General features: G+C 42.6%; 2 protein-coding genes across 22 annotated transcripts in view; one reads left to right on the top strand and one right to left on the bottom strand.

The window, feature by feature from the left end:
• Positions 1-34,828: 34,828 nt before the first annotated feature.
• On the top strand, positions 34,829-486,802 carry PITPNM2 (phosphatidylinositol transfer protein membrane associated 2). 21 transcript variants are annotated; one of them, XM_077461881.1, is made up of 30 exons: positions 34,835-35,150; positions 86,418-86,531; positions 105,818-105,898; positions 172,388-172,493; positions 237,575-237,751; positions 290,962-291,176; positions 291,772-291,893; positions 314,655-314,888; positions 338,729-339,058; positions 344,675-344,770; positions 347,240-347,344; positions 350,651-350,718; positions 367,703-367,795; positions 390,526-390,770; positions 406,931-407,120; positions 411,284-411,403; positions 419,643-419,854; positions 423,020-423,195; positions 424,993-425,163; positions 436,380-436,529; positions 445,054-445,218; positions 449,565-449,768; positions 453,563-453,711; positions 461,559-461,675; positions 465,852-465,968; positions 468,270-468,418; positions 480,565-480,714; positions 480,796-480,979; positions 482,427-482,555; positions 483,110-486,802. In XM_077461881.1, the coding sequence occupies exons 5-30, from the start codon at positions 237,674-237,676 to the stop codon at positions 483,446-483,448; spliced, it is 4,308 nt and encodes a 1,435-aa protein (XP_077318007.1). In that variant the 5' UTR covers positions 34,835-35,150; positions 86,418-86,531; positions 105,818-105,898; positions 172,388-172,493; positions 237,575-237,673; the 3' UTR covers positions 483,449-486,802. The 21 variants fall into 21 exon arrangements, with proteins under 21 accessions (XP_077318024.1, XP_077318013.1, XP_077318015.1 ...); XM_077461877.1 differs by lacking the exon at positions 86,418-86,531; XM_077461878.1 differs by lacking the exon at positions 172,388-172,493.
• Positions 486,803-499,772: 12,970 nt separating this feature from the next.
• Positions 499,773-516,727, bottom strand: part of ARL6IP4 (ARF like GTPase 6 interacting protein 4) — a 25,397-nt gene continuing 8,442 nt past the window's right edge. Inside the window, exons 4-6 of the mRNA XM_077461875.1 lie at positions 515,175-515,292; positions 500,963-501,032; positions 499,773-500,046 (exon numbers count right to left, since the gene is read on the bottom strand). Of these exons, the coding sequence (XP_077318001.1) occupies positions 499,987-500,046; positions 500,963-501,032; positions 515,175-515,292 (248 nt within the window). The 3' untranslated portion in view covers positions 499,773-499,986. The remainder of the gene's footprint in view (positions 500,047-500,962; positions 501,033-515,174; positions 515,293-516,727) is intronic.

Below are 516,727 nucleotides of genomic sequence, written 5' to 3'. Positions count from 1 at the left end.
CATAGACCTGCATGGAGCGTCCGTTCAGGTCCGCCTAAATAACTGACAGGTGGACCTAAACAGCTCGCCCATGTGAAAGGGGCCTAAAGCAGTTGTTTGACAGAAAAAATACTTTTACCAAAGAAGCTCTTCCTTCTAGCAATTTTTTTTAAAGTATAATTTCACCTGCACAACCAGGTCATTAATTTACAGGGATCTATGAATGAATAAACTACAAGTTCAGTCTGTCCCTACAGCTTATGGCTTGCAGTTCTCAATGGACTAATAGTGCACTGATCAGTGCACTTGTAGTTCACGGAATTTTACTCTCTTTGTAACCGAAAGCTCGTATGGGCAGAAAGCTGGAGGGAGAGTGTGCAGGAGCCTGTCACTGCACCCGCAATACACTGATCGTGCGTGCAATACTTTGCAGGTAAAAAAAAGTGTGCTTTTTTTTTTTTTTGCACAGGAGCCTGCAAAGAGTCTGTATACATTTATTAATTTTTACTTTGTTAATCTTGGCATTTAAAGTGGAAGTCTACCCTAACTCCTAAATTCTCCCCTGCAATCATAAACATGAGCCAAGTTCAGCCTTATGCCTCAAAATAAAAAAATCACAGTTTTTCTACCTTTTTTATTTAGCAGAACCCAGTGCTGTCACGTGACTTTGAATCGACTTCGTTCTTCGTTCTGAGACTAAAAGCAGCCAGTGGGTGAGGTTACTGAAGCTAGCGACATCACCAGGGAGGGACACTGTTCCTGTGTAGCAAGTGAGTGTATAGAGGATGAGAAGGGATAGGTTCCTGCCTAGTGTTGGGGGGACTGGCAGTGCTCTGGGATCTCAGCTCAGTCTACAATGATCCTAGTACAGGCAACCACATTAAGGCTCTGTTTCCACTAGCGCAACTTGTCATGTGACTTTTGACACAAAGTCGCATGACAAGTCACAGCCCATTGATTTTAATGGCAACCGTTCCTATCTGTGACTTTGAAAATCAGTGGCTTTGAAAAGGTACCTGCAATGCTTTTATGCAACTTTGATCCTGTGAGTGTAAAGTTGCATCAAAGTCGCACTGTGCAACTTTGGAGTTGCAATAGTGGAAACGTAGACTAAGGCTCAGTTTCCACTAGTATGAATTGTCATGTGACTTTGAACACAAAGTCGCATGACAAGTCACAGCTCATTGATTTCAGTGGCACCCGTTCCCATCTTGACTTTGAAAAGGTACCTGCAATGATTTGTTGTGATTTTGATCCAGAGAATGTAAAATTGGATCAAAGCTGCATTCAAAGTTGCATCAAAGTCACACGCTAAAGTCTCACATTAGCCTTAGGCTATAGTTCCACTAGCACGACGCCAAAGCTGTGTGACTGAGTGCAGCTTTGATCCAACGTTATACTCTCTGGATCAAAGTCACATCAAAAATTGCATCAAAGTTGCTGATTTTCAAAGGCTCATAGATGGGAACATTTGCTTTTGAAACCAATGGGCTGTATCCAAAGTCGCACTAGTGGAAATGGAGCCTTAAACTCATTACTCACATGTAGCTCCCTCAGCTGGGCGTGTGCCAATCACAGCGCCATGCAGAAACAACCATGTGGTTGTACACTGTAGAAAATCTGCAGCATGTTGAATTGCAATCTAACAAACAGAACATACTTCCAAAGCCTGCCCTCCGCCTCCCCCTGTCTTAGGAGAAACTGCTAGCCAAAATGAGGCTATGAAGACAGGAGGAGATCTGAGAAGGAGGGACAGGATGGGGACGGGGCTGGGCAGGTCTAGGCATGTCTGTCTAAAAAGGAGAGGAGGCATGGGGGCGGGGCTGGGCTGGGCTGGGCAAGACAGGGGCTGTTAGAATGAACAGTAGGCATCCTGTTTAGAGGAGGACAACGTTTTTGAGAAGTGAGAGGCCAGCATGCAGAATTCAGGAAATTAGGAATTAAGCTTGTCCCTGAAGAACAGGAAGAAGCTGGTTGTCTGGCTTTGATTAGACTTTCTAAGCTTGCCAATCGGCTTTAAAAAAAAAAAAAGAATAATGTCAAAAATAAAGAGATTTTACATATAATTAAATTAAAAGATTTTCATTTTGGACTGGACTTCCACTTTAACTGACATTTTTTAATTGTGGATAGATTTTTTTTTTTTTTGTATTGCCTTTTGTGTCCCCATTACAGATATTGCTTTACTACCCATTCTAGTAACACCCAAATATTCGGTCAGGATAGAAACTAGTAAGAAATCATGCACTGGTTGGTCACTGTATAGCAATATAATTTTATATAAACACGCGTAGAAAATAGCTTTACCGCATATCTGTTTTACATACCTTTGCTTAGATATCAGAAGGGGACTCCCTTCATCTGCTGTTTCCCTTCAGGATCCCACTTGCCTAGTTCAGTTATCCAAACTGATTAACATTGATCAAATGATTTTATAATACTTGGTGAGGAGGGTGAGGACTTTGGTTATTGGGTAGCTGCACTGCATAAAATGGGGCTTCCTATTTGCTCTCTATTGTTGGAACTATGCGAACACTAAAAAAGTTTTGCTTTAAAGCTTATAGCTTGTAGGCATAAAGGCTTCCGCCTTTCAAATCATACATTGCAGAGGTTCCAAAACATGTCCTCGGGAAGATCTTGAAGATCAGTTTGGGAATTTCTGAGGAAATGCTTTATTTACGTTTTTTATGTCACACTTGGCACTTTTTACCTCAAATACATATTTTTCTTACATTAGATGAAGCGTGAACTGTATATTTTATACTTTAATATCAGGCCAAAATTTTTGCAGCATTTTGCTGCTGTGTAAGCATACATGTATCGGACAACCTGTATTGCCCTGGCATTATTCCAGTTTACTGTCTGGCTGATTTTATCACAAGTGTAAAATGTCACAGGGCTTCCAGGGGACAGTTCCATTAAACAGCCAGCTTGGGAAACATTTTTACATATGAAGTTTTCGGGTACCATGCATATCCGTTTTGTCTGTTATAAAGACCTTCAACGCTTTGCTGGGCAATGCATTGCAGGCGCAACCTTTGTTCGTTCAGTTTGATAAGTGCTTTGTAAAATTAAGTGTGTATATATTATATATATTCCAGTAATGTGACACTTTGAAGAAAAGCACAGTACAGCAATAAATATTTTTGAAGTGTTAATTTCTGTGTATTGGTTCTCCATTTGATATGTATTGTACATGTTGAGGTTTGAAAATTAAATGTGGACATTTTCCATAAGATATATTTGGCATATTTCAAACGTGCATATTAAATATGAACATTTACCTAAGAACTAAGGTTTATTTTAAAAAGTGGATCTTGTCCACATGGTCTGCTCAGCGCACTCAAAGCGGACTGTGCAGTAATATGCTTGATCCTCCTAATACAGGGGTGTCCAAACTACGGCCCTCCAGCTGTTGCAGAACTACACATCCCATGAGGCATTGTAAAACTCTGACATTCAAAGACATGACTAGGCATGATGGGGATTGTAGTTCCTGAACAACTGGAGGGCCGTAGTTTGGACACCCCTGTCCTAATATATCAGGATCCCTCCCCCTTAGCTGCTCTAAATAGAAAGAAAAAAAAAAAACCTCTAGGGAAAAAAGTCAGTACCTATACCTTCCCTCAACTATGTTATGCTGTGGATTTCACCATCCCTCTGACGAGATGCGGGGTAGTGCTGAAAACTTTTAGATTTCACTCTAGCACAGAAAAACAGTGTGTTCTGACAGAGTCTGGGTCACTCAGTATCCCCCCGGATCTTGCCAGGAGGAGCGTGATGTCACCCTTGCATAGGTGCGGGAAGTGGAAGCCAGAGAGAAGGGGAGTAAAGTATATTTAATGCATTTTCTCCCAATAGTTGAAAAAAATAAATTGAAACCGCTATTTGTAATGGGTGAGACGCCCTGATAAGTTAAATGGACCTAGCTTTTTTTGCTGCAAGGTCATTTTAATGACTTAAATGAATTACTTTCAGTAAAAAAAATTGGAAATTTCCTCGACTTTTCCCACCCCATGTGAACTAGGGAGAGCAGAAGAACAGTACATAATACCGCAAAAAAGCTGAGCAGTCACATTTTTGCATCAGCATATAAAGATCTGAGGTTCAAAAAAAAGATATATTTCTTATGGTCCATATTTATCCTAACCAGGACCAGGAAGGTCAATAGCTCAATTGGAATCTGTGCTTGTCGTTTGTCTGGCTGTCCAGAATGGAAAATATGTCTAAACCACAAGACTCTATAGCATTGCAAAACCTTTGGCAGGTAAAACAGTAAATATGTCAATATGTATATGTCAATATGTATTTTCCTGCATGCTTAGCCTGGGCAATTTTTTATTTCCTACCATGCTGTGGGGCTGTGCCTGCACTGCATGGGTTAACTGCTCGATTTGGTCTAGGGCAGGGGTCTCAAACTGGTGGCCCTCCAGCTGTTGCGGAACTATCATACCTCTGCCTGTGGGAGTCATGCTTGTAACTGTCATCCCTTGCAATGCCTCTTGGGACTTGTAGTTCTGCAATAGCAGGAGGGCAGCCTGTTTGAGACCCCTGGTCGAGGGGTATGGAGAGCCGTGATTTACTCGCCTAATCCTCCCAGTACAAGACCAGACCCTTTGGTTCCTGCCTTTCCCACCCCCATCCCCTGCGGTACAGCGATCTTGTGCGGTGGACTGTTCCTAGCCTCATCACACCCATAGACCAGCACAGGACATGAAGACCTCAGGATCAGTCCACCCTGGACATGGGGAGCACCATTTTCTGGAGGCTCTATGGATCAGGTGAGTATAGATGTTGTGTTCACCCTTAGAGGAAACGAGCAGTTAGCTCATGCAGTGCGGGCACAGCCCCACTGCACAGGAAAAAAACTTTGCCCAGAGTTGGGCTTTAACCGCATGCCGACCAGCCACTGCAGTTATACTGCGGCAGCATGGCTCAGCTGCACAAATTGCTGTTATGTTACGTCGGTAACATAAATGGCCACTAGGGGACATGGGCGGCCCCCGCTCGCTCCCCAAGCCGATGCGGGTGCCCGGCGGTCTTGATCGCTGCCGGGCTCCCGCGATCGCTTGGGGCACACGAAGAATTGGCAGCTGTGTGTGTAAACACACAGTTTCCAGTTCTCTGAGCAGGGAACTGTCAGATCGTCTGTACATATAGAGTACGGACAGCGATCTGTTAGTTTCCCTGCACAGTCCCATCCCCCTTCAGTTAGAACACAAAATAGGATACACATTAACCCCTCCCCTGCCCCCTAGTGTTAACCACTTCACTGCCAGTGACATTTTTACAGTAATCAATGCAATTTTAATCGCACTGATCGCTGTATTAATACCAATGGTCCCAAAAATGTGTCAAAATTGTCAGTGTCTGCCATAATGTCGCAGTCACGATAAAAATCACTGATCGCTGCACTTACTAGTAAAAAAATATAATTAATAAAAATGCCATAAATCTATCCCCTATTTTGTAGACGCTATAACTTTTGCGCAAACCAATCAATAAACTCTTTTCTCTTATATTCACCGACCGACACAGCTCCTCTCTAACTAACTAAATGGGGTTGTTAGCCTGCCCCTAGGAGAACTAGGCAAAATTGTAACACAATACACAGAATTGTCAGTACGGCCCGGGCAGACCCTGGGCTAACAACCCTCCCTGCTGCCCCAGCAGCTTAAGTTTTAATTTGCCTAGTGAAGGAGAATGACCTAGGAACCCTGTGGGCCCTTCGGTCCATTTTTTTGATGCAGGACTTATGCTTTTGCGCAAGATGAATGATCCTGTGATCTTCTATCAACTGCCGGCTGGGGGACAGGCTGATTAAGTTATCCTTGTAGTCCTCCCAGTCCAGCCATCGAGCGTGTGCAAGTCGCAGCTACGGCTCGGCAGGCCACTACATACCACAGCTCCAGAGGTGGTTGGTGAGCTTTAATGCTCCGGGGTATACATATGACCGGGTTACTGATGTCTGGATCACAGAATACTGAGGCCAGCAGCCACCCTGTAACTGCGCAGGAGTGGGTCTGTGATGGAATGTCTCCCAGCTCTTCAGGACTCTTCATGTACATCTCTCCCTGCTTCGGGGGGTTGAGCAGCTGGGCATTCCCTGGGAGGTCGATTCGGGGGCCACCTCACCACCTTCTCTTCTTTCCCACGTCCCTACCTTCCCTCCTTCCCCCCTCCGGGGGAGGGGGGGGCGGCTGCATGTGTCTGCTGTGCGGTGTGTGTGTGTACAGAGGGTCGCTGGGTCTCTCACCTGTATGGGGTCTGTGCGGTTAGCGATGGGCCTGGTTCCGGTGTGAGGGGTCTCAAAAAGGTGCCTGTGGAGATATTTTGCTGGTTGGAGGCAGTACTGTTCTGTGATGTGCCCGTGAACACTCTGACGGTGGTCCTTAACTCATTTGTTGCTAAAATAGAGGCGGTGCGTGGACGGAAAGGTGCGCTAAAAAGGCCCCCCCCTGTCCTCTGGGGAGAGCTCTGATGCAGACTCTGCCCCTGCTATGGCTGGTGACCCCTGCTCTGACCTATCAGTCGAAGCTGACCAGGACCATTCGGACAGTGAGGATGATTCCCTGACCGGGTCTGGGCGCGACAAGGCGCTGGTTGGAGCACTTATCACAGCTGTGTGTGATACCCTGAAGATCCAGGAGCCAGCGGATCCCTCTGCTGAGGTATCGGTCCCCTTTGGGTCCCACAAGCCAGCACGTTCACCTAAGGTGTTCCCGTATTTGACTTATTTTGACAAGTTCATCTGCAGGGAATGGGGTCAGCCACAAAAGACCTTTTCGGTCCCCAAAAACATGGCGGTGCGTTACCCCTTTGAGGAAAGCCTTCTCAAGAAATGGTCGGCTCCTCCGGTCGTGGACCCCCCAGTATCCAGGTTAAATAAAGTAACCACGATCCCGGTAGAGGGGACTCCTGCATTCACGGATCCCGCGGACAGGAGGGCCGAGGCAGTGGCTCGCTCCTTGTTTATGGTTGTGGGGTCCGCCATACGACCAGTACTGGCATCTGCACTGGTGTCACAGACACTGAGTGGGCAAAACTTTTGCACTGCGTAATGGGAGATCAAAAGGCTTCGCCTGTCTGTGTAAAATTGGCGGACCAATTAGTGCAATGCCTCAAGTACGTTTGTGACGCGTCCCTGGATACCCTCCCTTTGTTATCCAGGGCTTCAGTGTCAGCTGTGTTGCTGCGGCGCCTGATTTGGTTAAAATGCTGGTCTGCTGACCAGGCATCTAAGAAAGCCTTGACAGATATTCCCTTCCTTGGCGACCGGCTCTTTGGAGCCTCATTGGATGACGTTATTAAAAATGCCACCGGTAGTAAGAGTACCTTACTCCCACAAGCCAGGAAGCCTAAAGAGCTACGCCACAGGCAAGGGCTCTTTTTCCGCTCACAAGCGGCTTTTTCGTCCGACCAGGGCTTCGGTGAAGCGTCCCTAGCCCGACAGGGTGGCCACGGACGGACAAAAGCGTCCCTGGCATCGCAAGCCTGTGAGAAAAAGTGCTACTGCATGAAGGTTTGCCCCCACCCATGTCTCGGGTGGGGGGTCGCCTTCGGGAGTTTGCAGCTCAGTGGTCCTCCCGATTATCTGACCAATGGGTCTGCGATCTGATTTCCACGGGCTACAAGATAGAATTTCTCTCTTGGCCGCCAAACAGATTCTTCCCCTCCAGCATACCAGTGTCCCCGGTTCGCCGGGAGGCTCTGTTGGGGGGGGGGCAAGGGACTTGCTGAGTCGAGGGGTGATTGTACCAGTTCCGGGAATCGGAACGTTTCCAGGGATTCTGCTCAAATTTGTTTGTGGTTCCCAAGAAGGAAGGGGTACGTCCGATCTTGGACTTAAAAGCCCTCAATCACTTTGTAAAAGTGCAGAGGTTCAGAATGGAATCAGTTCGTTCAATAGTCGCTGCACTCCATCAAGGGGACTCCCTGGCGTCCTTGGACATCCACGATGCGTACCTGCACATACCCATATGTCTGCGGCATCAAAAGTTTCTGCAATTTTCAGTTCGGGAAGCCCACTATCAGTTTGTGGCTCTACCATTTGGCCTGGCATCAGCCCCCCGAGTCTTTACCAAGGTATTGGCTCCAGTTTTGGCATTGCTGCGACAACGTGGGATCGTGATTGTGGGATATCTAGACGATCTCCTCCTGAGAGCATCTTCTGCCTCAGAGTTGGAAGAGGATGTTGTGATCACCATGCAGACTTTGCAAGAATTTGGGTGGCTGTTGAACCTAAAGAAGTCAGTTGTACTGACCCAGCATCTGAAGTACCTAGGCTTGCTGCTGGACTCCAAGGAAGCGAGAGTCTTTCTCTCTTCAGACAAAGTGCAGACCCTCAGAGCCGCGATAAAACTACTGTGGAATCACGAGCGGTCATCACTTCGCTTTTGCATGCAACTCATGGTGGCCGCCTTCGAGGCCGTGCTGTATGCCCAGTTCCACACCAGGGTCTTGCAGAAAGAGATTTTGTCAAAATGGGACAAATCTCCGTTGTCCCTGGATTGCTCAATCCAGGTGAGCCAGTCAGTCAGAGACTCCCTGCTATGGTGGCTGAGATCCTCGGTGATTCAGTCAGGAAAGTCGTTCTTACCTCTCCAATGGACGGTGATCACAACGGACGCCAGCCTATCTGGCTGGGGTGGAGTGATGGGCGGTCAGTCGGCTCAGGGCCTCTGGTCGACGGAAGAATCCAAGTTGCCGATCAATCTGCTCGAATTGAGAACAATCCACACATGGTCGTTGAGTCTTCAAGGGCGTCCGATCAGGGTACAGTCTAACAACGCCACCGCTGTGGCATACATAAATCACCAAGGGGGAACAAGGAGCTCAGCCGCTGCTCGGGCGGTCGCTCACATACTTCGGTGGGCAGAGCGACGTGTACCGGCCCTGTCGGCCATTTAGATCCCAGGGGTGGAAAATTGGCAGGCGGACTATCTGAGTCGACAGATGCTGGACCCAGGAGAATGGGAGAATTGGATCCGGAGATATTCAGGCTGCTGTGCCTGAAGTGGGGCACACCAGATGTGGATCTATTGGCCTCCCGTCTCAATCGGAAGGTGCCAAGATTCGTGTCCAGGACAAGAGATCCGTGGGCAGACGCACTGGTGGCTCCATGGGATCAGTACCAGCTGATCTACACCTTTTCCTCCACTGAAGCTGTTGCCACGTCGGCTTCGCAGAGTGAAAGCCAAGGGGATTCCAGTAATCCTGGTTGCCCCAGATTGGCCTCAGCTGCCCTGGTGCGTCTGGTGGCAGACGTTCCCTGGTGACTGCCTCTGGGAGAGGACCTTCTATCTCGAGGTCCAATCTTTCACCCTGCTTTACCGTCTCCGGCTTTAACGGCATGGCTATTGAGAGCCAGGTGCTGAGGAACCGGGGTCTGTCGGACTCTGTGATTCCAACTATGTTGAGGGTGCGGAAATCTTCACAGAAGATATACCATCGTACCTGGAAGGCCTACATCTCCATGTGTGAGGAGAAAGGGTGGCATCCGCGCTCCTTTTCTATATCCAGGATCCTGCTGTTTCTTCAGCAAGGAGTAGACCAGAAATTGGCGTTGAGCACCATTAAGGGGCAAATTTTCACTCATTAGTGAGTACCTTTGTGCAGAGGGTACGACATGTAGTCCCTCCGGTGTGTCCACTGTTACCCCCATGGGATTTGAACCTGGTGTTGTCGGCACTTCAAAAGCCGCCATTTGAAAAGATCAGGGAGATTCCCCTGTTGACGCTTTCACAGAAAGTGGTCTTTCTAGTGGCCATCACATTGGCCAGGAGGGTTTCGGAATTGGCAGCCTTGTCCTGCAAGTCTCCTTATCTGGTCATCCACGGGGATAAGGTGGTGTTGCGTCCGCAACCGTCCTTCCTGCCGAAGGTGTTCTCTGCTTTTCATATCAATGAGGACATTGTATTACCATCGTTGTGTCCTAAGCCGAAGCACCCCAGTGGCCCTTCACGCTCTCGACGTGGTTAGGGCTCTAAAAGTGTATTTGTCTACCATGGCTCCCTTTCGGAAGTCAGACTCGCTGTTTGTTTCGGTGGCTGGTCCAAAGAAGGGTATGGCGGTCTCGTCTGCCACCATTTCCAGGTGGATCAGACAGATTGTAGTACAAGCCTACGCCTTGAAGGGGCAGGTGCCTCCCTTTCCGGTCACGGCCCACTCTACAAGGGCAATCGGAACGTCTTGGGTCTTCTGAAACCAAGCGTCGGTCACTCAGGTGTGTAAGGCGGCGACCTGGTCGTCTGTCCATACGTTTACCAAGTTCTACAAGGTAGACGTCAGTGCATCGGCTGATGCCTGTTTTGGCCGCAAAGTTTTGCAGGCAGCCGTTTAGTTGCAATTGAGATTTTTTCCTGGTTTTTCGATAAAAACGCAGCACTGTTTTATTAATGCATTGTTGCATAACCTCCGCAAATAGTTGCGGTGTTGGGGATCTCTCCTGTTGAGAATACCCGGTTATGTGGTGGTGGTGTTTCTGTACACTGCTGTTTTTTTGTGGGTTTAGTTTCATTAGTTCCCACTTGCCATGGTGGATGAAGTTTTAATGCTGTTTTTTCCCACCCCTCGTTTGGCACTGCTTGGGGATGTCCCATTTAGTTACAGAGAGGAGCTGTGTCGGTCGGTGAATATAAAAGAAAATAGGATTTTTGCACTTACCGTAAAGTCCTTTTCTCTGTAATTCACCGAACCGACACAGCACCCACCCCTCCTTTTCTCTACGTTATACTGCTTGTTGACATACTGAAGCTGCGGGGGCAGCAGGGAGGGATGTTGGCACAGGGTCCGCCCCCTAGGCGGTACTGACAATTCTGTGTATTGTGTTACAATTTTGCCTAGTTCTCCTAGTGGCAGGCTAACAAACCCATTTAGTTACAGAGGGGAGCTGTGTTGGTCGGTGAATTACAGATAAAAGTATTTTATGGTGAGTACAAAAATCCTATTATTGCGATTATTCATTTTTTTTATTTTTTTTTAACAAAATATGTAGAAGATGAAGAAAAAACATTTTTTTGATATATTTTCGGGGGATATTTATTATAGGAAAAAGTTAAAAATCATGCGTTTTTTTCATAATTGGTGCTTATTTTTTGTTTTGTGCAAAAAATAAAAACCGCAGAGGTGATCAAATACCAGCAAAAGAAAGCTCTATTTGTGGGGGAAAAAAGGACGTCCATTTGGTTGGGAGCCACGTCGTACAACCGCGCAATTGTCAGTTAAAGCGACGCAGTGCAGAATCACAGAAAGTGGTCTGGTCTTCGGCCAGCCAAATGGTCTGGGGCTTAAAGAGGGATTCCACCAAAAAAAAAAATATTAAAAGCTAGCAGCTATAAATACTACAGCTGTTGACTTAATAAATGGACACTCACCTGTCCCGGGTTCCAGCGATGCCGGCAGCCAAGGCCGATCAATCGCTCGGCTCTCGGCTGCTGCCGCCACCATTCTAGGTGAGGGAATCAGGAAGTGAAGCCAATCGGCTTCACTTCCCGGTTCCCTACTGCGCATGCGCGAGTCGCGCCGCGCAATAGGAAATCTCCGCGCTGTCACTGGGACCCGTGTGTGTCCCAGCAGACAGCGCAGCAGAGCAGGAAATGGCGTAGACTCCCACTCCCACCCCCCTCCCCCCTGAAAGGTGTCAATTGTGACACCGGAGGGGGGGAGGGATCCGATCAGCGGAGGTTCCACTTTAGGGTGGAATCCCGCTTTAAGTAGTTAAACCTACATTTACACAGCAGTTTAGCAGTGGATCGTTTGCTGCATTCATAGGCAAATGAACCATTGCCTCTGAGCGCAGCAACACTCTATGATATGGCCGCACACAAACTGACTGATTAGCTGTGGTCAGTTTGTGTGTGGCCAAAACTACACAGAAACAATGGCCCTGGATGCACACTGTCTGCATTAAGGGTCAACTGGGGGCTAGATTCGCCAGTAACCGTTCAGATGATCAGTTACATGTGAACAACAGCAGCACCAGCCATTTGTTTGTAGAGTACAAATCTGACAGCAGCTGTTTGCGCACTGTGTGTGCAGGCACTGTTTACAACTGCTGAAGGAAAACCACTGAATCGTTTCCACCGACTGCCCCTGAATGCTGCTAAACTGCTGCGTGAATATAGCCATAAATTAAATAAAGATATATACATTTGCTTTTATGAAAACTTGTTACAGAAGAAACGCAGTGGCTGCCATTTCTGAGCACTTCTGAAAATGTTACTTGCCTGGCTGTTTTGACCCTCTGTACATTCTGACGTTCCTGACCTGGAGCAAATATGCAAAGCAGGAACGTGCTAATGTTCTTATCTGCATACCTGTTCTGAGCTGGTTACTCAAAGTATTGAAGCTGCAGAGGGTCATCGTGACATCCAGTCACAACAAGTCATATAAAAATGTATTTAAGGTGAACAAAATGTGCTTACTAAAAATAAACCATTTCTTGTGGACTTTAATTGTTCTTGTAGAAGAAAATAGTCCTGCGGCATTGCTATTTAAGCCTCATACAGTGCAGTGGCCTCTAAAATTCAGTCAGTCCATGCATATTGAAAATTTTGTAATTCTAAAGCCTGGTACACTCTATCCGTTTTTTGTTTTTTTTTGGTCAATTAATGGGCTGAACAAAAAAAGCGCTCAGGTGGAGCTGCTGTACGAATTATCCGATGTTAGTACAGCAATCTCCCCTGCTGACCTATTGTGTTCTGATAGGGGGACATCTTTTTCTGTCATGCCCCTTCAACAGAAGGCGACCGAACAGCTGGCTCCTGTCAAACTGGCTGCCGTACACACAGGTCGAATGTTGGCCAGTTTCTATTGTACTGGCCAATGCCCCCTGATTTTTGGGGCTGTGTGTATGGCCCTTAAGGTTACATTCACACAAGTGGCCAGGGGCAGATAGTTTGATGTGTTCAGAGGCGGCTAAATGCAGCAACACACTGCTATAAACCTAAACCAACTCCACTCTGGCATATGTCCCCAATTTGGTGTATTCCACTGAGGGTGCAGCACAGGATAGGAGTCCGCCTTTAATCCATGAAATCCACAGAACAAATAGAGAAAAATCTCAGCCAACGCACACCATACAAGCCCAGCGTGTAGTAAGTGATAGCCGCCTCATCCTAACTCCATCCAGACCACGCCCCCTGGCATGTTTTGCCCCACCCACAGGGCTTAGTCCTGAAGGTGGGTGGGTAGAGTGAAACACGTCAAGGGGCGTGGCCTGGATGGAGTTAGGCTGAGGCTGCTATCACTTATTACACACTGGGCTTGTATGGTGTGCGGTCTGTGGAACACACTGCTTTGACCACATACAAACTGGCAGATTAGCTGTGACCAGTTTGTGTGCGGCCAAAACGACCGAAACAACAACCATGGATGCACATTAGCTGTGTCTAGGGTCGGTCGGAGGCTCTTTTCAAATGTAACCATTGAGATGAATGGGTGCAGGCAAACATCGATGGCACTGGCTATTCATTTTTACAGAATATAAATCTTGACAGCCACCGCTGACTGCTGCTGCTGCTGGTCACGTACAGCAAATTCGGGCAACATTTTGTGCTGCCGCCGGCGCCTTCCTGAACCACCTCTATGCCCTGTGTGAACTTTTTTTTACATTTCTAAATAATGTGAAATGGTTAATATTTCTGTAAAGATTGTCTTTTTCCTCTCACTTGTGAGTGAGGGGTATCCTCTCAAAACAGGGACATGACAGGAATACAAAAGCCCCATACACACTATCAGTTTTTCTGCTGATGTTTTCCTTCAGATTTACCAAAACCATATAATATGAGGTCAAACCTTAGGCGTTTCAATTTGTATGCAATCAGGCAGGCCCTTGCACTACATGGTTTTGGTAAATCTGAAGGAAAAAATCTGCAGAAAATCTGATAGTGTATGGGGCTAAACACTTTTTCCTGGTGCCTCCATGGCAGCATACCTGTGACAAGCTCCACCTTGGCTCCTCCCTCAGGGCTAGTGAATATTGTAAAAGAAATGGTTAGCGCAGCCCCAGCATTCTCCTTTTTTTTTTTCCTCGTACCTCATGGCAGTGAATTCTGGTCAAGCGTCCGTACCTTCTGCATTCGGCAGCTTCCGTCCGGGTTCAAGCCTCTCCCGGACGCAGTTCCTTCTCTTGGGCAGCTAAACACACTTATAAGGTTGGAAGGTCTGTAGGATCTTTTGGGACAAGCAGTTTCTCTCTTAAGTAAGAGCTTTATCTGCAAATTGGTCATTTAGGCATTAGCTCACTTATGGTTACAGAGGCAGCAGCTATTTCTGCATTCCTTTTTTTTTTTTTTTTTCCTTCTCTCTCTCCCTCCTTTCTCTTTCCTCTTCTCTCTCTCTCTCTTTTCCTCTCCCCAACTTTCCATTTTTTTCTCTTGGTCTCTCTTTTTTTTTTTTTCTCTTCGTTCCTTGTCAAAGAAAACCCCCCTCCTAGCCCCTGCTGCCCTCCAGGCTCCCTAGGAGCCGTGCTCGCTCAGCGCCGGCTTTTTCTACAGCGTTCTCCGCCGTGTTCTGCGCATGCGCCATTTTGGTTGAGGGCAGAGCCCTCAAAGCATCAGGGACAGTGTAGAGGCGTGTCCCACCTCTCCTGTTCTTATTTATCTCCCTGTCAGCCTCAGTGGGACGCCTGTGGCTGCAGGGAGAACTGCAGGCAAGGAAATACCCATTCACTTCAGGTAAGGAAAATAAATAAATAAAAAATGTAATTAAATAATATAAAATAAATAAAATATATATTCAATTATTAATATAAATAAAATTAATAATTTAAATAAATGTTTATTTGGGGTCCTGGGGGGGGGGGGGAGGGGAAGAGAGACAACCCTTTATTTTTAGAGGTAATCCCTTTTTTTCAAGTCGGGACATGGCCAGTTGATCCTTCTCCTCTGACTCTTTTTTCTTAGCTGCTGCCTCTGCCCAGCATGAGCCATTCGCCGCCCGCACAAGATCCTACTCTACTCCCAAGGTAAGGTGCACTGAGGCTGGTACTTTTATGTATTTCAGTCCTGTACGCCAAAAGACATCTAAGAGGACCTCAAGGCGTCATGAAGACGACAATGACTCTAGTCACAGCAGAGACAGGTCGTCCAGGCATGGGGATTATAGAAGTGGCAGGAAAGCATCGGGCAAAAAGCACCGTCATTCGCGCTCCCCGAAACCTAGATCTCCAAGATGTCAGGCCTGTGGAGCTACCCCAGACAAACTGATCTGTCGAAATTGCCTCAAGGACTATGCAGCGGACTGAGAATCTGAAGGTCTGCAAGTGGCGGACCTACTCAAAAAAGCAGTAAAAGATTCACTTGCGGAATCGGTAGCCACAATGCCGACGCAACAACCAGCATCCCCTCCTCAGGAGCAAACGGCTGAGGCTTCCATTCCCGGGCTGTCCACAAGTGGAATTTTTAGTCTGACGCCTGCACCTTCCTCTAAACATCAAGAAGAGAATGCCATCTCAGAGGAATCACCTGATGACCTAGATGCCTCTGGCTTTACTTTCGCCATGGCCCAGCCTTATGTACAGGCAGTTAAACAAGCGATCGGCTGGGAAGAGACCAACACAGAGGTTAAGGAGCCTAAATCATACTTCCCCTTTCTCAAACGCCAGATCTCCTTTTTCCCTCTCATGGACGAGATCAGGGATGTGATTGAGGAAGAGTGCAAAAAGACATAGAAAAGATTCTCCATTAATCGCTTGGGAAAGTTATACCCTCTCTCAGAAGCTGATTCCGGAATGCTGGAGGGTTCTCCAGTGGTCGATGCAGCAGTGGTAAGGTTGGCAAAGAATGTCACGTTGCCCCTGGAAGATTCAACTTCTTTTAAGGATCCACTGGACAGAAGGATGGATCTCGATCTCAAGAAGGCTTACAAGATGGCAGGCAACGCCTGTAAGCCTGCGATAGCCCTGACATCAGTGTCCAATGCACTACGCGTCTGGACGGATAATATAGAGTCGGCAATCCAACAGGACATCCCAAAGGAGGATATAATCAAGGCCTTGGATGAGCTGAAGCTCTCAGCAGACTTTATTGGTGAAGTCGCCATTGATTTAATTCGTTGATCCGCAAGGGCAATGCTCCACACAGTGATGGCCAAACGGGCCCTTTGGCCGAAACCGCGGGCAGCGGATATTGCCTCAAAACAAAACTGGTGCAAGATACCTTTTGACGGCAAAGCCTTGTTTGGGGAAAAACTGGACAAGGCCATCTCTCGAGTCACTGGCAGAAAATCAGGCCTACTACCCCAAGACAGGCGATCCAGACGCTCCAGGACATTCGCACCCAGATTCCAATACTCCAAGAATAAGGATTACCGACAGTCCAGGCAAGGGAAAGGTTTCAGGCATAATTGGAAAAGCACACAGTCCAAGTTCCTCAAGACCCGAAGACAGAGACCAGTGCCTACCCCACAGGATTCCACTAAATCCTTTTGATGCCAGGCCAGCCCAAGCGATCCCTGTAGGGGCCAGGTTAAAACACTTCTCAAAGATCTGGGAACAAAAGTGCAGGGATCCTTGGGTAGTCTCCACAGTCAAATATGGCCATTTCTGGTCGTTCCTAGACAAATCTCCCAAGGACTTCTTCTCCCCGACAAGGGTGTCAAGGTCCCCCCAAAAAGCGTAAGCGCTACAGTGATTTCTTCTCTCCTTGCAGGAACAGCAAGCAGTAGTCCCAGTGCCTCCATCAGAAAGATTTTCGGGTTTTTACTACATCCTGTTTCTAGTCCCCAAAAGAAACGGAGGGTGGAGACCCGTGATAGACCTAAAAAGACTAAATCGCTATATCTTCCTGGAAAAATTCAAGATGGAGTCACTACAGACGATTATTCGTGTAGTCCAACCAGGGGACTAGGTGTTGTCAATAGACTTGCAGAACGCTTACCTGCATATACCCATACTCCCTCCATTCCAGAAGTATCTGAGATTCGCAGTGGGGCAGGTACATCTCCAATTCCAAAGCCTTCCATTTGGCCTCTGCACGTCGCCAAGAGTCTTCACAAAGACCCTGATTGCCATCATAGCCCCTCTGAGAGAATTGGGGCTTCAGGTATTCCACTACTTGGACGACCTACTCCTGGCGAAGGATCCAGCCCAGTTAGTGGAACACAGGAACATTCTTTTGACGACTCGAACAGAATTCGTATGGAAGATAAACCAGGAGAAAAGTCACCTTTCTCTAACCCAGGAGATGGTTTATTTGGGCGCTCTGTTCAACACAAGGAACAGAACAGTGGCTCTCCCACCTCAGAAGGCGACATCCATTATTCAACAAATGAAGAAAGTGAGTACGAGATCCTACCTGGCAGCCTCAAACTGTTTGAGCCTGATAGGCCGGATGTCGTCATGTATCCCTATGGTCCCCTGGGCCCATTGGCATTTGAGACATTTCCAGCTGGAGTTCCTGAGACTGTGGAACAGACGGTATCTATCACAACCCATACACTTGACGACCTTGATGCTCTGGAGTCTACATTGGTGGATGAAGAAACAGACACTTCTGAAATCACGCCCGCTAGGGCATGTCGACTGGATCACAATTACTACTGATGCCAGTGCAGCAGGTTGGGGAGCACACTGCAACCAGATCTCAGTGCAGGGAAGATGGTTCTTCCATACAGCAGGCGTGGTGTCAAATGTCCTGGGGTCAGAGCGGCCTACCTTGCATTACTAGCCCTAGAGTTCGAGATTACGGGGAAACCAGTTCTCCTCAGAATGGACAACAGGGCTATGGTATCTTATGTACACCGACAAGGGGGGACACGTAGCAGGTCCCTCCTGAAGGAGGTGGAACCCATAATCCTCTGGGCAGAAAGGAATCTAAAAGACCTGAGGGCAGTCTATCTGCCTGGTCATCTCAACTCGAGGGCCGACGGCCTTTCTCGCAAGTTCGTGGATACCAACGGATGGTCTCTACACCTGGAGATTTTCAACTGGATAGTGAAACAGTGGGGTCCCCTCAAGCTAGACTTATTTGCAACAACATTCAATACCAAACTCCCAAGGTTCATCTCAAGGCTTCCTTACCCCCAAGCGGAGGCAATAGATGTCCTCTCAGCCCCCTGGGCATGCAATAGGGCCTATGTCTTCCCTCCACGGCCTCTCATTCCAAGATTCTTGTCAAGACTTATGAGGGAAACCACGGCGGTGATAGCGGTCCTACTGTATTGGCCAAGACGTCCTTGGTTCCCCAGAGCAATGTATCTGAGTACCCGGCCTACAGTCAAGGTTCCAATAATACCTCTTCTCCTGTCGCAAGGATGTCACACCCATCCATATCCCCGCAGGCTGGATCTTCACATCTGGCAGCTGAAAGGGAAAGGTTCCAATCCCTAGGGTGTTCCAACAAAGTGATCGCAACCCTGCTCAAAGCAAGAAAACCGTCCTCAAACGGTATACACAATAAGTTGTGGAACAAGTTCAGGGCCTTCATGATTGGCAGAAGCTGTGATCCAGATTCCCCATCATCCTCTCAAATTCTTGGGTTTTTGCAGGCAGGCCTAGACCTAGGTCTTGCACTAGGTACACTAAAGGTACAGGTATCAGCAATTTCAGTGTCATCCAGTAGAAGATGGGCCGAGGATCCATTGATAATCCAGTTCTTCAAAGCTGTCAGAAAGATCTGTCTGCCAACTAAACAATCTTTTCCCACTTGGGACCTTGCTATCATCCTAGAGTCCTTAGCCAACCCACCTTTTGCCCCTTTGGAGTCGGCATCGCTCTGGAATCTAACCTTGAAGCTAGCCTTCCTGATGGCTATAACCTCTGGCAGACAGGTTTCAGAGCTCCAAGCTTTAAGAGCAGATCATAATCATATCATATTCTATCCGGACAGAGTAGAACTCAGAACAGTGTGAGGATTTATTCCCAAGGTCGCATCATCCTTGAACATGTCAGAACCTTGGGCACTCCCAACATTTTCGGAACAGGACTCTGGTTCTCTTCATGAGCTAGACATTGCCTCCACTTTGAAATGCTATCTGCAGGCCACAGCATCATTCAGGGGTTCCATCAGGCTGTTTATAATTCCCTGGGGTAAAAACAAAGGCAAGGAGGCGTCAGCAAGAACGATTGCCTCATGGATCGTTAAACTCATCCACAAGGTGTACAGGACAAATGGACTGGAACCCCCTTCGGCGGTCAGGGCGCACTCCACCAGAGCGGTTTCTGCCTCTTGGGCAGCAAGAGCGAATGTGTCAATTGAAATATTTGTCGGGCAGCGACTTGGTCGTCCCAACATACGTTTCTGAAACATTACAGGGTGGACCCAGGAGCTCTCTCATCGGTGGAGTTTGGCAGACAGGCAGTCACATCAGCCTACGCTTTTTCTAAATAATAATTTCTTTAAAATAAACTTCTAAGCATCATCCCACCCGTCTCAGCTAGTTATTTGTCACAGGTATGCTGCCATGGAGGCACCAGGAAAACAGAAAATTGTACCATACTTACCGTAATTTTCTTTTCCTGGTGCCTATCCATGGCCGCATACAATTCCACCCTCTGTATTCTATATTACGGAGAATGCTGGGGCTGCGCTAACCATTTCTTTTATAATATTCACTAGTCCTGAGGGAGGAGCCAAGGCGGAGCTTGTCACAGGTATGCTGCCATGGATAGGCACCAGGAAAAGAAAATTACGGTAAGTATGGTACAATTTTCATTTTTTTTTGTGTGTTTGCAGGGGGAATTGCGTTTTCCTGTGCCTGTGTACTTTTTAAGGAGACTTCCCCTCATTTCCTTTCCTCGTGACAGTTGTCATTTAAGCAGGAAGTAAGCGAAAGTCTCTGCACCTAGACAGCAATAACTATCTTACAAATATAGAAAGAAGCACCAGAGAAAAAAAAAAGGATGAAGGCGTTCATGGCGATTTTAATTGGTGGTAAATAGATGTAAACATCCAATGCATTTTGGGGGTCAAATCACTCTCCCATCAAAGAAAACTGGGAACACAGATCTATAATAGGATCGGAAATACTCTCCTTGCCAGTTAATATCATAATAGATGCTGAGCAGCAATAGAGGAGATTCTTCTATTAAAGTCCATTCAAGTTATATCCTATACTGAGCCCTGATGAATGGTGAGTGGTTTGACACCCAAAATGTGTTAGCTGTTTATATATGCCCTATTTCCAACAATTATATTTACCCTGTATTCTTTTATCTCTCTTTTCGGCTGACCCTCATTTCCATATTTATTTTATTTTTTAGTCATTTCATTTTTTTATTGTGTGCATTTTAAACCTTTATATACATACAAAGTATACGGGAACACCAGCTAAAATCAAGGTACAGATACAGAGGGGGATTTACTAAAAGTTAGAAGCGGATTGGCTAGCATGGACAGCTGCACCAGATTTTGCGCACTCTAGTTTTAATATATCTACCTCAAAGACTTGTAAACAGATTACAAATTCAGGGGAGGTAAACCAGGGATTAAAGAGGGAACAAAGCTGATTACCTTGCTTCCACCTTTAATAGCAATGGTGGTTATAGTCTGTTTGGTACAGTACTTAGCGTAGCTTCACTTTTGTTTAACAAATTTTGTTGCAGATTCCTACCTTTTTTGTTATTCTGAAGAAATCCCTGTGTTGGTTTCAAAATTATCAGTCAGCTGCTCCACCTGCAGGGTATTAATGAGGAAAGTGTCAGTGTCTGCATCTGCATCCCTTTAGACATGATTTCCTATTGGAAATATCTGATCAAAAATGACATTTATGTTGCAGGAGATCCCTGCTATCTGATTTTGTATCTTAGTGCAGAATTCTGGGAAAATCAGTGAGACAATCACACAAGCAGGAAATTATGTTTCTGGGGGGCAGACTGTACACATTCTGTGTACAGAACACCTCTAGGTAGCCATATTGCATTGCATTTTTGCAGAAAATTACAGAGCTGTGGATCGAAAAGGAAAGGTAATTTTTATTAACATTCAATTACAGTATGACTCGATTCGCAATTGTATATGCTAGATTATTTTTATTTTTGTTTGCTTTTTTTTCCCCCCACAAAAGTGGAGTTAACCTATAAATTTCATTCTTTCAACCCATTTAGATGCAGAGGGCCTCTACAGAATCTGTCAAAAAAAATAAGAATAAATCTCTCTGACCCTAGGCTTTCTGTATTACTATGGTTTGAGTTTTGTATCTATTGAGGAAGCCTTGCCTTTTGAGAGCTGTCTTCTTGGAGCTATTAACCACTTCAGCCCCGGAAGAATTTACCCCCTTCCCGACTAGAGCACTTTTTTGCGATTTGGCATTGCGTTGATTTAACTGACCATTGCACGGTCGTGCGATGTGGCTCCCAAACAAAATTGACGTCCTTTTTTTCTTCCCACAAATAGAGCTTTCTTTTGGTAGTATTTGATCACCTCTGTGGTTTTGTATTTTTTGCGCTATAAACAAAAAATAGCATACATTTTGAAAAAAAACGAATTTTTATTACTTTTTGCTATAATAAATATCCCCAAAAATATTTAAAAAAACAATTGTTTTCCTCAGTTTAGGCCGATACGTATTCTTCTACAAATTTTTGTAAAAAAAAAATTGCAATAAGCGATTGGTTTGCGCAAACCTTATAGCATCTACAAAATAGGGGATAGTTTTATGACATTTTTATTGATAATTTTTTTTTTTTTTTTTACTAGTAATGGTGGCGATCAGTGATTTTTATAATGACTGCGACATTATGGCAGACACATTGGACAATTTTGACACATTTTTGGGACCATAATACAGCAATCAATGCTAAAAAAAATTGCATTAATTACTGTAAAAATATCACTGGCAGTGAGAGGTTAACCACTAGGGTTGTGTGTTCTAGGGAGTGATTCCCTAGGACACACACTGCGTGTGACACGTCACTGATCACCGCCCCCGGTTACAGGGAGAGCTGATCAGTGTCACTTGGCAGAATGGGCAGATGCTTGTTTACATTAGCATCTCCTCGTTCTTCCTCACCGTGAGACGATCGCAGGTATCCCCACGGACATCATGTCAGTGAGACCCGCGGTCATGGAGCTCCCGGCGGGTGCACGCCTGCAAGCTGACTCTTAAAGGGCAATGTACAGGTACATTAATCTGCCTGTACGTGCCCTTCTTCCGACTTATAGCGGTGTGAGGCAGTTGGGAAGCTGTTAAACCTTTTTATTTATTTTTTTTCTTCAACTGGCTGCACATACAGGTTTGAAATTTTCTAGTGTATTCTTAAGGGCCCATTTACACTGATGTGTTTTAACACATACATTCAGATGTGCTAAAATGTATGTGTTGTAAATCTTCACTATGAAAATAAGAAAATGCATTAAAGTCTTAATGACACTTTTCTGTTAGTATGGCCCTTTAAAATGGCTTGCTGCCTGTTTTAGTAGCTTTACTGACGTTCAGCAGATTCACTTCAAAGTGGTGCTATTACTGCAACCAATTCAAAATTAAATACCACCAGTTCATAGAAAAGGTAATTAAAGTAGAACTATAGGCAAAACTTTTTTTCTCTTTTGTTCAGACTGACAGAGCTTCAGTAATCTTGACCGTAGGGTTATTACGCCACCTTCAGGAGAGGACTAGGCAGAATATGTAATACATGTGAAAAAACAGAATTTTACAGTTCCGCCCAGGGGGCGGTCCCTCTGGTAATCACCCCTCAGCCTGCTTCCTGCAGCTCGGTTTTTTTCTGCCTAGTGAAGGAGATGGACCTAGGCTCCCTGTGGGACCATCGGTCCTGGGATTTTGTTTTCTTTTTTTTTTGCTGATTGTTTGCCCTTTGCGCAAGATTTTAAGATCCTGTGATCTATCAACAGCCGGCTGGGTGACAGGCTGGATATTCTAGATCTTTGTAGTCTCCCCAGCCTGACCATCAAGCATGTGCAGCCCCTAGAAATGTGCTGGGTTGGCCACGACATGCCCCTCAGGCTCCAGGGGCGGCCGGTGAGTGCAGCGCTCCAGGGCACACATATGACCGGACTACCGATGTCTTTGTCGCAGTGTGCCGTGGCCAGCAGCCACCCCGTACTGCTCAGAGAGTGGGTCTGTGATGGGATGTCCCCAGCGTGTCCGGATGGTAAGTACAACTCTCCCTGCCTCGGCAGGATTGAGCAGCTGGGCATTCCCTGGAAGGTCGATTAGGGGTCCCTCTCTTCTCTTCCTGTCCCTATTTTCCCTCCCCCTCCTGTGGGGGATGCTGTATGATGGGCTGCTGAGTGGTGTGTGTACCTGTAGCCAGGGGGCCCTTACCTTAGATTGGGGGCTGCGCTGGGTGTCTGTGTCCCTTGGTGTCTGTGGTCTCCCCGCTGGGTGTCTGGAGGTCTGCATGTGCTGATCGCCATAGCGCTGTTCTGCCGCCATTTTCTCTGTCCTTTTACTGGGTACAGTTGTTTGTCGGCCATTTTTGATGTGCCTCAGTGGAAAGCATGGTCAGGGGCCATTTTTCTGTATATTTTTTTTGATTATGTCCTTTATACAGCATGGCCGGCGGGCATTTTGTTGTAGCCCAGCGTGGTTTTTATCCTCAGCGCTGGTCCCCGCTGCTCAGAACACCTGGGAGCTGATGCAGTGCCTTTGGAGGGCGGTCCTTGAAACATTCGTTGCCAGGGTGGAGGCGGTGTGCGGGCACAAAGGTGGTAAAAAGTGGTCCCTGACCCCCCCCCCCCCCCCGTCTTCCGGGGAGAGCTCTGACGCAGACTAGGGCCCCGCTGAGACTGGCGGCCCCTGCTCTGTTGCTTCAGATGATGCTGACAAGGACTGATCATTAAGTGAGGTACCGGTACGCCCATTTGCCTGTTCGTGCCATTCTGCCGACGTACATCGGCGTGCGCCGGTCGGCAAGTGGTTAACCACTTCAGCCTCTGAAGAATTTCCCTCCTTCCTGACCAGAGCACTTTTCACACTGCGTCGCTTTAACTAACAATTGTGCGGTTGTGCGACGTTGTACCCTAACAAAATTGACGCCCTTTTTTCCCCACAAATAGGGCTTTCTTTTGGTGATATTTAATCGCAATTTTTTACTTTTTGCTATGATAAATATCCCCCAAAACTATTTAAAAAATATTTTTTTTTTCCTCAGTTTAGGCCGATATATATACGTCTACGTATTTTTGGTAAAAAAAAATCGTGTATATTGATTGGTTTGTGCAAAAGTTATAGCCTCTACAAAATAGGGGATAGATTTATAGCATTTTTATTATTATTATTTATTTATTTATTTATGTTTTTTACTTGTAATGGTGGCGATCTGTGATTTTTATCGTGACTGCGACATTAAAGCGGGAGTCCACCGGGACTCCACGTTTTTTTTTTTTTTTTTTTTTTAAAAGCCAGCAGCTACAAATACTGCAGCTGCTGACTTTTAAAATAGTGACACTTACCTGTCCAGCGCGCCCGCGATGTCGGCACCCGAAGCCGATCTGTAGATCGTTTCTCGGGTCCTGCCGCCGCCATCTTGGGTATGGGAATCAGGAAATGGAGCCTTTCGGCTTCATTTCCCGGTTCCCTACTGCGCATGCGCGAATCGCGCTGCGCAATAAGGACGCTCCCCGCTGCCTCTGGGATCTGTGTGTTTCCCAGCAGGCAGCGGGGCACTTGCGGGAAGAGGCGGGCACTTGCGGAAAGGGGCGTAAGTTAAGCCCCTTTCCGCAGAGAGCTATCCCGGAAGTGGGTGCAGTTACCTGGATTATCCAGGTAACTGCACCCCCTCCCCCCCGAAAGGTGCCGATTGTGGCACCGGAGGGGGGGAGGGTTCCGATGAGCGGAAGGTCCACTTTAGGGTGGACCTCCGCTTTAAGGCGGACACGTCGGAAATTTTGACACATTTTTGGGACCATTGCCATTAATACAGCGATCAATGCTATAAAATCCCATTGATTACTGTAAAAATTTCACTGGCAGTGAAGGGGTTAACGCTAGGGGCGATCAAGGGGTTAACTGTGTTCCCTGGGAGGTGATTCTAACTGAAGGGGGAGGGGACTGACTGTAGGAAGTGACGGATCGTGGTTCCTAGCTAATAGGAACACACGATCTGTCACTCCTTTCAGAACAGAACAGGGAAGTGTGTGTTTACACACACTCGTCCCTGTTCTGACTCTCCTACTCACGATCGCTCGTGGCCGGACGGTCATCACGACCATCCGCCATGAGCACCGGCACCCCTGCTGTGCAGCGGGTGCGCGTGCCCCTGCTATCCCGAGCCGAGGTACAGCTACGACGGCTCCCACAGGGGAGACAACTTGCCGCAGTATAACTGCGGCAGTTGGTCTGGAAGTGATTAAAAACCACATCTCTTCAGGGAAGCCTATCTCCCCTCCAACAAAAAAAAAAAAACACAAAAAAACAAACCTGTACTTGTACTTTATCCATCAGCTCACCTCTCAATGTTTTTAGCTTTTGTATCACCTGACCCTCCCTTTTAGATAGTAAGCTCTTGGGAACAGAGCCCTCCAAACTCTTTTGTCTTCAATTGTATTGTAATACTACACAATACTACACAATAGGTATATTGTAATACCTACACACATGCATCAATCTAATGCTGGCTATACATTTATAAAATTTTCTTGCACAATTTTCCTTTGGATTTATCAAAACCATATAATATGAGGTCAAATCTAAACACTTTCAGTTTGTATGCAATCAGGCAGGCCCCTTCACTACATAGTTGAAGGTAAATCTAAAGGAAATTGAATACGAAAATTGTATATTGTAGGGCTGAAACAACTAATCGATTAATTGACAACTAATCGATTATGAAATTAATCGATTACTATTTTCATAATTGATTTATTTAGCCAGTAACATAATGGGGTTAAAGAAACTAAAATGAGCCCTTTATAGTACAAAAAAGAGCAAATAATGGCTACTGTAAATATTACTTTCACCCTACAGTAGAAAAATTAACCCCTTACAGTAGTGATTATCTGCTTTTTTTTTTTTTGTGTACTATAAAGGGCTAATTTTAGTTTTTTTAACCCCATTATGTTAAACGTCTTAGACCTGGTTCACATCTATGTGTTGTTTTTTTGGTGCTTTTTGCAGAAAAGCACTACAGTTCATTTACATGGTTTCCTCACGTTCACATCTGTTTGTTTTTTTTCAGCCGCTGCATATTTGGAAAGGATCAGGGACTTTTTTTTTTTTTATGTAAAACTGTCCTTTTTTGGTTCCATGGAGACGCCGCAGAAACGCATGTAATGTGTTTTTGCAGCAATTTGTGTTTTTTAATCTGCCCAACAACAAATTGGCCAAAAAAAAGGCAAAAATGCAAATCGCAGCAAAATCATGTGCACAAAAATCTAAACTCACAGCAAGAAGAACTGCAGAAACAGATCAAAAGCAAACTGCATAGGTGTGTACCGAGCCTTATGCTGGCCACACGGATCCATTTTCAGACGAAAAATCTTTCTACATTCGCTGAATAAAAGAATGTTGTTTGAAATTTTCACTTGTTTTTAACATTCTGTTTTTCAAATTAATGTAATTTCTGAATGAAAACCACATACACTGTCTGAAAATTCCTTTGACCAAGAAGTTTTCCATTTCCAAATTTTCCCATCACTGTGGTTGAAAATGAACATTCTTAAAATTATTATTTTTTTTTTTTTTAAGGAAGACAATGTTTTTTAAATAAAATAAAAAAATTGATCTAATGATATTTACCAGATTCACCCTTTAATAGTATATACAGTATATTTCTCCTCTTAGCTCTTGTACACACGGTCGGAGATTCCGACGGAATGTGTCCTATCGGACCGTTTTGTTGGATATTCCAACTGTGTGTGGTCTGCATCGGACTGTTTCCGTCTGAATATCCGACGGACCAAGTTTTCCAACTTGCTGGTAAAATTTTCCGACAAAATGCTCCTATCGGACATACTCCGATCATGTGTAGCCTACTCTGACGGACAAAGTGCCACGCATGCTCAGATCAAATTCCTAGACCAAAGCTATTGGCTACTAGCCTGAACGTAGTACCGTCGTAACGAAATAACATCATCACGTTATGTACAATCGGATTTTCCGACAACTTAGTCCGACCGTTTGTATGCAACATCACTTCCGGACCTCTTCCGGAATTAATCCGTCGGAATTACACCGACGGATTTGGTTGTCGGAATCTTCGACCGTGTGTACGGGGGCTAATAGTATATACAGTATTTCTCTCCTCTAATAATATATACAGTATTTCTCTCTTCTAACAGTATATATTTCCTCTAATAGTATATACAGCATATTTCTTCTAATAGTATATACAGTATATCTCTTCTGTCTGTTATTCTCAGAGTGGAGTAGATATTTTGCTCCCTAACCATATAGTTTGTTATTTATATTTACCACTGCATAGTGATATATTTAAGTATAAATTGCCTTTTTTTTTTTTACATGTTAACTAAATTATACGCCACAATTTTTTTAAAGTTTATTAATCGAAACAATAATCGGCCAACTAATTGATTATGAAAATAATCGTTAGTTGCATCCCTAGTATATTGTATTGCCACCCAAAGTCTAAATTCACATGGGCGTTTAGCCACAGTGTGAATGGCAGCAGCAGCAATCTGCTGGTACCTATCGCTGTTTTTGACAGGTGTGATCACTGCTGGATGAACTTTGTGCAGCTATTCATGGTTGTCTGCACAGCCAGCGATCACTGTAGGTAATTGCTAACTGTGCAGACAGCCACAAATAACTACGGCCACTAGAGATGAGCCCAACCTTCGACTTGAACATTGGGGCGCTCGCAGGAATGTTCACTCGCTGACGAGCGCCCCCATAATGCACTGTGAGATCTGCTGATTGGCCAAAGCATGCACCTGACCCATATGCTTTGGCCAATCACAGTGCAATGTACAGTGAGAGCCATGATTGGCCAAAGGCAGGGTGCCTTTGGCCAATCATGGCTCAGGGGCAAAGTCCACGCCCCACACTATATAAGGCTGCTTCTAAGGGCGACCGTGTATAGTATGCAGATTAGGGAGGGAAGTTAGTGAGTTAGGTATTAGGCAGGGTAGTTAGTGGCTTGAGCGTTCAGTCTGTGTAGTGTATATAGTGCAGTGTATTAAAGTGGTTAGGGGGAACCCTATAGCCGCGTACACACGTAGCCGTCTGTCCGACGTACTTAGTCTGGCGGAATTTCCGAACGGGCTACTTGCCCACACACGGCACTTTTTCAGCGGACTAATACGATGTACTAAGTCCGCCATACTTTCGAAATGAACGGACTCGCCCACACACGCGGAGGAAAGTCCGCTCATTTCGAGCGCGTCTCCAGGTAGGCGGGGCCCGCGAAGGAGACGTCGCTGGCCCCGCCGCCTGGTATGGACTTAAAGGGGAACCCCCAACGCCGAAAAAAAACGGCGTGGGGGTCCCCCCCAAGTCCACAACAGACCCTTGTCCGAGCACGCTACCCGGCCGGCCAGGAAAGGGGGGCGAGCGAGCGCCCCCCCTCCTGAGCCGTACCAGGCCGCGTGCCCTCAACATGGGGGGTGCCTTGGGGAAGGGGGGGCCGCGCGGCCCCCCCACCCCACAGCAACTTGTCCCCATGTTGATGAGGACAAGGGCCTCTTCCCGACAACCCTGGCCGTTGATTGTCGGGGTCTGCGGGAGGGGGGCTTATCGGAATCCGGGAGCCCCCTTTAATAAGGGGGCCCCCAGATACCGGCCCCCCACCCTATGTGAATGAGTATGGGGTACAATGTACCCCTACCCATTCACCTGTAAAATAAAAGTACAAAAAAAAACACAACACACAAGATAAAATACTTTATTGCACAGCTCCGGGGGTCTTTCGTCTTCGGGGGTCTTCTCGCCGGATTCCTCCGCTATCTTCTTGTAGCTCTTTTGCTAGCGGAGGAGTCCGGCTTTCTTCCTCGCCGCCGGCCTCTTCTTCCGACTTCGGGGGTCTTGTCCCTCTCTCCGGTCTTCTGTCGCCGCCGCCGCCTTCCGTTCTTCTTCTTCTTCTTCTTCTCCAGGAGATGTTGACTCAACGATCTCTCCGGCCGCAATGCCAGGGACGCCATGCACTGCCACTTATATAGGGACAAGGGGCGGTGTCACATGGCTTTATGTCACATGGGTTGGTCACATGGGTTGATGTCACATGGGGACTGTGACATCGTAAGGGCGCAGGGTCACCATGTGACACCAACCCATGTGACATAAAGCCATGTGACACCGCCCCTTGTCCCTATATAAGTGGCCGCGCAGCGCGTCCCTGGCATTGTGGCCGGAGAGAGCGTTGAGTCAACATCTCCAGGAGAAGAAGGAGAAGAAGAAGAAGAAGAACGGAAGGCGGCGGCGACAGAAGACCGGGCCACCGCCTGTAAAAGAGCTATAAGAAGGCGCGGTGGCCCGGCAGAAGAACCAAAGAGAGGGACAAGACCCCCGAAGTCGGGAGAAGAGGCCGGCGGCGAGGAAGAAAGCCGGACTCCTCCGCTAGCAAAAGAGCTACAAGAAGATAGCGGAGGAGTCAGGCGAGAAGACCCCCGAAGACGGAAGACCCCCGGAGCTGTGCAATAAATTATTTTATCTCGTGTGTTGTGTTTTTTTTTTGTACTTTATTTGACAGGTGAATGGGTAGGGGTACATTGTACCCCATACTCATTCACATAGGGTGGGGGGCCGGTATCCGGGGGCCCCCTTATTAATGGGGGCTCCTGGATTCCGATAAGCCCCCCGCCCGCAGACCCCGACAACCAACGGCCAGGGTTGTCGGGAAGAGGCCGCGAAGAGGCCGCGCGGCCCCCCTTCCCCAAGGCACCCCCCCATGTTGAGGGCACGCCGCCCCCCTTTCCTGGCCGGCCGGGTAGCGTGCTTGGACAAGGGTCTGTTGTGGACTTTGGGGGACCCCCACGCCGATTTTTTTCAGCGTTGGGGTTCCCCTTTAAGTCCATACCAGGCGGCGGGGCCAGCAACGTCTCCTTCGCGGGCCCGCCTACCTGGAGACCCGCTCGAAATGAGCGGACTTTTCTCCGGGCGGGAAAAGTCCGCTCATTTCAAAAGTACGGCGGACTGGCACACACATGGCCGGATTGCCTGCCGAAATGCGAGTACGGCGGGCAGATTGGTGTGCAACACGGCATTCTAAGTCCGCCGTACTTTCGGGTCAAAAAAGTATGCCGGAGGCTCTACACACGGGGGGATTGTTTGGCGGACTTGAGTTTGCCGGACTTTTCCACCGGATTGTTTGATCGTGTGTACGCGGCATAAGACAGAATTAAGAAAAACAAACAAGCATGTGGGTTCCCCCCAAAATCTATACCAGGCTCTTTGGGTCTGGTATAGATTTTAAGGGGAATTCTACGCCAAAAAAAATAAAAATTAAATAATGATGTCGTGGGGTCCCCCCCCGAAATCCATACCAGGCCATTATCTGAGCATGCAGCCTGGCAGGCCAAGAAAGGGGGAGGGCAAGTGAGCGGGCCCCTCTCCTCAACCATACCAGGCTGCTTGCCCTCTACCATGTTGATGCGGACAAGGGCCTCTTCCTGACAACCCTGGGCTGTGGTTGTTGGGGTCTGCGGACAGGAGGCTTATTGGAAACCAGATCCCCCCCCCCCCCCCCATGTGAATGGGTATCGGGTACACCATACCCCTACCTATTCACCAAAAAAGTCAAAACTACAAGAAACTGTTTTTGACAAATACTTTAATTAAAAAAGAAAAATTGTAAAAAAGTGTCCTGCGATGTAAATCCACCATCAATCACGCCACCTGATGGACCAGAAGACCAGAAAAATAACAAAAAAAAGGAAAATGCTCTGCATCCGTGGGACTGCTCTCGCCTCGCTTTGACAGCTCTTATACGGGCAAGGGCGGGGCCACCTGGTGATCCCGTCCCCATATGACCCTGAAGTTTCTTTTCATTTTTTTTTTTTAAATCTTTATTGCTGGGACCCTGCAATACAGTCATGAGCAAATTTAAATCACATTTTTTCCTTTAGAAATGTAATTATTGCTGCTGCATGTTCTATACATTATACAGATGCACCACTTTACAGGCAGACTAAGGCCCCTTTCACACTGGGGCGGTTTTCAGGAGCTAAAGCGCTAAAAATAGCACCTGTGTAGCGCCTGAAAAAAAACAGCCCCTTTCACTCCAGTGTGACAGCCGGAGGCCTTTCACACTGGAGCGGTGCGCTAGAAGGACGGTGAAAAAAGTCCTGCTAGCTGCATTTTTGGAGCGGTGTATTCACCGCTCCTACCCTTTGAAATCAATGGGGCAGCGCAGCTATACCGTTGGCAAAGCGGCGCTTTGCAGGCAGTTTTAACTCCTTTTTCGGCCACTAGCGGGGGTTAAAACTGCCCTGCTAGCGGCCGATTGGGGGCTGTTGGGGATAGGCCAAACACCCCCCGGATTTAGTTCACACCAGAACAGCTGGAGCAGGCAAAAAGTTATAGCGAACATGCAAATTCTATTAAAGTCTATGGGATACGAACATGAAAAATCAAGAATTCTAATTTTAAAGGCCTATATGCAAGTTATTATCATGAAAAATGTTTGGGGACTCGGGTACTGCTGTGGGGGACACATCAATGAAAAAATAAGTTTTTAAAAAGATCGTTTTTTTTTTAAAGGAGCAGTGACTTTAATGATGCTTAAGGTTAAACAATAAAAAGGAAATGTGTAGAATGAAAAGGTTATGGCGCTAAACCCTATCAGTGATGTGATAAGTTAACCTATCAAAACCTGGTGTTTAATTTTTTATATAGAAAGAAAAGACTGTTGACAGTAGCGTGCAAAGATTTCCTAAAATAATTTTATCCTAATTAAAAAATGTGTGTGATCAATGTGGATTCAACATTCGTGTTCCATCATAATTGTAATCAAAGTGGATATTAAGTTATCTTATACGTATCAGCCTACTATGGGTGGATACTAAAAACATGTAAACATTCATTTAGGTATGCAACATGGTGAAAATGTTGTTTGTATTCAACAATGTGCTAGTTCAGAAAAGACTGTGCAAACATGTGCAAAATATGTGTAAAAAACAACTAAGGATCAGAACAACCAGGGATCAGAAATATATTCAACCAATAATCGCATGAAGACGCAAAATATGTGCAAAAAAGCAACTAAGGATCAGAACAACCAGGGATCAGAAATATATTCAACCAATAATCGCATGAAGACGCATCTATGTCCCATGTAAGTCCAAAATTAATATTTGGCTTAATGATACTGCCTTTTCAGATTATTGTTGTAATTGATGCATAAAGTCAATAGGGAATATTTGATTCACTCGTGCAAACAGTGCGGGTTTTCAATTAGAGAACTTCATCCCCGGTGCGCCACTCATTGCTATAGTATGTGAATGCTCTCACCAGAGTTAATGCCCCTTATGGGGCTGGATGGACCTTCACAATGTAAGCCACTGTGCCGCTCTCTGGCTGCTGCTGGTGCGCTGGGTGAAGCTTCGTTATTCCGTCCGTATGGTATCCAACGTTAATTATATATGAGGAAAGACATATCCATAGTGTAATACATTCTTAACCAGATCGTTCGTTTATTAGTATTAAAAACTACTCACATTTGACATTAAAAGCATATGCGTATACGCATATGCTTTTAATGTCAAATGTGAGTAGTTTTTAATACTAATAAACGAACGATCTGGTTAAGAATGTATTACACTATGGATATGTCTTTCCTCATATATAATTAACGTTGGATACCATACGGACGGAATAACGAAGCTTCACCCAGCGCACCAGCAGCAGCCAGAGAGCGGCACAGTGGCTTACATTGTGAAGGTCCATCCAGCCCCATAAGGGGCATTAACTCTGGTGAGAGCATTCACATACTATAGCACTGAGTGGCGCACCGGGGATGAAGTTCTCTAATTGAAAACCCGCACTATTTGCACGAGTGAATCAAATATTCCCTATTGACTTTATGCATCAATTACAACAATAATCTGAAAAGGCAGTATCATTAAGCCAAATATTAATTTTGGACTTACATGGGACATAGATGCGTCTTCATGCGATTATTGGTTGAATATATTTCTGATCCCTGGTTGTTCTGATCCTTAGTTGCTTTTTTGCACATATTTTGCGTCTTCATGCGATTATTGGTTGAATATATTTCTGATCCCTGGTTGTTCTGATCCTTAGTTGTTTTTTACACATATTTTGCACATGTTTGCACAGTCTGTTCTGAACTAGCACATTGTTGAATACAAACAACATTTTCACCATGTTGCATACCTAAATGAATGTTTACATGTTTTTAGTATCCACCCATAGTAGGCTGATACGTATAAGATAACTTAATATCCACTTTGATTACAATTATGATGGAACACGAATGTTGAATCCACATTGATCACACACATTTTTTAATTAGGATAAAATTATTTTAGGAAATCTTTGCACGCTACTGCCAACAGTCTTTTCTTTCTATATAAAAAATTAAACACCAGGTTTTGATAGGTTAACTTATCACATCACTGATAGGGTTTAGCGCCATAACCTTTTCATTCTACACTTTTCATTTCCCTCTCCTCCTTATTCAAGGAAGTGAGGGCTTCAGGCACAGGCAGCTCTAACCCAGTATATTTTATTTTCTTCTTTTTTTCTTCACTTTTTATTTATTTACTTTTTTATATTTCTATTACATTGGAGATCTAGTTTTGTTTTGGTTTTTCCATAGCGCGACTTTATTTATTTATTTATCAATAAAAAGGAAATATCCCTTTAAATATCATGCCTTGTGGGTCTCCTTAGGCCCCATTCACACTGGGGTGTCGGCAGTAAAGCGCTCCAGTGTGAATGGGTTCTAAGGCACGATATTTAAAGGGATATTTCCTTTTTATTGTTTAACCTTAAGCATCATTAAAGTCACTGCTCCTTTAAAAAAAAAAAGCGATCTTTTTAAAAACTTATTTTTTCATTGATGTGTCCCCCACAGCAGTACCCGAGTCCCCAACCACTTTTCATGATAATAACTTGCATATAGGCCTTTAAAATGAGAACTCTTGATTTTTCATGTTCGTATCACATAGAATTTGCATGTTCCCTATAACTTTTTGCCTGCTCCAGCTGTTCTGGTGTAAACCGACCCGCGGGGTGTTTGGCCTAACAGCCCCCAACAACGTATCATTGAAGTGTATAGGCTTGGTGGCTGCATCCTAGTCGCTCAGCCATGCCATTTACTGCACTGTGGCTAAATGCCTGTGCAAATGCAGCCTAAGGCTCTGTTCACGCGGTACCCGCTACCAGCTGCAGTCAAATCATGCTGCTCTCATGAGATGCCCGGGGCTGTCATTCATTCTGAATGGTACCCCCACGCATCTCAGCCCACAGAGCGTCTGCAGGTACTACAGGGAAATTGCGTGGTCAAAAAGACCATGCGGTTTCCTCGCAGCCGCATTTTTAAAAAGGTGGGTGTACCCTTTTCCTGTGGGAAATGCGAAATCAAATGAATGGGTTGTTGAGCCCAAGCATACATGGCCCGCAATAGTGTGAACCGAGCCTGACTGGGCCCTGGATATGAGATCATTGGAGGAATTTACTTAAGTAACATAGTAAGCAAAAGCATTACTATTACATAGTAAGCAATAACATTACTATTACATAGTAAGCAATAAGCTTCTAGCTCAGGCTTGTTCAGTCATGCTTTCAAAATGAAAGCTAGAAGCTGATTGGTGACCATGCACAGCTGCTCCATTCTTGTATGTCACCGATGCGCCTGATCGCACAGATCCTGGAGATGACCTCATACAGGTAAGGCTGCCTCAGCCTCCAGGCGACAAGGAGGTGAGAGCGCCACCTACACCTTGCACTAGCGGAGTACATGCAGTAGATGGCGGTGTCCCCCCGCGGTGAGCCATGTGCGGTCACCCCCTCCCCGGGCTGAGTGAGGGAATGTGATGCAGACTCGGTGTCAGCGCTGTGGGCCAGGCTTCCTATTCATACCGAAGCTGTCAAACCAGTCCCCCCCCCCACCCCCACCGTATCCGATATACCGCGTTTCCTCACCGTGCCCGGGGACAGCAAGCCCGATACCCTGCCGAGGTTCTGCAATGCCAGTCCCCGGCAGCAGGAAGGAGTGTGCGCTGCTCCAGGCCGGCCCCGTCTAGTCTGTCCTCCTTGGGATGGGGATGTGGGATCTCCAGGGGCTTTGCATGCCGTGTGTCCGTACATACATCTCTACCGCCTAGGCCCGGCTGTCATCGGAGAGATCAGAGGTAGGTGCATCCGTCACCCTTCATATACAAGGCACGTACACTGTATACCTACCGCACCCCCCTCCATCTACATCATCCTCATATGTAAACATCATCACCTCCTGTGTGTACATCGTGCAGCACCCATGTCACCGGACCTACATCACTGTCATCATCTACAGACACCTCTCCATCTCACATCATCCTTGTCACCCGGGCACCAATGTGTGTCCGAGGAGATGGCAGTGCTGGACATTCCCCACAGGAGATGGCAGTGCTGGATATTCCCCATAGGAGATGGCAGTGCTGGACATTCCCCATAGGAGATGGCAGTGCTGGATATTCCCCATAGGAGATGGCAGTGCTGGACATTCCCCATAGGAGATGGCAGTGCTGGACATTCCTTAGAGGAGATGGCAGTGCTGGACATTCCCCATAGGAGATGGCAGTGCTGGACATTCCTTAGAGGAGATGGCAGTGCTGGACATTCCCCATAGGAGATGGCAGTGCTGGACATTCCTTAGAGGAGATGGCAGTACTGGACATTCCTTAGAGGAGATGGCAGTGCTGGACATTCCCCATAGGAGATGGCAGTACTGGACATTCCTTAGAGGAGATGGCAGTGCTGGACATTCCCCATAGGAGATGGCAGTGCTGGACATTCCTTAGAGGAGATGGCAGTGCTGGACATTCCCCATAGGAGATGGCAGTGCTGGACATTCCCCATGGGAGATGGCAGTGCTGGACATTCCCCACAGGAGATGGCAGTGCTGGATATTCCCCATAGGAGATGGCAGTGCTGGATATTCCCCATAGGAGATGGCAGTGCTGGACATTCCCCATAGGAGATGGCAGTGCTGGACATTCCTTAGAGGAGATGGCAGTGCTGGACATTCCCCATAGGAGATGGCAGTGCTGGACATTCCTTAGAGGAGATGGCAGTGCTGGACATTCCCCATAGGAGATGGCAGTGCTGGACATTCCTTAGAGGAGATGGCAGTACTGGACATTCCTTAGAGGAGATGGCAGTGCTGGACATTCCCCATAGGAGATGGCAGTACTGGACATTCCTTAGAGGAGATGGCAGTGCTGGACATTCCCCATAGGAGATGGCAGTGCTGGACATTCCTTAGAGGAGATGGCAGTGCTGGACATTCCCCATAGGAGATGGCAGTGCTGGACATTCCTTAGAGGAGATGGCAGTACTGGACATTCCTTAGAGGAGATGGCAGTGCTGGACATTCCCCATAGGAGATGGCAGTGCTGGACATTCCTTAGAGGAGACAACAGTGCTGGATTTTCTCTATAGGAGATGGCAGTGCTGGACATTCCCCATGGGAGATGGCAGTGCTGGACATTCCCCATGGGAGATGGCAGTGCTGGACATTCCCCATGGGAGATGGCAGTGCTGGACATTCCTTAGAGGAGATGGCAGTGCTGGACATTCCTTAGAGGAGATGGCAGTGCTGGACATTCCCCATAGGAGATGGCAGTGCTGGACATTCCTTAGAGGAGATAACAGTGCTGGATTTTCTCTATAGGAGATGGCAGCGCTGGACATTCCTTAGAGGAGATAACAGTGCTGTATTTTCTCTATAGGAGATGGCAGTGCTGGACATTCCTTAGAGGAGATGGCAGTGCTGGACATTCCCCATGGGAGATGGCAGTGCTGGACATTCCTTAGAGGAGACAACAGTGCTGGATTTTCTACATAGGAGATGGCGGTGCTGGACATTCTCCATAGGGGACACTAGTGCTGGACATTCCCCATAGGCGATGCCAGTGCTGGACATTCTCCATAGAAGACACCATTGCTGGACATTCTGTATAGGTGGTGTGAGGGCTGGACATTCTCCATAGGAGACACCAGTGCCAGGCGATGCCAGTGCTGAACATTCTCCATAGGGGATGCAGGTGCTGGACATTCTGTATAGTTGGTGTGAGTGCTGGGCATTCCTTTTAGCAGACGCCAGTGTTGAACATATAGGTGATGTGAGTGCTTGACATTCCCCATAGGAGATGCAGTTACTGGCCATTCTGTATATGTGGTGCAAGTGCTGGACATTCTCCATAGGAGATGTTGATGCTGGACATTCTGTACAGGTGACATGAGTGCTGCATATTCTCTTTGGGGGATGCTGGACATTCTCTATAGATGTCAGTGCTGGACATTCTGTATAGGGGATGCAAATGCTAGAGTTCTCTTTAGGGGATGCTGGACATTCTGTGTAGGTGGTGTGAGTGCTGGACATTCCTTATAGGGGATGCTGGACATTCTGTATGGGTGGTGTGAGTGCTGGATATTCCCTATAGGGGATGCTGGACATTCTGTATAGGTGGTGTGAGTGCTGGATATTCCCTATAGGAGATGCCAGTGCTGGATATTCTCTTCAGGGGATGCTAGACATTCTGTCGGAGGTGTCAGTGCTGAACATGCCGTATAGGGGACACCAGTGCTGCAATATCTTTTTAAGGGATGCTCAACATTCTGTGTAGGTGTGAGTTCTAGACATTCTCTATAGGAGACGTCAGCACTGGACATTCCCTATAGGGGATGCTAGACATTTTATATAGATGTAAAAACCTGGATACACACTTTACAAAGCCGCCCCCTTAGTGTATCATCACAGCGCTCAACAAACCCTCCCTCCAGCTGCTACTTAAAAGTGTAAATATATAAATCGGAAGGTGAATACAAAAATACAATGAATAATCAGAGAAATCAAAAATAATCACCTTGTAGCGCTACAAGGTGATTATTTTTGATTTCTCTGATTATTCATTGTATTTTTGTATTCACCTTCCGATTTATATATTTTATATAGATGGTTTTAGTACTGGACATTCTCTTTAAGCGATGCTGGAAATTTTCTGTTGGAGGTGTGAGTGCTGGACATTTCCATAAAGGGAACATCAGTGCTGGATATTCTCTGTGGATGATGCATGTAAGCCGCAAGCAACAGATGTGGAGCTGTGACGTGTCCCAGTACACACTGGAGGAAAGCATCATGCCGATGTATGCATGTCACTGGTCACCAATGGCTGCTGACATCTACAGTGATTCTAAATGGCATTATGATGAAATGAGGACTTTAAATAATCCATCCTACTTCCATGTTGTGTAGATAATTGCAGATCCAGAATTGCTTGTTATTTTCCCTCTGACTTTGGCTAGTATTCCAACCCAGTTGAGGTTTTCATTAGTGGCTGGATTTCAGTTTCTTAGCTTGTGAGTGAATACTGGAGGGGCTCCTAGGAATCACACACATGTTGCAGCAATGTAGTACACTAAGCTTGTGTTAGATGTGTCCTATTTTGTACTGTGGTTTCAGAATGCTAGTAAATGAGAACCTAAAAAAGGAAACGGTACCAGAGGAGATGTAGGAGTGAGAGATGTGGCCCTCGATTACTCACTGGTGTAGGATGGACAGGATAGCATTGTTATTCTTCCTGTGCTGAATGTCTTTTACTGAAGGAGAGCCTAACGGCACCTAGGCTCCTTCATAGGGCACCAGTTTATTGGGTTAGTGCGTGTTTTTTTAATTTTTTTTTTTTCCTTTTTGACACAAAGATTAGGTAAAAGCTTGATCTGTCAGTGAATACTTGTGTGTAAAAAGTAGAGCTGTATAAGTTAATCTGCATGGTTTGATATAACACAGGCAGGATTGCTGGAACGCTTCATTACAACAGGTACAGCATCTTGTCCACCCATGATTTCGATTGTTGATTGCTGTGGGCATCCATTTATGTTTTATTATTTACTTAATAGAGGCATTTAGATAGCTCTGACAGTTTTACAGAGGGTATTACATACAGTCTATTCACATCGGTCCTTGCGCTCAATGAGCTTACACTCTAAGGTCCCTAACTCGCATCCATACATAGTCCCACATGGGGCAATTTGGAATGGAGGTAATTACCCTACCTGTATGTCTCTGGAGTGTGGGATGAAACAAGTGTACCCAGAGCAAACACATACAAGCACGAGGAGAACGTGCAAACTGTGCGCAGATAGCGCTTTGACTAGGATACAAACTGGACCCCATTGCTGTAAGGCCAAAGTGCTGATCACTGAACCACTGCACTGTCCATACTTGGATGTTGGAGATCATGTGGTATGCAGGTTGTTGTTTTTTGATTGTTTTGTAATTTTTTTTTGTTTGTTTTTGTGGGGTTTTTTTTGTTTGTTTTTTTTTTTAACCAGTGTGTCAATCAACAGTTTACTTTTCCATAAGCTACAGGGGACAGTAAAATCAGATGGCTAAGCTGGAATTTTGCCACACCCAACTACCCAAACAAGGGCATGCAGCCAATCGGGGCTGTGCACATGCTATATCCCCGATTCCTTGCGTTGTGGTGGGCATTAAGGGCATTTGACTGGCAGAAAGTAAGTTATATGTCCCCTCCTTACCTTCTGTTTTAACTCCCACCATTATGTCACAACTGCACACTGCAGTTCTGCCAGGTGAAAAATGGCAAGCTGTTTAATTTTTGCCATGGCATATGTACAGCCCTTAGTCGCAAGAGTGAACAAGCTCCTACCAAGTTGATTTAAAGTAAATGCAATGGGGTGTGTACTTTTTGATAAAGGTTTCCTTTTTTTCCCAAGATTTGGAGGCATCCAGTTACAGTTGTAAAGCCGCGTACACATGGGTGGACTGTATGGCCTACTTAGTCCGCCGAAACACATTTCAGCGGACAGTCCGCTCGTGTGTGTGCTTCAGCAGACTTTTTCAGCGTGCAGTCTGGCGTACTAAGTATTTCGGATTTTTCGAAATTCTGTCCGTCGTACTTTGGTTTCAGCGGACAATCCGCTCGTCAGTATGCTAGTTCGACGGACTAAGAATGGCGCATGCTCAGAAAGGATTTACACGGCGGAAGGGTGCTTTGCTGTGTATTGGACTTCCTATTTCTAGTCCCGTCGTACGTGCTGTACACGTCATCGCGCAAGCTTTCGACTGACTGTTTGTGCATCCGTGTGTGGTCAAGTCCGTTCAGTGGAAAGTATGACGGACTGTCCATCGGATTGTATGACGGACTAAGTACGCCATAAATCCGCTCGTGTGTACGCGGCATTACACAGACTATGGCCAGGCTACACATATCCAAGGTTCTACCCTTTTGTGTTATGCAGAATGAAAGTGGGTGTACCACTGTCCTATCTTATTTCTGTTGCCCTGATACAGTAGGGTGAATTATCATGCTGAGACTCGGGGAGGATTTGATTTAAATCAAGTCACTTTAAATCATGATTTAAATCACTAGTAAAAAGGCTTGATTTAAATCGTCATTTTTAAAGAGCAACTGTCACCTCTGTCCCGCAGCGGCTCCTCCTTTGACCCGCTTTTGACTCACCAACCGTCCCATCACTTCAATGTGGGGCAGATGAGAAAAGGGGTACATTGATGGGGCAGATGAGCAGGGGGGTTACAGTGGTAGGACAGAAGAGCAAGGGGGTACAGTAGTGGGGCAGATGTGCAGGCGGTACATTTGTGAAAAGCAGGGGGTTAAAGTGGTGGGACAGATGAGAAGGGGGGTTCAGTGTTGGGGCAGAGGAGAAAGGAGGTACATTGGTGGGACAGCTGAGCAGAGGGTTACAGCAGTGGGACAAAGCAGCAGGGGGTACAGAGGTGGGGCAGATGTGAAGAGGAGAAAGGAGGTACATCAGTGGAACGCATGAGCAGGGGGTTACAATGGTGAGGCAGAAGAGCAGGGGGAACAGAGGTGGGACAGATGTGCAGGAGGTACAGTCGTGGGGCAGATGAGAAAGGGATTTACAGTGATGGGGCAGAAGAGCAAAAAAGCTCAGTGTTAGGACAGATGAAAAGATGGTTCAGCAGTGGAGTAGAGGTGCATGGAGGTACAGTGGTGGAGCAGATAAGAAAGGGGGAACATTGGTGGGGCAGATGAGCAGGGGGGTACAGAGGTCAGGCAGATATGCAGGGTAGTACAGTGGTGGGGCAGATGTGCAGGGGGGTACAGTGGCAGGGCAGATCTACGGGGGGTTACAGTAGTGGGGCAGATGAGCAGGGTGGTTACAGTGGTGGAGCAGATGAGCAGGGGGTGGAACAGTAGTGGGGCAGATGTGCAGGGGGTTACAGTGGCAGGGCAGATGAGCGGGGGGGACAGTGGTGGGGCAGATGTTCAGGGTAGTACAGTGGTGGGGCAGATGTTCAGGGTAGTACAGTGGTGGGGCAGATGTGCAGGGTAGTACAGTGGTGGGGCAGATGTGCGGGGGGGGTGGGTACAGTGGTGGGGCAGATTTGCAGGGGGCGTACAGTGGTGGGACAGATTTGCAGGGGGCGTACAGTGGTGGGGCAGATGTGCGGGGGGGTACAGTGGTGAAAGATTTGCAGGGGGGACAGTGATCTGAGGTGTGAAGGTGCATGAATTGGGGCCGATCTGAGGCGTGAGAGTGCAGGATGTTAATTTATCATTACTAAAGTAGTTTACAGCATTTACTTTATAAAAAATCCTTTTAGTGATTGAAAGTGTGAAGTTGGCATTTTTTGTTATAAAATCGTCACTCTCAATTTCTTTGAAAACATTTTTCAGTACACTGTGCTCAAAAGGTTGCCTACTCGTTTACATGGATTTATACTACAAAAGCATTTTATTAAAATAAATTTGGTAAAAATCAAGAACATATATTTAAATAAAACATTCTGAATTAAATAAAATATATATATAACCCCTTATTAACCCTTAATTACTCTAATCAGCCTTAACTCCCTATTCTCCTCCATTTAATTATTATTTTCCTGCTTTATTGATTTTTTTTTTTTTACATCTATTTTATAAACAATTAAAACTTTGTTTTTTGTTTGCTTTGTTAGTGAATATTTTGACAGATATATATTATCATATATTTACACATTTCACATTAAAAAAGCACAATATTAAAAAACAAAATCAATTAATTTCATTTGTAAATGACTTTTCAATGCTTTGTACCATTTCTGACAGCTGAAGTGTAAACCAAACAGTTGCGATAGGTATCGGTAATTGGTATCGGCGAGTACTAAAAATAAAGTATCAGTACTCGTCGTAGAAAAAATTGTATAATGGTATCGGTACATCCCTATTACGGATCTCCATATTGATACATCCGATGTTATTGTGGCGATCTCCCCCACTGGGCTGTTGTGTTCTGACAGGGGGACTCCCCCCCAGTACACGGTGATCAGATGATCGGATGCTGCTTTTCCAGCTTGCTCATTCGACAGAAGCCAGTCATGAGACCAGCTTCTGTTGGATGAGGAGCTGTGTACACACAGGCCAAAAAGTGTCCGGTTCCTGCCGAACCAACCATTTTCAGCCAATTTTCATCCCTCGTGTACTCGATTTAATACTAACTATTATTACTATACAAGATTTATATAAAGCCAACAGTTTATGCAGCGCTTTACAATATAAAGGGGGACAGTACAATTTCAATACAGAAGTCAATGCAGCTGGCAATAGACATTTGGTGTATGCAGCATGGCATCAAACAGGGCCGGTGGAGACAGCGCTCAATAGTCTGGAAAGACGGGCACAGATAAACCATTAGAAGTGAATCAGGATGTAGGCAAAAAAGGTGATCTTTATTCACAATACATTATGAACAATGAACACTGTTTTACCTACATCCTGGTTCACTTCTAATGAATTATCTGTCCCTGGGCTATCCAGGCTATTGAGCGCTGTCTACCTTCTGTGAATAAGTGAGTTTTCAAGGATCGCCTAAAGGTGGTCAGGGTAGGAGCTGACCTGACATACTAGGGCAGGGAGTTCCAGAAGATGAGGGAGGCTCTGGAGAAGTACTGGCGGTGAGCATAGTGTTAGGATTTTCTTCCACTTTAAAAAATAACGAAGTGTAAAACTTTTTTAAAATTTTGGATAGAGTGGGGAGGGATTAGAAAGGCTATCAGTGTTTATTGCCACCTGTGTCCCCGTTAAGGAAATTTGCCCTCTCTGTTAGTCCTGCTTACTGTTATCACCAAAAGTAAAAGAAAATCCAAATTTTTGAATTGCCACCAGAACTGGAATAGAGGGGAAATCTTCCAATGAAGACATTATTTTTGGCGCCAACCAGAGATTCCTTAACTCTGGAGGGATTTTCTCTCGCTTCCCGTTTTGATTTTTTTGACGGGAAGTGAAGGGAAATTTCCCCAATGAGACAAAGATGAGCAAATAAAAAAAAAACTGGCAGGAGTTATAACCCTCCCTTACTCTAGCCCAAGAAAAGCAAAAATGTTTGCCTTTACTTTTTTGCTTTAAAGGGTTCATTATACAGTAGGCAGACACTAGATGGAAATTTTTAAATGTAAAATGTCATAATCAGATAAAAAGTAATGAATCGTCTTAATGCCTTGCACATTTTTTTTTTACTGATTTGAATATACATAAACAGAAATGAATGAAATCCAGGAATATCATAGATCTGTGATATGCAGATTTATCAATAAATGAATTGTTGATTTTCATGATCTGGTAATCGGTGGTAGGTAATGTTCTCTGTGCTGCGTGCACTGTGTCTGCGCAGTGATGACGTCATACAAGAAGGTAGCAGGCTGTCTGACCAGGAAAAGAATTTTATGTGAAAGTAAATCGTACATGACTGTGAGAGTTGTGCTAATGCTGGTTTCCTCTGTTTATAAAACTGCTTTCAGTTTGTTGTCACTGGCAGGGAGAATAAACACAGCTGAACTCTACCTGGGATCAATATTCATAGTTAAGGGTAGCCAATAGATATACTGAATACTTATCAAAATAATCTCATATTAAACACAATTTACAACCTAAATTTACATGATTTATTATTATTTTTTATTTTGTTCCTAACACGTTGGTGAAAAATGTCAACCATCCCTTAGAGGCCAATTTTACATTTCCTGTTCCTGCCTTGCTAGAGGCTCGAGGTTCACTTCACACTAACACGGGCAGTTGTGGTTGTTTGCTACGAGAGGTTTAAAATGCACATATAGCCAAAACCTTATTTTTAGTTTTGGATCGAGTGAGGAAGGGTTAGAAGATCTGTCAGGTTTTTTTATGGCCATCTGTGTCCCTGGGGATTCTCCCTCTCTGTGTCCTGATGACCATTGATGGCAAAGGCAAAATGTTATGCCCCATACACAGTCGGACATTCCGACTACAAAATCCATCAGATTATTTCCCAAACTTGTGTTGCATACACACTGTCGCACGAAGTTATTGGAAAATCCAATCGTTCTGAACAAGGTGACGTCAAACATGTACGTTGGGACTATAAACGGGCCAGTAGCCAATAGCTTCTTAGTTTATTCTGAACCTGCGTAGAACTTTGTCCGTCGGAATTGTCTACACACGATCGGAATTTATACGATCGGATTTTGTTGTCGGAAAATTTTAGATCCTGCTCTCAAACTTTGTACATTGGAAAATCCGACGGAAAAAGTCTAGTGGAGCCCACACACGGTCGGATTTTCCAACAACATGATCCGATCGCACATTTTTCGTCAGAAAATCCGACCGTGTGTATGGGGCATTACAATTGCCATCGAAATAAGGCGAATAAAAAACCTTTTTAAAGGGGATGCGTGTTCTGGTGACAACGGTCTTAGCGCAGGTTCACATCTCTTCAGGTGGGGAACACGTGTGAAATTGTGCATGTTTCTGACCTGCAGAGAAACGCAATGTACTTTAGCAGGCTTGTAGGTCTGCAATTATAGTGATTGTAAGGCTTCAGATTTTATTTTTTTAAATAAAATGTTCTATTGATGCCGCATACAGACAATTGGAATTTCTGACAACAAATCTTCAATGTGAGCTTGTTGTCGGAAACTCCGCCTGTGTGTATGCTCCATCGGACATTTGCTGTCGGAATTTCCGACAACTGTTTGCGAGCAGGTTCTCAAATTTTCCGACAACAAGACTTGTTGGAAGTTCTGAGTGTGTGTAGACAATTCTGAAGCAGAAAAGTCCACACATGCTCGGAATCAAGCAGAAGAGCTGCACTGGCTATTGAACTTCATTTTTCCCCAATCGTCTTTCAGGACAGCCACCTTAGAGAGACACCGGCTCCTCCCCTCTGAGGAAACACCGCCTTCAATTTCATAATTTAAGCCTCCTCCTCCCTTCGTTCCTCAGTTATGGTGTTTCCTCCGGCGGGGAGACATCGCCAAGGAACCTTAAGGCTAAATTCGGTTGGTGAAACTGAAGCCATCCGAGCGGAGCCCTGGCCCCGTTCGGCTATCCGACCGGTCATCGGTCGGTCCAGGACAGTCCTATCAGCGGGGAGCTGAAGTGTTCGTACTGTCCATATACCCTAAACTCCGCTTGGGGAAAGCGGGAAGTTTATGGGGTCGTCCGTTCGTTCACCCGCGGGGGTTTCAACGGAACAAACAGTCCAGTCGGCTGGGGAAGCTGAATACTTGACTGACCTTTATACGCACTCCAATCTTCGCTTGGGGAAAGCAGGAAGTCTTTGGAGAGGTTCATCCTTGCGTTTCGCCCAGTGGGGTGCTGAACGAAGGCGTCCAGGGCCCCCCTGTGTACGCAGCCGGCTGGGAGCTGGAAGCCGGACCGGTAGGCGGGCGACGTCAGTTCCGGTGGGGGCGGACCCCTTCGTTCGATCCGCGTCTTCCGGTTCCGGACGCGGCACGTGAAAGGGAACCTAGCGTTCGGCTGGTGCAGCCTCTCTTTTCACAGTTGCACAGGTAGCTGTTAGAGGCGCGTTCGTACCACGCTTCCTCAACGGGAGAATGTCCGAGGCAGAGGCTTCAAAAACTCCTGGAGATAGTAGCACCAGCCACTTGAAGGTAAGAGGAAACCTGGGGAGGTGTTCCCTTACTTGTATCCAGTAGCTCCACTGGTGTTCCTCCTTGGTGGTCGGGGGGAAGGGTAGTGTGTCTGGGATCCTGGTGATGGTTGATCCTAGGGGGGGCACTCCCGGTGGTCCTCTATGTAGCGCTGGTGTTGCTGTTTTTTAGGCTCATGCTGCCCCTTCCTGTGTTTTGTGTCTTTCAGAAAGCCACGAGCAAGTCCCCCCATGGTTCTAAGAAGAAGTGCCCTTCATGTAGAACGTCTATGGGAGACTCTTGGTCTAAAGCTATTTGCAAACAATGTATTGAGGATTTACTTAAGGAACAGGCAGTAGAGCAGGGTGCAGATCTGGTAGCTTCTATGAAGGAACTCTCTGGTACCTTTCAGTCCTTCCAAAACTTTTTTTCCAGTTTTCAGTGGCCCCAGCCTCCGAGCACTCCTACACCAGCGCAGCAGAGTGTACCATCCAGCCCTGTGGATGTTCCTCCTGCAAGGGGAGAGAATTCAGAGGGTCCCAGGGAGGAAGCTGAGGAGGAAATTGACAGTGTCGTTTCAGACTCCCAGGGGGAGTCTGACGCAGAGATGTTGGATGGGGAATCCAGCAGAATCTCGCGGTATAAGCTTTCCCTGGAGGATGTGGATGAGCTCTTGGGAGCGATTCATACCACTTTAGGCATTCAAGAAGAAACTAAGACATTGTCACTCCATGATCGGATGTACAAGGGCATGGGGGAACAAAAGAAGCGGGTGTTCCCAGTGCATAACGTCTTGATCGATACCATCAAGAAGGAATGGCGGGATCCCGAAAGGAAACCTTTCTTTTCTGGGGCATTAAGACGTAGGTTTCCTTTTTCGGAGGAAGAGACTCTCGTCTGGAATAAATCTCCCAGACTAGACGCTGCTTTTTCCCAGGTGTCCAGACACACTGATCTATCCTTTGAGGATATGGGGGTACTGTCTAACCCTATGGATCGAAGAATGGATTACCTTCTTAAGAAGGCCTGGGATTCGTCACAGGGAAATCTTAAGCCAGCCATGGCAACCACGGTGGTGGCCCGCAACATGGAGTATTGGCTCACCCAGATTAGCGCACACATTGAAGCAGGGACAGCAAAGGAGACTATTCTATCCTCCTTTCCCATGCTTCTTAAAGGGATAGCCTACATAGCGGACGCTTCGGCGGAATCCGTGAGGATGTCGGCAAGGTCCTTGGCCCTGACCAACTCTGCCAGGAGAGCCTTATGGTTGAAGACCTGGCCTGGAGACAATGCATCCAAACTTAAACTTTGTGGAATCCCCTTTACAGGAGATCTACTGTTTGGACCAGGTCTTGAAACAGTGCTAGATCGCACAGCAGACAAAAGAAAGGCCTTTCCTGTTAAAAGGAAATTTGGGGAACAAGCCAAAAGAAAGACTCGTCCCCAGAAAAGGGTTGTACCACCCCGTACGGTTCAGCAGAAGAAAAGTTGGGGACTCAAAAGCAAGGGCCCCGGGGGAGCAATTTTTCGCCCTCCTGAACAGCCCAAAAAATCTCAGTGACAGGGTCACGGTGGGAGGAAGATTGGGGGCCTTCCTCCCACAGTGGGAATTGATTTCCTCCAATCAGTTTGTCTTGGGGATCGTCAGAAGAGGTTACCATTTGGAGTTTTCGGAACTCCCTCCTCTGAGGTTCCTTGTCACCGAGCTGCCAAAATGCGCAGAAAAATCATCTGCCCTTCTTTCCTCTCTTCAGGAGTTGGAAGAACAGGAGGTGGTAGTACGGGTTCCAGTAGGAGAGACAAGCAGAGGCTTCTACTCTCACGTCTTCGTGATTCGCAAGCCTTCGGGAAAGTTCAGGCTCATCCTGAACCTGAAGCCCCTGAATGTCTCAGTTACCTACAGAAGGTTTCGGATGGATTCGGTTTACTCAGTAAAAGCACTCCTACCTCCGAACTGCTTCATGGCATCAATAGATCTGAAAGATGCATACCTGCATATTCCAATCGCAGAGTCCCACCAGCGTTTTCTCAGACTGGCAGTGAGAACTCCAATGGAAGTACTACACCTTCAGTTCAGAGCGCTTCCTTTCGGACTATCCTCTTCCCCCCGAATCTTCACCAAAGTGATGGCAGAAGTTCTGGCATTTCTGCGTCTCAGGGGAATCTCGGTGATCGCATATCTCGACGATCTCCTTCTGTTTGCCCCTTCCCCAGCACAATTAATTCAGGATTTACAGGTCACAAGAAACCTGTTAGTAAGCCTGGGTTGGCTCCTGAACCTGGAGAAATCCAACTTAATCCCTTCCCAGAGGGTCACTTTCCTAGGGTACGAGTTGGACTCAACAGTACAAAGGGTCTTTCTTCCTTTGGAAAAAATTCAAAAGATAGACAGGGCTCTGTTGTTTCTTCAGGGCAACCACCAGATCTCCATAAGGAAGATCATGTCAGCGCTAGGGTTGCTGACATCCGCTCTTCCAGCGGTTCAGTGGGCAGGGTTACATTACCGCCCTCTACAATTATTTGTGCTGAAGGTTTGGGATCACAGCCAGGAATCTTTGGATTCTCTGGTTTCGATTCCAGATCAGGTAAAGAGGTCCCTCTGGTGGTGGAGGAAGGGAGCAAATTTGTCCCAAGGTCTAGAGTGGGTCATGCCAACCTCCAGGGTGGTCACGACCGATGCAAGCAGCTCAGGTTGGGGGGCACACCTAGACTCCCAATTAATACAGGGTATTTGGGAAAAGAGGGACTCGAGGAGATCCTCGAATTGGAGGGAGCTGAGGGCAGTAGACCTAGCTCTCAGAACCTTTCAGAAGGAGCTCCGGGGGAATCACGTAAGGGTAAGGTCGGACAACTCCTCGGTGGTAGCTTACATCAACAGACAGGGGGGCACCAGGAGCAAGTCCTTATGGGCCCTAGCGGAAGCCATCCTCAGATGGGCCGAAGCAAATATCCTGTCCCTTTCAGCAATCCACTTGAAGGGAGAACAAAATCAGGTGGCAGATTTTCTCAGCAGGAGAACTCTGAGAGAAGGCAATTGGGTTCTCAAGCAGGAAATATTCGAAATGATCACCCGGAGATGGGGGATTCCTGCAATAGATCTCTTTGCCGCAAGGGAAAACGCGAAGGTAGCAACGTTCTTCTCCATAAACAGGGGGGACGGGGCATTGGCGGTGGACGCACTAGCACAGAGTTGGGGGTTCTCCAGGTGCTATGCTTTCCCCCCTCCAGTGCTCATTCCAGCAGTATTAAGGAAGTTTCAAGTGGAGAATACTACCCTCATTCTAATTGCACCTCACTGGCCCAGGAGGCCGTGGTTCTCGATCTTGAAAGGCCTGTCTGTAGAACCCCCCTGGATTCTCCCAGTGCAGGAGGATCTCCTGTCTCAAGGTCCGGTGTTCTGCCCTCAGGTAGGACGATGGAACCTGGCAGCGTGGCTTCTGAGGAAGAATTGCTAAAAGCCAAGGGCTTCTCAGACCGGTTGGTAGCCACTCTTCTAAACTGTAGGAAAAAGGAAACCCAGTCCATTTACTTAAAGGTATGGAAACGGTTTAACAGCTGGTGTTCAGAGGGTTCCTTCAACGTGCATAGCCCTATAGCCGTTCTAGAGTTCCTACAGGCAGGGGCGGATAAGGGGTTAGCGCTTGGAACACTAAAAGCTCAGGTTTCCGCTTTGAGCGTGTTTTTAGAGAAACATCTAGCGTCAGATCCTTGGGTCGTAAGGTTCTTCAGGGCCCTAGGTAGGCAAAGACCAGCTTCAAGCTCCCCCTTCCCGGTTTGGGATCTTTCTTTAGTTTTACAGGTTCTCACAGGGGAACCTTTTGAGCCGTTAGAATCTTGCTCATTAAAGCTGATCACTCTCAAAACTGTGTTTTTGGTGGCGATCACTACAGCAAGAAGAGTAAGTGAACTCGAAGCCCTTTCTGTCAGGGCTCCCTTTTTTCAGGTTTTTCCGGATCGTCTGGTTTTGAAGATAGATCCTGCCTTTTTGCCTAAGGTAGCCTCTAGTTTCCACAGGATGCAGGAGATTGTGCTACCTACATTTTGTTCAAATCCAGTTAGAGAACAGGAACACATGTTTCACAGACTAGATGTTAGAAGATGTGTTCTTTATTATTTAGACTGCACAAGTCAGTTCAGAAAGACAAATTCACTTTTTGTTTTATTTTCAGGGGCCAGGAAGGGTTCCAAAGCCTCTAGACGTACCATAGCTAGATGGTTAAGGTTAGCCATTGGGCAGGCATACGTGGCAGGGGGATTAGATCCTCCAGCTGGCATTAGAGCACACTCAACCAGGGCCGTGGCAACTTCTCAGGCAGAGTGGGCTGGTGCGTCTCCCGAACAGATCTGTAGAGCTGCAACGTGGTCCAGTTTTTCTACGTTTGTGAGACACTATAGACTGGATCTTCTGTCAGCCAAAGACCAAGCCTTTGGTCGTAAGGTGCTACAGGCAGTAGTCCCACCCTAAGGTAATATACTCGCTTATCCTCTCTAAGGTGGCTGTCCTGAAAGACGATTGGGGAAAAATGGAATTACGTACCGGTAATGTCCTTTTCCAGGAGTCTTTCAGGACAGCACCGGTTCCCACCCAAATTGTTGCAGATCATCGGGAACTCATTACATGAGATCGTCAGGTAAGACTTAAAAAGTTTATTTGTTTGACGTGTTCTTGTGTCTCCCCAGTTTGGCCGGAGGTACTCTGGAAGAACTGAGGAACGAAGGGAGGAGGAGGCTTAAATTATGAAATTGAAGGCGGTGTTTCCTCAGAGGGGAGGAGCCGGTGTCTCTCTAAGGTGGCTGTCCTGAAAGACTCCTGGAAAAGGACATTACCGGTACGTAATTCCATTTTTCTTGGCTCGTCGTACATGTTACACGTCACCGTGTTCTTGACGTTTGGAATTTCCAACAACATTTGTGTAACCGTTTGTATGCAAGACAAGTTTGAGCCAACATCCACCAGAGAAAAATCCACAGTTTGGTTGTCAGAAATTCCAATCGTGTGTTGCACAAAGCAGCCCCGATCAATGGGGGTCCCCCGCTGGTGCTCCTGCCCCCCCCATAATGAGTGCCCACAATAGCAAGCCCCTGGGGGCTCTCGTGTTTTCTCACTCATGAGCTGGCTCTGTATGTCTGCTGACACATATTGGAACACACAAAATGTAGTGCATGCACTACTTTTAAAAAACGTGCTACACCAAATCACATGGTACTTTAGTACTGTGTGATCTTGTGACCGCAAATGATCTGCATTTGGGGTTCTGTTTAACAATGTTTTTCCACTCAGCAGATCCCAAAGGCAGTGTGTTTTGGAAAGTATAAGAAAAAAGTACTTTTTTGCACCCCTGTAAAACTGCGCTACCTCGTGCTCTGGCAGTGGACTGTCACTCAGAGTGCTCCTGTTAATTGTAGGGCTATGGACCCTGCCTCGGTCTTGATGACATCAGAGACCCTTAGAACGCTGAAATGCCGGGGAGAAGGGGCTGCAGGAATTAGTCTAGTCGTATCAGCAAGCCTGCTGGGAGAGGATCAGGTAAGTAAAATTTCTTTAGCCAGTCCCCCTAGCCATACATGAGCAGGACTTTTACAGTTCCTGGAGTTAAGCTTTAAGACACATGTTTAGTCCATAATCTTCCTTTGCGCAGTAAAGGCTATTGAGGATTGCCAGTAGGTTTGCCCATGTTTTGTGTAGCAGTATTGGGTATTTTCCAAATATTGTTAGTTTAAGTCCATTTATTAGGGCTGAATTTAATTATTCTTTGCTTGTTGAATGGGACTATTGACTCCAGTAAGTCGTACGTTCCCGATTTTAAGACGTGAAAAGCAGATGAGTGACATGAACACTCCCTCTAATTCATGCAGTATATTCCTCCTCTTTTATCTTGAATATGTGTTTTTCCTGGCTACAATCTTAAACCATATCTCATGGTGATGGTCTGGTTTTATTACCTGTTGACCAGGTTAGAAAGTAAAGCTAGCTATACACATATAGTTTCCTTCATCCATGCTAAACAGTGTGGATGAAGGAATCTCCTCTGCCGGTTATTATATTCTGATAGGCCAGCCATTACCAATGGCTGCCAGAATACCTGAAAAGTGACTGCTTCTGATTGAATGCAGTCACTGTTAAGCCAACAGGTTTCCACCTGGCTCCTTTGGCAAATGTTGTTTGGAAAATCACAGGAATCTAGCAAAATTCGAGCAGTCTATCCCTTACAGGTTATCTTTCCACTGGGGATACAGATAATAATTAAACAGACGGAATGAGGTTTTGACTATCCCTCCACTCCATCCAAAACAAAATCCAAGTCTTCTGGGGCACCCTGGGAGCCCTCAAATTCAAGAGGCTCTTAAAAGTTTGCCTCTCTAATGCTTGTGGCTCTGTGTGGGTAATGAAGCCAACTCTAATGATAAACCAAAAAGCAGGGACAGAAGCCAACATGAAAATTTGCCTACCAGAGTGCCCCATAATTAGAAGCACCCACAGAGGGTGTTATGATTGAAAGTATACCAGTGTGTCAGGTGAGCATAAATGATTTATATGTGAAATTTGCTTTGAATCCTGGATTCCCCCCCCCCCAAGCCATGGACTTTTAGCACTCTTTGAGTCCCTTCTGCTGTTACTCGTTATTCATAGCCTTAGCTCTGATTACCGATAGTCTCTGACTGCCTTTTTATTATCTCCAATTCAACCAATAAAAGGCTGGGGGCAGCCAATCGGAGGCTCCGGCTGTGAATAGCAAGGAGATGGAGCCCTTACTAAACCATTGCAACAAAATGGCCAGCTGCCAGCCCCCGTGGAGAGGGGGATGCAGCCAGGTGGAGGGGAGGAAGGAGCCAGGTGAACAAAGGAGAGGGTTAGACAGAGCCAGGTGGACAGAGGAGATGGGGGATGCAGCCAGGTTTAGGGGAGGACGGAGTCAGGTGGACAGGGGAGACGAGGGGATGCAGCTAGGTGGATGGAGCCAGATGCACAAAGGAGAGGAGGGGATGCAGCCAAGGGAAGGGGTGGACGGAGCCAGATGCACAAAGGAGAGGAGAGGATGCAGCCAGGTGGACAGAGGAGAGCATGGGATGCAGTCAGGTGGAGAGGGGAGGAGATACATCCAGGTGGACCGTGGAGGGGAGAACAGAGCCAGGTGGACAGGAGAGGGGGGATGCAGCCAGGTGGACAGGAGAGGGGGGATGCAGCCAGGTGGACAGAGGAGAGGGACGATGCAGCCAGGTGGACATAGGAGAGGGAGGATGCAGCCAGGTGGACAGAGGAGAGGGAAGATGCAGCCAGGTGGACAGGAGAGGGGGGATGCAGCCAGGTGGACAGAGGAGAGGGAGGATGCAGCCAGGTGGACAGGGGAGGAGAGGATGCAGCCAGGTAGACCGAGGACGGGGAGGCAGCCAGGTGGACAGGAGAGGGGGGATGCCGCTAGGTGAAGGGCATGCAGTCAATGCAAGGAATGATAGGCTAATGCTCAGAGTGATCGCACAGCACACTCTGGATTTGGCAGGCGCTGAACAGTTAATGGGCTGACAAAAGTCCTGGGGCCAGGGCGTCATTTCTAGTCACCAAGGCGACCTGGTGCCTGGAATTTGCCCCAACCCCTCTGTGGGTGATGAGCTGTCAGTGCTCACTCCGCCAGTGTAGTGGTTCAGGGATTTGTAATCTCCCCTCTTCTCCCGCTTCTTTCTGCTGTGCTTCTGGGGAGGGTCAGATTGATACTTTGTGCCAGTGCTGACCAATCAGAATTACTCTGGTCTGACCTAGAAGCACTTCAGAAAGACGAGGGAGAAGAGCGGGAATTACAAATATCTGAACCGCTGCATCGGCTGCATGGACATGAGGAAAGTACAGGGGGGTAAGGTGGGGAGGGTATACGCTGCTCACCTTTTAAATTTTTTTTTCTGAAAAGGTGAATTTACAACTTAATTTCAAATAGTGTTGAAATTTAAAGTTCAGTAAATATATTAACACTAGTTGGTTAATCCCGAGTTAGAGAAATTTATTGTGTGAAATGTTCTTGGACCCCTTTCACACTGGGGGCACTTTTCGGGTGTTTTATCGCTAAAAATAGCACCTGAAAAGCTCCTCTCAGGCCTTCCCAGTGCGAAAGCCCGAGTGCTTTCACATTGCGGTGGTGTGCTTGCATGACGGGAAAAAGTCCTGCAAGCAGAATCCCAGAATGCCCTGTCCATTGAACACGGACGTTTTTAACCCTTTCTTCAGCCGCTAGCGGGGTTAAAAGCGCCCTGCAATCGGCCGAAAAGCACCGCCATAATAACGGCACTTTGACGCCGGCACTGCCCCAGTGTGAAAGTAAGCTCATCTCAATCTTCACATCCTTAGCCTGAAAATGTCTAAAATATATGGTCTTCTGTTGCCCAGCAAACTGCCCAGAAATTATAGTGAAAAAAATCAAGTTTCTATGCAGAAACTACCACGTTTTTTTATTTAAAAATGTATAGATGATTCAATTCAGTATAAAGGTTATACAGTATATTTAAAGAAGAAATAGTTTTCGCTAGAAGTCGTTCACACTGTGAGATGACTGCCATTTTTCTGCACCCGATCAATGCCAATCACTGCAAGGGCACATAGAAAACAATCGTTTTATGGTTACACCACAATGGTGGTGTAATGTGTGGAAAAATGCAGAAGGCATTTTTCTCGCTCTCTGTTACTATCTTATGGCTGATGTAGTAACATACATTCTACTGGACAAACAGACAAGTGTGGACAGATCCTTGAAGGGAAGCTATTATTTTTTTTATTGTTTCTAGATTTACGGTGTATGTGATTGTGAGCAGCTTCATGTAAACTGTTTTAAATGCCTTGTTTCTGTGTACATCTAGTAGAATTGCGTGTTTTGTTTGCACCTTGTTTTAACTAGAGCCATATGACTGGATTTGTGAAACTACTAGGATAAAGGGTGTCAGGGTAGCATGGTAAAGCTACACGGAGTGCATTTCCTCCTTCCTAATCAATTGGCCGAAATTCACAGTGCGTTCAACTGCTTCCCACCAGACATCCCTTGATTGAAAAAAGGAAGGAACCAAGCAGAAAATTGTCAGCTGAACAGCACCTGATCTATTCAGATCAGGGGTGGGCAATTACTTCTCCCAAGGGGGGCCCCATGAGAAACTAGGACTGCTGTGGAGGGCTGAACTTAATTCTGCTCAGTATTAAACCCTTGGCTCCAGCTGCCGCCAGCCCTTTAAGGGGTTTGCTATGCTGGGGGCGGGGCTTATGTCTATGTGACTGCTGTGATTGGCTGTCACATGATCTGAAAACTCCCGATCGCAAGCAGCGACCAGAAATGTTTCCGTGAGCCGCAGTTCACTGTGCCGGGAGCGCGCAGGGCATGCGCTATCGGCACAGCACTGTTGGTGTTATTGCATGCAAATATGCGGCTTCTCAACGCCAAGACCCAGCGGCCGAGAGGCCACGTGTTTGCTTGTGCTCGGCACCAAGAGTTTAATTTTGGATGTATTGTGTATGTAAACATATATAAAACAAACATCTGGCACTAGAAATAATAGGTACAACTGCTCATGAAATGAGTCTCTTTTTCAGATAGGAGGTCGGGGGGTAATTAACAGATGGCTGCAGTTTTACCAGGCCCCCCCATTACCATCCCCCCAACCACTCATCCAAACTGTAAAATAACAGCTGGATAAGGCTGTAGACATGCTACAGCTATGATGCTTTGCAGCCATAGCATTTTTAACTAGGGCTGCAGAGTTTGGCCAGTAGCACTGCTTGTCATACCCCCCTCCGTGAAGTTTAATGGGACAGTGCAGTAACCGCGTACAATGCATGGGATTGTAGTGAAGTATTATAGGGTTAAATCAGGCGATGAAGAGGCAATATAACAACTCCTCTGTCTGTCAAATGCCCTCTGAAAAGCACTGCGACTGGAAGGAGAGAGCCTGAGATCATTACAGCGGAGACCTGGAGAGAAATACAGGCACAGGACTCCTGGGATTTGCAATGTAATTTGCATTTATAGCCACTTGATCACTGGCTGTGGTGAGATGAACCGCCCTTCGTTCATTTTCTGAATGAATGCAAAGCATTCTCTGATTGGAAGAGATGGAGAGTGTGGCCGCTCATTCCTCCTTGGGCTACTTTTCTTAAAGCGGACCTTCCTCCTTGGGCTACTTTTCTTAAAGCGGACCTTCACCCTCTATAGTAACTTCCCCCCGTCTCCACCCCACCGTCAGAAACCGTCAGGGTTTGTTTGCTTTTTATTTATTTTTTTATTAATGAAACAGCCTGCCCCCATCCCTCAATGCACGTCATTCGTCTAGACCAGGGATCTCCAAACTCTTCTCAAAAAGGATATCAAAAATGCATGCCACAGCAGAACACAGGACAGAAGAACTGACGCGTTTCACACTATCAAACAGTGCTTAATCATAGCTAACCAGTGAAGCCTCTCCTCGTGTCGGGTCTCCTCGAGCCCCTCCCCCTGCACTGTACTGGCTGTCAGCTCATCAGCTGACTTCTTCAGTGAAGGGAAGGGGGCTTTAGCCACCATGCAGGCTCTGCCTCTGTTTCTCCCTGAGAGGCAGAGCGCTGGGCGGATCGACAGATGACGTCATCAACAATCGATTTGGCTGACTCGCAGTATTGCGAGCATCTGAATCGTGATGCACCGATTATATTCAACACTCCTAAACAACAGGTCAAGTTTTTAGGATTTTCCTCAGATGAAAAGGCTATGGTAATTACTAAGTGAAACTGATCAAATCACCTGTGCAAAATAATGGAAAGCCTGAAAACATGACCTGTTGGGGGTACTTGAGGACTTGAGTTGAGGAACATTGGTCTAGTCTAGACCAATGATGTACATGGTGCTCGCTAGGCCTCCTGTGATATGCACATCACACACCCCAGGAAGATTTTACTCATTCATTCAGAACTAGGCAGGGGGTGGGCCTAGTGTCATGTCATTGTGAAGTCCTCCTGGCTGAACCCAGAACAGCTAGCGGGGTTTGCAATGACTTCACAAGCAAAATGGCAGCACGGGACCCAGCTGTGTCTGTTGACAGAAGGATGTGGCTGGGCGAGTATCTGAACTGTGCCTAGAACACCACTAGGTAAGTGGGGGCAGAAAAAATAAATATGGTGTGTGGGGTTGGCAGGTTCTCTTACATTTTTAATTAGCTATTTTATCTCCATAATCCATAGGCCAGTGCACTTTTTATATTTCCTTGGTCTGCATATATCACATTGCTGTACCCTTGCTTGAGCCTTGGATCTTTTACATCTGTTGAGTTGATGATTTTGGTGAAGACTTGTACATGGAATATTTTGATTTTGATTTGAAGTGTTGTTCACATATCCAAATCTGTTTTGACATTTTGCACGTGGCGTATCCAGAGTATGGCAGCTATGGCACATGCCCTGGGTTCCACTTAAAGGGGTACTCAGTCTGGGTATCTCGTTCTCTTTCTCTACTTCTAAGTCTTTCGCTCTGCCAGGCAGCTCTGTAGTTTCCAGTACAGCCAGATTCTTCTCTCATGTAAAAACTTGCCTCTGCTAGCAAATATTGGAATGTTGTATCCTCTATAATTAGCACATCTTCCTCCAGTGACGGACAAAGCTCATACTTTCCCCTTCTATACAACTTACTCATTCTTTTACTAAGGCAGCCCACAAATGAGTTGTCAGCGCTGATCAGCGCGGAAAGCCTATAGAATAGTTGTACAGAAGTTGATCAGTAGAATTCATCCAGCCGAATTTCCAAATCCATGTATGGCTGACTTAAGTGTTTCAATCCTTTCCCCTCTAGGTTGGAAGCTAGCATGGTTATTGCTCTGTCATGTGGCGTCATGTGGCGTCATGTTTCTATTTATTTAAAGAATATGTAAATCCAACATTTCAGATTCCTGGAATGTGCCTGCTGTACCATGTATATCAAAGTATCCTCTTCTCTTTGTGTTGCTTCCTATGGGTGAAATCCCTGGTGTTCCTGCCAGTCCCTCTGGCTTCTTATAAAAAAAAACTGACCATACGAGGCAGGAGAACACAGCATGGTCAATTTTCTGGCTGCACTGAGAACTGCTCTCCTCCAATGATTAGACTCGCGCTGAAAAGCTATTTGCTGGGAAGATTCATGTACTACTGTTTTTCCTCCCCCACCTCTCTAAAATCCTTATGCAGCTGAGGACAGAGGTTATGTGATCACTTCTAAAAATAAAGAAGGGGAGGGGGTGGAATTATAATGTCTATAAATAACATATGCATGTTTTGCCTTTCATTTTATTTTAAATTGAATGGGTTGTTTTACAAGGTGGGTGGAGTTACATGTACTTTAAATATTTATGGTATTGACGACTTTTTTTTTTTACTGTATTATTTGAATGGGTTACCGATGTATGTACTGTATCTCTTACTTTGTGAATTGCCACCAGACATGCCATGTATCATTATAATACACACAGTTTTTTTAGGTGTATGCCATTAAAACAAAGGCAGAATGCTTCTCTAATACATTTACATCTCCCCATGTCTTAGATATTTACATTCCTTGCAAAATATCTGTTGACCTGCCAGAAATCCCCAATGCACTGCCACACTGAAATATCACGCAGTGGGATCAGCCATATCTACTTCCCTTTGTAAATTGCATAAAAATCCCCCATCCCCCCAGGAGGTATTCATTATTGAGTAGCCCAGGGTGACAATGCTACTCCATTTATAGATTTAGTACAGTGAGCATTGTTACCATAGGACAGAACGTGTGTTATTGGCAGGATCACCAGGATTAAATAAGCTGGGGAAAAGCCTTAAAAAAGGAGAACTAATGCAGTCACCTCATCTAAGGACAGGTAAGCTGCAATATCCACTTGCCATTCAGAAGATTTAACCCCTTCAGGACCAGGCCATTTTTTGCTTTTTTGGCACTGCGTTACTTTAAAGCGGGAGTCCGCCGGGACTCCGCGTTTTTTTTTTTTTTTAAAAGCCAGCAGCTACAAATTCTGCAGCTGCTGACTTTTAAAATAGTGACACTTATCTGTCCAGCGCGCCCGCGATGTCGGCACCCGAAGCCGATCTCTAGATCGTCTCTCGGGTGCTGCCGCCGTCATCTTGGGTATGGGAATCAGGAAATGGAGCCTTTCGGCTTCATTTCCCGGTTCCCTACTGCGCATGCCTCTGGGATCTGTGTGTTTCCCTGTGTGTGGGATCTGTGTGTTTCCCAGCAGGCAGCGGGGCACTTGCGGAAAGGGGCGTAATCTACGCCCCTTTCCGCAGAGAGCTATCCCGGAAGTGGGTGCAGATACCTGTACTGTACAGGTATCTGCACCCCCCTCCCCCCTGAAAGGTGCCAATTGTGGCGCCGGAGGGGGGGAGGGTTCCGATGAGCGGAAGGTCCACTTTAGGGTGGACCTCCGCTTTAACTGACAATTGTGCAGCCATGCAATGCTGTACATTACATTTATGTCATTTTTCCCACAAATCAAGCTTCCTTTTGGTGGTATTTGATCACCACGGGATTTTTTTATTGTTGTGTTATAAACAAAAAAGCCTTCAATTTTGAAAAAAAATAAAGAAATAGTAAAAATCTAATTTCTTCATAAATTTAGGCCAATATGTATTCTGCTATATATTTTTGGTTAAAAAAAATCCCAATAAGCGTATATTGATTGGTTTGCGCAAAAGTTAGTTTCTGAAAACTATGGGATATATACTGGAATTTTTTTTTTTTTATAATAGTAATGGTGGCGATCACCGACTTATAGTGGAACTGTGATATTGAAGAGGACAATCTGACTCTAACGGACACTTTTGACACTTTGTGGGAAACAGTGACACTTATACAGTGATCCGTGCTAAAAATATGCATTGTCACTGTACCAATGACACTGGCTGGGAAGGGGTTCAACATCTAGGGTAATCAAAGGGTTAAATATGTGCCTATGCTTAACCAGTGTTTGTGTGTGCCATTTTTACTAAGGGATGTAGTGGATATTATACCTTGCTTTGAAGAGGAGTTCAGTTAAACTCATTCCTGCATTTCAGTCCTGAGTCCTGACTTCGGGGGTGATTTTAGAGACATATGTGCGGGTTTTTGCACAGATGTTGATGGAAATCGCACCCCCGAAATTGCCAAAAATAGTACAGAAACTACTTTTGGAAATCGGTACGGCTTCACACCGACTCAGTTCCCGCTGATTTGGCATGCGATTTTACATGTCAAGTCGCATGCCAAATCACATCAATTTGAACCATGGCTTAAAGTGGTTGTAAACCCTTTACAACCACTTTAACCTACAGGTAAGCCTAGATTAAGGCTTACCTGTAGGTGCTTGAATTATCTCCCAGACCTGCACGGTCTAAGAGATATTTGCAAATTGCCGTACGGCGATTTCTTCTGTGCATGTGCCGTTTCTAGCTCAGGTCATGCCGTTAAAGGCAGCTCCCACGTGCATACGTGGGAGTGACATCATGCTACTCCGGCCAGTCACAGAGCAGGGGTTCGCGGCCCCTGAAGGAAGAGCGGTGAAGAATGGGCGCTCGCTACTAGCGAGGAAGACGGGGACATCGCAGGCTTCTCCTGCAGGTAAGTGCCACATAATGGGCTATTATGCGATGGCCACATAATGGGCTATTATGCGATGCATAGTAGCCCATTATGCTTTACCTTTGCAGGGAAACAAAGAGGAAGTAACACCCATCAGGGTTTACTTCCTCTTTAAAGTGTAAAAACAAATTTCTCTTAGGCAGGTCATAGTTTTATACCTTTTTTTTTTTTCAACCAATAGATTAAACGAAGAAAGAAAAAATCACTTACTGTGCTATTGTGTTCTGACAGCAGGGAGCCACCTCCTCCATCAGAACACAATGATCAGTGTTGCTGGCTTTAGCTGTTGGCATTGATTGCTCTGAAAAAACCCTACAGGGTGGTTGTAGACAAGACAATCTATTGATAGACTCCTGTACAAACAGGGTGCCCATACATGGATCAAAATTTGGCTGATCCTTGTTGAACTGAATTACCAGTAAAAGTAAAGGAAGAAAAAAAGACTTTAATCTACATCTAAAGAGCTGCAATACATTCAGTTTTTTTGTGTTGGGTTTAGATACTTTAAGTACAGACCTACCAAAACTGATACCCTAGTGTTGGATAGATATCAGTGGTTTCACCTGATGGCTTCTTGTATCTCTGGAAGACTTGTGTTCTGAGATATACTCGTCATTGGTTCAAACTCCTTCCCACATTCCCACCACTGAGTTGATTTCAAGGGCTCTGCATTCTTGATTTTGGGTTCTGTAGTATATAATATATTTTTTTAAATGAATTCTTTATTCGGCGATAGAAAAAATATATACTATTTAAACAGCATACAATCACAGATCGTATTTATTTATTTGACCTTATAGGAAAATCAGCAGAAGGAGTGTGACACCCAATTTTATGTGGGTGGCTGGGAGGTTAGGGAGGATTGCCTTCTTTTTATTTTTTTTTCTAAATCTCTGACGTATATAATAAAGCAAACAAGACTAGGTGTGACAGTCTACCCAAAATGTATTGATTCCCTATGGGAAAATTTGATTTGATTTACTTCTCCAGCATCAACTAAAATACATTTCGGTTTTAGCGTGCACTTAGGCTTTCTGATAAAAATCTGCATTTTAAATGAGTGCTATGGCTTATATAGTTGAGTAAAACTAAGTATTTTGTCTTGTGTTCACTGGTAACAGATTCTTCTCTTTGGATCAGGTGAAAGTGAATCATTTTTTTCTGGAAAGGGTTGGGATTTATGACAGTTCAATGGCTTGTTTACACCGGCAGTTGGAGGGCAGTATAGATGTGCGGTTGAGCTGTATATGTACTGCATTTATACCACCCCCACCCCAAACTGCTTCCCCTTAAAGTAGTTGCAAACCCTCACATATACCCAGTGAAATAAACAGCCTTAGGTGATGCACAATGATGAAACAAATCACCCTATATAAGTTTTACTTGTTTATCTGCAGTCTTTCCCTCTCTTTAGCCTTTCAAAAGTGCAGATCATGTTAAAAAAAATCTTTCTTTGTCTGTCAGCAGCACAGAGGAGGGGGTGGAGCAACTGCAGTTACATTGTGTGAGAGCTGATTGGAGGAAGGGAACACACCCCCTCCACTCAGCAGAAGAACTGTGCTCTTAATTGACAAACTGTCTGCTGAGCTCTCCACCCCCCTTTGACACAAATGTATCTTCTGTCAGAAAACTTCTGCTGATCACAGAGAAAGGAAACACCAGCGAGAAAGGACACTTAAAGATTTGGAGAGAGATTAGGAAACCCTGACAGATTCCATTACAGCCACTTTTGCATTTGTTGGGCAGTACCGCTGCGGAATACGACCCATGAAACTGTGACCTATTCAATGGGTGGTAAAGAAACACCATAATGGATCAAAGAAGGCGTTGCTAGTGTAAACTAGCTTTTAGGTAACAGCTTACATTTTATTAGTGAGGTACCAATGCAGTCAATGAGACATTTAAATGCTTTTTTTTTTTTTTTTTGTATTTTTTATTTTAAAGTGTTAACCTTTTCAGAAACAATGAAAAGGTGAACTAACACTGCATCCACTCCATGGTCCTTGCTGTACTTGCATTGGTGAGTGGTGAGTTTCCAATGCAATGACCCCAGATTTGAAACCCCCACCTTTCTCCCTCTTTTTTGTCTGCAGCATTCCTGGGATGGATCAGAGCAATTCTGATTGGTCAGGATCGGCACAGAGCAATTGTTCTGATCCATCCCAGAAGTTCTGCAGAAAGAAGAGGGAGAAGGGGAGTTCAAATCCCTGGACCCTGTGTGGACAATGACGGCTGATTATCCACCTACCATTTTCCTCTTCAGCAATTTTTAAGTGTGTATTTTGACAATGTAAAAGCAGAGATTTGATTTAAAGGACTTTTCTATACCGCCGATTTTTTTGCATGCATATCCTTTTTTTGTACGAGAGTCTTTTCTATGCAGGTAGATAGTGAATAAATTGCTCTTTGGATGATATACTGTGGATGGCACAGCAAAGCTATGTTATATCCCAGGGCTATGCAAATGGAGTTCAACATGCTTATACAAAGCCATACTTAAATCATACTCGAAGAAGCAAAATATTTGAACGTTACATTAAAATAAAATATGCAACTATGTATGGGATACTGAATAACTCATGGACAGAAAATCTTTGTTACCTGATATGTGGAAAACTGTGCATATAACTGCGTACGGTGCTCATTACAGCTATGTAAAGTCTTCTTTTTACATACCTGTACATGTAATAACAATCACCTGGCCAGGAATCAGACCTCATTATAGTTATAAAACAAATTTCTTTGGCATTTGGTCTGATATGCTTTGTTATACTGATTTGTATTGCAAAGAATGCCCCTTTTTTCTGAAAAATAATGCAAAAATCAACTGTTGTCATTTATTAAAAATGGCCAAGTTGATAATTGGTTACAACCTTTGACAACTGCGGCTCTAGTTTTTGGCTTCATTGACATGGTATACTAAAGTGTAAATCCATGGGAAAGACTGCCCACATGGAATGCACTGGTAGTCCATGCATCCCTGTGCAGGCAGTCCCATTCATGCCAGTTTGAATGCAGCCGCTGCTCCAAATTTTTAACAGCCTTCTGGGTATAGGGCCCTGAACGCAGACCATGTAAGTTCAGGGACATACAGATTTCAGATTGGGAGCAGTTGCGGTGTCCATGCAGCTGCTGCACCATATTTGACATGAATGAGACTGCCTGCATGTGGATGTCCCCTGTAATGGACAAAGCATAGACACTTCATTGTTTGGTGTTGCACCCGTATATTGAGGGGTACAGGCATCAAATCTATTCCCCTCAGTTAGGCTTCTGATTGTTGGGGAGGCTTTATTGTTGGATACAAATTCTCTTATGTGTCCTGGGTAGTGTTAATGGGGAGAGCTCATTGTTGGATGGAATTTTCTTATGTGTCATGGGCACTTTATTTTCCCACAGAAAGGAAAAAAAAATGTAGCAGGAAATGTAAGCTTTGACAGGCAATAAAAATCATGAAACATGATTTGATTTTTTCCCCCAAATTTCCTGCCTGTAGTTTTTAATTGTTCCATGTTTCTGGGCATAAAAGCATGTCTTCCAGATACCGTGCTGCCAGGTTTATTGGTCATTATATCAAAAACTAAGTACCCTGCCCATTTCCTAGGAGGAGGCACATCTGTGTGTGGTTGATGGGTACCCTTTAATATTGATGAAATAATGCTTCCATCACTCTTTGTCATCAGAATTGCCTTGTGCAATCACTACTGAGTAAAAGCGAGCCTTACATGTGCCAAGGATCCTCCGCTCTCCACGTCTATTGCAGTTTCTTTAATACACCCTGGATATTGTCCCATGTGAAGGATTTTGCAATCATTCTGGATAACATTTGCTCCAGCCAACACTACTCTGGCAAGGATTTGTCACAGCAAGATTAGCAAATATATCAAGGCAATTTGGCTGAATTGTGCACACACTGGCAGCCATTGCATTATATGTTATAAAACAGGATTCACAAGCCGCCGGACTATAATCAGGAAACCTATAAATACTGCACATTTGATGCATGAACAATAGAGGACTCCATCATCAACTCACGGTTGATTCACCCAGTGAGTACTACTGTTAGTGAGTATAAGTAAGCAAAAAATGTAAAAAGTACAAAGGTATTACCATTTGTAATGTTTGTAAATTAATAATTTGCATTGATTTTCTAATACCGCTGTACAAAATACATTATGGAAAGAGTTGGGAATATGCAAACAATAATAAAATGAAACATTTCCAGTGAATAAGACATAACTGTATAGCTAAAACATATACTGCAATATACCAAGAGAGCGGAGGATCCAAAACATATACAATCATATGCACTATAGCATCAAGGAACCCTATTCACTATTTGCTTTTTACAAGGGACCTGTCAAGATACAAATAGTGGAGATCCCAAGTCTGACCTATTTTAACTGCTTGTCCACTGGGGCAATTTTGACGTTTTTTACATTCATGTTAAAATCAACATTTTTATTTTTATTTTTTGGGCTAGAAAATTGCTTAGAACCCATAAACATTATATATTCTCTGAAAGCAGAGGCCCTGTAAAATAAAATGGTGGCTGTTGCTTTTTTCTGTGCCGCACGATAGTGGGCAGCCATTTATCAAACTCAATATTTCAGGAAAAAAATACACCTAAATTAATTTTATTACATAGAAACACTATATAATACCTAGTTTTTCAGTAAAATGTAAATATGTTGCATTGAGTAAATAGATACAAATCCTCGCGTGTGTGGTGCAAATTACCATTTATATATGCATGCCAGACCTGCATTTTTTGCATGCAGGCACATATTCAGTGCAAGCATACATTCAATGTACAAACAGGTATTATCAGCGAAGGCACTAATAGGTGTCCTGGTGGAATTTTTCACATACAATAATTAATAGAGATGCCTTTAGATAAACGTTGCAACAAAGTCTAGTAGCGGGAGCCCCTGAGGATAATGCATTCTCTGTCTTTATATCAGAGTCCTAAATGATCTGCAGTCATGGCGGAACCCTCCAACTGTTATCCAACCAGCTTGGAACGCAGCTTCTCACCATCAGGAACTGTGGAGTGGAATTCAGAGTCAGCCTATCTATTCCAAGCTTGCCACCGAATCTCTAAGCTAACAATCCCAAAATGGCCACCGGAAGCCTAACCTGGCTGTATCCTATGGTGGTTATCGAGCCATATGCTAAAATGACAGGGTTACCTAGAATAACAGGAGCGAAATATAAGCTCTATTGCAATAAATAGCTTCACCTACTTGTACACTGGAAGGTGACCACTACACACATACAATAGCACAGACCTAGCTATCTGGCACTGTGCATATGAAATAATAGCAAGGACAGGGAAGAGGTGTTCCTGTCTGGCATAAGGATTTGGATCAGGACTGCTGTTAGAAATCACAGGGCCCTGATATTAATGAAAAAAATACACTGAAATGATTGTTAGCAGACACAATCACAACATAACTTACAAAATTCTTGCTAAATCTAAAATATACAACTGTATTGAGTTAATAAAGCTCTGTGACTGAATGAGGCCTTGGGGCTCATTCACATGGGTGATGTCGCCTGTACAGTGTGAATCTGCGTTTTGTATTATGTGCCTGGATCTGTTTGTAAGCAGCCTACATTACCCTATGGGGATGCAGCAGCTGTACAAACTCAGTTGGTCATAATTTGTGAGGCATGTTGGTGCAGGTGTATGGCCCTGAACACAGTGTGCATGCAGGGCCAGGATACTCCCCAGTACCTGCATACCTGTCAAATTAGGACCTGCAGCTGTGTCCCAATAGAGAAACAGGCAGATTCAGCCACATAAACCGTTAATTCACACTGTATGAACCAGAGGACCCGTGTGACTGAGCCCTTAATGTAAAGAAAATATTACTTACAATTTATTTTTTTCACAACACTGTTGGGTGGGGTCTTTGGTGAAATATAAGGGGTCTAAACAGATCCCTGATATCTCTCTGTTGAGGCAGAGAAAGGCATTGAGGACATAGATCCCCCAATCCTTTCTCTGTGTCCTTTGCTGCAATGAGACTCCTGTTCATTCAGAAACTAAAAGCATAGTAAACAAAGTTTTTTTTTTTTGTTTTTTTTTTTAAGCATATTTTAGTTATGAATGAACATAGTGAGTGATTGGTACTTATCATTCACTGTGTTCATTCAGGGAAGGAAGAGGTTGGTAAATATGACATTGCTTTCTCTCCCTGTGCAACAGGAAGCACATAGATAATATATTTACATGCATTTACAAATTCAGACAGTGGAGAGCAGCAGATTCCTACACCTCGGGGGGACCTTTTAGAAAGCTAGTGTATAGCCCAACCTACTTGCACTCAGCAAAGACAGACATATTAATGTTAGGTCAATGTTGCCTTTCTCAACCATGGTTCCTCCAGAGATTGTCTGGAGTTCCTTGAGCTGTAAGCTGTGACAGTTTGATCTCCCACCTACAATGCCCACCAATGTAAACGGGCAGCTGCTTCTGACATCCAATGGTAGGAGTCACTTCTACACCAATGTAAAGACTTTTCTGCACTGACCACCAATGGTAGGGGGCATTTTTTCATTTGCCACCATGTAGTGGGACACTTTTCCAGAAAACTAGTCTAGGGGAACACTTTTTTTTCATTTTTTAAAGTTTGTGCTTCTTTTCTGACCATTATCCTTTGTGTCACTTAATTATTATTTCCATATTAAAGCGGAGGTCCACCCTAAAGTGGACCTCCGCTCATCGGAACCCTCCCCCCCTCCGGCGCCACAATTGGCACCTTTCAGGGGGGAGGGGGGTGCAGATACCTGTACAGTACAGGTATTCTGCACCCACTTCCGGGATAGCTCTCTGCGGAAAGGGGCGTAGATTATGCCCCTTTCCGCAAGTGCCCGCCCCTTTCCGCAAGTGCCCCGCTGCCTGCTGGGAAACACACAGATCCCAGAGGCAGCGGGGACCATCCTTATTGCGCAGCGCGATTTGCGCATGCGCAGTAGGGAACCGGGAAATGAAGCCGAAAGGCTCCATTTCCTGATTCCCATACCCAAGATGGCGGCGGCAGCACCCGACAAGACGATCTAGAGATCGGCTTCGGGTGCCGACATCGCGGGCGCGCTGGACAGGTAAGTGTCACTATTTTAAAAGTCAGCAGCTGCAGTATTTGTAGCTGCTGGCTTTTAAAAAAAAAAAAAACGCGGAGTCCCGGCGGACTCCCGCTTTAAGGAAGGAAGTATTGAAAAGTAACCTGCTTTAGGTGTCAAATGGTTATGCCTTGTTCTTCTATTAGTTTCGTCATGCTAATGTACCACAACCTGTAGTTGTAATCATTTTTTAGCAGAGGTTCCCGACACCTTAAAATTATTTCAAGGATTCCTCTGGGGTAAAAAAAAAGTTGAGAGAGGGGTGGGTTAATGCGTACTCCATATTTGAAATGGGCGCTCCAACCTCCAACACAGACACTTGGTCTAACCAAGCTAGCCCAGGGTTTATTTTGAAATGCAGATGAGTTTCTTCGACACCTACAGCTGTTTTGCGGTGTGGCGATCATTTGTGCTGCCTGTTTATGTAGATCATAATAGTAATTGTATAATTAAAGATAATTTTCATTTTATTGTGTGGATCGTTTTCCAAGCTAGGCTCAAGCATACATAAACCCTCTCTACATATGCCAGCAGTTTCTATGTATGACACATTGCAGTACATAGATTTGCCACTCCACCCATATTTAGTTTCAATAGCACAAAGTAAATGTTTAATTTTTACATTTCTTCTTTCTAGCTTATCTGCCCTGTTTATTAAGACTTTTAGCAGCATGTGATAACCCAGCGCAGCCACGGATTGCTGTAGGGTTATAATCCTTGGTGTAGTTTACTGAATAACCTAAGAAGATTGGGAGTATTGAGTGGTGCACTCAATAAAGAACAGTAAATGATAAAAACCAATTGATTTTCAGATTTAATGCAATCAGTCAGGTGAGTTAATTTGTTTGTTGCCCATTTTACATAAAAGTGGACGTTCACGCTAGAAGTACACAAGGAACATTAAACCGCCATAAAACATGTAACATGAGGGGGGCTGAATGACACCGTGCGTTGCATGGTGTCACAGGTTACAGATGGTTTCCCAATGTTAATTGCTGGACAACCAGAGTGCGGACAGAAGTCCAATATGGTAGTATGCATTTATCAAGTTGCACATGTTCTATGGCTGTTTAATGTATAACTAAAGGCAAAACTTTTTTTTCAGTTTTGGATAGACTGGAGAGGTATTAGTTCCCCTGTCAGTTTTTGCTGTCTGTGTCCCCATGAGGCTTGATTCACAGCTATTTATTTTTATTGCATTTTGCAGATTTGCTCTACAGAACGTGTTCTGTAGAAAACCATGCTAAATGGGATGTAGTGCAAAGCACCAAAAAAATGCATAGGTGTGAATCAAGCCTTAGGGAGATTCACTCTCTATTTGGCCTGTTTACCATTATCATTTAAAAGTGAAAGTAAAACAAAATCCCAACTTTTGGGTTGTTCCCGGAAAAGTGGGGAAATCCTCCAATGAGGAGACTAATTCTAATGACTTGGGGGTCCCCAAGAAATTCCTTCAATTTGCTGTGATTTCCTCTCGCTTTCTGTTTGGCTGTGGGACAGGAAGTAAAGGGAGATCTCCCCAATGGGACACAGCTGGCGGAAAAAAATCTGACAGGGGTTATAACCCTCCTTTAGAGCTGCACGAGTCTGACCAAAATGAGAATCACAATTTTTATGCTTAGAAAAAAAAATAATTCTCGCGACGCAAAATCTTTCATATTATACAAAAAAATGGGCTAACTTTACTGGTTAGTTATATATATTTTTTTAATTCATTAAAGTAATTTTTTCCCAAAAAATTGCATTCGAAAGACTGCTGCACAAATACAGTGTGACATAAAATATTGCAACAACCACCATTTTATTCTCTAGGGTGTCTACTAAAAAAATATATATAATCTTTTGGGGTTCTAAGTAATTTTAACTTGAAACCAACAAATGTCAGAAAAAGGTTTAGCATTGAAAGGGTTGTAAAGGTTCATGTTTTTTCACCTTACTGCATCCTACATCCTATGCAGTAAGGTGAAAAAACATCTTACGTTCACTGGCCCCCAGCCCCCCCTCCCCCCCCCCCGTTTTTCTTACCTGAGTCCTGGAAAGTCCTGCATCCTGAACGCGCTCTTCCTTTGCTCGCTCTTCTCGGCTCTTCATTGGATATATTGATAGTAGCACAGCCATTGGCTCATGCTGCTGTCAATCAACTCCAATGACGCAAGGGCAACTCCTGTAGTCGGTGGCTATGGACACCGAATACAGGACTCAGGAGTGCGCCCACAAAGTAACCCCCTTGGGAGAGCGCTTGGGAGAGAAGTGGGGAGGAGCTTAGACAACCGCTGAGGGACTCTAGAAGACGTGGATCGGGGCCACTCTGTGCAAAACGAGCTGCACAGTGGAGGTAAGTATGACATAGTTTGTTATTTCAAAAAAACCTTTAGTGTCACTTTAAGTCAGGGGTGTCCAAACTTTTTTCAAAGTGGGCCGGATTTGATGAAGTGAACATGCGTGAGGGCCGACCATTTTGCCTGACATTCTTTGAACCATTGAAAATTCGGTCTAAGTGTGTCCATCCGAGCACCAATACACGGCCCAACAAGAATTCTCCCGCCTTTGTCGCGCTCGTTCCCAACACACAGACGAATGCTCTGCACTTTAGGGGGCACCGCTAATTCTTAATGGTACCCCACACATCGGAAAATGTAGGGTGCTTTTGGTGCAGTGCAATAAAAAAAAAAAAACACGCACACACACATACAGACACGTGCACACACACACACACACGCACACACACATACAGACACGTGCACACACACACACACACGCACACACACATACAGACACGTGCACACACACACACACGCACACACACATACAGACACATGTGCACACACACACACACATGTACACACACACACATACAGACACATGTGCGCACACACACACACATGTACACACACACACATACAGACACATGTGCGCACACACACACACACATGTGCACACACACACACAGACACATGTGCACACACACAGACACATGTGCACACACACACATACAGACACATGTGCACACACACACATACAGACACATGTGCACACACACACATACAGACACATGTGCACACACACAGACACATGTGCACACACACACATACAGACACATGTGCACACACACACATACAGACACATGTGCACACACACACACACACATACAGACACATGTGCACACACACATGTGCACTCACACACATACAGACACATGTGCACTCACACACATACAGACACATGTGCACATACACACACACATACAGACATACATGCACACAAATACAGACGCATGCATACACATACATACATACACACACATGAATAAAGGCCTTTTTAACACGAATCTAGCTTATAGTACAGTACCTCTTGCAGCTTCCTCATTCAGCCGGGTACTGCACTGTAGGGGGAAGCAGAGAGCACAGCACAATCCTCTGCACTTTACTTTCACTTTTAAAGCTCACGGAGCTTCTCACAGTGCCGGGGATCAGCTGATCTGACAGCCCTGATCCCGCAGCACAATAAATTGAGAAAGAGCAGGCGGGCCGTTCAAAACCGGACCGCGGGCCGCAACTGGCCCGCGGGCCGGACTTTGGACATGCCTGCTTTAAGTGGTTACAATTTTTTCACTTACACACAGTCTTTTCCATTGACAAATTGTTACAATGTTTATACTTAAAGAGGAAGTAAACCCTGATGAGTTTACTTCCTCTTTCATTCCCTGCAAAGGTAAAGCATAATGGACTACTATGCATCGCATAGTAGTCCATTATGTGTCACTTACCTGACACGAGCCAGCGATGTCACCGCTGTCCCCTGTAGTCTGGCGCATCCATCTTCTCGGTGGGTCTCGCTGCTCCGCCGCTGTCATTTGGCGAAGCCGCGATGATGTCACTCCCGCGCATGCGCACGGGAGCCACCACGCGCGCCATATCGCCGTTGACGGGTGCCGCGGTCAGTGCGCCTGCGCGCCGCTGTCTACGGCGCATGCGCTGCAGACAGCGGTGCCTGTCTTTCGGCAAATATCTCCTAAACCATGTAGGTTTAGGAGATATTTATTGGACCTACAGGTAAGCCTTAATCTAGGCTTACCTGTAGGTCAAAGTGTGTTGTATGGGTTTACAACCACCTTAAGTTCAACTGATAAAGAATGTTATGAGTCTTGGCAGACTGGCCAGTTTTTCTCTTCCTTTCTTTTGAGGGCTGTGGCTTCAGAAGAGCAGAGAGAATTCTTTGCATAGCAAGAATCGTGAAACACTTTAGTCAAGATCGCAAAGGGGAAAAAAATTGCGATAACGATTCTTGACGATTAATCGTGCAGCTCTGCTCTCCCTTGCTGTATCCAAAAATCAAAAAAAAGTTTTGCCTATAGTTCTACTGTAATGTTAATGGAGGACTTTGAAGGTGGAATTCAATTTTTAATAATCCAGCTTGTGATCTACCAGATTTTTTTTTTTCAGCCAGCTTTTTCAGCCAAGTTGCTGGTCTAATATTGCACTGGTTACACATCTAGGTAATAGGCAGATGTCTGGGACTTCCAGTTAGATTACTGCAATTTAGTCAGTCACATGATAGGAAAAACAATATAAGTTTATGGTTACAATATAAAATCAATAATTTTTTTTTTTTTTCAAAATGAAATCTGGTTTACTCAACTGCATTTACCATGGTGACCCTTGCAAGTCTGGCTTACTCAATTGTACATTTACCATGATAACCCCTGCTGAGATTTGGCTTTCCACCTAAAGTTACAAGTCAAAAGTGAACAAAAGCTGAACTCTAGCCTCACCTATACCTTCAGTTTCGCTGACCTGTAATGAAATTTCTGTGCACGTTGGTGATCTTTTCGCCTCATTTATTGGCTATAGGAATTCACAGCTGTGGTGGTCATATTTCATATCATAGGGGGCTTCAGGTGCAACCACTGTCAACAACAAAAGGTAACATAATAATAACCTGTGAATGCAATGTTACAAAAGCTATCAAAATCCATAGACCTACAAAAGAGATGGTCAGATAGATTTGCCACCTCATCCCTTTAAACCCAAACACCTTTGAATTATTCTGAGGCTAATTAAATGCAGATAAGTCACCAAGTGAGTTTAATTACCACCTTAATCAGCCACAGAACCTGTGTAATTCAAAGGTGTTTGGGTTTATAGGGATGAGGTGGCAACCATATGGTCAGAGTATGGGCATGCTGCAAGACCTGATCAGAAACTACAGACCTGTTGGAGATGGTCAGAGACTGATATAGAGGTTGTTGGAGACTGGAGGCATGCTCCAGGGGACATTCATAAATTGGAGATACATTACATGAGACTGCTAAAGATCCCCACTGTTAGTCGTTCCACAAATCACTGCTTCCACATTTGTATTCCTTACACCACCCACCCTAAAAGATACATATGTGGCATATTTAATATTTCTCCGTATAAGTGTTTCTCAACCTTTTTTCAGTCAATGCACCCTTTAATATTATGCACCCCATTCTAAAATGTAAAAGAAACGAATGGTTTTATATAATGCAGCCAGATCGACACACGTAGGACACCCAACATTTTATACATCTTTGTAAACTGGCACTGACTAGTATTCCAGTGTTTCTCCTCTCCCTCAGTCTCCCTCCCTCATTCAGCTAATGTGACCCCAGCGCAGAAGGAGAAGGGCAAACATGGACATCCTCAGGTGCTCCATGTCTTCCTTATCAATTTATGACATCATCATTTATTAGAATCCCAGCAGCTGGCTTGCACGGTGTCCAAGGTTGTAATGCTGCACAAATTGTGTAACAAAATAAATGCAGGCAAGATCCACCTGGCAGCTCTGTAATCAGCGAGTCTATGAGACTCGCCTGATCATGGATCGGAGCAAGGGGTCGATCCCGACCCCTTACCGCGTGATCAGCTGTCAGCCAATGACAGCTGAGCATGTGACACAACAGAGCCGGTAATCGGCTATTTTTCCTCCTCGCGCTGACAGCGCGAGGAGAAAAAAAAAAGCTGATCACCGGCGGCCGTGATCGGGACATCAGTCCCGATCACGGCCAGCTTATCAGTGCCCACCTGCCCCCTGCCAGTGCCACCTAGATAATAAAAAAGTGCCCCCCATCAGTGCCACCCATCAGTGCCCACAGTGCCACCTATCAGTGCCCATAATCTGCCTCAACAACAGTACTGCACCCCAGTGCCACAAATCCGTGCCCATCAGTGTCATCTACCAGTGTCCATCAGTGCCGCCCATCAGTGCCGCCTTATCTGTGCCCATCAGTGCCGCCTTATCTGTGCCCATCAGTACTGCCTTATCTGTGCCTATCGGTGCCACCTTATTTGTGCCTATTAGTGTCACCTTAACTGCCTATCAGTGCCCACCAGTGCAGCCTATCAGTGCCCACAAGTGCCACCTCATCAGCGCATTTCAATGAAGGAGAAAAATTACCTGTTTGCAAAACTATGAAACATGATTTTTTTTTTTTTGCATCTTTTTTTGTTTGTTTAGCAAAAAATAAAACTCCCAGCTGTAATTAAATACCACCAAAAGAAAGCTCTATTTGTGGGGAAAAAAATGATAAAAATTTCATTTGGGTACAGTATTGTATGGCCAATTGTCATTCAAAGTGCATCAGCGCTGAAAGCTGAAATTGGTCTGGGCAGGAGGGGGGGGGGGGGGTTTAAGTGCCCAGTAAGCAAGTGGTTAAGAGATAGGCAGGAAGCTATGTACAGCTATGTACAGAGAAGGATCTGAGGGTTTTGGTAGATCATAAGCTCAATAATAGCATGCAGTGCCAAGCTGAGGTTTCCAAAGCAAGCAAAGTCCTTTGTTGTATTAGGAGAGGTATTATTTTGCCCCTGTACAAAGCATTAGTAAGACCTCATCTGGAATATGCAGTTCAGTTTTGGGCACCAGTTCTCAAAAAAGATATGGGGGAACTGGAGAAAGTGCAGAGAAGGGCAACCAAACTGATAAGTGTCATGCAGGAGAGCTATTCATACAAGGCATGATGCTTGTTTCTCATTTACAAAAAGCCAGTTTCTCAGGGCTACCCATCAGATTTGGACCTACCCAGAAAGTTGGATAGTGATTGGTGAAACGCAAAAGAGAATGAGGGAGAGGATGCAGGGAATTGTGCTGTATACTTCTAGAGCCTGTGAAGTGTTGTCAGGGTTCTGTCTGAAAGGATTACAGAGAAATCCGATGAAGTTAAACTGGGTGAACAGTCTGAGTCTGGTTTTAGCAGTCGTAGTGTTACCTGCATAGGCTTGGTATTGAATTGTTTGGATCGGTACTTCCCTGGACCCTGGAATGGCTCCTCAGGTGAACCTGGCCTAGCCTCAAAAGTGCCTGCAGTAACCATACTGGAAGAACCTATGTTATTTAGATTTATCCCTATGGGGGGGTCTCTTGGATACTAGGTCTAGGTCAGGGGTAGGCAACCTCAGCCCTCCAGCTGTGATGAAACTACAAATCCCATCATGCCTCTGCCTCTAGGAGTCATGCCTGTGATTGTCAGGGTCTCATGGGACTTGTAGTTTTAAAACAACTGGAGGGCCAAGGTTGCCTAACCCTGGTCTAGGCTGTAAACCGGACCTTGACGTTATTGTAATCCACACTCTCCTGGCAGTAAGGGCTAATTCACACTACTTCAGTTAAAGTAATTGTAAACCTCAGACATGAAATATGAACAAAGCACATCCCTCTATAGTGTGTGCTTGGTGACACGGGAGGGAACATCAGCTGATTGACAGCCTCAGCACTGGTGCTGTGTGAAGTTTCTTTCAATCAGCTCTCAAAGCTCTCCTCACTGAGCTCTGCAGAGTGTAACTTCAGCTCTCCGCCCCCTTTTTTTCTGAACTCTCGGAAAAGCTTTAAAATTCAGCACTTTGAATGGATGTGGCGCAGAGAAGACTACACATGGACAGGTACAGCGTATGTAGGTGGATTTGTTTCATCGCTGTGTATCACCCTGAGGCCAGTCACTTCACTGGGTATATGAAAGGGTTTACAACCACTTTAACCACTTGCCGACCGCCGCACGACGATATACGTCGGCAGAATGGCACGGGCAGGCATATGGGCGTATATATAAGTCCCTGCCTGCCCGCGGGTGGGGGGCCCGATCGGTCGGCATTCCTTCGAGAGCGATCCGGGATGAGGGGGCGGCCATTCATTCATGGCCACCCCCTCGCGATCGCTCTCGACGAATGGAAATCCTCCGTGACATCACTTCCTCTCCTGTAATGTAAACACAGGAGAGGAAGTGATGTATTCTCTCCTCCGTGTCAGTATTTTTCGTTCCGGCACCGAGGAGAGAGGTTCGGTGAGTTGCACCAACACACCACACATACAGTAGAACATGCCAGGCACACTCACACCCCCCCTTTACCCCCCGATCACCCCCCCAATTACCCCTGCCCCCCCAGTCACAGTGACACCAATTGCTTTTTTTTTTTTTTTTTTTTGCATTGGTGTCATTTGTGACTGTAATAACTGTTAGGGCAGTTAGGGTTAGCCCCCTTTAGTTCTAAGGTACCCCCCTAACCCCCCCAATAAAGGTTTAACCCCGTGATCACCCCCCGTTGCCAGTGTCACTAAGGCTGGGTTCACATTGCAGCGGTTTGAGAACGGATGTGATTCGCACCGCACTGCAGTGCAAATCACATCCGATCTCTGTGCGATTCGAGTTCAGCCATACAGATAGTATGGCTGAATTCGTGTCGCACCCACCGCACCCGCCGCAAACTCGCACGGGACCCTTTTTTTGGTCCGCAGCAGAATCGGATCGCATGGGTGTTCACACCATGCGATCCGAGTTTGCAGATCGCACTGCGATATGCGAACTGATCTGGGGGTGTCATTAACATTTCACTGACACTCCCAGCAGTTCACATAGGGCAGTGTGAACTGCCGCCGGGAGGCATGCGATGCGGGAACCCGCCGCGGATTCGTGGCGTTCCCGCATCGCTCCAGTGTGAACCCAGCCTAATAAGTGATCATTTTTCTGATCGCTGTATTAGTGTCACAGGTGACGCTAGTTAGGCAGGTAGGTATTTAGGTTCGCCGCAACTTTTTATAGCGCCAGGGACCCCTATATACTACCGCATAAAGCCCCCTGATTGCCCCCTAGTTAACCCTTTCACCAGTGATCACCATATAACTGTTACAGGTGACGCTGGTTGGTTAGTTATTTTTTTATAGTTTCAGGGCACCCGCCATTTATTACCTAATAAAGGTTTAACCCCCTGATCACCCGGCGGGTGTCATTTGTGACTGTAATAACTGTTAGGGCAGTTAGGGTTAGCCCCCTTTAGTTCTAAGGTACCCCCCTAACCCCCCCAATAAAGGTTTAACCCCGTGATCACCCCCCGTCGCCAGTGTCACTAAGGCTGGGTTCACATTGCAGCGGTTTATGAGAACGGATGTGATTCGCACCGCACTGCAGTGCAAATCACATCTGATCTCTGTGCGATTCGAGTTCAGCCATACAGATAGTATGGCTGAATTCGTGTCGCACCCACCGCAAACTCGCACGGGACCCTTTTTTTGGTCCGCAGCAGAATCGGATCGCATGGGTGTTCACACCATGCGATCCGAGTTTGCAGATCGCACTGCGATATGCGAACTGATCTGGGGGTGTCATTAACATTTCACTGACACTCCCAGAAGTTCGCATAGGGCAGTGTGAACTGCCGCCGGGAGGCATGTGATGCGGGAACCCGCCGCGCATTCGTGGCGTTCCCGCATCGCTCCAGTGTGAACCAAGCCTAATAAGCGATCGTTTTTCTGATCACTGTATTAGTGTCACAGGTGACGCTAGTTAGGCAGGTAGGTATTTAGGTTCGCCGCAGCTTTTTATAGCGCCAGGGACCCCCATATACTACCGCATAAAGCCCCCTGATTGCCCCCTAGTTAACCCTTTCACCAGTGATCACCATATAACTGTTACAGGTGACGCTGGTTGGTTAGTTATTTTTTTTATAGTTTCAGGGCACCCGCCATTTATTACCTAGTCTCACTAGTGTACCCCTAAATTTAGGGGTGTCTATTTTCCAAAATGGGGTCATTTGGGGGGGGTTTGTGCCATCTTGGCATTTTATGGCCTTCAAAACTGTAACGCCCTTAGAAAGCCTGAAGGCGGTGCTTGGTTTTCGGGGCCCCGTACGCGGCTAGGCTCCCAAAAAGTCCCACATATGTGGTATCCCCGTACTCAGGAAAAGCAGCAGAATTTATTTTGGGGTGTCATTTCACATATGCCCATGGCATGCGTGAGCAATATATCATTTAGTGACAACTTTGTGAAAAAAAAAAAAAAAAAAAAAAGTTTGTAATTTTCCCGCAACTTGTGGCAAAATATAAAATATTCCATGGACTCAACATGCCTCTCAGCAAATAGCTTGGGGTGTCTACTTTCTAAAATGGGGTCATTTGTGGGGTTTTTGTGCCATCTTGGCATTTTATGGCCTTCAAAACTGTAATACCGTATATACTCGAGTATAGGCCGACCCGAGTATAAGCCGAGGCCCCCAATTTACCCCCAAAAAACTGGGAAACCTATTGACTCGTGTATAAGCCGAGGGTGAGATATGCCTGTCCATCCCTGTGTGTGTGTCCATCCATCCATCCATCCCTGTGTGTGTGTGTGTCCATCCATCCCTGTGTGTGTGTGTGTCCATCCATCCATCCATCCCTGTGTGTGTGTCCATCCATCCATCCATCCCTGTGTGTGTGTCCATCCATCCATCCATCCCTGTGTGTGTGTGTGTCCATCCATCCATCCATCCCTGTGTGTGTGTCCATCCATCCATCCATCCCTGTGTGTGTGTGTGTGTCCATCCGTGTGTGTGTGTGTGTGTGTGTGTGTGTGTGTGTGTGTGTGTGGCCTTGTGTGTCCAGCCTACCTGTGTCCCGAGCCTCCGTCCCGTCCCGAGCCTCCGTCCGGTCCGGTCCCGTCCCGTCCCGAGCCTCCGTCCGGTCCCGTCCCGTCCCGAGACTCCGTCCGGTCCCGTCCCGTCCCGAGCCGAGCCTCCGTCCGGTCCCGTCCCAGGATCACCGCTCTTCGTCGGCGCCCATTCCCCTGTTCAAATGCCGCGCCTCCCTGTCTGTGATAGGCGGAACACAATTTCCCAGCAGCCTGTGTTCCGCCTATCACGGACATCGTCTCATCCTCGTCCGTAGTACGAGGATGAGACGATGTCCGTGATAGGCGGAACACAGGCTGCTGGGAAATTCAGTGTTCCGCCTATCACAGGCGAAGGCGGAGCCGGAGGCGCGGCTTTTGAATTATAGAATGGCCGCTGTCTGTCTGTTCGACACGCTGATCGAGCAGGCAGACAGCGATGACTCGAGTATAAGCCGAGGGGGGCACTTTCAGCCTCAAAAAAGAGGCTGAAAATCTCGGCTTATACTCGAGTATATACGGTAGGTAGTGAGGAGTGAAGTCAAATATTTACGCCCTTAGAAAACCTGAAGGCGGTGCTTGGTTTTCGGGGCCCCGTACGTGGCTAGGCTCCCAAAAATTCCCACATATGTGGTATCCCCGTACTCAGGAGAAGCAGCAGAATTTTTTTGGTGGTGTCATTTCACATATGCCCATAGCATGTGTGAGCAATATATCATTTAGTGACAACTTTGTGAAAAAAAAAAAAAAAAAAATTAAAGTTTGTAATTTTCCCGCAACTTGTGGCAAAATATAAAATATTCCATGGACTCAAAATGCCTCTCAGCAAATAGCTTGGGGTGTCTACTTTCTAAAATGGGGTCATTTGTGGGGGTTTTGTGCCATCTTGGCATTTTATGGCCTTCAAAACTGTAATAGGTAGTGAGGAGTGAAGTCAAATATTTACGCCCTTAGAAAACCTGAAGGCGGTTCTTGGCTTTCGGGGCCCCGTACGCGGCTAGGCTCCCAAAAAATCCCACACGTGTGGTATCCCCGTACTCAGGAGAAGCAGCAGAATTTATTTTGGGGTGTCATTTCACATATGCCCATAGCATGTGTGAGCAATATATCATTTAGTGACAACTTTGTGTAAAAAAAAAAAAAAAAATTATTTTTTTGTCATTATTCAATCGCTTGAGGCAAAAAAATTAAATATTCGATGGGCTCAACATGCCACTTATCAATTTCCTTAGGGGGTCTACTTTCCAAAATGGGGTCATTTGGGGGGGTTTTGTACTGCCCTGCCATTTTAGCACCTCAAGAACTGAGATAGGCAGTCATAAACTAAAAGCTGCGTAAATTCCAGAAAACGTACCTTAGTTTGTAGATGTGACAACGTTTGCGCAAACCAATAAATATACAGTTATTGACTTTTTTTTTTACCAAAGACATGTGGCTGAATACATTTTGGCCTAAATGTATGACTAAAATTGAATTTATTGGATTTTTCTAATAACAAAAAGTAGAAAATATCATTTTTTTTCAAAATTTGCGGTCTTTTTCCATTTATATCGCAAAAAATAAAAATCGCAGAGGCAATCAAATACCATCAAAAGAAAGCTCTATTTGTGGGAAGAAAAGGACGCAAATTTTGTTTGGGTACAACATTGCATGACCGCGCAATTACCAGTTAAAGCAGCGCAGTGCCAAATTGTAAAAAGACCTCTGGTCATTTACCAGCAAAATGGTCCGGTCTGAAAGTGGTTAAGCTGCATAAAAATAGAAAACAGTTTTTTTCCCTATTTGAGTTGTTCATACCAGCACACTGCCTTGAGGTGGGGAGAATGCCGTTGTGTTAAAATGCAGACATACTACATTTTTTACACAATGTACAACACCCCCACCTTAGGTCAGCCCCTGGCCCTGCGATGCAGCTTAGTTGCGATGCATAGAAACATCATTTGGGGACATTTTCAGAATAGTAAAAAAAGGAGGGGGAGGGGATTAAATAGTTGTTTGCGCTGTAATAGTTACAGGCACCATCCTACACAAGGAATACCAGCCTGTTTGTGCTGGTTGATGTGAACGAGCCCTAAACCTAGTCATTCAACTGTCAAATGCTTGAGCTGTTACTGCCCACTTGACTTCTTGCGTTTGACAGTTGAATGTCAGGGGTGGGGCTTTTATTGACTGAGCAAAGTTGACAACCCGTGTTGATGACCAGTGAGGGTCCACATTGTCAACCTAAACGCATTTTTTAGGTTAGCTAAGGTCTACTTTAAGAAATAAAATCTATAGAGCAGTGGCTCTCAACCACTGGGCCCTGGCCTCCTTCCTGCTCGGTTGCAGCTTGTTGTCTCAAGCTTGGACAGATCCACCAGAGGTTTCCTTGCTGGGCATTCGTTTCCTAAACTCATAAAGCCGTCTTTAAAGGCTTAGTTCACTTATATAAAAAAAACTGCCTATGCAGGAAGGAGGTGTTTGTACCTAAAAAAAACAATCTTTGCAGCTATGACTAAAGCTGAAAAATGCATTTGCTATAGGTATAGGCCATTTACATACCTTCTGAAGCTTGACTGGAATACTCCCAGGATGTTGCTAGGACGTTGTTAACCACTTACAGACCGGACCATTTTGCTGTTCAAAGACCAGACCACTTTTTGCAATTCGGCACTGCGTCGCTTTAACTGACAATTGCGCGGTCGTGTGACGTGGCTCCCAAACAAAATTGACGTCCTTTTTTCCCCACAAATAGAGCTTTCTTTTGGTGGTATTTGATCACCCCTGCGGTTTTTATTTTTTGCGCTATAAACAAAACTAGAGCGACAATTTTGGAAAAAACGCATTATTTTTTACTTTTTGTTATAATAAATATCCCCCAAAAATATATAAAAAAACATTTTTTTCCCTAAGTTTAGGCCGATACGTAAAAAAAATCGCAATAAGCGATTATTGATTGGTTTGCGCAAAAGTTATATCGTTTACAAAATAGGGATAGTTTTATGGCATTTTTATTAATAATTTTTTTTTTTATTGTGACTGCGACATTGTGGCAGACACATCGGACATTTTTGACACATTTTTGGGACCATTGTCAGTTATACAGCAATCACTGCTATATAAATGCAGTGATTCCTGTGTAAATGGCAGTGAAGGGGTTAACCAGTGGGTGGCAGTGTAGGGGTTCACATGGTTCACAATCACATGGAGCAGAGATCAGCGTCACTAGTTGCTAGGCAGAATGGAGAAATGCTGTTTACAACGGCATTTCTCCATGCAGCCATCCCGTGAGACGATCGCGGGTATGCCCGCGGCGATCGAGTCCACGGGACCCACGACCAGACTCACGGGGGTCCCGACCGGTACGCGAGCGATGGTAGGGCAGCATTGAAGATTGGACGTACCTGTACGCCAATATGCTGCCCGTGCCATTCTGCCGACGTACATCAGCGTGCGCTGGTCGGGAACCGGTTAAGTGAGGCCTAGTTGTTACTGTTCTCTTCCATCACAGGAGTGAGATTTCAATCACTGAGCTCAGAGTTACTGCATTGGGGGGAGAGTAACCCAGGGTGGTTTAAATCGCAGGTGATAAAGGCAGGGGTGAGCAGTAACAATTAGGCATCACTTAGAAACATCCTGGGAGTATTCCAGTCAGGCTTCAGGAGGTGTGTAAATAGCCTACACTTATAAGAAGGGCATTATTCGGCTTAAGTCAGAGCTGCCCATTTTGTTTTTATTTACAGACACATCCTACCTGCATAGGCAGTTTGTTTTGTAAAGGCGAATTAACCCTTTAAGTGACTACTTGCCACCAGCCTCCTTCTTTTTGGGCATCAGTAGCAGTCTGCTGCTAGTAAAGCCCAATCACATCTTCCCCAATGCTGCTGGGCTGTGTGGCCTCCTTGCATGGCTGATGCTGGATGGTCTGTAAAGTGTAATGCCTTGTACACATGATCAGACTTTCCCGACAACAAAACCGTGGAATTTTGTTTAAAGGATGTTGGCTCCAACTTGTCTTGCATACACACGGTCACACAAATGTTGGCCAACAATTACGAACGTAGTGACATACAACATGGATTTTCAGCTCTTTAGCGCCACACTTTGGGCTCCTTCTGGTGATTTTGTGTTAGTAGAAGTCTGGTAAGTGTTAAGTCATGCTTTTCAGTTCATTTCCGAACAGTCGTTTGTCAACCAGACATGTTGCGGAATCGGAGGAGATAACGTGTTATTTATTATTGGCCCTGGAGTTATTGCTTTAACATTATTTCTTTAGTTGAATATTGATTTTGATTTGGTATATATTTGGATGCATAGAATGCACTTCTTGTTAAGTTCTATTGGCAGATAGCATGTCTAATTTTATTTTTCTTTATTTTTTTAATGCACAATAAAAAAATTGTGGAGAATAATAATTGGCCATGTATTTTACTTCAGATGATAGTTTGGGAGTAGGCAGTTACATTTTAAAAAATACAATATAAAATCGACAAGGGACACCAACACAGTTGTATCTTTGATCTTAAAAAGAACAAACTACGGGATAATGGTGTTGTGGTAACTTGCACAAATAAAAAATAAATAAATAAATAATATTATTCTTGATATCACTAGAAAAAAAAACCTTTGAAAATTTGTTTGCAATAACTCCATCAGTATCACCAGCAAAGCAGCTTCATTATTATCCCATTAAAGAAGAAGAGAATTGAGCACTGCATTTGGAGATCATAATTTGCCATGAATGTTAATTCTCCATTACAAATGCTAGTTTACAAGACCGACTGCTTCTGGCTCATCCTTGCTTCCGAGCATGTGTGTTTGTACTTTGGACTTTTGTCCGACGGACGTGTGTACACATGATCGGAAAGTCCGACAACACACATTTGTTGGCGGAAAATTTGAGAGCAAGCTAGCTAACATTTGTTGGCAGAAAGTCCGACACCAAAAGTCCAATGGAGCATACACACGGTCGGACTTACCGCCAACAAGCTCACATCCAACATTTTCCATTGGAAAATCAGTTTGTGTGTATGCGGCATTAGAATAGGCTGACTACTGTACGTGTGTGCATGTGTTGGAGTGCTGTAGTGGCGTTCTTTGGGTATCACAGCACTTGGATTTCATGCACATTGCTGTATGTTTCAACCTATTGCCATTTTTGACTGAATATTCTCTGTTTAATTAAATTTTTAAATACAACACTTATTTTGCATTCCTGTAATTAATGCATCGGTAGAACCCTTTTCCCCGTTTTTTTTAATTTTTATTACTGTTGGGGCATGGAAGGTGTTGGTCTTACTAAAGTTGAGAACCACTGATATCTGATATGGGAAATAAAACCGCAAAAAAATACATTTTGGATTTGAATGAAGACATACCAGATCCTGCTTATGTATGGTAATGAGAATGCATCAGCTGTTTTCTTCTTTTCATGGAGCTTGACTTTATTTTTTTGCCTTATTTGTGAGTCAAATAAGTATTTGCTGGTTAATGTTTTACAATAAGACGTGTGTTGGACAGTGTGGTGCATTATAAAGTTTTATGTTCAAAATGATAAGTGTAAGAAGCAATACGATGGCTATCTTATCATGTATAATTGTCATCGTATTGCTTCTGTAGTGTGCAGTGTCTGATCTGAGCCATCCAGTAATATATTTCCCTCAGGGATGGAACATTTTGTGAATCATTATCTTTGTTTCAGAATGATTCCTTCCCCTACTAGTAAAAAAAGGTTAGCCATACATGGTATAACAGTTATGCACTGCAATGAACAGAATGCTGGTTTTAGTGTCAAGAGTGTAGGTTTTGGCACTGAAACCCAATGTCTCCCTAATTACCACTAAGCTAAAAAGTGTCTCTAAAGGTAAAGTACCCGCTGTGACTTGGACTTTAGATCTTCAGGTAGTGGAAAGTTTAATTTCCTTTTAAAGAACTCCTCCACCACCATCACCACCCCTTTTCCACACAGCGTAATCCACATGGGTAAATACCATTTTAGCATTGCTTTTGAGCTTTGTCCCTGTATGGCCAAACCCATCAATGCATAATAAAAAAAGGGGGGAAAAAAGGCCCGCCTGGACCTTGAGCCTGGACCTTGAGCCTGGACCTTGAGCCTGGACCTTGAGCCTGGACCATGAGCCTGCTACGCATGTGCATCGTGGCCTTTGTTCATTCCCTGGATCTTTAGGTTTGTACATGGTATAGTAAAGAGGGTAAAATAAGTATTGAACACGTCACAATTTTTCAAGGTAAATATATTTCTAAAGGTACTATTGACATGAAAATTTCACCACATGTCAGTAACAACCCATGCAATCCATACATACAAACAACAAAACAAATAAGTTCAGAAATTGGGTTATGTGTAATAAAATGGAATGACACAGGGAAAAAGTAGTGAACACGTTAACTGAAATTTGTTTAATACTTTGTACACAATCCTTTTGTTGGTAATGACAGCTTCAAGGGGCCTCCTGTATGGAGATACTAGTCGCATGCGTTACTCAGGTGTGATTTTGGCCCATTCTTCCACACAGTCTTCAGATTTTGAATGTTCCGTGGGGCCTCTTCTATGAACTCTGATCTTTAGTTCTTTCCATAGATTTTCTACTGGATTCAAGTCAGGTGATTGGCTGGGCCATTTTAGCAGTTTTATTTTCTCTCTATGAAAACAATGGAGTTTCCTTGGTGTTTGGGATCATTGTTTTGCGTAAACGTCCACCCTCATTTCATCTTCATCATCCTGGTAGATGGTGGCAGATTTTTATCAAGCATGTCTTGGTACATTTTTCCATTAATCCTTTCTTCAATAATATGACGTTTGCCAGGACCGTATGCTTAAAAACAGCCCCACACCATGATATTCCCACCTCCAAACTTCACTGTTGGTATGGGGGTGTTTTTGGGGTGATGTGCAGTGCCATTTGACCTCCAAACATGGTGTGTATTACGGCATCCAAAGAGTTAAATTTTGGTCTCATCTGACCAGACTATACAGTGGGAAAAATAATTATTTGATCCCTTGCAGATTGTGTAAGTTTTTCCTTCAGATTTACCAAAACCATATAATATGAGGTCAAACCTTAAGAGTTTCAATTTGTATGCAATCAGGCAGGCCCTTCTACTACATGATTTTGGTGAACATGAAGGAAAAACTCAGCAGAAAAACTGATACTGTGTATAGGGCTTTGGATTGTTTTGGATTAATTGTTATCATAGGTGTATTTTAAAAATCAAGAAAAAAAACACATGACATAAATGCAGTAAAATATCTTTACCTAGAAAGTAATTTTTTACACTGAAACCCATTGTCTCCCTACTGGTCACTAAAGTGTCCCTAATGGCAAAGTACTGGGGCTACAATTTGATCCGAGGTAAGTTTCACATAATGTGCTAGTATGCGATGACATTGTCTTGCAGGTTTAAAGAAAAAAAAACAGCCGTTTTACTACCGCTTTAAAGAGGAAGTAAACCCTCCTGCAAAAATAAAAAAATAAAAACACACCCTGCAAGATAAAGGCATAATGAGCTAGTATGCATAGCATACTAGCTCATTATGAATTACTTATCCGAGAACAAATCCCCTGCAGCCATCCTCATCTCCCGCTCAGGCTGTCGACATGTTGCCTGGGGCTCTCTTCCGGGTATCACAGCTCCGGCGTTGTGATTGGCTGGAGCCGCAATGACGTCACTCCCGCGCATGCACGCGGGAGCTGCCGCAAACGGCACAGTACAACTGAAGCAACAGCACGTACTGCCATTGCTTCAGTTGGCTTAAGTGCGCATGTGCCGCATGAGGTCGGCACATGCAAATACAGGGATATCTCCTAAACCGTGCAGGTTTAGGAGATATCCAGTGCAGCTACAGGTAAGCCTAATTATAGGCTTGCCTGTAGTTTAAAGTGGTTGTAAAGGGTTTACCACCACTTTAACTTGCAGATGGACTTTTTTTTTTTCTTTACAGACTTTGTTTTAAGGCAAGTCTTTCACACCCTTCGACTGAAAAATCGAAAGAGCACAGTGGAAAATTGTCATCGGAACGGCGTCTGCTTCTAAACAGATGAACACAATTTGGGAGGTTCGTTCGTTTGCACTGTTCAGCATGGATGGGAAAATCTGTGAGATCTTTTTGTCAGCTTCCAGGCCAGCTTTAGTCATCTTCAGTTAGAGGCAGCGTATATAGTAAAATGCATATGAAGGGCTCAGCAACAAATGCCTCCTTAGCATTTTGTTGGTAAGGTTTTAAAGGCAGCGGTAGAGGCCCTTATGTAAAGTAATGGCATTGTTATTTTTTTCAGAGGTGTGGAGTAAATCGTGTGTCTCTTATACCGATTCTACATGTAACTCCAAGCATGTTTCCTTCTGTATGTGCTGTAGTTGTATTACTCCTTTTAAGGTATTTCATATAAACTGCATTGCCCTCGTGCCAAGACTATGAACTTTACAGAGCGCTTTTCCTCTTAGTGGAATTAGTCTGGCCTGAGGACGATAGTGGAGGTAATGCCCAGAGCAGTCAATCTTCTTCTTTTTGCTGTCTGCTTGTTGGTTGAAATGAGCAACAATTCCAGATTATTATTAGTATTTTTTTAGGAGTTGCTTAAGGCTCGGTTCACACAGGGGCGACTTGTCCAGGCGACTTCGCCGCCTGACAAGTCGCACTCCGTTCTATACTACGGAACCGTTCTAATAGGAGCGACTCAAGTCGCTCCGACTTAGAAAAAAGGTTCCTGTACTACTTTTGCGGCGACTTCGGGCGACTTGCATTGACTTCTATACAGAAGTCGTTTTGCAAGTCGCCGCTGATCGTGTGCAGGTCGCGGCAGGTCGCGGCGCTGCAAGTCGTGCCGCCTGCTGTGTGAACCGAGCCTTAATTTCAGGTACTTCTTTTTTTTAATTTGTTTATTAAAGTGTTGCTAAACTCACAACAGTAAAATCAGTCTGTATATGCAGTAAAGTATGCTTATACTCACTGTGCAACTTAAGGAGTTAATCCTCTGCATTGTGTAAAAAGGCTGTTTGATCCTGTCTTCTCTGATCCTCCTCTTGATAAGACCAAGCCTTTGGAGTCACGCTGCGCATGCTCAGTTCTATGTGTATTGCTAGAGCGTTTTCTTTTTTTTTCCTTGGAAGGGTGCATGTGATCGGCACAGGGCGAATCGTCCCTGTCCAGACAGAGGGGCAGGGGTCCTGCAGCCTCAAATGACAAGAGTGGAATGAAAGCTCCTCCTATACATTTTAACCAGACACTGATAGAAGTCACAAGACTGTTATTTACTGGTGATAAGAAAAGGTATTTAGCAGTTTATATTTACTAAAATAATTGTATTTCCATGTTCTGTGTACTGTGGAAGACCAGATATAGTGAATGCAGGGTCCTGGGTTTAGTAACACTTTAAATATGCTTTTGTGCAAACATTAGAGGGAGAGTGCATGTTATTTTTATTTTTTTGTGATGTTAACACTGTGTACTATGTGCACAAGAGATATTTATATAGGAATGTGTTCCTTTCATGTTGCTCTTAGCTGTTAGGACATAGCTCTATTGCAGTAATGGCCATTAGTTTACTACATCTCAGGATGGATATTCTATACCAAGTTTCCTGTTTGGTCAGACATTTGTTTCTGGCCCTATTTAAATTACAGCAATTTTCCAGGTGCCTGGGGAGCTTTATCATGAGCCATTTGTTGACTGGTTTTAATCTATGTCCAGGAAATAGCATTTTATGGTATTCAGAAAAGGCCACTTGTAAATCAATGCAATACAGATATCATGGAAAAAAACAGCAAAGGAAGGTTCTTATTACAGGTCCTTTAAAGGATAAGTTCACCTTTCGTAACTTACACTCCTCAAATTCAGAGTCTAATGCCACGTACACACGACCGGACTTTCCGGCAGAAAAGGTTCCGACTGAATCATTTCATCGTATATTCCGATCAGGTGTGGGCTTTAGCTGACTTTTTTTATTTTTTTTTATTTTGACGTACCTAGAAATAGAACATGTTTTAAATCTTTCCAACTGAATCAATTCCTATCGGGAAAACTGCTCGTCTGTGTGCTGGTCCGACGGACCAAATACGACGCAAGGGCAGCTATTGGCTACTGGCTATTGAACTTCCTTTTTCTAGTCCCGCAGACTTTGGTGTGATCGTTGCTAGGCAAGTCCATTTCAGTGGAACTCCATCGGAAAGACCGTCAGAGTTTATTCTGACGGAAATCCAGTCATTTGTATGCGGCATAACATGTTACAAATGGACTAGCCTCCGATCCCCAGCTCTGACAGCTAGCGGGGATACACTGACAGGTCTGCAGGAGACTGCTTTAGGAGGTGCAATGCTTTACAAGCCCCAGAAACAAAAAAATAATAAATGCATGTTTTTTTACCTGCAAAATAATGTGCATTATTATTTTTTGTTAAAAGGTGAACTTATCCTTTAACTACTTCTAGTCTGGGCCTTTTCTGGCACTTTTTGTTCACATGTAATCCATATTTTTTGCTAGAAAATTACATAGAACCCACAAACATTATATATTTTTTTTACAGCAGAGGCCCTAGAGATAAACTGGTGGGTTTTGCAATGTTTTGTCACAGTATTTGTGCAGTGGTTTTTCAAATGCAATTTTTTAGTTTAAAATAAACTTTTTTGAATATAATGCAAAAAAAGCACAATACAACCCGTTTTTTTTATTTTTTATAAAATATAAAAGATGAAGTTACGCAAAGTAAAGAAATACCAAACATGTCACGCTTTAAAATTGCGCACAACGTGCAACAGCAACAAACAACATAAATTTTACTATCCATGTGCGACACTTTAAAAGCCTTTACAGGTTACCACTTTAGATTCACAGAAGAGGTCTAGTGTTAGAATTATTGCCCATGATATGATACTTCACATGTGGAATGATCACTGTGTGCGTGCAGGAGCAAAGTGTGCGTTTACCTTTGCACACAAGCACGGGAAGACGGGGGCACTTTAAAAAAAATGTGTTTTTTTTGTTTTTTTACATTGTTGCTTTCATTTTTATTTATTTATCACTTTATTGCTGTCACAAGGGATGTACACATCCTTGTGACAGAAATAAGTATGTGACATGTCCTCTTTATGGAGAGACCTGGGTTCTAGAAGACCCCAAATCCCTCCTCTGCACTTAAAAGCATTCAAAAACACCAAGATCTGTGTTTCTAAATGCTTTTGATTTTCAAAAATGGCGCCAATGGTTTCTGAGTAAATCGAAAGTGATGTCATCGCTTCCAGGTTACTATTACGAACAGCCTATCAAAGCTGATCCTGCCATTGCTCGGCTGTCTGGCCAGCTGGCAGACACGCCAACTGGGCACTTGGGTCTCCCAGTGGGAACGGAAAGCCCGAAAGAGCTGCGGGGGGGGGGGGGGGGGATGAGTCTCTCTGATTGTTATTACAAATGAGCCAACTGCCAGCGCTAAAAAAAATGATACCGGGGTGAGGCATCATCCCATTATAACCACCAAGTCCAGCGACATACGGGTATGGACGGAAAGGTTAAAGAGGTTATTCCATGAAAATAATGATTTTTTTTTTTTTTCTTTTTTTTTTTATTTGCAAACCCGTGGTTGCAGGAAACAAAATCGTTCTGTCTATTGCTTAAGTTTATTGGCCGATCCATTAAAAGCACTGCACTTCCTGTGTGATTAATATCTTATCCCAGCAGCTGTTAAAACATCAGGGGTGCCAAGGTTCACCATCACTGGTGTAGGCCTTTCATGTACCTCCCGAATCCTGGCAGACAAAACTCCAAAAGATGACTTTGTTGCTGGGACATTGCTATGGTACAGTCAAATTTGGGGAAAATGTCAGTTTTTGACTTTTTAAGAAAAAAAGCAAATAAAAAGTAAGGTAATTTAATTTTTTTAAGGTATGCTATCAGAATGAAAATAAAGTAGGTGTTCTCCCAATTTGTCTGCTAAAGTAGAAATTAGTTTTAAAGTGAACCTGTCCTCAGATCATGCACACTATGGTATTTGATTTCTGAAAAAAACAACAAAAACTTTTTTAAACACTTTTGAAAAGAAGCCCTTGATCACCCCTGTATCTGTTGGCATTGTGGAGAAATTCTCAGCTAGTTTTATGAGAACAGATCTTGACATCCTGCCAGTCCTCTTACATACACAGTCTTTGTTGTGATTTTTTCAGCATTTTCAAGAGATGGAAGGAAGACTTTTTTTTTTTATTTTTATTTTTTTATGATGTTTAACTGCTTTTTGAGAATATATAAAATATTTATATGTCCATAATCTGGAAACACTTAAAAACGTCAGTTGTCTGGCACAGCCCACTTCTTCTGCCCTCACTACTATTCTTCCTTCTTTCTTATTTTCTTCCTCTTTTGCCCATCTTCTGCTTTTAGCATTTCTTCACGCATGATTTGTAAGTCAACGTATTGCTTTTTTTTTTTTCATTATTCTCAAGCCAACCAAACCAAAATTAGAAACGTAAAGCAAAATTTGGTTATCATGTGTGTTGGTAAGCTGTACTTCTGATTATGTGATGACTGAGACCCCTTTTATGCTAAAAAAAGCATCTGAGAAGCTCACGAAAACCTATTTTCATTAAAATCAATGAGTGCTTTCACACTGGGGCAGTGCGCTGGCAGGGTGGTGAAAAAACACTCCCTCTCCATTGAAATGAATGGAAAGCGCTTTAAAAGCACCTGAAAAGCTCTTCTAAAGTGCCTGAAAAGCTCTTCAAAAGTGCTCAGTGTTTTACTGGCAGTTTCCAAGCCCCTTAGTGTGAAAAGGGCCTCAATGATGCATTTTGTTTCACCTTTTTACATGTTAGGCTACTTTCACATTGAAGCATTGCGGGCGCTGGCGGTAAAGCTGCGCTATTCGGCCGTTAGTGGGGCTGTTTAACCCCGCTAGTGGGTGAAAAGGGGCTAAACCGCCCACAAAGCACCGCTGCAGCGACGCTTTGCAGGCAGGTTTGCAGTGCTGTCCCATTGTTTTCAATGGGAAGGGGCGCTTTAGGACGCTTTAATACACCGGTCCTACAGTGCTCCAAGGATGCAGCTTGCAGGACTTTTTTTGAACGTCCTGCAAACACACCGCTCCAGTGTGAAAACCCTCAGGCTTTCACACTGGAGACACAGCAAAGGCTGTTTCAGGGTGCTTTGCAGGCGCTATTTTTAGCGCTGTAGCACCTGCAAAGCAACCCAGGTTGAAACGTATTTGGCCGCTAGCGGGGTGCTTTTAACCCCCGCTAGCAGCCGAAAAAGGTTTAAAACCACTCGCAAATCACTGCTGCAGCAGCGCTTTGCCGGCGGTATAGCCGCGCTGCCCCATTGATTTCAATAAGCAGGAGCGGTATACACACCGCTCCTTCGCGCTCCAAAGATACTGCTAGCAGGACTTTTTTTTACCGTCCTGCCAGCGCACCTCTCCCTCTGGCTTTCACACTGGAGTGAATGGAGTGGCTCTTTCAGGGCCTTTGCGCTTTGCGATAAAAAAAAATTGATGAAACTGCTAAAAAAATTTAGTTTAGTAGCAGTAACAAACTTTAGAGCACTGTGAAATAATTGCTCAATGTCCCAATTTATAATTGAATTGTAATTAAAAAGAACCAAAGGCAGAAATAATCCGAATGTTGCTTCCAATGGATGTGTCCAGTATACTGTATGGGTATAGTACGGTATGTATGTGTGCATATGTGTGGGTGTGTGTGTTTTATTTATATATATGTGTGTGTGTGGTTATTTAATTTAATTTAATTTGTATTTTTTATATATATATTATGGTATTATTATCCTGGATATATTAAAGTGTATACAAAAAATTTAAATTCAGTCTGCGCCCTCAGCATCAACACATTCTTTGACATCATTGAGGGCCGAGGCAATACGTCTGTCTGCCCACAGCAAAAAGATAGATTTTTCTTCAGGCCCACACAGAGCGCAATAAAAGCACATGCCAAGATTGTGCAGCAGCCAAAAATGGAATTTGGATGCCTAACAATCATAGGATACACTTCAGATCACTAAAAACAAAGTAATTTTGAAGAAGGATACTTGCAGAAAGAAATATGATCATTTATTAAGCATACTATTTGTCAGAAGACAGAACTGGAATAAGTCCATGTTGGATACAAAGAGCTGAACATGAAACAAAACATTTTTTTTTTCCTTTCCTCTAAAATCAGACATTAAATTTGTTAAACAATGTCCCCCCCACGCCCTCTTTTTTTTGTTTGTTTCTTGATGTCCACACCTATGCATCCTTCCAGTCAATTTTTTTTCCTTGTTAGGCCGCTTTCGCACCAGCAGACGGATCAGGTCCACCTGTCAGTTTTTCAGGCAGACCCGATCGAACCACCCATTCTCTGTGGGGCAGCCTTATAGAGAGCAGATCCCCGCTGAGCAGGCAGATCTCCTTGGGCGGATCCGCTTCGTTTAAGCCCTTGTACACGCGGTCGGACATTCCGACGGAAAATGTCCGATCGGACCGTGTTGTCGGATAATCCGACCATGTGTGGGCTCCATCGGACTGTTTCCGTCAGAATATCGGACCGACAAAGTTTTAGAGCTGGGCTATAAAATTTTCCGACAACATGATCCGATCAGACTTTGTCCGATCATTTGTAGAGAATTCCGATCGGACAAAGTGCCACGCATGCTTAGATCAAATTTCTAGACCAAAGCTATTGGCTACTAGCTTGAACATAGTCCCGACAACTTTGTCCGACCGTGTGTATGCAACACCAGTTTCGGACAAAATTCGTCGGACAAAATCCGACGGATTTTGTTGTCGGAATGTCCGACCGTGTGTACAAGAGCTAAAAGGGGCTAAAAGGGGTCTTAGCAGTGGTAACGATCTGCAGGCCTGTCAATCCCCTTTATCATTGCCAGGTCTAAAGCTGGGTATACATGTATCAAAAAGAACCGGTCAAATTTTGCTCTATGTTTAGCCCTGTCTGTTTAACAAAAATCAATAATTAAACTGGCTTCTGGCGCTGATCAGAGTTTTCCATGTTGTCAGAATACAATAGAGCAGCAAGGTAGATCCCTGCCATTCACATTATGTGTGTAGATTCAGGACTCTGAAGACTCTGACTCTTAGTCTATACCCAGCTTATTATTCCCCACCTGCCTCCCAGTAGTCAAATGCACAACTGGCTAGCTGGGGCAAGCATGATCGTTTGAGTGACAGCGGCTGCGGGAAAGACTGGCAGCAGAATTTGAGGATCTAGTAAGAAAATAGGAAAATCTAACTGCAGACAATCTTGGAAAAAATTCAGGCTACATTATTTATTACAAGTTAAAAACTTTATCTGTGGCTGATCAATAATTTTATTGTGTAGCATGATAAGTAAAGTTTGGTCCCACCCACTGCCCCACCCCTGCAGAGCTGAGAATGAACAAGGGATCATGTGACCTGGTAGAAAAACAAAATGAGATGCTTTTTTCTATACAGTGCTCACTAATTTGATTAGTAAGACAGTTCTCCACCTAGATTTAAGGAAACCACTTTTTGGGTTTACAGCCGCTTTAAAATTCAGTTTTAAATTTCAAAACTGTTTGACTTTCAGAGATCCTTTTCCTATAACATTATATGGGATTTCTTTTGAGGTGTTATTATTGGAAAAACGTGTTTTGTGTTGAAGTTGCTATAGGGATCTCATACTGTTCATAGGTTGTGTACATGACCTCATGCATTTAAGATAACAACTCTGTGAGTGTAAAGATAAGTAAATGCTATTTTATGTCACTCCAAAGTAGACGGTGCCGAAAATAGTCATTGTTTATTTTGGTTAGGGAGGAATTCCTTTAACGTGCTATAATACGAGTCTGTCTTCTGCTTGATTTTAAACAGATCATTCCACTCACAGCAGACCACTCCTAAACCGGATGCAGCTATGTTATTACACATTCTTTACAGCAAGCGAGCATTTACGGTGTATGTGCTGGGCCATCACATTCATTGATTAGGAATGCATGGCACGGAATAAAATCAATAGAGTTGGACAAATCCCAGGACTCACCTAAAGACGTTTCCATGCTTGAATTTTGCAATACAGTTTACCATTTTTTTCTCAGAGAATAGGTGTAGGCATTGCCCCTGTTCCCCTCCTCCCCACCCGTGTCATCCTTGTCTCTACTCCATCACCCACCTCCAAGCACCGCCTCTTTTCTCTGCTCCCTTAAACTCCAAGTAATGCCTCTTTTAGAGAATACAAAATCAAGTATTTTGTGGTGCTAAGTAATTTGTATAGAATTTCTTAATGATAACAAGAAAGGCAGTAAAATAGATTCCCTGCAGCCAGAAACAATGGACCCGGACTCTTGTACTACAAAGCCATGTTGTTGTTATAGGGGCAATGTGCGGCTTAGCATTGTTCGGCTTGTTAGCAGCACTCAGTTAAAAAACCTGCATCTCTGATGGTATGGGGGTGCATTAGTGTATATTGAACTGGCAGCGTGCACATCTGCAAGGGCACCATCAATGCTGAAAGATATATCCTGGTTTTAGAGCAGTATATGCTCCCATCCAGATGATGTCTTTTTAAGGGAAGGCCTTGCATAGTTCAGCAGGGCACTATGAAACTACATACTGTATCCATGACACCACCATGGCTTCATAGAACAGTGCGGGTGCTTAACTGGCCTGTCTGCAGTCCAGACCTTTCACCAATTGAATATATTTAAAGCATCTTGAAGCGAAAAATATAAAAAAGACCCAGGGCTGTTGAGCAGTTAGAATTCTATATCAGATATTCAGAAATTGTTGTTAAAAGAAGAGGGGATGCTACACCATTTTAAACATGGCCCTGTTCCAACTTTTTTGAGACATGTTTCTGCCTTCAATTTTAAAATGCCTGTATTTTTTTCTTACAATGGAAATTATTCTCAGTTTAACCACTTCAGCCCCGGAAGAATTTACCCCCTCACTGACCAGAGCACTTTTTGCAATTCGGCACTGCGTCGCTTTAACTGACAATTGTGCGGTCATGTGACGCAGTTCCAAAACAAAATTGACTTCCTTTTTTTCCTACAAATAGAGCTTTCTTTTTGTGGTATTTGATCACCCCTGCGTTTTTTATTTTTTGCGCTATAAACAAATTTTTTTTTGAAAACTCATTTTTTACTTTTTGCTACAATAAATATCCCCCAAAAATATATAAAAAACAATTTTTTTCCTCACTTTAGGCTGATACGTATTCTTCTACATATTTTTGTTAAAAAAATTGCAATAAGCGGTTATTGATTGGTTTTGGCAAAGGTTATAGCGTTTACAAAATAGGGGATAGTTTTATAGCATTTTAATTTTTATTAATATTTTTTTTTTTAAATGGCGGCGATCAGCGATTTTTATCATGACTGCAACATTATGGCAGACACATCAGATATTTTTGCCACATTTTTTTGGACCATTGTCATTTATACAGCAATCAGTGCCATACAAATGCACTAATTCCTGTGTAAATGACACTGACAGTGAAGGGGTTAACCACTAGGTGGCAGTGTAGGGGTTAATTGTGTCCTAGGGGCGTGTTGCTAACTGTGGGGGGCATGGCTGTGTTTTACAGATCACTGATCTCTGCTTCAATCACAGGGAGCAGAGATCAGTGTCACTGTTGCTAGGCAGAACAGGGAGATGCTTGTTTACTTTAGCATTTCCCCATGAGGCGATCGTGGGTATCCCCGCGGCGATCGAGTCCACGGGACCCGCGATCAGACTCACGGAGCTTCCTGTGGGCGCGCGAGCGTGTCCCTGCCGCCTCTTAAAGAGCAACGTACAGGTACGTGATTCTGCCTGTACGTGCCCTTCTGCCGATGTATATCGACGTGAGGGGTCGGGAAGCGGACAAAAAAAATGATGTGTTTTCTATTGTGAATAAAATATGGGTTTATGTGATTTGCAAATACTTGCATTCTGTTTTTGTATGTAGACCTTGACACAGCCTCCCAGCTTTTTTGGAATCGGGGGTTGTAGATTAACGGTATAATTTTAGCGTCAGTTTTTGGCCTCATTATTTTTAATAGTATGGTTCAGATCTATGTGGTTACATGCTGTGTGCTGTGACAATGTACTTCCAAGATCCTACAAGCAGTGGTTTGGGTGTTCTTTATGTAGGCTGTAGTTATAGAGGTCCTAAATAAACTGTTATATGAACTGCATGAAAGAACTGGAACTTTGATTTATTTTCTAAATCCTTCAGCTGCATCTGCTGTTCTTCTGCTTGTTATGATATTGAACAAGGCATGAAAACTAACTTAGGCCTCTTTCACACTGACGTGCTGTTCAGGCCCGCCTGTCAGTTTTTCAGGCGGACCTGAACGGGTGCTCCATAGAGCTCTATGGAGCGTCGGATGTCAGCGGTGACATGTCCGCTGACATCCGACCCGCTCCGATCCGAAAAAGTGTGACGGAGGAAAAAGCTATTTTTCCATCCGTCTGCGGATCGGATCGGGTGACGACGGGCACTGCGGTCCGTCGTCACCCGATCTTCCATAGGGGAGAGCGGCGCTGTGACAGGTCCGTCCCTGCGCAGTGTGCAGAGACGGAGCTGTCATTTCCCTGCTCAGCGGGGATCGGCGGAGTGATCCCCGCTGAGCAAACGGATATCCACGGGGCGGATCAGAACTGATCCGCCCCGTGTGAAAGGACCCTTAAAGTAAGGCTGTGTCAGAAACCATGAAATCAGGCTGAGACATAAGTACAGTTAAATCACATTGGTTTAATAATTAAAGTAAAAAGAACAAACATAGTAAAAACATAGCCAAAGTTCAGTAACCGGAATGGATAGTCAGCCAAGCCAGAAGTCAGGGATCAAAGTAGTGGAACAGCAAGCAGGATCTGGAGCCAGAAGGGATGTCAGCAAACAGGAAAACATGAGACGTTTCTTGTGATGTGACCAATGCGAAGGCAGAGCTCCTCTGGACTGGATGGCTTAAGTAGGCAGGACTGACGAGTAGGATCATCAACAGCTGTGGAGAGAGATGGGAGCTGACAATTAGCCGACAGCTGAGCGGCCAGCTCAGAGAAGGAAGGGCTGAGCCCAGGCCTGAAAGGCTGGCCATACATTATACAATTTTTCCTTTTAGATTTGCCAAAACCATATAATAAGAGGTCAAACCTAAACACTTTTAATTTGTGTGCAATCAGGTAGGTCCTTGCACTTCATAGTTGAAGGTAAATATAAAGGAAATTGAATAAGAAAAGTGTATGGTCAGCTTAAATCTTCATTTTCTACACCACTGTGTATGTCAAACAACCCACCATTTTATTCCCTATAATACTCATTTAGATATTTTGTTCATTGCTGCTGACTTCCACCAGCTACTTTTTGTGTGCAGTACATGGAGTCGCTCCGGTGTTGGCTGCACATCATTGTTCTGGACTGGCTAAAGCTGGCCATACATTTAGACCCCTTTCACACTGGGTCGCTTTGCAGGCGCTATTGCGCTAAAAATAGCACCTGCAAACCGACCTGAAACAGCCGTTGCTGTATCTCCAATGTGAAAGCCCCGAGGGCTTTCACACTGGAGCGGAGCGCTAGCAGGACGGTAAGAAAAGTCCTGCTAGCAGCATCTTTGGAGCGGTGAAAGAGCAATGTATACACCGCTCCTTCACAGCTCCTGCCCATTGAAATCAATGGGGCAGCACGGCTATACCACCGGCAAAGAGCTTCTGCAGAGGTGCTTTGCAGTAGTTTTTAACCCTTTCTTGGTCACTAGCAGGGGGTAAAACCGCCCCGCTAGTGGCTGAATAGTGCCACAAATCCGACGATAAAGGGCCGCTAAAAATAGCGATGCTTAACCGCCGACACACCTCCTGCCCCAGTGTGAAAGGGGCCTTATTGAATTTTCTTGTTCAATTTCCTTTAGATTTACCTTCAATTATGTAGTACAAGGGCTTGCCAACTGCATACAAATTGGAAATGTTTAGATTTGAACTCATGTTATATGGTTTTGGTAAATCTAAAGGAAAATTGTACAAGAAAATTGTATAACGTATGGCCAGCCTTACTGATGCTAATGAACTATGCATGGCCATGCGTAGTCTCAAGCAGAGGTGCCTGTGACAGGGTGACAACCATTGAACATCCATAATGGGAAGTTTTGCACAAGCAGGTATTTTTTTTTTTTTTTAAACAGCATATTTTAAAGAATTAGAATCAACTTTTGAAATTGCATGAACATGTTAAAGCTTAAATGAAATTTTGGTCATTGGGGTTCGATCTACTTTAACATGTACCTGAGTTCAGTGTATTTAGTGCTATTTGTTGAAGGAAAGCCTGAACGTGTAGTGCCTTTCAGTGAAGCTTTCTGGTCATCAAATGTTTTCGGAAACTGTAGATTTGAATTCCAAATGTTGATTCCCACCATACTTACAATGGGCCCGAAGGATGGAACAGTTGAGCTGCTTTGTGACAGATATAAAAGCCATTGATGGAATAATAAGGAATGAAGTGAATATTCGAGCAGTGTGCAGATGTATGACATGGCCTCCAGCTGTGGATTAAGTAGAAAATGATTGTGGAATAAAAGGGCAGTGTATTATAGAGGCCATCTTGTCGTCTCTGAGGCATATTCCGTTTTTTTCTGGGAAAAAATACAAAAATAAGGAAAATGCATAACTATGCTAGTATTGTTGTAGTGAGAATAAAGTAATTGTAAATGCAATTGGACCAAAAGAACGCCTTGAATTCTCTCATGGCATATATAGTACAATCATTGGATTTACAGATGTATAAAAAAAAAAAAAAATTTCTTTTACGTTTGTGGTAATATAAATGCTAATTGGTATGCTCATTATGCATATTTGTTTACTAGGTTGTTTCTTTGTAGACCATTCTGTGACAGTCACCTAAAACAGCATGGTTTTGCATATAATGTTTCACTGGCCGATTTGTCATAGCGGAAGGAGGAGGTTCAGTACAATACATTATCTTAATGCTACAGTATATAGTACTTATTAATAAATAGGACTGTCAGTAATAATATGGTCACTATTCTGTACAACAGAAATGACATTCTGCATTGAAGTCTTAAAGTAACATTTGTATTCATGAGCGTCCACATAACTTTTTTCAGGGGGGGGCATAATTTTAGGGTCACCCATGCGCCACCCCTTTTCGACATTATCATGATCAGAGACTGCAGACGTAGTACAATCCCTAGGATAAGTAATGGATAATGGCCAACAGGTCCTCTTACAAGACCCAGCGAAACTACAGCAGTGATCCCTTCGGCTGGATGATCGCTCACTCTGGGTTCCCCGGTGACGATTCTGGTCAGTAGTGTAGCATGTCTGTACCCTGGCAGTGGCTCAGTCTTTCTTTCTCTGGCAGTGCTGGGCAGCGTGGCTCTCTCTGGTGGCGCTGGACAGCATTGCTCTCCCTGGCAGCGTGGGGCAGTGTAGCTCTCTCTCTGGGGGTGCTGGGCAGCGTGGCTCTCTCTCTGATGGCGCTGGGCAGTGTGGCTCTTTCTCTGGTGGCGCTGGGCAGCGTGGCTCTCTCTCTGGTGGCGCTGGGCAGCATGGCTCTCTCTCTCTTTGGCTTCTGCCCAGCACACAGCTCATTCTTTTTCCTGTAGCACTCTCTCCCTCAGGTTTTTTCCAGACTGCGGTCTCTCAATCTCTCTCTTGATCGAGCTGTAGCCTCCTCCCTGTGGAAAATGGGGCTGCCAGTCTTTGGGACTACATGTCCCATGATGCTCTCCTCTCCTAGTTTCCTTTGATTGGCCCTCAGTTATGGCCAATAGGGAAGGAACGGTGCGGGCAGGAAGCTGGACGAGGAACCTGGAACCGTTGTCTCTTCACCCTGACAGGAGAAGGGGGGGGGGGGGGTGACCAGGGGAAACCTGATAGCCCACAGCTCGCCTTTCTCCTGTCATAGCACCGCCGAGTTCTCTGCTGGACTGAGCAAGGAAAAGAGCCCACAGTCACACTACACTGATAGGGGGGCTTGACAAAACCTCGATGGTGTCACCCCACTGGCGGGTTGCACAGAGTGTGGGCTGCCCGCACCCCCATAGTGATGGAACTGTTTCACATTAATTAAGAGAGTCATAAGAGGATCAATGAGGGCTGCAGAGCTGGAGGTGTGCCACTGTGTAAATCCAGGAAGTGAACAGCCAGCAGCTTCAGCTGCCCACAGTGAAAATGGCTGCAGCCAGACTCAGTGGAGGGAGATTTCTGCAGCATATTTAGCAAGTACAGAATCAAAGTATATATGAAACCATATGCAAAGTGGTTGGAGGGAAGCTTCAAAATGACAAAGATGTTTTTATAACAAATTATGTGAGCAGACTGCAGTTCCTCTTTAATCAGGGTTGGGCTTTCATAACTCAGTCAGTTGTAATACAGTAGTTCATTGGTTTCCACATCCATCTACAAATCAGTAGGCAGTAGATAGTGAAATAATAAAAAATATATAAATAGACATCACTAAAGAAACATGGACATATATAGTATACTTGCATATGGACAACAGAGAGAGACCTAAAGCTGGCCATACACTAGTAACATTTTGTACAAGCACTTGTAAGAAAATCCTTTCTTCCAACGTTTTTACTTGCCATCATCGAGTAAGCTAATTTTTTTGTTTGAAATCTCTTAAAATTTCATCTAGGTCTACTATCCAATCCCAGATGTGTTAAAAGGGTTTTTACTGGGAGGCCCCTTGACTGCATAGAGCAGGGATATGCAATTAGTGGACCTCCAGCTGTTGCAGAACTACAAATCCCATGAAGCATAGCAAGACTCTGACAGCCACAAGCATGAAACCCAGAGGCAGAGGCATGATGGGACTTGTAGTTTTGTAACAGCTGGAGGTCCGCTAATTGCATATCCCTGGCATAGAGTCACACTATTTTCTGGAGAAGGTGAACATAGCCTTTAAAGTCTCTTCCACCAAAAACTCTCTCAGATGTGGTATCATTTTTTTTTCTTTTTAACTTTAGTTCATCTTGATCTAGTATATCTTAAGTAAATAAAAAAAAATATATATATATCACTGTCAGATTTTAATTTCTGTCTTTGTCACTGCTGGGGAGATTGACCCTTTGGTGACCACTGTCCCGGGAATGAGAATCAGAGGAAATCTACATTTTTGATTTGTCACCAGAAAGGAATTGAGGGGTAATCTTGCGGTGTGGACACTTGTTCTAATGATAACTGTCTTTGAGGGGACTTACAGTGCCAAGTGTTAGCTGTGTTAAGTGGGGTACACATTATAAGAAAACCAGGCAAGCGATTGTCCAATTTTCCTTGTTTCACAGCAAGTCGGAACCAAGGAAGGAAATAATGTACGAAACTTCTCGTACGACAAAGGCTTTTCTTTTTTTTACTGTTTATTGTTTTTGATTATGCGCCGTCTTTCGTCTTCTGATTTTTCTCGTATGAAAACAGTACACATTAAACAAAAGTCGTTCTTACTGTTCCCGTATGAGAAACATTTTGGAGTTTGCCCCTTCGGAAATTTTCATTCGGAAGGTCAGAATCAGCTGTTGAAAGTTGTGTATACCCTATCAGAAAAACGTACGATCGTTCCTCAGATGGAAACGTTGGCCCAATTTTCTTATGGTGTGTACTAGCCATAAGGGCTTGTTCACACCAGAACATGGAGCTGATGACCCACATTCAAAAGGCACTGTCGAGATCTGCAACGGTTTTCAGTGCAATACTAACGACACCCTAAAAACAGTGCATTTTCCTGCACCGTATTGCATGTTACTGAAGTACTATGCAATCTACTTGCAGAGCAGTTTTTCAAGTAGTGCATGCACTGCTTTGGTGCGATGCCATGCGATTTCACCCCATTCAAATAAAGGGGCTGAAAATACACTGCACTCAAATCAGCTTAAGTGTTACTAAACCCATAACAGTAAAAAAAAGGCTGTATTGGCACTAAAGCATGCCTGTTATACTCACTGTGGAACCTAAGGGGTTACTCCTCTGCATTGTGTAACAGGCTTTTTGATCCTGTCTTCTCTGATCCTCCCCTTCCTACACTGTCCCCAGTCCATCTCCTGAAAAAACAGAGTGTTGGGGACAAGCTGCACATGCTCAGTTTGATGTGTAGTGCTACAGAGTTGTTGTTTTTTTTCTTTTTGGGAGAGTGCATGTGATCAGCACAGAGCTAATCAGCACTGTCTAGACACAGGGTCAGGGGTCCCGCAGCCTCATAGGACAGTCAGAGTAGAATGAAAACTCATACAAGCTTTAACCAGACACTGATAGAAGTCGCAAGACTGCTGTAACTGCTGATGAGAAAAGGTATTTAGTAATTATATTTACAAAAACAATTGCATTTTCATGTTCTGTGTACTGTGGGAGACCAGATATAGTGAATTCAGGGGCCTGGGTTTAGTAACACTTAATGATCCCTATATTTCCTCTGTTCTAGTGCTGAGCTGCGCATAGGCAGCCCATATTAGTGAATGGACCGACATCGGCTCGCACCCATAGGGATGGATGCGAGGACCTAACGCAGAGCCCCAGCATCCATATTTGTGCACCTATCCCTGTATACTTGTCACACAAGGCTGTGTGGATGAGTTCATGCAGCTGATGCCTGTCCATTCACTAACATGGGCTGCCTGCACGCAGCTCAGCACTACAACAGAAAAATAAACAAGAACTGTTCATGCTGTATGGGGCTGTGCACCTGTGTGAATGAGCCCTTTGTGATGGGTTGAATGCGGGTGAAGAATAAGGCTAGGTTCACATTGCTGCGATGCGGGAACGCCGCGAATCCGCGGCGTTTTCCCGCATCGCACACCTCCCGCCGGCAGTTCACACTGCCCTATGCGGACGGCTGGGGGTGTCAATGTTATGTTAATGACACCCCCAGATCCGTCGGCATATCGCAGTGCGATCTGCCGACTCGCACAGGAATCGGATCGCATGGTGTGAACCCCCATGCGATCCGATTCCGTTGCGGACCCAAAAAAGGGTCCCGTGCGAGTTTGCTGCGGGACCGCTGCGAGTTCAGCCATACTATCTGTATGGCTGAACTCGCAGCGCTACGGAGATCGGATGTGATTTGCTGTGCGAATCACATCCGGTTCTCCCCCCGCAGCGGTGTGAACCCAGCCTAAAGATGAATCACTAGCTGCACACCTATATTCCTTCTGTTGTTGTGCTAAGCTTTGTCACATGTAGCAGCTATTATTTTTACCAGAAAGTATCAGAAGGTTAGCCACTAAAATAGCGGGACCTCAGTCCCCACGTGTGAGCGATCGCTCTTGTTCAGACGTAGAAGTCATGTAGAAAACATAGTTGTCCGGCTATATTTAGCTGCTGTGTCTATTGCTGGAAAGGCAGTTAGAGGGAAAAGGCATATATCCTGTTTGCACTGTGAGGTCATCGGTCTCATTGGGTTTGTTGCGCTATGTAGAATTATCTAGGGGGCCTTTTCCTCAGAATTATTTCTCTGCTCTCTTTAACCTAGTGTTCTCTCTACACACTGTCCTTGTAAAGAAATGCTATCTAATATTAGCACGCTGTCCTTTTTCATTTTATCCTTTTTTTTTTTTTCTTTTCTGTCTCTCAATATCTGTGCAAAGCATATGAGGACGGGAAAAACTTTTTCTTTTTTCCTAACAAAAATCAAGTTTTCATGCTTTAGAGAACAGATGGCCTAAAGCTTGGTCTTCAGCGCACAGCCAAAAGGGACGAGACGGCAGTTCTGTCAAATCAGTCTGTGGGCTGCCTGAGAAGATGTTCTTTCAAATGAGGGTCAGGGGGAAAAAGCATTTGATATCGGGTGGAAAAGCTATGAACATTATAAAATGAAGGCTGTGCATGTACAGGTCCAGCTCATAAAATTTTAATACCATTAAAAAGTTAATTTATTTCAGTAATTCAATTCAAGAAGTGAAACTCCTATATTTTATATAGATGCGTTACACACAGTGATCTATTTCAAGCATTTCTTTTTTTTAAATTTTGATGATTATGGTTTACAGCTAGTGAAAACCCAATATTCAGTATCTCAGAAAATTTAAATATTACATAAGGATTTTTAATACAGAAGTGTTGGCTTACTGAAACGTGTGCCCATGTACAGTATAGTATGCACTCAATATTTGGCTGCGGCTCCTTTTGCATGAATTGTTGCATCAATGTGGCATGGCATGGAGGCGATTAGACTGTGGCAATGCTGAGGTGTTATGGAAGCCCAGGTTGCTTTGATAGCGGCTTTCAGCTTGTCTACATTGTTGCGTCTGGTGTAAGGATGAGCTCCGGCATGTTCGCATATTCCACGTGCAGAGCCCGCCAGGAAGTCGGCACGGCGCTGCGCTAATTACAGGCAGTGAGACATTTCTCGATCTCTGCAGCCGCACATTGGGATAATGTCTGACTGCCTGTGATTAGCATAGTGCAGTGTCGGCTTCCTGGCGGGCTCTGCACGTGGGGTGTGCGAACACACCGGAGCTCATCCTTAGTCGAGTCTCTCTCATCTTCCTCTTGATGATACCCCACAGATTCTCTATGGGGTTTAAGTCAGACGAGTTTGCTGGCCAATCAAACACAGTGATGCCATGCTCATTAAACCAGGTACTGGTACTTTTGGCAGTGTGGGCAGGTGCCAAGTCCTGCTGGAAAAATTAAATCAGCATCTCCATAAAGCTAGTCAGCAGAGGGAAGCATGAAGTGCTCTAGAATTTCCTGGTAGAGGGCTGCTCTGACTTTGGACTTGATAAAACACCAACATCAACATCAGTAGATGACATGGCTCCCCAAATCATCAAGGACTGATGAAATGTTTTGCATTTAATTTGGAAATCGAGGTCTCGGAATCTGGAGGAAGAGTGAAGAGGCACAGAATCCAAGTTGCATGAGGTCCAGTGTGAAGTTTCCACAGTTCGTGATGATTTGGAGAGCCATGACATCTGCTGGTGTTGGTCCACTGTGTTTTATCAAGTCATGAATTCCTTGCTGATCGGAATGGACATCGCCCCTGTGAAAGGGGTCTAAATGTTGTCAAAATCTGTTGGTTTACATAGATCTGTCATTTTGCATAGACAGAAGAGGACTTCGCTATTTCCTGGTTCGTCTGTTCCTTTGTCACCTGCGAATCACCCCTATGATGTTGCTGAGTCATAATCCATTATCAGCATGGAGGCAGAAATGTGATAGGAAATAGGGGTGCCACCTACTTGACAGTGCTGAATGGCAAAGGACACATTGTAGGACATAAAATGTAAGATTATACAAGAAGTTATACATAAACAATAGAAATGACAGTTTATATCCATTCCCATCTCATCTGAAATATATTTTTAGAATAAACGACAGTAGCCCTGAGATTAATGGCATGAAATAATTATGTTTTTGATTTCAGAGTAGAAATGATGTGTCTCTATCCATCTGTTTCCTACAGGTTGAGGACAGGATGACGGGAACTTTTATGGCAGTTACTTCGGCAGACAATTATTGCACCTAAAGACCAAGGGATCATCAGGTAATTAATAATGGAAGCACATGCCGGTCCTCTGAAGTGCCAGGGAACTGACATCCCTTTCCTGTTTCTTCTGGTCTTCTAGATCTATCTTGCCTGTGCAGCCGGACATGTGCTGTAACCAGATTGCAGCTATTTGGTGTACTATTTCCAGATAGTCTTCCTGCAGAGCCTGTTATTTGTCATTCATGTGGAGTTTATTTTTGGAACATTTCATAATTATTCTATTTAATTACATTTCCTTGGTGGTAAAATCTATTTCTTATTGAGAGGTTGCATCAAGCATTAATCACAGTGTATGTATTTCTGTATTTACCACTGGATACCATTACCTGTGTATACTAAAATATTTTTGTTACTTGTCTTTTACATACTTTTATTTTATTTTTTGATCTTAGAACAATTTCTAATATCAACTTACTATTGGTAATCTGGTATATTGCAGTCCTTTTTTCTTGTACAGTAAAGTAGTACAGGGAACAATTTTGATTTAAAGGGTAACTCCACTTTTTGGGGAAAAATTGGAAAAAAAGAAAATTTATTTATCATATACAATTGCGACACAAGTCATATTGTAATTGAATGTTATTAAAAATTACCTTTCCCTTTTAATCTGGAATTTTCTGTAAAATGTAGAGCTGCACGATTAATCGTCAAGAATCGTTATCGCGATTGTTTCCCTGTTGCGATCTAAACTAAAGTGTTTCAGGATTCTTGCTATGCAAAAAATTCTCTCTGCTCTTCTGAAGCCACAGCCTTCAAAAGAAAGGAAGAGAAAAACTGTGCAGTCTGCCAAGAATCAAAACATTCTTTATCAGTTGAACTTAAGTATAAACATTGTAACAATTTTGTCAATGGAATAGACTTTGTAAGTGAAAAAAAGTTTAACCACTTAAACATTTTTCTGACATTTGTTGGTTTCAAGGTAAAATAATATTATTATTTTTTTGCTAGAAAATTATGTAGAACCCCCAAACATTATATAATATATATATCTATATATATATATTTTTTTTTAGTAGACACCCTACAGAATAAAATGGTGGTTGTTGCAATATTTTATGTCATGCTGTATTTGCACAGTGGTCTTTTGAGTGCAATTTTTTTGAAAAAAATTACTTTAATGAATAAAAAAAAAAAAACGTCAAGAGAATCGCAATCTTTTTATTGTAAGCAAACAAATTGGGATTCTCATTTTGGCCAGAATCGTGCAGCTCTAGTAAAATACAATATGGCCAAAAAACGGCACTGGCGAAGGAGCAAAGGTACGTTTTATGGACTTCTTTAAGTTACGTGCAGAAGTAGACTCCAGTGAGATTTGTCCACCTCCCCTATCCACACGCCCTATTATCTATACCACAAGTGAGATTTGAACTCAATTATACACAGCTTTAAAGTGTTACTAAACCCAGGATCCTGCATTTACTATATCTGGTCTCCCACAGTACACAGAACATGGAACTGCAATTATTTTAGTAAATTTAAACTGCTAAATACCCTTTCTCATCAGCAGTTAGAGCAGACTTGTGACTTCTATCAGTGTCTGGTTAAAGCTTGTAGGAGGAGGCAGAGTTTTCATTATGCTCTGACTGTCCTATAAGGCTGTCGGACCCCTGACCCTCTGTCTGGACAGTGCTGATTGGCCTTGTGCTGATCACATGCACTCTCCCAGGAAAACAAAAACAACTCTCTAGCAATACACATCAAACTGAGCATATGCAGCTTGTCCCCTAGCCGCTGTTCTATTAGGAAATGGTTTGGGGACTATGGAAGAAGGGGAAGAACAGAGAAGACAGGCTCAAACATTTTTTTTGCACAATGCAGATGATTAACTCTTTAGGTCCCACAGTGAGTATAACAAGCATGCTTTAAAGTGGTTGTAAACCCTTACAAACCACTTTGACCTACAGGTAAGCCTATATTAAGGCTTACCTGTAGGTCCAAGAAATATCTCCCAAACCTATATGGTTTAGGAGATATTTGCCCGAAGACGGGCACCGCTATCTACGGCGCATGCGCCGTAGACAGCGGCGCGCAGGCGCACTGAGCGGGGCATCGTCGATGACGGCAATGTCGCGAGTCTCGGCTCCCGTGCGATGCATAGTAGTCCATTATGCTTTGCCTTTACAGGGAATGAAAGAGGAAGTAAACTCATCAGGGTTTACTTCCTCTTTAATGTATATACAGACTGTTTTTACTGTTGTGGGGTTTAGTAACACTTTAACCTACATGTCCACATCCCTGTTAAGATCTGTGATCCAGCATACATAGCTCGCTCTCAAATAATTGTGCCACCAGTGAGATCTTCAATTGAGCATATACAGCTCATTCTTCAGTATCTGTATTTCTAGTGAGATGTGCCCTCCAGTACTCACAGGTGCCTCCCCAGTGTCAATGCCGCCGGTGGGATCTCCACATTTTCCACCACTTGACATTACAACTTACAGACAGGGCTTTAAACATTATACTGCCCTAGGCATATGCTTTGGACAGACGAAAAACAAGCTCTGGACTGCCTCACTCTTCAGAAGACCACTATCTTTTATTGGAAAATCACATCACAGCTCAACAAACACAGCGAACAAGGAAAAATTGCTGACGTTTTGCACTAGCTGTAGTGCTTATTCATATGGGGTCCCCTGCTGGTGCTCTGGGCTCCTTTTCTTCTTCATGTGCCACCATCGGAAGCTGCTTCCTATAGTGGCCCACTTGTAGGCTCAGCCAGCCCCTGCCCCCCGCTCCCCACATCCCACAGAATTTGATCAGCCAATGGCTCCTGCTGCTTTTACTGAGTCCTGTAAAGTGGAAGAGAGACCAATGTTGCTGCTGTCTGGACTCAAGTATAAGGAGGGTGGGGAATGATGCAACTACAGGGACATTTTTTACTTTGATGCAAGGAATGCATTAAGGTAAAAACTATTCTGACTTTACAACCAAACCACCCTAACCACTTTAAAAGCTTGCCAACCGCCTCACTTAGAAGTACGGTGGCAAAACAGCATTGCTATGCTGGATGACATCTCTGAGACATGATCCAGCACTTCCAGGTAGGGGGCTTGTGCCCGCCACCCCAGCTGTGCTATGGTTAGTCACAGCACAAGTCAATCAGCAGGTGCTGGCCAGTGACTAAGCGCCGGAAGCCACTGATAGGCTCTGACATTCAGAGAAGGGAGCTCTGGGATGTAAACAACACAAAGCTCTGAGTAGTGACAGGCGATCTTGCTATTTTTTTATTCCCTGCAAAGCAGAGAAAAAAAACAGTGAGATCTAGCCATTAAAGCGCCACATAACGCACACATTACACATTGTTGGGCACATATTTAACCCCTTGATCACTCCTATATGTTAACCCCTTCCCAGCCAGTGTCATGTACAGCCAGTATAGTATTACCACTGATCATTGTATTAATGTCACTAGTGATGTCAGCTAGTGTAACCCCCCCAGCCAGCGTCAGCTAGTGTTAGATTTCCCGCTATAGTATCACAGTCCAACTATAAGTCACTGATCACCGCCATTCCTAGTATAAAATAAAATAAAAATTCCAGTATCTATATCAGATGCTATAACTTTCATGCAAACCACATAATATACACTTATTATTTATTTTATTTTTTTACCAAGGACATGTAGCATAATACGTATTGGCCTAAATTTATGAATAAATGTGATTTTAATTTTTATTGGACATGATTTATAGCAGAAAAGGAAAAAGATTGTTTTTTTTTAAAAAAAAATTTCCATCCTTTTTCGTTTATATCGCAAAAAAGAAAAATAGAAAAGAAGAAGAAAAAGAGAGCTTCATTTTGTGTGAAAAAAAAATGACAAATTTAATTTGCGTACAGTGTTGCATGAACGCACAATTGGCAGTTAAAGTAGCTCAGTGCCAAATAGCAAAACAATACTCTGGTCATGAGAGGGTGAAATCTTCTGGAGGTCAAGTGTAAGAGTGACAGATTTCACTTTTCATCTCTATAGTGTAGTCATCCCAATGCAAGATTATATCTTGTCGGCTCTTACGAGTGGCTTAAACTTTGCACAGAACATTTTACTTTAAAAGTAACTGCAAAAGAATATTCATTCCTGAAAAGGTACCTGGTTTCATTAGAATTTAGTGGCTATATCTGCCTGTACCAGTCTTTCACATGCATGCCCACACCTCATTGGCATGTCATGAGTAGGTGTGACCCAATAAAGTGGAAGAAAATGCGCCAATTTGCTAAAACGGTTACATTTAAGGCATGCCTCTGGTTATAAAAACCATAGTTATCAGTGTGCTTATGTTGGCTCTCAACAGAGCTTTCAAGCCCTCAAATGGCTGATGTCATAGTTGGTCACATCTGCCGTACCATGGCAACTGCATATCTAAACAAATGGCTGTAAAAAATAGAAGGGTTTCGTTTTACTTTAAGGAATTGTCCGCTCCAATGATACATTGCAATGATGTTCCAGGTAAGCTGTGCTCTCATTAGACATTATATAGTGTACAGGGTGAACAGAGACACAAAGAAAATTAAGGTTTGAATTTTGCTGTTTTTGTTTATTGAATGACAGAATTGGGGATCATTTCCTCAAAGTGGGATTTGTTTGCAGTAGCGCCTCTCCCATTGGAGGGGGAAAAGGGTATACATGTTAATTGGCTATAGCCAGCTGATATTTCTAGTTCTAGGCTTAGAATCTCTCCCAGGATTTTGTTGCTGTCTGTGTTTCTACTTAAGGAATTTCTCTGACTTCTGCTTTTGCACCATATTGTCACATATATGGTGTCACTGGAACAGGAAGTGAGGGGAAAGTTCATATTGCAGCAATAGGAGCCTGACATGGGTTTCTCTACGCTACTAAAACTTTTTTTGTTTATGAGTGTCATTTTTGTATAAAATTGCCCTCACTACCTATCACAGTGACTGCTTGCTCCACCCTAATTGATACACAGGGATGAGGGCAATTGAGTAACATCTGATTTCTGTAGCTAGCTGATGTTTTAAATCTTACTCTAATTTTTCAGTAGACTTGAACAATATTCACATTCAAGCTAGAGATTTCCCCTGCAGTACCTTTATCTGCCACTAGATGTCCTTAGTCTGATGCCCAGCATCGTACTCTGAGCCTAGGTTGTCTTTGAACCTCCCCCAGCCTGTGACTGCACAGTGAAAGGAGAAGCAGTGCAGTGGTGAGCTCATCTGTCTGTCAGTCTGCTCTCTCCTCCTACTAGCATGCTTTTTTATCACCTCACAAATTGATTAGCTCCTTGTGTGGCTTCTTTCTTACACTTCAGCCCTGCTATACAGGGAATGCAAGAGGCTGATACTAGGTCATATTCAGGTACTTACACTGATTTTTAAAAACACATTTATTGATGCATTTAAATTACAGAGCTGCATTAACCACTTGACCTCCAGAAGATCTACCCCCCTTTATGACCAGGTTATTTTTTGCGATACGGCACTGCGTTACTTTAACAGTTGCGCAGTCGTACAACGCTGTACATAAGTAAAATGTATCCTTTTTTTCCCCCCACAAATAGAACTTTCTTTTGGTGGTATTTGATCACCTCTGGGTTTTTTTTTTTTATTATTTATTTATTTTTTGCACTATAAACAAAAAAAGCCAACAATTTTGAAAAAAAAAACAGTATTTTTTACTTTCTACTATATAACTTATCCAATAAAAAATTTGGAAAAAATCAAATTTCTTCATAAATTTAGGGCAATATGTTATCTGCTACATATTTTTAGTTAAATCCCAATAAGCGTACATTGATTGGTTTGCGCAAACATTATAGCGTCTACAAACTATGGGATTTAAAACATTTTTTTTTTTTACTAGTAACTAGTTTACTAGTTAGCGGAATATAGCGGGACTGCGATATTGCAGTGGATATTCTGACAGTAACTGACACTTTTTGGGGACCAGTGACACTATAATACAGTGATCGGTGCTAAAAAAAAAAGAAAAAAAAAAAGAAAAAAAAAAGCACCGTCACTGTACTACAAAAGGGAATTTAACAAGACTAGTGGCCACTCATTAAAATTAGAAGAAAAGAGGTTTAACCTTAAACTACGTAGAGAGTTCTTTACTGTAAGAGCGGCAAGGATGTGGAATTCCCTTCCACAGACCATGGTCTCAGTGAGGGGCATTGATAGTTTCAAGAAACTATTAGATAAGCACCCCGAACGACCACAACATACAGGGATATATAATGTAATACTGACATATTATCACACGCATAGGTTGGACTTGATGGACTTGTGTCTTGTTTTAACCTCACCTTCTATGTAACTATGTAATGATACTGCCTGGGAAGGGGTTAACATCAGGGGTGATCAAAGGGTTAACTGTGTGCCTAACTAGTGTTTGTGAAGTGTGGGAGGTGCTTTTACTAGGGGAAGAGATAAAATGTATTCCCTGCTTTGCAGGAAAACAAAGTCCATCCCTTCCCTTCTGTCAGAACGGCAATTTACCTTGTTTACATAGGCAGATCGGCGTTCTGTCTCTCTGCCTGATGATCGTGGATGTCGGCAGACTTTGAGTTCCCGGGACCCGCCGATTGGCTCCTGCTGTGTGTAAACACAGCTGGAGAGAGCTGGCGACAGCGCGCGTGCACCCCCTACCCAGAAGAGTAGGATCACATGTGTGTATATATACGTGATCCGGTGCAGAGGTGCCACCCTTTAGTAGTAAAACTGCTATAGGGTGGACCTTAAGTGGTTAATATGTGTATTTCTTATCTGCCTAGCATTCAACTTTATGTAAGGGCTTTGTGCCCGTTATGTCCCAATATTGTTTGTGATTATCTTAGGTCGCTGTGTCGTCTCGTCAAGTAAAGGATGTCGGTGCTTGTGTGCAGGAACAGCTCAGCATTTGATTCGTACAGTGTTGTCAACACTTGTGCTTAAGTACATCATTTGATGCCTGTGCCACTCCCTCCACTGTTCTGATAGATCCGTGTTGCCTGTATGTCCAGTAGCGCTCCGCGCACAATTGCAGCGGAAAAAGCGAACAGAGGTTTTAAAGCTGAAACCTCTAATTATACTTTCGATTGGCTTTTAAAGGGTTTTGTTGATGCGTTTGCTCTAATTGCCTGCTGAATTATTCACGTGTACCTTTGTTTCCTTGCTGTAAATTATCTATAAAGCTGTGGCTCTGCGCACCTCGCATTGTCGAGCTGGACGGCGGTGAGATGGCTGCTGTTGACACAGGTGCCCAGGTTATTAGATGACATAGGTGTATACTCTTCTACGACATAGCCCCTCCTGCCTTAGCTGGCTTCTGTGCAGAGTACGCTGCTCTATTGTAAGTATGGCATTTTGCTTCTTACTTTTCCATCAAGCAACGTAAAGTAGGACCAGGTACTCCTTCATGTAGGTCTATAGAGTCATGCTTTGCAGCTTCCAGGCACTGTGCTCCTTGGGATTTAATCTGTAATTAATTGAATGGCAGTTATAGTTTATAAATATCTGGGATACAATTGTGTCTATAGAGGATAATCAATATTTAACATCAGTGTTTGTTTTTTTTTTTTAATGGCTTTATTTCTTTATGGTTATGTATATTTTATTTAATTTTGTGTATTTTCTATAATGTAGACTTCAAGAGCCATGCTAGTTCATACTGGGAGCAGGTAAACAATGTTGTTGTGCCTTTAGACATCGCAAAAGTGAAATAGATAACACTAGCTGCATTTATGGATTTTGGATCGGTATTTATTTTATTACCTATTTATTTATTGTTGACATTCTACAGTGCCCTACATAGTAGACAGAGCTCTTTGCTCCAGTGGAGCTTACAGCCCAATGCTTTCCCACAAACATATGTTCTTTGACCACTTTGTTCATTGGCATTGACCCACCAGAACCAGCTTTTGTAATCTATGGGAGAACATACATTAAACCCCTAGCACTGCGAGCCCAAATTGAATGTAATGCTTGGCGGGCAGTAGAAACCACTGTTGGGTCTGTTTAAGCTGGATGTCTTAGTACACTTGTCATGTTCCTTGACCATAGCACAAGACCATGCTTAACTATTACATTTATTTCACCTGAGCAGAGGTCCACCACCTATGGGCCAGAACATTGACAATGAAAGGACTCTTCTGTCCATCATCCTGCTGTTATTAAATATTTTTTTGGTTCTCTTTTCTTGTGTTGGTTGGCAGGGTGGATTTGCTTTAAATCACAATTTAAATCACTAGTAAAAAGGTTTGATTTAAATCATAATTTTTAGAGAAACTGTCATTTCTGTCTCAAAGGGGCTCCTCCTCTGACCCATTGTTGACTCCCTGACAGTCCTATTCACTTGACTGGGACAGCTGGTAATGCGACAGTGACACAACCAGGTGAGGGACGAGGCTGCAGCAGGTGAGGGGATGGGCGCTAAGGCCCCTTTCACACTGGGGCGGGAGCAGCGTCGGTGGTAAAGCAGCGCTATTTTTAGCGACGCTTTGCCGTCTTTTTAGCAGTGGTATTCGGCAGCCGTGAAAGGGTTAAAACCGTTTTGCTGGTGGTTTAGCCGCGCTGCCCCATTGATTTCAATGGGTAGGAGCGGTTTAGAAGCAGTGAATACACTGCTCCAAAGATACAGCTTTTTTTTACCCTCCTGCTAGCGCACCGCTCTAGCGTTCTACCGCTCTAGAGTGAAAGGGGCCTGATTTTTTCAGGCGCTATTTTTTAGCGCTGTAGCGCCTGAAAAACGCCTCAGTGTGAAAGGGGCATAATAGGCACTGCCATGATGGATCTGAAATGACAGGTGCTCTTTAAATGCAAGGACTTATTCTTGCTGGTAGTTAGAGTCTTTAATATTTGCAAACACAATGAAGGTTTCCTATTTAGAATAATAAGCTGTCAGGTTAGTAAAACAGCGATATCAGAACCAATTCAATTCATACAGTTTGTAGTGTACATAGATTTGCAAAACAATGGAATGAAGAAATATTCCTGAACTTTGTTTTTTCTCAGGGTTACTGTGAAATTGTGTGAATGCATCAACACAGTGCATGTTGTCTCAGTTTTCAGAGCTTGGATTCATTGAACGAGTTTACCAAAAATGTAAATATTGCAGAATATACAGCCTCATGCTACATAACTAAGCTCCATGTCATGCTAAATAAACTAAATTATTAATGTATCTTAAATAGAAAGCTATTTTAGATAGACTTTTACTCCAAAAGCATTTTATTAAAATAAATTTGATCAAAATCAAAAAATCGGATTTAAATAAAAAAAATCGGATTTTATTTTTTATTTTTTAAATCACGATTTTTATCCACCCTGTTGGTTGGTCTTGCACTGTACTTTGGAGAATGTTAGCAGAGTCAATTAAAATAATATTAAAAGTAGAGTAACAAAAACTTGCTCAGTTTGTCACCAATAATCCTTCATATGACATTGGTTGTGATATAGTATATGGCTGTAAAGTAAAAGCTCATTTATGTTAAGATCAATTTTCTGTTTTAAGCTGGCCATATATTGATCAAAATTTAGCCAGTTCTGCAGGGGCAATCCGAATTTTGATCAGTGTGTGGCAGTCCCACACACTGGAAAATTTTCCCCAATGAGAGGCTGCAGCCAATCAACTGAGCCGCTGATCAGTGTATTCTGACAGAATACAATGTCCCAGTGGGGAGAATTCCTCCTTTACCTCATTTTGTGTGCCTAATGGCTGAATGAAAACCGCCAGACCGAACACCTTGTTGGGGGAGCCCCGAGATCCTGATAACATTCATTTTTACAGCAGCCAGAAGAACGATCACAAGATCTTGGAAATGCTGGTGATATGTTTTGACCTGTTAAAGAACGAATTGTCCTGCGGCATTTTTGGCACTTCAGCATTTATAATACATTAATATTTTGGCTGATGAAATAAATAAATGGCCAAACACCAAAGGCTGCTAAACCAGCCTAACCTGGCTTGAAAAACCCAGCTTAGGTGAGTTTTTAATGCTGATTTTTCCTGTCCGGAGAAAGAGCGTTTACAATAAACCAGTGTGCATGAGACCTTTATAGAATACAGTTCTGAGAAGTATCTGCAATGCTTCAACATTTGGTTTCTGTTTGAGGCTGCCGAAAATTATCGGCCGAAATTTTTTTTTATTCGACCAAATTAAAAAAATAGCCGATACCGAAAGGGGGCGTGGCTAGCCCTGGGTCCCGCTCATTGGCGTAGTGGCATCCTGGCACGCCGAGTCCTCCAATCTCTCCTTCTCCCCTCGCCACGATCACCTTGTGTCATGGAGCTGAATTGCCTGGTAGCAGTAACAATATCCTGCCTCCTGTGATAGACAGCACACTGATCCAATGGTGGGACAGTGAATCAGTGTGCCGTGATTACAGGTGGCAGGACATTGTTACTGCGGCCCGGGTAATTCAAATAAAGCTCTGTGACACACAGAGAACGCCGTTGATGCGGGAATAGTCAGGCTGCATATGATGGGCACTGGCAAGCTGCATCTGGTGGGGCTGCTGGGCACTGGCAAGCTGCATATGAAGGGCACTGGTGGGCTGCATATGACGGCAGTGGTGAGGCTGCCGGGCACCGGCATGCTGCATATGATGGGCATTGGCAGGTTGCATATGACAGGCACTGGTGGGGCTGCTGGGCACTGGCAGGCTGCATATGATGGGCACTGGCAGGCTACATATGACGGGCACTGGTGAGGCTGCAAAATGATGGGCACTGGCAAGGCTGCATATGACGGGCACTGGTGAGGCTGCTAGGCGCAGGCAGGCTGCATGTGATGGGCACTGGTGAGGCTGCATGTGATGGGCACTGGTGAGGCTGCATTGATCTCTTGTTTCATGTCTGCTAGAGGTGCACTGAATGGAAATTTTGCTAATACTTTTAGCAGTATGTTTAAGTAAGAGATTGCAGACATGATACATGATGGTAAGAGACTGCAGAATGCAATTTCTTGACCTTTTTTGCACTAAAGGTGCCAAAAATTTTAATTTTCGGTATTGGTTTCGGTTTTCGACCTAGTGCATTTTTCGGTTTCGGTTTTCGGCCTAGTGCATCCTTCATTTTCAGTTTCGGCTTTCGGCCTAGTGCATCCTTAATTTTCAGTTTCGGTTTTCGGCCTAGTGCATCCTTCATTTTCAGTTTCGGTTTTCGGCCTAGTGCATCCTTCATTTTCGGTTTCGGTTTTCAGCCTAGTGCATCCTTCATTTTCGGTTTCGGTTTTCGGCCTAGTGCATCCTTCATTTTTGGTTTCGGTTTTCGGCCTAGTGCATCCTTCATTTTCAGTTTCGGTTTTCGGCCTAGTGCATCCTTCATTTTCAGTTTTGGTTTTCGGCCTAGTGCATCCTTCATTTTCGGTTTCGGTTTTCAGCCTAGTGCATCCTTCATTTTCGGTTTCGGTTTTCGGCCTAGTGCATCCTTCATTTTTGGTTTCGGTTTTCGGCCTAGTGCATTCTTCATTTAAATTTTCGGTTTTAGGCCTAGTGCATCCTTCATTTTCGGTTTCGGTTTCGGTTTTAGGCCTAGTACATCCTTAATTTTCGGTTTTCGGCCTAGTGCATCCTTCATTTTCAGTTTCGGTTTTCGGCCTAGTGCATCCTTCATTTTCGGTTTTCGGCCTAGTGCATCCTTCATTTTCGGTTTCGGTTTTCAGCCTAGTGCATCCTTCATTTTCAGTTTCGGTTTTCGGCCTAGTGCAGCCTTCATTTTCAGTTTCGGTTTTCGGCCTAGTGCATCCTTCATTTTCGGTTTCGGTTTTCGACCTAGTGCATCCTTCATTTTCGGTTTCGGCACCAAAATCTCCATTCGGTGCACCTCTAGTTTCTGTGTGTTTTTCATCAGTGCATCTGACTAAACGAATCTAACCCTGCATGGTTTCTGGCTGTAGTCTTGCAGTGTGCGTTGCCCATAGACTGAGAAATAGATGCTTTTTCTTTTCTTTTACCATTTACAGAGTAGGAGAATCCAGCTATTGGTTAAAATACATTCAGAGGCAATGAAATCCCACAATTGGTCCTAGTGTTGCATTTTAGGAGACTGGCTGACCAAGATTGTGTATGACTTTTCTAAGCAGTAGTGTTAAGTTGATGTGTTTCATTACTTAGGCCGCGTACACACGCGCGGACTGTTTGCCCAACCTTGTTCGTCAAACAGTTTCGGCAAACAGTCCGCTCAAAATTTGCATGAGCGGACTTGCCCACACACGAGCGGACTGTTTCAGCGAACTGTTTGCCAAACAGTTCGCTCAACTTTTGAAATGAACGGACTCGCCCACGTAAGGAGGAGGCAAATCCGCCCATTTCGAGCGCGTGTACAGGTAGGCGGGGCCCGCGAAGGAGACGTCGCGGGCTCCGCCGCCTGGAATGGGCTTAAAGGGGAACCCCAACGCCGAAAAAAATCCGCGTGGGGGTTCCCCCAAAGTCCACACCAGACCCTTGTCCGAGCACGCTACCCGGCCGGCCAGGAAAGGGGGGCGAGCGAACGCGCCCCCCCCTCCTGAGCCGTACCAGGCCGCGTGCCCTCAACATGGGGGGGTGCTTCTGCGGTGGCCCGGCAGAAGAACCGAAGGCGGCGACAGAAGAACGGAAGGCGGCGGCGACAGAAGACCGGGCCACCGCCTGCAAAAGAGCTACAAGAAGGCGCGGTGGCCCGGCAGAAGAACCGAAGAGGGGGACAAGACCCCCGAAGTCGGGAGAAGAGGCCGGCGGCGGGGAGGAAGAAAGCCGGACTCCTCCGCTAGCAAAAGAGCTACACACAGATAGCGGAGGAGTCCGGCGAGAAGACCCCCGAAGACGGAAGACCCCCGGAGCTGTGCAATAAAATATTTTTTCCCTGTGTTGTGTTTTTTTTTGTACTTTATTTCACAGGTGAATGGGTAGGGGTACATTGTACCCCATACTCATTCACATAGGGTGGGGGGCCGGTATCCGGGGGCCCCCTTATTAAAGGGGGCTCCCGGATTCCGATAAGCCCCCCGCCCGCAGACCCCGACAACCAACGGCCAGGGTTGTCGGGAAGAGGCCCTTGTCCTCATCAACATGGGGACAAGGTGCTTTGGGGTGGGGGGGCCGCGCGGCCCCCCCTTCCCCAAAGCACCCCCCATGTTGAGGGCACGCGGCCTGGTACGGCTCAGGAGGGGGGGCGCGCTCGCTCGCCCCCCTTTCCTGGCCGGCCGGGTAGCGTGCTCGGACAAGGGTCTGGTGTGGACTTTGGGGGAACCCCCACGCCGATTTTTTTCGGCGTTGGGGTTCCCCTTTAAGCCCATTCCAGGCGGCGGAGCCCGCGACGTCTCCTTCGCGGGCCCCGCCTACCTGTACACGCGCTCGAAATGGGCGGACTTTCCGAGCGGGAACAGTTTGCTCATTTCGAAAGTAGCCTACACACGGGCGGACTGTTCGCTCAAACACAGTTTCAGCGGACAGTTTTTCGGAATTTCCGAAAGACTTTGTCCGTCCAACTGTCCGCTGAAACTGTCCGCTGAAAGCCCACACACGGGCGGACTGTCCGCCCAAACACTGTTCAGCGGACAAGGTTGGGCGAACAGTCCGCCCGTGTGTACGCGGCCTCACCCCTCTGTTACCTGCAGATTTTCAGCAGTGGAAATGTCCAGAATCCAAAGATGAATTATGTCATCGCTCATTAAATGCTTTAAAAAAAGGAGATCTAGTGACAGAAATCATGCAGTAGTAACATATTGGGTTTTGGATATTGTAGACCTAAAGCCCCATACACACTATTAGATTTTCTGCAGATTTTTTCTTTCAGATTTATCAAAATCATGTAATATGAGGTCAAACCTTAGGAGTTTCAACGTGTATGCAATCAGTGAGGCCCTTGCACTACATGGTTTTGGGAAATCTGAAAGAAAAAAAATCATCAGAAAATCTGATAGTGTGTATGGGACTTAATACTGTCTGCAGTAACTCCTGACAGCTTTTCCCGGTCAGATAATTCCCATGGCGCTGGGTAAGTGGGTTATGGTTTCCTACTCAGGAAAGGCTGACACTTTCTTTGAGGATGCAATGACATTTCATGTTTGGCTGCATCCTTTACTGCTCTTTAGCTGCAAAGCCTTGGAAAATCGGACAAAATAAATATATCTGAAGACCAAAGTACAGTTTCTTTGCTGGGTGAAAAACAAAACAAAAAAAAACGAAAGTTAATTATGGGATAATTTCTAGATTGTCCTTTCCCATACTGGATTGTTGCGTGTGAATTTGTAGATCTAGAAATCTACATCTGCCTTGTAGATCAGCGTGAATAGTGCAAGCCAGATGACAGCAGCTGATTGAGAGACTCTGGTTGCTGGAGTGCAGTAGCTGATTAGGAGCATATTCTAGCCTAGTAAATTAGTATATTGATCCCAGACTGCGTCCTGCAAGCAGCTTCTCTATCTAGCAAGTTTGCTGTAAAGACGCCTCGTATAATTACATCAGAGCCACCTCCGAGACTGCGACAATTAAATACCCCAAATGTCATGCAATCAATTAATGCACCCAATTTGATTACACTAATGTTCCAACCTGTATAGTGCGGTATCTCAAGACAAAGTTATCTGTCATGGACACATAGTGCTTGGGTGTACAGGCTTTAGTTCTGTAGAAAGATCGGGCTGTATGTGGCTCAATTGTTGTGAAACTACAGGTCCCTGTATGTGTAGATATCATACAGAGGTGGGGTTTAGCGTCAGCTGGAGAGCTATAGGTTGTCTTTGTTCCGTATCTGAACTTTTTTTCCATGCTTATAGATCCATTGAAATTTGCCAGATACCACACATCTTTATGGTCTTTCCAGTTCAGTTGTCGTTGCAATAAAATAACCATTAGCCTAGTGGCAATCTATTTCTGCCTTTTAAATTAAAGTGGTTCTAAAGGTACAAGTGTTTTTTTTTTTTAATCTGAATGCAATCTATGCATTAAGGTAAAATCCTTCTGCAAGCAGCCAGTGAGGCAGAGGGCAGGGACAGGCTGCGCTCTGTGCGTCAATGGGCACGGAGAGCTGGTTATGGAGCATGCACACACAAGTGCCTCCAGAGCCATCTAATTGCTATGGGCGCGCTCAGTGGAGGGAGGAGGGGGGCCCAGGCTCTGAGCCAGAAGAGGATGGGGGCTGCACAGAGCAGGTAAGTATAACGTGTGTGTGTGTTTTTTTATTTATGTATTTATTTTATTTACCTATTTAGAATCACTTTAAGCAAATGTAAATCCAATCAAATGACAACAATCTGATTAAATCAGGAGCGCACCCTAGGTTAGGAGGGAGAGAGGGGAGGGAGCCGCTGCTCTCGTGCACTTTGCTGGATTGAGATTGGGCTCAAGTAATTATGGGGGGAGATACTACTACTAAAAAAAAAAATGTTTACTTTAATGCAAGGAATGCATTAAGGTAGAAAAATGTTTAGGCTTTAACAGCTTAAGCCCCCGAAGATTTGCCCCCCTAATGACCAGGACATTTTTTGCAATACGGCACTGTGTCGCTTTAACTGACAATTGCGCGGTTGTGCCGCATTGTACAAAAACAAAATTGACTTCCTTTTTTTCCCACAAATAGAGATTTCTTTTGGTGGTATTTGATCACATTTGTGATTTTTATTTTTTGCGCTATAAACAAAAAAAGAGCGACAATTAAAAAAAAGAAAAAACAATATTTTTTTCTATAATAAATATCCCCCGATTTAAAAACAAAACAAAACATTTCTTCCTCAGTTTAGGCCAATGTGTATTCTTCTACATATTTTTGGTAAAAAAAAATCATAAGCGTATATTGATTGGTTTGCGCAAAAGTTATAGCGTCTTCAAAATAGGGAATAGATTTATAGCATTTTTTTTTTTTTTTTTACTAGTAATGGCAGTGATCTGCAATTTTTATCGTGAATGCGGTGGACAGATCAGGCACTTTTGACACTTTTTTTGGCATTTATACAGCGATCAGAGCTAAAAAAAATTGTCACTGATTACTATAAAATGTCATTGGCAGGGAAAGGGGTCAACACTAGGGGGTGATCAAGGGGTTAAATACGTGTCTTAGGGGGCATTTCTAACTGTGGGGGGATAAGACTGCCAGGGGGAGGAGAGCGATTGTTGCTCCTAAGCATTAGGAACAACTGATTAGTCTCCTCACCCCTGACATAACAGAGATTTGTCTATTTACATTGACTGTCCTCGGTTCTGTCCCTATCTGGAGTGATCGCGGGTGCCCGGCAGATATCTCAACTGCCGGGCACGCGCATCAGCTCAGTCGTCGCTCCGCCGGCGAGCGCTCGGACCCTAGTGGTCTTAAAGCGCCTGACCTACAGCTACGACGGCTCGCCTAGGGGAGCCGACCTGCAGCAGTATAACTGTGGTGGCTGGTTGGGAAGCAGTTAAAGTAGAACTAGTTGCAAAACATTTTTTTTTCCTTTTTGGATAGAGGGAGGGCTATAACTTTTTATTCGCCATCTTTGTCCCATTGCAGAGATTTCCCTTCCCTTCCTGTCCCATAGCCAAACAGGAAGTGAGGGGAAATCCCTGCAAATTGAGGGAATCCCCTGGGGACTCCCAGGTCACCAGAATTGGTGTCTCCATTGGAAGATTTCCTCTCTATTATTTTTCTGGGGACAACCCAAAATTTGGGATTTTTTGTTACTTTAAATGATAATGGTAAACAAGACACATAGAGAGGGTGAATTCCCTTAAAGGGGAGCTCCAGCCCCACCATGAAAGTCAGCAGCTACAAAGACTGCTGCTGACTATTAATATATGGAGACTTACCTGTCCAAGAAGCCTGTGATTTTGGCGCTCCAGTCGATCTTCAGATCAGCTGTCGGTGACGCCACCGCCATTCCTGGTAAGCGAACCCGGCTTCACAGCTGGTTCCCTACTGTGCATGCACAAGGCATGCTGCACTTTCTAATTGGTCCAGCGGTGGAGAAAGGAGGAGGGGGCCGAACTACCGAGAGAAGGAGCCACGGCCCTGTCTCCCAGAAGTGGGTAACGGTACCTGTCAAAAACAGGTACCTTTCCCTCCTTGAAAGGTGCCAAATGTGGCACAGGAGGGGGGGAGGAGATGGATAAGTGGAAGTTCCACTTGAAGTGGAACTCTGCTTTAACGGGGGCACAGACAGCAATAAAAACTGTTCAAATCCCTCACCGCTTTATCCAAAGCAAAAACTTTTGACTTTGGATGCATATGAATTTTATTTGGAGAATAAGGATATTGTTCAGTGTCACTTTATATTTATTTCATGGCACCATAATACACAATGCTTTACAGAGTACAAAGGACCATTCTCTTCTAGCCTACTATTTAGTATTTAGAAATTTTTGTATCTTGATCTCAAGGTGCATCCTTCATAGCAGCATCAGTACTGTGCTTTGGTGTGGTTTTCAACTGATGCTGCCAGCTGTCTGCATGTGCTTTGTACAGGGCGCTAATGTTGGCCTCATTGCACATATACTGTATATGTATGTGTGTGTGTGTATGTATCTGTGTGCGTGTGTGTGCATGTGTATATATATATATATATATATATAATTATATAATATATAGATATATATATAATATAGATATATATATAATATAGATATATATATATATATATATATATATATATATATATATATATATATACACATACATATATATATATATATATATATATATATATTAGAGTATCTCACAAAAGTGTGTACACCCCCTCACATTTTTGTAAATACTTTATTATATAATTTCATGTGACAACACTGAAGAAATTACACTTTGCTACAATGTAAAGTGGTGAGTGTACAGCTTGTATAACAGTGTAAATTTGCTCTCCCCTCAAAATAACTCAACACACAGCCAATAATGTATAAACCGCTGGCAATAAAAGTGAGTACACTCCTAAGTAAAAATGTCCAAATTGGTCCCAATTAGCCATTTTCCCTCCCTGGTGTCATGTGACTTGTTAGTGTTACAAGGTCTCAAGTGTGAATGGGGAGCAGGTGTGATAAATTTGGTGTTATCACTCTCACTCTCTCATACTGGTCACTGGATGTTCAACATGGCACCTCATGGCAAAGAACTCTCTGAGGAACTGAAAAAAAAAATGCTGCTCTATATAGAGATGGTCTAGGTCACCCATAGCTCTTAACCACTTGCCGACCGCCTAACGCCGATGTACGTCATCAGAATGGCACGGGCAGGCATAAGCACGTAGATGTACGTGATTTGCCTCCCGCGGGTCGGGGGCCCGATCGGGCCCCCGCCCGGTGCCTGCGGCGGTCGGTTTTCGTTCGGGAGCGATCCCGGACGAGGGGACGGCCATTCATTCATGGCCACCCCCTCGCGATCGCTCCCGACGAATGGAAATCCCCGGTGACATCACTTCCTCTCCTGTAATGTAAACACAGGAGAGGAAGTGATGTATTCTCTCCTCCGTGTCGGTATTTTTCGTTCCGACACGGAGGAGAGCGGATCAGTGAGTTGCACCAACACATCCCACACACAGTAGAACATGCCAGGCACACTCACACCCCCCCTTTACCCCCCGATCACCCCCCCAATTACCCCTGCCCCCCAGTCACAGTGACACCAATGTCATTTTTTTTTTTTTTTTTTTTTTTTTGCATTGGTGTCATTTGTGACTGTAATAACTGTTAGGGCAGTTAGGGTTAGCCCCCTTTAGTTCTAATGTACCCCCCTAACCCCCCCAATAAAGGTTTAACCCCGTGATCACCCCCCGTCGCCAGTGTCACTAAGGCTGGGTTCACATTGCAGCGGTTTATGAGAACGAATGTGATTCGCACCGCACTGCAGTGCAAATCACATCCGATCTCTGTGCGATTCGAGTTCAGCCATTCGCCGCACCCGCCACACCCGCCGCACCCGCCGCAAATTCGCACGGGACCCTTTTTTTGGCCCGCAGCAGAATCGGATCGCATGGGTGTTCACACCATGCGATCCGAGTTTGCAGATCGCACTGCGATATGCGAACTGATCTGGGGGTGTCAGTAACATTTCACTGACACTCCCAGCAGTTCGCATAGGGCAGTGTGAACTGCCGCCGGGAGGCATGCGATGCGGGAACCCGCCGCGGATTCGCGGCGTTTCCGCATCGCTCCAGTGTGAACCCAGCCTAATAAGCGATCATTTTTCTGATCGCCGTATTAGTGTCACAGGTGACGCTAGTTAGGCAGGTAGGTATTTAGGTTCGCCGCAGCTTTTTATAGCGCTAGGGACCCCCATATACTACCGCATAAAGCCCCCTGATTGCCCCCTAGTTAACCCTTTCACCAGTGATCACCATATAACTGTTACAGGTGACGCTGGTTGGTTAGTTATTTTTTTATAGTTTCAGGGCACCCGCCATTTATTACCTAATAAAGGTTTAACCCCCTGATCACCCGGCAGGTGTCATTTGTGACTAATAACTATTAGGGCAGTTAGGGTTAGCCCCCTTTAGTTCTAAGGTACCCCCCTAACCCCCCCAATAAAGGTTTAACCCCGTGATCACCCCCCGTCGCCAGTGTCACTAAGGCTGGGTTCACATTGCAGCGGTTTATGAGAACGGATGTGATTCGCACCGCACTGCAGTGCAAATCACATCCGATCTCTGTGCGATTCGAGTTCAGCTATACAGATAGTATGGCTGAATTCGTGTCGCACCCGCCGCACCCGCCGCAAACTCGCACGGGACCCTTTTTTTGGTCCGCAGCAGAATCGGATCGCATGGGTGTTCACACCATGCGATCCAAGTTTGCAGATCGCACTGCGATATGCGAACTGATCTGGGGGTGTCATTAACATTTCACTGACACTCCCAGCAGTTCGCATAGGGCAGTGTGAACTGCCGCCGGGAGGCATGCGATGCGGGAACCCGCCGCGCATTCGTGGCGTTCCCGCATCGCTCCAGTGTGAACCCAGCCTAATAAGCGATCGTTTTTCTGATCGCTGTATTAGTGTCACAGGTGACGCTAGTTAGGCAGGTAGGTATTTAGGTTCGCCGCAGCTTTTTATAGCGCCAGGGACCCCCATATACTACCGCATAAAGCCCCCTGATTGCCCCCTAGTTAACCCTTTCACCAGTGATCACCATATAACTGTTACAGGTGACGCTGGTTGGTTAGTTATTTTTTTATAGTTTCAGGGCACCCGCCATTTATTACCTAGTCTCACTAGTGTACCCCTAAATTTAGGGGTGTCTACTTTCTAAAATGGGGTCATTTGGGGGGGGGGGTTTGTGCCATCTTGGCATTTTATGGCCTTCAAAACTGTAACGCCCTTAGAAAGCCTGAAGGCGGTGCTTGGTTTTTGGGGCCCCGTACGCGGCTAGGCTCCCAAAAAGTCCCACATATGTGGTATCCCCGTACTCAGGAGAAGCAGCAGAATTTATTTTGGGGTGTCATTTCACATATGCCCATGGCATGCGTGAGCAATATATCATTTAGTGACAACTTTGTGAAAAAAAAAAAAAGTTTGTAATTTTCCCGCAACTTGTGGCAAAATATAAAATATTCCATGGACTCAACATGCCTCTCAGCAAATAGCTTGGGGTGTCTACTTTCTAAAATGGGGTCATTTGTGGGGGTTTTGTGCCATCTTGGCATTTTATGGCCTTCAAAACTGTAATAGGTAGTGAGAAGTGAACTCAAAAAATTACGCCCTTAGAAAGCCTGAAGGCGGTGCTTGGTTTTCGGGGCCCCGTACGCGGCTAGGCTCCCAAAAAGTCCCACATATGTGGTATCCCCGTACTCAGGAGAAGCAGCAGAATTTATTTTGGGGTGTCATTTCACATATGCCCATAGCATGTGTGAGCAATATATCATTTAGTGACAACTTTGTGAAAAAAAAAAAAAAAAAAAAAAAGTTTGTAATTTTCCCGCAACTTGTGGCAAAATATAAAATATTCCATGGACTCAACATGCCTCTCAGCAAATAGCTTGGGGTGTCTACTTTCTAAAATGGGGTCATTTGTGGGGGTTTTGTGCCATCTTGGCATTTTATGGCCTTCAAAACTGTAATAGGTAGTGAGGCGTGAAATCAAAAATTTACGCCCTTAGAAAGCCTGAAGGCGGTGCTTGGTTTTCGGGGCCCTGTACGCGGCTAGGCTCCCAAAAAGTCCCACATATGTGGTATCCCCGTACTCAGGAGAAGCAGCAGAATTTATTTTGGGGTGTCATTTCACATACGCCCATAGCATGTGTGAGCAATATATCATTTAGTGACAACTTTGTGTAAAAAAAAAAAAAAAATTTTTTTTTTGTCATTATTCAATCGCTTGAGGCAAAAAAATAAAATATTCAATGGGCTCAACATGCCTCTTATCAATTTCCTTAGGGGGTCTACTTTCCAAAATGGGGTCATTTGGGGGGGTTTTGTACTGCCCTGTCATTTTAGCACCTCAAGAAATGAGATAGGCAGTCGTAAACTAAAAGCTGCGTAAATTCCAGAAAACGTACCTTAGTTTGTAGATGTGACAACTTTTGCGCAAACCAATAAATATACAATTATTGACTTTTTTTTTACCAAAGACATGTGGCTGAATACATTTTGTCCTAAATGTATGACTAAAATTGAGTTTATTGGATTTTTCTAATAACAAAAAGTAGAAAATATCATTTTTTTTCAAAATTTGCGGTCTTTTTACGTTTATATCGCAAAAAATAAAAATCGCAGAGGCAATCAAATACCATCAAAAGAAAGCTCTATTTGTGGGAAGAAAAGGACGCAAATTTTGTTTGGGTACAACATTGCATGACCGCGCAATTACCAGTTAAAGCAGCGCAGTGCCAAAGTGTAAAAAGACCTCTGGTCATTTACCAGCAAAATGGTCCGGTCTGAAAGTGGTTAAAGGGCAATTTATTTTGTATTTTTTAAATGACAGCATTTTTTATTTTTATTTTTTGTTATTGCAATTTAGTGTAAATATGAGATCTGAGGTCATTTTGACCCCAGATCTCATATTTAAGAGGTCCTGTCATGCTTTTTTTCTATTACAAGGGACGTTTCCTTGTAATAGGAATAAAAGTGACACTTTTTTTTTTTTTTTTAAAGAACAGTGTAAAAATAAAACATAAAAGGTAAAATACATTTTTAATCGTGCCCAGTCCCGACGAGCTTGCGCGCAGAAGCGAACGCATACAGGAGTAGCATATGAAAACGGTGTTCAAACCACACGTGAGATATAGCCGCGATCGGTAGAGGGAGAGCAATAATTCTAGCCCAAGACCTCTTCTGTAACTCAAAATATGCAACCTGTAGAATTGTTTAAACGTCGCCTATGGAGATTTTTAAGGGTAAAATTTTGACACCATTACACTATTTTGAAGTGTGACATGTTGGGTATCAATTTACTCGGCGTAACATTATCTTTCACAATATAAAAAAAAATTGGGCTAAGTTTACTGTTGTCTTATTTTTTAATTAAATTCTAAGGGTTCTAAGTATTTTTTGAGCAAAAATACCTGTTTTTAACTTGTAAACAACAAATCTCAGAGGCTCGGTCCTTAAGTGGTTAAAGTATTTGATTAGGGCAGCTCCGTCGTCTCTTCCGATCTCTTCTCCCCTCTCCTGTACTTCTGCCTCCTCCGCTGTTGTCTTCTGCCTCTGTCGGTTCTTCTCCCCTCTCTGGTTCTTCTCCTCTAATGTCTTTTAGCCTTCTCCGGTCTTCTCCTTCTGTTTTCTGCCGGGTCTTCTCCATTCTTTTGCTGGGTCTTCTCTGTTATCTTCTGTCTCTGTTCTTCTTCCAATGTTGACTCAATGCTCTCTCCCGCTCTAATGTCGGGTGTGCAGTGTGCCACTACTTATTATATAGGCATGCGGTCACCGGACACCTGCCTCTTATAATGCCACCACCCATCATGCACCAGGCAGTGGCGTCATAAGGGGCGGGGGCCTCCGGGTGACATCAAACGGTGACCCCGCCCCATGGCAGTAGTAGCGGCACACCGCGCACCCGGCATTAGGGAGAGAGAGAGCGTTGAGTCAACATCGGAAGAAGAACAGAGGGAGAAGACCCAGCAAAAAATGAGAAGATGGCGAAGAAGACCCAGCAGAGGCAGAAGACAGCGGACAGAGGGAGAAGAACTGGAGAGAGAGCGGAGAAGATCCGGAGAGGGTTAGAAGGCATCAGCGGAGAAGACCCGGAGAGGGGAGAAGAAGTCAGAGCTGCCCTAATAAATTACTTTAACACTCTGGGTGTTTTATTTTTGACACTTTTTTTTCAAGTGAATGGGTATGTACCCCATACTCATTCACGGCCAGGGTTGTCGGGAAGAGGTCTTTGTCATCATCAACATGGGGACAAGGTGCTTTGGGCCCCAAAGCACCCATCCCCCCATGTTGAGGGCATGCGGCTTGGTACGTTTTGGGGGGGGGGGCGCTCACTCGTCCCCACCCCCTTTCCTGGCCTTCCGGGCTGTGTGCGGATAAGGGTCTGGTATGGATTTTGGGGAGGACCCCAGCACCGTTTTTTTGCGTGGGGAGTTCCCCTTAACAACCATACCAGACTGAAGGGCCTGGTATGCACTTGGTGGGGGAACCCATGTCGTTTTATTTATTTATTTATTTTTTGGCGTGGAGTTTCCCTTTCAAGATCCTCACAATTCGCTTGCCAAAGTCAGGTCAGTTAAGACGGCAATCCGACTTTGATCCAACTTCAGTGATATTCATTGGGCTGAAGTAAAATCGGACCAAAGTAGTGCAGGGAGCATTTTCAAAATCGAACTGACTTGTGTCGGAACAGTTAAGACGGCTCCCATAGGGAAACATTCATTTTCACATGTCATGCGACGTGAGCTCCCAATGTCGGAGCGTTTGTCGTACCAGTGTGGGATCCTTTTCCCTGCTCACCTGAAATCACTTACTAATTCCCCCTGTTGACAGCCTATGCCACTGGATAGCACAGCCACAGGAATGCCGACAGCTGACATAAGTACTACAAGACCATGTCATGACTGTCAGTCCCTTCAATGGGCAATATTAAATGAGCACAGTATGCTACTGTGCCCAGAGACTGTGAATCCCTTTGCAGGAGCAGAACACTTCCAAGAACCCAGTGCTTGGAAGAAGGCTGTATTTCAACACAAATTCAAACCAGTGAAGAGTAATTAAAATGACTTGAGGATTATATGTTCTTTAAAACCTGCTGTAATAAATTGTGTTTTCCAGAAGCTACACATCATCTTCAGGCACTACTGATAATTGAAACCTTGGAAGAATCCTAAAAAAAAAAAAAAAAAGAGAGAGTACTGTTGACAAAGTGCAGGGCTGGAAAATATCTGGAGCTTAGGTAGCACACATCTACAAAAATGACAGTAATCAGCAATCTCGTGTGTCCTGTTATTGGATATAGGGCATGTTTCGGGTCCTTAAGGTGGTATTAAACCCAAAACCAAAAATGTAATATATTGCCGCTTACCAATCCTTAGATGTGGTGGCTGCATTGGTTTTCTTGTTTTAGACTTTTTTTCAGCCTCTGTTTTTTACATGGTGATCTGGCAACTAATGCATCTCTTGTGGTAGAGTTCCCCTACTCTGGATGAAGGAGCACATGGGCACTTTTGGACAGCAGCATTGTGAGTCTGGGGGGAGGGTAGTGTTAGATGGACTAGCGGATTTAAATATTCTAAAAATTTGAAGCCAAACACCTGTTAATACTTTAAAAGTAATTACAGTCTTCCTTGAAATATCACTGATGTATTTTTGTTCTTACTGTTATAGCAACCTGAGAAACTCGCGTTGCATTTTCTGCAACAGTTTCTATTAGAGGTGCACTGAAATTTCAGCCGCCAAAACATATCGGACAAAAACGGTGTTTTCAGCCAAAAGAAGATAATGGCACCGAAAAGGGGGGTGTCATCCTGGCGGCTCAGTCAAAATCTTCCCCTCCCTCCTCATCACGCAGAGTGAAGAAATAGCTGTTTGTCAATGTGTTAAATAAATCTGTATGGAAGTTTTTTTTTTTATAATTCTCAATTAGCTGCTGCATCTGCAGGGTTCTAATGAGGAAACTTACAGGGTCTGCTTTCCTTTAGACGTGATTTATATTTTTGTTGCAGGGGACTCTCAAAATTTCATTAGCATCTTAGTGCAAACTTCTTGGAAAATAGGTAAGCCATTTGTACAAGCAGGAAATGACATTTCCCAGAGGCATACTGTACACCATCTATGTACAGAACTCCTCCAGGTAGCCATATTGCATTGCATTTTACAGAAAATTACAGATCTGCCTATTGAAAGGGAAAGGTTATTTTAATAACAATTACAATATGACTTGTGTCACAATTAAGGTAAAAACTGTTCTGCCTTTACAACCAATTTAAAGAGGCCCTTCGGTCATTTTTTCATCTTTCCATCTATTAAATCTTCTGCTCTTGTTGTTTTAACTTTGGACAATAAAACATTTTTTTTCTGCCAGCAAATACCTTATACAGCCCACTTCCTGTTTCTTGTCTGGTAAAAAGCCTAGGCGTATGACATCATGCACAGATCTCTCTCTTACGCTTGTGAAAGTTTGCCAGGAAGGGGGGGGGGATGAGTCATAAGAGGGCCAATGAAAGCTGCAGAGCTGGAGGCGTGCCTCTGTGTGTCTGTGTAAATCCAGGAAGTGAACAGGCATCAGCTTCAGCTGCCTACAGTTAAAATGGCTGCAGCCTGACTTGGTGGAGGGAGATTTCTGCAGCATATTTGGCAAGTACAGAATCACAGTACCGTATATACTCGAGTATAGGCCGACCCGAATATAAGCCGAGGCCCCCAATTTACCCCCAAAAAACTGGAAAACTTATTGACTCGTGTATAAGCCGAGGGTGAGACATGGCTGTCCATCCCTGTGTGTCCATCCATCCCTGTGTGTGTGTCCGTCCATCCATCCCTGTGTGTGTGTCCATCCATCCATCCATCCATCCATCCCTGTGTGTGTGTCCGTCCATCCATCCCTGTGTGTGTATCCATCCATCCATCCATCCCTGTGTGTGTGTGTGTGTGTGTGTGTGTATTCATCCATCCATCCATCCCTGTGTGTGTGTGTGTGTGTGTGTGTGTGTATCCATCCATCCATCCATCCATCCCTGTGTGTGTGTGTGTGTGTGTGTGTGTGTGTGTGTGTGTGTGTCCGTGCAGCCTTGTGTGTGTGTCCAGCCTACCTGTGTCCCAAGCCTCCGTCCCGAGCCGCCGTCGTCCCGAGCCTCCTCTGTCCCGTGCCTCCTCTGTCCCGTGCCTCCTCCGTCCCGTGCCTCCTCCGTCCCGTGTCGTGCCGATGGATCGCCGCTCCAGGATCGCCGCTCTTCTCGGCGGCCATTCTACAATTCAAAAGCCGCGCCTCCGCCTCCGCCTGTGATAGGCGGAACACTCAATTTCCCAGCAGCCTGTGTTCCGCCTATCACGGACATCCTCTCATACTCGTCCGTAGTATGAGAATGAACGGATGTCCGTGATAGGCGGAACACTGACTGCTGGGAAATTCAGTGTTCCGCCTATCACAGGCGGAGGCGGAGAAGGAGGCGCGGCTTTTGAATTTTAATGTCCGCCGTCTGTCTGCTCGATACGCTGATCGAGCAGTCAGACAGCGGTGACTCGAGTATAAGCCGAGGGGGCACTTTCAGCCTCAAAAAAGAGGCTGAAAATCTCGGCTTATACTCGAGTATATACGGTATATATAAAATAATATCCAACGTGGTTGGAGGGAGACTCCAGAATGACAAAATGTTTTTATTATAAATTATGTCTGCATACAACAGTTTTTGGAGCTTAAAGAGGAACTGCAGTCTGGTAAGTCTCTCCAGTCTCGGGCCTATGATGCTTTAAGAGTTTTTTTTTATTTTGTCATTGGTTCTGATGGAAGAATTATATAAGATGGATTTGGATTGGTTGTAATGAGTTACAACATTTAAAAACAAATGCGTAGGAGTAAGACCTGTTTGTTATAAGGACAATATAGACCTAAATAAGGACTAGAGTGTTTGAGGTTTGACATTGTACAAGGATGTTTGTGTTTACACAACCCAGGTCCTGCAAATAGGAAGCCTACTTGGTGGTAAGTGACTCAGCCGCTTTGCTTTTAAAGACAACATACTTGCATTAGCTGGAAATCATAATGAGTGTATTAATAATTTAGAAGCTGTAATACCAGACAGTAGAATAAAGCGCATCCTTCATGTCCACTCCAGTGTTATGTCTACTGCATGGCAAGATGAGAGCCATTTTATATCTCCTGTAGGGGCCCCCATCAGAAATAATGGGGCCCTGTACAGCCTACCTGACAGGGTTCCTCCAGTGCCTCCCCATACATTTTAACCTCTCCTAATGCCCCCTACACGATGGAAAATGTTCGATGGGAGCTTTTTGACAGAAATTCCAACCATGTGTAGGCTCAGGACATTTTCCATCAGAATTTCCGACACACAAAATTTGAGATCTGGATTTTTTCCGACAGATGTTGGCTCAAACTTGCATACACACGGTCAGGCAAAGTGTGAAGTGGTCGGAAATTGCAAACGTCAAGAACGCAGTGCCGTACAACACATACGACGAGTCGAGAAAAATTAAGTTCAGTAGGCAGTGTGGCTCTTTTGCTTGATTCTGAGCATGCGTGGAACTTTATGCATCGGAATTGTGTACTCACAATTGGAATTTCCGACAATGGATTTTGATGGAAAATCACATCAGAAATTACACCAGTGTGAATCAGCACTAATTCTTAATTTTATTTTTATAGCAACAGAACTGTTCATGTTGGCAGTTTTATTTGTTCAAAAGTGAAAATCAAGCCTAATTTTTCTGTTGATTATTTCTGTCTACATTGAAATGTTGGCTGGTAAGCATTCCAAGGAGTATTCTATGGTGTGTGATTTACAGTGCGTTATTTCACTGACTCCACCTTAATTTACTGCCGTCTGTGTATGGCTGGCAAACATTTTTATGGATTTCATTGTTTTGCCTATATATTACCAAGACAATGCTTTCCATTGTAGTATTATCTAGTGCTCCTACTGGTTGGACTCTATAAAGTGTCAGCATTAAGCAAAGTGGCATAGCCGTTTCAGAATACTGTTATTAAGTCAAGTGGCCCTGTCATATTGAAAGCCCTATTGTGTGCATTCTTAAGCTTGATTGTCACAGGAATCTCTGTTCTTTCTAAAGCACTGCTACTTACAAGAATACTTGGAAAAAAAATGCAAAGGTGCATATTTTTTTGAACATGCACAGAGCTGAATATATCAGAGGAGGCATACGTCTCCTAATTGTTTCTGGATCCTTTGGTTTTGTATACAGACCCTCAGAGGCAGCCTACAAGTGGTCAGCTACTGTTTGGTTGTCCTGATGGAAAGCCTGGTGGGAAATGCTGCAGACACAATGGCGGTACCCCTGGTGTGTAGTTACAGTACTGTACTGTACTATATTCAAGGATTTTCTGGGTGTTTGTTATGACTAGTTAAAGTACCCTGTGTTCTATGTTAGATGAAATAATGGAAAATGTACATAGAAGGTTAAGAAACTAGTACAGATTAGTATATATATATATATATATATATATATATATATATATATAGATAAAGCTAAAAAATGTTCCTTTCCATTTTCAATAAAGCAGGGTAGGGTTAAAAAATTTGTGTTTAGTCCTCCTTGTTCAACAGAAGCCGATTGTTAAACCAACTTCAGTCCAATGGTCCTGCTGGAAAACCGGCATTCAATCAGCTGCTGCAGCCAACGGCTGGCGGAGGGGAGTTCCTGCTTTTCAGAATACAATAGCAAAGCAGAGGAGATCCTGGACCAACATTGCTTGTGTGGATGCTGGTATTTGAGTTGTCTTCCGTTCAGCGTGCTGGTTGAACAAAAAAAAAAAACGTACAATGTGTACCCAGCTTAAAAGTGAATCTCTCAAGTTGGGGCATGCCGTTTTACAAAACAAGAAACAAATCGTGGAGTTGGAAGATTTCCCCTCTTTTGTTCTGGTGTCAACTCCAAATGTTTAGTCCTAGAAATGATAGTTACCTGGTCAAATGGAGATGTTGAGTCTCTCCAATGCGCACACAAACTGGAAAAACCCAAGAGAGGCTCTACCTCAGGGATATGCAATTAGCGGACCTCCAGCTGTTGCAGGACTACAATTCCCATGAGGCATAGCAAGACTCTGACAGCCACAAGCATGACACCCAGAGGCAAAGGCATGATGGGACTTGTAGTTTTGCAACAGCTGGAGGTCCGCTAATTGCATATCCCTGCCCTACCTCTTCCTTACTATCCAAAACCAAAGAAAGGTGTTGCCATCAGATATACTTAAAAAAAAATGAAATGGCATTTACTGGAGCTATACGATTAATTGTGATTGCAATTCTACCCCCCTCCTGATCTTAAAACAGCATTTCACGATTCGATGTAACAATTGCAGAGTTCTCTGCTCACTTCTAAGCCCTTGTACACACGGTCGGATATTGTCCAACGGATTTTGTCCGAAACTTGTGTTGCATACACACGGTCAGACAAAGTTGTCGGAAAATCCAATCGTTCAGAACGTGATGACGTTATTTTGTTACGATGGGACTACATTCAGGCTAGTAGCCAATAGCTTTGGTCTAGGAATTTGATCTGAGCATGCGTGGCACTTTGTCTGATCGGAATTCTTTACCAACCAGAGGGGAAAGTCCCATCGGACCATGTTGTTGGAAAATTTTATAGCCCAGCTCTAAAACTTTGTCGGTCGGATATTTCGACGGAAACAGTCCGATGGAGCCCACACACAGTCGGATTATCCGATAACACGGTCCAATCGGACATTTTCCGTCGGAATGTCCGACCGTGTGTACAAGGGCTAACAGCTGACAAAAAAAAAAATCCAGGCAGGCCTGCCAAGTTTATCTCAACATGGGAGATGACTATAAACAAAGTAACATTTCATTCCTAGATTAAAGGAATGAACTTCGGTCTGTCAATGAGGTCAGTTTAACCACTTAAAATACTAAACCTTTTTCTGACATTTGATACCTACAAGTTAAAATCAGTATTTTTTGCTAGAACATTACTTTGAAACCCCCCAAACATTATATATATATATATATATATATATATATATATATATATATATATTATTATATATATATATATATATATATATATATAGCAGAGACCCTAGAGAATAAAATGTCGGTTGTAGCAATATTTTATGTCACGCTGTATTTGCTCAGCGGTCTTTCAAACGCATTTTTTGGGGGAAAAAAAATACACGTTAATTAATTTTAAAAAAACAGTAAAGTTAGACCAATTTTTTTGTATAATGGGGAAAATGATGTTACGCCATGAGAATCCTGAGAGAATTGTAATCTTTTTTCTAAGAAAAAAAAATTGTGATTCTTATTTTAGCCAGAATCGTACAGCTCTAGCATTTATTTAAAAAAACACAATTTTCTATTAAGAGGATATATGATAAATTGCCCGCCAGACAAGTCACACAAGGACCAATAATAGTGATTTATTGCTGGTGTTTGAGATAACTCCTTGAACAGTGAGTTATCTTTACTGCAAAATCCAAACAAATTAACAGCTGTTATATTACTCTGCATGGCCTTCCTGTCTTGCCTACCTGCTATCATATAGGACAATGTAATTATGGGGGGGGGGGGGGGGGGGCAGGCATAGTTTAGTGAGTTAGAGCATTAATATCTGTAGACGTGTTTTTTTCAGAATTGTCAGGAGGGCATTGAATTAATGTACAGGTAAAGTAGTATACTTCCCAAGTCCAGGTAAACCAATCTGGACTTTTGAGTAAGGCCCCTTTCCCAGACCCGGTTGTACCTTACTTTGCCCTCTATGGAGTGGCAGGTGTCAGCGGACATGTGTCTGTTGGCTCCTGCCGACATCTGATCCTTTCTGCTAAAAACAGCCAGATGGGGGATACGTTCCCCATCCATCTAGTGGATTGGATCAGACTGTAGTCCGGTGTAAACAGACAAGCGGTCCATTTACATCCGGCCACCTATAGAGGACAGTGGGACGTGTCTGTGTCCGCTCTGCATAAGCAGAGTGGACATGGATAAGCCATCCACTTGCTCAGCGGGGATCAGCGGACAGATTTTCCGCTGTCGGGCAGACTCCTGGCAGAGTCCACCCCATGTAAAATAGGCCTAACAGGCAGTTTTTTATATACATTTTAAGAGTTTTTTTAAAATACGAATGAAGCCCTAAACTATTGTGTGCTTTATGGTTCCTCAACCAGGGTTCCTCCAGAAGTTGCTAGGGGTTCCTTGAGCAATAAACAGTTTCTGCCTCTTAGATGAATAACCACTAGCACTAATGATATTTTCAGCTATCTGTGAAGAGGGATTCTTCCCAATGACAACAAATGAAAGAAGCATTCTTCCCACTGACCACCACACTAATGTACCGTGAGTTCCACAATAAAAATGCTGAGAAAGGCCGGATTACGTCATGCAAAAACCTTTGACAATATAGTACATTTGTACAGCCACTTTCAGCTCCTCAGCTTATTGTTACTGGGTAATTGTGGACATGACAAAGAGTATTTGCTGCCTTCATAGAAGAGGAGCTTGCTCTAATTAATGATTTAAGTCAGCACAATACATTTTAGGGGGTTCTCACAGACACAGCATTTTTCAGGATGTCAGGCACTGGACAGGAACCAAGACAAATGCGCCTGATGGTTGTATCCAGTATTATTATTGGCTGGGCATATTATAGGCCAAGTCTACCTTTAAGACTATGGTACATGTTAAACCCATATTCTGGGCAGAACATGGTGCCAAGTCAAATGGTTCCTCCTTATTTAGCTGTCCGATATGAAATTTGCATGGTTATATAAGGCTCTGCCTGCACATAAATCTGTGAATGAATAAATGACTATGCATTAGAATAAAAAGCCTTCAGTGTGCAGCAATACTTACCTGAGGTTTCTCTAGATCCAGCGATATTGCAGGAGTGTCTCAGCTGCCCAATTCTTCCCTTCTCATTAGCCGAAACAGCACACAGTGTCATTGGCTCCCACTGCTGTCAATCAAAGTCAGTCAGGGCCGGGCCATGGCTCCATGTCTGAATGGACACAGGGAGTTGTGGCTCAGCTCGGGTCCCCCACCCCCCATAGCAAGCTGCTTGCTGTGTTGGCACTCCACAAGAGGAAGGGGCCAGGAGAGCCGAAGAGAGACCCGAGAAGAGGAGGATCTAGGCTACTCTGTGCAAAACCACTGCACAGAGCAGGGAAGTATAACATGTTTGTTATTTTTAAAGTGAAAAAAAGGGACTTTATAATCACTTTAAGGATTTAGAGAAGATCTGTAAAGCAGAGTGGACCAAAATCCCTCCTTTATGTAGAGCAACAATTCTTTTTTTCAGATCCTCAGAGAGTTCTTTGCCATGAGGTGCCATGTTGAACTTCCAGTGACCAGTATGAGAGGGTGAGAGTGATAACACCAAATTTAACACACCTGCTCCCCATTCACTCATGAGAACTTGTAATACTAAAGCCCCATACACACTATCAGTTTTTCAGCTGAGTTTTTCCTTCAGGTTTACCAAAAACATGTAGTGGAAGGGACTGCCTGATTGCATACAAATTGAAACTCCTAAGGTTTGACCTCATATTATATGGTTTTGGTAAATCTGAAGGAAAAACTCAGCAGAAAAACTGATAGTGTGTATGGGGCTTTACGAGTCACATGACATCGGGGAGGGGAAATGGCTAATTGGGCCCAATCTGGACATTTTCACTTGGGGTGTACTCATTTTTGTTGCCAGCAGTTTAGATATTAATAGCTGTGTGTTGAGTTATTTTGAGGGGACAGCACATTTACACTGTTATACAAGCTGTACACCAGGTATGCCCAACCTTTTGAAGAGCAAGGGCCACTTAAGTGAATTGGTAACTGGTTGTGGGCCACAATGAGTGGAGCGGGAGGATGACAGGTTCGTGTCCACTAACACAGCTCACTCTACTCTGTGGGCCCTCTGATCCAATCCGATTCGCCCGGATGGAAGGGGCAGATCCCTTTCTATTTTTTTTTTAGGTAGGCGAGTGTAAACAGACAAAAGTCCGTTTACATCTGCTGCTCCATAGAGGTGAATAGTAAGTCCGATTGGGTTGGACCAATCATGTGAAAGGGGCCAAAGGATGCTTTCACACTGATGCGCTGCGATTTGCCCAAACCACAGGTGCAGCGCAGTGAACCTGTGGATTTTCTGCAGGTTAGCTGCACTTTTCCGTGAACTTCTATTATATCCTGGAAGTTTCGAGCACTTTCTGAAGGCGCAACAAACCCGCAGGTAATAACAGATGTCTATGGCTCAATGCAGGTAACCCGCAGCTGCACTGCACCTGCAGAGCAGTTTGAAAGCATCCCAGTAACCACTGCAAAACAGATATATCCATATATACTGTAAATTTAGTAGTAAACTTACCTTTAATAACCATCTTCCATTCTGGTATTACTGGCTGTTGCTGAGTGCATTTGGTATCACTCCGCCTGTGACAGGAGTGGGCACTATACGGAAAGCATTGGCTTATGTGGCTCTGCTCCACAGCCACTTGCTTCCACTACCAGTGGCTTCATTCACAAAACTGCTGTTTTGGGATGGCAGGTCAGTAACCCGTGATCTGGGCTTGCCAACCTGCCATCTTAGAGCAGGATGCAGAGGGCCACATTAGAGGGCTCCGCGGGCCACATGTGGAACCCAGGCCACTGGTTGGGCACCCCTGCTGTACACTTACTACTTTACATTGTAGCAAGGTGTAATTTCTTCAGTGTTGTCACATGAAAAGATATAATAAAATATTTAAGGTGAAGGGTGTACTCACTTTTGTGAGACACTGTGTGTGTGTGTGTGTGTGTGTGTGTGTATATATATATATATATATACTGTATATAAAAGCTGGCCCTAGATCCTAGATGTTAGATGAGTGCCCAAAAAGCCTAAACACTTCTTCTGACAAATGTTGCAATATTGTTGCCTCTGAGATACGGCTCTAGCCCCCATTCACCTCCCATAAACTTGGACCCTCAGCCAGAACTGGCCAGTGACACCTCTCATAGTCATAACATTTCTTCCTTGTCTAAACATATCCCATGTTTATATGTAAATTCATTCACTGGGTGTGTGTGTGTGTGTGTGTATGTGTTTATATATAAATTGTAATTTTGTTCTCTGTATGACTTATGTATTCCTTTTCTCACAACATGCCCGGTAAAGAAAATCGCTCTTTCTTTTTAGATTTTTTCCTAATTCCACTAATTCTCTAACATTCATTCTCCTGCGGTTCCTGATTTTTAAAGGTCAATGTTGGCATCTGTTCTAAATTAGAGATATAAAATGAGTGCTTTGTTTTCATGAACTTTAAAAGTGGTTGCTTCAGCTGAACCGCTCAGAAGGAAGGAAGTGACAAGTGAAATAGTGTCTTAACAGTGTCATCATCTTATTTGTCAAGATTTTTGAAGAAACCGAACCTCGTGCATAATATGAATTGCTTTTTCTAACCATTATGTTTTTTTTCCGTTTGAATCGTGTATTTGCAGTTATCATGGCATTGCACTACATGCATAGTTGATAAGATAAAGGATTTGTTATTCTCTTCAGCCAGTCTTGTGATTCAGACATCTTTGGCCCAAAGCATATTCGGGTAGTTGACACCTATAATTTTTTAATTAGCTTTACACCTTTCTAGATCACTGAATCAATTATGTCAACAGATTATGTTGATTCATTATCTCATAAAGAGGCAGCTTGGAAGCTGCAAAGCTAAACCAAGAAATAGTGCCGTTACTCAATTTGCAATGTACAGTGTGGAAATCTCAAGTCATGCTAAACAGAACTGCTAATCCTTGATTAAGTAAAATGGGAAATGTTCACCGATCAGCCATACGTTATGACCACCCACCTAATATTGAGTAGGTCCACCTTCTGTTGCCCAAACAGCCTTGACCGCTTGAGGCATGGATGACGCTAGATCGCTGAAGGTATCTGTGGTACTTGGCACTGAACCATCAGTAGATCATTTAACGCATGTAAGTTGTGAGGTGTGGCCTCCATGGATTGGACTTGCTTCTCCAGCACATCCCACAGATGCTCAATTGGATTGAGAGCTAGAGAATTTGAAGTCAACCGCTGGAGCTTGTTGTGTTTCTTGAACCATTTTTGCAGTGTGGCAAGGTGCATTATCCTGCTGAAAAAGGCCACTGCCATCAGGGAATACCATTTCCATGAAGGGGGTGTAGCTTGGTTACCAACAATGTTTAGGTAGGTGTAGAGGTGTAAACATTCTGGAAATTTTAAAGCCATGGGGGAAAAAAAAGTTGGAAAATTTTGGAAAAACTTAAAAAAATTATTCAATGTGGAGTAGTTTTATAAATTGAAAGTTGTTTTGTTACAATGGGAACATGAAATGCAGTCTATTTTTATTACAAATGGAATAACGCAATCTGTAAATGTTTAGAACATTTCACCTATACATGAGAACAGGTAACCACCCCCTTTACCTTATAATAATGTAAAATCTTCCTGCTAATAAGCCTTTTTAGTTCTTGATAGTACTGATCCAGAAGCATACTGCATCAATGTTTCAGGTGTAATTTTACCTATAAATGAAGGGATTGTGTATTTTTAGGAGGCAGTGGTATGTAACACTTCCTTACTTGAAGAGGCTGCCGGTGAAGAAACACTTTGTGATAAACCAGAAACAGCAGACAGTGTTACTGTTGGAACTCCGGAGGGAAAGGATACTAGCACATTTATTATGGTCCTTATCATTTAATTCCATAAAGTACTTTGAATGTGTTTAGGACACCTCTAGCATGCAAGAATGTGAGTTGTCAATGTGAGATCGCCCCCTAGTGGTTAACCCCTTGCCTACCAGTGGCATTTTTACAGTAATTGGTGCATTTTTATAGCACTGATCGCTGTATAAATGCCAATGGTCCCAAAAATTTGTCAAAAGTGTCCAATGTGTCCACCATAATGTCACAGTCCCGATAAAAATTGCAGATCGCTGCTATTACTAGTAAAAAAAAACAATGCCATAAAACTATCCCCTATTTTGAAGACGCTATAACTTTTGTGCAAACCAATCAATATACGCTTATTGCGATTTTTTTTTTTTAAATCAAAAATATGTAGAAGAATACATATCGGCCTAAACTGAGGGGAAAAAAAATGTATATATATTTTTGGGGTATATTTATTATAACAAAAAGTAAAAAATATTGAGTTTTTTTTCAAAATTGTCACTCTTTTTTTGTTTATAGCTCAAAAAATACCGCAGAGGTGATCAAATACCACCAAAAGAAAGCTCTATTTGTGGGGAAAAACGCGCTTTAATTTTGTTTGGGTGCAGTGTCGCATGACTGCGCAATTGTCAGTAAAAGCGACGCAGTGCCGAATCGCAAAAAGTGCTCTGGTTAGGAAGGGGGTAAAATCTTCTAGGACTGAAGCGGTTAAAGGTTAAAAAATATAAACAAATTTGTCAGACAAATTCACCCTCTAACCTGTCATATAAGGCCTGAGATGACAGAAACTAGCATCTACTGTGTCCCAACAATCACTCAACTGTAGGAGGTACAAGATGGAGCCCTCAAGCAAACTAAACTGGAGCCTTTCCCCTGCAGTGAATTGTATTCCAGTATTTGCTTGTCTTCAGCTAAGAGGACGTGCAATAATTTAAAGTGGATGTAAACCCGATTCATTTGAGCTGGGCACATATATCTGCAGTGTTTTCCTATCTCCCTTCAAAGCACGGTGTCCCCTGTCTTTCTCCTGCCCTGTTCTTCTGTTATCAGCCTAATAACTCCTGACAAATTCTCCATGACATAAAAGCAGGCTGAATATTTTGTTGGGGAGGTTGCTATGAATAGATTAGCAGGCAGCTTGCCGTGTCATGCAACACCTCTGAGAGTTTTTTCCTATGTGGAGAGGGGGTGCGTGCCTTTCCTCCAATCAGCTGTCTTTGCTGCATGCCCAGACTTCACACTCCTTGTTAAACAGGAAGGGGAAATCTCAACACAATCTGAACTTTCTAAACAGTATATAAAGTTGAAGACAGCAGATATACAGATAAAACTTATTTAGGGAGATTTGTTTCATCCCTGTGTATCATCTGAGGCTGTTCACTTCACTGGGTATATGTGAGGGTTTACATAAAGTCTTAGAAATTTTTCATTAGGGGCTCCATGTTATATCAATTGAATACCATGTCATAAATATATGATTTATCAATGTAAAAGAAGATATTCCACACTTTTCTTTTCTTTTTTTCTATTTTTTCTGGAAAAAAATGCCTTTGAATCGCATCTCTAGGTAGATGGTATGTATCAAAGCAACATTCACACCAAGGCTTCCCATCAGAACATTGCCCAAAGCATCACATTGCCTCCCCCAGCTTGCCATCTTCCCATAGTGCAACCTGGTATGTGACGCATACAGCTATCCACATGATATAATAGAAAAAGTGATTCATCTGACCAGGCCACCTTTTTCCATTGCTCCTTGTTCCAGTTCTGATGCTCACATACTCATTGTGGGAGCGTTTTGCTGTGGATATGGGCCAGAATGGGCACCTTGACCAGTCTGCAGCTATGCACCCTCATACACAGCAGGCTGCGGTACCCATTTTATTCTGCTTTCAACACATCAACTTCATGGACAACATGTTCCCTTGCAGCCTAATATATGCCACCCACTTTCAGATGCCATTGTAACAAAATATTCAGTATTATTAACTTAACCTGCCAGTGGCCATAAAATGGTTGATTTGTTTATAATTAGGTGTTTGTACAGAATTTTGCTTTAGGGATATCAGTATTTTCTTATATTTTGGATCAAATATATATATATATATATTTTATTTGATAACCATTTACCTTGATTGTTACATTAAAATGGAGTTCCACCCTAAAAAAAAAATTTAATTTCTGTGCAAAAAAAAAATTATTTGCACAAATTTGGAGAGATGTTTTTTCACTCACCTCTAAATGCCTGTTTCTAGGGGGTTCCTCATAGTCTGCCTCCTTCTGTGCCTGGGCTCTTGACATCACTTCCCCTCGGCGCAGGGAGGGAGATCAGCTCTGCCCCCTCCCTCTTGTGAATCATCTGGGACACGCATGCACAGTGGGTGCCTGGCTGTGAAGCCACAGCCGGGTGCCCACAGTTACAATGCCGGCGCCGCCGAGCGGAGGGGGGAGATGAGCATGGCTTCGATCCCCCACATTGCTGGACCCTGGGATAGGTAAGTGTCAAGTCAGCAGTTGCAGTATTTGTAGCTGCTGATTTAAATTATTTTTTTAAGCAGAACGCCGCTTTAAATAGATATTGCTGCAGAACCAAAGGTCATTGTTTCAATGAGGCAGGGTGTGCAGAACATCTGGATGGCAGTGCCATCCAAATAAGACCGAATCCTCACCCTACATGTAAAATGACTATTTATCTTAGGCTTACTTTGATCACGTTTTTTTCCCATGGTAGTGTGCTAGTTAATTTTTTCTAGCTAGCCCACAGACTGTTTTAAATATCCCTGTACTGAAAATGTGTCACCGTTGCAAATTTCATGCAAAATGATCTATTTTTGGTACTGTAACATTCAATCTTTCATTCCGCGGTATGTCTGGTGATGAGTTTCAGGCTTTTAAAGTTGAAATTAATATTTCAACACCCCCCCCCCCCCCCCCCTTTACAGCTTCTTCTGCACAGATCTGAGGCAACGCTGGATATAACCTTGTTCCCATGACAAGCACCCAATGCTGATCAATATAATCTTTCAATTTTTGTTGGAATTAAGGTAGAGAAATCCTAATTACTGACATAGAATTTGTCGTACAGAAAGGGTAATCATTAATTTCCTTTGGGCTTGGGCTCTGCAACTTTCTTTATTAAAATAGCCCAGTATCGAAAATGGAAGGCATGATAGTCCTACTTTGATGATTCTTAAAGTAGTATTAGACCCAAAAGAAAATAAATAAAAAATTATCAATCATTTGATGTGGTGGTCACAATAGTTTCCCCTTTTGAGCTTTTTTCCTTTATTTTCGCCTGTTGATCAGTCCTGTAAGTCTGTTATTTTTCAACTTTCTGTAAGAGCCTAAGCTGTTCAGCAAAAGTGGCAGTTAGAGGGTTGCAACAACCACTTAAAGAATATGAAAACCCAACATATTCATATTCCTGATAAGTGACTGCTGTACCATGTACTTATAAGAAGAAGTAGTCTATTCCCTGTATTACCTTTGTGTGAAATCCCTGGTGTTCCTACCAATCCCTCTGCTTTCCTATTAAAATCTGTCCACACTAAGCATGAGAGAACAGTGTGGGCAGTGTTCTGGCTGTGCTGGGAGCCCGGCCTGCTAGCATCCAATAATCAGACTTTTGCTCACACGCACAGCCTTTCACTGGGAAGACTAATGTGCTGCTTTTTCTCCTCCCCAGCACTCTGGTCTCCTTATGCAGCTGAGAACACAGGGAATGTGATCACTTGTAAAATAAGCGATCGCTTAGTATCATAGTAGGTAAGGTAGAATAAAGACAATAATCCTTCCAGTTCAACCCGTGTTGGTGCACATGTGTCAGTGTCTATATTTCCCATATCCCTGCATGTCGTGTTCCTTAAGATGCACATCTAAGACCCCATACGCAATATTAGATTTTCTTCAGATTTTTGTCTTCAGATTTAGCAAAACCATATAATATGAGGTCAAACCTTAAGGCCGCGTACACACGGGCGGACTGTTCGCCCAACCTTGTCCGCTGAACAGTGTTTGGGCGGACAGTCCGCTCGTGTGTGGGCTTTCAGCGGACAGTTTCAGCGGACAGTTGGACGGACAAAGTCTTTCGGAAATTCCGAAAAACTGTCCGCTGAAACTGTGTTTGAGCGAACAGTCCGCCCGTGTGTGGGCCTGTCCGCTGTACTTTCGAAATGAGCAGACTGTTCCCGCTCGGAAAGTCCGCCCATTTCGAGCGCGTGTACAGGTAGGCGGGGCCCGCGAAGGAGACGTCGCGGGCTCCGCCGCCTGGAATGGGCTTAAAGGGGAACCCCAACGCCGAAAAAAATCGGCGTGGGGGTTCCCCCAAAGTCCACACCAGACCCTTGTCCGAGCACGCTACCCGGCCGGCCAGGAAAGGGGGGCGAGCGAGCGCGCCCCCCCTCCTGAGCCGTACCAGGCCGCGTGCCCTCAACATGGGGGGTGCCTTGGGGAAGGGGGGGCCGCGCGGCCCCCCCACCCCAAAGCACCTTGTCCCCATGTTGATGAGGACAAGGGCCTCTTCCCGACAACCCTGGCCGTTGGTTGTCGGGGTCTGCGGGCGGGGGGGCTTATCGGAATCCGGGAGCCCCCTTTAAGAAGGGGGCCCCCGGATACCGGCCCCCCACCCTATGTGAATGAGTATGGGGTACAATGTACCCCTACCCATTCACCTGTGAAATAAAGTACAAAAAAAAACACAACACAGGGAAAAAATATTTTATTGCACAGCTCCGGGGGTCTTCCGTCTTCGGGGGTCTTCTCGCCGGACTCCTCCGCTATGTGTGTGTAGCTCTTTTACTAGCGGAGGAGTCCGGCTTTCTTCCTCCCCGCCGCCGGCCTCTTCTCCCGACTTCGGGGGTCTTGTCCCCCTCTTCGGTTCTTCTGCCGGGCCACCGCGCCTTCTTGTAGCTCTTTTACAGGCGGTGGCCCGGTCTTCTGTCGCCGCTGTCGCCGCCGCCGCCGCCTTCCGTTCTTGTTCTTCTTCTTGTTCTTCTGCTTCTTCTCCTGGAGATGTTGACTCGACGAGCTCTCCGGCCGGAATGCCAGAGCCGCGCTGTGCGGTCACTTATATAGTGACAATGGGGCGGTGTCACATGGTATATGTCACATGGGTTGGTCACATGGTGACCCCGCCCCCTTACGATGTCATAGTCCCCATGTGACATCAACCCATGTGACCAACCCATGTGACATATACCATGTGACACCGCCCCATTGTCACTATATAAGTGACCGCACAGCGCGGCTCTGGCATTCCGGCCGGAGAGCTCGTCGAGTCAACATCTCCAGGAGAAGAAGCAGAAGAACAAGAACGGAAGGCGGCGGCGGCGGCGGCGACGACAGCGGCGACAGAAGACCGGGCCACCGCCTGTAAAAGAGCTACAAGAAGGCGCGGTGGCCCGGCAGAAGAACCGAAGGCGGCGACAGAAGAACGGAAGGCAGCGGCGACAGAAGACCGGGCCACCGCCTGTAAAAGAGCTACAAGAAGGCGCGGTGGCCCGGCAGAAGAACCGAAGAGGGGGACAAGACCCCCGAAGTCGGGAGAAGAGGCCGGCGGCGGGGAGGAAGAAAGCCGGACTCCTCCGCTAGTAAAAGAGCTACACACACATAGCGGAGGAGTCCGGCGAGAAGACCCCCGAAGACTGAAGACCCCCGGAGCTGTGCAATAAAATATTTTTTCCCTGTGTTGTGTTTTTTTTTGTACTTTATTTCACAGGTGAATGGGTAGGGGTACATTGTACCCCATACTCATTCACATAGGGTGGGGGGCCGGTATCCGGGGGCCCCCTTCTTAAAGGGGGCTCCCGGATTCCGATAAGCCCCCCGCCCGCAGACCCCGACAACCAACGGCCAGGGTTGTCGGGAAGAGGCCCTTGTCCTCATCAACATGGGGACAAGGTGCTTTGGGGTGGGGGGCCGCGCGGCCCCCCCTTCCCCAAGGCACCCCCCATGTTGAGGGCACGCGGCCTGGTACGGCTCAGGAGGGGGGGCGCGCTCGCTCGCCCCCCTTTCCTGGCCGGCCGGGTAGCGTGCTCGGACAAGGGTCTGGTGTGGACTTTGGGGGAACCCCCACGCCGATTTTTTTCGGCGTTGGGGTTCCCCTTTAAGCCCATTCCAGGCGGCGGAGCCCGCGACGTCTCCTTCGCGGGCCCCGCCTACCTGTACACGCGCTCGAAATGGGCGGATTTGCCTCCGCCTTACGTGGGCGAGTCCGTTCATTTCAAAAGTTGAGCGGACTGTTTGGCAAACAGTTCGTTGAAACAGTCCGCTCGTGTGTGGGCAAGTCCGCTCATGCAAATTTTGAGCGGACTGTTTGCCGAAACTGTTTGACGAACAAGGTTGGGCAAACAGTCCGCGCGTGTGTACGCGGCCTAAGAGTTTCAATTTGTATGCAATCAATCAGGCCCTTGCACTACATGTTTTGGTAAATCTGAAGACAAAAATCTGCAGAAACTCTAATGCCGCGTACACACGATTGGAATTTTGGCCAGCAAAAGACAGATGAGAGCTTTTCATCAGAAAATGGGACCGTGTGTATGCTCCATCGGAATTTAGCTGTCTGAATTCCCGCCAGCAAAAATATGAGAGCAGGTTCTCAATTTTCCAGACGGAAAATCTTTCTATCAGAAATTCCGGTCGTGTTTATGCAACTCTGACGTGCAGAAACTCACGCATGCTCAGATTCCACTACGAGATGGAATCTATTGGCTACTGGGTATTAAACTTCCCTTTTCTAGTCCCGTCCTTTGTATTGTACGTCACCGCGTTCTTGACGGTTGGAATTTGGTGTGACCGTGTGTATGCAAGACAACTTGAGCGAAATCCCATCGGAATTCGTCTGTAGGCAGCATAATAGTGTGTATGAGGTCTAAGAGATTCTTAAAACTATCAGTACTCCCCGCAGCCATCCCCTTATTAGTTTTGTTGTCCTTCTTTGGACTCTCTCCAGTTCCAGCATATTCTGAGGACTGGTGACCAAAACTGGACAGCATACTCCAGATGTGGTCCAACTAATGTTATATAAAGTGGTAGGATTATAGTTTTATCTCTGGAGTATATCCATTTTTTATGCATGCTAATATTCTGCCTGCTTTGGTAGCTGCAGCTTGACGTTGCATACTATTGCTCAATCTGTCATCTACTAGGACACCCAGATCTTTCTCCATCCTTGATTTCCCCATCGGTTCTTCCCCTAGTGCGGGGATATGCAATTAGCGAACCTCCAGCTGTTGCAGAACTACAAGTCCCATGAGGCATAGCAACACTCTGACAGCCACTAGCATGACACCCAGAGGCAGAGGTATGATGGGACTTGTAGTTTTGCAACAGCTAGAGGTCCGCTAATTGCATATCCCTGCCCTAGTGAGTAGTTTGCATTTAAGTTTTTTGCCCCCAAGTGCATTACTTTACATTTCTTCACATTAAACCTCATTTGCCATGTGGTTGCCCACTCCATTATTTTGTTCAGGTCTTTCCGTAAAATTTCTATATCCTGATGTGAAGTTATCTGCTTAATTTTGTGTCGACCACAAAAAAAATATTTGTTGATTGAGCTATTTATCCTGTTCTCTATATCATTTATGAATAAATTGAATAGAATCAGTCCCAAGACCGAACCTTGGGGCACCTCACTTACCACTCCAGAACAGTCTGCGTACACATTATTTATTACTACCCTTTGAACATGCCCCTGTAACCAGTTTTTAATCCAAGAACAAACCTTATGGTCCACGCCTGTGGACCTCAGCTTGTAGATTAAGCGCTTATGGAGGACTGTATCGAATGCCTATGCAAAATCCAGGTACACTAAATCCACAGGCCTTCCCCTGTCTAGATGGCGGCAGCTTACTTCCTCGTAGAATGTTAACATTCTGTTAGGAAGGGTCATTTGGCAAGAACGACCCTTCATAAACCCATGCTGATGACTTCTTAAGATATTTTTTTTTTCACAGTAAATTCTTGGATATAGTCCCTTATCCTCCCCTCCAATAATTTACCAACGATTGATGCTAACTGGCCTGTAGTTCCCTGTCCTTTTTTGAATACCCTTCATGTTTGAATGATATAATTCCTGTTGGTAAATTCATCTCCTAAAAAAGAACACAATGAATATGTGAAATTTTAAATACCTAAACAATTAATAATAATTATAGAGACTAATATAAATCATAATCTCTGTTCAAGCCATGGGGATGCAAAGAATTGAATTAATGAATCCCCCACACCGCCCTTTGTTTCATCTTGTTCTTTTTTAGGAGATTCATTTAACAACAGGAATTATATGATTGAAAAAAGTAGGCGTATTACTATTTCACTCTATAGGAGATAGGGACTACAAGTATCGCTATATATTTAGGATACGGTCTATGTTCCTTTTGGTGTTTCCTGTTTTGTGTTAGTATTTACATCTGTTGAATAAACATGTTTAGCCTAGGTTCACATTGGAGCGATTTGGCATGCAGTTTGACATGTCAAATCGCATGCCAAATCGGCGGCAATTGCCAGAAATGGCACCATCCGAATCAGTGTGACAACGCATTTGCAGCGCCGCACCGATTCCCAAAATTCGTTTCTGTACTACTTTTGGCGACTTCATGGTGCGATTTCCATAGACCTCTGTGCAGCCACCTACACAGACGTCTCTGAAATCGCCCTGAAGTCAGGACTGACTCGCATGATTTCATTCCCGCTGTCAGTGGGAACCTGGGCTCAGGGTTAAATGAGGATCATTTAGGTAATTGGGATACTCCTGTGTGGATATTTAGAATGAACTTTGTGTAGTGCATATTTACTGACCACTTGATGAAGAGTAGGGATGCTTGAAACTGTACAGTCGCTGCTACAATGTATGTAATTTGAACGGAACTTTATTTTGAAGTAAAGAAATGGCATTTGGAGATTGTATCCTTCCTTTATTTGATACATTATCTAAGGTGGATGATTGGAAGCCCATCACTGATACGGTCTCCTTTCTTGAACTTGGTCACAGTAGGAGTGACTCATCCTGTAAGTATATATATATATATATATATATATATATATATATATAAAATCTCACAAAAGTGAGTACACCCCTAACATTTTTGTAAATATTTTATTATATCTGTTCGTGTGACAACACTGAAGAAATTACACTTTGCTACAATGTAAAGTAGTGAGTGTACAGCTTGTATAACAGTGTAAATTTGTTGTCCCCTCAAAATAACTCAACACACAGCCATTCAGGTCTAAATTGCTGCCAACAAAAGTGAGTACACCTCTAAGCCCCTGTACACACGGTCGGAGAATCTGTCGGAATGCGTCTTATCGGACCGTGTCGTCAGATAATCCGACTGTGTGTGGTATGCATCGGACTGATTCCGTCCGAATCTCCGTCCGACCCAATTTTCCAACATGTTGGAAATATTTCCCGACCAACTGGGCCGGTCGGACGTAATCCGATCATGTGTATAGCATTTTGATCGGACCAAGTGCCACGCATGCTCAGATCAAATTCCTACATCAAAGCTATTGGCTACTAGCCTGAATGTAGTCCCATCGTAACTAAATTACGTCATCACGTTCTGAAAGATCGGATTTTTCGCCAACTTGGCCCGACCGTGTGTATGCAACAGTTTCGGACACAATCCGTCGGACTAAATCCGACGGATTTGGTTGGCAAAATCTCCGACCGTGTGTACAGGGGCTAAGTGAAAATGTCCAAATTGGGCCCAAAGTGTCAATATTTTCTGTGGCCACCATTATTTTCCAGCACTGCCTTAACCCTCTTTGGCATGGAGTTCAGCAGAGCTTCACAGGTTGCCACTGGAGTCCTCTTCCACTCCTTCTGTTGGAGTACTGCCCTACCGCCCAGTCTCCGAAGGGAGGGGCTCATGCTCTGCTTCAGTATGTCACAGTATATGTTGACATTCATGGTTCCCTCAATGAACTGTAGCTCCCCAGTGACGGCAGCACTCATGCAGCCCCAGACCATGACACTCCCACCACCATGCTTGACTGTAGGCAAGACACACTTGTCTTTGTACTCCTCACCTGGTTGTCGCCACCCAGGCTTGACACCATCTGAACCAAATACATTTATCTTGGTCTCATCAAACCACAGGACATGGCTCCAGTAATCCATGTCCTTAGTCTGCTTGTCTTCAGCAAACTGTTTCCAGGCTTTCTTCTGCATCATCTTTAGAAGAGGCTTCCTTTTGAGACGACAGTCATGCAGACCAATTTGATGCAGTATGTGGCGTATGGTCTGAGAGTATCTCTAATGCCGCGTACACACGTAGCAAACTATCCGGCGGACTTAGTCTGGCCGACTTTCCGCCGGACTTTCCGAACGAGCTACCTGCCCACACACGGTACTTTTGCGGCGGACTAATACGGCGTACTAAGTCCGCCGGACTATCCGCCGTACTTTTGAAATGAACGGACTCGCCAACACACGTGGAGGAAAGTCTGCTAATTTTGAGCGCGTATCCAGGTAGCCGGGGCCAGCGAAGGAGGCGTCGCTGGCCCCATCACCTGGTATGGAGTTTCCTACGCCGAAAAATCGGCATGGGGTCCCCCCTAGGTCCATATCAGACCCTTATCCGAGCACGCTACCCGGCCGGCCAGGAAAGGGGGTGGGGGATGAGCGAGCTCCCCCCCTCCTGAGCCGTACCAGGCCGCGTGCCCTCAACATGGGGGGTGCCTTGGGGAAGGGGGGCCGCGTGCCCCCCCCACCCCAAAGCACCTTGTCCCCATGTTGATGAGGACAAGGGCCTCTTCCCGACAACCCTGGCCATTGGTTGTCGGGGTCCATTGTACCCCATACTCATTCACATAGGGTGGGGGGCCGGGATCCGTGGGCTCATGGATTCCGATAAGCCCCCCACCCGCAGACCCCGACAACCAACGGCCAGGGTTGTTGGGAAGAGGCCCTTGTCCTCATCAACATGGGGACAATGTGCTTTGGGGTGGGGGGGGCACGCGGCCCCCCTTCCCCAAGGCACCCCCCATGTTGAGGGCACACGGCCTGGTACGGCTCAGGAGTGGGGGCGCTCGCTCGTCCCCACCCCCTTTCCTGGCCGGCCGGGTAGCGTGCTCGGATAAGGGTCTGATATGGACCTAGGGGGGCACCCCCACGCCGATTTTTCGGCGTAGGGATTCCCCTTTAACTCCACACCAGGTGACGGGACCAGCGACGCCTCTTTCGCTGGCCCCGGCTACCTGGAGACGCGCTCAATATGAGCGGACTTTTCTCCGGGCGGGAAAAGTCCGTTCATTTCAAAAGTACGGCGGACTGGCACACACACGGCCGGATTGTCCGCTGAAATGCGAGTCCGTCGGACAGATTGGAGTGCAAAAATACTTTCTTAATCAGCCAGACTTGGGTAAAAAAAGTCCGCCGGAGCCCACACATGGGGGGATTGTTCCGCCGGACTTTTCCACCGGATTTTTTGATCGTGTGTATGAGGCATTAGAGTTGGTGCTCTCTTATAGACTGTTGGGTTTCTCCGGAAGGATGCTATTAAGATGTCTATCGCTTTTCAATATGTGCCAGTGTTTTTTTACCAGCTTTTCTATTACCCTATGTTGGATATTGTAATCCAAAATTAAAGTGGTAGTATGGTCAATTTTTTAACTTTTACCTACAGGAAAGCCTATAATAAGGCTTACCTGTAGGTAAAAATAATATCTCCTAAACCTGTACGGTTTAGGAGATATTCCCCTCGGTATGCGCCGCTGACTGCAGCGGCGCATGCGCACAAGGGGGTTCTCTCCGTGAAAATCCGGCAGCGCTCGTGCGGCCGGACTGAAATCTCCCGCGCGCATGCGCGGGAGTGACGATATCGCGGCTCCGGCCACTCACAGCGCCGGAGCCGCGATACCCGGAAGAGACGCCGAGGGAGCATGTCGGCTCCCTCGGCGTGGATCGGGCCAGATGTCGGGGCCTCGTTCTAAGGTAAGTATTTCATAATGAGATAGTATGCGGTGCATACTAGCTCATTATGCATTTTGCTTTGCAGGTTTAAAAAAAAAAAAAAAAAAAATTGCGGGTTTACTACCGCTTTAAGTAAGGGGCTTCCAAGTGGTGTTGAAACTTTTTTTATTTCTTAACATTGAAGTCCTATCCATTTTCTTCACAAAATCAATTTGATTCTGTATAAATCCATCCGTATAGCCTTTGTCTTTAAACCTGTTTCCTATAAATGTTGCCTGAGTCATGAAGTCCTCTCCTTTTGTACAATTCCTCTTGATCCTTATGAGTTGACCTTTTGGGATGTTGTATAGCCATGGTTTAAAATGGCAGCTATTAATAGAAAGATAACTATTAGCATCTATATTCTTGAAATGGGTTTTGGTAAGTAATTTATTACCTTCCAGAATGATGTCTAAATCCAAAAAATGAATGTGCTTCTCGTTGATATTCCACGTGAGTTTAATGTTCTTGTCGTTGTTGTTTAGTTTGGCTAAGAAATTCTCTAGTGTATCATTACTCCCATTCCATATGATTATCAGATCATCGATTGTAGAAGGTTAGTTCAACCGGAAAGTTTTTATAAACTGCATTCTCATCCCATTGTGCCATAAGGGCATTGGCAACGCTGGGTGCAAATTTTGCACTCCATGGCTATACCAACTGTTTGTTTTTGTAGTGCGCTAGGTCATACCAAAAGTAATTATACTTCAAGCAGAAAGAACTCTATACATTTAACCAGATATTTTCTTTGTTTACAAATGAGTGTACTGAACTCTCTCAATAACCATTTAGTAGAGTCACAGGGTTGATGGTGTTGTGCAATGGTATAGAGGGATGATACATCAGCCATTACTAATAGAGTTCTTCCTTCTAATACTGGAGTTGTTTCAAGAAGTTGAAGCACATGTTTCGTATCTTTCAAGTAATCTTTTGTATGTTGTACTGCTGGTTGTATGAAGTTATCTAGATACTGTCCCATTCTAGATGTGAGTGAGTCTATTCCGTTTACGATGGGTTTTTCTGGTGGATTCAGTTTGTCTTTGTGTGTCTTGGGGATAGTATAGATAACTGGAATTCTGCACGACTCAGGAATTAGGTATTTGGATTCTTTTTTGTTTAGATAATCCTTTTTCATTCCCAGATGGACAATTTTTTTCAAGCACCTTTTTGTATTGGATGGTAGGATTTCCCAACAATTTAATGTAGGTCCTTTCATCTTGTAATTGACGATTTATTTCTTCCTGATACTGTTCTTTTGACTAAATAACTATGCCCCTGCCCTTATCGGCTGGGCGTATCACAATGTCTTTCCTCTTGGTCAATGTTTGTATCTAATTTTTTACATGTATGGGATCAGACACCTTTTTAAGTTTTAATGCATCCAGATCTTGCAACATCAATTTTTAAAAAAACTTCTATGTGCTGATTATCATGTACTTGTGGATTATAGAGAGAATTGTTTTGCAATGTACTGTGCTGGGCTTCATTCATGGCTGTTGTCGACCTAATGTTGAATTTGAAGGTGTTACTAAGAATATATATTTTTTTATGTTGATCATTCTAACATATTTCTGGATACCTATATATGTATCGAATTTACTAAGGTTCCTGATGGGGGCATGTTTAAGGCCATTATCATGTACTGCCAGTTCCTCTGTTGTCAAAGGCTTTCCACTTAAATTAAATACACCCTCCCCTTTTATTTTGGATTCTCTTTCCCACTCTGCATCCCCTCAACTTTCCGAACTTCTTCTTGGGGTCTTCTTCTGGGTGATTGTTGGGGTTCCTGGGGTTTCCTCCTAGGCGAACGATAATGTTCCTCTGGATACCTTCTCGGTGTGTGGTCCCTCCTCTCTCTCTGTCTAAAAAAAACCTCTGTGATTCCTGCTCATGGTAGTTTTGTTGATGCTGGGAATAGAAGTTGTTGTAATTCCTAATGGATTCATATCTATTATAGGTGGGTATATGGCTCCTCTCTGGTCGTCTGATTGGACACGCAGAGGAGCAGCTTGGGAGCGAGCCTGCTGGGGTGCCCCCACAGCAAGCTGTTTGCTTGAGTGGGCACTCGACAGGGGGAGGAGCCAGGAGTGGTGGTGGGGGACCCAAGAAGAAGGAAGATCGGAGCTGCTCTGTGCAAAACCATTGCACAGAGCAGGTAGGTATGTTTGTTATTTAAATTTAAAAAAAACGACAACAACTTGACTTTAATATCACTTTAACACTAACTGGGTTGCTTAAAATGGTCAGCATTAATTTGTTTATGTAAAATCTTTATTTATTTTTTTCCTTTTGGGATAAACTATTGTTTTAACTACAAAAGTAAAAGTGTTAACTGAACTTCAGCTTTAATTTGATAACAACTTTTGTAAACTTTTGTAAAGTCCATCTAAATCTACTAGATCTACTAACACCACCCTTTCCAATAATAGACAATGCTGTTGTCCAAGGGTGGTTATGTGGTTCCTCCATTGATAATGAGTGTAGCTACAGGAAGTGTGTTACTAGCTTGATAACCAGGTGCAAATAAAAGGCAAAGGCCTTAAAAAAGAAAACTATTGCAACCACAACATCTAATGACTGGTTAAACTGCAAAATAAATACATATTTAGATACGCTTTAAGCACTGAGCACCTACATATTTCACTGAAAGTGGTGGTCTTATAAAGTGAAGCAAAAGTAAAGTGCTAATGTGACCTTTTTAACAACCATTTTCACGACCATTTAACATTAATTTTTTTTCAACCTGCTGTACATAGTACATTGTTTTTCCATTATGTATATTCATTTTACAGTAGGAATGGCATTGTACCTTAGGCCTTACAGCTGAGAGTATCAGAAGAAACTGCTTTGGTCTTTCATACTCTACTAAAAAATTAAAGCATTTTTAACACAAGAAGTATTGAAATGCTGGAAAGCTCTGTATGGGGCTGGGAGTATGGAGATACTGAAGAGGAAGGGAGGTGGGGGATTATGGAGTGAGCTGTGGGGGCTGTAGGTCTCTAATGCAGGCCATACATGGTCGAATTTCAAATGAATTTTCTTTTCAAAATCAGAAAGTTCATTTTTTTTTTTGTGATCCGATGATACCACCATTGATTTTCGAAATTCTACCGACCAAGCCTTCAATTTCACCTCATGTTGCTACAGAAAATAATTTTCGTGGCCGGGAATCTTCTTTTCGCTCCGTATATTTTCTTTTCTTATTACATTTCTCGCATGATTCTCCCATCATTGATTAGAAAATTGTTTGTTTTTCCAAAAATTTCCTACATGTCCAATTCCTCAAATTTGATTTCCGCACGAAAATCGGCTGTTGCTGCAGCCCACTAATGATGCGAAATTCGTAGGAAAATCCTTAGATACGATTTTCTAAAGAAAATTCTTTCGACATTCAAACCGTGTATGGCCGGCATTAGGGAGACTGTGATAGACTGGAGTGCACTGCAGGGATTGGGAGGCACTGGGAAATACTGATGGAGGCACTATGGGGGGGGGGGGCTCTTCACCGAGCTAGGCACTGTGGGGGCTGAGGGCCTGGAGGTGCTGTATGTGGTTGAGGGGCATGGTGGAGCACTACAGGATCTGGGGAACACTGTAAGTGGCTGAAGGCCCAGAAGAAGGGTGGCCGTGTCCTGGCAGTGGACAATGGCTCAGGAGTTACAGAGGAATTGGCATTACAATTAGGATAATACAATGCAGTTGGTGATGTAATGGCAATTGTAGATCCTTTTGTGCAAAGGATGGTTTAAAATTATTTAGTATTAGAATCTGTGCTAAGAGCTCCTGCAGCAGGTTCAGTGAGGAACAAATGTCTGTTTCACAAATGACTTTGACTTTTGATATGCTACATATAGTCTATTATTACATTCTATTCAGATTAAGTGTTCAACTGTTATTTACAGTACATGTTCACTCCATTCATAGATGTATGATATATCATGAAACTTCTTTATATATACATATGTTTTCAACTTTCTTTTTCAGTATTTCATTTTATTGGCATTGCTGTATGTCCTTCTATGGTTTATCCCTTGAACTGAAGGGTGCATGCGTAAATCTGATTACATATCACTAATGTGGGCACAAGATAAAGCGCCAAATCCCTTTGCTAAGATCTTTTGCTGTAAATAAAATAAAATAATCCTCAAACATTTTATAAACCGTTTTAAATATTTAGGCTTGTTTTCATACAACCCCAATTGTAAAAAAGTTGGGATGTTGTGTAAAAACAGAATGCAACAATTTGCAAATCTCATAAAGCCATATGTTATTCACAATAGAATATAGAAAACCTTTCAAATGTTTAAACTGATAAAATGTACCATTTTAATAAAAAATGTATGTCATTTTGGAATTGATGGCAGCAACATGTCTCAAATTTGGGACAGGGAAACAAAAAGCAGGCAAAGAACAACCCTAATTCCAAAAAAGTTGGGATAGGACCATGTTTGTAACAGTGTAGCATCCCCTTTATGTTGAAAAACACCCTGTAAATGTCATGGAACTGAGGAGACCAGTTGCTGGAGTTTTGGGAGAGAAATGTTGTCCCATTCTTGCCTGAGCATATGCTGCGGTAAAACCTGGAGATATCTTTTATCATTGATGGTGCCCTTCCAGATGTGCAAGCTTCCCATTCCATATGCACTAATGCACCCCCATACCATCACAGATGCAGTCGTTTGAACTGAGTGCTAATAAGCTAAAAGGTAACTCTCCTCTATAGTCTAGAGCAGGGATCCTCAAACTACGGCCCTCCAGCTGTTGTGAAACTACAAATCCCATGAGGCATTGTAAAACTCTGACATTCACAGACATGACTAGGTATGATGGGAATTGTAGTTCCTGAACAACTGGAGGGCCATAGTTTGAAGACCCATGGTCTAGAGGATGCCGGCACTCATGGTTGCCAAAATGAAAGTCAAAATTAGATTTGTCTGACCATAGAACAGTTTTCCACTTTGCAACAGACCATTTTGAATGATCTTTGGCCCAGAGAAGACAACAGCGTTTCTGGATCAAATGTTAGATCTTTAACTTACATATTTGGATTACATGGTGAACTGTGTTCACAGACAGTGATTTTTGGAAGTATTCCTGAGCCCATGCAGTTATGTCCATCACAGAATCATGCCATCTGAGGGCCCGAAGATTAGGGGCATCCAATATTGTGTTTCAGTCTTGTCTCTTGCGCACAGAAATTTCTCCAGATTCTCTGAATCTTCTGATGATAGTATTAACTGTAGATTATATCTTTAAAGTCTTTGCAATCGAACAATGTTTAGGCCTTGCTTTTCTCAGATTGGTGAACCTCTGCCGATCTTTAATTCTGAGATGTGCTGACTCTCCAAGAAGCCCTTTTAACGCTTTCTGCACACAAATGTTTTTACCGCTGCTGTTTTTGGTTTGCGAAAAAAATTTCTGCAGCCAATAAACTCCCCTGCATGTTATCCTATGTGTCCATGCACACATGGACTGTTAGCAGTTTTTGGCAGGGGCATTTTCTGGCTGGAAAAAAACTCCTAGAACTAGTGGGTTTTAAGAAGAGTTTATCAGCTAAAAAAACTCTGAAAAAAGCTTAAAAACAGTACATTTTCTCAATTTAAACCTTTGATGTTTTCTATTTTCTTTTGTGAAGAAAATATGAGTTATGAGATTTGCAAATCATTGCATTCCGTTTTTATGACGATTTTACACAACGTCCCAACTTTTTTGAAATTGGGGTTGTATGTCATTGTATGTAAGATGACTTTCTGAGCAGTGGTTTTACAATATTTCTTATTATTAAATTAAACTTTTTTAGTATTCACTTTGCCGATTTAATTAAAATATAGTGTAAAAAAGTATAACTAATTTGTGTGTCATGTTTATAGGGATGAAGGCTGTGTTTGTAATGGAGGAGAACTACCGTAAGTGTTAAGTAAAGGAAGGGGCATAATTACATATCATAGAGAGTATTTCCCAGTTGACTGCCTGCTTTGACATGCTCAATCGTATGTATACCTGCCACATTGGAAGAGTGAACATCTAATGACAATGCTATTCATCAAATCATTCTCAGTCCTACTCTTCAGCCAAATTCCTCTCTAATAGGCCTATCTCAACCTTTTACCCCTGAGGAACCCTTGGGGTTTGGGAAACCCTGGCTAAAGCCAATTAATTGAGAGTCAGAGGGAAAATGCTCCTTACGTTGGTGGCAGTGGTGAGAATGTCACCTCTACAGATAAACTACTAAGTTCACTGGACTTATGCCGTTAACTCCGCCATGTGGTTTTGGGAAGTCAGTCAGCCACAGCTTAGCAAACATTTATTATATTACAGCTTACCATATCTTAGATGCGACGGCTGTATTGGTTTCCATTTTTAGGCTTTCATTCTTATATTTTCATCTGGTGCTCTAGCCAGCAGGTCTCTTTTTCAAAAGCACAAGCTCTCCAGCAAAACTTTTCAGGCTACATGGATGAGACAAACCACTTAACACTGACAGGGGTGATTAAAATAATTAGCTATTTATCCAAATCCTTTATTCTAGAATGGAAAAAAAATGGTTTGCTTTAACTGCTTGTAAAGTGTGAGCGGGAGTTTGGCTTCAGTTTGTTAGTGTATCTAAGTGTGTCATGCTGCAATCTGCTGTGCCTCCTATGTTCACTCCTCCAGAGTTGCGTCTTACATCTAATGATTGGTAAGCTGCAATATTTCTTGATTTTAGTTTTAATACCGCTTTAAAGAACTCCAAACAATCTCTGGAAGAACCCTCGAAATCCTGGTTGAGAATAGCTGCTATTTACTGTATGTGATTGACTGCAGACATAATGTTCCTAGCATTTAGCAGGTGTTAGTAGATCAAGCATATTCTCAGATAGTAATGACGGGTCAGGACTAGAAAAGGTGTGCTAACTTAAAATGATACTAAGGTTTCAGTTTTTTTCTTAAATAACAAACATGTAATACTTAGCTGCTCTGTGCAGTTGTTTTGCACAGAGCAGCCCATATCCTCCTCTTCTCGGGCCCCTCCCCCCTGCCGAGTGTCCCCACAGCAAGCAGCTTGCTGTGGGGGCACCTAAGCCGAGCTGCTGCTCTGTGTGTCCATTCAGACATGGAGCTGCAGTTCGACCCCACCCCCAGCTCTCTCTTCATTGGCTCACTGACTTTGACAGCAGTGGGCTGTCATTTTGGCAAATAAAGAGGGAGAGTCCCGGGCAGCCGAGATGCTCCTGCAACATTGCTGAATAGAGATGGGTTCAGGTAAGTATTGGGGGGCTGCTGCACACGATAGTTTTGTTTTATCTTAGAATGTGCGGCACAGTAGTGTAGTGGTTAGCACTCTCACCTAGCAGTAAAAAGGGTCGCTGCAACATTGCTGAATAGAGATGGGTTCAGGTAAGTATTGGGGGGCTGCTGCACACGATAGTTTTGTTTTATCTTAGAATGTGCGGCACAGTAGTGTAGTGGTTAGCACTCTCACCTAGCAGTAAAAAGGGTCGCTGGTTCGAATCCCAACCACGACACTACCTGCCTGGAGTTTGCATGTTCTCCCTGTGCCTGGGTGGGTTTCCTCCGGGTACTCCGGTTTCCTCCCACACTCCAAAGACATGCAGGTAGGTTAATTGGCTTCTGTCCATAATTGGCCCTAGTATATGAATGGGGACCTTGGATTGTGAGCTCCTTGAGGGTAGGGACTGACGTGAGTGTGCAATGTATAGGGATAGGGACAATTGTAGACACTCAATCAGGTTGAACTGTATGGACTGATGTCTTTATTCAACCTTTCTAACTATGTAACTATGTAATGCATTAAGACAATACATCCTTCTGACTTTACAGCCACTTTAACAGTGAACAGGAGGTACTTGCTTCTTTTGGGTTGTGTAATGTCTTTAAAGTGAACCCTAACAATGAGCTTATCCTATTTTTTCCCCTTTTTAGCCTGTTACATTTTCAATTGAAAACAATGTGGCTATATCCATTTAATAAATGATAAGAAAACATTTCCTGTCCAAGGGGGACAGTGCTGCTCCTCCATAGATATAAAATAGGGGAGAAAAGGTTGTCATCACTTATAAGATCTGGTAAATTGGAATGCGTTACATTTTTGTTTTTGGGATTAGATGAACTTTAATTTCACAGTCTGGGGAACAACATTGTAATATAATGGTCTTGATCATAGAGGATGATTTCAAAGGAAAGAGGGTGCAGTGCTCTATGTTATATTGTTAGGATTTTTTTTTCTTATAATAAGAATCGTTTAACAGAATAGAGTACAGCACATGCTCTGCACATGAAAGTGAGCTAATGAAGCCCCTTATGCCCTTAGTAATTTAGCTTCCTTTCCGTTTCTGCATGTCCGTATTACACATTCATGTGCACAAAGCCAGGACTTTGCTAATGAAAAAGAGACAATGCTTAATGATACTATGGCACGACATCTGTACTCTGGCAAGTCCACTATGCCCAGAAAATGATAGTACATATCTGTGCACATAATGATGTATTGCTTTGTATCACGTTCTGGCATTCTCCTAACTGCCCCTGTTTTGGCTAATTGGGTGAGATGTAAAAAAAGGCATTTTCTTGTGTATTAGGATATGGGCAGAATTTTGACACAAGTGCACAGCTTGGATGTAAAACTTTCAGTTGTAAGAAGCTGCAGAGTTTGTGATATGAATTGTGTTTTCCTTCTTCCTAAATTAACCTGAAATAAACTTGAAGCATCAAAACGAATGGAACTAATGTATGATGCCGCATACACATGACCGGACTTTCCGTCAGACTATGTCCAACTGACTTTTGGCGGAGTTCAGACGGACTTCCGAACGAACAGACTTTGCCACACACGAATGGTCTAAGTCTGTTCGAGTGTCCGTTCTTTTTGAATGTGATGACGTAAGACGGGACTAAAAAAGGAAGTTCAATAGCCAGTAGCCAATAGCTTCCCTTGCATCGTATTTGGTCCATTGGACCAGCATACAGATGATCGGTTTTCCCGATAGGAATTTAGTTCGTTGGACAGATTTGAAACATGTTCTATTTCTAGGTCCGTCTGATTTTTTAAATGAAAAATGATCGGATTAGCCCACACACGAATATCGGAATGTCCGACAGACTGATTCCGTCGGATCTAGTCTACCGGAAAGTCCCGTTGTGTGTATGCGGCATTACAGGCACCGTAATCCTCCAGTCACACTTGGGTGTTTTTCAACATGTTTCCCTACACATGACTGAGCTCAGCATGAAAAAGTCCATTCTTTCTAAATGTCCCTGTTCACATTTGTATGCTCTGTCACCCTATACTCTATGCCCAAAAAAGTATGTGACATATTTTTTCAACATACTCTGGTATTTTTGCCCCCCATACACTTCAATAGATGTGCCTGTAAACACACAACATGTGCGTTTGCGCCTAAAAAACCCTTCTCCTCCCCTAGAACTGCTCTCTTCCTTTTGTTCAACCCAGAACATGCAAAACATTTGCAAAAATCTAGCATGGCACAGACAGCTAAACAATAGCTTGATAAGGGGTTTTACCTTTTCCTGCCCCATGAAAAGCTTTTTTGTAAAAAGCTTCACATACACTTTAAGTTTATCTGCATCCAGTCTGTCACCGCAGCCCCCAAAAAACATGCAAATACCAACTTTAAGGAAGACCCTTTTATAGGGCTTGGCACTCACCCCATGTCAGTGTCTACTCCATACCCAGAAGTATCAGGAGGGAAGGGGTGGGTGACAATGTCAAGGTAAGAGCATAGAAATGATTCTATTGCTTTCTTTGCTTCAAGCTAATTATAGGCTTTCTTTCGTTTCCAAAATACTTGATTTCTCAAAGTTTCTAATGGAAAGTTACATAACTGTTAATTTGTATATGTGGTTCTGAATGTGTAAGGTAAATGTAGTGTAGTGGCCTCCATGGAAAGCTTGTTGTGTCCTGGTCTCCATGAAAAGCTTGTTGTGTCCCGGCCTCCACGAAAAGCTTGTTGTGTCCTGGCCTCCATGGAAAGCTTGTTGTGTCCTGGCCTCCATGGAAAGCTTGTTGTGTCCTGGCCTCCTTTGGAAAGATTGTTGAATGCTAGCCTTTGAGGAAAGTTGTTGTGTTCTGGCCTTCAGAAAAACGTGTGGTGCCAGATTAGCCAACATGTTAATCTTTCATTCAGTATAAAAACAAAGAAATATAGACTGATGATAAATAGGTTTTCAAAAAATAACAGTGCCATGAAAAAGTATTCACACCCCTTGAAATTTTTCATATTTGTTGCAAGCAAAGATGTAAATGTATTTTATTGGGATTTTTTGTGATAGACCAAAACAATGATAAACGGTGTTCCAAATAATAAATCTCTGAAAAGTGTGTCGTGCATTTCTATTCAGCCCCCTTTACTCTGATACCCCTAACTAAAATCTAGTGGAACCAATTGCCTTCAGAAGTCTTCTAATTAGTATATGGAGTCCACTTGTGTGTAATTCAATCTCAGTATAAACACAGCTGTTCTGTGAACCCCTTAGGTTCGTTAGAGAACCTTCGTCAACAAACAACATCATGAAGGCCAAGGAACACATCTGTTAGGGATAAAGTTGTGGAGAAATTGAAAGCAGGGTTAGGTTATAAAAAAAAATCCCAAGCTCTGAACATCTCTCAGAGCACTGTTTTTTCCATCATCCGAAAATGGAAAAAGTATGGCACATCTGGAAACCTACCAAGACATAGCCATCCACCTAAACTGACAGGCGGGCAAGGAGAACATTAATCAGAGAAGCAGCCAAGAGGCCTATATTAACTCTGGAGGGGCTGCAGAGATCCCCAGCTTAGGTGGGAGAATCTGTCCACAGGACAACAATTAGTGGTGCATGGCACAAATCTGGCCTTTATAGAAAAGTGGCAAGAAAAAAGCCATCGTTGAAAGAAAACCATAAGGCGTCCCATTTGCAGTTTGCGAGAAGCCATGAGGGGGACACAACAAACAAGTACTCTGGTCAGATGAGACCAAAATTGAACCTTTTGGCCTAAAAGCAAAATGCTATGTGTGGCGGAAAACTAACACTGCACCATGAACACATCATCCCCACCATGAAACATGGCATTGGCAGCATCATATGGGGATGCTTTTCTTCAGCAGGGACAGGGAAGCTGGTCAGAGTTAATGGGAAGATGGATGGAGCCAAATACAGGGCAATCTTAGTAGAAAACCTGTTAGACTCTGCAAAAGACTTGAGACTGGGGCAGAGGTTCACCTTTAGAGCAGGACAACAACCCTAAACATACAGCCAGAACTGATGGATTATACAACTGCTATAGTGAATACTGTAAAATAGCACTATAATAGTGTAACCAATCAATGTTCCAAAATACCATGAAGTGTAAAGTATAGAAACAAGGTGCAAAAAAGTCTTTCTGTGCAATAAAGTGCTTTGTGCTTTGTTCCTAGGATGTTCCCTGTGTGTCCACCACATGAAAAGATGTAATCACTCCACACTCACCAGATGTTGATGACTCCCTTCCTGTATAGTAAGGAAAGTCAGCTAGGCTTGTAGGTCTTTCTGGGGGACCTATCCCACTATGATGTCTTCTGGTGGCTCCCACAGGCCCAGACTCCCTCCTGTTGCCATACCAGGGGTCCAAAACATTGTTATGCAGGAAGAAAATGAATGGAGACGAAGCCCCTCATAGTGTAAAATCCTTTTATGTTTATTCTTATGGGCGTTTACAAGTTAAAAAAAACAATGATATAAAAATCATATAAAAAGCACCACTATATGAAACAAAACGACCCTCTGTGTACTTAGAGAGATGGACGCTGCCTGTTACCTGGCGTGCATTCCACTCTCTGGACCAGAAGTGACGGAGCATTAGCTTGACACGTTTTGTCATCAGCAAGTGACGTTATCAAAAGCAGAGCACTTTTTCAAGGCACTGTATATTGTTGTGCTGATCACTTCTTACATGTGAGAATCTTACGAATGAGCTAGCAAAAGCATGAGGTTGCTCAGCGTATCAGCAACCCACATGTAGATCTAAAAAAAAGAAAAACAAATAGGAAATACATACCATATGTATAAAAATATCATTTTTTTTTATTACAGAGACCATGACAATATAAAAAAATAGGGAGACTCCCCCAACCCACACACACACATTTTATAAAAACACTTGGTTGTGGACCTAGATGTATATAGAATGAACAATGCAATGCAAAAAATTATCTGTAGAGAAGTGACTGTACAACTAGTATGATGAGAATGAGCATTGTGGAGTCTTAGCCACTTCATCAGGAGAAGGGAAACCAGCAAACTGATTTCTAAGGCTGATTCAGTTCACAAATATATTGCAATGAAATAAGAATCTAAGGAACATTTTACATTATAGTATAGTCGCAAAATGCACAATCATTAATCGGTCAGCAAAACTGGGGAGCACCCCATATGAGAGACGTCTGAAGAGCACATTAGTGAATGGCCGCTTTCTCCGCTGCACTGCTCTGCATGTTATTGCACTACTGCATGCAGCTGCCTCTTCTAATGCACCTCAATGGTTCACTGTAGGCGGCAGCAGTGGGCCCGAGAGTGTCATTACATAGGCTGTAGACACAGTGCGGCCATGTGTGTGAAGCCTAAAGGTGAACAATCAATAACGGATTAGGTAATACAAAAATAGAAAGACTGTTTGTTATGGACTGATATGGTGCTCGTCATGATGGGTTGGTCACAAACTGCCTGTTGCTTAGGGAGGAAATTTTTTTTACGGTAATATCTGGTCAAAAGTTACTGCAGAATAGACCTGTATTTATTGATTGGATACTTTTTTTTTTTTTTTCTGTCACATAGTTTGATGAGGAAAATAGAAATGACACAATGGTGTATCTCATTCCAGTTGCAGAGCCTTGTGTACGTGGGCCTATCCCTGCCTGTCTCTTTCCAGTACATGCTATGTATTTAGAGCACACAACTATGCACTTCAAAGACTGAAATAAAGCCTACATAGTGAGAAGAATAATTGTGAGGGGCGTGCCCTGAATCTGTCTCTCTACTTTTGTCACAGCCTGGCCATTAGGACTTGAGGTACAGTAATTGCTTGAAATCACCAGCTGCAATATAAATATCACAGAGCTGCATGTAATCAGCTTAGCTGCGTAGGAAGAGGAGATTGGAGATGAGGGAAGTCAGTGGATGAGAAAGGAAACTACAGAAGCAGTTTCATCAAATGTGAAGACTGCGGGGAAGATAAGCCTCAGCAGCAGAGGCATGGAGTCAGCCTGTCACACTGTGGTCTATCTATGTATATCCATATACATACATACATACATACATACACAATGCACAGTGGCACATTTATCTGTGTAGGATAGGGTGCAGCCAGGGTAGCCAAAACTTCTCAAAACAAACTTCCCTAGATGCTTCTACACTTTCTTAATTCAAAAACATGTCATTCTTAACTTGTTTCTAAACCCAGAAACACACATTTTTATATATTGCAGCTTTTCGATGGCTGCAATTGTTGGCAGCACCGCACTTTGTGTCTTGGTATCTCTATTCCACTGGATGAAGCTACGGAGACACCCTTGGACAACAGCATTGTCAATCTGGGGAGATGGGGACAGGGTAGTGCTAGATTTACTAAGCAGATTTTGTTGGCCTCACCAACAAATTGAATCTGAACCTCATCTTACTTTTTTTTTTAAGTGGCTAGAAAGGTAGAAGGTTTTCACCCTAATGCATTAAGGTAAAAAAAACTTCTGTGTTCTGCTCCCCTAAATACTACCTGAGCCCAATCCTGATCCAGCACTGTGCCTGAGAGCAGGGGCTCTCTGCTCTCTCACTCCTCACTGTACATGGTGGCCGCGGTAGAAATTAATCACATCCTGTGAGGAGGTAGCAGGAGACTAGGCCAAGACGCACTCTGTGTCTATGAACGCACAAAGTGTGGCTCGGGATGGAGCCCCCACGAATGATCACATAGCAAGCGGCTTGAGGGAAGGAGCGTCAGCAGGGGACCCTAGAAGAGGTGGACCAAGGCTGCTCTGTGCAAAACCAGTATAACATGTTATTTTTTTTTTAATTACATTTGCGATCACTTTAAAGGGGTTGTAAATGCAGAAGTTTTTTTAATCTTCATGCATTCAATGCATTAAGATAAAAAAACCTTCTGTGTGCAGCAGCTGCGCCCCTAATACTTACCTGAGCCCCAGCTCTCTCCAGCAAAGTTCGCGAGTCCCTCGGCCGTCTGGGACTCTCCCTCCTGATTGGCTGAGACACAACAGCGGTGCCATTGGCTCCAACTGCTGTCAGTCAAAGTCAGTTAGCCAATCAGGAGAGAGAGTGGCGGGGCTGAACCTCAGCTCTGTGTCTGAATGGACACATGGAGCTGCAGCTCAGCTCAGGTGCCCCCACAGCAAGCTGCTTGCTATGGGGGCACTCAACAAGAGGGAGAGGCCAGGAGCAGCAAAGAGGGACCAGAGAAGAGGAGAATCCAGGCTGCCCTGTGCAAATCCACTTCACAGAGAAGATAAGTATGACATGTTTGTTGTTGTTTTTTTTTTTTTTTTTTTTTTTTTAAACATGACTTTACAATTGCTTTAAGCTTTTGCAGTTATAGTTTTTGCTTTTAAGGTTTAACATAAATAAAAGCTGACCATTGTAATCACCCATATAGGTGTTAAATGGTTAGTCTCAACTTTCTAACTGCCACGTCCATTGGAAACCTGAAAGTAAGTTGACAAATAACACTCACTAGCTGGATCAACAGGTGAAAAAAAGCCTAATAAAAAGAAGATCAATACAGCCGCTACATCTAAGAATTGGTGAGCTGCAAAATGCATAAATATTTTTGGGGGGTTTATTGCTGCTTTCATTTTTCTCATTTTTAGACTACTTTAGATAAAAGTTGGAGAAAACCACGCTGGATTGCCATATTCATGTTGCTTATTAGACATAAGCAGGGAAGCAAAGTCATTTTCTCTTTTCACTCACAGTATAAACAACAGTTATATGAAAAAAATAAATCCAACTTTATTGATTTGTCCAGAAAAACTGTCACAATATGCTGGTTCTAGCAACAACTGTTTATTCTTATTTTTTATGGCTAACTTTAAAGAGGAACAGAACTCCAAAAGTTGTGCCACAAAGGGATGAGAGAGCACAAGGGAGAAGTCACCAGAATTGCCTGTGGTCTCCCTGCAGTTGACCTTTCACCATTTGACTAGGTTCACACTGCTATGACATGAAAGTGCCACGGCTTCCGATCCGACTTTGCCCTGCAACATTGGTCTCTCATAGGTGATCATTGTTGTGCTCCTAAAGTCTGAGCGTATGTTGTACCAGTGTGATAACGGCCTTACTGGCTTATCATGCATTGTTCTGCACTCTGTGTGGAGGCTGTTATCTTGGTAAAGGCAGAGCTTTGCTACCTCCAGTAAGGAAATGGTAAGTAGCATGGCAGTGATATTACCAAATCTAATTTCTAACTCTCTGAAACTAGCAGTGCCATAGATTTTTTAGGAGGAATTAACCTTTTGCCTACCTGCCGCCGTCATTATACTGCGGCAGGTGGGCTCTCCAGTGCAAACCGCCATAGGTGTACGTCAGTCTGTGCTATGAGGATAGCGGGTACATGCCGTTGGAGCGTGCCCACAGGTAGGACTGGGGAAAAAAATCTATTTAAATCTTGAATTGAGTTGAGAGGTCAAATCAATTCAAAATTTCAGCAAATCGATTCAAAATTTCAGAAAATCTATTTTTTTTTAATTGATTTTTTTTCACCACGACCGGCACTGACACCGTGCTGGTCCTGAGGTGCTGCGGGCAGGAGTTTTTAGGCGAGGCTGTGGCTTAGGCCTTGCCCGAGAGGCCGGACGCCTCTGACTAGGCCAAAGCCATGGCCTCGCCTAAAAACTCCTGCCTGCAGCTCCCCAGGACCGGCACGGTGTCCATCAAAAAAAATAAATAATTTGATTCGTGAATCGAGTTTTTTTTTTTTTTTAAATCGCAGATTTTTTTTTTTTGAGTAAATCGCCCAGCTCTACCCACAGGTCCCATGAACTCTACGTCCCCCGGCGACCCACGATCGCTGTGTACAGAAGCAGAACAGTTTGCGAACAGCGATCTGATCTCTGTCCTGTCTCAGTAAGCCAATCCCCCCCCCCCTACAGTTAGAACACACCTGGGGAACACACCTAACCCCTTGATCGCCCCATAGTGTTAACCCTTTCCCTGCCAGTGTCATTTTTACATTGATCAGTGCATTTTTATAGCACTGATCAATGTAATAATGTCACTAATCCCCAAAAAGTGTAATTTTGGGGTCAGATTTGTCTGTCGCAGTCCCACTAAAAATCGTATATCACTGCCATTCCCAGTAAAAAAAAAAAAAAAAAGTCCCTAAATCTATCCCGTAATTTGTAGATACGATAACTTTTGCGCAAACCAATCAATATACGGAAATTGCGATTTTTTTTTTTAACCAAAAATATGTAGAAGAATATATATTGGCCTAAACTGATAAATAAATTTAGTTTTTTAGATATATTTTTTTGGATATGTATTATAGCAGAAAGTAAAAAAAAAAAAATTATTTTTTTCAAAATTGTCTGTCTTTTGTTGTTTATAGCGCAAAAAATCAAAACCGCAAGGAGAGTAAATACCACCAAAAGAAAGCTCTATTTGTGGGTAAAAATGCACTTTAATTTTGTTTGAGTACAGCATCGTGTGACCGCGCAATTGTCAGTTAAACGACACAGTGACCTATTGCAAGAAATGGCCTGGTCATTAAGGGGGCAAATCTTTCCGGGGCTGAAGTAGTTAAAGACAAAAAGGTTTATTCTTTTAGGATATGGCACAATTACCACTTCTAGACGTTTTTAGCAAATTTTCACTTTTTGAGTTTGGGACAATTTTAAAGGTAATGTAGTGATTTAAATACATTTTCTATACCTATATTCTATACCTATTTTAGGACTGAAAATAACCGCTATTTTTACTTGGGTAAATATAAAAAAATATGTATAAATATTTCATGTTTATCACTTATACCACCACTTTTTTCTCTGGTCGACTTATGCTGTGAATAGACCTGAGCTGGGAGATCTACTATTGTGCATGTACATAAATGAAAGTGAGAGCCGGACAACACTCCCCCTCCTTCCTTATCAGAGAGAAGTCAACAGTAGTATAGGCAGTACTGAACTTGCTCTACAAACTGAGTGTCATGTACCATGTAATAAATGTTATTTAAAACTAGACATAAAATGAAAAATGTAATATAAAAGATTAGTTAATCTATAAACTTAAAAAACGCAACACAAAGGCGCCTTTTAGAGCCATCAATTTATTTCTAGTTTTGGATAAAGTTTGAAAGATTAAGTTTCCCTGCCAGGTTTTTATGTCTGTCTGTTACGCCATAAGGGAGATTTTCTCACTTCTTGTCCCTGTGACCCCACTTTTCCAAAAATATGTTATTTGTCCTTATTTTTTTATTAATCTGTATTTGTAGTTCTGTCCATACAGTTTTGAGAGTTATGCCTAGTACACCCGATTAGAAAATCATCTGAAAAATACCACTTTCGAACCAATCGTATAATAATCTGATCACTCGTACACATCGTTCGAGAGCCGATCACGACAGTTCATTAAACCCGAAGGGACAAAGTTTTCTCATATGATATCAGAACGAATGATTTTCTTTTAATCAGTACAGTATTCATCTGAAAAAAAAATCTGACAACTAAGACCACATGCTCGGAAACGAAAATAATGTATTACAATACAATACAACACATTACATCACTTCTGAAATTGTATTCTGTCGTACAAGAATTTCCGTACCTTTAGTAACCTCTTCATTTTCGATGTGAGACTAGCATGCAAAAAAAGAAGCAAACAAAAGAAAAAACGGACGATCATTTGTCCGACATTCTCATCATTATTATTTTTATTATACAGGATTTATATAGCGCCAACAGTTTATGCAGCACTTTACAATAAAAAAAGGAGACAATACAGTTATAATACAATAAAATACAAGATGCTTAAGAGGGCCCTGCTCAGAAGAGCTTACAATCTAATAGGTTGGGGCAAGTGGTACAAAAGGTTGTAACTGTGGGGAAGGTTGGAAAATCTTAATTCGATCAGCTGCTGCAACCAATTGGCTGCAGGGCTGATAAGTGTATCTTGACAGTTGAGGGGTCTCAGCTGTCAGAATACAGTAGCACAGCGAGGAGAATTCCTCCATTCCTCGGCCCAGTGGCTGATCAAAGGAAACATTATTTATGACCAGCCTTACACACTGATCATAAATTCTAAATCTGTTGTTAAAAAAGAGGTTGGAGGTCAGTAATGCTCATTGGGGCTCATGTCAATGGGCGTTTTTTTCCTGCATTTGTCATGTGTTTATAACCCATGTGAAATGCAAGTCAGCAAAATCACATGAACTATACACATCATAGTTCAGTGACTGCATTGGACCTACTTTGTGTTGCACTTCATTTCTTTGAGACCAACGTGTCCTGAGCAGGTCAAATGCAACCTTTGCTGTTCAAACGTATTTGCCATTCAAACGCTTGCATTTGAATAGCAAACATGGCATTTGAAAAGAATGTCTGTCAACATGAGCCCCTAGAGAAACTGCCTGAACATCATAATGTTATTATTCTAGGTGTATTTGAAAGGTGCTGAATAAGGTCCTTGAAGATGCACCAGAGTACCTTCACAGGGCACATTAATGCATGTGTTTAGGAGCCTATTGTAAGTGAGCCCTTACCTCCCTCTTACTACAAGGAATACTTCCTCTTGTTGTATTGCATACCACTTCCAGATTGTGGTCACAAACAATTAAATGTTAGAGAACTTTAATTATGGCTTAAAATAAAGTGTTTGAGCAAGTATAACTAGAAATAAACCACTTTTCTTTTCTTTTCTTTTTTTTTTGATAGTGGATCGCCCTCAATTTTTCTTGTTGACTATCATCACCAGGAGTGAGAGTGAAAAAAAAAACACTTTGGGTTGTTACCAGAACAGGAATAAAGGGGAAATCTTCATGTGAGTACTAGTTCTGGTGACCCTGGTGAGAACTAGGGAATTCCCTCACATTGGAGGGATTTCCTCTTCTGTAGTAGCTGTTGGACTGGAAGTAAAGGGAAAGGTCTCCAGTAGGATACAGCAAAAAAAACAAAAAGGCTGCGGTTAGAGCTACACGATTCTGGCTAAAATGAGAATCATGATTTTTTTCCTTAGAAGATAAATCACGATTATCTCACTATCTCTCGTGGCGTAACAGCATCTTTCACAAAAAAAAAAAAAAATGGGCTAACTTTACTGTTTCTTTTATTTTTTTTTTATTTTTTTTTTATTCATTGAAGTGTATTTTTTCCCAAATAATTGCATTCGAAAGACCACTGGGCAAATACAGTGTGACATAAAATATTGCAACAATTGACATTTTATTCTCCAAGGTCTCTGCTAAAATATATATAATGTTTGGGAGTTCCAAGTAATTTTCTAGCAAAAAATATTGATTTTTACCTTAAGAAACAAGTGTCAGAAAAAGATTAATGCCCCTTTTGGGCCGTTCAGGTCTGCCTGTCAGTTTTATAGGCAGACCTGAATGGACGCTACATAGACCTCTATGGAGCATCAGATGTCAGTGGTGACATGTCCGCTGACATCTGACCCGCTCCGATCCACTAAAGTGTGACGGAGGAAGACGCTATTTTTCCATCTGTCATCGTATCAGATGAAAACGGACTCTACGGTCCATCTTCATCTGATCCCCCATAGAGTAGAGCGGTGCTCTGAAAGGTCCGTCCCTGCACAGTGTGCAGAGACAGACCTGTCATCTGACTGATCAGCGGGAATCGACGGAGCGATCCCCCGCTGAGCAAAGTGGAGCCCGTACACGGACACGTCCGTGTGAAAGGGCCCTTAGACTTTAAGTGGTTAAACTTCCTGCATTTACACGTTGTTAAAAACTTGGCAGACTGCCTGAATTTTTTTCTTTACACACAGAAGTTTCCCTATGATCTAAGAAGGAAGTTAGTTACAATGTTTCATTTTATAAAACTGTCAGACTGCCCAATGTTTTCTTTTGACAGCTGAGTGAGCAGATAAGTCTCTCCACTTGTTATATGAAAGAATCGGCAAACTCTGCAATAGAGATCGTGAGAGGGGTTGAATCGTGATTGTGATTTTTTAGCAATTAATTGTGCAGGGTTATGACTCTTCCTTATGCAATCCAAAATGGGGAAAAAAAGGTTTTGACGTTAGTTCTATTTTAAAGTAGATCTCTCAGTAAGTCTCTCAGTGCAATGATGACCTCTATGGTAACAGAAGTGCTGAAGTGATCATTATAATAAAGCTCAACACGTAGATCTTAAATATATTGGCACAAACATATTTTAGTCTGAAGACTGTCATATGCAGCTCAAATCTCTTCCGATAGCTGCTAAATTGGCTGAAATTCGGCTTGGCTTGGATGGAACCACGTGGAAATTTGTTGGCCGAACAGTGGCTACATCCAACCAGGTGCTGCTACTATTCAGATATTCTGACAGCCGCAAGTACATGCTGTTTAGTGCTGATGGAGGAATCTGTTGTATTTCTTTTTTTCTTTTGAACAAAAGAAATCGAGTTGTGTGTGGCTAGATTTAGTTAGGGCTGAGCAACCCACATGTTTCTAGCTGCTGATAGACTACAAGTCCAGATGCATTATACTAGCTGACAGTTTTTAGTGCATGCTGGGGTTTATAGTAGACCTACATTGGTGTAGAAGAAAATATTTAGATGCTGTTTATGCAATGCATGTTTTTCTCACATTGAGCAGTGTAGGAAAAGGTGTTCCCTCTGGTGCAATGCTTTGATGGCCTCCTGTGTTCAGCCGAGCAGTTAAATAGCAGCATTCCATGCCCATCTGCTATTAGTCACTTAGTCCACAAGCTCTACGTTTATATCACGGGTACAGGATGTGTGTGATGGCTGCTTTGTAACTCTACCATATCCCTGCATCTTCTTCAGCCTCTACTCTCTTCTCCATGGCAACTTAGTTCTATGTTCTTTCAGGAGATGAGAGAAATTAATCTGCTTTTTTTTTTTTTTCTTTGTGGCTTTCTTCGTTCTCTGTCTCTTTTTGAGCATGGCTCTTGCATCCTCGGTGGCATGCATGGTTCGTTATGCTTCTCACGCCTGCTAAGCAAGAGAGTCAAGGATGGCAAGTGATGACGATGAAGCCTGCAGTGAAGGACTGGGGACATCCCGTGTGGGGTATTAGCTTGACAAACACAAGGTAATGCATTGCAAACCTCAGGTTAGGTGTGCTTGTTGTTAAATTAGCAGCCTCCCATCTTCTCTCAGCATAGTAAATGAAATCCCTGTGGAATAAGGGGTGGCCTGTGAAAAAATGTGCAGCATCTATTTGGCATATCTGTCTTTTGTCTTCATCTTGCTAGCTGGTTTACTTGGAACCTTAACCCTTACCCTTCTGCTGCGGATGATTTCTTTATGTTTAGTCTCCGCCGGCCATTTCGTTTTAAGCATTGCAGTGAATGATTAAGTTACATCTGCTTCGTTGCTCTGAATCAGCAGACTGGAGCCTTCTGTGCTACCAGCACAGCAAGCTTTAGGCCTCTGGACCAGCTTCAGGGCTCCTTAAAGTCCATCACAGTGAGTATGTTGAGCGTATTCAGTAGCTCAAAGAGCAATATGCAGAACAGTCAGGAAACTGAAATCTGATTAGTCGATCTGGATTACTGTTCACTGCACATAATCTCTTCTGTTTGCACAGCATAACTGAATAGGTGTCTTCTGATGGTACATGCCACCCCAAGGTGCCTTGTACGGATGTAATTACCATGCACATACTGTAGTTTGTCATAAGACTTAAGATTACCATTGTTATAGATTTTGTGACACTGGCTTATATGTATTCAAATTTATGAGGCCTGTCTACGTTTTCAGCATATTTTGTTTTTCTGATGTGCAGTAGACACTCAGGCCCCACACACACCTAAGTGTTTTGTATCTCGAAGCTTCACTCTTCAAAATGCTAAACATCCAAATTGTATTTAGATGGTGGCTGTCAACATATCGGTGCTTAGACACCTGTAGCTCAACACCTGACGATCCAAAAGCTACATGAAATAATTTTGAGGCAGAATTGACCATTTTGGCTATATTGACTTCATGGGAATTCCTCAGATGTGTGAATCAATTATTTTCTGATGCGTTTTCTTAAGCCTGTAAGAACTGATCTCCTCCCTCAAGTACTTCCAACCAGCTAAAAAAAAAGTCTGAAGCTTGAATACACATGTAACATGCTTGAAATATGCTTCTCAAAATTGTTTACATGTGCAAAAATGCTCATAAGTACGCCTGATACTCCAAAAGCTACATGAAATAATTTTTAAGGCGGAATTGAGCATTTTGGCCATATAGACTTCATGGAAATGCCCCAAATGTGCCTCAAATGTGTGGCTTGAGCTTTTTCAGATTTTTCTTCTTTTTTAGCCTTTAGTGACTTATCTCCTCCCCCTGCCTGACAATCACTCTTCTCATGTGTGAATGTAGTCTTCAGGTAATATACTGCTATTTGTTTTCAGCTTTTTTTTCTTTCCCAGTAAATTCCTCACAATATCTATTATCATTTGATATGCTTTGGACTGTTGATTTGACCTGCTGTCCAAGGAAGCTTGTAATGAGAGGTTGCCATTGCGGACCAACTGGATTAAGCACTTTTTGAGCTTACTGACTCAGAACAAGTATTGTGATAAGGAGTTTAGAGTTCACTTGTGATTTACTTTTTTCCAGGTCAGTCAATCGATGTACTGAGGACTGAGATAGCTAAGCAGCTAGCATTTTTTTTAATCAAAGATAGCCCCCTCCTGTTTAGTTACATAGATTAAAAAAAGACATAGATCCATCATGTTCATACAATAGAAAATAGGCCAAAAAAAACCCTTATAAAACATTACCTGATTTGCTCGAACAGGTAAAAATAATTCTTTCCTGATCCCTAAGCCAATTGGATATTCCCTGATTCCACAATCTGGTGTTATTACTTCTACATATTAATATACATTTACATAATCAACTGAGTTGGCTAGAACTAGTCTCTCTGACGTAGTCTATTCCATATTTTCACATCTCTTAGTCCTTGTATACACGGTCGGACATTCTGATGGACAATGTCTGATAGGACCGTGTTGTCGGCTAATCCGACAGTGTGTGGGCTCCATCGGACTGTTTCCGTCTGAGTATCCGACGGACCAAGTTTTCCAGCTGGGCTAAAAAAATTTCCGACAACATGATCCGATCGGACTTTGTCCTAACATGTGTAGAGAATTCCGATCGGAAAGTGCCACGCATGCTCAGATCAAATTCCTAGACCAAAGCTATTGGCTACTAGCCTGAACGTATTCCCGTCCTAACGAAATAAATGTCAATATATGTCTTACTTTTATATGTTTTCTTTAAATAAATAGTTTTTTTATATGACTTATTGTCTTGATATCCATTTTCTATGTATAAAAAACATCTCATGTGCCCCGTAATAGTCCCGATACTCACCTCTCTCCCCTGTTGATGTCTCCATTGGGAGATAGGAGATATCCACATTCCTTTTAACCTAATCTAATGGGATGAGGGTGCACATATACAATTATTAAACCACTATACCTTTTTAAGCTCTTCCTTCCTTCTAACGAAATAAAGTCATCACGTTAAGTACGATCGGATTTTCTGACAACTTTGTCTGACTGTGTATATGCAACATTTTCGGACAAAATCCGTCTGACAAAATCTGACGGATTTGGTTGTCGGAATGTCCGACCATGTGTACAAGGGCTTACTGTTTGGATTAAACCTTTTTCCTCCAGCGGGAAGGAAAACGGGTGGAAAAGATGAAAAAACATTCCTTGTCAGTAATTGTGGGAATAACACAGGGAAAGCCCACAACCCTTATAGAAAACTGAGAAGGTACAGGGGAGGAATCTTATTTAGGTTGTAAGCAGTTGTTTCAATTTGTTCGTGCAGATATATTCCATCCAGTAATACCATGTGGTCAAGAATTTGGAGTGAGTGGTTTTTTAATGAGCTGGTTAGACTTTCCATCACCCTGCTATCCTCTCCCTGTCTGAGCCACTGTTGGATTGTTGGCTGTTGGGCGATTTTCCACAGTGCTGGCAAAGTGGCACAACATCAATTTTTTCTAGGCAGCTATTATGGTGTAGGAGAAGGAATTTGGGCGTTTTTTGGAGTGGTTGTTCTGTAAATTTTTGGGAGATCCCATGAACTTGCAAAGCATCTGAGTGGACAGGACCAAAATACTATTATTTATTTTATTAATTTTAATTTGATTTATTACTGATAGTTGTAGTAATATATTTAAAGAATGTGCGAGTGTTTGTCTTACTTTCTTTCGCAACCTGTTGTTCCTTTTAGAATTTGTGTTTTCTTGATTTCCTTTTTATATATCTTGTTATATTCCTTCTAACTTTCAAATATAAAAAAAATAAATCCTTCCTTTTTTTTAAATATTTGAAATGCCCTTTTCCTATTTTTTATGTCTTTTTATAACATTGGACGTGGACCACATAGGTCAGTGATGGCAAACCTTGGCACCCAGATGTTTTGGAACTACATTTTCCATGATGCTCATGCACTCTGCAGTGTAGGTGAGCATCATGGGAAATGTAGTTCCAAAACATCTGGGGTGCCAAGGTTCGCCATCACTGACGTAGGTTATACTTACTATTGCCCACAGGAATATCTTCTGCAATTTGTTTGCATATAATCAATATTGAGCCTTCCCAAATCTGTTCTGTGTCCCTTGATAACAGTATTTCCTCCAGTTCAAGTCTTGGAGAGCAGCCCTCAGCATTGAAAAATTCTCCTACAATAAAGTGTTTTTGTCTTTCTAGTATGTGCTTATTGTTTACAACTCAATTAAATCAATTAATATTATTGTTACGGCTACCCAGATTTTCTTTTATATCAAAATTTTTAATGAGCTCAACATTGTTTTAGATTAACAGATCCAGTAGAGCATTCATATTAGTTTGGACTTCTATAAACTGTCCTATAAAACTGTCTTGTAATAGCTTTACAAATTTATGCCCTTTGTCTGTTCCAGCAGTGCCATTGTGCTAGTCAATTTCAGGGTAGTTAAAATTACCCATAATTACAACTGTCCCAGCCTTTGCAGCCCTTTCTGTCTAAGGAACTGGGTAACAGCTGAGAGGAGCTACAATAATTAAAGAAGTGTGGATTTTAGAAAAACATACAAATTCATCTTCCTGCTGCAGCATTGCGCTGGCTCTAAGCCTGAGAACTGAGCAATCTCATGACAGCTGATCGCTCAGTTCGCGGTCCACTCTGAGCAGAGAGATGTGACTGTAAAGCCTGGTACACACTACAGGTTCTTTTTCGTGTAACCCACTGACAATTCTGGTCGGGAGCCACTGTCCTAACCACGCAAGGTTAGTCTAGTGATCTCCCTCATTGAGCTGTCGTAACAGTGGGACCGACCCCCCCCCCCCCCCGCCAGAACACTCCGATCAGCGTTTTCTGCCATTGGCTGAAAGTGCTGATCTGGAATTGGTAAGCTGCTGGTTTTCCAGCATGCATGTCTGACAGACCGACATACACATGGGCAGAATGTCGGCCGGTATTTTTTGTAACGGCAAATGTCAGCCAACATTCTGCCCGTGTGTATGGGGCTTTACTCCTTTACTCCCCACTCACTGCAGTGGCGGGCTGGGAAGGGAGTGGGTGGCTCAGTCTCTTACCTAAAGCTCTCAAAGAAGCTGAGCCAGCTGTTGGTCAGGCATCTGGGTGAATCCTAACATTATTGTCTGGATCCTTCCAGAGCTTGGACGAGCTCTTTGGTGTCAGCCGATTCTGGGTCACCAGAGTGAGTGCACTCCTGTGACCCTCAAGAGAAGTATGGCCTAAACAGCTATGCGCAGTTTAACTAAATGCATGGAATGTGTTGACATAACTTTGTAAAATATAGGGAAATCTGTCCAATAAGGTCACAGGCAGCAAATATATTATTTAATTCCTCCCTGCTAAACTAACAGAGTTGTTCTTCTTCTTTTGTCTTAGGGAGCATTTAAGGCAGCCATACATGGATTGAAATTTGGCTGGTTCAGCAGGGAAAAAGATTTCAGTGAAATGTTGCAAAATGTTTAGTGATTTCAGCATTGTTTGCCAATGCCCACACCCATTCTATGTCTTATACTTCTGTTTTCTGACAGTGTGCTATATTGTACTTCTATTCTTTACGTGGTGTTTTTTGAAACCCTGTGAACCAAAAAAGTGAACTGTGAAATGCACCGCATACTAGCTCATTGCGAACTACTTACCATAGAACAAGGGGTTGGTATCTGATCCTGGTCACTGCAGAGGAAGCTGACATGTTACCCTCCGCATGTCTTCTGGGTTTGCGGCTTCGGGGCTGGGAGTGGCCGGAGCCGCAAATTACGTCACTCCCGGGCTTGCGCGCAGGAGTCTTCTTTCCGGCAAGGTCCGGCAACGTCTGCCAAACCTTCACAGAGCATGCGCCGCTGACATCAACGGCTGCATGCAAAGTGAATATCTGCTACCGTACAGGTTTAGCAGATATTCATTTTACCTACAGGTAAGCCTTATTATAGGCTTACCTGTAGGTAAAAAAAAAAAAAAGGGTATACAACCACTTTAAGAATGTCAGCAGATCGGCCTCTACAAAGTTGTCAGAGCAGGGTGTGGCAGTGTGTTACTGGATTTTAAACCGTATAGGCACCTTTTTTTTTATGTTTTACATAGGTATACCCACAAAAGGGGCCAGCCTGAAGTTATCTAGCGTGGAAACATAGCATAGCACTATTTAGCTTCTAGGAGCAGAAGAAAATGCTAATAAACAGCTTCTAGGAGTTTAAAAAAACACTAGTGTGCATGGAGCCTAAGGATAAAAGTACTAGCACAAATAAATGACTTGGGAGCAATATAGATGGAGGGGTTCTTCTAAAGAAATAATGTTGCATTGTAGCAACTATTGTTTTTTCCGTTTTGAACAAAGTCTTCACATGGCATTGTAAAATTTTTTTTTTTTTTAATGATTTTAAAAACAATTTCTGCAGTTTATGATTTCCTTAGTTGGCACTGAAACAGCTGGGGATATTTCCTCTAATTGTCTCTTTATTTGCATTTACACTTCTCAGACTTGTCAAGTCTCACACATTTTGCATAAGTGTTAAGGCAGTCACACAAATCTACAACCATATCATGCAAAATTCTGCGTATAGACAATACTGCTTGCTCAGTTTAGTGGCAGCATGTCTGGTGAAGGATTCTGGGAAATGTAGTTATTTAAAGCCAAACTCTGAGCACCAGAAAACAAAAAACCCTTCCTGTTAAATGTTTTGAGAGAAGTTGATTGTTAGATCAGTTTTTCTGCAGCGGAAGCAACCACACATGGATCGAAATGCAACCTGTCCCTGCTGAACTGGTTGAATTTCAATCCTTCTGTGGCCAGTTTTACCCCCTAGATTTAAATGAATTTACCCTTGCAGTGCCCCTGTCCCTGGACTACAAGAATTTAAAGTTTTCATTTTTACCAGGGTTCAGCCTTTACACGTGTATGTTAGCATGGGGACTTCACTAGCCTCTCCCGTTCTGTGGTATTGCAGATAGGCAGCAGAGGTAAGAACCTGCTTCTAGATCCAAAATTGACAGTTTTTCAAGAATTCTTGCTCCCTTAGTGTAAGCAATATCATGCTGAACAGTACCAGTTTTAAGAGTGTAGGATAACAAATACTCTTAGGCTCGGTTCACATATATGCGAATCAAATGCATTTTTAAACGCATCCAATTCACATTACATGTGAATCAAACCGGCTTTCAATGAAGCCGGTTTGCACATGTCCTGGGTGACAACGGTTCGTTTCTGAAAAGAGTCATGTGAAAATTTGGATCTGGTGAACAAAACCGAATCGGAGCTGCAAACTGCAGTCGGACATTTGTGACCCTTGCTTTAGGGGCTGGCTACCCCATAAATCTTAGGACCAAGCTGTACAAAGAAACTTGACTTCTCTCGAAGTTGAAGTTAAGCCATGCCTCATCCCTTAGTTTATCAATGCCATAGTCTTATGCTGCATACACACAAACGTTTTTTCCATCAGAATAAATGCTGACGGTCTTTCCAATGGAGTTCCTCTGAAGCGGACTTGCCTACACACGATCACACTAAAGTCCGTTAGTTTAGAACGCGAAGACGTACGACGGGACTAGAAAAAGGAAGTTCAGTAGCTAATAGCTGCCCTTGCGTTAGTATTTTGAATTAGTTGGTTGAGTGGCAGCCAATGGAGGGATTGGCAAACACACAGGTGGACGCTATTTACCAATTAGGTGACTTCTAAAGGCAATCAGTTCCACTAGATTTTAGTTAGGGTCCGTCGGAATAGCATACAGACGAACGGTTTTCCCGATAGGAATTGATTCCGTCGGAAAGATTTAAAACATCTCCTATTTGTAGGTTCATTAGAATTTTTGAAAAAAAAAGTCAGATGAAGCCCACACACGATCGGAATATCCGATGAAATGATTCCGTCTGACCTTTTCTGCCGGAAAGTCCGGTCGCGTGTACATGGCATTAGTGGACAGTTGAGGCTCAACTATGGATTTTGTGCTGATATGACAACAATATACAGAAATGTTTTTGGTTGCTTTTGGTTATTGCACTTTATATTGCCTTATTGCAAATGAAATATGATGGATGATCTTACAGTTTGTATGAAGGACTTGGAATCTTTCTGATCTAGTATAACTTGAGCAAATGTGTCTCTTCGAATGTTCTCACGGAGCTGATTACACACTACCACCAACAGTGGCTTAGTGGTTAATGCCTCTGCCTTCTAACACCAAATAGAGTTTGCATGTTCTCCCTGAGCCTGCGTGGATTTATTTCAGGTATTTCAGTTTCTTCCCACAGTCCAAAGACAAGCTGGTAGGTTTATTGGCTCCTGTCTAAAACTGTTTCTGGCATGATATTCTACTGAGCTCTCTCAAGATGGCTGCCTCGCCATCTATCTCAACAGCCACTGGTTCCCACTGCTGTAAATCACAGCCAGTGAGGCAGGGGCAGGGCCGAGCCCCACTCTGTGTGTCTTATGGGCGCTGGGTTAGAGAGGAAGCATGCACGAGTGCCCCCCATGGCGCGTTGGAGGAGCCAGGAGTGCTGGTGGGGGACCCCAGAAGAGGAGGATCTGGGCTGCTCTGTGCAAAACAAATGCGCAGAGTCGGTAAATATAACATGTTTGTTATTTAAAAAATAAAAATGTTTTCTATACTATTGGTGATTCTTGCCATCCAGTGACTGATATCTGTCTTCTCCATGTATGTTGGGGACATCATCCGCTCTCAGCCAGGCAACTGAGGGCTTCTCTTGGGTGGGCACACAACTTCTTTCTTCCTTTCTGTAAAAGCAAGCCTTCATTAGTTACAGATATGTGCTACCTTATTATTGAAGGCAGTGAGCTGTGCCTAAGATGAGGAATAGACATCCGTCAGCAAAACTACAAACACTTTATGAGTCTAATTAATCAAACTGTTACATTAATTAATTTGCATGACTCGTAAAAAATAGAAGCCTGTTATCATAATGGAAAGTAAACTGTGAAAAGTAGAAGTGTAAACATGCAGAGGTGAAACCAGACAGGAGAAAAGCACCATATACAGAATAAATATTGAAAGTCTTCGATTTTATGGTGTTTGCATTGATAAGATTATGAATCGAAAATCTGGTCTTCCTACGGACTCTGGAAGATTTGGGCAATCTAACGTCTGAAACCAGCCTGGTTTGTTTTATTGAATCTGCCATCAACTTTTCTAAAATGCTTCCAATATTTTTTGACATGAAATATAAATGTTTGGATGTAGAATGAATGGGGAAGAGAAGGGATGAGCAGAAACAACAAGTGATCAGTTACACATTTCTTTTGTGTAAGTCAATGAAGATGAAGACTGTTGGGCACATGGAGCATGTGCTAGCTATAAGGGATGTGTCAAGGTAATTTAGGTGGAATAAAGGCAAGCAATGCTTCAGTTCCCAGTTATATCCAAGACGATCGCTGCAATCGGCTAGACCTTGTAAATGTCTTAGTGACTCTAGCAAATTAGACTATTAAACTATAGGAATTCTCTAGGGTCAGTCAATTGGAAAGATAACCAGAACCAGTGCTTTTTTTTTTGTACAGGAGGAATGCAGTTCTGGCACAGCCAGCACTGAATGTATGTAATGACAAAGGGTGCTGAAGGGGCTATTAATGATTCCCCCTGGGGGAATCTATTATTGCTGGTGGGGATCTATTTTTGCGTGGGGTCTATTGTTGCTGATGGAGGATCTATTGTTGCTGGGAGGAGTCTCATATTCCCAGGGGGGTCAGTTTTGAGAGAGAGGTCTATTGTTGCTGGCTGCTAGAGAATATATTCATGTTGGTTGCTGGAGAATCTGTTGTTGCTGGGGTAGTTTTTGTTGCAGGGTGGGGGGGGGGCATTGTTGTGTGGGGGATCTATTGTTGCTGGCTGCAGGGGATCTATTTAGCTGCTTTTTTGTTATAAATAACAAATCCCATACAAATTACTTAGCACCGCAGACTACTTGGTTCTGTACTCTCTAATAGGGGCGGTGCTGGGAGGTGGGTAGGGGGCAGAGACAAGGGGTGACCCATAAAGGGGGAGTTCCTGCACCTACTCTCTGACCACAAATAATTAAGGCTAATATCATATTGTGAGAAAAGGAAAATAGAGGTAAGAGAAAAGGGGAAAGGGAGGGGGAACAGTAGAGAAATGCATACAAGATTAGATCCCTAGACATTGTGTATGCTATTAGAAGTTTTATTAAACAAAAATCTGCGAGGTGGATGGATAAATCAATTCACCCGTAGAAAAAACAGCGCCTAATATTCAAATAAAAGAAAAGAAATAATATACAAATTGCGCTAGTGCAACCTATTGTTCTATGGAAAGAATATTTCTATCTTCCCAAATGTAACCATACAATCACAATATTGTCCATGAACACTGTCCATATATCTAAATTGTACTGAGTACTTAGGATAGTTTCAGGAAACGAATTGAAACAGTATGTCTATTTCAGTCCATCCACAGACAATAAAATTAATAGCCAAAACAAAAATAGAATGTCCTGGTATAAATCAAGAGGAGTGTACGATGCAATCCTCCCTTAATATGAAAAAACAGTGGTCACGAATTTGCTGGGGTACAATCTCAAGACTGGGGTGACCCCCCCTTAGTAATGCTCTTACCAGATATGCCTGGTTACATAGGCTCTTCGAAAATGCTCCTCATCCGCTCGATTTCATCCGGTTCGTCTGCACTAGGTAATACACGGTCGGATGTGCTTAGATACGCGGGCTCTCAGATGTTCCTCATCGGCTGGATCCCATCCACTGCATACACGATCGGATGTGCTTGGTTACACGGGATCTCAGATGTTACTCATCGGCTGGATCCCATCCACTGCATAAGTGCCGGGTGATTCAAGATCTCCGAAAGAAGCAATTACGGGAAACAAACATAGCGTAATACTGTCTTATGAAAACACAATTTATTTAAATAAAAATGTTGCACTCACACAAATAAATTGTGTTTTCATAAGACAGTATTACGCTATGTTTGTTTCCCGTAATTGCTTCTTTCGGAGATCTTGAATTACCTAGTGCAGACGAACCGGATGAAATCGAGCGGATGAGGAGCATTTTCGAAGAGCCTATGTAACCAGGCATATCTGGTAAGAGCATTACTAAGGGGGGGTCACCCCAGTCTTGAGATTGTACCCCAGCAAATTCGTGACCACTGTTTTTTCATATTAAGGGAGGACTGCATCGTACACTCCTCTTGATTTATACCAGGACATTCTATTTTTGTTTTGGCTATTAATTTTATTGTCTGTGGATGGACTGAAATAGACATACTGTTTCAATTCGTTTCCTGAAACTATCCTAAGTACTCAGTACAATTTAGATATATGGACAGTGTTCATGGACAATATTGTGATTGTATGGTTACATTTGGGAAGATAGAAATATTCTTTCCATAGAACAATAGGTTGCACTAGCGCAATTTGTATATTATTTCTTTTCTTTTATTTGAATATTAGGCGCTGTTTTTTCTACGGGTGAATTGATTTATCCATCCACCTCGCAGATTTTTGTTTAATGTTTTTTAGTGGTTTTATTGATTTAATACCTTTTAGCGGTTTTATTGATTTAATACCTTTTAGAACAGCTGCTTAAATTCCACAACTCCCAGGTAGAAAGCATATTTTTTAATGCTAAGCGCCTTTTATTTGCGTGGTTAACGGGCGGAGGTTATCCCAAGCAAAGGCACATATCTATTAGAAGTTTTGTCTTTGTTTTTGAGACTAGGAGGGCTACTTGTATGCCTGTAACTGAATGATTTTGTGTACCACTAACTAGAATAATTTGCTGCCTGTGCATGCCTTGCTTTGAGGCGTGGCAGCCAAGAGGGGCCATGCTGTATCTAGGCCCACACCTACAATTGACAGCTATGACTTCAGAAGAGTGTTACCATACAAACCATGCCATTAGTTTATCACGTTTTTCCATGTGTAGATAGACATGAGATCCTGTATAGCAGCTGACTCCACCTTTTTGGCACCAGGGACTGGTTTTGTGGAAGCAAATTTTTCCACAGGCTGGGACAAGGGAATGGTTTTGGGATGGTTCAATTCTATTACTATTACATTGTATTATATAATTAAGTAAATATACAATTCGCCATTACACAGAATCGGTGGGAGCAACTGAGGGTCCAACCTGGGGAGGGGGGGGGGGGAGATGCACCAGATGCAGCTTTACAATTGAACTGAGATGCTCATTGCCACTATAAGGCCTGCTACTAAATGCAGCGTGTCACTTGCCAGTCTGCAAGTAATTGATTTAGTCTGGTCTCTGTGCAGTCCAACTTTTCTTGCAATGATAATATGTATTTGCAGCTGCTCCCCAGCGCTAGCATCAGTGCCTCAGCTTCACCTCAGTTCATCACACATTCGATTCTCATAAGAAGCGCACAACCTAGATCCCTCGTATACACAGGTTACAGTAAGGTTCATGCTCCCATGATCTAATGCCACCGCTGATCTGACAGGAGGCGGAGCTCAGGGGATAATGCGAGCAATGGGGAGCGGCTGTAAATACAGATGAAGCTTCACTCACTTGCCCACTGCTCACCTCCTGCTTTGCGGCCTGGTTGCTAGCAGGCCACAGACCAGAACTCACCCAGGGATTGGGGACCTCTGCTATATACCATGTTTTGTTTTTTTTTGGCTGAAGAGGTTATGGTTGCACACATAATATTACCGGATATTAACATTAATATGTAATAAGACCAGAGATTTTTAATCCAGGAAATATTTGATTTATGGATAAGGAAGGATTTTTTACCCCTGCTGGAGCAAATTGAATAATGTTTTATAGGGTTTTTGCCTTTCTCTGTGTATAGGGTTCTGTATATACAGGTTTTCTATTTATTTTTTCTATTGGTTGAACAAGAGAGGGATGTGCCTTTAGTATGGCCAAAATACTGTACATTAGAGCTGTACGATTAATCATTAAAAAATCGTGATTGCGATTCAACCCTCCTCATGATCTTAATACAGCATTTACCCAATTCGTGTTAAACAAGTGTAGAGCCAAGCAGAGCTGTCAAAAGAAAAAGAAAACTCAGCCGGTAAATGTTTATCAACAGCGATAAAGAGAAACCATGGGGTTTATTTACTAGAGGCAAATCCACTTTGCGGTACAAGTACACTGCAAGTGCAGTCACTGTAGATCTGAGGGGGACATGCAAGGAAAATAAAAAACAAAATTTTTGCTTGTACATGATTGAATGATAAAATCAGCAGAGCTTGCCATCTTCCCCTCAGATCTAAAGTGACTGCACTTCCATGGGCACTTCCACGTGCACTTGTAGTGCAAATTGGAGTTTCCTTTAGTGAATCAACCCCAATGCATCTCTCCTCGGTTCTTTTAGATCAAAGGGATGAACTTCCGTCTGTAAATGAAGTCAGTTTAACCACTTAAAGACTAAACCTTTTCCTGACACTTGTTGCTTACAAGTTAAAATCTGTTTTCCTTGCTGGAAAACTACTTAGAACCCAAACATTATATATATATTTTAGCAGAGACCATAGAGAATAAAACATAGAGATTGTTGCAATGATTTATGTCACACTGTATTTGTGCAGCCGTCTTTCAAACGCAATTTTTTGGGGAAAAATACACTTAAATGAATAAAAAAAAACTAAACAGCAAAGTTAGCACAATTTTAAGTGTAATATAAAAACACAATCAAACCTCTGTATCAATCAATGTGCTATAAAGACCCAAAGGACCTTTTTTGGATAGTGGGGTGGGGGGGGGGGGTGGGGGGTGTTAATCACATGTCCTGGTCATTCCAGCTGCAAAAATACACTGATTCTTGCCGCTGGTGTCTGCTAGCCGCCAGTAATGGGCCATGTGAATGTGGCCCAAAGGTCATCCACTTCTAAAGGGTTGGAAATGCTTTTTTCATTGCAACACTGACACATTTCAAGTGATTTTAATGAATGCTGACCCTCCTATTTAGAAATCCTTTTGAGAAAGGAGATGCTGAAATATCAGTTTCTCAACCGAGAGAATGTAAGGAGTCTGCAAAAAAAAAAGTTTGCAATATACTGAAAATATGTAGTGATTATATGTAATTCTCTGAGCGAAATGTAATGACCAAAACCTTGTTTTTAATGATTTACTATGGCTGCACTAATCCCTCTTGTGGTCATAGATCCAACAATGGTGTAGTCAAGATGCATGACGAGATGTTTTTATTACCATGCTTTATTTGATCATTTGAACAATTTTTAGTCAGCTCTTTTATCACAAGCATCTGCTGAATTTACAACATACATATTAGATTATAAAGTTTGGCCCTATTTTGTATGTAAAAGTTAATGCACAAATTATTTTATGGATTCTACTCCAAATCATATGGATATGTTTTGTCTATTTGTTTTCAAGTTTATGGCTGGATTCACACCTATGCATTTATAGTGTTTTTTTTGCATTTTTGCAGATTTGCACTACAGTCCATTTAACATGGTTCCCTATGGAACACATTCTGTAGTGCAAATCTGCAAAATGCAAAAAAGCACTAATAATGCATAGGTGTGAATCCAGTCCTATGCTTGATTCACACTAATGTGTTTTTTGATGTTTTTTGCATTTTGCAGAAATGTAGGGAATTTTTTTTTAACATGGGTTCCTATGGAACACGTTCACATCAATGCATTTTTGTGCCTCTGCGTTTTTGAAAAGGGCCGTGGACTTTTTCTTTCCCCACAAAATTCAGCATTTTGCATGTAATAGACTTCAATGGACCCGCATCCAAAATGCACATGCTGTGTTTTTACAGCGATTTTGCCATGATTTGCGTTTTGGAATTTGAGTTTCGGGGGCGGCTCGGGGAAAAGACAGTTCACTGCTTTTTTGCTGAATGGTGATCTGGTGGTGAATCAACATGGTGACAAGGTGCTTTGGGGTAGGAGGGGCTCAGAGCCTCCCTACCGGGTTGCATGCTTGGATAAGGGTCTGGTATGAATTTTAGGGGGGACTGCACACCATTTTTTGTTTACACTTTGGCATAGGGATGTCCCCTCCTAATCCATACCAGACTGAAGGGTCTGGTATGGTCTTTGGCATGGGTTTTTTTTCGTAAATCTTTTTAGCCGGAAATTATTATTTTTTACATTCACCTGTGAGCGGGGAAGCCCACTGACAGCTGATGACTCATCGGTTGTTAAGGACTCGGCGGCCGGCTTCCTGGCCAGCTCCTTGGCAACCAGCTATATACAGTGAATGTAAAAAAAAAACACAGATCGCAGTAAAAATGCAAAAAGCACTACAGCAACGCTCAAAAGAAAACCCGCAAAGATGTGAATCGAGCCTTACTCACTCTGGCCCTTTTTTATAATTATAGGTTAAATTGTGAGGCGTTAAAAATGTCAGGATTTAATTTCTATCTGTGATCCATCTGTCCCCTATTTCTAGCCTGTCCATAAAAGAAATAATGGATGTGGTTGTCATCGGGACAAGGAGGCACTGGCAGCAATAAAAGCATTGCCACAATGTCTACTGCCCTATACACATGGTCAGACATTCCGACGACAAAATCCATCAGATTTTTTTTCTGACGGATTTTGGCCCAAACTTGTCTTGCATACACACGGTCACACAAAGTTGATCGTTCAAAACGAGGTGACGTAAATCACGTACGACAGGACTATAAAGAGGCCAGTAGCCAATAAAAAAATGACTATGGTGTATGGTATTTTAGTCATTCATCTACTCTAGCTTGTGGAATGAGGAAATGGACATGGTGCTCCAATCAGTTGCCTAGCTGTTGTGTGTCTGGAAAACAGATGACCATGACTATAAAATCATTATTTACAGACTGCAATTCTAGCTCATACAGACCCAGAAAGACGAATTACTAAGTGTAGTAAGCAATAGTATTCAGTTAGAGTTTATCCTTCGTCTTCCAGTTCACAGAAATTTTATTGCAATAAGTAAATGCATCATTGTTGCATTCTTCTCTGCCTTAGAGCCATACTGCATGAGCGACTTTGTAGCAACTACAGCTATCTCTGCTTGTTCTCTCTGATGGTTTGTAGGTAGCTACAGAGTTATGCCGCGTACACACGACCGGACTTTTCGACGGACTAGATCCGACGTTCTTCCCGACGGACTTTCGGTGGAGTTCCAGTGGACTTTCCGAATGAACGGACTTGGCCACACACAATCACACCAAAGTCTGACGGATTCGAACGTGATGACGTACAACCAGACTAGAATAAGGAAGTTCATAGCCAGTAGCCAATAGCTGCCCTAACGTCGGTTTTTGTCTGTCGGACTGGCATACACACGGACGGATTTCTCGATAGGAACTGGGTCCAGCGGCATTCCGGCCGAAAAGTTTGAAACATGTTCTATTTCTAAAGTCCATCAGATTTTTGGACAGCAAAGGTCCAATGGAGCCCACACACGATCGAATTGTCCAACGGATTCGTTCCGTTTCACCTTTCCTGACGAAAAGTCCGGTCATGTGTACGCAGCATAAGGCTAATGACACAATTCTGTTAAAAATAAGAATTCACCAGTGACATGATTGCTAGAAAATGTAAGCAAACACTCACCTGCATTCTGTGTCACTCCCTTGTTGCCGAACACACTTCCAAATTTAAAGTGGTTGTAAACCTCAGACATGAAATATGAACTATAGTCTGTGTACTTGTCCCAATTAAGAGGACTAATGCCGGGCACACACAATTGGAAATCCCGCTGTGAGGTTTTAGTCGAAAAATGCGACCGTGTGTATACTCCATCGGACTTTTTCTGGTGAAATTCCTGCCAGCAAAAGATTGAGAGCAGGTTCTCTATTTTTCAGTCGGAAAAATTTTCCTATTCAAAAATGCGTTTATCTGTATGCAAATGTACGCGCAAAAAAATCACACCTGCTTGGAAACAATTCGACGCATGCTTGGAAGCATTGAACTTCATTTTCTCGGCTCCTTTTAGTGTACATCACAGCATTCTTGACGGTTGAAAGTTCAGAGAACTTTTGTGTGACTGTGTATATGCAAGGCAAGTTTGAGTGGAATTCGGTCAGAAAAAACATCCAAGTTTTTGCTGACGGAATGTCTGATCGTGTGTATGGGGTATAAGTGTGTATCAGAGTGAGTCACTTCTGATAAGTTTTCCTGACACCAAGAGAAAAATGGTGACAGGGGAAGGACCTCCAGTTGATTGGCAGCCTCAGCTCTGTTCCCGTGCGCTGTTTGAAGGGGGTGTGTCCCTTCCCTCCAATCAGCTCTCAGAGCTCTACTCACTGAGCTCTGCAGAGTGTAATTTCAGCTCTTTGCCCCCCTTTTTTTCTGAACTCACACACAAGCTTTAAAAAAATGGACTTTGGACGGATTAGAGGAGAGAAGACTGCAAATTGACAGATGCAACTCATGTAGCTGGATTTTTTTTTTTCTCTGTGTATCACCTGAGGCCAGTCACTTCACTGGATATATGGAAGTTAAGTTACTGCTGAGAAACAATGCCTTGCTTATTCAGCAGAGGTAGGGAGCAATCCAGGTGTCTCGCCTTCTTGCTGTGTCTATCATAACGATCCTCCTACTGCTGTGCGCAGGATTACAAGTGTGAAATTTTAGCTGTATTACTAAATCGGACTCCAGTGCTTATCTATGAATCTGCAGATTGCTAGTGTGCCACAATCATATGCACGCCATTAGATTACAAGTTTCTGCTGAAGCTGGTAATTCTCTTACTAGCTCCAAACACTGCAAAAAGTGAAACGCTCAACGACTGAATTACAGATCCCTTGGAATTTCTGCAACAGACTTTTCTTTGATTGCAATTCATTTTTTCCTAGCATCAAAGCCATTAATGAGAGTGATTGTGCAGCTGTTATATAAATATCACTGGTACAAAATCACACGTGTGACTTGAGCCTTACTGAATAATCCACGTATGACATATTTATGAACTTATAGCAGCTATCTTTTTTTTTTCAGTTCTGTAATGTTTTCATTTGTTAATCTCCAGCAATCAGTTTAGTGGATTGTTGTGTTAGCTGGGAGGAGTTCCTGCGCCATTCAGTCTGTTTCAGGAAGGAACAATCTGTACACATCTTTTCAGCACCAGTGTGCTGGACAGTCCGTTTTTTGGCTGTTAATTGATCTGAGAGATTTATATAACCTCATTTCACGTCGTCCTCCCAGAAAGAGTTCTATCCACTGGCCAGGTACCTCAGTATTTCTTTTGGCTGACAGGTCATTCCCGGTACAGATAAGCTGCTGATCTAAAAAAAAAAAAAAATAGGTCTTGACACTTGAAACCTGCCCAATTAATATCTCTTATCTTCCATTCAAAGACATTTTTAAAGTCTTGTACATACACGCTAATGTTTTACTTTTTTTTTTCCATTCAAGCCAGCAGGTCTGAACTAAAAAAACTGACAGCTCAGGGTGAGCCACTGTACTAACTATCCAATGTTAGTACGGCGACCTCCCCTATTCTATTGTGTTCCCCCGCTAGAACACTCTGGTCAGCTCTCTCAGCCATTGGCTGAGAGCACTGATTGGGAGCCAATAAGCAAACTTTTCGGTCTTGCCCCTTCCACAGAAGCTGGCCGGCTTCTATCAGACCGGCTCCTGTACACACGGGCCAAATGTTTCTATTGAACCGGCCGATGCCGCCCGACATTCAGCCCATGTGTACTAGGCTTAATCTGTTTTTCTGCCCGCCATGCCCTGTCCAGCTCTCATCCTTTCCAAGCTTTCTCCACCATATTTTTATATACTGCTCTTCTATTGTGTTCGCCCCCGCCAGAACACTCCGTTCACCCTGCCAGAACACTCTGGTCAGCGCTCTCAGCCATTGGCTGAGAGCATTGGGAGGCAATGAGCAGACCTTTTTTGGTCTTGCCCCATCCACAGAAGGTGGCCGGCTTCTCTCAGACCGACTCCAGTACACACGGGCCAAATGTTTCTATTGAACCAGCTGATGCCGTCCGACATTCGGCCCATGTGTGCTAGGCTTAATCTATTTTCCTGCCCACCATGCCCTGTCCAGCTTTCTCCACCATATCCTTACATACTGAAATGACAGCAGTAGGAACATCAGGCTAGACTAAGAGAAATATTCAGTCTAACCTTGTTTACCTGTCATTTTAGTCTTTTTTCCTTTTTCACCTGCTGATCTGGTCAGTAACACACTTCCCATCTTAGGCTGGCCATACATTATTCAATTTTCTGGTACAGTTTTTCTTTAGGTTTACTAAAACCATATATGAGGTCAGACCTAAACATTTTCAATTTGTATGCAATCAGGCAGGCCCTTGTACTATATAGTTGAAGGTAAATCTAAAGGAAATTGAACAAAAAAATTGTATAATGTATGGCCAGCTTTAGGGTGTCTCCACCTTGGATGGAGGAACAACGAAGACACCGTTGGACAGCAGCATTGTCAATCTGGGGAGGGGGTTTTGTTATGCCGCGTACACACGATCGGAAATTTGGACAGCAAAAGACAGATTAAAGAGCTTTTGTTGGTCGAATTTCTGGCAGCAAAAGGTTGAGAGCATGTTCTCAATTTTTCGGTCGGAAAAAGTTACTATCCAAAAATGCGTTTGTGTGTATGCAATTCCGACACACAAAAACTCACGCATGCTCAGATTCAACTATGAGACGGAAGCTATAGGCTACTGGCTATTGAACTTCCTCTAGTCCCGTTGTACGTGTTGTACGTCACTGCGTTCTTGGCGGTCGGCAGCATACTAACAATCAGAAAATCGTCAGATTGTTCATCAGACAAAATTTAACTTCAGATTTTCTGACCGTGTGCACGGGCCTTTACACTTTTGCAGTTACTGCGACCCCCTTTTTTTTCTTGTGGTTTATTACCACTTTAAAGCCAACTTCAAGAAACTTAAAATTTCTTCCTTTCTTTGCGGTGAAGTTAGAGGGTTAAAGTGGAACGTTAGCCAGAAAATAAAACCCTGCTAGATCACTTCATGCATAAATTATTAAAAATAAGTGCTTATATTGTTTAAAAACAGTAATACACTGCACCACCCTGCCCTTCACATTCTCATTTGCTCTCCATTTTTAGGCATTGCCGAGTTTGTAGAGGTCGATCTGCCGATATCCTTACAGCAGAATTAAACCCTCCTATCCTTTGCCAAGAAAGCTGCTTCTGTTTGATCTGCAACTTCCATGGTGCTGCACATGTTATTAGTTATGATTCCAGCCATTTGAAGGTTTGACAGTTTGGTTGAGGACACAATCAAATGTGACAGTTAGCAATCCCGGAATTCCAGGAATGTAACTGTTTTTTGAAACAGTTAAATTGATGGGTTTAGTTCCGCTATATGATTTACTGCTGTTCAGGAGCTCTGAGCTTCAGAAAAATGGCAGCCTCCAGCAAAAAGAAACCAGAACGATGCTGGAGGCAGTTTACAGCACACACCAATTTTGGTAGCAGATACTAAAGTCTCTGTTTTTCTTTTTTTGTTACAGTGGGGATCAAAAGTTTGGGCACCCCAAGTAAAAATGTGTATTAATGTGCATAACGAAGGAAAGATGAAAAAATCTCCAAATGGCATCAAATTACAGATTAGACATTCTTATAATATGTCAAAAAAAGTTAGATTTTATTTCCATCATTTACACTTTCAAAATTACAGAAAACAAAAAAATTACATCTGCAAAAGTTTGGGCACCCTGCAGAGTTAATATCTTGTACTGCCCCCTTTGGCAAGTATCACAGCTTGTAAACGCTTGTCTATATGTTCATTTGCAAAGTTCAAATGCTGATTTTTGTGGTGAGGACGTAGAAGAGGTTTTCTTCTGATGACTCTTCCATGAAGACCATATTTGTACAAGTATCTCTTTATAGTGGAATAGTGTACCACATCTTCAGTGTCTGCCAGATCTTTTTGGAGGGATCGTGCAGTCAAACGTGGGTTTTGAATTGCTTTTCTCACAATCCTGCGAGCTGTTCTGTCTGATATTTTTCTTGGTCTTCCAGATCTTGCTTTAACTTCCACTGTTTCTGATGACTGCCATTTCTTAATTACATTCCGAACAGAGGATATTGACATCTGAAAACGCTTTGCTATCTTCTTATAGCCTTCTCCAGCTTTGTGAGCGTCAACTATTTTCAGTTTCAGTTTTCTATACAACTGCTCAGAAGAACCCATGGTGCTGATTGTTGGGGCAAGGTCAGATGAGTCTGGCCATTTAAAACCTTTGAGATTGACATCACCTGGTCTTCCCAGACGATGATTGAGAACAATCCATTACACTGGCAGGTCTCAGCTTTGCAAAGGGGGCAGTGCATGCTATAAATTCTGCAGGGTGCCCAAACTTTTGCAGATGCCATTTTTTTGTTTTCTGTAATTTTAAAAGTGTAAATGATGGAAATAAAATCTTTTTTTGACATATTATAAGAATGTCTAATCTGATATATGATGTCATTTGGAGATTTTTCCATCTTTCCTTGGCTTCGTTATGCACATTAATATACATTTTTACCTGGGGTTCCCAAACTTTCGATCCCCACTGTAAAAATAACAAGCATGTTATACTTACCTGCTCTGTGAGGTGGTTTTGCACAGAGCAGCAGGGATCCTCCTCTTCTTGGGTGCCTCTTTGGCGCTCCTGGCCCCTCCCTCCTGTTGCGTTCTCTCACAGCAAGCAACTTGCTATGTGGGTGCCGAGCCGCTGTTCCATGTGTCCATTCAGACGCGGAACTGCGGCCCCGCCCCTCTCTCTTCTCATTGGCTCACTGACTTTGACAGTAGCAGAAACCAATGGCGCTGCACTGCCATCGAGGAGGGGAGTCCCAAGCAGCCGAGATACTCCTGCACCATCGCTGAATCAAAATGGGGCTTAGGTAAGTATTAGTGGGGCTGCTGCACACAGAAGGCTTTTTATCTTAATGCGTAGAATGCATTAAGATAAAAAACCTTCTGACTTTACAACCACTATAATGTGGAATATATGTTCCTTGCTAAAGAACATTTTTTATGAGGTTGTTATGGGTAAAGTTCCATTTTAACTGCTTGTTTAGGGGACAGTAAAAGCACATTTACTTATTCGATCTTCTGCTTCCTCATGCCCCCTGCAGAGGACTGTCCCACGGCATTCTCATGCCCAGTGCTGGGCTTTGGTCACTCTATATGCCTTGATGACATCAGAGGACCTTAGACCACCAGATCATAAAAGGCTGTAGCAACCAGTCTATAAATAACACACTTATTGGTTAAATCAACAAGTGAGCAAGGGATAAAAAAAAAGAAAACCAATGCAGCCACTGCATCTAAGAATTGCTAAACTGCAATATAATACGTTTTTAGTTTTAGGGCTTCATACTGCTTTAATTCACCCTGACTTTACATGCAACCTGCTTTTTCTTGTTCTGTGACTCAATCTATTGCAGCCAGAGAGACATCCAGGCAGCTAGTTAGATGGACATCAATATTGTCGGCACACAAATTTCTCTTTGAGTTTTCTTTAAGGATGGTCTGTTTTACAAAAATCGTACCCATCCAGAATGTTTTATTCTCTTGTCTGTATAATACTGTATTATGTAGGGTTTGTATGCAGTGACTACTTCGAATTTGTGTATGCGCCTAGATTTTTAGGTTTACATGGTCCGTTTATAGAAGGAATACTTGAGCTGCTGTTGTTGCAGACTGCATATCCACTCACCCAGTGTAATGGGGCTTCAATCCCTGACAGCTCTGCTGGATGACTCATCTGGGTGACCTTGCAGGGAGTACTGTTAACAGCGGCATGCAATTTTTTTTTTTTTTTTTTTAGGTCTTTGATCTGCAAGCATTGTGTTCTGCTTGAAAGATGATGAAAAAAATAAATAAAAAAAAAACTAAATATAGCACATAAGCAATGTTTGGATGACTGGAGAGCAGAGGCCTTAGAAAGCTCCGTGTGAGTGTTCGGGGGCTTAAAATAGTTACTATCATGCTAATTTGGTGCCTTTCTGGAAGGTCGCTCTTATCCTTTCCCCTTGTAATTATAATGCTGATATTCCTTTGTATAAGGAGGTTTTATGCCGTCCTCCTAACGGCGGGATTATGGCCTATTGTCTAGTGAGCGCGCGTCCGCTCTGTGCAGAATTAATCTGAACAGCTCAGCAAGCATGCCCCAGAGATTAAGTGGGTAATTACTGCTGGGTAAGAATGTGTTCTGTCTGTTTGAATAGCCCTGAAAGAAGCAATAGCATCTTTGATTTTTGTTGCTCCTGTTCAGCGGTGACCAATCATTTTAAACTTTGGTGTTTTCCAGCAGTACTAGGAAACATTGCAGAATGCTTCTTGGCACTGATAGGTTAGTGTATTTAGGAGCTTGTAATTATTCCACATAATTATCGACTCTGCCCGAGGCACAGCTGGCACATTTAACCATTTCATCACCACCAAGGAGCCTCTCCTTTTCCTAGGAGAATTCTAATATGAATTCTAGTGCTTTGCAGAAAAAATAAATAAAAAATTAAAGGCTTTTTGAACAATTTTTCAATTTTGAAAACGGCAAGAGCAAAGAGGTGTATCATTTAACTGAAAGCAAGCAGAGCATTTTGGTCTGAAGGATCCATGCAGTCTGTTATCATCGGTGAGTCAATATTTTGAACACAGAACATTTTGTGTGCTGCCTCTTGCCGAGCTAGAGGTCGAGGATTTGTTTGTACTAAACATGCTATAAAGACAAAATCTCCACTGAGCTTACTTTACAAATTGAACGTTCAAGCCTAAATTATTACAGTGCATTTATAAAGTATTCAGACCCCCATCAGTTCTTTTAATTTTGTTATTTTGCAGCCTGATACTACAGTTGTTTAAATTCTTTTTTTTCCCTCAGTACCCCCTAATGACAAAGCGAAAACAGAATGTTTGCCAATGTATGAAAAAGAAAAAACTGCAATATCACATTGACATAAGCATTCAGATCTTTTGCAACAACACTTGAAATTTTTCTCAGGTGCCTCCCATTTCTTCATCACTGCTGAGATATTTCTACACCTTGTTCGGAGTCCACATTTGGTAAATTACGTAAATTAATTGGACATGATTTGGAAATGCACACATCTCTCTATAAAAGGCTTCACAGCTGACCATGCATACTGTATCAGAGCAAAAGCCATGGGGTCAATAGAACTGCCTCCAGAGCTCAGAGACAGGATTATTGCAAGGGACAGATCTGGGGAATGCTACAAAAAGATTCTGCAGCACTGAAGGGTTCCAAGAGAACAGTGGCCTCCATAATTCCTAAATGGAAGACGTTTGGCATAACCAAAGGCTTCATAGCTGACAATGCATACTGTATCAGAGCAAAAGCCACGGGGTCAATAGAACTGCCTGCAGAGCTCAGAGACAGGATTATTGCAAGGGACATATCTGGGGAATGCTACAAAAAATTCTGTAGCACGGAAGGTTTCCAAAAGCACAGGGGCCTCCTTAATTCCTAAATGGAAGAAGTTTGGCATAACCATAGCTCTTCCAAGCGCTGATTGTCTGCCAAACCAAGCAATCAGGGGACAAGGGCCTTAGTAAGAGAGGTGACTTAGAATCTGGTCACTCTGACTGAGCTCCAGAGAACCTGCATGGAGATGGGACAAAGTTGCAGAAGGACAACCATCAATGCATCCCTCCACCGATCTGGGTTTTAGGGCAGAGTGGCTAGATGAAAGCCTCTCCTCAGTGCAAAACATATTGTCTGTGTGGAATTTGCAAAAAAGCACCTGAAGGACTCTGACTGTGAGGAACAAGATTCTTTAGTGTGATGCAGCCAAGATTAAATAGTTTGGCCTCAGTTCTAAACGTTATGTCTGGAGGAAACCAGGCCACTCTCATCACCTGCCCCATGCCATCCCAATAATGAAGCATGGTGGTGGCAGTATCATTCTGTGGGGGTGTTTTTCAGCAGCAGGGACTAGGGTTGAGGGGAAGCTGAATGGAGCAAAGTACAGAAAGATCCTTAATAAAGGTTCACCTTCCAACATGACAATGATCCTAAGCACACAGCCACGACAACACAGGAGTGGCTTAGGGACAGCTCTGTAAATGTCCTAGAATGGCCTCACCAGAGCCTTGAGTTGAACCTTATTGAATTCTCTGAAGAGATCTGAGAATAGCTGTCCACCGACGCTCCCCATCCAACCTGACTGAACCTGAGCGCAATCCAGGTGTGTAAAGCATGTCTCGCCATACCCAAATATCAAGGATGTAATTGCTGCCAAAGGTGCTTCGACAAAGTACTGAGTAAAGGTTCTTAATATTTACGTACATCTGATGTTTCCGTTTTTCTTTTTAATAAATTCAGAAATTTCTAAAATTCTGTTTTCACTTTGTCATTATAGGATACTGAGTGTAGATTAATGAGAAAAAAATGAATTTAAAACAACTTCAGTATCAGGCTGCAACATAACAGAATGTAAAAAAGTCAAGGGGGTCTGAATACTTTTATGAATGCACTGTATAACTGTACTAAATTCTCTATAAAATATATTGTATAGTCCTGCAGAAATGTAATCATTTTAAACTGATCTGAGGAAACCTGGTTATGATTGATTTTCTATAAATAGTATTTGCAATGATTAATCTACTGTAGAATACCTGCTAGAAGAAGGTAGACCATGCCTCTGGTCCACCTTAAAGTGATTGTAAAGTTTTTTTTTTTTTTTTTAATAAAAAACATGTTATACTTACCTGCTCTATGCAGTTGGTTTTGCACAGAGCAGCTCAGATCCCCCTTAGGTACCTATTCTGTGCTCATGGTCCCTCCCTCCTGTTGAGTGCCCCCACAGCAAGCAGCTTGCTATGGGGGCAACCGAGCCGAATCACAGCTCCCTGTATCTATTCATAAACAAAGCCGTGACCTGGCCCAGCCCCCCCCCCCCTCTCCTGATTGGCTGACTGATTTTGATTGACTTCCACTGCTGTCTCAGCCAATGTGGAGGTGAGTCCCGGGCAGCTTAGACACTACTGCAACATCGTTGGATAAAGACGGGCATAGATAATTATAAGGGGGGGCTGAAGGGGGCTGCTGCACACGATTTTTGTATCTTAATATATACGATGCATTCAGATAAAAAGAAACTTCTGCCTTTGCAATTCCTTTAACCTTACCGAAAATACAAATTCAGAAAATTCCACATCTACCTACTGAAAGCTGGGCCTCCCAGCAATCATACTCTGGTCACAAAATGATTTAATTCATTCTTAGCTTACAGTTTACAAACCTCCAGATGATATTTCATGTTTCTTGCACATGTTAATGCATAGATGAATAATGGTACTGAATAAAAATGCTTTGCATACATTTTACTAAAAATACACGATACATTTCTTGTTGCAGTTATTCATGTATGTAGCACTGACGTACTCTGTAGTGCTTTATATAGAACAATAAATTATTCAGTACAGTTTGTGGCCCAGTGAAGCTCGCAGTCAGTTGACCCCACAGCCTTTCACTCTCACTCATACATATTACAGGCGATGTCCCAGTTTGTGTCCCAGTTCACATATGCATGCAGATATGGCCCTGGTCTACACCCAGGTAAGTGGCTCTGTACTGTTTAACTAGATTGCCCAATCAACATTTTATTTCTATAATGCTAAATATTTTCTAGGCTCTGTTCACATCTATACAGGTGCAACAGTGCATGTGTTTTCCTACAATGTGCAAATGTGAACCTAGCTTTGAAAGAGAAGTGCAACAATAAAAAAACAAAAACAAAAAAAACCTTTATACTTGCCTATCTAGATGCAACATGGATCTGATTCTACCGCTGTCTCTTGCCTCCTCTACACAAAGAACTGAGCGATTAAAGATCGCTGATTGCTCAGTTCTCAGGTCCGCTCTGTGCTTTGCCCCTCCAGCGCTCACTGGAACGCTGGGCTGCGGAGGGGGCTGAGAGCCTGAGTCAGCTGCCAGTCAGGCATCTGGTGTGATCCCTGCAGAGCCTGGTCCAGCTCTGTAATGTCAGCTGACAGTAGACTTTAGCGCACTGTCGGCTGATTCTGGGTCACAGGAGTGCAAAAATTAGTGCACTCCTGTGATCTTCAGCTTTGGCCATACTTCTTTTTTAAGTGTAAAGAATTCACTGAGATTTATCCTACTTTGCCCATTATGGCAATCAGTTAAAAGAAACCAAACATTCCAGTATCAGTATTGTGTTAGAATCCACAATTAAAAGAAACAAAAAAGACAGCAACATTGTATGAGGATATATTTAGAATGGATTAAAATTATTGATTTGTTACAGTATGTAATAGGACAAAGATGTTACACAGTGATTAAGAGTTCATAGATCCATCCACATTAGTCTGTCTCCTGAAGGCACTCGCAATTCATACCTACACATAGCTCCTGGGCCCTGGATGACCCTGATTTGGAACAAAGTCATTCCTCCTCATTTGTCCCTCATTTGTATCCGATCTATATAGTTGTATATAAAATGCACTACTTAGCTGTCAAAAAGTTTCCCAGTGCTAAACCTTTCATCCAATTTCTACATTGCTGCCTTTGTAAAGTCCAAAAACCAATATAAAGGAACAGTAGTGGTAAAAAATGCATTTGTGGGTTTAGCTAATCATTTTTTTCATACAATTGTTCTTTAAGGGGGGTGTGGCAGGGAGTGTGTCCTATGCCTACTTATTTTTTTGCTAACGGGTGTCCCTCGTTCCCATATCAGAATGTTGGGAGGTATGTATACAGTACATACATACATTGGGCCAATTTTGAGGGATGACAGTTAAAGCGGGAGTCCACCGGGACTCCGCGTTTTTTTTTTTTTTTTAAAGCCAGCAGCTGCAAATACTGCAGCTGCTGACTTTTAAAATAGTGACACTTACCTGTCCAGCGCGCCCGCGATGTCGGCACCCGAAGCCGATCTCTAGATCGTCTTGTCGGGTGCTGCCGCCACCATCTTGGATATGGGAATCAGGAAATGGAGCCTTTCGGCTTCATTTCCCGGTTCCCTACTGTGCATGCGCGAATCGCGCTGCGCATTAAGGATGGTCCCCGCTGCCTCTGGGATCTGTGTGTTTCCCAGCAGGCAGCGGGGCACTTGCAGAAAGGGGCGGGGCACTTGCGGAAAGGGGCAGGCACTTGCGTAAAGAGGCGTAATCTACGCCCCTTTCCGCAGAGAGCTATCCCGGAAGTGGGTGCAGAATACCTGTACTGTACAGGTATCTGCATCCCCCTCCCCCCTGAAAGGTGCCAATTGTGGCGCCGGAGGGGGGGAGGGTTCCGATGAGCGGAGGTCCACTTTAGGGTGGACCTCCGCTTTAACCTGTCAGTATGTGATTGTTGGCGGAAACTGAACCCTTCAAAGTTAAAAAAAAATAAAAAACCACAAGAGGAACAAATTTACACTATGCTGACATAGTCCTAAGTGAAGTGAGCCCAGCGCTGCAAGAAAAAGGTGCTATTCATTAGCCACAATACTGCCCAATTAGTCTATTAATGATATGAGTGTACAATATACACTATATTACCAAAAGTATTAGGAAGCCTGCCTTCACACGCCCATGAACTTTAATGGCATCCAAGTCTTAGGCTGTAGGGTTCAATATTGAGTTGCCCCACCCTTTGCAGTGCCAACAGCTTCAACTCTTCTGGGAAGGCTGTCCACAAGGTTTAGGAGTGTGTTTATGGGAATGTTTGAACATTCTTCCCGAAGCACAATTGTGAGGTCAAGCACTGATGTGGAGAAGAAGGCCTCGCTTGCAGTCTCTGCTCTAATTCATTTCAAAGGCATTCTATCGGGTTGAGGTCAGGATTCTGTGCAGGCCAGTCAAGTTCCCCCCAGCCCAAAATCACTCACCCATGTCTTTATGAACCTTGTTTGTGCATTGGTGCACAGTCATTTTGGAACAGGAAGGGGCCATTCCCAAACTGTTCTCACAAAGGCTTCTTAAAACAGAATGTATTCCAATGTCTTACTCCAATCAAATATCCTGATATTAAGAGGAAGATTCCTCATTTCAGGACAGTGGATGGATCCATGCAAATCCTTACTTTACCCCCACTGGCCAGATGCACATCCAGAACTGGTGTATAGTACAAATATAAGCCTAATATTTTATAGTTGTTTATTTCAAACTGTTTCGAGCTATTTGGGAATCGTCAGTGCAGTGTATGGAAACCATGGCTTCTTGGGCTTGATACCCAATGAGACAGTATAACCAAATAGGTTTTTGTGAGACCGGACTAGGCAATCAAAACGTTTTTTAATGTATTCATATGACTTGTTCAATCACAGTCTTCAAAAATTCCTGATTTCGGGAAAGTGAGAACCATGCAAACCATTACTTTATGTCCATTGGCCAGATACACATCCAAGTACTTGGCTCATACAGTCTGCTTTTGTTAGATTAGCACAATAATTGATGCAGTTGTAAATGGCTGGAGATATCTTATTTTCATCAGAGATAAACTCTCATTACTAAAAAGAGTACATAAAAACATACTGAATGCACTTGGCAATCCATTTCCCACGTTTTAATTAGATTAAAGTCAGACGAATACTATAAATAGGAGGCTATATTTTTTTCACCAGAAAGGGTGATAATGCGAGGAATAATAGACCTTTCCATATTTATTACAATGAAGGACATTGGTAACTTAAAATAGATATTGTAAATCCAAGGATGATTAGGTTCAGCCATTGTAAGTGTTTATTTCTAGAGGAATGCTTTGTCATCTGACCATCTTGTCTCTGTGTACGAGAGGAGTCTGTCTTCCCAGAGGGGTCGAGTTTATGCATTGTAACTCCCCAGTTAATCTACATCTATCCATAGAAAGGTTTGTTCCTTCGAAATGTCACTTCCTTTTTTAGTTGTTCTGATGATTGCTTCTATTGTGGGTCCCCGTGGAGAGTTGCCACCTGGCCGTCTCTTCTTTTGTTATTTTTATATTTTATTTGTTTGATGCTTGTGAAAGGTATAGACAATGCATTTGGAGTCATCGCCAATAGCCCTATGAGTTTTACCTTGGCATGAGTGTAGAGCAGTCGTCTATTCAATGCAGGTATTGTCCCGTGGAGTGCATTTACCTTTAACTCTTCCTTACCTCTTTGTATCTATGTGTACAGAAGACCAGGGGCGAACTGCAAATTCCCATTTTACCACAGTTACTAACTACCATTACCATAATTAATAATTAATATTTCTTTAGGCTGATCTCTTTGGAGGCATAGTACTTTTGAAATTGTTTACCTAATGCAGTCTTTTGTAGTATATTGGGATCACTGGATTGGTAGCTGAGCCCATGAATGCTGGCTTTTTCTGTAGGAGTGGTTGGTACACAAATGTAATGTTTTAGTGGACATAATCCATGTTGTTAATGAGTTTTAGGTAATCTTAGCAAATTTCGATTTTTTGTGAAATCTGAGCACCTGTTTTATTCTTACATGAAAACTGTTGATGGCTTTTACAATGGGCAGAAAGGTTCCCATTTCAGACAAATATCTGTGTCTGTGTGTAGTACTAGTTGCCTTTTGTTGTTGAGCTAGAACAATGTATGAAGACCTCACCAATAACATACGATCGTTGTTTACAGGATAATGGAGGAAAAAATATCGGAGGTTGTTCGAAAACATCTTCCTTCTTATTTATATCACTGATAAATTATCAACTTATATTACTTATAAGCTAGGTGTCATATAAACAAATGATTGACCACATTTGGTTAGAAAGTGTGAAAGCTGTGTACATTTTGGGTAGAAATATGTATAAATAGACCTCTTAAAGTGTATCTATAGCCAAAACTTTTTTTATTTTAATTTTGGATAGGGGAAGGTTTAGAACCCCTTTCAGGTTTTAATAGATTTACCCTTACTCCATGCCTTTTCACCGGACAGGAAGTGAAATACATTTTCCAACCGCTACCCAGGCAGAAGATCTGTTAAGTTATATATAGGGATGCTGGAACCCCTGTCTGTGATGGCTATAGATATATTTTTGGTCTACTTTTAAAATTATATTCTTAAGCTGGCCATAGATGGTTTTAATCTTGGCCAGTTCAGCAGGGTTGCTGGAATGAACATTTCTCCATCTATGGCCAGCTTTAGGCAAGACTGCAGCAAAGTCAACTTTGTGTACAGTGATCTATACTTGTATAAATGGGGCCTTACATTTTCTGTTTTCTAATGTAGGGCTAAGTCTAAACATTTCATATTTAACTGTAGATGGCTGTAAAATGACCATATGGCATCAAGCAAAAATTAAATGTGATTATTTATTAAATATTTTCTGTAGAACGTAATGGATACTTGAAAAGCCTATACAGATGAGAAAAAATTGCCATTTACAAAGTTTATAATTTCACTGCCCTGCTTTACAGAAACCTATTTGGCACAATTGGGATTTAGTTCCCCATAGACTTGAGAGAGAAGTTGATCCAACCCTATCAGGGCCCGTTTATACTACAGCATGCAAAATGTTCTACTGTTTTCAGCACACACCAATGCTGTATGTGAACTGAAGAAATAAGACATTAGGCAAATTGCCTTGTTCTTGTGTTGGGGACAGCATTGGACAATGCAGCCTTTGACTGCTGGTGGGAATGGACTCCTAGGTATTTTATCATTAGAGCTTTGGCCAATTTACATGGAGGCATAACTTGCTTGGGCTGGTTGTATAACTTGTCTTGATTTTCGTTTTCAACAAAAGATTGGGCAACTACATCTAATATGTTTAGATGTCTTTAGGCTTTAAAGCAGATATGTAAGTTGGTATATTTGCTGAGATCTGCTGGTGTTAGTTGACAACATAAATTGTTAGCTCATTCCTAATTTTGTAGCAAAGTCCCAATACAGTGCTGCTTGGAGCCCATTTAAAGTAGAAGTAAACCCTCCTATCATTTTCAGCCAAGGAAGCCACCATCTTGGTCTATGTGTAATCTTCAACTGCCATGATGCTGCACACATGATCAGTTATGACAACCAATGGGTTTACTTCTGCTTTAAACTTCTCCTCTTCCTGGTAGTGGACTATTTATATATTCCCCGAGTCTAGAGGTGTACATGCTATCCAACACACAGTGTATTGAAAAGAACCAGCGTCTAAAGTTCTTTAAAAAATTATGTTTCAGTACACCACCCACTGGGAAATCTTGTTTGGAGGCTGCTATCAGTATTATTTTGTGGAATTTAGTGACAGGTCATCATAAAAAGTTGAAGCCGCTATTAAAGCCCAACTCTGTTAATTAAAAAAATAAAAATATATATATATCCTTTTTAATTAATCCCCCACCACTGCAGTTGCAAGGGTTAAATGTTTGTTAACTCTACTGGATGAGGAATAAGATGTAATACTTACCTCATTCCTTGCTCCAGCAGACTTCAATGCTCTTTTCCACTTCTGTTTGTTGTGGCCGGTCTCTTGCCAACCTCGCTTACAAGATACTGGTCATGCATTGTACTTACAGAAGAGGCTGCAGGTCATACAGGTAGGGGGAGAGAGAGCCTGCCAGAGCAAGAAATAAGTTGAGTCTCACACTTTGTTCTTTGTCCTAAAGTAATGAACGTTTAATCCTTGCAGTTCTCGGGACAGGATGGAGATCATGACATCACCTCCCTGTCTCTCCACCTTGGTCGATCAGAGAACTCTTTGCATTAAGACCCCTTTCACACAGGTGTACCGATTAAACCCTCCATTGTTCTCTATGGAGCAGTGGGTGTCAAGACACCCGCCAACATCCGATCATGTCTACTAAAAACAGATGGATGGGAATGTGTTCCCCATCTGTCTAGCATATCAGATCGGATGGCCACCGGGTGTAAACGGACAGGTGGTCGTTTTACATACGACCGGCTATAGAGAACAGTGGGCTGTGTCTGTGTCCACTCTGCATAAGCATAGCGGACATGAACAAGCCATCCACTTCCTTAGCAGGAATCAGGGGACAGATTCCCCAACTGAGCAGGCAGATTCCTGGTGGAGTCCACCCTGTGTAAACAGGGCCTTAAGTGAATGGAAAAGTCTAATATTTGTTCTATTAGAATAATTAACAGGTTTATACTTACCATATCTGTGCAGTGCTATTGCACAGAGGCTCTCCTTACCTCCTTTTCTGGGGTCCCCCATTGGCAATCTCAGCTCCTCCACTTCTGTGTCTGCCCCTATTGCAAGCGCCTGCTATGGGGTAGAAATGAAGGTTCGCTCTCGAGCCAGGCTGTGTGTGTTTGTACTTTTATTTTTGAAAGAACCTTGCTGACTTACCCTCCATTCTTCTATATCATAAATTCACAAATTCACACAATGGTCTGCTTTTTCTTCTTGATGCTGCTTGCCCTATTTTTGTGGCAACCTGGGAATGTGCCTCTTTGTGCTATTTTACTTTTTTGTTTCCTGACATTTATCCAATAAGTGAAATGCAAATAGACCAAAGAGCTTGAGAAGGATGTGGGAATACTGATTAATGATAAGTTTAGCAGCATCACTCAGTGACTGTTAACTGCTGCAAACACGAACAAACTCGTGGGATGAATAAATAGGGAGATAAAAGAAATAAAGTTAGTGCAGTATTATCCCTACATAAATCATTGTAAGGCCTCGTCCAGCATGTATTAGTAAAGGAAGTCGTTAGTTTGGCCAAAACAAACTATTTAAATTGATTGTTACCCCAGCATTTCATATTCCTAATATGTGTCTGTTGTACCATGTAGTTATGGTAAAAAATAAGCTGATTTCTTTGTATTTCTTCCTTTGGGTGAAATACCTGGTGATCTTGCCAATCTCCCTGCTTTTCTATTTCAAAATGACCATGGTAGGCATAAGAACGAATTCATCCCAGCGTGGTCAGTTTTCTGGTTGTGCTGGGACCACAGTCTGCCTGTCCTGCACTAAACCTAAACAGCTTTTTCACAAAAACTGTAAAAGATATAAAGCTGAAAGATATAGCCAGATAGCTGAATATTTTGTGAACATTTTGTGTCTGTAGGTGAAAGTATGAAAGTGGTTGTAAACCCTTACAAACCACTTTGACCTACAGGTAAGCCTAGATTAAGGCTTACCTGTAGGTCCAAGAAATATCTCCTAAACCTATACGGTTTAGGAGATATTTGCCTGAAGACAGGCACCGCTGTCTACGGCGCATGCGCTGTAGACAGCGACGCGCAGGCGCACTGAGCGCGGCATTTCCAACAGTGGATCTGCCGCGCGTGTCGGCTCCCGTGCGCATGCGTGGGAGTGACGTCATCGCGGCTCCGCCGAATGACAGCGGCGGAGCTGCGAGACGCCACCAGCAAGATGGATGCGGCGGACTACAGGGGACAGCGGCGACTTCGCTGGCTCCTGTGTCAGGTAAGTGACACATAATGGGCTACTATGCGATGCATAGTAGTCCATTATGCTTTGCCTTTGCAGGGAATGAAAGAGGAAGTAAACCCATCAGGGTTTACTTCCTCTTGAAGGAGCTGAAACTTTTGGTAGCGGAAGATTTTAAGGATTTTAAGCATGCTCTCATTGACTTCAGTGTTAAAAAAAGTGTTAAAAAGCTTAATATTTTAAAAAGTATAATTAGTAGAAAAAAAGTTGAAGAAGTCCACACATCAGCTGAAAGAGCTGAACATTTTAAAAGTTGAAAGGCTTTAATAGCTAAAAGTATGCAGAAGTTACGCAGAGCCAAAAAACTTATGGAATAATAATAAAAAGATGATGATGATGATTAATAAATAAAAAAACAAATAACAATAGTGGGACTGTTAAAGCATTCTCACTAATGAACAGAAGAAAAAGCTAAAGCCAGGCAATATTTGGTGTGACTTGCCTTTGGCTTCAAACCAGGATCAGTTCTTCTAGGTACACAGTTTTTGAAGGAACTCGGCATGTGGGTTGTTCCAAACATCTTGGAGAACCAATCGCAGATCTTCTGTGCATGTAGGCTGCCTCAAATCCTTCTGTCTCTTCATGTAATTCATGGCATGGCATGGTGGATAAGTATCTGCCTGCATTTCTCAGCATTGCTCAGCTCTCTGCTCTATAATGTTCAGTGTGTGACATCTGATTCTGGCCCCCTGCTCAGAAAAGTTTTGAAAATCCTGGGCTTTAAACAGATGTAAAGTGGAGAGGTGTGCAGATTAACAGGTACAATTTATGTAGTAGGATTTGTTTAATCTCTGTGTATCGCCTGAGGCCAGACACTTCACTGGAGATATGTAAGGATTTACAACCTCTTTAATGTTGACATCAGCCACTTGCACTGCATCTATTTCCCACTTGCTGACCGCCCTATAGTCGTTTTACTGTTACAGGGCGGCAGCTGTGCACCGGATCAGTGGTAGCCGATCAGTGGGTACCGCATACTTGATGTCCACCGGCATCTGCCGATCATCTAAACAAGGTAGATCGCTGTTCTGACAGGAGGGAAGGCATGGATCCTGTGTCTTCCATGTCTTCCCCTAGTAAAAGCACCTCCCACGCTGTAGTAAAACACAGGCTAGGCACACAGTTAACCCTTTTATTGCCCCGGATGTTTACCCCTTCCCAACCAGTGTCATCAGTACAGCGACCTTGCATATTTTTTAGAACTGATAACTGTATCCGTTTCACTGGTCCCCAAACTGACGGACACTAAGTAACATTTTAGTTAGTGTCCGAATATCCACCACAATATCACAGTCGCGCTATAAGTTTCTGGTCGCTGCCATTACTAGTAAAAAAAATAAAAATGAATAAAAATATCCTATAGCTTGTAGACGCTGTAACTTTTGCACAAACCAATCAAAAGAAGCTTATTGGGATTTTTTAAACCAAAAATATTTAGCAGAATACATATTGGCCTAAATTTATGAAGAAATGTGATTTTCTCAATTTTATTGGATATGTTTTATAACAGAAAGTAAAAATATTGTTTTTCTTTTTCAAAATTGTTGCCCTTTTTTTGTTCAAAATACCACAAAAGAAAGCTCTATCTGTGTGAAAAATAATATTTTATTTGGGTACAGCTTCGCATTACCATGCAATTGTCATTTAAAGTAGCGCAGTGCCGTATCGCCAAAAATGGCCTAGTCATGGGGGGGGGGGGGGGTAAATCTTCCAGGGCTCAAGTGGTTAACATGTCTCTTAAAAAAAATAAAAAATAATGTGTAATTTCAGTCTCTCACTTAGAATAGTGGTTTGCCAGTTGCTGTTTTCATGTGGCGTTTGCCCCGTGTACTTATCTATGTCCAAGCATGGGTCCAATTAAATTGCCTAGGCTGGCATATAATGCCACTTGCATGCCAGCACTCCTCTCTCTTACTGCATTTGAATCCCACTGCTGCTTGAAGCAATTAGATATTTCTGATCCAGTGCAGCTCATCCCAGGGAGACCTAATTTAGCATATTATCCTGTAATTAATCTCCTGTACTTATTGTGTGTTTAGGACTAGAATGGAGGGCGCAGAATTGCTAACACTGTTGGCAGTCTGAATAAGCACTCCTCGCACATGTAGTCATTATAACCGTTCATGTGCACTGTAATTCATGGCATGGTCATCCAGCATGCATCGGGTTAACTTCATTAACACTTTCTGTGCTGCTCCAAGGTAGCAAGCAGTTTGAGACTTGAATAGAGGAGATTAATGTTCTTTCTTGTTCCTGTAGATAAAGTTGAAAAATAGCGGTTCATGAGCTGATCTTTCCAAAATAGCCTGGTATAACAGAATATTATTGCCCCTTGTATTTCTGTAGTGGGCACAGCATGAAAGTACTGACCTCTGACAGTAATGTCACTCTTCCCAGGATCTGTTTACAGTGATTTGTAGCGCACCACACCCACAAATAGCCCAGTGTAACAGTGTCATTGTCTTTGAAGTGCCACGTCGTCAGCTCCCAGCGACAGCTTGTGGTCCCAAGTAAATAGTGTTATCACTAACGCTTTAACTCTGAGGTCTGCATGGCAGGCATTCCTCTCTAATGTTGTTTTTCTTGTTAGCTAGTCATTATAAATGTGTATTTCCTAATATCTGTGTAATAAATGGCTTATTACCTATGCATACCATTCCAGGACTGTCAGCCTAGATGTCTATATCAGTGTAAAAAGAGAACTTTCATCTTTTCATAGACGTGTTGCCTTGTCATTCAGGCTGTCATCAGCCATGCTCATCATAATGACGTTGGCGACCTTTCTAAAATCGGTAGATGCTGATCTGTGCTCCAGAAAAAAATAATTGCTGCAAGCCTTTCATCACCTCCAGGGTAGGATATAGTTACATACATACTTTGGCGTGCATCCTTTTATTTTACTGCATGCAAACGAACAGACACAATTGTGTACATAAAACAGAAAGTGAAATGGTGTCTACAACATAGCTATATGCTAGCAGCCTATTCTTTTGACATTCAGATGCTTTGTTTATTTATTTATTTGGTCTTGGAAAATTTGGCACATGAAAATTGATAATCTAATACTATATTGTTTTGAATCTTTATAAATTGTCTTTTGCCCCAGTGAATGCACCAGTAACCTATACACGTAAGTAAAGTGCAATTAAACTTGTGTGCTACCGCTATATTAAGTGATAACTAGATATAAAATAATGGGCTACCTAAATAGTAAACCTCAGTGGTGGCAAAAGAGCAGCTGCACACACTTGTTATATGAGTCCTTGCATATAAAGAAATTGACCAATTAGTGAACAAATAGTGTGGTGTTTGCTCTCAAATACAGAACCAATTAGCAGTAAGAAAAAGAAAAAATAACAAATTAAGCACATGTGATACGATATACTGTATACAAACTTGTTAACATACTTAGTGCATATATTCAGTGTAGAAAAAGTGCAGCGCTAAAATATATGAGAAAGTTGTTGGGCACAACTTACAAAAAAGGGCAAATTAGCGATTATATAATATGAACAGTGTTACCATAAATCACATACATTCAGTGTCCAGTGAGATTACTACAACAATCTCAGTGCTGTTACAAGTGATTTTCAACACAAATGTGTAATAGTGGTAAAGTCCTGAAAATATTGAATGTCCAACAAATTTATTTTACTTCCAATGTTCACATCTTGTCTCATGCAACTCAGTGCTCCACCTCTAAGTGAAGTGACTGCTCACCTTCAAATCAGACCTACAGTGGATATAAAAAGTCTACACGCCCCTCTTAAAATGTCAGGTTGTAAAAAAAAAATGAGACAAAGATAAATCATTGCAGAACTTTTTTCACCTTTAGGCCCCTTTCACACTGGTACGACATGCCAGTAGTATAACTATGGATCCAACTTTTCCCTGCGACTTGAAGTCCGACATGCGTCCGACTTCAATGAACAGGGATCCGACTTTGATCCCCGACAATACCAGGTATGAATCTTTTAGGGCAACTCCATGCACAATGTAAAAAAATAAATAAACGGCATGGGTTCCCCCTCCAAGAGCATACCAGGCCCTTCGGTCTAGTATGGATTTTAAGTGTAACCCACACGCCGAAAAAATGGTGTGGGGATCCCTCCCAAAATCCATAAGAGACCCTTATCCAAGCACACAGCCTGGCAGGTCAGGAAAGGGGGTGGGGACAAGCGAGCACCCCCCCCCTGATGTGTACCAGGCTGCATGCCCTCAACATGGGGGTTGGTGCTTTGGGGCAGGGGGGGCCCTGCGCCCCCCCACCTCAAATCACCTTTTCCCCATGCTGATGAGGACAAGGGCCTCTATCTCCAACAACCCTGGCTGTTGGTTGTCGGGGTCTGCGGCCCAGATTCCGGCCCCCCGCCCTTATGTGAATGAGTATATTGTACATTACCCCTACCAATTCACCTAAAAAAAGTTTCAAAAATAAAACGCAGTACACAAGTTTTTAAAGTAATTTATTAAGGCAGCTGCGGCGTATCTTCTGACCTCTTCTCCCCTCTCCGGCTCTTCTGCCTCCTCTGCTGATTTATTCTGCCTCTGCTGGTTCTTCTTCGCTCTCTGCTGATGTCTTCTAGCCCTCTCCAGTTCTTCTCCCTCTGTCAGCTCTCTTCTGCCTCTGCCGGGTCTTCTCCGCTGTTGACTCAACGCTCTCTCCCGCTCTAATGCTGGTTGTGCAGTGTGCCACTAATGTTGGCATGGGGCAGGGTCACTGGGGACCACCCCTTTTGACGTCGCCACCCATCATGAACGGGCGGTGACGTCATAAGGGGCGGACCTCCGTATGACGTCATCCGTGACCCTGCCCCATGCCAATTTAAGTAACGGCATACCGCGCACCAAGCATTAGAGCGGGGGAGAGCGTTGAGTCAACATCAGAAGAAGAACAGAGGGAGAAGACCTGGTCAAAAGAGCGAGAAGACAGCAGAGAAGACCCGGCCAGAGGGAGAAGAACCGGAGAGGGCTAGAAGACATCAGTGGAGAGCGGAGAAGAAATCAGAAGCGACGCCGGAGCTGCCTTAATAAATTACTTTTAAAACCTGTGTTTTCTTTGACAATTTTTTTTTTTTTTAGATAAATGGGTAGGGGTACAATGTACCTGATACTCATTCACAAAGGGTGGGGGGACGGATCTGGGGGCCTCCTTGTTAAAGGGGGCTTCCAGATTATGATAAGCCCCCTGCCTGCAGACCCCGACAACCAAAAGCCAGGGTTTTCGGCAAGAGGCCCTTGTCCTCATCAACATGGGGGGTGGGTGCTTTTGGTTGGGGGGCGCAGGGCCCACCTGCCCTAAAGCACCCACACCCCCGTTGAGGGAATGCGGCCTGGTACAGTTCAGGGGGGGTGCTTGCTCGTCCCCACCCTGTTTCCTAACCTGCCAAGCTGTGTGTTCAGATAAGGGTCTGGTATAGATTTGGGGGGACCCCCATGCAGTTTTTTTGGCGTGGGGTTCTCCTTAAAATCCATACCAGACTGAAGGGCCTGGTATGCTCTTGGAGGGGGAACCCATGCCGATTTTTATTTTTATTTTATTTCGCATGGATTTCCCTTTCAAGATCATCAGAGCACAAGTTGCATGCCAAACTCGGATCAGTTAAGACAGCGATCCGACTTTGATCCAACTTCAGTGATATTCAATGGGCTGAAGTAGGATCAAAGTCGGACCAAAGTAGTTCAGGGACTACTTTGAAGTTGGCACGACTTGAAGTAGTACTAATATGAATGGTTGTCATTGGAAATCGTACAAGTGTGAAAGGGGCCTGAACGTGAGCTATAAACTGTACAACTCTGTTGAAAAACAAACTGAAATCTTTTAGGTGGAGGAAAGTAAAAATAAAAAATAAAATAATAATATGGTTGCATAAGTGTGCACACCCTTAATCGAATACTATTATTACAGAAGTCTTTTTGAGTATGAGTCTATCAGCATGACACATCTTGACTTAATATTTGCCCAATCTTCTTTGCAAAAAAACACTCCAATTATGTCAGATTGTGAGGGCATCTCCTGAGCCCTCTTCAGATCACCCCACACATTTTCAATCGGATTCAGGTCTGGGCTCTGATTCCAAAACTTTAATCTTCTGGTGAAGCCATTGCTTTTGTTGATTTGGATGTATGCATTTTGTCGCTGTCATGCTGAAAGATGAAGTTCCTTTTCATGTTCAGCTTTCTAGCAGAAGCCTGAAAATTTTGTGCCAATTGACTAGTATTTGGAACTGTTCATAATTCCCTCTACGTTGACTAAGGCCCCTGTTCCAGCTGAAGATAAATAGCCCCAAAGCTTGATGCTGCCACCACCATGCTTCACTGTGGGTATGGTGATCTTTTGGTAAAGTGCAGTGTTGTTTTTGCCCCCGCCATATCTTTTGGAATTATGGCCAAAAACTTAGGCCATACCGCATTTTCCTACATGCTTTTGGGAGACTTCAGATGTGTTTTTGCAAAATTTAGCCAGGTTTGAATGTTTTTCTTTGTAAGAAAAGTCATTGTCTTTGCCAGGCTCCCAGCAGCTATCACTGTCCCACGTGTGTGTGTGTGTGTGAGGCTGGGGGTTGGGGAGGGGCAGCACTGCAAAGGTGGGTTAAGGGAGGAGAAGGGTGGGACTATGAAGGGTGGGTTAGGGGAGATGCAATAGGAGAAGGCGGATCAGGTGAGGAGCAGTGGTGATTGGGGTGGAACGAAGCCCCTGCCAGGAAGTGCCCCCTGTGTGGCTCTCAGTGACACCATGGCAGTGTGGACTTGAGCCTCCCACTCCGGGCTCCTGGAGCTCCTCCTACAAGATCATTGGGTGCAGGTCTAGGTCAAGCTGTCAAAGGAGACTCAGCCTTACCTCGGAGCAGGAACAGGCGGCGCAGAATAGGGCAGCCCGGGAGACCGCTACCCCCTAGACAGCCCAGAGCTGGTGGGTCACCTATCAGTGACGATCAATGCAGCATATCAGTGCCGTCTATCAGTGTCCATCAATGCAACGTCACCAGTGCCCATTTGTGCAGCCTCATCAGCGTCCATAAATGAAAAAGAAAAATTACTTATATCCAAAATTTTATAACAGAAATTAAGAAAAAAAATATTTTATCTTTTTTTTCATTTATTTGGCAAAAAATAAAAACCCCAGTGCTGAATAAATACCACCAAAAGAAAGCTCTATTTGTGTAAAAAAAAAAAAAATATATATATATATATATATATATATATATATAAAAATGTCATATAGGTATAGTGCTGCATGACCGTGCAATTGTTATTCAAAGTGTGACAGTGCTAAAAGCTGAAACGTAGTCTGGGCATGAAAGGGGATGAAAGTGCCCAGTAGGCAAGTGGTTAAAAAAACTGGCTCCTAACTTTTTTAGCTGGCTCCCAGATTCAAAGCAAATTTGTCAAGCCCTGCCTTACATTGCATTTTTGGATAACACAGCGTGAACACAGTGTTCACAGGCGTGATTTAGTATTTAGTATTCAGTATTCCTGAGCCCATGCAGTGATGCTCATCTCATAAAAATGCCTGTTTTTAATGCAGTGCCCTCTTAGAGCCTAAGATCATGGGCATCCAATATTGTGTTTTGGTCTTGACCCTTGCACACAGATTTCTTTGGATTCTTGGAATCTTTTGATATTATATTCTTTAGATGATAGTCTTTGCGATTTTACACTGAGGATCATTATCGTGAAAAGGTTTGACAGTTTTTAGATTTTCACAGATTGGGGAACCTCTGATCATCTTTACTTCTGAGACACACTGACTCTCTCAGAAGCCATTTTTATACCCAATCATGTTACTGACCAGTTGCCAATTAACCTAATTAGCTGAAAAATGTTCTTCCAGCTCTTCCTTGTTCGTACCACTTACTTTGCCAGCTTTTTAGTGCCTTGCCCCAACTTTTTTTAGATTTTGACATTAGTCATTGAGTGCTGCATAATTTGTGTATGATTTTGAAATACACCATGTTGACTGGCGATTTATATGTTGGATGTTGAGGCTGTTCTTTCAAATAAAATTATTTGGAAAGTCTGTGTGGTTATGAGTAGGGTTATATATTTAAATATATGTTTCATGCATTACTGTGTGTTACCATGATGCATAAGTATTAATGGGCCCTAATGGTTATCCTCAGCTTAGTTACCAGTCGGATATTTGCTGTGGGTCTATCACAAATTCTGCTTAGAGTAAGACACATCACACCCACGCCACAAACTCTGGGATAGAGTGCAAGGCCAAAGGAAAAGATCACTCTAGGCAGTTACAGAAGTTTTGCAAAACTAATTTTTACAAGGCAGCTGCACGCAAAAAAAAATAATTTTGGGTACCAGTGGGTTTGAATCACTTGGTTTCTTATATCTCTCAGAACCTACAAGAATGAAACAAATTCATTCCTACAATGACATACCTTTTAAGCATTTAGGACTAAGACTGCTTCAACACTGAGAAGTTTTACAGGTGCTACAGCGCTAAAAAAAACGCCTGCACAGAGCCTCTCCTGTCTCTCCATTGTGAAAGCCCGAGTGCTTTCACACTGGAGCGGTGCGTTTGCAGGTCGGTAAAAAAAGTCCTGCAAGCAACATCTTTGCAGCGCTGTTGGAGCGGTGTACACACCGCTCCTAAAGCGCCCCTGCCCATTGAAAACAAATCACTGGCAGCAATGCTTTTTGGGCGGCTTTAACCCTTTTTCGGCTGCTAGGGGGGTAAAAGTGCCCCATTAGCGGCTGAATTGCACCACTAAAACAATGGTAAAGCACCGCTAAAAATAGTGCTGCTTTACCGCCAACGCCTGCCCGCCCCCGTGTGAAAGTAGCTTTACTGGCAACAAAGGCGCTTACTTGAAAGGCACATGAGATAATATATAGTGGGTGAGTACTAAGTAAATGTTTCAAAGGACTAAGAAACACTGTATTATACGGGAAAATTTAAAGCTCAACTCCAGCCTTTTTTTTTTTTTTTAATGTGTCACTTTTGGAGAGATTTCCTATCGCTTTTTGTTGTGATCACATATACATATATCTGTAAAACACTTCCAGACATCTCCCGCTCGAGGTTGACTTGACGCTGTTGGCTGGAATATGTTTTCCCAGCCAACTGCTGTTTCCATACCATAAGAGCAAGCAGAATTGCCCAGTGTAGATATTCTAGTTTGTGTGCACTACCCACAACTACCCATCCAACTCTCGATGTTCTTTTCGTGTTACCAGTTGTAGTTGTAGGTTAAAGGAAGAGAGACACATCTTGAAAATCTGTTTGTTGGATATGCCTTGTGCTGTCTAAAGCAGGGGTCTCAAAGAACCGGCCCGCGGACCGGTTACAATGGCCCACAGGCAGGGCCGATCTAAGGTGGTCCCCTGACAATATTGCGTCCGCTGACACCGGTGCAGGGGGTTAATATTGCGTCCGCTGACACCAGTGCCGGGGGTTAATATTGCGTCCGCTGACACCAGTGCTGGGGGTTAATAGTGCATCCGCTGACACCAATGCTGGGGGAAGGGACAGCTTGCATGAGGTCCTCACTGGATGTGAATGCTTGTCCTGTGGCCCTCAGGTAATTTGAGTTGGTCTAAAGCATTGTATGAGCGTAGGTTAGATGGCATTGCACCTTTAGGTTAAGGCTGTTTTCTAAATCCCCTTTGGCTGCATTTGACTGTCCTGCAAATAACAAGATTTCCGACAGGCTAAGTAGAATCCACAATTTCCAGCCTCATTCCACTCTGTGCAACGCTTAGCTTCTGAATTGTACATGTGACGTCAAATCATATCTATTAATGGAAAAAAGATTAAGCTGTATAATCTCTGCTCTTTTTTATTATTTATCTCCATGACAGTATTTTGGGTGCTTGGAAACAGTGATTCTTCTCAGAAAACTTTAAATAAGCTCTTTCCTGCCAGATGTTAGCTATGGCTACCCTGACCACAAGTGGACAGAGGGCAGGTTTCCACCCTTGAGTTAAAGCACATTCTCTGCTTGATTGTATTTTGTCAGAATGTGGCTTACATGTTTATTAATATAAGTATTCACTTCCGTCATAGGCTTGCAGCCTTTGCTGACTGGCTGCTGGTTGTGGAGCTCTTTCTGGTGTCTGGATCTATCTAGATGAAAAGACCCATCTATGACTTGCTAACTTTATGCTGAGAAGAAATTTGAGTGTGTAGAGTTAAAGGTAATTTACATGCACAGGAATTATTCAAATATGTTTTTCTATGCTGATTATCTGTCAGATTCTGTTTTAAAAGAAAGAACACATCTTGCGTAAATCTGTGCTTGCTTAACGTTAACTTCAAACAGCGATCCAAAGATTCTAGCTTTCCTGTACCCGGGATACATGATAATGAAATGACAGGTTTGTAGACCTTTGTTTTAATACATTTCTCAGATTCTACCTTATCCTATAACAGGTACATACAGTACTGCCAAATGTTTCCTGTGCAAAGTACAGCATAGAGATTTGAATGGCAGGTACTAACTCATTAAATAAAGAAATATGCTCATCGTGGCAAGCCTAGATACTGGAGGATACAGCCATTGTATCTTAAAAGAGACTGTTGGGACTTTTGCACACCTCCCAACTTTTTAAGATGGGAATGAGGGACACCTATCAGCGAAAGTATGCAGGCGTAGGACACACCCCTTGTCACGCCCCCTTAAAGGAGAATTGTACAAAAAAAACAAGATTGGTTAAACCCACAAGTGCTTTTTTTACCACTATCATTCCTTTATATTAGCTTTTAGAATTTACAAATGCAGCAATTTAGAAATCAGATGAAAGGTTTAGCACTGGAAAACACTTTTTGATAGATAAAAAGCGCATTTTCTATACATCTATACAGATCAGACCAAAATAAGGGACAAATGAGGAGGCATGAGGGACAGGGGGACATTGCTCCAAATCAGGGGACAGTCCCTCGAAATCAGGAACGGTTGGGATATGCTTTTATACAGTGTACAATGATTTAGGGATTTATTCGCACCCATGCATTTGTTACCAGGCAGCATATTCACTTTGAATGTTCTCTTAGATTTTACACTTTGACATAGATGGCTTTCAAGTTTCAGTAAACCCATAAACAAAAATGACCTTAAAGTCTACTCATGCATCTACTCATTGCATTTCATTAGCAATATGTGCTTTTTCCTCTCATAATTTAGCTTTAATGAAAATACCTGTTTATCCCGTCATTGATTTCCTCTTCCTTGTTTGCGGCTGCAACAATTTGCAGCCCTATGTACTTTTTGCAGCATCGCCAATGCAGTATGCATGGTGAAATGTGGGGGAAAAAGTAACTTACTTTGCTCCACAGGTCATGTGTTGCTGCTTCTTGGTCCTGCAAACTGCCCAAGCAGTGCAGAGCCCAGAATGAGTAAGGCCATTGTGTGACCTGCAATAGAGGAGAGTACAAAAAAGATATTTAGGAGCACTATTTTGATACTCGGTGCACGTTGCTATTATTGTTACAATTTTCCATTTGCAAGGCTGCTGTCATTGCTGTCTTTCTACTTAAAATGCTAATTGGCTATCTTGAAGGCTCAGCCCCTAAATAAAAACAGGGTACAGTAAAATAGTTTTTCTATGTCTGACCCTTTATGTTTCTTTATTATTATGCAATAAAGGGCCACTGCTCTCTGCATGCGATGTTAAAATATGACGATGGAAAAATAATACCGTAAAAACATTGTTAATGGAAAACGTTAAAATGTTAATGGAAAACCATAGGCCTGACACAGCAGGTAGCAGGGAGACTGCAGGGAAGGGACTTTTTGGTTGATAAGTCAGACATAGGAAAACTTAAAGCGGAGTTCCACCCATTTAAAAGTCAGCAGCTACAAAAAATTTAGCTGATGACTTTTAATAATCAGACATTCACCTGTCCCACGGTCCAGCAATGCGCACATACGAAGCCCCGCGCCTCTCCACGGAGCTGGCATTCTAACTGTGGGTGCCCGGCTGTGGCTTCACAGCCGGACAAGCACTGGGCATACACTTGTAGATTTTTGAATGAACCTTCGTATGAAAAATGTTCTTATCAGTACATTAGATGATGTTAGGAACACTTTAACTTCAGCATGGTTGCAGTGTTTCCTGGATGATATTAGCAGAGTAGTGACTGTTGTCTGCATGTGCGCTTTAGCTATGTCAGAAAAGGGCTCAGCAACCTCTGCCAGCAAAAAGTTCATGTTATGTTTACAAAGTCTGTTACTAACCTTCCCCAAAACCAATAGCATTCTAATTTCAAGCTTCAACTCCTACTGCTTTATCTTTGACATTGTTATAAATTTTACCAGGCCTACAGAGATATGTCAGGAAGAACAAATTAGGCTAGAAATACTTATGGGGTTACTTACTGATAATTTATTATGTGTTTATAGCACTCATTCAAACGACTTTGAAATGACTCTAATTTACAGATAATTAACCAATTAGCACATTTCTAATCGATTAAAGAGTGTGGTTTTAAATGTGGACATAACATTAAAGTCTTGAGACAACACATCCTGTTTGCACTTCTCTATAATATGCATTATTTATATTGACATATGGGGCACTACCACTTTCCTTAGCATTGCACAGAGTACATAGAATAGTCAGAACAATGTGCAAAGCTGGTAAAGACATACCCCAAAAGAGAGGAGGCTCTACAAATTATTGACTCAAGGGGACTGAATACAAATGCACGCCACAATTTTCACATATTTATTTGTAAAAAATTTGTAAAATCAATTATCATTTTACTTCCACTTCACAATTATGTACCACTTTGTGGTGGTCTATCACATAAAATCTCAATCAAAAACATTTACGTTACATGACAAAATGTGAAAAATTTCAAGAGGTATGGATACTTTTTCAAGGCACTGCATTTCCATTAGAAGGACAACAGTGTGTCTTGCTCCTGGTTGAGATCTCAGTAAGTTTACAAAGATTTCTTTTACAAAAAAGCATCATAGGTATTAAATTTATATATATATATATATATATATATATATATATATATATATATATATATATATATATATATATATTTATTTATCATCTCACAAAAGTGAGTACACCCCACACATTTTTAATGTGACAACACTGAGGAAATGACACTTTGTTACAATGTAAAGTAGTGAGTGTACAGCTTGTATAACAGTGTAAATTTGCTGTCCCCCCAAAATAACTCAACACACAGCCATTAATATCTAAACCGCTGGCACCAAAAGTGAGCACACCCCTAAGTGAAAATGTCCAAATTGGGCCCAATTAGCCATTTTCCCTCCCCAGTGTCATGTGACTCATATTACAAGGTCTCAGATCTGAATGGGGACCAGGTGTGTTAAATTTGGTGTTATCATTCTCATACTGGTCACTGAAAGTTCAACATGGCACCTCATGGCAAAGAACTCTCTGAGGATCTGAAAAAAAAGAATTGTTGCTCTACATAACCACCTCAATACAGGGCGCTTACACCCCCTTCCTGCCCAGGCCAATTTTCAGCTTTCGGCGCTCTCACAATTTGAATGACAATTAGTCATGCAACACTGTACACATATGAAATGTGCATCCTTTTTTTCACACAAATAGAGCTTTCTTTTGGCGGTATTTAATCACTGGTGGGTTTTTTATTTGTTGTGCGATCATAAACTTTGTGAAAAAAAATGCCTTTTTCTTTGTATCTGTCACAAAATTTGCAAATTAGTAATTTTTCTTCATAAATTTTGGCCGAAATTTATACTGCTACATATCTTTGGTAAAAATAACCCACATTAATGGATATTATTTGGTCTTTGTGAAAGTTATAGTCTACAAACTATGGTGCCAATCACTGAAAATTGATCACATCTGATCAGGCCTTCAGTACATCAGGTGTATCTCATTTCTTGAGACACCTTTTTAGAAAGTAGACATTCCAAGGTATTAAGTAAGTAGCATGGTGAGTCTTTGCCACAATTCTTTGCAAAATGAAGATTTTTTTTTTTTTTTACAAAATTGTCATTATCAAGTTATTTCTCACACACAGCATATGCATACAACAAATCACACCCCAAAATACATTCTGCTACTCTTCCCAAGTATGGCAATACCACATGTGTGAGACTTTTACACAGCCTGGCCACATACAAAGGCCCAACATTGAAGTAGCACCATCTCATTTCTCAACCACCGTTTACAGATTTGAAGGAGCACCAGGACAATGGAATTGCCCACAAAATGACCCCATTGTGGAAAGCAAACACCCCTAACGTATATTCTATGAGGCATAATGAGTCTTTTGAACAGTTCATTTTTTTCCAGAAGTTGCCGTTGGGGGCGTGCATCGAGACGATCGGTGGAGGGGTGTGTCAGTCTGACGGAGGCTCTTTACCACATGATCAGCCGTGTTCAATCACGGCTGATCATGATGTAAATAGTTAGAGCCGGTCATCAGCTTTTCCTCACTCGCGTCTGACAGACGCGAGCAGAGGAGAGTCAATCAGTGGCTCTCCTCACGGGGGGGTCTGCGCTGATTGTTTATCAGCGCAGCCCCCCCCTCGGATGACCACACTGGACCACCAGGGACGCCACTAGGACCCCCAAGGAAGAGGGCAACATGTGGATGGCCAGGTATGTACCACATGGCCATTCACATGTTCAAATGAATGCCCAAATGGGCACTGATTGGCACCAGAGAACAAAAGAGAACAGTGATGCCCAACAGTGCCACCCATCAGTGCCCATCCATGCCCATCAGTGCCCACCTATCGGCGCCCATCCGTGCCACCCATAAGTGCCCATCAGTGCCGCATACGAGTGCCACCTATCAGTGCCCATCATCAGTGCCACTTCATTGGTGCCCATCGGTGCCCGTCAGTGCAGCCATATAAGTGCCCGTCATTGAAGGAGAAAACTTACTTATTTACAAAAAATTTTAACAGAAACAAAGAAAAACTTGTTTGTTTTTTTTCAAAATTTGAAGAGGTGATCAAATACCACCAAAAGAAAGCTCTATTTGTGGGAACAAAATGATACAAAATGTGTGTGGGTACAGCGTAGCATGACCGCGCAATTGTCATTCTAATTGCGACAGAGCTGAAAGCTGAAAATTGGCTAGGGCAGGAAGGTGTCTAAGTGCTTGGTATTGAAGTGGTTAAAAAATGATTGTTTTCGTTCTGTTAAAAACAAACATATAAAGAGGACAGTATAAACATCCTCAAAATGGCCCTTTTTTTGGAAAGTGGACAACCCCAAGTTGATCCTTTTTGCCCCATTTTTCAGGAAATGAATGCTAGTACTGAGGTAGTAGAACACATCCCGAAAGCATTCCAAGTACGCAATCTAAGTTCAGGGCTGCTCTAAAACTGTGAAAAAGATGCAATATGACACAAGCTGTTTACCTGGAGTGTTGTACTTTATAATTAAAACCGTGTTGCATTTGGAAAAAAACATGTTCCTGGGCTGAAAGATTGTGTAATGATAGCATGCAGGCCTTACTTGTTATTGATGCCTTGGTATTGTGGACACATTGTTTTGGGATAAGAATAGTATGGGCAATGAAGCAAGTCCTGGGGAGTGTGAAGTCTCCAGCACGGTTATTGATTTCTGAGACAGAAGCTTGGAGTAGACAGTACAGAGACCCTGCCTAATTGCTGCATATGAAACACGTCAGGCTCAGGAATATTGACTTACTCACTGTTCTCCTGCATTCCAAAGCAGTGTATTTGGATGCAAGATTTTATTTTGAAGTGGAATTATATTAAAATTCTAGGGCTAAATCTACTTCCACCCACATTGTAAGCCTATTCTATCTTCCTTGTAGAAGAAAAGTTGTCTATACCTACGTACTCTGAAGTCCGGTCACATAATCGGGTCCCAGTTCTGGCTTCAGTGTAGGGAAGAGGCAGTGATAGCGGTGGCAGAGCCTGGGTTTACTATGGGGCATCAATTGTCTGCTGTCCCTCTTCTACACTGAAGCTGGTGCTGGAAACTGGTCATGTGACTGGACCAGAGAGAATAGGTAAGTATAGACAGGGTCATCTTCTGGAGTCTCCAGCCAGTGGTCCATTCTTCTTCTCCTCTGAGTGCCCGCTCAGCAAGCTGGGTACTGAGGGGCACCGATGTATGTTGATAGACACACACAGAGCGGCTTGGCCATGCTTTTCAGACGTCTTAATTAAAGGGATTGTAAAGTGAATTTTTTTTTTTTTTTTTAAATAACAAACATGTTATACTTACCTCCACTGTGCAGCTCGTTTTGCACAGAGTGGCCCCGAACCTGTTCTTCTGGGGTCCCTCGGAGGCTGTCTCGGCTTCCTCCCGCAGGTGCTTCTCACATTCATGCGAGCTCCCTCACATGGTGAGAAGCACATAGAATGCATTAAGGTGAAAAAACATTTACCTTTACAACCCCTTTAACTTCTATGGGGACAAAAACAATATGTGTTTGCTTTTTTAAGATTTTGAAGTCCGATCTAGAAGCCACAAAATGCTCAAGGGTGAATGGGGCCTGAAGAAAACCTGTGCTGAAACAATATGGATGTTGTTTTTGCTGAAAATGAATTGCTTGGCTGTTATGCTGATTCAGTAGCTTTTTACCACTGATTTTGACTAAGTAAGAAAATCACTTCGCTGTGGCTTTCTAATTTGTGTGCTTGTTTTGGGGCCTGGGGTTTGAATACTACATGGCTGTCCCTGGCTTCAATACTTCCTAAGGAGCTCAGAAAATATAGATGTAATATTTTTCTTTGAAAAAGGATAGTTCATCTTTACTAAAAAACTGCCTATGCAGATAAGGGACATCTGTAGATAAAAACAAACTGTGCAGCTCTGACTAAAAATGCATAAAGCCCTTGCTAAAGGTGTAGGCCATTTACATACATTATGAAACCTGACTGGAATACTCCCAGGACGTTGCTAAGTGAGGCCTAGTCTTCACTTCTCACCTCCACCATCACAGGAGTGAGCTCTCAAATGCTGAGCTCAGAGTTACTACATCAGGGGAGAGAAAGGGGGTATATAAGGGGGTTTGAATCAGAGAAAGAGCTCTTTCCTGTGATGGTGAAGGTGAGAAGGGACGACTAGGCCTCACTTAGCAACGTCCTGGGAGTATTCCAGTCAGGTTTCATAAAGTATGTAAATGGCCTACACCTTTAGCAAGGGTTTTACGCATTTTTAGTCAGAGCTGCACAGTTTGTTTTTATCTACAGATGTCCCTTATCTGCATAGGCAGTTTTGTGGTAAAGATGAACTATCCCTTTTCAAAGAAAAATATTCCATCTAGATTTTTTTTCCTCACTGACTCCTGAGAGTATTCCATTCAGGATTCATAAGGTATGTAAACGGCCTACACCTACAGCAAGGGTATTGTTCATATTTAGTCACAGCAGAACAGTTTGTTTTAATCTACAAACATCCCTTACCTGCATAGGTAGGTTTTTTGTAAATGTGAACCATCCTTTTAAACTGAACATTAAGCCCCACCCAAATGGTGTACTTTTTTTTTTTTTTATGCCTTTTTGATGCGAGTGTAATATTACTTTAGTATACCAGGATTTTTTGGCTAAAAATAAGCTTAATTGTAGACTTTTCCAGGACAATAACCCACAGAACTGAAGTGAGTTTATTAAAGAACATAAATGACAGATTTGTTCCTTAGCCCATGATAATCGGACATCTAATTTCATTAGTCTGCCCACGCCAATTTGCTATAATCTGTGGTCTGGTTGTCGTTGACTGCATTCTTTTGCCCTTTTGTGGTATATTATCAAATAAGCACAAAGCAACTGCTTGCTTTTTAGTAGTTTTATGATTACGAAGAATGTGAATCTAAAATATCCTTGTAAGGTCACCATTACGAAACCCTGAGAAGTGTTATGCAGCCATCGCTGGAGAAGGTGCATGTAGACAAGAAGAGGCTTGGAAAAGGCTACATGAAATCAGCTACAATGAAGGGATAAATAAAGTAAGATGAAAACCAGCATTTTATTGTTTTATACACGGCACTTGTTTGATGCACAGGGTTACTATGATGGTTGTGTGCTCATAAAACCAGGTCATATTGGAATGTGGTTTCCTTCATTTACCTGAAAGACACCTATGACCATTCTTGTGTTTTACTAGGTACAGTTCTTCCTTCCAACATAAAAAGGTTATATGACTCTGTTGTTCATTTGTTTGCATTGCCTTTTCTATATAAATGACCCATTGTCAGGCATGTGCTATTTAATACAGGCACTGCAGTAGGTAATGCTTTATTATTAGCTCCCGGACTAGAAGAATAGAGAAAGTGTATGGGTTAACAATGACTGACTGTGCGGCTGACTTCTGAAAGTTGGAGCGGTTGTCCATAGCAATCAATCAGGTACTAGCTTTCATGATCAAAATTAGAATTAAGATATTGTAGATGTTTCTGTGGATCTAAAGAAAACCTGTCAAAGTCGAGGGCAATTTAAAGGTCACCTCCAGACAAAACCCTACGTGAATTAAAAGGGCATTTAGATTGAGTGTGTGGTTTTTGTTTTTGTTTATTCTTCTATGCTAGAGATTTGTTGGTGGAGGCGATGTAAGCAAAGCTCAGCTTTAAACTGAACATTTTAAGGAAAAAAGCAGAGGGGACCTTTTCTGAAAATTATACAGAAGAACAAACATACCCAGAGATACAAGCAGCTAAAACTTTATGTATGTGTTTTTTTTCTGTCGATCAAGCCTAGCTCCTTTCTTTTCTAAGGCTCCTTAGAAAAGTCCTTTTATATTTGGCCTCCCTAACTAGTAGATGTGGTACTGGTGGGGCCAAGCTTGAGTTTTGCATTTTATTTGGCATCCTGTATTTATGGATCTATACATTACTTGGTCATGCAGTTTTACTTGTGAGTATATATTTTTCTCCTATGGTTGCCTGGGTTTGTAGCCAGTTTACATTATAGCAGTATTAACCGTTTCATGACTAAGCCTATTTTTGGCATTTGGTGTTTACAAGTTAAAATCCATATTTTTTGCTAGAAAATTACTTGGAACCCCCAAATATATATATATATATATATATATATATATATATATATATATATATATATATATATATATTAGCAGAGACTCTAGAGAATAAAACGGCGATTGTTGCAATATTTTATGTCACACGGTATTTGCGCAGTGGTGTTTTAAACGCAACTTTTTGGGAAAAGGGACACTTTCATGAATTAAAAAAAAACGAAACAGTAAAATTAGCCCAATTTTTTTGCATAATGTGAAAGATAATGTTACGCCGAGTAAATGGATACCAAACATGTCACACTTTATAATTGCACGTACTCGTGGAATGACGACAAAGTACGGTACCTAAAAATCTCAATAGGCGACGCTTTAATTTTTTTTTACAGTTACCAGGTTAGCTTTACAGAGGAGGTCTAGTGCTAGAATTATTGCTCTCGCTCTGACGATTGCGGCGATACCTCACATGTGTGATTTGAACACTGTTTACATATGCAGGCACGACTTCCGTATGCGTTTTCTTTGCTTCACGAGCTCGCGGGGACGGCGGGCGCTTTAAAAAAAAAATTTTTTTTATTTATTTTAAAATGAATAAATTGTTTTAAAAAAATAAATAAAAATTTGATCACTTTTATTGCTGTCACAAGGAATGTAAACATCCCTTGTGACAGTAATAGGTGGTGACAGGTACTCTTTATGGAGGGATCGGGGGTCTAAAAGACCCCCGATCCCTCCTTTACACTTCAAAGTATTCAGATCGCCGAATTCTGAATACTCCAATTCTGAATACTGTATATTTTTTTAAAACCGGCGCCATTGGCAGCCGAGTAAACGGGAAGTGACGTCATGACGCCGCTTTCGTGTTTACTATGAGGAGACTGGAACGAAGCCGATTACAGCTTATGGCTGGGTAGCCAATCGCCCGCTGTAAAAAACGGTACCGGGATGATGCCTGCAGGTGCGGGCATCATCCCGGTATACCCTCCGGAAGCCGAGTACGCACATCTGCGTACGCTCGGTAGGAAGGGGTTAAACACAAAAACAAAAATGTATCTTCTGCCAGTAAGTCTGATATATTTTTAATTTCTTTAACAGACCAAGCTGTCCAGCAAAAATGGCAGAGGGTTGAGACAAACCATTTACCACTGACAGGCATGCTTACAATGGTCTACTTGTATTCATTTATGTAAAACATTCATTTATGTAAAATCCTGAAATAAAATAGTTGCTATAACTGTGTAACCACGTAAGGATCAGAAAAATTTCCCCCTTATTGACTAGGCCATTTTTTGCGATACGGCACTGCGTTGCTTTAACTGACAAACAAACAAAATTGACGCCTTTTTTTCCAACAAATAGAGCTTTCTTTTGGTGGTATTTGATTACCTCTGCTGTTTTTATTTTGTGCGCTATAAACAAAAAAAGAGAAACAATTAAAACAAACTAAAACATCGTACTTTTTGCTATAATAAATATCCCCCCAAAAAATTGTAAAAACATAAATGTCTTTATCAGTTTAGGCCGCTATATGTTCTTTTACATATTTTTGGTTAAAAAAATCGCAATAAGCATATATTGATTAGTTTGTGCAAAAGTTACAGCTTCTACAAAACAGGGAATAGATTTATGCCATTTATTTTTTACTAGTAATGGCGGCGATTCGTGATTTGTAGCAGGACTGCAACATTGCGGCGGACAGATCAGACACTTTTGACACATTTTTGGGACCATTGACATTTATACAGCTATCAGTCCTATAAAAATGCATTGATTACTGTGTAAATTTCACTGATAGGGAAAGGGTTAACACTAGGGGAGGTCAAGGGGTTAAATGTGTTCCCTGCTAGGTGTTTCTAACTGTATGGGGGATGTGACTTACTAGAGGAGGAGACATATTGCTGTTCCTACTTAGTAGGAACAGACAATCTGTCTCTCCTCTCCTGACAGATTGGGGAAGTGTTTGTTTACATACAGTGCCTTGTGAAAGTATTCGGCCCCTTGAACTTTTCAACCTTTTGCCGCATTTCAGGCTTCAAACATAAAGATATAAAAATTTTATTTTTTGTGAAGAATCACCAACAAGTGGGACACAATTGTGAAGTGGAACGAAATCTATTGGATTTTTGAAACTTTTTTAACTAATAAAAAAATGAAAAGTGGGGCGTGTAAAATTATTTGGCCCCTTGCGTTAATACTTTGTAGAGCCACCTTTTGCTGCGATTACAGCTGCAAGTCGCTTGGTGTATGTCTCTATCAGTTTTGCACATCGAGAGACTGAAATTCTTGCCCATTCTTCCTTCAAAACAGCTCGAGCTCAGTGAGGTTGGATGGAGAGCGTTTGTGAACAGCAGTGTTCAGCTCTTTCCACAGATTCTCGATTGGATTCAGGTCTGGACTTTGACTTGGCCATTCTAACACCTGGATGCGTTTATTTGTGAACCATTCCTTTGTAGATTTTGCTGTATGTTTGGGATCATTGTCTTGTTGGAAGATAAATCTCCGTCCCAGTTTCAGGTCTTTTGCAGACTCCAACAGGTTTTCATCCAGAATGGTCCTGTATTTGGCTGAATCCATCTTCCCCTCAATTTTAACCATCTTCCCTGTCCCTGCTGAAGAAAAGCAGGCCCAAACCATGATGCTGCCACCACCATGTTTGACAGTGGGGATGGTGTGTTGAGGGTGATGAGCTGTATTGCTTTTACGCCAAACATATAGTTTTGCATTGTGGGCAAAAAGTTCGATTTTGGTTTCATCTGACCAGAGCACCTTCTTCCACATGTTTGGTGTGTCTCCCAGGTGGCTTGTGGCAAACTTTAGACAAGACTTTTTATGGATATCTTTGAGAAATGGCTTTCTTCTTGCCACTCTTCCATAAAGGCCAGATTTGTGCAGTGCACGACTGATTGTTGTCCTATGGACAGACTCTCCCACCTCAGCTGTAGTTCTCTGCAGTTCCTCCAGAGTGATCATGGGCCTCTTGGCTGCATCTCTGATCAGTCTTCTCCTTGTCTGAGCTGAAAGTTTAGAGGGACGGCCAGGTCTTGGTAGATTTGCAATGGTCTGATACTCCTTCCATTTCAAAATGATCGCTTGCACAGTGCTCCTTGGGATGTTTAAAGCTTGGGAAATCTTTTTGTATCCAAATCCGGCTTTAAACCTCTCCACAACAGTATTACGGACCTGCCTGGTGTGTTCCTTGGTCTTCATGATGCTTTCTGCGCTTTCAACAGAACCCTGAGACTATCACAGAGCAGGTGCATTTATACAGAGACTTGATTACACACAGGTGGATTCTATTTATCACCATCAGTCATTTAGGACAACATTGGATCATTCAGAGATCCTCACTGAACTTCTGGAGTGAGTTTGCTGCACTGAAAGTAAAGGGGCCGAATAATTGTGCACGCACCACTTCAGTTTTTAATTTGCTAAAAAAGTTTAAAATATCCAATAGATTTCGTTCCACTTCACAATTGTGTCCCACTTGTTGTTGATTCTTCACAAAAAATTAAAATTTTATATCTTTGTTTGAAGCCTGAAATGTGGCAAAAGGTTGAAAAGTTCAAGGGGGGCGAATACTTTCGCAAGGCACTGTACACACATCCCCGTTTTGGCTCTCGTGCCCGCAATTGCGCATGGCTGGCGGACATCGCGGTCGCTGACCAAGCGCATTGCGCCCCCCACCGTGCAGTGGGCGCCTGCTAGGGCTGTTTAAAGGGCCGACGTACAGCTACGGCGATTAACGGGAATGCGCCGATATGACGCCGTATAATGACAGCGGCTGGTCGGCAAGTGGTTAAAGTGTTAGCTGGAATTTGACATTAATTTGTTAATCAGGTCCATCTAAATCAAGGGTAGGCAACCTTAAAGAGGTGCGGCTCTTGCTCCCTACTAAAGCTCCAACTTTACAAGTAGTCCTTTTGCATTGCATTCTGATGGTCTGGAATGGTGGGTCAGCAAGCCTAGACCGCAATCTACTAGTCACATGTCTGCGATCTACTGGTAAAATATGTAGTCTTTGTATACATATGGTATATTAAATGCTTAACTATAGGGCTGAAACAACTAATTGATTCATTGACAACTAATCGATTATGAAATTAATCGATTACTATTTTCATAATCGATTAATCGGCCAGTAACATAATGGGGTTAAAACTAAAATGAGCCCTTTATAGTACAAAAAGAGAAAATAATCGCTACTGTAAATATTACTTTCACAGTTCTACAGTAATCAAAATGAACCCCTTACAGTAGTGATTATCTGCTTTTTATTGTACTATAAAGGGCTAATTTTAGTTTTTTTAACCCCATTATGTTACTAAACATCTTAGGCCTGGTTCACATCTATGTGTTTTTTGGTGCTTTTTGCAGAAACGCACTACAGTTCATTTACATGGTTTCCTATGGGACACATTCATATTTGTGCTTTTTTCAGCCGTTGCGTATTTGGAAAGGATCAGTAACTTTTTTAATGCGAAATGGTGCTTTTTTGGTTCAATATACTTCAATAGCGAAGCTGCAGAAAAGCATGTAATGCGTTTTTGCAGCAATTTGGGTTTTTTATTCTGCCCAACAACAAAAAAGAAATGCAAAACCGCAAATCGCAGCAAAATCACGTGCGCAAAAATCTAAACGCACAGCAAGAAGAACTGCAGAAAAAGATCAAAAGCAAACTGCATAGGTGTGTACCGAGCCTTATGCTGGCCACACGGATCCATTTTCAGATGAGAATATTCAGACGAAAAATCTTTCTACATTCGCTGAATGAAAGAATGTTGTTTGAAATTTTGTTTTTAACATTCTGTTTTTAAAATGAATCATTTCTGAACGAAAACCACATACACTGTCTGAAAGTTCCTTTGACCAAGAAGTTTTCTATTTCCAAATTTTCCTGTCACTGTGGTTGAAAATGACTGCACTAATGATTAGAAAATCTAACAAACATTCTTAAAATTACATTTTTTTGGATAAAAAAAAAAAAAAAAGTGATCTCTGAGTCTGGTGATATGTACCAGATTCGCTCTTTAATAGTATATGCAGTATATCTCTCCTCTAATAGTATATACAGTATATCTCTTCTAATAGTATATACAGTATATCTCCTCTAATAGTATATACAGTATATTTCCTCTAATAGTATATACAGCTTATCTCTCCTCTAATAGTATATACAGTATATCTCTTCTAATAGTATATACAGTATATCTCCTCTACTAGTATATATAGTATATATCTCTTCTAATAGTATATACAGTATATCTCTCCTCGCATAGTATATACAGTATATCTCTTCTAATAGTATATACAGTATATCTCCTCTAATAGTATATACATTATATATCTCCTCACATAGTATATACAGTATATCTCTTCTAATAGTATATACAGTATATCTCCTCTAATAGTATATAGAGTATGACTTCTAATAGATATTTTGCTCCCTAACCATATAGTTGGTTATTTATATTTACCACTGCAAAGAGATATTTAAGAATAAATTGACTTTTTTTAAACTTTACATATTAATTAAATTATACGCCACAAATATTAACCAATTAATCAATTAATTAAAACAATAATCGGCCAACTAATCGATTATAAAAATTATTGTTAGTTGCAGCCCTACTTAACTGTTTTGGTGTTGCCATCAGTAATAATATAATCCAGGTACTGCTTTGCTTTTGAGTGGGCTTTGCCATCACCTTTCTCTATTTACTTTCCATTGACATTGATATTTGTTTTAGGTGAGAATTATTTGACCTGAACTGGTCAAGCAGAAAAGGTAGAGGCCAAGTATAGAGTAATGGATTCAAGATATCCTAGATGATAATAGTACTGCTCTATATCAGTCACTACCCTTTGTCACATATCTGCCTCTTACATTAAGATAAAATGATCATGTCATTCTCCTAGGCAGTGAACCACTCTGCCAAGCAAGGGTTAATTGACAGCATGTGATTTTTATGCTGGGACGCTGAGCAAAAAAGCACATCAGACCTTTGCTCCCTAGTGATTTTATATTTAGTACAACTGGTATTACAGCATTACCAAATCTCTATAGCAACCAAATCTTAAGCAGTGGTCCATGCAGTTTAGGGAGCTGAAAAAACAGGTATATTTTTCCCAGTTACTAGTAGGGTAGAATCCACACAGTGTGTAATACTGTAAATGTGTGCAAATTGCCTTAACCTTAAAGAACCTGTCAAATATTAGTTCATGCAGCCCTATCAGGAAATGGAAAAATGTGATTGGGCGCTGTAGGTACTGTTTCTTGCATATAGTCATGGTACTCTGCACTGCATTAGCCTGCTTAGTTTACTGAAAACTGTATTACATTAATAAATCTAGTTCTCTGAAGTGGAATACACAGAAATGCTGGATGCGGATGTAGCATGGTGAATATGGTGAATATATGTCCATTAGAGCTGCACGATTAATTGTTAAAGAATCAAGATCGCGATTCAACCCCCCTTGCGATCTTGAAACAGCAATTCCTCGATTCAGTGCAGAGCATTCTCTGCTCAAGCTGACAGCTGTCAAAAGAAAAAAACAGGCAGCCTTCCCAAGTTTATCACAACATCGCTCAGACGAGCTAAAGAGATACTTTGTTTAGATCAAAGGAATGAACTTCTGTCTGTAGATGAGGGCAGTTTAACCACTTAAAGTCTAAACCTTTTTCTGACACTTGTTGCTTACAAGTTAAAGTGTTTGTTAACCCATTCATTTAAACTAGGCATGTAAATACCTGTTTGGAGCTATCTTCAGGCTGGTCACATGGCTCGCGGCCATTGTACAGCCATTGTACAGCCCTGAAGGATGGCGTCTGCAGGGGGCCAAGCTCTCCTTCTGACGTCAGCTGGGGAGATTACATGGCCACTCAGCCACACCTGCAGTAGCCCTGGAAACCGGACAGGAGTCACGTGACCTGCCTGAAAATTTCCACTCGATCTGCGCTGCAGGCTATAGACTACAGTGCTGATCTGTGTATTCTGGTGGGTGTTTAGCCTCAAGTTGAAGCTCCATGTACAACCTTGACCTATGATCAAATGGTCTGCAGAGATAAAGTTATTGAATTGCAACCTTAAGCTAGCCATAGATGGGTAGTGTTTTAAAAAACATGGCAAAAAATATTCCTCCATTCACACAGATGGCCAGCTTAACATCCTTGCTTGCAGGGACCACAAATTGCCCATTGTTAAATAGATGGCTTGGAGCCTTAAGTGTTTAAGTGTTTAAGAATAGCTCTAAAGCCACGTACACACGATCGGAATTTTGGCCAGAAAAAGACCGATGAGAGCTTTTCTTTGGAAAATGTGACCGTGTGTATGCTCCATCAGAATTTAGCTGGCCGAATTCCCGCCAGCAAAAATTTGAGAGCATGTTCTCAATTTTCCCGATGGAAAAACTTTCTATCGGAAACTCCGATCGTGTGTATGCAATTCCAACGCGCAAAAACTCACGCATGCTCAGATTCAACTACAAGATGGAAGCTATTGGCTACTAGGTATTGGACTTCCTTTTTCTAGTCCGGTAGTACGTCACCACGTTCTTGGCAGTCAGAATTTGGTGTGATCGTGTGTATGCAAGACAGCTAGAGTGGAATTCCATTGGAATTCCGTCGGGAAAACCATCAGACCTTTTTCCGACCATAATTCCGATCGTGTGTATGCGGCATAATGCTTTACAAGCAGAAGTTTTTCACCAGATGTCAACAGAAGGGTGTGGAGTGGACTTTGCAAAGATTTCAAACAAACTCCTTTCACGTTGTCATTATGGGGTATTGTTTGTAGAATTTTGGAGGAAAATAATTAATTTAATACATTTTGGAATAAGGCTGTAACATAACAAAATATGGAAAAAGCGAAGCACTAGGGATACTTTCCAGATGCACTGTACCTAAAGGCAGTGAGGAACAATGAAGTCACTGACCTGTCTGCCATGTAACACTAAAGAAAATGACCAATTCTTCGGAAAGTAGTATAGTTCCCATATTAGTATTTCGGTAGTGCCTTTGGTTTCCTGCTTGTTGTTCAGCCTTTGTATATTAACTGATGTTTGCTTGGTCAGATGAGAGTAGTAGAGACACTGGTCTTTGAAAGGTCCTAGAGGTACAGACATTTGCCAGAAGGGAGTCTATTGCCAAGAGATGAAAATCGTAATAGACTGGGGCAAGGGTGTCAAAAATCCTGGAACTCAAAGCATTGAGCTATTTTAATGATTCATGTGAATAATGAATTAATTGTTACATAAGTAATGAATGTGTTACAAGTAATGCTGCCTGTGATAGTTGTTGCCCCAATGGTTTTCACCTTCCAAACTAAAGCGGACCTTCAGTAATTTTTTCAACTTTCTATCGCTTAAATCTTCTTCCCTTGTTGTTTTAACTTTGGATAGTAAAACATTTATTTGCCAGTAAATACCTTATACAGCCCACTTCCTTTTTCTTGTATGGTCATTAGTCTAGGCTTATGACATCATGCACGTCTCTCTCTCACTCTCATGTTTGCCAGGAAGGGAGGGGGGATAAGTCATAAGAGGGCCAATGAAAGCGGCAGGGCTACAGAGCTGGCGGTGTGTCTCTGTGTGTCTGTGTAAATCTAGGGAGTGAACAGGCATCAGCTTCAGCTGCCCACAGTTAAAATGGCTGCAGCCAGACTTGGTGGAGGGAGATTTCTGCAGCATATTTGGCAAGTACAGAATCACAGTATATATAAAATAATAATAAAATATGCAAAGTGGTTGGAGGGAAGCTTCAGAATGGCAAAGATGTTTTTATTAAAAATGATGTGAGCAGACTGCAGTTCCTCTTTAAATAATCTAAGCCTTTATACACTGACATGTACATGCTCGGCAAATCCAGCGCTGATCTGCTGTAGTATCCCAAGAAGCAAGCAATGGAGGCATGGGTTGGAAATGTAAGAGAAAATTGTTGACAAGCACACAAAAAAGTTGTCTTTTTTTACATTGTGGAGGTAGGGAGGAATACAAGGGGGCAAAGTTTTTTTTGCGTAAAGTTCTGCCTTAAAGTGGGTTTCTGAGCTGCTTGGGGGACCAAGAAACATGGCACTGGCCACTGGGCCTTTGGGGATTTGTATTTTGCTATGGTGAAGGATCAGCCAATCTGTACTCTGTTGTTTTCCTTCTATTGAGACCAAATCTCAAGGTTATTGATCTGCCCATTGAGAACAAAGTGACAGGTTATGTTTAAAGTCCACCTCTGGGCACCTTCACAGTGCTCTCCCCATTGATCCTTCTGTGGCTGCCCAAGACTTCAGGTATGGAGGAATACATGCATTCCATGATGCAATACTCAAACTTAATGGACAGCCACAATACTTAGGGGGTGACATAATTTCCGCCATCACTGGGTATTTTGTGGTGACTGAGATAGGGAGGAGGAGTGAGGGGGAGTATAAGGTTGGCAGGTGGACTACCCTTTAAAGACTCGATGGACCACTTGGTCTTTTTTCTGCCATCACTGTTCTATGTTTCTATGTTAAAATGCTCTGAATGGGCAAGATGCTCTCTTTAATGTTGTAAGGTTTTTAAAGTGTTTCTCCTTTTTTTTTTGTATGTTGTTAGTAAGTAGGAGCCCTCTTAAACTTGGATTCTGGGATCTCAAATAATTTTTTTTTTTTTTTATAAGCTCTCGCCCTTGCATATATACATTTTGGAGTTTAAAATGCAGTAGAGTCACTAAAAGTACCTTGAAGTTCTCTATAAAATGAGCCTGCTATGATGCAACACAGTCACCTGATCATGACTTTTTGCTGTTCTTGGGGCAGATCCATTCTGCTGAGTAGTGAGTTGGGTGGCCAGCACTGATGTCATTAACCACCGTGCCCCACTGAGAGATCACCATGTTTAGAGGCATGCATCTTACAGGCTGTTATTGTGGTGCAAGTGTTTTTTTTTTTTTTGTAAACAAGCAATCCTGTTGATGCATACATATTGGATTGTATTTCACCAGTCCTATGAAAATGATTTTAGTTTTAGCTTTAAATTTACACACTATCAGCAGTGATTGCGTTGTGACTTGCTGTCAGGTGCTTGTAGCTCCAACATGTGACAGACTGTGGTTGCCGCGCTGAAAAGGTTAATGCTGTCACTCATGGTTTACTTGTTTTTCTTGCGTGGAACATGAAGAGGGGTGATATATTCCCTCCATAAGACGTATGGAAAAATAACTTTGTCATATGCTTGTCTTGTTGTTTCAGGTTTCCCCAAATGACTTCCCTTGCAATCATTTAAAAACGTGTAGGAGCTCCTTGGGTGACTGATTCTGACAGCTTTGGAGGGTCAGAGATTTCTTCAAGATGCTGATTAAGGAATATCGCATCCCACTTCCCATGACAGTGGAAGAATACCGGATTGCACAGCTCTACATGATCCAGGTATTAACTTTATATTTTATATAGCATGCTCATCTCTTCTAAGAGGACATGTTGTTTGTTCTGGAATACGGATGCCCCCATTATTTAAAAGAATTTGTGCATTTTTTTTTTAAATGCAGCCCAGTACAAATGCAGTAATCAGTAGGGTTCTACAATCTAAGGTTTAAGTAAGAATTTTTATGCTTGTTTACTGTAGATTATGCTGGGGGGTAAATTTTAAGTGCACTTACAGTTCAAAGTGGATTTGCCTTTCGTAAATAACCTCCTATGGTTGGTTGCAAGAGGTTAGTGCACATGATTACTGCGCACTAATTGGTTGCTAAAGGTTAGAGCACATCATCTCCTCACTGCCTGCACATCATGGACAGGGTAGGGGAGGGGACCCATCAATAGACAGAAAACTCCTAGGACTCCTGGGATCAGTGGCAATGCTGGGGGGTTGATGGGATCAGTGTCAGTGGTGGGGGGGGGGGTGGGATTATTTAGAAGGCAGTACACTGTGGCAGCTGGAAGCCTTTGACAAATATATAGTGGGCGATTTTACACTGACCATCAATGTAATGGGAAATTTACAATGACCACCAATATAAGGGGAGGGGGGGAGAATACTGACTACCAATGTGAGAAGGAATTTCCACTGACCACTATGTTATGGAAGATTTTACGCCACCCACCAATATAAAGAGGGATTTCTACACTGACACCAATGTAATAGGAGCATTTGCACTAACTACCAGTGTAAGGGGAATATACAATGATCTCCATGTAAGGGGGATTTACACTGACAATCATTGTCAAGGAGATTTGTACTGACCACCAATGTAAGGTGACCCTTCTACAATGACCACCAATGTTAGGGGGATTTACACTGGCCACTAATGTAAAGGGGTATTTACAGGGACCACCAGTGTAAGGGCAATTTTGCACTTACCACTAATGTAAGGGGAAATGTACACTGATCACCAATGTAATGAAGAATTTACACTGACCACCAGTGTAAGGGCTTCACTGGCCACTAGTGTGAATGAAAGGATTGAACACCAAGCCCCAATGTAATGAGAACATTTACACTGACTACCAATGTAACTGAGATATTTAGCCTGCATTCAGATTGTGTCGGGAACACATGCAAAATCGCTTTCCCGACACCACAGAAATGTGCTGCCCTTTAGCAGATACACAGCAGTGCCATTAATTGTTAATGACATCCTCACACATCTGCTGAGATGTGCGTATTCATATCCACCAAAATTCATGGTGCTGTAGCGACATGTTTTTTTGAAAAAAGGGTCCACCTCCAATTTGCTTACCTTTGCAGAACAGGCTGATGTTGGGTTTTAATGACCACAGTTGTAGGCAGGACTTTCCAGTATGCCCCTTTCCCTCCCCAGTGGGCAGCATTCACCAGAGGTGATGGTGGATATGACCTCAGGGTGTAATGATATACATATAAATGCTGTCTCTATTTACATATCAATGCCACAGGTCTGCAGCTATTTATGTATTAATGCCGCCGCAATTTACATATCAATGCCAGTCATTGACATCTAAACACAGGGTCTGCAGGTGAGTCATCTGTACACAACAATAGGGCAGAGCTGGGCAGCATTGGTAACAGACTTCGCGCTGATAAATCAGTACACAGCACGGGACTAAAACTTCAAGGGACGAGAGAAGTTAAACTGATATATTTGGCAAGTATGAGGCAGCTGCTTTGGGCCCCACAACAATGATGGGGCCCAGGGCAGCTGACCCTTTTGCTGTGCCTTAAAGACGGCCCGGGCTTCAGGCAATGAATTTTGTGTATAGTGCTCATCTTGGTATGTGATGTAATGAGTGAGTTATATGCAGGTGCTGTACAGGGGGTGCCCACTATGACAGACAGGGCAGGACCAGCTACGTGTTTTTTGTCCTGTCATGTTTTTTCTCCTTTAAAAATAACAAACATTGCACAGAGCAGCCCAGATCCTCTTCTTCTTGGGTCCCTCTTCAGAACTCCTGGCCCCTCCCTCCTTTTGAGTGCCCCCACAGAAAGCAGCTTGTTATGGAGGCACCTGAGCCAAGCCGCAGCCCCCCTTTGTCCACTCAGACACAAAGCCTTGGCCCGGCCCCCCTCTCTTCTCATTGGCTCCCTGACTTTGACAGCAACGGGAACCAGTGGTGTTTTGCTGCTGCGTCACCTAATGAGGAGGGAGAGTCCAGACAGCCGGGTCACAGACAGCTGTGTGCAAGTGCACACAGCAACAACTTATAGGGTAATCTACACTTTGAGGGATATTACCTTATTATTGTCTAGCTGACCTGGTCTTATCTGATCTTTTCTGCCAATGCACTACTGAAAGTTCCTATCTGTATAATGATGTATTACTCGTAAGACTCTAACTGCGCATTTCCAGCCACCAATTCTGCTGGTGAATCGAGCTGATTGTTGGCCATCTCACCCGTTAACTGATGCCTCAGAGACTCAGCCACAGGAACTCGGTTAGCACCTGGGTTACTGCAATTCCTTCATACCGGCATGCTCAGCTCCTAAAAACTGCATGCATTCCATGAGTACTCCGCAGGCAAAGATCCTCACTTAACAATGGCGGGTTACAGGTGCTCGGGAGCCAGGAGCACAAAGGACAAGCAGCAGGGATTTTACTTTGGGCCCTAAGGAAACTCCCAAGTGCCTCTGAGGTTAATAGCTGTTTCCTTGTTCACCGACACCATTTCAGCCCCCTAAACTAGGTTCCCTCACAGATCTGCAATATGTGGGCTGTCTGACTAAAGCAGAATTGTCTAACACTTTGTTGAAACTATTCCAACGGCTATCACCAATTCTAAATCCTAAATACACAAAATATAACTAATATTTACTACCAATATTTATAGGAAAATAGATCCAGGGAATATCTGATTGCCTCTTGGAGGATCAGGAAGACATTTTTTCCTCCACTGGAGCAAACTGGATTATCCTTTATTGTTTTGTTTTTTTGCCTTCTCTGGATCAACTGCCAATATAGGATTGTGTATATGGAGGTTTTCGATTAGTGTGATTAGTGTGTGTGTGTGTGTGTGTGTGTGTTGTTTTTATTTTTTTTCCTGTGTCAATTGAACTGGATGGAATTGTGTCCTTTTTTTCAACCAGACTAACTATGTAACTCTTGGCCTCGGCAATGCTCTTCTATGTAAACTTTATAAAGGGCGTCATTCTGCAGATCTTTAGGATGTCCTTACATTCTGTTTATATGGGTATTTTATGGCCTAAAGCTTGGTCGTTAGACCACCCTTGTGAATGAGGCCTTTTAAGCATACTCTTCGAAGGAAAGCTTCTCTTTGGGAATCCCCTTGGGGAATACAATGAACACAAAGCCCCTGAGTCAAATCTTTGAACTATAGCCCCAAATACTTTTGCTTTCACTTTTAATACATTTGATACTGAACCCTTCTCATGCTTCTCCCCCAATTTTGTACTGTTTGGGATTTCTGAGTCTAATCCTGACATCATTATCATTCACATTTCTGTTCAGTACAAGATTTTGTTTATCACTGACCTCATGTTCATGAACATACTGTTATTGGCACCATTTGCCTCAAATCTGCTGGTGGACTCCTTTGGGACACCCAGTGCCCAGCTTCTCCAGTCAAGGTCATGAGAACTCTACTGTTCACTAAGTGTGGAGGTTAGGTCCATTACATTGCCCCACCCCCTCCCCACACTTTTTTATTTATTTTTTTATTTTTTACACTGGTCTCCCTGGCCTACAACCATTAGACTCTGGTCTAAGGTTTAATGTGCCCTTCCTCCCCATATCAGGGTCAAAGGTCACCAGGCTGTCTCATCTCCATAAAGAACAAGTCTTTGGCATCGGTTGACTTTTTTCGCCAGCTTAGTACTGGAAATGGTTTCATTGCCCCTGTTCTCAATACCTTACTTATTTATTTCCCCTCCTTATCTGGTTTATTGGTGCCACAGAACTTGCCTACCTCCTTCACCTTACATCTTCAGTTAACTATGTGACTGGTCTGCAGACCCTTACCCAGAGATCTCCTAGCATCTCCATTTCCCTGATAGTCATTAGTTGGGCACATTCTGACCTCTGGTTCGGGTATCCCTTTTCCTGGGGGTATGCAGATCGCTATGCAAAACTCTTTGGTTCCACAAAATCCTGATTAAGAAAGGTTGGCCTAAGAAGTTTAGCCAGGATCACTACGGAACAGTTGCTGTGGTGTACAAGTATAAACACTGGATTTACTGTATGATGTTTTTACTCTGTCTACACAGATAGATATGCTTGCACTGAGAGAAGGGAATAATAGAGCGCAATACCTGTCGGGAAGCTCAGCCTGTTTAAGTAATGATCAAATATGGCTGCGTCGATGATTACATAGCCTTAAAGGGTAACTCCAGGAAAAAATATAGTAAATAAAAATAATATAACATACAATTGCTTCACAAGCCATACTGTAATTTAATGTTATTTTTTAAAAAAACTTTCTTTTTCAAACTGCAGCACTGTTATTTTCTGTAAAGTTCCATGCAATATGGCAACCTGGAAGCATCCTATACATTGTGTATGAAATGCCCCTAGAAATGTAATTGCCTGCTTGAGTGAAGAACTCTGTTTGGATGTGGAGAGTTTTGAAGCTTCAAGCCTAAGAGCTATGATTGAAAACAGGTTTTGATACTCCGGCCGCCAGTTCTGTGTCATGTAGTGATGTAGGAGCTGGCTTCAGGAACTACAGTGTGCAGCGGGGAGCCAAAAAATGAACATTCTCGATCCTCCATTGCAAGTCTAAATGACTAAAGTCATCATACTTGCTTTCTCACGAACGGTCTAAAGTCCATGAGGGGTCCCTCTCTGGTGTCAGCATCTTCTCCCTGGCTCCTTCCAGGTGCCAATCTTTGGGCATTTTTATTGGCTGGTGCAGGATGATACAACGCCTGGAGTTCCAGGAGTCCGTCATCCCAGCACACACGGACCATGCCAGTGATGTAAACCAAGCTGCAGTTTACATGCCATAGAAAACTGTGAGCAGGCAGATAGGTGTTTTTATTGCAAGAAACATTGCATTTCTTTTCTGCGATAAAAGGCCTGGCTTCTGGTAAGTTTTTGTATGATGCCTTTAGTTCTGCTTTAAGTCGTGGACATTTTTAAAATAGAAAAAGTTGTTTAAAAAAGAAACATCTCCTTTTGTGTGTACCCTCTCTACTGTTAGATACTGAAAAATATGAACAACATGTTGAAATAATGTAATTCACACAGTTTACATCATCAGTGGCTACCCAGTGGTCGAAGAAGGAGGATGTCAAATGTGGAAGAATGGAAGTGGCAAGAAAGAGCACGGAGTTGGAAGAGGGCAAAATGAGAGATAAAGTGTTACTAAACCCAGGAGCCTGCATTCACTGTATCGTGTCTTCCACAGTACACAGAACATGGAAATGCAATGGTTTTAGTAAAACGAAACCACTAAATACCTTTTCTCATCAGCAGTATATGGCAGTCTTGTGACTTATATCAGTGTCTGGTTAAAGCTTGTAGGAGGAGTTTTCATTTTCTTGACCCTCTATATGGACAGTGCTGATTGGCCCTGTGCTGATTGCATGCACTCTCCCAAGAAAAGAAAACAACTCTATAAATACACACCAAACTGAGCATGTGCAGCTTGTCCCCTAGCCTCTATATCAGGGATATGCAATTAGCGGACCTCCAGCTGTTGCAGAACTACAACTCCCATGAGGTATAGCAAGACTCTGATAGCCACAAGCATGACACCCAGAGGCAGAGGCATGATGGGACTTGTAGTTTTGCAACAGCTGGAGGTCCGCTAATTGCCTATCCCTGCTCTATAGACTATCAGAAGATATATTGAGGGCTCTGCAAGAATGGAATGATTAAAGGATACAGGATCAAAAAGTATTTTTACACAATGCAGAGGAATAACCCCTTAGGTTCCACAGTGAGTATAACAAGCATGGTTTACTGCATATACAGACTGATTTTACTGTTGTGGGCAGGGTGGATTTGATTTAAATGAAGTGGATTTAAATCACGATTTAAATCATGATTTAAATCACTAGTAAAAAGGCTTGATTTAAATCAACTCAATTTAAATCAGAATTTTTAAAGAGCAACATTAAGTTTTATCCGGCAGCGGCTCCTCCTCTGACCCGCTCTTGACTCACCGACAGTCCCATTCACTTTAATAAGGCGGCTGGTAATGAGGCTGTGACACAACATGGTGAGGGAATTGGCAGCAGTAGGTAAGCGGATGCCCACTAACAGGCGCTGCCATGATGTACCTGAAATGACAGGTTCTCTTTAAATGTAAAGATTCATTCTTGCTGGTAGTTAGAATCTTTAAAATTGAAAAAAAATTAAGGTTTTCTATTTAGAATAATTAGCTGTCGGGTTAGTAAAACAGCGATTACAGAACCAATTCAATCATAAAATTTGTAGTGTACATAGATTTGCAAAACATTGGGATAAAGGAATATTCCCAAACTGTTTTATGTCATGGTTACTGTGACATTGTATGAATGCATCAATGCAGCACATTTTATCTCAGCTTGGATTCATTGAACGAGTTTACCAAAAATTTAAATATTCCAAAATATGCAGCCTCTTGCTACATTAGTAATCTCAATTTCATTCTGAATTAACTAAATTATTAATGTCATGTAGCACTAACCCCCGAAGGAGCTGCTGATTATTTTTGGGCTTACCGTTGCCTTTAGTTCTCCTTGTAACAGGTCTAGAGGATGTCCCGTGGTAGATGGCCCAGTAACTTGAGACTGACAATAGATCCAGTTGAATGGATTTTATTTGCAAACGTCAACCATTGAACAGTCTTTTAACTTGGAATCAGAGGGTTGGAAAGGAAAGTTCAGGTACTCTTAATGTCAAAAGTCTATAAACGTTAAGGAACTTGCTTACTTTGACTACATCCAGAGAATAGCCATTCACAGCTGGATGAGCACTCAGGTTGGACATTCCCTCCCTCACAAGGCCTAGCAACCAACAAGGTGCTTACTCTGGAACAAAGTATTTTATCACTGATGTTGTTGCAGAACACGTAGGGAAACTAAGCTGTAGAACACTTGTAGGATATCTGGATCTTTCAGCCCACTTGACGATATCCCCCAAGACTGGATTCTCTCAGCTACTTCCAGGCTCTTGTTAAGAAAAACCAACCTCACAAGTGGTATTCTTCTAAAGAGTCCTCCCCTGGAATGCTCGAAGTACACTGGGTCTCTCCCGGACCGGAGACAGGACCCATCCACCTCAGAATCCTTCCTTAGTTCCTCTGCCTTGGGCTAGCCAGCCCCGAGGCATCACAGTTGGGTGGAACCACACCCCAGGCCATAGCCTTCCCGGGGGCTGGTAAGGAGGACCAGGACCATACACTCAACACAGCATACTGGACCGGAAGACCGAACCACGTGATGTCTGTGTCTTAAATACCCTCTCCCAGAGGGCACAACGGGAGGGCCACTCCCACTGACCTGACTCCGAAAGGGAATAATCCAAGCGCCTAACCAGACCATAGTTCCACGCCTGCCACCAGAGACAGTGCCCCCTGTGGCCAGGCTGAACATCTCACAGTCCAGTCAGACTGACACAGAAGCCAAATTTAGTCAAATAGGCCCAAACCAAATTGTGGTTTGGGTAAAGCTTTAATTTTGAAAACATAGCGTGCGCTCTTCAGGAGCCTGCCACTACAGTATCTTAAAAAGAACACTATATTTAAATAGATTTTCACTCCAAAAGAGCATTTTCTTAAAATAAATTTGATAAAAATAAAAATAAAATCAGATTTTTTTTGATTTTTAGCCACCCTGGTTGTGGGTTTAGTAACACTTTAAGGCTGCCGCTCTTAAAATCACGGTTTAAGGCTGTTCACACTAGCGCAGAGAGCGTCTTTTTGTTCTATTCAAGAAAAAGGCAGCGTCCACAAGGGCACAAAAAAACAGCGGTTTTCCCTGTGCACTGTTCACATTGCGGTGTAACAGTTCTGCCTTTTTGTGCACCTCTCCACAGCCATCTGCACGGCAGATGAGCTGCCATGCATAGAAATGAATGAAATGTCACTTTAACTCTCCATTAAAGTTTAGGTTAAAAAAGTGTGAAACGGTGCCTTGCGCTATAAGAGCACAGGGCACCATGCCTCAGCTGCGATTACTACCTGCTGATGTGTGCTGAACTGATAAAACGAACCAGTGCCCACAGTGTTCATTTATAATGGTCATGTGATGCCAGTAGTTGTCCTCACCAACGTCTCACAGGATTTCAGAAGCAGTGGGGGCTCGCTGAAAATAGAAGAAAGCTCTCTATGGATAATTAAATATGGCAGAATACAATTACACAGGGAACTCAGGGAATATGTGGACCAGAAAATGGCATTAGCAATGCTGGTATTTAATTATGTTAAAGTGAAATGTATGCAGTGAATCTTAATGTAAAGTTCCTTGTCAATATGTTCTAGTTGGATCCAGTATTCAAGGGGTATCAAATTGTGCCTGATGAGGCTATTTGATCCTTACAACCTCTGTCCAGTCTCTTTTTTTTTTGTTTGTTTTCTTCTTTGCTTACTAAACTTTATGTCACCCATTGTGCCTAATTGGTTGCTGTAACAATTCAGTGATGATTACGAACATAGAATACCGTACATCATCTCACAGCATTAATTTGATTAAAATCATCGTGCATCATGCATGAAGGATGCACATTACAGTGGAAAGGGCAAGAGTGTGTCTCAGCTGCAGGCTCCATGGTTACGGGTGACATCAGCTTGTGCAGCGCAAACTGATGTGCAGGGTGGTGCGGCAAGTATTGTCCTAAGCTAAACCCAGTTCTGATTGCTGATACAGTCATGTTTCCAAGGTAACAGATGAAGTACACTGGTTCTAAAGTGAGAGTGAAGCCTGGAGTTTGTGACTCGGGCAGTGGTGAGGAGGAGGATGGGAAGAGTAAGCCATATCACACATATTGAGAGTCGTGATCTTTCCCAGAAATAGATCTTGAGGCAGTAAAGGGGGTAGGGGTGTTTGGGAATACTTGTACTATCCAGCAGCTCTTTTACGAGGAATTGATATACAAGTACAGTGCTTCGTTTTTCTTTAGTTGCATCTGTAAATTGTACATTCTGAAGGGGTAGTCTAAAAATTAAACTATAAGCTGCTTAAAATTTTGTGGCTGGCTCTTTAGGTGCCTATATACATGCAAATTATCACTATAGATCAGTGGTCTCCAAACTGCAGCCCGGGGGCCGGATTTGGCCCTTTGCTTGTTTTTATCCAGCCCTTGGGGCACGATTCCTCCCACTGACATTAACAACGGGGCATAATTCCTGCCACTAACATTAACAGTGGGGCACTATTCTTCCCAGTAACACCAACTATGGGGCACTATTTTTCCCACCGACACCAACTATGGGGCACTATTCTTCCCACTAACACCAGCTATGGGGCACTATTTTTCACACTGACACCAGCTATGGGGCACTATTCTTCCCACTAACAACAACTATGGGACACTATTCTTCCCACTAACACCAATTATGGGTCACTATTCTTCCCAATAAAACCAACTATGGGGCACTATTCTTCCCACTAACACCAACTATGGAGCACTATTCTTCCCAATAAAAGTAACTATTGGTCACTATTCTTCCCACTTACACCAACTATGGGGCACTATTCTTCCCAATAAAACCATCTATTCTTCCCACTAACACCACCTATGGGTCACTATTCTTCCCACTAACACCAACTATGGGTCACTATTCTTCCCAATAAAACCAACTATGGGTCACTATTCTTCCCACTAACACCAACTATGGGTCACTATTCTTCCTACTAACACCAATTATGGGTCACTATTCTTCCCAATAAAACCAACTATGGGGCACTATTCTTCCCAATAAAACCAACTACGGGGCACTATTCTTCCCAATAAAACCAACTATGGGTCACTATTCTTCCCACCAACACCAACTATGTCATCATTACTGTCATCTTCCAAATCTAAGAGATTGATCAAGTGTCAAAGAACTGGGTTTGAAAGGAGCAATCCTTTTCAGAGCTGCATCAGCATGCTTATATGGCTGGCATATGATGGTCCCCATTGTTGCCTGGATGGTGCAATATCTAATATATCTCAGCTTTGGCCATCACCTTGCATAGCCATTGTTTCAGTAGATGTCTGTAGAGCCTAGAAAATGACTTGGATGGCAGACTGTCTGTTTTAGATTGCAGAGTTCACATATTGGATATCCTTTTTCCTGGACAGCGAGGAGCTAATTTATTGACATGTGGGGCCCATGCTCTCCGGAAGTACTGTGGACCCAAGCCGACATGATGATACACCCCCTGTGGTAATAACAAGTGGGGATCCCATGACACCTATGGCTAAACAGTCTCTGCTTTAATGAACCTCACAATATTCACTGCAGCTGTCAGTAGCAGCTAATTGCTATGTATGTGTGTATTATTCTAACCTACAGTATTTTTGTTTGTTTACCAATGCATGCTAGGGCAAACCTGAAATGTTTGTACAGTCCTTTTTTGTAGCTTTATTAAAAAAGGAACAACAAACAAAAATTAATTTGTAAATAACTTTGCAATGCTTTATATTAAAAACATATTTGTAGTCATGATTAAAGGGAGAAATTGCAGAATAAAATGAGCGCTTTGGGTCCCCGTTCAGCATGCATTGGTGAACAAACAAAAATACTGTAGATTGGCTATGCAAGGTGATGGCCAAATCTGAGATAGATTAGATATTACATCATCCAGGCAACAATGGGAATCATCATATGACAGCCATATAAGCATGCTGATGCAGCTATGAAAAGGATTGCTCCTAACAACCCAGTCCTTTGACACTTGATCAATCTCTTATGCCGCGTATACAGGACGGCTTCCTGACAGACTTTCTGCGGAGTTCCGACGGACTTCTGAACGAACGGACTTGCCCACACATGAACGGACTAAGTTTGTTCGAAAGTCTGTTCGTTTTGAACGTGATGACGTAAGACGGGACTAAAAAAGGAAGTTTAATAGCCAGTAGCCAATAGCTTCCCTTGCGTCGTATTTTGACGAATGGTTTTTCCGATAGGAATTGAGTCCGTCAGATAGGTGTGAAACATGTTCTATTTCTAGGTCTGTCAGATTTTTATAATGAAAAACTATTGGATTAGCCCACACAGGATCGGAATGTCCGAAAGACCGGTCGTGTGTACGTGGCATTAGATTTGGAAGGTGACAGCACTGATGACATAGTTGGTGTTAATGGGAAGAATAGTGCCCCATAGTTGGTGTTAGTGGGAAGAATGGTGCCCCATAGTTGGTGTTAGTGGGAAGACTAGTGACTAGGGATGAGCTTCGTGTTCGAGTCGAACGTACTGTTCGTCCGTTCGGCGAAATCCGAACTCTTGGTCCGTTCGCGTCAAAATTCGTGTGGCGCGCACGGCCCACAATGCACTGCAATGGCGCAGTGCATTGCTGGCTCATGATTGGCCAAGCATGCACTGTGAGCCCGCATGCTTGGCCAATCGCAGCGCCAGCAGCGAGGAGAGCAATGATTGGCCACAGGCAGGATGCCTGTGGCCAATCATAGCTCAGGCTGTGTAGTGCACACCCCACACTATATAAGGCCGCCTTTGAGGCGGCCTCGTGTAGTGTGTTGGCATCTGAAGCAGTGGGTGTTCTGTGTACCTTCAACACAGTTACACACCGATCGTTTTTGGCTGATTTCCTATCTTGCTCTTGTGTAGTGGTTATTGTCTGTGCCCTGACCGCAGTATACACCACTATATTCACCTCACCTATATAGCTAGTGATCTATCTTTAATAATAGAGCTTGCAGTCAGTAGTGTTAGGAGATAGTGCGTGCTGTCTGCGTGCTCTGTACCCAGTACATACCGCTATAATCCACCTACATAGCTGTTCTCTATTTGAGCCCAATTGCCATCTGCAGGAGTTATTGGAAGTTGTGTGTGCCTCCAGCACAGCACAGTATACATCTGTATATACCCCTTTATCTCTGCTGTTTTCTGGTTATTGTCTGCGTGCCCTGACCGCAGTATACACCGTGATATTCACCTCGCCTATATAGCTAGTGATCCATCTTTAATAATAGAGCTTGCAGTCAGTAGTGTTAGGAGATAGTGCGTGCTGTTTGCGTGCTCTGTACCAGTACATACCGCTATAATCCACCTACATAGCTGTTCTCTATTTGAGCCCAATTGCCATCTGCAGGAGTTATTGGAAGTTGTGTGTGCCTCCAGCACAGCACAGTATACATCTGTATATACCCCTTTATCTCTGCTGTTTTCTGGTTATTGTCTGCGTGCCCTGACCGCAGTATACACCGCGATATTCACCTCAGCCTAAGGCCCAATTTTTCTGCCCCTGTTTAACAGGGGCGTTTAAGTACAATTTTTGATGCAATGCTTTGCAGCAGGGCTAATTCCAGCAAAAAAACTAGAGTATATGGAAGAGGTTGCAGTGTGGTGGCACCAGCAGCAGTGCCTAAGGCCAAATTTTTCTGCCCCTGTTTAACAGGGACATGTAATTACAATTCTTGATATAATATTTCACAGGAGGGCCCCTTCCTGTGCCCACCCAGAGTAACGGTGAGGACTTATAGTGTTGTGGCACCAGCACCACAACCACCAATTTTTCTACCACTGTTCAACAATGGCATGTAATTACAATTCTTGATATAATCGTTCACAGCAGGGCGCTCCAGCGCCCACCAAGAGTCACTTTGAGGGCTTACAATGTTGTGGCAAAACCAACACCTTGTTCCGCCATTTCTGCAGAGCATATAGGGCAGGCCCCTACTTTCAAACATCCAACTTACAAACATCAGACAGCAGCAAGTGAGATGAAAAAAGATGGACGACAAAACAAATTATACAGGGGTGATAACCCTTCCCTATGTTTTCCAAAAAGCTTAAAAATAGTTTTTTTGACTGGAGCTACACTTTAAAAATGTACCAGTTGAAAATTACAAACAGATTCAACTTAACACAACAAACCTACACAGTCCCTGTCTTGTTTGCACCGCCTGTATACTGCTGTTCTGAGTATATAGGGCCTGGGGGCCACACGCATTTCCTTTTTTTAATATGGGTACAGGGTTCCCCTTAATATGCGTACAAGACCCAAATAGGCTGGTAATGGGCAGGGAGGGCTACCCATGCCATTTTTCTCAATGATTTTCAACCATATTGCAGGAACCAGATATAACATTAAAACCGCAAGCAGTTTTAAATGGTGTTATTTCCGTTTAATGTCATTTTGTGCAGGGACTGTTCTAAACACGGGAAACACGTGGCACTTCACAGGCATACTACAGACACCCCCCAGGCACCATATTTAAAGGAATATTTCACTTATTTTTCACTTTAATCGTCATTAAAATCAGTGCTCCCGCCAAAACGGCCGTTTTTAAAACTTTTTTTTGCATTGACCCATGTCCCCTGAGGCAGGAGTCAGGTCCCCAAACCCTTTTTAGGACAGTATCTTGCATATTAGCCGTTAAAATTAGCACTTTCCATTTCGAACGTTCGAGTCCCATAGACTTCAATGGGGTTCTAACGTTCGTAACGAACGTGGGGTCCGCTCGAAAGTTCTGGTGCGAACCGAACCGGGGGGTGTTCGGCTCATCCCTACTAGTGACCCATAGTTGGTGTTGCTCCAGGGCCCCTGTCTGGACAGCTCTGATTTGCCCTGTGCTGATCACATGCACCCTCCTAAGAGAAAATAAATTCTCTAGTGATTCACCAGAAACTGAGCATGTGCATGGTTCCCCCAAGGCTCTGTTCTATTAGCAGATGGATTGGGGACAGTGAAAGAAGGGGACGATCAAAGAAGTCAGGATCAAACAGCCTTTTTAAACAATGCTAAGGATTAACCCCTTAGGTACTACAGTGAGTATAACAAGTATGCTTTACTGCTTATACAGACTGATTTTACTGTTGTGGGTTTAGTAACACTTTAACTGTATTTTAAAGCGGTCCTCCACCCTGAAGTGGAAGTTCCGCTCATCTGATCCCTCCCCCCCTCCGGTGCCACAATTGGCACCTTTCAGGGGGGAGGGGGTGCAGTTACCTGGATAATCCAGGTATCTGCACCCACTTCCGGGACAAGACCGCTGCAGACCGCCGCAGATGCCCCCCCCCCCCCCCATTGTGTTCTGGGAAACACACAGTTCCCAGGACACAGCGCGACTCGCGCATACGCAGTAGGGAACCGGGCAGTGAAGCCGCAATGCTTCACTTCCCGATTCCCTGACAGAGGATGGCGGCGGGGGCAGCAGAGAGACGAGCGATTGCTCGTCATCTGCCGCCGACATCGCTGGACCCTGGGACAGGTAAGTGTCAATTTATTAAAAGTCAGCAGCTGCAATATTTGTAGCTGCTGGCTTTTAATACTTTTTTAAAGGTGCAGAACCATTTTAAATACAGCTTTGACATTAGGTCATACAGTAATATTGTAGCCATCCTCAACATACAAAGTGTTTTGTACGCTTAAGCTTGCAGGGTTATTTATGCTGTCATAACAAGATTATCTTGATGCAGGGTGTATAGGAGAAAAAGCAAGGTGAGCAGGCAAACACTGCAGGCTTTTATTATCGCTGGGTAGAACAACCATAATCAGGACTAGTTTTCTGATCGAGCGGGGGCTGGCTGGCCTTGAGTTTTTTACACCTTTTTAAAAGGTGCCATCATGAAAATGGGGAGAAACTTTTCAAGACTATGCTTTAAAGGGCCTATACAGGCATACCCCTCTTTTAAGTACACAATGGGACCAGAGCATGTATGTAAAACGAAAATGTATTTATAGTGAAGCAATACCCTTTGTCACTTCTCAATGCATGTACTGCATTGCAATAGTCATTTACAGGCATAACTGATTGGTCAACCCCAAAATCAGATAAACCGGTAGAAGTGCCATGTCAAGCTGACAAAAATTTCCCATAGACACCAATGTTAAAAACCAGGAGCAGTGACATGTCAAGCTGACCAACATTTTCCATAGACACCAATGTGTTTATGCTCCTGAGTGTACGTAAAGCAGGGTATGCCTGTACTCTTTGTTAATTACTTTGGGTCTTACCTTCTCTGCTTCAGCCAACTGACAGGACTTGCTTTTTTTAAGCAACAGGTTTGTTTATGTGTAAACCTTTTTGGTCTGTTAAATGTACCTTTGAAACATTTTCTCAAAGAAATATATCAGGAATAGTTATGACAAAACAAACGCCTCTCTAGTTACTTTTAAAGTGAAATTATTCATTTCCAAAGATCCTGCCAAGATTCTGTTCTTTAAAAAAAAAATTTCATCATACTGGCAATGACACAGTTAATTGCCTATATGCATTTACAGGACATCAATAAACACATAAATGCATTTAATGATAATATTCGGTATAATCGACACTGTGCTTATGCCTGTGTTAAGGTGCATTCAGTTTTGCTGAGTTTAGAGAAAATAAAATTCTGTGCATCCAGGGGCAGATTAGTAACTCCAACGCCAAAATGTTTATAGATCCAGAGATGAATGGTGGTTTACTGCTTGTTCAGAATAGGTAAATACTTTAATGTAAATGGTTTGGGATCAGGTTCACTTTAAGAGTCAGCAGCACTATAAATATGTACTCCAAACAACACAGCTGCATTCTTCTCTTCTCGGTTGGCTAATGCAATAGTGACCATTAAGTAAATTACTATAACTGCCTGAACGTGGTACCTTCTCCTGATCTATATCAGCACGCAACAGAGGGTGCAGAAAGCAGAGTGAATGCAATACATTTGACGTCAGATTTAATGAACACAAAAGAGTCATTAACAGAGCCCAGGCTGATTCTGGCTGCAAAAGGAGTGGGTTGCTGCTAGCATGGCTTTTTATTTTCCCCAATTATTATTATTATTTTTATTCTGCATGTTGGCAGCTGAGCTCGAGTCACACAAGTGGGAGAGATTCTATATTTATATACATGCGTGCGCTCGAAACAGATTTGATGGTTTGAAACAGTGTGTGTGTTTATTTAGTGGTTCAGGCGGCATTGGTTTTAGAAAATGAGTTGGATGGCAGCCTACATATGGGCACAAGGGTGCCGAGTTGCCTTTCCTGGACGCTGCTCTTCCAATTAGCAGATTGGAATAGAAATAAGAAAATATGTCCAGTTTCCAAGGGAAAATGGAAAGGGAGGGGAGAGGGAATATTAACATACGGTAGGTTATTCAGCAAAAAAAAAAAGGGAAGGGAGTTAACCCAAAGAATAAAGCGTAAACATACGTAGGTCCTCATGTCTGCTTTCTTTCAGTTTTATAGAAGAACCACTGAAAAAAGATTTAGGGTAAAACTTGTGTGTTTCTTATTGCAGCGCAAATCAATGGTTTCAATTAATAAATGCCCTGTCGAGCTGCACATGCATTTCCTTGTCTGCCCAATGGTTCTGTCCAGCTGGTGATAAATGCCTGGGCCCCATGAATGTATAGGAAGCACTCCCATTCCTCCCATGTGACAGTCACATCCCATCATAATCACTGTCACATGGGAGCGACATGAGACACTCCTCAGTATTGTTAAGTGTTACTAAACCCAGGACCCTGCATTCACTGTATCTGGCCTCCCACAGTACACAGAACATGGAAATGCAATTATTTTAGTAAATGTAAAAGACTAAATATCTTTTCCCACCAGTAGTATATAACAGTTTTGAGACTATTATCGGTGTCTGGATGAGCACTGGTTAAAGCTTGTAGGAGGAGTTTTCATTCTCCTCTGACTGTCCTATGAGTCTGCATAACCCCGACTTTCTGTCTGGGCAGTGCCTTGTGCCTTGTGCTGATCATATGCACCCTACCAAAAATAAGAAAACTCTCTGCACATGCTCAGTTTGGTGTGTATTGCTAGAGTGCCTCCTAGGACTCTGTTGTATAAGCAGATGGATTGGGAACAGTGGAAGAAAGGGAGGATCAGAGAAGACCGGATCAGACAGACTTTTTACATAATGCACAGGATTAACCCCTTAAGTCCCAGAGTGAGCAAACAAACATGGTTTACTGCATATACAGACTGATTTTACTGTTTTGGGTTTAGTAACACTTTAAGCTCCATATTGATGACTTTGAGCTTACTCAGCTTCGCTTCCCTTTGTTTTTTGAGTGATTGTAAATGATCACCTTGTAAAGCAACCCATTCCGTTTAAAACTGAATTGAAAGGGAAAAAAATGATGTATAGATTTAAAAAAATAAAAATAAATTAAATACCTTTTTATAATATATGTGATCACATTCCCTCTATTCTTAGCTGCATACGAGCTAGGGGAGGAGAAGCAACAGGACACTGATCTTCCCAGTGAAAGGCTATGCAGGGGAGGTATGTCAGGCCAAGTCTGATCATTGGAGGAGAGCAGGCTAAGTTACATAGTTACATATTAGGTGAGGTTGAAAACAGACACAAGTCCATCAAGTCCAATCTAGGTGTGTGATTATATGTCAGTATTACATTGTATATCCCTGTATGTTGTGATCATTCAGGTGCTTATCTAATAGTTTCTTGAAACTATCGATGCCCCCCACGCTGATACCACTGGCTGTGGAATGGAATTCTACATCCTTGCCGCTCTTACAGTAAAGAACCCTGTATGTAGTTTAAGGTTAAACTCTTTTCTTCTATTTTATCCCTTGAAATAAATATATTTTAAAGTATTTTTACCTTCCAAAATAATTGGAATTGATTTCAGACTTCACACAACAATGCTGATACTATATAACCAGGGAAGTGATACCACTATTCATAGCCTGCAACTAACTTTTCCACCTCTCCTACATTATGATCACTGAACACTGATCACTGGATGATTGTCACCATAATTCTGTGCGCCTTCCCCCCAAGCTTGCCTAAACACTTTTAATAATAGTCCTGATTATCCAGTCCAACACGTATAGCACCTTTTCTTGAATATTCATTCAATGCTTGTTGGACACGACTCAGCCCACTGATTAATGTTCCATCAAATTCTATGAACTAGGCAGAAATGCTGTAGGCAAATGGTCCAAGCAAATACATAAGGTATCAAGGATGTTGTGCATCTCATTGACTTAAATTGGATGTCTTATGCCGCGTACACACAACCGGAATTTTCGATGGACTAGGTCCGACGGTCTTCCCGATGGACTTTCGGTGGAGTTCCGATGGACTTTCCAAACGAACAGACTTGGCCACATACAAGCACACCAAAGTCCGATGGATTTGAACGTGATCACGTACGACTGGACTAGAATAAGGAAGTTCATAGCCAATAGCTGCCCTAGCATTGGTTTTCGTCTAATGGACTAGCATACAGACAAATGGATTTTTCGACCAGACTAAAGTCCATCTGATTTTTAGACAACAAAGGTCTGATGAAGCCCACACACAATCGAATTGTCCGGAGGATTCGTTCCGTCTGACCTTGCCCGTCAAAAAAGTTCGGTCGTGTACAGTCAAAGTGTAAAATAATTTCTTCACTTCTACATTGTATTTCAATTATTTCTTGCCTACTTCAATTACTCTGAACTATCCTGATGTTTTTTAAGCTATCTTTGTGATGATCCCCACACATTTAGACCCCTTTCACACTGGGGTGCTTTTCAGGCCTTTTTGCGCAAAAAATAGCGCCTGTAAAGCCACCCCAGTGTGAAAGCCCAAGTGCTTTACACTGGGGCGGTGCGCTTGCAGGACAGGAAAAGAAAGTCCTGCAAGCAGCATCTTTGGGGCGGTGGGGGAGCAGTATATACACCACTCCTCCACTGCCCCGCCATTGAAATCAATAGGCAGCGGTGCCGAAGCACCTGTAAAGCACTTTAGGAGCGGCGCTTTGCGCCCACTTTTAACCATTTATTTGACCGTTAGCGGGGGTTAAAAGTGCCCCACAAGCTGCCAAAAATCTCCGCTATAACAGCAGTAAAGTGGCGCTAATACTAGCAGTGCCTTACCGCTAATAAAAGCAGTGCTTTATCGCTAATGCCCCCCCCCCCAGTGTGAAAGGGGTCTTACATCTTTGAATGAATAATAATAATTTGAACTAATAACTTATCTGCAGGATGTGGAAACCTTGCAAAAAGATCTGAACAAATTAATGGGGTGGGCAACTACATGGCAAATGAGGTTCAATGTAAAATAATGCATTTGGGTGGCAAAAATAGGGATGCAATGCCAAGCTGCTGATAACAAAGCAAACAGAATATTGGCATGCATTAAAAAGGATCAACTCCAGTGATAAAACGATAATTCTCCCGCTCTACAAGACTCTGGTCCGGACGCACCTGGAGTATGCTGACCAGTTCTGGGCACCAGCCCTCAGGAAGGATGTACTGGAAATGGAGCGAGTACAAAGAAGGGCAACAAAGCTAATAAAGAGTCTGGAGGATATTAGTTATGAGGAAAGGTTGCGAGCACTGAACTTATTCTCTCTGGAGAAGAGACGCTTGAGAGGGAATGTGATTTCAATATACAAATACCATACTGGTGACCCCACAATAGGGATAAAACTTTTTTGCAAAAGGGAGTTTAACAAGACTCGTGCCCACGCATTAAAATTAGAAGAAAAGAGGTTTAACCTTAAACTACGTAGAGCGTTCTTTACTGTAAGAGCGGCAAGAATGTGGAATTCTGTTCCACAGGCGGTGGTCTCAGAGGGGGGCATTGATAGTTTCAAGAAACTATTAGATGAGCACCTGAATGACCGCAACATACAGGGATATACAATGTAATAATGACATATAATCACACACATAGGTTGGTCTTGATGGACTCCCAAATAGCATGTATTTTTTCAACCTCACCTACTATGTAACTATGTCCTGTAAGTAGGCACTGCTGTGTCACCATGCTCACAGAGCCTGCCTTCTGAGCTGCAGAGTTTCAGGAGGCGGTCAGGAATTACTGCTTGCAGGCAGCAAAGTACCATGGGATACATAGTCCTTTAGAAACTGAACAGTAAATAGCGGAGTAGAAGCTGCATACTATGCAGGGAATCTAGGTAGTTGGTGAAATAAATGGGCAGCAGACATGCAGAACTCACAATATGAAAGGTTTCAAGTAAGCCAATATTGTATTGTCAAAAATGATTGTATTGCAAGACAATAAAAGTGTATAGATAGATGCTCCATATGCTGAATCAAACCCAGGGTGTATATATACAATAAACAATATTCCGTGCACTTAAAATTGTACAGCTGGCACCTAACTTTTTAAGTCTCCTTGGAGTTAAAGTCGTACTGTACATACTTTTTTTTAATGCGTATAAAAATGTATGCCCAAAGAGAACTCTAGCTAGCACAAGGCAGACCAGCTTGATGGCTGTACGCAATACATGCTCTGTACTTTGCCAATGTTTGATGAGGGTTCAGTAGCCCACTAAGATTTCACTGTTATACGGGTCAGTAGTGGGATCTCCCTCGCCATTGCTATAGCAGTGACAACTGGATGATAACTAGTTTAACTCTGGTCTGAGTACATTTTCCATATATACTCATGAACAATCCATAGAGGAGCCAAGGCATATTATTACTTTTTATTATATAGCCCAAAGTACATTCTAAACTGGGTGGAATCCTTTGATAGGTTATTTGTTTTGCTTTGTACTCGAGAAACCATTTTTTTTAAAGGTGTTACTAAACCCACAACAGTAAAATCAGTCTATATATGCAGTAAAGCATGCTTGTTATACTCACTGTGGAACCAAAGGGGTAATCCTGTGCATTGTGTAAAAAGACTTTGATCCTGGCTTCTCTGATCCTCCCCTTTGTTTACTGTTTTGTGTGTTTTGGTAAGGTGCATGTGATCAGCACAGGGTTAATCTGTTCTGTCCAGACATAGGGTCAGGGGTCATGCTGACTCCTAGAACAGCCAAAGGAGAATGAAAACTCCTCCTTCAAGCTTTAACCAGTGCTCGACCGGACACTAATAGAAGTCACAAGACTCCCAGATAGCAAGGATAACTTGCCACAAATTTGTGGCAGTGTTGAATTGTAAGTCTGTTATCGTTCGGCATATTTTCACTGGCAAGTTGTACACTTGCAGAGCACTTGAAGCACAAGTTCTAGTTGACACTTTTCCAATTTGTAGCAAATTTGTGAGGCAAGTCTCTTGCAAGAGCAAAGTTGCAGTGGTGAGTCTACAGCAAGAGCTCTGCAAGTCTACAGCATGACAATTCAGCCACAGTGACCCCTGTGGTGGGATGACTATTGCACAACATAGCCGAACCAGAACTTGCAGCAGACTTGCAGAATGTTTGCAAAGAAATTTGATCTGGAGTCATGCAATGTGGACTTGCTGCAAGTGGCGTCACTAAAGTTGGTGTCACCTGGTGCGGTAAAACATGGTGTCCCCCGGGGCACTGAGCAGGCTAGTGCATCTGCATGGCTCTCCCCCCAGCCTGCCACAGTGGATGGACCTGGGATGGGATTGGAGTGGTGGATAGAGCCGGGATGGTGGATGGAGCCGGGATAGGATCGGGGTGGTGGATGGAGCCGAGATAGGATCAGGGTGGTGGATGGAGCTGGGATCGGGGTGGTGAATGGAGCCAGGTGGGATTGGGGTGGTGGATGGTGCGGGGATGGGATCGGGGTGGTGGATGGAGCTGGGATGGGACCGGGGTGGTTGATGGAGCTGGGATGGGCTCAGGGGGAATGGATGGGGGTTAAACTTCAAATCTGCCCCCTCTTTCTAGCAGAAGTACTCTCTAACCCAAAACAAAGCACCCCCTAGCACAGTGATGGCGAACCTTGGCACCCCAGATGTTTTGGAACTACATTTCCCATGATGCTCAACTGCAATGAAGAGTGCATGAGCATCATGGGAAATGTAGTTCCAAAACATGTGGAGTGCCAAGGTTTGCCATCACTGCCCCCCCTAGCACATATCATCTAACCCCCATCCCCCTCCCTAAAATCACTCCTGGCAGCATAATTGTTACCTGCCCAGGCTCCCCAGAACCCCCCCCCTTCAGCCTTCCCAATCACCATGTAAGACTCGTAGGGAAGATGCCCCTCCTCCGTCTCCTCCCCTGCTCTTCCTCCTGGCCTGTGTACGTGAACGTCAGAGCTGAGGAGGAGGCGGATATAGTCCAGTTCCTGCAAGCATCAGCTGAAGAGAGATGTGATTGTGGGGGGTGTGTGGGACGATTGGACCCAGGCACCCTGTCTGTCAGTGTCTCTGTCTAACTCCCTCTTTCCCCACCCTCCCGCACGTCGCATGGTGCTAAGGGGATAGCAGAGATCCCGGAAAGGAAAGAGAGAGCCGCGGCACCACTTTCAATGCAGTGGCCCAGTGTCAGTCCGGGCCTGGTGTCATCCAGGTGCGGACCGCACCCCCTTGATGCAATTGTGCAACAAACTTGTGAAGCCTGGCAAGTCTAGCAATAGCTTAGCAAGTCATTTTAAAACTTGCAGCACAATTGCTTGCTATCTGGGTTGCTATATACTGCATTTCCTGTATTTCCATGTTCTGTGTACTATGGGAGGCCATATATAGTGAATGCAGGGTCCTGGGTTTAGTAACACTTTCCCTTTCTTCTTTAGTTTTTTGCAATTTTAAATTTAGTGGTTTGCTTCTATTTTTTTTAAACACAACCTACGGTTTGTTCATCAATGTTTACTATATCTAAGCACTCTTACGTAGACACCATTTGCCCATTTTTTTTTTTTTTTTATCCTTTGTGATAAAGAAAAACAAAACAACAACCCTATTTATTTTTCCCCATGTTGACTTCACATTAATCCAGACCAGTTACACTGGACCAATTAGCCTTTCATAATGTCCCTAGAGATTAATAGAGATAATAATAAAGCAAACACTCCAGTGCTACAGCTGGAACAGCTGACATAATGCCAGAATTATTCTACCAAAAGATTTAATGGTCATTTTATTTTGGGCTATTTCTGTTATGTAATGTTTATTTCTTGTGGTGTAATAATTTTGGAAGCACTCTTTGTATATTTGACTTAACCCATAGCTCTTGTTGAGGGCACAGTGAGCTGTGATGTGTGCCTGTCCAACCCTTCACAATCTATGTATGTGAGTGGGGCTCTGATGACTATTCTTTGCCAGTCAACGCAGGTAAAGCTGTTTTGATCACTATCGGTTTGAGGCAACACGCGCTGTGTTGTAGATGATATTATTCAGTAATAAACACTAACAAGGATCTAATGAATCACAAGACAGGGTTTGCTTTACTTAAGCTCCGGTTCACACTGCCTCGACTTGTCATGCGACTTGAGAGTTCAAAGTCGCATGACAAGTCGTGCCCCTTTAACGTCAATGATACCGTTCTAATCGGTTACGACTCAAGACACTTCAACTTAGAAAAAGGTTCCTTCCCTACTTTTGGTATGACTTCAGTATGACTTGCATTTATTTCTGTTGACCACTTCAGCCCCGGAAAGATTTACCCACTTAATGACCAGGCCATTTTTTTTGCAATACGGCACTGCATTACTTTAACTGACAATTGCGCGGTCGTGCAAAGCTGTACCCAAATAAAATTGATGTCCTTTGTCCTTTTTTTCCCACAAATGGAGCTTTCTCTTGGTGGCATCACCTCTGCGGTTTTAATTTTTTGTGCTATAAACAAAAAAGAGCGACAACATTGAGGCGTTGGCGGTAAATCGCAATATTTATAGCGACACTTTATCGTTGTTTTAGCGGCACTACTTGGCCACTAGCGGGGTGCTTTTAACCCCCGCTAGCGGCCAAAAAAGGGTTAAAACCACCAGCAAAGCAGTGGTTCAGCGGCGCTGCCCATTCATTTCAATGGGCAGGGGTGCTTTAGGAGCGGTGTATACACCACTCCTATTGCTCTGCAAAGATGCTGCTTGCAGGACTTTATTTACCGTCCTGCAAGCGCACCGCTCCAGTGTGCAAGCACTCAGGATTTCACACTGGAGAGACAGGAGAGGCTCTTTACAGGTGCTATTTTTAGCGCTATAGCGCCTGTAAAGCGCCTCAGTGTGAAAGCAGTCTTAGGCCGCGTACACACGGGCGGACTGTTCGCCCAACTTTGTCCGCTGAACAGTGTTTGGGCGGACAGTCCGCTCGTGTGTGGGCTTTCAGCGGACAGTTTCAGCGGACAGTTTGACGAACAAGGTTTTTCGGAATTTCCGAAAAACTCTCCGCTGAAACCTTGTTTCAGCGAACAGTCCGCTCGTGTGTAGGCTTGTTCGTCAAACTAAGTTCCGCGCATGCTCAGAAAGGATTTACACGCCGAAAGTTATAATGCAGTGTATAGGACGTCATATTTTTCGTCCCGTCGTACGTGCCGTTCACGTCATCGCGCACGGTTTCAGCAAACTGTTCGTCCGTCGTGTGTGGCCATGTCCGTCCATGCTAAGTTTGAGCGGACTGTTTGCCGAAACTGTTTGACGGACAAAGTTGGGCGAACAGTCCCCGCGTGTGTACGCGGCCTTAGGGTATTTATTGGAAGAGCAATGTACTCAAACAAAAATAACAATTGTTGCTTGAAAATGGATAAAAAGCTGCAGCACAATAATAAAAGACTTGCGGTGATTGCTCAGTGTATCCTTGCCCGATCGGTTTCGTCACAATTAGACTTCGTCTGGGGATACACAGAGAAGTAAATTAAAATAACGCAGTGTCGTATCGCAAAAAATGGCTTGGTCTTGGTGTTTCTTCCGGAGCTGAAGTGGTTAATAACCACGCGTGTTGCTACAAATAAACTGAGCAGATTTTTGTCCACCCTACCTACAGACATGTCCCTGTTACAGCACATTCATGTCTTATGGAACCCATGTGTGTGTTGGAATGGTCTCTACCAGCTGATTCCAATATGTTGTCTGGTTGATTAGTGAATTGTGTCATCCACAGACTATACTGGGAGTTGTGTTGATGTGCAGCATTAAACCCTGGCTTCTCCTTACAGTCTTGTACTGCTTCCAGGAAATAGTTCTCAACTACTTAGAAGGCTTGAGTTATGCCATTACTGCTCTGGCATTACACACATGGCAGTACTATGCAGAGCTACAGGAGTAAAGGCCGAGTAATGCTATGAAATACTTGTTGGATCTGTGATTTATATCTAATTCCAGTTTAGAACTAGAGTCCTTCTGTGTTGTTTACATACATAGCATACCAACTGGTAGAATTTGCTTTGCAATTGAAAATTAAACTCCCAATAAGCATTTTCAGGATATGTATAAAAGTTTATACAGTTACAGAGAGGTTTGACTGGAGGCAAATGGCATGGGAATTACTGGTGCCACGTATGTAAGTTAGTATCAGAGAGGACAAGTACCGTAAGTAAAATATATCCTGCAGATGCTGGTGAATGTGTTCATGGTTCTTTGCAAACTGTCAAGAAGCTCATCCTGCTGATCCTGTTTATAAAGAAATGACAACAAAAAGGTTTGGATCTCCTTCCACTCATTATTGGAAGTCTGGCAGAGGTGTAGATGATTTGACGGAGCTTTCATTTTGATTGAATCCAGTCATGCAAAAGCAGAGAGAGCATTGCTGGAGTTCAGAGTCGTTATATAGAGAACAGTTGTGTCAGTAGAGAAAGCACCTTACCTGCGTGTCTTCACGTCAAAGCAGGTCCACTAGATCTCTCTAAAGTCTAAAGTCAATCCATCTGTATGAAGGTGAAAAAAATGAAAAAGAAAACTTCGCCAGTATATATCCCTTAATTCCCAGACCATTGTTTTAGTTTTTAGTGCTGTGACAATTGGTCATGCAACTATGTACCCAAATTAAGATACAGCTTTTTCAGACAGTGCTTTTTTTTGCTTTTATTTCATAACCAGATCAAAGATCAAAAATTTAGAAAAAAAACTGATGTTCAGAAAGCCTCTTGAAGGCCCGAAATGTCAGGACAGTAAATATACCCTCAAAATTGTTTAGTTTAGAACATAACGTATACAGGGGTTGATTTACAAACACTGTAGAGTGCAAAATCTGGTGCAGCTCTGCATAGAAACCAATCAGTTTCCAGGGTTTTTGTCAAAGCTTAATTAACAAGCTGAAGTTAGAAGCTAATTCTCTACCATTCACAGCTGCACTAGATTTTGCACTCTCCATTTTTAGTTATTCAACCCCCATAGTGAAGAAGAGTGCAGAAGTTAGAGCTGGATGGAATGGTAACAGAACAGCTTGAAGGTTTCAGTGATCAGGAGTTAGTTCCCCCTATGGTGGTGGTTACCGGTGATTTACCTCTATAATGTTGGTGGTCAATGTGCCTCCTCGCAAACTGAATGAAAATGTAACACTGTATGGTCAGCTTAAAGTGGTTGTAAACCCTTACAAACCACTTTGACCTACAGGTAAGCCTAGATTAAGGCTTACCTGTAGGTCCAAGAAATATCTCCTAAACCTATATGGTTTAGGAGATATTTGCCCGAAAACGGGCACCGCTGTCTACGGCGCATGCGCCGTAGACAGCGGCGCGCAGGCGCACTGAGCGCGGCATTCTCAGCGACGGAGCTGCCGCGCGTGTCGGCTCCCGTGCGCATGCGCGGGAGTGACGTCATTGCTGCTTCGCCGAATGACAGCGGCGGAGCTGCGAGACCCCACCAACAAGATGGATGCGGCGGACTACAGGGGACAGTGGCTACTTCGCTGGCTCCTGTGTCAGGTAAGGCAATGCATAGAAGTCCATTATGCTTTGCCTTTGCAGGGAATGAAAGATAAAGTAAACTCATCAGGGTTTACTTCCTCTTTAAAGGAGAAGTCCAGCCTGAGCTTGTTTGGCTGGGCTTCTCCTATCGGTCACAGAAGTGCAATTAGCTTTTCACTCCTTTGACCCGTTTTCAGCGTATAGCGGTCTGAAGTCTGCTCTCTGCTGACCTCACTGGAATCAGTTCAGACACTGCGTGATCACGACAATAAAGTCTGGATCCACAAGGTGCCTGGCCTGATGCCTGTCTCAGTGAGCCGCTGAGAGACTGAGATGGCCGCTCCCCGCCCCTCCATAGCTCAGCGCTCCAATGAGCATTGAGGAGCGGAGAGGAGATGACAGACAGCAGCTCTCCTCTCTGGGATCTGTGAAAACCGAGCCACTGGCGGTGTTCGATGGCTCAGTTCTGAGTGTAGAGACAACGGGGGACAGATTGGTCCCATGCTGCATTCAAATAGGTAAGTATAAAAGGGGGGGGGGACCCTTACTTTTCTTTTTAACTTTTTCGTTTTAGCTGATCAAATGTGGTTTGCTTAAATAAAGTGTATCTGCAATGACTGCTGTCTAGAACTGTGTCACTATTGCTGTATCTGCTGTCTAAGCTTCAACATACAGCACCTCAAACCACTTGGTTGTTCTTGAAATTTTTGAAAGGTCTTTGTGTAGCTATTTGTTAATCTTCTTTCAGATGTTCAAATTAAGTGATCAGTGGGGAAAAAAACAGCATAGTCTGTAGTTTGAGAAAGTCTGCCATGTTCTGACTAATGGACATGCGAAGACCGAAGTTGTGAAAGAAATCTGATTTATTTTTATGAGGAAGTAAGCAAAAACATAGATAAAGGAGTGACTGTGGACATATTTTGCCAAAGCTTTTGGCACGGTTTGAATCATAGTGTGTAAATTAATGTCTACAGGCTTAGAAAATTCAGTTTGTAAATAGATAGAAAATTGTCTAAAAGATCGTATTCAGAGAGTAGTGGTTAAGGATTCTTACTCTTAATGGTCTAAGGTTATCAGTGGTTTACCCCAAGGTCCAGGGTTGGGACCCTTACATTTTAACATATTTAGAACTTGAACTTTTTGGCCTAAAAGAAAAACTCTGTGTGGCAGAAAACTAACACTGCACATCACCCTGAACACACCATCCCCACCGTGAAGCATGGTGGTGGCAACATCATGTTGTGGGGATGATTTTCTTCAGCAGGGACAGAGAATCTGGTCAGAGTGGATGGGAAGATGGATGGAGCTAAATACAGTCAACCTTAGAATAAAACCTGTTAGAGTCTGCAAAAGACTTGAGACTGAGGCGGAGGTTGACCTTCCAGCAGGACAACGACCCTAAACATACAGCCAGAGCTATAATGCAATGGTTAAGATCAAAGCATATTCATGTCTTTGAATGGCCCAGACAAAGTCTAGACCTAAATCCAATTGAGAATCTTTGGCAAGACTTGAAAATTGCTGTTCACAGATGCTCTCCTTCCAATCTGACAGAGCTTGAGCTATTTTACAAAGAAGAATGGGCAAAAAGCTCATCCTCTAGATGTGCAAAGCTGGTAGAGACATCCCCAAAAACACTTGCAGCTGTAATTGCAGCAAAAGGTGGTTCTACAAAGTATTGACTCGGGGGGCTGAATAGAAATGCACGCCATACTTTTCAGATATTTATATGTAAAAAAAAAATTGAAAAACATTTATCATTTTCCTTCCACTTCACAATTATTTGCCACTTTGTCTATCAAATAAAATTCCAATAAAATACATTTACGTTTTTGGTTGTAACAAAATGGAGAGAAGAGTAGTAGAATATCGGTGGTTTATTAGGAAGTCTTATTTTGTGCTAAATCGGTTGGTAAAATGCTTCCTGTACTTTTTTTTTTTTTTTAATCCTCTACATTCATCTCCCACATCCTCATCAATCCCAGCCAAAGAGAAATCTTTTTATAGGCACTGTCAGTTTGGAAGTATATGTTTTCCCCTCTGTTATGATAACTTGTCAAATTCTCCTCGGCTCAATTGAATCCGGAATCTGCAGCAGAACAAGTTTTGACAAGTTACAAAAGTCACTTATTAATAGAGGGCTAAGCAACACATCATCACTCTTGGTTTAAACTAGACAGAACAATAATACTACAGAAATAATTTGTAACATGTTAGAACATTTGGATCCATTGTCTTAGTCCCTTGGAGTCTGATGGTCTTATTCTGTAAGGCAGTTCAAAGAGCAATATGTGCAAAATGGAGTGGCAGCCAATTACAGCTCGATTTACTGAAGTTCAATCACAGAAAATTGTATTTTGATTGGTTGCTATTAATGGTTGCCTTGTGCACATTTGTTCTGACTTAACTACAAGACCATAAACTCCAGCAACATATAGGGCTTATACGACCTCCTGTTCTATTTATCCTTTGCATCGATTCAGACAGTTTAACTCAATGAATAAACTCACATGTTGAGGAAGTCAGACGATGAAAGCCTTTCCAATATTCTGTTTAATGAAGGATACTCATAAGTAAAAAAACATTACTGTTGTGAGCCACATGGAAAGATGTCTACACCAAGACAGGATATTGAAGAATGACTCAGAGAGAAGGAGTATACACAAGTACGGTGAGAGAAAGGGCTCAGCTTAGACAGGAGGGAACAGCTTAAAGACACAGGGCAATGAAAACCAAGTTATGGACACAGAGAAATAATAATAAATCACATAGTGTAACACAACATTCATTGCTATTGAGCTTGGAGAGCTTCTGTACAAGTGAAAGGCTCTATGCAGCCTGTAAATTGGCTTTTACCTGTGCGCGTGCATACAACATATTTTCCAATCATGAATATCCACAGTCAGTAAATACATTGTACACGCATGCACAGGTAAATGCCGATGCAGTGGGCATCATCATTTACGAGAGTAAGTACAGCTTCTTACAGACATTCACTTGTATGGCAGACTGTACGCGGCACCTGCATCTTCCTAGGTAAGGGAAAATGCCCGGATTATTATGTTTAGCATTTTTATACCTCCTGCTGTCTGTTTTCATGAGGTCTTAAAATGAGAATAATGGTTGTGGGTCAGATTTAGTTGGTATGGTGTATCATGTTTTTAAGATAGATTTAGAGTCTTTGCATTTATAAATATTTAATGCATGAGTAAGGATTCCCAAAGCACTGTATGGTTGCTAATAAGGTGATAGAGAAGGTGAAGCTTGCTTTTCACCTCCCTTTGTCTGAATAAAACCTGGTACTGGGCCATCTGATAAAGGATTAGTCTCTGCTGTGCTGTGATAAAATGACACTTCAGTAAAGTTTGTGTACAGCAGGGTGTTGAAACACGCTATAATTACTTGTGTTATGCGAAAATGCAGCATGTCTACATTTTAATGAGGTATACTGCACCTCACCACATTGTTGTGGTGTTAAAAAAACAAAGAAACGTAGAAATCACTTGTTTTGTATGTACCTGAGCAATAAGGCTGTGTTATTCTGTGCAGATCAACGCAACTGAATGCAGATGGTGTGAACAGGCCCTTTCTGAGTTCTGTAAACAATTGACATCTTTTAACGCAGCTGTGAAAAGAAATCTAGAGCTCCACCTGCTGACTGCTTAGAAGACTTATTATGCTGGCCATACGTGGTTGAACTACGAAAGAATTTTCTTTTGAAAATCAGAAAATTTGTTTTGTGATCCGATGGTGCCACCATTGATTTTCGAAATTTGGCCAACCAAGCCTTCAATTTCACCTCATGTTGCTACAGAAAATAATTTTCGTGGTTGGGAATCTTCTTTTCTTTTCTGGAATTTTTTTTTCTTGCACATGCGCATTTCTTTTTTGATTACATTTCTCGCATGATTCTCCCATCATTGATTAGAAAATCGTTTGATTTTCAAAAAATTTCCAACATGTCTGATTACGCAAATTTGATTGCCGCACGAAAATCGGCTGTTGCTGCAACCAACTAATGGTGCGAAATACGAATGAAAATTCTTAGATAAGATTTTCGAAAGAAAATTCTTTCGAAATTTGACCCATGTACTTCCTACATTAGAATAATATGAAATGTGTTTTTATTTTTTTATTTTCACCTTGGCTAACTAAAAAAAAGATATATATTTATAATATATATTTTTTATTTTTGACGTGATGATGCATATCTTCCATTACTATTGTACGAATATTTGGTATATTGCTTGTTCAAAATTCTATGGGTCTTCTTTTTTTTATTTTATTTTGCTGATATATAAATATTGGGAGTTTTGTTTAGAATATGTTAATGTATGTGTATTAATCCATTGTCATTTGTAAGCTGTATTGTATAAATGCAGCTGTTATATAAACCTACTATGTTGGAATCACAGTTTTATAAAAACTCACCTGGGTAAACCACATCAAACACTTCAGTTCCTTTAGACCCCTTTCACACTGGGATGTTTTCCAGGCGCTTTTGGGATAAAAATAGCACCTGTAAATCGCCTGAAAAATGCCTCCCCTGCAGCCCCAGTGTGCTGCGCTTGCACGACATTAGAAAAAGTCCTGGAAGCAGCATCTTTTGGGCGGTGGAGGAGCGGTGTATTCACTACTCCTCCACCGCCCCTGCCATTGAGATCAATGGGCATCTCTGCTGAAGCGTCTGCAAATCGCTTCGGCAGCGGTGCTGTGCAGGCGCTTTTAACCCTAGCTATTACAGAGGTGAAGTGCCGCTAAAACTAGCGGCACTTTACCGCTGACGCCCCCCCAGTGTGAAAGTAGCAAGTGAATGCAAAGACCTGCTGGCAGCTGTTACTTCTGACTCCCATGCAATTTTAGTGCAACAAACTCCCCGCTGAGCTATTGTGTTATCCTGACAAGGGGACGTCCCCCCACCAAAACACACCAGTCAGCGCTCGCAGCCATTGGTGATCGGATGCTGATCGGCAGATGTTTTTCTGGCATGCCCATTCTACAGAAGCAGGACAGGCTGCTGTACACCAGGCTGAATGTCAGCCAGTTTCTGTTGAATGGGCAGGTATTCGGCCCATGTGTACCAGGCATAAGACAGAGAGAGGCAGTTCTATCGTTTTTTTTTTTTTTACATTTCTATGCCGCTCTAGTTATACATCGTGTACATTTGACTGGCTGTGATTGGAGGTATCCTATTTCAGATACTTTCATATTTATGAACCTCTAATAATAGAGTCTATTTAAACATATCAGTTGTGAGCACTTCAAAGCTATGATGGATGGTCCTTTGCCCTTGAGATTCTACATGTAACAGAAGAATTTCAGTTTCTAGTCCTAATTCTTTACCATTTGCCAAGAATATTTGATTGGACCAGCTTGGTTTTAAAGGATCTGTCATGAATGGTTGTATGCTAGTTGGCTGTGTCAAACGTATTCACTTTGTGTTTTAAAGTGGAAGTAAACCCATTGATTTAAACAGTTAAAAAAAAAGGCATGCCGGGAATGCTAACTGCACATTGGCTGTGCTCTCAGCAAAACTATCAAACCATCCAATGGCTGGTGTCATAACGAATAACGTGCAGCACCATAGCAGTTGAAGATTAAACAGAGGCAAAGATGGCAGCTTCCTTGGCTGAAAACTATAGGGGAGTTTACTTCCACTTTAATGGGCATCAAAGCCAACTGTTCCATTTACTCAAGTATAATTCTTAGGCCCCTTTCACACTGGGGTGGGAGCGGCATCGGCAGTAAAATGGTGCTATTTGGTTACCCCCCTGCTAGTGGCAGAGAAAGGGTTAAAACCACCGCAAAGAGCTGCTGCATTGATTTCAATGGGCAGGAGTGGTGACGGAGTGATGTATACACCGCTCCAAAGATGCTGCTAGCAGGACTTTTTTTTACCGTCCTGCCGGCGCACCTCACCGAGACACAGCAGCGGCTCTTTCAGGGCGCTTTGTAGTATTGATTACAGTTTTCTTTTTCTTTTTTTCTTTTTTTAATACTGTCGAAGTGGGGGCAGATGGAGTACATATTTTATTTCTGTTTCAAAACATTTTTTTATTAGAAATAAATAATATGTGTACCATCCAACAATGTCTAATTTTTCACAGATAACATTTTAGTGATGTCACAGAAAGTACAATATCCACCATTCAGTTCATTTTTTTACACATATATACAGTAAGCAAAGTTCAATTGGTAAAGGACACCTATCTTTCAAGAAACATAGCTCAGTATCTGGTATCAGAAATGTCAAACAGACAATGTACACAACTGAGGTAATTCTCCACACTACAGACGCAATAAAAGTAACAGCATGGTAATATGTATTGTGGAGATTCACCCCATTATAGGACACCTAAAGTTCAGATTCAAACAGGGAGCAAAAGTAAAGGGTAAGAAATGTTTTTTTTTATATATAGAAATAGAAGGGGATACCAGGTTCAGGAAGGGAAGGAGACACCAGGTAATGAGCTCCCTTGCACAGCCAGTTGGTATCATAGCAGGTCATTTCAGTAGGTTATAAAAGTAATAAAGTATTTAAGATAGTACTCTTATCTGTGGAGCATGTTTCAATTCCAATCGTTAAATCTTTATTCAGTAATGAAATAGTAATTAATCGTTTGGTTTGCCTCTTTAGTTAAAAGTTAAGAGCACTTGAAAGCTAATAAGAATACAACACTTTTGGATTTGTCATGTCTTAGTAACCATGGCCCCCTCTTCCACTGTGTCCAGGACAGCTTCAGAGAGAGATGTTCTCTGGAGCTGTCTGCGACACATGTTAATGCAGTTTTTGATAAATCTGTCTGCAAGCCACTGTCTGCCTGCTGTACAGGTTATGGAGGGTCGAGTAGGAGAGAGCCAAGGTTTGTCATCTCTGCTGGCACAGAGTCCGACATTTTAACAAAACTTTTGCTAACAAAGGCTGTGAGAGAAGAGAACAATGCAGAATGTTGAGATAACTACACATGGCACTAAACTCTTACCTTTAGACCTCTAGGAGTTTCGCTACAGCACAGCCACACAGGGTAGAGATGACTGGAGCACCAAGGCTGACACAGAAAGCTGTGGCTTTGCTGTAGCATGACTCCTAGAGAGCTCTTCAGCAATTTTCAAGCATTCTTGTGACAGATCAGAGCAGCAGCGTAGTGCATGAAAGGCAAGTACATCCTGCCTTTGGTCTCTATACATTGAACATTAAAGCAACTGGCCAAAGAAACCCTCTTCTAATTGTGTCAGCTTCCTGTGTCCACCATTGTGTATTGTGGTTCCACCTACCTTATATCAATACAGGATAAAGTAATGAGAAGCCCTTCTGGTCTTGCCCTGGGCTCACAGCCTTCTGGACCCTTCTGGAAACTTCGGTTTACATGTGGTTTGCCAGGACACAAGAGAATCGCCATGTGAAGACTTTGGTGACCTCTGCCAACCATTGTGAAGAACACTGTATTAAAAGCTGGTTGTACTGGATGGACTTCATGTGCTCTCCCAAATATCGAGACGTCATGGGCCTTCAGGCATACAACACTTTTTAGGTCTTGCCTGACCCCCTTGAATTATGCAAGCTGGACTCATATTCATGAGGCTACCTGGATTGCACACAGGGCTTTTTTTTTTCCTCTTCTTCTTTTCCCCTCCCACCCTAAAGAACCTTGCCCTGGTTGTGGGCTTATTAGGTTCTATGTCTGTGCATGCAGGTGTGTTCTCAATCAGGCATGGAGGCTTTACAATTGAGATCTCTCAGTGAATTTACTACCTACACTATATTACCGACAGTATTGGAAAGCCTGCCTTTACATGTGCATGAAGTTTAATGGCTTTCCAGTAGAGCTGCAACTAACGATTAATTTGTCTGTCGACTAATCTATCGATTATTTTTTCGATTAGTCAACGACTATCCGATTATTTTTTTATTTTTATTTTTAAATGAATCTAGTGGTTTTTTTTGATTAGCTAATTATTCCTTTGGATAACCTTGAGAGTATTGTATTGCAGAGTATTGTATTGCAGAGTATTGTATTGTATTGTATTGCAGAGTATTGTATAGTATTGGCTGGCAGAGTATTGGCGGGCAGAGTATTGGCGGCAGAGTATTGGCTGGCAGAGTATTGTATTGTATTGGCTGGCAGAGTATTGTACTGTATTGTATTGCAGAGTATTGTTTTGCAGAGTATTGTTTTGCAGAGTATTGTATTGCAGAGTATTGTATTGTATTGGCTGGCAGAGTATTGTATTGTATTGCAGAGTATTGTATTGCAGACTATTGTATTGGCTGGCAGAGTATTGTATTGTATTGCAGAGTATTGTATTGCAGAGTATTGTTTTGCAGAGTATTGTTTTGCATTGGCTGGCAGAGTATTGTATTGGCTGGCAGAGTATTGGCTGGGTATGGAGGGATGGCTGCTTCCATCCGACCTCTCCCCTCCACTGCACAGATCAGTACAGAGAGGGGAGAGAGAAACCGGCATCATGTCATGACGCCGGTTTGTTTACAAGTGATCGCTCCGTTGGAGCGATCACATTGTAAACGCCTGGGTGTAGAAAGATGGCCGCCACTTCGGAGCTAGGCCGAAGCCGCGGCCTCTCCTAAGGCCGAGACCGCGGAGCGCTCCACGGATCGCGGCATGTGCACTCGGATCCCAGATCGGTGACGAACCGTTGCACCCCTAGGGACAGCGGCACGGAGGGGGAGAAGAGAGGGGGATGGCGGCACGGAGGGCAGCGGTAGATACTAAGCACTGCCACCACTGTGACGCATCGACGCCCTGTGCGCACGTCAACGTATTTTTGTAGTCGACGTAATCGATTACGTCGACTCGTCGTGGCAGCTCTACATCCCAGGCATCCCAGTCTTAGCCCGTAGGGTTTAATATTGAGTTGGCCCACCCTTTGCAGTTATAACAGCTTTAACTCTTCTGGGAAGGCCGTCCAACTCTTAGGCCGCGTACACACGCGGGGACTGTTCGCCCAACTTTGTCCGCTGAACAGTGTTTCGGCAAACAGTCCGCTCGTGTGTGGGCTTTCAGCGGACAGTTTCAGCGAACAGTCCGCTGAACAAGGTTTTTCGGAAATTCCGAAAAACTGTCCGCTGAAACTTTGTTTCAGCGAACAGTCCCCTCGTGTGTAGGCTTGTTCGTCAAACTAAGTTCCGCGCATGCTCAGAAAGGATTTACACGCCGCAAGTTATAATGCAGTGTATAGGACGTCGTATTTTTCGTCCCGTCGTACGTGCCGTTCACGTCATCGCGCACGGTTTCAGCAAACTGTTCGTTCGTCGTGTGTGGCCATGTCCGTCCATGCTAATTTTGAGCGGACTGTTTGCCGAAACTGTTTGACGGACAAAGTTGGGCGAACAGTCCCCGCGTGTGTACGCGGCCTTAGGAGTTTGTCTATGGGAATGTTTGACCTTTCTTCCAGAAGCAAATTTGTGAGGTCAGGCACTGAGGTGGACAAGAAGGCTTGGCTCGTGGTCTCCCCTCTAATTCATCCCAAAGGTATTCTATTGGGTTAAGGAGAGGGTTCTGTGCAGGCCAGTGGACCAACTCAAATTTGAACCCTGCGGACTAAGACCGGGATGCCATTAAAGTTTGTGTGCGTCTCAATACTTCTGGTAATATAGTATATGTTTCATGCGCCGTACAGTTTGTGGTACTTGTTGGATGCATGTTTCTATGTACTGCTTTATGCTGCATTTGGAGAAACCACCTAGCCAGGTCATTCTCTGCTAGTGTATAAGATTTTTTTGTTTAGATTCTTGCACTTGATTTTGATTGGATCACCTGTGTGTACTTTTGAAACGTAAAAAAAAAACTAAAAAGTAATGGGAAACCACAACATGCTTCAAGGAATGTAAGCGTTTGACATACTAGAAAAGTTCTTGAAGATTCTTCTCTCACCATAGCTTTTCAACAGAGTAAATATAAGATCACTACCAAAGTGGTATTATTAATCTTAGTTTTTTTTTAAGTTGTTTCTCGGGCAAAATAGTCAGCCAGTCTAAACTCTGACCCTTCCCAATCGTTTGAGATAACATGACCAAATGCCTAGGAATTTTGGTTAAGTAAGCCACATAAAATTGATACCATACCATGTAGTCTGGTCATTGGAGGAGAGCACAGCACATCCAGAAAACTGACCATGCTGTTCTGTCATGCCTAGTGTGGTCCATTTTCAATAGGAAAGCAGAAGGGCTGGCAGGAGCACCAAGTGTTTTAGACAAAGGAAGCAAAACAAAGAGAACGGGATACTTTTTTCATACAAGCACATGGTAAAGCAGGCACATATCAGAAATATGAAATGTTGGGGTAACATATTCTTTAACTTCTGACAATAGGTCCACTTCACAACCACATAGAAAGAGGAGTGCAAAATGCAGAGGACACCCAATGTGTTATTCAGTTCGCCATCAACTACATAAAAAGGGTAATGAAAGGTGTTTTAATGCCCTAGAGCAGGAGTCTCAAAACATTTTGAACAAAGGGCCAGGTTACTGTCCTTCAGACTTTGATGGGGCCAGACTGCGCCAGTGGGAGTAGAGAATCCCCTGGCATCATTGGGAGCAACAAAAATTATCATTGGTACTAGTGGGAAGAATATTGCTCCATTGTTGGTATTAGGGGAAGAAATAGTGCCCTGTCATTGGTGTCAGTGGGAGAAATAGTTCCCTGTCATTGGGAGGAATAGCGCCCCATCATTAGTGTCATTGGGAAGAATAGTGCCCTATTCTAATGGACTGTGGCCAGTGGGAGTAGAGAATCCCCATGTATCAATGGTAAAGAATGTATGATTGGTACTAGTGGGAGGACTATTGCTCCATTGTTGGTGTCATTGGGAAGAATAGTGCCCCGTTGCTGGTATCAGGAGAAGGAATAGTGCCCCATCGTTGGTGTCAGTGGGGAGAATAGTGCCCCATAGTTGGTGCCAGTGGGAGGAATAGTGCTCCATCGTTGGTGTCAGTGGGAGGAATAGTGCCCCATCGTTGGTATCAGTGGGTGGAATAGTGCCCCATCATAGGTGTCAGCAGATGGAATTGTGCCCCATCATTGGTGTCAGTGGGAAGAATAGTGCGGCATCATTGGTGTCAGTGGGAGAAATAGTGGCCCATTGTTGGTGTCAGTGGGGGGAATAGTGCCCCATCATTGGTGTCAGTGGGAGGAATAGTGCCCCATCATTGGTGTCAGTGGGAAGAACAGTGCCCCATCGTTGGAGTCAGTGTTAGGACTAGTGTAGTATTGTTGGTATTTGTGACAGGAATTATGCCCTGGTATTGGGATAGAAGGAATAGTGCCTTGTATCAGTGAGAGGAATAGTATCCTAAGGGCCTGATAAAAGCAGGCAAAGGGCCATATCTGGCCCCCGGACCGCTGTTTGGAAACCACTGCCATAGAGCAAACAATTATATAGGAGATGTCACTCCTTAAGTGCAGTTCAGAAAATCCAGGCTAACATTCATTGCTTTTTATGTTTACATAATTTTTAGACCGAATATATGTTAGAGAGGGAATTTGAAATTTAATGAATGAATGCCATATAACTATTCTGTACCAGAGGGTATAAAGTGCTTCATTTTATTTCCATTAATAATATTGGCAAGATTCTCTTTTTAGGGCTTGATTTGGCTTGGCTAGTAACACACATGAAAGATTTTATTTTCAATGAACAGATTGTCAGGATCTTATTTGTACAGACATTTCCAGTAACATACTCATGTCATGGATCCCATCACAATGCACTGCCTGAATATGGTTAAAAAGTTAATCCTTTCATAACTCTTGTTGATTTTCTTAACTTTCCTTGACCTTTTAATATAGATGACAAAACCTGACACACCCTATGCTTTGCCTTGGGCGGACATAAGAGATTTTTAGGTTTAGGATGTTTACCAGCACCCCAAGCTCATTTAACAGATTTAAATACTGTCCAGCAGACCAAGGTTTAACGTACATGTGAGCCCTCACCTTATAACACAACACATTCATTTTAAATTGTTTCTATATACATATATATAAGATCACATATGCTCGGTTCTCATCTGCATAGGAAGCTCAGAGAGCTAGAGGAGGAGGAATGGCGGGACGCTGGTCTTCCCATTGAAAGCTGTTGGGGGGGGGGGGGGGGGCTGGAAATATCAGCACAAGTGTTATCACTAGCAGGCTGAGTTCACAGAAAACTGACAATGCTGTGCTCTCATGCCTAGCATGGTTATTTTTTATTTTTAACTAATAGGGAAGCGGATGGACTGGCACAATCACCAGGGATTTCACACAAAGGAAGCAATACAAAGAGAACAGGATACTTTCATACAAGCACATTGTACAGCAGGCACATATAAGGTATATGAAGTGTTAGGTGAAGATATTCTTTAAAGTAGTGGTCATCAACCCTGTCCTCAGCGGGCCTTTTGGGACTTTAAATGAAACTTATGGTTTGCAAGCAGCAAAAGGTGGATAAATAAACAGTTTAATTCATATATATACACACAAGTAACAAACATGTTCCTATTGATATTTAACAAGGCAACTAGAATAAGTGATAGCACTGGTGTACAGTGATCGACATACAAATTGCTAGTATCATATGGCAAGACTGGTAGGATAAGTAATAACAGGTAATAACATAGATAGAAACAATAGTACTTTATAAAAACCAAATGGCCACCAATAACTGGAAGAATAGAGAAATATTGCACAGTAATGCTTGTATAATTTCTGGCCTCTAAATTCCTGTAGTAAGGAATGTTCCGTAAACAGAATTCACTGTGGGAAATCTGGTAACTTGGCGCGTTTCGTGGTTCAGGACCACTCAGCAGGAGCAGACACACCATAGTTCTGAAAGTAACATAGTAGATCAACATAATTAAGGTGGGTACAAAAAGGGGCAAGTACCCCCCCCCCCCCCGCTGGATCAAGGTACTCACTGGAGTAGCTTTTGTTGGTGGTCAGGGGCCGAAAGTGGTAAGCCATCCGGGAGCTGAGGCGGGCGGTCCCACCGCGTTGACCAGACAAAGGCGCCCATTGAGGGGACACGAACCACCCTAGAGAGATGTGGTAAGTGTATCGTGAAAATAAGATATCTGTGAAGAAGTGAAAGGAAAACTTGGAAAGTGGGGCCAGAAAAAATGGGTACCAGAAAAAATGTGAAAATAACCAAAGTGAGGAAGTTATTACAAGTATGGTGGAAAGGGTGAGTGATAAAAAACCAGAAGAGGTTGGAGTGAAGGAATACTCGCCATAGTGGTGAAACAAGGGTCAATAAAAAGCTAAAGTGACTAATGTATTGCAAAATTACCTGGTGTTGCAAAATGAAAATGTAGTACATTGAGACACACCGACCACCGCAACAGAGTGTCCCGAGTGTCGCATCCCCCCCCAGAAAAGGAACAGACGCCCATAAATGGGTGCTGCCAGCGTAGGCAGCCCGCCTACATCACGCATGCCGAGCAGTAAAAAGTGGAGGAGGCCCAGGCCAGAGGCTCTCCCCCCCAGCCCGCTAGCCTTGCTTGCGTGCCTTCTATTATTATATTGATAGGGATGGAAATACACGACCTTACCAGGCCGTAATTTTGCTCAAAGTACCAAATTCCCCTTCCCCCCACTTACAACCCTGTCCTCAGGGCCCACTAACATGCCGGGTTTTCTGTATTACCTTGGGGAGATGCAGACTAGAATACTGCAATCACTGAGCAGCAAATGATATCACCTGTGATGTATTTCAGTTATCGTGCAACCCTGGCCTGTTAGTGAGCCCTGAGGACAGGGGTGATGACCACTGCTTTAAAGCATACGGCTAATTTGCAAAATATGTGATATTTGTAAAAGAGTTTATATGGGTCTAATTTGCATGTATAAATATTATAGTGCTGATTCATTAAAAATAAAGGAAGGAAATGCAATGCAGAATTGGATTTGCAGATCTCTATAACCGCTCAGAATTTCTGTTTAATTTTACCATAAAATGAAAGTTAAAACTTTGTTAGTAGGTAATGGGAGCATATTCACTTGTTTACTTTCTGATTTCCAATTTTAATTTGTCTTCGCTTTTGTAAGAAATGATTATGCCTCAGCAGCCTCACACTGGCCTGAATGGAGTTTGCAGGGCACATTCTTTAAAGGCAGGACTGCTTCAATTACAAAGCTGAGAATTGCAGCATTTCCCCTTGCTGCTTTTTAAGCCAATCTGCTCTCCTGGAGTAATTTGATTAATGCAAATCCGAAGCACACTTTCAGGCCTCTCAGCTTTGTAGACATTGAGATTGTTCTGCAGTCCTTCCACTGTGGAAACCATGCATGATTCTCTACTCCACCATGGACTTCAGTTTAAATTAGCCTCAATAAATCCCAACTAATCTCCTATTACATATTGTACATGTAAGTGTTTTCAAATTATTCAGGGTTTTTCGGGTGACCCCCACAATCCCTCTTCAACCTCTTCTCACTGGTATAAGTGAGATAGTAGTTGGTTGGTGTAGGGGAAAAAAATTGCCAATATATCTTGTTTTGCCTCGGGCTTAGGAATAATGTTATTCTATGGTGATGTACTACTCTATCCCATGAGTGTGTTTTCCCAGTTCTGCTGATTTATTTTTGCTTAAGGGTAACTGCACTTTCCCTTAAAGAGTGCAGATGCTCTCCCCCAGCATTCTTGACAAGCTACCTATTCACCTGCCACTGCTCTACAAAGACAGTATTAGCCATGCGGCCTGCTTAGCATTACACAGCCTCTCGAAAGATTTCACATTCATTCAAATATAAAGTCCTTGTTTTGCTACGTGTAATTAATTGAGATTTCAGTGAGCATGCATGAAGCTATGCAATGAAGGCCACACTGCAATCCTCTCAAAGGAGCTGGAAGGGTACATGTCAGGGATGTTGGGGTAGGGCATTGGGTGCACTAGTGCTTTTAGTAGGCCTACCTGTAAATGTAAACTGGAAAAAGATAATTTTATCTAGCACTGAATGTTTGCTGGTGGAATCTAATTGATGATGAGAGGCCCATTATTGTCAAGTCTCCATGGCCATCACTATCTAAGACTGGCCATACACTGTTCGAATCATTAATGGACAGCCTGAATGTACCAAAAATTATCAATCAACTTGGGTACAACCAGCCTGCCAGATTTGCTAGCGATAATCACGGTCTTCTCCAGGCGGGGATGACAACTGTATGGCTGAACTCGCATTGTGCAGAGATCGCATGTGATCGCCACCTGCGGTGCGGGTGCAAATCACATGCGATCTCTGAGATCACGCTAGTGTGAACCCAGGCTAAAGTTGGAAAAAATTCTGACATGATTTATCTTTGTCTCATTTTTTTTTACATCACAGAAACCTGACATTTTAACAGGGGTGTGTAGACTTTTTATATCCACTGTAGCATTTCAGATACGAGACACCAGGTAAACAGTTGCATATGCCAAAGCCTTGTATCCATCTTGCCAAAAAGATAAACTGAAATCCCTCAGCCAATTTTAGTTTAATCATTAACGATTTACCTCACATGAAAAGTGATTACAGTTATTCATTAGAAGTGTATAATGTATCATGATTTAAAATGCATTTTGACACATGCAGTATATATTTTTCAAAAGTCTTTCAAAAGTCTTTTTTATTCTTGCTTGCTATTTTAGATCCACTGTATGATAAACTGCCAAACTCTCAAAATTACTTTGATACATTTCCCTTTAAATATTGTAATCACTAAATATGTTTAGCACTAGATCTGGCCTAGGTGTATTTAGACAATGTGAGGGATTTAATAAAACAGGAGCAAACAGAATCTGGTGCAGCTGTGCAAAGGGACCAATCACCTTCTAACTTTAGCTTTTTCAGTTAAGCTTTGACAATAAAATCTGCAGATTCTGTGTGCTCAAGTTTTTGTAAATCTCCCCCAATATGTCCTTTAGGCTGGCCATACACGGGTCGAATTTCAAAAGAATTTTATTTCGAAAATCTTATCTAAGAATTTTTGTTCGAATTTCGCACCATTAGAGTGGGCTGCAACAACAGCCGATTTTCGTGCAGCAATCAAATTTAAGTAAACGGCATGTTGGAAATTTTTTGAAAAACTAACGATTTTCTAAACAATGATGGGAAAGTCGTGCGAGAAATGTAATAGAAGAAGGAATACACATGAGTGCAAGAAAAGAAAATTCCCGGAAAGAAAAGAAGATTAGACTAATGAGAAACAAAAATTCACCGCTCAAAGACCCCTTTCACACTGATGCGCTTTACAGGCGCTACAGTGCTAAGAATAGCACCTGCATAGCGCCTGTAAATAGCCGCTCCTGTCTCTCCAGTGTGAAAGTGCCAGAGATGCGGGACCTCTCCCACCATCCCATATATACATTTACGGGGGGGGTGGGATTTGGCACCCATAGAGGCCCCCCACTTTTGGAGATAGTCTCCATCGAACATAAAGACATTGTGGGTCAATAAGTACCCTAGGCAACATAGGATCAACTTGGTCAACTAAAGAGTAATTGCTGGTGTAGCTACTGCCTGAATAATCAGGGAGTGGGGGGTTGAAGAATATAAACTTGATACATCGCAAGTGATCCAAAATAAATCAGAGTCCCACTTGAAATTCTGGATATATGTGAGAAGCTGCTTGGTGTCCCTAAGGAAACCAGGCAAAGCAGAGACAAATGGTTGTAATTGGCGATGAATCCATTCACCCAACCGCTCATTAAGGGAACCGATACTGGCTACTATAGGCCTACCCAACAAGGGATTACACCCCTTGTGTGCTTTCGGCAAATTATGAAAAATGGCCATTAACGGAGCTTCAGTGATAAACATCTCTCTCATCTACAGAAAAAAATTCCTGCTGTTACTGCTCTGTCCAATAAAATACCCAAATCTCTTTTAAAAGTGGATGTAGGATCCTCCGTTAGTCTAAGATATGTGCTGTCATCCGATAACTGTCGGATGGCTTCACTTCTATACATGTCAGAATACAAAACTACTGTGCAGCCCCCCCTTATTAGCATTTCTTATAACAATATCTTTGGCCTTGCTTAGAATATTCAGGGCCTCTCTCTCTCTGAGCCAGTAAGATTATCCGGACCATAGTGATTTCTATGAGCCAGGTGAGTCAAGTCCTATTCTATCAAACTCTGAAAAAGATCCATGTCTTTGTCACGGGAGTTATTTGGGTAGCAGTCAGACCTCAACCAAAAGGGGATGATTGTACGACCACCCGATACCTCCTCCGGGTTAGACCCGGATTCAATAGCAAGATCCTCTAAATCACAAAGAGCACATAGCTTTGTAAAATCAGAGGAAAAGATATGAGACTCACCTGGGATGACAGTAGCATTATGATCACCCTCATCTGTGTCTGACATATCCGTTGAATCGATGAAATAATGATTCCTACGTGTAAGGTTGCGCACAAATTTATTTATATTCAAAATTGTCCCAAATAAGTAAAAATGTTGATCCAGGCAGAAGTTCAAACCTTTTGATAAAACGATAGTTCAGATGAACTCAGAACCTTCTTTGATATGATAATTCAAGACATTTGATGTTACTTCCAAGCCCGATCTCATAATTGGTAACAATGTTTGTTGTTTTCAGCACCCCTGTTTAAATCCTGTGGGCCCGTCTGATGACTCCTACTCATTGACCGATTAGTTTAAAGGGTTACTTTTTCCGATGCAGAAAATGATAGCGTCAATGGCTGCCACGGCGTAGGATTCTTCTCCCGATCCAGAAAATCGTCAATGTGTGGGAGTCATCAGACAGGCCTGCAGGATTTTAACAGGGGTGCTCAGGGCTCCAACAAAAAGAAAAAAAAGGCAAGAAGACGAGAAAGGGCGGCAAGAGACACAAACAAAACCAACAAAGATCGTTACCAATTACGAGATCGGGCTCGGAAGTAACATCAAATGTCTTGAATTTATCAAAGAAGGTTCTGAGTTCATCTGAATTATGACTTTTATCAAAAGGTTTGAATTTCTGGCCGTATTGACATTTTGACTTATTTGGGACAATTTTGGATATAAATAAATTTGTGCGCACCTTTACACTTAGGAAACACTATTTCAATGATTCAACGGATATGTCAGACACAGATGAGGGTGATCGTAATGCCACTGTTGCCACAGGTGAGTCTTGTACCTTTTCCTCTGATTTTACAGGGCTATGTGCTCTTTGTGATTTAGAGGATCTTGCTATTGAATCCAGGTCTAACCCAGTGGAGGTATTGGGTGGGTGTACGATCATCCCCTTTCGGTTGAGGTCTGAATTCTAGGAGTCACTATGGTCCAGACAATCTTACTGGCTCAGAGAGAAAGAAGCCCTGAATATTCTCAGCAAAGACAAAGATATTGTTATAAGAAATGTCAATAAGGGGGACTCGACAGTAATTTTGGATTCTGACATGTATAGAAGTGAAGCCATCCTACAGTTATCTGATGATAGCACATATCTTAGACCAAGGGGGATCCTACATCCACTTTTAAAAACGATTTGGATATTTTATTGGACAGAGCAGTAACAGCAGGATTTTTTTTCTGTAGATGAGAGAGAGATGTTTATCCCTGAAGCTCCGATAATGCCCATTTTTCATAATTTCCTGAAAGTGCACAAAGGGTATAATTCCTTGTTGGGTAGGCCTATAGTAGTTGGTATTGGTTCCCTTAATGAGCGATTGGGTGAATGGATTAATCATCAATTACAACCATTGGTCTCTGCTTTGCCTGGTTTCCTAGGGACACCAAGCAGCTTCTCACAGATATCCATAATTTCAAGTGGGACCCTGATTTAGTTTGGATCACTTGGATATTCAGGCAGTAACTTATTATTTGGAACACACCAGCAATTACTCTTTAGTTCACCAAGTGTTTATCCTATGTTGCCTAGAGTACTTATTGACCCACAATTTCTTCATGTTCGATGGGGACTACTATCTCCAGAAGTGCAGGGCCTCTATGGGCGTCAAATTTTCCCCCTCCCTTGCCAATTTATACATGGGATGGTGGAAGAGGTCCCACATCTTTGGCGCTGGTTGTCCTCATCGTTCCAAGTTCAGATTTTTCTGTCGCTACATGACCTGCTCTTTGTGTGCACCAAAGATGTAGGGGATATCAGCGAGTGGCTTTCATATCTTAATGACAATAGCCTTAACTTAAAGTTTACGGGTGTCATGGATGAAAGACAGGTTGAATTTCTTGATGTTGTCCTGATAGGTGAAGGAAATGGTATTTTGTCTAAACTCTATAGGAAACCAACAGCTGGCAATTTATTATTGAGGGCAGACTCGGATCACCCAGGCAGACTATTAGAGGGATTCTGGTCAGTCAGTTTTTAAGAGCAGTGATGAATCGGACTTCAAGGAGGAGGCACAAAAAATGAAAATATGGTTTTTGGATAGGGGTTATACCGAGCTCTCAATAGAGCCTTCAACACTGAGAGGAGCAATCTTCTTGGTTAAAATACAGGTAGATCCACAAATGACGGGAGACATCTGTCAGGGGCTGGTAATATTCCAGTGTTCTCTACTATAGCTTTGAGTTCAATAGCATTAGGGACATCATTGCGAAATATCTACCAGTTTTGTATAATGACCCCATCTACACCAAGGTGCTATCAAAGGATTTTAAAGCAGTGTCACATAGAGCCCCCACCATTGGTAGGACACCATCCCCCAGTCTTTATACCAGTAGATCCCATCACCCACATTGGTTGCAGTTCAAGTGATCCTATCGATGTGGGGATTGTAGATGTCCTTGCTGCCCCCATGTGAAACGGGGGACATCATTTATTCTACCTCCCTTAATTAGAACTTTAGGGCCTCTATGCTCATGAATTGCAATACTAGGTTTCTAGTTTATGTAGTTACATGTGAGCTGTGCTCTATACAGTATGTGGAACGCACTACCCACAGGCTGAGAGACCGGCTGGTGAGGCGGCAAATTTAAACTTTCATGTAAAATAGAAGTCTATTAGATTTTCCATCTCAACACTAGAAAACCCATTGGAATTAATTTTGAGTGGGGTATCTCACATTTTTATGAATAGACTGCAGCACTGCATTATTTGATGTTTTGATTTTTGCATTGTCTATTTTCGTATTCTCGTACTCTTTTTCATTCCTCCTCTGTCCCCATCCCATCCCCTCCTTCCCCCCTTGCCCCTCCCCTCTATGCCTTATGTTCCTATATGCCATCCTTAAATACCGGGAGATATAGTACACTGTACCTTTGTTATACAAGTGTTGATGGCATATTGATGCACATACATATTTATATGGTGGGGCTTGCTTTGGTCAGCTAGCCATCATATCCATGTGTATGGTTGAATTTGGCTTCCTCCAAAAATAAGGGATTGGGTGATTCCTGTAGTGCTATCGTGTATATGTATATGTTTATATATATATATATATATATATATATATATATATATATATATATATATATGATTTATATGTTTACTGCATATTTTTCATACATACACTATTTTGGGTTCTGCGATATTTGTTGCTCATGGTCCCTCCCATGGTTTTCTTCTTCTTTTTCCTTCTTTCTTCCACTTTCCTTTATTTCTTCCTCTTTTTGCACGGTGTAATTTTGCCAGCACAAATAAGGTTGGTTTTAGGATACATATATGGTTGTTTCTCCTCAAAGCCATGTATAAAGTTAAGTGGTAATGATACAGTGTGCCATATTATTACTATTATGATCAGCCAGTAATGTATATTCATCATCTATACATTATGGCGTGTTGTATCACAGGATTCCGTGGATGACAATATTGGCATTTTCTATTATTATTTTTACTGTTACTTGTTTTGTATTTGCTGATATATCGTGGCGGATGTTTGCAAACTTGACGCCATTATAGGCAGCTGTTTTGTAAGAAGAATTTTGTGTTCTAGGGGGATTCATATTTGAGCTGCATGCACAGACGCCTATGCTTTCAGAGGGAGGGTTATGTCCCCCTCCCTGTCCTTTAGCATGTACGTCCATGCATGCATAGTTTTTTAACTTAATGCATACATATTATATACATTGCACATAAATGTGTTTTGATTTATGTGTCATACTTTAACCACTTCAATACTGGGTACTTGTACACCTTCCTGCCCAGACCAATTTTTAGCTTTCAGCGCTGTCGCACTTTGAATGACAATTGTGCGGTTATGCTACACTGTACCCAAACCAAATTTTTATCATTTTGTTCCCACAAATAGAGCTTTCTTTCGGTGGTATTTGATTACCTCTAGGAATTGTTTTCCTGCTAAACAAATAAAAAAAAGTCAGAAAATTTTGAAGAAAAAACTTTTTTTTGTTTCTGTTACAAAACTTTGTAAATAAGTAAGTTTTCTCTTCACTGATGGGCACTGATAAGGTGGCACTAATGGTCACAGATGAGGTGTCACTGATGGGCACTGATGATGGGCACTAATATGCGGCACTGATGGGGCACTAATAGGTGCCACTGATAGATGACACTGATACGCGGGCACTGATAGGTGGCACTGATGGGCACTGAAAGGTGACACGGGTGGACACTGATAGGTGGAACGCATGGGCATGAATGAGCACTGATAGGTGGCACTGATGTACACTAATGGTACTGATGGGCATCACTGATTAGCAGGCATTATTGTTTGGCACTAATTGGCATCCATTGTGGGCACTGAGTGGCATCCATTGTGGGCACTGATTGGCATACCTGGTGACTAGTGGTGGGCGTCCCTGGTGGTCCAGTGTGGGCATCCTCGAGGGGCTGCGCTGATAAGTACTGACAGCCGATCAGCTCTCCTCTACTCGCGCCTGACAGACGCAAGTGAGGAAAAGCCGATCAACGGCTCTTCCTGTTTACACTGTGATCAGTCGTGATTGGACACGGTTGATCACGCGGTTAAGAATCTCCGTCAGAGACTCTTTATCTAGACAAGAGTTGCGGTGTGTCAGATGGGGTGGTGGGGGCGCGCAGCGGCTTGATATCCTGGCAACGTCATGTGATGTCTGGTCAGGATATCGCAACCATTTTGCCGACGTCCTATTGTTATATGGCAGGAGGCAAGTGGTTAAGATTCTAGTATGTGTGTTTTGTTTTTTGTTTCACATATATTAAATGCTGACTTCTGTGTCAGAATGGTATTAACACTCTCACTGATTAATGACATCTGTAGGTAACGGGTGTTTCTGATCAGAAATTGGTGTTCTACATGATTTAGTGCATTTGTCTTGATTATTCTGATGCATAGGTATGTATATATATATATATATATATATATATATATATATATATATATATATATATATATATATATATATATATACATATACCAGTATGTATGTGTAACTCTTTACCTGTTGGTGTGAAGCTATACGTGTTGGTACATGTGTACTTGGATGTTTTGGACCTCTGTCTCTTTTATGAAATAAAAGGGGAGTTTTTGGGTGTACGGCTGTCCAGCATACTTTTTGTTTTCAAGAAAAGAAGATTCCCAGCCACGAAAATTCTTTTCTGTAGCAACATGAGGTGAAATTGAAGGCTTGGTTAGTCGAATTTCGAAAATCAATGGTGGCACCATCGGATCAAAAAAACGCACAAAATTTCTGATTTTGAAAATGAAAATTTGCTCGGAATTCGACCATGTATGGCCTGTCTTACTCTGTTACTACATCTGTTTAATCAGCTGCTCACACAGTGCTTATGTTCAGTAATCCCTAATCATAATAAATAAGGACAGTGCTGGACATTACAATAAAATCCCAATTCTGCTATGCAGCCTAAAAGATTTCAAGCATTATTAAAATCATCAGGTGAAATCCAAAGGTGTCTCTTATTTACTCATATTAACTCTAATTCACACAGTATGTATACATCTACTTATGACTAGCATGATTCAAAAATAAGCAACATATGAACCTCTTCTGTGTCTGTAAACCTCAAGAGTCTTTAAACATTTCTATTAATAAATGTGTAACTGTATGCAAAACAGAAAATGGTCACATTTTTGTCAACATTAAGCAATAAGGCAGGATCCTTAGTGTATCCAGACTTATTGTCCTATTTTGCATCACCTTAGTTATCATTTATAATCTTGAAACATTTGGCACAGTAAAGACGTTTTTCTTTTCTGGTAACTCGACCATGCAGCAAATTTTTTTTCAAGTATTGTTGCATTGTGCTTCTTAAAAACAACCATACCATCTTTATCCAGAGCAGCTTGTATTTCTTCTGAGGTTACCTATGGGTTTTTCAAGTTTCATTACCTTGTTACGCAGGGCTTTTGAGTTATTTTCTGCTCCCTATAGCTCAGTATCTAGCCTGCTCAATGCATCCACATAAGAGCTAAGAGAGTCATTGACTATTTATACACAGACAATAATTGCAGCTTAAAAGTCACAGATGTGTGAAATTAACCTTTCTGTTTCGATAGTTTTTATTGTTTTTTTTAGAAAACAAGTAAAAAAAAAGGATTGTTTAGTGGAGCAGCAAACAATCCTCGTCTGCTCCAAACATGTAACGGGGAAACCTACAAATACAAGATGATATGAGGACAGATGAGGACCATAGCACATTGGTAAAATCTGCCGTGTGGCCCTCTAAAATACATAAACTTGTGTTTAAGGAAGACATCAACTTATTATATACTACTACTAGAGCGTTCGAATAACAATAACGCAGGAGGGTTACCATTAATTTTACCCCTCAATGAACCATATATACATACAAAATATCATGAACTTGGAAGCATAGCATTACTATAACTTATTCATAATGAAATAGTATTGATGGCAATAATGCCTCTTACTCATATTGTGCGATAATTAAGGCACTTGCAACTATCGGGAAATCAACCTTTAATTGCCATTTTAACCTGTGTATGTCATCTTATGTCTATACAGGCCATACATTCCAGGGTATGTAAACTTTTGATCAGGGCCATTTTGGGTGATTTTTGTTATCCTTATGAGTTAAAAAGGAGCCAAACAATTATGTGATAATAATTGTCTTCATATAATCACTATCCTTAAATAACCGTTTTTAAAATCAATGCCAAAATGTCACCATTTCAGACAGGGTATGCAAACTTTTGAGCACAACTATATTAAGATGGTGATATTTATGGGATCATTTTTCATTTAGCTACATATTATTTCTTAGCACAGTTCTCCACATAACCAATCATTTACTTCCTAGTAATAGCTGTTGTCCTATTGCAAATAAGTTTGGTGAATAATTGATTGTGTTTAGTGATTTTTGTAACTTTTCATTTAGATTTTTTTTTTGTTGTATACATTCTTTTAGTGCAGCTTTCTTATGTTTTTATATCCCAACTCATTAATTACATCCAGAAGATGAGTTGATTGGTGAATAACAATGGGATAAATAAAGGGTGAAGGTTCTACATGTGAATTTATCATCCTGTTCTGTGTGGGTAGCAGTTCTGATTTGTGTTGTGAGAAAATATTTCTACCATGGGGCCTAATTTTGAAAAATTTCACAGTTCTGTTCCTGACAGTTTCTGTAACACTTTGTTCTGCTAGATTTACCCATCATCTCTGCCCAGTAACTCATTTTATTTGACATTTATGCTTGCATGGTTAAGACGTGATGACTGTTTCAATAAGTGTACCAAAGTCCCAAATGTATATTTTTACAAATACAGTGTCAGAATTCTATATATATTATCCAATAAAAAGTGTTCAGCTTTCACCGTCCATCATTTGTTACCATAAAGCCTTCTGTTGACTCTAGAAAAAGTAAAGCAAATACGTGTAAGGTTGACAAATGCAACCCTTTTCAATTTAAAATCAGTATATTAGTATTTGTGTGTATATAAATAAATATATATATATATATATATATATATATATACATATATATTTATATATATATATATATATATATACACAATATATATGTGTGTGTGCATATATATATATATATATATATATATATACACACACACCATATACTATACTATACTTCCAGAAGCACATTTGTGAGGTCCCCAAGGTAATACATAAAACCTGGCCTGTTAGTGGGTTCTGAGGACAGGGTTGATGACCACTGGGCTAGCCTACCCAGAAGAGTTGAAGCCGTTAAAGCTGCAAAGAGTGGGCCAACTCACTATTGAACCCTACGGACTAAGACTGGGATGCCATTAAAGTTTAGGTGCGTTAAAAGGCAGTTGTCCCAATACTTTTGGTAATATAGATTGTGTGTGTGTGTGTGTGTGTGTGTGTGTGTGTGTGTGTATATATATATATATGCATGTGTGTATGTGTATATATATAAACAGGTGTGGTGAACAGCACTCATCAGGCCCTACCACAAGCCATATATAGAAACAAAGTACGGGATTTGCGGAACTCAATATTTATTAAGAGGTGAAAAAATATATATATAAAAATACAAAAATGGGTTCCATATCAACAGTTTCGGGCTTACAGTATATATATATATATGAGAGAGAGATTTCGTGTGTAGGGATATTGGACTCAGTGAACCAATCTAATAATGGGAATACATTGGTTTATATAATTCATGGTTCGTTGTTATCTTACTTCTGAAAATGTTAGTTGACTTGCTTATTCCTTGTCTTTAATATTTTCTGGGTCCTTAGAAATTCAAACTTATTTTTGACTATCATTAACTGCAGTCTTGTTCAAGGTCAGTGACACAAAAGGTTATATTTCCTGATTATTTATATATATATATATATATATATGAGTGTTTAAATTATAGACTAACACTGGCCCACCAGCTGGAGTCAGGAGCCAGGAGCCAGGGGACCCAGGGGCTAAGGTGGGGGTGCGGGGTTGGCCACACAACAGAAAAAAGAAAAACAATGAAAACCAAACAAAGGACAAAACTAAAATCTGAAAAAACAACCGGTAAAAAGGGGAGGGGGAGGGGGATGATAGGAAAAGAGCAGAGCAACGAGCAAGAGGCCCAGGGGCAGAGAGAGAGTGGGAAAGAGAAATGGGGGTCCTCCAGGCTGGAGGCGGGGTCAATTTGAATCTAGAGACCTAGGCTAAATGAATTTAGATTAGGGAGTGCAAAGGACCACCACAGGGCCCATACCTTAAGAAATTTTGCATGGGAGTCGTGAAACTTTGCACCTTTTTAAGCACAGATTTAACATGTGGAAAGTGTGTGAAGACCGAGTAAAGATTGGATGTTCAATTACTCAATGAAGTGGACTTTTTTAATGAATTTTATTCTCTGTTGGAGAATACTTGGCATTTCATGTTGCATATATGCACAGATAATCAGCATATGACCATGTATGATTTTGTTTGATGGCATTAGTTGTATTTATAGCACATCAGAGTGTTGCTTGATATTGGTATTCATTATATAGGGACATTTTGGGTGGGGTAATACTGCAGCTGCATTTGTTTGGGTTTATGTAATAGTTAAAAAAAATATGGGTTTGTGCAATTTTTTGTTTGGTGTATTTTTTAATATTTAAAGCGTGGGGGGGGGGGGGTGTATTCTATACTTTTACATCCAAGGCACTTATGGACAAGTTTGTAATTTGTATTCTAACAATTACATGTAAAGTCTTATGACGTAAACCGTCTAGTTATACACTTTAGTATATAGACTTATATGTTTCTTTGTTTTCAGAAAAAGAGCAGAGAAGAGACATGCGGGGAGGGCAGTGGAGTGGAAATCTTGGAGAACAGACCATACACAGATGGCCCTGGTGGCACTGGTCAGTACACGCACAAGGTTTACCACATTGGTATGCACATCCCCAGTTGGTTCCGATCCATCCTGCCTAAAGCTGCACTACGAGTGGAAGAAGAATCGTGGAATGCTTATCCTTATACAAGAACCAGGTATCGGTTTGCTGTATTGCTTTGTTAGGAACTGACAAGAAATATTCACAGCAGTCTGATTTTGCCACTTTAAGGCTGTTGCAAAGTATGAGGTTATACCAGTTTTTTTTTTTTAACATTACCAGCGGTTCATCATTGCAAAGTTGTGAGGGATTGAAAAATACAGGCTGAAAACTTTTTGGAGCATTTTATATTGTCAGTGGAAGACAATATTCTTTAACCCCTAAAAAGTGTGTTCTGGTTTCTAGGCTGTCTATCGTTTGAAATCACCAAGTATGCTTTCACCCAGACAGGTTGGATCTAGGTACAAATATAAAATGCATTTTGTTCAGGGGTACACTATTGTTACTATAGTAACACTATGGTCCAGAGAACATAAAATCCCAGGTAGTTATTTTGCCCCAGATATTCAGCCGGTGCCTAATATTGCTATATACTTTCTCTGTTGTCGGTAGAAACTGAATCCCTGCCTCTTATAAAGTACATGATGCCTCCAGCACTGGAATGACTGCCCGCTGAATTGTATGTTGTCTTCTCCACCTCTTTTGGGGAGTTTAATGGAGATTATAAAATGTATATATTGTTTTTAATTCAGGTACACCTGTCCGTTTGTGGAAAAATTCTCCATAGATATAGAAACCTTCTACAAATCTGACTCTGGAGACCTCGCCAATGTCTTCAACCTTTCTCCTGCTGAGAAGCGACAGACGGTATTGGGTAAGTGGCCCCATGAATCTTCATTCTGCTGCTTTTATTTTAAATATTGCAGATTGCACACCATCCATTGCCCTCCCAATCTGTCCATCCACTGTCAATCATATACATGGGGCGTTATGGACAGTTATTACGAGCTTGTATGAAGGACATTTGAAAAGATTGTGCAGCCCTAAAGCCATGCACTTTCTGAGCTCTGTATTCACCCTGTCATGATCCTTGGAATACTGAAGTATTTCTCCTTGATTCTATTACACAGTGGTGGGTCCTTCGCCCTGTCTTAAAGCTAACCCCCTCCAAATGGCTCCGTGGTCTGGAATGAAGGCATTGTTCTGCGTTTGACCGTTTGTTTATGTACATTAATTATCTCCCGAGACTTCTCTGTGTCATTACACATATCATCCCTTCTATTCAAGCTATCGGACCAGTCCCTGCTGACCCTATTTCAAGTCCTCATTTGCATGGCCAAGAGGACCTAAGTGAAGACTAGAGTGTAATTTACAATTGACCAATAGGAAAGTGGAAAGTGGTTGTTTGGCGGGGTGATTAAACTGTTATGTATAAAAGTGTATTGTGTGCATCCAATAAACGTAAGATTCCTGTTTGAGCTTACATACAGCTTGCCTGGTGTTTGTTCTGTGCTATAACAACTAGATTAGAACGGCACAAAGCTGTAGTTCAAATCCAGGAGCATTGGACGACCAAACTATCAGGCATTGTAATCTGCAATCTGATCCAATAGCAGCAGAGGAGTGTAGCCGAGCGAGCAGGGGCTCGTTACACACCCTAAAAACACAATATTTCCTTACTGTAGAAAAAAGTAAAAATTTTAAATTTAGTATTGTGTTTACAAATCATAACCCCCCCTTATAATAGGATACACATGGTGTGGTAACAATGTGCATTGTGCTGAGATTTCCCTGTTTTCAGACTTCACATGTTAAGGACATCCTCAATACCATAATTTTTATTGCTTGTTCTGATCTTCATAGTGCCTTTTGTCTGTCTTGCATAGCTGTTATGCAATCAACCATTACATGCATCATTCACATAGGACTTCCAGAAAGCAGTTATCTCCTGATTGTTTTGCACGTTTATATAAAAGCTCTTCAGCTCCCTTGCAGACTGTACCAGGCATAAACCCTCTTATAGATGTTTATACATGACTTGTGAATTATCACACTGTATCTTTGGAATGAAACAAAGACAAGTGGATGATTGAGAATTGAGGCAGTTCTACCTTCACTGCTAACCTAGTTCCAATGTGCATCATTAAACATAATACTCCTTTATTTTTTTAAACTCCAGCCATGCCTTTTCACAAAATAAACCATAATTATATAATTCAAATAAAGTATATAATAGAACCTGATGCTTGATACAAATTGGTTAATAAAGTAACATATTGCTTCTTTACACTAATATAATGTAGTGTAATGACAGTGTTCTTACAAGATCTAATGGTAATACCGTCCTTCGTTATTTTAGTTCATGTGTCATCTGAGACCTAGACCAAATGTATAACTGGGTCCTTGTGTTATCGTTTTTTTTTTTCCAATTCTTGATTTTCGGCACAAGGCAATGATACATGTACAGTCGTGTTGAACAAAAGGGAACCATTTTCCCACATAGTCAGATTGCAATACACCACAATGTCTATCAGAGCAGCGAGATCCCAGCTAAGAGGGATAAATAGTACATACCAAATTACCCCAGGGGACTAGGCAGTCGTTGTCTTTGTTCCTTGTGTTTTTCTGTTTGGATGCAAGTAGAAAGAGAGGGGAAAGGAAAATAAGGGGGGGGGGGAGAGAAGGGACACAAGAATGGGTACTCCTCAGAGTTTGTAAAGTCGTGCCAGTCAAACCACTGTTTGAGGAATTTTTCTCTAAGACCTCTCTCCATGGACACCAGGTCCTCCATCTCATTTATTTCAGAGACCCCTTTAAACCAGATTGAGATTGAGGGTGCTTGTGTCTGCTTCCAGAAAAGCAGGATACAGCTTTTCGCTGCAGTGAGCAGTAATGGTAAAATGAAGCTTCTGTAGGTCTTCCCAGAGATATGATGATGATGCAGAAGAAAGAAAAGAACACTGGATTCGATAGTATTGCATAATCAGTGAATTTCTGGGTAATCCAACCTACCTCCAGCCAGAAGGTATGCAGAGAATGGCAGGACCAAAAGATATGAAGAAGAGAGCCAATCTCCTCCCCACAATGCTAACACACATTGAGACATTGGGGAAACATCTTATTGATCCAAACATGTTAACAGTTTGAATCACGACTCTTAGTACCTGGAACCGATAGATGTTTTGTAAGTGAACAGGAAGGTCCGCTCTTCCTGTTTGTCTGCGATTGTCTGCTCCAGGTCACCTTCCCATTTTGAGATGTATGGTAAATGATAGGCTGGGGCAGGGATATGAACATGTGTTAGGTCTGGAAAACCATGTGGCGCAACAGAGAACTGTATGGAGGGTATGACATCAGAAAGACAAAACAGAGGAAATTACCAGCTCAGCTTACCAACCAGTCTGCTTACTGACTGAATTAACCTGTCCAACAGTCAGTGTTAAAAACAGGGGTTTAGTTAGCACACATTGTGTATTGCTTGTAGTCCTAACACTACTGAATTCATGAGCGTCTCCACAGTGGAAGCACATGCATTCTAATGAATAGATAAGGGGCAGGTGAGCCTGGAGGTAGCCCAATCCTCCTTAAAGGAACAGGAGCACACTGGGCACAATGGCAGCAAAAGTGTCCAGTGTTTCCTATGACCAAATTTACACCAGTTACAAAAGAGGTGGCCCCTGCCCCACCTATAACTGGCCTTCACAGCAATGAGCACATGGAAGGGCAAACGCATGAAAGACAAAAACAAAGGAAATTCCCAGCTCAACTTACCTATCAGTTTGCTTACCAACCAAATTAACCTGTCCAGCAGTCTGCATTAAAAACAGGGGTTTAGCTAGCACACATTTGCAAACGCATGCGTAAGATGCAAGGCCTCGTCATGGCACCCTGTGTATTGCTTGCAGTACTAACACTACTGAATTTATGAGTGTCTCCTCAGTGGAAGCACATGCATTCTAATTGTTTTGAACGTAGACTGTTGGATAGGTTAATTCGGTTGGTAAGCAGACTAGTTGGTGAGTCGAGCTGGTAATTTCCTCTGTTTTTGTCTTTCATGCATTTGGCCTTCCATGTGCCCCTTGCTGTGAAAGCCAGTTATGGGCAGGGGCCATCTCTTTGTTATAAGGGTATGACATCAGGCAGTATGTGCAGGGGACGAGTATGGAGGGTATGACATTAGGCAGCATGTGCAGGGGAGATGTGAGGAGGGTATGATGGTGGATAGTATGTGCAGGACAGAGAAGCAGAGAGTATGAACGCGGGCAGTATGTTTGGTAGAGCAGCTCTAAGGTTATTAAGGCAGGCAGTATGTGTGGGTGGAAACTCCAGATGGTATGATGGCAAGCAGCATGTGCAGGAAAGAAATGCTGTGGGCAGTATGGGCAGAAGAGGCATGTGGAAGGTATGACATAAGGCAGTATGTGCAGGGGAGGAGTGGCAGACGTATGGCTGTGACAGGATACATAGTGTAAAGACAAAGTGAGTAAGGCATAGGGTAAAGTGAGTGGATAGAACACACTTTTTACTAGCTTTTATTACTTTTTTTTCTTTACTGTGATGAAAGGTCATCATTATGGATACATCGGAGACCTATTAGAGGAATGCTCTCTTAGGCTATACTCACACCTATTAGAGGAATGCTCTCTTAGGCTATATTCACACTTTCGCTGTCTCCAAAAAGAAGTGCATAGGATCTCCAAGTGCATTGGCGGCAGAATCCCCTATGTTCAAGTAGCGCTTAGCTTTACAATATATGGGATAGGGTTGCTTGATTACCCCTCTCTGCCTGTCAGGACAGAAAATTGAAAAAAAGCTATCCAGGGAGGACAGGAAGGTTAGAGCTTCGGAAATAGTTTGTATTGTCATCCATTCCTTTCTATGTCAGGGACACCCCCACTATCATTTATTTATGGAATCATAGGCATAGGATGTCAGTGAAAATCTCCCCAGTGGAGTCACAACCAGAAATAATAACCTCAGAGCAAATGTTGTCCACTTGTCTTGTGACCGCTTACCTTTCCAGCTTCATCCAATCCACAGGCATGTATGGCCTAAGGCAGGGGTGTCCAAACATTTTTCAAAGAGGGCCAGATTTGATGAAGTGAACATGCGTGAGGGCCAACCATTTTGTCTGACATTCTTTGAACCATTAATATAAATGCAAGTTAGCTAATACACTTCTCAACAAGAATTATCTTGCCTTTGTGGCTGTGTGTGGTGAAGAGTCTAAGGATGAGCTTGGGCGTGTACCATTTGGATGTACCGTATTTATCGGCGTAATACACGCACATGCGTACAACACACACCATCACTTTAAGAGGGAAGTTTCAGGAAAAAGCTTACATTTTAAATAAGGAACTATAAAGAAAAATAAGGGTCGGTGCCCATCTGCAGCCTCATCATTGCCATGATTGCAGCCTCACCATTGTCATCAGTGCAGCCTGATCAATGCCCTCAGAGGGGACAGGGAGGGGGCGGGACGAGCGCCAACAGACTACACACAGGAGAATTTCCTGTATACTCGGCGGACTTTTTAATACAAAGTCCTGCCTCCTATGATAGACAGAAAAATCATCTAATGCCAGCCCAGGAAACGGGATTTCCTATCACAGAGGCCGCCGAGAAAACAGGACATTCTCCTGTATGTAATCTGATGGCACTCGTCTCACCCCCTCCATGTCCCCTCCGAGGAACGATAATGATGGTATATATCTTTTGTGGCCCCCCAATGAATCAGGATTCATTGGGGGCCACAAAAGAGATATATATATATATATATATATATATATATATATATATATATATATATATATATATACACAAATTATCAGTGGGGCCATATGAAACCTTTTACCTTGTTACAGACACATCGTGCATCACATCAGCATGGTGATTGTAGTCCTGATTAGGAGCTGAGGGACACAAACTTTACTTGCCAGCATGGAACTGCTTCCATGCCTGATGTGGTCAGAATGCTGAAGAGAAGACAAGGTGACAGGCAGGATCACCAGGTATTTGCTCATAATGGACAAACTGGCACAAAAAAAAGTATACTCCCACTTGTAATTATGGGCAGATACATGCATTTAAGGAATTTCATTATAAGGGTTTGCAAGCTCTTTAGAATACATTGAAAATATTTAAAGACTTTAGATAATACTTTCCAATTGTGGCTAATAAATTACTATAAGAAGACACCACTGGGCAACCACTTAGATTAGTCTTAGCTAGTCACTGTTTTACATTGCCCTTGCTAAGGCTTGTACTGACAGTGTCTGCTTAGTGTAATGCCATGCATGTTCAAAACAAATGTGATCAGCTCATACAAAGAATGTTTAGGCTCGGAGCAGACACCCTTGGTGCCAGCTTTATTGTGAGAGAGAAATAGGATAAAATAACCCCCCATTTTAAAAAAAATGGCCCTGCTAACATAGCAGTCAGCTGTGTGAAGGTCACACAGCATAGTGTTTTTTGTTTGTTTTGTTTTTTGGACAAAACTGAAAATAATTCTTTGATTTTGATACACAAAGTGGCCATATTATATTGTACACTTGCTTGTAAGGGCCCTTTCACATTGATTGCTTTACCAAAAGCGGAAGAAAATAACTCATGGCCATTAAATCCTATGGAACATTTCACACCAGTCAGTTGTGGGTCAGTTGTGTTTTTAAAAGTCCTCCATGCTGCATTTTTGGTGCATATTTGGTAAAAAAACACACCAAAAATGTACCTTCCCATTGAAATGAATGGAAAACACAGCAAAAACGCACCCGCGGTTGAGTTTTTGGTGCGGTTTTTTGAGGGACATGTCCTTTTTTTATAGGTGTAAAATGCACATGAAACATGGCAAAAACGCATGTGTGAATACAGCCTTAAAGGCTAAGCTTCCCTGGAATCACACCATGCTTTCATTTGCCTGGACTCCCCAGGGTCCCTTCAGACATGCTCAGACCGCATGTTAAACTCCCTGGGGCTGCATGCAGCCCATGGGACATCCCTGATGTAGTGTAAGGACCTGCCTGATTGGATATAGAGTAAATGGATAAATGGTGTGTCCTCCTAAATTTAAAGGAGATTGTACAATCAGATTGTATAGTGTATGGCAACATTTATACACCTAAAATTACCTAGTTGTGCTTTCATTGTCATTAATTGTTAGCAGCCTACCAAACACAGAAGCAATCACACACATTTTGCCACATGAAAAAATGGGTTACAAATGCAGAAAAATGTGCAGTAAAAAACCATGCAACTCTCATCACGCCAAAATGTTCCATGAGCTACTTTGCCTTATGTGTGTCACTGGAAAAACGAGCCAAAAAATATGCACTCCCACTATAGGTGTGAATGGAGCCCGAAAGTGGAATTGGTGCATTTACACAAGAACATTGAGGCTCATTCACATATGTGTGTTTTCGAATGCATGGCAAACAGCACAGCACATGGCTTTGCCATGTGTTTTAGAAACTCTGCAAATGGGCATCATGCTTGTGTTGCCATTACATGTTAAAGACTCCTCAAGTGCAGCAAACACACCAAAAACTGTGGTAACCTACCATGCTGCACTCCAAAAAAAAGTTCTCAAGCTTTTCCTAGGGGCGATTGTCAAGGGTAGAGGAACTCATTCAAGTAAATGGGCTGCCCTATGCGTGACAAGTAAAAACGCTTTAAGACACCCACAACAAACGCATGTTGGAATGTGAGTTCAACTGAGTGTCTCTGTCCACTCCTACTCCCTCCTATCTACTTGTATAAAGATGGCCATACGTGATGTACAATCTCTGTACAATTTACCAGAACTAGGGAATAGGATGACCCACCTGATCAATCCATTCAATTTCTAAATCAAATGAGGAAAACCCTTGTACTACATCTGGTGGGAGATCTAAAGGAGATTGTATAGGAAGTGGGTGGAAGTTAGTATTGTAATGAGGGAGGCATGGTCCATAGTGGTGAACTCACTCTATCACACTCTCTTCTCTGATGCAACAAGGAAGTGAAGGCTTCTGAGAGATGACCTACAGGAAGTGAATGCCGAGAGACGATCTGCAGGAAGTGATGGAATCTCAAAATCATTTTACAAATTCAAATAAACTGGCAAGATTTTAAAGGGTAAGTTCACCTTTACAGAAAACTCTGTAAGCTGAACCTACACAGGTCCCCCTCCTCGCCCCCTGGGCTTGCTGACCTGTACTGCGGTAATCTCCTGTTCTAAGCCCTGGTACTCTTGGGGCTGGGCCAGAAATTGAATTAAAAAGGCTTCTATTTATTGAAGTGAATTCTGCCCGAAAAGGTGAACTTCTGCCCGAAAAGGTGAACTTATCCTTTAAAGTAAACTCAAAAAGGTATTTTTGGATCAAACAACAAAATCAAATGTTGCACAAGTGTAATCAAAATAAAATACCTGTGATACAAGAACCATTGTTTTAGAACAGGCTGGCCTGCAACATCCAGGCTACTTTAAAAACCATGCAGTGGTTCTGTTTTCCTCGCCCACCCCTAGAATGGATTTGGAATACAGGAGATACATGTAGTTTTTGGAGATGAGCTGTACATTCTCCACAGTAAGGTACCACATCACAGTCTCTTCTAATACTTAAATTGCACAAAAGCATGGACAGGGATACAAAGAACTGAGCCATAACTTGTATGTGGGCAGGATGTTGCTGGTTGGCCAGTTCTAGGCCAGTGATCTTGACACGGTAGGTATTACACTTGTTCAATATTAAAGCAGAACGTTACTTTAAAAGAAAAAATAACTTTTTGTTGCAGAAAGGACATACTATATGTCTTCTGCAATAAAACATCTTACCTACCTGTTTGCAAACTTCCCTAGAATTCACACTGAGCTGCGCATGCACAGGCAGAGAGTACAGATAGTTATCATGATCCCCTGACTATCCCCGGGGGAGTGGAGAAAAACGTGCTGGGGGCATAGCCTGGTCGAAGTCCAGGCTGAGGTTGCCACTTCACTCATCTCTGTAGGACACTATGGATGTGGGGACATTGAGGGGTCCCCCTTCTTTGCTTGAGCTATTGCAGGAGCCAGGACAGGCTCCATCCCTTGCCAGCACTCTGAGCAGCAGCTGCGGATGCATTGGTTTGCATACCCCCTCTTACTGAGCCTGAGTGGCACACTATCCATTCACAGGTCATAGGTAGTTACTCAACGGCCACTTTATTAGGTACACATATTCATTTGCTTAGTAACACAAATTGCTAATCAGCCAATCACATAGCAGCAACTGAATGCAGTTAGGCATGTAAATGTGGTGAAGACATCTTACTGAAATTCAAACCAAGCATCAGAATGGGGAAGAAAGATGATTTACCGTATATACTCGAGTATAAGCCGAGATTTTCAGCCTCTTTTTTGAGGCTGAAAGTGCCCCCTCGGCTTATACTCGAGTCGCCGCTGTCTGACTGCTCGATCAGCGTATCGAGCAGACAGACGGCGGACATTAATTTTCAAAAGCCGCGCCTCCTTCTCCGCCTCCGCCTGTGATAGGCGGAACACTGAATTTCCCAGCAGTCAGTGTTCCGCCTATCACGGACATCCGCTCATTCTCATACTACGGACGAGTATGAGAGGATGTCTGTGATAGGCGGAACACAGGCTGCTGGGAAATTGAGTGTTCCGCCTATCACAGGCGGAGGCGGAATTTTGAATTGTAGAATGGCCGCCGAGAAGAGCGGCGATCCATCGGCACGGGACGGAGGAGGCACGGCACGGCACGGGACGGAGGAGACACGGGACGGAGGAGGCACGGCACGGGGGAGGCACGGCACGGGACGGAGGAGGCACGGCTCGGGACGACGGCGGCTCGGGACGGAGGCTTGGGACACAGGTAGGCTGGACACACACACAAGGCTGCACGGACACACACACACACACACACACACACACACACACACACACACACACACACACACACAGGGATGGATGGATGGATGGATACACACACACACACACACACACACAGGGATGGATGGATGGATGGATACACACACACACACACACACACACAGGGATGGATGGATGGATGGATACACACACAGGGATGGATGGATGGATGGACACACACACAGGGATGGACGGACACACACACAGGGATGGACGGACACACAGGGATGGACAGCCATGTCTCACCCTCGGCTTATACACGAGTCAATAAGTTTTCCAGTTTTTTGGGGGTAAATTGGGGGCCTCGGCTTATACTCGGGTCGGCCTATACTCGAGTATATACGGTAAGTGACTTTAAATGTGGCATGGTTGTTGGTACCAGACAGGCAGTGAGTATTTCAAAAACTGCTGATGTACTAGGATTTTTCACACACAACCATCTCTAGGGTTTACAGAGAATGGTTCAAAAAAGAGAAAATATCCAGTGAGCGGCAGTTGTGTGCAAGAAAATGCTTTGTTGATGTCAGAGGTCAGAGAAGAATGGGCAGACTGGTTTGAGATGATAGAAAGGCAACAGTAACTCAAATAACCATTTGTTACAATCAAGGTATGCAGAATACCATCTCTGAACGCACAACACATCGAACCTTGAAGCAGATGGGCTACAGCAGCTGAAGACCACACCAGGTGCCTCTCCTGTCAGCTCAGAACAGGAAACTGAGGCTGCAATTCGCACAGGCTCACCAAAATTGGATAATAGAAGATTGGAAAAATATTGCCTTGTCTTATGAGTCTCAATTTCAGCTACGACATTCAGATGGCAGGATCAGAATTTGGCATAAACAACATGAAAGCATGGATCCATACTGCATTTGTATCATTGGTTCAGGCTGGTGGTGGTGTAATGGTGTGGGGTATATTTTCTTGGCACACTTTGGGCCCCTTAGTATGAGCATCGTTTAAACGCTACTGCCTCCCTGAGTATTATTGCTGACCTTGCCCATCCCTTTATGACTACAGGGTACCCATCTTCTGTTGGCTACTTCCAGCAGGATAATGTCACAAAGCTCAAATACTCTCAAACTGGTTTCTTGAACATGACCATGAGTTCTCTGTACTCCAATGGCCTCCACCGTCACCAGATCTCGATCCAATAGAGCATCTTTGGAATGTGGTGAAATGGGAGATTTGCAGCATGGATGTGCAGCTGACAAATCTGCAGCATCTGCGTTATGCCATCATATCAATATGGACCAAAACCTCAGAGGAATGTTTCCAACACCTTATTGAATCTATGCCACGAAGAATGAAGGTCAGAGTGGGTCCAACCTGGTACTAGCGAGGCGCACCTAATAAATTGGCTAGTGAGTGTATATACAAAATGCTTTCCATGGTATACTTTCACCATGCAGCATCCTTCATATCTTGTATGCTGCTGTCATTCCACTGCTGATAATGCAAAGAAGAAGATGCAGCGATGACTCTGGATTGGTCAGATGTGGGTCAGCTATTTTCTGATCGTGCTAATAGGATCCAGTAACACTAAATGTGATCCCATCCTGTTTAGAGAGCTTTGTATTGTCCTATTTAGGTTTATCTCTTGCAAGCTTTGGACATGTTCTCTATGGTCTCCGTCTGGGTTTTACTCTTAACTGTGTTCTCCTTGCTGTTTTACTATAGCTGTATATTTGGCTCATTTTGTGTGGTCCGCACTATACCACCATGGGCTGTAAATCATCAGGACTATATAATGATGTGGAGTTGATCTTTATATACCTAATTTTTTTTTTTTGTGTGATGCTTGTGTTGACTGATTGACTGCCGTTTGTCCCCAAGCAGTAGCTGTAACAGGTCACACTGTAGCATCTGCAGCAGCCTCAGACCCCAGAGAACCGGCTAATGACCATTTTATCGACTATGGGTTGTGCACCGTTTTTATTGGCTAGATGTCTTCATCCCTGAAAGCACCATTCAGATAGACACTAATTAGCACCGAAGCAGGCAGTCGTAAGAAAAACATTATTCCCTCTCCCTAAAGCTAGTTGCCATGGCAGGAGATAGATGCACGCTGACTTAAAAAAGGAATGTGACGCAGTCGGCTAAACCCAGTAGCACAGTTTGATAGGAGCGTTCTGAATTATTCTCTCTTTAGGTGACAGTAGAAAAGCAAAGCTGTACTTCAGCTGGCTAATTTTAGCCCACGCTGCAGTTCTAGTGGGTGGGCAGGTGAAGAACAGGCTGAAGATAAAAGAGAAGAAGCAAGAAGAAAAATGAACCTCGGGAAGGAGAAAATCTGAATGATTCCCATAGCATGTTAAAAATAAAACCCTGGGTCCTTTTGAATTATGCGGTGTGAAGAGACGGGCTAACAGAGCCAGGCTGGGCCTGCGCTGTGTTGTTAGGAGCTACGTTTCTCTTCCATAGTAAATGTCACCGTGTTATAAACAGTTTAAATATCAGTTGCTCAAACTAAATAAAACACCATGAAGCCCAAGTAATATTTACATCAGTTGCTACAGCACAATTGTATAAAAATATATTAAAATATATCTCGCTGCCCGGACACCATGGCATTAGGATTTTATTTAGGTGCTATGCAGAATTAATGCCTGCTATCAGGATTCTTTTGACATCCACTTAGATTCCTATTTATTGTGGTACCTTAAAGTGTTTTTTTAACCACTTCAGCCCCAGAAGGATTTACCCCCTTCCTGACCAGAAAGTTTTTTGCGATTCGGCACTGCGTGGCTTTAACTGGCAAATTGCGTGGTCATGCGACGTGGCTCCCAAACAAAATTGGCGTCTTTTTTTCCTACAAATAGAGCTTTCCTTTGGTGGTATTTGATCACCTCTGCGGTTTTTATTTTTTGCGCTATAAACAAAATAGAGAAACAATTTTGAAAAAAATTCAATATTTTTTATTTTTTGCTGTAATAAATATCCCCAAAAAATATATAAAAAAAAAAATTTTTTCCTCAGTTTAGGCCAATACGTATTCTTCTACATATTTTTGGTAAAAAAATCGCAATAAGCATTATTGATTGGTTTGCAGAAAAGTTATAGCGTCTACAAAATAGGGGATAGTTTTATGGCATTTTTATTAATAATTATTTTTTTTACTAGTAATGGCGGTGATCAGTGATTTTTGTTGTGACTGCGACATTATGGCGGACACGTGGGACAATTTTGACACATTCTTGGGACCATTGGCATCAATACAGCGATCAGTGCCATTAAAAATGCATTGATTACTGTAAAAATGTCACTGGCAGTGAAGGGGTTAACACTAGGGGGCAGTGAAGGGGTTAAGTGTGACCTATTGTGTGTTTCTTACTGTAGGGGATGGGGCTTGGTGTGTGACATCACTGATCGTTGTTCCCTATGACAGGGAACAGACGATCATGACAGGCTCACTAGGAAGCATGGGGAGAGGTTTGTTTACACTTACCTCTCCCCGTTCTTCAGTTCTGTGACCCGATCGTGGGACACCAGCGGCGATCAGGTCCGCGGGTCCCACTGACGCAGTCACGGAGCTCAGGACCGGGTCGCGAGCATGTCCCACGGCAGGGCTCTTAAAGGGCAATGTACCTGTACTTGTTTGTGCCCAGCCATGCCATTCCGCCGACATATATCGTCACGAGGCGGTGTTTAAGTGGTTAAGTGTTTTTTTAAAGGCTTTTTTTTTTTTTTACCAGTATTGCTATATGTTATACTTATCTGCTCTCTGCAGTGGTATAGCACAGAGTGGCCCTAAACCAGCACTGTCCACTCATCTTATTCTGTGTCTGCCCCCATAGCAACCCACTTGCTATGAGAGCAGACGTGCGGGCTCACATGCCAAGCCAAGCTGTGTGTGTCCATAGACACACTCAGCCCTGCCCTGCTCTCTGCTCACAAGATTGGACTAACAGCAGCAAGGGCCAATGGCTCCCCCTGCTGCCCAATTCTCTTGTGAAAAGAGAGAGACGGGAGAAGAACTGCAAACAGACACAGCACTGGATCGATACAGGACTCACGCAAGTGTTGGGGGGGACAGCAAGTTACAAACATGTTTTACCTTAATCCAGAGAATGCCTTAAGGTAAAAAAAAAAAAGTTTTAGTTTTAGTAACACTAAGGAGGTTGACGTGAATAGTTTCCTTTGCACAATAAATATACAGTATACAGCGGGTAAAATAAGTATTGAACACATTTTTCTAGGTAAATATATTTCTAATGGTGCTATTGACATGAAAATTTCACCACATGTCGGTAATAACCCATGCAATTCACACATGCAAAGAAACCAAAACAAATAAGTTCAGAAATTAAGTTATGTGTGATAAAATGGAATGACACAGGGAAAGATATTGAGCCTGCTAACTGAAATTCATTTAATACTTCGTACGAAATCCTTTGTGGGTAATGACAGCTTCAAGATGCCTCCTATATGGAGAAACTAGTCACATGCGTTGCTAAGGTGGGATTTTGGCCCATTCTTCCACACAAACAGTCTTCAAATCTTGAAGGTTCCGTGGGCCTCTTCTATGAACTCTCATCTTTAGTCTTTACCGCGGGGCAAAAGGGGCAGCTGCCCAGGGCCCAGTCATTGTTGGGGGGACCAAAGCCCCTTAAAACCCGCAGTGCCCACCAGGGTTTTTTTTCGTACAGAGTTCAGCCACCTCTGGCGCTGCTCAGTTCTGTCACTTGTAAATACAGAAGCGCTGCCTCTGTATTTACGAGTGACAGCGCTCCTCTCCCCACGGCCGCTCAAACCCCTCCCTCCTCTATACATCGATCTCTATGAGAGAGCAGAAGAAGAAGGGTCGGGGGAGCTACATGAGCGCCGAATGTTATAGGAGAGCATAGGAGGGAGGGGTAGGGAATCTACACAAGCGCCAAGTCCTATAGAAGAGTATAGGAAGGGAGGGGCGGGGAGTCTACACAGAGAGAAGCTCCTCCTGACTGGCAGCCTGCATGGACACACTGTGAGTACTCTTCAGCTCCACTCTCTGAAATTTTCTAGATGGGGGAGAGGAACTGGGGGGAGCTCTGAACTGGGGAGAGCTTTGTAGTGTGGGGGGGGAGATGTACACAGCACACTCCATACACAGGCACCCCTCCGCCCTGCACTCCGAGCACCCCTCAGCCCTGGACTCCATGCACAGCGCACCCCTCAGCTCTGCACTCCGTGCAGCCCTGCACTCAGCGCACCCCTCAGCCCTGCACTCCACACACAGTGCACCCCTCAGGCTTGCACTCCGCACAGAGCACCCTCCACCCTGCACTCCACACACAGTGCACCCCTCAACCCTGCACTCTGTGCACAGCGCACCCCTCAGCCCTGCACTTCACGCACAGCGTGCCCCTCAACCCTGCACTCTGTGCACAGTGCGCCCCTCAACCCTGCACTCTGTGCACAGTGCACTCCTCAACCCTGCACTCCATGCACAGCGCACCCCTCAACAATGCACTCCGTACATAGCGCACCCCTTATCACTGCACTGTACTGATATGCTGTTACCGCTAGCAACCAACCAGTGAGCTGTAATGATGTGCTGTAACCTCTATCACCAGTGAGTGGTAATGATGTGCAGTAACCTTCAGCAACAAATCAGTGAACAGTAATGATCTCCTGTAATTTCTAGCAACCAAGTAGTGAGCAACAATAATGATGTGCTGTAACTTCTAGCAACCAATTGGTGAGGGGTAATGATGTGCAGTATCCTCTAGCAACCAATTGGTGATCGGTGTAGATGTGCAGTAACCTTTAGCAACCAATTAGTGAGCAGTAATAATGTGCAATAATCTCTAACAACCACTCAGCAAGCAGAAATGATGTGCTGTAATGTAAGCTCTATCAACTAATCACTGAGCCGTAATGTGTGCTGTAACCTCTGGATACCAATTGTTGCCTGATCTGCTGCTATTTATTGTATGTCTCAGAGTGGGGACTTTTTTTTTGGGGGGGGGGGGCAAACAAATGTTTGCCCAGGGTCCAATGAATATTAAAGTGGAGGGCCACCCTGAAAAAAAAATACATTAAAAATCTGAAAAAAAATCTGAAAAAAAAATGAATTTTTTTTTTAAACTTACCAGAAATGCCTGTTGCTAGGCACATCATCTTAATCTGCCTCTTCCTCCTCCACTGAGATCTTCTGGTCTTCTCTCCTCCGTGTGGCGTCTTCTGGTTAATGGGTCGCGCTGTGTTCTGGGAACTGTGTGTCCCAGAACACAGAGCGTCCCATTCACAAAGCGCTGCGCGACTCGCGCATGCGCAGTAGGAAACGGACAGTGAAGCCGCAAGGCTCCACTGCCTGTTTCCTTTAGCCAAAATGGCGGCGCCGGGACCCAAGACCGAGGGACGGGTCAGCCTCGTGCGGTTTTTAGATGTGATGGTTGCAGTAGTTTTCTTTTTTATATTTCTTTATTTTATTCTCACCTAGTGATCTGGCCAGTGCTCTATTTTAACAGAAAAAGCTGCCCTGCAGATATAGCAGTTAGAGGGTTGAGACAAACAATTTACCAATAACAGGGGTGCTTACAATGATCAGCTCAGTTTGGCTGCACTTTGTTATTGCATTTAAATCTGCTACTGCATTTAACACTACATCCCCCCCAGACTGACAATGCTGCTGTCCAAAGGTGTCTCTGTTGCTCCTCCATCCATGTGCAGGCATTCTAATACAGGAGGTGTGCTACTGGGAAGACTACCAGCTTAAAACGGAAGCAAAAAAAGCCTTTAAAAAATCCCATAAGAATGCAGCTAACAAACCTAATGATTGGCAAGCAATACAGTTCGGTCCATATATATTTGGACACAGGCACAGTTCTATTTTTTTAGATAGTTATCAAAACATATTTGAGCTATGTAATGGATATGGCCTGAAAATGCACACTCTCAGGTTCAATTTGAGGGTATGTCCGAGGAAGGTTTTAGGAATTACTGTACAGCTCTTAAGAATAGAACCCCCACCCTTTTTCAAGGGACCAAAAGTAATTGGACAATTGAATCAAAAGCTGTTTCATGGCCAGGTGTGGGCTACTCCTTCATCATTTCTTCAATTAAGCAGGTAAGAGGTGCTAAAGGCCTGTGCTCACGCTTTGATTTTCAGACATCCATTGTTTTACAACGACCGATCGTCCGCAGATCTTATTGTTAGTACAGTGCTTTCGACAGCCGATTTTACTTTTTTTGTCTGACAAAAGCTGGATGTGCAGACTATAACATTTTTGTCGGATGTGAACTCAACGTCTGGTTTTCGTTTCATCAGCATGGTTTTCGTACACAAAAAATTGTAAGAGCAAGACTACGCATGCTCAGAAACGAAAGAATACATACAAAAACTATTCAATGCGTTACGTCACTTCTGACATTGTATTCTGTCAAACAAAAATTCTCGTATTGTTAGTAACCTCTTCACTTTTGACATGAGACTAGCATGCAACAAAAATCGGACGTTCTATCTTCCGAAAATCAAAGCGTGTGTACGAGGCTTAAGTGTGTTACTTCCATTTGGAATCTATTGCTGTGAACCTACATCATGCGTTCAAAGGAGCTGTCCATGCAAATGAAACAGGCCATTATAAGGCTTCAAAAACTAAACAAATCCACCAGAGAGATAGCAGCAACATTAGGAGTGGTCAAATCAACAGTTTGTTACATTTTCAGGAAAGAGCAGCAGAGCATCAGCAGCATAAAAAGGCCTGGACGTCCACGGAAGGCAACAGCGGTGGATGATCGCAGGATCCTCTCTACGGTAAAGAAAAACCCATTCACAAAATCCAGACAAGTGAAGAACACTCTCCAGGAGGTGGGTGTATCATTGTCAAAGTCTGCAATCAAGAGAAGACTTCACAAGAACAAATACCAAGGGTTCATCACAATGTTCAAACCATTCATATGCCTGAAGAATAGAAAAGCCAGATTAGACTTTGCCAAAAATCATCTAAAAAAGCCAGACCAGTTCTGAAAAAGCATTCTTTGGACAGATGAAAATAAGATTAGTCTGTACCAGAATGACGTGAAGAAAAAAGTGTGGAGAAGGCTCATGATCCAAAGCACACAACGTCACCTGTAAAACATGATGGAGACAGCGTGATGGCATGGGCATGCATGGCTTCCAGTGGCACTGGGTCAATGGTGTTTTTTGATGATATGACAGAAGCAGCTGGATGAATTCTTCAGTGTTTAGAGATATACTATCAGCCCAGATTCACCTGATCTCAACCCAATTGAGCATTTCACTTGCTGAAGGCAAAAACAAAAGAAACAACTGAAGACAGCTGCAGTTAGAGCCTGGCAAGGCATCAGAAATTAGGAAACCCAGTCTTTGGTAATGTCCATGGGTTCCAGACTTCTGGCAGTCATTGCCAGTAAAGGATTCTCAACAAAATATTAAAAATGAACATTTTATTTATGATTATATTCATCTGTCGAATTACATTTGAGCCCCTGAAAATGGGGGGACTGTGTATAAAAATGATTGCAGTTCCTAAATTTGTACTTTATTTATGTTCAACCACTTGAATTAAAGCTGAAAGTCTGCACTTCAAATTAATTTGGATTGTTTCTCTTTAATTTTATTCTGGTAGCATACAGAGCCAAAAGTAGGAAAATTGTGTCTGTGTCCAAATATATATGGACCTAACTGTATATTCCATTTTTTGGGTTTAGGTTTAATACTGCTTTGAGTTTTACATTGAGGATAAGGGTACATATATTTATGTAAAAGGATCCAGAATAATTTTTTTGTTTTGCTGCATAATATTATATCATAGCTTGGGGTAAAGCAAATTCGTTGATATAAGATATCGGGGGATTATAGGATACCTAGAAATAAGGAAGGACTGTAAAATAAAAAATGTGGTGGGGGGAGGAGGGAAAAGAAGTAATGGGATGGTGGTGTAAGGCAAGGGGTTGGAACTGAAAGATATACCTTAATTTTTGTTTGACTGTCCATTTCCCACAAGCTTCTTTTCACTTTGTCTGTTTAGAATGTACCTGTTTCTATGGAAATCAGTACATGCAGGCAATCATCTTAGTGTTCTGATAGTGATGTGCCTTGTCATGGTGTTGAAAGATTTTTGTCTCACCCAGGGTGCTGGTTTTAGGGCATCTTCATTGGCCGGCATGGGATGACGTACCCCCTGCGCATACGCAACTCAGTTTAGATTCAGCAGAAGACTGCGAGTAGGCAGGCAGGTGTATTTTATTGCAGTAGAGACATTCTATGTCTCTTCTGCAATAAATAGCTTGCCCACTCATATTTTTTTATAAAATGTCTTCAGTTCTGTTTTAATGCTTCACCATTTGAAGTTGGTGCACTGTCAGAAACCATGAAATCAAACCGAGACCAAAGTACAGTTAAATCACGCTTGTTTAATAATAAAAGTAAATAGAACAAAGTAGTCAAAACAGGAACCAGAATGGATAGTCAGACAAGCCAAACGTCAGGGAGCCGGAGATGAGCGTAGTAAAACAGCAAGCAGGATCTGGAGTCAGAAGGCATGTCAGCCAAGAAAGTCTTTTAACAGGAATGCAGGAGAGCATCTCTGTGATGTTGACTAAGGTGAAGGCAAAGATCCTCTGGGCTGGATGGCTTAAGTAGGCAGGACTGACAAGCAGGATATCATCAACAGCTGAGTATCTGTTGAGAGTTAGGAGCTGACAATTAGCCGACAGCTGAGCAGCCAGCTCAGAGAAGGAAGGGCTGAGCCCAGCCCTGACATTCGCACAGTACACAGAAAAAATGGCAGCACGTTAACAGTAACTGACATTTATGTGCACAGCAGCTTTCTGCACCTTGGGTAAAAATTACTTTAAGGCCGCGTACACACGGGCGGACTGTTCGCCCAACTTAGTCCGCTGAACAGTGTTTCAGCGGACAATCCGCTCGTGTGTGGGCTTCAGCGGACTATTTCAGCGGACAGTCTGACGAACAAAGTCTTACGGAATTTCCGTAAGACAGTCTGTCCAAACTTGGTTTCAGCGGACAGTCCGCTCGTGTGTAGGCTAGTTCGACAGACTAAGTTTGGCGCATGCTCAGAAAGGATTTACACGGCGAAGGTTGCATTGCAGTGTATTGGACGTCGAATTTCTCGTCCCGTCGTACGTGCCGTTCACGTCATCGCGCACGCTTTCAACGGACTGTCTGCTCATCGTGTGTGGTCAAGTCCGTTCATGCAAATTTTGAACGGACTGTTTGTCGGATTGTTTGACGAACTTAGTTGGGCGAACAGTCCGCCCGTGTGTACGCGGCCTAAGAGTCCTCTGCTTTTTAGTAGTCCGGTGACCTGCAGACGGGGCCATTCCTTACACCGCAGCTTCCATGGGCTTGCAGGGTGGTTTAGAGATGAGTTTTATGGACACACAATCTCCTCTCTACCCTTGTGAGAAAAGCAATACTTTAGGAAATATCTGAAGAAGCCTTCTATAGTTCAGCTCTGCCCAGACATCACACTCTAAAGTGAAAGATGGAGTTTAACAGCAGAAGAAACAGATTAGACTTGATATTGCAGAGATTATTGGTTATGTCAAAAGGGTACTTTACTTTTGCTGCAAGAAGTGTTTTATGGGGAAATTTTGTAAAAGTTTTAAAGCTTAAAGTGGAACTTTACCCATAACAACTTGATAAGAAGTAATGTATGTCATAAATCTATACCCAGGCATGCATTTTATTTATTTATTTTAAGACACCTGTCAGGGCAGAACTGTGGGAGCTGCCTGTGTATTCTGTCACCCTTATCCTTCCTTCACTACTTGGTAGGTCAGTGACCTGCAATGAGTATGTTAATATTAGTTGCCAGCTTCCTGGTATGCTTTATAATAAGCCAATGACTTGGTAAATAGTATATGGGATAAGAACTGCCTATGTTTTAGTCATAATTGTCAATTTGGATCAGAATAGATATGAGAAATGTCCGAAAATAGTGTAGTTTTTGTGAAGACACAACAGACTCCTGACCAGAACTGGTCATGTGAATCCACTAATGGGGAGGGTCACGATTAGGGTCAAGCCACTGACTAGGAGGCTTTGAAGAGTATGCTTTGTGCTGTTTTGCACATTAGAGCTCCACAGGATTTGGGGCTAAACATGTCTGAACTTAATTTCAGGCTCTTTCTTCTTGGGCCTGCTACACAGTTTGATATATTTAAAATCAACACAGAATCACTTTAAATATAAGCCGTTTGTGCACCAGAATTACCATGCAGATGCTATTCCACTCAAACATAAATCCAACATAAAAACATGCAAAATAAATTTTTGAGGACACACAAAACAGATACAGAATGAACGTTACAACTTGTAAATGACTTGAATTTGGTAAAAATAAGTGTAAAAGCAAAGATAGAATTACCGGTAAATGGGGAACAGATGCCTACTCATCATGACTAGGCAAACTGCTGAAATCCTCTCTGGCAGATATCATACATACAAAGTGTAGACAGATATAAACATATACGCCTTCAAAAGAGGCTTTTTTTAATTAATTCCCTTTTTGTATTTGACTCATGTGAACCTTAATGAAAACCTTGAATTAAAAGCAGTTCAAAAGTAAAATAATCCAATACAGGGGCCATGAACCAGGCAAGCTCTCCGAAAAACAGATGTGCTGATACCTAGCTGTCCTTCTAATGCCTGCAGCGCTCCACATGGAAATAGCAAAGTCACTGCTAACTGACATAATTCACTTTGCTTTGCTTTTTCTTTCTTGCCTTGTTATGGACAGTAGCAGTTAAAGTGGACCTTTCATTAAGATTCACACTTCACATAAATCAGTAGGGCTCATGTCAATATCACCTAATCACATTATATTGAGCAAAAATAAGTAACATTTTTTGCTATTAATAAAAGGAATGCTGTTTTCAGAATGCAGGATGTCAGAACAAAAGTCATTATTACAGAGCAGCACAAAGGCATTCTTCAGGTTCAAAGCACAGTTGTAGATGCTTTCACTTATTTTCTGTACCTGTGTGGGAGTGTTAAAAAACAATAAAAAATCTTGTACAGATACACATTCATAAACTGATGTTTTGGGTAAATATACATTATACTAGGCTAGAATTTCTTATTCAGTAAGTTCAAACCCTTCTTTAAAACAACCAGGCCAAACAAAATGAATGTTTATATTTTGGGTAGGTGCCAGAAGATGGAATCGCCCACTGATTTTGCAACGCATCCCATATATATTAGAGGGTGTATTGAGTCTGCATAGGGTTGGCCATTGGGTCCATGAGTGACCAAGGTTGGCCACTGAGTCCATGAGCGCTGCCATTGTGCTCTGCATGAGTTTTCTAATGTCCTTGATTAATATACTTTGGGTATAGAATAAATCACACACCCCCCCCCCTTTTTTTTTAAATAACCACATTTTGTTTCTTTGCAGACTAAAATGAAGACCCACCATTCTTGTTTTATCCAGCTGAATTTGCAACTTATAACATCCAAGTGAAAGATATAATACCAATATGTCAGAAAATGTTTTAAAAAAACAATCACTCTGTTGGAAAAAGGATTACCCCTTTGTGTCCATATTTTGTTGAACCACCTTTTTCTTTCATTACGGCCTTTAGTCTGTTGGGAATGGTCTCTACTAACTTTGCACATCTAGACTTTGCAATATTTGCCCACTCTTCTTTGCAGAACTGCTCAAGTTCAGTTAGATTTGATGGTGACTGTTTGTAGACTGCAGTCTTCAAGTTAATTCCACAAATTTTCAATGTGGATTTAAGTCTTGGCTCTGACTAGGCCATGCAAGGGCATTCACCTTTTTCTCCTTCAACCACCGTGTGGTCATTTTTTTTTTTGCTGTGTGCTTTGAGTCATTGTCATGTTGGAAGGTAAATATCCTTCATAAATTCCTGCAACTGCTTCAGAGTTGCTGTAGGCCTCTTGGTAGCCTCTTCCTGGCTCTTTCATCCAGTTTGGAGAGTCCTGATCCAGGGAGTAAGTGTACATATTCGCCAGCACACCATGGATCAACAATCAACGTCCAAAGATTTCTTTATTGTAGAGAGATTACACCACAGAGATAAATGCATCATTTCAGGGCCAGGCAGGATCCCTTTGTCAGGCATGTGATGATTACTTGCCTGACGAAGGGGTCCTGTGCAGCCCCAAAACATTGCACTTATCTCTGTGATGTGATCTCTCTACAATAAAGAAACCTTTGAACAGTGATTGTTGACCCATGGTGTGCTGGTAAATATGTACACTTGCTTGAGATTTCCAGCACCCAGCTGGTAATCGCTACAGCCCCCAACATTGTATGAGCCTTGTTTGCCAGGAAGGTGTGCGATAGGATTATTGATAAGACTGACCCAGGGAGTGTCTGTGTTGTACCAAATATCTTCCACTTCCTAATAATAGATTTCACTGTGCTTCTAGGCATTGAGAAAGCCTTTGAAATGTTTTTGTATCCATCTCCTGACTTGGGCCTTTCCACAACTTTATCCTGGAGATCTTTTTACAGTGCCTTGCCACCCATAATTGATTTTTTGCTTTAGTTGCACTACCAGGGACTAAAATGCTACAGGAAAGCTCTTTTCATGCTGAGCTAATCAAAATTACCACAGCTGATCGCAGTTGAAAGCCAAATGGCTTTGTGTGCCTTTGAGAAGGTGATTAGCTACACCTAAATTGAGGGGGGTGATTATTTTCTATACCCTCTGTATAACAGTTATGGCGGTTCTCCCTTTTGGATCTTGTGCCCACTGTCTAACGGTTTGCATGTGTTCTTTCTTAAACAGATCCAATTGATATTGTGAAAGATCCAATCCCCCCACATGAATATAAGCCAGAGGAGGACCCCAAAATATACAAGTCTTTGAAGACCAAAAGAGGCCCCTTGTCTGACGACTGGATAGAGGAACATAGGAATAACCTAGGAGGATACCCCATCATGTGTGCATACAAGCTGTGCAAAGTGGAGTTTCGGTATTGGGGCATGCAGTCCAAAATTGAACGCTTCATTCATGATGTGGGTAAGTCTAGAAACGAAACCTGTAAAATGCTATGATGTACTTCTTTTTTGGTGCTTGATTTGTACAGAGCCAGAATGTAAATGTATAAGCAATGATTTTTATGTTTATAACTTCCATATAAAAGGTTACATCCAATCAAATTTCTGTTAGGGATACATTTGTTTTTTTGCTCTCAGAGACCCCGGGGCTCTCATGATTGCTACAGCTGTCACTTTACTTTCTTAAGAGATTCATGAAGAATACAATGCTGGCTAACTGATGCTATTGCTTTGCAAAAAACACTAGTGACCATTTAATCCACAGTCTTTTTTCCTTCAACCACAGGTTGAAGGAAAGAAAATTGCTTGGTTCCCCCATCAACACAGTCAGTGTTGATGGGTGAATCCTTCCCGCTTCGCTATTGTGTTCTGACAGCGGAAGGTTTCCCAGCCGTCAGAATACAGTGATTGCTACTGGCTGCTATAGCTGCCTGCCGTAGTCGGCTGAGAAACTTCCTGCTTTCAGAATACCCTAAGGTAACAACAGTTCTGAAGTGTGGTTCTTTGTAATGACTGCAAGTACCTGAGTGATCTTCAGATCATTCTTAGTATCCCTGTGGAGTCCCTTGGGCTTTTGCTTGCATCAGACGGGTTTTGAATTCTCGTACAAGGCTATGGGAATGCAAAACCTCCAGGAAGCATGTCAGGAGGAGGTCAACAGCAGGTCAATGCTAATTAATTCTGAATGATCTCATAAGTGTCTCAAACTGATGCCGTGAACACACGCTCAAAATCCTTTGACACAAGCCCTTAGTGCCGGTTCACACAGGAGCGACTTGTCAGACGACTTAGCCGCCTGACAAGTCATGCTCCGTTCTGTACTATGGAACCGTTCTAATAGGAGCGACTCAAGTCGCTCCGACTTAGAAAAAGGTTCCTGTACTATTTTTGGGGCGACTTGCATTGACTTCTATACAGAAGTCGTTTTGCAAGTCGCTGCTGAAGTCGTGTGCAGGTCGCGTCTGTGAGCCGCGCTGCAAGTCGTGTCGCCCCTGTGTGAACCGGCACTTAGGGCTCATTTACACTTGTGATTGGTGTGGCGATAAAAACAGGTGGTTGAGCCATTACTGCCCCCTCCTTCTTAACCACTACAATACAGGGCACTTTCGCCCCCTTCCTTCCCAGCCCAATTTTCAGCTTTCATCGCTCTAGCGCTTTCAGTGACAATTGCGCGGTCATGCTACACTGTACCCAAATGAAATTTTTATCATTTTGTTCGCACAAATAGAGATTTATTTTGGTGGTATTTATTCACGACTCCGTTTTTTATTTTTTGCGATATAAGCGCAAAAAAGCGGAAATTTGAAAAAAAAACAATATTTTCTTTTTTCTATTTTAAAAGAAATCCAATAAAATCAAATTTTGTCATAAATTTAAGCTAAAATGTATTCTGCTACATGTTTTTGGTAAAAAAAATTCCGTTAAGTGTATAATAATTGGTTTGTGTGATCACGGACATATGTACGCAAATGATCATGTACATATGTGTGCAGGTGATCACGTACATATGTGTGCACATAATCATTGGGACAAGTGATTTTAGTGGGACATATGTGGGGGACATGTTTTTATTATTAGGGACATGTGTTTTTATTTTTTGGGGACATGTATGTTTTGGGGACATGTGTGTTATGGGGACATATGTGGGGACTGTGTTTACACTGTGTGGTGTGTTGTGTGTTTACACTAGACTGAAGATCAGTGAGTAAAAAGCTGTAAAAAACAGCTCATACTCACTGATCATCAGCCGGCTGCAGCAATCTGCTCTCCTCTCCTCAGCGATGACTTCTGTGTGGGGAGAGGAGGAGCCGATTGCCTAGCAACCGGCTGTTTGTTTACATCACATGACGGCCGTGATTGGACACGGCCGTCATGTGATCAGGAGGGCCAATCACAGAGCCCTCCTGCCGATCTGAGATGCGCCGTGTCCCGGTGACACGGGCGCATTGGGAGCGCGCCGCTGCGCGGGTACGCACGCGCGCGATCCCGCTCCTCCTGATGGACGTTCCTGAACGTCCTATCAGGAGTAGACGGCTCCCACCCGGCCGTATATGTGCATTGGCCGGGTGGGAAGTGGTTAAGCTGCAAAGGCAGAAGCTGAGGGTGTACACGTGCCGTGGTTATTTTTCTTTGAGACTGCAGCGGAAGTTAAACGCCCTTTTGTGTTCGGTGGGCACTACCACCCACTGAATACAACCCTTTCAAGTGGAGCCGCATTTGCTGGATTAAAACACGCTTCTTTGCTGACTGCAAACTCCTCTGAAAAGCGATTTGAGTGCGAATTGGTTTTTCAGATGCGCAGCAGTCCTTGCTGCATGTATAAACAAGAAACAGTGTTATTAATTTAAACACTTTTTAAGGCTGGGTCAGGTACACTTAAAAAAGTTGACTGCTCAATGACTGCTGCTGGTTTCAACTGATTTTGCCCTCTAAGGCTGGGTTCACACTATTGCAAATTGAATGCATTCAATTTACACAGCAGGAGATTGTGACCGGCTCTCTATGGAGCCGGTTCAGAGGCAAAACTAGAATCTTCAGGGCCCCAGTGCAAGAAACCATGAAGGGCCCCCACCAGGGGTGTTGCTAGGTCTACAAAAGATCTTAGGCTAGAGCCCATAGCAGTGAAGTAAAGAAAGTCATACGGTTGGGCGGGCATACACATGTATATAATATACATGTGTGTGTGTGTGTGTGTATATATATATATATATATATATATATATATATATATATATTATCGTTGCGGATTCCCCCTTACATCAGGGTCTCCGGAGAGCCTCCTCTAACATTAGGATCCTCAGAGAGCCTCCCTACTTACATTAGGGTCCCCAGAGAGCCCCCCTTACATCAGGGCCCCCAGAGAGCCCCCCCCTTACATCAGGGTCCCCAGAGAGCCACCCCTTACATCAGGGTCCCCAGAGGCCTCCTGCTTACATCAGGGTCCCCAGACAGTCAGTCCCCCACCTTCCAGAGGTTCCCTTGTAGACCTGACTGGTCTCCGCTGTGCATCTTGGACCCCCAGCACATCTCTGTACCCCCCACCCCCACCTGGGGGGAGGTGGGAGGCAGCGATCGGCAGCTTTATGTTATCCACGGGCGGCTGGATGTCCCTGGGGCTTGTAGTTCTCTCCAACTGTATCCACTGGAGAGGGGAGAGCCCTCTGACCCAGGCATGTATCATCAAGAGTGTAGAAGCAGAGGGACTCGCTGAAGAGTAAAGCTGAAACATGCCCAGGTCAGAGACCCCTCCCCTCTCCAGTGGATACAGTTGGAGAGAAAACTACAAGCCCAAGGGAGATCCTGTGGCTCGCGGGCACCATAGAGCTGCCGATCACCGCCTTCCAGCTCCCCCCCAGTAAATGGACAGCCAGGGGTGCAGGGGGAGATGCCGGGTCTTGGGACACCCCCACAGTGTCAAAACAACAGGGCCCAGTCGCAAGTGCGACTGCAGCAACCCCTATAGTTCTGCCACTGAGCCGGTTCACACATCTCTGGAGCTGCTCCAGTGTGAATTGCACAGAAGTCCTGTGCATCTTTTGACTTGTTTCAGTTTCGAATTCAGCCAAATTTTTACTGGCCAAATTTCAGCCAGCAAAAGATTGAGAGCATGTTCTCAATTTTTTGGTCGGAAAAAGTTCCTATCCGAAAATGCGTTTGCGTGTATGCAATTCCGACGTGCAAAAACTCACGCATGCTCAAATTCAACTATGAGACAGAAGCTATTGGCTACTGGCTATTGAGCTTCCTTTTTCTAGTCCGGTCGTACGTGTTGTACGTCACCGCGTTCTTGGCGGTCAGAATTTGGTATGATCGTGTGTATGCAAGACAGCTTGAGAGAAATACCATCGTAATTCCGTTGGGAAAACCATCAGAGCTTTTTCCGACCAAAATTTCCGATGTGTATGCGGCATAAGTTACCGTTCCTTACCATACTTACCATGTGAACTTTACAATATGTTCTATTTTAGAGCTTGGAGAGCACAATGTGTGCTCCTAGTTTTACGATTGCACTGTCACTAGCACCCACTGTTCTAAAATAAGGCCTCATGCACACTGGATGTTAAAATAACGTTACAAAAACACCAGTAGCTTTGCAGTGAGTCTTTCAGCATTTTTTAACGTTTTTGCAATAGAGTTTATTAGGGGTTTTTTTTCACGTTAGCATTTTTTAGCATTTTTTTAAAAAATTTTTTTAAGAAAATACATTTTTTTTTCAATGAATCAAAAATGTTAAAAAATGCGTTTTTGAGCGTTTATCGACGTTTATTAGTGTTTATGCACGTTTAACGTTTTTGTGGTAAAAATCTGCTCCTGAACGTGATTTTAGGGCGTTCAGACAACAGCCCATAAACTCCACTGCTGATAAACATCCAATAAATGTCCATGTGAAGTTTACCAATGCATTCTGATGCTGCTCATTTTGGTCTGGGCAGCTGGGCTTATTCATGAAAGGGTTAATGAGCTAAATGGCAGCATCAGGTAACTGTAAACTGGTGAACTGCTAATGCCATCCAGGAAACATAATTACTGAAGCCAGAAAGAACCCAACTGTGACACCACTCGCACAGAGTTTGCTTGTTCTCCCAGTGCTTGCCTAGGTTTCCTTCAGGTACTCGTTCCCTCCCACACTCTAAACGCATGCTGCTAGGTTATTTGTCGCCTTTCTAAATTGTCAGTATGTGTGTGTGAATGTGAAATCGGGGACCGTAACCTGTAAGCTCCTTCAGGGCAGGAACTGATATGAATGTTCTCAATGTATTTGTAAAGCACAACGCTATATAGATACCTGTAATATAAAAATTCATACATGTATACATACGGGAGTAGTTGGGAACTTGACACTTCCTAACCTGCATACTTGCAGGCTCTCTTATACAGGAGTTGCTAGCCTGCAATCCACAGGCTATTGAACAAGTGTTCCAGAAAAGTGATACACAAATATAGACTTCCAGCGCTGCACAGCCTGGTAGTTGGGATCACTGCTCAAATTAGGGCCTCTTGCAATTAATACTGCTGTTTGAGTATCTACTTTTTTAGACTAATTTTTGTATGTATTTTCACATATATATGCGTTTGTGCAATTTTGACCCACATGCGCAAAAACGTGTTCTCGTTCTGCACAATATGTAAATGGATATTTGCGCTCATTTATGCGTATTTGCGCATGTTTGCACACATGAAGCGTACATTACTGACAAAAAAAGCTGATTTTCTATTTATTTTTTTAATTAAGAATGCACGGTGCTTGTTTACACGCCTGTGTGCATAGGCACATTACAATTAATGGGCTGTATTTTAGCTATAGGAAAAAAAAGAGCTGTACTCGGCTGTTTTAAGCTGCAGTGTGCAAAAGGTCTAAGCCCTTGTACACACGGTCGGACATTCCGACGGAAAATGTCCGATCGGACCATGTTGTCAGATAATCCGACCATGTGTGGGCTTCATCAGACTTTTTCCATCGGAATGTCCGACCAACAAAGTTTAAGAGCTGGATATAAAAAAATTTCCGACAACATGATCCGATCGGACTTTGTCCGATCATTTGTAGAGAATTCCGATCGGACAAAGTGCAACGCATGCTCAGATCAAATTCCTAGACCAAAGCTATTGGCTACTAGCCTGAACGTAGTCCCTTCGTAACTAAATAACGTCATCACGTTCTGAACGATTGGATTTTCCGACAACTTTGTCCGACCGTTTGTATGCAACACCAGTTTCGGAAAAAATCCGACGGATTCTGACCGTTTGTACAAGGGCTAAAGCAGTATTAAACCCCCCCCCCCCCCCCCCAAAAAAAAAAAAAAAAAAATCTTTAATTGCAGCTTACCAATTCCTCTATGTAGTGACTGCTTTGCAGGGTGGATATAAATCAATGATTTTTTTTATCCAAAAAATTGTATTTTATTTTATTTAACCACTTGCTTACTGGGCACTTAAACCCCCCTCAGTCCCAGACAAATTTTCAGCTTTCAGCGCTGATGCACTTTGAATGACAATTGCGTGGGCATACAACACTGTACCCAAATGAAATTTTTATCATTTTTTTCCCACAAATAGAGCTTTCTTTTGGTGGTATTTAATTACAGCTGGGAGTTTTATTTTTTGCAAAAAAAAAAAAAAATCATGTTTAATAGTTTGTTATAAAATTTTGCAAACAGGTCATTTTTCTCCTTCATTGAAGTGCGCTGATGAGGCGGCACTGATAGGCTGCACTGGTGGGCACTAATAGGCTGCATTGGTGGGCACTGATAGGCTGCATTGGTGGGCACTGATAGGCTGCACTGGTGGGCACTGATAGGCATAGTTAAGGCGGCACTAATAGGCACAGATAAGGCGGCACTGATGGGCAAAGATGGGCACAGATAAGATGGCACGGATGGGTGGCACAGATGGGTGGCACGGATGGGTGGCACGAAGGGGCATTGATAGGTACCACTGATAGATGGGACCGATGGGCACTGATAGGTGGCACTAATAGATGGCTCTGATAGGTGGCACTGCTGGGCACTGATGGGCGGCACTGCTGGGCACTGATGGGCACTGGTAGATGACACTGATGGGCACGGATATGTGGCACTGGGGTGCAGCACCTTTGTTGAGGCAGATTGTGGGCACTGCTGGGTGGCACTGTGGGCACTGCTGGGTGGCACTATGGGCACTGCTGGGTGGCACTGACGGGGGCACTTATTTTTTTATTATGCTTAGTGATGAGGGGGCAGGTGGGCACTGGCAGGGGGCAGGTGGGCACTGGCAGGGCTGGCCGTGATCGGGACTGATGTCCCGATCACGGCCGCCGGTGATCGGCTCTTTTTTTTTCTCCTCGTGCTGTCAGCGCGAGGAGGAATAATAGCCGATTACCAGCTCCGTTATATCACATGATCAGCTGTCATTGGCTGACAGCTGATCACGTGATAAGGGGTCGGGATCGACCCCTTGCTCGGATCGGTGATCAGGCAATAGACATAGTCCCGGCAAAGGAGATCCGCGCTGTAGCCGTCATTCGGCTATAGCGTGGGTCTCAAGTGGTTAAATCAGATTTTTTTTATTTTTATCAAATACATTTTAATAAAATGCTTTTGGAGTAAAAATCAATCTGAAGATAGTTTTCTATTTAAGATACATTAATCATTTCATTTATTCAGCATGAAATGGAGCTTAGTTATGTAGCATGAGGCTGTATATTCTGCAATATTTACATTTTTGGTAAACTCATTCAATGAATCCAAGCTCTGTAAACTGAGATAACATGCACTGCATTGATGCATTCACACAATTTCACAGTAAGCATGAGATAAACCAAAGTTCAGGAATAGTCCTTTATCCAATTGTTTTTCAAATCTATGTACACTACAAACTGTATGATTGAATCGGTTCTGATATCGCTTTTTACTAATCTGACAGTTTATTATTCTAAATAGGAAACCTTCATTTTGTTTGCAAATATTAAAGATTCTAACTATCTGCAAGAATACGTCCTTACATTTAAAGAGCACCTGTCATTGCAGATCCATCATGGCAGCGCCTGTTATCGGGCATCCCCTCACCTGCTGCCGCCACATCCCTCACCTTGTTGTGTGCTGCATCACCAGCTGTCCCATTAAAGTAAATGGGACTGTTGGTGAGTCAAAAGCGGGTCAAAGGAGGAGCCGCTGTGGGACAAAGATGACAATTGTTCTTTAGAAATTAGGATTTAAATCAATTTGATTTAAATCAAGCCTTTTTACTAGTGGTTTAAATTGTGATTTAAATTAACTTGATTTAAATCAAATACACCCTGCTGCTTTGTTCTTTGATCCTGCTTTGATCCTGTTTTTAGGATTTTTTTCCTTTATTTTACCTTGTGATATGGTTAGTTAGTCTGGTGTAATTCAAAAGAACAAGCTCTTTTGCAGATGTAGCAGTTACAGGGATGAGACAAACCATTTACCATTAATAGGTGTGCTTATAATGATCAGCTTTTATTTAATAATGTAAAACCCTTATTCCAAAAGGAAAAGCTGTCTCTGTAACTGCTTGTAAAGTGTTAGTGTGGCTTCAATTTGTTAGTGTATCTAAATCTGTTAGTCCATCTAACTTTCCCCTCTCCTCAGACTAAGCCCTTGTACACACGATCGGAGATTCCGACGGAATGTGTCTGATCGGAGCGTTTTGTCAGATATTCCGACTGTGTGTGGTCTGCATCGGACTGTTTCCGTCTGACCAAATTTTCCAACTTGCCGGAAATATTTTCAGACAAAATGCTCCGATCGGACATACTCCGATCATGTGTAGAGAATTCCGATCGGACAAAGTGCCACGCATGCTCAGATCAAATTCCTACACCAAAGCTATTGGCTACTAGCCTGAACATAGTCCCGTCGTAACGAAATTACGTCATCACGTTCTGAAAGATCGGATTTTCCGACAACTTCGTCCGATCGTGTGTATACAACAGTTTTGGACAAAATCCGTCGGATTTGGTTGTCGGAATCTCCGACTGTGTGTACAAGGGCTAACAATGTTACTGTTTAAAGATGCCCTCAGTGCTCTTTCGTTCAGAGTGGGGGCACTTTGAGGCAAGCTATACACTGCAACACCGGTTGAAGGAAAGAAAATTGCTAGATTTCCCTATCATCACATTCAGTGTTGATGGGGGAATCTTTCCCACAGAACTATTGTGTTCTGACAGCAGGAGGTTTCCCAGCCATCAGAATACAATGATCACTGCCAGCAGCTATAGCCACTGGCAGTGATCTAATGCAAATACACCATTGTACTGAAATTAATTGATAGATCAATTTCAGTACAACCAGCATGCCCTTAAATAGATCTAAATATGTCTGGTTTCTGCTGAACCGGACAATTTTCTATCTGTGTATGACTGGCATTTGGTGTGTTACTGGACAGATCAGATGAAAAAAGGCTTAAAACAGAAAACATATGCAGCCTTCACATCTAAGAATTGATAAGCTGCAATAGATTAGCCTCCATTAACAGTTGATGCCTTCTGAGAGGAAATGAGCTGAATAGGAGCCTGTAGCGTGACGTCCACACGGACAGACCATTCTGCAGGCGGCCATGCACTATTGATGTTTATTTGCTCCATACAAGCAACTATGTTGTATATGCATTTTTTGTTTTTAATAAATGAAGTTTTATACATTAATGCACTATGAGTCCTCTTTTTGTCTTCTCGTATGTGTAATCTGGAACCACATATTAACTTAATGCAAAGAGATTATAGGGGTTATTTACGAAAGGAAAATCAACTTTGCACTGAAAGTGCACTTGGAAGTAAAGTCGCTGTAGATCCGAGGGGGACATGCAAGGAAAATAAAAAACAGCTTAGCTTAGCTTGCACATGATTGGACGATAAAATCAGCAGAGCTTCCACTCATTTCAGATCTACCCTTTAGATTTAGAGCGACTGCACTTCCAAGTGCACTTTCAGGGCAAAGTGGATTTGCCTTTCGTAAATAACCCACTATATGAACTATTGGAGCACTTTTTTATATGAACTCTGGAACACGTTTAATCAATTGCATTTGTTGGAGCACATTTTTAACCATACTAATTCTGTAATATATGTTTAATTAATTGCAATTATAGCACAGCATATAAGCAATTATTGCACTTGACACTTTACATGGAGTATGTATTTTTACAATTTTTGAGACTTGATAATGATTTGACATTCAGCATGGTGGTTTATTTTTTTTATATAGCTTTTATATTCACTTTATATCACTAGATCACTTATGATTAACTAAAAACTAAACAACGCACCATACAGTTATATATATTGAAATACTTCCTCGGGAATTAAAGGAATTTTTCAGTGCAGCAGTTTCCTATATTTTTAACAATTTGTGGCCAAGCGCAACCTTTTAGAATCTTTAACAGCTGTACAATATATTACATTTTTGAGTTTGATACTGCTTTAAAACTAGAGACACCGTGTAGGTAGACTGTTTCCTATTGCTGAAAGGAAATGTTTCAACCTTAATTGAAGTATATGTTTAACATCTGAAAAATAAAACCTGAGTGAAAAAATGCAGTAGCTGAAAATTTAATCCCATTATCCCCTCAGTGTTTGCTTTTTTTAATGACTATATCAACATGAAACACCTTGCTTTCCTGAACTGAAAAAGACAAAAGCCTAGCCATGTTCTTTCACATGTAGTTAAAAAACAAACAAGCTGGGAAACATAATGGTCCAGTGACACTCCATAACAGAAACAAGCCAACTATATAAGGGCCAGTGTTGACTGCAGGTCAAATGACCTGTAGTAAATTCTGAATGATCTCAGAAGCCTCTCACACTGATACATGCTCAATTTTCCCCATCAAAGCCCTTTGACACAGTCCCTAGGCATGCCTCCCAACAGTCCCAGAATTAAAGCAAATTCCTGATGTGCTTCAGATCTTAGTTGTGTCCTACTACTGGCTCGGTGCTGAAGCACTCATTGTTACACCTGGCTTTGGCTTCTTTGTTGCTTTGTCTCATCTTCTGCCTGACGTGAGCATTATCGTTTTGGCAAAGGGAGGCAGCAGTGCAGGACATAGGTAAGTAGTCCACTGAACACCAATGTTGTACACAAAACACCAGTAACCCCCTACCCACCATGGCCCCCATCCCTAACCATACCATGCACCAGTGCCCCCTCATTCCCTTCACAGGCCACCAGTGCCTCTCCTCCTTCCACCAAGTTCTGGTTTAATCAAGCTTGTTAAATATACAGTAATATTATTATTATACAGGATTTATAGCTTTCTTTCTTTTATTAGAGCAACACAATGATTGTGCTTTGCTCCTTCTCTTATCTCTGTGAATGTCTCATAGATGTTAAAATCAGTACGTTTTCAAAATGATGTGACCTATAACTGATATTATCTCTGCAGCTGTTTAGCATTTCCAGCACATACTAATAAACTGTAATACTCAGCCCATATAAATATAGTGTGTGGAACTAAAATTAAAAAAAAACCTGCCAGGACCATCATTTTCTCACGACTCTAGTATTATCTCACGTCTGGCTTCTGTCAAACAAGCATGCTAGAAAAACTGCAGCAAATCCGCATCCGATCAGCACTGTCAGCCAATGGCTGTGAACGTTGACCGGTGTATTCCGGTGGGGGGGGGGGGGGTCACCCTGTTGGATCACAATAGCACAGCAGGGGGGAGATCACTGTACTAACACTGAATAGTTTGTATAGGGATCTCCTTTTGGGCCAGACCATGTGTACCAAGCTTTATCTTTTTCACCACTGCTACCTTTCATTTTCAGGCTTGCACTGGAAATTAACAGTTTTAAACTAATATTTTGAATACAGTTGGTAATTGCAAGAAGGCACGTTTTTATTTTATTTTATTGAACCTGTTACAGTAAATAGTGTTACTTAACGATACCCTCCAAAGTGATGATAAACTCATGGATGTGTATTGAGGGCCTAGTACAAATGGTTATATCACTTAAAGCGGGAGTCCGCCGGGACTCCGCGTTTTTTTTTTTTTTTTTAAAGTCAGCAGCTACAAATACTGCAGCTGCTGACTTTTAAAATTGTGACACTTACCTGTCCAGCGCGCAGATCGACACTCGAGTGCTGCCGCCGCCATCTTGGGTATGGGAATCAGGAAATGGAGCCTTTCGGCTTCATTTCCCGGTTCCCTACTGCGCATGCGCGAGCCGCGCTGCGCAATGAGGACGGTCCCCGCTGCCTCTGGGATCTGTGTGTTTCCCAGCAGGCAGCTGGGCACTTGCGGAAGGGGGCGGGCACTTGCGGAAAGGGGTGTAATGTACGCCCCTTTCCGCAGAGAGCTAGCCCGGAAGTGGGTGCAGTTACCTGGATTATCCAGGTAGCTGCACCCCCCTCCCCCCTGAAAGGTGCCAATTGTGGCGCCGGAGGGGGGGAGGAATCCGATGAGCGGAAGGTCCATTTTAGGGTGGACCTCCGCTTTAAAGGTCTTTTTGATAAGTTTATTGCTTAACAGCATTAAACACAGGTAATACATTTTGGGGGGAAAAGCCTTCCCCTTCTAAGAGCTTAAATTGTGGGTTGATTCAAGGTAGAATACACTAGACTAGAGGAGCTATGTTAAGGATTTTTCATTTTTCCCTTAAAAAGCATTGGCTCTGTTTGATGCTCTTGTAGGCCTTCCCAAAATGCACCCCCTACCAACTAGGATATGGCATTAAACCAACATAAATATGAGAACCAGAACCTTTGCTAAGTGGAAGAAAAAAAAGTTGGCAGTGCCTATAATCAGAATAGGGCCTCTGTGAACAGGGGGATTTCATTCCTGGGGAATTATTAATTAACCACATTGACTCACACCAGTATAAAAATAATGCAAGCTTTATTTAACAAAAGAATAATATTAGTACATGCATCTAATTTAGAAACAGGAATTATCAGCAGAGGGCCTAACGAGAGTTCTGGTGGAATTGTGCACATATAACTGAGTATATATATATAGTTATTAACCACTTACCCACTGGGCACTTAAACCCCCTTCCTAACCAGACCAATTTTCAGCTTTTCGGTGCTCTCACATTTTTAATGACAATTACTAAGTCATGCAACACTGTACCAATATGAAATTTTTGTCCTTTTATTTTCACACGCATAGAGCTTTTTTTTGGTGGTATTTAATCACTGCTGGGTTTTTTATTTTCTGCGCTATAAAAGAAAAAAGACATTTTTCTTTGTTTCTTTTATATAATTTAGCAAATTTGTAATTTTTCCTCATAAATTTTGCCCAAAACACTGTTACATATCTTTGGTAAAAATAACCCAAGTTGGTGTATATTGTTTCGCCTTTGTGACAGTTATAGAGTGCACAAGCTATGGTGCCAATCTATGAAAATTGATCATACCTGAAGTACTGACGGCCTATCTAATTTCTTGAGACCCTAATAAGCTAGGAAAATACAAATACCCCCCAAATGACCCCTTTTTTGGAAAGTAGACATTCCAAGGTATTTATTAAGAGGCATGGTAAGTTTTTTGAGCAGGTTATTTCTCACACACAGCATATACAGTGCCTTGTGAAAGTATTTGGCCCCCTTGAACTTTTCAACGTTTTTCCACATTTCAGGCTTCAAACATAAAGATATAACATTTTTATTTTTTGTGAAGAATCACCAACAAGTGGGACACAATTGTGAAGTGGAATGAAATCTATTGGATTTTTGAAACTTTTTTAACTAATAAAAAAATGAAAAGTGGGGCGTGCAAAATTATTCGGCCCCCTTGCGTTAATACTTTGTAGAGCCACCTTTTGCTGCGATTACAGCTGCAAGTCGCTTGGGGTATGTCTCTATCAGTTTTGCACATCGAGAGACTGAAATTCTTGCCCATTCTTCCTTGCAAAACAGCTCGAGCTCAGTGAGGTTGGATGGAGAGCATTTGTGAACAGCAGTTTTCAGCTCTTTCCACAGATTCTCGATTGGATTCTGGTCTGGACTTTGACTTGGCCACTCTAACACCTAGATACGTTTATTTGTGAACCATTCCTTTGTAGATTTTGCTGTATGTTTGGGATCATTGTCTTGTTGGAAGATAAATCTCCGTCCCAGTTTCAGGTCTTTTGCAGACTCCAACAGGTTTTCATCCAGAATGGTCCTGTATTTGGCTGCATCCATCTTTCCCTCAATTTTAACCATCTTCCCAGTCCCTGCTGAAGAAAAGCAGGCCCAAACCATGATGCTGCCACCACCATGTTTGACAGTGGGGATGGTGTGTTGAGGGTGATGAGCTGTGTTGCTTTTACGCCAAACATATCGTTTTGCATTGTGGGCAAAAAGTTTGATTTTGGTTTCATCTGACCAGAGCACCTTCTTCCACATGTTTGGTGTGTCTCCCAGGTGGCTTGTGGCAAACTTTAGACGAGACTTTTTATGGATAGAAATGGCTTTCTTCTTGCCACTCTTCCATAAAGGCCAGATTTGTGCAGTGTAAGACTGATTGTTGTCCTATGGACAGACTCTCCCACCTCAGCTGTAGTTCTCTGCAGTTCATCCAGAGTGATCATGGGCCTCTTGGCTGCATCTCTGATCAGTCTTCTCCTTGTCTGAGATGAAAGCTTAGAGGGACGGCCAGGTCTTGGTAGATTTGCAGTGGTCTGATACTCCTTCCATTTCAAAATGATCGCTTGCACAGTGCTCCTTAGGATGTTTAAAGCTTGGGAAATCTTTTTGTATCCAAATCCGGCTTTAAACTTCTCCACAACAGTATTACGGACCTGCCTGGTGTGTTCCTTGGTCTTCATGATGCTCTCTGCGCTTTCAACAGAACCCTGAGACTATCACAGAGCAGGTGCATTTATACAGAGACTTGATTACACACAGGTGGATTCTATTTATCACCATCAGTCATTTAGGACAACAATGGATCATTCAGAGATCCTCGCTGAACTTCTGGAGTGAGTTTGCTGCACTGAAAGTAAAGGGGCCGAATAATTTTGCACGCACCACTTTTCAGTTTTTTATTTGCTAAAAAAGTTTAAATTATCCAATAGATTTCGTTCCACTTCACAATTGTGTCCCACTTGTTGGTGATTCTTCACAAAAAATAAAAATGTTATATCTTTATGTTTGAAGCCTGAAATGTGTCAAAAGGTTGAAAAGTTCAAGGGGGCCGAATACTTTTGCAAGGCACTGTACATACCACAAATTAAACCCCAAAACACATTCTGCTACTCCTACCACATGTGTGAGACTTTTACACAGTGTGGCCACATACAGAGGCCCAACATTGAGAGAGCACCATCAGGAACGCATTTTTTTTACACAAAGTTGTCCATTTATACAATAATTCTAACACATAGCATGTACATACCAAAAATGACACCCCAAAATAGATTTTCCTACTCCTCCTGAGTACGGCGATACCACGTGTGGGAGACTTTTCCTACAACCAGGCAACATGCAGGGAGCACCGTCAGGTGTTCTAGGGGCATACATTTCGAATCTGATTTGGCTACCTATTACACTTTTGTGAGGCACTGTAGTGGCATGGATGAGCATGAATGGGGATGGATGAGCTGTGGATTGGGATGGCTGAGCAAGGTTGAGCCATAAATGTGGATGGCTGAGTATGGATGGGATGACTGATCATGAATGAGTTTGGCTGGGTATGGCTGGATATGGCTGGGTATGGAGTATGGATGGGGGTGGATGGCTGGATGAGTATTGCTGGGTATGGATGGCTGAGCATAAATGGATGGATGAGCATTGCTGAGTATGGATGGCTGGATTAGTATGACAGAGGGATGGCTGAGCATAGATGGATGGCTGGATGAGCATGACAGAGGGATGGCTGAGCATGGATGGATGGCTGGATGGGGCTGCAATGGGAACAGATCAGCGCTGCGGGCACCACAGATCCAGCCCACAGCGCCGCTGCTGCACCCGATTTCTCCCTTCTCCGTTCACACTACACAGATCGGTACAGAGAGGGGAGAGAGGAACTGGACAAGACGCTGGTTTGTTTACAAGCTATCGCTCTGTCATTTGACGGAGCGATCACGTGGTAAACGCCCGCTTATAGCGCCAATTTACTGTGATCCAGAGGACCCCGTGGTCACGGATACTCCCGTGTGCACGGCCCAGGGGGCGCACAGGAGCGTGATTTTGGGAGGATGCCAATGTACACCCTCCCATAGTTATCAAGCCGCGCTGTAGTCACCAATCAGCTATGGCGTGGTTGTTAAGTGGTTAATCAAGATACCTCCAGATGAATGTTGTAGCAAAGTTCACTTGCAGGGGCCTCTGAGGATGATTGCAACGCAGTATCCATTTTTCTTTTTGCACCTCTACACACAAACAGAAGCACAGACCTAGCTATCATACACTATGCATGTGAGTGAGATAACAACAAGGAGATCTATAGACAGACCCAGAAGCTATGGGCAACAATAGTAAACTATTAATCATAGGAGCACGTGCCTATTAATCCCTTCTAATCTGGATTTAACAACAGTTCTTCCATAGTCCGGCCATGTGATCTCACACTTTCACCTGCCACTTCCCCTTTCTGGGGTTTTCAACCCAACATCCCAGAGGCAGGAAATACATACATACTATATCAGCTTGCCAGGCATTTACAAATACAGATAGTAGAGAGCAGCAGATCCCTACACATTTTTTTTTTTTTTATTTTTTTTTATTGAAAGTTTTTCAACACATTAATAACATACAAACATAGCCTCCCCCCCCCCCCCCCCCCCCGCCCATCCCAACCACTCCCTCCCCCCACCCGACAAAACTCCTGCCCGTGCAGCCCTCCAGTCTCCTTCCGGAGCTCAGTCTGTAATCATCGACAGTATCATACAGATAAGAAACACATTATTTGTACCGTTACTGAGTATTCAGCTACCCGAGATGGGGATGTAATCCAATCCAAGAGGTAGCACCTTCCCACCCCGCCCCTCACCCGACATACAAGGAGTATGCCACCAGTCGAGCAATCAATTCACAGTGTCTGCGGCATCAAGCCAACACCTCCACACCCTCTCAAATTTGTTAGGACACCCTCTGCTGAGATAAGTGGCTTTGTATAACGGTAAAGCTTTATTAATTAAACCTTTCCAATAGGAAACCGTAGGAGGTTCGGGTTTCTTCCAACATAGCAGGATAGATTTGCGTGCATAAAACAGCGCCAGAGAAATCAGAGTCCTCTGCGCCTTTCGAGGTGCCAACTCCTCCACCAATCCGAGCAAACAGATCCCTACACATTTAACCAATACAATTTGAAAAAACACCTTCAGTATGCATTCAGGAATTGTCGTGATCAGGGAGGTAGTAACCAAGGAACAGAACAAGGTCAGCACACATTTTACTTTATTACAAATCTGCTTCCTTGAAGAAAAAGGTATCCATCAGAAGCAATTCTCACTTCTTTTGATCCAACTGTCACATACCCACATCAGACTCTTTAACGAGAGAAGACTTCTGTTCCTTCATGTGCATGCAGCTGGGTCCAAACTCTCTTTACTGCTGCATGGGATGCCTGAAAACGTAGCTGAACTCTGCATGCAAGAAACAATCACTTTAGCTTTTGCATCTCTAGCATGCTCCCTGATTTCAAATAACCAAAAGGGGTGTATTTCTATCAGCTGTTAAGGTCCCCCTTAGGCACATCTGAGCTTTGAAATTTTAGTAAAGTTTGTTCTAACTTATTGGTCTGGTGTATCGACATTTATAAAAAAAAAGTACAAAATACTACATTAAACCTAAGTTGGCGGTTGTTTACTCTTTTCAAGTACATTCCAATGTTCACAATAATCACAGTCATACAGTGCCTTGCAAAAGTAGTGGTGAAGTAAAACTAGAAAATTATATACCGTATATACTCGAGTATAAGCCGAGATTTTCAGCCTCTTTTTTGAGGCTGAAAGTGCCCCCCTCGGCTTATACTCGAGTCATCGCTGTCTGCCCGCTCGATCAGCGTGTCGAGCAGACAGACAGCGGCCATTCTATAGTTCAAAAGCCGCGCCTCCGGCTCCGCCTTCGCCTGTGATAGGCGGAACACTGAATTTCCCAGCAGCCTGTGTTCCGCCTATCACGGACTTCGTATCATCCTCCTACTACGGACGAGGATGATACGATGTACGTGATAGGCGGAACACAGGCTGCTGGGAAATTCAGTGTTCCGCCTATCACAGGCGAAGGCGGCGGCGCAGCTTTTGAATTTTACAATGGCCGCCGAGGCGCCGACGAACGAAGAGGGCACGGGACGGAGGCAAGGCAAGGCACGGCACGGCACGGGACGGGACGGGACGGAGGCAAGGCACGGCGGCGAGGCACGGAGGCAAGGAGGCTCGGCACGGGACGGAGGCTCGGGACAAAGGCTCAGGACACAGGTAGGCTGGACACACACACACACACACACACACACACACACACACACACACACACACACATGGATACACACACACACAGGGATGGATGGATGGATGGAGACACACACAGGGATGGATGGATGGATGGATGGAGACACACACACACAGGGATGGATGGATGGATGGACACACACACACACACACACAGGGATGGATGGACGGACACACAGGGATGGATGGACGGACACACAGGGATGGATGGACGGACACACAGGGATGGACGGACACACAGGGATGGACGGACACACAGGGATGGACGGACACACACACAGGGATGGACAGGCATGTCTTACCCTCGGCTTATACACGAGTCAATAAGTTTGCCAGTTTTTTTGGGGGTAAATTGGGGGCCTCGGCTTATATTCGGGTCGGCCTATACTCGAGTATATACGGTACATAAAACTATTTTTCAGAAATTAAAACTGATAATTGGCATGTATGTATGTATTCAACCCCTTTGTTATGAAGCCCATAAAAAGCTCTGATGCAACCAATTATCTTCAAAAGTCACATAATTAGTGAAATGATGTCCACCTGTGTGCAATATAAGTGTTGATACCTTATCAAAACAATGCATATTTCTTTAAATAAATAAATAATATTTCAACTGAATTTTCAATAGTTTGATTCCAGTACCTACCAGCACTGTTAATTTGCACCCACTGTGTGGGAAGTCCTAATGTTATATTGTGAAAAAAAAACCTTAGAGACTAAAATTGTCATGAATCTTCAACAGTTTATAACCCACTTCATACAGTCCTTTAGTCTTATTTCTAACTGAATCCATCCTATTTTTTTGTATAAGAAAACACACATTCAGATTATATAAATGAAAAAGTGATCACATTAGTAGGTATATCTGAAATTTCTGGTGCATATCAGAATGTAAATAACTTAGATGTCTTTTCTCACAACAATAATGCTATCTGTGTATATGAGAGTCCATAGCCATCTATTCCAGTGATGAATGAAATAGGCAATCTTTTGGTAATCGATTTTTAGTCAGACATGTAATATAGGCATATTGCAGATATATTGGCAGGTTGAAGGCCAAACTGAAGAGGTAAAAAGCTCAGTGGCCTAAGAGAGGCATGGGATATTTTTTTTCCCAGCAGTCTTATGCCTCGTACACACGATCAAACAATCGGGTGGAAAAGTCCGGCAAACTCAAGTCTGCCGGACAATCCCCCCGTATGTAGCCTCCGACGGACTTTTTTTACCCGAAAGTACGGCGGACTTAGAAAGTATTTTTGCACTCCAATCTTCCCGCCGGACTTACATTTCGGCGGACAATCCGGCCGTGCGTATGCCAATCTGCCATACTTTTGAAATGAACGGACTTTTCCCGCCTGGAGAAAAGTCCTCTCATTTTGAGCACATCTCCAGGTAGGCGGGGCCCGCGAAGGATGCGTATGGATCCTGGTATGGACTTAAAGGGGAACCCCAAAGCTGAAAAAACGGCGTGGGGGTCCCCCCCAGGTCCACATCAGACCCTTGTCCGAGCACGCTACCTGGCCGGCCAGGAAAGGGGGGGACGAGCGAGCGCCCCCCCCCCCCCTGAGCCGTACCAGGCCGCGTGCCCTCAACATGGGGGGGTGCCTTGAGGAAGCACCTTGTCCCCATGTTGATGAGGACAAGGGCCTCTTCCCGACAACCCTGGCCGTTGGTTGTCAGGGTCTGCGGGCGGGAGGCTTATCGGAATCCGGGAGCCCCCTTTAATAAGGGGGCCCCCGGATACCGGCCCCCCACCCTAAGTGAATGAGTATGGGGTACAATGTACCCCTACCCATACACCTGTAAAATAAAGTACAAAAAAAACACAACACACAAGGGTTAAAATAGTTTATTGCACAGCTCCGGGGGTCTTCCATCTTCGGGGGGCTTCTCGCCGGACTCCTCCGCTATCTTCTTCTAGCTCTTTTACTAGCGGAGGAGCCCGGCTTTCTTCCTCGCCGCCGCCTTCTTCTTCCGACTTCGGGGTCTTGTCCCCCTCTTCGGTTCTTCTGCCGGGCCACCGCGCCTTCTTCTAGCTCTTTTACAGGCGGTGGCCCGGTCGTCTGTCGCCGCTGTCGTCGCCGCCTTCTGTTCTTCTCTTCTTCTCTTCAGATGTTGCCTCGTTGCATCCTCCACTCACAATGGCACCGACGCAACGTGCGGCGACTTATATAGGGACATCACCGGATGATGTCCCCGCCAATTATGGTGTCACAGTCCCAAAGGGGCTCCCGGATTCCGATAAGCCCCCCGCCCGCAGACCCCGACAACCAAAAGCCAGGGTTGTCGGGAAGAGGCCCTTGTCCTCATCAACATTGGGACAAGGTGCTTTGGGGTGGGGGGCGCGGCCTGGTACGGCTCAGGAGGGGGGGCGGCGCTCGCTCGTCCCCCCTTTCCTGGCCAGCCGTCTGCTGTGGACCTGGGGGGACCCCCACGCCGATTTTTTTCGGCATTGGGGTTCCCCTTTAAGTCCATACCAGGTGGTGGGGCCAGCGACGCATCCTTCGCGGGCCCCGCCTACCTGGAGACGTGCTCAAAATGAGCGGACTTTCCTCCGCGTGTGTGGGTGAGTCCGTTCATTTCAAAAGTACGGCGGATAGGCCGGCGGACTTAGTACGCCGTATTAGTCCGCTGAAAAAGTGCCGTGTGTGGGCAAGTAGCCCGTTCGCAAAGTCCGGCGGACAGTCCGGCGGGAAGTCCGCCGGATAGTCGGCTACGTGTGTACGTGGCATTAGTTAGAAATTCTAATTAGATTGTTTGTTATAATGATGGTTTTAATATGAAGATTTGTTTTTCTGACCTTGTTTTGTAATGTTTAGTGTACCACTTACAGTAGAAACTTGCAGAAGAATAGTGTGGATGATACCAGAACTCTGTCACATCTTTCACACTTATAATGGCCTGAACTGATTTGTGCTGAACTAGCTTTTCACACCTTACTTTTACACTGCACTTTAAGTTTATTCATTTTCTGAACCAGTACTAATCATAAAGCCAGCATATGGCTCCCAGACTACAAATGTCTGATCCTTGACATCAAATGAGGACATAGGTGGAGTTTTTTAAGCAAATTTGATTATTTTTTTTCCTTCATCGATAGAAACAGGAAGTCTTTAAAGGGATAGTTAACCTTTACCACAAAACTGCATATGCAGGTAAGGGGCATCTGTAAATAAAAACAAACTGCAGCGGTAACTAAAGTTGAAGAATACCCTTGCTATAGGTGTATGCCATTTATATACCTTATGAAGCCTGACTGGAATACTCCCAAAGCATTGCTAAGAACTCCCAGGATGTTGCTAAGTGAGGCCTAGTCATCACTTCTCACCTCCACCATCACAGGAGTGAGCTCTCAAATGCTGAGCTCAGAGCTACTGCATCAGGAGAGAGAAAAAGCATGTGGGGGTGTTTGAATTAGATAAAGAGCTCACTGCTGTGATGGTGGAGGTGAGCAGTGATGACTAGGCCTCACTTAGCAACGTCCTGGGAGTACTTTGCAACATCCTTAGAATATTCCAGTCAGGCTTCATAAGGTATGTAAATGGCCTACACATATAGCAAGGGTATTATTTATCTTTAGTCAGAGCTGTTTTAATCTACAAACATCCCTTACCTGCATAGGCAGGGATTTTGATTATAATAAAATGGGTCCAGGATCCTGTGTCGCTGCTGCCTCCCTCACTGCGTCTTTAGTTCCTGCCATGCTCCTTTTTGGCTATTGGATGACCACTGATTATATTCTTTTGTGCATGCTCTGCTCAGTATGCACAGAAGACAAAAATCACTAGGAGTTGGGAGTAGAGGGTTTTTTGGCTTGCACGTCTCTCCTGCCAAAACTTCTACCTCTTTCCATATCCCCCCTTCCCTTACCTTCTACATTGCATTCCCTATGGCTGTTACTATAATTTAAAGGTGTGCTTTCAGCATCAGTTTACAAGTTTAATAGTGGTGAAAACCTTTTAATTTGAGGTGTATGCCGCTGGTGCATACCTTTTGTACGTGTTATGTAACAGATGGTTCTGAAGTCTTATGTCGGGAATGTTTGTACTGTCTTTTCTGGAAAAGAATGTAAATAAATATTTTGCAAAAAAAAAAGCAACTTCTACATCCTAGTGATTTTTTGTTGTGTTTACGTTCTGCTACAGTTTTGGGGAAATATGTTTTTCCCTAGGGTTTTATTTATTTTGAAACATACTTATGTGTTAGCTATAGTTAGTGTGACATAAACATTATTGCAGTAATTCTGCCGTACAATTACTGTAGATGGTTCTCCATTTCATTTTGCTCCATTCTTATGTTGTGACCTTTCTGCGCTGACATCTGACTTTAACCAGACGTAAATACCTCTCCAGGTGCTGTATCCTGTACATCAAACAGTTATCTGCTATGGGTGTCTGTTCCATTAGGAAATGGACACCATCCTTCCATAAGGTAGCCTATTCTCCAGACGCATATTATTTTATTTTAGTGTTGTTATCCTTTCCAGGGTTATTTACCAAGATATGAAATCATGTAATGTGTTGCAAACTGGAACATTCATTTCCTATTATCTTAAGAGGATTTTACCAGCAAGAATCAACTCATGGATGTCTTCAGTATCCCATTGTCCAGGTTTACCTAATAAGAGCAATTTGCAACCTTCAGCCAGACATAGCACTCAGAGTTTGTCTTTCACTGTCTAAAGTAAGCTCACATCTGGTGAATGTTATGGCACTTTGCTTGTACTCCTTGCTGTTCTGCATTGTCTTAAAGCTAAACTCCAGATGGTTATAAAATACCACTAATGAATGCATTTATCTCTTGCTGTTTTGGGGTGCCTTAAAGCTAAACTTTACACACATAAAATAACACCAATGAATGTAGTTAAGTATTCTTCAAAACATACTGAGATGTCATTTTAAATGCATGCAGTGAGTACCTGAATTTCATTTGATATCAGTCGCTTGTATTACCCACTCTGTACAGCGGCACGCAGACTAAAAGGAAGTTAGACAGTACTTGGAGCCATTCAGGTATGCAGATAGGGCAAAAATGCAGTGTAAGCAAACTTTACTGTTCAGTCACAGGCCGTGGGCAAGGAGGTGACCCATCTTTATTGTTTAACTGAAGCAGAGAAAACTAAGGTCACCAACCTGCTTCTTCTGTCTGACACAGCTATGTAATTCTCAGGACTGGGTGAACAGAAATCCTTTGGCAGATTTATATGTGTATTCAGCTGTTTTCCTGCAGTTCAGTTTTATTGTATACAGAAATTAAAATACCATAAATGTATATTTAGTTTTAGAGACAAATATATCTTTATTGTTTTATACATAACATAGAAATAGAAAGACATGTCCACTGTAAAATATGGAATGGCCATAGATACAATGTACAGATAAAATATATAAGTAAAACAACTAAGCATTAGAGTGGAGATAACAAAAAGGAAATATTTGCACGACTTGGAGAAACCACCCAAGTGGTATGAGGTATGTGGAAGAATATAAGAGAATACATAGAGGAGAAATAAGGAAAGGTGACCAGAGATGGTCGAAAGAGGAGAAGAGAAGGGAAAGACTAGGGGAAAGTGACAAAGCATGAGCTAGACAATGAGATTGGGAGGATGATCATAATAATTGGAAAAAATAATAATATAGGGATGTAAAGGTTTGCTATTTAAAGAGGGATGCTGGAGACAACATTCTAAGGGATCTCCGAGGGTGTCCATGCAGCCCAAGGCCATCTTCTTGGGAGACTAAGGTGTTGGAGTGTAATTTCAGTTTTAACCTTGGATATGTATTTTGATTTATATCTGCTGTTTTGACATTATAATAGTCATGAAATCTGACCATGTTTAATAGTTTATTGGTTTTCCCTGGTAAAAAGACACAATACTGTACTTTCTATGAGAGTAACTGTGCTATAACCTTCATGTCTGTTAGGTCTACGGAAAGTTATGGTTAGAGCACATCGGCAGGCCTGGTGTTGGCAAGATGAATGGTACGGCTTAACCATAGAGGACATAAGACAGCTGGAGAAGGAAGCACAACTGATGCTGGCACAGAAAATGGCACAATTCAGCTTAAGCGAAAATGAAGGCGAACAGCATGGTGCCAAAGAATCTCCTGGAGAGAAGGATACAGAGACTAAGGTCATCACCTCTATAGAAACAGTAGATGAGCCAAGCGGCATTACAGAGTCCTTGACAGGAAGAGGCTTGACCAAGCAGTGGTCTACATCTTCCAGATCATCTAGGTCTTCAAAGAGAGGAGGTATGAGCTGCAAAAAATGTATTTCATCACATCTTTGTCCATGACATCGGTAAGACAGAAAAAAAATACATTAATGGCAATAACCAATCATATTCTGTCATTCGCCCAGTGCAGAATTCTGTCATCAGTAGTTCTGATAAATAGTCATTGTACTGCTTTACCTTTCTCTTTAATTTTACCATTTTCACAATCCAAATCTCTGCATTTATCTCTCTATGCTGTGCTCAGAAATACATGAACCTCTTATTCTAATCCCTTTTTTCCTCTGTAATGTATTTTCATTTCACATTACTGCCGGTAGCTCAGAATAAGTGGTATACATGTTGCTTCAATCGGTAATTAAATCTCCCAAGCGAAATTAAACAGTGTAAACAACCCAGTCATCATACATCAGTTGGACTGTCGTTAACATTGCAGGGGATACATAAATGCAAAACAATTCAAAGCAAAACTCTAACTTAGCTTGCATTGAATATCCTCCTTGTAGAGACTAATCCAGCAGCTCAGCTCATGACCTGTATTGTATAGGCTGCATCTGAAAGGTGAATTATGATTCAAAATTGATATGCATGAGTGGAGAAGTAGAGCACATCGCTTGCTCCCCGCTGCTTTTTTTTTTTCTTTTAAACCAAAGAATAAACTCTACGATTGCTGGAACATAACAGCATGAGGCTTATGCAAATAACCAGGACAGCCCAACAGTAACCAGCTCACTGCTGGCTGCCTATGGAAAAAATCACCATATTTGGGGGGCATTTTTACTTAGGTTGTCACCTGTATGAAAATAAAATGCAGTCGCAGAATTATCTGCATTTTTACATTTAAAAAAATTTACAGGGATATTTTGGAGCAGGTTGTGGTTTGGCAATAATACCTGAAGTTGTATTAAACCCTCCAAACAAAGAATTATTACATTGCAGCTTACCAATTCTTAATCAAGGTGGGTGCATTCCTTCTTTTTATTTTTTTTATTTTTAGGTTTTCAACTTCTTTTAACAGACCAAGCTGTTGGACAAAAGTGACAGGACTCGTTCACACAAGCAGTTGAGGGGCACTAAAACTTGTTTTTACCACCCCACAACCTCTTTAGAGGCAGCAGGCGATGTGCACAAATGCAGTGACTGAGCTACTTTGCTTTGTGGCTGCGGCAGAAATGATACTCTTTGGCTTTTAATGAAAATGGTCAATTTGAATGAATGAATGAATGCTCTGTAAGCACCCCGCAACTACATGCAATGCACGTGGATGCTGGGTACTAGTGTAGGGTCTAAGGGGTGAAAGCAGGCGGTGAGGAGGTGATAGAATTCTTCTTCCTGCCTGTAAAATGCTCACTGAAGTGTGATCACGCCAATGAATGTGGATCACTCGTCAGAGGCCAAAGCTAGTGTGAATGAGGCCTTAGATTGTTGAGACCATTGACAGAGGTACTTATAATGGTCAGCATTTATTCATGTGAAACCGTTATCCCAAAAGGGAGAATTGAACTAAATGCAGTTTGAGTTCAGCTTTCTAAAGCCCCATACACACCATCAGATTTTCTGCTTCAGATTTACCAAAACCATATAATATGAGGTCAAACCTTAGGAGTTTCAATGTGTATGCAATCAGGCAGGCCCTTGCACTACATGGTTTTGGTAAAATCTGATAGTGTGTATGGGGCTTAAGTCTGTCTAAATTTGCTAGTACAACACAAGCCTCTCCCCAGACTGATTATACTGATGTCAAAGGGTGTCTCTGTTGCTCCCCTATCCAGAGTGAAGACAGGAAGTGTGTTGCAGGTTATATCACCAGATGAAAATAGAAAAAAAAGCTTAAAAAGGGAAATCTATGCAGCCAGCAAATTTATAGATTGATGAGCTTCAGTATATAATTTTTTTTGATTTGGGGTTTAATACCACTTTAACATCTTGAATAAAGTCTGCAGTGGTCAGGTATGTGACAGAATACAATGCACCCCCGTCCTCACCCTTGGTATTCCTACATCTACTCTGCCGCAACATTGCTAACATGCCAACTAAACCTATGTAAGCAGCTGCTATGTCTCATAGCACCAGAATACAGACTTTAACACATTTTTAAAATGTTGAATGCAAATATCATTGTAATATGATTGGATGATATCAACACACACTATTTCAATTTAAATACAACTATGAAGCTGTTCTTGCCCATATTGCCTAATATTTTATGTTTTTTTTTTAAATGCGCATTTCCTCTTTCTTATAAATACCCCTGTTACTTTTGTTTCTGTATGTATCTATAGTGCCACACAAGGTGAAAGCTTGCTCATATTTGAAGGTACCTGACTGTTGTCAACTAAGGTGTGAATTATGACACTCGGCCCATCTGTGCCGTCTATTTACATCCATAACCCGATTTGGCATATTGTTTCTTTACATGCTTCAGCTTAGTGACCATTGGTCGCTCAAGTTTGATGCATTCTTTAACAGATGCTTTGATGCACATGCTGATTAGCTGCTGACTACTGTCGAACAGGACTGACTATAGATGGATCACCATTCAGCCGATCCCTGCTGAACTAGACAAATTTCGATCCATCTACATAGGTAAATTACTACAATGTAGAACAGGGATATGCAATTAGTGGACCTCCAGCTGTTGCAAAACTACAAGTCCTATCATGCCTCTGCTTCTCTGTATCATGCTTGTGGCTGTCAGAGTCTTGCTATGCCTCATGGGACTTGTAGTTCTGCAACAGCTGGAGGTCTGCTAATTGCATATCCCTGTTGTAGAAGAAAGTCAGCAGGTTATAATGTGTATATATAGCTCAGACTTTTCTTTAGCTCTGGATAGAGTAAAACCCTATCCTAAAGTGGTTCTAAAGGCAGAAGGTTGTTTATCTTAATGCATTATATGCATTAAGATAAACAACCTTCTGTGTGCTGCTCCCCCCTCAGCCCCCCTAATACTTAAGTGAGTCCCATCTCGATCCAGTGATGTTGAACGAAAGACTTGGCTGTTTGTCTCTCCCTCCTGTTTGGCTGAGACACAGCAGTGGGCAACATTGGCTCCCGCTGCTGTCAATCAAAGTCAGTGAGCCAATGAGGAAAGAGGGAGCGGAGCGAGCCATGGCTCCGTGTCTGAATGGACACACAGAGCAGCGGCTCGGGTGCCCCCATAGCCAGCTGCATGCTGAGGGGGTACTCAGCAGGAGCAAGGGGCCAGGAGCACTGGCAAGGGAACAGAGGAGAGGAGCATCTGGGCTGCTCTGTGCAATACCACTGCACAGAACAGGCAAGGGAAAACATGTTTGTTAGTTTTATACAAATAAAAAAAACTTTAGTCTCAGTGTAAAACCCCTACTGGATTTTTTTTTTATTTCTATCGGTTTTCCAGTACTTCCTATGACTTCCTGTCCCACAGATGCAAGAGGAAGTTAGAGGAAATCTCTCAAAATAGGGAGAATTCACCTCTTAGGCATTTGTCCCTGGAACAGGTCTCCACATTTGAAGACTTCACTTTACCTCTTATTCTGGGGACAACTCTAAAATTGTATATTTCCCATCATTTTCTTTCTTGATGATGGTATTCACCAGTGCAAATAGAGAACATAGCAATAAAAAAAATTCACTCTATCCAAAAAATACAAGGTTTTGCCTAAAGATAAACTTTAAACCAGGGCTGAACAAAATCACATGAAATACAGGTGCCGGTCCTACTATTTCAGGAGCTAGAATGTATAGTTTAGGCAGAACTAACGTTTTTTTTTTTACAAGTAAAAAAAAAAAGTGCACATGCATACTTGCAAATCTGTGTTACATTTTGAATTATCCAAGTTTCATATTGTCCATATGACAGCTTGTAAAGACTTCATCGATACTAGCGTGAGGTGATGAGGACAGTATTACCATCTGGGTGATGTGCAGTGGCGGCTGGTGTTTTTTTTTGGGTGGTGGCAAACAATCCACCCGCGGTGGCAGCTTCTCTCCAGGCTGCGGGCTTGTCTCAGTTCCTGAGCGTCTCCTCCTGGTGGCCAATCCGATCGGATCTCCTTTCGGCCAGTTGGGTGACAGGTCCCCTGACCCGCTTCCTGATTGGCCAGGAGGAAAATCAATGTTACAAAAGCGAATATTCATTCGCTGTTGTCACACAACTGGGTGGGCTTTGGAGTGCTGGAGTGCCCACCGAGCCCACCCTTTTTTGAAACCTATTAGAGCCTCTGGCTCTAATTACATGCTTCAAACCCCCCCCATTGGACCCCATGCGTCTGGTGCCCTGCATGTCGATCAGGGGGCCTGACGCATGGATATGGGGGGCTGCGCCCATGCTCCCCTAATGGACAGGTCGCCACTGGTGATGTGCTGCATTTGTTCCCTCCCTGGAAGTACTCTGTAATAACCAGGCATGTGACAGGGTGAGTTAAAAGTTTTGTGAGGGGCTGCATTGTTCTACGCAGTGATAGTCTTTGCCTCTTATGCAAATATAGGAGCATAATGACATTTTTTTTTTTTTTTTTTGCTTTTGAACTTTTCTATTGAATTTTTTTTAGCGTTTAATATACAAAACAACAATACCAAAGAAAAGGGAAAAAAAAGAAAATCTGGAAAAAAAGACAAAACAGTACGTTTCATAAACATATCTCACTAATGCATGTAAGATAATTGACAAAATATGTCACTTCAGCCCCATATGCCAGTACACAAAATCAAGCCATATATCATAGCATTACATAAAAAATAATAATAAATAAAAAAAAAAAACTCCAGAAACACATATGGATGAGTAGTAACACAAATAGAATGTCATAAAATTAGGTAACGGCATAAACCAGCAATCGATAAACAGCAAGTCAGAGGGATCATATTTTATAGAATTTTTGTACACAACCCCTATGTTGGAATGCTAATTTTTCGCTAATTTTTTTCTTTCAAGAGTTTTTTGAACCATATTATGCCATTGAAAAATTGTTGGTGGATAGGGGACAACCAATTCTGGACTATTTGTTTTCGAGCTACAAAAAAGTAAATGTATGGCCATTAATCTAAGGATTGGGGATAATGATGACATAACTATATGGAGCTATGAACTGCATATGACCTTGGGGCTATGCAGCCAAAATATCTGAAACCAACAGGTCCTGCTAGTATGCCCACACAAGAGCTGGGGGACCTGCTGGATAAGCCGAAAGACACATAGAGGGGAATTTATTAAAACCGGTGCAGACAGAATCTGGAGCAGCTGTACAAAGGCAACCAGTCAGCTTCTATCTTTCATTTTTGATGCTTATCTGAACAAGCTAAAGAAAGAAGCTTATTAGTTGCCATGCACAACAGCTTCAAATTCCGTCTGCTCCCGTTTTGATAAGTTTCCCCCCATAGTTTTGCAAGTGTGCATGCATGCACCATTTTTAACTTGCAATTATTGAGTGTTTGCTTTAAGAAGAAACAACAAATTTAGTTCTGCTTTTAGGGAGTCGAGGGCAAAAGATTCCATAGCTATTTGGTTTCAGTTTTTTTCAGCCCTCGCTACAACATTGTTCATCATCTTTACCTGTATAAATAGGTTAATGGAGTTTGATATATTTAAAAAAGATATAAAATTAACTTTCTACGTTGTGCATTGCATACATATAATTCTAGTTTCTTTCACTGACAGGTAGCCCTTCTCGACACAGTATATCAGAGTGGAGAATGCAAAGCATCGCCAGGGATTCAGATGAGAGCTCAGATGATGAGTTTTTTGATGCTCATGGTGAGTACTCCAGCATCCTTTTGTTACCCAAAACGGTTATTCTACATTTTATTTCAATAAGGGGTTACAGTTTGGTTGCAAATGTTATCAGATCATACTGTATGTAAATTACACATCTATTAACACTTTTTCTGCCAGGAATGTATTAAGTATATCATGTCTGTTTCTGTCCTCAACAGCGATAGGTGCATCAGTTATATCACAACCCTTAATGGGTTTTATGGGTTCTGCAGAAATGAGCTGCTGTGTAGAAGGAACTCCGAAATGCTGCACATGTCCTTGTTCTTCTACAGGAAGACACTTGAAGTGTCTGACTACTCAAAAAACCGCTTATACTAAAATTATCAACTGTAAACACAGCACAGGTGTCTTTTAAATACAATAATAATATTAAAGTGGTTGTAAACCTCAGTCATGAAATCTGAACAAAGCACATTCAGTATATCTCGAGTGTTTACTTCTGTCTCCAAAGTTCTAAGTGTCCTTTCTCTCTGGTGCTTCGTTCCTCTGTTATCAGCATGTGTCACTTCTGAGAATTTTTCCTGACAAATGAGATAAGTTTGTGATGGGGAGGGAGCTCAGCACACAGCTTGTCTATTCTGAACACAGCTTTGTATTCCTCCTTAACCACTTAAGCCCCGGACCATTTGGCTGGCCGAAGACCAGAGCACTTTTGGCAATTTGGCACTGTGTCGCTTTAACTGACAATTACACAGTCGTGTGATGTGGCTCCCAAACAAAATCATCATCCTTTTTTTTCCCACAAATAGAGCTTTCTTTTGGTGGTATTTGATCAGCTCTACAGTTTTTATTTTTAGCGCTATAAACAAAACAAAAATGACTATTTTGAAAAAAAAATGCATTTTTTTTACCTTTTGCTATAATAAATATCCCCAAAAAACATATAAAAAAAACATTTTTTCCCCTAAGTTTAGGCCATCAAGTATTCTTCTACATATTTTTGGTAAAAAAACACGAAGCTCCCGTGAGCATGATCACGCAAGTCCCTCTTCAAGGGCAACGTACAGGTACGCGATTCTGCCTGTACGTGCCCTTCTGCCGCAGTATATCTGTGCGAGGCGGTCAGGAAGCGGTTAAGTCCTGTGCAGTGTGGGGAGGGGTATGTGTCCCTTTCCTCCACCCCTCCTGTGATACTGACAGATGCAGAATGATTTTATCACAATTGTGCACTTTTGAAGGTACTGTATGTAGAGAAGAGAAGACTGCAGATAAACAAGTAAAACTTATGTAGGATGATTTGTGTCATCTCTGTGTATCACATAAAGCTTCACTTCACTGGGTATATGAGAAGGTTACAACCACTTTAACCACTTCCAGCCTAGGCCAATTCTGGCATTTTATATATATAGAATAAAATGGTGTTTGTTGCAATTTATGTAATTTTTCAAACAATTTCTTTGGAAAAAACATACTTTAATAAATTTGAATGCAAAAAAACACAATATATAACCCAATTTGTGGTACAATATAAAAGATGATGATACCTGGGGTTCAACGGGCAGGCCCTCAAAGCCTTCAACCTGGAAGCAGAATGGTAGATTGCACCGCAAGACAGAAGGTCTGTGTGATCTGAAAGAGGCAAAGGGGAGTCTGCTAGAAGCCGGAGTATGTCCGAGTACCAAACCCTCCTGGGCCAGGTGATGCGAGAAAGATCACTGGAAAAAAAAAGCATCCATCACTTAAGGAAACTAGCAAAAATTGAGGATAATGATCAGTGGGAGGGCTATATAGGGATCCTTCTGTTTGCCTGTGTTCAATAACCCGAACATAGCAACGTATAACCCAGTCTTCTGAAACTGTTGCTTAAGACAATGCCTGTGTCCTGTACTGTAAGATCAAGAAATAAACTTTTTAGCTATAGATACTTTGTAGCTGCAACTTTAGCATGGAGCAATTTAGCTTGCAAGTTACTCAGCCCGTATACAGTGTTATGCCATGTACACACGACCGGACTTTCCGGCAGACTTTCCGAATGAACAGACTTGGACACACACAATCACACCGAGCCTGATGGATTTGACTGTGATGACGTACAACCGGACTAGAATAAGGAAGTTTGTAGCCAATAGCTGCCTTAGCGTTGGTTTTCGTCTGTCGGACTAGTATACAGACGAACCGATTTTTCGACCGGACTCGAGTCCATCAGAAAGATTTGAAACATGTTCTAAATCTAAAGTCCATCTGATTTTTTGACAGCAAAGGTCCGATGAAGCCCACACACAATCAAATTGTCTGATGGTTTCGTTCCGTCGGACCTTTGCTGTCGAAAAGTCCGGTCTTGTGTACACGGCATTATAGTCTAAAATGGTTTCTTAGATATTTAGTTATAGCATGCTTTGACTGTGTGAAGTTCAGGTTGCTTGGGGTATTCTCAGGGAAATTCTCATTAAAAAGCATGTCCAGATATTTTACTTTGTCTTTTTTATTCCTTGCCATCCTTGTGTTTAGAAGATTTGTCAGACAATGAGGAAATGCTACCAAAAGAAATCACAAAATGGAGCTCGAATGACTTCATGGACAAAATTGAGACAGCTGAATCTGATGAACTGCAAGGTGAGTGTAAGATTTCCATGTGTATGAGCTGCAATTGGCTAAGGCATACAGTAAATGTTGAAACTAATAGATAATATGTACAGTGCCTTGAAAAAGTATTTGTAGCGATGCCCCCGTAGGAGCTGCTGAGTCTACTCGCCCACCTGTCACCCAGCCCAGCCCAGCATTCACTTCCCAGGCACTTTTGAGACAATAAACAGTCCATGTGATTGTTTTGTATTTTTATTGCGGGATTTGAACTTGGATATGGATAGGAATATATGGGATGCCTGGTAGAATGAACAATTAGTTGATTGTATATCAATCAGTTGGGACAACTGTACACTTAGCTACTTCAGTCTCCTGCAGCACATCTCTTGCTTGCTGACTGTTACTCTCTCTATCTCTCTAGAACATCACTTAACCCCAGGCACAGCTAGCATGTGGTTAGGCCAAACTCTGACTCAGTCATGTCTCAGCAACTGCCTTTTGCAGGCAGGGACTGCGAGTCCCCTTTGATATAGCAAAAATAGGATAGGAAGTCTTTAGTGCTAGCTGTCCTGTGGTGGACTGCTGCTCCCAGTAACTCCTCTTCAGGCCCTGCCAGCCCTCCTGGCTCCAGCTGCCTGACTTCACTGCCTGTGACATTGCAATCCTCACTGGCTCCACACCCAGCTCTGACTGTTTCCTCTCAGTCCTCTCTGGCATTCCCATGTCACTCACCAACCCTCCTGGCTGCAAACCGGTGGTTCCCTCCTGAAGACTTGCCCGGCAGTACTAGCTCCCGCTGTCCTCTCTGACTCCTCTCTGCGCCTCCTGTTTAAAAGAAATTCTGGTTCTGGATGGCCATCCTTGGTTAATTCAGCAAGCCACTTTGAACCCTCTGTACCGGAGGCCCCCCAAAATACAGGAAGCAAACAAGATGTATATTCATAGGGTCTCTGGGGATTGGTCAGGGCTCCCTGAGACACCCCAGACAGCTGCTTCCCACTTCCCCACCTCTCTTCTAGAATCCTCTAGAAGAAAAGGGGAGGTGACAGTGGAGTGATGCTGTCTGTGAGTCACCAGCCTACTCTGAGCCACTCCCAGCCCACACAGATCAAAACAAATCTGGCCCTTATGGAAGAGTGATAAGACGAAAGCCATTGTTGAAAGAAAGCCATAAGAAGTTCTGTTTGAAGTTTGCGAGAAGCCATGTGGGGGAACACAGCAAACATGTGAAAGAAAGTGCTCTTGTCAGATGAGACCAAAATCAAACTTTTTGGCCAAAAAGCAAAACACTATGTGTGGCAGAAAACTAACACTGCACATCACCCTGAACATATCATCCCCACCATGAAGTGTGGTGGCAGCATCATGTTGTGGGGATGCTTTTCTTCAGCAAGGATAGGGAAGCTGGTCAGAGTTGATGGGAAGATGGATGGAGCCAAATACAGAACAATCTTGGAAGAAAACCTGTTAGAGTCTGCAAAAGACGTGAGACTGGAGCAGATGTTCACCTTCCAGCAGGACAACGACCCTAAACATACAGCCAGAGCTACAATGGAATGGTTTAGATCAAAGCATATTCATGTGCTAAAATGGTACAGTCAAAGTCAAACTTAAATCCAATTGAGAATTTGTGGCAAGATTTGAAAATTGCTGTTCACAGTTCTCCATCCAATCTGATAGAGCTTGAGCTATTTTGCAAAGAATAATGGGAAAAAATGTCACTCTCTAGATGTGTAAAGCTGGTAGAGACATCCCCAAAAAGACTTACAGCTATAATTGCAGCGAAAGGTGGTTCAACAAAATATTGACTCAGGGGGCTGAATACAAATGCACGCCACATATTTATTTGTAAAAAATATGTGAAAACCGTTTATCATTTTTAAACATATTGTATGTCATTCTATAACTAATTGTACACACGGGGGTATATTTAAAGTCCCAACATCCATTCTACCTCCATGCATTTATCATTTTCCTTCCACTTCACAATTATGTGCCACTTTGTGTTGGTCTATCACATAAAATCCCAATAAAACACATTTATGTTTTTGGTTGTAACGTGACAAAATGTGGAAAATCTCAAATCGTATGAATACCTTTTCAAGGCACTGTAAATGTGTAAATACCGTATTTATCGGCGTATAACACGCACCCCAAGTTTAGGAGGGAATTTTAAGGAAAAAAACTTTTAGGAGGGAAGTTTAAGGTAAAAAACGTACATTTAAATGCCCATCAATGCAGCCTTATCAGTGTCTATCTGCAGCCTTGTCCATCATTGCAGCCTTGTCCAGTGTCCATCTGCAGCCTTTTGTCATTGCAGCCTTGCCCAGTGTCCATCTGCAGCCTTGCCTTTGCAGCCTTGTCCAGTGCCTTTGCAGCCTTGCCAGTCTCTTTGCAGCATTGCCCAGCCACTAATCATTTAAAATTGGTGCTGATCTCCGCTGACTGTGAGTGGAGAGGAGTGAGCATCGCCGACATACAGAAAGCAGAGTGGACTCGGCTAGACTCGGCTCTGCTCACAGTCAGGGGCGGGACTACGAGAGGAGCCAAGTCTAGCCGAGTACACTCGGCTTTCTGTATGTCGCCAGCGCTTGCTCCTCTCCTCACAATCAGCGGAGATCGTCCGTGATCGGCGTATAACATGCACCCACGATTTTCCCCTGATTTAAGGGGGAAAAGGTGCGTGTTGTACGCCAATAAATGCGTTAAGTAAAACCGTTCATCTCGTGCTTAGATTTCACATCTGTATTGTTTAGTCTCCTAGTCCCATTCAGTCTGTAGGCTGAATAATTGTCACAGGATATATTGACATGGTAGGAAAGCAGAACAACAATGAAATGCTATATTGTTTTATTTTGAAAATCCTCATAGTTTATAAATTAGATTAAAAAGTGGCTGTGCCAAATACTAATGTGTAAGTTATTCACGTTTAAGTGTAGACCTTTTGGCTGCTAGTGAAAAACAACATTCAGGTAAAAGTGATATGAAAGTGGTATGAATAAGTTGTAGTGATGATGTTAGGTTACAACAGAATATTGTTTACACAGGTAATATTCAGCATTTATCCATTTCATTTGAGGGTCCTATAATTGCAAGTGTACCAGGGACAGCTAACCAAAATCAGTGCTCAAATAGCTCTGCTTATGATTCCAATTGCAAGATAGAGTACTGATACCTTAAGCCACAACTGTGACGGCACTGTGCTAATATTAGCTGAAGGAGTAGAATTTGTAATCTCATACAGAATAATTTGATTATAATTTAAAAAAAATATTAGAAAGTTCATGACAACTTTTATTTCTGTAATAATTTTTCCTTTGTTTTCTTTGCCTTTAGATGATTCCTATCATGAACCAGCAGAATATACTGGCAGTTCCAGTGTGGAAGGATTAAGTATAATGGAGGTATGTGATGTGACGTAAATGTCTTTGTAACACATGAGCTTGATGGGACTGAATATTGGACTTAATAGTGGCTAAGAATCCACTGCACTGTCAATAAACTGCCCACCCCTAGTACAAAACTCTTTGGCCATGCGCTTGTCAGTGTGACGGGTGCAGTGGCCAGGGACGGAGCACACTGCGGAAAGAGTGCAAATCCAGATATATAAGATGGTCAGTCTACCGTCCGCACAGAGAGAACATTTACAAAAATGAAAAAAGTTCATGAAATGAAACGTTCAAAGCACCAATCTTAAAGATTGTGAATGATCCTAAAGCATAAAGATGTTCTTGTTTATTCCACAGATAATATTCATATCCACCACGCCAATTATTCCAATGAAAAACATACTCACCACAGGGAGTTGTCTAGTTAAGTAAGTATTATGTGGTACATGAATGGAGCACAAACACCATCACTTTTGGTGCTTGGCCCAGACGAAATTGTAAGGGGTGTCTGACACCTTTTATGAATTCCCCACCTATATTTTTGACAAGTCTGTAAACTTAAAATAATATTAAACCCTGATCATTTTTAAGTTTAACATACTGAGCACAATAAAATTAACATTCCCCAGTAAAGGGATTTGCAGTTTACAACTTTTAGTGCTGCTGGCTCCTGCTGTCTCAGTGGTGCTTCCCTGTACTTCCTATCTTCAGTTAAAATCAGACAGTGCAGTCTCCAGACAGTCTTTTAGCTTGGAGGTGGGAGCATGGGAGTGCCTTGCCATCCTAAGCTATGGAGTTGTTTCTTTCTATTGATGCACGCAGTGTAGCGAGACACAGCTGCTGAACGTGCTTAAAATACTGAGGGTTCAATATCACTTATAGTTGTAGCTGCTGAGGCTACTATTTATTAGGATCTGGGAATCTTTATATGAAACAACTGTGCTTAACTTTAATATTTCTTGTGATATCCTTTTGTAAAGAGGTTCATGAGAAACTTTATAGTTCATAGGAGCAGCATGTAGATGCTTGAGACTGATCTTGTGGAATCAGAAACTAGCAGTGTCAGAGGAAAGGTCAAACAGGGCAGCCTCCATACTTACTTACCACAAGATTTTGGTAAGCAAGTGGTTACATACTGTTCTCCAGTTTACCTCAGCAAATGCCCCCTTCTTACAGCATCTCTTCATTCTGACCTCCGACCCTCCCCAAAGCCTCTTCTAATCAGCATCAGCTCACCTCCCCACCTGTAGTACTTCACATCCCTCAGCGGCAACTGAACTACTGTTTTTTTTTTTAAATCAAAAGGCTTTTATTGTAAGAAAAGCAAAAGGCACTTCCAATACAGATATGCAAATCTACAGTCCATACATATATAAGGAGTATTTATTTAATCTTTATACTGTATCTTATATAAATTCTCCTTGCATCCTCCATATTTCCCTTTGCTGAAACCTCAAAAAAGAAAGAAAAACTTAACAATGACAGTGTACTCTTCTTCTGATATGACCCGTATCTGTGTACACTCCATAACAAAAGCATCTTGGTCACTGCTTCTCGCCATAATGTGTGTCAGCTATTGCTTGCCTCATTAAACTGTAAGCTCATCTTACCAGAGCCAATAATATTGTAGCAGCCTGTTGAGGACAAGTTGTGGAGGAGCTACCTCGGGGGCGCCCAGCCAACATTGCCATATTTTTTCAAACTTCTTAGGAGACTTTCTATGATAAGTTATTTTTTCTTGAATAAGAATGTTTGTAACTGCTTGGATCCATTGTTTGCTCGTCGGAAACCTGGCTAGACAGCCAATACCTCACTATAAGCTTTCTAAATAAAGTAATCTAATAAGAGCAAGGTATACCGGAGAGGAGTACAAGTCCTCGTCCAGACCGCCCAGCAAGCACACCAAGGGATCCACTGACAGTTGAACCTGATAGATATTATTAATGTTCCTGATGACATTATTCCAATATCTAACAAGCTTGGGACATTTCCAGAACATAGGTATGAGGTCTCCCGGGTGAGCCTGACACCTAGGACATATGGGTGAGTCTCGTCTTTCCCATTGGTGTAACTGTACCGGAGTCCTATACACGCTATGTAAAATAAACAGCTGCAATAATTTTTGTGCTGCAGACACTGACACTAGGGGCCCCGCTGCTAGTATTTGCTCCTATTGTTCTCCATCAATTGGACCAATGTCTCTTTCCCACTTCTCCCTGAAAGGCAGAAGATCAGGCACCTGTATATGAGTCAACAGTTGTGTAAAGATTTTAGGCCTAAATCATCAACAATTTGATACAGATATTTAACTCCTGCAGCCTCCCACCATGTATAACCACTAAGTTTGGCTATCTTGGTGTAAAATCTATTCTGCCCATCTCCATATGGGATAAGGCAGAGTAGGTCGTATGAGGATTAATAAGTAAATCTCTAGAGGGATTCGGTACATTGGGCAGATTCCATCCTGTGAAATGTTGTAGTTGTGCAGCGAAAAAAATACGTTTGATCATGAGGGACTGCCATTCCTCCTTGATCCTTAGGGTACTGTAGGGTAGTTAGTTTTATCCGGGCCACCTTGTTTTTCCAAATTAAGGTTCTAAACTGGGAGTCTATACATTGGAACCAGTACTTGGGTATCCAGACCAGGGGCATTGTGAAGTATATACAACAATTGTGGGGTCCAGATCATCTTAGTTAAATTAGCTCTTCCTGTGACTGTTGATGGCAATTTACACCAAGTTATACACTTGTTTTTAAATGTTTGTAGTAATGGTTTTATGTTATTAAGAGTTATATAGTACTTAGGGTCTTTTGTCACTACTATTCCCAAATACCTAAACGATGTGACTACCTGTATCTGGGGCACACTATCAGGCAGAGCCATGGGCAGCTCATCCAGCGGGAGGAGCACCGATTTGTGCCAGTTAATGGCAAAGCCAGAGAACTCGCCAAACAACTCGATGAGCTGTGTGGCAGCAATTAAGGAACCAGCTGTATCCCCCAGATACAATAGTGCATCATCGGCTGAAAGCGATATTTTTATCTTCCCTTTGTGCTCTGCTCTGATCATAGGGCTCCAATGCCAGGGCAAAGAACAGGGGTGACAATGGACACCCTTGTCTAATACCTCGAAACAATGGAAAGTCCTCTGATAGGGAGTCATTTATTTAAGCCTTGCTGCTGATGCTGCATATAGGAGTTTTATCCAGGATATAAACCCTTCCCTTAATCCGAATCTAGCCAGTGCTGCCCACAGATCCTTCCACAAAAGCTTTGGCAGCATTGAGGGAGAAAACTGCTCTATTTCCTGGGTTCTCTACTGGAATTTGCATATTCAGGAAGAGCCTCCTGATGTTCAATGCTGTAGATCGTCCTGGGATAAAGCCAGACTGGTCTATATGTACGAATCCAGAAATAACCCTTGCGATTCTAGTTGCCAGCACTCAGGCCAGTAGCTTGGCATTTGAGTTGAGCAGCGAAATGGGTCTGTACGAGTCAGGCTGTAGAGGGTCCTTGCCCAGTTTTGGAAGCACCACTAACTGAACTACTGTTTGATTGCCCATTGATAAAACAGGGCCTTAGCACTAGATGAGTGTGCTGATCTAGGAAGTGGAGAGGAAATAGTAGAAGAAATGTAGATTTGTTTAATCGGGTAATGCGCTTAGGAATGGTGACATTACAGTGCTTCATATTTACTATGGAGGCATTGAGGCTCCCCTTTTGTGTCAGGGGCTACAAGACTGCATGGTGCATATTGAGTTAGATGTGTTACTGATAGAGACCTAAGAGATTAAATGTATGAAATATCAACTTTGGGTAATTTAGACTTTAGAATATTACAGTTATTAGGTAAAATAAAAGATGATAGTTTGTCTATACCACTGTCATGTGAATAGTAAAGAAACTTTGAACTATAGAAGATTTTGGGCTCTAAACTGAGTATTCTTTTCAGCTATTAACAACAGACAACAGATTTGCTATAAAGGGTTTAACCTTGCACTACTTTTATCTAAATCTAAAAAAATATACAAAGTTTTGTTATTAGGTATCCTGGGGATAGTAATGACTTATTAAACATTCAGTGCAGGTGAATCACTCATTGTCATTTAAAACAGATGCACCAAGAAGATTCACCTTCAGTGAAGTGAAGTGTTACAAGTTCTTTTTAAGGTTAATAAGCTTTGGGTGATGTTAAAGGTCCTATTTTTTTTTTTTTTGAAAATTCCCTTTTTTAATTTTTAGAGATAAAGGTCAAGTGTTAGGGTTAGGTTAAAGTTAGGGGCAGGGTAACAGTGCCAAAATTCCAACACAAAGAACTACCAGCGGCAAATTCATGATGCCAAAAAACAATGTATTGTAAAATCATTGACTGCCACTAGACACTTATTAAAAACTAAGTCTGGCCATACATGGCCTGATCCCAACCTGTGACAGTGAGACAAATATTAAACCCTGTAGGACTTCCCTAATAAAAAGACATTTAGAATGATATTTATTTCTGCACAAGCCACATTCAATCCAATACACTCCATGTAGGGAAGAAAAGTATGTTTTTGGCACGTTTGCAGCTAGGCCATTTTGGCTGAATCATGAAGGTGGTATAGGCATGTTCCGAGACAGGCACATTTTTAACTTTTCACCTCCTTATTTCCCTGTGAGTTTTTTGCCAGTCCTAAACACCATGTATAGCTAGCCTTAAGCTCGCCATAGATGTATCAAAATTTGGCCAGTTCAGCTGGAACCGTCCAAATTTTGATCCATCTATGGCCATTCCCATTCAAGAGGAGTCGACCTAATGATCAACTCTTTTGAAGCCAGTCGATTGAAGCACTGATCCGTGTATTCTAGCAGTGGAGAAGTTTTGCTGTCAAAATACTTTAGTCCTTTATCCACCTTGAATGCATGGATGGGGGAATCCATTTGTTTGTTTTTTTGTTTTCGGTCCCTTCTTACCCTGCTAAAATAGTAGAGGGCAGTTCTGATTGAGATGCAGTTTAGAAGGTGAGTAAGTAATCAAGCACATCAAGAAACATTCTGGAATACAGATGACCATCTTAAAGTGGGTCTAAAGGCAAAAGGTTTTGTTTTGTTTTTTACAGTAATGCATTCTCTGGTAAAAAAAAAAACCTTTTAATAGCATCTCCCCCACCAACACTTACCTGGGTCTTCTCTCAATTCAATGCTGTCCCATCTTCAGTAGCTCTTCTTCCTAATTCCTGTACTCATAGGAGGCTCTGATGGCAGCGGCTCCTGCTGCTGTCAGTCAAATCCTGTGAGGAGGAGGTGGGGCCAAGCGGAGCTGTGCCTCAATGGACGCACACAGCCTGGCTTGGGAGTGTCCCTCACACAGGGGGGTGGGGGGGGGCACCAGAAGAGGAGGTTCACATTTCACAGATCAGGTAAGTATAACCTCTTTTTTTATTTTAGAAAAAAATAAGGTTTGCAACTGCTTCAACCAATAGTTTTTACTTGTGTGATTTTACCAAAAATGTTACAATGTTATCTGAGCTAGCAAATTACTGTTTCTCTCTAGAGAGAATCAGAGTCCGTTATAAGAAAATAATAATTTACTTGTATCTGGTCAAGATCATGATTTGTCAAGAGTAACATAGAGTGACTGGCTATGTTTTCTCAGCCCTCTGGGTATTTACTACTCAGAACCATACTTGGCTGTATAAAAGGGAATTCAGATGACTTCCTGGGAGTACAGAATATTAGTATTTTTTATGTACTGGAATCAATAATTTAAATAAGTTGTGCTTATTTGTGCTTTTTGTGAAGTCAGTTGCAACCCAGCAACTTGCAACTGGACCACTGAGATATAGTGCTGCTGAGCTTGTCACTTTCCAGGCACAGATCTATACTTCCTGCCACCTAGGACAAGGGTCTTGTGCTACTCTACTACCCCAACAACTGCTTGGTATTGGTATCATACCAACAAGATCAGATGCCATAGCCACACAACATGCACAAAGTCTGTGGGTAGAAAGGGCTAAAATAGATAGTCTGCCCACTCTGCCTCATTACACCTAGATCCACCCTCAAGAAGAGCAGAATAGACTTTCATCTTTTATTCTGCTAGCAGAGTACAAGGACAGACAGCAACATTTTGTGGAACAATAACGACCAAGATGAATTGGTCTGCCAGGTGAGACATCAGTATCAGACCTTTTATTTTACATTGTTCTGTTCCTGACAGCTAGCAAAATGATTTGTGTATGTATTCACTCCTTGTAGCCATGGCCTATGCTGGCTATGCAGAAGTCTCACCCTGACTGCTCTATCACCTGGCAAGCCTATATGGATTAGTGAATTTGAAGCCTTTCTGGTCTTGTTCCACATACATTCCTAAAGTTGAATTAAAGACCATACCTTTTATTTTTAAATCTTGAATAAAGCAAAGGATGGTTATAACCTCTATCAATTTTTTTGTGCCATCTTTTTCCAATTGGGGAGATATCTTTTTGCTTTCTGTCCTATAGTGAAAACAGGAATTGAGAAGCAATCCCTCCAAAGGTTTTCACCAAGGTCAGCAGAACTAAGGTACCCGTTGAAATCTTTCCCCTCTATTACTATTTTGGTGACCACTGGAACATAGGGATTTTCTATAGCTTTCAATTCTAAGGTCTTACACATTTACAGGCCACTCTGGTCTGGTCATGTGATTTCCCCTGTGTCAGCCAGCTGTGCTGCAGGGGAGCGGAGAGAGCACTTTGACAACGACTAGTAAAGCCTGGAGTGGTGATGTCAATTAAAGGCTTCAATGGCCTATTCATTGTCGGCATCCCTTCCTCTACCCTGCAGCTGTGCTGGCTGACGCAGGGGAGCTGGATTACATGGCCAGACAGAAGCGGCCTGAAAAAGGGAAGGATATATACATACAAGTTGGTTAACATAGGTGTTCGGTGGGGGGGGGGGGGCAGTTTTATTAGGTGTAAGACGGGAATTAACTTTAAAGGACAAGTTCAGCCTGAGCTCATTTGCCTGGGCTTCTCCTAAGAGTTACAGTGGAATTCGTTTTACACGCCTGTGACCCGTTTTCATCAGAGAGCGGTCTGAAGTCGGTTCTCTGCTGACGTCACCAATATCAGTCCAGGCACCACATCATCCCGACTCTGGAAGCCTGGATCTGCCAGGTGCCTGGACTGATAGCCCTCTCAGCGAGCCACTGAGACAGCCATTCTGCCCCCTCCACAGCTCAGCGCTCCAGTGAGCGTAGAGGAGCAGAGCAGGAGAGCTGCTGATTGACAGGCAGCAGCTCTCTGCTTGGGGAGCCCAGAGAACTGATCCATCAGAGATGTTCAATCGCTCGGTTCTCAGTGCAGAGACACCGGGGGGACAGATGACCACCTAGGTACGTATACATCTGCAATAACCCCCAGACCTATACCTCTCTTTTAAAGAAAAATACTTTTTTTAGTTTTGGATAAAATAAGGAAGGGTTAGAAATATTTTCAGGATTTTATTGCTGCCTGTGACCCCACTGAGGAAAATGTAACACTTCCTGTTGCAGGCGGAATAATGCAGACAGGAAGTGAACCCAAATTAAATATCTCCCCAAAGGGTGACAGGCAGTTTTTAGCCTTTTTCAAAGTTCATCTGTGTTTTATATACAGTTGTGCCCATAAGTTTACATACCATGGCAGATTTTATGATTTCTTGGCCATTTTACAGAGAATATGAATGATAACACAAAAACTTTTCTTTCATTCATGGTTAGTGTTTGACTGAAGCCATTTATTATCAATCAACTGTGTTTAACCACTTCAGATCCGCGCTATTGCCAAATGACGGCATTAGCGCGGACCTACATTTCCGGGACTACGTCTATTGACGTCGTCCCGGTTACGAGCGGCCTGCGCGCCCCCTGAGGAGCGCGCGCGGCGCGCTCTGTGATCGGCGAGTCCGTGAGACTCGCCTGATCACCGATCCGTGTAAGGGGTCGATCCCGACCCCTTATCACGTGATCAGCTGTCAGCCAATGACAGCTGATCATGTGATAAAACGGAGCCGGTAACCGGCTAGTATTCCTCCTCGCGCTGTCAGCGCGAGGAGAAAAAAAAAAGCCGATCGCCGGCGGCCGTGTTCGGGACATCAGTCCCGATCACGGCCAGCAATTCAAGCGGACACCTGCCCCCTGCCAGTGCCCACCTGCCACCCGCAGTGCCATCCTGAAATAAAGTAAGTGCCCCCCTGTCAGTGCCACCCAGCAGTGCCCATAGTGCCCACAGTGCCACCCAGCAGTGCCCACAGTGCCACCCAGCAGTGCCCACAGTGCCACCCAGCAGTGCCACCCACAGTGCCACCCAAAATCTGCCTCAAAGGTGCTGCACCCCAGTGCCGCCCATCAGTGCCCAGCAGTGCCGCCCATCAGTGCCCAGCAGTGCCGCCCAGCAGTGCCACCTATCAGAGCCACCTATCAGTGCCACCTATCAGTGCCCATCAGTCCCATCTATCTGTGGTACCTATCAGTGCCCATCCGTGCCACCCATCCGTGCCACTTATCCGTGCCACCCATCCGTGCCATCTTATCTGTGCCCATCTTTGCCCATCAGTGCCGCCTTATCTGTGCCCATCGGTGCCGCCTTATCTGTGCCTATTAGTGCCGCCTTAACTATGCCTATCAGTGCCCACCAGTGCAGCCTATCAGTGCCCACCAATGCAGCCCATCAGTGCCCACCAATGCAGCCCATCAGTGCCCACCAATGCAGCCTATCAGTGCCGCCTAATCAGCGCACTTCAATGAAGGAGAAAAATGACCCGTTTGCAAAATTTTATAACAAACTATTAAAACATGATTTTTTATTTTATTTATTTTTGCATCTTTTTTTGTTTGTTTAGCAAAAAATAAAACTCCGAGCTGTAACTAAATACCACCAAAAGAAAGCTCTATTTGTGGGAAAAAAATGATAAAAATTTCATTTGGGTACAGTGTTGTATGACCGCGTAATTGTCACTCAAAGTGCATCAGCGCTGAAAGCTGAAAATTGGTCTGGGACTGAGGGGGGTTTAAGTGCCCAGTAAGCAAGTGGTTAAATCATAATGGAAACAGAAACTACCCAAATGACCCTGATCAAAAGTTTACATTTACGTTTAATATCGTGTATTGACCCCTTTAATATCAATTACAGCTTGAAGTCTTTTGTGGTATTTGTGGATGAGGCTCTTTATCTTCTCAGATGGTAAAGCTTCCCATTCCTCTTGGCAAAAAAGCCTCCAGTTCCTGTAAATTCTTGGGCTGTCTTGCATGAACTGCATGTTTGAGATCTCCCCAGAGTGGCTCAATGATATTGAGGTCAGGAGACTGAGATGGCCACTCCAGAATCTTCACTTTATTCTGCTGTAGCCAATCACAGGTCGACTTGACCTTGTGTTTTGGATCATTGTCATGTTGGAATGTCCAAGTACGTCCCATGCGCAGCTTCCTGGTTGATGAATGCAAATGTTCCTCCAGTATTTTTTGATAACATACTGCATTCATGTTGCCATCAACTTTGACAAAATTTCCTGTGCCTATGTAGCTCTCACATCCCCAAAACATCAGCGATCCACCTGCGTGTTTTACAGTAGGAATAGTGCACCTTTCATCATAGCCTTTTTGACTCCTCTCCAAATGTAGCATTTATGGTTGTGGCCAAAATGCTCAATTTTGATCTCATCACTCTGAATGACTTCAACAGAACCCCTCATTTTCCACTTCTTGATTAGAGTTTTAACACTGCTGATTGGCATTCTCAATTCCTTGGATATCCTTTTAACCGTTTACTATGGTTTAAAACCGTTTCCTGTTTTATACAGTTCAACTACCTTTTTCCACAGATCCTTTGACAATTCTTTTGCTTTCCCCATGACTCTGAATCCAGAAATGTCAGTGCAGAACTGGATGGAAGATGCAAGGGTCTGTCAGGAGTTCAGAAACTCATTGACCTTTTATACACAAACACTAATTACAAGCAAACAGATCACAGGTGAGGATGGTTATCTTTAATAGCCATTCAAACCCCTTTGTGTCAACTTGTTTACATGTCATCAGGCCAAAATCACCAGGATGTGTAAACTTTTAATCAGGGCCATTTGGGTAGTTTCTGTTGTGAAATCATAAATTCTGCCAGGGTATGTAAACTTATGAGCACAACTGTATATAGTGTATGTGTTTGTGTGCGTATATGTGTATAATATATATATATATATATATATATATATATATATATATATATATATATATATATATATACAGAAAAAAGATATATCTTTGCTCAAATCCCAATAGCTTGTACATGTATAGGGCTGAAACAACTAATCGATTAATCGACAACTAATCGATTATGAAATTAATTGATTGCTATTTTCATAATCGATTAATCGGCCAGTAACATAATGGGGTTAAAAAAACATCAAATGAGCCCTTTATAGTACAAAAAGAGCAAATCGCTACTGTAAATATTACTTTCACTGTTCTACAGTAAAAAAATGAACCCCTTACAGTAGTGATTATCTGTGTTTTTCTACTATAAATGGCTCATTTTCGTTTTTTTAACACCATTATGTTACTAAAGGTCTTAGACCTGGTTCACATCTATGTGTTTATTGGTGCTTTTTACAGAAATACACTACAGTTCATTTACATGGTTTCCTATGGGACACGTTCACATCTGAAAGGGTCAGGGACCTTTAACGGAAAATGGTGCTTTATTGGTTCAATATACTTCAATGGAGAAGCTGCAGAAAAGCATGTAATGCATTTTTGCAGCAATTTGTGTTTTTTAATCTGCCCCAAAAAAAATGCAAAAATGCAAATTGCAGTAAAATCACAAAAATCTAAACGCACAGCAAAAAGCACGGCAGAAACAGATCAAAAGCAAACTGCATATGTGTGTACTGAGCCTTATGCTGGCCACACAGATCAATTTTCAGATGAAAATATTCAAATGAAAAATCTTTGTACATTCACTGAATGAAAGAATTTTGCTTGAAATGTTCACTTGTTTTTAACATTGTTTTTAAAATTAATGTAATTTCTTAAAGAAAACCACATACATTGTCTGAAAATTCCTTTGACTAAGAAGTTTTCTATTATTTCCAAATGTTCCCGTCACTGTGGTTGAAAATGAACATCAATTTGACCCACTTTTTATTTTTTTAAGGCTATTAACCGACTAATCGATTAATCGAAACAATAATCGGCCAACTAATCAATTATGGAAATAATCGTTAGTTGCAGCCCTATACATGTATTTGAACTATCAGGTGCTAAAGGGGTGTGACCACATATTAACACTACAATTTAACACTACAAATACTTTGCCACAGTTGGTCAGCTTAAAAATATATTGCAATATATGTGAACTAAATATCCCTGTTTTTAGTTGCATAGTTTGCTGGGAAGGGTGTAGCAGTGTGCAGAGGGTCCATCTAGAATTTGTAATATATATATATATATATATATATATATATATATATATATATATATATCACACACACACACACACACACACACACACACACACTCACCGGCCACTTTATTAGGTACACCCATTCAATTGCTTGGTAACACAAATTGCTAAGTTCAAACTGAGCATTAGAATAGGGAAGAAAGGGGATTTAAGTGACTTTGAACGTGTATGGTTGTTGGTGCCAGACGCTCTGGTCTGAGTTAAAAAACCTGCTGATCTACTTGGATTTTTGCAAACGACCATCTCTAGGGCTTGTGTGTGGACAAAAATGCCTAGTTGATGTCACAGGAGAATGGGCAGACTGGCTTGAGATGATAGAAAGGTAACAGTAACTCAAATAACCACTTGTTACAACCAAGGTATGCAGAATAACATCTCTGAATGCACAACGCATAGAACCTTGAAGCAAATGGGCTACAGCAGCAGAAGACCACACCGCATGCCACTCCTGTCTATTAAGAACAGGAAACCGAGGCTACAATTCACACACTATATACACGCTTCTGTTGTTTTTATGTAATATATTCCCTACAGCATTTGCATAGTATGTATGTTTTATATATATATATATATATATATATATATATATATATACATATACAGTATATATATATATATATATATATATATATATATATATATATATATATATATATATACAGTATCTCACAAAAGCGAATACACCCCTCACATTTTTTAAATATTCTATATCTTTTCATGTGATGACACTAGAGCTTGTATAACAGTGTAAATTTGCTGTCCCCTCAAAATAACTCAACACATAGCCGTTAATGTCTAAACTGTGCCCCCCTCCCAGGGCCACAGAAGATATATACTGTATTTATAGGCGCTGCCTCGGAGGGGACAGGGAGGGGCAGGACGAGCACTGTCAGATTACATACAGGAGAATCTCCTGTTTACTCGGCGACGTCTGTAATAGGAAGTCCCGTCTCCTGGGCTGCCACTGGACGACTGTTCTGTCTATCATAGGAGGCCGGCCTTTGTATTAAACAGGCCGCCATGTAAACAGGAGATTTTCCTGTAATCTGTTGGCGCTTGTCTCACCCCCCTCCCTGTCCCCTCTGAGGCTGCACCAATGGCAATGGTAAGGCTGCATTCATGGCAATGTTGAGGCTGCATTCATGGCAATAGTGAGACTGCAGGTGGGCACTGATTAGGCTGCATTGATGGGCATTTACCCTTATTTTGCTTCACAGTTTTTTATTTAAAATTTAATTTTGTTTCCTGAAACTTCCCTCTTAAAGTGAAGGTATATCCAATACGGTATATCCAAATAACACACTCAAGCTCATCCTTAGTCATCCTTAGTCCTGAGATCAATGTGTATATATATATATATATATAACACAGATACATATACATACATACGAATAACACACCCAAGCTCATCTCTCCACCACACAGAGCCACAAAGGCAAGAGAATTCTTGTTGGGCAGAATATTAGTGCTTGGAGAAACACACTTAGAGCGAATTTTGATGGTTCCAAGAATGTCAGGCAAAATGGTCGGCCCTCATGCGTGTTCACTTCATCAAATCTGGCCCTCTTTGTAAAAAGTTTGGACACCTCTGGCCTAGGCTGTAAGAGGATTACCAAGACCCTAAGACCGAGCTACAACACGGTGGCCAAGACCATGCAGAGGTTTAACAGGACAGGTTCCACTCAGAACAGGCCTTGTCATGGTCAACCAAAGAAGTTGAGTGCACGGGCTTAGCGTCATATCCAGAGGTTGTCTTTGGGAAATAGACATATGAATGCTACCAGCATTGCTGTAAAGGTTGAAGCGGTGCGGGATCAGCCTGGCAGTGCTCAGACCATACGCCACACACTGCATCAAATTGGTCTGCATGGCTGTCATCCCAGAAGTAAGCCTCTTCTAAAGATGATGCACAAGAAAGCCTGCAAAAGGACATGGATTACTGGAACCATGTGCTGTGGTCTGATGAGACCAAGATAAACGTATTTGGTTCAGATGGTGTCAAGCGTGTGTGGCGGCAGCCAGACGAGGAGTACAAAAACAAGTGTGTCTTGCCTACAGTCAAGCATGGTGGTGGGAATGTCATGGTGTGGGGCTGCATAAGTGCTGCCGGCACTGGGGCACTACAGTTCATTGAGGGAACCATGAATGCCAACATGTATTGTGACATACTGAAGCAGAGAATGATCCCCTCCCTTCGGAGACTGGGCCTGCAGGGCAGTATTCCAACATAACGACCCCAAACAACGACCCCTGCCTTGCTAAAGAAGCTGAGGGTAAAGGTGATGGACTGGCCAAGCATGTCTCCAGACCTAAACCCTATTGAGCATCTGTGGGGCATCCTCAAAACGGAAGGTGGAGGAGCGCAAGGTCTCTAACATCCATCCGCTCCATGATGTCGTCATGAAGGAGTAGAAGAGGACTCCAGCGGCAACCTGTGAAGCTCTGGTGAACTCCATGCCCAAGAGGGTTAAGGCAGTGCTGGAAAATAATGGTGTCCACACAAAATATTAACATTTTGGGCCCAATTTAGACATTTTCACTTTCACTGTGTGCACTTTTGTTGCCAGCAGTTTAGACATTAATGGCTGTATGTTGAGTTATTTTGAGGGGACAGCAAATTTACATTGATATACAAGCTGTACACTCTCCACTTTACATTATAGAAAAGTGTAATTTCTTCAGTGTTGTCACACGAAAAGATAGAATAAAATATTTACAAAAATGTGAAAGGTATACTCACTTTTGTGAGATACTGTGTATATGTGTATATATATATATAAAAACACCCTATAAGACTTTTACCAGAGACACGGTCATGTTTTGGCCCATCCATGCTATATACAACTTTAACACTTGTCAGTATTCATCTTCAGAAATACACGGTACTGTCCTATCTTTATCAGTCTCATCAGTGGGGGGGGGGGGGGGGGGGGGGGGTTCTACTTCCCTCTAATGGTTTGTGGACATTAATGGACTTAGACTACCCAGCTGCAGAACTAAATGTGGGTTTATTTATAATGCAATATTGATAAAGCCGCAGAGGCATCCATCATGAATGCCCCAGTAGTGTGACTTCACAGAGGATTAATTCCTCCTTTCACATGAAAAGCAGCATATTTTGCATTCATCTGATGTCTCTTCCTCCTTTTTCTGTTTAATACTTCACTTGCCTGAGGAAAGCGAGCAGAGAACTTTTGCAGATTTGATTTGTTTGCAGATTTGTTCGCTGAATGTAGGTTTAGCTGGGTAACATAAAATGCAAGCTGTGTCATCACTACTAGGAGAGGTGCTGAGAGAAGCTCTCACATATATAATATGCTGTGAAGTCACATTTCACTCCTTTTTCATGTTCTGCGTTCTCGGGGGAGGGAAACAGATGTCATCTTCAGCAGCCAGTCAGAAGTTAGTGTACTTTTTGAAAGCCAAATTCTAATTAAAACTTTATTTTTAATGAAGTATAGAAGGAAGCACAGTGGTGTAGTGGTTAGCACTCTCACCTAGCAGTAAGAAGGGTCACTGGTTCAAATCCCAACCACGACACTACCTGCCTGGAGTTTGCATGTTCTCCCTGTGCCTGTGTGGGTTTCCTCCGGGTACTCCGGTTTCCTCCCACAATCCAAAGACATGCAGGTAGGTTAATTGGCTTCTGTCCAAAATTGTCCCTAGTATATGAATGGGGACCTTGGATGGTGGGCTCTTTGAGTGTAGGGACCGATGTGAGTGTGCAATGTACAGGGGGAATTGTAGACACTCACTCAGGTTGAACTGGATGGACTGGTGTCTTTATTCAACCTTACTAACTATGAAACTATGAAACTATGAAACAGTGGCCTCAATGGGGAGATTCCTATGCAACTGGTATCAGAGTACAAGAGGTGTGAAATCTTTTTTATTGGGTGGGAAAAGTCTAGAAAATCTTTTGGGTTTTCTGTCTCAAGCATTTCCTGTCCAGGTGACCGGTGTCAAAACAGGAAGTGAGAGGAAATCTTTTCCATTGACATGCAAACAGCATTTAAGGGTGCATTCACACTGGGCATGGTTGAACTGAACTGCGCCCAAGTTCAATTGCCCCCTTCTCCCAACTCCCCTGCTGGTCCTCACTCATACTCGGTTTTAAAATGGATGTTCCCAGGCAAAAGGGTGTACTCACACTGGTAGTTTTAGCCAAGCCTGGACACAGTTCAGCGTGTTGGTCTGTTTCATTTGTGAAATGTGGGTGCTCAGAACCGTGCCTGGCAACAGTTAGGTGGACTATGCCCAGAAACACTTTGAAGAGGTGGTATGAGGCATAGTTCACTTGTGGTCTGGTAAGGTTTGTTCAGTGTGAGTTCAAACCATGGCGGAACACAGATGAGCACAGGAGCAGGGATCATTGTATTCTGGTTGGTACAGATGATGATGGCAGGGTGTACTTGCGCTCGGGCCAGTTTAACTGAACCAAGCTTGAGTTTGATTGCTAACAAGACCAACTAACAAGACCAACAAGACAAGCGATTCCTGTTTCACTACACAGTCCTCTGTTGGGAGAATTGTGTTCCAGCATGGTTTGCACTCACACTGCAGAAAACTGTACCGAATCGCTGAACTACCTGTTCCAAATGGTCACGGACATGGCACACTTAACTGGTGCTTGGCACGGTTTGGAGCATTCACATTACACAAACGAACCAGCCCAAGGGAGCTAACCTTGCCTGGACTGGTTCAATTTGCTTTTGTGAGTTGACCATAAATGTGCCCATGAACACTTGCTTGTGAGTACAAACCAGCAGGGGAGGCAGTCAAGCTCAGTGCCCAGTGTAAGTGCACCTGTAGATCATTCAGACCCCAGTGATCCCTGATTCTATGCTCATTGATCTATAGAGAGTTCTTTGCAGTCCAGGCATGTTGTACATTTACATTGAAGTGAATTGTTCCATGCCACAAGTGAACCATGCCTGAGACCACTATTTCCAAGTGGTCCAGGGTACAGTTTGAAGCACTCACTCTAAACAAGGGAACCAAACCAAGGGAATAAACCCAGTTCAGGCACAGTTAAAACTGTCAGTGTGAGTGCACCCTAAAACTTGACAGGGGGTCTTACCCTTCTTTTTTCTACCTGAAACTGGAAGTGGACTTTTTTTTAAATCTCAAGGCTTGATAGTGTCCTTTTTCATTTGAATAAAAGCTTGTTTGCAATCCAAAGAATGCATTCAAACTCAAAATGAAGGAAAAAAAACTAGCTTGACCTGCTTTGCCTACATTGTGAATGTCCCAAACGGGCCCGCTGTTTCCAAAGAAATGCAAGCAAGCAGGTCAAAAATAACCTTAGAAATGTCAGCTATGCTGCACTACTGAAATACAAATCTGCTGTCCTGTGCTTGATGTGCACTTCTAAACCCATCTAGAAAGCATATTAAATGCAAAAAAACAACACCTATCTACTCAAGCCCAAAGACTATACCACCTAGTGTGTTTTTTTTCCATTTGACCCTTTTGCTTTATATCTGCAGTTCTTGTTTCCAGACTAATCTATGGAGACTGAGTTGTGTTTGTGCTTTTCTGTGCAGAGGCACACAGCTGTACTCCATGCACAAGTCATTCCTGGCATCCCAGCTGTCACTCTCACAAATGTCATTACAACTTCCACAGTTTTGGCTGCAGTAAGTACAGTAGAATGTGGCTTCTCTAGGTCAGATTGGGGTGTTTTCTGTTTGAAATAGTGAAATGGTTATCAAACGAACTCCCGGCATGAAACAATACTACATTAATCTCCATTGTGAAATGAAGGTTTCTTTATAGCCTCTAACAATGCATGTGCATTTCCTCGGGTGAGCTTTACAAATTTGTATACAACAATATCACACATTTGTTATTAAAGTCTTTTGTAGATTTGTGACATTATTGTGTATAAAGCCTTTTCGGTCATTTTTTTAGACATACATTGGTATTTGCTAAAACTGGAGAATGCAAAAACTGGTGCAGCTGTACATGGTAGCCAATCACCGTCTAACTTCATCTTGTTCAATTAAGCTTTAATAAGAAAAAAAAAATATGCAGAGCTGCACCAGATTTTGCACTAGTTTTAGTAAATTAACCCCATTGTGTGCTTGTGTTATAGTTTGTAATGCCATTTGAACACAAGAGAAATCATATATGTTCATTATATACTCAGACTTTACTTCCTGCTTTACAAGGCTACACAGTGGTTTTACTTTGCTGGTAAGCAGCCCGGTTGATTGAAGCTGAGTCAGGTACAGAGCTCCCTCAAGTGGTTAACCTACAAACCTTTATATATACTGAATGTATGGACAAGTCATAGAGAGCGTGTCACCCAAAAATCATCACCTCTTGTGGAGAAGACCTGAAATTTGGCTTATTATCTGAGAGCAGACTTCTGGGAAAATCACTGAGCCAATGATACATGCAGGAATTATGTGTCTGAGGGCATGCTGTACATCACATCAACAGTGTACACAACACCCTCCAGTTGCCAAATTGCAAGGTAGCAACATTTTGTGTGTGTGTGTTTTTTTTTTCTTCTAATAGCATCTGCAGATTGTGCAAAGATAACTTCTAATTACCATAATTCCAAAAGGGCTTGTATGGCATTTATATAAAAAAAAAATTTTTTTAGCCTAAACTATATGTAAACCCAATCACATAAATCTCAAAAGCTTTCATGTAATTTCAGCATTTTTCAGTCTTTTTATGTCAAGAATACTAAGTGATCCTGCCATGAAGATTCTTGTTAAGACACTTCCTCCTGAGGATGATATCCATCTGCCAGTTGTACCCTGCATTGTCACCCAGTTATGTTCTCACATGTTGGAGACTACAAGCAGCCATGCTTACAAACTTTGCACGGGCATGGTCACTCTTAGGAAGTCTGTCCAGAGTAATGTTATGCAACTGACCCTGGAGCAAGACTCTGGAGAAATGGGAAAGCGAATGAAAGATGAATAACATATTTTTATACTATATAAAATAGAATCACGGCAAATTTTTATGATGCACAGTGCTAAATTAAATGTCATCCAGCTGATACTTAAACTATTTTATTTAATTTGTAAAAATATAAAGTGATTTTATATATGTATATATAAGGATCTGAATATATCTGAGGATCTGAAAAAAAAGAATTGTTGCTCTACATAAAGATGGCCTAGGCCAGTGATGGCGAACCTTGGCACCCCAGATGTTTTGGAACTACATTTCCCATGATGCTAATGCACTCTGCAGTGTAGCTGAGCATCATGGGAAATGTAGTTCCAAAACATCTGGGGTGCCAAGGTTCGCCATCACTGGCCTAGGCTATAAGAAGATTGCCAAGACCCTGAAACTGAGCTGCAGCATGGTGGCCAAAACCATACAGCAGTTTAACAGGACAGGTTTCACTCAGAACAGGCCTCGCCATGGTCGATCATAAAAAATTGAGGTCACATGCTCAGCGTTATATCCAGAGGTTGTCTTTGAGAAATAGACATATGAGTGCTGCCAGCATTGCAGCAGAGGTTGAAGGAGTGGAGGGTCACACCATAGGCCGCACACTGCATTAAATTGGCCTAAATGGCTACCATCCCAGAAGGAAGCCTCTTCTAAAGATGATGCACGAGAAAGCCTGCAACAGTTTGCTGAAGATAAGCAGACTAAGGCCGCGTACACACGCGGGGACTGTTCGCTCAACTTTGTTCGTCAAACAGTTTCAGCGGACAGTCCGCTCAAAATTAGCATGGACGGACTTGCCCACACACGACGAACGAACAGTCCGCTGAAACCGTGCGCGATGACGTGAACGGCACGTACGACGGGACTAGAAAACGACGTCCTATACACTGCAATGCAACCTTCGGCGTGTAAATTCTTTCTGAGCATGCGCGAGACTTAGTTTGACGAACAAGCCTACACACGGGCGGACTGTCCGCTCAAACCAAGTTTCAGCGGACAGTTTTTCGGAATTTCCGAAAAACTTTGTTCGTCGGACTGTCCGCTGAAACTGTCCGCTGAAGCCCACACACGAGCGGACTGTCCGCCGAAACACTGTTCAGCGGACAAAGTTGAGCGAACAGTCCCCGCGTGTGTACGCGGCCTAAGGACATGGATTACTGGAACCAGGTCCTGTGGTCTGATAAGACCAAGATAAACTTATTTGGTTTAGATGGTGTCAAGCGTGTGTGACGTTTCTGGATTTTGAGTCATGGGGAAAGCAAAAGAATTGTCAATCTCTGGGAAAACTTAGTTGAGCTGTATAAAAGAGGAAAGGGATATAAAAAGATATCTAAGTAATTGAGAATGCCAATCAGCAGTGTTCAAACTATAATCAAGAAGTGGAAAATGAGGGGTTCTGTTGAAACTAGGGTTGCACCGATAATGCTATCGGTATTGGGGCTGATACTAAGCATTTGCACGATTATCAGTATACATGCAAATGCGCCGATACCTGAAACCGATACCTTCAGGTTCAGCTCTTTCATCTGTCGGCGCGATTCCCTCGCTGACAGATGACATGCCTGCATTTTTTTTGTATACATTTCATTAGTTGTTAAGGAGCGGGGCCGCCGCGTCCTTAACCAATGATGTTACAGCTGTCAGTGGGGATCTCCCTTGCCCGCAGTGGACCCGCCCCAGCCCTGTGCCGACTCCGTCCCCTCCTGTGTCGGCTCCGTCCCTCCCCTGAGCTCCATTTGTGTGTCCTCCGGCGATGTCTTCTCCTCCTCGGGCTCCTCTGCGGGCGGCTGCGGGGTGACAGATCTGTCTGCCTGGTGAGTAGTGTACCCTGATCTAAGCTAGGCTTTGCTGCTGCAGAACTTCTTGGAGGGGGAGGGCAGGTCTGCTGGGTGCTGTAGTGCAGTTATTGGCAGTGTGTGGAGTTCCAAATACCCCCTTCCCTCCCCCCTCTCCACCCAAAACAATAACCCCCTCCCTGCCCCTCCACCCTAAACAATAACCCCCTTTCCCCCTCTCCACCCCACACAATAATGCCCCTCCCCACCCTAAACAATAATACCTGTCCCCCTCTCCACCCTAAACAATAACTTCCCACCTCTCCACCCCAAACAATATCCCCTTTACAACCTAAACAATAACAGCCCTCCCCACCTTAAACAATAACCCCCCACCCTAAACAATAACAGCCCTCCCCACCTTAAACAATAACCCCCCATCCACCCTAAACATTAACACCCTTCCCCACCCTAAACAATAACCCCCTCCCCAGTCTAAATAATAACACCCATCCCCCCTCTCCACCCTAAACATCAACCACCCTCCTCACCTTTTCACCCTAAACAATAACACCCCTCCCCACCTCTCCACGCTAAATAACCCCCCTCTCAACCCTAAACAAGAACTGACTATCCACCCTAAACAAAAACACCCAACCCCCCTCACCACCCTAAACAATAACTCCCACTTCGCCACCCTAAATAATAACCCCCCTCCCCACCTCTCCACCCTAAACAATAACAGTCTCCCCACCTCTCCACCCTAAGCAATAACACCCCTCTCCACCCTAAACAATAACACCCCTCCCCACCCTAAGCAATAACACCCCTCCCCACCTCTCCACCCTAAACAATAACCCTCTCCCCACCTCTCCACCAAAAAAAAGTTATAAAAATGTAAATAAAAAAAGTAAAATGGGTATTGGTAATCGGTATCGAAAAGTACTTGAGGAAAAGTATTGGTACTCATACTCTGTCTTAAAAAACTGGTATCGATGCATCCCTAGTTGAAACCTAACCATGGTCAGGTAAACCGACTAAGGTGCAAAGAAAAACCCACAAATAACTTCAGGTGAAATCCAGGACTCTGAAAACATGTGGTGTGGCTGTTTCAAGATGCACAATAAGAAGGCAATTGAAGAAAGATGGGCTGCATGGTCGAGTCACCAGAAGAAAGCCATTACTACACAAATGCCACAAAGTTTCCCGTGTGTAATACGCCAAACAGCACAGAGACAAGCCTCAAACCTTCTGGCACAAGGTAATTTGGAGTAATGAGACCAAAATTTAGCTTTTTGGCCACAACCATATATTGTTCATTTGGAGAGGAGTCAACAAGGCCTATGATGAAAGGAACACCATTCCTACTGTGAAACACGGATGTGGATTGCTGATGTTTTGGGGATGTGTGAGCTACAAAGGCACAGGAAATTTGGTCAAAATTTATGGCAAGATGAATGCAGCATGTTATCAAAAAATACTGGAGGCACATTTACATTCATCAGCCAGGAAGCTGCACATGGGACGTACTTGGACATTTCAACATGATAATGATCCAAAACACAAGGCCAAGTCGACCTGTCATTGGCTTCAGCAGAATAAAGTGAAGGTTCTGGAGTGGCCATCTTAGTCTCCTGACCTCAATACCATTGAGCCACTCTGGGGAGATCTCAAACCTGTAGTTCATGCAAGACAGCCCAAGAATTTACAGGAACTGGAGGCTTTTCGCCAAGAGGAATGGGCAACTTTACCATCTGAGAACATTAAGACTCTCATCCACAAATACCACAAAAGACTTCAAGCTGTCATTGATGTTAAAGGGGGCAATACACTGTATTAAGAACTAGGGTATGTGAACTTTTGATCAGGGTCATTTGGGTAGTTCCTGTTGTGATTATGATTTAAAAAGAGTAAACATAGTTGAATGATAATAAATGGCTTCAGCCAAACACTAACCATGAGTGAAAGAAAAGTTTTTATGTTATCATTCATATTCTCTGAAAAAGGCCAAGAAATCATAAATTCTGCCAGGGTATGTAAACTTATGAGCACAACTGTATATATACATACACACACACCGGAGATCAAAATTTGAGAACAACCTACAATTTCCTAAATTTCAAGGTCACTGCTTAGTCCCATTTCTAATGAGTAAATAAGCAGTTTTGTTAAGCATATTAGGAGTTTCGTGTATTTTGAAGCACGGAATAAAAAACTTAATTGAGATATGAAAAAGAACATTGATCAATTAGAGAACACTTTCAGATACCTCCCAGTTATTGGTGTTAATCTGGCATCTTGTGCTAATTTCTCTCATTATCTGACAAACCCTATCTAACCGGCAGCCTAACTTTCCAGTTCTTACTGACTTGGCAAGCTGGTGAGCCGTTCTAAAGTGACTGATAACCTCCAGCAGCAGGTTGTCCAGATGAAAGCCAAAGGGATGACCCTTTCAGCCATAGCAAGAGAAATTTGTCATTCTAAATCGGTGATCTCTGGAATATTACATCTTTACAATGCCACAAACTCATTCAAGTCCTCCAAGAAGGCCGGTTGTCCACGAAAGACAAATGCAAGAGAGGATAGGATAATGTGGAGAATCTCAATGGGCAATCTGTTCAACACTGCAGCTGCGATAGCTTGCCAGTTTAGCCTGAACAGAGAAAGAATGTGTCTCGTCATACATTGTTTCACTGTTTAAGAGAATGTGGACTGAAAGCCCACTGTGCAGTGGCCAAACCTCTCATTAGCAGAAATAATCAAAAGGATAGAGTCAGATAAGCCTTTGCTGAGGAGCGTGTTGTGTGGACTGAGGAGAACTGGTCCAAAGAACACTTTAGTGATGCAAGTTTAATTTATTTGGATCCGATGGAAAACATTATGTTTGTCGTGAAATTGGGGAAAGACTGATCCCAAAGTGTAAAGAAATCAGTGAAGGGTGGAGGGGGAAGCATCATGATTTGGGGGATGTTTTCTGCAGCAGGAGATGGGCCTCTTATACAGCTACATGGCAAAGTGAATGCAAATGTTTATCACAACCTTCTTCAACAACATGCGGTCCCTTCCCTGCATTCACACCAAAGCAGTGTGAGAGACTAGTGATGACCTGTGGCTGCAGATGTGCTGAAGTCATTCAAAGCAAGGGTCTATACACTTCCTACTAATTGTTGATTGTTGTAACCTTCAGAAATTTTAGTTGTAACCTTTCTCTGTGCTACAGTCATTGCTGTTCTCTAATTTTGATCATTATGTTTTCTACAAAATAACACTTTTTTTGAAGTGCCTTGGTTATTTTGAAAAACACTGTTCTATTTAGGATAGTATCGCCACAACAAAAATTCCATCAAATGTTGAGTAATAAAGATTACATTATTTCTGACAAATCAAATGTTCATAAATTGTTCTATAATTTTGATCTCCTGTGTGTGTGTGTGTGTGTGTGTGTGTGTGTGTGTGTGTGTGTGTGTGTATATATATATATATATATATATATATATGTAAGAAGGCCAGTGTGGTGGCCTGAATTTATGGGAGGAGCCCGGAGGGTATTTAACCAGCCCGCTCGCCTGTGGTCTTTGTCGGTTTCCGGTGCGCGGCACTACGTCACTAGGCCGACGGCTCGTGTTTCGTTTCCATTCGGACAAAACGTCTCTCTCGTGGTTTTCTTTCCCGTTCGTTTTGTACAACGTCGCCGGCTCTGTACAACGTCGCCAGCTCGACTGCCGCAGGTAAGGGTCTCGATTGACCTTCCTGTACTATTTTTAGTGTCGTTAAAACCTGAAATATCGAATCATTCGTTATGATACCGGTTGTTATCACTCAATACGCTCCAATTTCGCAGCGCCCTTCATTTCACGGGCGTCATTTCGGTAGATATTGCTGGTAGGAAAATTGCACTGTTTTAGTACTTGTTATAGTCTCGTTACCGTGTTCCACAATCAAAATCGTTGCCAGTCGTGTCTCACAGCACAACGACTCCTACCTCTGCCATGGCTGGCTCACGTAGGTCATTTCATCATTTCACTCATTTTGTTACGCACGGCGCTCCGATTCGAATCCAGTCGCATCCGCTAAAATGCGCCGATTCATTCCGGTGTGCCCCTAACTGCTTGGCCACATTTCAGTACATGCTCCAGAGCTCGTTCGTGGCTAATCGATCGGGTCTCTGTCATGGGAATTCATTTCACTGTCACCTAGTACGTTCGAATCGAAACCAGTCGCAGTTCTCGAACGCACAGGTTCGATCGACGTGTCCCAGTTACGTTGGCCTCATTTCGGTACATGCTCCAGAGCTCGTTCGTGGCTAATCGATCGGGTCTCTGTCATGGGAATCATTTCACTGTCACCTAGTACGTTCGAGTCGAAACCAGTCACATTTCTCAAGAAAATGCACAGGTTCGATCGACGTGTCCCAGTTACATTGGCCTCATTTCGGTACATGCTCCAGAGCTCGCTCGTGGCTAATCGATCGGGTCTCTGGCATGGGAATCATTTCACTGTCACCTAGTACGTTCGAGTCGAAACCAGTCGCATTTCTCAGGTAAACGCACAGGTTCGATCGACGTGTCCCAGTTGTGTTGGCCTCATTTCGGCACATGCTCCAGAGCCCGCTCGTTGCTAAGCGATCGGGTCTCTGTCATGGGATCATTTCACTGTCACATATCACGTTCCGATACGAATCCAGTCGCGTCTACGATGCACCAATTCGTCCCGGCGTGCCCCAGGTATTTTCGGCCTCATTTCTGTACATGCTCCGGAGTCCCGTTCGTTGTCAGTCGCAATCGCGGCACGACCGATTCGGGCCTCCGTCATGGCATACTTTTGTCACTCATTTCACTGTCACTTACCGCGCTCCGATTCGAATCTAGTCGCATCCGTGATGCACCGATTCGTTTCGGTGTGCCCCAGTTGGTTACGGCCTCATTTCAGTACATGCTCCAGAGTCAGGATTCATTGTTGGTTGCAGGTTTCGGTTCTCTGATTCATGACTCTGTCATGGGAAATCAATTTCACTGTCACGTAGGACGTCCGATACGAATCCAGTCGCATCTACGAGGCACCGATTCGTCCCGGCGCCCCAGGTATTTTAGCCACATTCCAGTACTTGCTTTACAGCATGCACGATTAACGGATAGTCGCAACAGCGGCACAACCGACTCATGCCTCTGTCATGGCAATCAAAAAAAAATAAAAATAAAAAAAAATAAAAAAAAATTCACCGCCACGTACCGCGCTCCGTTTCGAATCCAGTTGCATACATGCACCGATTCGTTACGGTGTGCCCCAGTGCTTTAGCCTCATTTCAGTGCATGCTCCAGAGTCCGGTTCATCGTCAGTCACAGTCACGGCATGACCGGCTTATGCCTCTGTCATAACAGGTTTTCATTAAATGGACCGTAGTATACAGTGCCCCGTTTCGAGTCGGTCGCATCTGACATGCAAACACATCCCCAGGCACAGACTTCTGGCAATCGTTGCAAGCACGCATTCAAGCATAGACTTCTTGCAAATCTTTGCATACACGCATCCAAGCATGGACGCACACAAGCGTAGACTTCTTGCAATCGTTGCAAACACGCATCCAAGCGTAGACTTCTAGCAATCGTTGCAAGCACGCATCCTAGCATAGACCTCTTGCAATCGTTGCTAGTACGCAGTCAAGCATGGACGTCTTGCAGTTGGTGCGAGTACGCATACAAGCCTGGACTTCTCGCAAGCGTTGCAAGCTCGCATTCAAGTGTAGACTTCTGGCAACCGTTGCGAGCACGCATTCAAGCATGGACGTCGTGCAGTCGTTGCAAGTTCGCATACAAGCGTAGACTTTTTGCAATCGTTGCAAGCACGAATCCAAGCATAGACTTCTTGCAAATCATTTCAAGCACGCATCAAGCATAATCTTCGTGCAATCGTTGCGAGCACGCATTCAAGCATGGAAGTCTGGCAGTCGTCGCAAGCACGCATACAAGAATAGACTTCTTGCAATCATTGCAAACACGCATCCATGCGTAGACTTCTTGCAGTCATTGCAAGCATGCATCCAAGCGTAGATTTCTTGCAATCGTTGCAGGCACGCATCCAAACATAGACTTCTTGCAATCATTGCAAGCATACATTCAGGCATAGACCTCTGGCAAATCATTGCTAGCACGCATTCGAGCATAAGACCTCTTGCAATCATTGCGAGCAGATGTCCAGGCACAAACTTGTTGCAATCATTGCTAGCAGGCAGTTCCGGCTGGCTCAATAGATTGCTTTGGGAAAAACCTGGATACTTTCCTAAATGTACATTGTAACGGGGTACTTATTTTTAAAGTTGATCCAGGGAAAATCCGATTGCCTCTCGGGGGATCAGGAAGGAATTTTTTCCCTGCTGTAGCAAATTGGGCCATGCTCTGCTGGGGTTTTTTGCCTTCCTCTGGATCAGCTGTGGGTGTAGAATTGGGTGTGTCGGGTTGTGCGATATTTATTTGTTTGATTTGTGGTTAGGACTGGATGGACTTCTGTCTTTTCCGACCTGGCTACCCATGTATCTTACCATAACTTCTTGCAATCGTTGCAGGCACGCATCCTGGCATAACTCCTTGAAATCATTGCAGGCACGCATCCTGGCATTACTTCTTGCAATCATTGCACACACGCATCCTAGCATAACATCTTGCAATCGTGGCAAGCACGCATCCTGGTGTAACTCCTTGCAATCGTTGCAGGCACGCATCCTAGCATAACATCTTGCAATCGTTGCAAGCACGCATCTTGGCATAACATCTTGCAATCGTTGCAAGCACGCACCCAAACACATGTTCAAGCACAACTCCTGCAGTCTTCGCAAAGCACATGCGATAACACGAATTTCTCACAGTCACTATGAACACATTTCCAGTGACAAACTCCCACGCAATTGTCGCAAGCACACGTTTAAACACTACTTTTGTGGTCGTGCCAAGGCTCGCGACTTAGCATAACGTCTTGCAATCATTCTTTTGCAAGCACACATTCTCAGTGGCACACAAACTGGCTACACGTCGTTTTCAGCAGCACTTAGTTGGCCACTTGTCTCCTGTGGCTTTTCTTACAAGCCACTCACCGTTTCCTGTCTGTCGGTCTCTCCCTTAGGATAGTTGAGTTCAACTTCCATCCAGCACCTGGATCGTGTTGACACACGCAACTGGCTTCTTCCTGTAACACGCTCAGGCTATACCTAGCCAGCGTTCAGCATTTCTCATCCTTACAGGGCCCAGAGAGCCACCTGTCTTTATGGCTCATACAGCAAGATCCCCACTTCGAGGCATCCAGAGGCATCACCCATAGCCAACGGAAAACGCTCGCCCATCACAACTGCCATCTTTAGGGACATGAAATCCTCGCATATTCCCCAGTCTAGTCATCCAAGCGGCCATCTACCTGGCCCTTTGTGGTTTTCCCTGGCCTAGCCAATTTATCGTTGGTAGCACTGGCAGCCAGGTTCTACACAGACACTACCTGACGAATGTTCAAATCTGCAATACGGGCCATTCCCCAGGATCGATCTTTATGTCACGCCTCCTAGTCCTCCTCTCACGGACACAGGACCCTTCTTAGATCCTTAATTTAGATGCCGTGGCAATAGCAGACCTGTCAATGTCGGAAGGTTCCTTACTGCATGGATTGATGTATCGGTGTTTAAACCGTCTACGATGCCCCTGTCGCCCCTGGTAGCGACAGATGCCACAGCCTACACAGGCTTCGCGGAAATTTTTGGCCACCACTGGTTTACAGGACCATGGCATCAGGGATACTCCTAAACCCCGGTTACCTGGACTTCCTCCCACTTCAGACTATACTCGGTCATGACAGCCTCTCGTATCTGGGGTCATGTCAGGACAGGACAGACTGTGGCTTTCACCACCGACAACTGGGCCGAGGCTCATCTTGTTATTGAAGCCAGGTCTGGACCGATCTCGGTTGTGTCCTTCCTGCGCAGACCGCTGCAGTTAGCCCGGTGGCACCAGTTTAATGTCCATTGTATGTTCATTCCAGGCCTTCAGCAATCCCGCAGGCCAAGTTCTGCATAGTCGTTACTTGGCTCGCTACCAACTTCATTTCATCCTCCTCCTTGCAGTGTCTAAAACCCAGCAATCTGACTCCAGGATGGACGTCCATTTCTATAGAGAAGCAGGGCTTGGTATCAAGTAACCGCACTTGACTACCTACTGTCACTCCTACCGGAACGCGTAGACTCTAGTTCCCTATTGCTTTCGTGCCAACACTTGTGTACCTGCCAGTTTCCCAAACACATGGGGTTCTTCTACACAGCCTACACCTCGTCCCCGGTCCATACCGTGGACACTCTTTAGTATTTGAGCACCCTTGGCAGCATGTTGGCATGGGTCCCAAGTCACGTCATTGAAAGACTAAGCACTTGGGACCCTGCCTACCTCGCCCGGTACATTCCCAATCCTCGGGTGGAAATGGCACAAGCGTTCACCAAACTTGCTCAACTAATTATGCTAAAACTAATAAAACTGCACCCCTACCTGAATGTTTTGCCCCCTTATTTTGGTATACCGACCATCAGACCAGGGCACACTTCAGGTCCATTTCATGTGGTTAATCTTATGGTAGAGGCTACTTGTTCATATCCGTATCGGCCATAGGGCTTTGACCATAAGTAAGAAGGCCAGTGTGGTGGCCTGAATTTATGGGAGGAGCCCGGAGGGTATTTAACCAGCCCGCTCGCCTGTGGTCTTTGTCGGTTTCCGGTGCGCGGCACCCACCCTCCCTTCCCCTTTCCAGGGCATTTCTCAAATTCATTTCTCTTCACATATATTAATTTCTAATCTAGGGTATGCCCCCTTATTTTGGTATACCGACCATCAGACCAGGGCACACTTCAGGTCCATTTCATGTGGTTAATCTTATGGTAGAGGCTACTTGTTCATATCCGTATCGGCCATAGGGCTTTGACCATAAATATATATATAAGAGAAGGGGTTACAACACAGTAAGTATACACTTATAGCCAGTAATATAGCAACATCAGGCATCCTTGCTCTTTATAGTTCCAATCTGCACCATGCAGTAAAAATGGAGGTATGAATTCTCTGATCCTAAATAGCTTCAAATTTACAACACATGAGATACTGAGGAGGTGTTGCAACTTGTTAACCCTTACCTATAGATTTTTTGGAGGAGGGATCCACCTCATTACAAATTTCAGGCCCTGTATCTATCTTCCAACAAGGTATCTTTTGTTCCCTTTAGGCTGCTTTCACACTGCAGCGGGAGCGGCGTCGGCGGTAAAGTGCCGCTATTTTTAGCGGCGGTCTGCGGGCGCTAGCGGGGTGGTTTTAACCCCCGCTAGCGGCCGAAAAGGGGTTAAACCCGCCCGCAAAGCGCCACTGCAGCGGCGCTTTGCCGGCGGTATTGCCGCGGTGTCCCATTGATTTCAATGGGTAGGAGCGGTTTAGGAGCGGTGAATACAGCGCTCCTTCACCGCTGCAAAGATGCGGCTAGCAGGACTTTTTTCACCGTCCTGCCAGCGCATCGCTCCAGTGTGAAAGCCCTCCGGCTTTCACACTGGAGTTAAAGGGGCCGGTTTTTTTCAGGTGTTACACAGGCGCTATTTTTAGCACTGTAACGCCTGAATACCGCCCCAGTGTGAAAGCAGCCTTAATTTTGTACGGGGGAGCTTTCCAAAACGTTGGTTATGTTATACTCTTTGCCAAGATGTGGTTTTCTCATTCATTTCATTTCTTCAACATTTATTCAAATTTTTTTTAGATGTCTTAGAAACAGACAAATGTAGAGCGGCTTTGCTTTATTACCATGGTTCTAGTTTAGATTTCACCATTTGTGCTTTCTAAACAAGGTTGTTTTTATTAGCATTACTATCAACTATAAATGTTTAAAGTCAGTGGAAATATAGAGTCTGTTCCTTGTCTGTTTGTCCTTTCACTTCTTGTCCCGGAAATATAACAGATAGTGAGAAAACATCCCCCCTCGTAGATAGTTGTTATTGGAACAAGTTATCCCCATTGGAAGGTTCCCCTCTCCTCCTATTCTTGAGACAAGTGTAAAATCCCAAGGACAAATAGAGAGGGTGAATCTTTTTGCAACGGGTACACAGACTGCAATATAAATCTGACAGATTTTCTAACTCTTCTCTACACCATCTGAACTAAAGATGGCTTTGCATACACATAATACTATTTGAAATGCTTCAGACTAACAACATTATCAATCCCTGCTGTTTATTTAGGTTGTTTTTTTTTCCTTTATAATCTTTCTCATCACCTTCAGCCATATGACACGGTTTTCACATAACTATTGTCTGAATGCTGTTGTGCGTTGCCTTAGGGGAAGGATTGGTATGTGGCTTTGTCCATGTGCAGCTGTAAGAAATGAAGGGAATGCTGTCAAGCTTGTTTTAATAATTTTTTTGACTTGTTGATTATGTAAAAAGTATCTCACAAAAGTGAGTACACCTCTCACATTTTTGTAAATATTTTATTATATCTTTTCATGTGACAACATTGAAGAAATGACACTTTACTACAATGTAAACTAGTGAGTGTACAGCTTGTATAACTGTAAATTTGCTGTCCCCTCAAAATAACTCAACACACAGCCAATAATGTCTAAAATGCTGGAACCAAAAGAGAGTACACTCCTAAGTGAAAATGTCCAAATTAGGCCCAAAGTGTCAATATTTTGTATGGCCACCATTATCTTCCAGTACTACCTTAACCCCTTTGGGCATGGAGTTCACCAGAGCTTCACAGGTTGCCACTGGAGTCCTCTTTCACTCCTCCATGACGACCTTCCATTTGAGGATGCCCCACAGATGCTTAATAGGGTTTAGTTCTGGAGACATGCTTGGCCAATCCATCACCTTTACCCTCAGATTCTTTAGCAAGACAGTGGCTGTCTTGGAGGTGTGTTTGGGGTCGTTATCATGTTGGAATACTTCCCTGCGGCCCAGTCTCCGAAGGGAGGGGATCATGCTCTTCTTCAGTATGTCACAGTACATGTTGGCATTCATGGTTCCTTCAATGAACTGTAACTCTCCAGTGCCAGCAGCACTCGTGCAGCCCCAGACCATGGCACTCCCACCACCATGCTTGACTGTGGGCAAGACACACTTGTCTTTGTACTCCTCATCTGGTTTCCGCCACACATGCTTGACACCATCTGAACCAAATAAGTTTATCCAGTAATCCATGTCCTTGTGCCACGTACACACGATCAAACAATCGAGTGGAAAAGTCCGGCAAACTCAAGTCCGCCGGACAATCCCCCCGTGTGTAGCCTCCGGCATACTTTTTTGACCCGAAAGTACGACGGACTTAGAAAGTAGTTTTGTACTCCAATCTTCCCGCTGGACTCGCATTTCGGCGGACAATCCGGCCGTGCGTATGCCAGTCCGCTGTACTTTTGAAATGAACGGACTTTTCCCGCCCGGAGAAAAGTCCACTCATTTCGAGAGGGTCTCCAGGTAGGCGGGACCTGCGAAGGAGACATCGCTGGCCCCGCCACCTGGTATGGACTTAAAGGGGAACCCCAACGCCGAAAAAAATCGCAGTGGGGGTCCCCCCAGGTCCACATCAGACCCTTGTCCAAGCACGCTACCCGGCCGGCCAGGAAAGGGGGGGACGAGCGAGCCCCCCCCCTCCGAGCCGTACCAGGCCGCGTGCCCTCAACATGGGGGGTGCCTTGGGGAAGGGGGGGCCGCACGGCCCCCCCACCCCAAAGCACCTTGTCCCCATGTTGATGAGGACAAGGGCCTCTTCCCGACAATCCTGGCCGTTGGTTGTCGGGGTCTGCGGGCGGGGGGCTTATCGGAATCCGGGAGCCCCCCTATTAACCGGCCCCCCACCCTTTGTAAATGAGGATGGGGTACAATGTACCCTTACCCATTCACCTGTAAAATAAAGTACAAAAAAAAACACAACACACAAGATAAAATAGTTTATTGCACAGCTCCGGGGGTCTTCTCGCCGGACTCCTCCGCTATCTTCTTCTAGCTCTTTTGCTAGCGGAGGAGCCTGGCTTTCTTCCTCGCTGCGGCCTCTTCTTCCGACTTCGAGGGTCTTGTCCCCCTCTTCGGTTCTTCTGCCGGGCAACCGCTCCTTCTTATAGCTCTTTTACAGGCGGTGGCCCGGTCTTCTGTCGCCACCGCCGCCACCGCCTGTTCTTCTCTTCAGATGTTGCCTCGTCGAGTCCTCCGCTCACAATGGCACGGAGGCGACGTGCGGCGACTTATATAGGGACATCGCCGGATGATGTCCCCACCTATTATGGTGTCACAGTCCCAGCATCCTCTGGGACTGTGACACCATAATGGGCGTGGACATCATCCGGGCGATGTCCCTATATAAGTCGCCGCACGTCGCGTCCGTGCCATTGTGAGCGGAGGACTCGACGAGGCAACATCTGAAGAGAAGAACAGAAGGCGGCGGCGATGACAGAAGACCGGGCCACCGCCTGTAAAAGAGCTATAAGAAAGCGTGGTGGCCCGGCAGAAGAACCGAAGAGGGGGACAAGACCCCCAAAGTCGGAAGAAGAGGCCGCGGTGAGGAAGAAAGCCGGGCTCCTCCGCTAGCAAAAGAGCTAGAAGATAGCGGAGGTGAATGGGTAGGGGTACATTGTACCCGATACTCATTCACATAGGGTGGGGGGCCGGTATCCAGGGGCCCCCTTATTAAAGGGGCTCCCGGATTCCGATAAGCCCCCCGCCCACAGACCCCGACAACCAACGGCCAGGGTTGTTGGGAAGAGGCCATGTTGAGGGCACGTGGCCTGGTACGGCTCGGAGGGGGGGCGCTCGCTCGTCCCCCCCTTTCCTGGCCGGCCGGGTAGCGTGCTCGGACAAGGGTCTGATGTGGACCTGGGGGGGACCCCCACGCTGTTTTTTCGGCGTTGGGGTTCCCCTGTAAGTCCATACCAGGTGGCGGGGCCAGCGACGTCTCCTTCGCGGGCCCCGCCTACCTGGAGACGCGCTCAAAATGAGCAGACTTTCCTCCGCGTGTGTGGGTGAGTCCGTTCATTTCAAAAGTAGGGCGGATAGTACGGCGGACTTAGTACGCCGTATTAGTCCGCTGAAAAAGTGCCGTGTGTGGGCAAGTAGCCCGTTCGGAAAGTCAGACGGACAGTCTGGCGGGAAGTCCGCCATAGTCGGCTACGTGTGTACGCGGCATTGGTCTGCTTGTCTTTAGCAAACTGTGGGCTTTCTTGTGCATCATCTTCAGAAGGAGGCTTCCTTCTGGGATGACAGCCATGCAGACCAATTTGATGCAGTGTGCGGCGTATGGTCTGAGCACTAACAGACTGACCCCCCACCCCTTCAACCTCAGTCTGCAACAATGCTGGCAGCAATCATACGTCTATTTCCCAAAGCGATATGACGCTGAGCATGTGCACTCAACTTCTTTGGTCAATGATGGCGGTGCCTGTTCTAAGTAGAACCTGTCCTCTTAAAACGCTGTATGGTTTTGGCCACTATACTGCAGCTCAGTTTCAGGGTCTTGGCAATCTTCTTATAGCCTAGGCTATCTTTATGTAGAGCAACAATTCTTTTTTTTAGATCCTCAGAGAGTTCTTTACCATGAGGTGGTCATGTTCCTTTAAGGGGGCTTGGGCAGTCTCCAGGCTCACCTGTACCACATCTATCCATCCCATGCATGTGCTTCCACTGTGGAGACACTTATAAATTTGTAGTGTTAGGACTGCAAGCAACACAGGGTGCCGTGACGAGTTCTTGCAGCTTTCACATGCGTTTGCAAATGTGTGCTAACTAAACCCCTGCTTTTAATAGACGGTTAGACAGGTTAAGTTGGTTGGTCTGCAGACTGGTTGGTGAGTTGAGCTATGGAATTGTCTTTGTTCTTGGCAATCTTCTTATAGCCTAGGCTATCTTTATGTAGAGCAACAATTCTTTTTTTTTTTTAGATCCTCAGAGAGTTCTTTGCCTTGAGGTGCCATGTTGAACTTCCATTGAAAAGTATGAGTGAGTGAGAGCAATAACACCAAATTTAACACACCTGTTCCCCATTCACTTATTATAATACTGCCACTGCGCAAATCTCCCCATTCACACCTGAGACCTTGTAACACTAACAAGTCACATGACACCGGGGAGGAAATATATCTAATTGGGCCCAATTTGGACATTTTCACTTAGGGGTGTACTTACTTTTTTTGCCAGTGGTTTAGACACTAATGGATGTGTGTTGAGTTATTTTGAGAAGACATCAACTTTACACTGTTATACAAGCTGTACCAGGGGCGTACCTAGAGCATTTGGCACCCGGGGTGGATCCTATATCTGGCACCCCCCCACCTTAAAATTTAAAAACACCCCACTGTGCCCCCTGCATACCTCTGCATCCTTCAATATCTTTTGTCACTACTGTGTACCCCCCCTCCACAACTGCACCTCTGGACCCCTTTAAATTACATAGCACCCTACACTTCTGGACCCCTTTACATTACAAAGCACCCTGCAGGTCTGGACCCCTTTACATTACACAGCACCCTGCACCTACGACCTCTTTACATTACACAGCACCCTGCACCTCTGGACCCCTTTACATTACACAGCACCCTGCACTTCTGGACACCTTTACATTACACAGGACCTTGCACCTAAGGACCTCTTTACATTACACAGCACCCTGCACCTCTGGACCCCTTTACATTACACAAGACCTTGCACCTAAAGACCTCTTTACATTACACAGCACCCTGCACCTCTGGACCCCTTTACATTACACAGGACTTTGCACCTAAGGACCTCTTTACATTACACAGCACCCTGCACCTCTGCACCCCTTTACATTACACAGCCTCTCGCAGCTCTGGACCCCCTGCATGTTACACAGACCCCCTACAGTGCAGACCCCCCTCCCTACCGTACATACCCCCCATCTACAGTACAGACCCCTCCTACAGTACAGAATCATCCCCTACAGTGCAGACCCTCCTACAGTACAGACCCCTCCACCCTACAGCGCAGACCCTCCTACAGTACAGAATCCTCCCCTAAAGTACAGACCCCCCTACAATACAGTATCCTCCCCTACAGTGCCGAATCCTCCTCCACAGTACAGACCCCTCCCCCTACAGTACAGACCCCCCTACAGTGCAGGACCCCCCCTTACAGTGCAGGACCCCCCTTACAGTGCAGGACCCCCCACAGTGCAGACCCCCCCACAGTAAAGAATCCCCTACAGTGCACAGACCCCCCTACAGTAAAGAACCCCCCTACAGTGCACAGCCACAGACCCCCCTAACAATACAGGCCCCCCTACAGACGCATACCTCGGAACACACACGGAGAGCCCAAGGCAGTGGCATTGCAGGGGGGAGGTGCGAGCAGCACCCGAGTGATACCTGTCGGCTCAGATCCGGGACCCGGTGAACAATCCCCTTCTCTCTGTGGTCGCGTTGCGCCGTTCTGATCAGTCTCGGCAGTCGGCAGCGGCTGTCACTCACAGCCGAGCAGAATGAATCCGCCTCCCTCTCCTCCTTTATGTCTACACAGTGCTGTGCATGCAGGAGGAGGGTGAGTGAACGCGACCACAGAGAGAAGGGGATTGTTCACTGTGTCACTCCACTCGGGTGCTGCTCGCACCTCCCCCCACAATGCCGCCCACTGCCAGTGCCTCAGGCTCCCTCTGTGTGGTCTGCCTAACCTGCGGCGCTGTCTCCTCCTCAGTTGCAGAGGGGGAGGGCACTTGCCTGACACCCCCCCAGTGTGTGGCACCCAGGGAGGCCCACCCCCCACTTAGTACGTCACTGAGCTGTACACTCACTACTTTACATTGTAGCAAAGTGTAATTTCTTCAGTGTTGTCACATGAAAAGATATAATAAAATGTTTACAAAGATGTGAGGGGTGTACTCACTTTTGTGAGATACTGTATGTATGTGTGTATATATATATATATATATATATATATATATATATATATATATATATATATATATATATACAGTTGTGCTCATAGGTTTACTTACCCTGGCAGAATTTATGAATTGTTGGCCATTTTTCAGAGAATATGAATGATAACACAAAAACGTTTCTTTCACTCATGGTTAGTGTTTGGCTGAAGCCATTTTTTTTTTTGCTGCAGTGATTCCTTTGAGGGTAACTTTTATTTTTTATTGCAACTACTTTATATAGCGTCATCAATTCATGCAGTACATATATTGTTTATTCACATCAGTTCCTGCCCTCAAGGGGCTTACAATCTAAGGTCCCTAACTCACATTCATACACAAACATTCTAGGGCCAATTTAAACCGGATCCAGTTAACCTACCATCATGACTTTGGAGTGTGGGAGGAGTACCCAGAGGAAACCCATGCAGGCACAGTGAGGACATGCAAACTCCAGGCAGGTAGTGCCGTAGTTGGGATTTGAACTGATGATTCTAGTGCTGCCAGATGAAAGTATTAACCACTTAGCCCCTGTGCTGCCCATATTCCTTCTCTATGGTACCACTGTATGTAGGAATGTAGCCACCTTATATTGCTCACTATGGGACTATGGGATTTGTAGTGTGAACAGAGAAGTGCAGATGACCACAACCAATATGCCCTGCTTATTCCAAACAAAGGGGAGTGATGGGGAAAAGAAGAGGTTTAAGAACTCACAATAAAACTGTTTCATAATAAATATATTATAGGGTCAGTAAGTATTGGATGTGTGTAGATTCTTTTTGGAGAATAAGTATATCATGTAGTGTTACTTTATGGTATACGTTGAATATGCAGAGTTCTTTGACTGTGTATAGAAATCTGCACCACCAAGCCATTTTACCATAAAACAAGGAAGTAGTTTGGATTTTCTGCTCAACCTCTGTGTGAGATGAAAGGAAGATAATGAGCAGTTCCTACGCTGTATTACAGCCGCTGGTATGATAAGCGGACCATGATCGCCTTGTGTGTGCCATCATGTTCAGTTTCTGCAGAACACCAGATGTGTTTCTTCATGGCAGCAAATTTCTTATCTGCTGCTTTACACATTCTCTTTGTGTAAATTACAAAGCACGCTCCATATAAACACAGAAACTCACTTGCGCCAGAAAACGTTTAACTGCTTGGCCTTTGCTTTATCTAACAGCTGCAGAAAATTGCAGCTGGCTTTCTTTTGATCAACCCAAATTTTATGGTTCAGTTGTATAATAAATACGTATGTGTTCCCATGATGCTTTACTGGCGATATGGAGCTTTCTGTACCTGTGGTTATGATATTGGTTTTATTATATTTCTATAAAAGGGTTATGTACAGCACAAATTATATATTATATTTTGATTTTTACATGGGATCTCGAGGCCACGGGCTCATTTACATGGGCACTCATACAGCAAGAATAGACTACTTTTCTGTTCAAGCACCAATTTCGGCACAGGCAGCCCACAATAGTGAATGGCTAAGCATCAACGGTCCACGGCTCTGCAGTAGCCACCATAGAGAGCACCTCGCCTCCTCCCCACCGATTCCAACCACAATAGTGAATGGCTAAGCATCAACGGTCCACGGCTCTGCAGTAGCCACCATAGAGAGCACCTCTCCTCCTCCCCACCAACCCCAACCACCCCCCCGCAATTCATGTCTGAACTTGGATACCCAGAAGGACTCCAAAACAGCAAGATGATAATGAAGTATTCATAAATGGGACACAGTATCGGTCCTGACACAAGCCTGGTCCCTTTAGGACTCTTATTTTATCAGGCAAATATCAGGGGAAATGATCAATTCCTTCCATAGGATTGCAATTGGTGGTGGTCATTACTATGTTTATTAATGTTTTACATGTAAAGTACAGAGCTTAACTGTAGTTATCTTCCTGATGAAGCGGGCATGGACCCATGAAAAACATCAAATGTACAGCAAGCAATCCATCGCCCAAGTTTGATTAGAATAATGAGTAATGATATACAATACAAACCCATGTACTTGCAATGTTGACACATAGTACTTTTGTCTTTTTATATGTTTTTTTTATATTTTGTAAAATAAATCATTTACTTTTTTTTACATATATGCAGTACCTTTAAAGTACTCTATTCATTAGTTAGGGGGGGGGTTTTTGTATATATTTTTTATTTAATTACAGTTTTTAGGATCTATTGTAGTAGCCGAACATGCATTTCTGTGAAATATTTTGCTGAAAATTTAGGTTTTACCAATCTTGCTTTATAGCTGCATGTTTAATTACAGTGTGGTTAAAAGTCATGCTTTGTTGTGTTAAATGTCCTACATTGTTCTGTATTTCACTGAAAACAGAGTATGTTGGCAGAGCATGCTATGTTGTGTAGATTTCAAGCCCTAACACCACTTTTGTATGACAACTGTTCAGGATTAGACATTAAAAGTTAAATCTTGCTCAGAGTAATACAGGCAGCCGTTGTTAACCTACCTCTGAAGATGGTAGTTGCCGGGATATTATGCTGACTTGCAGGTTTCGGTTGTTTTGAAGTCACTGACCTTTAACAGTTTTGTGTATCAGGAATGTCAGAGGTCCTCATCTACATATTTATTCTGGGTTAGGCCTCATGCACACTGGGCCATGTTTGCCTAGCTTTTCTGAACATCTTTTTCCCCTGAAATGGGAAAAAGCAGCATAAAAAGCTTGCCTAAAGCCGTATTTTGCAAAAGTGTTCAGAAACGCTTAGATACGATTAGTCACGTGAATTGTTTGGGTGTTCATTCATTCCGTTTGGCCAGAATATAAATTTATACTGGCCATTGAAATGAATGATTAATTCAACGCTAAGCCCACCTAGCGTTTAATGCCGTGTACACACCACCGGACTTTTCGACGGACTAGGTCCGACAGTCTTCCCGACAGACTTTCGGCAGAGTTCCGGCGGACTTTCTGAATGAACGGACTTGGACACACACAATCACACCAAAGTCCGACGGATTCGAACGTGATGACGTACGACCAAACTAGAATAAGGAAGTTCATAGCCAGTAGCCAATAGCTGCCCTAGCGTTGGTTTTTGTCTGTCGGATTAGCATACACACGAACGTATTTCTCGGTCCGGCGGAGTTCCGGCGGGAAAATTTAAAACATGTTCTATTTCTAAAGTCCACCAAATTTTTGGCAAGCAAAGGTCCGATGGAGCCCACACACGATCGAATTGTCCGATGGACTCGTTCCGTCTGACCTTTGCTGTCAAAAAGTCCGGTCGTGTGTACACGGCATAAGTGTTTCAGGCGTATTTTCTGCCGAAACGCTCCACTTCTGAATGCGCAAGTGATTTCTTTCTGCCTCTAAACGCTCCTGCATGGACACTTGGCTAACATGGAGGGGCCTTTAAAGGCAGAAAAAAAACCAACAAATACACTTAAAAGTGGCGTTTTTGATGTCCAGTGTACATGAGGCCTTAGACTTTTTTTTAAAGCTTTGAGGCCAACCAGCATTTGTAAAATGGGAAGTTGGCAATGGTGGCAGTTCAAAGATGCCTCAGACTCAGTCTTTATTTTGATGTCAACAAACGAAAAATAATGAGAACACAATATTTTACTGGTTTTCCAAACGTCCCATAGTATTTTATGTAGGGTTTTCAAGTGAAGATGCATGTTATGGGTTCTTCTAAATGTGAATTATTTAGGTATATTTTTGTGTTGGTACTAAGCATTACAAAAATCATGCAAAATGTTGCCTCTGTTCTTTACAGGATGAATCGGCACAAACCTCCTTGCAGCCCTGTAAAGTCCATGTACTCATACTGGTGCTTCATGGCGGAAATATCCTGGATACAGGCAGCGGAGATCAGAATTCCAAGCAGGGTGACGTCAATACCATCAAGTCTGTGTTTGACACAGTGATGAGGGTGCATTACCCAGCAGCATTAGGACACATTGCAGTCAGGCTCGTTCCCTGCCCAGCCATCTGCTCAGAAGCATTCTCATTGGTATCCAAGTGAGTTACTTTTTTAAGCACTAATTTCTTGCCTGATATTTCTGCTTTTGTGTCTAATGTGCAGATTTTTCTTATGTTCACGTTTGCCTTCTTTTTTGGAAGAGTCTCAGTATATACTTTGTCCCAACTTGCAGCTGAAAGAGATTTTAAATACTTTCAGAACAAAGAGTTTCACAGGTGTTTCAGTCAATAAGGTTTTGGCAATATGCTAGCTGAGGGGTCTTCCGTCATGGGACTGCTATGTTCACTGGGCATACTAGCTGTAAAATGGATGTCACTAAAGTAGACCAATTTTTAACAGATACCACCACAATTTTTCATGTATTGAAACTGTCACAACCATAGCTGTTAACACTGCAGAGCTTTTAGGATTGCTTCTTCTGTAGACCACTGAGGTATTAACCTGTGAGAAGGAAACTTGCGTTTGTTCATTTATGGATGCACACAGCCCGGCTTGAGCGTGCACCTGTACAAGAGCCCCCACAAGCAACCTGCTTGCTATGGGTGCAATTGGAGAAGAAAATGTGCCTAGAGTGCTGGTGGGGGTCTCCTGTAGAGGAGGTAAGGGACCGCTTTTACAATACCATTGCACAGAGCAGGTAAGTTCAACCACTTTAAGGGCTAATTAAACCAGAAGTAGCCTAGGACCCTTACCCCCATAACTACTATTTGAGTAAGTCTACTTATTTGTTCATTGTGTGTGTATGTATAGAATTTTTTTCTGCCATCATTTTGTCTATGCAGACTATATTTCACGTGCCATTTATTCTCTAATTATAATTTATGTATGTATCCTTTGTTCTGCATTCAGGAGAAAATGCAAAACTCTTTCTCTAACTGCCTAAATAGTGTTGGCTAGAGATTTCTAGTGTTAGTTCATCAGCTGGTATGCCCTCTTGCTTATGAGCTAGTATGCCCAGCAATTGTATTCTGGCTCTCCCTTTTCGGTCTGTGGGCAGATTAGGAAACTATGTCCCACCCTAAAACTTGTTAGAACAGGTGAGCAGAGTAGCTGAGGTGCAGGAGGGGAGGTGCCAAGGTAACCACTGGTGTTTGAGGGGTACATAAATAAGCATTGGTGAAAAAAGTGTGGGGCAGAGGTGAACACTAATAAAAAACACTAATATTTATTTTAGCACAAAAGTATATAATTTTGTTAATGTTGGGGTGCAGAAATTAGCTTTGGACAGGGGTACTAGGGCTATCTTTGGAGAGGGGTACTGAGGCTAGCTTTGGACAGGGGTACATTGTTGAACTTTGGGCAGGGGTACAGAGGTGGACTTTGGAGAGGGGTACAGGGTTGAGCTGTGGGCAGGGTACAGTGGTAAACTTTGGACGGGAGTAGAAGGGCTAGCTTTAGAGAAGGGTACAGAGGCTAGTTTTTGATGGGTACGGAGGTGAGCTATAGGCAAGGGCACAGGGGTGAGCTTTGGACAGGGCTACAAGGGTTAGATTTGGCAAGGAATACAGAGGCTAGCTTTGGAGAGGGGCACAGGAGTGAGCTTTGGACAGTAGTACAGAATAGCGCTTTGGATTTTTGGGTGCAAAGGTGAGCTTTAGATGGGGTGCAGAGATGATCTTTGAACACAGGGAAAATTTAAGCAGTGGACAGGAGTTGCAGAAGTGAGTGATGTGTGTTGCTTTTTTAGGGGTCGGGGGGAGTTGTAAAGCTTTTACTAGGGAAGATTCTTACCTGGTGGGGAGGGACAGCACAACATACATACAACATAGCATACAGAGATCAGGGGTTTAACTGTGCCCCTTTAACTCCTGTTGCTGAATTATCACACCCACTCTGATACAGACCACATCACTATCCCCCACCCCCCAACCAACTTCCCCCCACAGGGTTCGAGTTCCTGCACCTATTGCTTTGTGCAATGGTCTTGCACAGAGCAGCACTAATCATCCTCTTCTTGGGTCCCCTGCTTCTGCTCCTGGCTCCTCCTCCCTGCTGAGTGCCCTGATAGCAAGCTGCTTGCTATCGGGGCACTCGTGCGCATGGACTCCCAAGCCAGCTCTTTGTGTCCATTGACACAAAGTGAGACCTGGCCCCGCTCCCTCTTCACTGGCTGTGATTGACAACAGCAGAAGCCAAAAGCTCCAGCTGCTGCCTCTCTGTCCAATGAGGGGAGAGAGAGAGCTGCTGCTCTCGTCGCTGGATTGACATCAGGCTCAGGTAAGTATAAGGGGGAGCTGGAGGTGAGCTGCTTGCAGAAGGTTTTTTCACCTCAATGCAGAGAATCCACTAAGTTAAAAAAACCTTGTGCCTTTAGAAACACTTTAAGCACATACAACAGTTTCATTTTTGTTTTTAGATTAATTAGGATATTTTTATAGTGGAATAAAAAAAAGGATATTTTTATAGTGGAATAAAAAAAAGGATAATTTTATAGTGTTTTTTCTCACGCGTCTTACTTCGTGTGTCCTATTATTCACACCTCTCCAGCTACTTGCTGCCCAGTAAATTGTCGGGAGGTCTTGTTTTAATTGTTTCACAGTAGCCCTGACAAGTGTAATGGCAAAGTAGAAGGAGATCTCTCTTAATAGCTGAATATATAAGCTGTCAATATGAATATGTGGTTAGAAAATTTAAATACAGTAGATATAAAAAGTCCACACACCCCTGTTAAAATGTCAGGTTTCTGTGATGTAAAAAATGAGACAAAGATAAAAGGGCACCTTTTAATGTGATCTGTAAACTGAAAGACAAACTGAAATCTTTTAGGTGGAGGGAAGTACAAATAAAAAAACTAAAATAATATGGTTGCATAGGTGTGCACACCCTTAAACTAATACTTGGTGTCTCACGAACGATCACGTGAGCCCGGCGGTCATCGTCCCTAGTGGCCACAGGGCGAAGTGACATAACATAACGTTGTTTCGCCCAGCCGTGCCATTATGCCGCAGTAAAACTGTGGCGGCTGGTTGGCAAGTGGTTAAATGATGGCAGATGTGTACTAACTCCTATTTAACATGAGTTTGAATGTGATTGTTTAATTCTGAACACAGCTACAGTGCCTTGCGAAAGTATTCGGCCCCCTTGAACTTTTCAACCTTTTGCCACATTTCAGGCTTCAAACATAAAGATATAAAATTTTATTTTTTGTGAAGAATCACCAACAAGTGGGACACAATTGTGAAGTGGAACGAAATCTATTGGATTTTTGAAACTTTTTTAACTAATAAAAAAATGAAAAGTGGGGCGTGCAAAATTATTCGGCCCCCTTGCGTTAATACTTTGTAGAGCCACCTTTTGCTGCGATTACAGCTGCAAGTCGCTTGGGGTATGTCTCTATCAGTTTTGCACATCAAGAGACTGAAATTCTTGCCCATTCTTCCTTGCAAAACAGCTCGAGCTCAGTGAGGTTGGATGGAGAGCGTTTGTGAACAGCAGTTTTCAGCTCTTTCCACAGATTCTCGATTGGATTCAGGTCTGGACTTTGACTTGGCCATTCTAACACCTGGATACGTTTATTTGTGAACCATTCCTTTGTAGATTTTGCTGTATGTTTTGGATCATTGTCTTGTTGGAAGATAAATCTCCGTCCCAGTTTCAGGTCTTTTGCAGACTCCAACAGGTTTTCATCCAGAATGGTCCTGTATTTGGCTGCATCCATCTTCCCCTCAATTTTAACCATCTTCCCTGTCCCTCTTGAAGAAAAGCAGGCCCAAACCATGATGCTGCCACCACCATGTTTGACAGTGGGGATGGTGTGTTGAGGGTGATGAGCTGTGTTGCTTTTACGCCAAACATATCGTTTTGCATTGTGGGCAGAAAGTTCGATTTTGGTTTCATCTGACCAGAGCACCTTCTTCCACATGTTTGGTGTGTCTCCCAGGTGGCTTGTGGCAAACTTTAGACGAGACTTTTTATGGATATCTTTGAGAAATGGCTTTCTTCTTGCCACTCTTCCATAAAGGCCAGATTTGTGCAGTGTACGACTGATTGTTGTCCTATGGACAGACTCTCCCACCTCAGCTGTAGTTCTCTGTAGTTCATCCAGAGTGATCATGGGCCTCTTGGCTGCATCTCTGATCAGTCTTCTCCTTGTCTGAGCTGAAAGTTTAGAGGGACGGCCAGGTCTTGGTAGATTTGCAGTGGTCTGATACTCCTTCCATTTCAAAATGTTCGCTTGCACAGTGCTCCTTGGGATGTTTAAAGCTTGGGAAATCTTTTTGTATCCAAATCCGGCTTTAAACTTCTCCACAACAGTATTACGGACCTGCCTGGTGTGTTCCTTGGTCTTCATGATGCTCTCTGCACTTTCAACAGAACCCTGAGACTATCACAGAGCAGGTGCATTTATACAGAGACTTGATTACACACAGGTGGATTCTATTTATCACCATCAGTCATTTAGGACAACATTGGATCATTCAGAGATCCTCGCTGAATTTCTGGAGTGAGTTTGCTGCACTGAAAGTAAAGGGGCCGAATAATTTTGCACGCCCCACTTTTCAGTTTTTTATTTGCTAAAAAAGTTTAAAATATCCAATAGATTTCGTTCCACTTCACAATTGTGTCCCACTTGTTGGTGATTCTTCACAAAAAATTAAAATGTTATATCTTTATGTTTGAAGCCTGAAATGTGGCAAAAGGTTGAAAAGTTCAAGGGGGCCAAATACTTTCGCAAGGCACTGTACATCCCCAGTTATAAGAGGTGTGCACACTTATGCAACCACATTATTATTATTTTTTTTAATTTTTACCCCCCCCCAAAAAAAAGATTTAAGTTTGTTTTTCAACTGAGTTGTACAGTTTATAGGTCACATTAAATGTGGAAAAAGTTCTGAAATGATTTATCTTTGTCTCATTTTTTTTACATCACAGAAAGCTGACATTTTAACAGGGGTGTGTGGACTTTTTATATCCACTGTATTTAATTTTTCTAACCACATATTCATATTGAAATACATTATTTGTGTTGGCATATTCAGCTATTAAGACAGATCTCCTTCCACTTTGCCAGGGGTGTGTAGATTTTTTATATCCACTGTATATAAGAAATAATTATGACTGTCATACAAAAATAAGAACAAAATCATAATATTACAGGGGAAAGATATATGAAACTTTTATTTTTGTAATAGTCATCCACCTTACATAACTATTACAAAAAAAATAAAAAAATTTCACTTTAGCTTTTTAATCAAATACATCTCTTCCTCATGAGCTCTACAAAAGGCCACCTCCATATGACATCATAGCCTGTCACATTCCCTGCAGGAATAGACTGTAATGTCAGGAATTTAAATGCAGCTGACGATAGTTTGTGACGCATTGGTAGAGTTCTGGTTGTATGCAGCACATATTCCGGCTATAGATGTAAACAGAGAATAAATGGCGATTCCAGGTTACCACATGAACAACTTGTAGCCAATAACACTTCAGATACATTGAAATGATAGAACAAAAAAACTGATGTTCAGTTAGATCATGCATAATATACTCAGTATGCAATCTGTGTGAATCTAATTCCTCTAGTGTAGCAACCAAAGGATTAACCAGTAGTAACAGGTCCCGGGATTGCCTAGTTCACTTTCCATTTTCTAAATTTCAAGGAAGAGAAGAAAAGAGAATATAACTGAATATAGCAACGAGGGAAAAAGAAAGAGAAGGAGGGAAATAAGGAAAGGGGGGAGTGGGGTGAGGGGGAAAGGGAGAGGGGGCCCTGGGAGGGAGGGGGATACCAAGTCATTGGACAGCTAGGCAAGATACATATGCTCAACAATCATGAGCTAGGTTTAGACCCTCTTAAGAGAGGATAAACATATTCCATAATCTCCACAATTCAGAGTATTTTTCTTGTTTATTTTGTGCTGAAAGTGTGAAATCTTCCATCTTATTGATTTCTTCCACCTTATGGAGCCAGCATCCAACTGTTAGGGGTGATACGTTTTCCGTTCTTTTGGCCGTGGGGTGTAATAATTTGAGGGATTTTGTTCTCTAATAGAGTGGGCTAATATTCTCCCGCATTTATCTCATAGCTGAGATAGCTTATTTTAATAATTCTGTTGTCTGTTTGCGAAGGCATAAGAGGTTTTGTTCAAGCGTCAGTGTTGGGGCATGTTTATGTTGTGCCTCTTTTTTATGGATGTCGTGGAGGAGAGAGGAAATTTTCTCCACACGTTGGTGTTTGAGCCGTGATCCGTGTTTGAGAATTTCCTTGTGGGCCTCCCATAGGATCCCCACATCATAGTCAGGTTGTTTGTTGATCTGAAATTACTGACTTAGCTCGCTTTGAATATCCTCTACCACAGTGGTCCTCAACTCCAGTCCTCAGGACCCACTAACAGGCCAGATTTATGTATTACCTTGGGGAGATGCAGACTAGAATACTGCAGTCACTGAGCAGCCAATGTTATCACCTGTGATGTATTTCAGTTATCTTGAAAACCTGGCCTGTTAGTGGGTCCTGAGGACAGGAGTTGAGAGCCACTGATCTACCACCTCAGGAGTCTGCAAGAGGTTTTCGTTCAATTTCCAGAATTTGGAACCTTGGGTGACCCTGAAGAAACAATCGTATAGCCAAAGAGTCGGTGTCAAGGGTAACAGTGGCTGCAGACAGCATATGGTCTCTCGATTATTCGTAGGTGGTATGAAAAATGGGACTCACATAGAAAGTGTACCACTATGGGGGCGAACAGAGTAGGGTTCTGAGGAAGTGCACCATCAAGTACAGCCGGTGGCATGAATTCTCTGCGGGGGCAGCTAACATGTCAAAATGAACAGCAGCTGTTCGGTCTGGCTTAACAGATAATGGCGTCAAAATAGGCAGATACAGTTATCTGATCAATGAACTTTATACATTTTTGTTGAGGTGCCGGCAGTCAGTTACAGGTAAGGGCTAGGTTTGGGGCTGCAATGAACTATGGGAGGATCATAGGGATCATGGTCGTTAGTGACCCCAGTGGGGTCTCAGGGAGGCAATGGCGTAAAAAGAAGAATGGACTGAGGGAGATGCCATGCACTTGTTGGTGATCAGGACTAACGTGAACCTTCTGCTGAGGGCGCCTGGGATCTCCTCCATGTCCTCCGCGAGGCTGGGAGGTCCGCCAGGGTGTTTCTGAACCCGCGCATCAGGTGGGCCAGGGGAACTGGAAAAGATAAGGCAATTCTCCTGGTTTTCACAGGGTGAAGGAACGCTGTAGGTGATGTTTGCACCACAGGCCAGATCCAGGACCGGGCGATGCATAGCGCGGCATTGCATTGTGGCCCTGAATAAGTCAGGGAGGATTTTGACTGGGGCACCGTCAAGCTCCAGTTCCCCATTTTCCCATGCCTCCCGCAGTACAGTCTCTTTGACCATGTATCTGTGCAACTGGCAAACCACAACTCTGGGTCTGGCGGAATCAGTAGAGCGGGGACCCAGGGCTCTGTGAATCCTGTCAAATTCCACCCTGTTCGGGAGGTCAGTTCCCGCGACATTCTGAAAGATTGCAGCCGCTGACTCTTCCAGGTCCACAGATCCTGTTGCTTCAGGGAGACCCTGGATTCGTAGATTGTTCCGCCTGCTCCGGTCTTCCATATCTTCGATATGAAGCTGTAGGGCCATCACGGCCTCCACGTGGGCATCCTGTCTGGATTCCAAGGCTGACACTCTTTAGGTTAGGGTCGCCATAGAAGATTCCCCGCCGTCTGCCTGGTGGTGAGAGCCTGGACATCTTTCTTGAACCCCTGCATCTCCTCACTGTGTTTTTTCTCTAGGCGTCCAATGAGTATTTCTATGTCCGATTTGGTCGGAAGGGTCTGCAGAAGGATCCGAAGTTTAGAGTCCATTTGGAGGGTACAAGGGTGCACTGACAGGCCGTGAGGAGTTGTATGGAGATCCGGTGAAGTGTCGAAATGTGCAGCTGAAGCAGTCGATGAGGTCGGGTGAGTATAAGGGTCTGAGACTCCGGGCAGTGAGTCGCATGGCTCTGCCATCTTGGAATCCGGGGAGGCCGCCTGGGAGCCCGGGAAGTACCAGTCAATACTGCCACCCGTCTTGACATTTTTAGCTGCTTTCCTGCCCCCTTTTCTCTTTCGCTACCTGACCGAAGGCATGCCGTAGTTATCAGAGATGGGATAGGTGGGTACAGGCCAGGAACTCAAGCTACATGCGTCCACCGGCTTCCATGTCCAGACCATGCCCCCCTAATGTATTCTTTTATTAGGGTCTAGTGTAAGCTTTTATTCACACTAATAATAAAGTAGGAAATTTAGACTTTTGGTTCACGTTATCAATTCTCAATGATGTCTGTTAGATCTCAGTAATGCAAAATGTTTGGATTATAATTTAAAAAAAATCAGTAGGCTATTTGTCACTTTTCTCAATTATTTTTATGTTTGAAGCCCCCTGCCTTTGCAAGTCTTGCAGCATTACTCTTGTGTCACAGCTGGTGGGATAAGATGATCACAAATTAGAGAGGGTGTTTTCAATCAGATAAAGAGTGAGAAACAGTAAGTTGCAGCCACTTTGCAAAACTATGAAGCAGAACCAACATAAACATTGGTGAAATATAGCTTTCCTCAGAACACATATCGCATATCAATATAAATGATACATAGTAATGTGGTTCTTAGAAATATCACCAAATAGTAAGTAATGCAATGGATTCAAAAGGGAGTTGCCTGGCACCACATTCCAAAACTAACATAGAAAAGTAGCTGTCTGAGAAGCAGTCAACAAAAGGTACTAGCGGGTTGAGTACACTGCTACTTTTCTTCTTCTATTTTTTTCTTAATTATTTTTTATTTTGAAAAAATAAAAGTGTAGGTACAAAACAGCCTATTGGGCATACCCAGGCTCGGTACATATACATCTAGAAAAAACATACATTTAATAACAACTCTAGTACCCTACCTGACACTAAACTAGTAGTACACTCCAGTAGCCACTGAAGGATTCCTATGGAAATGTTGTGATTCGTTTACTCAGAGTCTAAAGTAAATTAGGTAAAAATTTAAAATCTCCACCCTATAGATTAAAAATCCAGAATGATCTGTAGTACATGCTCTTGCATTAGTTTGAAACACAGGAGGGTTGAGTTAGCTCAAAGATCCTGGGTCTGCATTGATAGAGGGAGCCTCAATCCAAATATTCCACACTTTGTGAAATTTTTTCGGGCATCCCCTTGATAGGTATGTGGCTTTGTACAAGGGCAGCTGATTGTTAATTGTTTCCACTGAGTTGAAGTGGCAGCAGATGTGGACTTCCATTGGAGCACAATAGGTTTCCTAGCATAAAATAGAAGCAGTCCAACTAGGGTTCTTACAGGGCTCGCGGTCGGATAGGGGGTTTACCAGGCCCAGCAGACAGACCTCTACTGTCTGAGGTATCTGTATAGTGGTCACTGAGTAGATGAAAGATAATACACCTGCCAAAATAGTTTGAACATGGGGACAAAGCCAGAAAATATGAATAAAGTCTACCGAGTCTGTAGAGCACACAGCCGAGTTGGAAGGATAAATTCTGTGTAGTAGTGCAGGAGTGAGATAAATCCTATGCAGAATTTTAAATTGCACACGTCTATCCTTAGCCGAAACTAATTGCAGAAAGGAACATTCCCATAGCTCCTCCCAGTCCTCATCATCCATTTCAGGAAAATACAATGCCCATCTAGATTTAAGATTGTCAAGTCCTGAGTGGACTGAGGGGAGCGTAGCTTTTAGATATTCGAGAGGGGCTTAGTTAGAGAATCATCTCTAAGTACAGTTTTGAGGGTAGAGGTATAAAAAGCTACTGGTTACTTTTTAAATTGGGTATGAAATGCATGGCTGTGTTGCAAATCTCAAAAAAAAAACAAATATATATATATATATATATACCGTGTTTCCCCGATAGTAAGACACCCCCGATTGTAAGACGTATCGGGAGTTTCAGAGGGGTCGGCTAATATAAGCCGTACCCCGAAAGTAAGACGTATGTCTTACTTTCGGGGAAACACTGGGGTATTGCCGCCTCCAGTGACGTACGGTACTAAGAGTGGGGCGGGGGGTGCGGGCCGCACCCTGGGGGGGGTGCCAGGCCAGCGCCCTCCCCCTCCGACTGAAGAGACAGCGCCGTTTTGATCAGTCTCGGCCGAGCAGAGTGAAGCCGCCTCCCCCTCCTCTTGTATGGCTACACAGTACTGTGTATGGAGGAGGAGGAGGGGGAGGCGGCTTCAGTGAAGCCGCCTCCCCCTCCTTCTCCTTCATGGACAGCACTGTGTAGCCATACAAGAGGAGGGGGAGGCGGCTTCACTCTGCTCGGCTGTGAGTGACAGCCGCTGCCCGAGACTGATCAGAACGGCGCGACGCAACCACAGAGAAGCGGATTATTGTGCCAAGTCCCGGATCACTGCTGACAGGTGTCACTGGCTCTGTGCCCTCCCGGAAAAAGGTCAGTGCATACAGAGAGAGACCAAGGAGGGGGAGGGGGAGGGGGGGTGTGAAGAGATTCTCTGCAGCTCTTGTAACCGCAAGATGCAGCTGAGGAGGACTACAAGTCCCAACATACCGGGCTGTGTGTGCTTACAGTTCTCCTCTGCTGAGCATAGCAGCTTTGTATGCTTGGACTTGTAGTCCTCCATAGTGCAGCCTTGCATGCTGGGACTTGTAGGCCTCCTCTGTAATGCAGTGCAGCCTTGCTTGCTGGGACTTGTAGTCCTCTTCTGTAGTGCATAAAATGCATATACACTAAAAAACACATTTTACACAGTTTTTTTTAGCTGTCAGTGCCCCTTTAACTGTGGGATGCGGACGGTTAGAGCGGGATGAGCGGAGGGATGTGGAGGCCGCGGGAGCAGCAGTAATGTTTTCCGTGGTCCATCAGGTCCAATTCGACAATTTTTATTCCAATATAAGACATACCCCGAAAGTAAGACATAGTGGGGCTTTTGGGGATAAAAAGAAAGTAAGACACTGTCTTACTTTCGGGGAAACACGGTATATATATATATATATATATATATATATATATATATATATATATATATACGTTAGTAAGATTAAACTGTGCTTTTAGTACATCAAAGGTCTTTAATTTCCCTCCTGAGCAAATTTGATCAAGTTATATAATACCTTTTACTGCCCAGATCTGAGGGACAGGTATTGAGACAAAATTTGGTAGTGTCAGATTAAGCCATAGCGGCGTATTCCGAGATACATGCCCAGGGGGGATGGGTTGCCCCTGCCCGGGCCATTACCCATGCTCTCAGGACAGCTTTCATTGCTACTATCAGGGGAAAAGACGTAGTTAAACCTCTATATATCAGGTTCTTAAGGACCTCATATGAGCCCACATAGGATGCGTTCGTAACGATGGCAGCATTGGAGGCATCTGCTATCAACCAGTTGTGGGCATGCATTAGCATAGCGGCCATATAATATTTGTAGAGATCAAGACATGCTAATCCACCCTGTAACCAGGGCCTTTTTTAACATTGTAAGTTTAAACCTTGGTTGCTGGGAACCCCAAAGGAAGGAACCTAAACAGAAGTTGATTATTTTGAAATATTTCTTAGGAATCCACACAGGGGAATGCCGTAAAACATACAGAAACCCTTCATCTTAAATAAATTAATACATCCCACTAAGGAAAGTGGAAGGTTAGCCCAACTCTTCAATTTGGTCATGTTCCCCAGTAGAGAAACTAAATTTAGTTCACATTAATCTGTGGGAGTCAGAAAGATTACAATGCCCAGATACCGAATAGTGTCTGCCCATATGAGAGATAAAGTGGGGTTTCTCCCAATTGACCTTTAAACCTGAAAACCTATAGAATTCTGAGATAATGTGAAGAGCTTCCTTAAGGGAGGGCCCGGGTCATTTAAAAACAAGATGGAGGTCATCAGCATACATGGCTACTTTTTCTACTATAGTACCCACCCGGTTACCAGCCACCGCAGAAGCACGATTCAAAGCCAGTATTACTGGGTCCATCACTGTGGCAAACAATGCTGGAGACAGCAGGCAGCCCTGACACGTATCCCTCTCGACCCAAAAGGGTTCCGAGATTTCACAGCGCAATTTTATTTGGGCTGTTGGAAAAGAGTAGAGAAGCTTGACCAATTTCAAAAGTTCGAGCCCAAAACCCATTAATTCCAGGACTGTAAACATATATGGCCAGGCTACAGAGTCAAAGGCTTTCTCGATATCAAGTCCAGCTAAGACTCTGGAGGTGGAATCAACCAAAGGCAACTGTGAATACTCTACGTGTATTGATAGTAGTCAAATTCCCTGCCATGAAACCAGTTTGACCTATGCTAAGTAGATTTGGGAGTATCTTCATCAGTGTGTGGGCGAGAATTTTGAAAGAGATGAGTCTATATGAAGCATAATTAGACAGATCCTTCCCTGGTTTGGGAATTAACACAATATGAGCTTGATACATTGATGAGGGGAGGGTCATACTTTCCATACAGTCAGAGTATAAACTACGAAGCCTAGGTGCAAGGCTACATACATCCTGTACCATTCGTCTGGAATGCCGTCTGGGCCTGGGGTTTTTTTTGGGAGGGAAGGAGTGAATTGCTGCTTCGATTTCATCTATTGTGATGGCTTGGTCAACCATAGCAGCTTCCTCTGCCGTGAGTGGGGACAGATCCAGGGAACTTAAATTCCTGAAGAGCAACATCAGACGGGCATGGGACATTCTCATACAGAGTGCCAAAAAAGGCTGTAAATTCCTGCAATATACTAGAAGGGTCAGAGTTCAGGGTATTATCTGCACTTCTTATGGTCAAGATCAGAATCCTAGCATCTGCTACCAGGTTAGCCAGTATTTTCCTGTTTTTGTCCCCAGATTCGGAGACTCTGCCAGCCAAGGAACGTAGATCTAGGTGTGTTGCAGAGGTTATATGGAGAGACAAATAACATCTCGTCCGTGCAAGCAGAGCAAAATTTTCCAAAGTCGGGGATTCGGAAAAGGTTGCAGCCACCTCTAACCTCACTTTCCTCTAGCTGTTGTATCTGAGGAGAGCTCCGATCTGACAGCTTTAATTGCAGATATGTATTCTCTATGTACATGTGCTTTAAAAGCACCCCACACCACTGGGGGGGAATTTGAACCATTATTAAACTCCCAGTATTGTGTCATCTTGGAAGAGACCAATTCCCCAACCTTTAGGTCCTGCGCCTACTTTGGCGCTAGTCACCAGCAATTGGAATGTCTGGTGTTTTGCAATGTGACACATACCTCTAGCAGGGCATGGTCAGACAGGCCCAAAGGCAGGTAGGATACACTCTTGACAGCCAGCTACTTTTCTATCTTGGAAATATTACCACACACTGATTATTTGCATTGAGCCTTTCTTTGTCGTATCTTTAAAAAAACTGTTTTACTTTAGGCCCCTTTCACACATGCGAACAGTATGTCCGTATTTCATCCATCCGTTTGCGGATGAAATACGGACATACATGCATCCCTATGGGATAGCGGGTGTCTGCGGATGAACATCCGCAGACACCCACTATTGTCCTCCTCTGCTACTGTCCGATTCTGCAGACGGAGGAAAATCCTATTTTTCTATCCGTCTGCAGAGCAGATCGGATGAACATGGACAGACGGTCCGTGCTCATCCGATCCCCATAGAGGAGAGTGGAGAGCTGACAGGGGGGTCCCTGCACAGTGTGCTGAGTCCGCCCTGTCCGCCTCCGGCTCAGCGGGGAAAATGGAGCGATCCCTGCTGAGCGAGCGGATCATCACGGGGCGGATCATTACTGATCTGCCCCGTGTGAAAGGGGCCTTAGGGATCCATAAAAAGTGGATAGCACAGTGGTTGATAATAATGGTGTTTGAAACATTATTATTATTATTATTATACAGGTTTTATATAGCGCCAACAGTTTGCTTAGCGCTTTACAACATGATAACCCAATATATTATGTAGAGGTAGGCCAAAAGGAGCCAAGCCCTCAGCTGAGCAACAATAGTGCATTACTACAAGAGATGCCTTGCTTCCAAAAAATAAATAATAGTCCTTATTTTAGGATAGTGGGTGGAGCCAAGAGACATAAAAGGAACTATTTGTGTGGCTCAGCTCTATAAAGTTAGGTAGTATCTGTGCAATAAAACCAATGGTTCTTGATGTACAGTTTACCAAGTTTCAGAAAGGAATGTTCTGCGTAGTTCTGCCCACTATCCTAAAATGTGGAATAATTTCTTATTTTTGGGGTTGGTGTTGGACATGTGGCTAGATACTTTCAGTTCTGTGAAGGCTTTACTTTCTTTTGCATTGGTCTTTATATAACTTTTAGGATAAGCAAGACTGTTGCCCTATGAGTGAGAGCAATTTTATATATAAAATTTTTTTTTTCAGGATTTTAGAAATATTAATGTTGCATTTCTCAAATTCTTTCCCATACACTTTAGGAAGCATCTATTACCAGTGATAGCCATTACCAGTAATAATTATCCTTTAAATACAACTGAATGTTGGTTTTCTGTACTCTGGCCATAGGCTGCTAAACTCCAAGCTCCCCTGACATATAAAGCTTATTATAATGTGCTATACTGTGAAAACACATTACAGTATGTGTTATACAATAATGTATAATCAGTGTGACACACTGTAAACAACTGTACGTGGCAAGAATCCTGTGAATCTGGAAACCAGTAATCTGTCATATACAGTATAATGTGCTTATAACATCTAAATATTTAGGTTTTTTTTGTTTTGTTTTTTAAATAAGTTTTGAAAGAAAGAAATAAACTAAAGTTAGTGCTACTATAAAATCTATATCTACGTATAGATGCAATATAATAAACAAGATACATGTAGGAAGACGGAAACAACCTAAATAAAGAGATTCAGTAAAGTCAGCGTAACATTTGAAAACATTTGGAGAGTCGCTCATGCTATTGCAACAGTTTAGATTTAGAACAACTAAGAAGAGCAGAAGGAAGCAAATAAAATAAGGTAGAAAAAAAAAAGTTGGAAAAATAAGGTGGGCTGGACTAATTGATCTACATCACTCAGGGATGGGAGGGGATTAGATCTGGTTTCAAAGTGGAAAGCAGATTGCCTGTAAATAGATAAGTGATGAGGCCTCTTGGATAAGGCCTCCTAGAATTGTGGCTTTCTCAACATCTCAAGATTTTGCAGTGTAGGATAGATCATACAGGTTATTGTCTTGATAATTGGAAGGACATTTGCTTCCCAGAGATTGGGAAAAGGCAAATTCCATGAATCAGGGGTAGTTTGCTTGAAATATAAAGCAAAAGTACTTTGCGTTTTGCCCTAAACAGATTGTAAACTTCTAAATTCGGATGTCACAAAGCTAAAAATGTTTAATATTTTGCTGTTTAAATGTTTTGCACAAAGAGGAGCTTTGCAGCATAATTTTAGGTTGGTGCTGATGTGCTTGTTAAACATGCTGTCACAGTACCCATGGTAATTATTATGTATAAACTGAAAGAAGGTTAAAGGGATAGGCATAACCTGTAGGACTTGTCTGCTTGAATTCATGTTTTAAACCAAAGGTTTCCAAACTGCAGCCCGTGGGCCGAATGTAGCCCTTTACTTACTTTATCCGGCCCTTGGAGCACTTTTCCTCCCACTGACACCAACATTGGTAGGGTGCTATTCCCATCCTCTCACTGATATCAGAGATGGGGAACTAATTCTCTCACTGACACCAATGATGGGGAACTAATTCTCCCACTGACACCAATGATGGGGCACTATTTCTCCCACTGACACCAATGATGGGGCACTATTCCTTCCACTGACACCAAAGATGGGGCACGATTCCTCCCGCAGACACCATTGATTATTTTACTCCTACTTACCACCACGTCAATTTCATTTTATACTCCCACAGATGCCAAGGCATTCTCTACTCCCGCTGGTCATAGTCTTATCCCCCTAAAATATTTCAAGGGCAGTAAACTGACTTTTTTTGTTTCGAAAGTTTGGTGTCCCCTATTTTAAACTATAGTAGATAAAATAATTCATGCACTCTCTTTTTAATTATAAACAAGTATTTTATGTTTCTTGTGTTTTGCACGTCAGAAAATGACAAATTCAATTTATTGGATTTTTTAACTTAAACTGTATAAGCAATTGTTTGAGAAAGTTTTCTAATCTCATAATGGTAATGAAAAGAAGATTCTTTCTTTTTTGTATGTTTATATGAAAGCCATAACTGATGACCATTAACTGTAACTAATCATTGTAATATTTGTTTGCAGTTTAAGCCCATACAGTTATGATGAAGGTTGTTTATCTAATAGTCAGGACCACATCCCTCTAGCTGCTCTCCCTCTGCTGGCTACTTCATCACCTCAGTACCTTGAATTTGTGGCAACAGTCATTCATCGAGCCAACCAGGTGTATGCGGACTTCACTAAGTCACAAGAAGGCATGTCCTTCACTGGGCAGGTGAGTTTAGGGTTACAAGCATTGCCATGTTCTTGTGTATTTAAATTACACTCTGTCTCAGTGGTTATTATTGACAGTGTAAGGGGAGGGTTGTCACTAGAGCAGTAGGAGAGAGGAATTTCACAGTAGCATCTGTCGAAAATAGGAAATTTGCTCTCACTACCTGTTGTATCACTCACACAAGAAGTAAGGGGAAATCTGCCTAACAGGGTTCACACAATAAAACAGAAAAACAAACAAATACTCCTGCGCATAAGTATAGTGGCTAGCCCAATCCTCAATGAATAATATTTCCTTGCATGGCTGCCTTCTAGGACTGGGATGTCCTAATTACACTAGAAAGATAAAAGAAAAGTGGGCGCACGAGCCTTGTGCATTATCCCAAGTAAATTTATTTATATAAAAAAAGATAAAAACTACTCACAAGCATGTGAAAGTTAATACACATAAACGGGCTTCCACCCCGTGGTAAAACAGTCCTGCGACCTGTACAGATCATAGGGGAGACCATGTAGGGGTCCCTGTAGGGGATCCCTGCTGGCTAACACGCTTCGAAGATAAACCACCTTCCTCAGAACCTAGGACTGTTTCACCATGGGGTGGAAGCCCATTTATGCGTATTAACTTTCACATGCTTGTGAGTAGTTTTTATCTTTTTTTATATAAATACATTTACCTGGAATAATGCACAAGGCTGATGCACCCTCTTTTCTTTTATATTTCACACAATAAAAACCTGACTTTTTTGAACTGGAAATAAAAATGTTTTTCCTGGAGTATGTTTATTGAACACATTAAAATATGTTCTAGTAAGAGACTATTTTAAAATGGCATGCATATACAAGATTTCACTTTTAAGACCGGAGCAAGCATAAACAATGTTAATATTAGCGGAATCTTCATCTACTGAAGGTGCCTTGGTGTCTCGCAAGATGTTTGTGATGGATTTATCAAGAGGGACAAAGCAGTCATTATACAAAGTATGCTCTCAATCTAAAAGGTCTTCGATTAGAGAGCAGGAATTAAAAAAGGCAAAATAATTATTCCTCCAATTTTTATATATGGGGCTTATACATATGTGTGGTATGCAGTGTTGGTCATCTTACTTTAAAAAAAGTAATTCGTTAAGTTACAAATTACTTCTCCCAAAAAGTAATTGCGTTAGTAACTCAGTTACTACATTGGAAAAGTAATTAGTTACTCAGCAAAGTAACTGTGACTTTTTTTTAATATTCTATAGACGGGACTAGTGAAGGAAGTGAACGTTGCGGCCTCCATCGGTGAGATTGACACCTTGCGAGCCCCGTCGCCTGGTATGGATTTAAAGGGGAACCCCTACGCCGAAAAAGCGGTCTCCCCGAAGTCCATACCAGCATGGGGGGGTGCTTTGGGGAAGGGGGAGCCCGGCTCGTCCCCATCCCCTTTCCTGACTGGCCGGGCTACATGCTCGGATAAGGGTCTGTTATTGACTTTGGGGGGACTCCCACGCAGTTTTTTCGTCGTAGGGGTTCCCCTTTAAATCCATACCAGGTGACGGGGCTCATGAGGTGTCAATTTTGCAGATGGAGGCCGTGACATTCACTTCCTTCGCTAGTCCTGTCTACCCGGAGTCGCGTTAAAAATGAACAGACTTTTCTCTGTGTGGGCAAGTCCGTTCATTTCAAAAGTCCAGCGGTAGATGTAATTGCGGTAACGCCGCCCAAGTAATGGGAACGGCGTTACCATGGGGCGGCACAGTGGTGTAGTGGTTAGCACTCTCACCTAGCAGTAAGAAGGGTCGCTGGTTCGAATCCCAACCACGACACTACCTGCCTGGAGTTTGCATGTTCTCCCTGTGTGGGTTTCCTCCGGGTACACCGGTTTCCTCCCACAATCCAAAGACATGCAGGTAGGTTAATTGGCTTCTGTCCAAAATTGGCCCTTGTATATGAATGGGGACCTTGGATTGTGGGCTCCTTGAGGGTAGGGACCGATGTGAGTGTGCAATGTACAGGGACAATTGTAGACACTCACTGGAACTGGATGGACTGATGTCTTTATTCAACCTTACTAACTATGACTATGAGGGGAAGAGTAATCAGTTAGACTAGACGTTACCCTCTAAAGTAACTGCGTTAAGTAACTCCGTTTATTTTAACTGAGTTACTTACATCACTGGTGGTATGTGATATTGGGAAGTGTAATCATCATCAAAGCCAAGTGCCTTAAAGTTACTTTCAGTTACTTCAACTTTTAAGTGATGGAAGTCATTTATCATAAAGAAATTACCATGGAAGTCTCTGTGGGATTTAAATCATTAGGTAATAAATCAGGAAGCACTCTTCAAGCACTTAGTAATTACAGACTCGAGAGCATTGCCACAAATGCATTAACACTGTAGTTAAGCCCTGTCCTGGTGAAATTATCAGACAGATGTTGCTCTATGTAACTGCTATGGAAAGTATTATGTGTTATCCTGCAATTTTTCCACTTTGGTTAGGTAAGATTATTTCCTTTAGTTTAGAAGAAAAATAAAACTAGAACAGCAATATTTTCTGATAAGGAAGCGGCATTTCTGATTAAATTGCTTTAGGATTCAACATTTGTGGTTATAACAGCCATGTTAGCATCGCATTGAACAAGACTTGTTCTTTGAGATCCATGTTACTCTTTAATCACTAAAATTTATACAGAAATATATAAGACAGATTACTTATGCTGTTTCATTAGTAAACCCCAAACAAAGGTTTGCTTTACTACTAGGCTTTAACTTGAAGAGGAGGCCCAGCCAAAAAAAATAAAAAATTAAAAGTCAGCAGCTACAAATACTGCAGCTGCTGACTTTTAATATTAGGGCACTTACCTGTCCAGGGAGCCCGAGATGTCGGCACCCCAGCCAGTCTTCGGATCGACTCCTGGGTGCTGCCACTGCCATTACTGGTAAGGAAACCAGGCATTGAAGCCTTTTGGCATTACTGCTGGTTCCCTACTACACATGCACAAAGCTTGCTGCGCTTCCCAATTGGCCCGGCAGCACTTTTGTTATAATTATCCTGCTAAATTAATAGGGCCTCAAACATAGCCACTGATTTATTGTTAAGGGTTAGACCTTAAAGAGGAGGACCAGCTGAAGATTTTTTTTTTTTTTAAAAACACTGTAGCTGCTGACTTTTAATAAGCACACTTACCTATCCAGGGTGCCCCCGCGATGTCGGCCACCTGAGCCCGATCCGTCCCTCGGCTCCCGGGTCCCGGTGCCGCCATTCATACTTCTCTGCCAGTTTCCTACTGCGCATGTGCGAGTCGCGCAGCACTTTGTGAATGGGGTGTGCCGTGTTCTGGGACACACACAGTTCCCAGAACACAGCACGCCCCATTCCCCAGAAGACAGTGCGAGGAGGAGAAGACTGAAGATCACCGCGGAATAGGAAGAGGCAGATTAGGACGATCTGCCTAGCAACAGGCATTTCTGGTAAGTTAAAAAAAAATTCTGATGTTTTTTAATGTATTTAAAGGATTGTTTTTATGTATTTTTTTTAGGGTGGCAATCCACTTTAATGTATTTATATTACTCAAACAGCCCCCAATTATATACAGTAAATAGAGCTTAAAGTGATATTAAAGTTTTTGGTTTAAAAATAACAAACATGTTATACTTACCTGCTCTGTGCAGTGGTTTTGCACAGAGCAGCCCAGATCCTCTTCTTCTCGGGTCTCTTGCTAGTGCCTCTGCCCCCCCTTCTGCTGAGTGCCCTCATGACAAGCAGCTTGCTATGGGGGCACCTGAACTGAGCCACGGCTCTGTGTGTCCATTCAGACATGGAGTCGCAGCTTGGTCCCAGGAGCCAATGGCTGGTCAGCTACACCTCTCATCATTACATGGGACATTTATGATCAGTGGATTTTCTTTTTTGCCTGAACTTCGGCTTTGTCAGTAATCAGAGTGCAAAGCTGTGGTCAGTGTGACAGTTTGCATATGGATTAGAGTTAACTGTCAAAGTTGGAGTACAAATCGGGCCTTAAAATAAAGCCAGCGGACATGATACAGTGGAGACAGCAGATAATGGGATGTTAGAAATGATGATCAGACAAATGTACTGAGCCCCTGAGTTTTCACATTGTTTCTTTTACTCCTCTATCTGGAGTTGTAAAACCTAAATTCTGATCTTCTATTTTCTTTGCAGGTGTGTTTAGTTGGTGACTGTGTTGGAGGGATTTTGGGATTTGATGCCTTATGTTACAGCAATCAGACTGTGTCTGAAAGTCAGAACAGCAGCCGCAGAGGAAGCATTGTGAGTGTCCAGGTATTACACATTGTTCTATTGTTAATTGATAAAAGGTAGATTTAATATTTGTGTGCTAGACAGCCCTGACTTTTATCAGTCCTTTACAGAAAGTAAACTCATGTTGCTTCTGCATCTAAGGCTGGCCATAGACAGTTCTAATCGTATATAGGCAGACTTAATGTACGAAGTTGATCGATCAACTTGAGTACAACCAGCCTGACAAATTTACCTGCAATTATCGCTAGCGGCTGCTATAGCCACTAGCAACAATCACTGTCTTCTCCCAACGGGGACAGCTTCCCCCACCGGGAGAATGACAATGTCTCAGCAGGAGGGATTCCCCTGTCAGCACTGACTGTGTTGATAGGGTAATCATTTGCAGGAAAAAATTTGCACCGTCTATGGCCTGCCTAAGTTGACATGTTTCTTTGATATTTTCAGATTTATAAGATAACATGTCTCTAGCATTGTATCTTGCTGGGGTTTGAATATTCATGTGTGTAGTGTTGACATCAGGTTGTAAGTTATGTTGTAACATAGATTAATGTGAATGGTGCTGTGTTCTCTATATCGCATATGCTGATTATATAAATTAAGCCATATGATCATCTTTCTGCTGTCCATACAATCATTTATACAGTACATATTAAAATTGCAATGCCTGCCTGCCGTGGTGTGTATCAGAAGATATCACAGTCAATCTAGAAAAATATTGTGATCTGTCAGTTCCCCTGTAAAATTAGCAGCTTTGCTGTGATTATTTGGACCTCATATATAATTTTGTCCATATAGTCTGACAGTCCCTTTATGTCTATGGCCAGCATGTGGATGCATGACAAATGCGTTAAGGCTGCATTCATATTACAGTAGCTCATTCACAAACACGCCTAAAAAAAACAATCAATGCTTAAAAAGATACTTTTGCCACATTTGTCACATGTAGGGCAGCCTATTGAAATGAATGGGTTGCCCTGTGCATGGAGCGCAAAAATGTGCATTCACATGATGTGCTAAATAGTGTGAATGGGGGCTTAAGGAACATTTTTTTTTTGCACTTTAGCAGAAAAAGTAAATATTGTGTTACATATTATAACAAATGAGGACTTAAGGGCTTGACTTAGTCGAGTATTATCCTTCTTGCAAACAGATTACATTAGATGAAGCTGATTGAATTACTCCATAATAGCACTGTGGAAAATAAACATCAAGCCATTCTCTGAAAGCTCATTTGGGATCAATTCATATTAGGAGACTCATAAAATTTGCAGTATGGAATCACTATATGTTTATATGTTTTCTGACATGAATAAACTTTTAGACACAAATACCCAGACTTTCCCAAAAGGGTTTAGCAGATAATACTCTGTTTACAAGACAGCCTGAGTGGTTTTCCATTTTCTTTTTGTTTTTATTGCTTGTACTTGTATAATTGGTACCTGTTCTGTAACCTTTTGCAAAAACTTTAACAAAGATAGAATGCAACAAAAAAAGGTGTTTAGCAGTGGCATTTTACTACTATTTGTATATATAGTTGCTTATATACAAGAGCCAAATTCATATGGCAAGCAGAGTTGAGCTGTTTTAAAAAATTAAAATCTCAGGTATTTTGAACAGTGTTGTTTGCTAGCAGCTATAGCTCAGACCTTGCATGCTCCAGGTGTCAAACACATAATGGCTGCATTGAGAATGTCACATTTGAACATTTAAATATACATTTCTTGAACTGCTAAAATGTTTTCTATTTGAACTTTGCACAATTATTCTATGCTCTGCAAAACATTTTCCATCTCTCTAATATCTTGGTGGAGAGACTTATTGTTACTTACTGCACAAGAACTAGGCTGCTTGGTAAAACCTAAATGAAAATAATATATATACCGTGTGTGTATGTATGTGTATGTGTGTGTATATGTGTATGTATATATATATATATATATATATATATATATATATATATATATATATATATTCATCCGCTTTTTTTTAGTATCTAATGCCATCATAAATCTTTGGACTATTACAATCAAGCGAGACAAAACGATCTTTATGCTTCTATCCCCTCCTTGCTTGTTAATGAGATACCTATATTATCTAAAAATTGCTGAACACAAATGCAACAATGTGTCCTCAGTGATAATTCCATGCCGTAGACACATCCGCCAGGCAGGGTTTACATTAGAACAATGTCATAGTTGTATGGAGATTTTAACAGTGAGAGACAGAATAACAACAAAAATATACAGAAAAACTCATTTAAAAAAAAGTTATACATTGATTTGCCTTTTAATGAGTGAAATAAGTATTTGATCCCCTATCAATCAGCAAGATTTCTGGTTTCCAGGTGTCTTCCATACAGGTAACGAGTTGAGATTAGGAGCACTCTCTTAAAGGGAGTGCTCCTTATGAATAAAAAAAGGAAAGAGCACTCAAATTGCCTCATCCGTGAATAATAGAGAAATAAAGACAGTGAAAATATACAAAAATATTAACATTTATTGAAATATACATGTAATACAAAAAACAGAGACATGAAAGAAATATAAATAAAAATCATATATACAAAACGGGTCTATATATGATGTGAGCCCTAATGTGTCTACGCGTTTCATTGCACACTTCTTCAGGACACATTTGGGGTTCAGTAGTTGCAAGAAAAAGAAATGGGGCCTCACTATCTAAAGATAAAAACACACAGATTAAAACACTTTCATCAACTTACAAGGAATTCTTTAAAAGCACACCGAAGGCAGTGTCTAAATGTAGAAGCAAATGGGAAATGGAAGTCCTCGATATCCAAGGAGAAGACTGGGATGACCTCTGGACCCAGCCTTTTAAACATCTAGCGTCAGCTAGGGACTGACTAATACAATTTAAATTCTTACATAGAAGCTACCACACACCAGCTAGGCTTGGTAAAATATATGGAAAAGAAGTGGCGGAGTGCTGGAGATGCTCCTTCTGTCCAGCGGAAGCTAACCATGTTTTTTGGCAATGCCCACACATCCAAGGTTTTTGGATGGAAGTCACAGCGTGCATCTCGGATCTCATATCAGTACCCATCCCACTGATGGTGCGGGTGTGCTTGTTGGGATTAGTGGAGGAGGTGGTTCCTACAGGGGCAATTAGAACATTACTCACCATCCTTCTGTTCTATGGCAAGAAAGCCATTCTACTCAAATGGAAAAATGAACAAGCGGAAGAGGTTGGACAACTCCATGTTGCCCTACTATAAAACAACATACAGTGCAAGGGGATGTGGGAAAAAAATTGATAAGGTATGGAGAGCATGGTACGAATCTGAAAATACAGTGGGGTGAAAAATGTATGAGGTTTTTAAACAAAACTTAATTGTGTGGCAGAGGCGAATGATGGACCTAAGACAATGACAAGTTCTCCTAGCAATTGCTTTATCAGTTTGAATAAACTAATATAACACATAGAAAGTAGAACCACACAAATAATAGGGAAACTTCCATAATGATTATGCGTAAACTGAATGATAAGGAGCTCAACTATTTAAAGGTAACAATATTCGACAGACCAGTGTAAAGGGAGGGGGGAAGGTTGGGAATTTGTTAGTTAAGGAATTGTTTGGGCCCTGCGTGGCCGCCTTGCTGGGTTAATGTTATGTTGACATAACCCAGAGTAGTGATGGACGAACTTCCGACGGGACGTTTCGCGAAAGCGAAATGCGAACGGACCCAAACGTTCGCGAAACCGAACGTTCGCCGCGGGCCCCATTGACTTCAATGGGAGGCGAACTTTGCAAACCTTCATGTCGAATTTGCGGCCACGTGGTAATTATTAGGGGGTAAAACGTAGTCCCACCATCTGGACAATGACATAATACATGTATGAGGTGAATTTGGGATCGATAACTACAAGCATTTTTATTTTATTTGGGAAATTGTTCTAACAATTCAGGACTATGGAGCTAATGAAGGCAATGGAGGAGAGGGAAGGTCAGGGACCAGGGTAGGCAAAGAAGAGGGTGCAGGAGATGATCACCAGCAGCGTGACATACCGGAATGACACATGCACCGTGATAGAGGCATCTGACAGCAGCACCGTAATACAGAGCACTGACAGCAGCACCGTGACATACAGCGCTGACAGCAGCACCGTGACATACAGCGCTGACAGCAGCACCGTGACATACAGCGCTGACAGCAGCACCGTGACATACAGCGCTGACAGCAGCACCGTGACATACAGCGCTGACAGCAGCACCGTGACATACAGCGCTGACAGCAGCACCGTGACATACAGCGCTGACAGCAGCACCGTGACATACAGCACTGACAGCAGCACCGTAAGCAGCCCCAGGAGGAAGTCAGCACAGCACAGGGATGGTGTGATCCCCTCATAATAAGAACCCCCAGGAGGAAGTCAGCACAGCACAGGGATAGTGTGATCCCTTCATAATAAGAACCCCCAGGAGGAAGTCAGCACAGCACAGGGATATCATAAGCAGCCCCAGTAGAAATATGACACCGCTCAACCTCTTCAAAGAGGAGGGTAGGGGCATATAGTACGGTGTGCTTTTTTGGGTCAAGGAAGTGAGCAGACTGTACGTCAGTCCCTATACCGCTGAAGGACTGCTGCAGTATAGGGCAGCGGTCAGCAGTGGTGCACGTCAACCCTATCTATTGTGGACCTATAGCGGTCCTTACAGAACAGCAGACTGTACCGCACTCAAGCCTATGTACCGTAGCACCCTATACCAAGTTACCAGTCCTTATAAGAACTTTTGTGGACCAAGCAGGTTGTGTATTAGTGTTTAGCAGACTGTACGTCAGTCCCTATACCGCTGAAGGACTGCTGCAGTATAGGGCAGCGGTCAGCAGTGGTGCACGTCAACCCTATCTATTGTGGACCGATAGCGGTCCTTACAGAACAGCAGACTGTACCGCACTCAAGCCTATGTACCGTAGCACCCTATACCAAGTTACCAGTCCTTATAAGAACTTTTGTGGAACAAGCAGGTTGTGTGTTAGTGATTAGCAGACTGTACGTCAGTCCCTATACCGCTGAAGGACTGCTGCAGTATAGGGCAGCGGTCAGCAGTGGTGCACGTCAACCCTATCTATTGTGGACCGATAGCGGTCCTTACAGAACAGCAGACTGTACCGCACTCAAGCCTATGTACCGTAGCACCCTATACCAAGTTACCAGTCCTTATAAGAACTTTTGTGGAACAAGTGAGTTGTGAATGTTTAGCAGACTGCAGCAGAAGGGCAGCAGTCAAGTATAATATCCTTTCTATATTTGGAAGAAAGAATATTATACATGTACAAGCCTATTACTGTACCACTGATACCAGTCCTGAAAAGAACCTTTGTGGAACTAATAATAACAGCAAGTCTTTAAAATTACCCTCACTGCCTGACAACACTGCTTCCTTCCTGTCCCTATACAAATTGGCAAAAAAAGAGAACGATTAGTGGTTACTGGAACAGCTCTTTTGTGGACCTTGATAGTAACAGCTAATGATGATGATGATGATGATGATGATGAAAGACTAATCTGGCTGTCCCTGTAGCATACACCGTCCTTTCCCTTTCTCTAAACTAACAAAAGACACTCAGGCTGCTGCAAGAATCAGCAGCACAGCAAACCTATCAACACCTAACACCTATACCAGTCCTGAAAAGAACTTTTGTGTACCAAATAGCTAGTGGTTTATCTCTCCCTACTCCACACAGGAACCTGTCCCTATCGTAACAGAAGAAAGAATGTAAAATGGCCACCGGATCGGGTGTATTTATAGGTTAGGGGGAATGTCCAAGTGTCCATGTGCTGTCATGTCTCAATTGGCTGTCCTGTATCACATGATAAACGTGTCACCAAAGGTTAAAGTTCTTGTATACATTAAACACGTAAGTCCGCCGCGGCGAACGACGGAAAAAGGCGTTCGAACGTGCGGACCGCGAATGTCGGAAATTCGCCGCGAAACGACCGCCGGGCGAAACGTTCGTCCATCACTAACCCAGAGGAAGTTGTATGTTTTATATGAAACTTTTCAATAAACATTACACAAAATTTATAAAAAAAAAAAAACACACACAGATTACAATAACATATAATAAAAAGGAAAACACTGTTTATATCGAAACAAAAGACCACGGCACTTGTACACAGAGCCATGGCAGAGATAAGCATATTGTTACTTTGCAAAGGAGTCATGTATAAGTCAATCAGTGATCAAAAAAGTGGTTTCCAATAAAGGAAAAAAGGGGGTGGCTCAAAAGTCAAAGCAAATCACAAGGCGAGGACACATAGGAACCACCTGAAAGCCAATATAGAACCATAACTCAAATTGGTTACACAATACAAAGAGAGTGTATAGTACCAAATGGTGGGTATAAAAAGGAAGGCCTATGTATCAATGAGTAACTATACCTGTAAGCTAGTGATCACGAGTGTCTAAGTATGATATTTTCAGACAGGGGATACCGTATCAAAATAGATTCTCATAGGAGACATAAAAAAAAAAAAAAAAGATAAAACCATGGATCGTTAGTATCAAAGATGTAGAGATCCCTCAGTCAGAGGCAGCCACAGAACATTGGTTTGACTATATATCAGGTATAGTGGATCCAGATCTAAGCTGTTGTCATCCAGGATAGACTATAAATCAAACAGATATACATATATGTAGCAAATATTCAAGTGGGACCTCTAAGTGAGTATCAAACAGATAATAATCTATCGGTATAGATAGAAAGAATGTACTGAAGATATGATGGTATAACGAAAATCCCCTGGGAGAGAGCAGGACACTATTCAACTTGTGATAAACAAGTGAGGTAAATTAAAGCCCAAATTGGCGGCAAAAAATTCCCGCCGCGAAAAACTGCATCATAGGGCAGTGACCAAAGAATGAAACGCAAGCCACCGCCGCAATTTGGCGTCGGGAGCGTCACGGCGACAAAGTGCGGACGCCAATACTGGAAGCACGCCACCACAAAGGCATGTCGTGCATAAACTATATCGGAAACAAGGGTGTAGCACCGGAAACGTCCGCCGCATAGAGCATGCAATGCATAATCCATCCTGGAGACGGGAACAAAACAAACAATCCGCAGTGCAAAAAGCCCCATGCAGATCATAGGAGATATCCAAATGTGTCCTGAAGCTCAGCTTGTTACCTGTAACAAAAGACTAAAAGACACCTGTCCACAGAAGCAATCAATCAGATTCCAATCTCTTCACCATTACCAATCTCTTCACCATTACCAAGACCAAAGAGCTGTCCAAGTGACAGCATTGTAGACTTACACAAGGCTGGAATGGGCTACAAGACCATCAGTTGGTGTGATTATTTGCAAATGAAGGAAAAATAAAAGAACTGTCAATCTCCCTCAGTCTGGGGCTCCATGCAAGATCTCACCTCATGGAGTTTCAATGATCATGAGAACAATGAGGAATCAGCCCAGAACTACATGGGAGAATCTTGTCAATGATCTCAAGGCAATTGGGACCATATTCACCAAGAAAACAATTGGTAACACACTTCGCCATGAAGGACTGAAATCCTGCAGCACCCGCAAGGTCCCCCTGCTCAAGAAAGCACACACACAAGCTTGTCTGAAGTTTGCTAATGAACATCTGAATGATTCAGAGGAGAACTGGGTGAAAGTGTTGTAGTCAGACGAGACCAAAATCAATCTCTTTGACATCAACTCAACTCACTGTGTTTGGAAGAGAAGGAATGCTGCCTATGACCCCAAGAACACCATCGTCAAACATGGAGCAGGAAACATTATGCTATGGGGGTATTTTTCTGCTAAGGGGACAGGACAACTTCACTGCATCAAAGAGATGATGGACGGGGCCATGTACCACCTAGCTAGACCTTAATCCCATAGAAAATATGTGGAGGGAGCTGAAGGTTCGAGTTACCAAACGTCAGCCTTGAAACCTTAATGACTTGGAGAGGATCTGCAAAAAGGAGTGGGACAAAATCTCTTCTGAGATGTGTGCAAACCTGGTGGCCAACTACAAGAAACATCTGACCTCTGTAATTACAAACAAGGGTTTTGCCACAAAGTACTAAGTCATGTTTTACGAAAGGGGTCAAATACTTATTTCACTCATTAAAATGCAAATCAATTTATAACTTTTTTGAAATTAGTTTTTCTGAATATTTTTTATTGTTATTCAGGCCCTCACTGTTAAAATAAACCTATCATTAAAATTATAGACTGATCATTTCTCTTTTATTACTTTCTGACATTTCTACTTTTTCTTCTAGGATACCGATCTCTTATCTCCTGGTATTAGTGTTAACAACAGTTACTGCTCTAGCAGTTCAAATCTGGAGACTAGTCGACACTTAAGCCGCAGCAACATAGACATACCTCGGAGCAATGGTGAAGACCCAAAAAAACAGCTTCCTCGCAAAAGAAGTGACTCTTCAACCTATGAGCTGGATACCATTAAGCAACACCAAGCTTTTCTCTCTAGGTATCTGTACTGCATACACTGGTAGAGCATAATATATGGGTTTACTAGAAGAATATCTATAATGGTAGAGTGTCATGGGCTGCTCTCTAAATCTTGCTTAGGCATGGGAGCTCTGTCAAGTCTGTGGTTAACAGCTAATGTGATGATTAGGGTGGATTTTTTAGCCAGTTGCTTGTTTGTCTCTAAATACGATGAGTGGTGGGTGGATCTAGACCCCTGTTGCCCGACCTGCAGACCTTTAGTGCTTATTGTGGGGCCCTTGGACTCTAGCAGTTTTGTAGTGGGAGTAAGAAAATTAATTTGTAAAGGGATAATAACTGTGACCTCTACTAGCCATGTGTAACCTGTCCAAAGCCTGTTATCTGCCGCATGTCTCCAATATCCAACCAAACCTCTAGCATGTCGACAGTCTCTCACCAGCCTCCCTTTGGTATATACCCAGGCTCTGGCAGTCCTTTCTAGAACTGCATATACTGAATATTATTTGATCATGTTAATGTTAGGAACCACAGTTGAGGCCCCATATACCTCGTAAGCCAACAACCACTGGTCTAGACACTCTAAACATGTATGTTAATTGGATTGGCTTTTGTGAAAACAGTTGTTCGGTAATCAGAATGTCTATCGTACGTAGCGTAAACCTTGCCATAGACCATACATTTTTTTTTTTCATTCACGCATGGGAACGTTTTAATTTAAAATCATGATTTGTCATTGTAAGAATACACTGATCAGTGTCTGCAGCTGCTAAATTCTGAAGGTTTTCCAGCATGTCCCTTCAACAGAAAATGATCAAGCTATCAAACAAAGACGACCAGATGCTGATTGAAATTCATCCGGTCCTGGCTGAACTAGCTGAATTTTGTTCAATGTATGGCCAATGTATGTAAGGGAGATTTAAACACAGTTTTTTAAAAGTTTATTAAACTAACTTTAATTGCATGAACTAGGGCTCGACAAATTCCAGGTTGCCATTGCGGTTAGAAATTGCATCCTGGCGCCTGAGCTTTTGTCAGCCCATTCACTGTTGCAGGGATGCACAATTTGTATTGCCTGACATGCAGTTTCGGGCAATTTTTTTTTTCTACATCCGTACAAGCAGCAGGGCTCATTTGTCAGGTGGAATCATCTGCTGCCACCCGATTGCTTCCACACATGTGAGTAAAGTGCCCTTGCCCCCCGCTATGTATGCCAGACTTAGCTTGCCCATCTGCGGGCCAGAAACCGGTATAGCAGGCGCCGCAGGGTAGATGGGAGGGAGGAGAGCAGATGTCACTTCTGGGTCTCCATGACAGTTTCCCGGCCAGCACGGGTGGGAAGGAATGTAATGCAGTGCAATCTGCACTGCATTACACTGAGCGGAGCACACGGAAGACATGCAGGATGTAAAAGACCCTGCATGTCTCATTAAAGAGAACCGTCACCAAAAAAAATAATTAAGGAAAAGCAAAAGTTAAGTAAAAAATATATATTTTGTTTAATTGTAAAAAAAAAAAAGTTACACCCAAGCAAAATCGGCCCCTAGCATGTGCACAAGCTGGCTCCTATCTTTTTTAGCTGGCTAGAGTCAAAACAAATTTGTCAAGCCCTGGCTTAAACATTCTTTGCTCTAGTTTTGCATTATGTTCAACAATATTGTCATTTGGGAATAAATGTATTAATTAGTAGATGTAGAAAGATAGTAAACTGCAGACAGCAGGATGCAAGCAGTGGGAGCAGCCTGAGAAATGTTTTCCTTTTGTTACAGGTGAATATCAGCATGCTTTAAAATTAGGTTTTGAAAATGTAGTAACCATAACTAACAAATGTTCTGGAATAAAACTAGCAATTAAACAAATATTTCTGGTCAAATGTTTGTGCTTAGTTAACCACTTCCCGACCGGCACAGCCGATGTACGTCGGCAGAATGGCACGGGCAGGCATATTGGCATACAGGTACGTCCATTTTTATATGCCGCCCTGCCATAATGTGTGCCCCGCCGGTCGGGACGCCCGTGAGTCCGGTCGCGGGTCCCGCGGACTTGATCGCCGTGGGGATACCCGCGATCGCCTCACGGGGCGGCTGAACAGGGAGATGCCGTTGTAAACAGTGACAGGCAACAAGTGACACTGATCTCTGCGCCATGTGATTGGAGCAGAGATCAGTGTTCACTAACACAAAGCCCAGCCCCCCACAGTTAGTAACACGCTCCTAGGAACACTTAACCCCTACACTGCCACCCCCTGGTTAACCCCTTCACTGCCAGTGTCATTTACACAGGAATCAATGCATTTGTATAGCATTGATTGCTGTATAAATGACAATGGTCCCAAAAATGTGTCAAAAATGTCCAATGTGTCCGCCATAATGTCGCAGTCACAATAAAAATCGCTGATCGCCATTACTAGTAAAAAAAAAATATTAATAAAAATACCATAAAACTATCCCCTATTTTGTAAACGCTATAACTTTTGCGCAAACCGATCAATAATAGCTTATTGCGTGCAATTGTCAGTTAAAGCGATGCAGTGCCGAATCGCAAAAAGTGGTCTGGTCTTAAGCCAGCAAAATGGTACGGTCTCAAAGTGGTTAAACCTTGGAAGATCTTTTTTTTTTTCATTTGCAAATCAGTTCAATAAAGAAAGTGAACTGTGTTGTAACTGCAAAAATATTTGCAACCCGGTTATCCCTTTAGTTGTATAATGTGGCAGCCTAAACTTACTTCATATCTTGATGCTGGGCAGTTCTTTGGAGACCTGAGCATAAAACAATACTATCACACTTTATCCAGTACTTCCTGCACCCACTACTAAATAAACAGATCTGGTATATCAGGAAGGAGATATCCACACAACCCTGAACTTTCAAGAAAAACAATTGAGTGCTGTTCATGATACTTTTTACATACAACTTTTCAGAACAGTCTTTCGGGGTGTACCCCCTTCTTCAAGGTCCAAGCAGTACTAATACACAAAGTTTTATCAGAATGTTAATAAGATGATCAATGAGGGGAAAAAAACATACACAGCAATGGTAATTAAACTTGGATAGTTATTGCAATAAGGCATGGAGACACAACCCTTATGGATATAACGTGCTAATGCTCAACCGAGCTGTAAGGAAAGTGGACATGGAATAGTACAGCACCAGCAGTATTTCCATAAAGCATTTCTGTTTGTTTCCAGTTTACATGCAAGTGTCCTCAGAAATGATACCGGGTCTCGAAGGTCAAGCAGCTCTACAATGTTGGATGGAGGCAGCATTGGAAAATTTGACTTTGAGATTACAGACTTCTTTCTCTTTGGCTCTCCTCTTGGACTAGTGTTGGCTCTGAGAAAAACAGTGATTCCAGCCCTTGACAGTAAGTATGATATAAATACATTAATGCCGCTGGACTGCATTAGACCGTTTTTTTTTGTACTTTGCAAGTATTTATAAACTGTGCTCTATTATACTTTATTTATCATGGGTTCCCAATTAATGGTGCTGTCGATGTCTGTAGAGATCTGCTTCCAGTATAATAAAAATAAAGGACATGGAAAGGGTGAAACCATACACTGAGCTGTACTGATTTGTAAATCTGTGTCCCATGTACAATGTCAAATTTATGCTTGCATTACAAACTGGTTTACATAGTATTTTTCCAGTCTTTCCATTAACCATCCTGTCAAATGTTTTTTTTTTTCCTGCAACCATAGAAGCTGTACTACTGTTTATATACAGATGCCACAGAATCTCCATCTGTATCCCATACACTTATGCAATGGACTTTCTGATTTCCTAGAAATCTAATTACAGGCATACTTGGTAGTAGGGTCTTTATCTGTGAGTGATGCTAACAAATGGCAATGCTAAACTTGTCAAAATCATGAGATTCTATTAAACACAGGACTTCCCACTTGGGAAGGCCTACATCAATTTCTAATACAATACTGGCATGGCCTAAATCACTAATGTAACAGAGGGGTAAATTCCTTGTTACACTTGTTTATTTAACAGGATACTATGGTTAACCTTTCAGATTTGTGGGTGTAATGCAATAATTCAAACAATGCACAAATAATATAGTAATGAAAAAAAATGACTTCAGTCAGTTAAAGATGTAGTACAGATGATAAACTGGATAAATAATCCTTCAATTCAATCCAGGGAGCCCCTCAACTTCTGGAAACATCAGAAACTCCCAAAGTTGACAAATTTCACACAAGGTACTGGGCACATTCACCAAGATGTCCCAGATCAGGCTCTAACATGGGCTTCTTTGTACTTCTATATATATGTGAATCGTATTGAGGGGGCTCCCAGGTTAAAAGTAGTTTTAACAAGTTCTACCAAACGACTGGTTTTAACCAGTCATTTGGACTTAATTGTCTCAAAGTAAGGAATGTGACCATATGTGGTAAGGTCAGAAAGATCACAGTATACAGAAGTACCTTTAAACTATTATCGTTAATAGCATAACAGCTAACACCAAGTATTTTGTAAATCAATATTTCATATAGACCAGGGATATGCAATTAGCGGACCTCCAGCTGTTGCAGAACTACGAGTCCTATGAGTCATAGCAAGATGCCGACAGCCACAAGCATGACACCCAGTGGCAGAGGCATGATGGGACTTGTAGTTTTGCAACAGCTGGAGGTATGCTAATTGCATATCCCTGGTCTATATGAAATATTGATTTACAAAATACTTGGTGTTAGCTGTTATGCTATTAATGATAATAGTAATAATAATATCCCTGATATAGACCCACACTTCAATATCTTAAACTCAGATGATTTTTAAGATCTGCAATAAAGTTTGCTAAGATCAGTGCCAAGTATATAGCAGACCTGCAGGGTATTGTTCTTTTTTTTCCCAATAAAAATGGGAGTTTTACTTTTGATACTTACATGTTTGTCAGGGTACCCAACTACCCTGACAACTTTAATTCAATGATTGATCACAAATTTTTTTGTGGAATGGGGTACAGTAGAACTTGAGATGTTGATCATTTTTAGGTGAGCAGTTTCCATTTTTTGTGTTCCCACCAATACTAGTACCCATCCCTCTGGCATTATGATGAATGTGACTTTCTTGCCTTGCTAAAGGTTTTTGGTTCCACAAACATTTGTTACATGCAATACTCATTCTCTGATTTATTTGTCATCTTCAGTTTATCAGCTCCGACCTGGCTGCCAGCAGGTTTACAACCTCTTCCACCCTGCTGATCCTTCTGCCTCCCGTGTAGAGCCACTTCTAGAAAAGAAGTTCCATCTGCTGCCTCCCTTTAATGTCCCTCGATACCAGAGATTCCCTTTGGGGGATGGAAATTCTGCCCTCTTGGGTAAGTAGTGACTTTTGAGTGTCACCATGTTCTCTCAGTATGTTCATAATCAGGTAAGCTAGTGTTTGATCCTACCTTCGAGATGTTTACCAAAACCTAGGTTTAATAGTGTAACCAAGCAGTTAGTACTGATTCATATGTGCCCTCTTATAGATACTTTTTCATGTTTAGCACAAACTTACTATACATAGCTATAAAATAAATTAACTTTGAAAAAACACAACCGGTAGCTTGACTTATTTGCCCTAAACATTTCTTACCTAGAACTTTCTTCTCAGTAAGTAGGGTACAAAACATAAAAAGCTAATTATACTGCAGCCTATGCACAGTGAAGATACTTATGTTACTAAACCAAGCTAATTCTTACAAGGGAAGTTTAATTACACCCTAGCACTTAAGTCAATGCCTGTGTTTGCTTTAGAAATCTCACCTCATACAAATCTCAGGGAATGGAAACGCAGCACACGCAGGTCAAATGCAGATCAACTGCACCTGCAGTTAATTCTGAATGTTTTCAGAAGCAAATAACACTAAAATTCAGAAGCATGCTACATTTGCCCATGAATGCCCATCTACACAGGCCCTTAATCTGATTATACATGGGGGATATTATGATGTTTTTAAGATATTTCTTCTTTACCTGACATACATATTCATGCTTTTCAGCCCACCAAATCTCTAAGGGTGGCATTGCTGATATTTGGAGGGCCGGGAGATTAATCCATGATTGTACCAATATGTTATATACAACTGTATATGTGTTCTGGCCAAAATTAAACAGATTCCTCCATCCATGATATAAAGCGTAGATGTACAAATCTTCCATTGTGCCTGTTGTATTCTGACAGTCATCTACAGAATATTCAAACAGTGACTGCATCTGATTAGACACAGCTACTGTTTGGCCGCAAATTTTTCCATATGGCTCCTTTGATTTTTTTTAATCGAAGGATATCGAGCTGGAGTTGGCTGATTTTTTGAGGGCCAGTAAACATAAGCCATGATTGTGCCAGCATTGTTACATATAACTGTTCATGTTCTGGCCAGCCTTAGCCACTGTTAGCCTGAATGAAAATAATCAAACAGATTCCTCTATCGACACTATACAATGTTGGTGTTTAAATTTTCAACTCTGCCTGTATTCTGACAGCTACCTTTGAATACCCAAAAAGTGGATGCATCTGATTAGATCCAGCCTCTTTAAGCTGAAACTTTTTGTCCAACAATTTTTAAATTGCAGGACACCGAACAAGACAAGGTAAAAAAAGAGTGTTTTGATGCAGTACTTTTATCCAGCCAAATCTGATGAAGTGCATATTTGTTGCCCAGGATGGGGCCTTTTGAGCCCCTCACACCTATACATTTTAACATGTATATCAATTTACCATAAATGTTTTCCCAGCATCAAAAAAGTCAGTAATCTCAATTATTGTAAATACTTTAACACACTGTTACAATTTCATCAGCCAGCCTAGGGCCAATAAAGAGGTGATACTATCAGATGGGCATTGTCTTGGGTGCCAAAAGGTGCTTACAGACTGATGGAAATCGAGCTTCATTTCACTGCTAAGCAAAAACGAAAATATCAAGTTTTGGTGAGATTTAACTGATCCACTCTTGTGTGCATTTTTTGGAGAAACCAAAATGAACCAAAAATAAAATGCCATACCATTATTTTGCAATAGTGTAGCATGATAAATTTCTTTAAAGGGTTACCCACCTTTTAAAGACATTTTTTTTTTTTTAAACCTATGCATTACAGCTTCACCAGTATGTTAATATGCAGTCCTCCATTTTGTAATATAATACTTACTTTTCAAGCTGTGCTTTATCTTGTGGCCGTCTATCTCGAATGGCAGGATGTACCAGCTGTTGGATGCACAACCTCAGCACCTCACAATCAAGTACTTGACTTTGTTCCTTACCCATGCAAGTACAGTTTGCTTTCTCTTGCAACAACGGCTAAGCTCCATATTCTGTGAAAATTAAAGAAAGCAGACTGTACATGCTTGGGTAGGGCACAAAGCTCTGTCCTCATTTATGAGGTGCTGGAGAGCTAGGCAGAATAATAGGGAAGCCCAATGGAAAATGCAGCAAGTATGCATTATATTACAGATGACTGTATATTATTGTACTGTGATGCTTATGGATTTTTTTGGAAAATGTCATTAAAGGTGAATTAACCATTTAAACGAATTTCAAAAGACCCAATAGGCTTTTTTATACAGATACGGAGATTAGACTAGAGGGAGCTTTCATTAGCTCAGTATAATTAATTTGTCTCTTTCTTAACCTCTCTTGAGATAATATATCAGTCATGCTAAAACTGGCCATCGATGGATCAAAATTTGGCTAGTTTTGCATGGACCAGCCAAATCAGTGTGAGACCATCCCTGCTAGACAGAAGTCAGTCATTTGAACAAAGCCAATTGTGCATTAGTGCCCATTTGACTTTTTGGAAATAGTTCAACACGCAGAATTATATTATATATATATATATATATATATATATATATATATATATAAACAGTCCACTTTATTAAACATATGAAAATTAAAACCCTTTTCTTGCAGAGCTCAGTCATTGAGCTTGCAAATTAGGCAGAGGGATAAGTTGCATCACAAATCTCAACATGTTTCATGAACAATAGATCACTTTATTGGGAGTCGATGCCACTGTGTCTGCAGATTAAATACAACAAAATGAAATATAAATATAATAAATGGACATCATCTTAAACTCCCTATGAAGGTATAGTGCACACTTTCAAATCAAATTGGCAAAAACCATTCAGTAAAAGCCATATGAATTCCAGATGGTAACCATTTTAAAATGTCTGTCCCAGGGTCTGTGTGTTTTTTTTTAGGGTAGGAATAGTCATACAATTTGCATTTGTACAGAGTATATTGAGTCATTTAACTTAGACTTGCATCATGAACAATAATAAAGCACAACCAGTATGTCATTATATAGCACTACAAATCGGAGGGCATAGCCTGCATATGTAATGAGCAACTATAGTTGCTTACATACAGTTGTGCTCATAAGTTTACATACCCTGGCAGAATTTATGATTTATTGGCCATTTTTAAGAGAATATGAATGATAACACAATTTTTGTTCTTTCACTCATAGTTAGTGTTTGGCTGAAGCCATTTATCAGTCAACTGCGTTGCGCTACCTTAACAAATTATACTATACTACAGTGCCTTGTGCATAAATGTATATTAACAATTGTGCTAAATGATAAACTAACAGGGATACTGTTTCCTCCTACTAAGCAGGTGTAGCAGAATCACCCTAAGCTGAACAATTATATATTACACAGTGTATACAAAATAATTCAAAATATATGGAGTGCCTCAGGCAAATACAATCGTGAATAATCAAATAGGTGAGTAAAGTGTCCAGTGCTTAAATATAGCAGCAGAAATAAACAAATAACAAGGTGTCTTGTGCTTTAAAATAGCTCAAAAGTACTATGTAAATTTATTTAAACAAGTGTATTAAACAGGTACTCACAAAACAGGTAACAGAGACAGCTTTAAAAACAACCAAACTAACGTTCCACTCGTAGTATGGACCGGATACCGTATACTGGAAGTGACGTCCGTACTACGAGTGGAACGTTAGTTTGGTTGTTTTTAAAGCTGTCTCTGTTACCTGTTTTGTGAGTACCTGTTTAATACACTTGTTTAAATAAATTTACATATGTACTTCACTATCGGAGCATACTTCTCTCTTTCCTATGAGATCCTTGTGGAAAAACATTGAGCAGTAAGATCTGTGTGGAAGCTATTGAGATACAAAACATCAGTCGTGGGGGCCAGCACTTACCTGCCAGGAATAGGGATATAATCCCTGGATCTTGCCATTTGTTTGTTCTGCTGTTTACCTTACAGCAGTAAGGTAAGGGGCCTCTCCACCTGGTGTGCCGTGAACACTGGAAATAAGAATTAGAGACACGGTTTTTGGCACCTTATCTGGAGAAGCACTGAATAAGTCACTGGTCACTTTATTCACTTCAAGCCCACATAAAGACTCTATTTTTGTGCTGTTTTGTTTTTGTTTTTTTGCTTAGTTTGCACGGTGTGTTCCACGCTTGGAATTCTATATAGCTTCCTTGATTGTATTACTTTTGAGCTATTTTAACCACTTCCCACCCGGCCAATGCACATATACGGCCGGGTGGGAGCCGTCTACTTCTGATAGGACGTTCAGGAACGTCCTTCAGAAGGAGCGGGATCGCACGTGCGCGTGCCCGCGCAGCGTGGCGATCCCGATGTGCTCGTGTCACCCGGACACGGCGCATCTCAGATCGGCAGGAGGGCTCTGTGATTGGCCCTCCTGATCACATGACGGCCGTGTCCAATCACGGCCGTCATGTGATGTAAACAAACAGCCGGTTGCTAGGCAATCGGCTCCTCCTCTCCTCACACAGAAGTCATCGCTGAGGAGAGCAGATCGCTGCAGCCGGCTGATGATCAGTGAGTATGAGCTGTTTTTTACAGCTTTTTACTCACTGATCACCAGTCTAGTGTAAACACACAACACACCACACAGTATAAACACAGTCCCCACACATGTCCCCAAAACACACATGTCCCCAAAACATACATGTCCCCAAATAATAAAAACACATGTTCACATTATTGCTATTTGGGGGGGTAGGGTTTATACCCCTGTCGGTGGTCTGCTGCAAATAATTTTACTTTTTATCAGTCAACTGTGTTTACTCTTTTTAAATCATACTCATAACAGAAACTACCCTAATGACCCTGATCAAAAGTTTACATACCCCAGTTCTTAATACCGTGTATTGAACCCTTTAACATCAATGACAGCTTGAAGTCTTTTGTGGTATTTTTGGATGAGGCTCTTTATCTTCTCAGATTGCAACGCTGCCCCTTCCACCAAGTTCCTGTAAATTCTTGTGCTGTCTTGCATGAACTGCATGTTTAAGATCTCCCCAGAGTGGCTCAATGATATTGAGGTCAGGAGACTGAGATGGCCACTCCAGAACCTTCACTTTATTCTGCTGTAGCCAATGACAGGTCAATTTGGCCTTGTGTTTTGCATCATTATCATGTTGCAATGTCCAAGTACATCCCATGTACAGCTTCCTCCAGTATTTTTTAAAAACATACTACATTAATCTTTTCAACAATTTTGACCAAATTTCCTGTGCCTTTGTAGCTCACATATCCCCAAAACATCAGCGATCCACCTCTGTAACTTTCATCATAGGCCATGTTGACTCCTCTCCAAATGAAGCATTTATGGTTGTGGCCAAAATGCAAAATTTTGGTCTCATCACTCCAAATGACTTTGTGCCAGGAGGCTTGTGCTGTTTGGCATAATGTAAGCAAGATACTTTGTGGCATTTGCGTAGTAATGGCTTTCTTCTGGCAACTTGACCATGCAGCCCATCTTTCTTCAAGTGCCTCCTTATCATGCATCTTGAAACAGCCACACCACATATTTTCAGAGAGTCCTGTATTTCACCTGAAGTTATTTGTGGGTTTTTCTTTGCATCCCCAACAATTTTCCTGGCAGTTGTGGCTGAAATTTTAGTTGGTCTACCGGACCATGGTTTGGTTTCAACAGAACCCCTCATTTTCAACTTCTTGATTGGAGTTTAAATACCGCTGATTGGCATTCTCAATTCCTTGGATATCTTTTTCTATCCCTTTCCTGTTTTATACAGTTTGACTACCTTTTCCTGCAGATCCTTTGACAATTCTTTTGCTTTCCCCATGACTCAGAATCCAGAAACGTCAGTGCAGCACTGCATGAAAGATGCAAGGGTCTGTCAGGAGTCCAGAAACTCATTTAACTTTTATACACACACTAATTACAAGGAAACAGATCACAGGTGAGGATGGTTACATTTAATAGCTATTCAAATCCCTTTATGTCAACTTGTGTGCATGTTATCAGGCCAAAATCAACAGGGTATGTAAACTTTTGATCAGGGTCATTTGGGTAGTTTCTGTTTTCATTATGATTTAAAAAGAGTAAACACAGTTGATTTATAATAAATGGCTTCATTCAAACACTAACCATGAGTGAAAATTTTTTTTTTGTGTTATCATTCATATTCTCTGAAAAATGCCCAAGAAATCAATTTCTGCCAGGGTATGTAAACTTATGAGCACAGCTGTATACATAAATAATTGCAAAAATGTTGTTAACATAACCCACACTTATAATGTTAAAAAATGCATAAAAAATATACAACCGTCTAATATTTTTATTCATGATAAAAGTGTCGCAGGTTACTAGGTATCCAGTCAGGTATTTACTATATTTGGGTCAGGTTGTGGCTTGCTGATCTTTCCTTTCACTTTAGTAGTAGGCAGTTTATAACTTCAGTCTTTCATTCATAAATGAATAGCTTTAGCCTTGTTTTGGGGAAAACCAAATAAAAGCTTGTAGTAGGCCAGATGTGGTCCAATGGGGAGTAGTTTGGAGACCTATGTTTGAGTAGATTGTTTTGATGTTGTTGCTATTATATATTTTTTAAAGTATTGGTTTATACAGTGTAAACCCTGCTTGCTTCAAGGTAACCTACCAACCAGTAACATTTTATGTTTCCAATTGCAAAAGCATAATGCACCCATTTCCCTGTATGGAGCTGCGGATGTAAATGGATATATGTCCGTTTACACCCGTCGACATCTGAACCTATCCCCTAAAAACAGACGGATGGGGGATCTGTTCTCCATCCATCTGGCAGATCGCATGACAGTCGGATGTAAACAAATAGGAATTTAGTTTACATCCGACCACCCATAGAGAAAAGTTGGCTTTGTCTGTGTCCACTCTACAGAAGTGGAGTGGACGCAGACCTGTCATCTACCTGCTCAGCGGGGATTAGCAGACAGATCCCTTGCTGAGCAGGCAGAGTCTGCCCGTGTGAAAGAGCTCTAACATGTATAACATTGATGCATGGGGAAAAAAGACCTGTAGCTGTCCAAAAAGCAACTTACAGTACCTTGAAAAAGTATTCATACCCCTTGAAATTTTCCACATTTGAGCATGTTACAACCCAAAATGTAAATGTATTTTATTGGAATTTTGTGTGATAGACCAACACCAAGTGGCACATAATTGTGAAGTGGAAGGAAAATTATACCATATTTATCGGCGTATAACACGCACCCCAAGTTTAAGAATTAATCTGTTGTTAAGGACATGGCAGCCGGCTTCCCAGTCCGCTCCTTAACCAACTCAATGCCATAAATTATCAAAACTTTACCTCAGAATTTATTTACCTCACAACTCTTAGTGAATTGAACAGTTGCACAATTGTTTCCATATTTGCTATTTAACCACATTTTGAATAGTGTTATTGTGAATTGACCCCATAGAGAGGATGAATCTCCCTAATGAGGGCACAGACAGCAATAAAAACCTGACAGGGGTTCTAATCCCTCTTTAAAGGTGGAGTGCAGGACTAATAGTTGTCCTGTAGACCGATTCTCCCACCTGAGCTCTGGATCTCTGCAGTAGTTACCATGGGCCGCTTGGCTGCTTCTATGATTTATGCTCTCCATGCCTGGCCTGACAGTTTAGGTGGATGGCCATGTCTTGTTGGGTTTGCAGTTGTGCCATACTCTTTCCTTTTTTGGAAGATGGATTGATCAGTGCTCCATGAGATGTTCAAAGCTTGGGATATTTTTTATCACCTAACAATGCTTTAAACTTCTCCACAACTTTATCCCTGACCTGTCTGGTGTGTTCATTGGCCTTCATGATGCTGTTTGTTCATTAATTTTCTTGAACATACCTCTGAGGGCTTCACAGAATAGCTCTATTTATACTGAGATTAAATTACATACAGAGGTGGACTCTATTTACTAATTAGGTGACTTCTGAAGGCAATTGGTTCTACTAGATTTTAGTTAGGGGTATCAGAGTAAAGGGGGCTGAATACAAATGCACACCACACTTTTCAGATATTTATTTGTAAAAAAAAATCGAAAACCATTTATAATTTTCCTTCCACTTCACAATCATGTGCCACTTTCTGTTGGTCTATCACATAAAATCCCAATAAAATACATTTACGTGTTTGGTTATAACATGACAAAATGTGGAAAATTTCAAGGGGTATGAATATCTTTTCAAAGCACTGTAGATAAGGGAAATCTGATAAATGTCAGTACTTATTTGCATATTTGTTTTGGGTTAGAGACTCCAAGTACTGAAGACAGGTGATCATCGTAGAAGCCAGGCAAATTTAATTTTTAGATAGTGATCAGAAAAAGGCAATCTCTCTGTATTTCTCTGATGTATTGAGCGGGATACACCGCTTATGTGTTACACAAGGTTTGACAGAGCGATATATCTAAGTGTTTGTGAAAATGTCCAAAGGTATTTATAGACATTGTCCTCATTTAATACTGCCAGCAGGATTAGACCACAATAAAAATAATTTCCCTGTTGTATCCCCTCTGATCTTTACAGATTAATTCCAGTAGTTGTAGTTAAAAATCATATATATATATATATATATATATATATATATATATATACCTTTTTTTACAATGTATAGTCAAGTTGTCGTAGTGTAGAAAACATGAAAAAACAATCTATCCAGTTAACTGAAAACAAATGCTAGTATTTTTGCTTTAACACTGAGATCAGTAGTATTTCATGTATTTTTTTTTTATTTTTTTTTAGCTATTTGCTTGATCATTGTGTGGCATTAACATCATGCTGTTTTTTTTTAATTGGGCAAAAAACTAATTTAAATATGACCTGGCATAAAATATTTCTAAGGAAACTACAGTGCTAAAGTCCAGTTACTCTCCCTATGTCCCTTTTGGACCTCTTAGGATCTTATGCTCAGGTTTTAAATGGGGTACGGCTTAAATACGCCAGGGTTTTGTTGTCTAGTCTTGCTAGAAAGCCAGCATTTCATCATCGCTTAGAGCTAATGGCTGCAAGTGCTGATAAGTGTAATCGTACAGTGGGAGAGATCCCCACACTACACATCATTGTGTTGATGGGGGTATCTGTCAGTTTTGTTTTAAATTTTTTCCTTTCATCCAGTTTATATGCAGTACTAGCTACTGGTAAAAAAAAAATACCTTTTTTTTTTATCTCTTTCCTAATGTTCACATGACCACACAATTTTGAGTTCTGGGTGGCTGGTGTGAGAGCCGACAAGTGTGAGGAATTCCCAGAGCAGTGTCTAGCACCAGTGCATTGGGAATTTTCGAGATCTCCTCCAACCAGCCGCAGCAGCTGCCCAAGAACCAGAGCTTGTGCAGTCCTGTGTCCATTAAGAGGCAGATTATAAAAAAAAAGGTATTTACATTGCTTATTGTTACATACAAGGTGTAGCATTAGTAAAGACAAAGGGAAGGCAACATTTAAAGTGGTTGTTAAGCCACTGTAACCCGTATACACCATCAGCACTGTCTCCTATTGTAGTATCCCCCTCTGTGTGTGTTTATAAAAATAAATGCTGCAAATACCTAATTTCAGTGCCACAATTGCGATGACATGACTGGCCAGCTTTCTCCTTTCCTCCTCTGAGAGATGCACTGGGCGGAGCTGAGATTTCTCTGCTGTCAGTCTAGAGGGGAGGAGGAGAGAGCTGGCTGGTCATGTGATCGCAATCTCAGCTCTTAAATGAGGTATTTACAGCATTTATATTTATAAATCATTCACAGAGGGGGACACTGTAATATGAGGCAGTACTGATGGTGTATACGGGTTAGTGTTATGAGAGCAGCAGAAGGGGGGAGGGGTGGGTCACACACAGACAGAGAGGTGAGGGGGGAGGAGGATACAGAAGCAGAGAGGTGAGCAGATGGCAGACTGCTGATGACAGAGTTACATAAACTGACCACGGTGTCTGGTATCAACAGCCATGATACACCATGGTCAATTTACAGAGGGGTGGGGAGAAACTGTCAGGATCAGCTAGGTTTTTTAGGTGTTATGGGGGGCCAAATGACACAGGACAAGCACTGTGTCATATAACATGCTTTAAAGGAGCAGGATCCATTTTTTTATTTTATTTTTATTTTTTGGGTTAACAAACGCTTTAATGCTTACTAGTAGAGAACCTTCCCTTCCTCTTTAAGATGGATAAGAGGCTGCAGATGTTATTTCATTATTAGCATCCCAAGTTCCCCCTTCCCCCCCCATCCCAACCAACATATACAGTAAATTATAGAAATTACTTGGATGAATGTTTCCTGTTAACAAATTTAAAGGAAATTTAATTTAAAGCCTTAGCCAATTCTTAAAGCGTAATTCCAGACTTTTTTTTAATGTTTTTTATATTTCGTTTTGGATAAAGCAGGGAAGATTTCACATTTCTGCTGGGTTATAGTGGCTTTTTGTGACCACATTGGGAAGGTTATTTCCAGGTTTCTGTTCCAATAATACCAGGACAAAAATGGTTCCTACCAAAAGGAAGGCACGGCAACAATAAAACTTCGTAAGAAATTCTTACTCTGTCACTGAACCAAAATGTGTTTTGTATTTTTCTGTGTCCTTCTTGGCGATAAATCTCAATACTTAGCAGGAAGTGAGAAGTCCCTGTGATAGCGACACAGACATCAGTGAAATCCTTACAAATACTCTAAGGCCGCGTACACACGGGCGAACTGTCTGACGGACTTGGTCCGCTCGTGTGTGGGCTTCAGCTGACTTTTTCAGCGGACAGTCTGGCGGACTAAGTCTTTCGGAATTTCCGTAATATTGTCCGTCCAACTTTGGTTTCAGCGGACAGTCCGCTCGTGTGTTGGCAAGTTGGACGGACTAAGTATGGCGCATGCTCAGAAAGGATTTACACGGCCGAAGGTTGCATTGCATTGTATTGGACGTCGTATTTCTAGTCCCGTCGTACGTGCTGTACACGCCATTGCGCAAGCTTTCAGCGGACTGTCTGTTCATCGTGTGTGGTCAAGTCCGTTCATTCAAAAGTAGGACGGACTGTCTGTCGGATTGTCTGACGGACTTAGTTGGCAAGACAGTCCGCCGTGTGTACGCGGCCTTACTCTTTCTATCCAAAAACATAGTAAAAGTTTTGGCTGGAGTTGAGCTTTAGGTCACTATGTCAAATTTAAGAATATTTTTCAGATGCTTGTTTCAAAAAGTCTTGATGGTATTTATGTTCTTTGTGACATTGTCTGGTTATATGTTTGTAGCGTTTTTGTCTTGTTTTTGTTTCCCTCTCATCTCCATCCAGTCGAAGCTATACAGAACAATCCCATCCTTCTCATGGAAGGCAGCCCAGCGGTTGCTCTCCAGCGTCAAGATGGCATCATGGAAACCAGTATCCCAGTTCCTGTCCTAAGCTGCCAAGACACTTCCAGTAAAGCCACCACTTGTGCTGAATGTGTGTAACCTCCCCTTCTATTGTCTTTGCTCCTCTGTTGTGTAATCATGCACATCCTGAACTGAAAGCTTTTCTGAAAAGTGTTGTCAGTGAGAAAAAGAGAGAAAGGCTATACAACCTGTTTAACCCATTTTAGCTTCTTCATTACATATGTTTACATTATTGTGTTACCATTCAATGTATGAGGTGCTGCATAGGGACCTTGTGGCTCCTAATTATTTTAATGCACATAACCCATGCAATCAACATCAATTATAAACTGGTGTTAACAGGTGCTTCTGTGTACTTATAATGTTGCAGACTATTTGTAGTAGATGCTAAAATTAACACTTTTATGGAAAAGCTTTTAGTTTAAATAATCAAAGAAGCATTTGATATATTGCCTTGTCTTGCTCTATAACTTGCATGGTTTTAAATTGAAATAAACATGTAGGGCAAGCAGGAGAGAATAATGTACTTGCTTGGGTAGCTTTGTCTGCCCTTTTCTGCTGTAAAACGCTTGGCATTATCTGTTGCTTTCATTGTTCCTTCATATCCTTAATTTTTGTGTATAGGTCAACCTGTAGAAACAGCCTTTCATTTGTTCTGTGCCATCTCATTTATTGGCTATCACTGGTTCCTTCTAACATGCAAATATGTTTGTGAATTCTCAACTCAGCACTGTGTACTTACAAAAGAGTACTTTTATACGCTGTGATTCTGTCTAATGTTTTAATTTCAGTTTACAGGACCCTAAATCTTTAATTTAGTTTCTAGTTTCTACCTCCATGGTTCCTGATTTCCTTCTCATAATGGTTGAAATGTACTATAGCCACTAGGCTTACCATGAATATGTTGCCACAGAAGACTGCTAGCTGTTTTCTGGAACCATGCCTGTTTTCTTGATAAGCTGCAGGTCACCAGCCTGTCAGACAGAGCGTGGTCCCCACCACTTCCATATCCCTTAACAATGCAGAGGATATCGGGGGCTGCCACTTTATGGAGCATTGTAGGTTTTTATTGAGGTGTGAAGGGAAAGGCTTCTACCAGACGACCCATTTAATGTAAGTATGAAATTGGTAATAATGTACAGTCCTTCATAGGTGCCCACATTTGTCATTGTTTCAGGCGTTTCCCAAATTTTATCAAAATTTTTGTCTCTTTTGAGCATAGAAAGCATTTCATTGGACATGAAGTATTGATTTATACAAAGTAAACCCTGCCTGCCTCAAGGCAACCTGAAAAAATAAAAAGATAAAAATGGCCCGTGGGCTGTAGTTTGGGGACCTGTTTTACTAGATTTGTCTGGTTTCTAAGTTATATATTAAAAGCAATATTTTTATTTTTTAATGTATATTTTCTTTACTTTATTTATACAGTGTACCTTGCTGGCTTTAAGGCAGTCTAGCAACCAGTAGCATTTTATGTCAGTTTCCATGTTCAAAAGCATAACTTTTATAACATTGATATATAGGAAAAGAAGATCTAAAGCAGTCCAAAAAGCCACTTTTCATGCATGGACTTATTTTTATTATTTGCTTTTACTGTGCATTCCTAAAGTCAGCCATAGATGGTTCAAAATTTGGCCAGTTAAGCAGGGACCTGCTTAATTTTGATCCATCTACAGAAAGGCTGTTGTATAGAAGTTGATCTCTCAATCAACTTTTGTACAACCAGCCTGTTGGAAAATGTTTGCTCGATCAGTGCCACCAGCTATAGCCGGCAGTGCTGATAAGTGTATACTGATGTTGAGGAAGCCTCCCGCTGTCAGAATAAAGTAGCTCCATGGGAGGGATAAATGTGTGGATGGGGAATCTATAAATGTTTTTATTGTTCACCCTGCTTGTTCAACAAAATAAGTTCAATCATGTATGGCCAGCCTAGGTAACTGGCCTTAAGTAGGTTGGCTGGTCCAAGGTGATAAATAGAGCCGAGGGAAATCCTCTTCTGTGTTATGAGCGCCTCACAACTATCTTGAATTATTAAAAAAAAAAGCCAATAACTGTAGGGGCTGCTTAAAGTAAACTCAATATTGGAGAAATATGGAGAACTAGCTTTTTTGACCTCTTTGTATATATGGTAGTTGTCTGGTTGTTTTGCTGAACCTTTGATTTCATTACTTTGTCTCATTGACCTGGAAGGAGTATGTAGATAAAGAAAGTCTGATAAAAAAAATCCGTTCTTATTTGTATAATTGTTTTGGGTTAGTGATTAAAAGTAGTGAAGACAGGTGATCATCATGGCCAGTCATCGTTGTCTGAAAAGGCACCCTTCTATTTTTCTCTGATGGGTTTTCTTTATGGAGAGCAAAATATTTAAAGCATATCTAAACCTGAAACCACACATGTAATATATATTGCAGCTTATCAGCAAGTAGAGAAAATAGCTGTTGACCCTGCCAAACACTTGTAACTACCTGTAAGCTGAAAAAAAAAAAGCACAAACATCCTTATTTTTCTTGTGTAAACTAGTAGTCCCATCAACTACCATGTAATGATGAATCAACAAAGGCAGAGATGTTAGATCTTCAGTCTGTGTGACAACCATGACTTCTTACATAGTTACAGGGTAGAAATGAGGGTAGACACAGTAAGTGTTATTTACATTATCAGCAAGTGAAAATAAAAGGTAATTAGCCTGAAAAAAAAAAAGAAAACGAATGCAGCCACTATGCCCAAGGATTGGCAAGCTGCAATATATTAAATTTTTCTTTCTCATTTTAGATATGCTTTAAGAGCTTGGAGAATACATGAGAAGAACACATGCTTGGGTCCTTGTAATTTGCCTGTTTTCTAATGTCCAGGTGTTTCTGCCATACCAAAATAATTACAAAATTAATAAATTTTTCAAGTTTATGTCAAAAAGCTGCATTAAGAAACTGGTCTCAGAGAAATCTCATAGTGAACTTTATGTAGTTTATATAATGTAAATATGTCATATGTCATTATTTCCACCACATATGCAGATTTTTTATTTCTCATTAATATCGTGCTTACTGAAGAATAATTGTTCAATGGATTTCTAATTACGGTACATGTTTGAAGAAAGCATTGATGTACTTAATACACTATAGGGCTATAGAGTTTATTTTAGTCCATCTAAACTGACCACTTCAACTATTTTTTGAAGATGAATAGTTACCTGGGAAAGTGTTGTAAGTCCAAACAAACCAGAATACTGGGAATTATTTCAGATTTGTCATACTATATGGCTATATGTGTATGCTGAAGGTAATGCTGTGAATGGAGATGATTTCCTGAATGATGTTCAAGCACAAGCTAACAAGTGCATGTTGACATTGCATTCATTCTGTCATAAAATTAAACTGAATGATTCAGTATGAAAACAATATTACTTTTCATTAAAACCACATGTGCATGAGATGGAGAAAGTAGAAGGACAATTTCAAATTTTTATAAAAATACAATATTCCACCCTCTTCCACCCCTAACTTAAACTAAACTAGAAAACCATACACAGCTACTCTCTTACCTTAGCACGGAAGCTATGGCTTCCTCAGCTGTTTATTCCCTCCAGGCACAAACCTCCTTCAGGGCTCCCTGTCCCCCTAAACTTGAATTGGGCCATGCACCAATCTCAGCTTACTGCCCCATTTAAGCCTGTGGGCATGTTCTGCGCTGATGATTTCAGTTCAGAGATGACAAACAACAAAGGAAGCCACAGCTAGTTTATGTGTGTTTTTTTTTGTTGAGGTTTTCTAGGTTAGTTTAGGATAGGGGGCTAGAAAGGATGGTTTGGTGCCGTTTTTATTAAAAGTGAACCTGCCCTCGTAGCCTAATTTTTGCATTGGCATGAACATGGCATTCAGTTGGTTTGATGGGGAAAACAAATTAATTTAAATAAGAGTTATCTACACAGGAACAGTTAGCTGTTGTTTACCCAGAGGAATGTAATGTGATCTTAGTATAAGTCTTGTCCCTTCTGCTGCATCAAGTGATTTCCCATTCATCATAAGAAGCAAAAATGGCAACTCAAAGTCCCCATACAAATTTTGGAGTCTGCTGGTCTTTGCTTAATCTAAACTGAAAACCTAACACCAATATTACCTGTTTAAAAAACCTAAGACCAGAATTTCAGTCTCTACAAACATCAAATTAACAATAGTTATACCTCAAAAAAATCCAAAGCCATAGTTTATACTCTCAGTGATTTTTATTGCGCATTATACAGAACTTGGAATATATAACTGGAAAGCCATGGTAATATTAGTATGATCTCTGAACAGAGATGAAGCTTTCAATGTAGGAGACGGTACACACAATTAAGAGAGGGGCATTTATTTGATCTTTGTAATGTATACAGCGTCAGTGCAGTGACTGCCCCTGATGGCGCTGGCTAGAGCTACACATGTTGACCGTACACACTGTCTGCTAAGCTGAGCATTTTTATGTGAGTAATCAATTTGCTGGTTCTTATTTTGGTTTTTAAATTGTAATTTTTTATTAAAAAGAGAAAAAAAAAACAGTATCAACACCTTTGGAGCAATTCTCTTTTTACATTGCTGGGAGATATTGACTATTACTGATATGGATACTTTCTGATTTGTGGCTAAATTTCATTTATGCATACATTGACCTCCCTGCCCAATGTGAGTTCTGGATGTCCTGTTAATTTACTTCTTTATCAACGGGTGGAGGTGGTGTTGCTGACACATTTTTGGATTGATATTAATGTATTTATTGCTATCTGATGTCTTGTTATCTGGTGAGTGGTAGCACTAGAGAAGAGAATAATGGTTATTATTATTTGTAAAGCGTTCTAGAAGTCTCACTTCTAGCACTGCAACTTTGTCTCTGTCTATCATTAAAAGCCACATAGAATTGTTCACATAGGAACACTCCTGTACAAATTTTGGGACTGTCCTGATTTACAGACATCTCTCTGACAACCCAGCTGCTGTCCTTTTAAACCTGACTCTAAAGCCCGTACACACGAGCGGACTTTTCGACATCCAAAGTCCGACGGACTGAGTCCGTCAGACTATTCGATCGTGTGTGGGCTGCAACGGACTTTAGCTTCGCTAAAGTCTGACGGACTTTAGAAATGAAGCATGCTTCAAATTTTCCCGACGGAACTCCGCCGGACCCGGTCCCCTTCGAAAAATTCGCTCGTGTGTATGCTACTCCGACGGACTAAAACCGACGCTAGGGCAGCTATTGGCTACTGGCTATGAACTTCCTTATTCGAATCCAGTCGTACGTCATCACGTTCGACTCCGTCGGAGTTTGGTGTGATGGTGTGTGTCCAAGTCCGTTCGGTCGAAAAGTCCGCCAGAACTCCGTCGGAACTCCGGCGGAACTCCTTTGGAGGTCTGTCGGACATAAGTCCTCTCGTGTGTACGGGGCATAACTAGGTAACAATACCACAAATTGCCCCTTAAACCTAAATGCTGCTAGAGCCTGTATCCCCAGTGTGTGGAAACAGCAGTCCCTACCTACTGTGTTGCCAGTAATTACATATAAAAGTGAATAAATTGCGGCGCTAACAGCAAAAAACAACTAAATAAAAATGATTCTTATCTAAAAAATATGTAAAGTGCAAAGAGTGTGAATCACCTCGCAAAGTGCAAAATGTGCGATAAAGACAATACAAATAAAATATTTACTACAATATTACATGTGCTTGCATAACACAATCATGCAAAAATATATAAAATCCAGAGAAATTGCTGAGAAGAAAATGTGCAAAAAATGCAAAAATAAAAATATTAATAAATAATGCTCATTAATTCCAGTTCATGCAATTGCTTCGTGAGCACAAATCAAAGTCCATGCACAAAAGTGACTTCCAAAGTGTGTGCTAATCCAGTGACTGAATTCAGTGCCAAGCCAGTGCACCACCAGTTTCCCCCAGCCTCTCACCTCAATTACTTGGTATAGAAACACAATATAAAAGCCAAAGCTAATCCATCCACATTCGTCCAGCGGCTAGTATCCACCTGTATATTTCTTTCCCAGGTTCTTCACATCTCACTCGTTAAGGTGTGCGATACATACAGTGTGGAACAAAAGGACAGGGGGGCTCTCATGTGTAGTATGAAAATATGACATTTTAATAACGAAAATAGCAACTTACATTGAAGTAGAAAACAGCAAGTAAATGTAGTACAGTCCGAACTTCCGGTCTCGGCCGCGACCGGAAGTGACAAGTGCAACACCACAGCTCCTTCCCTGACGCGTTGCGTCACGATCACATGACTTTTTCAAAGGGTGCATGATTGTGTTATGCAAGCACATGTAATATTGTAGTAAATATTTTATTTGTATTGTCTTTATCGCACATTTTGCACTTTGCGAGGTGATTCACACTCTTTGCACTTTACATATTTTTTAGATAAGAATCATTTTTATTTAGTTGTTTTTTGCTGTTAGCGCCGCAATTTATTCACTTTTATTGTACCACTATTAGTGCTGAGATCACTATTTTTTTGTAGGCTGCTTTCACACACTTACATTTATTTCACTTTTATTACCCTACACATTGATTAGCAAGGTGAAGCGCACTAGTACCCTTTATTTATATAGTAATTACATATAGATTGAAAAAAACAAGCACAAATATCCAAGGGCCAAATAAACTAAGCCTAAGCCACAATAGGGGCTCTTTTCCAGGTTACATCCTTAATCAATTTTGGTAAAAATATCCAGTGCTCTATTCAATAGTTCCAGGCATAGAGTTATCCAAAATTTAACCAGAAGTCAAAGTGCCCATGTATGCCTCTAGATTGATGGATGTAGCACTCCTTTCTACTGAATATTTATAATAGTGATATTTTCTGTTCCATACATCATACAGCTTCAGCTTAGAGGCACAAATTTGGTTTAAACTTTGGATAACTCTATGACTAAAACTATAGAATGGAGCTTTTGACCTTTTATCAAAATTGATTATGGATATTCAGTAACTCTTGGAAAAGCGCATAAGACTTTAACAATTAACTACTGTGGTTACTTACTTTGGGGTCATTTATTTGCACTTATTTCTTTCAATTTATATGGAGTTGAGCTTCATATACTGTATTTGGTAGATTACTGTGTTTTTCCAGTGTAGGTAGCCATAGACTAGAATCAAAAACTGATTGATTATACTTGTCCCAGCCGAGTGTTGGGGAATGTGTCTTGTTTATGGCCTCCCCTTGTTATTGGGGAGATATCCATTTGGCAGAGTTTCCGGTACTTCCATATTTGGACTCTTTTGCCTTTGATTGTGCTAGTGCTTGACTTAGGGACACATACAGGTGCTTGAAGCATGACTGCCATGTCCTGATCTGGAGTACGATACAGGCCGATATATAGTCAAGACTTCATACTTTGGACACTTACTAGGCAAGCACTAAGCCAGTGCACCTGCCAGTGTCCTACCCTTTACAGTGTTTGCATTTTTTGTAATTTTAGGAGAATACTTTTTGGCAGATACTACCCAGGCTCCACTGCCACAATTTGCCTATTTTCTTTAAAGGTATGGACTGCTCAGGAGTATACACCTTGATCATTTTAGCACATACAGGTTCCGTTGTACTCCTTTATTTGGTCAATAAGAGCTTGTGCTGAGCTACAGTATATGTATGGTTGAAAAAAAAACACATTTACTCAATTGCCTTAATAGGGCCTATCCATTAATATGCTTGTGGATATGCTTTGAGGAGGTATTGCTTGCAGTTACATGGGGCATGTTATTGTTGCCATGGTTTTTAATATACATATTCCTGGTTCTGTATAATGCACAATAAAAATCACAGAGCATAGAACATGATTGCTTTGGTTTTTGTTGAGGTATACATACTGTTAATTTGATGTTATTAGAGTCTGCGATTCCAGTCTTAAGATTTTAGTTTAGCCTCTCAAGTGTGTGTTGTTTTAGTCCACTGTTCTCAGTATCTGTCTCTGGGGATTTTATCCTTTTTATTTGTATTTATTTTTAAATCAAGAAGCCTATGAAACCGATGTTCTTTCCTTCCTGCTTTCTTAAGTTTCAACTTTCAGGGCTATACCCCCCCCCCCCCCCCAATATTCCCATCCTTTCCCTGGCCATTTTATTTTATACTAATGACATGCCCCCATATACATAGGTTTATATATGTATATATGTGTACATAGACAAGTCTGTGTGTGTGTGTCTATATCTGTATCATGTACATATATATGTATATAAAAATATGTTGGTCACAGAAGGGGTCTGCTTTGCATTGTACAGCAATGCTCTGTAGCCCCGTGTGAAACCTGATGTGAATTTGTTCCCTTTGCATTACCCTCTCTTTTCCCAGAATTGGAATGAAATACACTGGGTTATATTTCATTTGCTTGTCCTTGTATAGGTTTTGGAATTAAATGCATCTTATTTTGTGTTTCTTAATGCTTGAAAGTGTACACATCTGAGCTGTGGCATCTCCATCCCTCCTAATGCATTCTTGTTTTCTTGTCCTGTTTGGGTGTTAATTTTTAATTTACTTTTTTTTTTGTTTTGTTTGTTTTTCTCCCTGTTTTTCTGTTTTTTTCCTTTTTTTTTTTTGTTTTCGGTTTCATAGCGGATGTTGTTCAGTTTCATGGTGCAGTCTTCGTGGAAAATGCCTCCCCTTCCTCCCCCATAACAGCTCCCCACTTCAGGGGGTACAGAAGAGCAAGTGAAATCAGCATTGCAAGTCAGGTCTCTGGAATGGCTGACAGTTACACGGCTTCAAACATAGCCAACAGTAAGTGCCTCGTTGCCTAACAGGTCTGATCAAGGACACAGTGCCACTCATAGCCCAACGCATCACAGATATTGTAACAGCCTTCATGTAATTAATGCAGTGAGGTGGATGCATTGAGACAACCAACCTGGTTTAATGTAATTCCGTAGTTGCTGTAACTATACTATATGAAGCATGATCTCCTGGTTTGTTGCTGTCAGGTCTTGGACAGTCACTTCTACCCTGCGGTCTTGCTGCTCTGCTTGTTCAGAAATGTAGCCAAACAACATCATGTTTTTTTCACTGCAAAAATTGTCTCACCACCTTTAAAACAAGCAGAGAGGTATGTGATGATATCTTTGTAGAGGTAAATCAGGAGAAAGGGAAACTAAAATGAGCACAGTGGCTATAACCCAGATATACCACCCAAAATTAAATTCTTACAGGTCCCTTATTGTAGTCAGTGACTTTACCAATCTGACTAGTCCAGAGGTAGAGCAGTCTGGGCTGGTGTCTATAAATGGTGACCTGTGCTGTTTTCTGCTTGGCAGCTCCTTAAATGCCTCATGCTTCCTCTTTAAGACAAATTCCAGTTTCTACTTATTAAGCTCCAGCATGTTCCATAGCACTGTACAGCAGATTGCTTCGCTTTAAACAGTCTTAAAGACTAGCAAATCGTCAGCTTTCCTTGGTCCCTTTCTGGTTGATGTTTGAATCCTATATGTTTTTGTATTTCCATTAAGCAAATATATGTAAACATTGTCTCTGTACCTTCTGGTTCCCTGTTTAACGTGGTTCCCCATGTAACATTTTTAAGCTTGCTGTAGTCCTTGAAATTCACTTACAGTCACTATCAAAGTTGCAATGCCATTGCGCATACATATCAGCATACAGTTCCAACTAGGGACTGTGCTGAAGTTCTACATTCCTTCTTTTTCCTGTCTTTGTGTGTCTCTCTGTCTGTCACTTCCAAATACGCTGCATGCCTTTTATTGGTGGGTAGAATTTGGAATTAAAGGGAAGCTACCAGCAAAGAAAACCTCCATATTTATTCATTTAAATTTAAAGGAGTTTTCCAATTAAGAAATGGATTTCCCAATACCTTCTTCTATATCAATATGAAGAAAAAATGTTATAGTGGAATCCCCCAGATATAGGTGATATATGTTAACACTGCTCAATTATATAGGTATATAGGGTTGTTTTTTAAAGGATTGGTGCTTAGAGCATCAGCAACATTAAATTGCAGTAATTTTGTTACAGCCTAATTTCTGTAGCCAAGTTCTTTTTTCTGATGGCTTATGATTGGTGTACTGTGCAGTCCAATTATGGCCTCATTTATTACTGCCCCTTTATATAAGAATTGTCTCTGGTTTTAGATTAACCTGCTGGATTCACTCATTCATCCTCCATTTGTCTTTATCCATTGCATGTTCTTATATGTTTGAGGTATTGTTGGAAAATGCAGACAGTTCTTATGTAGAGCACTTTGATAAATGGAGCCTAAATAACATACTGCCTCCGGTTGCTCTTGCTCATCCTAGTTTTACTTTTCACCACATTAACCAGATAATAAAGGTGATGACAAAATAATTTTCTGTGGCGAATGACAGATCTGTGTCTAGAAGAATTATCTTTAAACATGATGCTTTATGAGGCTATAATATTTAAACTTAAAATACATACAAGTGTATAGATTAACTGTAGAGAAAGATCGTTTTAGAACTTCTTTGCTAATAATCTGCCTTTCTACTGGCTGCCTCTGACGTTTGCAGCATAAATATATCTATTGAGATATCATATGGTCAAAATGGAGAATTCCATGGTTCAAGGGTCATATTTAAATATGTATCTTCTAGATCACTCCTATTGTCAAGCAGAGATACTTAAGCTGGATTGCTTTAGGCTAGGTTCACACTGTTGTGAATTGGATGCGTGTTTCTCCACATCCAGTTCGCCTAGCAGGAGATTGTGACCGGCTCTCTGTGGAGCCGAATCACACATCTCTGCAGCAGGTCCGGTACGAATTGCATAGACGTCCTGTGCATATTTTGGCCCATTTCAGGTTCGAATTCAGCCAAAAATTTGAGCTGAAATCGGACCTAAAATGGTGAATGGGAACGCACCGGACTCCTTCTGTGAGCCGGATCATGCTGCAGTGTGAACCCAGTCTAAAAGTGTCAATTTTTTGAGAAGGTGTTAAAACGCCTTTCATGTTTTTATTAATATAAGAAGGAACCATAGCACACCAGTTGTAGATCCTGATTGAAGGTTTGCTGAAGTCCCATATCTGCAAGAAAGGTTCGCCAATAATTTGAGGGCACGGTGGCCCTCTTTTTCAAGGTGACAAACAGAGATATCTCTGCTTCTCATTTTGGAAAAGAGGGATGCCCTGCCCTCAAAATCCTGGTGTAAATTTCTTGATGATATGGGACTTTCATCAGAATCTACAACTGGCATGCAAGCTTTCTCCTTATTTTGGACAGCACCACCATTTGGTCATGCACTCACCCCCACCTAGCGGTTATGCACAAGTCTGTGTGGTGAGGTTTGATGTATTATCAGGTATTTACTGTGGCCTGGAGCTCTGTTAGAGAGATTCCCACTCACTCACTATCTCAGTGATAGAAGTTTCAACAGACAGGAATTTCTGTCAGCTTGTTATTGCTGTCTGTGTCCCTGTTATATATTTGCCCTCGCTATCTATCTGGCAAAACCATTGTCACCAGGACAAAAAGTGAGGGAATATCTCTAATTGATTCCACATAGCTGTAAAAAACAGACAAGGGCTTATCAAGTTCCCTTACAGCAGGGGTCTCCAAACTTTATAAACAAAAGGCCCAGTTTACTGTCCTTCAAACTTTAGAGGGCCCGGAGTTGGCAATGGGAGAAGAAAATGTCCTGGTGTCAGTGGGAGTAAACAATGCCCCATCATTGGTATTAGGGGTAGTAATAGTGCCCCATCATTGTCAGCTGTAGAAATAGTGCCCCATCATTGGTGCCAGTGGGAGGAATAGTGCCCCATCATTGGTATCAGCGGGAGGAATAGTGCTCCATCATTGGTGCCAGTGGAAGGAATAGTGCCCCATCATTGATGCCAGTGGGAGGAATAGTGCCCCATCATTGGTACCAGTGGGAGGAATAGTGCCCCATCATTTCTGCCAGTGGGATGAATAATGCACCATCGGTGGTGCCAGTGGGAGGGATAGTGCCCCATAATTGGTGCCAGTGGGAGGGATAGTGCCCCATCATTGGTGTCAGTAGGCGGGATAGTGCCCCATCCTTGGTGCCAGTGGGAGGAATAGTGCTCTATCATTGGTGCCAGTGGGAGGAATAGTGCCCCATCTTTAGTCCCAGTGGGAGGAATAGTGCCCCATCATTGGTGTCAGTTGGAGGAATAGTCCCCCATTATTGGTATAAAACTGAGCAATAGTGCCCCATTGTTGGTGTCAGTAAGAGGAACTATGTCCCACTGTTAATGTCGGTGGTGGAATAACAATGCAAGGGCCAGATAAAAGCAAACATCCTACCCCCGGGCCACAGTTTGGAGACCACTGCTTTACACTAACCTTTACTCACTTGATTTGCAAATGAAAACAAAATTTTGATTAGATGTATGCTTGAATTCTGCTACACTGGGGGTCCACTGTTAGAGTCATAGATCCCGTTGCAATTACATAGACTGAATAGGAGGTCAATTTGGTGGCAGGGCTCTTTGATGAGAGCTTCCCTTTATCAGTATAGTGATATAGTACGTTTACTTGTAATCCTGTAAAATAATTAGTTTTCTGGTACCAGTGTCGCTAGATTTTGGAGGCGAAGCTAATTGAACATTCTTTTGATCCATCCAGTCTGTTATCAGAACAAGGGTGATGCTTGTGTATCTGCAGCACTGTTGTGTTTAAATGCTGTGCAAGACAGATTACAGTTCTGAATGTTCAAGAGATTGCATCTAACATTCCAAGTATGGAAGTTTTCTGCTACAACTGCAGACGTTTGATGATAGTTCATGTTTTTATTAGTCTGTAAGGCCTGGGAACCTTCTCTTTGCCAAGACGCCACTATTATTGGGCACTGCTGGTCACACCAGAAGCAGCAAGGATTTATTAGGGACACAAGCACTTTTGTCACTTTTTCCTGGGAAAAAAAAACCTTTCTACAGCCTGTAGTCTTTTTCAGTTTTGTCTTCCAATGAGTGATAATAAAACATACCCAGATAAAAAAGCACATAGCCTAAGGCATGCAGCAGTATAATAAAGACATTAAGTTTGATTATTAAATATGCACTTCGCTGGAAGACAAAATAAATGTGATGTGATTTTGCATGTTTTGTGGTGTTAATTGGTGTGTTTGCTTTGTTCCTTTAGAAACAAACAATCATCTTAACCATTCCAAAAAGCTAAGTCTTCTGTCACAGCTTGCTCTCCCTTACAAATCTCACACAAAAACAAGTTCCCCCATAAAACACATTCAGTTCCATACTGAGCAGAGTCACATAGGAGGAATGCTAGAGGTGGGAGATTGGAAGCACTTCATCAACCCGGGCATCAAAGGTGTGGACATCTCCAAAGGTATTTAGGAAGAGGCTTTCATCCTAATAACCCTAGCAGTAGCCACATTAGCATGATTTAACTCCTCTTTAGAATACATCCATCCTATATCATTCAGTACAAGTGTTCATTCAGGGAACGTTATCAATAGTGATAAAAGGGATTAAAACTGTGACACTTTTACGTCTTACACTTAGATTTCATATGCTATATTTTTCTATTCTTTTTTATGTTTCTTTTATTTATCATTTAAGAAAACCGCTGCTTTGCTTTTTTCTCATATACTCTTCCCTAAAATAGATATTCAGAACATACAGAGGTAGGTTTTCTTTAGCACGCATTTACTGTTGCAGCAAATACACCAAAGCTACTTTGCTGGACACATCCCTGTTTTTAACATTAGGGCCACACAGTTTACACATATTCACAGGATGCATCATTCGCAAATCCAGGTTTAGCTTTGGTGCTCTCTGCATTTGAGACTAGCAAATATGTACTTTGCCATCCCAGGGATAATTGAGAAGTGGCCTGTAATGTGGTTATGGTGTTTTAAGGCATGCTCACACAATTGTGTGCATACCCTTAGTATGGTTTATTAAGTCATTTAATATTTACAGCATGGGATTATTGCATTGCTTTAACTGAGCTCATTTATAACCAATCCAAGATATATTGGATTGAAATAACAATCAGATGATGGCTCCCATTTCTAGTGCAGGTTAGGAAACGAATGCCAACATCTTGGTTGGTATGAGAAACATTTCTCTTTGCCGATTCAACTTTTTTTGTAATGAGCTCAGTTGTGGTTTAAGGGGGAAAACAAGTATGTTTGCAAGTTCAATTTAAAACCTGAATAACACAAATGCTCTTTAGAGTTGGGACAAGGATGGCCAAAATCCTTATCACTGGGTATATAAAACCACCAATAGATCATATAGCATTCCATACATTTTATTATATTTTCTCTTTGTTTTACCTTGCCTGAAAAACATCTTTCTCATTAAAAATCAGTAACATAACAAAGTATTTTTATTTTCTTGTCCTAGAAATAATCACCAAAGAGTACACATTCTCAGTTAAATGTTTCTGGTTATCTGGTGCTAAAATTAAGGCACCCCATTTCCTTGTCAGTACAGCTATAATCTTTGTTTCTGAATTCATCCAACCCATGACTCTTGAATTGTATTTTACTGGAGATTCTTTCTTTTTTACACAGAATACATAGAAGTGGAAGTTATCTAAAAGCACTACACTTAGGTTAGGTTTTGATTTGTTCCTAATCCACCATGCCTCTGAACAGCTATCTGTGTTCAGATCACTTTTTAGAAGTGCTTGCAGGCAGTGAGGCGGTAATATGACCCTGCATCAACCTCCTGCTTTAACCCCTAATTGCTGCACCAACGCACCACAACCATGTGCATAGCAATGGTTGCAGGGTGTTTGTGCCACTTTCCTTGAATAGGTTGCATTCAGGAGCAATACAAATAAAAAACAGTGCAACATTGGAGATCAATAAAAACAGAGCTAGTTTTGTTGGAATTGCTGAAACCTTCTTCCAAGTCCTTCTCACAAACCATTAGTCTCATTTGTTTGCCGTTGTTAACGTTTAAAAACAAAAATAGAATTTAGAGGAGGACACTGGAGAAGGATTTAAGACACTGGTACATACATGAAGGGGGGGCTCCCGCACTTTAATCATAAAAATGGCTAATGTTCCATTCACAATTGAATATCCAGAATACCTCCCTTTTGCACAACCAGCGAAAAAATCTTACATCCCCCTCCTAGGTGTCTGTACTTTTTCAATTATCTGAACCCATATAGCTGACATATCCCCCACATGATGGTTATTAAAGTTTTGGCCACGTTTGTTGAATGTTTATTTTTCTTCCACACTATATAGATGTTCATTTAACTGATTCCAAAGACTCCTTGTGGTCCTACCCACTTATTGAATGTGGCAAAGATCACATGTGTTACAGTTGTAAAATGATTATTTTTTGAGCTCCTTTCCATTCACAGAGGTGTGGACAACTTCTCCCCTCGATATATGGCTGCAACAAGGGCAACGAGATGAACCACACATGTAGTTACCCTTGAAGTGCAGCCAAGTATGCATGTAAACACTCAGCACACTGCCTTTGCAGCTTAAGGTGCTAAATGTGATTCAACCCGCATGGTGTTAGGTCCCCAACCGCTAATCTAAACAGGCCCTTCAATTCAAATTCCAGCTATTTTATTTCTAGATTGGATAGAGTGCAGAAGGGATATCACCCATGTCGAGTGCTCAAATTTAAAAATAAGCCAACAAGGGTACATTTCACCAACCTTGCCTCATATGAAACTTCAGGAAAACATCAATACAGTTTTTGACTTGCTGGACACATTCTACATTTGTGTTGACTGCAGTTGAAAAGGCATATGAAATACTGATGTAGTACAGAGTGATATGCCTTTTATTTGTGCTTCTGTCCATTTATGGCAGGGGTAGGCAACCTCGGCCCTCCAGCTGTGGTGAAACTACAAATCCCATCATGCCTCTAGGAGTCATGCCTGTGATTGTCAGGGTCTTGCAATATCTCATGGGACTTGTAGTTTCACCACAGCTGGAGGGCCGAGGTTGCCTACCCCTGATTTAGGAGATTCCCCCTCTGCGTTGCCACCAGGATAGGTGAGGGGAAATCCAATATTTACAGTGCTTACAGGTATAGAGGTACATTGTAAATAGGGGAAATCTACTAAGGGGGGATACTTGTTCCAGTGACATAAGAAAGGTGAGATTTTCCCTCACTTTGGGAAGATTTTTACTCCCTTCTTTTTTTTTTTTCTGCAAGTTAAAAGAATTGTCGAAGGTGGGAGAGATTCTGACCCCTCTACATGCTTATACACCAATGGCTGCACTGTCTGAATTCCCCAAATAATTACACTTTTGCTAAAGTCTGGGCAGTTGAAAATAACATGTCCTTTTTGGTGATAATTTCTTTTTAACAATTCTCTGATGAAATCATTTTTCTAGAGACATGGATAAGATCATGTATGAAAACATCCACAGGCAACAGTTTTTTTTTTTTTTTGTTTTTTTTTTAAAGGCAGATGAGAAAACAAATGCAAAAATGTAGATAGTTGCTGTAACACCACTTCTTGCCTGCAGTTTTCATAAATGATCCCAACTGTGTTTTCTCTTTCCTCTGGAACTTTGAGTCTGGTATCTTTAATGGTTCATCTGGAGTTGCATGTTAATATAGGAGCTGATAAAGTATCTTCTGTGCATGTGTTTCATGGGAAATCTCTGCATATATTTACAAGGTATCTGGATTTGGAAACCGCAGGTGCATGCAAAGCACGTTGGTGATTGGGATTTGCTTTTGCATTTATTTGACATAACTGGGGTTGCAGATAAAGGAATGCAGCCATTCTGAGGTTGGGTCCATATTCATGGATGCAACCTTTTAAGGTCTTAGTCCATCCATACCTGATTTCATTTGCCAAGGTGAGCCAAGTCAAAGCACCTCTTTTGCTCAAGATCTCCATACAGTGGAGTCTTCAATAGATTGCAGCAGCTAGTAACTTCTATAAACGGGTTTATTTAAAAAAATAAATGTTCAGTTTGGGAGAACTTTAATGTATTCAGGTATATCCCTTTAGGGTTAATAATTGAATGAGAACAACTTGCACCTAGTAGATTCAGAACCAGCAGAATGGCTTCATTCACTGAAATAATTAAATTTTACAGGCCTACAGCAACCTGTTCCTTTTTACATCATTGGCATTTTCTGTTATGTGAATGAAGAAATAACTTGCTTCTCCTTTTTCAGTTGCAGCAAAATGGTGGGGTACCAAAAGAATTGACTATGCCCTTTATTGTCCGGATGCGCTTACTGCTTTCCCCACAGTTGCCCTTCCTCACCTTTTCCATGCCAGTTACTGGGAATCCACTGATGTTGTTTCATTCCTCTTGAGACAGGTGAGAGAAACATTTGTTATTTACTTCTTTAGCAAAAGGATACACAATACTTTTACTCTTGCTGTGTAGCCTGACAATCTCTACAATGTGTGTGTTTGGGGCCGTGCACCTACTCTCGCACAGCTGTGAAATTGACAGCAGTGGCTGTGTCCGTGCAGCCGCTGCATTCCAATTGACAAGAATAGGACTGCCTGCATGGGGGTGTATGGTACACCTGTGCAGGCAAACACAGCCCTAACACAAGACAATCCATCTTTTGACACCGTATAGCTCAGAGGTACTTGAGAACCCGGACAGGTAATATAAGATGATATCATCAGATCTATGCCAAACAGGAAAGTTCATCCAATGCAGCCCTTACAAGATCTGGGAATCTTAAAAAAACCTATACAAAACAAAGGGAGCAAAGGCCTAGTGCATCACCATCTTCATTTATTGAATAAAAACAAATGAGTGCATACTCATAAAAGCCAAGGTAGAAAAGTGTGGTGCAAACCCCAGAAAACAGGTGAGCCTAAAGCTGTAACACTAAGGGTCCTCATATGTATAAATTGTCACTGACATGTTTAGAGGGACATGCCCTCTTCATCAAAGCAAAGTAGTCTGTATCATCTGTTTCTTCTTAAATACAGGACCTTTCTAAAATCATTCCCCCAAAGAGGAGGGATGGACCAGTCAACTCTGCCCCATGGGTCAACCTCCAGAGTGTCCAATATATGACTAATCATTGTAATTATGATAAATGTTCCATTGCATAATAGCATGAATATTGTCACATTTACAAGACCACCATGTATCCGATGATCACTATCAATATTATATCAATATTAATGGACTCAATCCCAATAAATATAATATCAATAAATATAAATATCACACGCACGCCCTATGTTAACGTGAGTGTAAGACAAACTGTCACATTAATCCACATAGATCGTGCATGTATTCAACTCACATTTGCAAGGTCTCTATAGTTTAAGACCACTTTTACACTGGGGCAGTGCGGACGTAAGCAGTAAAGCGCCGCTAGTTGTAACGGTGATTTACCACTGTTATATTGTCTCTTTTTGGCCGCTAGCGGGGCACTTTTAACCACCGCTTCGGCAGTGCTGTCCATTCATTTCAATCGACAAGGCGTTTTGGGACCGGTTTATACACCGCTCCCCAAAGATGCTGATTGCAGGTCTTTTTTTACAGGCGCTATTTTTGGCGCTAAAACGCCTGAAAAGCGCCCAGTGTGAAAAGCGCCACTCTCCCATATATCTTGGAGCGCATGCTGGTGAGTATTGGACCGCAAGCAGCCCACTGACTGTAAACCAGAACTGGAAGTGTGTCATCGCTATTCCAACCCTAAGCTATGGGCAGCTTAAATGCCATTACTGCATGTTTCAGACTTTGAAAGAAGGACCCAAGGAAACATATTTGTGAAGCCTCAAGTCACAGACACAGTCTCTCTTGCCCCAGGCATAAGACACCAACTATGGCCATATATAAGTATACATATGTCACATACATTCTGAATCGCCAAGTGTGAATGCAGCCTCAGTTACAAACTGTTGTGTGTTTTGTATACATTTTATCATAAACTGTGGGTAACTATGGTCCATTAAAGACAGACAATATGGCTACTGTCCAAAATATTAACATTTGTCATGGGTTGTAGTGGACGCTGCAAAGCCAATGCAGACAGAATCGAACAGTCCAAAGTTTTTTGTCCTACTGTCTTGTCTCAGCTTTGTGAGAAGAAAGGTTATTCTTTTTTGTCTACCAAAGTGTATAAATTAACATTACTGGTAAAATACAGCACCTGTGGTGTCTGAAAGTGCCAGCATTCCTCCTTATATCAGTGCCTTTGTGCCTAGAGAAGACCCTGGATCCTAGTCTCTGGCCATGTACAAACATTAACTACAAGTTGAGATTAAAGTTGCTTTGAATTCCAAAAGTTACAATTTGCTAAGTTATAGTGCACATCTATCTACAGTGAACATCTATAAATAGGAGTTGTTGAGGAGACAAGTTTGAAGAGAAAACTGGAGTCCGATAATCTTTCACAGTACTTTATTTGGTAAAATATAAACAATCTGGGGCATCCTTACAAACACAGCAGAACGCTAACTTGTTTCAGCAGAAGCTTTAATCTGACATCTGGAGAAGATTGTGGTTCAGGAGAGGTGTGAAGGAAGATAAACTAGCCATGTATCCTAATGATATGCTTCTCTTCTTTTCGGATATGCATTCCTCAATAGACAATGTACTGTCTCTGATCGAGGAATTTGGACGTTATTCTATTCTGCGCATCAACTGTCGTAGGACTGAAATAAGAATACAGATCACTAAATCTAATAATGACGATATTCCTCTATATTTGACACCTCTGTTGCTGTCAAAATGAAATGTAACTCTTGGCATGGGCTGCCCCTTTCAGTGGCAGGGAGGGTAAATCTGAGGAAGATGGCATTGATGCTTCAAATACACTACTTTTATACTCTAAATAACTGTGCTTGGGGTGTTTAGAAATCGAATACAGAAGAAGAAAGTAATCAGAATTAGACTAGAAACTTGAGCAGGTGAGCAGCCTCTCAGCCAGCTCTCCTTGGATACATTTTATTGCTTCTTATCTTCAACATCTTATGGGGTGGGGACAGAAGGAGGGTATCATATAAAATTCTCCAATACTTGTATGCTGAGCATAATTCTCTGTACCCTCTTAAAGGTAAGCGCTACCTTAAATTTCCCACGTATTTTATTACCCCATATTTTATTTGGAAAGTGTGGAAAGCTGCAAAACAGTGATTAGGAATTAAAAGCATAAAAAAATCCTCCATTATGGTCCTGTGAGCCCCTCCTGGAGCTAACCAAGCTTCCTTCGAAAGCAGAAGGCCAGTTTTGTAACAGTAACACACCTGTACGCTCAAGAATATCCTTCAATCATTCCAACAATTACCTGAGATGTTCTAGTTCAATAACTATTTCTTTTTAATATTTACAAGTCTGACAATCCTCACAAACACAGTTTATCTACACTTGCACAAATGGTACTGTTATGCCGCGTACACATGACCAGACTTTTCGACGGACTAGGTCCGACGGTCTTCCCGACTGACTTTCTGAACAAAACACAACTGGACTAAGTCCGTTCATTTTGAACGTGATGATGTAAATGGGACTAAACAAGGAAGTTCAATAGCCAGTAGCCAATAGCTGCCCTTGCGTCGTATTTGGGCCGTTGGATTAGCACACAGACGAACGGTTTTCCTGATTTTTAGTCCGTCGGCTATATTTGAAACATATTTTATTTCTAGGTCCTTCAGACTTTTGAGAAAAAAAAGTCCGCTGGAGCCCACACGCGATCGAATTATCCGACAGATTCTGGTCCGCTAGACCAAGTCTGCCAGAATGTCCGGTCGTGTGTACGCGGCATAAGATTGTACAAGCTACCTCTATCAAAGTGTTCATATCCCACCTTTATATAAAAAATGTTACTTAAACACCTTTTTCAAATACCCTCTTCGGTATAAATTGGAAAAAGACTTGAGTACCCTCTCTGATGACCAATGGGATTTAGTATTAACCAAAAGTGTCTTTATTCCTGACTTGTAGACCTACTTAACAGTTTTTTCTGCATAGAATATATAGAACACCTAAATTATGTATGCAGTAAGGCTTCCCGAAGAACCAATGTTGTATGAAATGTGACAGAGACCAGGGAGGCAAGCAGCATCTACTCTGGAAATCGCCTAAATTGGTTGACCGGAACACCAGGGATTTCACACGAAGGAAGCAATACAAAAAAAAAACAGGATACTTTTTCATACAAGTACATGGTACAGCAGGCACATATCAGGAATATGAAATGTTGAGCTTACATGGTCTTTAACCAGACTTTCCATATGCAATTGGGATGTAACCCTTTTATTTCTATATTGGGGTAATTCGATACTGATTCTGTTAATAAATGGTAAGGGCAGTAACACTATTTAACCTCCTCGCGCCCGCCCTATGGCCGAATGACGGCCCTAGAGCAGGCGCGTTCGTCCGGGCGGTCGTCCCTGGACGGCCTGATGTTTACTTCCGCAATGCGCGCCGCCGCGGGCGCGCATTGCGGAAGTTCTGTGTTCGCCGTGTCCCCCGGGGACAGGCAAACACAGATCGCTGTAAACGGCCAATCACAGCGGCCGTTTACAGCGTGATCGGCGTGTCCAATGGGAGATGATCTCATATGTAAACATATGAGATCATCTCTCAGCGCCGCTCTCCTTCCTCGCACAGACAGTGCGAGAGGGGAGAGATGAACGGCTGCAGCGGCAGCCGTTCTGCCTGTGGAAAAAAAAAAAGTAAAAAAATAAAATAAAAAGTGCCATCCTCCCCCAGCAGTGCCATCCGCCCCCAGCAGTTGCATCCACCCCAGTGCCATCCACCCCAGTGCTACCTGCCCCCAGTGCCATCCACCCCAGTGCTACCTGCCCCCAGTGCCATCCACCCCAGTGCTACCTGCCCCCAGTGCTACCTGCCCCCAGTGCCATCCACCCCAGTGCTATCTGCCCCCAGTGCTACCTGCCCCCAGTGCCACCTGCCCCCAGTGCCACCTGCCCCCAGTGCCACGTGTCGTCAGTGCCACGTGTCGTCAGTGCCACATAGTGCCATCTGTCATCAGTGCCACGTATTAGTGCCATTTGTCATCAGTGCCACCTGTCAGTGTCACGTGCCATCTGTTGTCAGTGTCACGTGTCATCAATGCCACTTATCAGTGCCATCTGTCATCAGTGTCACGCGTCATTGGTGCCATGTATTAGTGCCATCTGTCATCAGTGGCACATATTAGTGCCACGTATTAGTGCCATCTGTCATCAGTGCCACGTTTCAGTGCCACGTGTCTTCAGTGCCACGTATTAGTGCCACGTGTCATCAGTGCCACGTATAAGTGCCACGCATCATCAGTGTCACATATTAGTGCCATCTGTCATCAGTGCCACATATTAGTGCCATCTGTCATCAGTGCCACCTGTCATCAGTGCCACGTATAAGTGTCATCATTGCCACGTATCAGTGCCATCTGTCATCAGTGTCACGTGTCATTGTCCTGGTGCTTCAAAAGTGTAATAAATAGTCAACAAGTTAGATGTGTAATTTATGTTCCTAGAACACATGATGGCGCTACCTGCATGTTGGGCCTCTCTATGTGGCCAGGCTGTGAAAAAGTCACACACATGTGGTATTGTAATACTCAGGAGGAGTAGCAGAATTTTTTGGGGGGTGTCATGTGTGGTATACACATGCCATGTGAGAGAAAAAACCTATTACAATGACAATTTTGTGGAGAAAAAAAAAATGAAAAATCTTAATTTTGCAAAGAATTGTGGGAAAAAAATGACAACATCAAAAAGCTCACTATACCTCTTACTAAATACCTTGGAATGTCTACTTTCCAAAAAGGGGTCATTTGGGGGGTATTTGTACTTTCCTGACTTGTTCGGGTCACAAGAAGTGAGATCGGCCACCAGTACATCAGATGTGATCAATTTTGTGCGATTCGCACCACAGCTTGTAGACTCTCTAACTTTCACAAAGACCAAATAATATCCACTAATTTGGGTTATTTTTACCAAAGACATGTAGCAGTATAAATTGTGACCAAAATTTATGAAGAAAAATTAATAATTTGCATAATTCTGTCACAGAAACAAAGAAATATGCGTTTTTTTTAAAAAAAATTCGGTCTTTTTTCATTTATAGCGCAAAAAATAAAAACCCCAGAGGTGATCAAATACCACCAAAAGAAAGCTCTATTTGTGGGAAAAAAAGGACAAAAAATTCATTTGGGTACAGTGTTGCATGACTGAGTAATTGTCATTCAAAGTGTGAGAGCACCGAAAGCTGAAAATTGGTCTGGGCAGAATGGTGTTTAAGTGCCCAGTAAGCAAGTGGTTAAAGCTAGAAAATTAATTTTAAGAAAATGGGTTGTATAAACTCCACCTTTGCTTAGTGATTGGTTGGAAGAAATGCAAAGAACCCTTCCTCTCTAGAAAATTACCTACCAGCACCAAAGTACAGCAGTGAAATGTACTATTATGGTCTTGTTGGATAGACAACTATGACTTAATAATCTAATGAAGTTAGTGCTTGCTGCCCCTCCAGTGGTACTGTATCATAGAACACAACACCCAGATGTGGGCATGTCCTGTGCAGTCTCTCAATCCCGTGACAGGTCGATTGTGTTATGCCCCTCCCAGTCTTAGTCAATGTACATGGGTGTTTCTAATATGCGTTAAGCTGCCCATACATTATTCCGTAATTCAGTGGGCTGAAAACAAACAAAAAAAAGAATCCTCCCTCCTGTGCTATTGTATTCTGACAGCTGGGAGACTCCCCCCACTGTCAAATTACAAAGATCAACGTGGCAGTCATTGGTTGCATGTGTTGATAGAGCGGCTTTTCTCTGACAGGGCAGTTGAATAGAAGTTGATTGATTGATTCAACTGCTGAACTGGCTGAATTTCCATCCATGTTTGGCCACCCTTATATGTAAAATACTCAGCCTGTTTGTGATCTCTTTGACTGAAATCAAAGATAGTGATGTTCTAATGATCAGTGTAAGGCTCATTTCAAACTGGGTGGACTCTGTTTTGATTAGCAGGGGATCTGTCCACTGATCCCCTGCTGAGCAGAGCGGGCAGATGACAGGTCCATGTCCGCTCAGTTTCTAGAGTGCGGACACGGACAGAGCACACTCTGCTCTATAGGTGACTGGATGTTAATGGACTTTGTTGTCCATTACACCCGACTACCCTCCGATCCAATCCACCTAGATGGAGGAGTGCAAGTCTCCTTCTGTTTTTTAGTAGATCAGACCTTAGGTGGGCCTGTGTAAATGGACACAAGTGTGTTTACACCAGTTGGTCCATAGTGGTGTATGGACTGTCCGATTAGGTTTGCCTGATCGAACCCTTTGTGTGAAAGGGGCCTTATTAGGACATCATATGCTTCACCTTTAGTGTGGAGACTGCATTCCCCTTAATGGTTGTAACGTAAACTTAAAAAAAAAACTACAATATTTAAAAAAAAAAGATCAAGGGTACACAACCAGTAACTAAGATCCAGGTTCCTCCTCTTAAAAATAAGAGTACGCGAAGATTACTTTTATTTCACCAGTAATAGGGGTTGTAAAGGTTTGTTTTTTTATTTTCTAAATAGGTTCCTTTAAGCTAGTGCATTGTTGGTTCACTTACCTTTGCCTTTGATTTCCCTTCTAAATGTTTTTTTCTTTGTTTTCTTTGTCTGAATTTCTCACTTCCTGTTCCTCCTCAGTAAGCTGTTCAGTAAGCTGTTCTGGCTGACTAAACACCGCTCGGATGATGGTGTGAAGTTTACTGAGGAGAAACAGGAAGTGACAAAGAAAAAAAACATTTAAAGGGGAAATGGAAGGAAAAGGTAAGTGAACCAACAATGCACTAGCTTAAAGGACCTATTTAGAAAATAAAAAAACAACCCTTTACAACCCCTTTAAGTGGACATGACAGGGTCACTTTTATGTGTTCTAAAGCAGTTTTGTCATAATTTGTTAAGGATTGTAAACTCCTTGATGCCTCACAGTTAGCTGTTTTAAAAGTGCTTTACTAAATAAACTTTGTAGTTAGACATTTTAAATCTATTTGCTGTACAGCAATACAGACATTTTATTATTTTAAGGTTGCAGGTTTGTTAATCACAGATGATTTTTTTCTTCTTTTTTTTTTTTTTAAGAGCTGTGGGCTTAATAGAGAAACTAAGTAAATCAACCATGAAACAAATTCATGACTTGTTTATTATATCCCTCTGTCTATAGTCTTTTAATCATTTATTTATTTTAGGTCATGAGGCATGAAACTGCCAGTGTTTTGGAGCTGGTTGGAAAAGAAGTCTCTGTTTTTAGTCCATCAAAGCCAAGAGAGAAATGGCAGAGAAAGCGAACACACGTAAAGCTACGGGTAAATGCTTTTCTTTCACTAGAGCCTTTTTGCTCATTTATATATTTATTCATTACATGTATTTACAGTCCCTTGCAAAAATATTCCTTGGCATTTTTCATGTTTTGTTGCCTCACAACTTGGAATTAACATGGATTGTTTGAGGATTTGCATCATTTAATTTACAGAATATACCCACAACTTTGAAGATTTTTTTTTGTTATTGTGAAGCAAACAACAAATAGGACAAAATAACAGAAAAAGTCAATGTGCATAACTATTCACCCCCCTAAAGTCAATACTTTATAGAGCCACCTTTTGCGGCTATCGCAGCTCCAAGTTGCTTTGGATAAGTCTCTATGAGCTTGCCACATCTTACCACTAGGATTTTTGCCCATTCTTCCTTGAAAAACTGCTTCAGCTCCTTCAAGTTGGATGGTTTGCGCTTGTGAACAGCAATCTTTTAGTCTGACTACAGATTTTCTATTGGATTGAGGTCTGGGCTTTGACTAGGCCATTCCAACATATTTACATGTTTCCCCTTAAACCACTCAAGTGTTGATTTAGCAGTGAGTTTGGGGTCATTGTCCTGCTGGAAAGTGAACCTCCGTCCTAGTCTCAAATCACACACAGAGTGGTACAGGTTTTGCTCAAGAATATCCCTGTATTTAGCACCATTCATCTTTCCCTCAACATGACCAGTTTCCCAGTCCCGGCTTCTGAAAAACAGATGGTGTTCTTTGGGTGATGTGATGTGTTGGGTTTGCACCAGACATAGCGTTTTCTTTGATGGCCAAAAAGTTCAATTTCAGACCAGAGCACCTTCCTCCATACATTTTGGGAGTCTCCCACATGCCTTTTCACAAACTCAAAAAGTGCCATTTTGTTTTTTGCTGAAAGTAATGGCTTTCTTCTGGCCACTCTGCCATAAAACCCAACTCTATGGAGCGTTCGGCTTTCCATTTGGTTATGATAGATTTGATTGTGCTCCAAGGAATCATCAAAGATTTGGATATTTTTTTATAACCTTATATTTATATACTTCTCAACAACATTGTCCCTTACTTGTTTGGAGAGTTCATTGGTCTTCATGGCAGTGTTTGGTTAGGGGTGCCTCTTGCTTAGGTGTTGCAGCCTCTGGGGCCTTTCAAAAAGGTGTGTGTGTGTAATGACAAATCATGTGACACTTAGATTGCACACAGGTGGACATCATTTCACTAATTATGTGACTTCTGAAGGTAATTGGTTGCACCAGAGCTTTTTCTGAGCTTCATAACAAAGGGGGTGAATACATACACACATGCCAATTATCAGTTTTTTATTTTTGAAAAATAGTTTTATGTATATATTTTTCTAATTTTACTTCACCAACTTAGACTATTGTGTTCTGATCCATCACATATAATTCAGATTAAAAAAAAACATTGAACTAAAGGCTGTAATGTAACAAAATAGGTAAAAAGCCAAGGCACTGTATATATTACAAACAATGTATGCATATAAATCGTTTACATCAGTCCCTGTCCTGAAGAAGCTTAAACTCTAAGATCCCTGTCTCACATGCATACGTGCATGCACAATAGGGACAATTTAGACAGAAGGATTCATTTTTTTAGTATTGTAATATAAACAATGTAGTTTAAAGTTATCAGCTGATCAGTTATCATGTTGATTTTTAATAAGGAATTATCTTGTGAGCTTCCAACCGAGCTTATAAGATTTCCTCCCCCACGTGCCTCTTCCCCTGACTTCTCTGTAAAGAGCAATAGCACAACCATCCACCCATCCCCCCATGTCAGCGTGCTAGGTGTTATCTTGGATTATGAACTCTCCTTTCGGCCACACATCCAATCACTTTTCAAAGCTTTCCGCCTCAACCTCCACTACATTTCTTAACTATATCACTTTCTAACAAATGAAACCAGAAAGCTCCTGATTCACTCCCTGGTTATCTCTCGCCTTGACTACTGCAACTCCCTCCTCATTGGCTTACCTTTAAATAGACTATCCCCCCTTCAGTCCACCATGAATGCTGCTGCCAGATTCATCCACCTTACAAACCGCTCAGTGCCTGCTACCCCTCTCTGCCAATCTCTCCATTGGCTGCCACTCTCCCAACTAATTAAATTCAAAATACTAACAATAAGTTACAAAGCCATCCACCATTCTGCCCCCAGCATCACTAGCTTAATCTCAAAATACCAACCTAATCGCTATCTTCGTTCCTCCCAAGACCTCCTGATCAACTAGCTCCCTCATCACCTCCTCCATATCTGCCTCCAGGACTTCTCCCAAGCCTCGCCAAACCTCTGGAATTCACTACCCCAATCTGTCAGACTGTCTCCACATTTATCCACTTTTAGGCAATCCCTGAAAACCTACCGCTTCAGAGAAGCCTATCCTGCCTCCATCTAACAACTGCACTATTTCTCCATTAGCTCATCATCACAGCTATTACCCTTTTGTATAACTTAACACTCCCTCCTAGATTGTAAGCTCTAACAAGCAGGGCTCTCTGATCCCCCCCTGTATTGAATTGTATTGGAATTGTACTGTCTGCCTTAATGTTGTAAAGCAATGCGTAAACTGTCGGCGCTATATAAATCCTGTATAATAATAATAATAATAATCTTCCTTTTTGTTATATCGGTGTGAACAGCAGGTGTACAAGTCTGAAAGTTAGCTTTTGAGTTTGCACTGTTATTGCAACCAAGACAACTCCCCTAAAACGGCACATGCCTGGGATAAAACTGACACACAATGTGAACAGTTCCTATAGACGCCTTCTGACACTTTGCCTGTGTATGTAGTAAAATCCCTCTCCATGTTTTTTTTCCTTCATTCTACACCTTGACTTAGAATGTTGGAATATTCATGCTGAGTTTGAATTCTTCTCTACTTATTTATCAGAGATAAGCCGGATGAGTTGTTTATTCCTATAGTGAGATCCATCCGAATTCATAGTGCATTTTTATATCTGGAGAAAAAAATGAATCAGCTGAAGGTCAAATAGGAATGATTAGAGATCTACGTATATGGTTCCCTTTATTTAAAAGCATAACTACAAGTCATGGGAGGCTAGAGCAAATGTAAACACCTAATCTATGAATACAACATACAAAACTTTATGTTTTTACTTCATTAATGTTTAATAAAATTAAGTAATATATTTCCCTTTTCAGTCCTTTTAAGCATACAGAATGTTTAGAAGATGGCAGAATTGAAAAATGAGATACAGAGCAAGGGGAAATGCTGCCATCTTTGTGTACAGAATGCTGTGTGAGTACACAGCTGGTGTACAAAGGAGAAAGTACGTCTACCTGACCTCATGAGCCCAATGGCAGCTGCATCCTCTAAACTTTTAATAGAATAATAACTATAGCAAGTGCAAAGCTCTAAACCAGCTTTTTTTAACCTGGGTTCTTCAGGGGTGCCTTTGAAAAATGTCTAAAAATTGCATAAAAATGCCGTAAAATTGTGTATAAGCCAGAGAGTGGATCAAACCTGTTTTGTCACAGAGGGCCTCGGGTTTTTGCTGTGCAACAATACCACCATGGGCACTGTGTGGGCCAGCCTTTGGCATTCTAACAGCCAATGACGTCATTGGTTGAGATGAATGTTAGGCACTTGTAGAGCATCCTTGTTTTCCCCTTCTCTGCCACTCTCTGCCAGCACTGGGGTCACTTTAACTGTGTGAGGGCAAGAAACTGAGAAGAGAAACTGTAGAATACTAGGCTGTGTGCAAAGGTGTATTTGCTTTGTATGAATATATTTCCCTCTAATGTTGGGTGTTCTATGTGTGTGGATGTTGCTGTGATATGTGCCCATTCTTTTGTGGGTGTAACCATGAACCACAATGCTGCCAACAAAACTGCCCTGACTCCTTGTGTCAATCTATTGCCAGTGTCTTTAGTGCCTATTAACACCAGTGCATTGCCTTAGCCCATGCGACTTAAACATGCATTGCATTAGGCAGCCCATTTAATTTGAATGGTTTGTAAAACACATAAAATTATGTGACGTTTTATTTTTTTTATGTAGCATGCTAAAACTGACAAATTGTTCACATCTGTTCGCTGTGGTGCAATACAGTGCATGTGCTTTGCTGTACTTTGCATTAGTGTGTTGGCGTGGCATTCAAAATAATTAGTACTGCAACACACCGTATTGCATTACATGTTTGTACTTAAATTATAGAACGTTGCTGCCAACCACAGAATTAATGATGCTGTAGCCAATGAAGATGGACCCCAGACACTTAATGGACGATTCATGTATGGCCCTCTTGACATGGTCACATTGACTGGTGAAAAGGTAGGTTGTAGGTGCATTCGTACTGATATTTGTATGTTAGTGTTTAAGTCGTTAGCTTTACATGTCTCGAGAGTTCTGTTTTTCATGTAAAATTATATACCAGCATACAGTGGGTACTTAGACTTTCCTGCACATACCAAACTGGTTAGATAAAAAAGTCTATTGTATGATAGTACAATCCACTTATTGTGTTCATTTTTTCAACAACTTTTTGTGTTTTGCGAGTTCTTGAGTTCAAAGCGTTTTCATTTTAAATTAAAATACATTTTTTGGGGCCTCGTACCCCACATCCTTCACACACACCGATAGACTGCACATGTGCTATATGTGTAATAGCTGATATTTTTTCTCTGGGTATCACCTCAATCCTTCATTGCAGCCGTTTGGATAAGTCATTGCCTATGTTTCTATAACATAACCTGTCTAAATTACACTCAGCAAAACTGTGCTGCTGCAAACCTTGCTGGAGGTGATTGTGGCTGTATTAGTGCACTTACAACAAAAACAATTGAGTGCTGTCTGTGATACTTTTTTTTATTTGCACTATCATTCATATTTTCTTGACTGGTTTTGGGGTGTACCCTTCCTTATATCCTTATAATCCAAGTATTACTAATACAGGAATTTTTAGGAGAATGTTAAGTAAGACTATCTCTAAAGGGAAAAAAAAACATAAACATACATAGCAATAGTAATTCAACTTATATTGTTTGTGAGATAAGGACGGGGGGGGGGGGGGGGGGGGGGATCACAGAGTTGAGAATGGTAAAAAAAAAAAAAACAGTTGAATGGTGATTTAGAAAACTGAGATCCACATTTAGTCCTTTATCTTTTGTGTCCAATAGTTAACATTTTAGTTAAAAAGTTTTCTTCCTGAGTATTTTTGAAGTGCCCTTTAAGAACAATTACTAAACAAATCTCAGGGCTTGTATAAAAAGCGTTAAAACCATTAGTCACAAGTACTGCTAAATTCCTGCAAGAAACAACTGATTTTCTGAACAAGATCAACAATATACAGCAATTACCAACCAACACACTTCTAAGTCACTATGGATATAGAATTTCTGTACAGCAAGGTAAAATTACAGTACTGTGTGCGTTTTGTGTATTTTTGCTTTTTTTAATTTGGCGCCGATCTCCGCTCCCGTGTGCCATAACGTCGCAGGGAACGGAGATCAGCGGCATTCGGGCACTGTGTGAATCGAGCGGAGGACAGCTCGATCACACAGCGTGGAGGACATCGTTGGATCCAGGGGACAAGGTAAGTAACTTCTTCCTGTATCCAGCGATGCGATCCCGAGTCTGGCTCGGGGGTTACCGCTTATGATAGTAAAATCCTAACCCGAGCCAGACTCGGAATTACCGCCAGGGAGGTTAAAGAACATAAGGAAGAAGAACTCTGCACACCTGTGGGACATCACTTCTCACAACCAGATGGAAGACCTGAATCTTTAAGCTCCTAAAGGGAACTTCAGAAATATTCAGGAAAGGAAAACCTTTGAAATAAGAATGGTAATTTTTTTGACACAAAAGATAATGGACCAAATGTGGACCTCAGTTTTCTAAATCATTATCCAAGTGATCCACGTTTAAGGACCACTCTCACCTCTGTTACTCTCCCTCCCAGTCCATAGCCCTTTCTTTTTCCTTTTCACAAACTAGGAGATTCTCTTTCTTAAAACTTTCTGTATTAGTACAGCTACCTTAGTTGTTAGTATGTAACCTTGAATAAGAGGTTACACCTTGAAAGCTTGTGCTAAAAAAATTGGATATTAGTGCAAATAAAAAAAAAGTACTCAGTAGTTTTTTGCTGCTAACTTTGAAACTGCTTTTTTTCTGAAAAAGATGAAGAGACATGAGATGCATGTTAACATTTGTGCCTGGATGTAAATGAACAAAACCTGTACTGAGAGAAATACTGGAGCTACCATTGACTGCCTCCTGAAAATGCCAGTTGCCTGGCAATTTCTGGTTCCAAAACTTGTCTTCATTGCCTGAAACATGCATGCAGACAGTGAAATCATACTTCTTTATATGCATATTTATTCTGAGTTAGTGACTTACTTGCGGTGTCATATTTTTGTCATGACAGGCTTGAGTTTGGCTCTTTTACCTTGTACTAATCGTGTTGTAACACCTTTTTTTCTACATATTAACTGGGTAATAGAACCACTCTTTGAGTGCAGCACACTCCATAGTGAAGATTATAATGCTAGCTTTAACAGATTGCATAGAACTAAACATTTGTGTAATGTGTGCGTCAGCAGTGCTCACTCTATTAAAATATTTGTCTTTGTGCAGGTGGATATTCATATAATGACGCAGCCTCCATCTGGAGAATGGGTTTACTTTGATACTGAAATTACCAACAGCAGTGGCAGAATTTCCTATGTGATCCCTGAACATAGGAGGCTTGGAGTCGGGGTATATCCACTGAAAATGGTCGTCAGGTATTATGTCATGCTAGAAGAAAGCTCTTAAACTTTACTTAGATTTGATACCACACTTTGGCAATATAACAATACCCAAAATTTTTATTGCATAGCCCATCTACAGAGGAAATACACTGCTAGCAATTAGCATGTTTGAGTATATGACTCAACAGCCATTGAGCCATGAGTTATATACACCATTGGGGCCAGACTAGAGCCGGGGAGGGGAGGTTTTGGCTAGGCGTTTCCTCCATGGCTCTGTCGTGTCTTATGACAGGTCATGAGGAGGAGCCTGGGAGGAGGGGCATCTCTCTCACTGAGGTCTGTGTTCAAAGGGGGAGAAATGAAAAGCATTTAGCGTGCTAATTGAATAGGAGGGGGGATGGGGTCTGTGCTTAGATGGGAGAAACAGACCTGTCAAGGATGGCGATTTGGGGGTGGAACTCTGCACCTAGCACCCACCTGAACTCTGCACCCTGTACCTAGCACCCACCTGAACTCTGCACCTCGCACACACCTGAGCTTTGCAATCTGTACCTAACACCCTCCAGAATCCTACACTCTTACATAGCACTCTCCAAAACCATGCACTCTGTATGTAGCACCCTCCAAAACCCTGCACGAAGCACTCCCCTGAACTCTGCACCCTCCTGAACCCTGTACCTAGCACCCTCCAAAACCCTGCACTCTGTATGTAGCACCCTCTTGGTATTTAATGCACTATACAAATAACATTTGGTGTACCATTTTATCTAGCACCACTCATAAAAGCCCCATGGGCAAATCTCTCCTTGATTTTTCAGAATATTGAGGACTGAGTGTTGTTTCAGTCTGAGCATAGATGGCCTCTTTTTGTCTTCCCATATTTAATGCCCTTTTAGGATCCTCCCACGTCCAGTTGCTGTGACACACTCAAGCCCCCTACTCTGGGGAAAGGTGTGTGGCGTGGTTGAGTTCCTTCACCTTTTCTCTAAGAAAAATGACCTGGGGGACGCTATCAAGTAGCACTGTGGCAGGCTGGGAAGGGGGCGCAAGACGTGCTAGCCTGCTTAGTGCCCTACTGCTTGTCCTGCTGTCAATCCGCTGAGGCAGGACAGAGCACTGTAGCAGGCTAGCCAGGGGGAGGGGGGGTGACACCATGTTTTACCGCACCAGGTGACACCAACCCTAGTTATGCCACTGCCTTTTAGCCATAACATTATGGCCACCCACCATAACCAGTTAAGGCATGGACTCCAAAAGACCTCCATTTATTTATTATTATAGGTACTTATAGCATGGGTCATTTTACGCAATGCTTTACATATTGATTATACACTCACATCAGTCCCTGCCATCAAGGAGCATACAAGGTCCCTAGCTCACATTCATACATACACATACTAGGGCCAATTTGGACAGTAGTCCTTTAACCTTCCAGCACGTCTATGGAGTGTGGGAGGAAACCCACGCAGACACAGGGAGAACATGCAAACTCCAGGCAGGTAGCACTGTAGTTGAGATTCAAACCAATGACCCTAGTGCTGCTAGGTGGAAGTGCTAATCACTTAGCCACTGTGTGGTACCTGGCACTAAGCCATCAGTAGCAGATCCTTTAAGTCCTGTAAGTTGTGAGGTGGGGCCTCTATGGACCAGAATTGTTTTTCCAGCAGAATTTTCCAGAGAATTTGGAGGCCAAGTCAACACATAGTAGTTACATAGTAGTTGAGGTTGAAAAAAGACACAAGTCCATTAAGCCCAACCTATGTGTGTGATTATATGTCAGTATTACATTGTATATCACTGTCGTGGTCGTTCAGGTGCTTATCTAATAGTTTTTTTTAAACTATTAGATGCTCCTGCTGAAACCACTGCCTGCGGAATTGAATTCCACATCCTTGCCGCTCTTACAGTAAAGAACCCTCTGCGCAGTCTACGGTTAAACTTCTTTTCTTGTAATCTTAATGAGTGGCCACGTGTCTTATTAAACGCCCACAAAAAAATGTTGTCCCTATTGTGGGGTCACCAGTATGGTATTTGTAAATTAAAATCATATCCCCTCTCAAGCGTCTCTTCTCCAGAGAGAATAAGTTCAGTGCTCATAAACGTTCTTCATAACTAATATCCTCCAGTCCCTTTATTAGCTTTGTTGCCCTTCTTTGTACTTGCACCATTTCTAGTACATCCTTCCTGAGGACTGGTGCCCAGAACTAGACAGCATACTCTAGGTGCGGCTGGACCAGAGTCTTGTAGAGTGGAAGAATTATCACTTTATATCTGGAGTTAATCCCCTTTTTAATGCATGTCAATATTCTGTTTGCTTTGTTAGCAGCAGCTTGGCATTACATACCATTGCTGAGCCTATCATCTACTAGGACCCCCAGGTCCTTTTCCATCCTAGATTCCCCCAGAGGTTCTCCCCCAGTGAGTAGATTACATTCATATTTTTGCCCCCCCAATGCATTATTTTAAATTTTTCCACATTATTATTGCTGTATTCATCAGACCAGTCCACTTTCATTACTCCACTCCACTATTCCTGTGGTCCAGTTCTGATGCTCATATGCCCATTGTAGGCTTTTTGGCTAAAAAATGATAAACCAATGATTGCCACCCTGTAGGGGTAGGAACAAATAATCAGCTTAAAAGTGAACGATTCACCAAAATTGTGAATATGTAATTAAAGGATGAGTCGCTATAAATGTTCAGTGAAAACCACGAATGGCTGTGAATAAAAATGGGGTGAATACAATAACCCTTTCCCGCCGAGCGTACGCAGATATGCGTACTCGGCTTCCGGGGGTTATACCGGGATGATGCCCGCACCTGCAGGCATCATCCCGGTACCATTTTTTGCAGCAGGCGATTGGCTATCCAGGCATAACAACCGATGCGGCTAAAAGCCGCTCGGCTGTTATGCTGGAGGAGTGGGAGGGGACGTCCCCCCTTCCCGCTGCCTCCCGCCGCTGTTACCGGTGCTCCCGCTCGATCGGGAGCACCGATTCGTGATCCGACGCCTCGGGCTGCTGGGGAGGAACTGGAACGAAGCCGTAATCGGCTTCGTTCCAGTCTCCTCATCGTAAACACGGAAGCGACGTCATGACGTCACTTCCCGTTTACTCGGCTGCCAATGGCGCCGGTTTTAAAAAAATATCCGGTATTCAGAATCGCCGTTTTCGGCGATCTGAATACATTGAAGTGTAAAGGAGGGGTGGGGGGTCTTTTAGACCCCCGATCCCTCCATAAAGAGGACCTGTCACCACCTATTACTGTCACAAGGGATGTTTACATTCCTTGTGAAAGCAATAAAAGTGATCAATTTTTTTATTTTTTTTTTAAAACAATTTAGTCATTTTAAAATAAATAAAAAAATAATTAATTTTTTTTTAAAGCGCCCGCCGTCCCCGCAAGCTCGCGAAGCAAAGAGAACGCATACGGAAGTCGCGCCCGCATATGTAAACGGTATTCAAATCACACACGTGAGGTATCGCCGCGATCATCAGAGCGAGAGCAATAATTCTAGCACTAGACCTCCTCTGTAACGCTAACCTGGTAACCGTAAAAAAATTTTTAAAGCGTCGCCTATTGAGATTTTTAGGTACCGTACTTTGTCATCAATCTACAAGTGCACGCAATTATAAAGTGTGACATGTTTGGTATCTATTTACTCGGCGTAACATTATCTTTTACATTACACAAAAAAATTGGGCTAATTTTACTGTTTTGTTTTTTATTTTATTCATGAAAGTGTCCCTTTTCCCAAAAAGTTGCGTTTAAAACACCGCTGCGCAAATACCGTGTGACATAAAATATTGCAACAATCGCCGTTTTATTCTCTAGAGTCTCTGCTAAAAAATATATATATAATGTTTGGGGGTTCCAAGTAATTTTCTAGCAAAAAATATGGATTTTAACTTGTAAACACCAAATTCCAAAAATAGGCTTAGTCATGAAAGGGATAATAACATCCAACATTAAAATGTGACACAGATAAAATAAATTGCATAAGTAGCAAGCTAAAAGTCCATATGTGATAAATCCCAACACCAAAGTAGAATCCACAATCGTTGGCTGAGTAGAGAAATGAGGAAAAGATGATCCTCACTCTGGTGATTGCGCTTAAAAAATTTAGTATTTATTAACAAGCCACAGTGACCAAACGCAAATAAAAAAGGTTGACGTGTTTCAGCCTATACGGCCTTAGTCATAACCACATTACAGACATGAAACTTTGAAATAAATAGTAGCTCTAAGGATCACTAGCTCCACCCATTAACTGTCTTAATTGACTTCAGGCAATTACCCAAAAAAAGGGGGGAATCGGCTACACTGCATATAGGGTGATCCATATGTATGCCACTATTTCTCACACACCTTACAGTGATAATAAGTAGTGATGGACGAACGTTTCGCCCGGCGGTCGTTTCGCGGCGAATTTCCGACATTCGCGGTCCGCACGTTCGAACGCCTTTTTCCGTCGTTCGCCGCGGCGGACTTACGTGTTTAATGTATACAAGAACTTTAACCTTTGGTGACACGTTTATCATGTGATACAGGACAGCCAATTGAGACATGACAGCACATGGACACTTGGACATTCCCCCTAACCTATAAATACACCCGATCCGGTGGCCATTTTACATTCTTTCTTCTGTTACGATAGGGACAGGTTCCTGTGTGGAGTAGGGAGAGATAAACCACTAGCTATTTGGTACACAAAAGTTCTTTTCAGGACTGGTATAGGTGTTAGGTGTTGATAGGTTTGCTGTGCTGCTGATTCTTGCAGCAGCCTGAGTGTCTTTTGTTAGTTTAGAGAAAGGGAAAGGACGGTGTATGCTACAGGGACAGCCAGATTAGTCTTTCATCATCATCATCATCATCATCATCATTAGCTGTTACTATCAAGGTCCACAAAAGAGCTGTTCCAGTAACCACTAATCGTTCTCTTTTTTTGCCAATTTGTATAGGGACAGGAAGGAAGCAGTGTTGTCAGGCAGTGAGGGTAATTTTAAAGACTTGCTGTTATTATTAGTTCCACAAAGGTTCTTTTCAGGACTGGTATCAGTGGTACAGTAATAGGCTTGTACATGTATAATATTCTTTCTTCCAAATATAGAAAGGATATTATACTTGACTGCTGCCCTTCTGCTGCAGTCTGCTAAACATTCACAACTCACTTGTTCCACAAAAGTTCTTATAAGGACTGGTAACTTGGTATAGGGTGCTACGGTACATAGGCTTGAGTGCGGTACAGTCTGCTGTTCTGTAAGGACCGCTATCGGTCCACAATAGATAGGGTTGACGTGCACCACTGCTGACCGCTGCCCTATACTGCAGCAGTCCTTCAGCGGTATAGGGACTGACGTACAGTCTGCTAATCACTAACACACAACCTGCTTGTTCCACAAAAGTTCTTATAAGGACTGGTAACTTGGTATAGGGTGCTACGGTACATAGGCTTGAGTGCGGTACAGTCTGCTGTTCTGTAAGGACCGCTATCGGTCCACAATAGATAGGGTTGACGTGCACCACTGCTGACCGCTGCCCTATACTGCAGCAGTCCTTCAGCGGTATAGGGACTGACGTACAGTCTGCTAAACACTAATACACAACCTGCTTGGTCCACAAAAGTTCTTATAAGGACTGGTAACTTGGTATAGGGTGCTACGGTACATAGGCTTGAGTGCGGTACAGTCTGCTGTTCTGTAAGGACCGCTATAGGTCCACAATAGATAGGGTTGACGTGCACCACTGCTGACCGCTCACCTATACTGCAGCAGTCCTTCAGCGGTATAGGGACTGACGTACAGTCTGCTAATCACTAACACACAACCTGCTTGTTCCACAAAAGTTCTTATAAGGACTGGTAACTTGGTATAGGGTGCTACGGTACATAGGCTTGAGTGCGGTACAGTCTGCTGTTCTGTAAGGACCGCTATCGGTCCACAATAGATAGGGTTGACGTGCACCACTGCTGACCGCTGCCCTATACTGCAGCAGTCCTTCAGCGGTATAGGGACTGACGTACAGTCTGCTAAACACTAATACACAACCTGCTTGGTCCACAAAAGTTCTTATAAGGACTGGTAACTTGGTATAGGGTGCTACGGTACATAGGCTTGAGTGCGGTACAGTCTGCTGTTCTGTAAGGACCGCTATCGGTCCACAATAGATAGGGTTGACGTGCACCACTGCTGACCGCTGCCCTATACTGCAGCAGTCCTTCAGCGGTATAGGGACTGACGTACAGTCTGCTAAACACTAATACACAACCTGCTTGGTCCACAAAAGTTCTTATAAGGACTGGTAACTTGGTATAGGGTGCTACGGTACATAGGCTTGAGTGCGGTACAGTCTGCTGTTCTGTAAGGACCGCTATCGGTCCACAATAGATAGGGTTGACGTGCACCACTGCTGACCGCTGCCCTATACTGCAGCAGTCCTTCAGCGGTATAGGGACTGACGTACAGTCTGCTAAACACTAATACACAACCTGCTTGGTCCACAAAAGTTCTTATAAGGACTGGTAACTTGGTATAGGGTGCTACGGTACATAGGCTTGAGTGCGGTACAGTCTGCTGTTCTGTAAGGACCGCTATAGGTCCACAATAGATAGGGTTGACGTGCACCACTGCTGACCGCTGCCCTATACTGCAGCAGTCCTTCAGCGGTATAGGGACTGACGTACAGTCTGCTAAACACTAATACACAACCTGCTTGGTCCACAAAAGTTCTTATAAGGACTGGTAACTTGGTATAGGGTGCTACGGTACATAGGCTTGAGTGCGGTACAGTCTGCTGTTCTGTAAGGACCGCTATAGGTCCACAATAGATAGGGTTGACGTGCACCACTGCTGACCGCTGCCCTATACTGCAGCAGTCCTTCAGCGGTATAGGGACTGACGTACAGTCTGCTAAACACTAATACACAACCTGCTTGGTCCACAAAAGTTCTTATAAGGACTGGTAACTTGGTATAGGGTGCTACGGTACATAGGCTTGAGTGCGGTACAGTCTGCTGTTCTGTAAGGACCGCTATCGGTCCACAATAGATAGGGTTGACGTGCACCACTGCTGACCGCTGCCCTATACTGCAGCAGTCCTTCAGCGGTATAGGGACTGACGTACAGTCTGCTAAACACTAATACACAACCTGCTTGGTCCACAAAAGTTCTTATAAGGACTGGTAACTTGGTATAGGGTGCTACGGTACATAGGCTTGAGTGCGGTACAGTCTGCTGTTCTGTAAGGACCGCTATCGGTCCACAATAGATAGGGTTGACGTGCACCACTGCTGACCGCTGCCCTATACTGCAGCAGTCCTTCAGCGGTATAGGGACTGACGTACAGTCTGCTAAACACTAATACACAACCTGCTTGGTCCACAAAAGTTCTTATAAGGACTGGTAACTTGGTATAGGGTGCTACGGTACATAGGCTTGAGTGCGGTACAGTCTGCTGTTCTGTAAGGACCGCTATAGGTCCACAATAGATAGGGTTGACGTGCACCACTGCTGACCGCTGCCCTATACTGCAGCAGTCCTTCAGCGGTATAGGGACTGACGTACAGTCTGCTAAACACTAATACACAACCTGCTTGGTCCACAAAAGTTCTTATAAGGACTGGTAACTTGGTATAGGGTGCTACGGTACATAGGCTTGAGTGCGGTACAGTCTGCTGTTCTGTAAGGACCGCTATAGGTCCACAATAGATAGGGTTGACGTGCACCACTGCTGACCGCTGCCCTATACTGCAGCAGTCCTTCAGCGGTATAGGGACTGACGTACAGTCTGCTCACTTCCTTGACCCAAAAAAGCACACCGTACTATATGCCCCTACCCTCCTCTTTGAAGAGGTTGAGCGGTGTCATATTTCTACTGGGGCTGCTTATGATATCCCTGTGCTGTGCTGACTTCCTCCTGGGGGTTCTTATTATGAAGGGATCACACTATCCCTGTGCTGTGCTGACTTCCTCCTGGGGGTTCTTATTATGAGGGGATCACACCATCCCTGTGCTGTGCTGACTTCCTCCTGGGGCTGCTTACGGTGCTGCTGTCAGCGCTGTATGTCACGGTGCTGCTGTCAGCGCTGTATGTCACGGTGCTGCTGTCAGCGCTGTATGTCACGGTGCTGCTGTCAGCGCTGTATGTCACGGTGCTGCTGTCAGCGCTGTATGTCACGGTGCTGCTGTCAGCGCTGTATGTCACGGTGCTGCTGTCAGCGCTGTATGTCACGGTGCTGCTGTCAGCGCTGTATGTCACGGTGCTGCTGTCAGCGCTGTATGTCACGGTGCTGCTGTCAGCGCTGTATGTCACGGTGCTGCTGTCAGTGCTCTGTATTACGGTGCTGCTGTCAGATGCCTCTATCACGGTGCATGTGTCATTCCGGTATGTCACGCTGCTGGTGATCATCTCCTGCACCCTCTTCTTTGCCTACCCTGGTCCCTGACCTTCCCTCTCCTCCATTGCCTTCATTAGCTCCATAGTCCTGAATTGTTAGAACAATTTCCCAAATAAAATAAAAATGCTTGTAGTTATCGATCCCAAATTCACCTCATACATGTATTATGTCATTGTCCAGATGGTGGGACTACGTTTTACCCCCTAATAATTACCACGTGGCCGCAAATTCGACATGAAGGTTTGCAAAGTTCGCCTCCCATTGAAGTCAATGGGGCCCGCGGCGAACGTTCGGTTTCGCGAACGTTTGGGTCCGTTCGCATTTCGCTTTCGCGAAACGTCCCGTCGGAAGTTCGTCCATCACTAATAATAAGTACATGCACATATACATAATTAAAACACACCAAAAACGTTAGATACATAAAATAAAAATGATAATCTAGGTATGTGAAAAAAAAGACACCAGAGGAGGAAAAAAGAGAAAGAGAGAGAAGGCTCTGGGGAGAGGCATTCTTAATGTAAGTGCAAGTCCAGATCCCACCACAGGTTTAACCCCTGAGGCGATCTAGTTTTTAATCTAAAGATCCACCATGCTTCTCTCCCTATCATCTCCTCTGGGCGAGTGAGACAACCATTCTATTCCTATAAAGCAGAAAGAGGAGAAATTACCCTGGTGACATTCCCTAAAGTGATGTGTTGCATTTGAAATATTTCTAGAGTTTGGATTATTAATGTCACAGTAATGTTCCTCTATACGGACTCTCAACAGACGTGTGGTACAGCCTACATATTGGAGGCTGCATGAAATACAGGTGATCAGGTAAATTACATAATTTGTGCCACAGTATTGCTGTATAGTAAACTTTTCATCTGTAGCTGTGGCAACAAATGTTTTACCCAGATCACACAAGTTACAGTACCTACAGGTTTTTATATTACAAGGATAAGGGTGGTACAGTGGTGTAGTGGGTAGCACTCTCGCCTAGCAGTAAAAAGGGTCACTGGTTCAAATCCCAACCACGACGCTACTTGCTTGGAGTTTGCATGTTCTCCCTGTGCCCGCGTGGGTTTCCTCCGGGTACCCCGGTTTCCTCCCACACTCTAAAGACATGCCCGTAGGTTAATTGGCTTCTGTCCAAAATTGCCCTAGTATATGAATGGGGACCTTAGGATTGTGGGCTCCTTGAGGGTAGGGACCAATGTGAGTGTGCAATGTACAGGGATAGGGACAATTGTGGACAGTCACTCAGGTTGAACTGGATGGACTGGTGTCTTTATTCAACCTTACTAACTATGTAACTATGTAAGGGTAACTGCCGGGATAGGAGAGCCAGGTGGGTTGGCATTGTTTAGATGAAAATAGACTGGGCAATAGTGCAGTCCCCAAGGTGGGCGCATGTCGGCTAGAAAAAAGGCAACCTGCTTGCAGAATGCCATTTAAGTCTTTATCTGTATTCAATATTGGCAGATTATTTTTTTATTATTCTGACTATTTGATTATATTCTTGGGAAAATGTGGTTAAAATGTAAAGGGTTTACCAGTTTTTATATTTCTAGAGTTGTGAGGTCGATGAGGTTTGTTCTTATTTATATTTTTATGCTCTCGGTTTTAGACTTATCTGACAGTAATTCCTCTCTGTCCATTATCAGAACCCTTTCTAGTCCTTGGTATATAATAGATTCCTTATAACCTCGGTCCAATAAGCGCTGATGAATGACCTTACATTCTAGTTCAAAGGTTGAATTTGTTGAACAGTTAAGTTTAGCTCGAATGAACTCCCCATAAGGGATGGAATTGATGGTGTGGGATGAATGACAACTGGCTGCAAAATGTGTAGTGTTACCAGAGCATGGTTTCCTATAGGTGCATGTTGAAACATCACCTGTAGTTGGATCACCCTTTAGGGTGATGTCTAGAAAGTTGATACTGGAAACATCATGCTCACTTGAAAAATGTAGATTTAACTGATTATCATTCAGGAATTTACAAAATTCATGCAATCCCATAATGTCACCATCCCACACCATCACGAGGTCATCGATATAGCGACCATACCAAACAATCTGCCTAGCCAAAGTGTTGCTGGGAGAGAACAAAACTTGTTCCTCCCACCAACCCATGTAGAGATTCGACATGGACGGTGAGAATCTAGCACCATCAAGTGCAAGGTGCTGGTGAACAAATTCTGGTACTTGTGACAAACCTATATAAATAAAAAGTAAAGCTTAGTATATATAGAAGAAATATGTATACAAAATATGTGTATATAAAAAATATATAAAAAATCGGTTTAACTGTTACACGTATCAAGTCCTCACGTAGTGTAACTGTGATGAAAGGTACATATTACATAGGTGAAAAGATACAAAAAGGTGAAAAAATGTGGTAAAATTTAGCAGTAAAAAATGCAAAAAATGGAAATAAGAATAATAATTAAAAATATTAAAAAATTAAAAAGTAGTAAAGAGTGTCCCTCAAAAAGGTGATTATAAATTAGTGGGGTGTCCTCTGCGAGTGAAAGTGAAGTGAAGGGTGGAGGAAATTTCAATTGTTGTTCCCGGTGCTCTGTGGCTATTTTTATGCAGTTGCTCTCACCAGAGTTAAGGCCCCTTCCGGGGTGGATCAACCTTCACAGTATCAGCCACTGTGTAGCTCTCTGGCTGGCCTCTATTATGGTTCCGGGAAACCTTCGTTCCTCCGTTCTTATGCCGTGTTCGGTTATATGTAATGAATAAGAGGCATATCCATGGTGCAGTACGTCTTATAAAACTTCGTATTTATTATATAGGCAAAAGTACTACTCACAAACATCCGTTCATATGCTTATATTGAAAAGGAAAGATTCCGTTCGGCTAGCACGCCTTCTGAGTTAGCAGTGTATGCTTCGTGGCCACGTTTTTTCTTTAAATTGTGACAGCAAGTGCGTGGAGAAGATGGGGGGGGGGGGGACTGCTGCAGCAATGACATGTTACATATTATACCCTGAATACAGATATAACATGTTACAAAAGGTTAACTTTAGCACAAAGCTGTTTCTGGGCCCGCTTATGCTTTTTCTGAATTGGACTGTGTTGTATTAAAGTAGCAATGCTTGGCTCAGATGATACTTAATATTACTTGGTACTCTTGCTTTCACAGTCATAAATGACTAAAAAGCAATTTGACCAGTAGTAACTCTGCATACCATTAGTTTTGAAAGTGGTGTATAAATTGAAATGTCAAAACAGTTCAGTGGAACAGTGCCCCCTAGAGAGCAAACAGTGTCTGGAGCTAAGGAGACCGTAGCATCTTCTTTCTGTATTCCCCATACTCATCATATTGGGGACAGGATTGTTTGAATATCCTGCTTTATTCAATTAAATGGAACTTGTAGTGTATCTAAACCCAAAAACAAAAATATTGCACATAGCATTTGTTGTTTTAATAAAGGGTATACAATTTACGACATGAGACTTGGAAGGTGATATAAATTGTGAATTACTTGATTCGCATGAAACATCCGTTCTTACAGGAGAATAACCTGGGGATCATCTTAGCCATATGGTGTTTTCCATCTATATGTTCCACCTGTTTAGAATTTTATCTCATAAGTGGTAGTGCATGTATTAAAGACATTGGGAGAAAACAAAACAATTGATGTACAAAGTGACCCACAGTAGCCAGATTTCATATTACTGTACATTACTTTGTACAATGCACACGTATTAGTCCCTGATTGGGTGGTTTTACTGACATCTGTGTATACAAATGCCTTTGTAACAATGCCTTTGTTTTTTTTTTCTAGGGGAGACCATACATATGCCGACAGTTACCTCCATGTTTTACCTAAAGCAACAGAATTTGTAGTATTCAGCATTGACGGATCTTTTGCTGCTAGTGTTTCCATCATGGGAAGTGACCCGAAAGTCAGAGCAGGGGCAGTGGATGTAGTGAGGTCAGTGTACTCTTTTGTAGGGTCCCATAGCTGTTATGTACTGTCCATAGCACTTCTTAAACCTCCTCTATCTTCTTCTAGGCACTGGCAGGATCTTGGCTACCTCATTATCTATGTCACAGGCAGACCCGACATGCAAAAGCAGAGAGTAGTGGCATGGCTGGCACAGCACAACTTCCCACATGGCATAGTGTCATTCTGTGATGGATTGGTTCATGATCCCCTGCGGCACAAAGCAAATTTTCTGAAAACCCTGATTCAAGATGTAAGAAACATTCCATACAATGGTTTGTGGGTGCTATCCGCTAATGACTAGTGTGTGTCTTTGTTAACAAACACCACCTCCCCCTTACTGTTTGTAATTAGTGATTGTAATATTGTACAGTATAAAACCTATTTAGCCACAGTATTATATAGAGTAGGGAATGGTTAAAACCCTTGTCAGGTTTTGTTTTTCTGTTTTGGTTTTTCTTTTTCTCTTTATTCTGAGAAAGAGGTCCCACAGGGACAACACTATAACAATATAGAAAAAAGGGTACAGAAATACAAAAAATACGGACCACATTATTTTGTTGTACATGTTGTTACATCTTATCACAGTTTCTATTGATATAGGAAAGGAGAGTATAGTGGGTGTAATGATATCACTTTCCGAATTGTTTTGTAGGTCAAGTCTTTTTGCTATTCAGTTCTATCAGGCCTACCAGGTATTCTCCTGTCCTATGAGGGCACTTCTGTATTCATGAAGTGTGAAGTGTAGGTACAGTGTTCCTCCATGAGCTCAATCCCTTCCATTTTCCATCTTTTTTTTCTGTTTTCACATTGGGGTGATTTCCCCCTCTCTTCCTGTTCTGGAGATGCTACAGAAAGGGAGAGAAAATCCCTCCACAAAGAGTGGAAATACGCTTTTTGACAATTGTCACGAGAACAAGTGTCCCTGTTAAAAGATTTCCCATCACCTCATGTTCTGGTGACGACTGTAAATTTCTCACATTCTGTCTTGGTGATAATGGTTACCAGATGGAGGTGAATCAAACATGTCTTGTTTACTTCTTAGTGGGTTATGACAGGCTGAGTTTACAGTTGCATTCTGTGACACCAAGAAATAGGACAGTGGGACTTTTCAGGTGCACAACATCTACAACAAAATCTTTGGGTAAAAAAAAAAAATCTTTAAAGCGGAGTTCCACCCAAAAGTGGAACTTCCGCTTTAAGCACTCCTGTCATGCCACTTTTGGCATGTCATTTTTTGGGGAGGGGGGGCATGTGTACCCTCCTTTTAGTGAGACTTCCTGTCCCACTTCCTCCTTCTTCCTCTCGCCCTAGAATGCATTAAGATAAAAAAAATAAAAATTCTGCCGTTAGAACCACTTTAATATATATTGATTTTCATGCAGAGGGAGATTTACCAAAGACAAAAAGACTGTGCACTTTGCAAGAGCACTTGCTCCAGAGCAATGGGCAGAAGCTCTGCTGACTTTTTTTCCTAGCACGTGATTGGGTACTCTTTGCAAAGTGAAGCCTTACCTCATTTACTAAGCTCTGGAGCAACTGCACTTGCAGAGGACAACTGCTCTTTGCAAAGTGCAGTCTATATGCCTTTAGTAAATCAACCCCTATGTGTCACTTTCAAGAAGTACAGGGGCATATGCTTTTTTTTTTTTTTAGGTACATTTGCCTTATTTTTTGTCGATTTTGTTTAATTTTTGCAGGTACACATGAAAATCCATGCAGCTTATGGCTCCACAAAGGATATCTCAGTGTACAGCACTATAGGTCTGTCACCAATGCAGATCTTCATTGTAGGCCGTCCAACCAAGAAGTTGCAGCACCAATGTCAGGTAAAGCTACCATACAATTAGAGCTAGCCAACGTTCTTCACTACTTGGAAAATATTGTACAAACTATGTAGTTTTGCAGCATGTGTGACATGTAAGTTACTGTCATGTCCAAAGGTCAAAGCTACCAATAATACAGTGATATATGTAATGCATGCCATTACTTTAAATAATTTTATGACTGTAGTTGAAGCAAGAAATGAAGACGTCACTGTGTTTGCAGGAAGTTGTATTACTTCCTGTAGCTTCCTTGAACAGTGACAACCAGAACCCAAGACCTGGGGAAGGAATCAGTAAGGGCAGAGGTGAACACCTCAAGACTAAAAACTAAAAGAATCATCTGTTTTGCCTGCAGTAACCAGTTTGTGTCTTCTATTTCTTAGCTGCAATTTGGGACGTGGATTGCTTTTCTGCGGGGTACACAGAGTCGTCCTTTCCCACACTTTGTCAGAGGACTGACTGTCCACTTCACTGGCACTACAGGGCACATGAATTGACATGGTTCTTATGCGTTGTTTAAATATTTGCTTTATAGCTATGAATTTTTTTTATTACAGTTCATCACCGAAGGCTATGCTTCTCACCTTGCACAACTGGAATACAGCCACCGATCTCGACCTGCCAAGAACACCAACAGAATAGCATTACGAAAAGGAAGCTTTTGTCTTCCCGGTCAGTCAGATTTCCTGAGGAAGAGGAATCATTTACTTCGCACCATCTCATCACAGCCCACAGCTAGCAGCAACCACAAACCAGAGCGAACGCAAAGTCAGTCGGAGAGTGACCGCGATCGGGAAAGGGAACGTAGCCAAAGAAGTATGAGCATTGCAGCAGGATGCTGGGGGAGGAGTGCGGCCACCACCAAGCTGGATTCTGGCGTTTTAAGTCAGAAATGAGCTCCAGTGCATCCTGAACTAATTCCTGTGCTTGGCTCTTGCCACTTTAAAGGGAGGGGGGCAAAAAAGGGACAGAGGTGCAACTTTGTCTATTGAGACAGAGTTGACATAATGGTGCTACTATATAACAACGTTAGCAAAGCTGATGACAAGAAGGGTTGAACTGCAAGCCTTAAAAAGGGTAGCAATGCCCAGAAGATCATTGTGACAGAACCACACAAGGGGACAAGTAAAAGTAGTCAACATTTTTATTTATTTTTATTATTATTTTTTAAGCAGGTTCATAAACTTACCAATGTAAATATATGTGCCTCTTTTATCTTCTTAGCCATCTCTAAAGGTTTTCTGAGAAGAATGCACAGCACATGTCCAACTAAATAAGGATTTTAGTTTCTATTTTGTACATAACACTCATTACCCATTGAGTATCACCACAAAAAAAGAGGCAGCCTCCGCAGAACCAGCCGTAAACCATTAATAGTTTCCTTCACACATTTGCTCGTTCTCTGTTCCTTAAACCAAGGCACAACAAATGAAAATGTCAACACAAACAATTTTCCCTTTTTTTTTTCCTGGAAAAGACGGAAGATACTTTTCATAAAATGTTCCAAGACTATTGACAGTCTGCCTTGCTCATTTCAACTGTTCTTGTGAGCTGGTCATGTAAAGGACACGTTTAGAAACGGACATGAACGCACTGCACAGGTACTGTTACCTGGGGTTTTGGTGATCTGAGGACAAGTGAAACCCATAACCCTGAAATCTTTTTTGTATCCGAAGTTCTTAATCCTAATTCTCTAAATGTCCAGTCTGCTGCTTTTTTTGCATGTAGTTGCTCAACTGTATGACCTCATTGTTTTCTTTGCACTGATAATTTTTAGATTGGAGATCTGTTACCATCTCATGTAGCTACATATCCTTGTCCCGTAGTGCATGGTAATTTAATTATTGCTAAGCCAGAGGATAGGTAGAACTATTTTTGTGCTGTGTTTTTCCCAGTACCAAGTTTAGGCAGGCGTGCCATAAAAAAATAAAAAAATAAATAAATAAAGTCATACACCGCGTAGCATGGTATAAGCAGAAAGATTTAATTTGCCTAGCTCCTACATTTGCCATGTTAACAATACCTATGGATAGTTGCCTGGGCATAGCTGTATTCATCTCCAGCAAAGGCTGGTACACATCAAACAAGACTAATTTATTTAAAGAGACCACATGCAGCACACAATGTTAGCAGATCAGTTTAATACTGTATTTATCTAGCACTGTGAAATATCCCTGATTGTCACCATTACAGGTGAACAGAAAGCCAAAAAAGCAAATGATTGAACGTTTGTGGTATGTTAGATTTAGAATATGTTTAAATACTCTTCCTATATTGATGTTTACTCTGCCTAGCAAGTCTCTGCTGCCGTAGCTCATCAAGGAATGAGTTATAATGCCAGTTTCATATAATTGTACTCTATACAGAGTGATCTGCACCTTTAAGCCTGCTTGTGTGACAGCAGAATTGCACTGCTCACCTAGTATAAGTCCCTTCTCCACTGAAAACCTGTGTCATGTGCATCTTATATCTGAATAATCGGATTACATTGCACATTGTAATAGACCTATAGCTTTGATCCCACTGATATTTTGTCCAAAATATTTTTGGTGTTTTTTTTCCCCTTTGTACAAAGTATCTTTATGCTTATGTATTAAATGTAAGAATTGACTGGCCATTGGATTATACCTTTTGAACGTCTGCAAAAGTGTGAAAATCGCCAGTCCATGGTAAAATGTGTGATTGACTTTTGACAGTTACAGTATAAAGCACATATACACATTACATTTTGTAAATTCTCTGCCTGAGGCGTGAATAGGTCAGTATAGCAGGGATTAGCAAATACCCCAATGCATGAACTGCTAAGCAGAGGGTCAACTGTATTGGGCTAGCTTGAAACCTTGGGGGAACAGATTGACTAGATATGGCCTTTAAAATAGTGAAAGCTGAGCAATGAAAAATGCACAAAGGGAGGAAATGTATGTAATTTTATTGTAACGTGCAGGGGATAAGCTATTGTGTGTAGATACTGTATAACAAACAAATGTAAATGTTCAGAAAAGTGGTTATATAAAAGTGAAAGTTATTTATTTATGTAGAAAATGTCTCGGGTGGGGGCGATCCTCTGGGTTTTTAATGAATATTTAAAAAAAAACACACAAAAAAAAATAAGTAGCTTTTTGTTTCAGGCGTTCTGTACAAAGCAATTAAATTAAAGGACCAACTATAATGTAATTGTCATTTGCATAAGTGCAATATATTCTTGAGTCATCCTCATTGTCCCATACTTTCCATGTAGACTTGACAATCATATCCTATATATCGCCTCATTTATTTTTTTTTGCTCTTTGTTAGGCTTTTTGAAAACCTTTTGCCTTCCCTGACTATGGATATTTGGATCTTTTCCACGTGGATATAACACAGCAGAATAAATCATTCTGACTGTAATAATATCAGTTATGCAGAACTGTGGGATTGCTCCAAGATTCTGCCAGGAAGGAGTTAATAAAAAGAAAATTAGCTCATTGTTATCTGTTAGGATACAAGCATGTTAACATGTTAGTTTGTGTTCATTTTCCAAAAGCAATAGTTCAATTCAGCTTCTAAATGGGTTTGGGGGCCAGCTAACTCTGAGAGCTGTGTGTGTATAAATACTTATTCCTAACCAACTTGCATCTGCTATTGTTTATTGTCTCCATTGCTTTGGGAGGCCTGATCACCTCCACCTATGTCAATTTCACTTATGAGAAGTTGTATCCTTTGATTCAACATCTTAGTCTCAAATAACCAAAAATAAATAATACGTTTACAATGTTAGTAGAATACAATAAATGAAAACCAGAGGTTACTATAACATACAGATTTCTTTCCTGTAACTGGTAGATGTGTGCGTGTGCAGATGTCGCTAGCACTGACAAGGTTAACCACAGCTTGTCTCCTCGTCATGGGTCCTGCACTTTTTTCTCAAGCCCAGACAGAAAGGTATTTCGCCTTTGCTGCATTTCCTAGAAGCTCCAGTAGCCTTACATTTCTCATATTCCTGCCAGGAGTATAATCTTGACTGTCAGCTTTCTACAGTATATAATATTTTATTTATAGAGAAAATAATAAATGAAGACAAGGAGACTTGCACAAGACTGAACTCTTCCAAATGTCTGTCTGCTGCTCCCTGGTTTTCATTTTTTGTATTATTTTGGTGTGTGTATAAATACTATTTTGCTTGTATGTGTGTTAGTGTGTTGTTTTAGGCCTCTGTGCTTTCTGTGCAGTACCCATTGTACGTTACACAGATTAAAGATTTGGGAAGGTTATTGGATTGTATCTAATTACTTTACTTCAACGTCGGTGAAGCAGCTATGCTTGCAAAGCATGACAGGGCTGGCATTGCAGGTAAGGAAAGCAACCAGTTCTGGTGGAACCCTTTGGCAACTCTAGAGATGGGTTTAATGGTTCAGAGGACTGCTAAGGAGACCCTGTTGGTTAAAATACCAATAATAACAATTAAACCTTATCAAATTTAAGAGATTTAAGTGCCACATCCCTAACTGGAAACTAACAACACGATTAAACTATGGTATGTCATGGGACTTTTATAGCACAACCTTAATTTTGCTGTTAAAAGCAATTTATTGGTTCATACCTTTGTAAAAAGATCTTGTACATCAGTATAAACTCGTATTGCACAACAATTTCAAGTACATCATAATAAAATACAAAATGTGAAAAAAATCTAACATTGGTAGTTTGTTCGCATATATTAGTCTTTGCCGCTCAATGTGTTTCCTTGACATCGTCCTCTTCGTCAGGAGCCACCAATATAGGCTTTAAATATAATGCAATCTAGATGAGATAATTGTCAAAAATCTCATTAACAATACACCCTTTACATAAAGGACCTCATCCCCACCTGCTCAAGGAGACCAAAGAGCAAGAATGAAAGGGATGGAGATAGCAAGCCTACACCACCCAGCCGGGTAAGAGGGAACCCCCATACACACACGGACGCTAGTGCATCCAGCTCCCACTTAAACCTCCCCCTTTCTTAGAGGCTTGGGTATGTCATTATATGCAAGCTAAATATCTTTAGAAGAATAATAGCCTTCTTTGATGTAATAAATTGCTACATTTATCTTAATTTTATGGTGAAAATTTAAGGCTGCTGATTTGTCATAATGTGATGGTGTACAAGTAATTCGAACTACAGGCAAATTGTGAGTTTTCTATAAAAATAGGAATGTATTATTATACTAGAGACAAAAGAAAAATTGTTCTAATAGATGAGTACAGGGTGTATACAAAGGACCAAGAGAACAATTTGAAAATATCTTATATTATCATTACTTGATGGAAACTATATTATATCTGCTATGTCGGATGGTTTCATCCAAAAGGGTATTACGAAGTATGGCAAATGGCTTTTGAGACTCAAAACAGCTAATCCCATGTAAGGGATCTGTAACAAAAGAGAGATAGCATAGACAATGTCACTTTAGATAAATCCTTATATGTACAAGTGTGTCTTTTCCTTCCAAAAGACACATAACCTACCTCAGATGGAATAAAATAGAGAGCCTACAATACAGCATTGTTCATTCTTGTTAATCCACAATTTTATCTATAATGTATTCACAGAGTCTGTAAAATAAATGGAGACAACCGCGTTGTTGTTGAACAGTCATGCCTAAGGCACTTAGGGGTTAATTGACTAAAACTGGAGAGTGGAAAATCTGGTGCAGCTCTGCATAGAAACCAATCAGCTTCCATGTTTCATTGTCAAAGCTTAACTGAACAATCTAAAGTTAGAAGCTGATTGGCTACCATGCACAGCTGCACCACACTTTACACTTCCAGATTTAATAAATCAACCCGATAGTGTCTCAAGATCTAATACCTTACATATTTGATATATCTGCAGCAGCCTCGTTAATAAGCCTAAACGGCCCACAAAAGAATGATTCCCAGCCTGGAGAGGGATAGAATGAGGGCCGGGTGCAACCTTGTATACAGTATCTCCTAAATGTGTGAGTACACCCCTCACATTTTTGTAAATATTTTATTATATCTTTTCATGTGACAACACTGAAAAGAAACTACACTTTGCTACAATGTAAAATAGCGCATGTACAGCTTGTATAACAGTGTAAACTTGCTGTCCCCTTAAAATAACTCAACACACAGCTATTAATGTCTAAACTGCTGGCAACAAAAGTGAGTACATCCCTAAGTGGAAAATGTCTAAATTGGGCCCAAAGTATCAATATTTTGTGTGGCCACCATTATTTTCAAGCACTGCCTTAACCCTCTTGGGCATGGAGTTCACAGGTTGCCGCTGGAGTCCTCTTTCACTCCTCCATAATGACATCACGGAGCTGGTGGATAATAGAGACCTTGTGCTCCTCCACCTCCTGTTTGAGGATGCCCCACAGATGCTCAATAGAGTTTAGGTCTGCAGACATGCTTGACCATCATGTTTACCCTCAGCTTCTTTAGCAAGGCAATGGTTGTCTTGGAGGTGTGTTTGGGGTCATTATTATGTTGGAATACTGCCCTGTAGCCCAGTCTCCGAAAGGAGGGGGTCATGCTCTGCTTCAGTATGTCACAGTACATGTTGGCACTCCCCAGGGCTGTCAGCACTTGTGCAGCCCCAGACCATGACACCCCCACCACCATGCTTGACTGTAGGCAGGAAACACTTGTCTTTGTACTCCACACCTGGTTGCCACCACACAAGCTTGACACCATCTGAACCAAATATCTATCTTGGTCTCATCAGACCACAGGACATGGTTCCAGTAATCCGTGCCCTTAGTCTACTTGTCTTCAGAAAACTGTTTGCAGGCTTTGTGCATCATCTTTTGAAGAGGCTTCCTTCTGGGATGACAGCCATACAGACCAATTTGATGCAGTGTGCGCCATATGGTCTAAGCACTGGCAGGCTGCCCCCCCCCCCCCCCACCTCTTCAACCTCTGCAGCAATGCTGGCAGCACTCATACGTCTATTTCCCAAAGACAACCTCTGGATATGACACTGAGCACGTGCACTCAACTTCTTCGGTCGACCATGACGAGGCCTGTTCTGAGTGGAACCTATCCTTTTAAGCTGCTGTATGGTCTTGGCCACCGTGCTGCAGCTCAGTTTCAGGGTCTTGGCAATCGTCTTATAGCCTAGGCCAGTGATGGCGAACCTTGACACCCCAGATGTTTTGGAACTACATTTCCCATGATGCTCATGCACTCTGCAGTTTAGTGTAGCGTAATGGGAAATGTAGTTTCAAAACATCTGGAGTGCCAAGGTTTGCCATCACTGGCCTAGGCCATCTTTATGTAGAGCAACAATTATTTTTTTCAGATCCTCAGAGAGTTCTTCGCCATGAGGTGCCATGTTGAACTTCCAGTGACCATTATGAGAGAGTGAGAGCGATAACACCAAATTTAACACACCTGCTCCCCATTCACACCTGAGACCTTGTAACATTAACATGACATAGGGGAGGGAATATGGGTAATTGGGCCCAATTTGGACATTTTCACTTAGGGGTGTATTCACTTTTGTTGCCAACAGTTTAGACATTGATGACTGTGTGTTGAGTTATTTTGGGGGGACAGCAAATTTACAGTTATACAAGCTGTACACTCACTACTTTACATTGTAGCAAAGTGTAATTTCTTCAGCGTCGTCACATGAAAAAACATAATAAAATATTTACAAAATATTGTGAGGGGTGTACTCACTTTTGTGAGATACTGTATATGGAGGAGCTCCCCCCAAAATTGGCCACAGCGGCAAGCCCAAGCCGCTCAATATGGACTGTCAGCCTTCCGCCCATTAACCAAAATGGCCGCGGCTAACTCCAGGCGCGCGTACCCGGCTTCCCTACCAGGAAATTGCATCCGGTATGATGGCCCTCATTAAAAATGGCCATGGAAGCTTCCAGGCAGATTGCACCTGCACCAGCCTAAGCCATCACAGAAGCACGTCCACCCGAACCCAAGGGCACAACGCATGCGCATGCCCAGGAGGCACCCCTCGTCCAAGGGAAACAGATGCCCGCAACGGCTGGGCACCGGAGGTGGGCATGTCAAGGGATGAAATAAAAACAATGATACCTTAATGCAAAGCCTCACCTCACAACCATACATCTTTCTAATTTTTGTGTTTGCATTTAAGTGTCTGAACTCTGACCGCTTTAGGGTTGGCAAACTGCCAATCATGATCTACCTGTCAACAGCGGACAGGTGACTGGTAGATCGAGTTTTGGCCCTGTCGACCCACCACCAATTGGTAGAGCAGTGCAGAGAAGGGATGAGCTTAGGCGTCTTGATACCTGAGCTCTCAAGCTGGGAAGCAGTCAAAACCAATTCCAGGCAGAAACATTCCCTGCCCTGCACCACTCCTCTTTTTTGTGGGATGGGGAATGCCCCTGCCACCAAGGATTCAATATCGGCAAATTCGGGCTCTTGCACAGTGTGCTGATCCCTGAGGGTCCTCCTTTCCAGTTCATTCAATTGGGTATGCTTGTGAGTGACATCATGTGATGAGAGAGGAGGACTAGTGGGCTCAGCACATCAGAACAGGTAGCTCTGTCTGCCACAGCAGCTTCCCTGCACTGATCTGCATCAGGATACTACATATGTACCCCTCTGTATGCCCTCCTGACCACCCAGTATCGTGACCCAGACCCCAGTTCCATGCCCTCCAGACTTCCCTGTACCATGCCCTCTTGTACTGTGCCTTCCTGACTCCACCCCCCCCCAACCCACACTGTCTTATGGATCCCATGTCCTTAGCCCTGTTGACCCCTTGTCCTTTGCCTTGTTGGCATCCTGTTCTTTGACCTGCTAACCCCTGTCATCTGCCCTACTAATACCTGTACACTGCGCTTCTTACTAATGACCTCTGTACACCGCCTTACTTCCTACTGACCTCTGTACACTGCCCTAACTACTACTGACAGCTGTACACTGCCCTACATACTACTTACCTCTGTCACTGCCTTACCCACAACTGACCTCTGGGGGCTTGCTAGTTGACTAAAAAAAAAAGCCTGCACCCCCCTGGTGAACTTTGCTCTCTTCCATGTCGTCATGGTAGATGACCACCTCTCAAAGGTTGCCGACCTGTGTTTTAGGGGTTAGGAAACTAAAGTTTGTTTAGGGGTAACAGAGGATGACGTCTTGAAAAGTTGTGGCTGTCCCCCATATTACTGTGTAGAGTGAGTAGTCTTCAATTTACCCACCCCTGTGGATAGATCAGTGCATGGTTAAAGGGTAAATCCGCTTTTGCTAAACATAATTCATATATAATTACTACACCAGCCTTCTGTAAGTCAGTGTTTTAAAAAAAATACCTAATTTGGTCTGCAATCTTTCGTGATTTTCAAAAACATTTTTCCTAGTATGGAGATGTTCTGTACACCGTTTATTCCCTGTTCATGTGATTGGCATAGCACTGCTCCTAGCAGTTTTTCTCTTCTTATAATACATAGACTGGTTGTGTGACTCCAGCAGGAGTCTCACACTCGGGATGTATGAACTAAGTGAAGATGATTCACTGAAACAGGTAGGACTGCAATGATGCCTGCAGAAGAGAATAACGTAAGGGAAATCACTGAGGGTGCCATTGTTGACCTTATCTTGAGAATGTTAGTTTTTTTTTTCTCATTACTTCTGTTGCTCAGTACTTTAAAGTCACTAACCTGAAATAAACATATAACTTAAAAAAATAAAATAAAATCCTGTTTGGTCAATGTATATATTTAGGCCAGATCACCAAGACATCCAGGTTACTAGGGACACTAGAAATACCAGCCTGCACATTTGTGTCACTACAGAGAGGAGATTCAGTCTAGCCAGTTTCTTCATCTCTGAACGGATGGCAATTATTTTAAGAATTTGTTGCTGCCATAGCAACAGGTTCTTAAAATAGTGGTAGTAACAACTACCTGAATTTGTCATCCTTGTTGATAATTTTGCCAACACTTTCACAAATGTTTGCCTGAATTAGGCACAAGTAGTTTCTTAAGGGATTTAGCACCCTAAGTGCCCTTAGGACCATTTTAATTTCTATGTATATCTAAAAGCCTGACCAAATTTTTGTTTTCATTTTGCATATAGAAATGTTCCAACCCTTCTTCACTAAAACTACAACAGACATTTTGGAATCTATGTTGTCAACAAAAACGGTTCCTTACATTAATGGCACTTGAAAAATAGTTTTACATGAACTACAATTTGCTCAAATTCTCTGCTTCATACTTAAACATTACTGGTGAAGTGAAAACTTGAAATTTGTTTCTGTGGGGAGGGAACCCCTGAAGTGGGATTTAGGGCCTCAACATCTCACCAAGTCAAGATTAAACCCTGCTTGTTCTGGTGCTAAGCTCTTCTTCTGCACCCAGGTGTCAAATGCCAGAATCTCTGTGGGGTTGATTTACTAAAACTGGAGAGTGCAAAATCTGTTGCAGCGGTACATGGAAGCCAATCTGCTCCTAACTTCAGTTTGTTCAATTACGCTTTGACAAAAAAAACAAAAAACTGGAAGCTGATCAGTTTCTATACAGAGCTGCACCCAATTTTGCACGCTCCAATACTAGTATATAGACCCCACTGGGCCTCAAGAAGAGGCTCTGGTATTGATCTGTTGAATAAAATTGGTCAGGTTCTAATATTAATTCTCAGAAGAGTGGCCCTGTATTCAGCCTTTTTCTACGAGTCAGGGTGCTCCCCATGCCCAAAAGATTACATAGCAAGACAAGAACAGGTACAGTTCCTTGAAAAATTATTCATCCACCTTAAAATCGTCCATTTTTGTCATGTTACAACCTAAAACATAAATGTATTTTTATTGGAATTTTATGTGATAGCCCAACATAAAGTGGCAAATAATTGTGAAGTAGAAGGAAAATGATAAATGGTTTTCCAAATTTTTTACAAACAAATATCTGAAAAGTGTGGCGTGCATTTTTATTTAGCCCCAATTCAGAGTCAATACTTTGTAGAACCACTTTTCGCTGCAATTACAGCTGCAAGTCTTTTTTGGGGGTGTCTACCAGCTTTGCATGTGTAGAGAGTGAACATTTCTGTCAGATTGGATGAAGCATCTGTGAACAGCAATTTAAGTCTTGCCATAGATTCTCAATTGGATTTAAGTCTGGACTTTGACTGGGCCATTCTAACACATGTATATGCTTAGATCTAAACCATTCCATTGTAGCTCTAGCTGTATGTTTAGAGTTGTTGTCGTGCTGGAACGTGAACCTCCACCACAGTCTCGAGTCTTTTGCAGATTCAGGTTTAGGTTCTTCTAAGATTGCCCTAAATTTGGCTCAATCCATCTTCCCATCAACTCTGACCAGCTTCCTTGTCCCTACTTAAAAAAAGCACCCTCACAACATGATGCTGCCACCACCATGTTTCACGGTGGGGATGGTATGTTCAGGGTGATGTGCAGTGTTATGCCTCATACACACAATGCGATTGTTGGCAGGGGATTGTCTATTTGCAGACTGTTGTCCTAAAATCTGACTGATAGTACACTCCTTTTGACAATTGTCCAACTTTCGGCCAACAAATGTTGGATGGCAGGCTAGTAAAGTCAAAAGTACAAACATGCATGCTCAGAAGAAATGCTCACCAAACACAAAATTAACAGAAGGGGCCCAAAGGTTGTCACTCAACAGCTGAAATTCCTCGTACGTCACTACGTTCGTGTTTGTTGCACGACAATTGTGTACCATTAGTATGCAAGACAAGATCCTGGCAAACACCTTTTTGACAAAAATCAGATGCTCAGTTGACCAACAATCGTACCGTGTGTACAAGGCTTAAGTTTTCCGCCACACATAGCGTTTTTCTTTTAGACCAAAAAGTTACATTTTGGTCTCATCTGATCAGAGTGCATTCTTCCAGATGTTTGTTGTGTCCCCCCCACATGGCTTCTCGCAAACTGCAAATAGGACTTCTTATGTCTTTCTTTCAACAATTGCTTACTTTTTGACACACTTCCACAAAGGCCAGATTTGTGGAGTGCATGACTAATAGTTGTCCTGTGGACAGATTCTCTCACCTGAGCTGTGGATCTCTGCAGCTTCTCCAGAGATACCTCGGGCCTCTTGGCGGCCTCTCTGATTAACGCTCACTTTGCGTGGCCTGTCAATTTAGGTGGATGGCCATGTCTTGGTAGGTTTTCAGTTGTGCCATACTCTTTCCATTTTCAGATGATGGATTGAACAGTGCATCATGAGATGTTCAAAGCTTGGGATATTTTTTTATCACCTAACAATGCTTTAAACTTCTCCACAACTTTATCCCTGACCTGTCTGGTGTGTTCATTGGCCTTCATGATGCTGTTTGTTCATTAATTTTCTCGAACATACCTCTGAGGGCTTCACAGAATAGCTCTATTTATACTGAGAATAAATTACACACAGAGGTGGACTCTATTTACTAATTAGGTGACTTCTGAAGGCAATTGGTTCTACTAGATTTTAGTTAGGGGTATCAGAGTAAAGGGGGCTGAATACAAATGCACACCACACTTTTCAGATATTTATTTCTAAAAATAATTTGAAAACCATTTATCTTTTTCCTTCCACTTCACAATTATGTGCGACTTTGTGTTAGTCTATCACATAAAATCCCAATAAAATATATTTACGTTTTTGGTTGTAACATGACAAAATGTGGAAAATGCAAAGGGGTATTAATACTTTTTCAAGGCACTGTAGGTTTGTATGCAACTTACCAGTACATTTAGGTGGATATGACTCTGAAAGGGATGTTGCCTCTGAAACGCCTAGAAAGAGGGAAGTGAACCTAGAAGATTCCAAATTAAGTCCTACTCTATCTTCTCTTCGGTCAGCCAGATGTGACATCAGCACTAGTTCAGGAGGCGTAATTTACTGTTTCCCCCCAGTACTGGCACAGTGTGAAAAAGAAACCGTTGTGGGCTTTAAAACACAACTTCAGCCTTCCATTTTTTTCTCCTCATCGTTTGTATTGAGGATGTTCAGAAGCTTCCTTTTTTGTTTTCTCTTGCTTGAAATCCCATTACATCTATTTATTTTTTGCTCTAAATATTAATGGAATACTTAAGCCAGTCCCTTACTTTCAGGCTGTGTAATGACCACCGTAACCCAGCACATTCCTTCCGAGAATGGGCATCATGAAAATGCCCCCTTTAGTCCAGGGGGTGAGGTCCTGATGCTGCCCTTAGTAGCTGAGCTTTTTTTTATTGGCTGACACCTTGCTGAATGCTCTGCGAGCAGTTGCACCCATCAATAAAATATGTGCCTGGGATCTCCTCTCATAGTTAGACTCTGCTAGAGAAGGAAGGAGCCCTGCAACAGTTACATGACTAGAACTTTACATACCTAAAAAAATAAAAAAAAATAAAGTATGTTGGACACCTATTTAGGCTCCATGCACATTAGCTTTTTCTATGCTTCTAGAAGCTAAATAGTGTTATCCTATGTGTCCATGCACACTACTTTGGGCTATTGGCGTTTTTTGAGCTTCAGTGTCTAGGAGCAGAAAAAAATAATTAGTTTCTCCAGCAGAAAAACACTCCTAAACACTTGAACTGCAAAAAACACTAATAAAATGCTAACACTCCTAAATGCTATTACTAGCATTTTTATAGCCTTAAAAAAAAATGGAGTCTTAAAAAGTAAGCATTTCCTAAGTAGAAAAGGAGGATAGTGGTTGAAAGGTTTACATCTCAGTTGATGGGCTATCCTTGCTTTATAGTGCATTCCTCTGTGAATTCTTCTATACATATACAGTATCTCACAAAAGTGAGTACACCCCTGACATTTTTGTAAATATTTTATTTTTATTATCTTTTCATGTGACAACACTGAAGAAATGACACTTTGCTACAATGTAAAGTAGTGAGTGTACAGCTTGTATAACAGTGTAAATTTGCTGTCCCTTCAAAATTACTCAACACACAGCCATTAATGTCTAAACTGCTGGCAACAAAAGTGAGTACACCCCTAAGTGAAAATGTCCAAATTGGGACCAATTAGCCATTTTCCCTCCCCGGTGTCATGTGACTTGTTAGTGTTACAAGGTCTCAGGTGTGAATGGGGAGCAGGTGTGTTAAATTTGGTTATCACTCTCACTCATACTGGTCACTGGAAGTTGAACATGACACCTCATGGCAAAGAACTCTCTGAATATCTGAAAAAAAGAATTGTTGCTCTACATAAAAATGGCCTAGGCTATAAGAAGATTGCCAAGACCCCGAAACTAAGCTGTAGCACAGTGGAGAAGACCTTACAGCGGTTTAACAGGACAGGTTCCACTCAGAACAGGTCTCGCCATGGTTGACCAAAGTAGTTGAGTGCACATGTTCAGCTTCATATCCAGAGGTTGTCTTTGGGAAATAGAAGTATGAGTGCTGCCAGCATTGCTGCAGAGGTTGAAGGGGTGGGGGGGCCAGCCTGTCAGTGCTCAGACCATACGCTGTATACTGCATCAAATTGGTCTGCGTGTGTGGCAGAAACCAGGTGAAGAGTACAAAAGACAAGTGTGTTTGCCTACAGTCAAGCATGGTGGTGGGGGTATCATGGTCTAGGGCTGCACGAGTGCTGCCGACACTGGGGAGCAACAGTTCATTGAGGGAACCATGAATGCCAACATGTACTGTGACATACTGAAGCAGAGCATGATCCCCTCCCTTCAGAGACTGGGCCACAGGGAAGTATTCCAACATAATAACGACCCCAAACACACCTCCAAGACAACCACTGCCTTGCTAAAGAAGCTGAGGGTAAAGATGATGGACTGGCCAAACATGTCTCCAGACCTAAACCCTATTGAGCAACTGTGGGGCATCCTCAAATGGAAGGTGGAGGAGCACAAGGTCTTTAACATCCACCAGCTCCATGATGTTGTCATGGAGGAGTGGAAGAGAACTCCAGTGGCAACCTGTGAAGCTCTGGTGAATTCCATGCCCAAGAGGGTTAAGGCAGTGCTGGAAAATAAAGGTGGCCACAAAAAATATTGACACTTTGGGCCTAATTTGGACATTTTCACTTAGGGGTGTATTCACTTTTGTTGCCAGCGGTTTAGACATTAATGGCTGTGTGTTGAATTATTTTGAGAGATCAGCAAATTTACACTGTTATACAAGCCGTACACTCAGTACATTGTAGACAAGTGTAATTTCTTCACATGAAAAGCTATAATAAAATATTTACAAAAATGTCAGGGGTGTACTCACTTTTGTGAGATACTGTGTATATATATATATATATATATATATATATATATATATATATATATATGGTTTTACTTTTGCAACATAGTTCTTTTTATTTTTTTTATAACCACAGTCATAAATTTAGGAATTTATTTTATAGCCTTTTATACTGGATTTTTTTTTTTTTTAAACAGCACTCACATTGCTGCATCACCCACAATGAGGTGCTGACAGGCTCCACTACATCTTGCCAAGATATGAGTTTGGAGATTTTTACAGCTGAGAGGCGTGAGCCTGGAGTGAGAGGCTGATTGTTTATGACAGAGTACACATCCTCCAAACAAACATCTGTGTCACTGGAAGTGGCTTGGTGTCTTGCTTCAATACTGAGTTACCCTGAATGTTCCCAGCTGACTAACCAAAAGCACCTCTCGGCAGCAAGAACCCTTCTCTAAATACTTTAAAGCGCTCAGCTCATCCTCTCAGTAACTAAGAAACAGAGAATACTTAAACACTTTCTACCTGCCTCTCAGCCAGCTAACTGGAATTGTATTACTAGAAACTAGTGTAAATTGTGCTATCCTGTTTTCTCTGGGACTCCTTTATAGAACTCTATACTTTCATAATCAGTTTAGCAAAGACTTAGAATGAACATAGTACAAGTGCATATGCAGAATCATTTGCAGAGATTAGTCATGTTAAAAAGATGGCAGGGCTAGTACAATAGGACTGAGACTAAAAGAAACCCATCCTATCAAGAATATGCATGCTGGCATTGGTGGCCGTTTACTGAAAGTTTTAGCCAACTGGCTGTCTCTGAATTCAGTATTATCTTAGGCACTGGCCTGGGACAAGCATACAGCATGTGAAGTCACAGCTTCTGATCTACATGTTTATTCCAGGTCAGTGGAAGATAATTGTTGCTATTGCTTCTGCATTAAAGCCAAGTAAAAGTTTTTCATCTGAAAATTCTAGTTTCCTGGTTGGCTTGATAATCTTCTATCTTTAAAGCCCAATTTAAATCACAGCAATAGATATGCAGTCAGATACACATGCTATTAGTCTCCATTTCAATATTACTAATGCAGAAGCTGTGTGGGGTGTCTATGGCTGGCCATAGATGGTTTGAATATCGGCTGGTTCAGCAGGAATGGCTAAATGTACCAAGTTGATCAACTTGGGTACAACCAGCCTGCTGGATTTTACATACAATTATTGATAGCAGCTGGTATAACTGTTACCAATCATCACCGTCTTCTCCTGGCCTGGACAATTTCCCCCCGTGGTTGCAGGAAAGAATTTTGCTTTGTGTATGGCCTACCTAAATACAACTCTGCAGAGCAACACGTACCAGAATTTTTCAGATGATCCTTCATCCAATCTTCTCATAGTGTGTACTAGGCTTAATTCACGCAGACCTGGAATAAAGATCTATGTTAGGTCACTTGTGCTGAGAGATGTGACTGTTAAGCTGGCCATAGTTTGGGAGAATTTCAAACAAAATTTCTTGGGGAAAGAAAGTTCTAAAGGAAGTTCCTTCGCTTTTCTAATCATTAGTGGGTCAAAAGCGATGGTTATTTTCAACCGTATTGATGAGAAAATTTGAAGTGCGGGATGGAAAATTATTCACAAATAAACAAATTTGTAGCAATGAATGTGGTTTTCGTTAGGAAAAAATCATATGAAAATTCTCAACATTTTATTTTGGAATGAATGGATTTTACCGAAGACTTTTCCTATGAATTCTTGTTTGGAATTCTATCCATCTATGGCCAGCTTCACTCAGCCCTGTCAGCAAGGGGGTGTACGTTCCCTCTAAATCTCCAAAGGGTAAGAGTCATTTATGCTGAATACATGCATTTTAAATATAGTCACTAATAAATAATGGCTTCTAATGGAACCTGCTCACAACAGCATGGTACATTGGGAAAATGTCTCACATTATGTATTTGGGTGCTTTGAATTGACTTGAATGGCAAAACGCAGATCAAACTGGGTCTTTCAAAAATGCAACACATTGTAAAGAATGTCAGCACTCAAACTATGAATTCAATACCCATATAAAATAACACAATTCACAGATTTTTTTTTCCACGTCTGTTTATTTTTATATACACAGTATAACATAACCCTGCCAACTAATTTCTATCACAATAAAAAAAAAAATTGAGTTTCTTTTCCATGAGAACACTATGGATTTGTGACATCAAGCCCAGTAGTCCAATAAGAGGAATCTGAACATCTGCTTGGCTTCACCACAAAGAATGAGGATTGAAACTCTCTGAGCCGTTAGTCATAGAGTATCCCAGACCTCAATTGGAAAGTTAGCCCGTCATTTGCTGTAGCTTGCTGCAGGAAAGGATACAATAAATAAGGTTATTCACAGGCAATATTTAATCTACCGCTGTATAAGAGGTAAAGACAGATATGTACTCGGACTACGTTTGATTTTTGCATTTAGATTGAAAATCCCCTTTAACTTGAAAGATAGTATTACTCAAACCTGTCAGGTTACAACAATGCATGCCATATGTGTAACCTCACACTTGTCCTGCTTGTTTGGATAACGTACTATAAGTGGAGCCTAAGGACAAAGTGTAAAAAAACAAACATGACAATTTGGTTCCACAGGTTTAGAGACAATTAGACCCAGTTTATAGTTTACTTTCTATGCTAAATATCCAGGCACTTGATGAGCCTTATTTTTAGGGGGTACTGGGGTACCTCCTGCATTTTTTTTATGGCTGTCAGCCTGCACATCCCTGCTTGTGCTCACTCCAGCTTTCCTCATTTTAAATAATTGGAGCACTTTTAAAGCAATTAGTTCTCTACTATTTCTTGAGCACTTTTCCAACATTTGGAATGGCTATCCGACATATCCTGATAGTTAACAAATGCAAGAAATGTGATTTCAGCATTTGTTAATAAGCAGTTGATCTGACAGTAAGTTCCAAGAAATATGGTGTTCCCATGCATGTCAGTACCATCCACATGTACAGGGATTTTACTCTTTAATCTGGGATGTGGCCACATCTATTTCACATGATATACCATTGACCATTGCCATTCGGAATAGAAGCAAGCTAATCTGCTTTTTTTATGCTGTACTGTCAATAAGTGCAGTGCAAAGTAGGAAAAAGTATCTCTATATGAGATATTCTTCGAATCATCAGGTGACATCAGCCATTTGTTGTCCAAGTCTCTATTAGACACTAAACTGAAGGAGATGTAGTGCAATGTATCAAAGGGATTCCAATATACATACCTTATTGATCTCTCTGTGCTTGTCCCTGCTTACAATTTCTTCCAGTACTTCACCATCTCCTTTAATTAGCCTGGATTAGACACAAATAACATACCGATCATTAATTTTACGTGTTGTACATGAAAGATCTTTATTCTTGATATAGGCTCCTATGAAGTACAGTGGGTATAGAAAAGAATCCCCCCCCCCCATTAAAATAATCACATTTTGTTGTTTTGCAGCCTGAAATGAAGACCAACACAGTATATGTTTTATCCACCTGTATTGACTAGCGCAACAATCACTGAGTTGGAAAAAGGATCACCCCCTTATGACAGTATTTTGTTGAACCACATTTTGCTTTAATTACAGTCTTTAGTCTGTTACGATATGTCTCTGCTAACTTTGCACATCTAGACTTTGCAATAGTTGTCATCTCTTCTTTGCCGAGCTGCTCAAGTTCAGTTAAATCTGATGGTGACTGTTTGTGGACTGCAGTCTTCAAGTCATTCCACAGATGTTCAATGGGGTTTAAGTCTGGGCTCTGACTAGACCATGCAAGGACACTCACCTTTTTCTCCAACCACTGTGTGGCCATTGTTGCTGTGCGCTTTGGGTAATTGTCATGTTGGAAGGTAAACCTTCCCATTGATAACCTTCTGGCAGAGGGCAGCAGATTTTCCTGAAGAATTTGATGGTATTTTGCCCCATCCATTTTCCTTCTATCCTGACAAGTGTTCCATTCCCTGCTGCAGAGAATCCCCCAATAAAAGGATATTGCCACCTCCTTGCTTTACTGTAGGAATGATGTTATTTGGATGATGATTTGTATTGGATTTCTGCCAGACATATCATTTGGTGTTGAAGCCAAATAATTCAATTTTAGTCTCATCTGACCATAACACCTTTTTTCATATGGCCTCAGAATCTTCAATGTGCATTTAAGGTGGTCAGAGGAGACTAAAATTGAATTGGACTGGAGCACTCGTCAGGATAGAAAGAAAAATGGATGGGGAAAAATACATAAAATTCTTAAGGAAAATCTGCTGCCCTCTCCCAGAAACTTGCCAATTGAAAAAAGGTTTATCTTCTAACATGACAATGACCATCCAGTGGTTGCATAAGAAAAATGGTGAATGTCCTTGCATAGCCTAGTCAGAGCCCAGACTTAAACATCATTGAAAATCTGTGGAATGACTTGAAGACTGCAGTCCACAGACAGTCACCATCAACTTTAACTGAACTTGAGCAGTTCTGCAAAGAAGAGTGGGAAAATATTGCAAAGTCTAGATGTGCAAAGTTAGTAGAGACCTATACCAACAGGCTAAAGGCTGTAAATAAAGCAAACTGTGATCCAACAAAATACTGACATAAGGGGGAGGGGGGGGGGGGTGAACCTTTTTCCAACTCACCAATTCTGTTTTATAATTTCAGGCTGAAAATCAACAAAATGTGATTATTTTAACCTGAAGGCGACCACCCCATGCATATTTACTGCAGCAGGGAGACTACTCTGTGCAAAATCACGTACAGGTACATGATTCTGCACTTCTGGGTCTGGGGCACACACACGCACTGCCGTCGACCCACTCCCACTGTGATTGGACATAATGGGAAACAATCAGTGGGTCCGGGGATGTGATGTCTGCCGGGACCTGACGATTATTTGAGTAAACAAGGCAGATCGTCCTTTTGTGACAAGGGAAGACAGTAATCTTGTGTTTCTGCTAAGCAGTAACATGAATCTTTGCCTTCCCACTGTACAAGCACCCCCCCCCCCCCCCACGCACACACAGGTAGAAAGCACTCCCTAGAACTACATTAAGCCTTTTGATCGCCCCTGATGTTAACCCCTTCCTCTGCCAGTGTCATTAGTACAGTGCATATTTTTTTAGCACTGATAACTGTATTAGTATTACTGGCCCAAAAAAGTGTCAATTAGGTGTCTGATTTGTCTGCCGCAATATTGAAGTCCCACTATAAGTCTCTGAACGCCCCTATTACTAGTAAAACAATAAAAATAAATAAAAATTCCAAAAATATCTCATAGTTTGTAGACTCTATAACTTTCAATATAATATAAGCTTATTGGATTTTTTTTACCCAAAATATGTAACAGAATACATATTGACCTAAATTGATAAAGAAATGTGATTTTTAAAAAATTATTATTGGGTATGTTTTATAGGATAAAGTAAAAAAATATATATATTTTTTCAAAATTGTCAGTATTTTTTTGTTTATAGCGCAAATAAACAGCAGAAGTCATCAAATTCCACCAAAAGAAAGCTCTATTTGTGGGAAAAGGGTGCATACATTTTATTTCTATTCTATCTGGTCCTGAAGGGGGTAAGCCTTCCAGAGCTGAAGTGGTTAAAGGGGAGTAATTCTTTTCTATACCCACTGTACATAAACTCACTTAAATACAGATTATGTAAGTGTCTACACAGAATTACAGCTGCCTCTTATATTTGGGGTACAAGCCCTTACACCACAGTGTGTGACAAATGTTTTGTCTACATGTGTACATGAGGTGTTCATCTAGAAGAAAGGCTGTTTTTAATGATCATACGGGAACCTTGAGATGAAGAGAGAGGAGTAGAGGACACATTTAATGAATGAGAATGGCTGATTGGTCTTTGCCCTTTAGATCAGAATGTGCCACAATCCTGCCAAGTTCTGCTCTATTTTAGGATCCTGCTTGTGCTATCTCATTTTCTGATATTTCCTGCTGAAAGTGGGTAATTTCTTCTGAGTAGAATCTACACCTATCACACAGACATTCATCAAGTGTGGTCTTCGTGTTACTCAGTGACATCGTTCCTTACGCATCTGTCAGTCAGCACTGTGTGACTACTGCAGCTTCTCCCAATTAGTATACGCACAAGAGGATACGTGAGTACGAGTAAACGCGCGAGAGGATATGTGAGTACGAGTAAACGCGCAAGAGGATACGTGAGTACGAGTAAACGCACAGAGGCTGAAACAAAACCAAATAACACAAATCAAAACCAAACATGTCTGCAGAGACAACATCAGTTTTGTGCCACTACACAATCCATACTGTACCGACACAGCCAGAAACATCAGTAGTGTGCCACTACACAATCCATACTGCACTGACACAACTAGAAATGTTCACAAAGACACAATCGGTACTGTACTGGCACAAGCCCAAACATGTCCGCAAAGATCAGAATTAGTACTGAAACAATTGAGTACTCTACGTTAATTTTATTTGTTCCACCAACATCCACATTTTTAACACAAGTTTATAGGGTGTGCCCCCTTCTTCAAAGTCCAAGCAGTACTAAATAAAAAAAATGTGTCATGGACAGTACTCTATTGTTTTTGTTACAAGTGCACTAACAAGGCAACAATCACCTCAAGCAATCTGTACTGAAGTGACATAAGCAATCAAAGCAACACCCGGCTGCTATGGTTGCACCTTACACAGAACATTTGCCTGTGTTACTTGGATTAGAATACTGTGCAGTGGCAAATGTACAGAGAGCAATGGTCAGCATACAGTGTTCAGCTGTTTATGTATTGAATAAAAAATGCTGTCCTGATATCATAAAACATAAACTTGAATCCACAATGAAGTCAATTGTGCTAAATATAAATACATATAAAGTGTCCATATGAACAAATTGTGTATTTTTTTTATAATCACTTTTTCTTATTCCACATATACATACACATTTTACATATTCCAACATACAACATATAAAAACACATTGCACAATATATCTATACAAGTCTTTTCATTAACATACACCACACTAACCCCCACCCGATCCCAACCCACCGGATCCTCGATCATGTCAACTTCAAAAGAGAAAAAAAAGGAAAAAACCTACCCACTTTGCCTACCCATAACCAAAACTCAATTTGTGCAAAACATTATTCAATGTATAATTAACAAGGGGGCTTATTACGTGTTTCAAACAACCAACAATACAAAAAAGAAAAACTATTTTCAAGTCCTATTATGTTTAGTGTTTAAAATATAATCTCACTCCACCATTTTATTTTTATACCTCCTCATTTCAGTCTACCCTTCTTTATGTGATTCCATTACGTGTTGCCCATCCCGTGCCTAATTTACTATTATAACGTATCCTCTTCCTTTAATGACATCAATCATCTCTCCACTGTGCCTCCCAGAGGAGGAAGAAAGAAACAACACAAAATAAATTTAAAAAAAACCCACCTCCTCCCAATTTCCCCCCCACCAGATGCATCTCACAGACTATCCGATCCATAACGCAGCATTGCCCCCAAAAGAGTTTAATGCACCCCTATTTCTGAGGAGTAACACAGCCATCCTGGCCATGTATCTTTAAATGTATTCTGTTGGTCTTTAACCATATGTATCCATCTCTCTGCTTCCATTATTTTTTCTACCTCCCTTTTCCAATCCATTATAGTGGGACATCCAGACTGTTTCCAAAATCTAGGTATCAATATTTTGGCTGCATTTAGCAAATGGGGAGTAATGCTTCTCTTACAAAATCTAGCAGATGATGGCATCCCATGAAAAAGAAAAGGTAATGGAGAGAATTTTATAGATCTAAGTGCCATTTTCTTAATCCAAGGGGCTATCTCCTCCCAGAAAACTTTAATCTGTGGGCAATGCCACGACAAATGCAGAAATTAACCCCTTTGGTTACATCCCCTCCAGCGGTTAACTGGATATATCTGAGCCAATCAAGCCGATGTACGGTACCATCTTGTCAGGAACTTATAAGACATCTCCTGTATATGGGAACTTATTGAAATATGGTGTGTTGTTCCCATCAGCCTTTTAATCTGCTCTGATGTAAAATTATAGCCCAGTTCTCTTTCCCATTCTCGAATGAAATAGGGAGTTGTCCATTTTTGGGCACTCAGAACCAGCCTATACATTCGAGACAACATATGACCCGGCTCTGATAAGTTAACACACAATTCCTCAAAAGTAGTAAGCGGGTTCGCTGGCCTCTTCTGATGCTTCCACTTATTGAACAAGTCTGTCATTTGATGGTATTTCCATACAGCCATTGGTACTTCCCCCAGTATTAAAACCAAAGCCACCAATGGAAGCAATTTACCCTGTGGGGGCACACCTGCGCAATTACAAAAGGAAAAGATTGTTGCAAGGTGGTCTTCATCCTCAAAGGTACATGGCTCGGCATCAACACTGATTTCTCAATATTTATTTTAAAATTAGATATAAGGCCAAACCTGTCTATTTCCAACATCAGTTCCATCAAAGACTCTTGAGGAGAGGAGAGGTACAACAGTAGATCATCTGCGTAAGCTGGGATCTTATGTTCCTTGATCCAATACAAATCCCCTTGATCTTCCTATTTCCCCTAATCATATGCAGAAAGGGCATCAGCATCATAGCAAATAACTATGGGGACCATGGGCATCCCTGCGTAGTCCCATTCCATATCTCAAAATAATTTGATAGTCTACCATTAACTTTAACCCTAAGATCTAGGATCTGCACACAGTGCAGTCACCCACACCATCATCCTCTCTCAGACCCATCCCCCTCAAAACTCCGACCATAAACTCCCACCCCACCCTATCGCATGCTTTTTCAGCATCCATTGAAATTACTACACTCGGAGTCTGGTTCGGTCCATTATCCATCCAACAATACATGCAGGGCCCGAAAAGTATTATCTCTAGCAGAGCTGCACGATTCTGGCCAAAATGAAAATCACTATTTTTTTGCTTAGGCTTTTTGCTTTGATTAAGCCGAATAGCGCCGCAAATCCGATGGTAAAGCGCTGTTAAAAATAGCAGCGTTTTACCGCCGATGCACCTCCCGCCCCAGTGTGAAAGGGGCCTTAGAATAAAAAGATTCTCACAACGTAAAATCTTTCACAATATACAAAATAAAACTTGCTAACTTACTTGCTTACTGGTTGGGTATTTTTTTTTTAACTCATTAAAGTAATTTTTTCCCAAAAAAATTGCATTTGAAAGACTGCTGCGCAAATACAGTGTGACATAAAATATTGCAGCAACCACCATTTTATTCTCTAGGGTGTCTACTAAAAAAATATATATAATGTTTGGGGTTTCTAAGTAATGTTCTAGCAAAAAAAAAAAAAAATTTTTAACTTGAAACCAACAAATGTCAGAAAAAGTTTTAGTGTTTAAGTGGTTAATCTTTTTTTACTTACACACGAAGTCTATTCCATTGACAAATTGTTACAATGTTTATACTTAGTTTCAACTGATAAATAATGTTTTGATTCTTGGCAAACAGCTAGTTTTTTTCCTTCCTTTTTTTTGATGGCTGTGGCTTCAGAAGAGCTGAGAGAATTCTTTGCGTAGAAAGAATCGGGAAATACTTTAGTCAAGATCGCAATAACGATTCTTGGCGATTAATATCTAGCCTCTCTGCTCTTCATGAACCTGTTTGATCTGGGTGAATCAATTTAACTATATGTTCTTGTAACCTTAGGGCCAGAATTTTAGCCAGGAGCTTAGTGTCAGAGTTAAGAAGGGAGGTGGGTCTGTAGCTGGCACAGCACTGAGGGTCTTTCCCTACCTTCAGGAGAACCGTCACATAAGCCAACAGTGCCTCTGGAGGCAATGGGTTAGAGACCGAGATAAAGTTTAGGTATCTGCAATGGGGAACCAACAGGATTGAGGAAAACTTTTTATAATACATATTTGTGAAACCATCAAGTCCTGGGCTTTTAGCTAATGACAAAGCCGTAATCGTAATGCTTATTCCATTTCCTCCAAGCCTGCAGATGAAATGGCCTGTAGCCCTGAGGCAGCAAGATATTCCCTAATTCTATCCAAGCGTCCACCCTCCTACGCCTACACGGGAACTGAGTCTATGTTATATAGAGACGCATAAAAGCAATGAAACTCAGCTGCTATTGCTTGGGCGTCCACTATCTGCTTATAGCCTGTCTTTATAGTGTGAACATGGCATGAATCCTGTTGTTTCTTCAGTTGTCTAGCCAATAGTCTCCCACCCTTATTCCTCTGTTCATAGAATCGGTGGACAAAGTATCTGTTTATTTTGAACTTTTCAATCGAGAAGCTGTTTTAAGTCTGCCCGCAGTTTCTCCATTCTCTGCATGTCCCCAGGTTTTAAATGAGCATTATGTTTAATTTCAAGTTTATGTATTTCCTCCAAGAGCCCGACCATTTCCTTCAGTCTCTTTTTTTACGCGAACCCATTGAAATTAACTCCCCTTAACTCTGATGACAGCTTTCCATACCACTTGGTCGGACACCTCCTCATGTATTGGTCTCAAAATATAATGCTGCAGGACAAGGATTCCAGATTCTATTTATCATCCAAAATAGATTCAATCACCATGTTCTTTCCAGGCACCCAATTGATGCCAAACATATCGTTAAACATATTGGAGCATGGTCTGCCATGGTGATTGACTCAATAGTTGATGAATTTACATAATTTAGATAATATTGATCGATCAACAGCATATTGATCCTTGAACATACGTTGTGTATTTTGGAGTAATAACTGAAATCCCTGTCCCGCTCACGCAGTAGCCTCCAACTGTCCACTAAATGCAGAGAGCGAAAGGCACTGTTAAACATATCTTTATGAGACACAAAGGTTTTACCCGAAGAGGTGTCTAGACTAGGGTCCAAGGTAATGTTAACCACTTTCATACCGGACCATTTTGCTGGCTTAAGACCAGACCACTTTTTGCGATTTGGTACTGCGACGCTTTAACTGACAACTGCGCGGTCGTGCGACGTGGCTCCCAAACAAAATTGGCGTCCTTTTTTTCCCACAAATAGAGCTTTCTTTTGGTGGTATTTGATCACCCCTGCAGTTTTTATTTTTTGCGCTATAAACAAAAATAGAGCGACAAGTTTGAAAAAAACGCATTATTTTTAACTTTTTGTTATAATAAATATCCCCCAAAAATATATAAAAAAAAATGTTTTCCCTCAGTTTAGGCCGATACGTATTCTTCTACATATTTTTGGTAAAAAAAAAAAATCGCAATAAGCGGTTATTGATTGGTTTGCGCAAAAGTTATAGCGTTTACAAAATAGGGGATAGTTTTATGGCATTTTTATTAATAATTTTTTTTCACTAGTAATGGCGGAGATCAGCGATTTTTACTGTGACTGCGACATTGTGGCGGACACATCGGACATTTTTGGGACCATTGTCATTTATACAGCAATCAATGCTATACAAATGCATTGATTCCTGTGTAAATGACACTGGCAGTGAAGGGGTTAACAGGGGGTGGCATTGTAGGGGTTAAGTGTTCCTAGGGGCGTGTTACTAACTGTGGGGGGCTGGGCTTTGTGTTAGTGAACACTGATCTCTGCACCAATCACATGGAGCAGAGATCAGCGTCACTTGTTGCTAGGCAGAACGGGGAGATGCTGTTTACAACGGCATCTCCCCGTTCAGCCGCCCCGTGAGACGATCGCGGGTATCCCCACGGCTATCGAGTCCACGGGACCCGCGACCGGACTCACGGGGGTCCCGACCGGCAGGACGGCATTTAAAAATGGACGTACCTGTACGCCAATATGCCTGCCCGTGCCATTCTGCCGACGTACATTGGCGTGCGCCGGTCGGGAACTGGTTAAAATCCCCTCCCATAACCAGTAAACCTTCCCAAAACTTCCCCAAAATATCCAAAGTTTTATATAAAAATGTAACTGTATGGCTATTGGGGGCATATATAGTAGCTAGGGTATAACACTGGCCTTGTATTTTTCCTTTAACAAAAAGAAAGTGAACCCTCAGGATCTACTTGTATTTCTGTAGGTTCTAGGGGACATTGTATGTGTATAGCTATTGTAACTCCTCTAGCCCTAGGAATGGGTGAAGGTGCATGAAACCATTGATTGTATGGAAAAAGAGGCATACAAGGGGTCGACCCTGCCACGAAGTGCGTCTCTTGCAAAAAAAAACTATCTCCGCCTTCATATGATGCAGTTCATGCCAGAGTTCAGTTCATGCCCCTCTTACCAATCGAACAAAGCCCTCTCACATTATAAGATACAATTTTTATTCTACCTGTCATTCTCTCATTACTCCCATAAGTCAGCACATTGTACTGCTGTGCCTGATCGGTGTCAGCGCCCAGCCTTCTAAGCGCTCTCGCCCTGGATGCATCTGATGAGAAGAGGGAGGAGAAAAAAAAACACACACAAAAGCATCTAAAAACCACGACCTACTATGCCACTGTCTGTGGCACATCCCCCTAAAGGGAGGGTGAATCCGGGCAGAAGTGCACCACCTGTACCCGGCGTCCTGTCCCCACCTTCTGCCTTTTGGCAGAAAACAAAGTCCCTTTTCTCAGGACTGACCTATTGGGGAAAAGATGAATAATGACATGAAAAGGGTACCTCGTGAACCCCGGGCTTCCGTTTATATTTTTATATGATTTATTTTTTGCTGTATTTCAGCGTATTGCCTCAACAATTCCCACCAAAGGGGAAAACACAAAAACATATTTAGGGGAGGAACAAATAGTTTATTTAAACCACAAAGCAGTGTATCAAAATCTGATCAGCAACCTCAAATAAAAAAAAACCTGTAATCAAGTGTCCATTAACCAGTATTATTACCACATAAAAAACAAAGTGTCCAAAATTCTTCAAATATCCAATTTTCCACCAGTGAAATATGGCTACAAATTGTATCCCAGTGAGAACCTCCACCAATCCCTGTGGACACTCTCACCTTCTTAGACCTTGGCCCATGGTCTTACATTGAGACTATGAGAGAGTGGCCATCACTGTATCATTAGTGCAGTGCTCCAGATTATGTAATGCGCAGCATGAGGTACAGAACCCACAAGTCATAGTTCACATATTTGTGACCAAGTAATAAGGCAAAAAGGCAGTGGCTAGTAGGAGGAAAAAAATGCTCCAAAGCCATTCACATATTTGTGACCAAGTAATAAGGCAAAAAGGCAGTGGCTAGTAGGAGGAAAAAAATGCTCCAAAGCCAATGGTCAATGAGAGGTAAAAATAATCCAATCTCTGTGGTCAATAGAAAGAAAACTCCCGATGGCACCCCATAATCAAATCCTTGTAGCTCTTTAAAGCACTCTTCTGGTCCCTCCCCCTCTTCTAATACCTTTGAGTTTTCTTCAATCTCCCTTATCACCTTCCACCTTTTTGTTTTCACCCTGTACATTTCCCTCAACACCATCTTCCGGTACAAACATGCACCCTATGTTTGTGGGTCACTGACCATACACACCACCTGTTTGGTGTAACAAAGGAAAAAATACCTTGGCATTGGTGATCAGTAAGAGGACAAAAAATGCCCCAGTATTTGTGGTCAGAAGAAGAAAAAAAAATACCTTAGTGGTGAGTGGGAGGAAGAAGGTTCTAACATCAGTGGTTAGTTGGAGGTTAAAAAAAAGGCTCCAATCTCCACTGAGTCTATCAATTTTTTGGATGGGTGATGTTTTGAGACAGAATGGCATTGGTGGTGAATGGCACAAAAACAACCAATTTTATAGTGATCGTATCTGCATAAGACATTTTCTGACCAATCACACACTGCAACTTCAATATGCATGACCGTAGAGTGGTTGTGCACCTAAGAGATCTCCCCCCCCCAAAGACTTTTAGTCTCTCATTTATACACTTTCAAGTTCTCTACTTACACCCACACATATCAGATGGTATAGGACCCCAAACATGTTTAACCTGCTGTCCACCACACAACCACTTTAGTGTCAGGAACACGCTAGATTTTAAAACCACTTAATATCTCCTCCATCACTCCTTTGTAACCAAGAAGCATTACAGGAAATCACTGACTATGCACATGATCAATGCTGCTAGGCAATGTGTCCCCATCCACTGGTTGTTACTCCAATACCCAAGCAAGAAAGAATGGTACATGAGGTTGAACAAAACTGCTGACATGGAAGAGCTCATTCATATTGCACAAGAACAGTTAGAAAAATAACTCATCTTGACTGCATTAGCATCTCCACTTTGCTCAAAACATTGGAATTTCAGCCACCTCCACATGGCACCCCACACCCCCATACTCTAATTCTTATACCACTGTGGAGCTCTCTTCCGGTACCACCCCCCCCCCCCCCCCCATCTAATATGTTTGAGCTTTCTTCAAACCCCCTTTCCACATACATCCCACACACCTTCCCAAACTGCACCTTTTTTTGGTTTGTTTCTTCACCCTGCACAATTCCACAAACCCTCTTCAGCACCACCTCCTGGTTCCCCATCTAGTAGCAACTGGAGCAAAACCGTATGGATGTCAACTCAGCTTCTTCTGCCACACACTACAACACCTTGGAGACACTTTGCAACCTCTGCATGACCAGTGATACCACTCCTTACATACAGTGCCTTGCGAAAGTATTCGGCCCCCTTGAACTTTTCAACCTTTTGCCACATTTCAGGCTTCAAACATAAAGATATAAAATTTTAATTTTTTGTGAAGAATCACCAACAAGTGGGACACAATTGTGAAGTGGAACGAAATCTATTGGATATTTTAAACTTTTTTAGCAAATAAAAAACTGAAAAGTGGTGCGTGCAAAAATATTCGGCCCCTTTACTTTCAGTGCAGCAAACTCACTCCAGAAGTTCAGCGAGGATCTCTGAATGATCCAATGTTGTCCTAAATGACTGATGGTGATAAATAGAATCCACCTGTGTGTAATCAAGTCTCTGTATAAATGCACCTGCTCTGTGATAGTCTCAGGGTTCTGTTGAAAGCACAGAGAGCATCATGAAGACCAAGGAACACACCAGGCAGGTCCATAATACTGTTGTGGAGAAGTTTAAAGCCGGATTTGGATACAAAAAGATTTCCCAAGCTTTAAACATCCCAAGGAGCATTGTGCAAGCAATCATTTTGAAATGGAAGGAGTATCAGACCACTGCAAATCTACCAAGACCTGGCCGTCCCTCTAAACTTTCAGCTCAGACAAGGAGAAGACTGATCAGAGATGCAGCCAAGAGGCCCATGATCACTCTGGAGGAACTGCAGAGAACTACAGCTGAGGTGGGAGAGTCTGTCCATAGGACAACAATCAGTTATACACTGCACAAATCTGGCCTTTATGGAAGAGTGGCAAGAAGAAAGACATTTCTCAAAGATATCCATAAAAAGTCTTGTCTAAAGTTTGCCATAAGCCACCTGGGAGACACACCAAACATGTGGAAGAAGGTGCTCTGGTCAGATGAAACCAAAATCGAACTTTTTGCCCACAATGCAAAACGATATGTTTGGCGTAAAAGCAACACAGCTCATCACCCTCAACACACCATCCCCACTGTCAAACATGGTGGTGGCAGCATCATGGTTTGGGCCTGCTTTTCTTCAGCAGGGACAGGGAAGATGGTTAAAATTGAGGGGAAGATGGATGCAGCCAAATACAGGACCATTCTGGATGAAAACCTGTTGGAGTCTGCAAAAGACCTGAAACTGGGACATAGATTTATCTTCCAACAAGACAATGATCCCAAACATACAGCAAAATCTACAAAGGAATGGTTCACAAATAAACATATCCAGGTGTTAGAATGGCCAAGTCAAAGTCCAGACCTGAATCCAATCAAGAATCTGTGGAAAGAGCTGAAAACTGCTGTTCACAAACGCTCTCCATCCAACCTCACTGAGCTCGAGCTGTTTTGCAAGGAAGAATGGGCAAGAATTTCAGTCTCTCGATGTGCAAAACTGATAGAGACATACCCCAAGCGACTTGCAGCTGTAATCGCAGCAAAAGGTGGCTCTACAATTTTGCATGCCCCACTTTTCATTTTTTTATTAGTTAAAAAAGTTTCAAAAATCCAATAGATTTCGTTCCACTTCACAATTGTGTCCCACTTGGTGATTCTTCACAAAAAATATAAATTTTATATCTTTATGTTTATGTGGCAAAAGGTTGAAAAGTTCAAGGGGGCCGAATACTTTCGCAAGGCACTGTACATTCACCCTTCCTTTCTGCACGGCCCCATGAAAACGTAACTTTGGAATTTGAAAAAAGATTACAATATGTGTTTGTAGTACTAAGGAATTTAATATGAATGCTAAATGTATGCCTATCAAGCTATAAATTGCTGAAAATGTTTAATAGACACTCTTGTGTCATACTGGGAACAGTTCTGTACCGTTCTCACTTTTCACACTAAAACCTTCCACATTGTCATTTACTGGAAAAAAAATTCTTGTATTTTATTTTTTGTCATTTGAAAATCTCAAAAAAATGATATATAAAGGAGAAAAACACTGGCGTTAATGAGAAAAAAAGCATTGTGGGTACTAAGGTGTGGTAGAGGCTCTGCTAGGGCTTGGTAGGGGGTGATCTGGGAGGCAAGCAGACTGTGGAGAGTGAAGGTTCTGGAGAAGGATGAAGGCTCTGAATTAAGCTTGGGGGCACTATATCAGGCTGTTTGAAGCAATGTGGGAGACTGGGGGTGCTCTACAGGAGGTAGACGGGGTACTTGCAGGGGGCTATGTCCAGCAGAGATACCCGCCCTTCTTCTACTTACTTTTCAGACCTACCAGCACAGGTGCCCACTGAAAATTGTTAATTCCCATTCTTGCTGTCTCTAGTTATGTAATAGGTCACATGACAGGGAAATACGAGCTGAAGCATCCAAATAGATGTGCAGCATTTAATATAACCATACTAAAATAAATTAAAGTGCAAAAACCAAATTATGCAATCTCTTTAGTTTTTTTCACTTTAATATATTTTGGTTTCGTTTTTTAAGAGCTACACCTTTATTTGGATGATTTTGCTTGTTATTTTAGCCCATATGGACTATAATTAGATGTTCATCTGCTGAGGTATTTTATATAGTGATAGACCATTAGTGCAAAGTAACTCCCATCGCTTCAGGGGAAGAAGACAACTAGTACTTCACTCCTCAGCAGGCATTCTTGCTGCTTGGTCAGGGAATGCATTCATCTCCAATGCCTCTTCATGATGCCAGAGGGAGAAGTGCCCACAGGTCATCCATTAAAGCTCTGCAGAATGTCCTGGATCCTGCAAAACACATCCTTTGCTCTAGGCCAAAGTCCACGGGGGAAGATCTTCTTATTCAAATTGATGGGCTGCTGTGCCAGTGCAAACCATGGCTTGCAGAGCCACATAAATGTGAACCTAGCCTTAGAGGGTATCAGCCTATATGGTGGTGTACTAGGTTAGCATAAATGGTAAAAGAACAGTCAGTACAAAATATGAAAATTACATAAGCCCCGTACCTCATTCTACCAGTTTCAGGATCCACGACTCTTCGGATAACACTCTGCCGTGCATCCCACTCCTCCTTGGTCATTGGCTTCATTGCTTGAATACGGCTCTTCTGCTCATCGGTCAACACTGTTAATCAAAGAGTAATAATTGTGCAACCAATCATAAAAATAGGATTATTATAACAGCTTACCTGTAAAATCCTTTTCTTGGAGTACATCACGGGACTGAGAGCCATAGTAGTTACTATGTTGGTTATAGGCCACCTTCAGGTGATGGTCACTGGCACACACTAAGACAAGAAGTCCATTCCTTATATAACCCCCTCCCCCCCAACTACTGGGGGTACCTCAGTTTTTGTAGCAAAGCAATATATGTGTATTAGAAGAGGGGAGGGACCTCTGTGTCCCGTGATGTACTCCAAGAAAAGGATTTTACAGGTAAGCTGTTATAAAAATCCTATTTTCTTTATTGTACATCACAGGACACAGAGCCATAGTAGATACTACGGTATGTGGGATGTCCCAGAGCAATGCCAACTGAGGGGAGGGAGACACAACAAAAATAGGGCACCATGAGACTAGAGGACTTATATTGCTGCCTGCAGCACACTATGCCCAAAGGCAATATCCTCCCGTCTTTTTACATCCACCTGAATCTGGTAACTGTATGGACTGAAGACCAAGTTTCGGCCTTGCAGATTTGAGCCACGGAGGCTTGGTGATGCACTGCCCATGAAACACTAACAGCCCTAGTGGAGTGCGCTTTGATTTGAGCAGGTGGAATCTTCATCAGTTTTTTTAATCTGAGCAGTCACCTTTAAGTAGACTTTGACTGCTCTCACCACATCCAGAGAATGTAGTGATTTCTCTTCCGTAGAACAGGGTTCTGGAAAAAAATCAAGGCAAAATAATGTCCTGGTTTAAATGAAAACCTGGCACTCCCTTCGGTAGAAATTTAGGATGAGGAAGCAATACTACTTTATCCTTGTGAATAATTAAATATGGCTCTTTACAAGAAAGAGCAGCCAACTCTGATACCCTTCTTGCAGAAGATATGACTACCAGAAAAAATAGTTTCCTTGTCAAAAGGACCAAGGGAATATGCCGTATCGACTCAAAAGGCTGTTTCTGCAATGCCGACAGAACTAAATTTAAGTCCCAAGGGTTCAGGGGTGACCTAACCGGAGGATTAAGCCGTGTTACCCCCAGAATAAAACTACAAACAAAAGAATGTGAAGCAAGTGGTCGTTGAAACAATACAGATAAGGCCCAGACCTGGCCTTTGATAGTACTCAAGGCTAGCTTCATCTCTAACCCCATCTGCAGAAAGTCAAGGATCCTATCTATGACATACCTCCTGGTGTGCCAACCCCTGGATTCACACATGGAGACAAATGCCTTCCAGACTCTATAATATATGATTCTGGAGGCCTGTTTCCTTGCATTAATCAAGGTAGATACCACAGAACCTGATAGCCCACACCTTTTCAGAACGTGGGTCTCAATAGCCAAACTGTTAAATTTAACGTTTGTAAGGTAGGATGGAATACCAAACCTTTCGA

This window comes from Lithobates pipiens, unplaced genomic scaffold (assembly GCF_037356315.1).
Source record: "Lithobates pipiens isolate NorthernLeopardFrog02 unplaced genomic scaffold, aLitPip1_a1.2 Scaffold_3, whole genome shotgun sequence".
Lineage (NCBI taxonomy): Eukaryota > Metazoa > Chordata > Amphibia > Anura > Ranidae > Lithobates > Lithobates pipiens.
The sequence above is the reverse complement of the archived record's forward strand: the minus strand, read 5'-3'. Positions and strand labels throughout refer to the sequence as shown.

Bases quoted from the DNA above. Each gene is read 5' to 3' on its own strand.
- PITPNM2 (XM_077461876.1), top strand. From the start codon at position 237,674: ATGCTGATTAAGGAATATCGCATCCCACTTCCCATGACAGTGGAAGAA. The intron at 339,059-344,674 runs GTATGAGCTGCA...TTTCACTGACAG, and splicing joins TAGGTCTTCAAAGAGAGGAG to GTAGCCCTTCTCGACACAGT. The intron at 344,771-347,239 runs GTGAGTACTCCA...CCTTGTGTTTAG, and splicing joins TGAGTTTTTTGATGCTCATG to AAGATTTGTCAGACAATGAG.